At 33.7% G+C, this 576,716-nt stretch overlaps 22 protein-coding genes and 7 long non-coding RNA genes across 53 annotated transcripts; 13 read left to right on the top strand and 16 right to left on the bottom strand.

The window, feature by feature from the left end:
- Positions 1-12,441: 12,441 nt before the first annotated feature.
- LOC143919247 (uncharacterized) lies at positions 12,442-13,298 on the bottom strand. The gene is made up of 2 exons (XR_013261204.1): positions 13,115-13,298; positions 12,442-13,038 (listed from the first exon to the last, which is right to left on the bottom strand). It is a non-coding gene; the product is annotated as an uncharacterized LOC143919247 (long non-coding RNA).
- Positions 13,299-18,053: 4,755 nt separating this feature from the next.
- LOC143918976 (defensin-A-like) lies at positions 18,054-19,117 on the top strand. 4 transcript variants are annotated; one of them, XM_077441106.1, is made up of 4 exons: positions 18,054-18,123; positions 18,197-18,240; positions 18,311-18,823; positions 18,904-19,117. In XM_077441106.1, exons 3-4 carry the CDS (start codon positions 18,709-18,711, stop codon positions 19,038-19,040), a joined length of 252 nt encoding a protein of 83 aa, XP_077297232.1. In that variant the 5' UTR covers positions 18,054-18,123; positions 18,197-18,240; positions 18,311-18,708; the 3' UTR covers positions 19,041-19,117. The 4 variants fall into 4 exon arrangements, with proteins under 4 accessions (XP_077297232.1, XP_077297234.1, XP_077297233.1 ...); XM_077441108.1 differs by having other exon boundaries at positions 18,907-19,117; XM_077441107.1 differs by having other exon boundaries at positions 18,055-18,074.
- Positions 19,118-22,222: 3,105 nt separating this feature from the next.
- LOC143918663 (uncharacterized) lies at positions 22,223-23,231 on the bottom strand. 2 transcript variants are annotated; one of them, XR_013261145.1, is made up of 3 exons: positions 23,135-23,222; positions 22,743-22,914; positions 22,223-22,673 (listed from the first exon to the last, which is right to left on the bottom strand). It is a non-coding gene; the product is annotated as an uncharacterized LOC143918663 (long non-coding RNA). The 2 variants fall into 2 exon arrangements; XR_013261144.1 differs by having other exon boundaries at positions 22,743-23,231.
- Def (Defensin) lies at positions 22,897-28,265 on the top strand. 5 transcript variants are annotated; one of them, XM_077440613.1, is made up of 5 exons: positions 22,897-22,943; positions 26,607-26,931; positions 27,005-27,048; positions 27,119-27,631; positions 27,712-28,265. In XM_077440613.1, the coding sequence occupies exons 2-4, from the start codon at positions 26,878-26,880 to the stop codon at positions 27,243-27,245; spliced, it is 225 nt and encodes a 74-aa protein (XP_077296739.1). In that variant the 5' UTR covers positions 22,897-22,943; positions 26,607-26,877; the 3' UTR covers positions 27,246-27,631; positions 27,712-28,265. The 5 variants fall into 5 exon arrangements, with proteins under 5 accessions (XP_077296739.1, XP_077296735.1, XP_077296737.1 ...); XM_077440609.1 differs by lacking the exon at positions 22,897-22,943 and having other exon boundaries at positions 26,830-26,931; XM_077440611.1 differs by lacking the exon at positions 22,897-22,943 and having other exon boundaries at positions 26,830-26,931; positions 27,715-28,228.
- A 6,769-nt stretch (positions 28,266-35,034) lies between these two features.
- LOC143918991 (uncharacterized) lies at positions 35,035-35,642 on the top strand. The gene is made up of 2 exons (XR_013261174.1): positions 35,035-35,355; positions 35,428-35,642. It is a non-coding gene; the product is annotated as an uncharacterized LOC143918991 (long non-coding RNA).
- Positions 35,643-50,174: 14,532 nt separating this feature from the next.
- LOC143919239 (uncharacterized) lies at positions 50,175-53,497 on the top strand. Its single transcript, XM_077441451.1, has 6 exons — positions 50,175-50,823; positions 50,891-51,057; positions 51,347-51,516; positions 51,604-51,753; positions 53,270-53,353; positions 53,421-53,497. Exons 2-6 carry the CDS (start codon positions 50,894-50,896, stop codon positions 53,495-53,497), a joined length of 645 nt encoding a protein of 214 aa, XP_077297577.1. The 5' UTR covers positions 50,175-50,823; positions 50,891-50,893.
- Positions 53,498-54,738: 1,241 nt separating this feature from the next.
- LOC143919173 (uncharacterized) lies at positions 54,739-56,828 on the bottom strand. The gene is made up of 2 exons (XR_013261197.1): positions 56,309-56,828; positions 54,739-56,092 (listed from the first exon to the last, which is right to left on the bottom strand). It is a non-coding gene; the product is annotated as an uncharacterized LOC143919173 (long non-coding RNA).
- A 2,473-nt stretch (positions 56,829-59,301) lies between these two features.
- Positions 59,302-71,520, bottom strand: LOC143919171 (uncharacterized). 2 transcript variants are annotated; one of them, XR_013261194.1, is made up of 5 exons: positions 71,403-71,520; positions 66,992-67,211; positions 65,619-66,448; positions 65,385-65,528; positions 59,304-59,435 (listed from the first exon to the last, which is right to left on the bottom strand). It is a non-coding gene; the product is annotated as an uncharacterized LOC143919171 (long non-coding RNA). The 2 variants fall into 2 exon arrangements; XR_013261195.1 differs by lacking the exons at positions 65,385-65,528; positions 65,619-66,448; positions 66,992-67,211; positions 71,403-71,520 and adding an exon at positions 60,153-60,380 and having other exon boundaries at positions 59,302-59,435.
- Positions 71,521-73,452: 1,932 nt separating this feature from the next.
- Positions 73,453-74,619, top strand: LOC143919172 (uncharacterized). The gene is made up of 2 exons (XR_013261196.1): positions 73,453-73,651; positions 73,724-74,619. It is a non-coding gene; the product is annotated as an uncharacterized LOC143919172 (long non-coding RNA).
- LOC143919169 (GTP-binding protein Di-Ras2) lies at positions 73,502-311,938 on the top strand. Of its 7 annotated transcripts, none has more exons than XM_077441367.1 (8): positions 73,502-73,662; positions 140,486-140,546; positions 254,190-254,273; positions 308,371-308,683; positions 308,760-308,927; positions 311,202-311,311; positions 311,388-311,545; positions 311,748-311,938. In XM_077441367.1, the coding sequence occupies exons 4-8, from the start codon at positions 308,498-308,500 to the stop codon at positions 311,936-311,938; spliced, it is 813 nt and encodes a 270-aa protein (XP_077297493.1). In that variant the 5' UTR covers positions 73,502-73,662; positions 140,486-140,546; positions 254,190-254,273; positions 308,371-308,497. The 7 variants fall into 7 exon arrangements, with proteins under 7 accessions (XP_077297493.1, XP_077297495.1, XP_077297498.1 ...); XM_077441371.1 differs by lacking the exon at positions 73,502-73,662 and adding an exon at positions 99,362-99,778 and having other exon boundaries at positions 140,489-140,546; XM_077441370.1 differs by lacking the exon at positions 73,502-73,662 and adding an exon at positions 99,597-99,778.
- On the bottom strand, positions 83,142-90,997 carry LOC143919170 (uncharacterized). 3 transcript variants are annotated; one of them, XM_077441377.1, is made up of 2 exons: positions 90,561-90,997; positions 83,142-84,753 (listed from the first exon to the last, which is right to left on the bottom strand). In XM_077441377.1, exons 1-2 carry the CDS (start codon positions 90,622-90,624, stop codon positions 84,578-84,580), a joined length of 240 nt encoding a protein of 79 aa, XP_077297503.1. In that variant the 5' UTR covers positions 90,625-90,997; the 3' UTR covers positions 83,142-84,577. The 3 variants fall into 3 exon arrangements, with proteins under 3 accessions (XP_077297503.1, XP_077297501.1, XP_077297502.1); XM_077441375.1 differs by having other exon boundaries at positions 83,142-85,273; XM_077441376.1 differs by having other exon boundaries at positions 83,142-84,817; positions 90,561-90,996.
- LOC143919174 (uncharacterized) lies at positions 93,310-93,817 on the top strand. Its single transcript, XR_013261198.1, has 2 exons — positions 93,310-93,496; positions 93,574-93,817. It is a non-coding gene; the product is annotated as an uncharacterized LOC143919174 (long non-coding RNA).
- A 4,782-nt stretch (positions 311,939-316,720) lies between the features above and the next one.
- Positions 316,721-322,985, bottom strand: CSN3 (COP9 signalosome subunit 3). Of its 2 annotated transcripts, none has more exons than XM_077441849.1 (9): positions 322,695-322,974; positions 320,299-320,453; positions 320,116-320,212; positions 319,825-320,042; positions 317,785-317,982; positions 317,536-317,712; positions 317,330-317,461; positions 317,065-317,247; positions 316,721-316,995 (listed from the first exon to the last, which is right to left on the bottom strand). In XM_077441849.1, the coding sequence occupies exons 1-9, from the start codon at positions 322,747-322,749 to the stop codon at positions 316,915-316,917; spliced, it is 1,296 nt and encodes a 431-aa protein (XP_077297975.1). In that variant the 5' UTR covers positions 322,750-322,974; the 3' UTR covers positions 316,721-316,914. The 2 variants fall into 2 exon arrangements, with proteins under 2 accessions (XP_077297975.1, XP_077297976.1); XM_077441850.1 differs by having other exon boundaries at positions 316,802-316,995; positions 317,536-317,694; positions 322,695-322,985.
- Positions 322,986-325,380: 2,395 nt separating this feature from the next.
- On the top strand, positions 325,381-327,483 carry Atg6 (Beclin-1-like Atg6). The gene is made up of 2 exons (XM_077440595.1): positions 325,381-325,734; positions 325,807-327,483. The coding sequence occupies exon 2, from the start codon at positions 325,881-325,883 to the stop codon at positions 327,174-327,176; it is 1,296 nt and encodes a 431-aa protein (XP_077296721.1). The 5' UTR covers positions 325,381-325,734; positions 325,807-325,880; the 3' UTR covers positions 327,177-327,483.
- Positions 327,484-328,397: 914 nt separating this feature from the next.
- On the bottom strand, positions 328,398-330,416 carry LOC143919165 (uncharacterized). The gene is made up of 4 exons (XM_077441364.1): positions 330,363-330,416; positions 329,671-330,111; positions 329,379-329,605; positions 328,398-329,299 (listed from the first exon to the last, which is right to left on the bottom strand). Exons 1-4 carry the CDS (start codon positions 330,382-330,384, stop codon positions 328,823-328,825), a joined length of 1,167 nt encoding a protein of 388 aa, XP_077297490.1. The 5' UTR covers positions 330,385-330,416; the 3' UTR covers positions 328,398-328,822.
- Positions 330,417-333,718: 3,302 nt separating this feature from the next.
- LOC143919164 (TAR DNA-binding protein 43-like) lies at positions 333,719-338,991 on the bottom strand. Of its 2 annotated transcripts, none has more exons than XM_077441363.1 (2): positions 337,195-338,991; positions 333,719-333,927 (listed from the first exon to the last, which is right to left on the bottom strand). In XM_077441363.1, exons 1-2 carry the CDS (start codon positions 338,376-338,378, stop codon positions 333,897-333,899), a joined length of 1,215 nt encoding a protein of 404 aa, XP_077297489.1. In that variant the 5' UTR covers positions 338,379-338,991; the 3' UTR covers positions 333,719-333,896. The 2 variants fall into 2 exon arrangements, with proteins under 2 accessions (XP_077297489.1, XP_077297488.1); XM_077441362.1 differs by having other exon boundaries at positions 333,722-333,927; positions 337,189-338,814.
- Positions 338,992-341,159: 2,168 nt separating this feature from the next.
- On the top strand, positions 341,160-350,250 carry LOC143918691 (uncharacterized). Its single transcript, XM_077440670.1, has 3 exons — positions 341,160-341,384; positions 341,633-342,857; positions 346,225-350,250. The coding sequence occupies exons 1-3, from the start codon at positions 341,244-341,246 to the stop codon at positions 346,821-346,823; spliced, it is 1,965 nt and encodes a 654-aa protein (XP_077296796.1). The 5' UTR covers positions 341,160-341,243; the 3' UTR covers positions 346,824-350,250.
- LOC143918692 (U3 small nucleolar RNA-associated protein 6 homolog) lies at positions 350,244-356,406 on the bottom strand. The gene is made up of 8 exons (XM_077440671.1): positions 356,194-356,406; positions 355,811-356,123; positions 355,556-355,744; positions 353,114-353,317; positions 352,925-353,038; positions 352,640-352,849; positions 351,052-351,237; positions 350,244-350,696 (listed from the first exon to the last, which is right to left on the bottom strand). Exons 1-8 carry the CDS (start codon positions 356,283-356,285, stop codon positions 350,283-350,285), a joined length of 1,722 nt encoding a protein of 573 aa, XP_077296797.1. The 5' UTR covers positions 356,286-356,406; the 3' UTR covers positions 350,244-350,282.
- A 5,782-nt stretch (positions 356,407-362,188) lies between these two features.
- LOC143919241 (uncharacterized) lies at positions 362,189-366,475 on the bottom strand. Its single transcript, XM_077441454.1, has 11 exons — positions 366,265-366,475; positions 366,006-366,173; positions 365,587-365,753; positions 365,343-365,514; positions 364,629-364,804; positions 364,137-364,559; positions 362,989-363,096; positions 362,751-362,909; positions 362,533-362,680; positions 362,356-362,458; positions 362,189-362,277 (listed from the first exon to the last, which is right to left on the bottom strand). The coding sequence occupies exons 1-11, from the start codon at positions 366,418-366,420 to the stop codon at positions 362,189-362,191; spliced, it is 1,869 nt and encodes a 622-aa protein (XP_077297580.1). The 5' UTR covers positions 366,421-366,475.
- Positions 366,476-384,569: 18,094 nt separating this feature from the next.
- Positions 384,570-387,093, bottom strand: LOC143919242 (type II inositol 1,4,5-trisphosphate 5-phosphatase-like). Its single transcript, XM_077441455.1, has 2 exons — positions 386,962-387,093; positions 384,570-386,903 (listed from the first exon to the last, which is right to left on the bottom strand). The coding sequence occupies exons 1-2, from the start codon at positions 387,091-387,093 to the stop codon at positions 384,570-384,572; spliced, it is 2,466 nt and encodes an 821-aa protein (XP_077297581.1).
- A 3,321-nt stretch (positions 387,094-390,414) lies between these two features.
- LOC143919168 (2-oxoglutarate and iron-dependent oxygenase domain-containing protein 3-like) lies at positions 390,415-396,977 on the top strand. Its single transcript, XM_077441366.1, has 5 exons — positions 390,415-390,623; positions 391,106-391,177; positions 393,238-393,679; positions 396,019-396,171; positions 396,243-396,977. Exons 2-5 carry the CDS (start codon positions 391,110-391,112, stop codon positions 396,513-396,515), a joined length of 936 nt encoding a protein of 311 aa, XP_077297492.1. The 5' UTR covers positions 390,415-390,623; positions 391,106-391,109; the 3' UTR covers positions 396,516-396,977.
- Positions 396,978-399,474: 2,497 nt separating this feature from the next.
- Positions 399,475-428,079, bottom strand: FASN1 (Fatty acid synthase 1). The gene is made up of 29 exons (XM_077441353.1): positions 427,837-428,079; positions 415,115-415,398; positions 414,884-415,036; positions 414,464-414,811; positions 414,125-414,390; positions 413,690-413,920; positions 413,294-413,614; positions 412,910-413,216; positions 412,591-412,784; positions 412,292-412,520; positions 411,983-412,208; positions 411,652-411,910; positions 411,181-411,491; positions 409,858-411,109; positions 409,582-409,791; positions 408,922-409,098; positions 408,656-408,835; positions 407,814-408,011; positions 407,411-407,738; positions 407,221-407,341; positions 406,935-407,134; positions 406,198-406,368; positions 405,883-406,122; positions 405,638-405,802; positions 405,356-405,507; positions 404,036-404,266; positions 403,799-403,963; positions 400,647-400,886; positions 399,475-399,992 (listed from the first exon to the last, which is right to left on the bottom strand). The coding sequence occupies exons 2-29, from the start codon at positions 415,278-415,280 to the stop codon at positions 399,876-399,878; spliced, it is 7,158 nt and encodes a 2,385-aa protein (XP_077297479.1). The 5' UTR covers positions 415,281-415,398; positions 427,837-428,079; the 3' UTR covers positions 399,475-399,875.
- A 44,046-nt stretch (positions 428,080-472,125) lies between these two features.
- LOC143918992 (uncharacterized) lies at positions 472,126-474,367 on the bottom strand. The gene is made up of 3 exons (XM_077441140.1): positions 474,173-474,367; positions 472,529-472,698; positions 472,126-472,455 (listed from the first exon to the last, which is right to left on the bottom strand). Exons 1-3 carry the CDS (start codon positions 474,334-474,336, stop codon positions 472,250-472,252), a joined length of 540 nt encoding a protein of 179 aa, XP_077297266.1. The 5' UTR covers positions 474,337-474,367; the 3' UTR covers positions 472,126-472,249.
- A 2,667-nt stretch (positions 474,368-477,034) lies between these two features.
- On the top strand, positions 477,035-478,577 carry LOC143919175 (uncharacterized). Its single transcript, XM_077441379.1, has 4 exons — positions 477,035-477,302; positions 477,378-477,544; positions 478,004-478,173; positions 478,248-478,577. The coding sequence occupies exons 2-4, from the start codon at positions 477,381-477,383 to the stop codon at positions 478,451-478,453; spliced, it is 540 nt and encodes a 179-aa protein (XP_077297505.1). The 5' UTR covers positions 477,035-477,302; positions 477,378-477,380; the 3' UTR covers positions 478,454-478,577.
- Positions 478,578-484,967: 6,390 nt separating this feature from the next.
- Positions 484,968-489,605, bottom strand: LOC143918803 (NAD(P)H oxidoreductase RTN4IP1, mitochondrial-like). Its single transcript, XM_077440871.1, has 6 exons — positions 489,241-489,605; positions 488,957-489,165; positions 487,542-487,739; positions 487,354-487,466; positions 487,011-487,278; positions 484,968-485,320 (listed from the first exon to the last, which is right to left on the bottom strand). The coding sequence occupies exons 1-6, from the start codon at positions 489,509-489,511 to the stop codon at positions 485,204-485,206; spliced, it is 1,176 nt and encodes a 391-aa protein (XP_077296997.1). The 5' UTR covers positions 489,512-489,605; the 3' UTR covers positions 484,968-485,203.
- Positions 489,606-500,656: 11,051 nt separating this feature from the next.
- D2hgdh (D-2-hydroxyglutaric acid dehydrogenase) lies at positions 500,657-507,701 on the bottom strand. Of its 5 annotated transcripts, none has more exons than XM_077441381.1 (10): positions 507,588-507,701; positions 504,963-505,097; positions 503,690-503,807; positions 503,272-503,617; positions 503,007-503,200; positions 502,205-502,373; positions 501,994-502,123; positions 501,708-501,864; positions 501,466-501,631; positions 500,657-501,384 (listed from the first exon to the last, which is right to left on the bottom strand). In XM_077441381.1, exons 3-10 carry the CDS (start codon positions 503,792-503,794, stop codon positions 501,131-501,133), a joined length of 1,521 nt encoding a protein of 506 aa, XP_077297507.1. In that variant the 5' UTR covers positions 503,795-503,807; positions 504,963-505,097; positions 507,588-507,701; the 3' UTR covers positions 500,657-501,130. The 5 variants fall into 5 exon arrangements, with proteins under 5 accessions (XP_077297507.1, XP_077297506.1, XP_077297509.1 ...); XM_077441380.1 differs by having other exon boundaries at positions 504,963-505,036; positions 507,588-507,669; XM_077441383.1 differs by having other exon boundaries at positions 504,963-505,041; positions 507,588-507,620.
- A 1,527-nt stretch (positions 507,702-509,228) lies between these two features.
- Positions 509,229-511,178, top strand: TrpRS-m (Tryptophanyl-tRNA synthetase, mitochondrial). The gene is made up of 7 exons (XM_077440593.1): positions 509,229-509,645; positions 509,717-509,878; positions 509,954-510,108; positions 510,180-510,409; positions 510,482-510,633; positions 510,707-510,825; positions 510,894-511,178. Exons 1-7 carry the CDS (start codon positions 509,541-509,543, stop codon positions 511,117-511,119), a joined length of 1,149 nt encoding a protein of 382 aa, XP_077296719.1. The 5' UTR covers positions 509,229-509,540; the 3' UTR covers positions 511,120-511,178.
- A 5,410-nt stretch (positions 511,179-516,588) lies between these two features.
- Positions 516,589-519,026, top strand: LOC143919185 (nicotinamide riboside kinase 1). 2 transcript variants are annotated; one of them, XM_077441402.1, is made up of 5 exons: positions 516,589-516,928; positions 517,480-517,572; positions 517,656-517,801; positions 517,879-518,118; positions 518,195-519,026. In XM_077441402.1, the coding sequence occupies exons 1-4, from the start codon at positions 516,868-516,870 to the stop codon at positions 517,999-518,001; spliced, it is 423 nt and encodes a 140-aa protein (XP_077297528.1). In that variant the 5' UTR covers positions 516,589-516,867; the 3' UTR covers positions 518,002-518,118; positions 518,195-519,026. The 2 variants fall into 2 exon arrangements, with proteins under 2 accessions (XP_077297528.1, XP_077297527.1); XM_077441401.1 differs by lacking the exons at positions 516,589-516,928; positions 517,480-517,572; positions 517,656-517,801 and having other exon boundaries at positions 517,888-518,118; positions 518,195-518,983.
- A 41,760-nt stretch (positions 519,027-560,786) lies between these two features.
- Positions 560,787-566,886, bottom strand: LOC143919203 (uncharacterized). The gene is made up of 3 exons (XM_077441418.1): positions 566,862-566,886; positions 564,337-565,015; positions 560,787-561,297 (listed from the first exon to the last, which is right to left on the bottom strand). The coding sequence occupies exons 1-2, from the start codon at positions 566,884-566,886 to the stop codon at positions 564,435-564,437; spliced, it is 606 nt and encodes a 201-aa protein (XP_077297544.1). The 3' UTR covers positions 560,787-561,297; positions 564,337-564,434.
- Positions 566,887-576,716: the final 9,830 nt, after the last annotated feature.

Below are 576,716 nucleotides of genomic sequence, written 5' to 3' on the forward strand. Positions count from 1 at the left end.
TCTGTGGAAGATGACGTAATTAAATATGTAAGTTTGATAAAATGCTATGTTGAATAGTATTATATTATTTTAGATTTACTAATTATAGTTTTGTTAATTTTGTCAAGTCTGTTAGAGTATAGTTGTTAGTGGTGAAATTGTGAAATAATCCATTAGCAATTTGCTATTTAATTAATTAATTAATAAATAAATAAAGTGTGGGAATTTAAACAAATTTTGGAATACCAGTAGTATATGTTGTGCCTAGAAATATTTATTAAAATAAATACACGCGAACAAGGCGCACAGCCAATCAGCCAAATATATATATATATATATATATATATATATATATATATATATATATATATATATATATATATATATATATATATATATATATATATATATATATATATATATATATATATATATATATATATATATATATATATATATATATATATATATATATATATATATATATATATATATATATATATATATATATATATATATATATATATATATATATATATATATATATATATATATATATATATATATATATATATATATATATATATATATATATATATATATATATATATATATATATATATATATATATATATATATATATATATATATATATATATATATATATATATATATATATATATATATATATATATATATATATATATATATATATATATATATATATATATATATATATATATATATATATATATATATATATATATATATATATATATATATATATATATATATATATATATATATATATATATATATATATATATATATATATATATATATATATATATATATATATATATATATATATATATATATATATATATATATATATATATATATATATATATATATATATATATATATATATATATATATATATATATATATATATATATATATATATATATATATATATATATATATATATATATATATATATATATATATATATATATATATATATATATATATATATATATATATATATATATATATATATATATATATATATATATATATATATATATATATATATATATATATATATATATATATATATATATATGGGAGTCCGAGTCCGACTGTCACCGTGTCCGCGCGCGTTTCTCTCGCTCTCACTTTGCATTTCGAAATACTCGGACTCCCCACCCATCTATCACTACAAAATCTAACCGTCTACTCACTTATTTAACTAGTATAATTTAAGTGTAAAAATAAACAGATGATCGGCCGTTAACAGAGTTTTTTAATATCAGTGATTGCGTAAAATTTTGTGTTAATTTTGTGTCAGTTACAAAAGCGTATACGAACGAGATACATCTCCCTACCTGAATACAAAAAAAATAAGGGTCCCTGCTCGTCAGCCAAAATTCGGTCCCACAGAAGCAATAAATCTTCCACATAATTGCTTTCAGACAAAAATTTTTAACGAACTTTACTTAATAGAATAATAGCAAACAGAAACGGTGTTTCCCAACTGTCTAATAGTTCTTTTTCATATTTAATTTATATTAAAGTAATTCGTGTAATTTTATATTCTTTACTAAATTTATTATTAAAATATTAAATTGCAAACCGCACTCACACATATCTAAATCCGTTGTCTCCAAAGAGGCGTCTCACGATAAAGATCGGTAAAGAAAGTAGTATAACAATTGCTAATCTATTATTATCATAACTAACTACTTTCACTTACAAAGTAACCCTGTTAAATGGCATGTAATAACTCATAAGTGATCCAAGTGATACCTAGGATGACTATCTATCAAAGCTGACCACAGAGAAGAGTCTATGGCGGTAAGAACTCACTCCTTGAATGGAAATCTCTCTCAAGTACCGCCTTTTTCTCAACACATCTTGGATAAATGCGAGAAAAATAATATCCAAACCTCCAACAAGGTAAGAGTGACGATGGATGATAGCTTAGCTAATAGAAACCTGTATTTAGCCACGTACAATGTAAGAACGTTATCGAGTGAAGGAAGTGTGCTTGCATTAGAGAATGAATTAGAAATTATCAAATGGGATTTAGTAGGACTTAGCGAAGTAAGACGAAAACAGGAAAACCAAATAATCCTAAAAAGTGGTAACTGTCTCTACTGGAGAGGGCTACCAAATGGTAGAATAGGAGGAGTAGGGTTTCTTATCAATAAGAGAATAGAAAGAAATATTATAGAAATAAGCGACATATCGGAACGTATATGCTATGTAGTATTAAGAATCTCGAGCAGGTACACTTGTCAAATCTTCCAAGTGTACGCCCCCACATCTAGCCACCCAGACGAGGAAATAGAAGACTTCTACGAAAAAATACAGGACGCATACGATAATAGCCGTCACCACTTTAAAATAATCATGGGCGACTTTAACGCAAAAATAGGACAAAAGGCAAATACAGAAAGAGCAGTAGGCAATTTTGGTACCGGCCAAAGAAACGACAGAGGCGATCGCCTCATAGAATTCGCAGATCACAACAGGCTCTTTATCACTAATTCATTTTTCAGGAAAAACACCAACAATAAGTGGACTTGGGAGAGTCCTAAAGGAGACAGAAACGAGATCGATTTCATCCTAACAAATGCCCTGCACTCCGTTAAAGACGTTAGTGTTTTAAGTAAAGTAGATATAGGTAGCGATCACAGATTAGTCCGTGCCAAGATGGCCATTAATATAAATTGCGAACGTAGGAAATTAATAAAAGGATGCAGTAACTTTCCAGATTTCGCTCAACTAAGGTCTAGGAAAAAGGAATTCGAACTCGAACTTGGAAATCGATACGGGAAATTAAACCCAGAAGCAGACATCGAGGAATTGAACACTGTAATTAGATCGGTTCTAACCTCAACAGGTAAGAAATTAGGTGGATTCAGGAAACAGATTAAATTAAGCAAAATTTCAGCGGAAACAAAAAACCTAATTAAGCATAAAAGGAATTTAGATAGGGATAATAATAAGCAAGAATACAATCTAGTAAATAAGGAAATTAAAAAGAGAATAGTCAGGGATGTCAGGGATTTTAACAGCAAGCTAATAGAAAATTCCATTAAGAATAACCGTAGCCTGAAAAAGTGCAAACAGGATCTTTTCTTAGGCAAAAACCAAATGATCGCAATCAGATCAGAGAGCGGAGTAATAATTAGGAATAGAGATGAAATCATAGACATAGTTTACACGTTCTATGCAAAACTATACGAGAACGACAACGGCCAATTCCCCGCTCTGGAATCGACACACGGCCAAAGGGTTCCTGCAGTATTGCCTAGCGAAGTAGAGGCCGCGCTAAAAACTGCAAAGAACGGTAAAACCCCAGGGGAAGATAATATTCCCATTGACTTACTAAAATGTGGCGGCCCCCCCCTAATTAATATCTTAGCTAGGCTTTTCAGCAAATGCATCCAGAACCAAGCTATACCAGAAGGATGGAATAACGCAACTATCATTTTAATACACAAAAAAGGCGACAAAAGCGATATCAAGAACTACCGACCCATTAGTCTACTTTCAGCGGTCTACAAGCTCTTCACGAAGGTTATTACAGAAAGGCTGAAGAATATCCTCGACGAGAACCAACCTATAGAGCAGGCAGGGTTTAGGGCAAATTTCAGCACAATGGACCACCTCCAAGTAGTTGGCGAACTAATCGAGCGCGCCAACGAATATCAACGGCCATTGTGCCTAGGTTTCGTCGATTATGAGAAAGCCTTCGATACAGTTAGTCATAATGCAGTACTTAACGCTCTAAAAACACAGGGAGTGCCGGAACCCTATGTGGGACTGTTAGCTGCAATATATAAGAATGCCACAGCTTCGGTTAAAATTTTTTCAGGTACAGATAGATTTAGCATAGGAAAAGGAGTAAGACAAGGAGATACAATCTCGCCCAAGTTATTCAATGCGGTGCTTGAGGGAGTTTTCAGGAAATTGGATTGGGATACAGCCGGAGTAAGCATCAATGGTCGCTTTTTGAGTCACCTTCGGTTCGCAGACGATATAGTTTTAGTAGCTCGTGATTCAGCTGACCTACTTATCAGACTAACACAGCTGGACAGGGAAAGTAGAAAAGTAGGATTAAAAATTAACGTAGATAAGACTAAACTAATGTTCAATAGGTATTGCATGCCTGATAGCATCCCATTAGATGATAAACCAGTAGAAGTAGTAAATAATTAAAGTAAAAATGAAGAGATAAAGAGACGTATGAAATTAGGGTGGAGTGCATTTGGACGGATGAATGCTGTTTTTAAATCAAAAATGCCACTCTGCCTGAAGAAAAGGATCTTTGATCAATGCGTTTTGCCAGTGATGACGACTTGGATGGTTTTATATATATATATATATATATATATATATATATATATATATATATATATCATCATCATCATCATTTACAGCCATTCGCCATCCACTGCTGGATGAAGGCCTCTCCAACACGCTTCCACTCGTCTCTATTTTGCGCAACACTCATCCATCTCATTCCGCACATTTTCCTAATTTCGTTCACCCATCTTCCTTGCGGTCTTCCTTTTACTCTTTTGCCTTCTCTCGGGTACTATTCAAGCACTTCTTTTGTCTACCTTTCGTCCATCCTCCTAGCTACGTGGCCCACCCATTGCCATTTTAATCTCTTCACTCTATCCACTATGCCCACTACTCTTGTCATACTTCTCACCCACGTGTTCCACTTTCTGTCTTTCCTCGTTATGCCAAGCATACAGCGTTCCATACTTCTTTGAGTGCATTGGATTTTATTTAGCATCTTGGCGTTCAGTGTCCAAGTTTCACATCCATACGTCATCACTGGCAAAACGCATTGATCAAAGATCCTTTTTTTCAGGCAGAGTGGCATTTTTGATTTAAAAACAGCATTCATCCGTCCAAATGCACTCCATCCTAATTTCATATTCAGTCTCTTTATCTCTTCATCTTTACTACCAGACATGTCAATTATTTGACCTAAATATAAATAATCATTTACTACTTCTACTGGTTTATCATCTAAGGGGATGCTATCAGGCATGCAATAACTATTGAACATTAGTTTAGTCTTATCTACGTTAATTTTTAATCCTACTTTTCTACTTTCCCTGTCCAGCTGTGTTAGTCTGATAAGTAGGTCAGCTGAATCACGAGCTACTAAAACTATATCGTCTGCGAACCGAAGGTGAATCAAGAAGCGACCATTGATGCTTACTCCAGCTGTATCCCAATCCAAGTTCCTGAAAACTCCCTCAAGCACCGCATTGAATAACTTGGGCGAGATTGTATCTCCTTGTCTTACTCCTTTTCCTATGCTAAATCTATCTGTACCTGAAAAAATTTTAACCGAAGCTGTGGCATTATTATATATTGCAGCTAACAGTCCCACATAGGGTTCCGGCACTCCCTGTGTTTATAGAGCGTTAAGTACTGCACTATGACTAACTGTGTCGAAGGCTTTCTCATAATCGACGAAACCTAGGCACAATGGCCGTTGATATTCGTTGGCGCGCTCGATTAGTTCGCCAACTACTTGGAGGTGGTCCATTGTGCTGAAATTTGCCCTAAATCCTGCCTGTTCTATAGGTTGGTTCTCGTCGAGGATATTCTTCAGCCTTTCTGTAATAACCTTCTTGAAGAGCTTGTAGACCGCTGAAAGTAAACTAATGAGTCGGTAGTTCTTGATATCACTTTTGTCGCCTTTTTTGTGTATTAAAATGATAGTTGCGTTATTCCATCCTTCTGGTATAGCTTGGTTCTGGATGCATTTGCTGAAAAGCCTAGCTAAGATATTAATTAGGGGGGGGCCGCCACATTTTTGATAATAAAGATCTGACATATTTGGCCAAAAATCAATATATATCGTGTATTACCTTACAAGAAACTACACGCCAAATTAGAAATTTATATATACATATGAGAGTTAAAACTATAAATATTTATATATTAGAGATAACTAGAACCTATAAGAGAGCAAATTTTATAAAATATAGAGTGAATTATAGGCGTTTAAAAAATTAAAATCTGATATGGCCATTTCATGGCGAACAGGTTAGAAGACAGTATAACGCGGTTGACGTCGGCTTTGTAGACGTCAGACAACTCGACGAGCTTGAAATTTGAAACCCGTTGTATACGATATTTTATCTCCAACGTATTAGCAGACGATACATCAACGTATATTGATGACCAAAATGAGCAATATGGCAAAGTATGAAAACGATCGGATAAGAGATAAGAGATATAAAAAATGACTTCTTAAACGAAAACCATGTGAACTGTATTAAGAGGTATGTAAAAATTTGAAAGTTTGTCAAGTTTAAATTTTGGGTATTATAAAACATGTATAATTTAATAGAACTGTACTTAATCACAAATACTATGTAATTGGAAGAAGCCTACACACCTCTTTACACGATCACAATCACAATTTATCAAAAAAATAGCACGATCATTCGAAAATCAATACTATAAATGAAAATTCTATTTGATGATGACAAAAAAGCGGCGCTAAATCTTTCGTGCCATATATGGAAAGGATTGATAGCAGTTGTATTCAATTTTAATAAACATGATTATTGTAAAATTGAGATGATGTTTTCCAAATTTCTGATCATAGCATTCATGAAATCTTTTTGGTAATTGGTTAAGAGCTCCCGATACCACAGTTTGGTCCATTCGATTCAAGATAACCCAATAGGTTATCCAATACAAAAATTTGCGTATACATATATCGACGGACGTGTGCAAATATTACGCTGCTAAAATTTCGACTGCAAAAATGAAATTCATATACTTTTTCTTGATTTTCTTGATCGCTTTCTGTGGCGTCGACGCTTACAGAAAAAATCCGGAGACGACATCTGGTATATTTTTTTATTACACTATGAAATACAAACATACATACGTATATATCATATATTCACAATCTTTTTCATATATCATAATGATTCATAATTCTTCTACAACACGCTTTCTTTCTGGTTTGTAAAATTCTCATCCATCTCATACCTTTCCTTTTCGCCCTTTTACATTCTTTCGTATTCTATTCCAGTACTTTATTTGTCCAATTTTCGTTCATTGCCATTTTAATCTCATCACTCTCTCTACTATATCTACTACCCTTACATACGTCCCTTACATATGTATGTACATACTTCTCATCCACGTATTCCATTTTCAATATCTCCTCACTATGCCGAGCATACAGCGATCTACACTTTTTCCATATTTGATGCTTTTTATAATTACTAAATTGTGTTCACAATACATCTTATATCTATTTTAATAGCTACTGATCTACTGATCATTTTCTATTTTACAATTTTAATTTAATTTTGTTAGTAATCATGGTATTATATTATTCTAATGTTAATATGTACAGCGTAATAGGAAAAAGAGCTCAAAAACCTATTTACAATTCTTACAATGCTCATAATACATCTAATACATAATATTAATTAAAAACTCTCTAAATTCGACGATCTAAAGCAGATTGTGTTTAGGTAATCTGTGTTTATACCTGAAGGGTATAGAAATTTTCTTGTAATCACCATTTTTTATCCATATATGATTTTGATTTTGTATAGCATTTCCAAATTTTACATCCATACGTGACCACTGTAAACCAGCAGCGTGGAATAAAGGTTAGCATTATATACTTCCGAATGGAGTAGTCATAGTTCGATTCTAACTAGTAGCTGTTGGCCAGACCTTGATTTGTGACTCCAGGTCGATGTTTCCCCTCAGATTTTTCTGGTTTTCATTGAAACGGTTCCTGTCAATTGGCATTTCCTTTCCAATTTTTCTAGCAAATCTCAATTTATTCAGCGTCTTGAGGTTCGTCAATTTCTATAATAAAATGCTGTAAAAATTTCTCCATAGGTGTCACTGTATAAGATCTCTGTATGAATTCGCATTGTTTAAAAATGCTTGTATTAATTGTATTATTGTATTGTATCTGTATTAGTACATTCGTCGCTTTGGAGCAATCTGTCAATTGTACAAGTTCGATTAAAATAAATAGTAAAAACACATTGATCGAAGATCTCTTTCTTTAAGCAAAGTGGCGTTTTTGATTTAAAAATGGCGTTTATTTATATTCATTTATATTTATTTATTGTATAGATAAATGTATATATGTATATACCAGAAAGGCCTAACAGGCAAACTCCAATGCGCATAGAGTCATCTATGGACAAATTTGACAAACATTTCTGTAAATTTGTTGGAACTGTTTCAATGAATTGGCAAACTTTGATAAGAAACGATTGACCTGTATTCACATATCCAAGGTCTGGCCAGCAGCACCAGACCAGGGATTGAACCCGTGATCACTCCATTGAAAGCATTACACGCTAACCACTTTTCTATGCACCTGGTTGCTCTGATGTCACTGATTTGCCCAAATGCACTCCATAATAATTTCATTCGTCTCATAATATAATATATTTTAAAATACATATATACAATGATTCAATATTGATTTAAGATGATTTTTTATTACAGTTGGAGCCAAGAAAGTATGTCCACCGGATTGCGGGAGATATTGTTCTAACATGGGACATAGAGCAAACGGAATCTGTGTAAAAGATGAATGTAAATGTTTGTGAATGTTATTTGAATGCCATAATCAATACAATCAATATTTACTGTCCATACTTATACGTGATGTACAGAAGAATTTGAAACAAAATATGAATTTTTCATTTAAAATAAATTGACATACAAATTCATTGGTTTTATTCATTGATACTGATTATAAATACATATGTATATGTAGAATCTATTTAGATCGGTAGTTCTTAAACAAATTTTCAAGGAAAATAAACTGGACCCTACACATTCTCCTAATTTCGTCTAACTACATATCTTCCCTACGGTTTTCTTTTTACCCTTTTGCATTCTTTCAGGTACCGTTCTAGCACTTATTTTTTCCTCCTTTCGTCCATTCTTCTAGCCACATAGCCCGTCCATTGCCATTTCAATCTCTTCATTCTATCTACTATGTCCACTATCCTTGTCATACTTCTCACCCACGTGATCCACTTTCTGTCTATCCTCGCTATGCCGAGCATACAACGTTCCATACTTCATTGAGTGCACCGAGTTTTGTGAAGCTTCACGTAAATTTTCACATCCATACGTCATCACTGGCAAAAGACATTGATTGAAGATCTTTTTCTTCAGGCAAAGTGGTATTTTTGATTTGCAAACCGTATTTTTCGACCAAATGTACTCCAACCTAATTTCATACATCTATTTTTTCTGCTTTACTACCGGACATGTTTATTATTTGTCCTAAAAATAAACAATTTTTTACTACTTCTACTGGTTTGTCATCTAATGTGATGGTATCAGGCATGCAATAACTATTGAGCGTAAGTTTGGTCTTATCTACGTTAATTTTTAATCCTACTTTCCTACTTTCTCTATCTAAAATTTTGATCGGCTATTAATGGCAGTTGGTGAGAAACTTTTACAAATGGTCAGTAACTAACCACTTCATACTTTAACTTAAGTCAGCAGCATAGATTAGTGGTAAGCATATAATGCTTTCAAACCGAGCGGTCACGGGTTCAATTCCTGCAATAATTCAGAAATTCCGGTATAAACGAGTCTATCAATTGTACGGATTATACATACGTCTCATGTTCAATGCAATTTTTTTGAATGCTACCTGGAAACGCTTAAAAAGTAGTATTCTTGTTTATTTTATAAATACAAAATTTAAAACGCACATCGGCGTTCTTCAGGCCCATGGACTTGTCGGTAAAACGCTGATCGGCATTGAAAGGGTTAAAGAAAATATATAATAGTGACCGATTATTATATGAATTGACCAATTTAATACAGGCAAATAGAATTTCCTATGCTATAATATTAAAAATTCACGCTTATATGTGCTTTACGTTAATTAATAATTGTTACTACTATTAAAAGCACTAAAAAATATTCAAAATATCTTTATGTTATATATAAAATTGAATATCTGTTTGTTTGTCTGTCTGTCTCGTATAGGCTCCTAAACCACTCAACCGATTACGATGGAACTTTCTGGATTTGTTGTATGCATGTCCGGGAAGCTTACTGTGAAAAAAAACGGGATAAAACCTCTTAGTAATAATATTCGTAATTATGATTTTATCGACGCGAAAGTATGAAGCGCCAGTGTGTAGTCAAGGAAATGTGTTTGTTAGTAACCACGATACCAGTTGGTTTATGACGACACGGCTTTGAAGAGACGTTATTTGATCTCTTATATTTAAAGGGAACGGGAACGAGAATTGCATGCGTTATTGTGTCATTGTAACGCATGTCAGGTTCAGCTATTCCTAAATAAAATAATAAATAAAATATTGTTATGATTATAAAAAGTCATATTTATTAAAAATGAATTTCGTGATACACGTTTTTTCATAATGATGTAACATATCAAATGATAGGAGTATTTTATTCACAACATTTTAAAATTAATCCTCATCCTTGAAATAATTAAATACAAATAAACAGGGGATGCCAACTATGCAACTACGGTAAAATTCCATTTGAGGACCACTGATCTAGATGCAGTAGTAATTTTTAATATACAAATTAAAAATACTCGCAAACACACATGTTGCCCCTGCATACTCCCTTGTATCCATTACTGCGACAATGTATGTCACAATAACTTGGGACACATAAAGATCTCCTGCTGCGTTGCAATAGTTTGGCTGTTAACAATATTGTTACGTATACTAAAAAGAGCCGCCGAGTAATTGCGATCGGATTAGGCCGGGTAGCGTCCTGAGAGACCGTGTGACTGGTATAAGTGGTTTTAAGGATTAGCGACAGGCTAAGTGCAAGTAAGCTAAACAATGATTGCACTTCCCAGAATTGACCTGTACCGTGGGAGCGAATGTCGTGGGTAGACATATCCGTACGTGACCATAACAATGGGTAAACAAATTAGACGTCGAAGATGTCCTGAGAGATCTATCCCTTATAAGGCGATACTTAGGCGTTATCATGTCATTCTGGACTGAGCACTGCCAGTGCGTGTATATCCTTAATCATCAATAAATGCTGTGAATCGACTTTGGCCTTTTACTTGGATCCTCCACCCACCCTTTCGCAACAATATAATAAAAAATTAGATGTGAACGTAACTTAATATATGTATTTGAAAATAAAATTCGACAGTGACGTCACATACTCATAATCACATACCGGTTATGAGAGCGTTTTTTATACAAGTATGTATGAGCGCTTATGTAGGGAAACTCACACAAGACAAAAGTTCTACTTCCGGTTGTCGGATTTTGTTCAACTTTTTTTTATTACTTAAAATCACTATCTGTATTATACACAATAAATATCAAGAAGATTAAAATGTCAAAATAGAATAATGAAATATTGTTTAAAAAAAATACTACTTCCGGTTTTCTCGCTTGCTTTTCAATTCGCTTGTGAGAAGTAAGCTAGAGTATAATGCGATTGTGTGGAATCCGCATGAAGCAAATTACTCTCTGATGATTGAGAAAGTGCAAAAAGCATTTCTTCGTTTCCTATATAGGAAAGAATATGGGTATTACCCATATCTCTACCCTACTCCTTTCCTTTTGGGCATGCTTGGGTATAATTCCCTTGAACTTCGGAGAAACTTCTCATTAATTCGTTTCGTTCTCCTGCTCTTACGTGGTAATACGTCATGCCCGTTGTTGCTGGAGCAGTTGGGACTTTATGTCCCTAATCACTATGTGCGTGGTAGACATCATCATTTGCTGGCTGTTACCTCCTGCCCGCACAGTCCTTTTTCGAATGGCTCCTATTCCAAGAGCTATTCGACTTCTTAATGAAATCGTTGCTGCCGATACTGAATGTGATATTTTCCACCTTAGTGAGCGTAAATTGTCGGAAATTACTCTAACCCATTTATCTGGTAGTCTGCACTCACCATTGTTTTCATGATTGATTGTGATTTATGAGTGAAATTTTGATTAACTCTCTTCCATTTGGGCCTTACAGGGATGTTTTGTATTTGTAGTTGTTTCTTATATATTTATTGAAACTGGCTGTAGGTGCAAGGCATTCCTTATGCTATATTTTATTTGATATTTTTACTTTATCTGTTATTATTAAATGCTATTTTTTATGTTTATGTATGGATGTATTTATGTTTATGTTTAATTGTTTGTTTGTTTTTTTTTTTTTTTTGTGTTATATTTTTTGACCTTTGTGGCGCTTTAGGAATTCCTGTTATGCCACAATGGTCTGTTTAGAATAAATAAATAAATAAATAATATTAAGCTTAAACTGATAGATATGAAATTTCAGTTTAATGAACCAAAAGGTTTCCGAGAAAAACACAAAAATCTCCATTCTCTAGAGTGAAAGTACTACTTCCGGCTGAGGTAAAAATATTGAAAATATTAGGTTATACAATTTATAATTTTTATTACATGCAAAAAGTTTTAAGTCTGATTCAGTTAGTGGTTTGGGATATAATTGAATTCAAAAACTGAAAAAAAGAGGACACCTATGTATGTATAAGGGGAGGTACCATTTGCGGTCTCGTATGAAAGTGATTTGTGGAACTCGCATCGTGTCTCAGTGTTTATTGGTGCCCGCCTTGAATCTCCGTGCGCGCCTCATGTCTCCGTGTACGCTTCATGTCTTATTTTGATCGTAGGTGAAAAAAGTGAAACATAAAAGAGGTTTGTAATTATCTAATTCCGAATGAATAAAATATTTGCCAGTTTATATTACACATACATACACATGTACATACATATGTACTATCATTGAATCATGTTGGGGTTGAAATTAATTTATTTTTTCATAAATTAACACTTAACAAAGCTAAAACAGAGTATATATTGGCTTTTTATAAATTATCTTCAATTAATGTAATTAATTTTTAAAAATTTCTTCTACAAATACACTCGCTACCCCTGCAGTATCCTCTGCATTTAAAACGACACTCCATTGGAGAACATCCTAATGATTTCTTACTACGTTGCAATACTTCAGTTGCAACTGTTGAATAAAATAAATTATCAGATGCAATTCATTCACTTTCAAAAGTGTAATAGCTATATAATTATTATCATACCTTGAGCTTGGATCAACGTAGGATCTGAATCGTTCAGCTCCAAATCCGTTTGAGTTGGTGAAGCCCAACATGTGGCAACGATCAGGAAGAATGCAAACATGAACAGAAACTTCATATTGAAAGTTAAGAGAAGGATAATTATGTATGTTGTTTGACTTTAGCACTCTGAATGAGTTTCAATTGTACATTTGTAAGCTTCTGGGGTCTTTTATACTGAAAAGTAATCTCTCGAATGCGTGTTTAAAAGAGATGTAGGTGTTTCCCCGTTTGAAATGATTTGAAGATATCTTCTTGGAAACGGGGAATCACTCAATTTGTTTTGTATTTACATTCATTGATAATAATAGTGTATGTTAGTTGTCGGGAACTAGCGGATTCGGAGCCGCATCCACGCTCTTTGTATGATATTTAAATATTTTATTTACATTTTTGCATGCTATTTACATATTTTATTTACATTTTATTGGGTATATAAAACATTATACATTATATTGGAAATATAAAACAATCCTGAAACGTAATTTTGTTTCAGCTTCAAAATGTATGTATGTACATAAGTGTATGTATATTATAAAACAAACGTAGTTTTTTTCATTATCTAATATACATATAGTTTCGAAGAAGACTTTGTATGTATGTAACTATTGTTGGTTCGCAGAATCCGTGACGTTAAATTTAATAAAAAAACAAATAAATATTCAAATAAATTTAATAAAATGTTTACTATTAGATTAGCCATGTTTAAGTATATATTATATTACAAATACCGAGCGAAGTCGGGTAAAACCACTTATTAGTATTATATAAATATATATAAAAAATATTATATAAATATATATAAAATTATATTATATAAAACCACTTATTAGTATTATATATAAACTAGTATTATATAAATGAGTAAAATTTATCATCAATTCCGTTACTATAAAATGTTTTATTATTTTTTTCTGAAAGAGTCAGTATTATTACTCATTATATTCAGATATACATACATATTGCATTTTCAAAGTTTAAAAAATTTAATTTTATCAAGTTAATTTTGAAAAATTGAGAAAATATACTGCTATTTTGTGGAAAAATCCGACCGATTTGGAAAAGTCGACTGATTTTTTTAAAATATTAAGTTATTTTTTATTTTATTTACATATTTTTGTCACAGATAAATAAAAAAAATACTCAGTGTCACTGTGACCAGATATGTAAGCATAATACAAATACTATATATAATAATTAGCGAGACATCTACATACATATGTTATAGATAATAAATATTTGAAATCATATTCAAATAGTGGTGACTTTATAGGTAGGATGGTTTTTCAACTTCAACAATGATATCAGATAAATTGACAAATTGACAAATTCTGAAAGGAAACGATTAACTTGGAGTCATAAATATACAAGTCTGACCAGCAGCATTAAAGATTATACTCAGAATACTTAAATATCAGATTATACTCAGAAAATTTAAATCTAGGTCAGTTCACGAGATCAAACTCGGCGCCTCTCGATGCTTAATATCAATGCAACCAACGAGCCATGCTGCTTGCTAAATTAAGATTTATATCAAAGAATATTTCAAAATCTTACACAATATTGTTATTTGTCAATTTCAAAAATTTTCTCCAATTTGGATTTTTGTTCAAAAAATGTTCTCGACCACTTGTGTTGTAATAAAAACTATAATTTAATATTATTAAACGAGCAAATCTTGCACAATCGAACATATTTGTATATATTTGTCAATTTCACAATATAATCTATGTATTATATGTACATATGTACATTGTATATCCAAATTTGACTTGATTTTGATTTTAAAAAGCTGTTTATTTTTCATATAGATATAATACTAATATATTTTCACAATTTATCTTAATTCTATTTATATAGCTATTGATATTCTTTTAAGTATTTATAATTAAGGATTTTGTTAGAGAACTGAAGTGATAGACTGGACCTACATATGTAGAATGGAAGGCAATATGCCTTTTATTGATTTGCATAGGGTATGATTATCTACAGCCAAATCATTTAGTGAATCTAAATCAATATGTAATAATTGTGCATCGGATAGGCCAATAATGCTCTTGAATCATTTTTAGCAACCAGCATGTATTAAAAATAAGAGTTAGAAATGGCTTAATGAATTACATTAGTAAATAAGATTAAAGCTAATGGTCCAAGAATAGAACCTTGTCAAACACCAGAGAAGTTTTGACATTCAACAGGAGAGCAATTACCATATTAAAAAATATATATGAATCTGTCATGGAGTCAGTGAAAGGACGAATTTTGCAATTAGAAAAGCCAAAATTTTTAAATTAAATTATTTTTAGAATCAACATTATTTTTTTTCAATGTTGGTTTGTAATGCTCAATATATGTAAAATAAAACCAAAAACCTATTGACAGTATCCAAATTTGAGTTATTTATTTATATATGCTTTTGAATTAATAGTACTTCAACGAGAGTCGATAGAAGTACTATTATATTAATTTGGTTTTTTTATTATTAATTATTATTATTTTATCAAACGTTTATTCTCATATTGTATCGGATTAAAAACTCGAAATGCCTGAATTTCGATCATCCTTAATGAGCGCATTTGTAACGGTCAGGAAGTTTTTCCGCTTAGAGAGTTTTCCATCGGAAAATTATTGCTTCGTGTCGTGTGCGACGATTCGAAACATTTTAATTGCCCTGATTAGTGGTTGTTGTGTGGAAAATTTCGAATTTCCATATTCAAAAACAACGTAACAGTTCTCACTAAATGCACTATTATTAATCAGAGTAAATGAAAAACAACAAGTGATTCACCGTTTCCAAGAGAATATGTTCAAAACAATATTAAAAATTTGATTTTGATATAAAAGGCAAGATGAACTGGCATAAGAACATTCCAAATCTCAATTTCACTTCGAGAACATCAGATCAATTTTACAGTAAAACGACAAAACAACTAAATATGAAGCTTCTGTTCTTGTTTGCATTTTTCTTAATTGTTGCCATATCTTTGGCTTCGCCAGCTCAATCTGCTTTGGAGCTGAAGGATTCAAATTCCACGTTGATCCGAGTCTACGGTATGGTAGATAGTATACTATGACGATTATTTTATTGTTTTAGAATTGTATTAAATTGAGATTTTCTTATTATTGACAGACAATGAAGTATTGCAACGCAGCAAGAGATCATTGCAGTGTTCTTCAATCGAGTGTAAATTGATTTGCAGATTTAGAAAAGCTACTGGTGGATCCTGCATTGGTGGCATTTGTACTTGTAATTAGTTTATTACAATATAATAATACAATTATGTATATCTTGTATGTGCTCCGTTGAATAAAATGCTTTGATTTTTAGTATTTATTTGTGTTGTTTCGTTTTATTTGAATAAACCATATATTTTTTGCCTTTAATATATATACATCTTAACGAGCAGCGTGGACTAGTGATTGGTATATTTTGCCTTCGAGCAGAGTGCTCACAGTTCGATTCCCACTAGTAGCTGTTGGCCAGACGTTGGTTTGTAACTACAGGTCGATCGTTTCCTTTCAGAGTTTGGAAATTTTTCTGATTTTCATTGAAACGGTTCCTGTAAATTGGTATTTCCTTTCCAATCTCTCATGCAAATCTCAAGTTATTCAATATATTGAGGTTCGCCAATTTTTATAAAAAAATTCTGTAAAAATTTCTCCATAGATAAAGTTACTGTAGATGATTTTTGTATGAATTTTCATTGTATAAAAATGCTTGTATTAATTGCATTATTGTAACTCGTCGCTTTGGAGCGATCTGTAAAGGCAAGTATACATGTTCGATTGAAATAAAATAAAATTGATTTTGATTTTTGAACGCTTTTTATTATTACTAAATTATGTTCACAACACATCTTGTATCTATTTTAATAGCTACTGTTATACTGATCATTTTCTATTTTACAATTTCATTTAATTTGGTTAGTAACCATAGTATTATATTCATTGAAGTATAATGTATGCTACTTCAATGATTATATTATTTTAATGTTAATGTACAGCATAATAGGAAAAATATCCCAAAAACCTATTTACAATTCTTATAAATGCCGCTGCTTTAGGTATAAACACAGATTACCTAAACACAATCTGCTTTAGATCGTCGACTATAGAGAATCTTTAATTAATATTATGTATTAGATGTATTATGAACATTTATAAGGATTGTAAATAGATTTTTGAGCTCTTTTTCCTATTATGCTGTAGATTAACATTATAATAATATAATACTATGATTACTAACCAATTTAAATTAAATTGTAAAATAGAAAATTATCAGTAGATCAGTAGCTATTAAAATAGATATAAGATGTATTGTGAACATAATTTCGTAATAATAAAAAGCATTTAAAAATCAAAAAAATATTGGTATAAAAGATAAAAGACAAATGAAGCTGCAGATGCAACCAAAATTGCATAAGTAGTACATTATTATTTAAATATAGCATAAAGATATTCATCATTCAATAATTGAATAAAAATTTTATTTTACATAATATTAAGGCCCAAATGATATCAAATCATTTTTCATTGACCGTTACGGTACATATATGTATATATTATGTATGTTGAATTATTCAATTGGAAATGAATCAAAGGTTATTTTTATCGAAAGAGATATCAACCTTGAACCATTGCTTTTTTCAGTGTTGAAATTTCTCAATTAAAGCAAATAATATATTATAATTTTATTGATAAAATAGTTTCAACATACCACTTGGCAGACATCAAAATCTTCATAGTATTATTAAAACATCATACAATGTATTTAAAATCAATTAGTCAAAACATCAATAGATAAGACTACGGAAAAAATACAACCACAACCGGTCAATACAGGGTTGTATGTAGTAGATGCGATTGAAAACCTAGAAAATATCGCCTCATTACAGAAGTGCATAGTTCGTTCACCGACAATGAAGTACATATTTATCAACATCACATTTTTATCCATGGCTATGATAGCTGTGGTGAGCAATTTACGTATTCCAGGTACATTTTATCCAATTACTATCCATATAACGTGATCATTTCCCTTTACAGGTGGCTCTCAACACACTACATTACTACAAACACTGTTTCAAAAGGTATGCATATGTGTAGCGTATACGAAATCGATTTCAAATAAATTTAAATCAAATCATAAATATTTTTCAGCAAAGACCAATTGTACTCGAAACCGATACATACACCACTTCCTTTCGGCCCGATACGCATACGCATTCAAAACGGCTTAAGTGTTATCGATACAAATGATGCTGCAAATACAACCAAACCTGCATGAATAGTGTATTCATATTTAAATATAGCATAACAATATTCATCATTAAATAATTGAAATAAATTCAAAACAAATATAGTGATTCCCCGACTCCAAAATAGTGTTATATATCTCCAAAGCGATAAGCGAACGGGGAAATACCTCTTTTCATACAATCACTCAAATTCATTCTGATATAAAAGACCGGAAAGCTTACATTGGAATATTCCGAATTTGAAGCTCAATCCGAGTACATCAGATCAGTTATACAAAGAAAAACTCAAACAGTTTCAACATGAAGTTCCTATTCTTGTTCGCATTCTTTCTATTCGTTGCTACGTGTTGGGCTTCGCCAGCTCAATTCGATTTGGAGCTAAGCGATTCAGATCCCTCGTTGATTCAAGCTCAAGGTATGATAGGATAATATTTCGACTGTATAATATTATTCATTTAAACGAGTGTTGATTGTGTTTTTTATTTTTAATATTAGCAGAAACTGAAGTATTGCAGCGTAGCAAGAGAGCAACATGTCCCTGGTTTCCAGACGCCTGTGTAATACATTGCCGCAGTAAAGGATTCTCAACTGGATTTTGCAGAGGTGGCACGTGTACTTGTAAAAATCATTAGAACTTATAAACATATGGAAAATATTCACCTGTATCTAAAATAAGCTTCCAGTAATAAAACTCTTGAATGTATTGCATACATATTTTTTATTTGAATTTAATCGTTTCTATATTATTCAATAGTGTTGCATAAAAAACTGCTCAAACATGGCCAATCTAATAGTAAACATTTTATTAAATTTATTTGAATAGTTTTATTTTATATAAATATTCATTTGTTCGATTACGTCACGGATTTACGAACCAACATATTTTCTTAAATAATTACAAAGTCTCTTTCGAAATTATATGTATACTAGGTGTGTTACCCGGCTTCGCTCGGTAATATAATCCGTTTAAACATGACTAATCTAATAGTAAATATTTAATTAAATTTATTTGAATAGTTTTATTTTATATAAATTTATTTGAATACTCATTTTTTTTTTTTATTAAATTAACTGTCACGAACAAACAAACATATATAGTAAGTCTGTTATAAAAATTATATGTACACCCCCGGTGTCTGCGCCCCCTAGGGGGCGGAGCCCTAGGAATTTGCCCCCCCAGGGCTCCGCCCCCGACGTCTGCGCCCTCTAGGGCTTCGCCCTCGGTGTCTACGCCCCCGGGAACTTTAAGTCCTTTGAATCGGAAAAAAGTGAATTATTTGTTCAATAACGTCACGGATTTCCACGAACGAAACACGATTCCAAAACAAAATCTCTTTCCAAATTATATATTTTATTAGATTATGTATATGTATAATATGAAGTTTAATAGTTTTGTATAGAAAGACATGTAAATTTTAATTATGAATAATTATAAATATACACAGTTCATATGAATAATTTAAATTTTTATTTTCTAAATCCTTTTTAATTTAATTTGGTTAGTATTCATAGTATTATATTATTTTAATTTGAATGTACAGCATAATAGGAAAATGAGCTCAAAAATCTATTTAAAATTCGTGTACATAAATGCTCATAATACATTTTATACATAGTTACAACTAAAGTCTCTCTAAATTTGATGATCTATAACAGATTGTATTTATGTAAACATATACAAACCAGTATAATAGACTAGTGGTTAGCATATAATGCTTTGAACAAAATGGTCACGGGTTCAAATACCTCTGGTTACTGTTGGCCAGACCTTGGATTTGTGACTCCAGGTCGATCGTTTCCTACTAGAGCTTGCCAATTTATCTGATTTTCATTGAAACGGTTCCAAAAAATTGGCAACCTTACCCATTTTCTCACAAATCTCAAATTTTCAGCAATCTCACATTTCGCTGAATCGTATAAAATACTGCAAATTTACAAATTTGTTCATAAATATCTCGGTGGATGTTAATTGATATGTATATTAGCCAGCAGTATGGCTTAATGGTAGCGTGTATGTTTAGCACCAAGTGATCAGTGGGTTCGATCCGCCATACTGCTGGTTAGATTGTGGGGGTATTCGTGACTCCAAATCAATCTTTTCTCATCAGAGTTTGCCAATTTTATCTGATCATTGTTGAAACGGTTCCTCAAAATTGGCAAAAAATCATCTTTCCTGTTGTCACAAATCTTCTGTTTTGTAAAAATTATGTACAAAATCTAAATCCATAGATGTATATCCTTATCAATTATTTAATTTAAATAACTTCTTTATACAATCTTTAAAATCAACTTAAAATAAACGTCATATAAAGAAAATGGCGGCCAAACAAAATGGTAGCGTTGACACTTACCGTACCTTATCTTATATTATGTATGTATGTTACAGTCGAAGTGTATTTTCAATTTGTAATACATATATTTCAACTATCGTTTTAGGTCATTCATATTTGAATACAATTCGACTAGTAAATTATATCTCTACAAGCGTGCAAAAATGTGCATTAATGTGATGTGATGTCCTAACGAATGTGAAAATGTGATGTCCTAACGAATACTTTAAAATTCAACCATGCGTTAATATTAGCTAGGTATTACGAATAAGGTTAACGAGTACTGTATTACGATAGCTCTAAAAATGTGTTCAAAACAAAAAGTGTAACTTTCCAAATCAACTTATTAGTCGAATGAAGTTTTCACGAAAAGATATAACCTCTCCATATAGCCTGGTACCAACTTAGAGTTGAACTGTATTTCCAGTTGTAATATATTGTGCCTAGTTGTAACGTAATTCGTCATATGCATCAACTTACGTGGGTTAGACGTGATATATTCCAACTTGTAAAAATATATTACAATTAAAAATACACTTCAACTATAACGGTAGTTGGTAGCAGGTTAGATGGAATATATTAAATCAGGAAGTTACACTTCAACTGTGACATATAGTACATATAGCCAGCAGTTTGGCTTAGTGGTAGCGTATATATTTAGCACCACTGAGGTCAAAGGTTCGAGTCCTTGCCTCGATTTGGGGGTTTTGTGACTCCAAATCGATCGTTTCTTTATCAGAGTTTGCCAATTTTATCTGATCATTGCTGAAACGGTTCCTGAAAATTGGTATTATATCTATTCCTATTGTCACAAAAATCTGCCTGTGTATAATTTGTAATAATTATGCACAGTAGTCTAATCTAGTAATCATAGATGTCTTTATGATTATTATTTCTGATTAATTGTTATATGCTATATATTCTGATTGTATATGTATTACTGTATTTCTGATTTTCTGATTGTTTATGTATTCTGTATTTCGTTAACGTACACCCGTCGCATTGGAGAAATCAGAGTTTGCCAATTTTATCTGATCATTGCTGAAACGGTTCCTGAAAATTGGTATTAGATCTAATCCTGTTGTCAAAAAAACTGCCTGTGTATAATTTGTAATAATTATACACAGTAATCTGAAATCTATAGATATTTCTATAGACATCTCTATAATTTCGTATTTATTATGTATACATATAAAAATTGTATACAAAAAAAAATCTAAAAATAATCCATAGATGTATCTATGATTATTATTTCTGACTAATTGTTATATATATAAGCTATGTATTTTGATTTTATATGTATGTATTACTGTGTTTATGATTGTATATGTACTGTATTTCTGATTGTATATGTATGTATTACTGTATTTCTGATTGTTTATGTATTCTGTATTTCGTTAACGTACACCCGTCGCATTGGAGCAAATCTGTAATAGCGAGTGTATATTGTTTTGTAACAATAAAAATGAAAATAAAATAAAAAATATGTAAATAGGTTTTTGAGCTATTTTTCCTATTATGCTGTACATTAACATTAGAATAATATAATACTATGATTACTAACAGAATTAAATTAAAATTGAAAAATAGAAAATGATCAGTAGATCAGTAGCTATTAAAATATAAATTTATTAATGAAAAGTAAATAGATCAAGAAAAATGAAGCTTGAAAATGATTAATTTGTTTAAAAAAAAGTACAACCGTTTAAAATGAGTTTGGATTATTACAACATTTGAATTTTTTCGTATTTATATTGTTTTATTTCATTTGAACGATTCATATTATATTCGATACAAGATGTATATGTGACACATTTTCTTTCTTTATTGCACATAAACATTCGCCTTTGATACAGCCTATAAATTGCGCTTTACTCTCCCATTTTTCGACACAAGCTGCTTGGCAGTCAGATAGACACTTTTTCTTGCCATCAACTGTAATGAAAAATGATCATAAATCAATATTGAATGATTATTAATATTTTATTTCACATATAAACGTACCATAGAATCCTTCGACTCCCAAAAGAGCAATCAACAAGAACAAAATAAAGTATATGATTCTCATATTGGCAGTTCGACTATACGTATTGTTGAATTTATACTGCGAATATTTACACGCATACGTCTCTATATATGTAGTATAAAAAGCTTATCAGAAAACTATTTAGGTTATCTAAAATATGGTACAAATAGTGTGTGTTTGTAAGTTTTGTTTAATGAATTGTTTAAATCTTGTGCTAATTTTAATTGAATCGATGTCATTTAACATGGATTAAGTTGATCAAAAACGATTCAGATGTGCTAAAGATTTTGTGATCATTATTTACTGAATGATTCTAAATATATTTATTGATCTGTATATTAAGAATCGTAGTAGGTATGTATTTATTAACTTTTTTTGTTCTTCAGTAGTGAGTGAGTTTTATGAAAAATCGAGAAATTTTGGAAGAAGGAATTTCACGTTGTAGCTTTGGTTTCTGTTTTGTAACTGATCACGTAACACATGTATGTACATATGTACATTCTTTATATGTATGTCAGTGTTTCTTAAACTTAGTAATTGTAGGTTGTCTCACTGAATTCTGGTAAATTTGAATCAATCTCTAAACATAAGGGTTTTAAGTCCAGTTATTTTGATTTTTAAATTCTTTTTATTAATTCGAAATTATGTTCAAAATACATCTTATATATATATTTTAATAGCTATTGATCTACTGATCATTTTCTATTTTACAATTTTAATTTAATTTGGTTAGTATTCATAGTATTATATTATTCTAATGTTAATGTACAGCATAATAGGAAAAATAGCCCAAAAACCTATTTACAATTCTTATAAATGGTCATAATACATCTAATACATAATATTAATTAAAGCCTCTCTAAAGGCAATGACCTAAAGCAGATTGGGTTTAGGTAATCTGTGTTTATACCTGAAGGGTATAGACATATTTTTGTAATCATCGAGACTCTTCACAAGTTTTTTAGTATGGTTATTAGTGATTCTGTCATAGAATCTACTGGTTAGTTTGTTAGTAATGTCTGTAACAAACGGAATATTATATATGGCATGCAGTTTTTTCAAGTTAGTATATATGGGTGTATTATAAATTATATTTAGGGATTTATTTTGTATTACTTGGAGCTTGGAAAGGTTAGTATTCGAGGCGTTATTCAATACAGGTGAAGCATAGGTTAATAATTGTAATATGAGCGCGCGATATAATTTTATTTTATTTTGAGTTGATAAAAAAATAAGTCGATTAAATATTGGGTATATTTAGGATATACCTCGCATCACCTTGCATTTCGCTCCCTGAATGTGAGGTGCCCATCTCATTCTTTTATCAACCATAGATTTCACACACTTCAACGGATTCAATGGAATATCCGTGACAATAGAGCGAATATGCACGTCCATAGCTCATAATTGCACATTTATTAAAGTTAGGTTCTATACCTAAAGTACATAAAACTGAAATCTAAGACAGCGTTAATATCAGCTGAATGAGTTATTACAATATAAAAAACGAATTTGTGTTAGTTTAATCAATTTCAAACCGCATGTTTATGTACATATCTATAGCACATACAATAATGCTTATCTATTAAAGTCATAGGCCACGACTTTGAGCTGTAATATGTTTATATATAATATAATAATGATTGCAATAATCAATAATCATGAATAAGGAAAATTTTAGTTAAAGATACATATGTATGTAGGTATGTACATATGTCTTAACTATCAAAAATAAAAAAATATTTTTTTCCAAGGTTTAAATGGTTCAATTCAAATGAATATAACAAATATATGTATTAATAAACACTATTTTTGAATTTTTTTTTTTTTTAAATTGAATGAAGTAATAATGTGATTAATGTATCAAACAGAATATTTTACATAGTAGTGTTAAAATGTCAATATGCAACTTAGTAGAAATCAGTAATCTTATTGCTAAGGTGACTAAGCATAATACATTTATGGTTTTGATTAGAAAGCAAATCGGTGACCTCAGATAATCTTTTGATTTTGAATTTAACACTACAATTACCTCAATTTTAATAATAATTGGATTTTATAATGTTTTCCGATTATTGAACAGTACAAAATACATCACATTATTAAACATATCAAATGAGAAGAATATTTTGCTTGTAAAATTATAAAATAAACCCCACCTCGCAAATGGCTTTAATTTTAAATCAACTGGAAGAAATATTTTGTATATTATTTTGTATATAACGGTCAATGAAAAAGTTTCCACTTTCAAATTACGGTAAATGCAGGTATGTATACTTTTTTTGGGGGGCTGGGGATTTATACAAAGTCCTTTTATTTTATTAAAATGATCCTTTGCTTTTATTTAAGTCAGCTTAGCCGTGACTTTCGACTCATTCTCATCGTCCCCATAATGTTTACTAAAATTATGCCAAATTATCCTAAACTGACCGCGGCGCAAAAAACTCTAAATTTCGGCTTTGGCTTTCAAACACGTCAGCTCCCGATCGATAGCTAGTCAATTTCGATGCAACAAGTCATCAGTGCTCAAATATATCAAGATGAAATCAAATCCTACACCTCCAGAACGAAAAAAACATCCAGGAAGACTGAAAAAGACCACAATTGCTGAAAGTCAACTTTTGAAGTGTTCCTGTCTTCAGAACGCTTCAAAACTACAGTGGATATCAGATCGGAGTTTATAGCGGCTAGTGGTTTTGAAATAAATCTAGAAACAACGTGAAATTACCTTCGTGAATGGGGTTTTTTTGCAAGAAGACCAACAACAAATCCATTTCTCACCAAAAAAAAATGCGCTTGCAGCGTCTGGAATGGGCCAAAAAATATGAAAATTGGACCCTAAGTGATTGGCAGAATATGATCTTCTCGGATGAGAGTAAATTAAATTTATTCGGGTCCGATTAAATGCGGTGTGTGAGACGCAAAACTGGGGAACGTCTAAGTGACGAATACTTTTTTTCAACGGTGAAGTATCCTGCAGGATAGATGGTCTGGGGTCTTTCTTTTACTTTTGGGTGAGCCAGTTGGCTTTTATTGATGGAACGGTAAACGTAGAAGTTTACAAAAATATATTAACAATGAACCTGTTCTCATCTATTGAAATGCATTGCGCGTATGAAACACAGAGCATTTTCCAGGACGATTCTGCACCGTGTCATCGCGCTAAATCCGTCTGTTTATATATTTTTAAATACTTAATATCCTAGGAAATATTTTAAATGCAAAAATATTGTTCAGATTGAATGTTATGATATTAAGGCGAAAGACTTTATTAAAAAACATGGAATTTTGACGCTGGAGTGGCTGGGTAATAGTCTTGACTTAAGCCCGATTGAGAACTTATGGGGCATAATGGGGTTAAAAGTGAATAGCAATAAGCCTATTTGTAAATACCAGCTTATATAAACATTAGAAAAAGTGTGGTATGACGACATTACAGGCGATTGTTTAAAAACATTTGTGGAATCGATGCCTTCGAGAGTGAGAGAAGTGATATAAAATAAAGGAAGGGTTGCACAATATTAGATTAAGTGTTTGTAATGAGTATTATATATGGGGATATAATTTAAGTAAAAAAAAAATTAATAAATAAATATATTTTATTCCAAAAAACATTTTTTTTCTATAGACAACAAAATCTTTTAAAAAACCCAGTTTTACAAAAACTTGAATAAAATTTTATTTTACATAATATTAAGGCCCAAATGATATCAAATCATTTTTCATTGACCGTTACGGTACATATATGTATATATTATGTATGTTGAATTATTCTATTGGAAATGAATCAAAGGTTATTTTTATAGAAAGAGATATCAACCTTGAATCATTGCTTTTTTCAGTGTTGAAATTTCTCAATTAAAGCAAATAATATATTATAATTTTATTGATAAAATAGTTTCAAAATACCACTTGGCAGACATCAAAATCTTCATAGTATTATTAAAACATCATACAATGTATTTAAAATCAATTAGTCAAAACATCAATACATAAGACTACGGAAAAAATACAACCACAACCGGTCAATACAGGGTTGTATGTAGTAGATGCGATTGAAAACCTAGAAAATATCGCCTCATATTACAGAAGTGCATAGTTCGTTCACCGACAATGAAGTACATATTTATCAACATCACATTTTTATCCATGGCTATGATAGCTGTGGTGAGCAATTTACGTATTCCAGGTACATTTTATCCAATTACTATCCATATAACGTGATCATTTCCTTTTACAGGTGGCTCTCAACACACTACATTACTACAAACACTGTTTCAAAAGGTATGCATATGTGTAGCGTATACGAAATCGATTTCAAATAAATTTAAATCAAATCATAAATATTTTTCAGCAAAGACCAATTGTACTCGAAACCGATACATACACCACTTCCTTTCGGCCCGATACGCATACGCATTCAAAACGGCTTAAGTGTTATCGATACAAATGATGCTGCAAATACAACCAAAACTGCATGAATAGTGTATTCATATTTAAATATAGCATAACAATATTCATTATTAAATAATTGAAATAAATTCAAAACAAATATAGTGATTCCCCGACTCCAAAATAGTGTTATATATCTCCAAAGCGATAAGCGAACGGGGAAATACCTCTTTTCATACAATCACTCAAATTCATTCTGATATAAAAGACCCGAAAGCTTACATTGGAATATTCCGAATTTGAAGCTCAATCCGAGTACATCAGATCAGTTATACAAAGAAAAAATCAAACATTTTCAACATGAAGTTCCTATTCTTGTTCGCATTCTTCCTATTCGTTGCTACGTGTTGGGCTTCGCCAGCTCAATTAGATTTGGAGCTAAGCGATTCAGATCCCTCGTTGATTCAAGATCAAGGTATGATAGTATAATATTTCGACTGTATAATATTATTCATTTAAACGAGTGTTGATTGTGTTTTTTATTTTTAATATTAGCAGAAACTGAAGTATTGCAGCGTAGCAAGAGAGCAACATGTCCCTGGTTTCCAGACGCCTGTGTAATACATTGCCGCAGTAAAGGATTCTCAACTGGATTTTGCAGAGGTGGCACTTGTAATTGTAAAAATCATTAGAACCTATAAACATATGGAAAATATTCACCTGTATCTAAAATAAGCTTCCAGTAATAAAACTCTTGAATGTATTGCATACATATTTTTTTATTTGAATTTAATTGTTTCTATATTATTCAATAGTGTTGCATAAAAAACTGCTCAAACATAAAATAGTAAACATTTTATTAAATTTATTTGAATAGTTTTATTTTATTTATACAAAATATTTGTGTATACTAAGTAGTGGTTTTCAAGTGAAATGTTTCATAATCGGCATCCTATTTATGTTTAATTTAATGTTTATATTGTTATAATGTTAATCAAATTTACTGTAAGGCCGTTGCTGAGAATCATTGTTATGAACTGTTTTACATTAATTAAACGCATAAATTTTAAGCAAAAAAATTGTATAAAAGATGTATAAAATATATATACAATATATAAAAAATATATATAAAAATCAATGTTTGTCTGTCTGTCTCGAATAGGCTTCTAAACCACTGACCCGATTACGATGGAACTTTCAGGATTTGTTTTACGCATGTCTGGGAAGATTACTGTGAAAAAAAATGGGATAAAACCTCTTAATAATAATATTTGTAATGTAAAGTATGAAGCGCCAGTGTGTAGTTAAGGAAATGTTTACGTTGGTAACCGACTTGCGCGCACGCATGCCAACGTACAAATACATTACGTACCACTCATATCAACCTGACATTACGTACCACTCATAACAATCCTACATACATATGTATATAAATCAATGTTTGCCAGTCTGTCACGGATGCGTTCCTTTACTTTACTATAATTTAATCTGATTATTAAGTATTGATTTGAAACTGAAACATTCACTTATCGAAACGCATCTAGAAACGGGAACGGGAACGAGAACGGGAACGGGAATTGCATGCGTTATTGTGGCATTGCAACGCATACCGGGTTCAGCTAGTTGTATAAATAAAAATAAACCAATGTTTACATATTAAATGTTTATTTTATACAGTAAAGTGTTAACACGGGCAGTAAAGTGTTGAGTAAGAAACAAATTAATCAATATAACAATAACATTTATCATGGCAATGTCCTCCGATTGCTTTCATTACATTTTTGCAATACTCTGTACAGGTATCGGAGCTACAAGTTTGAGCTGTCAGAATTAGAAATTGTTTATATAACATTATAATTGGATATACATTGTATGCGTATTTTATTACTTAATACTGACCAACTGGGTTTTTATCTTCCAAAGGTAATGATGGCATGGCAAGACTCATCAAAATCATTGAGAATAGGATAAATAATGCAAGTAGGAGTTTCATGGTGTTGCTGCTTTGGATTCTTTGTTAGAACTGATTACATTACCCACTTATGTTTATATGTAAGTTGTGTATTGTTCATTTTGAGGTTATCGAAATTCAATTATAAAATGATTTATACCAATTAAATTACAGTGAAGTGAAATTATTACGTAATCGTGACATGTTTAAATATGCATGTCTTATATGCTTTCGAAAATAATATTAGCATACATATATGTATGTACATATGCTTTCTAACATAGTGGTCACGGGTTCGAGTCGCACTGGTTGCTGTTGGCCAGACCTTGGTTTGTGACTCCAGGTCGATCGTATATAACATTTGACTATTGATTCCAATACTCACTTTGAGCACAACAATACTAGATTTTGAGTTAAAGACCGCAAAAGCCAAAAAACTGTAAAAACCGTGCAGCTTTTTAAACGCTCATATCTCGCAAACGTTCACTAACCATCAAAAATAATTATCATATTCGAATTCAGTGGGTCAAACTTAGTAAAGATTGTTTAGTCTCCGCTCTTGTAATTTTTTTTGTTGTTCAGTGTTATTAGCATATTATAATCAATTATTTAACATTTAAATTAATTTTTTTTATGTTCACTATGCTGATATAATATTAATGTTTTTTTAAATTAATTAAATGCCCTACTGTAAGTAATTTCTATTAAAATAAAATAAAGTTACATACTATGTATATGTATATGTGTACGTATTAGAGGTTGCATTACCAGTTTACCGATTTACCGGTAAACCGGTAAATTGCCAAAAAAGCACCTTTGGTAATTACCGGTAAATTGAAAAATTACCGGTAAATTGAAAAATTACCGGTAATTACCGGAAATGATTTTTTGGTGATTTAAGGACAGCTACAAGCATATTATAACGAAAGTTTAATGCATGTGAAATGGAGAGTTTTGTTTTTCGACTCTGGCAACATACATACATAGATAGACGGTGTATTACGTGTCACACTGGTGTCAAATGTCGTCAAACTTAAAGAAGAGCTAATAATTCGAATAACGGAAAGAAGAACGATATATTCCTGATACAATAAATGATTTTGATGAATATGAAATATTTAATATAGCGAATAAAACTACAATAATGGAAAAAAATCATAGATATGTATAACTATATATGAATTTTTGAGGAATGAGAACTATGAAATTTCTGAACAAAAAGACAGAGGAAATGAAATAGAAATAGTCGAAATATTAAAACTGGAAGAAAAGCTTAAATTAGCAATAAATAAAACGACAAAAATAAAGTGAATAAACCGAAAAAAGATGTAAACAAATTATTCAGAGAGAAACGTCATATTTGGAACTCGAAAAAATTCCTGGCAAATATTTAAACATCTTATGACTAGAGGTAGGAAAGTCACAGTGCTATCCATTGTTCGGCAAACCTTTAACAATGCATTTACAACCTTTGAACAATACACGGCCCCCTCAGGCTCCGGTGACTACTTATGACTTCCCGACCAACAAGTGTTGAATCTGAACGAGCTTTTTTATCTGCGGGACAAATATGCACAAAATTCAGGTCAAGTCTAAAAGACGAAAGTATTGATATGATTTGTTTCCTGAGAGCATATTATAATTCTGAAAATTTATTGTACCAAATAAAATCAACATTTTTTAATAAACTCAACAAAACCAATAAATTGTCATATTATTTTATTATTAATTTGTTTTTTATTTACCGGTAATGGGGAAAATTATTTACCGTTTACCGGTTATTGCAATTTGACGGTAAATTGCAAGCTCTAGTACGTATGTAATCATTTACATATGTAAATACATACATACAGTTGTGTAGTATTATATAATTCAAATAAAAAATAAATAAATACAATTTTGATAACCTCAAAGCGATTACCATACATTTACACCCACGTCTGCTACATCATCAGTTTCAACAAAGTAACTGAAGCAGTAACAACATGAAGTTCCTATTCGGTCTATTGTTCTTGCTCACTTTGATATTCTTAAATCTTGCTGCACCATCATTACCCACGAAAGAGGAAATTGGTTAGTATTATACAATACAATACGAATACAAAGTTTTGCAGTTAAAAAATAAATGTTTTTTTATTTTTTTTATTAATTTAATCTGCTACACGAAGATCGAAATTGTACTCCGGCTAGCTGCATGAGATATTGCAAAAAAGATGGAGCTGATGGAGGACATTGTTTTAAAACATGTGCTTGTTATATTGCTTGATTTTGTTTATATGTGTATGTAATATACATATGTTTTTGAAAATTTTTGTCGAATATGTTAATTAAACTGCATAAAACAATTACTGTTGATTAAAATAAAATAAACATAAAATTGTTTTTTATTGAAGGAAACATTCAAGATCCAATTTTGATTTATATAGCCAGCAGTATGGCTCAGTATGTAACAATTAGGGTTTCTGACCCGGGTCGACCCGGGACAGACATTCCCGGGAATTCATGGAATTTTTGTTGTCCCGTATCCCGGAAATTCTTATCTCGAATCCCGGGAATTGGATTTAAAAAATTTTGAAAATATACAACATTTTCACGTCTGAAATAATAAATCAAATACACAAAGAATTGTAAAATATTCTCAAAAGGTTTGTTGTTTAGCACCAAGTACAGCGCATTCCCCGAATGTGGAAGTTTTATGAGCATAAAGGCCAAAATCGTTTCTAATAATTCTATTTTTGGAAAATCTCAATACCGAAGGACTTGACCTTACCGACGAATTATTCCGAGAATTGAAAATTAAAACCGAAGAAAGTATATTTTAGGATATAAGTAGACAAATATAGTAAATAAAAATAACCTCGACTTTAAAAAAGAAATTAAAATATACATACTGACAGGAGAAATAACCGATAATTAAAAAAAATCATCCCTTTTGTTAATAGATGTATCATGAATTATTTACTTTTTTTATATTTTGTAAATACATAATTATTTTTTTTAGTAATAAAATATATATTAAATTGAAAAAAAAAAGTTTTTTAAATCGTTTAAAGTGTCCCGAGACACTTTAAACGTTTTAAAGTGTCCCGGGATCCCGGGAATCCCGGGAACGATCGCAGGCTCCGTCCCGTGTCCCGGGAATTGAAATAGTCTGGTAAATCAGAAACCCTAGTAACAATATATAGCACCAAGTGATAATTGGGTTTGAGCCCGCTATACAGCTGGTCAGACTTGGGTGTTTGTGAGTCCAAGTCGATCGTCGAGTTTGCCAATTTTATCTCATCATTGAAACGGTTCCTTTTAGTTTTGAGAATTATTAAAAATAAATCCAAAAAATAATTCGTTTACACAAATATAACTAATGAAGTAGTGAATTTACCGAATTCATTGTGATCATATTTTTTTCATCAGCAAGGCAATGATTCTGAAGCGGGTTGTTTATTATAATCAGTGCTCATTTTCTTACTAATGTTCCTTTCATTTTTTCGCTAACAATGATATATGTAATTTAAATTTATTTTATAATTAAAATTGTTAATCTAATTCAAAATAATAAAATATCGCGAAACCGTGTAAGAAATTATCAATATTTTCATTCATACAAAAGCAATGATAAACTTCACATCTTTTTTATGATAATATTTTCTAGAAGTTTTGCATAATGCATACTTGACATTTACAATGATGGAATAAAAATACAACTAAAAAGAAATTTCAAAAATGGAAACTATGTGGTTTGAATCCAAAATATAAATTTACAAATACATAACATTTTAATGATAGAAATATTTAATTTAGTGTTATCAATTGCATTCACATTTGTCTCCATTGCAATATCCAGTGGCATTTATTTTCTTTCTTAGATGTTTGCAATGTGTACCACAAGATGACATTTAACACCACTGTCGAACACGAATTATACGCTTATTATGATCTGAAAATGATAAAACATTATAAATACTAAACAAATTTACAATATCACAGCAAAGATAAAACCAAATGGCTTTTACTTATTTGCGAATCCATCGGAGATGCGTTGCTGACATCAATAAATAATAATGACAACATCAGACAAAGAAAGATCAATTGATGCTTCATCTTGACGAAGCAAATTACCAATATCGTATGTCACTTGTAATATCATTTTGTTGTTTATATATATATATATACTTTATAATCATTCTGTTATCGATACTTGTAATGTGTGAATTCGTAGCAGATTGCTTGAGAATCATCCTTGACAGCAGACAATGATTAACAATTACAAGAGAGTATTTAAGGTAAATTTCAGTACGATGATTATCAATAATCATGACTAGGAGAAAACATTCAATATTTACAACTAGTGTTGTGTCCGTTGATTTTACCGGGTGGTTTCGGAAAGGAGTTGATTCACGTTATATATATATATATATATATATATATATATATATATATATATATATATATATATATATAAATATATATATATATATATATATATATATATATATATATATATATACATATATATATATACATATTTATTTATTTTACATACATATATACAAATATACCAGGAAGGATTAACAGGTAAACCCCAAATGCACCTTCATGGTCCACATAATTATTACATAGATACATGTAAATCTAAACAATATCTGACATCTATCGTCAGATATTACAAATATCGTATTAATACGATAAATAACGATGAATAACTTTCATGTAACAATACGAATTTTATGTTCGATAAACAACCACAGAGACATCTATGGTGAGCAATATGGCGAAACCTAAGATATAACAATAACTAAAGGTTCGCCACAGAAGATTGGGAAGGAAATGCCAATTTTACAGGAATCGTTTCAATGAAAATCAGAAAAATTGGCAAATTCTGATAAGAAACGATCGACCTTGACAAATCAAGGTCTGGCCAATAGCAAGACTTCGAATTTGCGGGAATCGAACTCGTAACATCAAGTACGACATAATTCAACATTCACCACTAGACCATATATATATATATATATATATATATATATATATATATATATATATATATATATATATATATATATATAAATATATATATATATATATACAAGCATACAGCGCTCCATACTTCTTTGAGTGCATTGGATTTTATGTAGCATCTTGGTGTTCAGTGTCCAAGTTTCACATCCATACGTCATCACTGGCAAAACGCATTGATCAAAGATCTTTTTCTTCAGGCAGAGTGGCATTTTTGATTTAAAAACAGCATTCATCCGTCCAAATGCACTTCATCCTAATTTCATACGTCTCTTTATCTCTTCATCTTTACTACCAGACATGTCAATTATTTGACCTAAATATAAATAATTACTTACTACTTCTACTGGTTTATCATATAATGGGATGCTATCAGGCATGCAATAACTATTGAACATTAGTTTGGTCTTATCTACGTTAATTTTTAATCCTACTTTTCTACTTTCCCTGTCCAGCTGTGTTAGTCTGTTAAGTAGGTCAGCTGAATCACGAGCTATTAAAACTATATTGTCTGCAAACCGAAGGTGACTCAAGAAGCGACCGTTGATGCTTACTCCGGCTTTTTCCCATTCCAAGTTCCTGAAAACTCCCTCAAGCACCGCATTGAATAACTTGGGCGAGATTGTATCTCCTTGTCTAACTCCTTTTCCTATGCTAAATCTATCTGTTCCTGAAAAAATTTTAACCGAAGCTGTGGCATTCTTATATATTGCAGCTAACAGCCCCACATAGGGTTCCGGTATTCCCTGTGTTTGTAGAGCCATTGTGGCTCACTGTATCGAAGGCTTTCTCATAATCGACGAACCCTATTTGGGGCATTCCAATTGAAAAAAAAAAGAGATAAGAAGTGTTTTCATATTATATCACAGCAAATTGGCAAAAGTTTTGAAACATTTGATCTCGAGATAATGACCGATTTGTTGTTAATATCGATCAATAACCACGTTTAAGCGTATCTTACAATATTTTTCTTAAACGATTTAATATAAATGTATTTAATACATATGTATGCTATTTTGAAAACAAAACTATTTTTTTAATATTGAAAACATTGCTTATCTTAAAATAGATACAGCGTTAAAAAGACCTATTTATATGAATCTACTACACTCAAATCAATAATTGTCAGTACGTGTTTGAATTTTGATCGATAAACATGAAATTCTTTGTGGGATTTTGGTTTTTGTTCGTGTTTGTGATGGTAGCTTTAGCCAAGAGATCTCCTACAGATTCAGGTGAACAATTTCAGTTTAAAATTGAAATAGTATCGCTGTATTTTGTATAATAACTACATAATTCCGTTTCAGACAAGAGTTTGAGCAGTTTGAGTTCGTTTAAATGTGTTGATGCTGCTTGCAAATCACATTGCATGAAGGTTTTTAAAAATAGACAAGGAATATGCAACGATCACGGATGTGAATGTCGATTTAATAACCCATAATTTTTTTATTAATAACGTAATAAAAAATTTTTAATCTCCGTTTTATATTAAGTTTTTTTTGTAATAAAAATTTCTTGCTTCTTTGTTTTTTTTTATTTATTTAATTTTTAAGTTCATATTACATATATATACTTTATTTAATCATATGAAAAAATGTATGAACATATGTATAATATAAAAATCACTGTTGTTTTTTTTTTCTTAAAAAATTAAGAGTACAATAGAACGTTACATATCAAATTACGAACCTGTCCAAACAAACTTACCATTGAATCATAGTACTGACCAATCAAAATATTGCAAATTAAAACTGGTTAAATTTTATTGTATAATTAACATGCCTTCGCCTATTTTATTTACTGACCACGTATGATATTTAATTACCATACATTATAACAACTGACTAATTTAAAACAGGGCTATAGAATTTCGAGTACTATTACAAATTCAATTACATTAATAACACTGTTCGACAAATGACGACTTTTTTTTATATATCTTATATATTTTATAGACGACATATGACTTTTCTTATATATCTATTCCCAGTGTACACGAATCTGGTAATAAAAAATGTTGATTGGCTCGAGATTTGGAGATATGTGTTTTTTAAATCGCGCGATTTTTCTATATCTTGGTGTTGTTCGGTCGCTGTCTCAAAATCTGTCAATTTATTGTTCAAAATTAATATTGGAATCTATAGTCGGGTATTTTATCTTTTATTTGTAGTACTTTTTAGCTTTCAAATCTCTCCAAGTAGTTGTCCAGTTTAAATCAAAAGTCAAAAGTACGTATTTTCACTTGGGATTTTTTTCACTGTTAATACTATTTTATATTGAGTTTTTTCTATTGAAATATGTTTATTGGAATAGTATTATAGCCACACTATTTTTTGTTTTCGTTTGAAAGAGTTAATTTGAAGTGTGCTGAATTTTTGTGTTTTTAATTCCAGATTTGTGTTCACTGGGCATAGGTCTATAAAAGTCATATCTCGTCTCTGAACCATTTTTCGTGTCGAACAGTGTAATTAATAATTAAAATTATCGTAAATATTAAAAAATCATACTATAAATACATGGCATAAGGAAACTTTGGAATGTGAATATTTACATATATACATACATATATAAAAATCAATATTTGTCTGTCTGTCTGTCTGTCTCGAATAGGCCCCTAAACCAAAGAACCGATTACGATGGAACTTTCAGGATTTGTATGCATGTCCGGAAAGATTACTGTGAAAAAAAAAGGGAAAAAACCTCTTAATAATAATATTCGTAATTACGATTTTATCGACGCGAAAGTATGAAGCGCCAGTGTGTAGTTAATGAAATGTTTACGTTTGTAACCGACTTGCGCGCACGCATGCCAACGTACAAACACATTACGTACCACTCATAACAATCCTACATATCTATATAAATCAATGTTTGTTTGTCTGTCACGTATGCGTTCCTATACTTTACTATAATTTAATTTGATTATTAAGTATTAATTTGAAACTGAAACATTCACTTATCGAAACAAATCGAGAAGCGGAAATGCGAACGGGATCTGCATGCGTTTTTGTGGCATTGTAACGCATGCCGGGTTCAGTTAGTAACAAATAAAATAATTAAATAAGTACTGTAATACACAGTGCACATTAAGTACTTTCGGCGCAAAAAAATTGTTTATAAATAAAAATACATTGTTTTTCAAACATTATATTATATTTTCAAACATTATATTTTTAGAGTAATCATATAACAAGAATATGATAAAAATTAATCAATAAAACAACAACATTTTTCACGACAGTGGCCTCCAAGAGCTTTTATCACGTTTATACAATATTTGGTACAGTCAGGTGGACTACAAGTTTGAACGTTGTGCTCTACAATTGAAAATTCTTATAATTTTGGTATCGCAAATACTTTCTTTGTTTATTTTATTACATGAAAATAATACTAACCAATCGTCAACGCGTAATTTACTTCGATATTTATAAATAACAGCGCCATTACTAAAAATAACGAAAGGAGGAACTTCATGTTGTTGTTGGGTCAGTTTCTTAATTGGAACTAATCATATATTATAATAATTATTTATTATTATTTATTTATTAATAGTTTTGGACCATTGTGGCATTACAGGAAGAACCTAATGCGCCACAATGGCCTACATTTAACAAATATATAAATACAAGTAAAATTAGTAAAAAACAGAAAAATTAAAAAGCAGAAAACATGGTAAAATAAAATAATAATAAAAAAGTAACAATAAGAAAATAATAATACAATTAAAATAGTACATAAAAATGTAAAAAGGAGAAAGAAAAAGTAAAATAAATAAAACAAAAATGAATAAAAAAAATAAAATCACAGCGAGGCCCAAATGGAAGAGAGTAGATTAAGATTCCACTCATACATCACATTCAAATTAAGAAAGTAATGATGAGCGCAGGTTACCAGATAAATATGTTAAAATAACATCCGATAATCTACGCTCCCCAAGGTGGAAAATATCACATTCAGGGATGGCAGCAACGATTTAATTGATAAGTTGAATAGTTCTTGGAATAGGAGCCATTCGAAAAAGAACTGTGCGAGCAGCAGGTACAACCATCAAATGATGATGTCTACCACGCACATAATTATTAGGGACATAAAGTCCCAACTGTTCCAGCAACAACGGGCATGACGTATTACCACGCAGTAGCTGGAGAACGAAACGAATTAACGAGAAGTTTCAACGGAAAGGAAACGTCAGCGACTGTCTTGATGTGGTTGTGAAAGGTGAATTGAGGATCAAAAGTGATACCCAAGTCGACCATAGATTCCACACGCAACAACAATACGGATCCAATAGAATATTCATGACAATAGAGCGAATTCGCACGTCCATAACTCATAATGGCACATTTACTAGTATTCAGTTCAAGCCCTAAACTGGAACTGAACTCTAAAAAAGCGTTTTAATATCTGCTTGAAGGAGAGAGGCTTGCCTCTCATCCTTAACAGCAAAGAATAGTTTAACGTCGTCTGCAAACAAGAGACATGAAGCATTGCGTAGTACTTTAGGGAGGTTATTAATGACTATTGTAAATAGTAAAGGGCCTAAGGTGGACCCCTGAGTTACACCAGATCGCGTGAAAAATGAAGGAGATTCATAAATACCATATCTAACAAATTGCTTCCTATCACTAAGATAAGAAGCAAAGAGTTTAAGAAGACGTGGAGAAAAGCCCACTTCAGCTAATCTGATCATAAGAGCGTCATTATTGACAAGATCAAATGCTTTACGAAAGTCAAAGTAAGCTACATAAACTTGTTGTCCACGGTCAACTTTAGACATGGTATAATATGAAAAGCAGGCAAGATTAGTGGTAGTGGAACAACATGGTGAAAAACCATGCTGCTCATCACATAACAATCTTTTGAACTGCAAAACAATCAAACGGTGAAGGATATTATCAAAAATTTTGGGAATAGCCGAGATGATAGCAATAGGTCTGTAATATTCAACCTCATTTTTGGAGCCACTTTTATGTATAGGAATGACTCTAGATAATTTCCATTTTTCAGGATAATTACCAGAACCAAGAATGAGGTTCAATTATACATATACATACATATGTAAACTTATTTATGAATTTAAGATGTGTATTTTTTGTTTTGACTGTTTGGGGTTATCAAAATTTTAATTTAATTTGAATTATATATGTTTATGAGTAGTGGTACGTTATTGTAATGTGCTTAAAAAAAGTATATTATAGTATGTCACGTCCTTGAAGAATTTGGCAGAGTCAAGACGTTGATGCAGATCTTATTCTGTTTTCATATTATATAATATCAGAGCAAATTGGTTTTGCAATGGTGAGAAAAATTCAATCTCGAGATTTTGACGGTTTGTCGTTAATATCGATCACTAATCGCGTTTAAAAGTATTTTTCTTAATCGATTTAAAGTACCTACTTATGTATGTATGGTATTTTAGAAACAAAATTATCTACTATTTTTATCGTTGAAAACACTGATTGTTTCGATATAGAGACATAGCGTTAAAATATCAAGAAATAAAACACGCAAATCAATTTTTAGTACGTGTTTGTATTTTCGTTAAGAAAACATGGACTTCTATGAGGGATTTTTGTTTTTGTTTTTGATTTTAATGGCAGCTTTAGTCAAAACATCTCCTACAGATTTAAGTGAACGTTTCAGAACAATTATTTTATTTATTTATTTTATTTAAATAGGCACACATACAGAATAAAATATAAAAAGAAAGTTGTATAATGAGACAAAAAATAATAATAAACATAAATAAAAATATAATATTCCATTTACAGTGAGCACCACATGGTGATATAAAAAAGTAAAATTACAAAAACATCAAGATTTAAAAAAAAAGAAAAGAAACAGATAAAGAAAAAGATACAGATAAAGTAAAAAAGAAAAAGAAAGACTATAAGGGTGAAGAAGCAAATCAACCACATATTATTTTCTTCACCTTTGTCCTAAAAATACTAAAAGAGTCTCTAAAGAGGTCAGGACAATCATCTAAGCTATCGTAAATACGGCATATACGAACGATTGCACTATTGAAAGAGGTGTTGCTTTGACAAATAGGTGGATAAAAAAGATTTGTGCATCTGGTGAATCGGGCATTAACGTTAAAATTAATCTCGCTTAAAACAGACGTGTCAAGAATACCATTAGCAATCTTATATAAAATTAACAAATCAGAAACCCTTCTACGCTGAGACAAACTTGCAATATGGAAAAAAGAAAGTCTGTCATTATAAGATGGTAACAGTTTTTTAAGACCAGTCTTATAGGATAAATGGCGCAGAAAACGCTTCTGGATTGTTTCTAAGTGCTCAATGTGAGTTTGGTAATAGGGAGACCATATGATTGAGGCATACTCCATATTACTACGAACTAAACTGTAATAGAGTAGAATCAGAGTATGGGGATTCTTAAAGGGCTTCGCAACTCGGCAAATAAATCCCAATAGTTTATAAGATTTAGTAACAATATGATTAATATGTTCATTAAATGATAGTTTGGAATCTATAAGTATACCTAAGTCTCTGGCACAATTTTTTGCTGTAAGATCTACGTTATTAATATTGTAAGTAAAGTCAATTAGGTTACGATTTCTGGAAAGTGTCATTGAGAAGCATTTAGAAATATTGAGATGCATAAGGTTTACATTACACCATTCAGATATTATATCAATGTCGGATTGTAATTTTAAGCAATCCGACTCACTATTGATAGGATGGAAAACCTTAAGATCATCGGCATAAAGTAAGCATTGACACTTCAGTAGGGGGATTAGGTCATTAATAAAAATAATAAACAGAAGTGGTCCAAGGTGAGAACCTTGAGGAACTCCTGAAAGGATTGTTTTAGGGGCAGATGAGAAACCCTTAATTGTAACCAATTGACTTCTCAAATTAAGATAAGAAGTTAACCATCTAAGTAAATTTCCATGAATTCCAAATTTAGATAATTTACGAATTAGCAAACCGTGATTAACCTTGTCAAAAGCCTTTTGAAAGTCTGTATATATAACATCTACTTGTGTACGAGTATTAAGATATTTATAAATTGTGGTAGTGAATTCAATAAGATTAGAAACGGTTGATTTTTTTTTAACAAATCCATGTTGTTCCTGTGCAATTTTAGGCACTACATGAGAATAAATATGATTATAAGTTAAACATTCAAAAATTTTAGCAAAACAGGATAAGATACTTATTGGTCTATAGTTATTACAAAGTGATTTATCGCCAGACTTGAAAATAGGTACAATATTGGCTAGTTTCCATTTAGAAGGGAATACACCAGCAGATAAAGAATTGTTAAAAATTATAAATAAGGGTTCCACAAGTTCCAAATAACTAGTTTTAATAAAGTATGGAGGTATGCCGTCAGGTCCAGCACCCTTATTTACATCTAAATTTAATAGGACATAAGTAATCTCCTTTTTTTCAACATATATTTTATCAAGGCAGTACGAGCAATTGTCAATGTGAGCGTCCACATATGAAAGGGAGCAATCATCATTGTTATGCACAGATGAAAAATATTCAGAAAACAATTCACACATATCTAAGCCAGATGAGGCACAAATGTTATTAAATCTTAAAGTTTCGGGCAAAGAATTACCCTTGAATTAACCAGATTGGATATCGGCCAGTGTCAGATACAATCTTATTTGTAGGTGTATTGTCACCAATAATACTGTATAATGTGTTGTAAAATACACTGACCGATTCATCAATGCTCAAATTATTAAAAAGATCAGACCAATCTATTAATGATAAATTAGTTCTGCAATTACCAAAATTACATTTTCTGTAATTCAGTACAATGTTATTACATAAGGGCTTAAAATATTTTATCTTCTTAACAACTAAGAGCACATCGAATGCTGGATGGTGTTTATCCAACTTACTAACTGGACATGCTATAGATAAGCTAGATGGTTCAAAGCTACATAAGAATAAGTCCAAAATACGACCATTAAAATTTTTTATATAATTATATTGACATAAATTACCATAAGCCATAAGATTAAATAACAAGGACGATTTCGAATCAATGGGATTGTTTATTAACATTTTAGTGCTACTAGAGTCTTTTGACCAAACAATGTTAGGTATATTAAAATCACCAACAATAATGAATTCATGGTTGGTATCAGTATTAAAAAAAATTCCATGACATTTTTCATAGAAAGCCTGTAGAAGATTATTATTTAAGTTAGGGGGTAGGTAAACTAAACAAATGTTAATAATAAAATTACAATTTAGATATATCCTAACCCAAAGATCTTCAACAGTGCTTTCCCAAGATAATAGCCTAAATGAGGTAAACTGTTTTTTTATAGCTAGGAGGACACCTCCACCTTCCTTTTTGGAGCTATTCAAAACATCTCTGTCTCTACGGTAAACTATATATCTATTATCAAACAATTCTTCGCTAAATATGGAGTTATCAAAGTTTGTTTCCGCAAGGCAGATTATATCGAAATTTATATCGAAATTATTGGCAAGTACTTGAAGGTGAATATTGGAAATTTTAGACTTACATCTGTTGACATTTTGAAAAAATAAAGAAAAACCTACGAATCTAGGAGTTATATATTACACGAGTAAATAAAAAATTTAGTAAATAAAAAAAAATTTAGTAATATTACTTAATATTAGCAAGACAATTTATATCTCGAATAAATATCGAGTTCGATTTGTCGTCTTTACGCATAAATATTTTGCCAAATTTAACCCATACATATTTATAATTATTTTTTTTGGCAGTAGTTCTTGCGGCACCGTGAAGTGATTTTGATTCTGGTGATAAATGTTCAGCTGCATATATTCTAACGGGCGTACCAGAGATGCCCAAGTGAGAAGAGTTGAGTAGAGCTGAGTTGTTTCACATTGATTTGTAGCACGCGCACTACGATTGTGGCGATGTACAGCAGACAGGATACGATCGCGGTGACGTGAACTCGGTACACTTACTATTATGTTCCGAGGGCGGTCACTGTTCTTGTTTGATTTAGCAGTTCTGTGGCAGGATAATATTAAGTTGTCATCCATCGGCTCCGAGATAGTCTTGCAAAGTTTTTTGAAAATATCTATTACATTCTCAGTGCGCTTTTCGGGTACAGCTTGCAATTCAATATTATTACTACGCAATCTGGTTTCAAAGCTATTTTGTCGAGCTTTGATATCATTGGTAGTGATTTTCTCAGTACATAGATCCCTGTAAATGTCTTTTACTTTATCCTCTACTGCACTTATTCTATTTTCAGCCTCAATAATCTTTGAGCTGTTAAATTCACATGTCGCTTTGAGGTTGCAAATATCAGTTTTAAGCGTTTTTATGTCTTCTGCAAGCGACGGCAGGCATGAAACGCTACGTTTGATATCAAGGATATCCTTAAGTAGTGTATTAAATGACGGCGAAGGTGACTCGGTTAAAGACTGAGAATTTTGTGGATTACGGCATCGTGGACACTTCCATGCAGCCCTTTTCATAGCTCCCAATCAAAATCATAGTGCCTCTTACAAATACCACATTGAACACCATTAGAAAATTTCGTTTCACAAGATGCGCAACACTGCATGATTGCCAAATTTAATTGAACTAAATGTTGACAATCTATGAAATTCACTCTGCGTACGAGAATGTACGGACTACCCACTTGAAACTTGAAATGATATTTTATGTGATTATTATGAGTATATTGAGTATATTTTATAAGTACGAATTAAAAAATAGCACTACAGGAACAAACTTTGTTGACAGATTTTTTTTAAGACCGTTTAGGTACTTTTAATTAGATATTATTTATGGAAGAGCTAATACCGGTGCGAATAGGTCATCGATCGGCAACGACCGACGGTAATCTAATCTTGTATCAATTTAAAATTAAAATATTAAAGATGATTCTATATAATAAGTTCTGTTTCAGAGAAAGAAGTGCTGATGCTGTTTGAAAATCACATTCAAATCAAGAATGTGAATGTCGATTTAATAACCCATATTTTCCAATTAATTAGCTAATATAAATCCCCGTTTTTAAAATTAGTTAAGTATGAAATATGTGATATTTTATCTATTTTAATGATATATTCATAAACTATGAGATGATTGCATGAGTTGGTACCCTTTTATCGCTATGTATGAAAATCAGACACGAACATTATTAATGAATGAAAAGTCATAAGATTTATGTTAGATTTGAAATTTTTGTGTGATTATTTTTATATATTATCGAAATAAACAGCCAAAATTGCTTTGTGTATTTTGTCTAAGCCATTTTAGAACGAATATTAGTCAAACTCTTCAACTATGCCATTTTAAATATAAGATATTGGATGTTTATTTGATTTTTATCATGTTGAATAATTATTTAGTAAATTATGAATAAATTTTGATTTCAAATGTAGATAAAATTTGTGAAATTGAAAAACGGAACTCAACTAACATTCTAACATCTTTTCGATCAAAATATGGAAACTACATATTTCTTATGACAAGTTTTTAAAATACTTGAACAAATTGCTGGCACTTTTTATTTTAAAATACACTTTCTTATCCATATTTCGTATTTTCAGAAGCTGAAGAACACGAAATAACAATTAATTAATTAATTAATTAGATAATTAATCCATTGAGACATCTATGGATTTAGATTTTGTACATAATTATTACAAATTATACACACAATAAATACAGAAGATTTGTGACAACTGGAAAGATGAATTTTTGCCAATTTTGAGGAACCATTTCAACAATGATCAGATAAAATTGGCAAACTCTGATAAGAAACGATCGATTTGGAGTTACAAATATCCCCAATTCTAACCAGCCTTATGGCGGATCGAACACACTGATCACTTGTTGCTGAACATACACGCTACCATTAAGCCATACTGCTGGTTGTATGTGTATGTGTGTCCTAACGCTAGCTGAACATAACGAATGAATCGATAAGAAGCCTAAACTTTGTATAAAGCGGTGTCGAACCGGTAAACGCGCTAACACAAATATCCTCTTATAGGTATATCTGAGTTTGGTGAGCTAACCAATTACGCCATCGTCTAATTTTGAAATTGTCATTTTTTTTTAAACACCAATTGAAAATTTTGGTTCTCGCCATATAAAAATACGTAAGTATAATAATTTTATTTAGGGAGGTTTTGAACTATTTGTTTTTGTTTTCAAATTAAACAATTAAATATATATTTTTAATTGAAATTTTTAAAATTAACTTATATTTTAACGATATTTGAAAAAAAAAATATTTCAGATCGCGGAGTCGAACCTAACCCTTCGCGACCAGCAGAGTATTCGCTGACCGATACACTATGGTCCTGATAGAAAAAATTCTCTAAATAAGTTAAAATATTCAATTATTTATAATATTCAAGGTTGCGAGGTTAATGATCGGGGTTTGTTTATAATTGTGGGTATTGGGTTTTGTAAATTTAAAACATACATTTTTGCTTACGTCACGCGATGAAAAATACGTACTTTTCATATTATCCAATTCCGATTCGGATTTCAACTTAGGATTTTATAATTTTATTATTATGTTTTATTGCATAATTTAATTGGCATAACCATTTCCGTTTCAGTTCCGATTCCGATTAATTATTACTATCCATATTGTAACTTCATTTTAAATCACGTATCAATCCGAAAGCACCCGTTGAAATTTCAATGGGCATAAAACTAGTAGTAAATAAAATGCTCTCGAAGCACAATTTTAAATATACCGATTTTTAATCGTTTTAAAAATACACACAGAAAAATAAGACATTTTTATCTTAAGGTGACCCCTAAATCAGCCATATGTACAGATGTATGTATATTAATTAATAATATACTTACGTATACATATGTATACGTAAACGTATTTTTTAAATATATTTTTGCATGTAATCACTTCTCAATGATAAAACGATTTTTTTATTATTAAATATTAAACGCTGCGATATAAAGACAAACAACGAACCGACCGTTAGAGTGGGTCGATACTTTGTCTCGTAAACATGAAGTTTTTCCTGGGTTTTTGGTTTTTGTTCATGACTTTGATGGCGGTCATTAGCGCATCTCCGTTTGATTCAGGTATTAAGTTTATACATATTATTTAAACAGACAAATACTGAAATAAAAAGCAACAAACATATTATTTAAAAATTATAAATTATATATATATATATATATATATATATATATATATATATATATATATATATATATATATATATATATATATATATATATATATATATATATATATATATATCATCATCATTTACAGCCATTCACCATCCACTGCTGGATAAAGGCCTCTCCAACACGCTTCCACTCGTCTCTGTTTTGCGCAACACTCATCCATCTCATTCCGCACATTTTCCTAATTTCGTTCACCCATCTTCCTTGCGGTCTTCCTTTTACTCTTTTGCCTTCTCTCGAGTACCATTCAACCACTTCTTTTGTCCACCTTTCGTCCATCCTCCTAGCTACGTGACCCGCCCATTGCCATTTCAATCTCTTCACTCTATCCACTATGTCCACTACCCTTGTCATATTTCTCACACACGTGTTCCGCTTCCTGTCTTTCCTCGTTATGCCAAGCATACAGCGTTCCATACTTCTTTGAGTGCATTGGATTTTATTTTGCATCTTGGCGTTCAGTGTCCAAGTTTCACATCCATACGTCATCACTGGCAAAACGCATTGATCAAAGATCCTTTTCTTCAGGCAGAGTGGCATTTTTGATTTAAAAACAGCATTCATCCGTCCAAATGCACTCCATCCTAATTTCATACGTCTCTTTATCTCTTCATTTTTACTACCAGACATGTCAATTATTTGACCTAAATATAAATAATTATTTACTACTTCTACTGGTTTATCATCTAAGGGGATGCTATCAGGCATGCAATAACTATTGAACATTAGTTTAGTCTTATCTACGTCAATTTTTAATCCTACTTTTCTACTTTCCCTGTCCAGCTGTGTTAGTCTGATAAGTAGGTCAGCTGAATCACGAGCTACTAAAACTATATCGTCTGCGAACCGAAGGTGACTCAAAAAGCGACCATTGATGCTTACTCCGGCTGTATCCCAATCCAATTTCCTTAAAACTCCCTCAAGCACCGCATTGAATAACTTGGGCGAGATTGTATCTCCTTGTCTAACTCCTTTTCCTATGCTAAATCTATCTGTACCTGAAAAAATTTTAACCGAAGCTGTGGCATTCTTATATATTGCAGCTAACAGTCCCACATAGGGTTCCGGCACTCCCTGTGTTTTTAGAGCGTTAAGTACTGCATTATGACTAACTGTATCGAAGGCTTTCTCATAATCGACGAAACCTAGGCACAATGGCCGTTGATATTCGTTGGCGCGCTCGATTAGTTCGCCAACTACTTGGAGGTGGTCCATTGTGCTGAAATTTGCCCTAAACCCTGCCTGCTCTATAGGTTGGTTCTCGTCGAGGATATTCTTCAGCCTTTCTGTAATAACCTTCGTGAAGAGCTTGTAGACCGCTGAAAGTAAACTAATGGGTCGGTAGTTCTTGATATCGCTTTTGTCGCCTTTTTTGTGTATTAAAATGATAGTTGCATTATTCCATCCTTCTGGTATAGCTTGGTTCTGGATGCATTTGCTGAAAAGCCTAGCTAAGATATTAATTAGGGGGGGGCCGCCACATTTTAGTAAGTCAATGGGAATATTATCTTCCCCTGGGGTTTTACCGTTCTTTGCAGTTTTTAGCGCGGCCTCTACTTCGCTAGGCAATACTGCAGGAACCCTTTGGCCGTGTGTCGATTCCGGAACGGGAAATTGACCGTTGTTGTTCTCGTAAAGTTTTGCATAGAACGTATTAACTCTGTCTATGATCTCTTCTCTATTCCCAATTATTACTCCGCTCTCTGATCTGATTGCGATCATTTGGTTTTTGCCTAAGAAAAGATCTTGTTTGCACTTTTTCAGGCTACGGTTATTCTTAATGGTATTTTCTATTAGCTTGCTGTTAAAATCCCCGACATCCCTGACTATTCTCTTCTTAATTTCCTTATTTACTAGATTGTATTCTTGCTTATTATTATCCCTATCTAACTTCCTTTTATGCTTATTATTAGATTTTTGGTTTCCTCTGAAATTTTGCTTAGCTTATATATATATATATATATATATATATATATATATATATATATATATATATATATATATATATATATATATATATATATATATATATATATATATATATATATATATATATATATATATATAAGCTAAGCAAAATTTCAGAGGAAACCAAAAATCTAATAATAAGCATAAAAGGATATATATATATATATAAATATATATAATGTTTTCGGTGATATTTTATCCTTGTTATGACATATGTTTGACAATGGTCCATGATAGTGATTCCCATACTTGAAGAAATGTACGAATTAACAATGACCGGAAGAAACATCCTCCTCAGCTGAGCACATGTATAGTCAGTGTATATTCGCCTTAATGTTAATTTCTTGCATAATTATTTTTTTATTTTTATGTATTTGTTTTCATTGTCGTTCCGAAATTGCAACTTGAAGGATGAAGTTTTATTACAAATCAACACTTTATTTTTAAATGTTAAATAAATAAACATAAACATTTTTTGAACAAATATTTTTTAATATATATATAAGTTTGATTATTTAACAATCTACATATAAGATTACATGTAAAATATAATTATTCATTAAAATATATATATATATATATATATATATATATATATATATATATATATATATATATATATACATATATATATATATATATATATATATATATATATATATATATATATATATATATATATATATATATATATATATATATATATATATATATATATTGTACATCATCATCATATATATATATATATATATATATATATATATATATATATATATATATATATATATATATATATATATATATATATATATATATATATATATATATATATATATATATATATATATATATATATATATATATATATATATATATATATATATATATATATATATGATGATGATGTACAATATATATATATATATATATATATATATATATATATATATATATATATATATATATATATATAAGCTAAGCAAAATTTCAGAGGAAACCAAAAATCTAATAATAAGCATAAAAGGATATATATATATATATAAATATATATAATGTTTTCGGTGATATTTTATCCTTGTTATGACATATGTTTGACAATGGTCCATGATAGTGATTCCCATACTTGAAGAAATGTACGAATTAACAATGACCGGAAGAAACATCCTCCTCAGCTGAGCACATGTATAGTCAGTGTATATTCGCCTTAATGTTAATTTCTTGCATAATTATTTTTTTATTTTTATGTATTTGTTTTCATTGTCGTTCCGAAATTGCAACTTGAAGGATGAAGTTTTATTACAAATCAACACTTTATTTTTAAATGTTAAATAAATAAACATAAACATTTTTTGAACAAATATTTTTTAATATATATATAAGTTTGATTATTTAACAATCTACATATAAGATTACATGTAAAATATAATTATTCATTAAAATATATATATATATATATATATATATATATATATATATATATATATATATACATATATATATATATATATATATATATATATATATATATATATATATATATATATATATATATATATATATATATATATATATATATATATATATATATATATATATATATATATTGTACATCATCATCATATATATATATATATATATATATATATATATATATATATATATATATATATATATATATATATATATATATATATATATATATATATATATATATATATATATATATATATATATATATATATATATATATATATATATATATATATATATATATATATATATATATATATATATATATATATATATATATATATATATATATATATATATATATATATATATATATATATATATATATATATATATATATATATATATATGATGATGATGATGTACAAACAGTGGTATACATGTACACGGTTTGGGAGTTGGCAGAAGTGTGACGCCAACTGACAGTTAGTAGTAGAGCCGCTGGCCGGACGGCCATTGGTAGGTGCGTGCGCCCACGTGTGTATACTTAATGTACAATAAACGTACATTGATGGACCAACATCGTCTTTGATTATCTTTTTTTCGTCCAAGGCACTATTACATGAAAGTTCATTAAATTTTCAAGACTTTTAAATTTTAGACAAAAATTATATGAATTTTTAGATAAAATAACGGTTTCCAGAAACTTTAGATTTTTAACTACGGATTTCCGGAAACCATGGAAAACATTAGGGTGACACCACTGGATAAGCATCTTAAAACTAAAGAGCTGTCACTGCCACAAGCACAGGTCATGTTTGGCTTATAATTCAACTAATTGAAATTAACAAAAGACAAAAAATATTTAGATTAATTTAAAAGGTCTTTAAATAGCAATGTAGAAATCTGCATGTTTACATTTGAGATGTGAGGGGGTCACAGTTCAACAAAGGTCAGGCCCGACGAATTTTCTATAAAAAGCATATACGATTGACAGATGTTATTGGATCTTGACCACTCACTGCAACGTGAAAATTTTTAAATCTTGTCCGGAGTATACATAACATACATCAAAAAAGGTATTGAAATCTTCTGGAAACATTTCATCTTCTGGAAACATCATTTTCATGTTTATATATGTTGCAGGAGATGCTGCGCGTTTCATTTTTGCTTTTGGCCATGTTGGCTTCAGTGTTCGCTGGAGATGGGGCTCTGAAAGCGATACCAGGACAACTTAATCTCCGTGTACCGCAGCAACTCAAAGTTGGAGATGAGATTGAACTGCAATTGCAATTGAGAGATGATGTCAAAAGGTGATTGTAATGGTCGAAATGAAACGGGATGACATATGTACTGTCACCGTCGGCCATTTTAAATTCAGACAAACGTCACATAGCACGGTTTATCCGTTTTCTTACAGAATAGATCTACCGCGTTTTAAAAGAATTGACTAATTAAGATTAAATTTTAGTAAATGGTTTATATACATACATGTTCTGGAATCATGTTGATACACGCGTATACTTTAATACCATTGTTCACTATGTACTTTTTAAGGTTGGCTTTCATGTAACAAATGCTAATACATATATTAAATTTCAGCTTTACGGTAAACTTGGTCTCTGAATTTGATAAAGATGGAGCTATGTACAACACAAATTACCACCACAGAGTTGATGTTCCTGAAAATAGAGTGATTCTTACTTGTAGAATTGATGGAGTGTGGCAATATGTCACTCAAACAATACTTGATACTTCGCCAGTCCATAAAGGTAATATTTCTATTTAACATCAGCTTGCTTTTTTACAAGCTTCTTATTTATGTTTACGTTATGATTTATATCTTCTTATATTTGCAGGAGAAAGATTCAAAATGTCGATGTACTTGGGCCAAGACGGCATATATACTGCAGTCAAAAATCAATTAAATTTTTATCCACATAGAATTCCAATGGCGAATATCAAATGGGTTACGATTACTGACTCCGAGTATTACAAAATCGGTACCGGTACCAGGATCCAATTCCTTGGTTTCAATTTTGCAGATTCCTCGAAAACCTATTAATTTCAAAATGTACACACGTGTGCCAATATTTTTTATACTATGTATAGGTATATACATAGTGTTTAAATATCGTAAAAAAAAATTTAAATTTAATAAATTCTTGCATCAGACGAAGTATTTTGTTTTTCTTTACCACAATGAAAAATACATAATTATCTCATGACTCTTTTGTTTTTGACACATTTGTAGTTTCACATAAAGAGATTATGCACGGAGTAAGAATATTTTCTTTTCATGGCTTAATAGTTGATGAAATAATGAATATTATTTGGCGGTCTCCGTGACGAGCCAGAATGTTAAATTACAGAAAACACAAATATCGGAAGGCAATGATCGAAAATCGAAGGATTTTAAGTTGAAAGATAAAAAAAGGGTACACGGTAAACGGTACATACTCACTTAATTTGCGCGAGCAGGATACAACGGAAACAAGAGGAACAGGCTTTTTCTCCCGTATTAATGTGCGCGCGCAGAATACGGGAGGAAAAGCCTGTTCCTCTTGTTCCTGTTGTACCCTGCTCGCGCAAATTAAGTGAGTGTGTACGTGAGTATGTACCGTTTACCATGCAACCTTTTTTTTGATCTTCCGATATTTGTGTTTTCTGTAATTTAACATTCTGGCTCGTCACGTAGACCCATTATTTGGGCCCATCTGTGGAATGGAAATAATGGGCTCGTTTGTCGAAAATTTTGACTTTTTCAGCATTTTGAAGTTTGGTGATTTATATAAATAATGTTCCGGAAATGTAAGTTTATCAAAAAAAAAATATATATACATATATACCCACAGATGTCTCTAAAATACTTAAAAATTGTATATCGATGTTTGTAATTGGTAAGGAAGGTCTATTGGGCTTTACCTGTTAGACTTTCTTGGTATACATATGTATGTATATGTATATATGTATGTAAAATAAAAATAAAATGGCGTCACTAATTTTTCTAGTACTATCCTATAGGCCTAGTTTTTATCTGCGCGCGCACATTAATGCGGGAGGAAAAACCTGTTCCTCTTGTTCCCGTTGTATCCTGCTCGCGCAAATTAAGTGAGTATGTACCGTTTACCATGTACCCTTTTTTTATCTTTCAACTTAAAATCTTTCGATTTTCGATCTTTGCCTTCCGATATTTGTGTTTTCTGTAATTTAGCATTCTGGCTCGTCACGGAGACCGCCAAATAATATCCATTATTTCATCAACTATTAAGCCATGAAAAGAAAATATTTTTACTCCGTGCATAATCTCTTTATGTGAAACTACAAATGTGTCAAAAACAAAAGAATCATGAGATAATTATGTATTTTTCATTGTGGTAAAGAAAAACAAAACACTTCGTCTGATGCAAGAATTTATTAATTTATTAAATTTAAAATTTTTTTTACGATATTTAAACACTATGTATATACCTATACATAGTATAAAAAATATTGGCACACGTGTGTACATTTTGAAATTAATAGGTTTTCGAGGAATCTGCAAAATTGAAACCATAAGATTGGATCCTGGTACCGGTACCGATTTGGTAATACTCGGAGTCAATAATCGTAACCCATTTGATTTTCACCATTGGAATTCTATGTGGATAAAAATTTAATTGATTTTTGACTGCAGTATATATGCCGTCTTGTCCCAAGTACATCGACATTTTGAATCTTTCTCCTGCAAACATAAGAAGATATAAATCATAACGTAAATATAAATAAGAGGCTTGTAAAAAATCAAGCTGATGTTAAATATAAATTTTACCTTTATGGACTGGCGAAGTATCAAGTATTGTTTGAGTGGCATATTGCCACACTCCATCAATGCTACAAGTAAGAATCACTCTATTTTCAGGAACATCAACTCTGTGGTGATAATTTGTATTGTGTATAACTCCATCTTTATCAAATTCAGAGACCAAGTTTACCGAAAAGCTGAAATTTAATATATGTATTAGCATTTGTTACATGAAAGCCAACCTTAAAAAGTACATAGTGAACAATGGTATTAAAGTATACGCATGTATCAACATGATTCCAGAACATGTATGTATGTAAACCATTTACTAAAATATAATCTTAATTAGTCAATTCTTTTATAACGCGGTAGATCTATTCTGTAAGAAAACGGATAAACCGTGCTATGTGACGTTTGTCTGAATTTAAAATGGCCGACGGTGACAGTACATATGTCATCCCGTTTCATTTCGACCATTACAATCACCTTTTGACATCATCTCTCAATTGCAATTGCAGTTCAATCTCATCTCCAACTTTGAGTTGCTGCGGTACACGGAGATTAAGTTGTCCTGGTATCGCTTTCGGAGCCTCATCTCCAGCGAAAACTGATGCCAACATGGCCATAAGCAAAAACGAAACGCACAGCATCTCCTGCAACATATATAAACATGAAAATGATGTTTCCAGAAGATGAAATGTTTCCAGAAGATTTCAATACCTTTTTTGATGTATGTTATGTATACTCCGGACAAGATTTAAAAATTTTCACGTTGCAGTGAGTGGTCAAGATCCAATAACATCTGTCAATCGTATATGCTTTTTATAGAAAATTCGTCGGGCCTGACCTTTGTTGAACTGTGACCCCCTCAAATCTCAAATGTGAACATGCAGATTTCTACATTGCTATTTAAAGACCTTTTAAATTAATCTAAATATTTTTTGTCTTTTGTTAATTTCAATTAGTTGAATTATAAGCCAAACATGACCTGTGCTTGTGGCAGTGACAGCTCTTTAGTTTTAAGATGCTTATCCAGTGGTGTCACCCTTATGTTTTCCATGGTTTCCGGAAACCCGTTGTTAAAAATCTAAAGTTTCTGGAAACCGTTATTTTATCTAAAAATTAATATAATTTTTGTCAAAAATTTAAAAGCCTTGAAAATTTAATGAACTTTCATGTAATAGTGCCTTGGCCGAAAAAAAGTATATACATATACATATATGTATGAATGCTGTTTTTAAATCAAAAATGCCACTCTGCCTGAAGAAAAGGATCTTTGATCAATGCGTTTTGCCAGTGATGACGTATGGATGTGAAACTTGGACACTGAAAGTCAAGATGCTAAATAAAATCCAATGCACTCAAAGAAGTATAGAACGCTGTATGCTTGGCATAACGAGGAAAGACAGAAAGCGGAACACGTGGGTGAGAAGTATGACAAGGGTAGTGGACATAGTGGATAGAGTGAAGAGATTGAAATGGCAATGGGCGGGTCACGTAGCTAGGAGGATGGACGAAAGGTGGACAAAAGAAGTGCTTGAATGGTACCCGAGAGAAGGCAAAATAGTAAAAGGAAGACCGCAAGGAAGACGGGTGAACGAAATTAGGAAAATGTGCGGAATGAGATGGATGAGTGTTGCGCAAAACAGAGACGAGTGGAAGCGTGTTGGAGAGGCCTTCATCCAGCAGTGGATGGAGAATGGCTGTAAATGATGATGATGATGATATATTACACCTTTATTTTGGAAACCCGTTGTTCCAAAATAAGGGTGACACCACTATGCTTATCGAAATTTCAAATGTGAAGATTCTTAAATCATAAATTACAGTACATATATACATATGTACTGATTTACACCGATATACTAACATTAAACACGACATCTATGTTCAAATATTGTAAGTTTTTTTTAGATCGTTTTGCACATATACGCTAGCACGTCTAATCTATGTTATGTCACCCTGGGCAAAAATTTCCAAATGTTTTCGGTGATATTTTATCGTTGTTATGACATATGTTTGACGATGGTCGATGATAGTGATTCCCATATTTGAAGAAATGTACGAATTAATAATGACTCGAAGAAACATCCTCCCCAGCTGAGCACGTGTATATTCTCCCTTATGCTAATTTCTTGCATAATTATTTTTTTTATTTTTATGTATTTGTTTTCATTTTACACTAATAAAATTATCTTAATTTATTTTTTTAGATGAAAATGGCACAGTTTTGGCAGACGTACGTCTAGGAAAAGTCGTTCCGAAATTGCAACTTGGAGGATGAAGTTTTATATCAAATCAACACTTTATTTTTAAATGTTAAATAAATAAACATAAACATTTTTTGAGCAAATATTTTTTAATACATATATAAGTTTGATTATTTAACAATCTATGTACATATACGATTACATGTACATATGTACATGTAATATACTAAAATATTTATGAAACGCATTCACATTTTCCAGAGCTGCAAGTTCCAGATGGATATACATGCACCTTGCAAAATTCATTACATTCTTTAGGATCACATTTTGTGGCCCTTGGAAGGCGGTTACTTTCTAAAATGATTAAATAAATATTACATTGATTTCATCTCGTGGAGAAATATTCATATTTTATTCTGCAAGATGACTGAAAGTGATGTCCAATGATTGCAACACACCAAGTATATTTATATAATACTTAAATTAATATGCGTATAAATTTTAAATAATATGTTTGTTGATTTTTATTTCAGTATTTGACTGTATAAATAATATGTATAAACTTAATACCTGAATCAAAAGGAGATGCGCTGATGACCGCCATCAAAGTCAGGAACAAAAACCAAAAACCCAGGAAAAACTTCATGTTTACGAGACAAGGTATCGATCCACTCTAACGATCGGTTCGTTGTGTGTCTTTAAATAGCAGCGTTTAATATTTAATAATAAAAAAAAAGTTTTATCATTGCCAATTGATTACATGTGAAAATATATAAAAAACACGTTTACGTATACATATACGAGAATATATTATTAATTAATATACATATATCTGTACATATGGCTGATTTGGGGGTCACCTTCAGATAAAAATGACTTATTTTTCTGATGAAAAATGACATATACACCCACATATGTCTCTATGATACTTTGTTAAAAATTGTATATCGATGTTTGTAATTGGTAAGGAAGGTGTATTGGGCTTTACCTGTTAGACTTTTTTGGTATACATACATATGTATGTAAAATAAAAATAAAATGGCGTGACTAATTTTTCTAGTACTATCCTATAGGCCTAGTTTTTATCTATGTATATACATATGTAGTAGACAGGGGTTTCCAATAAAAATATGATATATATGTATGTATATTGTAATAAAATAAATCACAATAAATTAAATCAATGACAATGTACATATTTTCAATGTGTTAAATATTGTAGATGAGATTTGTCCGTCATTTTCTTATACTTACAGATTTAAAAACAAAAACTATTTCCTTTTTCACACTATTTGGCTCGAAGAAAGCCCGCGTGGAAACCACTGACGTAGTTGTTTACTGTTTGGCTTTAGTAACCTTAGATACCCCCTCCCCAGCGCCCCTGAGTCAAAATAATTGGTATATGTATATATATATATATACATATTTATATATATGTATATATTTATATATATGTATATAAATGGAAACGTTTTAAAATATATCATCATCATAATTGGCAGCCATTCGCCATCCACTGCTGAATGAAGATCTCTCAAAAACACTTGCATTCGTCTGATTTGGATGAACTCTCATTCATGCTACTATTGTTTCCTCTAGAGGCAATAATAAGTCTCTTAGCATTTAGCGCCATCTATTGAAAAATTAATTAATTTTTCTATTGGTGTTTTATATTGTTTATATGTACATAGGTAGGTAGGAAGTTATTACCATTTTGTTTTCATATAAAACAATTAAATATCCATATTAATTTAAATATATTTAAAAGGCATTTGACAAAAAAATACAACCGCGTGCGGATCGAACACAGGACTGACACATTTTTTTTTTTTTTTAATTAATGGCTTAATGTGCCATAAGTTTTCTATTTAAATATGTATTCATTTGAATTATTGTATTAATAAAAGTAAGTAAAACTACCGAAAAAAAATACATATTCGACTGAGGTTCAGGAACGTATCTCCGTCGTAAGTCGAGGAATACCTGTATTACATACATTTTATATATATATATTTTTATATAAATATTGTCTAAATTTTATAAACAGATGAAGATTGTTTTTATAAAACTTTTTTATACTATTTTTTTTTAAATATCCTGCCCATATATATGTTTAACTTCTTTCTGCAACTTTGCGAATACCGAGTTATGTATTACAAAACATATATAGTTGACTAATGCCTTATCAGCACTATAAACATTTATGTTTTGAATAGAAAAATTATTACCCTCAGTAATATTTTTTATACAATTAAAAATAGTCTGTGAACTTTCATCAGGGTCTTCATAAAAGTCGGATATTTTCCGGCATACTCCATTTTCTGTGTTGAAGTATTGGACTGTGCATGGGAAAGTATTAAAGTTTCTCATATTAGAGGCATCAGAAGAAACTGAAGAATACATTGACTTCTTCAAATCATTTACCACACGTTGATGGCTACAAAATTTGTATGATATAACAACGTTCCGTATTAATTTGATAAATAAAATACAACGATTTTTAATTAGTGGAAAACTACAAACAGATAAATAAGTCATGTTTATCTAAATATGACCCCATATCAGCCATATGTATGGACAGATGTATATTAATTAATAATATACTCACGTATATGTATATGTAAATGTGTTCTATTTTATATATTTATACATGTAATCACTTCTCAATGATAAAACGATTTTTTTATTATTAAATATTAAACGCTGCAATATTAAGACACACAACGAACCGACCGTTAGAGTGGGTCGATACTTTGTCTCGTAAACATGAAGTTTTTCCTGGGTTTTTGGTTTTTGTTCATGACTTTGATGGCGGTCATCACCGCATCTCCCTTTGATTCAGGTATTAAGTTTATACATATTATTTATACAGTCAAATATTGACATAAAAAGCAACAAACATATTATTTAAAATTTATACGCATATTAATTTAAGTATTATATACATAAATAGACTTGGTGTGTTGCAATCATTGGACATCACTTTCAGTCATCTTGCAGAATAAAATATGAATATTTCTCCACGAGATGAAATCAATGTAATATTTCTTTGAACATTTCAGAAAATAACCGCCTTCCAAGGGCCACAAAATGTGATCCTCAAGTTTGTGATGCATTTTGCAAGTCTATGAACAAAGATGCATATGGGACTTGCAGTACTGGAGAATGTGGTTGCGTTTTATAAATATGTAATATTAATATATTAATAGAAATATATTATATTTAATTTAATTGTCTTTTGATAAAATTATTTTAATGAATACATCACTATTTTTTTTCTATGTAATCTTATACGTATGTATGTAGACACTTAAAAAATCAAACTGATAATCAAATATATATATATATATATATATATATATATATATATATATATATATATATATATATATATATATATATATATATATATATATTATATATATATATATATATATATATATATATATATATATATATATATATATATATATATATATATATATATATATATATATATATATATATATATATATATATATATATATGTATATATGTATATTAAAATATTAAAAAATATTTGTTTCAAAAATACTCTCTTTATTTATTTAACATTTAAAACTACAGTGTTGATTTGATATAATATTTCATCCTCCAAGTTGCAATTTCGGAACGACTTTTCCTATTCGTACTTCTGCCAAAACTGTGCCATTTTCATCTAAAAAAATAAATAAAGATAAGTTATTTAGTATAAAATAAAAACAAATACATAAAAATAAAAAAATTATGCAAGAAATTAACATAAAGGCGCAAACACACTGAATCGTACGCTGTACACGCACTCAGCTGGAAAGGACGTTTCTTCAGGTCATTGTTAATTCGTAAATTTCTTCAAAGATGGGAATCAATGTTATCGATCACTGTCAAACTATGTCAATAAAATATCACCAAAAATATTCGTGCAATTTTTGGCCAGGGTGATTTCGCATAGATTAGGCGTCCTAGCGTATATGTTCAAAACTATCTAAAAAAAACCGTGTGTGTCTACGCCTTAATGATGGGATTGTTATTTGAAATCGTACTTTAAAACGAAAAAAGAGCACTGAAATACAATAAATAGTATACTTTCAATTATCCGGGTATGGATTATTCGAATTAAAAATTGATTTTTTAATAATAGTTTTCAGTCGTTTGTATCATAAATATAATAAGGTATTTTTAAACAAAATAAGAAATTTTAAATTGAAATAAGGACTTTTCAATTATTCGTGCCACCCTTCTCCAATATTACCCGGTATAATAAAAAATATCTCTATTGTACGGTTTAATCAACAAACACATAAAATAAGACACAAACAAAATATACATACATATATTGTATAATGTATCAAACATACAAAAGAGTTGTTATCTGATACTACATGTATAAATGTACCTTTTTTCAAAACGTCAACGTTCGTATCCGTATATTCCACAATCTTTTCGCGAACATTGTCTGGAAATGCAGTCGTCAAACCCAAAAACACGAACAGGAAGAAAACCAAAAAACGGAACCACCTCATGCTTATCGATTGGAGACAACTGTAGAAATAATATCAAACCACGCAAGGAGCCAACTTTTATAATGTTTTGTTTATTTATCAATTATATTGAGAGGTCACATCTATTACGCTCATCACGACCTTACCACTGAAATGGTATTCTTAGAAATTCAAGTAATTACAATCGAAGGTCGAATTAAACACGATCTTATTAACCACAAAAAAAAAAAACAATAATTTTCTAATTGAACTAACTATCTGCAGTACATAATATACTCTCAATTGGACAGGGCGTCAAAATAACTAAATGAAACAGATATTAATCACTGGATTTCAAATAAATTGAAGTGGATTTCAAATAAATTGAAGAAATAAAAGAAATTTTAACATTTGGTATCTATTTATTTAATAATAATACAAATCGAAAATGCTCAATTCTTCTTTCTTGCAATGCAAGCCGCATTGCTGTTTCTAAGTTTGCGTTTGTCAGCTGGTTTATCTTACATATAAAACACTTAAGTTTATATGTATGTTTATATATTGTATGTTTATATATTGTATGTTTATATATTATATGTTTATATATTGTACGTTTATATATTGTAGGTTTATATATATATGTATATTGTTCTGACGTCATCAAACAAATAATTCGCTTTTTTCCGATTCAAAGGATTCGAAGTTCCCGGGGGCGTAGGTGCCGAGGGCGAAGCCATAGGGCTTCACCCCCTGGAGGGCACCGAGGGCGGAGCCCTAGGGCTTCGCCCCTTAGAAGGCACAGACGCCGAGGGCGTAGCCCTAGGGGGCGCAGACCCCGGGGGTGTACATATAATTTTTTATAAGAGACTTATATACTATATATATTTGTTTGTTCGTGACAGTCAATTTAATAAATTAAAAAAAGAGTATTCAAATAAATTTATATAAAATAAACTATTCGAATAAATTTAATAAAATGTTTACTTTTAGATTATTCATATTTATGCGGTTTATATTACAAATACCGAGCGAAGACGGGTAATAAAGCTAGTATATGTATATATGTACATGTATATTTTTTTTATGCCAAGAAGGCCTTTACGGGTAAACCTCAATGTGCCTTCCTGGCCAATTACAAACAATGCAGCATTTTCATTACACAAGTCGCTAAAATACGAGACACTGAAAAACTCGCAAACTAACGAGACATCTATGTATGAATTTTACAATTTTTTTTTTAAAAAAACAGTGGTGACATAGTAGGTATGAAGGTTTATTGCCAATTTTAATCGGGAACCGTTTTAACAATGAAATTAGAAGAATTGGCAAACTCTAATAGGAAATGATCGACCTGGAGTCACAAATATCTAGGTCTGACAAGCAGAACTACAGATACACTCAGAAAAGCTCATTTCGATCGATGTCAGGTCATGGGATCGAACCCGGCGCCTCTCGGTGTTAGGCAGAAGCTTAACGTTAATTATCCTCTTTCTCTGTTAATTGTTTCTTTCTGTCAATTGGTTTTTTCACTGTCAACCCTAAGAAAAACTTTGGTTAGATTTGAGGTTATGTAATAACCTCAAATAACAGATATAAACGTCATTCGACTTTTGGCCAAAACACCACGCTATTCGACTCAACAACACGCTATTCAACATTAATGTTAATAATCATTATATAACCTACGAGTGAAGTAAGAGATATAAAGAGAAGCTATAATGCAAATTAGTATAAAATTTAGAGTGAAAAAATAAGTTATTGGTATTTAAACAATTAAAATCTGAAATAGCGTGAGGGTGGCGAAAAGGGAAAAAACGATCGAAAGAGTGTGGAGAACGATAATGGAGTATTTTCAAACGTGTCTTTTACGAATTTTTTTCACCATCGTAATGGCGGATTTGATTTCCACATATATTGATGTCCAAACCGAGCAAAATGGCAAAGTTTGAAAACGATCGGAAACGAACCCAAATTTCGTCGGACGAAAAAATCGAAAACGATCTAAGAAAAGGCTAGTAAATAAAAATAGACAATATTAACAAAGCAATGTTTGTTTCATTGTCAACGTACATACAAATATTTCCGACCAATATTTTTAAGCGTAATATTATTAAAATGGTTATTAAGTTATTATTCTAATAAAGCATATTTTACGTTAGCCCTGTTAATTAGACTTAATATTGAAAATGATTTTAATCTATTTTGTAGTACTATGAAATTTTCTTTTGTCATCATAATAATAAAAGGGGAAGATACAAAAGAAACAGTTTTAAAAAAATTCAATTCTTCGAACCTTTTATGAAGTTCCAGATTCCGATACTTAAGACACTCTATTATTTTAAGTTTAAATTTTAATTTTGAAGTTGTGTCTGTCATCTTTCTATGAAATCTAAAAAATCCTTTAGGAATAAAATCAACCCTCTTATATATACATAATTACTTTGAAGCTTTTCACTCAAATCTTTTTGATTTGCGGCCAAAGCATTTATAACATAAAGACATTGAACACTTTTATCAAAACTTAGCCATCTAATTTGATTGTAACTAAGCAATATATTGTGTTTTTCACCGTTGATTTCACATTGTATTGTAGAATGAAACATGTTCGAGAATTTGCAGGTATTAATTGCATTTAATACTTTTCTCACAGTTAACTCCACATCTTCCATGCATTTAATTTTAGAGATTTACTAACTAGCACTGTTTGATGCACAATGCAATGTATACGAAATGATTCGTTTTCATAGGTAAGCAAAAGTCTGAAACGAAGTAGATGTGTAAATCCCAATAATTGTTATATTTCTCAGTATAGAATAAGCAAGTGGTTCCTGAGAAAGCATAATTTTTATGTCTGCTCAATAACTAAAATACATATCGCTCTCAAAAAACAGTTTTTGTGACGGCAATATTTGTCACCTGAATTAGTCTCGTTTTAAACGTTAAAGTGAACGCACTGCTTCCAAAGTTCTTAAGTGTAATTTTTGTTTTAAACTATGAAGTTTTCATCTACAAATATGTACTATTTTTTTGCATAACTTCAGTTTAATATTTATAACTATTTAGTAGTAGTATTTTTAATACAAAGTTGGAGAGTCATTTTTATCAATAATTTTAGATATTTTGTATTGTATTGGGCCAAAACTTTTTATATTTGCATATATTTGGGCTGGCATATTTTTTTCATATAATAATTATACAATAAAGTATACAACCCATATACAATTATTTTTAAAAAATCGCAAATTTGTAAATTATTCAATTTACTAAGCTGCTTTATCTCGGAATGAGCTGTTTAATGTTCGGCGTGAAGAAAAGACAACAAGTGCAAAATATTCAGCCGTGTTTGTGATAGATTGGGACTTTATAGGAAAATTGAGGTAAGGGCATTTATATTGAGCGGCAAATTAATAGTTTTATTAGCAAAGTTGCCCAAAGATGGACAAAGTCTCATAGCTTAACTTGTACAAGACACAGCACCTGAAATAATTCAATATTTTACAAATTTGCAATTATTTTTAAATAACACTGAGCAACAAAAAATCACGTTTTTGAGTTACCAGAGCGGAGACTAGCCAATCTTTACTAAGTTTGACCCATTGAATTCGAATATGATATTGGTTTTTGTTGGTGGGCGATCGCTTACGAGATATGAGCGTTTAAAATAACCCGTGATTTTTACAGTTTTTTGGCTTTTGCGGTCTTTAACTCAAAATTTAGGATTGTTACGCTCAAACTGAGTATTGTAATCAATAGTCAGATATTTTTTCTATTAATTGTTATATTTCATTGCTTTAAAATACTTCTAATTAATTGTCTAGCGAATTTTAAAAGTCAAAAATATATATTTTTTGACGGATTTTTATATAAAAATCAATATCATATTCGAATTCAGTGGGTCAAACTTAGTAAAGATTGGCTAGTCTCCGCTCTGGTATTTTTTTTTTGTTGCTCAGTGTAATTTTATATGGGTTGTATACTATAATGCTAATAAAGTATAAAAAATATGCTAGCCCAAACATATGCGTATATAAAAAGTTTTAGTTCAATACAATACAAAATATCTAAAATTATCGATAAAAATGATTCTCTAACTTTTTATTAAAAATACTACTACAAATAGTTATTAATATTAAACTAAAGTTATGCAAAAAAATAGTACATACCTGTAGATGAAAACTTCATAGTTTTAAAACAAAAAATAAACTTAAGAACTTTGAAAGCAGTGCGATCACTTTAACGTTTAAAACGAGACTAAATCAAGTGACAAATATTGCCGTCACAAACCTTTTTTTGTGAGCGATATGTATTTTATTTATTGAGCAGACATAAAAATTATGCTTTCTCAAGAACCACTCGTTTATTTTATACTGAGAAATGGAACAATTATTGGGATTTACACATCTACTTCGTTTTAGACTTTTGCACACATACATTATCAATTTCAACCAGTGAGCATTGCCGCAAACGACTTGACTTACCTCACTCTCATGTGAGCAAGTCAATTTATTATTTTTCTGCATACTATCGAGCACCTTTCAGTATATTGAACTGAGATTTTATATCTAAAAGTTTAAGCTTAATATTAAGTTATGCATAAAATTTTGTGAAGACCTGTCAACCGGAAGTGGCAGTTTCTTGTTTGATTTTTCTCCCACAATTTTTTTCGACCCTTTAAATATGTGTGCTCTTTACGAAAAAATTCAAGTATAATTCTTGAATCCATGTGATGAAAATAATAAAAAAAATCATTAAATATAATAAACCGGAAGTGTGATTTTTCCTTCTTAGAAAAGTCAAAGATATTGTGACTACACCACTTAAATAGATAAAATGCTTAAAGCAGAATGCAAGTCATGCCATCAAATTCTAACAAATATAGTTGACAATTTTCAATTGAATATTGAATGCGCATTTAAATAAACGTCAGTTGGAAGTTTTCAAACTTTCCAAAACAACCGATAGATGGCGCCACTCCAACTTACTGCAGACTAAAGCGTTTCGTTTCACACAATTCGAATTATCCGTGCTCTATCATCACCCCGGATAATCGGGACGTACTTTGATTACGAATAGAAACCATCACTAGTCGAACAGATTGTTTACATCAAATGTTTGTTTTTTTTTCATCCTCAATCGTTCGAACTTACTGGTTCAGAAATTGCAATTGCATCCGTCCTTGTCGCATTTTCCAATTCCATTTTTGTGCTTCTTTTTGCAGAGTGCATCGCAAAATGCATTGTTGCAATGCGGACGACGCTCTTCCACAGTACGATATCGTCGAATCAAATTATCTGTAAAGTCATATACAATTGAATCACTCCTACGACATTTCAATGATAAATATAACTACATACGTACATATCTATATATTTCACACTTACTAGACTGTTGTTGGTCTTCTGTCAGACCGTGTGCGAAGCTGCAAATCAACACTAATATCAAGATAATGTGCAAAGGAACGAGTTTCATGTTGAAATCGTGTATAAAATGTGAGATGAGAGATGTGCACGTATCGTTTGAACGATTGAAGTGTTAAATTCAATAGTAATATGTATAATATACACAAGGTTATCGTATTGTTGACCCTATGAGTGTTTTTTTATTATTATTTAAAATAAACAAATTAATCCAACTTTCCATGTAGGTCATCATTTATAATAGTTGTTCTTATAATTTAGATTGATTTGAAGATAAGTGTAGTAATCTGTATTTATTTGTTATTTTAATAATATACTTTGAATTATGGTACCCCGACTTAAGCGCGACAGACAAAAGCACCTCGACATTACTGCGGTGACAAAACCGCGAGTGATAAAACTCACATAATTTTAAAACAATCAATAATTTGAAATAATTTTGGTCTGTTATTATTATAATAAACGACCAGTAAATAAACTAGGCACGGTCAGTTCATTCAGATCAACAGATAAACGGCCAATAATTTTAATCTAATATATGATTTTGATTTTTAAATGCTTTTTATTATTACGAAATTATGTTCACAATACATCTTATATCTATTTTAATAGCTACTGTTCTACTGATCAATTTCTATTTTAAAATTTAATTTAATTTGGTTATTAATCATAGTATTATATTATTCTAATGTTAATCTACAGCATAATAGGAAAAATACCTCAATAACTTATGTATTAACAATCCTCATAAATGTTCATAATACATCTAATACATAATATTAATTAAAGACTCTCTAAAGTCGATGACCCAAAGCAGATTGTGTTTAGGTAATCTGTGTTTATACCTGAAGGGTATAGACATTTTGTTGTAATCACCGAGACTCTTCACAAGTGTGTTAGTTTAGCGATTAAATATTGGATATATTGAGGATATACCCCGCATCGCCTTGCATTTCGCTGCCTCAATGTGAGGTGCCCATCTCATTATTTTATCGAACGTTACTCCTAAATATTTTATTACTGACTGCCATTTCAGACTTTCTCCAGAGGGGATTTTCAGATCTGAACTTGGCTTATGCTTTCTAACACTAAAGAATATGGCGTCTGTTTTGGTTTGATGAATTTGAATTTTCTACTTAGTGAAGTGTTCAGTCATTGTTTTAATTGCAAATTCAAGATTTTAAAGAATAGTGTCTGGTTTTTTGCTACTTGTGAAGCAAGCGGTATCATCTGCATATAGGGCTAATCTAATATATAATTTCGAAAGAGACTTTGTATATATGTATGTATGTATGCATATATGCATATATGTAACCTTGGTTGGTTGGTTCGTAAACAACACATTACATTTATTATTTTTTTCGATTCATAGGCGCCGATTCGATTTTTTTTCGATTCAAAGGATTTGAAGGCCCTGGGGGTGAAATCTCAGTAGGCGAAGACCCAGGGGGCGAAGGCCCCGGGAGCGAAGTCCCCGGAGGCGAAGTCCCCGGAGGCGAAGTCCCAAGCGGTGCCGGGGGCGAAGGTCTTGGAGGGTGCTGGGGGGGCCACCGCATTCTGGTATACATATAATTTCGAAAGAGACTTAGTATATATGTTTGTTTGTTGGTGACAGTCAATTTAATAAAAAAACAAATGAATATTCAAATAAATTTAATAAAATGTTTACTATTAGATTAATCATGTTTAAGCGGTTAATATTACAAATACCGAGCGAAGCCGGGTAAAACCACTAGTTTATTATATATATATATATATATATATATATATATATATATATATATATATATATATATATATATATATATATATATATATATATATATATATATATATATATATATATATATATATATATATATATATATATATGTATGTATGTATGTACTATGCCTATACATATATCGATTGGATAGTACTTCGTTTAATTGGTCAGAATATTTTAGTAGTAGGTTTATATTTGACATGGAAAGTTATATTGAAATGATTTTTTGAAGCCCGAAACAAAAGTGGTTTTCTAATTTTCTCAATTTATAATTTTATATTTATTTATTTATTAATTCAACGCGACGAGTGTGCTATACGGATTAAGAATTATTTATTATTTATTCAAACAGGCATAAACCCATTTATTAAACACGACATCTATGGTCAAACGATTAATAGCCACAGGGACATCTATGGACACATTTTTGCAGCATTTTTTAATAAGAAAAAATCACGATGCTGAATTACTCGAGTTTTTACGAAAGAGATGTGACAGAATTTGTTGGAACTGTTTCAATAAAATCAGATAAATCGGCAAACTCTGATAGAAAATGATCGACCTTGGAGTCATATATCCGAGGTCTGGCCAGCAGCATATCGGATAGAACCCATGACTACACAATTGAAAGCTGCTGGTATCAAATTGCCCAAATGATTACTGAAGAAATCGTAAGTTACTGACTATTAAATTTAAAATTCGCCAAGCAACTTTAATTGAAAACTGATTTAGCTATCTTCGTTAGGTTATGTTTGGGTCCGTCCGAAGGACCTTGTTCAGGCTTGTATGAGGATTGTGTTCTGGATCCAGAATGATGAAATAAAATGCGTCCTTCTTTCTTTGTCTTACATTTATTTATAATTTAAAGGTACACTTTCCTTTGTTGCTCCATAAGAAGCGTACCGACGACTGCTGTGTGTATGAATGGGTCTCGAGTGACTGATTTCACGTGTCTATGCTTCCGAACTGCTCAGTGTTCTGAGTAGTTCGTCTGAGTGGAGTGTATCGGTTAACAACTTCCACGTGTCTCCCTAACCGTGCGTGAGCATTGCACCTTAAAGAGCATTACACAGAATGGAGGGGGAAATGGGTCGTAACAGCCATGAATGCGTCTGTCCAGGTTAAGTTATCAATTCATTCAGAAATATGGGCAATGAGATGAAGAGTTGAACGGAATTGAAATGGATTACATCTGAATACTATTTTAAGTAAAAAAATTACAATTTTCCTGAAAAATATTGCATTTTACAACTTAGATGTGTAATATAAAACAAAATCAAAAAATAGTGTGGCCAGAACGCTATCTTAATAAACATGTTTCAATAGAAAATACTCAATATAATATAGTATTAACAGTGGGAAAAAATCCCAAGTGAAAATACGTAATTTTGACTTTTGATTTGAACTGGACGACTACTTAGAGAGATTTGAAAGCTAAAAAGTACTACAAATGAAAGATAAAATACCCGACTGTAGATTCCAATATTTATTTTGAACAGAAAATTAACAGATTTTGAGAAATCGACCGAACAACACCAAGATATAGAAAAATCACGCGATTTAAAAAACACATATCTCCGAATCTCGAGCCAACCAACACTTTTTATTACCAGATTCGTGTTCACTGGGCATAGATCTATAAGAAAAGTTATATCCCGTCTCTGAAACATTTTAAAAGTCGTCATTTGTCGAACAGTGTAATTTATTGGAATAAAAAGTGAGTTTAATGTGTGATAGGAATTGGAGTAGGGTTAAATCTTGGAAAAGGCATGAATTATAAAAAAAATTATATACCAAAGAAACCACTTAAATGTCTCCAATATTTTCTGCAGCAGTTCCAGATTATGAATTGTCAACTAATGAGAAAAGATGGTGAAGCAAATATAAGAATAAGCAAATATAAGCAAATATAATATAAAAAATGGAAAAATGCTCGAGGAAAAAGGCTTATGCAGTTTTTTACTTAAAGCAAATGACTTCTGGGACGACCCAGGTGATGTTCAAAAGACTTGAGCATGATGTACTATCAAATAGTGAATCTCCAGTGTGCCAGAATCTCGGAAGTGACCTACATAATATAGACTTCAGAAGCTTGCTCAGAGGTTTACACCTAACATACATATGTATAATGTTTTAATTTCAGAAAATAGTGTACGCAAGTATTAGTGTTCGTATGTTTTTGCCGTTTTTCATTTAAGCATTGTGTGAGAAACGCTTTCTCGTGAAAGGCTTTCATTTGCAATAAAAGCGATGAAAGCTCGTTACGTCGAACGGCAAAAATCTTTTACAGTGCACTCGGATATATGACTAGCATTGCATACAAATGCATTCTAGACTGCGCCAACTGATATATGTATGTATGTATGTATGAATGCACTTGACGATACGTCTTGCAAGACTTGCTCCTTAGACGAAATCTTTCAACTTATTGTTTTATATAATATTTATATATGCATGTGTGTGTGCAAATGTAAAGCATATTTTATGTAAGGTTTTTATATATGTATCCTATCATATCCCATTTTATCAATCATTTATTATATATGTATTATATTCCACGGGTAAGCGGGGAAATGGGGACCTGGTCTGATATGTGCTCTTGATATTGAGCGCCTGAGTTGGAACGGAAGACGTCAGCGTCAGATGCGCCAACACATACGCGGAAGCATACACATACATGTACCCACTAAATAAAACAAATTTTATAAAATATAGAGGAAGAAAGAAAAAGTTATATGCATTTAAACAATTAAAATCTGACATAGCGAGAGAGTGGCAAAAAGGAAAAAAAACGATCGGTAGAGTGTGGATAAATACGGCAATGTGGATAAAGACGTCACCGAGAATGATAATCGAGTATTTTTAAACGTGTCTATTATGATTATTTTTCACCATCGTAATGGCGGATTTGATTTCCTCATAATGACCAAACCGAGCAAAATGGCAAAGTTTGAAAACGATTGGATGAGAACCCAAATTTCGTCAGACGAAAAAATCAAAAGCGAGCTAAGAAGAGGCTAGTAAAAATACACACACATTTATTCATCATTTGAACGTTGGGTTCTATTCCTACTGTGTGCTGCTTGCCAAACTTTGATTCGATCGTTTCCTATCAAGTTTGCCAATTTATCTGATTTTATTGAAACGGTGAAAGCAAATTGGAATCCCTGTCCTATGTCTCTTTCAAAAATGCGAGTTATTCGGCATCTTGATTTTCACCGACTTCTAAAAATGATGCAAATTTTGTGCAAATTTCTCTTTTGTTTGTTATTTTAGCATCAATTCGCATATTTTACGAATTTAGTATCTATTAGCATCTATGTATTCCGAATTTTAGCATCTATGTATTCCGAATTTTAGCATCAATTAAGCATTAATAGCAAAATGCCCAAAACACGTGTCTCTAACAATTACCTATTTTAGAGTTTTACAATTACCAATTAGTTACAGATTAATTACAATTACCAATTAGTTTGCAGATTTATCTGCAGTCTGCAGATAAATCATAGCAACGATAGAAATACAAGCCAAAATTATTGATCATTTCACAACTTATATGAATATAATATAATTTATATGTTATATAAATATAATTTTTAGCATGAAATAATATTATATAATACACATTTTCTTTGCGTTGTGAATTCAAGGTCAAGTGGAATAAAACGACATATGGAAATTTCGACAATAATATTATCAAAAAGATAAGATAGATCATTTATATTAAGTCATAGTAAAATATTATTCTTTATATATGTAAATTCTTAGAAAAATAAATAGAATTCAATGTACACACATGAACTATAATAATCCTTTAATTTCGTTGAAGCAAGCATATATGTAACATAGGGTGATGTTTTACTATTTTATTTTTAACACAAAGTATATCTTCAATGGTTTCCAGTTGCTTGGAAAATAAATTGATGAATATTTAATAGGAAAAATTATTTAATATATGTATATAATAAAAAATTTAAGTACACCTTTTAAGCCATTAAGTTCTCTGCTCGGACTGATCTGTCTTTGTATTGAACGATTTAGATTGTCTGTCTTGATTATGGACTGAGAGCATCTATTCGGAACTGAAATATTTTACAAACTTTTTATCACACTAGGTTTTATCAGTCATTTAAAGGTCATCCCGTTGCGTTTGTTTCATTCCACATGTCGATGATTAGAACTGACAAAAATTCGTTGTTGTAATACTCGGCTAAATACTACTTTAAAAGTGGGTTCCACACAAATTCTGTAATAAAACTTGCGAGGTATGTACAAAAAAATGCTATCCAAACCAGGCCCAGATATAAATTTTAGTATTGTGTCATCGATTTAATTTGACAGTCATCCGTGAATACATAGCCAGAAGCATAGCTCGGTCGTTAAGCTTCTGCTTAGCGTCGAGAGGCGCCGGGTTCGATCCCAGGGCCGGGCCTCGAGTGAAAATGATTTTTTCAGACCTGGATTTGTGACTTCAGGTTGATTGTTTCCTATCAGAGTTTGCCAATTTTCTCTGATTTCATTGTTGAAACGGTTCCCGGAAAAAATTGGCTAAAATCCTTCCTATGCAAAATGTCACATATAATTTGTGTGATTGATTAATGTGCAATAAATAAGTTTGTGTACAATTTGATAGATGTCTCATTGATTTGCGAGTTTTTCAGTGTCTCGTAATTCAGTGACTTATATAAAAAATGCTGCATTGTAATTGTAATTTGTAAACCCCAATTGGCCAGGAAGGCACATTGGGGTTTACATGTAAGGCCTTCCTGGTATATATGTAAAAAATAATTAAATATGTACGTACATACATTACCTCAAATCTGTTTATATTACAGTATCTGATTGCTTTGCATAGTTTTTCTAAATATATTTCAGTTTTTTTATTTTTGAAGTATAAAAATAAATCATTTTTCAAATTTACGTATGTATGTATAATTGTAATTAAACGTATGTAAATTTGATTTAATTATATTAGATAAATAATTTCAACTTCGGGGGATGTTTTCCGTTCTTAATTTTTTAATTGTAACATATAAAATAAGGCAAAAATTTGATTCAGACATACTTATACAACTGTTTTTTACTGGTCAAGTAAGACCCCAGTATTTTTAAATCAAAATACAGCTTTTCTCAATACAAATGGGTTCAATATTTATTTATTTATTCTAAACAGACCATTGTGGCATAACAGGAATTCCTAAAGCGCCACAATGGTCAAAAAATATAACACAAAAAAAAACAAAATAACAATTAAACATAAATTAATACATAACGAAAATAATATACTCATCAATTATACATAAAAAAATACATTTGAACATAAACATAAATACATCCATACATAAACATAAAAAATATATATCTTATTAATCATTTTATACATCAACATAAAAAGGTTTTAGTCCTATAATATGATTTTGACTATTTTTGTATTAAAAAATAGCGACAAGCATCAACACGCAAACGCACATAAGTAAGGCTAACAGGCGACTGCACGACTCAAAAGCCTCGCGCCAAAAGCTTACGAAAATATAGCTGTCTCTTTCTCTCACATTGATTCACCTTATGTCATGGAATCATCAAAAACATGACATCGCTATCGCCTTTAAATCATACTTTGGAACTTACAAATGTATAAATGTATTTTTGTACGATTTACCCCTTTTCTAAATCATACAAATCTATTAAAATAAATTTCTTTTGTAGGAATACAAGAAATACATATAGAGTGTATAGCTTTGAAAACCACATAGTTATTACGAAAAACGTAAAGATTGGGGCACTTCGGTGAAGGAGGGTTATATTGCTTGTGGTGTACCGCGATTGCGAAAAGGTTACGGAGCACTGATATAAAAACAATAGCTACTACATAGTTAGTTTCGAAATTTATAGTGCAATTTTTACTCACACTGTATACTTATGTATATAGATTGTACGTATGTACGTGATCTTTATGTACCGTTTCGTATCATATCTCTAAAATAAACATTACGAATTAATATCATTTATCTTAAAAAACACGCTCGTATGTATGCACTTGAACGAAATCGTATATATAATGGAGATAACAATTAATTTATTCACATCGCAAAATTTAACTATTCGGAAAGGTGAAGTTTATTATACGAAAGTTTCAAGATGAAGTTTCTGCTCTATTTGACGATGTTGACTTTGGTTTTGGTTGCGGTTTATGCAGCTGATGCAAATCCGGAAGGCCCCGATGGCCCTGAAGGTATTTATATCGTTATTAATTTATTATTATGTATTTTTATCACGTTTTAAAATGCTTTTTTAATATTTTAAGGCTTTGCACCGAGGTTTTTCTTTTGCCCAAACCTACCCAGATGGTGCAGAATTACTTGTATCTTGAGGGGATACGCAGATGGAACTTGCAAAGCGACCGTTTGTGATTGCACTTAAATGCATTTAATATTTAAAAAGTCAAAAGCTTGTGAAAAATCAAAACCATATACAAAAACTACGAACTGTAAACTTCCACGTCAAAACAGCTGACGTCTTTCAATTATTACATTGCAATTTCATAACATTATATCAAAAATTTATTTCCAATACACAAATTTAGATATTTTATGTCGTTACAATGTTAATAATAATAATTAAAAAAATACATTTTATTCATGAATCTATCATTTAAAACCATCAAATAAATATACATAACTACATACACTGAAATATAAATCGTTTTTATTTTAAATGAATATTTTTACTTTATCTACGTACGTAGTAACAATATGTAGATGAAGTTTCGTGATCATGCGAAAATTCAAACTCGAGATTTTAACAGATTCGAACTCAGAATCGATCATTGATCACGTTTTCATGATCTAGAAGAAATGTTTGTGTGTGTTTGTTTGTTAGTATGTGTGTGTCTGTGTATTTTGGGGATTTTTTCAACACCGATAATCCTATCAAACTGAAACTTTGTATCCATTACTGAAAAGCCTATCGATACGACGTTAATTTTTTCCAAATTTTTGAGTTGACCGGAAATAGTACTTTAATGTGACGGTGTCCTCTTTTTACAAAGTTTTTTATTTTTAAGTTTTTCGATTTAACTATCTCCTAAACTGGTCAACGAACCAGACTGAATTATACATAATTCTTAATTCTTAATCAAATGTAGGCCATTGTAGCGCATTAGGTTCTTCCTGTAAAGCCACAATGGTCCAAAACTACTATAAATAAATAAATAAATAAATAAATAAATAAATAAATAAATAAATAAATAAATAAATAAATAAATAAATAAATAAATAAATAAATAAATAAATAAATAAATAAATAAATAAATAAATAAATAAATAAATAAATAAATAAATAAATAAATAAATAAATAAATAAATAAATAAATAAATAAATAAATAAATAAATAAATAAATAAATAAATAAATAAATAAATAAATAAATAAATAAATAAATAAATAAATAAATAAATAAATAAATAAATAAATAAATAAATAAATAAATAAATAAATAAATAAATAAATAAATAAATAAATACATACATAAATAAATACATAAATAAATAAATAAATAAATACATAAACAAATAAATAAATACATAAATAAATAATTATACACAAATATTTTTTGAATATTTTTAACTCAACCGGAAGAAATACTTTTCCTCTTGCGAATTGAGGTTTTTTGTGTTTTTCTCAGAAAGTCTTCAGTGTTAACGCCTTCATTAACTAACGTTTTAACGCAAATTATTATTATAATTCGTTACTCAATGCATATAACTCGTAATAAATCTAATATATAATTTCGAAAGAGACTTTGCATATATGCAACATTGTTTGGTTGGTTGGTTGGTTGGTTGTTGGTTGGTTGGGAACAACACATTCGATTTTTTTTTTCGATTCAAAGTATTCGAAGTCCCTGGGGGCGCAGCCTTCGGGGGCAAAGCCTCCTAGGGGCGAAACCTTAGAGAGCGAAGCCTCCGGGAGCGAAGCCCTAGGGAACAAAGCATCCTATGGGGCGAAGCCCTACCCGATTTCTGTTCGGATTCTGGTATACATATAATTTAAAATGTCAAATCTTTCCATGTCAAATATGAACCTACTACTAAAATATCCTGACCAATTAAACGAAGTACTATCCAATCGATTTACATATGTATAGGCATAGTACGTACATACATATATATAATAAACTAGTGGTTTTACCCGGCTTCGCTCGGTATTTGTAATATAAACCGCTTAAACATGGCTCATCTTATAGTAAAATTTTTTTATTAAATTTATTTGAATACTTTTATTTTATCCAAATTTATTTGGATATTCATTTTTCACTTTATCTATGTACGTAGTAACAATAGATGAAGTTTTGTGATCATGCGAAAATTCGAACTCGAGATTTTGACTGATTCGAACTCAGAATCGATTACTGATCATGTTTTCATGATCTAGAAAAAAATTTTGTGTGTGCCTGTTTGTGTGTGTGTGTGTGTGTGTGTGTCTGTGTCTGTGTATTTTGGGGATTTTTTGAACACCGTTAGTCCTATCGAACTGAAACTTAGTATCGGTTACTGAAATTTTTATCAAAATGACGTAAATTTTTTTCAAATTTTTAAATTGACTAGAAATGGTACCTCCCTTTATATGTGTCCTCTTTTTTTTAAGTTTTGAATTCAATTACCTCCCAAACTGTTAACTGAATCGGACTGAAATTTTTTTACATGCACTAGAAATAATAATTTTTTATTTTTTTATTAAATTTAACGTCACGGATTTTAAGAATCAAAACATAATCCATACAAAGTCTCTTTCGAAATTATTTATTAGATATTGTAGTATTTACAATATAATAACATCATAAAATCAGTCTTGTCACAACAAAATATTTCACTTCAGTAATATATTTTTTTTAATATAGAAATATCATAAAATTTTATATTTTACAAACGCGCCTTGTCTCGTGCGTTTGCGAAAAATTTATATGAGATTTTTCCGTGTCTGAAAGTCACTCATATTGCCACCATAAAACCTCCGCCATAACCATCAACCACTTTTAAACCGAGACTGTTTTATGAAGGCCAAAGATCTCGCATCCATCAAAGATCTCGTATGTTGTAAATACGTACATATGTACATAACATATGTACATAAACCTAACAATTAATAAACTAAACATCCTTTTTTACGCACACAAACATCGTTACAACAGCTCACTCTTTCAGGTTTCCATATTTAACGAAGGCAAAGCTTTTAAGTCCAATCTATTATGTAAAAACCGAATCGGGATTTTTCCTTTCGGATGGAGGGACGCTACACGCTTTTTTCAGTGAAGCCTGTTTACATGATGTAATGTGAAATTAATATATACATAAATATACGATTTGATTTATCTAAATATGTTAATTTGGTTTTTGCGCACCCGTGTAGAAAATAAGTCTCCACGTTTTATTAAAAATGAAACTTGAAAGGAAAATTTCGTTTAATACACACACGCTTAAAGTACATGACAGGTTGAAAAGATTAAGATTTTCAGCGAAGACTTCATCTGAAAAGCTGACACTTTGTATATCATCTTGACTGATAATGTCAAAATAAACGCCTTCAGTACTTTCAAAATTCATATTTGCAGTCTATTTTTTTATTTTGATGTGCAGATGTTGTATTAAATTTATTAACATCTAACTACGTTATTAGTGATGTTGTGAATAGATCAACAGATAAGTCACTACGAATTTGTCTGTTGTAGTAACAACTCACATTTCTAGGTTTTTATTCGAATCAGACAAAACATAATTTAATGGCAAATAACAAAAGCAAAAAAAATGTTTTCCTTTGAAGTCTGCATTAGCAAAACTTTATTGTCCTTTTAAGGTTCCTTCATTAAGTTATAATGGTTATATCGTTATTTGTAATGGTGGGTAATCGAATTGAGACTTGTTTGCAGAGAAGTTTTTGGTAATGTATCTGTCGTAGCGACTTCTCAATGATAAGCAACTCATCTGTGAACAGATATGGTTTTTGCTAACAAAAAAATAATAGGTCAAGTGATCGTAGTTGTAGTCGTAGTAGTGTTCATAGTTGAAAAATGGACCGAAAACTACATTATCTAATATATAATTTCAAAAGAGACTTTGTATGTACCTATCTTTGTTTGGGTCGTAGATTCTGTGACGTTCAATTTAATAAAATTTTATATTTTTCAGACGATAAAAGCAATTGTCAAACGTCATGTTATGGACAGTAAGAGTTACAGTAATATTATTAAAGAACTTACATTGAATTATATTGTAAATATATATATATATATATATATATATATATATATATATATATATATATATATATATATATATATATATATATATATATATATCTAATCTATAATTTGGAAAGAGACTTTGTATGTATCCTTGGTCGTCGTCTTCTTCGTCGTCTTCTTCGTCGTCCGTAGATCGGTGACGTCATCGAACACGTGATTCGTTTTTTTTTTTTTCGATCCATGGGCGCCGATTTGTTTTTTTCGATTCAATGGATTCACCCCCGCGGGGGCGCAAGGCGAGTAGTTTCATGGGGCCCCGCCAGGGGCGCCACAAGGGGCGCAGCCCCGTGGGGCCCCGAAGGGGGCCCGGGGGGCCCAGCCTCATGGGGCGCAGCCCCATGGGGCTCAAAAGGGGGCGCCACGAGGGGCGCAGCCCCGTGGGGCCCCGGGGGGGCCCAGCCTCATGGGGCGCAGCCCTATGGGGCTCAAAAGGGGGCGCCACAAGGGGCGCAGCCCCGTGGGGCCCCGAAAGGGGCCCGGGGGGCCCAGCCTCATGGGGCGCAGCCCCATGGGGCTCAAAAGGGGGTGCCACAAGGGGCGCAGCCCCGTGGGGCCCCGAATGGGGGCCCGGGGGGCCCAGCCTCATGGGGCGCAGCCCCATGGGGCTCAAAAGGGGGCGCCACAAGGGGCGCAGCCCCGTGGGGCCCCGAAGGGGGCCCGGGGGGCCCAGCCTCATGGGGCGCAAGCCCTAATAGGCATTAACTAAGGGGGGCGAAGCCCTAGACGGCAATTAATCATGGGGGCGCGGAGGGGCGAAGCCCTAAAAGGCAACTGATCATGGGGGCGAAGCCTTAGACGGCATTTAATCATGGGGGCGCGGAGGGGCGAAGCCCTAAAAGGCATTAACTAAGGGGGGCGAAGCCCTAAACGGCAATTAATCTTGGGGGCGCGGGGGGCGAAGCCCTAAAAGGCATTAACTAGGGGGGGCGAAGCCCTAGACGGCATTTAATCATGGGGGTGCGGAGGGGCGAAGCCCTAAAAGGCATTAACTAAGGGGGGCGAAGCCCGAAACGGCAATTAATCTTGGGGGCGCGGGGGGCGAAGCCCTAAAAGGCATTAACTAAGGGGGGCGAAGCCCTAGACGGCTTTGAATCATGGGGGCGCGGAGGGGCGAAGCCCTAAAAGGCAACTGATCATGGGGGCGAAGCCCTAAACGGCAATTGCTCATGGGGCGTGGAGGGGCGAAGCCCTAGAAGGCAAAGGCTCAGGGGGGTGCCGAGGGCGAAGCCCTAGAAGGCAAAAAAAAAAATTAGATTTTTTTTTTGATTTTTTTAAATTTTTTTTTTGATTTTTTTTTTTTATTTTTTTTTTGATTTTTTTTTTTTTATTTTTAATTTTTTTTTAATTTTTTTTTTTAATTTTTTATTTTTTTTTTTTTTTTAATTAAATTAGCTTAGTCATGTTTAAGCGGTTTATATTATAAACACTGAGCGAAGCCGGGTAATACAGCTAGTATATATATATATATATATATATATATATATACATCACCGTCGGTCGTTGCCGATCGATGACCTATTCGCACCGGTATTAGCTCTTCCATAAATAATATCTAATTAAAAGTACCTAAACGGTCTTAAAAAAAATCTGTCAACAAAGTTTGTTCCTGTAGTGCTATTTTTTAATTCGTACTTATAAAATATACTCAATATACTCATAATAATCACATAAAATATCATTTCAAGTTTCAAGTGGGTAGTCCGTACATTCTCGTACGCAGAGTGAATTTCATAGATTGTCAACCTTTAGTTCAATTAAATTTGGCAATCATGCAGTGTTGCGCATCTTGTGAAACGAAATTTTCTAATGGTGTTCAATGTGGTATTTGTAAGAGGCACTATGATTTTGATTGTGCCAACATTACGGAAGGCGGCTACAATAGATTGGGAGCTATGAAAAGGGCTGCATGGAAGTGTCCACGATGCCGTAATCCACAAAGTTCTCAGTCTTTGACCGAGTCACCTTCGCCGTCATTTAATACACTACTTAAGGATATCCTTGATATCAAACGTAGAATTTCATGCCTGCCGTCGCTTGCAGAAGACATAAAAACGCTAAAAACTGATATTTGCAACCTCAAAGCGACATGTGAATTTAACAGCTCAAAGATTATTGAGGCTGAAAATAGAATAAGTGCAGTAGAGGATAAAGTAAAAGACATTTACAGGGATCTATGTACTGAGAAAATCACTACCAATGATATCAAAGCTCGACAAAATAGCTTTGAAACCAGATCGCGTAGTAATAATATTGAATTGCAAGCTGTACCCGAAAAGCGCACTGAGAATGTAATAGATATTTTCAAAAAACTTTGCAAGACTATCTCGGAGCCGATGGATGACAACTTAATATTATCCTGCCACAGAACTGCTAAATCAAACAAGAACAGTGACCGCCCTCGGAACATAATAGTAAGTCTACCAAGTTCACGTCACCGCGATCGTATCCTGTCTGCTGTACATCGCCACAATCGTAGTGCGCGTGCTACAAATCAACGTGACAACAACTCACCTCTACTCAACTCTTCTCACTTGGGCATCTCTGGTACGCCCGTTAGAATATATGCAGCTGAACATTTATCACCAGAATCAAAATCACTTCACGGTGCCGCAAGAGCTACTGCCAAAAAAAATAATTATAAATATGTATGGGTTAAATTTGGCAAAATATTTATGCGTAAAGACGACAAATCGAACTCGATATTTATTCGAGATATAAATTGTCTTGCTAATATTAAGTAATATTACTAATTTTTTTATTTACTCGTGTAATATATAACTCCTAGATTCGTAGGTTTTTCTTTATTTTTTCAAAATGTCAACAGATGTAAGTCTAAAATTTCCAATATTCACCTTCAAGTACTTGCCAATAATTTCGATATCATCTGCCTTGCGGAAACAAACTTTGATAACTCCATATTTAGCGAAGAATTGTTTGATAATAGATATATAGTTTACCGTAGAGACAGAGATGTTTTGAATAGCTCCAAAAAGGAAGGTGGAGGTGTCCTCCTAGCTATAAAAAAACAGTTTACCTCATTTAGGCTATTATCTTGGGAAAGCACTGTTGAAGATCTTTGGGTTAGGATATATCTAAATTGTAATTTTATTATTAACATTTGTTTAGTTTACCTACCCCCTAACTTAAATAATAATCTTCTACAGGCTTTCTATGAAAAATGTCATGGAATTTTTTCTAATACTGATACCAACCATGAATTCATTATTGTTGGTGATTTTAATATACCTAACATTGTTTGGTCAAAAGACTCTAGTAGCACTAAAATGTTAATAAACAATCCCATTGATTCGAAATCGTCCTTGTTATTTAATCTTATGGCTTATGGTAATTTATGTCAATATAATTATATAAAAAATTTTAATGGTCGTATTTTGGACTTATTCTTATGTAGCTTTGAACCATCTAGCTTATCTATAGCATGTCCAGTTAGTAAGTTGGATAAACACCATCCAGCATTCGATGTGCTCTTAGTTGTTAAGAAGATAAAATATTTTAAGCCCTTATGTAATAACATTGTACTGAATTACAGAAAATGTAATTTTGGTAATTGCAGAACTAATTTATCATTAATAGATTGGTCTGATCTTTTTAATAATTTGAGCATTGATGAATCGGTCAGTGTATTTTACAACACATTATACAGTATTATTGGTGACAATACACCTACAAAGAAGATTGTATCTGACACTGGCCGATATCCAATCTGGTTCAGTAAATCATTGGTGAAATGTCTGAAGGAGAAAGCCAAAGTACATAAAAGGTACAAAGTCTTTGGTAATCCCAGAGATTACGACACCTTTGCATTATTAAGAACTCGCTCCAAGAGACTGTTGTCCAAATGCCATACTGACTACTTGTCATATATTGAATCCCGCATTTCATTGAACCCTAAATGCTTTTGGTCTTACACCAAGTCTAAATGCAAGGGTAATTCTTTGCCCGAAACTTTAAGATTTAATAACATTTGTGCCTCATCTGGCTTAGATATGTGTGAATTGTTTTCTGAATATTTTTCATCTGTGCATAACAATGATGATTGCTCCTTTTCATATGTGGACGCTCACATTGACAATTGCTCGTACTGCCTTGATAAAATATATGTTGAAAAAAAGGAGATTACATATGTCCTATTAAATTTAGATGTAAATAAGGGTGCTGGACCTGACGGCATACCTCCATACTTTATTAAAACTTGTTATTTGGAACTTGTGGAACCCTTATTTATAATTTTTAACAATTCTTTATCTGCTGGTGTATTCCCTTCTAAATGGAAACTAGCCAATATTGTACCTATTTTCAAGTCTGGCGATAAATCACTTTGTAATAACTATAGACCAATAAGTATCTTATCCTGTTTTGCTAAAATTTTTGAATGTTTAACTTATAATCATATTTATTCTCATGTAGTGCCTAAAATTGCACAGGAACAACATGGATTTGTTAAAAAAAAATCAACCGTTTCTAATCTTATTGAATTCACTACCACAATTTATAAATATCTTAATACTCGTACACAAGTAGATGTTATATATACAGACTTTCAAAAGGCTTTTGACAAGGTTAATCACGGTTTGCTAATTCGTAAATTATCTAAATTTGGAATTCATGGAAATTTACTTAGATGGTTAACTTCTTATCTTAATTTGAGAAGTCAATTGGTTACAATTAAGGGTTTCTCATCTGCCCCTAAAACAATCCTTTCAGGAGTTCCTCAAGGTTCTCACCTTGGACCACTTCTGTTTATTATTTTTATTAATGACCTAATCCCCCTACTGAAGTGTCAATGCTTACTTTATGCCGATGATCTTAAGGTTTTCCATCCTATCAATAGTGAGTCGGATTGCTTAAAATTACAATCCGACATTGATATAATATCTGAATGGTGTAATGTAAACCTTATGCATCTCAATATTTCTAAATGCTTCTCAATGACACTTTCCAGAAATCGTAACCTAATTGACTTTACTTACAATATTAATAACGTAGATCTTACAGCAAAAAATTGTGCCAGAGACTTAGGTATACTTATAGATTCCAAACTATCATTTAATGAACATATTAATCATATTGTTACTAAATCTTATAAACTATTGGGATTTATTTGCCGAGTTGCGAAGCCCTTTAAGAATCCCCATACTCTGATTCTACTCTATTACAGTTTAGTTCGTAGTAATATGGAGTATGCCTCAATCATATGGTCTCCCTATTACCAAACTCACATTGAGCACTTAGAAACAATCCAGAAGCGTTTTTTGCGCCATTTATCCTATAAGACTGGTCTTAAAAAACTGTTACCATCTTATAATGACAGACTTTCTTTTTTCCATATTGCAAGTTTGTCTCAGCGTAGAAGGGTTTCTGATTTGTTAATTTTATATAAGATTGCTGGAAAAGACTTCGATAATGGTTTGATGTAGTTTATTGAAATGTAAAATCTGCACGTGGTGGTTCAGCGGAGCGTACGAGAACACAACTTCTCCGTACGCCGTCTTTTCGCTGACTTACCGACCGTAGCGTTCTTCCGCTTGGGTCGACACTACTGCCAACTCGTCAATAATGCCAATCGACAATCAGTTAATAAGACTGTTTGCCATACGTCATTATAAAAGTCGGAACATAGTCCCACATAGGAAAACTGTTGAACAATACAGTTATTCTACAGAGTTACAGCATTACTGACGAGTCGTTTACAATAACTCATAGCTCTTAAATTAATTAAATAGAGGGTGAATAATGAAACCTTTGCCTCATCCAGTGTGAGGATAAAATCAATTTATTGGTTCAGTAATATTTCAACTTATAGTTATACCTCTGGTGAATGTTGTTTCTATTTACATTAAAATTTTTGAAATCTCCTTTGAAGCTGTGAATAAGCATTACAAGATAAGGTTACTTTAAAAAAGAGAGAGTGGACTGTATATAGTTTAAAACTTAAGCATTCCTCATCTTGAGGTTAACTTAGACAATACAATGTTGACACTATTACAGTTGTCAATACAGATCAGCTATTACCGATCAACTAAACTTGATTAGTGAGTGTAATGCTCCTAAGTTAACTTGATTTCATCAACAAGTAACACAAACATTGCTAAATTAAAAGTAAATTGGAAAGTCATTCATTCATTCCTACAAGCAGGAAATGAAGGCGAACTATGATTATAGATGTCTCTACGTTAAACATCGAAATGTTCAGTATTATAATATTTACTTATTCTATGATTCACATAGATACTATAAACAGTAAGAGTTAACTTATGTTTTCATAACAAGAAACATAAGACCTGCGGATGACTCCCGGCAGGTTATAATTAAGTAGACATGAAATAATTTAAGATGCTCCATTAAGTTTGGCTTGGAGACTAACATTAACAAATCATGAATATAATTTTAACTGTCAAATTTGAACAATTTATTTTAAACTCGGATATCCTTCCGAGTGATGACATGAGACAAGTCTTATATTATAAAGACAAAATGATTAGATTAAATTCGGAGATATATACTGCCGAATGTTAAAATGAAAATAGCTTAAATTATACACACAACACAATTAAAGTGAATTACGGAGTACTACTATTAACATTGAATGATTTAAACTCATGATTACATCTAATAAGTAATATGCGTTGGGGGTAGTGTCTTCGGGTTAAACTAAGCTACCGAAGTTGACGGAATTGAAGCTGCTGTTTCTCCTCCATCTTGCTGATCTTCCTTCCTGTCAAGTGGTCCTTGTGGTAGAATCGGCAATGGCGCCACTAGATGACTGGACCGACGAAACTCTCCGCTGGCAGTAAAGACGTCGACGACTCGAACTCTGCCATCTGGTCCGGGATACAATTTAGTGACTCGACCCAAGACCCATCGGGTTGGCAGCATGTGTTCCTCCTTTAACAGGACCATTTGACCCACACTCAGATTGTTGCTCGAGTCCTTCTTCCATTTGTGTCGTAACTGCAAAGAATGTAAATATTCCGCCGACCAACGTTTCCAAAATGCTGCTGTGGTCAATTGTATCTGAAGCAGATTGGCATGGACATTAGTGTTATATTTAACCTCCATTGGAAGAGCGAGTAAGGATCTGCCAATTAAGAAATGTCCAGGTGTGAGGGGTAAAAGGTCTAGTGGATCCGATGACAAGGGACTAAGAGGACGGGAATTCATGCAAGCTTCTATTTGAGTCAATACCGTACAAAATGATTCGAAATTTAAGGTGGTGGCCTTTAACACCTTGTTTAAATGAATTTTCATGGATTTAACCGCTGCTTCCCACAGCCCTCCCATGTGAGGCGCCCTTGGCGGGTTAAACTTCCAACGAATCCCTTCGGAGGCTACATACCGTAGTAGCTTCTCCTCATGAGGACGTTCGTAAATTAATTTTACTAAATTAACGAGTTCACGACTTGCACCGACAAAATTAGTAGCATTGTCGGAATATATCGTATTGGGCCTGCCACGTCTGGCTACGAATCTTCTTAAACAATTTAAGAAATTTGAACTCCTTAAGTCTCCGACAAGTTCCAAGTGAACTGCCTTACTGGAAAAACACACAAAGACACAAACGTAACCCTTAATTATCTTAGAATTCTTATTGCAACCACTCTTCACAGGAAAAGGTCCTGCGAAGTCTATCCCCACATGACTGAAGGGAAAATTAGCAGTGGTACGTTCGAGCGGGAGTAATCCCATTAATCTATTGTGTGACAGTGGTTTATTTCTGAAACAAATGACACATGAACGCACCACTCCTTTGACAGTATTATGTCCGGCCAATGGCCAATAGGTCTGCCGCAATAACGACAGTAAGGCTTGAGTACCCAAGTGAATATATTTCAAGTGTGCATCTCGGACAATCATGTGTGTAAGTTTATGCTTATTTGACAAGATAATGGGTGACGTTGATAGAGTTGTTCCCAGAGGAAGTCTACTTCCAACACAAATTAAATTCTCATGGAATAGAGGGGACAATTTAGCTAATTTACTGCTACTGGGAATTGGATGTCCCTTGCTCAGCAAATGATATTCCAATGGAAATGATTCCATTTGCGATAACCTAATCAAATTATTTAAAGCATCTTTTAATTCTAAAGCGGACGGTTCGTTATTTTCTTTAACGTTTAATTGTTTATTCCTTAGTGGCCGACGAACATATGATAAAACTCGAAGGAGTCTTGGAAGATGAGAATATTTATCTATCCAATTATTTTCCCTCACAAGGGTAGCGTTAGTGACTACCCTTCTCTCTGGAAGATCTATTGTGATCTCAGGAGGTCTTCGAGGCCATCGTGATTCATCTAATTTCAACCAACTAGGGCCGTCCCACCATAACGAATTATGATTTAATTCTGATGGTTGAGTCCCTCGAGAAATTAAATCTGCTGGATTGTCTGCAGAGGAGACATGGTACCACTCAATGGGTTGAGATATTGATTGGATTTCGGCCACTCGATTGGCAACGAAGGTAGTCCATTTACATGACTCTCCCCTAATCCAATGCAATGCGACGGTTGAATCCGTCCAATAATATTTTTCATTAATATGAATTGTTAATTGGTCTATTGTTGACTTCATTAACTTTGATAATAACATAGCGGAGCACAGCTCTAAACGCGGAATAGTTACAAAACTGAGCGGAGCGACTCTCGAACGAGAACACACAAGATGACATTTGGAATTTCCCAATTGATCAGTACATTTTACATAAATACAAGCACCATAAGCTTTCTCGGATGCGTCACAAAATCCGTGTGCCTGTATATTAATGGCATTATTTAGTATTATCAATCTAGGAATTTTATAAAGTTTCATGACTGTATTGGATAATTGACAATCTTTCCATTTTTTGAAGATTGTCTGAGGAATGAATTCATCCCAACCGATGGTTTGTTGCCAGACAGATTGCATTAATATCTTATAATTAATTAACAATGGAGATAATAGTCCTAATGGGTCGAAGATCTGACTAATTACTGATAAAAAGTTTCTTTTTGTTATATTTTCAGTCTCGACTTCGGTTTGAACCTTAAATACAAAAACGTCTTCCCGCGGTTTCCAAAATAAACCTAAAGTTTTGTGTGATTCGTTAGAGAAGTTAAAATCTGAACAATCGTCAGCTTTAACATCCGTGATTATACAGGAGTTGTTCGATGTCCATTTGCTTAAGGGCATACCGGCTGATAATAATATGGTTTCCAATTGAACCTTTAATAATTTACCAGCTTCAATAGTATTAGTTCCCGTGAGCAAATCATCAACATAAAAATCACGTTCGATCACTTTACTAGCGATGGGATATTTGTTTCTATTCTCCTCTGCTAACTGATTTAGACATCTAGTAGCTAAAAATGGGGCTGAAGCAGTTCCGAATGTTACTGTATTAAGCTTGTAATGCTTGAATTTACTCTGGGGATCTGTTCGCCAAATGATTCGTTGTACATTTTTATTTTTCTCTGCTATTTGAATCTGTCGGTACATCTGCTTAATATCCGCAGTAATCACGTATTTATGGAGTCGAAAGTTGAGTAGTAAACTTAACAAATCTGATTGGACACTAGGTCCCACCATCAAAATATTATTTAGTGAGATATTAGACGTTGTCTTTGCGGACGCATCAAAAACTACACGATATTTAGTGGTAAGGCTAGACTCCTTAACCACGACGTGATGAGGTAAATAACAATGAACCTCATGTGCCTCCGGAGGTTCACACTCTGACATATGTCCTAAATTTATGTACTCTTCTAAAACTTTATTGTATTCCATTTTTAAATTATTATTGGCTAAAAAACGTCTTTCCAAAGTTTTGTGTCTTTTCTCCGCAATGTGCAATGAACTTCCTAATACTACCGGGGAATTTTTATATGGTAAAGCTACACAAAATCTACCGTTTTTATCTCGTGATGTGTGTGCTTGGAAATGTTCCTCACATCTTTTCTCCTCAAGAGATTGATGTTTTACCATAGGAACCTGGTCTATCATCCAAAAGTTTTGAATGTGACTGTCTAATTGACTTAAGCCTATGTGGCTCTTCCCTGGAGCATTATTTACTTCGGGATATGGACCAACTATTGTCCATCCGAATTCGGTATCCTTTAAGATACGCATACCTTTGCCTAACTGGATGGTTCCTGCTTTCATAGCATGAACGCAAATCTCGGCGCCGAGCAATAAATCGATTGGCGTCGGTTTATTCCAAAGGGGATCTGATAACTTGATTCCCGCTGGTATTGAAATTAACTGTTGATCCAGTTTCACAGTTGGAATTTCGCCAGTAATTTCTGGTAATACCAAACACAACACTTTGGTTGAGTAATTAGTGGTTGAAGACCTTATGGTCACCTTGGTGATGTGACGAATGCTACTTTCTTGATTAGCGATACCTACAATTTTTTGAGAGATTTTCTCTAATTTGAAGTTATTCTTCTTAGCGAAAGATGTGGTAACATAGTTGACTTGTGAGCCGGAATCTAATAATGTGCGACCCTTAACGACCGTTCCATTGGTACCGTGGGTAAAATTATCTCCCTTTGAGAGAAATGAGTAGAATGAGCATTAATTGACTTCCTTCCCGTATTATTTGAACTAAATGTATCGTCCTGATGCAACAAAGTATGATGGTTTTGTTTGCACCTTAAGCAATTATAGTTAGACTTGCAATTTGTTATCTTATGCGATGAATTTAAACATTTAAAACACATGTTATTAGATTTAACGAATTCATTTCTTTCCAAACTGGATTTTGCTTTGAATTTATCACATTTGCCTATGAAATGATTATTTCGACAGAATGCGCATGCGTTTACCTTACTTGATGGGTTTTTGTTCGCGACATGAGTTCTCATGATTCTTTGACGACTATGAGGGAATTCCTTCACCGTAGTTACAGATGCAGTAGATTGTAATACATTACATCTATTCTGCAAGAATGTCTCTAAACTTTCATATGGTGGCATTTCTCTGCTAACCAGCGATATTTCCCAGTCTCTTACTAGATTAAAAGGTAATTTCCTTAGAACTAAACATGTTACCCATGGATCTAAAATTTCTCTCGCGTAACCCAACGATTCAATGTTTTTAATACACACTGTTACCTGATTCAATAGATTTCTCAATTCGATATGTGATTCTCTTGTGATTAATTTTAAGTCACAAAGTGAATTAATCCTAGTTTTGAGATTAAGTCTTGGTAAATTATATTGCTTGTCTAAAATACTCCAAGCTATTTCGTAATTGTCTGAGCTAATATCTAAACCTGATACAGCTGCCAAAGCGGGACCGATTAAGGATTGATGCAAATATTGCAATTTCGTGACATTCGAATATTCCGTTTTGTTTCCTATTATATTCTTATAAGCTTGTTGAAACGATTGCCATTCAGATGGATCTCCCTGAAATGTGGGAATGGTTAACGTCGGTAACTTATCTCTAGCAAATTTAATTGTTGCTTGCTCTACCTTCAGTTTACCATCTTGAATGGATTGTCTCTCTAATGCTGCTTTAAGATTTTGAATTGTCATTGTGATTATGTAGAACTCTTCGTCTATTTGATCCGCCTGCTCTATATCTGTGAGGTTGTCTAAGTACTCATAATGGAGTTTTTGGAGATAGTCGTATGCTTTTTCAATAAATTGATACTGTCCTTCATTTATTTCGGAGATTCTGTCTATTTTCTCCTGTAGTCTTTTAAACGCGCCCGAATACCTTAATTCTATTGACGCCATTGTAACTTCTACTTTATTTTCTTTCGCTAATGTTTTTATCGATTGAGTCTGACTTCGAGTCTGATGTATTCTAGAGCTTGACCTGTCTCTAATAGGTTCTACGTCCCTAGTTGGATTTCGACCTTTATGCGACTGGGAAGTCGAAGCTTCTATTTCCTCGTTTTCAGCACTTGACATTTGTTTCAGAAAGTTGCACTATTTCGTCTCATAAATACAGTTATTCTCTACTATAGCTGTCAATTGAACTATTCGTAGAGATAAGGTAATAATATTCAATGATTAACCGTGAATCTTAATATTCTACTTTAACTATTATCACCAGAATCTATCCAACATATTTTGGAAGAAATAACAACCCTAAATTGGTGGGTGCTTGATTTAAACCACTTTGGGGCTACAAGTCTTGTGATTTATTTTAAATCACCACTGTTTCATCACACATTATGAAACAAAGAGATCTACCGATGTATGAATATACCGGTATGTACTTGATTTAATCCACTTTGGGGCTACAAGTCTTGTGATTTATTTTAAATCACCACTGTTTCATCACACATTATGAAACAAAGAGATCTACCGATGTATGAATATACCGGTACGTACTTGGTTTAAGCCACTTTGGGGCTACAAGTGTAATTCCACATTTATCGTGGAGGGGGGGGGGGGGGAGGATGTTTCTACACACATTAAGAAACAAATAGATCTACCGATGTATGAATATACCGGTACGTACTTGGTTTAAGCCACTTTGGGGCTACAAGTATAATTCCACATTTATTGTGGAGGGGGGGGGGGAGGGTGTTTCTACACACATTAAGAAACAAAGATCTACCGATGTATGAATATACCGGTATGTACTTGCTTTAAACCACTTTGGGGCTACAAGTGTAATTCCCCACGTGCTTTGCTAATTTTACACTACATCTGATTTTACACTTTTAATACGAAATTCGATGCGACCGATGAAACATTCCTTCGTAGCGCGATATTATTTTATACAATCGCGTTAATTAATTGTTATACTTTAAAACATATTTTAAAAACTGACCTACCCACATGATTGCCTTTTGAACAGATTGCCTGAGATTGAATACATTCACTTACTTGAATATCCTTTACGATGTTTATGTGATCGTTCCGATAATTTTGGATTACCTCTGTGTCCCATGCGTCTTTGTAGGTTATGTTTTTATTTATATATTTTCTGCGTCAATCACGCGGTCATGTACCTCTGTACATCAATCAATATATTGCTGAAATAGAAGCAAACATGTTATTAGTATTGGAAAGGTATGGATAGTAACAAAGGAACGATACCGATTTCTTAATTGACATCCATTTTTTCTCGACCACGTTTTTTCCTATTGGTTTTCCCGTTTGGTGTTGTGGCCTAGGTTACTGGTGTCCGGTTCGAAATGACCATCATGGAAAAGACTTCGATAATGGTTTGATGTAGTTTATTGAAATGTAAAATCTGCACGTGGTGGTTCAGCGGAGCGTACGAGAACACAACTTCTCCGTACGCCGTCTTTTCGCTGACTTACCGACCGTAGCGTTCTTCCGCTTGGGTCGACACTACTGCCAACTCGTCAATAATGCCAATCGACAATCAGTTAATAAGACTGTTTGCCATACGTCATTATAAAAGTCGGAACAATTGCTAATGGTATTCTTGACACGTCTGTTTTAAGCGAGATTAATTTTAACGTTAATGCCCGATTCACCAGATGCACAAATCTTTTTTATCCACCTATTTGTCAAAGCAACACCTCTTTCAATAGTGCAATCGTTCGTATATGCCGTATTTACGATAGCTTAGATGATTGTCCTGACCTCTTTAGAGACTCTTTTAGTATTTTTAGGACAAAGGTGAAGAAAATAATATGTGGTTGATTTGCTTCTTCACCCTTATAGTCTTTCTTTTTCTTTTTTACTTTATCTGTATCTTTTTCTTTATCTGTTTCTTTTCTTTTTTTTTAAATTTTGATGTTTTTGTAATTTTACTTTTTTATATCACCATGTGGTGCTCACTGTAAATGGAATATTATATTTTTATTTATGTTTATTATTATTTTTTGTCTCATTATACAACTTTCTTTTTATATTTTATTCTGTATGTGTGCCTATTTAAATAAAATAAAAAATAAAAAATAAAAAATATATATATATATATATATATATATATATATATATATATATATATATATATATATATATATATATACTATATAACTATATAAAAATGGACGTGATGTATGTACATACATATGTATATATGTATACATATATATGTGCTCCTGATATTTAACACCTAACTTGGAATTGGTGACGTTAGCGTCAGATGCGCTGCGCGGGAGCGTACACTCATACACCATCCACGAAGACACACATTCATTCAACATTTCGAACGAGTGAACGGGTTGGATCGGTGAGCGTGTAATGCGCGCACTCAACTTACTTACTGACTTACCTCTTCTTAGTTCAGAAACAATTTGGTTGTGTGACAAAGTTTGGGTTCTTATCCGATCGTTTTCAAACTTTGCCATTTTTCTCGGTTTGGTCATCAATATAAGTGGAAATGACGTCCGCCATTAGCTTTGTGAAAAATAATCGTAATAGACATGTTTAAAAATACTGCGCATTTATTCACGTTGACGTCTAGCGTCCACTGTTTTGATCGCTTTTTCCCTTTTCGCCCCCCTCTCGCTATGGCAGATTGAGCACTTTGCCATACTCATGATCAAAGTTTACGGAGAGAATTTGTGATTTCTTAATTAGATTATTTATATTGTTGCGTAGGGGTGGGTGGAGGATCCAAGTAAAAGGCCAAAGTCGTTTCACAGCATTTATTGATGATTAAGGAGATACACGCACTGGCAGTGCTCAGTCCAGAATTACATGATATCGCCTAAGTATCGCCTTATAAGGGATAGATATCTCAGGACATCTTCGACGTCTAATTTGTTTACCTATTGTTATGGTCACGTACGGATATTTCTTCCCACAACGTTCGGTCTCACGGTACAGGTCAATTCTGAGAAAGGATTAATAACGGTCATTGTTTAGCCTATATGCACTTAGAGTCTAGATATAATCCTGGAAGTGAGTGCAAGCACTTAGTTAATCCGTTAACAGATAATCCTTGAACGGTCACACAGTCTCTGGGATTCTATTCGCTTAATCCGCGGCGTACGTAACAATATATTGTCTTATCTATTAATACGTTCACGCTCGCGCCTATAAATTACTTTACATTATATTTATATATAACATATAACTTTATTTTAATTCGTGTATCAATTTCTTTCCGAAACCACTCGTTGATTTCAACGGGCACAATACTATCATTATATAATTTAATAAAACATTAAGAACTAATTTCACGTCCTTACAATGTTGCACGTTACAACACATTGCACGAATGCGACAGCAAGTCTCATAATTAACAATTAATTATGTTAATTATTGTTAATTATGTACAAAGCTAATGTATAAAACGACAATGAATATTTTTATTTACAATAGCAACTCTTTCGATTTTCATTTCTACAAGAAAACTCGTACTCAATTTGTAGTAAAGCTCGTACTTAAACATATTTGATGTATTTATTCTCTTTTTAGGTTCTTAAGTGTATTATATTTATACTGTATCGAATTCAATTTATTTTTATTTAGTATAACTTTTTATATGAGATATCTAAAAGGAAGATAAAATTCCTGCGAAATGACAGTATTACGAGGAAAAATAAACAATAAATACGATTCGAAAATCCCCAACGACAAATGTGACATTTTATTATGATATAATTTGACCTTCTTATTTTATATATAAGAAGCAGTTAAATTTAGCAATGGCATATAATTAACTGAGAGCTTCTTGAGTAGATCAGAATTTGACAAGTTTGACGATACTTTAAAGATGAAATTTCTATTCCTCTACACACTTTTCCTGGTGATGGTTTCGTGTTGGTCTTCTCCAGTTTATTTTCCGATTATTTATAGATTGCCCCATCCGTGGTTGAAAACAATTACTTATACAGGTAAATATAAATATGTAAACATTTGTAAATTTTATTTTAAATTATTATTTGTAACATTCTGTATTGTTAAATTTCAGATTCTCCTAGACATGTTGGTGAAGAATATCAAAAGCTGTCTCGATTATAGAAAATTTCAATATTATTTATCTGATAGAATTAAAAGAATTTTGTGATATTATCTTTAATTATTAAAATGTTTCGTTTTTAATTTTGTGTATTTATTTATTTTAATTTGTATTTAAAGAGTTAGTAGGCCATTTCGTAAAACTATCTGGTTTGATTTTTTTTTTCAATAAAAAAATTTTAAACAACGATGATTTCAATCATATTTTTTATTAAATTCAAACAACATGCATATATTCTTTTCATACAAAATATTAAATACTATATATTTTAAATGTTCATACAAAAAGTATTTGTATCTCGCTCATTTTATGTATGGTATGAAAGTGTATTTATTATATAAATACCAAATAGTAACGGCCTGCATGTATTTGAACAGTAATTTCGCTTGATTTGGTCGGTAAATATATGATCAGTAAGTTATATGTACTATCGGTCACTTGCTAGAATATTGTCTGTTAATCAAAAAAATCTTGTCAACAATAAGCGGATTACTAACCGTTCATTTTTATCTATTCGGTACACAAAATTTTATAAAAAACTGACCGCTTGTTGATAAAAAATGATCTTTTAAATTGTCGCATCTCTTATATAAACACCAAATAGTAACGGCCTGCATTTATTTGATCAGTACTTTCGTTTGATTTGGTCAGTAAATATGTACATGGATGATCAGTGAGTTATGTACACTATCGGTCATTTGCTTGAATATTATCTCTTTATCAAAAAAATACTTATAACAATAAGCGGATTACTGACCGATCTATTTGGTGCACTAAATTTTATAAAAATTACTGACCGCTTATTGATCGGAAATTAATATTTAAATTGTTGCGTTTTTAATACACCTACTGTACGTATCGACATTATATAACTTTTATTTTAATCAATGTTACGTCACTATTTTATAAATAAGTTTGAACGAAGGTCTATGACATAGACCTTTATCGCACAGACTGTATGCGATTCATAATTGTTATTTTAATCATTAAAAAATTGTAAACAGAACGACAAAAAGCAAAATTAAAACTAGGTAATTCCCCGGGTAATTGAAATTAATAATAAATTAAAAATTTTCCATAGAAACATGACCTTCTGTAAGTTCATTTGAATTTAGATAAATCATTGTGTATAGTTTGTATATATATATGGCAGTAGAATTGAATATTTAAATATTGCAAGTTGGAATTTCATTTGTTCATCACCAATTTCAAATTGAACGACAATTTCAAGATGAAATTTCTGTTTATCTTTACAATATTTTTACTAGTTGTCTCGTGTTGGGCCTCTCCAGTCAATTTCAATTCAAAATCGCACATTATTAGAAAGCAGAGGATTTACTATCCAGGTATTTATTTATTTACTAGCGCATTTATTTTGATTTGGTTTTATATTATATTTTTTAAGGGGATATTCTAGTCTAGAAGTATGAATTGTAGGTATTTTTTTAGGTGCAATAAAAAAAAACAAAAAATAATTTTAGTAGCCATTATTTTACCAAATATTTATTAATGTTTGAAGAATACATAAAAAAAATCAAAAGAAAAAATTCAAAATTCAAAAAGATACAGGCTGATGAAGTGAGGGTCTCAAAAAAATGGCGCGCCCTGGTTGACACGATTGCAACCCTCCTAGTAATCTGATATAAAAAAAAAAACAAATTAATTCTTAATCCAAACAAATTCTGTCATCGCCTGAACTACGGAAAAGTCAAAGCCGCTATTTTTCGCAAAATAGTTTTTTTGACTTTACTGAATTTTTTAAAAATAGTAAAAATTGAAATTTTTTTATAGTTTTGGTTTGTGCGATAGAGTAATGTATAGAAAAGGCTCACACCAAATTTCAAGTGAATTGGTTTGGTAGAATTTGAGAAATCATGTCAACCGTCTCGAAAAAAGTACTCGAGAAAAACGCGTTTAAAGTTTCGGGTAAAGTTACTCGCCGGTTAGATTCCACGTCACTAAAACAGCTTTATCTCCGAAAATAATTTGAATTTTGAAAAATCCTCTTAAGGACATATTTTTAAAGGCTTGAACTTTAAAAATATGAAGAAAAAAAAATCGATTTTTTCAAATTTCTATACTAGAATACCCCCTTAATGTTCTGTATTGAAAATTTTTCAGTTTCTCGTCAATTTCCTGGTGACGGTACCCGAGCCGGTCCACATTCTGGACTACTTTTGAAACACATTTTGGATTAATTTAATAAATAATTGGTCGAATTTTGATATTTTCTCTTCCATTTGCTGGTTCTTATATATGTATTAAAGCGCCAGACAGATTGAACCACAGATTAATTGGATGGCTGCTTTAAACGCAATTCTTGACTTCACGAATGAAAAATTGCACATCAGATGACGAGTAACCTTTCGATGTGCACAGATGCAATTATTAAAATGGTAATTATAAAAATTGAGTTGGATCTTTCTGGCGAGTTTTTAATAATTTAATAAGGAAAAATTCGGAACTAAAGTATCAGAAGCACAGAACGAATACAGGGTAGGTATGTCGGGACTTCGGGTAGATTTCGCTTAGTGTAAGTGCGAGCAGTGCGCACGCATAAAGTACACGTGTCGATAATCTGTCGTTCAGTCTGTCTGGCGCTTTTCGATCGTTTGCACCGCATCGGTATTCTTGCTGGCTGTATGTAAATGCAAGACATTCCATACTATGCATTGCGTTTATTTGATTTTTTTATTGTATGTACTATTATTAAAGCTATTGTTTTTAAAGATTATTTATTAATGTATTTTTGTCTGTATGATTTATTTGTCTCTTCTCTATTATATTTTCGACTGTTGTGACGCATTAAGGATTCCTGTAATGTCACTATGGTTCAAACTTAAATGAATAAATAAATAATACTTATAATATATTGTAATCGTATCATAAATAGAACCTGAAAAGGTGTTTTTATTTATTTAAAAAAAATTGTTTAAACATCATTTATAAAAATCTAATTATTATATTTAATCATAATATTTAGCCAGCAGAATAGCTCGGTCGTTAAGCTTCTGCTTAGTGTCAAGAAGGTGCCGGGTTCAATCCCTGAATGAAAATGAATTTTTCAGAGTATGCTGTTGGTCAGACCTGGATTTGTGACTCCAGGTTGATCGTTTCCTATCAGAGTTTGCCAATTTTCTCTGATTTCATTGTTGAAACGGTTCCCGGAAAAAAAAATTGGCTAAAAATCCTTCCTACCTTCTATTTCACCACTATTTGAAGTTTGATTGATGTACAATAAAATTTATGTACAATTCATAGATGTCTCGTTAATTTGCGAGTTTTTCAGTGTCTTGAAATTCAATGACTTTTAATAAAAATGCTGCATTTTTTATTTGTAATTGGCCAGGAAGGCGCATTGGGATTTACCTGTAAGGCCTTCCTGGTATATATGTAAATAAATAAATGAAGGGGTGGCTCGTCATTCGAGTCATTGCCTCACACAAATTTCTAACCAAGAAAGAAAAGTAATTTTGTAACTCATCAATAGTCAAAAGTGGGTTTAATTCTGCTCACAACGCGGTGAGTCTAACCGGTTTGTGATTCACTTCGGGGCAGTCACATATCTGCTGTGGTCCCGTGGTCGCCAGCTTCACTTAACCTGCTACTCTGGCACTTGAGAGTAGTATTGTGTGAAGAATGTAGACCAGTGTTCGCCAAGAGCTGTTTTTGGGCGTAGTTTATATTTTGGGTGTAGTTTATATTTTGGGTGTGAACCTTTTATTTTTAACTAATAAAGAACGAATACTAGTCAAGAAATTGATATTGTTTTCGCATCTTTTGAAATTAAATAACTGCAAAAAATACATATGGTAATTTAGAACCAGCTCTGCCCGTAACTAAGACTATTTTTGTATGAAATTAACGTTAACTAAATATTTCTCTAAGCGATACATTATTTAGCTGCCAGCAGGGATGTTAATTTTATTTACAAATAATACTCTCAAAGGAGCCAAATATTTAAAAATAAGAAATAATGTTTATTGCGGACGGACAGACTGATGGCATTAAATGTAAGAGCAAACCTTAATACAAAAGTAGGTATAAACTTCCACGACAGAGATAATAAAAAGTAAACGACGGATCACATCTAAAGTATTTTACTCGAAAATATTTACATTGTTATTGATTTTTTTTATTGTAATTCTTAAAAATTGTTTATTTATTTTATTGTGATTAATTTAATTAAAATACACATTAGATATTATATTGAAAACCCCTGTCAACTTCATCTATAGAAATAAAAAAAATAGGCTAATAGGATAATCCTGGAAAAATGAACTACACCTAAATATAGCTCGCGTGACGACCAGTGGTGTAGACAGTCACAATTCTTTTATATATTTTATACCCATAATGTCCTCTTTTTCAATTTTGACAATAATTTCACGCAGTCCGTGCTTTATTTTCTCACAAGATATGACGTGAGTGGAGAGGCTTTTGCAATACCTGGCCAAAATGCCAATGTAGAAAGAATATTTTCCATGATCAGCGGACAGTGTACTAAAGAAAGAAATAAGTTGAAAATTTTCACTGTCCGAGGTATTATATATATTATATACTAAGCGTAGTATATAATTACAAAAATATTTCATGGCAAGAATTTTATAAAGAAATAAGAAAATAAAATAAGAAGCTTTTGCACCAAATTAGCAGTGTAGATAAACATAGCAACACGGATGATGACATTGAAAGTGAAAATAAAGATGATTAAATTCAGCGCACTTTTCATGTTCCTAACTACATACATACACATGTATGTTCCGGTTATTATTTAAGTGGAATGAGCCATATAATATTTCGTTCTGAGATAATTAGACATTATGATTATGATTCTTAATGATATATATTAATTAATATAACCAGTAGCGTGGTCTAGTGGTGAATGTTGAATTATCTCGTACTTGATGTTACGAGTTCGATTCCCGCTAAGTCTCGCTATTGGCCAGACCTTAATTTGTCAAGGTCGATCGCTTCTTATCAGAATTTGCCAATTTTTCTGATTTTCATTGAAACGATTCCTGTAAAATTGGCGTTTACTTCCCAATTTTCTGTCGCGAACCTATAGTTATTGTTATATCTTAGGTTTCGCCATATTGCTCACCATATGTAGATTTCTCTGTGGTTGTTTATCGAATATAAAATTCGTTTTGTTACATGAAAGTTATTCATCGTTATTTATCGTATTAATACGATATTTGTAATATCTGACGATAGATGTCAGATATTGATTAGATTTACATGTATCTATGAAATAATTATGTGGACCAGGAAGGCGCATTTGGGGTTTACCTGTTAAGCCTTCCTGGTATATTTGTATATATGTATGTAAAAATAATAAAATAAAAAATAAAATATATATTAATGTATACCTGTACATATATTACAGTACATACAAGTTCAATTTCAAACAATTTCTCAAGAATCGAAATTTGAAATCCTTCTTATACAAATAATGAAACATCGAGATTAATTAAATTCGAAATAAGCTGCTCATATACAAATTGACATTCTTTTAAGCATTGTTAATGTAAGTTGAAGTTAAAAAACACGATTCTCTTATATTTTCTCAATAACCTAATAAGTGATGGTTGTTTGACTTTGAGTAGAAAAGTTTTCACATTATCAACTCTAAAGTGGGCAAATTTTTAAATTCGCAAACTGAAAACAAAGTCGCAGTCTATTCGACGCGCATGAGTAAAAGCGATTTTCCCCGAGCGTAGCGCTTTGGATTTTCCCAGTCTTTCCGCGACTGTCTTCCTAGCAGCACGCTTTTCCCTAAAACGAAACACTTTCCATCGACGCTCTCGAGATCTCGTCTCTACTTACACACTTAGCTCGAAACAACTTCATTTGAACTTCCATCGAGAAGTATCTCCCATTTATACATATATATGTAGTATATACTGGAAAATTGAAAAAAAAGTACTTTTCCAAAAGTGTATGTGTTTTTCGTGTGTGCTACAAAATAAACACGCTGAAAAGTTATTTAAATTTTAAACGTGACATTCGGGGCTAATTAACGACTATAGCGAGCTGTGCGATTACATTTTCCGGTGTTGAATTTTCACGCGTGGGAAAACTTTCCCGGAAAAACTCGTTGCAATTACAATTTCACCGTTTCAAACGTTCGACGTGGCCGTTTCTACGAGTTTAGGTGAGTTTGTATGTTTCCATTGTATGCTTGTATGTACATATATGTATGTGTATGTGAAATTTATTCGAATTGCATTTGTGTAATTCCGTTAAAGAACTCGCGTGCGAGGAAAAGAATGAGAAGACATTAAGTGAAGTGAATTCAGCGTTTATTTTCCAGCAAACAAATGGTAAGAGGAAAACGGCCATAAAGAGCCAGACTCAGTACTAAATTCACATTTTTATACCGATTCTGTGGCATATTACAAATTGAATAAAGAAAACTTTAAAAGGTCAGTGAAATTGTTCCAAAAGTTATTCACTTATTCAATGCCTCGTTTTTACATAATTCAGAATAAAATTATACCTTTATATATTTTACTTTCACATTTATTGACTTTTATTATAAATAATTTTATGTATAATATATTCTGTATGTACTTTTTGTATTAACTTTCAGTTCTAGGTAAAGAAATCGACGGCAAATTTGTCGAAAACACAAAGAAGGCAATTGCAAAAATTCATTCCCGTTTATTATTAATGATAATTACTTTAAAAATCGGACATGAACTTATGCAATATTCTAAAATTTAAATCAAACATGTCTGACAACTGTATTTTATTTTTCGAGACACTTGTAAATATTTCAAGCAATATGATAATAATTTGATTAATTGTGAAATACTTTTTAAAACTGTAAAATCTTGAATCTCCCATCAATTATAGCTAATAAATTATAGAACGTTTCAAAAATAAATCATAATAAAATCATTAAATAAACTTTTTTAAATATTAAAATATGAAAAATACAGCATTAAGTTGTCAAAATGAAATTATATTAATACAATTAAATTTGAGGATGTTTGCAGTAGGCAGAAAAATATGCTATTCTTATTGGTAAGTTCTTTAATGGTTTTCAAACCAATTGAAATCGCGTATATTATTGTTTGAATTTATTAATAATTCTTAATAGAGATCTGGAGCTTACTTATAACAATGACTACTGTAATAAAATACGGTTTATATAAAATGTGTTGCAATAATAAAATTACGTAAATGTTTATTATAAATATGAGCTTTTCAGTTATGGTTTTTTCAGTTATAGTATTGATACATTTTGGGTCTATCATATATTTAATGTAATGACTGATGTTTTCATTGTTTTAAGACTTTGTGGTTTGAATTTTTATAATCCTTATAATGAAAATATAATAAGCTTCTATTGAATGTTGGGCGTCGAAAACTCGATCGATTTCCTCTCGTTTTTAGACGTATTTGAGTTCAAAAATTTTCCGGTCAGATGTTTGAAGTGTGTCGACCTCAAACACGGCGTTTTATTAATTAACGAAATTCTCTCGAGCGAGTGTATTGAATATTGAACAATGCCCGGCGTTAATCAATCGCGATAATATCGTAAAAGTGGGTCAAAAAGCTCCGACGAAAAGAAAACCCGACCAAAGAAAGTCTCGAGGCTCGTCACTGATTTTTTTCCGTCGTTAGGAGAATCCCACCTAGGAGGGAGTTTCCAGGGGAATTTTCCGAGGGCCACGGACAGAAGCATTTCCCTATAATTACATTTTAATTCACTTACAACGGCCGGGTAAACGTTCTCGAAATACGAGACTACTTCGTCTGAACGAGTCGTAGAAAGGGAAAACTTCAATGGCGAGTTTTGCAGGTCTTTTCAGTTTCGAATTTCAAAAACGGAAAATCCTTTATTAAACTTTCACCCCTACCCCCCTCCCCCCCACAACCTGTAAACGGTGTAAAATTTCAAATATTCGTACAAACAGAAATTTCTCTATGCAGTGTTTTTTAACTGCCAAATTCGAATGTTGACATAGAGACTTAGCTTTAGACAAAGTAACAGACAAGTATTTATGAATAAAAAAGGCTTATATTAAGGCTTTGACTCACTATCTTCGAGAAGAATTATTGCCATTTACAAATACTTCTTTGGAGTATTAAAGAGAAGAATCGACAGCCCTTCGATTTTATTGGAATTAAAATTTTCGGCGCCTGAATGCGGTAGAGCTTTGCGTCACCATTTACTTTTCCAACCTAAACGTCTGCTTTCAATAACTCGTCTCTTGTAAAAGCTATCCGTTTCCTTAATGTGATTGATGAGCATTTGGACCTGTTCAATTATCATGTTGATGAGCTGGTTAGTTTCTTGAGATTCAACACGAGACTATTTGAATGAGATGAATGATTGGAATTTTTATTGTTTTTATTTTGTTGTTTTCTTTCTTTTGTTTTGTAAAACTGGTGTGACGCTTTGGGGCAACCTGTCAGGTCACACTGGTCATTTTATTGTTATTATTATTATAGAAAATAAATTAAATACATATACCGTCCCTGCTCACCGAAGTATGAACACGCGTTACTCGAGGCTATTTTGTGTACCTGCTCTCGTTGTGAATAACATTTTCGCTTCATTTTTTTTTGTAAACAATGCGTAGTATCCAATTGTATTTATCTGCAAAGTATTTGCTGCAGTATTGTTCATACAAATATTTTAAATCCCAATTGAGTGTAGAAGCACACTTTTTTTCCGGAATCCCGTCAGTATAGACGTTTGCTTCCTTCCGAAAAATAAAAGGTATGTAAAAAATATTTTTTATCCTGCATTTCTACAATATATTTCAAGGAAGTTTAAGTGTTTATACTTTTAAAATATGAATTTATTAATGGGATTTAGACCAAGAGAATTGACGGGCAAAGGAAAAAGTGGTAAATAATGATCGGACATGAAAGTTATTATTTTTATTGCTGTTTGACATTTTAGTGCTGTAAGTTCCACATACATACACAGTTGTATAGAAATACTCAAAATACTAAAAATTCTACTGAAAATTCTTTGCATAAATTTCCACTTATTGAGAACAGCTTAGGAGCCGCTGGAATATATGTGTATATAATACATAGATTGTGAATTCCATACAAAGCATGTCCGATTTTATAATACACTCATTTATAGTCCAATTGCATACTTTAGAATCGTGCTGCGAGGTGCTTCTATAGAAAGCAAATGAGTAAGAGAATAATTAAATGAATGAACGTTTCAATAGTTTTCTTTAAACGAAATGAACTATAATAAAAGTGCAAAACAAGAGTGAAAAAGCTTTAGAAACAGTCAAGCATCGTATATTGAAATAATAATATGAAATTGTATTACGTATGTATTGAAATAATATTGGTTTTTCTATGACATATTATAAGAATGTAACCAACGTGTTCGAATTTTTATAAGATTGTTTTACATAAAGTCTTTGGTGTATATTTTGACAGTATATGACATAAAAATTACGATTTACTCCTCTTTGTACGAAACAAAACCCTTTTCTATGAAACATTCTGGTTCGTTCAACGAACAAACATTTTATGCTTTCAGTAGATATTCAACTTATTATTTTAATAAAACTGTCAGTTTATATTCTATTCTGCAGGGTACATACACAAAACAATAATGATATATAATAGTAGTCTGTTTTATATATACATATATGTTTTTTTAATATAAATAAGCCTCTTTTTGACATTGTCGCAGTCTATTCATTTTCATTTTAATAAAAATAATAAGTATTAAAAATTAATAGACATATACCAATGCCACAGCGTAGTGTACTGGTAGAGCAATAGCATATGTTGGTCAGGATGAGATTTCCGAGGCTTTCGCTGACTATTTTAGCTCACAGTTTGTACAGGAGAATAATGCCGTTCCTAATCACGACTGTTTCCCTGACAACGACGTCCTTTCCTTCTCCTCGTCCTTGTCTATTAATCCTATTAACACTGCGGACTTTGAATTCGGTTGTCTCAAATTGAAACCCTTGCGCTCTTGTGGTCCTGACATGATCCCGGAGTTCATACTAAATGGTTGCTCTAGTGCCCTGATGCAGCCTGATTTTCAATTTGTCTCTTCAATCCTCTTCCTTTCCAGCGTTATGGAGGTGTACCCGGATTATCCCTATACATAAGGGGGTTGATAAATCTTATATAGGAAATTATAGGCCTATCTCCCTATTGTCTAGTCCTGACAAGGTCTTCGAGATCATACTCAGCAGCTACATTTCCAAATATTTTCAAAGTTTTATGATTGAGGAGCAACATGCATTTCGGCCTGGACGCTCTACTGTTACGATTCTGAACGTTCTTGTGAGCTTTTACAATATGATCTTAATGCTCTTCATGATTGGTCGTTAACCAACTGTTTGCCTCTTAATGTCTCCAAGTACAAGGTTATGTGTTACTCCAGATCCAGATCCACCCCTGATCGTACCTTTCCATATCTTGTTGGTAACTTTTTATTGAACTGGATCGATTCAACTGTTGATCTTGGGGTTGCATTCCAGAGTGACCTAAATTTCTCTGTTCATATCAACTCTGTGTGTTGCTCTGGCTCACGAATGCTTGGGTTTGTCTTTCGTAATTCTCGACACTACAATAATCCCGCTGTTTTGAGATTGCTGTACAATGCTCTAGCTAGGAGTATCTTGGAATACGCCTCTATGATCTGGAATCTTTACACTAAGTCTCTATCTGTGAAGCTTGAACTTGTCCAAAGACGATTTCTCAGACTGCTTTATAAGCAGCAATATGGAATTTACCCATACTTATTTTCTCCAAAATTCGTCATGGGTATGGTCAGCTACACTTCTCTTGACCACAGGAGGAGTGTTGCCCTCATCAAGTATTTTTTCAAATTCCATTTAAATATATTTAATTTAATATTTATATTTAATATGTAAAAGAAAAGGTAAAAAATACCAATCTACCTACATATAAACAATATAAAACACCAATAGAAAAAATAATTAATTAAATAAATTTTTATCTAAATGAAACATAAGTAATAATACGAAGAAGTAGATTATGTAAATTCACAGCAAATTAAGCAAATAAAATTAAAAGTTAATCGCCCAAATAAAACACTGAATTTCGAAACTCGACTCAATTCTACAATTTATTCTAATTCTAACCAGCAGCGTGGACTTGTGGTTAGCATATTATGCTCTCGAGCGGAGTGATCACGGTTCGATTCCCACTAGTAGCTGTTGGCCAGAGCTATGTTTGTGACTCCAGGTCGATCGTCTCCTATCAAAGTTTTCCAATTTTTATAATATTCATTGAAACGGTTCCTGTACATTGGCATCTCCTCTCTAATCTCTCTTCCAAATCTCAAGTTATTCAACGGTTTGAGGTAATTTATCCATAGATGTCACTGTGGATGATCTTTATATGAATTCGCATTGTGTAAAAATGCTTGTATTAATTGTATTATTGTATTGTATATGTACTAGTACACTAGCCGCTTCGGAACAGACAGTGTACTACTGGTTAGCATATTATGCTTTCGAGTGAAGTGGTCACGGTTCGATTCCGACTAGTAGCTGTTGGCCAGACCTTGATTTGTGACTCCAGATCGATCGTTTTCTATTAGAGTTTGCCAATTTTTCTGATTATCAATGAAACGGTTCCTGTTGGCATCTTCTTTCCAAATGTCAAATTATTCAGCATCTTAAATTCCGCCAATATCTATAATAAAATGCTACAAAAATCTCTACATAGATGTCTTCTCACATTCTTCACCGCATAATTATATGAGATCTCGCATACGTATATACATATGCTTCATATATTAACCAGCAGCTTGGACTAGTTGTTAGTATATTATGCTGTCGTACAGAGTGGTCACGGTTCGATTCCCACCAGTAGCTGTTGGCCAGACCTTGGTTAATGACTCCAGTTCCATCGTTTCCTTTGAGAGTTTGCCATTTTTTTCTGATTTTCATTGAAACGGTTCCTGTAAATTGGCATCTCCTCTCTTATCTCTCTTACAAATCTCAATTTATTCGTACAGAGTGGTCACGGTTCGATTCCCACCAGTAGCTGTTGGCCAGACCTTGGGTTAATGACTCCAGTTCAATCGTTTCCTTTGAGAGTTTTGCCATTTTTTTCTGATTTTCATTGAACCGGTTCCTGTAAATTGGCATCTCCTCTCTAATCTCTCTTACAAATCTCAATTTATTCAACGTTTTGAGGTTTGCCAATTTCTATATAATAAAACGTTGCAAAAATCTCGCCATAGATGTCACTGTGGATGACGTCTGTATGAATTCGCATTGTTTAAAAATGTTTGTATTATTGTATTGTATCTGTATTAGTACACTCGTCGCTTTGAAGCGATCTGTAAAGGCGAGGGTGGATGCGGTGCATCCGTTCTAAAACGGACGGCTGTTTTAAATGCAATTCTCGTCTTCTCGAATGATAGATTGCACATCAGATGACGGGTAACCTTTCGATGTGCACAGATGCAATTATTAAAATGGTAATTATTAAAATGGTAATTATTAAAATTGAGTTGGATCTTTCAGGCGAGTTTAATAAGGGAAGATTCGATAAGTTCCGAATCTTGCCTTATTCAACTCGCCAGAAAGATCCAAGTCAATTTTAATAATTGCATCTGTGCACATCGAAAGGTTACTCGTCATCTGATGTGCAATCTATCATTCGAGAAAACGAGAATTACGTTTAAAGCTGCCGTCCGTTTTAGAGCGGATGCACCGCATCCACCCTCGACTTTACAGATCGCTTCAAAGCGACGAGTGTACTAATACAGATACAATACAATAATACAAGCTTTTTTAAACAATGCGAATTCATACAGACATCATCCACAGTGCCATCTATGGCGAGATTTTTGCAACGTTTTATTATATAGAAATTGGCAAACCTCAAAACGTTGAATAAATTGAGATTTGTAAGAGAGATAAGAGAGGAGATGCCAATTTACAGGAACCATTTCAATGAAAATCAGAAAAAAATGGCAAACTCTCAAAGGAAACGATTGAGCTGGAGTCATTAACAAAGGTCTGGTCAACAGCTACTGGTGGGAATCGAACTGTGACCACTCTGTACGAATAAATTGAGATTTGTAAGAGAGATTACATGTTCGATGAAATGAAATAAAATAAATTCCAGAGCTAGCGTTTGAAGTACTACGATTTTAAAAAATAATAAAAATAAATAAGCAAAAAGCTTTATAATACGGAATTATTTAATTCAGCGTTGATCTTGCTTCGACCAACGCGATTTCGCTTTAGTAAAAAGTTAGTTCAAACGTTGCGTCGCTTCGGTTCAGTTAAATTTTATACACATAATGCAAATTGTGAAAAGCGCCACAGCCACGGAAACATTCGTTCGAGTTTTCCGTTTGAGGAAAAGCGACGTTTTCGTTAATAACGATCATACTTTGAATGCGTCGTAAAGGGAAAAATTAAACGAGGTCGTGCGGAATGAAAACCACCGTCTGTTTTAATTAAGGATGCACTTAGGAGTGTCAACCTAAATTTTCAACGTTCAACGAAATAGGTTCAACCTCAAAACCGTATATAATGTATATACCTATATAAAGGCTGATTCAATGGTTATTTCAATATGATAAATAAAACACATTTTTCAAGTAAACATCATATTTTTTAATAATATATTTGTAAAAGTTTGATTAATGGCATATAATGTATGTATATATTTTATTTTATTTATGTCTCTACAATATACCAGGAAGGCCTAAAAATGTATAGAGCAATTTTACAGAGGATCATAGAGACATATATAGATAAATTTCATAAATCAGCAAATTTGCGGAAAATAATACAATTTGTTTGACCGTTTCAAAAAATAAAAACACATATTGTTTGAAGATCTTTTTCTTCAAGCTAAGTGGCATTTTTGATTTAAAAATGGCGTTTATTTATGTTCATTTATATTTATTTATTTTATACATAAATGTACATATGTATATATATTATCCAGTAGCATAGCTCGGTCGTTAAGCTTTTGCTTAGCGTCTAGAGGTGCCGGGTTCGATCCCATGAGCTGACCTCGATTCAAAAAATTTATTCTGAGTATATCTGTAGTGCTGCTGGTTGGACCTGGATATTTGTAACTCCAGGTCAATCGTTTCCTATCAGAGTTTGCCAATTTTCTCTGATTTTATTGTTGAAACGGTTCCCGATAAAATTGGCTAAATATCCTTCCTACCTACTTTGTCACCACTATTTGAGATTGATTAATGTTCAATAAAATTTATGTACAATTCATAGATGTCTCGTTAATTTGCGAGTTTTTTTATATCTATGGAGAAATTTCTTCAGCATTTTATTATAGAAAATGGCTAACTCCAAGACACTGCATAACTTGAGATTAGCATAGGAGATTGGAAAGTATACGCCAATTTACAGGAACCATTTTAATGAAAATCAGAAAAATTGGCAAACTCTGAAAGGAAACGATCGATCGGGACTCACAAACCAAAGTCTGGCAAGCAGCTACTAGTGGGAATTGAACCGTGACCACTCTGCTCAACAGCATAATATTCTAACCGCTAGTCCACGCTGCTGGTTGATATATAGGTATATAATAATGAACTAAGAAAGTCACATAGAAGTAGGCGAATTTCCTTGACCGTTTCTCAAAATTATACAATCATTCAAAAAATTGTAAATAGGGCTTTGAGCTCTTTTTCCTATTATGCTGTACATTAATTAGCCAGCAGTTTGGCTTAGTGGTAGCGTATATATTTAGCACCACTGAGGTCAAAGGTTCAAGTCCTCGCCAAATCTGCTGATTAGATTTGGGGGTTTTGTGACTCCAAATCGATCGTTTCTCTATCAGAGTTTGCCAATTTTATCTGATCATTGCTGAAACGGTTCCTGAAAATTGGTATTAGATCTATTCCTGTTGTCACAAAAAATCTGCCTGTGTGTAATTTGTAATAATTATGCACAGTAATCTGAAATATATAGATATCTCTATAATTTCGTAATCCATAGATGTCTCTATGATTATTATTTCTGATTAATTGTTATATTCTGATTGTATATGTATTACTGTATTTCTGATTTCTGATTGTTTATTTATTTTTTTATTTATTTACATATATACCAGGAAGGCCTTACAGGTAAATCCCAATGCGCCTTCCTGGCCAATTACAAATACAAATGCAGCATTTTTTATTACAAGTCGTTGAATTGCGAGACGCTGAAAAACTCGCACATTAACGAGACATCTATGAATTGTATATAAATTTTATTGTACATCAATAGTGGTGATATAGTAGGTAGGAAGGATTTTCAGCCAATTTTTTTTCCGGGAACCGTTTCAACAATGAAATCAGAAAAAATTGGCAAACTCTGATAGGAAACGATCAACCTGGAGTCACAAATTCAGGTCTGACCAACAGCATACTCAGTAAAATTCATTTTCATTCAGGCATTAAACCCGGCACCTTCTTGACGCTAAGCAGAAACTTAACGTCCGAGCTATGCTGCTGGCTAATTATTATGTATTCTGTATTTCGTTAACGTACACCCGTCGCATTGGAGCGATCTGTAATGATGAGTATATATTGATTTGTAACAATAAAAAAAAAAAAATTAACACTAGAATAATATAATACTATGATTACTAACAAAATTAAAGTAAAATTGTAAAATAGAAAATGATCAGTCGATCAGTAGCTATTCAAATATATCTAATATATAAGATGTATTGTGAACATAATTTCGTAATAATAAAAGGCATTTAAAAATCAAAAATACAATCATTCAACATCGAACGTTATAAAGCGAATTTTTGACGATTTGTATGAGTCGTGGTTCCATATTTTCGGAATTACGATTGATTCATATTCAATTTAGGTGATAAAATGACCAATAAAGTTCCATGATCGCATCGAGGTGAATTCATGTCGTATAAATGATCTTGAGATACGTTAAATCAAGTTCTCAGACGCAATAACGATTTCCGATATCAGCTCTTGTGAAAATATATGTTTTATTTATGAAAAACTTTCAACTTAACCGTTGAATCACCCATGATAAGGTTCCCGTCGAGTTTATTTTATACGAGGCGAGTGCAAATTTGTTCAGACGACTCGGATGATGACGTTCTTTGTTAGAGAACGAGCGCTGAAAAGTTGCGTAATTTAATGAAATACATTTTTACAGGGTGTACACGTTTTTTTTTTTATTTAGGGTCCCCATCTAAAAAGTCCCCCTTTGATGTAAATTACGAAACTTACCAGGAGAGGAGGACTCCTTTGTCAAAAAACCTACCACGTTTCCGTGCAATTAAAATGGTATTAAACGCGTCCTGAATATTTTCACCTTTATTTACCTGTATTTTTGTTCGCACGCAGATAATGTTTTATGAATATTTGATTTTCTCGCTTTGTATGTATATCGGCTTTGTTTTGATGAAATTGTTGCGGACGATAAGGTGAAAAAAAAAATGTTTTGTTTCTTGCTTAAGCTCGACGTACAATCAATGAAATTACAAAAGCTCCATCGAACAAACGTCTTCTGTTTGACGCGTGGAAATAATTCAAATTATTTATTACTAGCTGTATTACCCGGCTTCGCTCGGTATTTGTAATATAAACCGCATAAACATGACTTATCTAATAATAAATATTTTATTAAATTTATTTGAATACTCGTTTTTTACCTACCTCTTATTAAGTTCACATGGTTTTCGTGTTAGTGGTCATTTTTTATATCTCTTATCTGTTATCCGATCGTTTTCATACTTTGCCATATTGCTCATTTTGGTCATCAATATACGTTAATGTATCGTCTGCCATTACGTTGGAGATGAAATAACGTATACAATGCGTATCAAATATCCACAATATCGCGTACCGTGACGTCTATGACGGTAAAGGCAAGCTACTATAATCTATCTTCAACCTTTTCGCAATGATATGGCCATATCAGATTTTTATTGTTTAAACGCCTATAATTCACTCTATATTTTATAAAATTTGCTCTATAGATTCTCGTTATCTCTAATATTTAAATATTTATAATTTTAACTCTCATATGTATATATAAATTTCAAATTTGGCGTCTAGCTTCATGTAATGTAATACACGATATATATTGATTTATGGCCAAATATGTCAGATCTGACATTTCACGGCTAAAAGTATATCTCTTCACGGAGTTTTATCTGCGAGATAATTTTTATTAAATTGACTGTCACGAACAACAAACATATATAGTAAGTCTCTTATAAAAAATTATATGTACACCCCGGCGTCTGCGCCCCCTAGGGGGCTGAGCCCTAGGGCTTCGCCCTCGGCGCCTACGCCTTCGGGAACTTCGAATCCTTTGAATCGGAAAAAAGCGTATTATTTGTTCGATGACGTCACGGATTTCTACAAACGAAGGATACATACATACATATATACAAAGTCTCTTGCTAAATTATATATTAGATATATTATACTAGCTGAACCCGGCAGGCGTTGCAATGTCACAATAACGCATGTAATACCCATTCCCGTTTCCGTTCTCGTTTCCGTTCCCATTTGTCGGAAAAACGCAGGCAGCGAACACATTTGAAATTATTCAATTATTTGTTTATTTTATCCTAATAACGCAGGTCGCGACGTGAAAACATTTGAAATTATTGCGTTACAATGACACTCATTCCCGTTTTTCCCGTTTCCATTCCCGTTTTTTGGCAATTTTTTTTTACAAAATCCATTGTGGGCATACACACAATAACTCCTGTAAGTTTTGTTGCAATCGGTTGAATGGTATAGGAACGCATACGTGACGAACAGACAAACATTGGTTTGTAACATCGAATATTAGTTTCACATAAAAGATTCAACCCATATGATAAATTTTAAGCAACATTACGGTATTTTTTCTTTTTATTTATTCTACGAATTTGGTTTTGCATATTACACTGAAATTTCATAACGTTGTTTGTATTTTTGCCTACTTGGCGTATTTTATTTGAATATTATTATTTTTTATTTGAAAATGTTAATAAGGATAAACAAATGATAGTCAAATATTAAATTTTGCGAAGGTTTGACATAATAATAATATATACTATAAATAAATAAATTTATAATATAATTCTGAGAATTGAGAATTGCGGAATTTCGTAAATTATGTTATCGTATACATATGTATAATATTTATATTGTATGAAGGCCACTCTTATATTTTGATACATTATAAATATTTTAAAAAATCATACCAATTTCAAAGGATAATTTTAATATTTAAACGAGTTAATTTTAATAAAACTATGTTCATATTTTCATTATAATAGCGTGATATTTGACCTCAGTGAGTGCAGAATTTAGAATTATACATATATTGATGAAAGCTGCATTATTGTCATTTGGTCCATTTGGTTACGATAAACGATTCAAATTTCAACCACATTCAAAGGCTTTAATCAACAAACGAAATTCGATTCGTACTGAATGCGACATAATGAACGAATGACTGATTAAACAGGTGAATATGTATTCATTAAATATATATTAAATGGAAATTTCTATGACATATATTATTATGCAACGAAAGTATGTATTTTCTCAGCATTTAGTTTTGTTTTTTTATTTTCGGAACAATTTTCAACTTCATTCTGGAAAAACATTTCAGACTGAATGTCAGGTTTCTTTTATGCTAGGAAAAATTTCAACCGGTGATACTGGAATAAGACGAAATGGGTCAATTTTCCGAGAAAATACTTTCTATGCAATTTTGTTGACAAAATTCACTCATTTTTTAATGAAATGTTTTTTTTTATATGTGGAAGCTTTTCAGAATTACACTTTATATGTTCAAAATCAAATTTTATGTGGTGTTTTTCGTTAAGATTTCAATTTAAAACAGTTTTAAATATGTACATACGTCTATAAAAAATTTGGATGTGACCAACCCGCGACTTTATCTATGTATTTGAGAAATATAAGAAGGTTGCATTAAAAAATTCGATGATGAAACATACAGACACATTACACATACCCGGGCTATAACAGGAATATTACAAATGTAAGGAATATTACACAAAATAAAAGTTCTACTTCCGGTTGTCGGATTTTATTCAAATTTTTTTTATTACTTAATATCACTATTAGTATTATACACAATAAATATCAAGAAGATTAAAATAATTAAATAGGTTAAAATAAAATAATGAAATATTGTTTTAAAAAAAAATACTGCTTTTGGTTTACGAATTCTGACCGAAACCTTATCAATTTAAGTTACTACCTAAAGAGTACAAATATAAATTTTCAGCTTGATACGTTCAGGGGTGTGGAAAAAATCGTTTGGTCACATTTTTTACTTTTCTAAGAGGGAAAAATCGCACTTCCGGTTCATTAAATTTGAGGATTTCTTTTTATTTTCATCACATTAATACAAGGATTGTACTTGAATTTTCTTATGAAGAGCACACATGTTAAAGAGGTCGAAAAAAATAGTGTAAGAATAATTATAATTCGAAAAGATCTTTTAGGACTAAAATATGGATAGCTGTTATTCAATTATTTAATCACTAGTGGTTTTACCCGGCTTCCCTTGGTATTTGTAATATAAACCGCTTAAACAAGACTCATCTAATAGTAAACATTTTATTAAATTTATATGAATAGTTTTATTTTATATAAATTTATTTGAATACTCATTTGTTTTTTTTTTTATTAAATTGACTGTCACGAACAAACAAACATATACTAAGTCTCTTTCGAAATTATATGTATACCAGAATCCGGCGCCTGCGCCTCCGGTGCCTGCGCTCTCGGCGCCTTCGCCCCGGGGACTTATATATATATATATATATATATATATATGTATATACTTATATATATATATATATATATATATATATATATATATATATATATATATATATATATATATATATATATATATATATTAAAATAAATCGAATGTGTTGTCTACGAACCAACCAACCAAGGTTACACATATATGCAAAGTCTCTTTCAAAGTTATACATTAGATAAACGAAATCATTAAAATTTCATCAAAATCTTCCGTCAGGTCGACGTGATGACAGATGGTTATTCGTCCACGCTACAATAGCTGTAATAAAATTGTTCAGCAATATAAGAAGAGTTTAGTAAAAATATCTCATATTAAGGATTTTTTTTATGAATGTATTTATAAATAAAATATATCAGCGATGATCGATTTTCAGAAATTTCATACATTTTTCGTACAAAAATTTGACGCAACACTTTTAACTAACTGTTAATCATCCAGCTGATTTATTATTATGATAGGAAAAGTGTATTTATTCTCTATACGAAAATGTAACTACATATTAGCACTATGTGATAGATATTATAGGATCTTTATAAACCCTCTCGAATAGACATCAAAATGTGTATGCATGTTATAGTCTTTTTACATACATACCTCCTTTACGTTTCACTTACGATTAAAATTCAGCAAAAAATTTGCCTCTTATCCGATTGCTTTCATACTTTGCCATATTGCTCATGTTGGTCGTCAATATAAGTAAATGGATCCTCCGCCATTACGATAGAGATAAAATATCGTTTAGGAAGCGTTTCAAGATCGAAAATTTTTAATCTCGGTGACGTCTCGTAGTCATTAATTTTATACATAGATGGCGGTAGTAAAATAAAATTATTGGTATTTTTATTCAAAATAATAATTTTATTACATACCTCCTTTACGTTTCACTTACGATTACAATTCAGGAAAAAATTTGCCTCTTATCCGATCATTTTCATACTTTGCCATATTGCTCATTTTGATCATCAATATAAGTAAATGGATTCTCCGCCATTACGATAGAGATAAAATATCGATTAAAACGCGTTTGAAGTTTGCAAATTAGAAATCTGGGTGACGTCTATGCAGTCTTTAGTTTTTATATACCTCTTTTACGTTTCACATGGCTTTCGTGTCAGTGGTCATTTTTATCTCTTATCCGATCGTTTTCATACTTTGCCATATTGCTCATTTTGGTCATCAATACACGTTAATGTATCGTCTGCCATTACGTTGGAGATAAAATATCGTATACAACGCGTTTTAAACACGCGGAAAGTAAATCTTCTTGACGTTTAATAAGCGTTCGTCCCGTATCTTCCAACCTGTTCGCCTTGATATGGCGATATAAGATTTTAATTGTTTAAACGCCTATAATTCACTCTATATTTTATGAAATTTGCTCTATTGGTTCTCGTTATCTCTAATATATAAATATTTATAGTTTTAGCTCTCATATGTATATATAAATTTCAAATTTGGCGTGTAGTTTCTTGTAGGGTAATACACGATATATATATTGATTTTTGGCCAAATATGTCAGATTTGACATTTCACGGCTAAAAGTACATATATCTCTTCACTGGGTTTTATCTGTGAGATAAGTATTCAATAATAAGTTATGTTGTATCTAATTCTTAATATGATTTACAATAAGCTTATTTTAAAGTGTTTTTATCTAACTAATTAATTATTTTAAAAACAAGTAAATATATAAAAATATTCCGCAGTATTTTAATTAAAATAAAACCAACAAAAAATAAATAAAATTAAATCGGATGAGCCGCGTTACATTTTTGTGTGTGGGTACACTTTTGTAATGGCACACGTAGACATAATGGCGCGTGCCGCGTCCCTTTTATCTCGGTTCAGTATTTGACTAAATGGCCCTTTTCCAGGTCGGAAAGCCGCCTCTGATACGTACCTGCAAATACCTGGAAGCACTTGGACGAGATTCCACAGAAGCCGGTCGACGACTCTTTCCCGGCTTTTCTTTTTTTCGCGTACTTTGTGAACGCGAATTTTCCGATTGCGCGCAGAGCGGGAAACCGCTCCTCCGATCTTTCGATGCCGTTTTCCTTTTATTTCGTTTTTTTTTTCATTACCCCGCATTAGCGATTTCGTTATTGTGTCGAATATCATATTGTGTATCATATCGTCGAAAAATGAATGCGAATTCAATCATCCATGCGTGTAATTTGAAAAAACTTTTTGTTTGTCGTACATACATATATCTGTGAGTCGTTCGAAAGCTTTTTCGTAATATCAATATATTATGTACGATACAGTGTATTGAAACGTCTTTTACCACTTGTCGAAGGTTTCGTTTAATCAATATTTTTTTCTTTTTGAGCCGAGATGAATTTTCCGGATGTGCTTAAACGTAAAAGTACTTAGGATATATATAAAATTAGATGCTTAGGATTTCTTGCTGAAACGAATATAATAGAGTTTTGAAAAAATTCATTCATTTTATCATCAACAATAGATTCATTTTCATCATAAACGAGACTTGATATATATTTTTTCATGAATTTGATGCATTACTACAGACTGTTTGTCATCAAACTAAACAATTTTATAAATAGCCACTCTATTTAATTAAGTTGATATTTGGTAATGTTAGATAGGGTTGTCAGATTTCATGTAAGTCAAGCCGGAACACCCCCTCCCCCCAAATAAATAATTTAATTATATTAATTACTTAAATAGGAACAAAAGCAACCTTAAACATATAAATTAAAAAAATACAAACAAAAAAAATACAATTTTTTTAATAATTAGGTTTCTAAAATCAATATATTTTTATACTTTTCATTAAATTTAGACTTTTGCAAGAGTATTTTGTTTGTAATTAGATAATCATACATTTGGCAACAATTTAAATCTTAGTTTTCAATGCATTTTAGAATACTTTCAACAGTATCCACAGAAAGTCTATTTCTTTCATCTATCATCGACTTTTTTTGTTCATAGTTTATGGTACATATATTTTTAATTCTGAGTATTTAGGAACATAAAATACTTATGTAGGAATTTAAAAAGAACTAAACTGGGACATTTGGGCGTCCCGAGACACCGGGACACCGGGACACGAGACAAAACTGGTGACAATCCCTATTAATCGGGTCGCCTGACAACCCTATATTAGATAGGATTAAGGCTTAAGATGATTATGAAAATTATGTTTATTCATATCTCAGCTAATATGTGTTTTAATGAATTGTAATAATACAATAAAAGTTGAGTCGCATTACATTTTCCACTGAGATTTTATAATATAAAGAATTCTAATTCAATATTGGAATTGAAATATTATGAGTTTCGTAATTTAAAAAAGATTATATGTATAGAGAGATTGCAGATACAAATATGCATGTAGATTAAATCTTGGATAAAGAAGATTTCGAATCTGAATGCAATACATAGTCCTTATGTCGTATTCCAGTTTCTGGTTTCGTATATAATTTTGATCTATTGAAATCCTAAATCAATATGCTTCGGTTCAAATTCTGATCTTGAAATATCACAGTTTGAATCTAAAGACACCGGAAACTATTAAAACCTTTTGGGATTTTCTTGTATCGTATATAATATTTCGACCAAAATTACCTTTTGTTTTAATATCCAATCTCAAAACTTTCCCATCATGTTTGAACTTCAAACAAAATTGTTATTTGTTACACGAAATGCGATTCGAAGGATACAGAACGCTATTAATATAATGAGCTCGTCTCTATAAGCCTAATATAATACGTATGTTCATATATATGTATATCATTTAAGACATTGACATGTATTATTTTAGTATAATATTATACAGAATCAGAATATATATTTAGTATTAAATAATTCAATAGAAATTTCGCATAACCTTTTATAATAAATCTCCCTTCCTTACATAAACAAAAGTTAGTATTGACTTAAACATATTTGAAAATAAAGCATTTGAGAGGTTACTTTTTAATAGGCATTTTCATTTCAATATTGAGTCAATTGAATATACTTTATTTGTCTAGCTTCAAAAGTTTGAAATTAAAGTAAATGAAAGACGTTAATAAAATAATTTATTACGTATTCAAAGACTCATTTATTGAACATACCTATAGTCATCTAATATAAAATAAATCTGAATATAAATATATATGTATGTATATCTTTAAGATAAGACTTCAATTTGAACCATTTTCTGAATTCAAAAGTATTCCTTACAATCAGAATAAAACTAGGCCTTCATAGAAAATTACGAGTCTTTTGAAGGAATGAAGTGCATTCGTAGTCGTCTCAAAGGTAGAAATCGAAAGTTTGTGTTTGACAAAAGAAAACACGCTGCTTTTCCATGGAAAGGTGAGCGATAAGCAAAGGTTTGGAGTTGGAGAAATCCTTTGCTACCCCAAAGGCACTGGAAAATCTCTACAAGCCTTTTGCACTTTTGCATCAAACCGTTTGTTGTTCATATTCGCGTTGCATTTATTGTTGAGCATTCTTTTTGCTCGATTTTCCCCTTTCATCGCCAGTCGTAGTCGCTGTGAAGAAACGTTAAAAGAAACACTTAAAAGAAAATCTAGCGATGATTGTCCTTTGTATTATATGAAAACGTCTGAACTTTTCGAAATTACCTACAGATTGTTGTTTTTTTTTTTTTTATGAAGACTGATCGATAGTCAGTTTATATACCTACATATAAATTGTGATTTTAATGCCTTTAATCAAAGTTGAATATAATTTGCAGACATTTTTAAATTCCAATTTTATTTGAATTACATACATATATATTTTATTTTATTTTATTTTTACATATATATATATATATATATATATATATATATATATATATATATATATATATATATATATATATATATATATATATATATTCCAGGAAGGCTTGACAGGAAGACTCCTGGACAATTAATTACAAACAATGCAGCATTTTATTATGACATAAATCACTGTATTTCTAGAAAGTCAAACGATATGTAAAAGGCTTCTTAAATGTGTTTATTACGATTATATTTCACCATCGACTTGAAATTTCGCACCCAATTGAAATTTCTATCAGTGGCCAAACCTCCCAGAATGGCAAAGTTTCAAAACGATCGGAATACTGTAAGAAGTTTGTTAGATAACCTGACGAAGTGAAACTTATAAAATCCTTTTAAAATATACAAAATAATCATATATAAAGCGTACAACGAGAAAAGAATAGTTTATCTTCAAAAACTTGTTTACTATTAAAATATTTTTTTTAGTTTATCAAAATTTAATAACAGAGAATTCGTGGTTTCATCTTGATTTATTTTTTCCAATTCTTCAAACTTTGGTACCAATAGTGTTTTTGATTTTTAAATGCTTTTTATTACTACTAAATTATGTTTACAATACATTTAACATCTTATATATATTTTAACAGCTACTGATCTACTGATCATTTTCTATTTTACAATTTAATTTAATTTTTTAGTAATTAAAGTAGTATATTATTTGAATGTTAATGTACAGCAATAATTTCTTATAAATGCTCACATTACATTTTATACATAATATTAACTAATGACTATCTAAAGTCGATATTCTAAGGCAGATTGTGTTTAGGTAATCTGTGTTTATACCTGAAGGGTATAAACATATTGTTTTAATCACCGAGACTCTTCACAAGTGTGTTAGTATGGTCATTAGTAATTATGTGATATAATCTACTGGTTAGTTTGTTATTAATGTCTGTGACTAACGGAATATTATTTATGGCATGCAGTTTTTTCAGGTAAGTATACATGGGTGTATTGTAAATTATTTTTAGGGATTTATTTTGTATCATTTAGAGCTTGAAATAATTAGTATTGGAGGCAAATGTGGATGTGAATATAATTTTTAAATAGTCCAAAGCAAAATTTCAATAAAGATAGAGTACATACGTATATTTGATTTTGTTTTTTAAAATATTTGAAATCATAATGCGAACGTCTTTAATTTTCGCGTGAAAAATCAAAACAAACTTTGATTTTGTATGGTGGAATTTGTTTTTTAAATAGGAGACGATAAATTTTGAGTGTTGTGCGTTTTTATTTTTTTATGTTATATTGTATTTTTTAAATCTTAATAATACTTAGATAGAATCAATTAGAGATTAGTCTAAATATATATATGAGGAATTTTGGGTCATTTTTTGATTTTTAAAAGCTTTTTATTATTACGAAATTATGTTCACAATATATCTTATATCTATTTTAATAGCTACTGATCCACTGATCATTTTCTATTTTACAATTTAAATTTAATTTGGTTAGTAATCATAGTTTTATATTATTTTAATGTTAATGTATAGCATTAATAGGAAGAAGAGCTCAAAAACCTATTTAAAATTCTTATAAATGCTCATAATACATCTAATACATAATATTAATTAAAGACTCTCTCAATTCGATGACCTGAAGCAGATTGTGTTTAGGTAATCTGTGTTTATACCTGAAGGGTAAAGACATTTTGTTGTAATCACTGAGACACTTCATAAGTGTGTTAGTATCGTTATTAGTGATTCTGTTATATAATCTACTAATTAGTTTGTTAGTACTGTCTGTAACAAACTGAATATTATATATGGCGTGCAGTTTTCAAGTTCAAGTTAGTATATTATATATGGGTGTATTATAAATTATTTGTAGGGATTTATTTTGTATTACTTGGAGCTTGGAAAAGTTAGTATTCGAGGCGTTATTCCATACAGGTGAAGCATAGGTTAATAATGGTATCTGCATTTGTATGTATAATATATAATTTTGACCAAATTTCTCTGTAGGAATAATGGGAAAAGGCTGTAACAACAGGCAGTATACAAAATCAGCTAGAGGAAAATAATCAATTCAACAACAAATACGACTTCAGATAAACAGATCAAAGGCCGTCGTAAACATTTCCCACGGTCGAAATAAATTAAACGTAATTATAATTTAGTGTATCGCGAAATGCGAAAGCTTCGATAGCCTGGAAAATCGCAACCGAGAGACCCGCTCCAGATTTATTTAACTTAACATCGACCCACCATCAATAATGGCCCTCGAGAGCCCTTGATAGACCCACAATCGGCCCGCGAAACCTTAGAAACCCATTCCACATCCCCTATAAATTTTTACTAGACGTGTAGGTACTAAAAATTTATTCGAGAAAATTTTACAGGAAAAAAAAATCCTTACAAATTTTCTACTAAGCTTTCCCAAGAGCGCCGAAGCATTGTTAATAACATTTTCACGTCTTAATATATGTACATATGTGTGTGTGTATTATTTGCGCGCGTGTATAGTTTGCGACGGGTGTTTGATTTTTCCGACGCGGATTTTCCTCGAGGAGTTTTTCCGATTGGCTGGGCCGGCCTATCGCCACGTCATGCATTTAAGAGGCTTAAAGACCTTATTTTCCTCGACATATTCTATTTACCCCTGAGGAATTCGCGACGTAAATTCTCGGATACGATTTTATTTCGCCAGCTGAAAAATTGCTTTACATGGTATCATTGTATTTGGCCTACAATTCATTGAAATATTACAGTTTAAGTTTAGTATAGAATAATTCAATTTTATCTGATATATTGAGCTTTGCATAGCGAAATGTTAAAGTAGTAATGCTAAGATCAAAGGATTACAGTTGTGAAATTTTGGGCAAAGACTCGAAAAACTGTGGTCGCATTGAAATGACAATATCAACCCTCAATGGCCACGTTTTCCGAGCTGTTAAGCAAACAATAGTTTTAAGCTTTTAAGCTGTTTTACTTGGATTAAATCCGAAGGATGCTCGAAGTGCGACACGTTCAAAATAGAATACAAACTCACTTTCATGGCTTAAAAATAGAAATAAAATTCACTTTATTATGACAAGGATACGTTCACGTGAGAAACATTACATTTCAAATACAATTTATTCTAAAATACAATTTTTATATAAGACGTGGGAAAAGGTCGACGACCTTTAGAAGAATTTTCCCAACTCTCAACCGTATTTATAATAGGAAAATGACTCTTTTTGAAACGTTAAAGGAAATTTATTTCATTTAATTACATTGCGTATGTTTTTATGTTAAATTATTAAAAGAAATTTCATATAAAAGTAATGAAATATTATTTATATAAAATTTTGCGTGGGGGTTGGTTCAGGAATATTCACCAGTAGCGTGGGCTAGTGGTTAGAATATTATGATTTCGAGCATAGTGGTCACGGGTTTGAGTCCCACTAGAGTCCTGCTGTTGGCCAGATCTTTGTTTGTGACTCCAGACTGATGAAAATAATTCGATCACAAATAATTCGGTAAATTCACTACTTCATTAGTTTTATTTGTGTAGAGGAATTTTTTTTAATTTATTCACAAAACTAAAAGAATTTTTTTTTATTAAGAAAAGGTGAAAATGATTTAAAGCTTTGATTTATTTTTTCTAGCAGAGTGGTCACGGGTTCGAGTCCCACTAGAGTCCAGCTGCTGGCCAGACCTTTGTTTGTGCCTCCAGGTCGATAGTATCTTATCAGAGTTTGCAAATTTTTATGATTTTCGTTGAAACGATTCCTGTAAAATTGGCATCTACTTTCTTGTATATTCTATATATATATATACATATGTACATAAGCTCCTCGCTTTGGAACGATCTGTAAAGGCGAGTGTTCATGTTCTATGAAATAAATATAAAAATAAAAATAAACATTTGTTTTACGACTCAGGATGTCCATATGGAATGGCTATTCACTCCAGAATGTCCAGTCCATCATGTTTTCGTGGCATTTCCATAAACGTTATTTCTCTCAAATAGTATTCCCTACAAAATTTGTATAACCTACAAACGTTATTCCCCACAAACTCCGAATTCTCCACTTTATTTAGGCCATTTTTATTTTAATATTGCAATATTTTTAAATTTATAATTTAATTCAAAACAACCCACTTAATTCTCTATTGAATTTTTCAACTTATATAAATCTTATTATTTTAGTTACATTTTGAGTACAATTTAATCATGATAATATAAAATTGTTATGAAATTAAATCTGTCTTAAAATATTACATATTAAAGTCAGTTTATATTATCCGGCACAATGCGTCATCAGCTTGGCGCAAAACAGCACGGAAAAGACTAGTTATGTTCATACTATACAGCACCTTTGCTTTCGACGAGTGCAAGGCAAAATCGGCTACCACATACACTACAAAGCGTGACGATACGGCGCAATATTGCTTGCGTCATATCGTTGAATCAATGTTGTCACAATATGACTATTTCAACAGTATTCAATAGCGCATGGCAACAATTTCCATAGTACGGGTGCACTCGCTGCTATGACGTCACGTCAAACGACGATATTTCTACACTGGCATTAAAAATCAGCTTTTCTTGATACGAATCAGTGACATGTTTGTACTGCTGTGTAATATGAATAGATCATGTCGGTTGCTGCTGTAACGGGCACGTCATAGACGCATTATGGAACATGTGAATGTGACCATTTATGAATGAATGAACGTGAAATTTGATTCTGCCCCCCTTTTTGGGTTTTTTTTTCAATTTCCTACTTTAATAATAATGAGCATTGAATATATACATATATATATATATATATATATATATATATATATATATATATATATATATATATATATATATATATATATATATATATACATATGCACAAAAAATTAATAGGTTGATCTTAATTCGATTACATTGTCATAGCTTTGTAAATTTGAAAGATTTCAAAATACAGTTGATATTTTATTATATTTCAATCTACAACATACAAGATTGAAAGCTTTCAAGCTAGAAAGAATAAAATATATTATGATGGAGCTTAAAGTACAAACGAGCTACATAATAAATATATTCAAAGATAATAATCCAACTTTTATGTCTAGGAAACGAGACTTTTTGAATATATTTTGGCCTAATAATCTTAGTTGTCAACGTCGTCATGGCAACAGGAATTCGTCTTCCAGAATGATGGAGAAGAGAGATGGAGAGAAAGTCATTGAATTGAAGAAGTAGTAAAAATGGTCACGAAATGTATATTTCATAAGGATTATATCGCATGTCTACGTCGTAAAGCTCACTTCTTTGTGTCGTTTCTCAATAAATTATGTGTATAGATATTGAGGCCTTTCAATTTCCAAATATAGTCTTTGCTTTGAAATCTTTTAAAAATCGCGTCAATAGCTTTGGAAAATTCACAATTAACACTCCTTTACACATACAAACACATTACATTTAATATCAAATATTACATGTCATATCAAATTACATTTAATACACATCACAATTCAGCGTATGTTATTTAATTGGAAATCGATTTTTTTTCGGCGCTGACGAAAATACAAATTATAAAAACGATATCCAATGAAATACAGATACGGAAAATTTGACCGAATAATATGCATGAAATATGTCCTTTTGAAAAATTTGAATTGGAAATTAGCCGAAATAATAAAACGAAACGGAACGAGAGCACTCGTTATTATTAAATGGCCATCGTTCACACACCTGCAAATTTAAAATAAAATACTAATTCATTTTCGATTTAAAATTGCAGTGTATGTATGTATTGATGCGTAGGGATGGGTGGAGGATCCAAATAAAAGGCCAAAGTCGCTTCACAGCATTTATTGGGTGATTAAGAAAATCCACGCACTGCCAGTGCTCTGTCGAGAATTCCTTAATATGGCCTAAGTACCTGCTTATAAAGGGCAGGTCGCTCACTGCATCTACCTCGACGCGTTTGTTTGTCTATTTTTATAGTCACGTAAGTGCAGTCCCACGCTTTCGCGCTGTCAGTTCTGAGAACTCTAGTGGGAAATAGCTGGGTGCCGTTACCGACGACTTAGTCCATTCGGGGGGTCTCCATTGTTAGCCGGCAAAACTTAAGCCTGGAGATAATCCTCGAAAACTAATTATAACGGCGGATCCTTTTAGCATATGCTACAGTATCATATTTTATTTTATTTTACATAGATATATACCAGGAAGGCCTAATAGGTAGACCTCAAAGTGCCTTCCTAGATAATTAATTTCAAACGTTGCAGCATTTTTGAATACCTCCTTTACGTTTCACTTACGATTACAATTCAGGAAAAAGTTTGCCTCTTATCCGATCGTTTTCATACTTTGCCATGTTTCTCATTTTGGTCATCAATATAAGTAAATGGGGCCTCCGCCATTACGATAGAGATAAAATATCGTATAAGAAGCATTTCAGGTCCGAATATTTTTAATCTCGGTGACAGTTGGCAGTCATTAATTTTATACATAGATGGCGGTAGTGAAAAAAATATATTGGTGTTTTTATTCAAAATAATAATTTTATATACAAGTTATACAAGAGGTATGTATGTTTTTAAAAAACTTTTTTTAAATGAATTTTTTTATTATGTAAATCGCTGTCTTTCGACAGGCTGAAGAACACGAAACTAACAATTAATTAATCCATAGAGACATCTATGGAATTAGACTTGTACATAATTTTTTACATATTGAACATAAATCAAATTCAGATATTTGTGACATAGTGGTTAGCATGATTTTTGCCAAGTTGATGGAGGAACCGTTTCAACAATGACATCAGGTAAATTGGCAAACTATGATAAGAAGCGATCGAATTCGAGTCACAAATTCTGACCAGCATTATAAAAGATTAGTACGGGATCGAACCCGGTAACCTCTCGGTGCTAAACATAAACGCAACCACCGCGTCAAACTGCTGGTATATATTATTAATATTTAAATTTAATTCTTAAAATTTATCATTTATTTAATATATCCTTTGGAAAATAACTAACACGTTTTTTTTATACACGGCTTCCCATACTAAACGTCTAAATTGAAGTCCCTTGTATGACTCGATTACTAGACTGGATGTAATGAAGAACCTCCTGCGGCTAAATGGTTTCATATACTAGGCTTTTATTAAAGCTTTGTTGCTACATATAATAATATAGCCACATATAATTAACATAAAAAATAAATAATTAAATATACGGCCGCATTTAATAACATCCAGCATACATTTGACATCGAATTTATGTATTAACATATATAAAGATATAATTAATAAACACTCGAAACTTTTAAAAGCACTGGTTAGTACAAGCACTTAAGTACACATATCGTAAAATATAATATACATATGTATTAAGAGTGGATTAAGAAGCTGCACATGTACAAATAAAACTAATGGGAAAACTTTCGAATGCTCAGCAATGAACAATATACTGAAATTCTCCAACACCATAATATGCGAAAAACATTATTTATTAATTTAAATATACATAAAAATTATTATTATAATTATGAATTTGCGCCGTGTATTTAATTGGAAATGTTTGAAGTTGTTTTGAGTACAAGATTTAACTCTTGTACCGAAATGAGTGTAGTTGAAAACAAAAATCATAACTTCGATATGCTTCATGTTATATTATAATGCGTAATATTTAGATATTTAACATGATGGCTTATGGAATGTTTTACCTGCGAAGTTTAATAACTTAAGGGTAATTATTGGGAAAAAAAATAAATAGTGCCGGGAATATGCGTTTGTTCGCTATGCAATTGCACAATTCGAAATAGAACCACCAAATTTGATATACCATTGGAAAGGAGGTGTATTGGAAAGCCTCTGAGCCAAGACTAAAAGTAAAAATACGATGACTCAAATTGATTTTTTAATATACTGAAGAGTGTTCAGAGGTTAGGAATCAAGTTGAGGTACAATAAATTAATCAGGTAGGTTTCACATCTTAAATAGATGAGTTCCCAATGAATTCTCTGACCAACCCGCCGGCTTTTATACATGTTTGTAAGCCGCGCGGGTTTGGTCGTTTAGTCAGGCTCGCTCATTGGTCGGTGAGCCGCGCTCTGCTATTGGTCGATGAGTCGGACCTTCTGATTAGACAATGAGTGCCGCGCGCTGATCGTTCTACCTTTACACTAAAATATTAATAGCTATTTGAAGGAAAAATCATATATTTTAATGTGCAACACATTTATATAGGAAGGAGGACATTTTTTTTTGTTTTGAATCCTGGGAAATATCGTCTCCCTATACTTATATGTATGAATATATTTATAAAAAATAAATCCCTATACATTTTCCAGCACTTTTTGAACTCTACCCACACATATGTAATAGCCAGTAGTATAGCTCGGTCGATAAGCTTCTGCTTAGCGTCGAGAGGCGCCGGGTTCGATCCCATGAGCTGACCCCGATTGAAAAGATTTTTTCTGAGAATATCAGTATTGCTGCTGATCAGACCTGGATTTGTGACTCCAGGTCGATCGTTTCCTATCAGAGTTTGGCAATTTTCTCTGATTTCATTGTTGAAACGGTTCCCGGTAAAATTGACTAAAATCCTTCCTACCTACTATGTCACCACTATTCGAGATTGATTAATGTACAATAAAATTTATGTACAATTCATAGATGTCTCGTTATTTTGCGAGCTTTTCAGTGTCTCGTAATTCAGTGACACGTATAATAAAAAAAAATGCTGCAATGTTTTTAATTGGCCAGGAAGGCACATTGAAGTTACCTGTAAGGCCTTCCTGGAATATATGTAAAATAAAATACACATTATTCAGCGTCGGTTCGCCAATTTCTATAATAAAACGCCCCAAAAATTTCACCATGTATGTCACTGTAGAAGATATTTTTTCAGGACCCGTTCAAAAGTTTCAGCAACTTTGCGACTCGACCTGAATAACATTTTCTTTCGAGTCTCTTAATTGGACCGATATATCAATTCGGTTTTTTTTTAATATGTGTTTATGCAGTAAAATAGAATAGAATTCTAAAATAATAACAAATAATCGTTAGTGAACGTAATAAGAGGTATGTAAAAACTTGTGTGGATTTTTTACAAACAATAATAAGCAATTATCACGTCACCTTGGCGAAAATTGCAATCTACCCAAGACCTTACATCACGGTAGATTTCGTGACACGAACCATCAGTAACAAAATTTAATACATACATTCGGTCTAAATAAAAAAAAAAGCTTACCCACCCCCTCCGAGAAAAGTTCCGACTTGATATATTCAGCTGAAGTACATCACACTCACTCTCACATATTGCACAACTTTTCACAAGCTGTCGGCGACTATCAGATATATAATATTTCCAGATTATCCCGGAGGCTTTTTCTGTGTCGGAAAGGGGTTGAAGCCCGTCTTAGCTGGTGTGGGTAGGTTTTTGAGGGTTAAGACCCCGTCCGTATCGGCAGGCACGTCTCCTTGGCGTAATCGAGTTTGAAACACGAGAACCGGCCTGGCCCTGATTATGTTAATGTCGTCAGGGGCGGTAATTGGCGAGGGGGTGGCTGACTGGATGGGTGGAAAATACCCTCCCCTTCGGGGAACAGATTAAGTCAGCCGCACAGTCTGGGATGGCTCCATACATTCTTATAAGTCGGCTCATATCAAAATTGATAGTGCAAGACAAATTTAATAGGCTTTTGATTTATGGGATATTTCAGGATGTACATACATAGAGTGCTTTCTAAGAGGTGGCGATTTTGTGTTTAATGATTTTATGTAGTCGCTTAGTGGTATATTGTGCTTTTAAAGTGAAAACTTCTTTACGCACGGTAGGGTAAATTGGGATTATGCCGATGATGAGTTAAGAAACGCTGCACGTGAACCTCTAATTTCCCCCTTCCCTTGAAAAATACTTCACAAACCTAATCTAGGTAATTTTCACTTTTATACTACATATACAATCAGAAGCGTGGACTAGTGGCTTGGCTTAGTGGTAGCCAGCAGTTTGGCTTAGTGGTAGCGTATATATTTAGCACCACTGAGGTCAAAGGTTCGAGTCCTCGCCACTGCTGGTTAGATTTGGGGGTTTTGTGACTCCAAATCGATCGTTTCTCTATCAGAATTTGCCAATTTTATCTGATCATTGCTGAAACGGTTCCTGAAAATTGGTATTAGATCTAATCCAGTTGTCACAAAATCTGCTTGTGTATAATTTGTAATAATTAAACACAGTAATCTGAAATCTATAGATATCTCTATAGACATCTCTATAATTTCGTATTTATTATTTGTGTATAAAAATTGTATAAAAAAAAATCTAAAAATAATCCATAGATGTCTCTATGATTATTATTTCTGATTAATTGTTATATGCTATATATTCTGATTGTATATTTATGTATTACTGTATTTCTGATTTCTGATTGTTTATGTATTCTGTATTTCGTTAACGTACACCCGTCGCATTGGAGCAAATCTGTAATGGCGAGTGTATATTGATTTGTAACAATAAAATAAATAAAATAAAACATATTATGCTTTCGAGTGGAGTGGTCATGATTCGATTCCTACTAGTAGCTGTTGGCCAGACCTCGGTTTGTGACTCCAGGTCGATCGTTTCCTATTAGAGTTTGCCACTTTTTTTGATTTTCATTGAAATGGTTCCTGTAAATTGGCATCTCCTTTCCAATCTCTCTTGCAAATCTCAAGTTATTCGGCGTCTTGAGGTTTGCCAATCTATCTATCTATTATCTATATATGTATGTATATATATATATATATATATATATATATATATATATATATATATATATATATATATATATATATATATATATATATATATATATATATATATATATATATATATATATATATATATATATATATATATATATATATATATATATATATATATATATATATATATATATATATATATATAATATATATATATATATATATATATATATATATATATATATATATATATATATATATATATATATATATATATATATATATATATATATATATATATATATATATATATATATATATATATATATATATATATATATATATAAATGAATGTCTGTGTGTGTGACTCGAATAGGTTTCTAAGCCAATGAACCGATTACGATGGAACTTTCAGGATCTGTTGTATGCATGTCCGAGAAGATGACTGTGAAAAAAAAACGGGAAAAAACGAGAACGGAAACGGTAAAAACGGAAATGAATGTCATTGCATGGAAATGGCGGACGTCATTTCCACTTATATTGATGACTAAACCGAGCAAAATGGCAAACGATTTGATTAGAGCCTAATTTTTTTTTACTAGTGATCGTAAGTGAAAGTAAAAAATCTTATTTACTTAACAAAAAGCTCATGAACAGTGTGTTCATTTTAAGCACAGCTTTATTGATTTAAGTCATTTAAAAAAATATATATCAAATTCTCAACCTTCTTCTGATTTCTATCCAATATTACATTACCTAAAAAATAGGCGTCTTAAAATTTGATATAATATAATAAATATGCCAAATCTGTCGTATTTATTCAAACTGTTAATAAATTAAATACTCAAAAATGAAGCCAGACTATTTTCAATCGCTTCTCAAATCTCAAATAGCCGATAATATTTTTACAAGTCGTATAAAAAAATGTTGAATCACCGGTGTTTCGGCGATATCAAATATCACGCTTTTTGAAAGGTTCCTTACCAATATTAAACACGTAACAGGATACTTTTCAATTATATTGTTTAATAAAATCACTCACAAAAATAAAATATAATCACATTACGAAGGTTTTTGTTGCCTTCGCGTCGATTCGTACGACAAAAGCTCGCGGAAAGCTTTTCGCGACTTCAGTCAACCCATTGTTGGTTCTAAGGGCCCAAAGGGTTAATTTTCCAGAATTTCAAAGCCTCAATGAAATCGGGTCACATACATTGTGTGTAGCTTCGCTAATCGCGAACGACCCGCAGTGCTTAAAGCTCGCAAATATTATGATAGAGCTTTCGCCAAAGGATATATGAGCGAGCACTTGGAAATCAATCCAAATTTCGCAACGTTGTATTGGGACTTTCGACACGTACATATAAAATATTATCATCAAAGGTGCTTTGAAGTCTTTTGAGAAAAATGCGAGTCTATTATTCAAATTTTTTTGTGTGTAGGTATTCGTAGAATGTCGATGGATGGAAATCTGTCCTTATGTACGTTTCGTTAGAATTCTTTTCAGATTTTTCCAACCTGGATTATGCATTGCTTGGTTACACTTGTAAATACATACATATATATATATATATATATATATATATATATATATATATATATATATATATATATATATATATATATATATATATATATATATATATATATATATATATATATATTTTTTTTTTTTTATATTAATTCTCACATTCTAAGAAATGTGAGAGCTGAAAATATAAACCATTTCAAGGACAGATTTTATCAAGCGATTGTACTTATATATAATAATAAAAGAGAGAAACGAAATACTATATCATTAATTATGGGTGGGTTATAATGTTTCAAAAAATCTGTAATATATAATTTAATGTTCTAGAAAATTGTAATTCATTTTAACCTTTGAAGGACCGAGCGTCGAGATCAAACGAGTGTCCCGAACCGGGTCGAGTAAGACCCCAGCATTTTTTAATCAAAATACAGCTTTTCTCAATACAAATGGGTTCAATATATATCTTTTTAATCATTTTATACATCAACATTAAAAAGTTTTAGTCCTATAGCATGTTTTTGACTATTTTTGTATTAAAAAATAGTGACAAGTATTGACATGCAAACGCACATAGGTAAGGCCAACAGGTGACTGCATGACTCAATAGCCACGCGCCAAAAGCGACGAAAACAATAGTTTTGATTCATCGATCAATAAGAATATGCAAGCGAACGGTCAAAAACATGACTTATCGCTATCGCCTTTAAATCATACTTTGGAATTTAGAAATGTATTTTTTACGATGTACCCCTTTTCTAAATCATACAAAATCTATTAAAATAAATTTATTGTAGTTCATTCTAGGAATACAAGAAATATAGGGTGTATAGCTTTGAAAACCATATAGTTATTACGAAAAACGTAAAAGTTGGGGCACTTGCATACCCCACTTCGGTGAGGGAGGGTTAAATATTTTTTATATGATGTGTAGAAAGTTATATTTGTAGTATTGATTTCCAAGTAATATATTTTATAAAATTATAAAACGAAGGAGAATTTGAATATTTGGTGATAAAATCTAATATTGTATGCAAAATATGAGTTAATAATATTAAATTTGATTTAAATAGCATTTTAATTGTATAATACATACATATTTGCGATATAATCTGAATGTATTTTTTTTTTATATAAAAACCACTTTAGCTTCCATTTATTTTCTTTGTTCATTAAGAGGGCTGGACAGCAGCGCCTTGTCCATACAAACTTACTAAACTTCTCCCTTCCTCAATTATGGCACTAGAGAAATTATTTTTTAATATGCTATGGATATCCACCATTGGGGTGCATCTATCGTTTTATTTTTTTGATTTATTATTTTTTGTAGGAGCTAGAAGCCGCCAAACATCTATAAAATCGCCTCTTTTTTACACCCACGAAAAGAGTCCAGCGTGCTTATTTAACGGTCGATTTTAAAAAAAATACGCTGATAGATGCACAGAAAATATCTTTCTCATACCGATGATGAAATTTTTTTTAAAATTGGTTCAGCTTTGGAGGAGAAAATAGTTGATTAGGAAAGCTGGATTTTGTAAATTTAAAAGAGGTAGAATCTGTTGGACGCGCATCTGTCCCTTTTACTCAATATATGTGCGGGGGTCGGGGGGGGTCCGAGGCTAGTACACGTACACTATACACACACACTCGCACTCACATACGACTCCACTGTTCACATGACAAGTTCATACATACGATATACAATTCTCTCGAATCGTAACTACACAATATGTACGTATTACATATTCGCGCGCAAGTACTATATTCGCGCACACCAAATTGCAACTTCTCACTTGTCGATTTCTTTTTATTTCTCCAGATTGGTGTGTCTATGTATGTACGTGACACTTTTATACGAACTTCTAAAATAAAACAATGTGTTATGTAAAGTAATTATTGAATTTATTCAAAATATTTTTTCATTTTGTTTGCGGAGAAAATGAAAATAAAATACTAAAATCTATTTTCTACATATATATTAGTGAAATATTCACATTTTTTAAAATACAGGAAAAGATTATAGTAATTAAACCCTTTCACGGGCAAATTATTTTAAATTGATATATACGATTTTTTTCTTCTTGAATATTGTTCACAGGTACAAACAGAAGGCAAATATATTTTTTATTAAAACAATTAGTAATAAAAGTGGGAAGTATATTTTCCAGGGATCTTTCCTTGGTGCAGTTTTGAAAAATGAAAATGCATTTACAGATAACAAATATACTGAACATAAAATAATAAATGAAAATAAAACACACATTATTAAATAAAATATAGATATATTTAAATAGACTTATCAGCTTCCATGACATTAGCGCTGTCACGCCAATTTTTAAAACACTTGTGCTCAGTTGCATCTATATTTAATTTTGTAGCTCTGGCACATATGCAGCAGTAAGGGCGGTTTCAGACTAGCGTTTTATTTCTGCGCGTATACGGTCATTTCGCCATACGCGCTTACACGCGCGCTACTTTTTGCGCTTCAAAAAACCGAACGCGCGTACACGGGCTTATTTCGGCGTTTTCGCTCGAACCGGTAGTGGTGATTTAGTATCAACATGGATAATACGAGCTTATAAGCGCGTCTACGCTCGTACGAGTTGCGCGTATGGAAAACGAAGCGCCTATACGTGCCTACATGCACTTCAAAAAACGAGATTATACGCGCGTATAAAACGCTAGTCTGAAAAAAGAGTTTCGTACTCCGAGATATAAAACTTTTTTAGTTCGGAGCCCTACTATGCACGCTGCACCAGACAAGGAGTTAAACCCACTTTTATATGATCTCTTTGCCCAAGAACCGTCTGCAATGACTGTCAGTAAGGGATATCCTTCCTCGTCTATGTCACCATTTAAAATGGCGAGCCTTTTTTCTTCTTCACCAACGACAATCATTTCATCAAAGGCACATTCTTCGATTGTTGGCGCTAAATGTTGTTCTATGCTTGTGTAAGTTCCACGACTCAAATTTCATTTAATTGTGAATAGCCATTACCTGTACAAATAATTCCTTCTACGAAAGCAGTATTTGCGGAAACTTGCAGTTTCGGATCTTCGGAGTATACAGTTTCCTTTGCTAAGCACATTCTACACCGAAAAACATATTCGCTGAGAAAACCTTTTCTTATTTCTTTCACAAAATTTAAGTCAGATAATGTACAATTAGTGTGTTCATGCTAAATTTTTGAAAGCGCTGAAAATAAATATTTAATATCTACTATTCTGCGCCCTTCTAATTGTTCATGAATATCTGTTTCGTTGGGATTGTCTGCTTCTGCTTCTATAACTAAATCATCAAGCCTCGTTGATGACGTTGAACTAGCTGTTTCTGATAAATTTTGATCGAATAAATCTCGCGGAACTGTATACAAAGATGTCGGTCCAGAACTTGTGGAGGCTACAGCTAAGTTTCCAACAGCAGCAGCATTGGCGACATCGATGTCACTGTAAATCGAGAATACTATAAAGTAAACAGGAATTCCTCGACTTACGACGGAGATACGTTCCTGACCGTCGGTCGTAAGTCGAATACATATGTATATGTATATGTATATGAATGTATGTATTTGTGTGTGTATGTATGTATGTGTATATGTATAAATATATATATATTTATAAATATATATATATATATATATATATCATCATCATCATCATTTACAGCCATTCGCCATCCACTGCTGGATGAAGGCCTCTCCAACACGCTTCCACTCGTCTATGTTTTGCGCAACACTCATCCATCTCATTCCGCACATTTTCCTAATTTCGTTCACCCATCTTCCTTGCGGTCTTCCTTTTACTCTTTTGCCTTCTCTCGGGTACCATTCAAGCACTTCTTTTGTCCACCTTTCGTCCATCCTCCTAGCTACGTGACCCGCCCATTGCCATTTAAATCTCTTCACTCTATCCACTATGTCCACTACCCTTGTCATATTTCTCACCCACGTGTTCCGCTTCCTGTCTTTCCTCGTTATGCCAAGCATACAGCGTTCCATACTTCTTTGAGTGCATTGGATTTTATTTTGCATCTTGGCGTTCAGTGTTCAAGTTTCACATCCATACGTCATCACTGGCAAAACGCATTGATCAAAGATCCTTTTCTTCAGGCAGAGTGGCATTTTTGATTTAAAAACAGCATTCATCCGTCCAAATGCACTCCACCCTAATTTCATACGTCTCTTTATCTCTTCATTTTTACTACCAGACATGTCAATTATTTGACCTAAATATAAATAATTATTTACTACTTCTACTGGTTTATCATCTAAGGGCATGCAATAACTATTGAACATTAGTTTAGTCTTATCTACGTTAATTTTTAATCCTACTTTTCTACTTTCCCTGTCCAGCTGTGTTAGTCTGATAAGTAGGTGAGCTGAATCACGAGCTACTAGAACTATATCGTCTGCGAACCGAAGGTGACTCAAAAAGCGACCATTGATGCTTACTCCGGCTGTATCCCAATCCAATTTCCTGAAAACTCCCTCAAGCACCGCATTGAATAACTTGGGCGAGATTGTATCTCCTTGTCTTACTCCTTTTCCTATGCTATGCTCACATCACTACATTTTGCATAATAAATAATAGTTACTAAGTCACAAGAAAGCATTATTACCTGGTGGTCGAATGTGTTGTAAGATGGATATTTCGTTTAAAATATCGTTTTTGTCTTTTAGTCGACTGGAACATACGTTATTTCTTCCCTTTTCTTCCATCCATTGTAAGTACTCAGTTCTTAGACTTTCGTACAAACAAACGCTGAACGATATGCATATGACACGACGGAAAGGAGAATTCAAAGAAGCGGGACGCGTAAATACATTCATAAGCGCGAGCGACCGAAACAGCATATTACGAAAGATGCATGTTCCCAAACGTTGCAAGTACAAATATTTCCCGCTCGCATCAATAATACATCAATAATATTCGATGTTTGGGAATTTGTGCTCGATGCAAAACGCGCGCGCACACACACACTCTCACTCACTTTCGTGGTAGTTCGGGCTGTAGCTCGAAGACAGAAACAAAAACAACATTTTTTATAAAGCGATATTCAAAAGTGACGCTGCTATCCAACCCTCTTAAATTCAATATACATACATATTTAAATGCAGAAAAAAATATTTTATATTTTAAAATATCTATAACAACCGGTTGACATATCATATTTATAGATGCACTTTTTTTTTAATTTTATATAATATTACTGATTTAATTCATGTAACTGGTGATTATACTTAAGCTTGACAATATGGTGACAGCAAGCTTTTAATTACAATAAGCAACAAACATCGAGTTTTAGTTTATTTTATTTTATTTCACATAGATATATACCAGGAAGGCCTAACGGGTAGATTCCTATGCGCCTTCCTAGACAATTGATTACAAACATTGCAGCATTTTTATTACAAAAATCGCTGTATTTCGAAAGACTTAAGAACACGATATTAACAATTAATTAATTAATGAATTAATCCATATAGACATCTGTGGATTTAGACTTGTGGATATTGAACGTAAATTAAAATCAAGTATTTGTGACATAGCGGGTAGGATGATTTTTGCCAAATTTATGGTGGTACCGTTTCAACAATGAAATCAGATAAATTGGCAAGCTCTGATAAGAAACGATCGACTTGGAGTCTATAATAGCGCTATTCTGTGTGTCTGTGTGCGATAACGCTTGCCGTACTATAATAGTCGTTTCGATTCGACACATTATGTAGGTTACAGTTAAAACAAAACCAACAAAACGTACGAATATAATAACGGATCAATAAAAACTACTATGTATACTGTTTGCTACCAATGTTTCCTCTATGGAAATAAGTCTCTAAGAATTAAGCGCCATCTATTGAAAATTTATTTAATTAATTTATTAATTAATTTTTCTATTTGGTGTTTTATATTGTTTATACGTTTGTAGATAGGTAGGTAGTTTTTACCATTTTTTTCTTGTATTAATAATATAAATATTAAATTAAATATATTTAGAAGGTATTTGAAAAAAACATTTCTTTTATTTATTTTTGATTAATAGCTTAATATTCCATAGCCCATGCGATTATATTAAATGGTAAAACTTAAACTAAAACTAAAGTAGAGATTGAGTAATTTCCACTTCCACTGGAAATTTTTTATTGCTCGGTGTTATACAATTCTACAAATTTTACACCATTTTTGAGCTTTTTAAAAAATCTAAATTTCCTATACAAATATACATATACAATGACACAAAATTTTGCTAAAGACATTACTAACAAACTAACCAGTAGATTCTATGACAGAATTACTAATAACTAATTGTTACACACTTGTGAAGAGTCTCGGTGATTACAACAAAATGTCTATACCCTTAAGGTATAAACACAGATTACCTAAACACAATCTGCTTTAGGTCATCGACTTTAAAGAGTCTTTAATTATTATTATGTATTAGATATATTATGAGCATTTAAAAGCATTGTAAATAGATTTTTGAGCTATTTTTCCTATTATGCTGTACATTCACATTAGAATAATATAATACTATGATTACTAACAAAATTAAATTAAAATTATAAAATGGAAAATGATCAGTAGATCAGTAGCTATTAAAATAGATATAAGATGTATTGTTAACATAATTTAGTAGTAATAAAAATAATTTAAAAATCAAAATCAAATATACGTACATATGTATGTATACTATCTTTATTGACTGTTTAAAAATTATATTCACATCCACTTTTGCCTCCAATACTAATTATTTCAAGCTCTAATTGATACAAAATAAATCCCTAAAAATAATTTACAACACACCCATGTATACTTATCTGAAAAAACTGCATGCCATAAATAATATTCCGTTAGTCACAGACATTACTTACAAACTAACCAGTAGATTATATGACATAATTACTAATGACCATACTAACACACCTGTGAAGAGTCTCGGTGATTACAACAACATGTTTATACCCTTCAGGTATAAACACAGATTACCTAAACACAATCTGCCTAAGAACGTCGACTTTAGATATTCATTAGTTAATATTATGTATAAAATGTAATGTGAGGATTTATAAGAATTATAAATAGGTAGCTTGAGCTTTTTTCCTATTATGCTGTAATTATTCCCCAAAGATTTATTTAGACTAATCTCTAATTGATTCTATTGAGATTTAAAAAATAAAATATAATATAAAAAAATAAAAACGCACAACACTCAAAAATTATCGTCTTTAATTTAAAAAAAAAATTTCGCCATACAAAATCAAAGTTTGTTTTGATTTTCACGCGAAAGTCTGAAACTTGGAGGACGACCTCGTAAAAATGACGAAAGTTCCACACCCGTGATTCGAGCTTTAGCCCGACGAAAAACCGCCACTTACAGGGTTAATTAAATTATATGAGATGCATAGTAAATGCTCGATTTGGGAAAACGGGCACGCTTTTCATTTGCAATAAAAACTGAAAAGTTTTACACCGAGCCGATCGTTCATATAGATAATGAGGCCTCGTTTTTGACAGACAGTCGCATCGTAAAATCCTCTATATATATATATATGTATATGTATGTACATACATATGTACAGGACGATTCGCACACTCATCACATACATACATATTGTCGGGGATGATATGGAAGATCGTTTGGAAAAAAAAAATGCGGCATGATCGTAAAAGGGCCGTTGTCAATGTACGGATTTTCCGAGAAAATTCTACTGCCAATTTTAGACGAACGTTTGAAAGTTGAATATTTTATGATATTTAAGCTTACCTATTCTACCCATCTGGGCTTGATTTGCTACAATGCTCTGCATGTTTGATTAATCGAAAGAGGAGTGTATAAATTAACTGGAATAACTCAATATCCAGCAGACCGATCTAAAACTGTTCTGCTTTGCGGCAGAGCCTTCATAGCTTTCGCAATTAGAAGTGAAAATTATCACATATACTCTGGAGATACGTATATAATATTACATAGGGAGAGCTTTGTGAAACTTGACCTGACTCAGAATTGAATCAGACTCGTACAAATTGCTGCTGCACAAACATAACCTAATCCTTTGGTTTATATTTTGGAAGCTAAAGTGCACATTTGAATGGATCAAGTACTATTTTCGTAATTGCACCAAATGCACTCTATTATACGAGCCCAATTTGACTGATATGTTTTCTATGTGAGTCTGTGTGTATTATGGGGATTTTTTGAACACTGTTAGTCCTATCGAACTGAAACTTAGTATCGGTTACTGAAATTTTTATTGATACAACGTAAATTTTTTTCAATTTTTAAGTTGACCGGAAATGGTACTTCCCCTAATAAGTGTCCTCTTTTTTTTACGTACCTTTTATACAGTTCACATGGTTTTCGTGTTAGTGGTAATTTTTTATATCTCTTATCTCTTATCCGATCGTTTTCATACTTTGCCATATTGCTCATTTTGGTCATCAATATACGTTAATGTATCGTCTACCATTAATTTGGAGATAAAATATCGTATACAATGCGAATCAAATATCCACAATATCGCGTACTGTGACGTCTATGACGGTGACGGCAAGCTACTTTAATCTATCTTCAACCTTTTCGCAATGATATGGCCATATCAGATTTTAATTGTTTAAACGCCTATAATTCACTCTATATTTTATAAAATTTGCTCTATAGGTTCTCGTCAACTCTAATATTTAAATATTTGTAGTTTTAACTCTCATATGTATATATAAATTTCAAATTTGGCGTCTAGTTTCATGTAATGTAATAAACGATATATATTGATTTTTGGTCAAATATGTCAGATCTGACCTTTCACTGCTAAAAGTATATCTCTTCACTGAGTTTCATCTGCGAGATAAGTATTCAATAAGAAGTTATGTTGTATCTTATTGTTAATATGATTTACAATAAGCTTACATACATTTCGTTTTTTACAATAAGCTTACATACATACATCACATACAATTATTTTTAGTTATCAGCTGATTTAATTAAGTTTTTGAATTCATTTATTTCCCAAACCACTAACTGAATCCGACTGAAAATTTTTTAATGTAATAAAAATTATAAATTTTATTATATTTTTTTATTATTTTTACCTGAACCGTAAGTAATACTTTTACTCTAGAGAATCGAGGTTTTTTATGTTTCTCTTAGAAACCTTTTAGTTTATTGAACTGAAATTTCATATATACAAGGTTAAGCTTAATACTAAGTTATATATAAAATTTGGTGAGCACCCGTCAACCGGAAATGGCAGTTTACTATTGTTCGATTTTTCTTCCACTATTTTTATCGATCCTTTCAACTTGTGTGCTCTTCACGACAAAATTCAATGTGATGAAAATAAAAAAATATCAAATTTAATAAACCGGAAGTGGGATTTTTTCCTCCTAGAAAAGTCAAAAATGCTGTGACCACACGATTTTTTTCCACAGCCCTGAACGTATCAAGCTGAAACATTATATTTATATTCTTTATGTACTAACTTAGAGTTTGTAAGGTTTTGGTAAGAATTTTTAAACCGGAAGTGGTAATTTTTTTTAATTATTTATATAATTAACAATATTTCATTAATTCATTTTGACTTTTTGAAATTGTTTTTGTCTTCTTTATATTTTATGTATAATATTTAAAGTAATAAAATATTTAACAACTTCCGATGACCGGAAGTCATCCTTTTGTCTGTGTACGATTACCTACATTTGCGCTCAATTTATAACGAAAATGCTCTCATAACTGGTATGTATGAACGTGTGTGTGTTTTGCTATCAAATTTCGTTTTTATCTTTCTTATATTCCTCAAATACATAGATAAAGTCGTGGGTTGGTTACAACCGAATATTTTTTATGCAGTACACATATGTTAATATTAATATATTTGTATCTTCTAAAACTGTATTTGTATAAAGTGTGATACATTCATACGTTAAGAATATCTGTTTTGAAATAAAGCATGTTTTAGTATTACAAATCTGGAGTCTAGACGTGTTGTGCTCATAAATGTTTTAATATATTATATATGTATGTAATATCTTTTTGTTTTTCCATTTTCAGCAGATTTCCACCGACGAAAACAACATCTCACATCCGAGCACAGCTTTCTGGTAAACTGAAGGTATTTATTTTATCATATATTTATTCCAAAACATAATTAATCGTTTACTAGGAAATCTTTGTTAACATTTCAAAGAGTGTGTAGTCAGTAAGTTATTACACCACTAAGAATCTCTTTCAAATGAGCATTTTCTTTACCAATAACAAGGACAAAGAGCTTATACTTGAATTAGACTTAAATTTAAAAAGTGTTCTTTGAAATAAATGGTATAAATCACCTTTATAATTGACTCAATTGAGGCTATTTTCCCATTTCAAAACATGCGATAAAACACAAAAACACATTATAAATTTTATTTTTACGAAATTTGCACGGAAACGAGTTCAATAACGGTGAATTATTCACAGAATGTGCACAAATATGAAACATCGCGCTTTTGAAGCACGTTTTTATCGTACTTTTGGCTCGCATTCATAGCATACATATGTATTATGTATGTAAAAGTATCAGTTCGCTTTGTTAACGTGTGGAATTCAACGCGTTTATTATTTATGAAATCGAGTTGGTATCATCACAAAGAGTACCTATTCGTAAACGGTGTTTTTTTTAAATAATTAATGTGCCCTCATAGGACGGTGAAGATAAGTGGCTTATTAATTAACACGATCCATTATTCAAAGCGTTCGGAAAACTCGCTGTTGAAAATTCGGTTTGGAAAATCAGTCGATATCGTGAGCAAGGCTTCCCGGGTGGAATTTGTATCTATTGTTATTTGTAATGCGAATGTTAGTATGTTATAAAGTCTCTTTATGTTTTTAATGTACATATGTAGATCTACACACACTAAAGTTCATTGTCATGTTGCAAAAGCTCGTTTTTTATAATATTGTATTGAATTTTTTTGGAATCGTTGTCGTTGGCATTAACAATAGTTTCGTTTGTTGTGGTCTTTGATAGGAATTCATACATTTTTTGTATAGTTTGACGCAATACTGCGGACTGGCCATAAGTCGCCATGCCAATTAATTATCATTTTTACAAAGCTTCGTTCTTTTTGTATTCATTTTATAAGTACGATTGCAAACGTGAGAGATAATTCTCTTGGCAACGTTTGTTTGCGTCATGGCTTCGGCTTCTGTATAGGTATATAAACCCTCATAAACATTTATTTCCTAAATAAAAAACAGTGCTATTTTTATTATTACAAGCTTAATGCTTGTAGGTATAATAAAATTAATATAATACAAGCATTTTTATATGTACAATGCGAATTCATATAAAGATCAATCACAATGACATCTATGGATAAACTATTACAGCATTTTATTATACAAATTGGCGAACCTCAAGACGCTTAATAAAAAGATTTGCAAAAGAGATCGGAAAGGAGACGCCAATTTACAGTAAACATTTCATTGAAAATCAGAAAAATTGGCAAACACTGAAAGTAAACGATCGATCTGGATTAGGGTTGCCAGATGATAATTTGATAAAGGAGGGCAGATGGGTCTAAAAAGGAGGATTTTCTGTAAAAAAAGGAGGACATTCAGAAATTAAACGAATTTTTTATATTATTTTACTTTATTTTAATCATATTTAGCTGAGCTGCCAATTTTGGAAAGACGTTCTTGGTTTTTTAACAAATAATTATAAAAATCTTCACATGTCATGTTTTTGAAGTTGCATTGAGTAAGAATTGAAGATTTAACTGACTGCACACTTAGTCTATTCCTCTCTTTGCTCCACTGAGTATTAATCAGTGAAAAAACTCTTTCCACATTTGCATTATGTGCGCTTATACAAAAATAAATCTCGCAGAACTTGAGCAGTTCTGAGAAACATTCAATGTTTTTAATACTTTTGAAGTAGATTGTCCACTGCTCGTGGAACTTCAAATCATAATATGCTTCATCTTCATCTGATTTTGATTTAAGAAATGAAATCAAGTTATAAAATTGATCGTGTAGCTTAACATCGTCAATCTCTACACCTCTGATGCTCAAGAACTCAATGCATGAAACTAAATCATCATAAATAAGTCCCGCCCGATGTTTAGCAAAAAGGAGGACTCACAGTAGGTAAGGGAGGACGGGAGGACAAAACATGAAAAAGGAGGACATGTCCTTCTTTTGGATACCATCTGGCAACCCTAATCTGGAGTCACAAACCAAATTCTGGCAAACAGCTACTAGTGGGAATCGAACCACGACTACTTTGCTCGACAGCATAATATATATATTTTTTTTTTTATTACATTTTATACCAGGAAGGCCTTATAGGTAAACCCCAATGTGCCTTCCTGGCCAATTACAAACAATACAAAATTTTGTTTATACAAGTCACTGAATTACGAGACACTGAAAACTTGCAAATTAACGAGACATCTATGAATTGTACATACATTTTATTGTACATTAATCATACTCAAAATAATGGTGTCATATTAGTTAGGAAGGAATTTAACAAATTTTTAATCGGGAACCGTTTCAACAATGAAATCAGAGAAAATTGGCAAATTCTGATAGGAAACGATCGACCTGGAGTCACAAATATCCAGGTCTGACCAGCAGCACTACAGATATACTCAGAAAATTTCGTTTCAATCGAGGTCAGCTCATGGGATCGAACCCGGCGCCAGTCGGTGTTAGGCAGAAGTTTAACGACCGAGCTATGCTGCTGGCTAATATTCTAACCACTAGTCTACGCTGCTGGTTGATATATATAATAATTAACTAAGAAAGTCATTGTACATATAGAAGTAAGCTAATTTCCATGACCGTTTCTCAAAATTACAATTAAATCAAATGAATTGGCAAACTCTGAAAGGAAACGATCGACCTGGAGTCACAAACCAAGGTCTGACTAACAGCTACTAGTGGGAATCAAACCGTGACCACTCTGCTCGACAGCATAATATTCTAACAACTAGTCCACGCTGCTGGTTGATACATATATTCTTCTTAGTATTTTTATTTCATTTTATTGATCGCTCCGAAGCAACTAGTGTACTAGTACAGATACAATAAATTAATACAATTAATACAAGCATTTTTTTACAATTCGAATTCAAATAAAGATCGGTTACCTGACAACTCGTTCACGGATTTTCCGTAAACCGAGGATGCGCTCCAGGTATTACGTATACGGCCATTTCTTTCTCACCCCGTCTGTTCACCAATATCTCGTTTACTATGGCATTACGTATGCAGCCATCTCTTTCACAGACCGTCTGTTCACCGATAATAGACGGTCTGTGAAAGAGATATTATATATATTATATCTATATACATATATAAATCAGCTGATAACTAAAAATAAAACTATCACTGTTTGATCTGTGTACATATAATATATTAAGCTTGTATTGGTTAGAAAGTTTGTTTTGGAGAAATAAACAATGAAATTTGAGGTTATGGGTAGCTGTTGAACTAATTGTATGTGATGTATGTATGTAAGCTTATTGTAAAAAACTAAATGTATGTAAGCTTTTTGTAAATCATGTTCACCGATAACAGACGGTCTGTGAAAGAAATGGCCGTATACGTAATGCCTGGAGCGCATCCTCGGTTTACGGAAAATCTGTGAACGAGTTGTCGTGTCACCATAAAGATCATGCACAGTGACATCTATGGATAAATTATTGCAGCATTTTACTATACAAATTGGCCACTCTGCTCGGAAGCATAATATGCTAGCCGTGCCGCAAATGGAAAATGGTGAACTCTCCTTTTTAGTAATACGACATTTGAGCAATTGATTTTCGAACATTTACTACATTCTAATTCAATTGGATTTCATCTCGAGGAAATCGTATCCAAAGCAAATACTACCACTAAGTGTGCAGGAACTTACTTGATGTTAAAGTTTAATTGAATCGATCCCATGCACCATTGCATCGTGTCAAAAAGCTACCCAAACCAACTACATTTTACACATTCAAACACTGAAACCCTATGAAAGCCTAGCAGAGATCGTAATCGCACGCTGTAAATGGGATAGCTGTAACGGTCCGCGACGTCTCAAGTCCCCATCCGGAAAAACCGGTGAAAAGCGGGTGGCAACAGTCGCCGTAATTACCACCCGCGTCCCCCAGACGGTGGGTGGTAGTGAGGGGGTGGTAGTAGTCGTCACCGTTGGTCGTTTAGACGTTATCAAGCCGGCTCACGTGTTGTTTCATGTCGGCCATTGTGGACAGGCAGGCGCCTATTCGCCTGTGCCTGTGAACATTGTGTACAAAGTCTTAACATTGAGCCTGGTACACACCATCCCATCGCAGATACGGAGAGACTCATCTCAAAGCCCGGATGCCAACTTTGACGAAGGCGCATTTCCGCAAGGTCTTTGTCAGCCCTCAAACAATTGTTGCTGTCGTCGATTATGGTGTGATTTGTTTATTTGCATTCTTGACGGATGAGAATTCAGTGCTGGGTGTAATTAAAAATGTAATATTATATATATATATATATATATATATATATATATATATATATATATATATATATATATATATATATATATATATATATATTATATCTATATACATATATAAATCAGCTGATAACTAAAAATAAAACTATCTGTTTGATCTGTGTACATATATTAAGCTTGTATTGGTTAGAAAGTTTGTTTTGGAGAAATAAACAATGAAATTTGAGGTTATGGGTAGCTGTTGAACTAATTGTATGTGATGTATGTATGTAAGCTTATTGTAAATCATATTAACAATTAGATACAACATAACTTCTTATTGAATACTTATCTCACAGATAAAACTCAGTGAAGAGATATACTTTTAGCAGTGAAATGTCAAATCTGACATATTTGATCAAAAATCAATATATATCGTGTATTACATTACATGAAGCTAGATGCCAAATTTGAAATTTATATATACATAGGAGAGTTAAAACTATATATATTTATATATTAGAGATAACGAGAACCTATAGAGCAAATTTTATAAAATATAGAGTGAATTATAGGCGTTTAAGCAATTAAAATCTGATATGGCCATATCACGGCGAAAAGGTTGAAGATAGATTATAGTAGCTTACCGTCACCGTACCCAAAATTGTGGATATTTGATACGCATTGTATACGATATTTTATCTCCAACGTATTGGCAGACGATACATTAACGTATATTGATGAGCAATATGGCAAAGTATGAAAACGATCGGATAAGAGATAAGAGATATAAAAAATTACCACTAGCACGAAAACCATGTGAACTGTATAAGAGGTATGTAATAAAAGTCAATGTTTGTGTGTCTGTCTGTCTCGAATAGGCTCCTAAACCATTGAACTGATTACGATGGAACTTTCAGGATTTGTTGTATGCATGTCCGGGAAGAATAGTGTGAAAAATAGTCGCCCAAAAACGGGAACGGAACGGGAAAAAGGGGAATGAGAGTCATTGCGACGCATTGTTCTGTTGTTAGGGTAAACATTGCAACATAAATGTGTTGTGTTTAAATAAACAAACAATTGAATTATTTCAAATTTGTTCGCTGTCTGCGTTTTTCCGACAAATGGGAAAAGGAACGAGAACGGGAACGGGAACGGGAACGGGAACGGGAACGGGAACGGGAACGGGAACGGGAACGGGAACGGGAACGGGAACGGGAACGGGAACGGGAACGGGAACGGGAACGGGAACGGGAACGGGAACGGGAACGGGAACGGGAACGGGAACGGGAACGGGAACGGGAACGGGAACGGGAACGGGAACGGGAACGGGAACGGGAACGGGAACGGGAACGGGAACGGGAACGGGAACGGGAACGGGAACGGGAACGGGAACGGGAACGGGAACGGGAACGGGAACGGGATCGTTTTATTCCCTGTTCGCCACCATCTTGCTATGTCAGATTTTAATTGTTTAAACGCCTATAACTTTTTCTTTTTTTCACACTATATTTTCATACTTAAAAGGGCTGGTTTTGGACATCGAAGAGGCTGGTTTTTAAAAAACTTATTTTTACTACTTTGTATTTTCATTTATTGTCTGTGTATTTATAGGTATGTATATATATATATGTATATATATATTTCTCATCTCTTTGTATTTTTCGACCATTGTGGTGCATTTAGGGACTCCTGTAATGCCAAAATGGTCCAAACTTAAACTTAAATAAATAAATATATAATTACATAAATTAACCAGAAGTATAGAAAATGGATAGCGTGTAATGCTTTCAATTGTGTGGTCTAGTAATAATGAAATATTACATAATCTAGACCATATACTTCTTATATTTATATGCTATACATTTCCAGCCCGTACACGTTGGTATTATATAATTCGAATTTATTGAGAATAGCATAATTCATTCGATAGAACGAATAGGTTTTTTCGCACAAACGAACCATTTTTACCAGACCCGCATTGTATCCTGTCGTCTTCGATCAAATCTCACGTCTTCAATACCCATCACACGTATACATATATACATACATATACTGAATATATGTACATATATAAAATATATATATATTATTCATTTGACCATTCGGAGCAATCCAAACTCAACGAGCGCAAACACCGATTTCGTCGTGTCAACACGGATCGATCATTTGCTCTCGTCAAACAAAGGGTTAAATTATTATTATTATTATAATAATGTTAGAATAAAGCAAGAAGATAGGGGAGGGGTGTATTTTTTTCTGTTTATAATCCTCCGTATATTACGACGCGATATTAAATTATTCGATGATACAGTGTGATAATTCCGGTGGTTTTGGCAGTCAATTCGAACGTTGACAATGGGATCAGTGGCGTCGCGTGAAAATTAATTAACGCAACCTGAACCCCCCCCCCCCAAACATTCCCCTTTCCTTTTCCACGTCCACCTGACCCTTTTCCCCGTTCTTTTGTCTATAGCTCGTAGAACCTTCGGTATAGACTGTGTCCTGTCGACCGTTTGTCTGAAGTCAATCGATCGAATCAAAGCTAGATGTGCAATTATCGTAGATGGTTTGTTTTGTTTTGTTCCGTGAAAATTTCCACTGATTTGGTTCGATAATTTTAATGATAGTTATATATTATGTTGCATGTTTAGTTGTAATAAAATAAAAATAATATATACATATATACAGGGTGTCCGGTAGGTGGATACAAAGCCTTGAAAAGTTGATAGCTTACATAATTTCCAACATTTTGAGCCACATATACTTCAGTCCAAAGTCTAATGGTTTTTTTTATTTCATTTTTAAAGATTTTTAGTAAAAACACCAAAATCTCACAGTTAATTGCTAATAATGCCCAAGTTAAAAGAGGTATGTTAGTAAGTTATTATTTTTTTGTATGTCTAATATTTATTCAATCAAATAAAAACAAATACAACCATCTGTGTCAACTGAAAAAAATAATAGTGGCACCGTAAGATTTCAAGAATTTATCAAGTAGGAAAAATCCGATATTTTTTTTGTATATAAAAAAATAACAAAAATTATTTTAAGAGGTAAAACCTTTATAAAAACATGGCTGTTTATTCTCCTTTCTATTGAGATATCACTCATGCAGATGTCTTGCCAATTATCAGAATTAAGGTGTAAAACCTAATCGAGGAAACGCGCCAAACAGAGGCCGTCATTCACAAGCGACTTTAATGTTATCGTCTAATATCAAAGAAAACAAAAATTTTGATAAAATTATTTATTGTTTATGTTCAAATACCGATTTCAAATGCATACTAAAGTCGTTCGTCTCACTTCCATGATGGTAATTTTGGATTTTATGTCTTTTTCATGGTTTTAAAAGATTGCTATATTTTTTTGATTATCTGATTATATTGTTTTTCTGATTATACTGTTGCGTAGGGGTTGGTGTAGGATCCAAATAAAAGGCCAAAGTCACTTCACAGCATTTATTGGGTGATTAAGGAGATCCACGCACTGCCAGTGCTCCGTCCAGAATGCCTTGGTATGGCCTTGGTATGGTATGGTCTTGGTATGGCCAGAATGCCTTGGAAAATTATGGAATGCTTATAAAGGGCAGGTCGCTCAGTGCATCTTCCTCAACACGTTTTTTTACCTATTGTTATAGTCACGTACCAGATATGCAGTCCCACGGTTTTGCGCTGTCAGTTCTGAGAACTCTAGTGGGAAATAGCTGGGTGCCGTTACCGACCACTAAGTCCATTCGGAGGGGTCTCCATTGTTAGCCGGCAAGACTTAAGCCTGGAGATAATCCTCGAAAACCAATTATAACGGCGGCTCCTTTTAGCATATGCTACAGTATCAAATTTTATTTTATTTTACATAGATATATATCAGGAAGGCTGTCGGTTCTGATAACTCTAGCGGGGATGCTACTCGGCCTAATCCGAGGGTCTCCATTGTTGCCCTCAAAATCACTTAATAAGCCGCCTGATATTGCCGATTGAACTTAAACCTGGAAATAATCCTCGAAAACCAATTAAAACTTTTAGCATATGCTATGTACAATACGATATGGTTGAAATCTTTCTTTAAAATGTTATCTGAATAATAGAAGACAGAATGTGAAAACCAATGAAAGAGTTTCTAAAAATTTGATTATTCCATATGGAGTACTACAGGGGTCTAAATTAGGACATGTGTTGTTTATTTTCTATATTAATGATTTGGTGAAAGTATTTGATGTATGTAAAGTTCATATGTTGGCGGATGATTCGTTAGTAATCCTCGAAAACCAATTATAACTGTGGCTCTTTTTAGCATATGCTACAATATCAAAGGGATCTGAAGAGTGGAATTGGTTCGAAATAATATCACAAATTTTTGACAGACAGGAATGTCACTGAACCAACAGAGCAAATCTAGTAAAAATCTATGAATATGCAGTAGAAATATTTTCTTGATGTATATATTACATACATATATGTACACATACATAATGTTATGGCTTGCATTCGTAGAGCAAATAATTAGCTGTAAAGTTGGCAAGTTCCGTGTCATACTTGGATGAACTTTTGCACAAAGGGGGTATCCTTTATGTTCGTATTGTTTGGGAGGGTTTTGTATAAATACTACATACATATGTATGTACTACATACGTTTATTTGGATGATAAAACACAGATTTAATTATGAGCTAATTTGTTGTCGCAATGTTACCAATTAGGAATTGTGCTTTGTATTCAAAAGCGCAAATTAAATACATACAAACTGGTTCGCTAGCTTTGATGGGTTTTCCTTTGCAAATTTATTGCGTTTGAATTTCAATTGTGTGTCCCATACATGTAATAGATAATCTGTCATCGCATGAATAGGTTTTTCATTCCATTCCAAACAAACAAGCTTTCGTATTTGTTTCCCAAATACATATTGTACGCATAAAAGAGAATGGAATTTTCCATCGAATTCGAATACGCTTACATGATTATACTTTCCATTATATCCAGTTCAATGTTATATTTATTCAAATGATGATTATATGCATTCATATGTACCTACATATATATTGAAAATTGTGTATTTATTTCAATAATAGCGGCTTCCAAATCGGAAAAGCTTAATTTTGGAAAAAAAATCGTCATATTATTTTTTCATTGATAATTAAAATTATCAATGAAATGTAGTCATATTATACATAATAATATTTAAATTAAACTAAATTAAACATCTTCATTCAGCTGTCACTTGTCCATGCTGTCCAGTTCTAAAAAACAACACCGGAGAGCTGCTGTCTATTTGCCGACTCCATGCTTTGAGCAGACAAATTCTTGCCGAATACACGCATTCGCCAAAAAATTTGCCACAACCGTGAACTGGGCAACATGCTTGCATTTTTCACGCATTCGGCAATTCTCTTGCCGAATGCGCGTAATAGACGATTTCACGGATTCGGTGTAACACATACATATGTATGTATATAAAAAAAAAAATTATCCCTGTATTATATTACTATACAAAGAAGACTTTATATCAAATTTACATTTAAAATTTAAAGTATATTTTGAACTCAAGTCAAATTATAGTCGGTAAAGTATCGAATTTCATATCTCGCATTATTTATTCATATACATATGTACATGTGTATTAACATACAATTTCAATGAACCACTTTAAGATTAAGATAAAAGAGAGCACACACATAGGATCAAGAGTTTTCTTTTGTGCACTTTGCCGTACGCGCACCAAAGTGATGTTCATAAAATCGCAATATGCTGAAATTTCGCTATCGCTCTCTACCAACACAGCCTTCTTTCTCCCCAATTCTTGTTTTCTTTTATACGTGGATCGTCGACTAGATAAGTTAGAGATACTCCCAGGTGTACCGGCAGCCGTATATTTTTCAGTTATAATAAATTTCGATCGATGTATAAAGTGTTCGCGCAACAGTGGCATTCCAATATAATACGTGTGTTTGTATGGACGTTGTGCGTTCGAACGGAAACAAGCGCATAGAATGCTATTTTCAGATAAACCATTGCCAATATTGATGAAAGACTCGGGACCGTTTTCATTCTGATAGTTGTGTGTTCGAATGTATTATACGTTTACCTATACACACACACACAATATCCCCTGCTGTACTACAAAACACCCCGTTGTCAGAAATGAGGGGTGGGTTTGTATGATAAGCAGAATAAAACGTGATGCAGGTTTGATGATTGTACTCCGATTTTTATTGAGGCTGGCTGGCGTTGTCCAGCAAAGCCAGGCGTTTCCCGGTGAAGGTTAGAAGAAAAAAATCGAATGTGACTTTATCTATGGTCGTAAATTTCGTAAATTGGGCGTAAATGTAGGGAAACCTACACAAGATAAAAGTTCTACTTCCGGTTGTCGGATTGTGTTCAAATTTTTTTTATTACTTAATATCACTATCAGTATTATACACAATAAAAATCAAGAAGATTAAAATAGTGGAAAAGGTAAAAATAAAATAATTAAATATTGTTTAAAAAAAATTACTACTTCTGATTTACGAATTCTTACCAAAGCATACAAATATTATTTTTCAGCTTGATACGTTCAAGGACATGAAAAAAGTCGGTCTCCGTGACGGGCCCGAATATATACTCACTTAATTTGCGCGAGCAGGATACAACAGGAACAAGAGGAACAGGCTTTTCCTCCCGTATTAATGTGCGCGCGCAGAATACGGGAGGAAAAACCTGTTCCTCTTGTTCCTGTTATATCTTGCTCGCGCAAATTAAGTGAGTATGTACTGTTTACCATTAGTATTACCGAGTATGATCTTTGCCTTCCGATATTTGCGTTTTCGGGAGTTTCACATTCGGGCCCCTGAGGTAGACCCGAAAAAATTCGGGTGGTCACAACATTTCTTTCCTACGAGGAAAAAATCCCACTTCCGGTTAATTAAATTTAATGATTTATTTTTTTATTTTCATCACATTGATACGAGGATTATACTTGATTTTTTCGTGAAGAGCACACATGTTTAAGGGGTCGAATATTAATGTGCGCGCGCAGAATATGGGAGGAAAAACCTGTTCCTCTTGTTCCTGTTATATCCTGCTCGCGCAAATCAAGTGAGTATGTACCGTTTACCATGCACCCTTTTTTTTGATCTTTCGACTTAAGATCTTTCGATTTTCGATCTTTGCCTTCCGATATTTGCGTTTTCGGGCGTTTCACATTCGGGCCCGTGAGGTAGACCTTAAAAAAGTCGGGTGGTCACAACATTTCTTTCCTACGAGGAAAAAATCCCACTTCCGGTTTATTAAATTTAATGATTTATTTTTTTATTTTCATCACATTGATACGAGGATTATACTTGATTTTTTTGTGAAGAGCACACATGTTTAAGGGGTCGAAAAAAATAGTGGAAGAAAAATCGAACTGTCACTTCCTGTTGACGGATGCTAACCAAATTTTATATATAACTTGGTATTAAACTTAAACTTCTAGATATGAAATTTCAAATCAATAAACCAAAAGGTTCCTGAAGAAAACATAAAAAACCTCGATTTTCTAACGTTAAAGTACTACTTCCGGTTCAGGTAAAAATATTTGGGTATAGAATTTATAATTTCTATTACATGTAAAAAAAACTTCAATCCAATTCATTTAACGGTTTGGGAGATAATTGAATTCAAAAACATAAACAAAGAAGACACCTATAAGGGAGGTACCATTTCCGGTCAACTTAAAAATCTGTAAAATATAATATCGTATCGAGCAGAATTTCAGTAACCGATACTAAGTTTCAGTTTGTTTAATAGAGTGCATTTGGGCTCGTATAATAGAGTGCATTTGGTTCAATTACGAAAATAGTACTTGGTCCATTCAAATGTGCACTTTAGCTTCCAAAATATGTACATATATTACTTATACTTATAAGTTTCAGTTCGATAGGAATAACGGTGTTTTAAAAATCTCCAAAATACACAAACACACACATTTTTTCTAGATCATGAAAGCGTGATCAGTGATCGATTCTGAGTTCGAATCAGTCATAATCTCGAGTTAGAATTTTCACATGATCACAAAACTTCATCTATTGTTACTACGTACATAGATAAAGGAAAAAGGTCTAAGGATTCCATTAATAACAAATTTGATGCGTGGAACTGCATACAATTTATATCGAATGCAATTTCAAACTTGCAAAACATATATTCAGTTTGAAAGGCACGTCCTTTCAAAAGACATCTTTCATATTTCGCCCTTTGATTATGCAGATGCCAATTTGAATTGCGAATTTCCGTACTCGGTGTATTCGTATGTATGTATATATATATATATATATATATATAATAAATAATACTTATATTACTGAGTTTTCTCGCGCGTGCCTATATTCCACTTTTCCGAACTTTTTCGCGTCGCTTATGATATAATAATCTTTGAACATGAGTTTTCCATTTGCATTCGTTTTCAAGTTGAACTTCTGGTTCCTCGTCTGTCCAGGCAGAGGTTAAACTAATTAATTTATCCGGTGAATCTAATCTGCTCTAAACCTAATGGACCGGCATAACGTAGGACAAAATTGAGTATGTTCGGAAAATTTTCCATAACGATAATTTGCCAAGGCGTATTATTATTAAATTATTTTGTAAAATACCTATACATTGTATATATGGGTTTGAATCGAATTAATTTCATTTGTTGTGGATGTGATCGAGTTGTTTGGATACGTTTTACATTTGAATGATTTTCCTTTTCGTTTTATTATCGTGTGCTATTTGGCTAATGTATTGTAATATGTTTTTTTAGGATATCGTTTATATTATATTATAATTTGTTTTCGGTGAACGACTTATGTATGTATCTTATTTATCAATGCGGTTTCGTTGTTTGTTGTCTTTCATCTCTGTATTATTATATTATATAATATACCTACTTAATGTGTTGCCAGGATCTACAACAACTGTTGTATTAATTTTCCAGCTGGGTGAATTTTCCTCATGATAATAATATTGTTTTCTTAGCAGGCAGGGAAAAGAACGTTGTTTTCAAATCTGCTCAGCATATGAAATGATAGTGAAATGTTTCATGTAAAATTATAATAATGTATATTATTATATAATACAATGTGAAAATATCAATAAATTTGGCATTATTTGGAAAGGTTTTTGAGTTTGAATTGAATTTCCGGGAAGGTATGCGGAAAGTATTTTTTGAAGGCTTAATTAATAATTTCATCAACATATTTTGTTTTATTGAAATTAAAATTTTATTTTTAATATGCTTCATATTGTTTTCCGTTATTTTATTTTATACATACATACATACATATATACATATGTATATACCAGAAAGGCCTAACAGGTAAACCTCATTTCGCCTTCCTCAATTACAAAAATATACGACAAATTCGATAATACTAATATTTCAAGAAATACCTATGTACATTTTTGTTAGCATATCAGCAAATTCGAAAAACTATAAACTCGAATTTTACGAGAGACAGGAAAGATTTCCGATTTCGTGGAGATGTTTCATTGAAATTAGATGAATTGGCGAACTCTATTTGGAAATGATTGACTTGGAGTCACATATTCAAGGTATGGTCAGCAAAAAAGGCCAGGGAACCAACTAGGGATCTTAATTGAATATTCGAATTATTCTTCTGATTTTTCAGTCATTCGTTATTCGAATACTTCAACAACTATTTAAAAAAAGTTATTTTTTTAAAACATTTCATAAACGAGTTATATTTCGCGATCTTACAATACATGTAAATTTATATCATATTCGTATACACAAATGTATGTATTTGACATCATACATATGTACATATGTATATTCGTCGATTGAATGCCACGTGCCGATTCTCAGAATTCTTCCCGAAAATAAAAAAAAAACAGAACGAATGAAAGACGTAATAAGACGGTAATAACATTACTTATTTACCTAAATAAATTGTTCCAAAATCAGACGATTTTTTTTAATATGCTCCAAAATCTGAAATTCTATCATTTGCAATTGAACTGATGGAAAAATACTAGTTTCAGAAATAACTAACTCTACTGACTCTACTGACATAGAATAAATGAAATTAACACTAAAAATTTAGGAACAATTATGGAACAAGAATTGATAAAAATCATTTCAAAAATAAAATAGCATAATAAATAAAAGAAGATTTCAAAAAATTCAACAAATTTGAAAACAAAAACAAAATGCATGGATATCCTATACCATGCCCTATTAAGAATAAAACCGACATTAATAGCGTGTGGATGTGTATTTTTACTTACCTCCTTTACGTTTCACATGGCTTTCGTGTCAGTGGTCATTTTTATCTCTTATCCGATCGTTTTCATACTTTGCTATATTGCTCATTTGGGTCATCAATACACGTTAATGTATCGTCTGCCATTACGTTGGAGATAAAATATCATATACAACGCGTTTTAAAAACAGGGAAAGTAAATATCCCTGACGTTTAACAAGCGTTGTTTAACAAGGCGTAAACTGTTCGCCATGACACGGCCTTATCAATTTTAATTGTTTAAACGCCTATAATTCACTCTATATTTTATGAAATTTGCTCTATTGGTTCTCGTTATCTCTAATATATAAATATTTATAGTTTTAACTCTCATATGAATGTATATATAAATTTCAAATTTGGCGTGTAGCTTCTTGTAGGGTAATACACGATATATATTGATTTATGGCCAAATGTGTCAAATCTGACATTTCACGGCTTAAAGTATATCTCTTCACGGATTTTTATTGAATGTAGGGTGGATGAAAACAAAAATTAGAAATAGAGTCGACAGTGAAATATTCAACGCATTATTATTTCTGAAACCAAATTAAGATTTTTCCATATTATATTTTGTAAATTTATTTTTAATTGCAATTTTCTCAATTTTACAAACTATCTTATATTTTATGTGTATGTGGTAACTCAACGTTTTTGACTTTATTAAGAGAAACAAATTCCACTTCCGGTATTATACTTAAATTTCCTTATGGAGAGCACAGATGTTTAAGGGGTCGAAAAAAACAGTGGAAGACGAAATCGAACACGAGTAAACTGCCACTTCCGGTTGACAGATGGTCACCAAATTTTATAAATAATTTGGTATTAAACATTTACTTCTAGATATGAAATTTCAGTTTAATAAACTTAAATATTTCTAAGAAAAACATCGATTAAGAACTACTTTCGGTTGAGGTAGTCCGGTTGAACTACTTCCGGTTGAGTTATACTTTAATAGTTTTCAAAATATTTAAAAACCATTAGTGTATAAAATTTATAATTCCTATTAGATGTAAAAAAAGTTAAGTCTGATCTTTTGAGCGGTTTTGTAGATAATTTTATCCAAAAACACAATTTTTCTAGACCATGAAAACGTGATGAGTGATTGATTCTGTGTTCGAATCTATCAAAATCTCGGGTTCAAATTTTTACATGATCACAAAACTTCATCTATTGTTAAAGTAATAATATATACAGCAACCCATACACTTACCGCGATTAGAGCCGATTACTTCTGGCAATTCAAAAAAATCAATAAATTCATTAAACTACAGTCGCTAGCGCGCGTTGACTGTAAATTGTTATATTTTTGTTGATTTACCATTTCGTTTTGCGGCCAGTCTCATGAATTCAGCTTACTCTCTTGTGTAAAGACGCTTTACTTGGAAACACAACTTTTACATTACCGTTATCACAAAGAGAAAGAGAGAGGTGCAAATCTCACGGCGTGTGTTTTAATTTAACATTGTGTTTCTAAAGAAATCCGGGTCCGGATTAGGGTTGGCAAAGCCCCGAGTAGGCAATCAGGATATCTGGTGTTCGGCTAAACACGTCGTAAAGCGAAACACAGACCCGCCCAGGCCGTAAAACAAGGCGTAAAAAAAACGACCGTTTTTGCAATGCGGGCCAGCGGGAAAACGCGGGGAAAATCGCGTGGCGACACAATCGATTTTGATCACTTCCGGTGCGCTGAAATATTTTCCCCGACCGCGAGTCGATAACTTGTCGACTCTCTATTGTGATTCTTTTTCTATGGGTGCTTGATTTCGAACGTTGCCGTTTCACTTTTGGACAAATATTTTTGCAGCGAGCCTCTCCCGTCTAGAAAATAGAAGGCCTTAGTCAAAATAGAAGCTTCAATATAAAAATTATCGGTTTCATGATCACTTTAATCATTACCAGTGGCGTGGACTATTAGTTAGAATATTATGCTTTCGAGAAGAGTGGTCACGGGTTCGAGTCCCACTAGAGTCCCGCTGCTGGCCAGACCTTGGTTATCGACTCCAGGTCAATATTTTTTATCAGATTTTCTTTGAGACGGTTCCTGTAAAAATTGGCATCTTCTTTCCTATCTCTCTTGCTCAAGTTATTCAGCGTCTTGAGGTTCACCAATTAGATTACAAAATGATGTTCATACAAACATTTTGTATGAATGTGTGTATGAATTTGCATTGTATAAAATGCTCAATCAATGCAATAAATAAAACATATTGATTGATTGTATCGTATATGTTTAAGTGCACTTGTCGCTTTGGAGCATTCAGTAGAGGCAAGTGTTCTATGAAATAAAATAAATAACCAACAGCATATATAAATGGCTAGCATGTAATGTTAGCTTTCAATTGTGAGGTCACGGGTTCTATCTTGTACGCTACTGGCCAGACCTTGAATATGTGACTCCAAGGTCGATCGTTTGCTATCAGAGTTTGTCAATTGACCTGATTTCATTGAAACGGTTCCGACAAATAGGCAACCCTGTGCGATACCTTTCACAAAAATTCGAGTTATTATAACGAAATATTATTATAACGAAACATCTGTGAACGAACTGTTGTGAGCTGTCGTAAATGAGCCGTCAGTGAACGAAGCGTCAGTGAGCGAGATGTCGCTGAATAAAGTATCAGTGAACGAGATATCGCTGAACGAAATGCTGTGAGCGAGTTGTCGGTGAACGACACATCCGTGAACGAGATGTCGCGTAATCACTCCCACCACCATTTTATCTAGACTTTTTTTAGAATTAAATTTACTGTGTGTTAGAATAAATGGCCACTTTGTCAGCTGATGAACAGTTTGTATTCAAGGAACAGTTTAGATTCTGGCCATCTACACTCTACAAAAGAGATACATCGTTGATTTTTATTTCTCTCGGAAAACTTTTATATATGCCTTTTTTCTAGATTTTTCCGAGGTCTTCGATTGAGTAAATCATGATTTACTTTTTTACGAACTGTCAAAAAGGGGAGCTCCAAAGCAAATTCTCAGTTTTTTAGCGTCTTGGCACCCCAAAAAATTCAATCATGTACGCTGAGGGAATGCTTACTCTGATCTCGCTTCCTTGAAATGCGGTTTTAGACAGGATGGGTCAATATATCCCGGTTTATTCAATATGTATGTATATAGATGAAGTTTCGTATTGCCTTCGGCAGGCTGGAGTCGAGTACCACATCGAAGGAAGATGCGGTAACCATATTAACTATGCGGACGATATGGTGCTCTTGGCACCATATAAATCGATGGTCTCGATTTTCCGATACGGTCAAGATACTAATTTTGTTCCTAACACAATTTTACATGGACAAAATTTTGAAACCGTGCGGGAAGTTAAGTAACTGGGACACTTTCTGACGGTGAACCTCTCCAATGACCGTGAAATTGAAAGGCAAAGAGGAGCTTTATGTGTAAGATCAAATATGTATGTTAGTAAAACCTTTTTAACACTCCAGTATAGAGGTTGAGGAGATAATTATTTCTGTCATTTTGTACTAGCCTCTATACTAGAGAACTATCGACAAGTAGGAGACAATGAAGAGGATAAAAGTACAGAAGGACAAATGCTACGGTGCTCTCTTTGGGCTACCTTAGTTGCAGCGCATCGAATTTATTTATTTATTTTTTAATCAATACCAGGAAGGCCTAACAGGTAACCCCGATGCGCCTTCCTGGTCAGAAACATTTGATACTAGTGTTGTGCCCGTTGATTTCAACGGGTGGTTTCGAAAAGGATTCGAAACACGAATAAAAATAAAGTTATATGTAGTTTAATGTATAATGTAAAGTAATTTATTGGCGCAGGCGCACGTAATATTAATCGCAATAAAAGTGGCACATTATATACTTAGCAATCCAACCTGTTTGAAATGATGAATGAATGTGTGTGTGTGTGAGCCCTGAGGGCTTCGCCCCCCGTGCCCTGACGCCTCTGGCACTCTGGGGCTTCGCCCCCAGGGCCCCCAGGGCCCAGAGACGCCCAACAAATGCGATGACGCTCGTCACCATCCCCACTCCCCCACTTCCCCACTACCATGCTTACCAGCGTCTCGATTACTCGGCTGTGATTGGTTCCCCATACTGGTTGATCGTCCGAAACATACAAAAATATTTAGTGACAGTCGGTTTTTATATTATAAGTATTATACGAAGTAAATACATATCAATTAACACCCACAGAGACATCTATGGTCAAATTTGTAAATTTGCAGCATTTTTAAACAATTCAGCGAAATTCAGTAAAAACTTATCAATTAACATTCTCAGATACATTAATGGTCAGATTTGTAAATTTGCAGCATTTTATACAATTCAGTGAAATTCAAGATTGCTAAAACCTTGAGATTTGCTAATGGTAATGGAAATGTTGATTGAAAATGGGTAAGTTTGCCAATTTGTTGGAGCCGTTTCAATGAAAATCAGATAAATTGGTGAACTCTGGATAGGGAACAATCGACTTGGAGTCATAAATCCAAGTTCTGGCCAGCCGATGTTTGTGGAAGGGCATGTATGTATGTATGGATGTATCTCACTTTGAGGTCATTCTCAGGATGAGCGCGGCCTCTCTACGTTGTCGTATTTAAGTATTGTCAAATTTCTTTCTGCCGTGACTACTCATTCCCGTTCATCACTGTACATATATGCGATGGATGGAACCGCTACACCGATCAACATAAACTATTGTCTATTGATTTATTAATTATTTAAGTTATTTATTTATTTATTATTATATTTAAAAATTATTATTGTCATTATTATATGGAAACGGAAAGTGGAAATTCGTCACATCTACTTGTCTAGTTCTATATTGTCACGTTCACGTTCACGTTCCAAATGTTTATTTTTTTTTAATTCATTGGAATAATGACTATTCAGTCAACATCCGAAGGAATAATACTTTTTCATTTCTATTTAATTTAAAGTTTTTCTTACGAAAGACATTATTTTAAGACTGAATCCTTTATTTTTTACAAGGTACACTTTTCACTATCTCTATTGTATTTGAAAAACACTTTTGATCTTGAAAGTCGAACTGAATATTGGAACGATGAACTTGAGAGGCGTGTATTTATTGACAAGAGCTTATGCTGATGCTGGTTAAATCAATGCTGGCTTGTCTTGGTCTGATGTTCTGACTAAAAATACTGACTCTCGTACTTCGGTGCGGTTTATTTTTATTATATTGAATTTTTACAAAGATATACATATACCAAGAAGGCCTAACAGGTAGATCCCAGTGCGTCTTCCTAGACAATTAATTACAAACGTTGCAGTATTTTTATTACATAAAACACTGACTGAAGAACACGAAATTAACAATTAATTAATCCATAGAGACATCTATGGATTAAGACTTATACATAAATTTTTACATATTGTACATACATCAAATTTATATATATTTGTGACATAGCGGGTAGTATGATTTTTGCCAATTTATTTAAACCGTTTTAATTAAAATCAGATAAATTGGCTAAATCTGATAAGAAACGATCGACTTGGAGTCACAAATATCCAATTCTGACCATCAGTATTAAATATTAGCACGGGATCGATCCTGGAAATTATCAGTGCTAAACATAAACGCAATCACCGAGCCATACTGCTGGCTCAGTAAATCTGATGGTTTCGATGTTTATCAACTATAACGGAACGTGATACGTAAAAATATGTATATGAAATTAACAGATATTATTTTATGCTACTCGTATGCGTACATATGTTATACTTTATATTTTTAATTATGACTGTTATATTAAAAATCACCTAGAAGGTAAAGTTATTCAAATTTCGAAGCAATTTTCAGGTGAACAAGTTTGATTAAAATCAGCGAGACACAAATTTCTACCGGAAGCACGCCGTATTTAGTACGAATCATGTATACATATGTATATATGTATATGTATGCAAGGGCTTTCAAAGTGAATTACGCATTTTTATATTACGAATTTCGTTTACGGCACAAAACGAGGGAGAGGACAAAAAAACGAAGGGGCTGAAAATTGTCGGTGCTAATCGCGCAAATTCCACTTTATTGTGATGCCTGCAAAAGCCTACCGAAAATTCCATCTGTGTGTACAAATACAGTGGACAATAAAAAGTGGTACTTAAGTATGTGTGCTTTGAAGAAATAAATCCCAAAATAATTCGTAATTAAAATCTAAATAAAAATTACAAGCGCTTTAATGTAAATTACTACGAATGTAGGGCTTCCGACATTCTATCGGCTGGATCTTCTGTCGTGGAACATTTGTCGTTAGATCTTATATCATTGGACCTTATGTCGTGGCACCCTAAAATTGAAACCGAAAAACGGTTATTTAACCATTTTTAAAAAAACAGAATTTTTGATCGATAAATAGGCTTTTTAAAGTTAACAATTATGAATTTCAAATTTCCATAGAAGACTAAAAAATATATTCAGACTTTTTTTAAGGAATAGGCGTATATTTCTTTGAGCAACAAGAAAAGGGACAGCACTTAGCGGCTGCTTTGAGATTTATAAACGGGTGATGACCAGGTCATAAAACAAAAAGTATTTTCTGTAACTCAAACAAGGCCACGGTAAAAGGATATTTTGCTAAGGACGTAAATACTTGAGTGGCGATTCAAATAAGAAGTAAAATTTTCTGACGATGAAAGGTACAACATATTCCAGGTCTCCAACATACAGCCTTTTATTTTCTAAACTTAACCCAAATAATTAAAAAAAAACTGTTTAACTAGAAATTCAAAATATGTTTCTTATTAATGCAATTCATAAAAAAATATATGAATTATATTGTTGCGTAGGGGTGGGTGGAGGATCCAATAAAAGGCCTTAGTCGTTTCACAGCATTTATTGATGATTAAGGAGATACACGCACTGGTAGTTCTCAGTCCAGAATGACATGATATCGCCTAATTATCGCCTTATAAGGGATAGATCTCTCAGGACATCTTCGACGTCTAATTTGTTTACCTATTGTTATGGTCACGTACGGATATGTCTTCCCACGACATTCGGTCCCACGGTACAGGTCAATTCTGAGAAAAGACCAATAACAGCCAACTCGGTAGCCATTGTTTAGCTTACTTGCACTTAGCCTGTCGCTAATCCTTGAAACCACTTATACCGGTCACACGCTCTCAGGACGCTACCCAGCCTAATCCAATCGCAATTACTCGGCGGCTCTTTTTAGTATACGTAACAATATAATTTCCGATTACATTATGAATTTTTTTTTTAAATTATACTGCAATATAAATGATTGAAACCCTTTATTATGTAGATTTATTAATGCTTATTACTCTAAAATATGTCTTCATAGCATATGTACATACACATCTCGTTTTCGAGTAAAAATTCTCTTTCCATTCTGTTGTTGTTGATCATCTGAAGAGAGATTGGATTATATTGCCGTAGGTGATGAACCACCGTTTCAGATAAACCCAAATAATGCTGTAAAAGTGTAAACAGATAAGGTCGTGTATACGAAGAATGATACGAGTGGATTGCGAAACCCCTATATTTCCATCAAAGGGATGAAAAATAAGTGTAAACAAATAAACACATATTATATTTGCACTGACTGAGCACAAATAAAGATATATTATACATATATGAATTTAACAATAAATTCGGTTCATATCATGACGATTTTGATGCAGAATTATGTACGTCTATAAACGAAGACACATATTGTAACAAATATAATATATTAAGATTATTTATATTCTTAAATTGAGACGAGCTAAAAATTTATAAAAAAACATGTACAATAGGGTATTTTTTTTTTCAAATTTCTCTAACTAAAATAATATTGTAGTATATATTTTTCTATGAATTAAAACACAAAGGCAATATACATAAGACAATAATAAATAATAATTCAATATTTAGTAGACCTTTCTTTTGCTTTTATGAAGGCCTCAACACGTGCCGGCATGGACAATGCGATTTTTTTAGCATTTCGTCCGAAATTTCTTCAAACCATACATTTTCAATAGTTTTTTTAACTCATAATTTGTCCCAGGGTGTTTTTTTTGTTCTCTGTACTTTATAATGACTCATCAATTTTGCGTTAGGGTGAAAATCGGGACTATTGTAGTGACGAATAGCTACTTTCTCTTTGTATGCCTTTAAGTGTAAAAAATAGCCATGCAAACTTAATTAAATGCTATTAAATTTGTTTGATGATATCAATCACTTATTTCAAATACAATAAATACCATTTTTGCCCGGTGACAATTCGTAAATACGGCCTGAAATTTGAAGTCGGTATATGAACATGGAAGGGATACACTGATTTAGGGTGACCGGTCATGGAATTATGGTATATTTACATATATGAAATAAAAATCATATAATGGGCTTGTGCGATTTTCGGCTATTAATCAAAATGACAAAATATTTTATGAGAAAAGAGAGAGATACCATTATTATATCGTACGTGTTTTGTTGAAGCACTCTTATAAATTAAAATACAAAACGTAATAACACTTGGCGAACGTGTTACTACATAATACGAATACGAACACTCGTATATCAAAAGCGGTTTATTATCACATTTTCATCCTGTACGTTTTATTGCGAATTAAATAATTTTTTTCCCGACATCTTCACAAACGTGTTGACTCGGCGAAAGCTCGTTCGCTAAGTGGACACGTTGAATTTTGAATGTATGTATGTAGATCGAAAGCTCCAACGTTGGCGGAAAAGTGTTGACCCAACGGGAAAAAGGCCAATCGAAGTTTTCCCTTCGATCCGTCCGAATGTGAGGAAAACGAAATGAAAGCTCGCAATCTGAGCGAGAAAAAAGTGTGCTAAATTGGAATCTAAATTAGGTGAAAGTTTCACTGGAAAAATATGTCAATAGATCATTGTTGGAAACGGTTCCTTGAAATTGGCAAAAAATTATCCTACCTGTTGTCACAAATCTTCTGTATTAATTTGTAAAAATTTATTTACATGTCTAAAAATCCATAAATGTCTCAATGGATTAATTATAATTAGTTATTGATTAAATTTTATAAACAGGAAGTGGGATTATTTCCTCTGAGAAAGGTCAAAAATGTTGTCGCCACTACTCTGTCCACAAACCCTGAACGTATCAAGCTGAAAATTTATATTTTTACATACCTCCTTCACGTTTCACATGGCTTTCGTGTCAGTGGTCATTTTTATTTCTTATCCGATCGTTTTCATACTTTGCCATATTGCTCATTTTGGTCATCAATACACGTTAATGTATCGTCTGCCATTACGTTGGAGATAAAATATCGTATACAACGCGTTTTTAAAACGGAGAAAGTAAATCTTCCTGACGTATAACAAGCGTTGTTTCACAAGGCGTAAACTGTTCGCCATGACACGGCATTATCAGATTTTAATTGTTTAAACGCCTATAATTCACTCTATATTTTATGAAATTTGCTCTATTGGTTCTCGTTATCTCTAATATATAAATATTTATAGTTTTAACTCTCATATGTATATATAAATTTCAAATTTGGCGTGTAGCTTCTTGTAGGGTATTACACGATATGTATATTGATTTTTGGCCAAATATGTCAGATTTGACATTTCATGGCTAAAAGTATATCTCTTCACTGGGTTTTATCTGCGAGATAAGTATTCAATAATAAGTTATGTTTACAATAAGCTTACATACATTTAGTTTTTTACAATAAGCTTACATACATACATCACATACAACTATTTTTAGTTATCAGCTGATTTTTTATGTACTGACTTAGAGGTGATAAGGTTTTGGTCAGAATTCGTAAACCAAAAGAAGTATTTTTTTTTAAAACAATATTTAATTATTTTATTTCGACCTTTTAAATTATTTTAATCTTCTTGATATTTATTGTGTATAATACTGATAGTAATTTTAATTAATAAAAAAAATTTGAACTAAATCCGACAACCGAAAGTAGAACTTTTGTCTTGCGCAAGTTTCCATACATTTGCGCTCAATTTATATCGAAAATTTTATGTATTTTGAATGTGTTTGTCGGGTCAATATCTATTTTTTTTATTTAATAACTTAATATGCCACAACCCTTACAATATTTAATCAAGCACAACACTAATGGGCTATACTCATACTCTTTTCTATATAGAAAACGAAGAAATGCTTTTTGCACTTTCTCGATCATTAGAGAGTAATTTGCCCCATGCGGATTCCACACAATCGCATTCTACTCTAGTTTGATTCTCACAAGCGAGTTGAAAAGCACGCGAAAAGACAAAGGGCTGGATAATAACCTATCATATCTCAAGACAAATCCAAGTTGACGAAAGAAAACGTAAGCGGCTGTCTTGATGTGGTTATGAAAGGTTAGTTGAGGATCAAAAATGATACCCAAATCGAACATAGATTCTTTGTTGAACAAGACGTGCCAATGGAATTGATATGTAACAGCAAATTATGTTCATTTTTGTACACCTTGAGTTCTTGAAACTTGATGTGGCAATATGATTAACCTTTGAAGGACGGAGCGTCGAGATCGAACGAGTGAACCGAATTTATATTTTTTAATCAAAATACAGCTTTTTTCAATACAAATGGGTTCAATATATATCATATTAATCATTTTATACATCGACATAAAACAATTTTAGTCCTATAGCATATTTTTGACTATTTTTGTATTAAAAAGTAACGACAAGTATCGACATGCAAACGCACATAGGTAAGGCCAACAGGCGACTGCATGACTCAATAGCCACGCGCCGAAAGCGACGAAAACAATAGTTTACGAAAATATGGCTGTCTCTTTCTCTCGCATTGATTCATCGATCAACAAGAATATGCAAGCGAACAGTCAAAAACATGACTTATCGCTACCATCTGTAAATCATACTTTGGAACGTAGAAATGTATAAATGTATTTTTTTACGATGTACCCCTTTTCTTAATCATATAAAATCTATTAAAATAAATTTCTTGTAGTTCATTCTAGGAATATTAGAAATATAGGGTGTATAGCTTTGAAAACCACATAGTTATTACGAAAACGTAAAAATTGGGGCACTTGCATACCTCACTTTGGTGAGGGAGGGTAAATGATCTCCAAATTAAAAAAAAAAAAAAAATGTTGACATAAAAAGCATGTAACAGTGCAGTGAACGCTTATCGTTATATAATAATTTTAATTTGGTACGTGATCTCTTGATATTTTTGAGATCTCTTGAGATTTGTGTCGATAAATCCGACTGAACACTTTCAATGTGGTCTGTATCTCTCGTCTATTTCTTTATGGTTACTTGCTGGATACTTCTATCTATCTATTTATCTATCTAGCTGTCGGTGAGTGGAGAAACGTCTGAGCTGGCCGTCATCAATCAATTTTATTTTTTTCAATTTCACGCTCCGTCGGGAAGGATATCGGATCAATTTGCTGACGTGAAATTCGATCAATTCCACTTCTTACTCTTTTTTTCGTCAATCAAACACAAAAGGAAGTCATCGCGGCTCCATTATTGAATACATTTCAGATTTGCATGTTCGGATTGACGGAAAAATGTCGACTTTAATGTTTCTTTGTTCTCGTGTTTGTCGATGTTTTACTCGCCCGAAGGCGTACTTTGGAAAATTGCGCTCATTTAAATTGCAATATCGCAAATGTTTTTTCAACTGAAAATTATTAATTCCATTGCTTTGTAGTTTTATGGCGAATAAAATTGGCATTGTTATCAAAATTGCAACCCGTTTCTTTTTGTAATATTCGACCATTTTGTTTGTTGCTTTATTTATTCAATGAACAATTGACAAAGCTTTCGATTCAAATTCACAATTCAAATTATATCATTTTTTTTAACTGTGAAATTTTGAATTTATACATAATTATGATAAAAAAAATATTTATAAAAACAAGTTTTTTATTAGTGTTAAATAATAAAAAAATAAGATAATAGTGTTGCGTAGGGGTGGGTGGAGGATCCAAGTAAAAGGCCAACAGACGTTTCACAGCATTTATTGATGATTAAGGAGATACACGCACTGGCAGTGCTCAGTCCAGAATGACATGATATCGCCTACGTACCGCCTTATAAGTGGTAGATCTCTCAGGACGTCTAATCTGTTTGCCTACTGTATAGTCACGTATTCGGATATGTATTCCCACGGTATGAGAAGTGCAATCATTGTTTAGCTTACTTGCACTTAGCCTGTCGCCAATCCTTAAAACCACTTACACCGGTCACACGGTCTCTCAGGACGCTACCCGGCCTAATCCGATCGCAATTACTCGGCGGCTCTTTTTAGTATACGTAACAATAGTACGAAAATGAAATTTGTTAAATAAGTTTGTTAACAGTATACAAATGTAAAACGTAAAATAGTCTTAGAAGAATTTCTATATATGACCAAATATAAAATCTTGGGGTGTACATATTATTTATTTATTTATTTAAAGTTTGAACCATTGTAGCATTACAGGAATTCATAATGCGCCACAATGGTCAAAAATATAACAGAAAATTATAATACGGTTGCGTAGGGGTGGGTTGAAGATCCAAATAAAAGGCCAAAGTCGCTTCACAGCATTTATTGGGTGATTAAGGAGAACCACGCACTGCCAGTGCTCCATCCAGAATGCCTTCATATGGCCTAAGTACCTGCTTATAAAGGGCAGGTCACTCACTGCATCTTCCTCGACGCGTTTTTTTACCTATTGATATAGTCACGTACTACATAGATATGCAGTCCCGATGATTTTTTGCCAATTTTAAGGAACCGTTTCACAATGACCAGATAAAACTCTGATAAGAAACGATCGACTTGGACTCACAAACATCCAAGTCTAACCAGCAGTATATTAAATATTAGCCCGCGATCGAACCCAATAACCTCTTGGTGCTAAACATAAACGCAACCACTGAGCTATACTGCTGTCTTATATAACCTATTAGTGAAGTAAATATACAGATAAATGAGAGATAATGAGAGCCTATAATGCAAATTTTATATAAAATATAACAAATTTTATATATATAGCCAGCAGATTGGCTTAATGGTAGCGTATATAATTAGCACCACTGAGACTGAAGGTTCGAATCGTCAAACTGCTGGTTAGGTTTGGGGGTTTTGTGACTCCAAATCGATCGTTTCTATATCAGAGTTTGCCAATTTTATCTGATCATTGCTGAAACGGTGCCTGAAAAATTGGTATTAGATAATTTCCTGTTGTCACAAAAATCTGTCTGTATAATTTGTAATAATTATGCACAGTAATCTGAAATCTATAGATATCTCAATAGACATCTCTCTAATTTCGTATTAATTATATTTATAAAAATTATACACAAAAATCTAAAAATAATCCATAGATGTTTCTATGATTATTATTTCTGATTAATTGTTATATACTATATATTCTGATTGTATGTATATATATTATTGGATTTCTGATTGTTTATGTATTCTGTATTTCGTTATCGTACACCCGTCGCATTGGAGCGATCTGTAATGACGAGTGTATATTGATTGTAACAATAAAAAATAAATAAATAAAAAAAAGATATAGTGTTGAACACGATAAAGTTATAGTCGTTTAAACAATTAAAATCTGACAAAACAAGTGGGTGGCGGAAAGTCAAACAAAAAAGGCTACTGGTTTTAACAATGTGTTAGCTGTCACCGTCTCCAAAATTTTTGGATTCTTAACCTTTGAAGGATGGAGCGTCGAAATCGAACGAATGACCCGAACCGGGTTCGAGTAAGATCCTAGTATTTTTAAATCAAAATACAGCTTTTTTCAATACAAATGGGTTCAATATATATCTTATTAATCATTTTATACATCAATATAACAAGTTTTAGCCCCATAGCATGTTTTTGACTATTTTTGTATTAAAAAATAAAGACAAGCATCAACATGCAAACGCACATAGGTAAGGCCAACAGGCGACTGCATGACTCAATAGCCACGCTCCAAAAGCGACGAAAAGAATCGCTTATGAAAATATAGCTGTCTCTTTCTCTGGCATTGATTCATCGATCAACAAGAATATGCAAGCGAACAGTCAAAAAATGACTTATCGCTACCGCCTTTTAATCATACTTTAGAACGTAGAAATGTATAAATGTATTTTACGATGTACCCCTTTTCTAAATCATACAAAATCTATTAAAATAAATTTATTGTAGTTCATTCTAGAAATATTAGAAATATAGGGTGTATAGCTTTGAAAACCACATAGCTATTACGAAAAACCTAAAAATTGGGGCACTTGCATACCCCACTTCGGTGAGGGAGGGTTAAACGTGTTTATTGTACGATTATATTTCACCATCGACTTGAAATATCTATCGGCGGCCAAACCTCACAAAACGGCAAAGTTTCAAAGCGATCGGAAGAGTGTAGAAAGTTCGTCAGACTAACTGACGAATTGAAACCAATAAAAATCTAATACTTTTTACATGCAAACACATAGTATTTGGCACAAGCACATAGAATTTGCATTCGTAAAGGGCATATGGGGTTGTTTGCGATTCGATAAGAGAATTCCGATTGAATATTTCATCGATCGACTTTCCACACCATTACATGTACATACATACGTACATGAGAGTGTCGAAAGTGGATAAAAAAAATACACCAATATAAAATAAGTCGCATTTTCCTTTCAAAATGTGATTTAGTGACTCCTTATTGCGTATTGTACAATATAATATCTGATTGTTGACAGCAAGGCGAAAAAAATGTCGGTCAACTGTCCGGAAAAGACATAAACTTGAGAGCAGGTTTTCCCACGAGTGTCGCTAGCCCTTTTTTCCTCCAAGCAGTTTTTCCAATTTGAAAATTTCCCCCACACCAAAATATCCCGGTATACATAAATATCATTGGTTTTATTTTTTTAATTAAATATTTTTCAATTTTGAGCGAGCACGACTGCAGATTATGTAATAGGAAATAATAATATAAATAATCCAACACAGTATTCGGTTCACGCTTTTCGCTTTGTAATTAACCTAGGCTGTTTATGCAAATATAAACCTTTGTATAATGCATTCAAGCTTTGAGCGTTTAAGCTCTAGTTGACATGATAAACGTTACTGTTGTATCTAAATTGTGTATAAATCACTTTAAATTTTATAACATACGTATAATACATTTAAAGTTTGTTAATGTTGAAAGCGAGCTTATTCCAGTTTCAAGTTGTGCATTCAATATACAATGAACTTGGAACAATTTGCGTGCATATTTAAGGTCGAAACTTGTCTTGGTGAATTGCTGGCTGGGTCGACTTATTTTATTGATTATTTCACATGTACAAATCTTGTCATAATTCTACGCTCTTATGATAGATGGTGTTTTATTTTATTTTTAATTTTTATGCATACCAGAAGGCCTAACAGGTAAATTGCGCCTTCCTGGCTAATTATAAACACCGATAAACAATTTATGGAGCAATTTTATAAAGCATCATAGAGAAATATATGGATAAATTTGACAACATTTTATAAATCAGCAAATTCGAGATGTTTAAAACTCAAATTTTGCTAGAAATTGGACAAGGTTGCCAATTCGTTGGAACCGTTTTTTAACCGTTTGAACCGCAAACTTTTATAGGAAATAATCGACCTAGAGTCACATATTCAAGGTCTGGCCAGCAACACCAGGCCAGGGATTGAACTAGTGACCACTCAATTTTTTATTTTTATTTTTATTTTACAAATATACCAGGAAGGCTTAACAGGTAAACCCCAAATGCGCCTTCCTGGTCCACATAATGATTACAGAGATACATGTAAATCTAAACAATATCTGACATCTATCGTCAGATATTACAAATATCGTATTAATACGATAAATAACGATGAATAGCTTTCATCGTTAACAATACGAATTTTATATTCGATAAACAACCACAGAGACATCTATGGTGAGCAATTTGGCGAAACCTAAGATATAACAATAGCTAAAGGTTCGCAACAGAAAATTGGGAAGGAAACGCCAATTTTACAGGAATCATTTCAATGAAAATCAGAAAAATTGGCAAATTCTGATAAGAAACGATCGACCTCGACAAATCAAGGTCTGGCCAACAGCGAGACTAAGGGGGGAATCGAACTCGTAACATCAAGTACGAAATAATTCAACATTCACCACTAGACCACGCTGCTGGTTAATTAAAAGCATTACACGCTAACCACTGTTCTATGCTGCTGGATAAGAAATATATTATTATAATTTTATTTATACTAGTTTTGGACCATTGTGGCTTTACAGGAAGAACCTAATGCGCCACAATGGTCTACATTTGACTATGAAAAACAGAAAAATAAAATATAAAATTAAAAGCAAAAATGCAACAGCAGAAAAACATGATAAAATTATAATACATCACCTCGATTTTATCACGTTGATACAATCTTTGTTGAATTAACAATTATTTTTTGTATTTTAAACGATTCAATGAACTGAGCAAAAAAATATATATATGTATGTACATATAATATATTGAGCCTAAACTAATACTTTCACTTTTGAAGTTTGAGATTTTTTAATTTTACCTTCAAATCCATGCATTAAACTAAAATTTCATAGCTTTTAATAAATTATATCAATACTAGTGTCGTACCCGTTTATTTCAACGGGTGGTTTCGGAAAGGAATTGATACACGAATTAAAATAAAGTTACGTGCTATATATAAATATAGTGTAAGGTAAAAAGTCAAGCGCTCACCGTTCGCTCGCGTCGAAATAATGAATAAATATGTGTGTGTGTGTGTGTCTTCGTGGATGTGTGTATGTATTCAGGCTCTCGCACAGCGCATCTGACGCTGACGTCACCAATTCCAACTCAATATCAAGAGCACATGTCAGACGCTCCACACCCCCCCCCTCACTTTCCCGCCACTTCCACGATTTTTATAAAAATTACTAAGGAAATTATAATAGTACATATTATAGGTATATTTCGTCGTTAGTTGTATTATGTAATATAATAAATATAATAAATTATACATGTATATTGTTGAAGCTAAGAGGAACGGTCAAATAATCTATGAAATATGTATATAGTCATAGCAACGCATAATATTTGAAATTTCCAATAAATTGAAGTGTCAGATTCTAATAATTGTTCGGATCCAAAATACAGCTTTTGAAAATTTGAGAAATGCTGTTGGGAAATATTATATTATACAAACAATTCACTGGTACTCGGTAATGGACGATTCAATTCTGTATCGACTCAATTTGATTTAAAAAACAATCCCCATATTCTGAACAAACTTCCCAATTTTCCATATTATATGAAATCGGTCCACGAATGTAATGAAAAATTTGAGAAAAAACGGCCCTACTTTAGATTGAGAAAAGGTCCATTCTTTTGAAAAATGAATACTGAGCTTTGGTTGGGTTTATCCTATATTTACGTGACTCAATTTTATTTCATATATGTGGCGAAAGATTTATCGCAACCGAAAGAGTTTAATTTTTAGTCGAAACGAATCCAAAATTGCATATGACAAAAATATATTTTTTTAATTAAAAAAAGTTTCTCAGAAACGGATATTTGTCTTTCGATATATTTTATTTTTAATTTTTATTTCAATCGAACATGTACTAATACAGATAAAATACAACAATACAAGCATTTTTATACAATATGAATTAATACAAACATCACCCAAAGTGACATCTATGGAGATTTTTTTGCAGTATTTTATTATAGAAAAATTGGCAATTATACAAAGTACATAAATACATATTAATTAATATCAAAAATTTACATAAATTATATGTACATACATATATGCAGTGGCAGCTCGTGCATAGGAACTGCGGTGCTGCAGCACCCCCAGAAAAATTACAAAAAAATCGCATTTACAATTTGTATTTAGATATATTTGACATACACATTAATAATGATTATGTCAAATATCTAATCATTCTTATTTAAATTATATTCACAAGTTGTAAATGTATACAAATGTGATTTTTTTGTATTTTTTCTGGGGGTGCTGCAGCGCCGCAGTTCCTATGCACGAGCCGCCACTGTGTATATGTTCAAATTTACAAAATTGCAATATTTTAAACAATTCAACGAAATTCAGTAAATACAAATCAATTAACATCCACAGAGACGTGTATAAAATTCAGCGAAATTCAAGATTTTGCTAGAAAATGAGCAGGGTTGCCTATTTGTTGGAACCGTTTCAATAAAAATCGGATAAATTGGCAAACTCTGATAGGAAACGATCGACCTGGAGTCACAAACCAAGATCTGGCCAACAGCTTCTAGTGGGAATCGAACCGTAGCTCGAAAGCATAATAAGCTCACCACTAGTCCACGCTGCTGGTATGTCAACAGACAGATCAAAAATAGTCAATAGCATGTTCGAAACACGAACAAATTTTCTGTAATAATAAATAAAACCAAAACCCCAATTCACAGACCGGTAAATAAATCTGCGAAACGAATCTTTTAATAATGCGTCGCCAGGAGGGCGTGTGGCACTTAAACAATTTCCTCCCCAAATGGAAAACGAATCGGATTAAAGTCTTCCCCGGGGAGGAAAATGAGAGAAACTAAGTAGGAGGGGGGGGGGGGAAACGCGAGGAAAGTCTCCAGAATTTTCTCGCGCGTATTTGGTTCGATAGGAGCATTTCACGGGCGAAATGTGGTAACCCCTTTGCGTGTCGAGTATTACGGTGTGTATTAACAATATTATTATCATAATGATAATAATTCCGGTGTGCGGTCGGGCCAGGCCCGTCACCCACTCGTAAATTCAATAATGAAGTGGCACGGGGGCGGCGGCCACTTGTGCAAATCCGCGATAAGCCCCTATCTTATGTTGCGCTGTACGTGAAATTTTACACGAACGCTAAATTTAAATTATGGCTGTGGTAAAATGTGCTGGGAATCCATCGTTAACCCTTTCCGGTCAAGGTTTAATATCGGTGCGACGGTGACTGCTATGCCGGTCGACGGGCTGACACTTTGCAGCGCATCGGATTTTGTTCGTTTTGATGTATGTACTTTTGAATGTCCAACTAATATTATAGACAGTGTATAGATAGTATACTGATAGTAAAATTTTACGAATTCATTGTAGAAGGCTTTATAGAGTTCCGCATTGGTTTAGTCCAATTTTTTAGTATAATACTGTTGCGTAGGGGTGGGTGGAAGATCCAAATAAAAAGCCAAAGTCGCTTCACAGCATTTATTGGGTGATTAAAGAGATCCACGCACAGCCTGTGCTCCGTCCAGAATGCCTTGATATGGCTAAGTACCTGCTTATAAAAGGCAGGTCGCTCACTGCTTCTTCCTCGACGTATTTGTTTACCTATTGTTACAGTCACGTACGAGATATGCAGTCCCACGGTCTTGCGCTGTCGGTTCTGAGAACTATAGCGGTGATGCTACTCGGCCTAATCCGAGGGTCTCCATTGTTGCCCTCGAAACCACTTAAGCCGCCTGATAATGCCGATTGCACTTAAACCTGGAGATAATCCTCGAAAACCAATTATATCGGTGGCTCCTTTCAGCATATGCTACAATATCAAAGGGATTTGAAGAGTGGAATTGGTTCGAATTAATATCATAAATTTTTGACGGACTGGAATGTCACTGAACCAACAGATTAAATCTAAATCCAACATAGTAAAAATTTATATGACTATGCAGTAGAAATATTTTCTTGTTGTATATATTGTAACGTACGCCGCGGATTAAGCGAATAGAAGCCCAGAGACTGTGACCAAGATTATCTGTAACGGATATCTGTTAACGGATTAACTAAATGCATACCGTGCGACTGGTATAAGTGGGTTTTAAGGATTAGCGACAAGCTAAGTGCATGAAACAATGATTGCACTTCTCATACCGTGGGAATACATATCCGAATACGTGACTATACAGTAGGTAAACAGATTAGACGTCCTGAGAGATCTACCCCTTATAAGGCGGTACGTAGGCGATATCATGGCATTCTGGACGGAGCAGTGACCGTGCGTGTATCTCCTGAATCATCAATAAATGCTGTGAAACGACTGTTGGCTTTTACTTGGATCCTCCACCCACCCCTACGCAACAATATTATATGTAATGTCTTGCATCCGTAGAGCAAATAATTAGCTGTAAAGTTGGCAAGTTCCGTGTCATACTTTGATGAACTTTTGCACAAAGGGGTATCCTTTATGTTCGTACTAGATATGCAGTCCCACGGTCTCGGCATGCAGTCCCACGCTTTCGCGCTGTCAGTTCTGAGAACTCTAGCGGGAAGTGACCGAATGCCGTTATCGACCACTAAGTCAATTCAGGGGTCTCCATTGTTAGCCGACTGCACTTAAGCCTGGAGATAATCCTCGAAAACCAATTAAAAGTTTTAGCATATGCTACAATGCGATATGGTTGAAATCTTTCTTTAAAATGTTATCTGAATAATAGAAAATCAATGAAAGAGTTTCTAAAAATTTTATTATTCCAAATGGAGTACCACAGGGTTCTAAATTAGGACCTTTGTTGTTATTTTTTTTATATATTAATGATTTGGTGAAAGTATTTGATATATGTAAAGTTCATAATTTGGCGGATGATACGTTAGTTTGTATTGTAGGTGATGATGTGCAAGTTATAGCTGATACTGTATGTAGGGAATTACAGATTGTAAGTGATTGGCTATGTGAGAATAAACTGAAAGTGAACTTAAGTAAGACTAAGATGATGTGGATGAATAATAAAAGCGTTCGGAGTTATGTGATTATGGATGGATGAGTAGTAGAAGTAGTCGATAATATTTAGTATTTAGACATTTATTTAGAATGTAAATTGGGTTTTAAAGTGCACGCTGATTATATTATTAAAAAAAGTTGTCGTACTTTGTAGGTTAAGAAGTTTATTGAGTATAAAAAGTAAAATATTAATATATAATTGTATTGTACGGCCTCATATTGTATATTACGCTACAGTGCTCAATCATCGATACACTGCAGAAAGTACAGAATGGGACAATGCGTGCAATTTTGAATGTGAGGAAGCGTAAGATTGTTAGAAGTATGTTAGATGAATTGAAATGATTGGATATTAGAAATAGTCTTAAATTAAGCACTTTAAAATTTGTATATAAGTTAGATAAGGGTCAAAAGGGAATATAGGCCACTTCAACATATCTATATCACATAATATTCATCGGTGTTACACAACGAATGAAATAAACTGTTCAGTATCGTAGTTTATGTGTATATTTATATGTATTATTCCGAGTGCTTCGGTTCGTTTGAGACGTCTCGGCGGTAACCCTTTCCTTGCGGGAATTTCGCGACTCTCACTTTTTCATTGTGATTTATGACGCATTATACAGTCGCGACTCTTTTACGAACGAAATTTCCGGTTATCTGAAAGTTTTACCATTTTATGGTAATAAAAAGTGCGATTCCGACGCGCCGCGTATTCAAAGACGCTTTAAATCGTGGAAATTTCAAAGCACATCAAACAAATACGGCCGTATTTATGTACATAATAAAATCATCCAAACAATCATTTTATGAATCCATCATGCCGCGTTTAATACGTTTCTGAACTTTAACGACATTTTATAATGTGTATATTCGAATGATTTTATTATATCTAAGTTTTTCTGTACTATTTGAAAATGACGTGTCATTTGACTGCCACAATATTATTGAACGATCAACTGATTGAATGAGTCCTATTTACCATTTGATGAACTTTATAATTCACATAAAGCTAACAGACTGACGGATTATATCCGTCTAACAATTCGTTGTACAACTTATTGAGACGGTTTGTTATTTGTAGATTTTTTCAACATTCTTTACCAACGGTGGGAAAATGCGGCTCTTCGTCGAGATAAATGCGGCTATCCGTTGAGATAAGTGCGGAAATTAAAGTTAGTTTTTTTGTCATGAAAATTGTGAAATTGCAAAATTGACACAGTGAAGCGTTTATAATTTACGTCGAAATTACAAAGTAAGTCTTCAAGAAATTTATATTTTTTAGAGGATTAAAGTGATTGTCAACGTTATGCTATGGACAGCAAAACTTACAGTATTATCGTTAAAGATTTTGCATTGAATAATATTGTAATAATGTTATATATAATAGTTAACCCTTTGAGTGCCGACGTCTTTTCTGTTGAAAGCCCGCCGAATAATTTAGAAATCCAATAGAAAGCAGGTATAAAAATTGTAGCTAATCTAAACAAACCCCAGATCAATAACCTAGATAACTGCCGCCGAGGATTTCGAGTTTTATAAAGGTGTGTTTAGACTCTAATATATCTTACAATAATAGAAAATAAACAAAATAAGTCTATTAATGTATGCACTCTTTTAGGTGTGTGTATGTTTTTGTGGTTTGTGTATGTGTGTGTGTGTGTGTGTGCGTGTTTATAAACATACATACATGTATGTTTACTTGAAGTGTGCGTGCATTCGCACGGCACATTTCAGGTATTGTTTCCTAACGCATGCGCGCTTTATGTGTTCATGCGTTGTTGTTTATTTTGTACTTGGTTATGTACAGTGTGGTTTTTTTTAATAGAACAGTGATGTGCGGTTGTTCTTGTGCAATATTCATGAACAACCGTCTCATTCTCCGACGAAAGGGTCTCTTAGACTGTATACGTTGGGGGGGGGTGGTGGCCTCATGTTGAGAAATTCCTTGATCTTTAAAGCGGGCTTAATATGTACATATGTAATCTTCAAAAACTAGTTCTATGTGCTTCATTGTTGTTAAAATGTAATGCTCACAATCTAAATCTAAAATACTCAGCAGTTAGGGACTTCCATCGGGAAATTCTGCTATCGTTATAAATTCAGAAATTACGGTATTAACCAGTCTTTATAAACATTGACATGGATTACACGACCCATGTTCAATGTATTTTTACTTTATCTATGTACGTAGTAACAATAGATGAAGTTTTGTGATCATGCGAATATTCGAACTCGAGATTTTGACTGATTCGAACTCAGAATCGATTACTGATCACGTTTTCATGATCTAGAAAAAATGTGTGTGTATGTGTGTGTGTCTGTGTGTTTTGGGGATTTTTTGAACACCGTTAGTCCTATCGAACCAAAACTTGGTATCGGGTACTAAAATTCTTATAGACGTGACGAAAATTTTTTTCAAATTTTTAAGTTGACCGGAAATGGTAACTCACCTTATAGGTGTCCTCTTTTTTTTAAGTTTTTGAATTCAATTATCTCCCAAACCGCTGATAATCGGATTAATTTTTTTTTTCAATGCTACCTGGAAAGACTTAGCGGGTAGTATTCTTGTTTATTTTTTTACATTCTCAAAAAAAAACGTCTATCGGCATATTTCATGCTTATGGACTAGTTGACAAAACGCCGATCGGCGTTGGTCAGCTACAAAGGATCTGGTGCTTGCAACCGTGCACTATACAAGCTACCATTGGCCATAATCTGCGCATGCGCATCGCCTCTCTAATGCGCAAAAACGGTCAAATAACCATAAATTACACTTTTGCACTAGTATATAAACGGAATCGATACCGATACACTTGACAGCTCACTTATATCGCACGGAGCGATCACAATAACCGTACATTTTAACCGTCGATGCGTATTTACGGCACGCGACACCACACCACCGTAAATACGCATCATTCGAGGGACATCCGACCCTTTCGAGCGATTACAATAAAGGTTTATACATTTCCATTTGCCGAACACACTCGAAAAATACCCCATTCTCGACTCAAATATGCACATTATGTACGCATACACATATGTATATATCACACACACGATACAGATCCGGCAGATGATGTTTAACCCTCCCTCCCCGAAGTGGGGTATGCAAGTGCCCCAATCTTTACGTTTTTCTTAATAACCATGTAGTTTTCAAAGCTATACACACTATATTTCTTGTATTCCTAGAATGAACTACAAGAAATCTATTTTAATAGATAGAAGTATCCATAAAGAAATATGTAGATGAGAGATACAGACCACATTGAAAGTGTTCAGTCGGATTTATCGACACGAATCTCAAGAGATCTCAAGAATATCAAGAGATCACGTACCAAATTAAAATTATTATATAACGATAAACGGTCACCGTACTTGTACATGCTTATGTCAACATTTATTTATTATTTTAATTTGGAGATCATTAACCCTCCCTCAGTGAAGTGGGGTATGCAAGTGCCCCAATTTTTACGTTTTTCTTAATAACTATGTGGTTTTCAAAGCTATACACACCATATTTCTAATATTCCTAGAATGAACTACAATAAATTTATTTTAATAGATTTTGTATGATTTAGAAAAGGGGTACATCGTAAAATACATTTATACATTTCTACGTTCCAAAGGATGATTTAAAGGCGGTAGCGATAAGTCATTTTTTGACTGTTCGCTTGCATATTCTTGTTGATCGATGAATCAATGCCAGAGAAAGAGACAGCTATATTTTCATAAGCGATTCTTTTCGTCGCTTTTGGAGCGTGGCTATTGAGTCATGCAGTCGCCTGTTGGCCTTACCTATGTGCGTTTGCATGTTGATGCTTGTCTTTATTTTTTAAAACAAAAATAGTCAAAAACATGCTATAGGGCTAAAACTTTTTTATATTGATGTATAAAATGATTAATAAGATATATATTGAACCCATTTGTATTGAAAAAAGCTGTATTTTGATTTAAAAATACTAGGATCTTACTCGAACCCGGTTCGAGTCATTCGTTCGATTTCGACACTCCATCCTTCAAAGGTTAAGAATCCAAAAATTTTGGAGACGGTGACAGCTAACACATTGCCAATACCAGTAACCTTGTTTGTTTGACTTTCCGCCACCCACCTGTTTTGTCAGATTTTAATTGTTTAAACGACTATAACTTTATCGTGTTCAACACCAAATTTTTTTTTTATTTTTTTTTTTTATTGTTACAATCAATATACACTCGTCATTAAAATCTTTATGAACATATTAACAGGTTTGTCCAAATAATCAGACGTTTACATAATCCATATATGACAGACCATATTTACCACTGCTATATAAAAAAAAAATTTCCTTCAAATAACTTAATTAACCTTCCCTCGCTGAAGTGGGGTATGCAAGTGCCCCAATTTTTACGTTTTTCTTAATTACTATGTGGTTTTCAAAGCTATACACACCATATTTCTTTTATTCCTAGAATGAACTACAAGAAATTTATTTTAATAGATTTTGTATGATTTAGAAAAGGGGTACATCGTAAAAAAATACATTTATACATTTCTACGTTCCAAAGTATGATTTACAGGCGGTAGTGATAAGTCCTGTGTTTGACTGTTCCCTTGCATATTCTTGTTGATCGATGAATCAATGCGAGAGAAAGAGACAACTATATTTTCGTGAGCTATTGATTTCGTCGCTTTTGGCGCGTGGCTTATGAGTCATGCAGTCGCCTGTTGGCCTTACCTATGTGCGTTTGCATGTTGATGCTTGTCTTTATTTTTTAATACATAAAATAGTCAAAAACATGCTATAGGACTAAAACTTTTTATGTTGATGTATAAAATGATTAATAAGATATATATTGAATCCATTTGTATTGAGAAAAGTTTTATTTTGATTTTAAAATACTGGGGTCTTACTCGACCCCGGTTCGGGACACTCGTTCGATCTCGAGGTTCTGTCCAAAGGTTAAAATGAGTATATAATATAATATAATATGATGCTTGAAAATATTTGTTGTAATGCGTCTATGGGTTTTGCGTAAAGCGCGCTCGTAGCCAAATATTGATATTGTGATGAGATTGGAGTTGATAACAAAAGCGACACTCAATATATACATATGTATGTTAGTATATTATAACTTGATTGATGTCTCTGGTTTCGATAAAACGTTTCAATATTGTATTTGTCACGTTTTCTTCTACAGGACGTTCGTTAATGATGTGGTTTGTAATGTGATAATGTAATTTAATTCGTATCGATTTTTATTGTATTCTGATTTCACGGTTAGTACGGCGGAAACAAGCAGTCTATTTTATTACATAACATTAGAACAATTATTTAATTTTATTCACATACATATGTATATATGAGACTTATTGACATACATACATATGTATGTATGTACATATATACATAGGTGATTATTGGTCACAAAGCGCTCGCCCAAAAGTCACTTAAATCTCTATAACGGAACATCTGGCAGCCGAAAAGCTCATCATACTAACGATAACTATCAAAATTGTCTTTTGGGCGATCGCAATGTGTAATAATCCAATTACCATCGCATTCATCCTCCAATTGACCCACGATGGCCAATCACATTTCGTTTCAGTTTTGCATTGCATTTTGGTCAAGAAATACAACTAAGTTCGTGCGTTTAGCGGTCGGTAGAATTTGACTTTTATTTTTCGTATTTTTAGTTCGTGTTTCGTGTTTTGAAATATTTACAGAAATAAAATTTTAATATAAAATACATACGTAAGTTGCTGATCTTATTAATTTATTTATGGAATACGTAAATATGTATTTCATATTATTGGAAATTAATATTTTTTAGACGATAAAAGTAATTGTCAACATCATGTTATGGACAGCTAAACTTACAGTAATATTATTAAAGACCTTGCATTGGATTATATTATAATAATATTATATAATGTAATCAAAATATTTAAAAAAATAGCATTTAAAAAATTAAAGACAACTATATTTTTTTAATTTGAAATTTTTATGTTTTTGAGAAATTTTCACTGTCAAAGGTTTATTAGGATATTTTGGACTTAAAATTCTCACGAAAACTATATCTGCATATATATTTTCAATTAAAACACTTAATCTTATATTTTAAAATCATTTCCTTATTTTCAAATACTGCCTCAATCCGTTTTATCAACTTTTTCAAGTAATCTTGAACTATTTCTTGATACCACATAGCACCACCATTAATTATTATTTTATTTTCATTTTTTTATCTTTAATTTATACCAGGAAGACCTAACAGGAAACGCAATGCGCCTTCCATGCTATAAACATTATACATTTGATACAAATATTATTAGTATTATACAAAGTACATAAATACATATTAATTAATATCAAAAATATACAAATATTATATGTATATGCAGTGGCGGCTCATGCATAGGAACTGCGGCGCTGCAGCACCCCCAGAAAAATTACAAAACAATCGCATTTACAACTTGTATTTAGATATATTTGACGGTTCGGTGATTACTAGTCAAATGAGAACCGGTCACAGGACAACCGGTCGCTGTAGATCGGTCACACGTGATCACCCGTCACACTAAAACTGGTCACACCCGAAAATTGGTCACACCCAAAAATTCGACCAATTTTTAATTTTTGGGTGTGACCAGTTTTTTCGTGACCAATTTTTGGGGGTGACCAGTTTTAGTGTGACGGGTGATCACGTGTGACCGATCTAGAGCGAACGGTTGTCCTTTGACTGGTTCACATATGACTAGTAGTCCGTTTACCATATTTGACATACTCATTAATAATGATTATGTCAAATATCTAATCATTCTTATTTAAATTATATTCACAAGTTGTAAAATTGCAATATTTCAAACAATTCAACGAAATTCAGTAAATACAAATCAATAAACATCCACAGAGACGTGTATACAATTCAGCGATATTCAAGATTGCTGAAAACTCGAGATTTTGCTAGAAAATGAGCAGGGTTGCCTATTTGTTGGAACCGTTTCAATAAAAGTCGGATAAATTGGCAAACTCTGATAGGAAACGATCGACCTGGAGTCACAAATCCAAGATCTGGCCAGCAGAAACCAGTGGGATTTGAACCCGTGATCACTCTGTTCAAAGCATTATATGCTAACCACTAGCCTGTTCTGCTGGTAAAATAAATGATGTTAACGAGTCAGAAGCTGTGTCAAAACTGGCTAATATAATAGATGGAGATCCTCTTCATAAAATAAAAGAGCATTGAAAGAGATCCCGAAGCGCAACAAAAACCGTATGTGTGATTCGGACGGAAAAATGGACATATTGTTTTGACCGCTACTGTATAAAATGAAGGCAACAATTCATCTCGACCGCACATTCATACTAAGATATATCCAATTTCAAAACTGACTCACGAATACAATACAATATATTATAGTACATTATTAAATAAACACACGCACATATAATACATACATACATCCATACTGACATACTGACATGATAAAGGGCAATGTAGTAAGTAATACGATCCCCGAAAAATTTGTATACAAAACGTACGCTTTTTATATTCGCGGGGTTAAAAAGCTGAACTGTGTTCAAATAACGAAACGTGCATGAAAAACCAACCCCTTTCCCCGGAAAACCCTTTCTAACCCCGTCGTCGTCGTCGTCAATATTATACGTAGAGTCTTTATATTTGCCCAGACCTCGAAAATTGTATAAACCATGACAAAATAAATCCACCCCCACACATATTACACGACTTACTATATACGTATATCTATATCCATATACATATGATAGAGACGTGACCGGAAAAACCGAATAGGTTTCATTTTGTTTGTTTACACCAAATTGGTTTAATCGTCGAACGTATTAATTGTTCGAATTGGTCGTTATTGGTCAATAAAACAGTGTCGTTTTAGTTAATTGCTTGTAAAAAAATCTACTGATTGATTGGTTATAAAAGAAACATGGCCCTATTTACTTTGATGTATTTGTATTTCATTTTATGTCATACCAGTATTGCGCGTGTTGATATTTCAACGACCGATTTTGGAAAGAAATTGATGCATAAATCATACCCGAGGCTATTGTCGCTGCTAATCCAGTTTTTATTTATTTATTTTTTACATATTCGCCACATTGTCATTACAGAGTACTCTATCGCGTCACTGTGACCAGACAAATAAGCATAATTCAAATATTATATATATATATATATATATATATATATATATATATATATATATATATATATAAGAAAATTAGCGAGACATATATGTTTATATATAGAATTTTATTTAATTCTAATATAAAGACAATTTAATATATTATCCCAATTAATTCAATTCAGATTCGTGTAAATACGAGTAAATAATAGTATGAGATTTAAGCTCGCAATTTTACCGATTTAAAATTCATCATACTTCCAATTAACCCTTTTAAACAAAAACAAAAAATAATGTGGCCAGAATACTATCCCAATAAACATGTTTCAATAAAAAATACTCAATATAAAATAGTATTAACAGTGGAAAAAAATCCCAAGTGAAAATACGTACTTTTGACTTTTGATTTGAACTGGACGACTACTTAGAGAGATTTGAAAGCTGAAAAGTACTACAAATGAAAGATAAAATACCCGATCATAGATTCCAATATTCATTTTGAACAGTAAATTGACAGATTTTGACACATCGACCGAATAACACCATGATATAGAAAAATCGCGCGATTTAAAAAACACATATATGTATCTCCGAATCTCGAGCCAATCAACATTTTTTTATTACCAGATTCGTGTTTACTGGGCATAGATCTATAAGAAAAGTCATATCTTGTCTCTGAACCAAAAAAAGAGTCATCATTTGTCGAACAGTGTTATGTAATGTTTTCGTATAATTTAAATGGACCTTTATAAGTATGTATGTACCTAGTAAATAATATATTAGAAATGTAATTAAAATCAATTTATGTAATGTATTATATTCTGTTCGATACGCATACTCATAAAAGTCATATTCCATTAGTATTTACACAAAACCAACAACAATTTCGAAGCAATTAAACGGCGAAAGTAAAGTTTTCGTTCGATACGCTCTGCGTTGGAAAATTTTGCACGAAAATTGTTCCGCAAAAAGCGAATTTATTAAGCGTTCATCTCAATTAATCGCAAAGAAGTTATTCAAGTAAATAAATTCATAATAATGAATTCTTTAAATTTTAATTTTGCATAATACATATTTTAATGAATTTTAAGAGAGACGGTGCGAATTTTTATTTATTTTTATTTTATTATAATATAAACGAGCATCTTTTTGTATTTTATTATCATATTGATGACTTACGTTGTTTCGCTGTTTGTACATAGATATAACACATGTATAAAACAAACATGGTAAATATTCGGCAATTTACTAATACGATTGATTTAAAACCGCCTGTTGATTTGGGTTAAACCCTCTTGATTGATTTAACTAATTGTACAATCTGACTTCTAAATTATCAATATAAAGTAGTACGTTTTCGTGCTTCATTATACATACATATGTATATCATTATATATATTACATGGTTTTATTAATTAATTTTAAAAAGCTTACATTCAGGCCGTTGAAAGTTCGGAAAGACTCTTTTAAAAACACAATCCTCTTACTCTATAAGTATTGAAATAATAACGTACAAACAAATATGCCCCGCGTTGCTCGGTCTATCGTCTCCAGACACTGAGACTTTCCAAAACATATCTACGGTTCAATATAATACCAAATTCGGCGTTTCCATATATGAATATTATAAACTGTCGAAGTGAACTGCGTGAAGGCAAAAACTTATGCTCGGCGTTTCCCGGGCATTAATTTATAACGGCTCTTTGATCAACGACTCGAACGTTTTTTCAATATAAATATTATCTTTACGTTTTTATAGAAAGGTTCTTATCTGCATTCAATAACATTTCTGTATATATTAACCTTATTTTTACTCTTTTCTCTCGTTTTTCATTGCTGAATCTTTCATGTTATTTATTGATCTTATTGATTTTAACATTGCTCAGTGCTTTTTGAGACCAGTGAAAGTCAAATAATAAAAGTAAGTTGAATTATCTCAGAAAATGCTGTAGTCTGTGATATAATTAGAGTACATAAGATAGTATAGCACATTTGGGAATAAGTTCAAAATTGTGTATTTGTCGTTAAAGACAAACGTTTCATATATATGTTAAAAATACATATGTAGGTATAATTAACAGATTATCTCATCACAAATGCGATTAATACATCTGATATAACATTTATACAATACCTTCTTAGCGTCGAAATGAAAAAGGGATAAGTAATTCGGAACGTGCGAACACCAATTATAGCGAACTCGACTAACCTGGGAAAAACTAATATCAACGCCGTTCTTCAACCCTTTTTCTCCCTTTTCCGATCGATTCTACCCACCCCGACCCTCCCCCAGACATGACTTTAGCGTTTCATTAACCCCTATCGATTTGACAACACAACTTGACATTCGTTGTTATCGGTCGCTCGTTCGCGGAACAACAAAATCAATATCTTTGGAAAATCGACGAGATTGCTCAATTAGGCGGACGCGCGCCGGCTTTCACGGAATTTTCCCGACCCGCAGCCGGAAAATTGGTGCGCCGAAAATAAACAGGAAATCGTCAGAGGGGAGTGTGTATCTTTCATGGTTTCCACTCGCCATAATGGAATCTGCGTGTATCTGAAACGGAGTGAGTAGCTTTTATCTCAATCGACCTAATTGTTTTTATACGTATAATTATTTCGTACGTCTGGCACTTCTCTTATGTACATATATCGCCACTGTTTAGATCGCACGTAGAGTTTTCCTCTCGATAAACTCGTAGGGATCGGAATGTTCGAAATAGGTTTTTGGGGGTGAAAACTTCGGTAGGCATCGCTTTGCCGATTTTCACACAACGTTACGTACATATTGCGTCCCTTAAGCACAAATGTGATAATTTGACTAAATTCTGTAATTAATTCAGTTTTGTTCTTGTTTTCTTATCCTATTAGTGCTAAGTTTTAACTATCGAATTAATTCCTTTACAAAACGCTAACTAAAATGTCAACAGGGAAAATATTTAAATAAAAATAAAAATACATGCAATAATTGTGTAAATTATCATTTAACAGCCTCCTTGATTTATTAAAAATGAAATTGGTCCGTGATTATTTGAAATTGGTTAGTAACTTATGTAATATAATATATTATATGTCAGTAAATTATTTTATTGAATTCGTCAAAGTATCCATTATATTTTACATATTTTTTACATACATATATATAAATAAACCAGGAAGGCTTAACAGGTAAACCCCAAATGCGCCTTCCTGGTCCACATAATTATTACAGAGATACATGTAAATCTAAACAATATCTGACATCTATCGTCAGATATTACAAATATCGTATTAATACGATAAATAACGATGAATAGCTTTCATCGTTAACAATACGAATTTTATATTCGATAAACAACCACAGAGACATCTATGGTGAGCAATTTGGCGAAACCTAAGATATAACAATAACTAAAGGTTCGCAACAGAAAATTGGGAAGGAAACGCCAATTTTACAGGAATCGTTTCTATGAAAATCAGAAAAATTGGCAAATTCTGATAAGAAACGATCGACCTTGACAAGTTAAGGTCTGGCCAATAGCGAGACTAAGCGGGAATCGAACTCGTAACATCAAGTACGAGATAATTCAACATTCACCACTAGACCACGCTACTGGTTGTATAAAATTGAAAATCATTACATTATGCATTATAGAACAACATATGCCAAATTCTAAGCAAACAAATGTACTGGTTGTTAAATTCAAATATTGACCTACATTTACAATGTCTAGTGACCTGAATGTAACAACTGATTATTTTATTGTAAACGATATATGTATGTAACTTATGGTCAAGTGATAAAACTAGTCCAGTTTATTTATACGATTATACTAACCGTTTGTTTAACTTAAAAATATAATAGAATGCTTTGAATAATGTGGTTACGGGTTCAAATCCCACTGGTTTCTGCTGGCCAGACCTTGGATCTGTGACTCCAGGTCGATTGTTTCCTATCCAAGTTTGCCAATTTATCTGATTTTCATTGAAACGGTTCCAACAAATCGGTAAACTTCCCCATTTTCTCGCATATCTCGAGTTTTCAGTAATCTTGAATTTACAAATTTGACCATATATGTATGTCTCTGTGGATGTTAATTGATATGTATTTACTTTGTATAATTATTTCTGGCCAGGAATGCGCATTAGGGTTACCAGTTAGGTATTTCTGGTATAAATTAAAAATAAATAAATAACTTACTGACGATTTATTTTTTAATAACTGACCAAAATCATTACAACAAAGATATTGAAGATATTAAAGATATTGATTAACAAAGATATTGATATAAGTAAAGTAAAGATATTGAAGTTAGTATATGTTTGTTGAAAACATTGCAATGTATTTTAAAATAAAATCATAGAGCTATTTATTATACAAATAATTTAAAAATCGAAAGTAAAAAGTGAAATTAATTGAAATAGAACGTAGAAATACTGATCCAATGTTTTATTTTATTTTACATAGATATATGCCAGGAAGGCTCGACAGGAAGACCCCAATGCGCCTTCCTGGACAATTAATTACAAACAATACAGAATTTTAATCACATTAATCATTGTATTTCAAAAAACTGAAGAACACGAAATAACAATTAATTAATTAAATAATTAATCCATTGAGACATCTATTGATTTTTAGATTTTTACATATTTTTTTTACAAATTGTACATACAATAAATACAGAAGATTTGCGACAACAGGAAATATGATTTTTTGCCAATTTTGAGAAACTGTTTCAACAATGATCAGATAAAATTGGAAAACTCTGATAAGAAACGATCTATTTTAAGTCACAAATACCCCAAATGTTAAATGAAGAATTCCGAGTTTGTAGGTTTCTTTAGAGGGTATTCCGAGTTTGTAAGTAATGCAATTTGTGGGTAATAATGTTTATGGGGAACGCCGGGGCTGTTCGGACTACTGCGTGTCCGAACACTCGGCTACCTGCCTATAGAAGGAGGTATAGGAGGACAGTTCCATGTGGACAGTTCCTGAGTCGTCAAATAAGTGCTATAATAAATTTGGATCCCTGAACCCACCCCTACGCAACAGTACTAATAACACAACATACAATACTAATCAATTTTAACATTTTTACTTCTAGTAATTTTTTAATCTATTTTTGGAACTATTTAATAGACCAATTTTTATTGCAAAATTCCTTCTACATACATAGATACAAATATAATAAACCTTGGATTTTAATTTCAATAAACTTATTATTTAAATTAAAAATAAACGGATTATACAATATGAAAGATAAACCAGCTATGCTATCGCCTAAATATGTTCGACAGCTTTATTTGTCCGAACAAAAAAGTTCACGTTGAATTTGGCATTTAACATTTAATAAAAGCCTCTACATTGTTTCAGCTCAAGTACAAAACGAGCAGGTACTCGGACGATGATAATAACAATAATAAGATCGGAAAATTCTTAAACCGTTCGAAAAGCTCTCGTAAGCCCCGACAAAACACACCCCCGGACTCGTGCCAAATTTGTAAATTTATTACTTAATAATAAAATATAATATCAAAGTTATAATTTCACCGTTTAATTATTGTGCGGAGTCGGCGCAGGAAGTTTAATTAATTGTGAAGAAGAGATGTGTTCAAAATTACAAAATGTTTCGTGAGAATTCTACATATCGTACAGCACATTCTTCTGCGCATAATTATATGAGATCTAGTATACGTACATATGTTTCATATATTATATTAACCAGCAGCGTGGACTAGTTGTTAGTATATTATGCTTTCGAGCGGAGTGCTCACGGTTCGATTCCCACTAGTGTGACTCCAGGGCTATCGTTTCCTTCCAGAGTTTGCCATTTTTTTACATACCTCCTTTACGTTTCACATGGCTTTCGTGTTAGTGGTCATTTTTATCTCTTATCCGATCGTTTTCATACTTTGCCATATTCCTCATTTTGGTCATCAATATACGTTAATGTATCGTCTGCCATTACGTTGGAGATAAAATATCGTATACAACGCGTTCGAAAAACGGGGCCCGTAAACCTTCCTGACGTTTAATAAGCGTTCGTCCCTTGTCTTCTAACCTTTTCGCCTTGATATGGCCATATAAGATTTTAATTGTTTAAATTAATTCATAATTCACTCTATATTTTATAAAATTTGCTCTATAGGTTCTCGTTATCTCTAATATATAAATATTTATAGTTTTAACTCTCATATGTATATATAAATTTCAAATTTGGCATCTAGCTTCATGTAATGTAATACACGATATATATTGATTTTTGGCCAAATATGTCAGATCTGACATTTCACTGTATATCTCCTCGGTCGGTTTTATCTGCGAGATAAGTATTCAATAAGAAGTTATGTTGTATCTAATTGTTAATATGATTTACAATAAGCTTACATACATTTAGTTTTTTACAATAAGCTTAATTTTACTGACCTCTTCTTACTTTCACTTACGATCACTAGTCAAGAAAAATTTCGGCTCTTATCCGATCGTTTTCATACTTTGCGATTTTGCTCGGTTTGGTCATCAATATATATATGGAAATCAAATCCGCCATTACGATGGTGAAAAATAATCGTAACAGACACGTTTGAAAATACTCCATTATCGTTCTCGGTGACGTCTATCAGTAAGTTGCCGTATTTATCTATACTCTTCTGATCGTTTTTTCTCTTTTCGCCACCCTCTCGCTATGTCAGATTTTAATTGTTTAAACGCCTATAACTTTTTCTTTTTTCACCCTTTATTTTATAAAATTTGCATTATAGGCTCTCTTTATCTCTCTTATATATTTTTACTTCACTAGTAGGTTATATGATTGTTAAAATGAATGTTAAATAGCGTGATGTCAAGTCGAATAGCCAAAAGTCGAATGAAGTTTAGCCAGCAGTTTGGCTTACTGGTAGCGTGTATGTTTAGCACCATGTGATCAGTGGGTTCGATCCGCCAAACTGCTGGTTAGATTTGGGGATATTTGTGTCTCCAAATCGTTTGTTTTTTATCAGAGTTTTCCAATTTCATCTGATTATTGTTGAAACGGTTCCTCAAAATTGGCAAAAAATCCTTTCCTGTTGGCACAAATCTTCTGTATTTATTGTGTGTATAATTTGTAAAAATTATGTACAAAATCTAAAATCCATAGATGTCTCAATGGATTAATTCTGCATTAATTAATTAAATTAATTGTTATTTCGTGATCTTCCGATTCTGGAAATACAGTGATTTATGTAATAATAAAAAAATTGCTGCATTGTTCGTAATTAATTGTCCAGGAAGGCGCATTGGGGTATTCCTGCTAAGTCTTCCTGGTATACATATTATATACATATCTATGTGAAAAAATAAAAATAAAAATCTGTCATTTCTATGCACGTGCCGACATATCTGCCGAAATGACAGATCCTAATGAGTTACTTAATTTAGGTTTACATACATATATTTAATTAGTTATACTAAATTACAGATCATCAAATACGATGGTATTTTTGGACAGTATGGTTTTTTTTAGTTATAATTATTACGATTATATTTCACTATCGACTTTTCAAAGCGAGTTATTTTATTTTATTTTATTTTATTGTTACAAATCAATATACACTCGCCATTACAGATTTGTTCCAATGCGACGGGTGTACATTAACGAAATACAGAATACATAAACAATCAGAAATCAGAAATACAGTAATACATACATATGCAATCAGAATATATAGCATATAACAATTAATCAGAAATAATAATCATAGAGACATCTATGGATTATTTTTAGATTTTTTTTGTACAATTTTTATACATATAATAAATACGAAATTATAGAGATATCTATAGATTTCAGATTACTGTGTATAGTTATTACAAATTATACACAGGCAGATTTTGTGACAAAAGGATTAGATCTAATACCAATTTTCAGGAAACGTTTCAGCAATGATCAGATAAAATTGGCAAACTCTGATAGAGAAACGATCGATTTGGAGTCACAAAATCCCCAAATCTAACCAGCAGATGGCGAGGACTCGAACCTTTGACCTCAGTGGTGCTAAATATATATGCTACCACTAAGCCAAACTGCTGGCTATCACATTTCACTATCACAGTTTCAAAGCGATCGGAAGTGTTTAGGAAGGAATATTGAATATACATATGTACATATGTATATCAGAATAGTATACGCACATATGTACATACATATATAAACATTTAATTTGACACAAACAAAGAAGAAAGGTTTAAATTGGACATTAAATTAAATCAAAACAATTTTCTATGTACGTACGTAGTACTCGAATATTTTTAATATGTGGACAAATCGAATTTCTCCCGAACAAAGTGGTCCGATTTTTTAATTAAAAGTCTTCGAATCACAAAAAGGCAAATGTCTTCAGAAGAAGGGAGCACTCAAAAGATTTTTAATACGAATTTTTCCGCTACAAACAACACAGTCTTAATCCACCGACCGTAAAAGTTTATACAGTCCGCTACCCCCTCCCCCACTTCATGGTATGGAGGGGGGGGGCTTAAGGTGCGCTAAAATCGCCAAAATTTATCTTTATTACGACGAATGTGCCGACCGTTACATAATTTTTCCACCCTTAAAACACACCCTCGTAGACTCGCTCAGTCCTATCAAAAATATACGACTCGGAATAATTTTTAAATTTTTAAATTGGGCACTATTTAGGACGAAAGGTAAAACCGTAAATTTAATTGTAATATTCGTTGATATTTCAAGGAATAATTTGAGGTGGATTGAAATTGGGAAAAAATATTATAAATCTAATGTTTAAGAGTTGTAAAGTCCTGCTCATGGTCTGGTGCAAATTTAAGTTTGTGAAAACCAGCAGATCGCGAAGCAAAATGTGTTTATAGCCTTTGAGTAATACATCTATCGGTAACTGGTTATATATGGCCCATAAATATATATATATATATATATATATATATATATATATATATATATATATTTTTTTTTTTTTTTTTTTTTTTAATAATTATAAATTTTTTCTCATCATTCAATTTGATTAATATATTTATTTATTTTTTACATACATACATATATAGCAGGAAGGCCTTATAGGTAAACCCCAATGCGGCTTCCTGGCCAATTACAATGCAGCATTTTTATTACAAGTCGTTGAGTTATGGACACTGAAAAACAATTTTTAAACGGGAACCGTTTCAACAATGAAATCAGAGAAAATTGGCAAACTGATAGGAAACGATCGACCTGGAGTCACAAATATCCAAGTCTGACCAGCAGCACTACAGATGTACTAAGAAAAATACTTTTCAATCGAGGTCAGCTCATGGGATCGAACCCAGCGCCTCTCGACGCTAAGCAGAAGCTTAACGACCGAGCTATGCTGCTGGCTATATATGTATTTAATTTAATAATTACATATGACATCACTGAAGTAAATAATTTAAATAAACAAAACTTTTCATATAACGAACTTTCAGTAAATGTTTTTTTTTTTCAAAAATGTAATTAAATTAATAGATTTAGGTACACCAAAATCAGAAGATTTGGTTGAATTAAAACTAAATATTTAAAAAAAATATATTTCAAAATTTGATTTTTGACTGTTTTAAATTTTGACAATCAAATTTACCGAAAAACGTTCAAATTTTCATTTTCATTTTTTTCTTTCTGTTCAAATTTTCAGTTTTATTTTTCTTTCCGTAAGCTTCTCAAATTGAAACTATTAATTTCAATCAAACGAAATCAATTCAAAATGATTTCTTTTAAGCTTGAGAAACCTGAGCAAAAATTTAATTGGAATTCTTTTAGGTGGGGGGGGTCGAGGGGGGGGGCGGGGATTGTGCACACTGAAATTTCGTTACACGATTTCCGTAATCATTTTTCTACGAATCGTTTCCAAAGAAGTTCACTCTTAAAAAAATTGTACTTCAGTGTCATAGTTTTTTACCGAAAAATACTAATACTAAAACTTTATTTATTTAAGTTTGGACCATTGTGGCATAACAAGAGTCCCTAATGCGCCACTATGGTCAAAAGAATACAGAGAGATGATAAAATTAAAAATATATACATACATATATACACAGACAAAAATACATTTATAAATAATCATAAAAAACAAAAGCATTATTAAAATAGCAGATAAAGTAAAAATATAAAGTAGAGAATGTCTTACACATATAGCTAGTATCAATATATAAGAACCAGCAGCTAATACAAAATATCCCTGCTAGGCCCAAATGGAAAAAAAAGATCAAAATTCCACTCATACATCACAATTATGAAAATAATGATGAGCGCAGGCTATCAGGCAAATAGGTTAACTTAATCTCCCATAACCTAGGCTCACTGAGGGAATATTCAACAATAATATTTAAATTGAGTAAATATCTTCCATAAAACATTTTAAAGCTATTTATACATTAGTATGTATGTACATATATTAAAAGAGAAAAGAGCGATAGTAAAAAATCTTCGGTCGGAAATTGAATGTCACATCGCACGACGGAAACGACGAACGTTAACGTATTATATTTAAAAAGATCGGTAGGGGCGGGAAAAGGGGGTGGTTTTGAGCTACTCAAACTTGTCATCACCTCTCAACCCTCACCGGTCCACTACGTCAAGTTTAATCTTCACTTATCCACCCCATCTCGGTGCAACTTTTCCGCTCGGTCGGACATTGTTTCGACGTAATCCCGACGAAAATTATTTCGAAACTCACCCCACCCACCCACTCCATGAAACTTTGACCCCACAACCCCTACTTAAGTCTCACCTGCATCGCTTGAGTTCAAATAAGGTCGTTTACATGATTTGCTCGCGAAACTGTGAAATTTCAGGCCCAATCTCGCGCTGGCACGATGATTGTTATTACTAGACGACATGCTATCCTTTCATTTTTGAAAATTTATATTCAGAACTTGCTTAGGAATGCTCAAATTTGTAACATTTGTCTTTATTATAGGCCAAATTTCTCAATTCTTGGCGTAAAACTGCATCTGCATTTATAAGGGTGCTAGTAAGTTTGAAAAAAATCCTAATCTAAAACTACTGTACGTATGTTTAAACACAGCAGATGAGTCATGTACAAATTTGAATATACTTCATCACTTCAACATCTTTTATTGATATAAAGCAATGGCAATATAAAATACGAGCGGTCCCAAATGTCAACCTCGTGGAACTCCTGAATTGGTCTTTAAATTTATTTATTATTATTTCTTAAGTATTCATATATCACGTGAATTCTATTTCAATAAAATATACAAAGCGAAGGATTTTCTCCATATTTTATAATCATTTTGAATTTTTTACCCCGTTTGCATCATCCTGTATCAGATTTGACCTCAGTAGTTAAATCGCACAGTTCAGGCACTAAAAGGGTTCCGGACGTCTCTGAAATATATTTTATGTGTAATGTTTCCTTTTATTGCAGAGAAGATTGATTGTCTTTTACAGTTTTAAACCGTTCATGTCTGAAATAGAGACAGTTATTTATTGAACATATTTTTCAAGAGAGTTTATCGTTGTTTTTATAAAGCTTTTTTTTTAATTCCGAATAACTCCAAAGACAATTACATCTCACTCTCTAATATCATATCTTTACTGAGATCACATCTTATAATTAAATCTTCAATACTCTTATATAAATATAATTCTGAGCAAATTTGATTAAAGCTTCGTTTAAAAATGAATGCGTAATCTCCGTTTGTTTACTTTTTTCCTCTTCCGTTCGTGATGGGTATCAATTTCCGGAAAATCGACTTTTCCGACAACTCCGTCGAAAATACAATAATAACAGCCCAAAGTTTTGCAGTAAAATTTGATCATCGTCGGTTTATTTATATGAAAGTTTAATGATCAAATTTAGATAACTCGACATATTTTTCCAATTGCACTTATTACGGAGCTTTTCCTTTTTTGTCGTTTTTTTTTTTGCTCCGTCGCAATTTTCCGTCGACCGATCAGATTTTATCTAACTCTTTTTGATCTTTTCGTAATGAATTCGGTCACGATTTTGGATTTACTTTCGTGCCTCAATATAAAGCCCTAATGCCCTTTTTTCAGCGAATTACCATTCGCTGGACATTATAGCTCATTTTGCCAACTCTGTCCGCATATTGTGTGAGTTTTATTGAAATTTATTGCAAGAACGATGTTTGAGTTATATCAAAATGTTTATTGAATTTCTTTATACGAGTATACTTAGATATTTATTCCTAACGGAACTAGCCCCCATTATTATTTTATATACACAACTTTATGAACCTTTTTAGTACACATTTCCGAGGTTTTAAATCTTTTCAAAATAGATTACTAGTTCAAAGCGAACTTGAAACTGTTTTTCTGTTATACAAATAGTCGAAGTTGTACCTAATGGATCTAAAAAAATAGTTTAATATGATGACATTTTTATACTGTACATACAAAAAATATTCATATCATTACGGGTTACATACATATGTATTCAATTCATTAAAAATGGCAACTTAACTTTTATCTAAAAATAGTGAATAGCCCGATGAAATATCATCGCATGGGTATAAAATTATTATATAGGTATATATTATTATAAAACTAAAAAAAAAAATTATTATATATGTATAAAACTAAAAAAAAAATCCGGAACCGGAACCGTTATTGTCGTAGACTCTCATAGATAGTTTTCAATTCTTTATTTGTAATAATTTTCAATTCTTAAAGTTAACGTTAACAAAATGTTAATTAAAGTTGACAAAACGTAATATTTTCCGATTATACACAAACGGTCATTGACCTCGTAACGTTGAATATTATTATTACACATAACAAATTACGTGCATATACATATGATGTGTATTTACAACACATATTCTGGGCGAGGATATGGCGTGCGGCGCGGGCTCGTGAGAACAATGCGTTTGGATCGGAGGGTCCGAGGTTCGATTCCGGGCGCCCGCGGTGAATGAAATCAAATTTTTTCTCGAATATCGTCAAAATATAAATAATTTAAATTTAAATTTAAATTTAATTAAAAATAAATCCATAAAAAAATGGAACTGAAAATTTGGCAGAAGTCAAAAATTCAAATATTATATAACGGCAAATATAATATAATATTTTTTATTCAATTACTTTTTTGTCAATTTTTGACCTTTTATTATGATAACTGGACAATTAAGACTAAAAGACTTTCGCAGGAAAATTTGTTAAAATTGAAAATAAAATTAAAATCAATTCTTATTATTAACTGTTTTCATATGTATTATACAACATATATAAATGTACAGTAAAATATTTGTATAAAATTTTAGCGCTGAAATGAATTTCAATAATAAATAAATTATTTTATACACTACTACCACAATATAGATATTGTTTTGGAAAAAAAATATACATCGTGAACATTTCATTAAAAATCGTTTCAGAAGAAAGAACAGTTTAGTAAAAAATAACGTTATTTAAAGGACGACCGAAAGTCTGGAAATTTTTAGACAACCAGTACTTTTCGGACAGAGATATAATTCTTACGAGGTATTTATCGTTTGAATTCGTTATGTTGTAAAAATGAGTAAAAACCACCGACCATTAATTTTATATTTTAGCGTCATATTTTTACTTTATTTTTTATAGTTTCCGCCGAAAATACACAGACAAAAAAACGAGCCTGTTTACGACCTTAATAATTTTTATTTTATTTTATATCTACCATCTTGTGAATTATTATTTTCGAACATACCCGCAAGTATTCAAAAATACGCCTCGTACATAACGCCTGAGGCACCTTTTAATAATATATACCTTCGATATTGTATAGAAATTGTATGGAAAAAAGCTTGAGGCTTATTTTTTTTTCATCAAGATACAGAACCACAATTTCTTAGAATCATTTCAATTCAAAATTATTATTATTTTAGGACCTGTAAGTTCGATCAAAGCGTAATTAGTCCGTTAAATATTCATGCAATGTTTATTTTTTTTTTCTTAAAAATAATTACTCTAAATTTTGTATATATGTTACAGTAAAAGCATCAAATCTCGAATCAGTATACACTGACTAGTAAGTGTGTACACTAGCTTTGATTTTTAGTTAAAGCTAACAACGCTAGATTCCGCTGATATTCTTACTAAACAAAGTATACACTGACGCGCAAATTCATGTACTTGCTGCTGTGCACTAATAAATCTGCTAACTTTAAATTTTAGTTTTGATTAGGTGACATTTTATTTTGTTCATTAATAATATGTTCTTCCATATAATGTGGCATTCTTTCAATTTTTAGTTTAATCCGTCATAAGCCGACTATATACTTGTTAAGAATGTCAACTTGTTAATCCTTTCGTAAACATTTACTGCATATGGATAGCTAGTGGATGAATTTACTCGTAAACGTGTTCATTCATTCTCCCGTGAATACTGTTAGTGGGTGATTTTGATGATGCATACACTTACTAGTCAGTGTATGCTGATTCGAGCTTTACACTCTTACTGTAACATATACATACATATATGTATATATATATATATATATATATATATATATATATATATATATATATATATATATATATATATATATATCCTAACCCATAAATAATACCAACCCTAACAATCTTATCTTAAATGAATAAAACCAACCCTGAAAATGTAACTGGTTATGATTTCACTGAAACGAAATATATTTTCACTTGAAATATAAATTCATATAATACATACAAAAACTATATTTATAATATTTATATTATTCAATAACAATTATTGCGTGAAATAGGCAAACGGCGTTTGAGCACATTGTTCAATATGGGTATACTGATATTGATTATAAGCCGTAAGCATATGTATATATGCTTGCAACAATCGATAATTTGCTAGATAAGCTGGAGAGTCAATTTTATTGGTAAACAATGGCTCAAAGAGTGCGCCACAATCTGGTCTTGTGAAAAAGTATAATTGTAAAACCCAGCAGACCGGGAAGTCAACTTGCACTGAATACAATTTTGTACAATCAAACAAAGTCATAAGTTTATGTAAATGTATATAAAAACGTATATATGTTTATTTGACAGGGCTATTCTTAGTTTCACTTCGCCTATTGGTCCGACACTATTTCCTACGTTCTTCCGATCGATTTGAAACTTTGCCATTTTGTGCGGTTTGGTCATTGAGATGGTTCGGAGATTGAGATGCTTGTTTGTAAGCGCCACCTTCATTTTGATAAATGCTGTTCTAGCCATCTCGATGCGGATTCTTAAATCTTCATCTAGGTCCATCTCTTCATTCAGTCAGGTACCCAGGTATTTGAATCTTTTAACTCTTTCTTACACCTCTTTCCAACTTTAGATCACCGGTGTCTGTTTGCATTCTATCTACTATCAAAAATGTTGTCTTCTTTAGATTTTATAATTAGATTTGTATATAATGGGTCTACGTGACGAGCCAGAATGTTAAATTACAGAAAACACAAATATCGGAAGGCAAAGATCGAAAATCGAAAGTTCTTGAGTCGAAAGATAAAAAAAAGGGTGCATGGTAAACGGTACATACTCACTTAATTTGCGCGAGCAGGATACACCAGGAACAAGAGGGACAGGCTTTTCCTCCCGTATTCTGCGCGCGCACATTAATATGGGAGGAAAAGCCTGTTCCTCTTGTTCCTGTTGTATCCTGCTCTCGCAAATTAAGTGAGTATGTACCGTTTACCATGCACCCTTTTTTGATCTTTCGACTTAAGATCTTTCGATTTTCGATCTTTGCCTTCCAATATTTGCGTTTTCTGTAATTTAACATTCTGGCTCGTCACGGAGACCGGTATATAATATATAATTTAGAAAGAGACGTTTAATATATTATGTATGTATGTATGTATGTATACTTCGTTCGTAGACATCCGTGACGTCATCGAACAAATAATTCGCTTTTTTCCGATTCAAAGTATTCAAAGTTCCCGGGGGCGCAGCCACCAGGGGCGGAGCCCTGGGGGCGAATCCCTAGGACTCTGCCCTCTAGGGGGCGCAGACGTCGGGGGCGAAGCCCTAGGGGGTGCAGACGCTGAGGGCGGAGCCCTAGGTGGCGCAGACGCCGGGGGAGTACATATAATTTTTATAAGAGACTTACTATATATGTACATGTTTGTTTGTTCGTGACAGTCAATTTAATAAAAAAAAAAGCAAATGAGTCTTCAAATAAATTTATATAAAATGTTTACTATTAATTTAGTCATATTTAAGCGGTTTATATTACAAATATCGAGCGAAGCCGGGTAATACAGCTAGTTAGCTATAATTAGTATCAATCATACTTAAGAGGGCTGTACACCCGAAACCTTAATTTTGTTACCGTTCCTTTCTTCGATATATATATTGAGTGAATGCGACAATATATATATATATATATATATATATATATATATATATATATATATATATATATATATATATATATATATATATATATATATATATATATATATATATATATATATATATATATATATCAATATATATATTGAGTGAATGCGACAGTTACGCTTCGACCAGATAAAACGTATTTTAAATTGAAAAAATCAAGGTTTCGTATTCTCCTATTTTCTCCTCCAAAACTGGACCAATTTTTAAAAAAAATCATCATGGGTATGAGAAAGATACTTTCTGTGCATCTATCGGCGTATTTTTTTTTAAATCGACCGTTAAATAAGCACGCTGGACTCGTTTCGTGGGTGTAAAAAAGAGGCGATTTTATAGATGTTTGGCGGCTCCTAGCTCCTATAAAAAATAATTAATCAAAAAAAGAAAACGATAGATGCACCCCAATGGTGGATATCCATAGCATATTAAAAAATAATATCTCTAGTGCCATAATTGGGGAAGGGAGAAGTATAGTACGTTTGTATGGACATGGCGCTGCTGTCCAGCCCTCTTAATACCACATTCAGCTTCACATTCTGATAATTTTTACATTTCGAAATAAATTTGCGAAATAAAAAACAAACCGTTGAAATATCATCGGGCAAAACCCTGGTATATATACCTATATATCTAACGTATGCGAGAGGGGAATCTAAAATAGGTACATAAAAATAAAATAAAAAAGAAAAGGTTTCGTGATTAAGGCGCGCGACGTAAAACGGCAAAGTGGCTTTAAATTACATTAATATATTCAAATGAAAGCAATAACTCGGGCACTTTTGTAATCTCGAGACTGCACTTAGCGCTTTTGATATTGTTTTAAAATTATTAAATAAATAAACGTGCGCGTATTTGTGTGTGTTTTACGTCAGTTCAACGTTTAGCCGAACGACCATTTAACCGAACTGTCCTTTACAGTAACGATGAAACTCAACGAAGGAAACCGCTGACCTGATTCGATTTCCACGTACCGACAACATCGCAATATGCACCACAATTCTATTATATTTGCACTTTATGCAAATATCTAACTGCATACATATATACTATACGTATGTGTAAAAATACATTGTCCGGAGCGTGCTGGGGAATTTTAAAAGACGTCTCTTACACGGTTAGTGGCGGTTGAAATAAAAAGGGCAGGAAAATTCAGATTGAACTTTGCTATTTATAATACATATATTGATAGGAATTTTCATTACTTTATCTGCTATTATTATAATGCTTAAATTTTTATGACTTTTTCCACCTCAGTGAGCGTATATATAAAATATAAAAAAAAAAAAATATATATATATATATATATATATATAGTTGGGACTTTACGTCCCTAATAATGATGTATGTATGTGCGTGGTAGACATCAACAATCGATGGTTGTACCTCCTGTCCGCACAGTTCTTTATTGGATGGCTCTTATTTCAAGAGCTATCTGACTTTTTAATGAAATCGTTGCTGCTGCGCCTGAATGTGATATTTTCCATCTCAGTGAGCGTAAGCTATCGGAGATTATTTCAACCTATGTACATATTTGTCTGGTAGCCTGCGCTCATAATAAAAATGCTGCATTGTTTGTTATTAATTGCCCATGAAGGCTTATTGGGTTCTTCCCGTCAAGCCATCCTGGTATATACATACATACATATGTAAAAATAAAAATAATTTTAATCTTATATTTGTCTGCCTGCGCTCATCATTAGTTTCATAATGGAATATGATATATGAGTGGAACTTTGATCTTTTCTTTTCCATTTGGGCCTCGCAGGGATGTTTTATATATGCGGCTGCTAACATAATATAATATTATACTGTAGAGAAAAGTGTAAATCCATATGTCATATAATACGTGCCTGTTTATCGTTAAAAAACGAGAGTGAAAAAATTAGCTGTTTTAAAGTTTTTAATCTGTGAGTTGCTAAGGGTGGTATAAAGCCGCGTTTAGATAGCTAGCTGTCATCGCTTTGATTTGACACAAGGTTCCGATGTAATTTTCAATTAATTCGTTCCAAGTAATCATTTGTACCGATGACAGCTTATTGTTTGATTTTTAGTCTTGAATCGTTGATATTTGACAGTCGACTTTCTGCGTTCCTCGTAAATTATAATATTTATTCAATATTGATATTTTGATATGTGATATTTTTATACAGTGATATTTTCCACACCAGGGAGCGTAAGTTATCGGAGATTATTTTAACCTATTTGTCTGGTAGCTTGCACTCATTATTATTTTCATAATTGAATGTGATGTATGAGTGGAATTTTGATCTTCTCTCTTCCATTTTGGACTCGCAGGGATGTTTTGTATTTGCGGCTGGTTCTTATACATATATTTGTGCTGGCTATAGATGCAAGACATTTCCTACTTGGTTTTTTATTATTTTATATTTTTATTTATTATTAACTATCTGTTATTATTATAATGCTATTTTTTCTTTCATGATTTTAATGATAAATGTATTTTTTGCCTGTGGAGCATTACGGACCATTGACCATTGGGACTCCTGTAATGCCAAAATGGTCCAAACTTAAACTTAAATAAATAAATATATATGCATACTATAACCAGCAGTATCAGTAGTTAGCGTGTAATGCTTTCAAGTGTGGTTACAGCTTTGAGTCCCACTAATTGCTGCTGTCCAAACCATGGATTGTGACCCCAGGTCGATCATTTCCAATCAGAGTTTGCCAATGTATCTGAAAGGGCTCTTATGTATCTGAAACTGAAATGGCTCCTACAAATTGGCAACCTTTACCCATTTCTCGCAATTTTCGAGTTTTAAGCATTTCGAATATCGCTGATTCGTATAAAAATGCTGAAAATTTGACCATAAATGTCTTGAAAATTACGAGTTTTCCAGCATATCAAATAAATAATTGAATAAATTTAGTACCTATAGATATTTTTGGATCTTATATTTACAAAATTTTGTTTGGACGAATATAATTTATAATATTAAGAGGGCTGGACAGCAGCACTTTGTCCATACAAACGTACTATACTTCTCCCTTCCTCAATTATAGCACTAGAGAAATTATTTTTTAATATTCTATGGATATTCACCATTGGGGTGCATCTATCGTTTTATTTTTTTGATTAATAATTTTTTATAGGAGCTAGGAGCCGCCAAACATCTATAAAATCGCCTCTTTTTTACACCCACGAAACGGGTCCAGCGTGCTTATTTAACGGTCGATTTAAAAAAAAAATACGCCGATAGATGCACAGAAAGTATCTTTCTCATACCGATGATGATTTTTTTTTAAAAATTGGTCCAGTTTTGGAGGTGAAAATAGTAGAATACGAAACCTCGATTTTGTCAATTTAAAATACTTTTTATCTGGTCGAAGCGCAACTGTCGCATTCACTCAATATATATTTTGATATATATTGTCGCATTCTCTCAATATATACATACACTCAATATATATATCGAAGAAAGGAACGGTAACAAAATTAAGGTTTCGGGTGTACAGCCCTCTTAATATAATTTTCTATCATCAAAATTAATTTTTATTTACAAGTTACAAGGAAAAAATAATCACCATTCTACAAAAAGCATTATCATTAGAAACAAGCCATATAAAAAATCTTTCACGAGATAATTAATTATTCCTTTGAAATATATATTTTTTTTAATTTAAAAAAAATCAATATTCGTATCCGGAAAATTAAAATATATATCTATATAAAAATCTTGCGACATAAAATTGTCATTGCGAGCTTTCAATGTAATTGGAACAGGTGGTCGAGACTTCTCGCAATCTGCAACTACATAGAAATGTACGTTCAAAGTGTAAAAAAAAAAGGAAACCGAAAGAAACCTATCCGGGAAATGGGAACGGGGAGAGGAGGCTATTATCCCGCAATCACACTCAGGGAAAAACCGTCAAGCGAATATTAAATATCGAAGAGAAGTCCTTCGCTCTTAATTGATTCATTTCAATTAAGTAACGGACCGCAAACTGCATCGATGCACATCCCAGCTTCGACGATGAAAATCCAATTATGCTAACGAGGAAAATCGCCGCGGAATTAAATGCATAAAAAATTGCTACTCAATTTTAAACTGACGTATATTTTAAACGATATCATACATACATATACAACATTTTATAGATCTTTTGTAAGGCCATCGTATGTCCTTGTATGAGATATTTAATACCTTTTTAACGTTCGGTGAAAATAGCAACGTAAGTATTGTCCTGTCGCGTAAATTTCTTGCAATTTAACGTCATTCCAATTTACATGAAATTTCCATTATATGCGCTCGGTCGGAAAAGCGGCTACCCGAGACATATTCAATTTTCCACTACAATGTATGGCGAGTCGCCCATAGTTACGGCCATAGTATCTCACCACATATTCAATTTTCTAACATTTTTGATACCGAAATTCACGATTCGTATTCTAATTTGGAAAAACATTGATGTATAAACGATTCAACGAAGTGATACGTATTTCCAAAATATTCAAAGGGTTGAAAATTTAAGTGCGTATGTAATTTATTTATGAATGTCTTGCACCTGCAGCCTGTTCCAATAAATAAGAACAAGCTACTGATACAAAACATCCCTGTGAGGCCCAAATGGAAGAGAGTAGATTAAGATTCCACTCATACATCACATTCAAATTAAGAAAGAAATGATGATCGCAGGTTACCAGATAAATATGTTAAAATAATATCAGATAATCTACGCTCACCAAGGTGGAAAATATCGCATTCAGGGACGGCAGAAACGATTTCATTGAGAAGTCGAATAGCTCTTGGTATAGGAGCCATTCGAAAAAGAACTGTGCGAGCAGGAGGTACAGCCATCAAATGATGATGTCTACCACGCATATAATTATTAGGTACATAAAGTCCCAACTGTTCCAGCAACAACGGGTATGACGTATTACCACGCAGTAGCTGGAGAACAAAACGAATTAACGAGAAGTTTCTCCGAAGTTCAAGGGAATTATACCCAAGCATGCCCAAAAGGAAAGGAGTAGGATAGATATATGAGTAGTACCCATACTCTTTCTTATATAGAAAATGAAGAAATGCTTTTTGCACTTTTTCGATAATAAGAGAGTAGTTTGCTTCATGCGGATTCCACACAATCGCATTATACTCTAGCTTACTTCTAACAAGTGAGTTGAAAAGCAAGCGAGAAGACATGGGGTTGGAGAATAATCTAGCATATCTCAAGACATATCCAAGTCGACGAAAGGAAACGTCAGCGACTGTCTTGATGTGGTTGTGAAAGGTGAATTCAAAAGGTGAGGATCAAAAGTGATACCCAAGTCGACCATAGATTCCACGTAGTAATGATATAAAGGCGGCCCAAGTAATATAATATATATATATATATATATATATATATATATATATATATATATATATATATATATATATATATATATATATATATATATATATATATATTATTATATTAGGGACGTAAAGTCCCAACTATATATATATATATATATATATATATATATATATATATATATATATATATATATATATATATATATATATATATATATATATATATATATATATATATATATATATATGTATATAGATAGTTTATATTGTCGTACATTTGTTATTGAAATATTGTTTAAATTGCCTTTTTATTTTATTTTGTAATATTTTTTATATTGTAGTACATTATGTTTTTTTTTATATATGTACATTTATTTTTTATATATTGTCTTAATTTTATAAACAAAATATAGAAGACGCTAGTTTTAACAAACTTTTTTTGGAAAGACAGATTTATTAAACTTTTTTTGGAGACCAAATAGTATAATTGTATTCTAATTGATTTCTTACTATAGTAGTACATACATATATTACATTTTTGTTGTATTTATATTTTTAAAGTGGGTACAGATTCTTATTAGGAAACCCAATGATTTGATGGCATTTTTTGTAATATTATTTATACGAGAATTGAATGTTAATTTTAATTGTTGTTGTCGGTAAGGTTTCACTACTTACATATATTATAATTATAATTTATTTTACAATTTAATTTACCGAACCTGACAATCTTTTTAATTTTAATCATTTTTATTTGAATCCCCTCAAACAAAAAAATTCTTTCCAAATACAACAACCAATTGCTGAATGGGTCTAATCTTCAATTTCGAAATAATCACAGATAAAACACAAATATATAAAATACATAGATACTATAAATTGAATATTCAAAGATGTACATTTACTACAGCTATTCATCCCATTCAATAAAAAAGCAATCAATTCAATTCGGTCGAACAAAAAATATAAAAATAAAACTCCTACAATATGTATTTCACTTCAAATATAATACAATCTTACTGTCTTCTTTTTTCAATGGTTATCTGTTATTAGGTATTAAACGACATATCCGATCGCATGAATTGGATTTCCCGGAACTATGTCAATTTGATATTTACCTCACACAAGATCAAAACAGAAATATAGAGCATCGCTTATTGAAATAGTTTCAATTAAGATCTAAAATACATACAAACTTGTGCGATTGATTTATAACATTTAACGTTTCAGTAATGAAAACTGAGCATATGAAATAAAAACATGAGTATTTGTATATTATACTATTTCAAACTTTTTGCGTTTTGTGTTCGGTAGTCTGTAAGGGCGAAATCACACAGAGGGGCACATGGCACGTGATTTTTTTTTAGATACTTTTAAACGTGCGAAAAATACGCAACATCCTTAGCGCATATTCATGGCACACATTCCCAAAAATCACCCCCTGGGGTGTTTTCGATGATATTTCGTCCTTGTATTGATATAAGCTGGACATTGATTGATAACCTGCCAGCAGCATAGCTCGGTCGATAAGCTTCTGCTTAGCTTCGAGAGGCACCGGGTTCGATCCCATGAGCTGACCGCGATTGAAAAGAGTATATCTGTAGTGCTACTGGATATTTGTGACTCCAGGTCGATCGATTACTATAAGAGTTTGCCAATTTTCTCTGATTTCATTTGTGAAACGGTTCCCGGTAAAATTGGCTAAATATCCTTCCTACCTAATATGTCACCACTATTTGAGATTGATTAATGTGCAATCGAATTTATGTACAATTCGTTAATTTACGAGTTTTTCAGTGTCTCGTAATTCAGTGACTTGTATAATAATAAAAAAAATGCTGCAATGTTTGTAATTGGCCAGGAAGGCGCATTGGGGTTACATGTAAGGCCTTCTTGGTATATATGTATGTGAAATAAAATAAATAAATAATGTCTAATCTCATATTTGAAGAAATGTAGGAGAAACTTGTCGAAATAATGAGATCGTACGAATTAACAATCAACTGGGAACGCTCTTTATTGACTCGTGCCGCGTGCCGTGCCGTTCATCTCTATGTGTTTTCGCCCTAAGTTCAGTTGTCACCATGTTCAACAGTCGTATCTTCAGTTACCGTGGTGCACAGATATTGTATGTCCATTTTGGAATTTGTATTGCATTTTAGACTTGTACAAAAGAAATATAAGACACTAGTGTTGTGCTCGTTGAAATTTTAACGGGTGGTTTCGGAAACAAATTGATACATGATTTAAAATAAAGTTACAATACGTATAGTAATAACACTGTTCGACAAATGACGACTTTTTTTTGGTTCAGAGACGAGATATAACTTTTCTTATATACATATCTGTACCCAGTGAACACGAATCTGGTAATAAAAAACGTTGATTGGCTCTAGATTCGGAGATATGTGTTTTTTTAAATCGTGCGATTTTTCTATATCTTGGTGTTGTTCGGTCGATATCTCAAAATCTGTCAATTTCCTCTTCAATATGAATATTGGAATCTATAGTCGAGTTTTTATCTTTCATTTGTAGTACTTTTCAGCTTTCAAATCCCTCTAAGTAGTCGTCCAGTTCAAATCAAAAGTCAAAAATACGAATTTTCATTTGGGATTTTTTCCCACTGTTAATACTATTTTATATTGAGTATTTCCCATTGAAACATGTTTATTGGAATAGTGTTCTGGCCATACTATTTTTTATTTTCGTTTAAAATGGTTAATTAGAAGTGTGCTGAATTTTAAATCGGTATAATTGCGAGCCAAAAGCTCGCAGTGGTATAAAATATTATTTGTTTGTTTATAAAATATTATTTGCTCGTAGAGTGGTATTAAATATTATTTGCTTGACGTAGAGCCACAACGAATTAAATTGCTCCGACACATTACATGTCACCAACCAAAATTTAAATCAATCTAAGCAAATACGCATTATTTTCACGAAACGTGAACAGAAACCCAGTTCAAATGCAAAATTTCCCAGTCTGTCGCAACGTAAGCCAGCGCTAATTGCACAAAAGAAAGCCAAACTACATATAGAACAATGAGAACGAAATTTTCCATACGTGAAGTGATGCGAAATTTATGTAATCCAATACGAGTCTATCTAAAATATGAGGTCAATGGGATTAAGGTACGGAACGATTCAAAAATAACAACCCAAATTCTGAGAATTGACAATAAAAAAATAAGCATCGTACATTTGTGAATAATACCTTATTTATAAACGTGTAATATTTACGTGGAAACTGAGCTATTTGTATACACCAATAAGACTTTAGTTCCTTGCACGATAAATAATAAGAAGGATTTTCCAATAATAGATAGCTTATTTATGTATGATAAACGTACATTGATATATTTTCGTCTTTGAAACCGACAACAATAACAGTGTGTATGTACTACATATGTGATATGTTGAAGCTTTCTAGATGTTTCGCGGATATAACCATTGATGTAACCGTACAATACATTATGAAAGCGTTGTAATTTATGGTGGATTTACTTCGGTGTACGAAATTGACGATAACCATCAAATTTATGACCTTTCCTGGATCGGACGCCTTATCTAAATATAAACTTGGCTTTATTGTCCTATTTTTAGATAATCAGTTATTGGATTTACGCAAACAAACGCAATACATTTTCAAAGATAAGGATTGAATGATTCGACTTAAATTTAAAGTCTGTAAATATGAATGAGACATTTTTATCTTTATGATGTTTTAATTAATCCGTTTCGTTGGCATTTTTTGCATTTTAATCACTTTTTTTAATGAAAGCTTGCATACAAATTGAAATTGTTTGAACTTTTCATTAAATAAAGCACGTCTTCGTTGAAATAAATTATATTAAATGATGTTGCTAATTTGTGAAATGGAGTAGGATGTCGATTTTATATATAAATTCAAATTTGTCATTTGAAATGTATATACATACATATGTATTTAGCGAATTTATATACATATTTTTGTCTTTGGGAAAAAATTTTTTGATCAATTTTTAAAGTCTGTAAATTTAATGTTAATAATGTTATTTTTAGTATTTACTTTTTCTAGAATAAGATATACATATTTTATTTTTATTTATTTTTTGAAAGAATAATAGTTCATGTTTTATTTTTAACTATGGGTTGAGGGATAGAACCATTTATGTGTTCAAGCTGGTGTACTAGTGGTTAGTATATTTTGCTTTCGAGTGAAGTGGTCACGGTTCGATTCCGACCAGTAGAGCTGTTAGCCAGACCTTGATTTGTGACTCCAGATCGATCGTTTTCTATTAGAGTTTGCCAATTTTTCTGATTATTATTGAAACGGTTCCTGTTAATTGGCATCTTCTTTCCAAATCTCAAGTTATTCAACATCTTAAATTTCGCCAATTTCTATAATAAAATGCTGCAAAAATCTCTCCATAGATGTCTTTTTCTCACATTCTTCACCGCATAATTATATGAGATCTAGCATACGTACATATGTTTCATATATTAACCAGCAGCGTGGACTATTTGTTAGTATATTATGCTTTTGAGTGCAGTGGTCACGGTTCGATTCCTACTAGTAGCTGTTGGCCAGACTTTGATTTGCGACTCCAGGTCGATCGTTTCCATTTAGAGTTTGCCAATTTTTCTTATTTTCATTGAAAAGGCTTTCCTGCTATAAATTAAAAAAATAAAATTATGGAACTACATACATATAATACAATACTGAATGTGAATATAGAGTCTCCGTCATAGAAATGTAATAATAATAGAAGGGCCCTCACGAATAAATAATTGCCGTCAATATTACGCGGTACGTCTCTATAAATACGCTACAACCCACGGAATACAATCGGATCAATTTACTTATAAAAATGTATCCCATGTTGTTTATTGTGTGTTTTTGAATGCATTGTGAAATTTTTACCGATGCTTGCCCATCTTGCGAGTAATATAAACAAACAGACAAGTTTTTATCGGACATACGTCGAGCACCAAGCATCAAATACGACTGATGCTAAAATTATTTAGGACTGTCTGTGGACAATCGTCACTTGACAACAAAATGACGCCTAAAGCCACTTCTATTAATATAAAATTTCTCGGGCCTCCGAAGTCTGTCACGCGTAGAGGAAATGGAAAAGGGAGATAATCTTTTACTTTAAGTCCACTAGCTCTCTCTACAATATAAACAGATCTCACCACCAGTCCTTCAATAAAAGCAAAATGCCGCCAAGAAAAGTTTGCTCTCCGAGGGACAGCGGTTTCTTCAGCAATGAAGAAGTGATATTATTATTGAAACAATCCATTTCAGTGCGCAGAGTTGAGCGTCCTCTGTCTCGTCCTGCACTCACTCAATATATAATATTTTAATTTTTAGATTCTTTCTATTATTACTAAATTATGTTCACAATAAATCTTATATATATTTTAATAGCTATTGATCTACTGATCATTTTCTATTTCACAATTTTAATTTAATTTTGTTAGTAATCATAGTATTGTTACGTACGCCGCGGAATAAGCGAATAGAATCCCAGAGACTATGTGACCGTTCAAGGGTTATCTGTTATTGGATTAACTAAGTGCTTGCACTTAGACCAACGGATATCTGTTATCGGATTAACTAAGTGCTTGCACTTGCTTCCAGGATTATATCTCGACTCTAAGTGCATTTAGGCTAAACAATGACCGTTATTAGGCTTTTCTCAGAATCGGTACGGGGAGACCCAATGTCGTGGAAATACATATCCGAATACGTGACTATACAACAGGTAAACAGATTAGACGTCCTGAGAGATCGACCCTTTATAAGGCGGTACGTAGGGGATATCATGTCATTCTGGACTTAGCACTGCCAATGCGTGTATCTCCCTAATCATCAATAAATGCTGTGATACGACTGTTGGCCTTTTACTTGGATCCTCCACCCACCCCTACGCAACAGTATTATATTATTCTAATGTTAATGTACAGCATAATAGAATAAAAGAGCTCAAAAACCTATTAATAACCTACATATATTATAGTTATAACAACAATAAACTAATAATAATAATTGGATTCAAATTAAGCTAATAAGTAATAAATTAAGTAAGTTATTAGAAAAAAATATAATATAATTAAAATTCACAATCCCAAGTATCAATTAACAACAATGTTAAACATCAAAAATCAAACAATATATGCACATGGAGACATCCATTCGAAGACACGCACTTTCGACACAACTTTAATATACTTTAAAATCCAATATTACCATTTGTACCAAGTTTGATTTTTGATTTTTAAATGATTTTTTATTATTACGAAATTATTTTCACACTACATCTTATATCTATTTTAATAGCTACTGATCTAGTGATAATTTTCTATTTTACAATTTTAATTTAATTTTGTTAGTAATCATTGTATTATATTATTCTAATGTTAATACGGTACAGCATAATAGAAAAAAGAGCTCAAAAACCTATTTAAAATTCTTATGCTCATAATACATCTAATACATAATATTATTTAAAGACTCTCTAAAGTCGATCATCTAAATCAGATTGTGTTAAGGTAATCTGTGTTTATACCTGAAGGGAATAGACATTTTGTTGTAATCACCGAGACTCTTCACAAGTGTGTTCGTATGGTTATTAGTGATTCTGTCATAGAATCTACCGGTTAGTTTGTTAGTAATGTTTGTAACAAACGGAATATTCTATTTTATAATTTGTACCAAGTTGAATTTTATTCCGAGTATGAATGTATGAATGTATGTATGTATTGACAGAGTCACCGTATTTCATTTATAGCCGTGCCGAACGGCTGGGGATGGTATCTTTTTTTTTTTTTGTATTGGATCCGGAGGTTCTAGTTCCGGAATTTTCCACTCCGAAGCAGTAGCATCGGCTCGAGACGCTGAAATATTTTCAGGTCTTTCGTCGTCGGCTGAAACTACGGCAGTATGTACCGGAGACTGCGTCTGGACGTGCCGCGCCTTTTGTCTGGAATTCCGACCGTCGTTTCCACATTACGTGGATGTGATCAGACCACGATGGGCTCGAATTCCACGACGGCAGCTGGTTGAGAATCGCTGATCTCGGTCGATGGACGAGAATAACGAACGAGTGGCCATAACTTTTGGCGTCTACTCGTTTCGGGAAGATTGCCCGCCTCGATTTGCATGAGGTGACTCTATATTATGTGCGATTTCGGCAAAAGCCCACCGCACCACACCTTCTTCCTCACCTACTTTTGGGTCGTTTGGATGCTTGAAACTTTAATATATATTATATACTAGCTGTATTACCCGGCTTCGCTCGGTATTTGTAATACAAACCGCTTAAATATGACTAATCTAATAGTAAAATTTTTATTAAATTTATTTGAATAGTTTTATTTTATATAAATTTATTTGAATACTCATTTGTTTTTATTTTATCTATGTACGTAGTAACAATAGATGAAGTTTTGTGATCATGCGAAAATTTGAACCCGAGATTTTGACGTTTTCATGATCTAGAAAAATTGTGTTTTTGGATAAAATTATCTACAAAACCGCTCAAAAGATCAGACTGAATTTTTTTTACATCTAATAGGAATTATAAATTTTATACACTAATGGTTTTTAAATATTTTGAAAACTATTAGTATATAACTCAACCGGAAGTAGTTCTTTTACTCTAGATATCTAATCGCGGTAAGTGTATGGGTTGCTGTATATATTATTACTTTAACAATAGATGAAGTTTTGTGATAATGTGAAAATTTTAACTCGAGATTTTGACTGATTCGAACTCAGAATCGATCACTGATCACGTTTTCATGATCTAGAAAAAATGTGTGTGTGTGTGTGTATTTTGGAGATATTTTTAACACCGTTGGTCCTATCGAACTGAAACTTAGTATCGGTTAATGAAATTCTTATCGACACGTCGTAATTTTTTTTCTAATTTTTATTTTTATTCAATTGACTGTCACGAGCAAGCAAACATATATGGTAAGTCTCGTTCAAAATTATATGTTTACCGGAATCCGTCGCCTGCGCCTCCGCGGCTGTGCCCCCCGTGGCTGCACACCCTGCGGCGGCGCCCCCTCTGGCGCCTTCGCCCCCGGGGACTTTGAATCGAAAAAAATCGAATCGAATCTATGAATCGAAAAAAAAACTACGAAGCATACATACATACATACATTTATATGTATATATATATATATATATATATATATATATATATATATATATATATATATATACAAAGTCTCTTTCCAAATTATATATTAGATACATATATATTAAAGTTTCAATATACCCAATAATTAATCGCCATACTTCTTTATCAACTCAAAATAAAATAAAATTATATCGCGCGCTCATATTACCATTATTAACCTATGCTTCACCTGCATGGAATAGCGCCTCGAATACTGACCTTTCTAAGCTCCAAATAATACAAAATAAATCCCTAAAAATTATTTATAACACACCCATATACATATACTAGCTTGAAAAACTGTATGCCATAAATAATATTTCGTTAGTTACAGACATTACTAACAAACTAACCGGTAGATTCTATGACAGAATCACTAATAACTATACACTAACACACTTGTGAAGAGTCTCGGTGATTACATCAAAATGTCTATACCTATTCAGGTATAAACACAGATTACCTAAACACAATCTGCTTAAGGTCATCGACTTTAGAGAGTCTTTAATTAATATTATGTATTAGATGTATTATGAGCATTTATAAGAGTTTTAAATAGGTTTTTGAGCTCTTTTTCCTATTATGCTGTACCGTATTAACATTAGAATAATATAATACAATGATTACTAACAAAATTAAATTAAAATTGTAAAATAGAAAATTATCACTAGATCAGTAGCTATTAAAATAGATATAAGATGTAGTGTGAAAATAATTTCGTAATAATAAAAAAGCGTTTAAAAATCAAAAATCAAGTTTGGTACAAATGGTAATATTGGATTTTAAAGTATATTAAAGTTATATTAGTGATGTAAATATCGCAATATATCTTCGCGTGTCTTCGAAAGGATGTCTCCATGTGCATATATTGTTTGATTTTTGATGTTTAACATTGTTGTTAAATGATACTTGGGATTGTGAATTTTAATTATATTATATTTTTTTCTAATAACTTACTTAATTTATTACTTATTAGCTTAATTTGAATCCAATTATTATTATTAGTTTATTGTCGTTATAACTATAATATAGGTTATTATTTTTATTATTATCAATATTATTATCTTACCACTAGATATCATTGGTACTATTTTATTGCTATGTTTTATTTTTAACATTTAAATTTTTCTTTTTCTCTCAGCTATGTATATACATACATATGTATATACTAAAAATTTTAAAATGGTTTATCTTCTTATAATTATTTTTTGTTTTTAATTTCAAAAACAATCAATAAAACTGTAAATTATCCTAACAAAATAAATAAATATCCGTATGTCTTATTGCTTGTTCATACATTCTTAGCCAGCAACGTGTACTATTGGTTGGCATTCATATATGCTTCCGAACATAATGTTCACGGGTTCGAGTTCCATTGGTTGCTGCTAGGCGGATCATAATGGGGCTCGTTAAAACGTTGTTTACTCGGTGGAGCGCCACAACGATATAGTCGTCCGTTAAGCGTCACATAGACAAGATGACAACTTAATCATTCGTACATACATTTTTCTTGACTAGAAAACTAAATTTAACATTACTAATTTTTGTTTTTTGTTCATACGTTTTCATATTGATAATATGTGTATTTGTAATAATTAGTGACCTGCAATATCACAAATCTCAACCTGAGAGAAAATCAGTTCTACAATATATTTTTATATAATAATTCATGTAATATGTTCAAAAATTCTCATAAAGGTACCTATTCTATAAACCAGCAGAATAAATTAGTGTTTCGCATATAATGCTTTCAAACGAAGTGGTCACGGGTTCGAGTCTGACCTTGCTTGCTACTGGGCAGACCTTGGTTTGTGATTCTTGGTCGATCGTTTCCTATCAGAGTTTGCCAATTCTGATTTTCATTGAAACGGTTCCAACAAATTGGCAACCTTTACCCATTTCTCGAAAATTTAGAGCTTTTCAGCATATTCACCACCCTCTCGCTATGTCAGATTTTAATTGTTTAAACGCCTATAACTTTTTCTTTGTCCACTGTTTATTTTATAAAATTTGCATTATAGACTCTCATTATCTCCGTTATATATATTTAACATCACTCGTAGGTAATATAATGATTGTTAAAATGAATCTTAAATAGCGTGGTGCTAAGTCAAATAGCGTGGCGTTTCGGCCAAAAGTCGAATGACGATTACACTGTTCGACAAATGACGACTTTTAAAATGTTTCAGAGACGGGATATGACTTTTCTTATAGATCTATGCCCAGTGAAGACGAATCTGGCAATAAAAAGTGTTGATTGGCTCGAGATTCGGAGATATATGTGTTTTTTAAATCGCGCGATTTTTCTATATCTTGGTGTTGTTCGGTCGATTTCTCAAAATCTGTTAATTTTCTGTTCAAATTGAATATTGGAATCTACAGTCGGGTATTTTATCTTTCATTTGTAGTACTTTTCAGCTTTAAAATCTCTCTAAGTAGTCGTCCAGTTTAAATCAAAAGTCAAAATTACGTATTTTCACTTGGAATTTTTTCCCACTGTTAATACTATATTATATTGAGTATTTTCTATTGAAACATGTTTATTGGGATAGTGTTCTGGCCACATTATTTTTTGATTTCGTTTAAAAGGGTTAATTGGATGTGTGGTGTATTTTAAACCGGTAAAACTGTGAGGAAAAATTTCGTATTAGTAGAGCACAAATTTGTGTTGTGTGCGCTGCATCACACATCTAATTAATCCTTTTAAACGAAAACAAAAAATAATGTGACCAGAACACTATCTCAATAAACATGTTTCAATAAAAAATACTCAATATAAAATAGTATTAACAGTGGAAAAAAATCCCAAGTGAAAATACGTACTTTTGACTTTTGATTTGAACTGGACGACTACTTAGAGAGATTTGAAAGTTGAAAAGTACTACAAATGAAAGATAAAATACCCGACTATAGATTTCAATATTCATTTTGAACAGTAAATTGACAGATTTTGAGACATCGACCGAATAACACCAAGATATAGAAAAATCGCGCGATTTAAAAAACACATATATCTCCGAATCTCGAGCCAATCAACACTTTTTATTACCAGATTCGTGTTCAATGGGCATAGATCTATAAGAAAAGACATATCTCGTCTCTGAAACATTTTTCGTGTCGAACAGTGTTATATCTGTCATTTTTATTGTACAATTACGTTTACATATATTTGAACTAAAATCAAATCGAACATTTATCCAATAACTAAAAAACATTTTAAATGTTTTCAAAACACGTCTCATATTCCTATAGTAAATTCGTATAATATGTGTATGTAAATATGAACCATATACGACGAAAACCGATAATACAATTCCACTTAAATAATACATCGCGATACAGATCTTGCGATAAAGCCTCCAAGATTTACATTTAGATTGATTTCCGAGACGCAATAATCGCTCTAAACAACTTTCAAATAATTCACAATATACATACATACATATGTACATACATATATACGTATGTATGTATGTTTATGCGAATGTGATATATTCCCAGATCCGAATGACAAATATCCCAATTTGTACCGATGCGAAAAGGACACTCTCGACCTCGTTATATGTATGTCCATTTTATACGTACATACATATGTCAAATTATTATTATATATTATATTTCAAATCGCAAATATGACTTTGACGCATCGCTTTGCTGAAAATCGCCAGTAGTTTTTCATGTTATATGTAAGTGAAACTTTTTACCTCACGCTAGTGTACAATATCACAATTCACAGTGAAACTCACTAGTAAATGGATTCAACTCAAATCCCATCTTAAGTCGGAAAAATTATAATTTTTGATGAAATGAAATATATTTTTTAATATTATAAGATCAATGCAATGTATTAATGTACATATATAGCAGCATAACTGAGTGGGCACGGGTTCATTCCCTGGCCCGGTGCTGCTGGCCAGACCTTGGATATGCGACACCAGGTCGTTCGTTGCCTATCAGAGTTTGCCAATTTATCTGATTTTCATTGAAACGATTCCAAAAAATTGACAAAATTCAAGTTTTTAGCATCTCGAATTTTGCTGATTTATAAAATTCTACAATCTTAATTGTCAAATTTATCCATAGATGTCTCTATGATGCTCTGTAAAATTGCTACATAAATTGTATATCGATGTACAATATAATTGGCTAGGAAGGCGTATTGAGGTGTACCTATCAGGCCTTGCTGGAATATTTTACTTTTATTTTTATTTCATAGAACATAAACACTCGCCTTTACAGATCGCTTATACACAATCAACCAAAGTGACGAGTTCACTTATACACATACAATACAATCAATCAATACAAACATCCAAAGTGACATCTATGGATACATTTTTGCAGCATTTTATAATCAAATTGGTGAACCTCAAGAGACTGAATAGCTTGAGATTAGCACTAGGAAAGTATATGCCAATTTTATAGGAACCATTTCAATGAAAATCAGAAAAATTGGCAAACTCTGATAAGAAACGATCGACCTGGAGTCACAAATCAAGTTCTGGCCGGCAGCGGGACTCTATATACATATGTACACATATATTTTTAAAATAAAAATAAATTAGGTATCAGAAAGGCTCGGAGCTTGAAATTAAAGGACTCCCATAAAAAAAATACCCGGGCAACGCCGAGCAAATGTCTTATGCAAGCTTCCGAGTTTGGTCTACTATTTTGAATTACTTGGAGCCCGGGATCGAAGGAAAGTGTTTTTGTTTTTATTATTTAAAAAAAAGTGTTTTTGTTTTTATTATTATTATTTTAGAATTAAATTCTATTTCACTACATTAACAAATATTATAAAAAAAAGCAAATTTTTCGGTCCAATTAAGAGACTCAAAAGAAAATGTTATTCAGGTCGAGTCGCAAAGTTGGTGAAACTTTTGAACGTGTCTGAAAACGTTGCTGAAACTTTGAATTTTTATCTTTCGGAAAATCGTACGAGAACGTTTATGCGAACAGACAAAATGGCACAATGGAATTTCAATGAAAAAACTTGCAAATAAAAACAATACGTCAATATTGATTTGCGAGTCTTCGACCCGCTATTTATCCGACATAATTGAACGTTTGTAAGCGATAAAATGAAATACGCTTTTAAATCGCATTTTAATTATTACAAAATTGGTTTTCCCGTAAACGTCGATGCATTTTCCTAAAAATAAATAAAAATGTGCACATACAAGTTTCGCTCGAGTGATGAGTGGTTTTTGCAAATTTTATACACATGTACTGCGGAGTTTGCGTGTGCTATTAATTATTAAATCTGATTAAATTTTACGGTGTACATATGTAAACGTGCCGTTGTTTTCTCTGATGTTATTTTGCTTTGTTTTCTCAACGTGAACTCATTGCGCTGAAAACTTCCATGTAAATTCTAGTTTGCATGTGCACTTTGTACATATGTTCGAAACGTTTCGTTTATTTACTGCAGTGCTGCTGCTGAAACAATTTTTACTTACATAGAATATCTTATGAGTTTTGAGATAAAATATGAAAAAAGATTATATACCGTCTGATCATAGGGATGCATATAAGCGGAGATGCAAAAATGAGTCAACCTTAAAATATTTACAAACCTTAGTAATAAGTTAGCTTTGACATTGCGTTAAATGATACAAAATATTATATGAAGCTATCTAAACTATCGTCAACACCAATGTTGTTTAGAAATCAAATAAATGGTCAGAATCCTAAACTAAGGTGAACGTAGTTCTACGTTTAAACACAACGGATAAAATATGCATCATATTATATATACTATACCATTTCAACAACTCTTATTGATATAAAATAATGAAAATAATGAATTAGAACAGTCCTAAGTTTCAACCTTGAGGGACGCCTGCATGAATCATTAATATATGACCAGCATTCATATGGCCAGCATCATAGCTCGGTGGTTGCGCTGATACTAAGCAGCGAGATTTCAATCCCGCAAGCTAACAGGAATTGAAAATAATTTATTCCGAGTATAATCTTTATCACTATGACGGCCGCTGACTCATATTTGTATCATGTTGGGCGCACAAGGCTTACTGGCCGCTAATACATATATGATTCACGACTGCGCGAACTGTTTCAGTCCGTTTTCATTTATGATGAAAATGTGATACAAAATTGTTTCATCGTACTGAAACAGTTCGCGCAATCATGAATCATATATGTATCAGCGGCTAGTAAGCGTTGTGCACCCAACATGATATAAACATGAGTCAGCGGCCGTCATAGTGTTATGACTCCAAGTCGATCGTTTCCTATTAGAGTTTACTAATTTATCTGATGTCATTATTGAAGCGGTTAATCCATCAAATTGGAAAAAACATAGATGTCTCACTATGTAGTATTTGTATTATGTTTATGAGTATGTCTGGCTATAGTGACGCGTCAAAGTATTCGTAATGTCTCTGTGGCTAAGATGTAACTAAATAAATATATCTTCTAACAGATTTTTTAATCATTTTAGATAATACATCTTACAATTTGAAAATTTGAATCAAAATCATAAATTTATATTACATACATATGTATATTACGTAGTTGTAAGCAGTTGCATTTCGATTCTAGAAAGCACTGTAAAAGGGTTCATACGATCTTAGTAATATTACTTCAATATACGACACACGTTCAATATATTGAAGTAATATTACTCCACTCACTTGAATCATCGGCAATAAAGATGCTGTAAATGTCAGACACGCTTTCCATTGATCGATCGAAGAATTTCATTACTGGATGTGAGATTTTCGTATGATTTTTTCACAAACGAAAGCGTGGTTAGGCTTGACTACGTGTCGAGGCGTTCTTAGCATTATAATTAATGTGCCTTCGAGTTTAAAAATAACTACACGAACAACTAACTACGCCACTGGATGATTAATGTAGCGAGAGATTCCATCACTACATATTTTTATTAAATTTTTAATATATGCATTTGCGTTCAAAACTCTATTGTAACGTTGAACAAAATTGAAATGTACGTATGAAATCGTTCTACATGGTAAAACGAAATCTAGGAAAACTAATTTTCCTTTCTAGCGTAGTAATAACATATAATAAAAACGTTATTAATTAATATACATAATAATATTTAATTAAAGTGACGTTAGCTTTTTTCACATAATATTAAATTCATGTGGTTTTTACTAACCTCTTATACGTTTCACATAGTTTTCGTGTAAGCGGTAATTTTTTATATCCCTTATCTCTTATCCGATCGTTTTCATACTTTGCCATATTGCTCATTTTGGTCATCAATATAAGTTAAGGTATCATCCACAATTACGATGGTGAAAAAATATCGTATTAGACACGTTTGAAAATACTGCATCGTATTACACAGTGACGTTTATCTGTCATATTCATTCATTACTTTTCGCCCTGCCATCTCGCTGTCAAATTTTAATTATTTAAACGCCTATAACTTTTTTCTTTTTTCACTCTATATTTTATAAATTTTTTTTTATAGGTTCTCGTTATCTCTTATATATAAATATTTATAGTTTTGTGGAGGTTTGCTAAGCCAACGGTCTTGGGTGTTACCACACCGGCCTTTATTCAGGGTGGCAACACTGTTCAGTGAGTCTGACAGAATGACGTTTATCCCATAACCTCAAATCAAAACAAACTTTCTAACCAATACAGGCTTAATATATGTACACAGATCAAACAGTGATAGTTTTATTTTAAATTATTAGTTATCAGCTATTTAAAAGTTCTACTCCGGTTATATAACTAGTAAACTAAAAATTTTAAAATAAAAACCCTGGTAAAAAAAACTTTTTTCAATACTAACCTTTTAGTTTTGTATATAATATTAATTATATAAAAAACATATTCTACGTGAAAGGATTTAACAAATATACTACATACACATGTGCATATTTAGCCAGCAGTTTGGCTTAGTGATAGCGTATATATTTAGCATCACTGAGGTCATAGGTTCGTGTCCTCGCCACTGCTGGTTAGATTTGGGGGTTTTGTGACTCCAAATCGATCGTTTCTCTATCAGAGTTTGCCAATTTTATCTGATCATTGCTGAAACGGTTCCTGAAAATTGGTATTAAATCTAATGGTGATTTATGTATTTCATGAATAATTTATGTATTTCATTAACGTACACCCGTCGCATTGGAGCAAATCTGTAATGGCGAGTGTGTATTGATTTGTGACAATAAAATATATTAGTGTCACGATAAAACCGCGTGGGACAAAATCGCTCGGACAAAACCACGCAGCGACAAAATAGCGCGGGGACAAAATCGCGCAACGCATATATAAACAAATATAAGCAGGAGACTAAATACAAAAACAAGTAATATAAATATTAAAAAAAGGTCAGATGTATACGAAAAATCCAATAGAACACAGTAATGATAAAATATGAATAGTTTATTTATTTTGAAAGTGTACTTTTTAATTTGTGCCGGTACTTAAAATAATTATATTTAGCTATTTGTTTTACCCGGTTTCGCTCAGTATTTGTAATATTAACAGCGTAAACATGGCGAATCTAATATTAAATATTCATTTGTTTTTTTTATTAAATTTATTTTAATCGGAAAAAATATAATATTCAACCAATTGAATTGGCGTCATAGAAATTTTGTTTTGTTTACGAAGTTCCCAACCAAAGACAAAAAACTTATAAAGTCTCTTATGAAATGATATATTAGATATGTCTATTCTTGTTATTCAAGTTTAAATAACGTGTGAATAAATTCAAATGTACACTATCAAAATTAATATTAATAATAACGATTCTTATTTTATCATTACTGTATTCTATTGGAGTTTTATTATACTTATACCAGTTTTTAATATTTATATTACTTGTTTTATATTTATTTTCTAGTTTATATTTGTTTATATATGCGTTGCGCGATTTTGTCGCTGTGCTATTTTGGTTTGCGTGATTTCGTCGCTGTGCTATTTTAGTTTGCGCGACTTTGTCCCGCGCGGTTTTGTGACGGCTCCACGTATGTATGTACGTATATTAGAACGCTTTCTACTTCGCAAGAAAATTTTTCGTTTTAGGTTTTTTATATATGTATAAAAAATTTTGAACTTAGATACACAGATAATATATATTGAACGTAAACTAAATTTAAAAATTCATTAACGGCTAAAAGGAGGGGATTTTGAAGTATCCATATTTATATCAAATGAAAGTGAAAAAAATAGCTTTACCACTGTTTTAATAAATTGTAAAGGGGCGGTGGAAAGTAGCTTATGGATAGCTAGCTGTCATCGCTCCAATCTGACATAAGATTCTGATGTAAATTTTAATGATTACACTTATTTGCGTCATGTCTGAATCGTTTGTTTACTTTAATGACAGCTGTACTCTTTGATGGTAAAATATCAAAACTATCGAAAGAGTAGACGTATGTAGTTTAAAATCGGATCACAATTTTTCGACAGGCAGGAATTTCTCTCATCTAATAGAATAAAATTAATAAAAAATTATAATTTTGGTTAAAATGAAAACAAATATCTCTAATAATATTAATTTAGTCCCATTCTAAAGAAGAGGTACGAATTTTGAAAGAAACAGTTTTATAAGCACTGAATATCTATATACATAGGTATATTCAAAGCAATTGTTTCTCCATTGTTCCGCTTTTTCTATATAAATGCGCTTATTTTTTTTTTGCGAAGCATTTTCCGAAAACGAAATTGGCTATCAATACGTCTGAAAATTGGGTATCAATATGAAAAATATCGAAATATTTATATGAAAATACAAATCGTCGACATATGTATGCATGTATGTATATTGAATTTGTATCGAGCCTTCATATATACGTATATTTAGATGTTTAAATGTTGCACCATTGGAAAAATAGATAATATCGTGTTGTCTAGTAACTGGTAGAGAACCGGAACATTAACCTAAACTTAAACGAACCGAACGGAACCGATCCGAACCGAAATGGAACAAAACTTGCGATATTCCGAACGTTATTATGGTAGTTCAAACACAGTATTGCAATCGAATTGAATTTGAATGCAGGAATATAAAAATAGAACAATGGAATAAATTGAAAAACTATTTCAATATAAGAACCCAAATTTTGTATTTTGTAGCTAATAAGAGGCTACTGATAATAAAAATACATTGATGCATATAAAATTTCGTTTTCTTCAGTTACAGTTTTGTTTTCTGTTAAATATTTCAATATCGAAACTATTTTTTTGAACTTATCAGATCATTAAAACGCATTTGGGTGACCCATAATCAAACTATGCCCCAATTTGAAAAAGAAAATAACGAGAATACACAACAAAACTGGGTCAATCTACATAAATACATACTTAAACTGCAGAGCCTACGAAGTTCAATGATCTAAAGGGCGAATATTTTTATATATAAAAGTCCAGTTATACTTTTTTTTTTGAAGAAAATAAATGACATATTAAGAATCATTTTGTAACATTGAAAAATGCGTTTATACGATTTTAAGATTTATTGTAAAATAGTAGCATACAAAATTTAGAAGCTAAGAGGGCTGGACAGCAGCGCCTTGTCCATTCAAACGTACTATACTTCTCCCTACCTCAATTATGGCACTAGAGAAATTATTTTTTAATATGCTATGGATATCCACCATTGGGGTGCATCTATTGTTTTCTTTTTTTGATTAATTATTTTTTATAGGAGCTAGGAGCCGCCAAACATCTATAAAATCGCCTCTTTTTTACACCCACGAAAAGAGTCGAGCGTGCTTATTTAACGGTCGATTTAAAAAAAAATACGTCGATAGATGCACAGAAAATATCTTTTTCATACCGATGATGATTTTTTTTTTAAAATTGGTCCAGTTTTGGAGGAGAAAATAGTAGAATACGAAACCTCGATTTTGAATAGTAGAATACGAAACACGTTTTATCTGGTCGAAGCGAAACTGTCGCATTCACTCAATATATATATTGATATATATTGTCGCATTCACTCAATATATTCATACACTTAATATATATATCGAAGAAAGGAACCGTAACAAAATTAAGGTTTCGGGTGTACAGCCCTCTTAAATGTATTTATTAGACATTATTGAAATTTAAAAGACATTTAACGCTTGAATTCGTTCGTTTAGACAAAAAAATTGAGATGGAAAATTAGCAAAATAAAATGATCACTGAAAATGGTATATTTTTGACTTTAAAAATTCACTAGAAAATCAATTATAATTGTTTTGAAAGGCCGCAATCAATAGGAAAAACATTTGACCATTGATTCCTATACTCACTTTTGGCATAAAATATGTACTAAATTTTTAGTTAATGACTAAAAGAACCAAAAAAGTTTTCAGTGTCTCGTAATTCAGCGACTTGTATAATAAATATGCTGCATTGTTCGTAATTGGCCAGGAAGGAGGTTTATCTGTAAGGCCTTCCTAGTATACATATACATATATATGTAAAAAATAAATAAAATAAATAAATATACAAACATACATATGTATATACAAAGTCTCTTTCGAAATTATATATTAGATTTAGAGCATAATGGAAAAAATTCAAAAGAGAAAATTACTTTTATTCCGGTCATTTACGCGAACTTCATACATTTTCCACACCACCTCAAACCGAGCAAATCACCAAACCATCTAATTATTATAATAATATACTTTCACAGAGCATTATCACCACTGTATTAAATGACACAAACATTACACCAATGCGAGGTATATAATACACTAGCTGCTTTACCCGGCTTCGCTCGGTATTTGTAATATAAACCGCTTAAACATGACTAATCTAATTCTAATTCTTCATCTTCTAATGCCGAATCCGTATTCGTACGTAGGCGACTACCATGGGCAGACATCGTTTATGGCCTGTGCGAATTCCTCCCTATCATGGGCAAGCCGAAATAACTTTCCCATCCATGACCTGATGTTCCGGAGCCAAGAGAGCTTATTTCTCCCAAGCCACCGTTTGCCTTCTATTTTCCCTTCTATGATTGTTTGTAGAAGGAGATATTTGGGGCCGCGAATAATGTGGCCAAAGTATTCCATCTTACGGCGCTTCACCGTGTCAAGAAGCTCTCTCTTTTTATGAAGAAGCTGAAGGACTGTTTCGTTTCTTACATGCTCCTTCCACCAGATCTTTAGCATCCTCCGGTAACACCACATTTCAAAGGACTCTATCCTGTTCATAGATGCCACTAACAGCGTCCACGTTTCGCATCCGTACAGCAAAACTGGCCAAACATACGAGTGCAGGACTCTTAAGCGCAATTTCATAGACAACCTTCGACAACACAAAACATTTTCATGCTACCGAAGGCATTTTATTGCTATTTCGATCCTTCTTCTTATCTCCATTTCGGAACTGACGTCCGTATTGATCATTGCTCCTAGGTATTTGTATTGTTCGACCTGTTCAATCATTTGTCTGCGCACACTCAGGTTTAATGGATCTTTTTTTTCTTTACATATGAATTTGATTTTGTCTTGTTAATATTAATAGACAGACCCCATTTTTTACATGAATGATCAATTGCGATCAATAATGATTGTAGGTCTTCGGCACTCTCAGTCAATATTGCCGTATCATCAGCGAAATTGATATTATTTATAATTTCGCCACCTATTTCTACTCCTATTCGACTATCGACTGCCTGGTTGAACACCATTTCCGAATACAGATTGAAGATCATGGGCGACATTACACATCCCTGCCGTACCCCTCGACTAATTTCTAATTTTTCAGTTTCCAAGTCTTCAACCTTCACGACAGCAGATTGGTTCCAATGTAGGTTCTTCAAAAGGGCGATATCCTTTGCATCTATCCCAGTTTGGTTTAGTGCATGGATTAATTTGCCATGTTCCACTCTATCAAATGCCTTTTCAAAGTCGATAATCTAATAGTAAACATTTTATTAAATTTATTTGAATACTCATTTGTTTTTTTTATTAAATTGACTGTCACGAACAAAAAAACATATGTTATATAGTAAGTCTCTTATAAAAAATTATATGTACACCCCCGACGTCTGCGCCCCCTAGAGGGCGAAACCTTAGGGCTTTGCGCCCAGGGCTCCGCCCCTGGTAGCTACTCCCCTTAGGGCTTCGCCTTTGGCACCTACACCCCCGAGAACTTCGAATCCTTTGAATCGGAAAAAAGCGAATTATTTGTTCGATGACATCACGGATTTCTACGAACGAAGGATACATACATACACACAAAGTCTCTTTCCAAATTATTGTAAAAAACTAAATGTATGTAAGCTTATTGTAAATCATACTAACAATTAGATACAACATAGCTTCTTATTGAATACTTATCTCGCAGATAAAACTCACTGAAGAGATATACAGTGAAATGTTAGCTCTGACATATTTAGCCAAAAATCAGTATATATCGTGTATTACATTACATGAAGCTAGACGCCAAATTTGAAATTTATATATACATATGAGAGTTAAAACTATAAATATTTAAATATTAGAGATAACGAGAACCTATAGAGCAAATTTTATAAAATATAGAGTGAATTATAGGCGTTTAAACAATTAAAATCTGATATGGCCAGTCACCGTCATAGACGTCACCGTACCCGTTATTGTGGATATTTGATACGCATTGTAAACGATATTTTATCTCCAACGTAATGGCAGACGATACATTAACGTATATTGATGACCAAAATGAGCAATATGGCAAAGTATGAAAACGATCGGATAAGACATAAGAGATATAAAAATTACCACTAACACGAAAACCATGTGAAATGCAAAGGAGGTATGTAATTGGATACATATGTACAATCTCGAGTATAAAGCGACACTTTTCCAAGTCGCCACTGGCCAATTTTCCCTCAGGTCGGCAGCGGGAAAGCTAAGATTTTCAAATCGCACGAGCCATAAATTGTAACTAAACATTTGTACACGCACAAATTTATGTATGTATATATCATAAGCGGTGTGTAGTTTTGTGCGATTTGACTTTCCAGCCATGAGTCACTGCAAACAAACGGCCTCCATAGAAATTGTGACGTGAAAACGTTTAATTAACCGAGTTGCGAGGTGACGTGGAATCAGGTCGCCTTTACGGCTCTTTCCGGTTCGTCTGGGGTATTCCCTATTTACATTTCGTCCTGCCTAACACGTCTAACCCTTTTCGAAATAAATGGTTGTGTGTCTACAAACACGCCCACCTTTAACCCTCTTCCTTCCCTTCCACTTTCTCTCGAAAGAAGTTGTCCCCCTTCAAGGAACACCGCACTGCGTAAACATCCTCGCTAAGCACCTTTCGACAAAAAAATAATAAAATTCCTATACAGACTGTTTTATTTTATCGTTTTTTTTTTTAATATTATATTAAAACTTTCGCTTGTAATTTTTGTCGCCGATAAGACGCCCGAGAGAGATGATTTTGGTTGAATTTTTAACTTTATACACTTAATTTTGTACTTAATATCTCAATTTTATACAGTTACGACTAGATTTTGAAAGTTGATTATTTTATATTCAAACTTTTTTCCTTAATTTTAACTATTACTAACCAGCAGCGTGGACTTGTGGTTAGCATGCCATGCTTTCTAGCAGAGTATTCCTCGGTTTATAGGAATTGTAATTTACTATAAAATTTCATAAACCGGTAAACGGTAAATGATTTTTCCTTCTAATGGTATACTCAGTGGTGTAGTCGGGCCAGGTCGCCGCCCTGGAACTTCTTTTTGAGCCAGGTCACCGCTCTGGCACTTTGATTGATATGAAAATTGTTTAATGAGTAAAATTAAACAATATTTTGGCTTATATTAGAAACACTTGAGAAGAGAAAAATAAGAGGCGACTTAATATTATTTTAAGTCTTTAAAATAATAAAAAAATCGTCTTACGTCCGAACTCATTGAATTCACGTTCAATGAAAACACTCATCTTAGAGGTCACACTCTCAGACTTCAAAAAGAATTATAGGCATTTATACAATTAAAATCTGATATGGCCATATCACGGCGAAAAGGTTGAAGATAGATTATAGTAGCTTGCTAGACGTCACCGTACGCAAAATTGTGGATATTTGATACGCATTGTATACGATATTTTATCTCCAACGTAATGGCAGACGATACATTAACGTATATTGATGACCAAAATGAGCAATATTGCAAAGTACGAAAACGATCGGATAAGAGATAAGAGATATAAAAAATGACCCCTTACACGAAAACTATGTGAACTGTATAAGAGGTAAGTAAAAATCGAATAAATTGATCAGAGATTCCTTCTTTTCAAACAGAGTGGTTAAAGTTTAAAATAATCTTCCCAACAATTTAATAAATTCTGAAAACCGTACGCTAAAAGTTGAAGATTTTTTTAATTCTTTTTCAATATCTTTTCTATATTTTTGTTTTCTTTTAGTTATTATGTTACTTATTAGTATGAAATTTTTAGAAAATATAAAAAAAAACATCATAATTTCAACAAGAATATTTGATAATTAGCTTTTGATTTTTTTTATAAATATTTGAACTACCAATATTATTTAAGATACATATTTTTAAGAGATGAAAAAGGATGGGGGGGGGGGTCATAAAAATTAAACACCGCCCTGGTTCTTTTTTATTTAGCACTACACCACTGGGTATACCGGTATTTACCGGTAAATTTAATTTTTTCATTGATTAGATAATTGTATGTGGCTACTTTTCCTAAAAACAGAAACTTACATTGAATCGTAAATAATTAAAAATTTATTCCATGTTAATATAGTGATATAAACGCATTAAAGTAATTTTTATAACAATAAATAAATTTTATTTATCCGTTTATTTATTTAAAATTTGGACCATTTGAATGTTTAGATCATCATTGAAACAACCCTCTGATCGCATTTATTACGATTTGGTTGTTCTGTGTTGCCATTGAATTTATCAAATTAAAATTGTCACATATAATACTGAAAACAAACGAATTCCAGACTAACTAATCCAAAATACGTCATTTGCATCGATTTTTATTATGAAAAATCGTAATATAATGAAAAAATCGACCTGGAGTCATATATATTAAATGTCTGACAAGCAACATTGAATCATAGTTCGAACCCATGACCCCTCAGTTGTAAGAACTGCATCCTAACCACTCAGCTATCTTTTTGGTTGAAAAATATTAGGCAATTTAATTTAATAGTATGCAATGCATGAAAAAATATACAAAGGATACATATTGATAATACTGACATTTTAAAGATGGTGAAAAAATTTAAAAATTACATTGGATAGTCGGAAAATTTTTATAAATGAAAAATCACAATTTTTTATTATCTTCTTTATAATTAAGAACTGGAGATAGTCGTTTTTATAGTTAGAGTTTTTGAGGAAATTTAATAAATAAATCTAAAATTCGCTAAAATTCACTAGGACTTTATAAAATATTTTTTATTGGGATAAAATTAAGTATAATAGAAAAAAATATATCCATAATTACATGTATGTATGTATGTATGATTGTATTCAAAAATAAAATTGGGCAACTTCTCATTAATTATTTATATCGTAAATTTAATTATGTATATCCAAAAAATATACCCAAAAGCCAATACAAATTAAGTCATATAAAATACAAAGTTTAATTAATAAATTATTATTACGCTTTAATTCGCTCCGATGGCTTAATTGCGTTTTGCAAACGATTATAATTTGACACGATGAATAAATTAAAATCTGAATTCATTCTTCAATTTATCTACACGCAGTACAATTTACATACACATTATCATCACACGGGTTCGCCATTTTATAGACACGGGAAAATTTACAAATGCAAATTTTCACGTCTATATAAATATAATAAAACGATGATAATGCGAATCGATGCATTCGTTCAAACTCGTTAATTTTCAGCAAACAATAAATATACACGGTAATATTTGCATGGAAATCACAATACATACATACATACAATGGTTCAACATGGCATTAGAATACAATACAAAATACATTACATCAACATGGAGAGAGGTATTATTATAATTCATGTTGATGTGTCGATTCGATTGCTTAGTTGGATTTAACGAGTTTTCTTAAAATAAGTTCTGCTTTTATTTTTCCGGCACGTGTTTTTTTGTTTTTTTTATATGCGCGCCCATTCGGATGTAAAAGAATTTCCCGTTCCGCTCGAAAAATCCATCTTTTCCGCGCGCGCGTTTCGATTTCACACTTTTCATTCAATTTTTCCCCCTTTGTCGATTCGTTCGCGGCCAATTTCCCACTTTTCTTTCGCTTTTCACGAGTCATATATCGCCCTTTTGATTTATCCGCAGTATTGACTCTCTCTCTCTGGATGGTTTTAGCCCAATGTGCCGTGAAAAGTATTGACATGCTCGTTCGTGTTATATATGAAATATATGTATTTCCCATTATTGCCTGGTACGCACATATACGTTGACTACATATTAAATTATATATAGTCAACGTATGTATGTGTATATATTCGGTTGAAATTCAATATTTATATAAAATACATACGTACATATATCATATTGGCAATTTTTACTTTATTTACATACAAAATATATGGCTTTCGTATGTATCTGAAAATCGGTTTCTAATACGAAAATTTCCAACATCAAATTTAATATGCTTATAAAATTAAACCTCTGATTTCCATAGATTCGTTTACATTAAAACCGAAGACTACCACATTAAAGAAAGGATTATATTCATGATATGAACCGTATACATATTCTATATTATTAAATGAGCTAATTAAATGTGTATTTATCTTCATTTCCACAATATGTGTACTGAAAAGTTTGGGTCCCGATTACAGAAAGTCTGTGTTCGAGCAAGATGCAAGATGTGTGCCTTACTGGCGAGTATGCGAGCAAAATTTAGAAGGCAAACAACACCCACTTCAACATAAAATGCCATGATATTAAGGGTATCAAATTTAAAGCCATACAATTACAATTGAAGTTAAGTCCTTTTATTTATTTATTTATTTTATTAATTGAAAAATCAACAGACAGGATGTACATATATATATGTATAAAAAAACAAATAGTAAATAAATAATATATGTAACATCCGAGTCCAATAATAGATTTTTACAAAAATGAAAAAAAAAAAAATATGAGGAAAACAAATTAAAAAGTAAAGAATAAAGGCATGACAAAATATGTAGAACATTGCATAATTAAACTATAGTATTAAAATATTTGGAAAAGGTTATAAAATAGAATATAAGAAGAAATTGAAATTTACAAATATAAAACAAATGAAAAAGGTAAATACAAAATAAACAAATGAAAAGGAAAAGAATGAAAGCTATAATATGATTAAATAGCACATTACATAACTAAACTAAAGTATAAAATATTGGAAATATTGGAAAAATAGAATAGGAGAAGAAATGAATCAATCGGTCAAGATTCTCTTGATGTTATACCTGAATTGATGTAGGGAAATACCAAATAGATCAACCTCATTCAGCTCTCCGTTAAACATACGATAAACGTGCTGCAGATAAAAATATTTTTGGGAATTAGTATTGAAAGGATCAAGTGAAAAGAGTGCAACGCGTCTAGAGTACCGAACTGGGATTCTGAAATTAACCTTATTCAGTAAATCAGAACAATCAAGGAAACCATTTATGAGCTTAAAGAAGAATATAGCATCAGTATGTCGTCGCCTGACAGAAAGATTGTTAAAATAAAGGATTTTTAAAATGTCGGAAATATGTAGAATGGGTATAGGTAGGAAAAAGGTAGCGTAAGGATTTAATAAATTTAAGTTGAACTCTCTCAATACAATTAATATGGGATAAATAAAAAGGTGACCAGATAATTGAGGCAAATTCAAGGTGAGACCTTACAAAGGAAAAATAAAGTAATTTTAGTACATAAGGATCATTAAAGGGTTTTGTTGAGCGGAGTAGGAATCCAAGAGATTTAAATGCTTTGTTGGTAATAAAAGAAATATGTTCAGAGAAATCTAGTTTATTATTGAGTATTACACCAAGATCCTTAATAGAAGATGACGTGTTAAGGATTGAATGATTTAATTGATATTGATTAGTAATAATTGACTTATTTCTAGTGAAATTTAACATAGAGCATTTTTCTAGATTAATAAAAAGATCATTATTTAAACAATATATAGAGAATCTATCTAGATCTTCTTGTATCTTATGACAATCGTCTATGGTATTTTCCTGATTACTCCAATTCTTGACCGTGCGCCCACCGGTAGGCACTTAAGCTAGGTTCAAAAACGCCACGCGCCCGCCCGTAAGCACATAGTTACTACACGTTAAATGATACTAAATTAATTTCGGGTTTTTAACAACGCCATCTATGAGGAGTTTCTTTCAACATCTAATTAAGTTGAAAAAAACTGTATTTTTCATGAGCTTTTAAAAAAATTTAATATTTTAAGGAATTTCATCCTTAAAAGTTTGGGTTACGATCACAGAAAGTCTACGTGCGAGCAAGATGCAAGATATGTACCTTACTGGCGAGTGTGCGAGCAAAATACAGAAGGCAAACAACGCCAACTTAAACACAAAATACCATAATATTTATTTATTTATATATATTTTAGCTATCAAGCTAATTTAAAAATACATCTTAATTATTATACTTAACTCTAAAATTAATAATTAACTTATATGTACTGTCCCTCAAAGAGGTGTCTCTTCGCACCTCGCAGGAATGCATCCATGTTCTTAGCAGACCTGATGCACTCAGGGAGGGCATTATACATGAGCACACCCCTGTGAAAAACACCCCCAGCCGTCTTATTCTTTCTTGCTCTACTTACAACTAGTTTGTCCTTATTTCTAGTATAAAAACTATGTTTATCTCTATTCCTAATTATATAATCATCAAAATACTTAGGTAATAACTTATGATCTGACTTATAAACAAACGACAATGTACTAATATTTAGACTAATTCTAATACTCATCCATCCTAATTCATCTAACATACTTCCAATACTCTTAAATCTACTCACATTCAAAATACCTATTACATAAAAAATACATAAAAATTTGAGGATACAAAATTTGTAACTATTTATTTAAAAGCATCCCATCCTTAATCGAATAAAGTTATTCGCCGGGCGCCCACCAGTGGGCACTTGGGCTAGGTTCAAAATCGCGACCCACCCGCCCGTAAGCATATATGTAGCCGCTACACCTTGAATGAAACTAAATTAATTTCGGGTTTTTTTACAACGACATCTATGAACATCTAATAAAGTTGAAAAAACGTTTTTGAAAAAACGAAAAAAAAATTTTTTTTCATGACCTTTGATATATGTATGTACATAGGTGTCTACAAAATCGAGTGGCAATGATCAGGATTAAACTAGCAAAAATAAAAACAAAAATTAGACCACCAGTGCACACACTTTTCGTTACCACTTCCGTAACGGCCTTTCATTAAAGTTTAACTTTAAAAATCGTAAAAAAAATATATACAAAATTTCAATATTTACAATACATTCGTATAAACTTTTCGCAATTTACGTGCGCTCTATTTAAAAAAGCCTCCCTATTGAAAGAAAATGTCTTTTTTATCATTATTTATGATCTCGGTACGTCATCCATTTCAATTTTATTATCATATCACAACCTTCGAAATAATATATCATACACACACATACATACGTATGTAAATACATTACGTACACTTTTTGAGTTTTTCACCATTCGAAGCTCGTCTCGTAAAGGGGGGGGGGGGGGGATTTTACAAATGCGAAAACTCGTTTAGATTCGCCTTCAGATTCGTTAGAATTATTGACGAGCGCCTAAGAGCAGAGTCTGCAATAAAGTTTGCCCGTTTCCACGACTTGAATCTTAATATCCTCGGATTGTAACAATTCATTTATCATTTCGACGCATTCTGAAAAATCAGCTTTATTTTTAGCGAGATTTTCCAAAACGGCTGTCGTTCAATTTATTATTAATCTGGGTCAGGTGTGGTATTAAAAATTCAACAAACCGCATTTCCGGTCCCGGTGGATTTTCCCATCAACACCGCGTCGCATACATATGTACATATGTACGTTGCAAAAGTTTCTTTTGGGCAAGTTTACATATGTATATGTACATATGTAATTCAAAATTGAGACCACGTCACGTGCCCACAGTTTGGCAAGCGTCTAACACACACGTTATCAAACGTCAAATAAGCACCCCCGCGAATTCGAAACGTATCAAACAGAGCAAACTTTCCACTTTGACATGTCCTTAGAATGTTCTAACCCGAGTTGAAATTCTCACACCGTTAGTAATGACTGCTAATTGCTAAACTTGTCAACGAGTTTGCTTCGATTTGATTCATCTCGATTCAATTAAAATTGATAATTAAATTTAAAAAAAATTGTACTCTTGCGTAGGGGAGGATCCAAATTTTATTTTATTTTATTTTATTGTTACAAATCAATATACACTCGCCATTACAGATTTGCTCCAATGCGACGGGTGTACGTTAACGAAATACAGAATACATAAACAATCAGAAATCAGAAATGAAGTAATGCATACATATACAATCAGAATATATAGCATATAAAAATTAATCATAGAGACTTCTATGGATTATTTTTAGATTTTTTTTTTGTATACAATTTTTATACATATAATAAATATGAAATTATAGAGATATCTATAGATTTCAGATTACTGTGTATAATTATTACAAATTATACACAGGAAGATTTTGTGACAACAGGATTAGATCTAATAACAATTTTCAGGAACCGTTTCAGCAATGATCAGATAAAATTGGCAAACTCTGATAGAGAAACGATCGATTTGGAGTCACAAAACCCCCAAATCTAACCAGCAGTGGCGAGGACTCGAACCTTTGACCTCAGTGGTGCTAAATATATACGCTACCACTAAGCCAAACTGCAAATAAAAGCCAAAGTCGCTTCACAGCATTTATTGGGTGATTAAGGAGATCCACGTACAGCCAGTGCTCCGTCCGGAATTCCTTGATATGGCCTGCTTATAAAGAGCAGGTTGCTCACTGCATCTTCCTCGATGCGTTTATTTACCTATTGTTATAGTCACGTACCATATACGCAGTCCCACGGTCTCGGTATGCAGTTCCACGCTTTCGCGCTGTCATTTCTGAGAACAATAGCGAGAAGTGACTGAATGCCATTACCAACCACTAAGTCTATTCGGGGGGTCTCCATTGTTGACCAACTGCACTTAAGGCTAGATATAATCTTCGAAAACCAATTAGCACATGCTATTGTTTACAATATTGATTTTATTTTAAGCTTAGACCGTTGCGGCATTACAGGAGTCCCTAATGTGCAACAATGGTTGAAAAAATACAGAGAGATGAGAAAAATAAAAAAATATATATAAGTACATATTTTATTTGAATTTTTCAAAATTAGTCAAAATGTTATCCTATGATGCTTTGTAAAATTACTCTATAAACTGTTTATCGATGTTTGTAATTACCATGAAGGTGTATTGGGGTTTACCTGTGAGGCCTTCCTGATATATACATATAATATATACAATATTTATGAAAATAAATAAACACACACTTTAACTAAAATCTAATAATTTTTAATTATTTAGACCAATGAATTTTATAGACCTAATTATTACTAAGCTACATATTCAATATAATACTAAGCAATTTTTTTCCATTTCTAATTCAAAACATTTATGTAAATCCGATAGCAAAAGAGAATATTTTAATAAATGAAGGTTTTTAATATATGTAATATTGTTTTTAAGTATTCAATACTATTCGTCATAATATCCCTTTGTACTTAGGATTTTTTAATTTTTAAGGTATAAAAAATTGAAATGTTTAGTGGGAAATATGGATTTTTCCGAAAAATTAATGAAAAGATCAAAAGTTTCAGACTTCCAAATTATAAATCCAACTCTTAAAAATGAGGTAAAATAATAAAAATAAAAAAATTACAACTTTTTTTAAGAACAAATCCACACTTTCCACAAAACGTTTTGTTTGTTGTTTTGTAGCTTTATTTATATATATATATATATATATATATATATATATATATATATATATATATATATATATATATATATATATATATATATATATATATATATATATATATATATATAACATCCCCCTATTATGTAATTTTATTCTAATTAAAATGACAATGTGTTATTTTTTTACTTGAATATAAAACATTCGCAATATGAGCTCACGAAATATTATATCATACATTTTATTTCATTCAAATTCATATATGGAACGAATTCCATTTCCGAAATATATTGTATACATATAAAAGCAACAAAGTTTCCCTACGGAGTTGCGGATCAACTTTTCCGTGCAATTTTTCTAAATTTTCCATTGAGAGTTTTCTTTGTATAGCATTATACATTCAATCAAATTTTTTCACGTCGTTATTTAGCGTTCGCATACAATAATAACATTATTAACCAACAAAAACAAACAAAATATAATTTCGAACCCAAAAATTAAAATAATTATTTGTTTATTTTCAATTTTACATGCTAAAATATTCATTTATTCTCCGCACAAAGATAACACCGCTTAACAACTCAATGCAAACACACACTGAGCCCATTTAATACGTGAAATATTAATCAATTAATGGACATTCGTTATTTACGACAATGTGTCAAAAATGGTACATTGCTAGATTTTGTCCAAACTAAATAATAACATAATACTTTATGCAAAACGGATATTTTATTCACAATGCAGAGGTTTTTGTACGTAAAAGTCGACGAATTTTTTCTCCACTTTCAGATTCGATGTTTCTTTAACATCCTCATGCATTATTCATGCTGTTCGAACTATGGAGTGTATATTTTAAATTAAAAATAAAATATGTTCGAAAAAAATTTCTCAATATATTATACTAATGTATGCATATGTATTTTCACGTTCCAATGAAAGATTAAATAATTTTTCTTTTTTTTTAAACTACTTGGTTACTAATCAAGATTTCTTTATTATTATTAAAACATTACATTTATCTTATTGGTACAATTTAATTATAGAACGGAGAATTTAAATATAATACGTAGAGCTGTTTCACTTTAACTTTGCTTCACTATTTAACTTTGTTCTGCTGCTGATGTGTTGACTGCTACTCTCGGAGTCTCGATGGTGATGATTACCACTCTCGGAGTCTCGGTGGTGATGACCAAATTAAATTTTACCACTAATGATTAATATACTCTTCTTTAAAACAATGAAGTGTTGAAGACACGTGTCGTACAATTTTGGTTATTCAGTGTTTTAGGTGTGCTATGAATCAATGCTGTTACATATTAAATTAGGTGTGCCAGAAATCAATGGTGTTTCTTATCCCTACTGGTTAGTCGACTTAATTGATAAGCGAGGTACATACCAGCATATATGTACCTACATATATACATATACATATATCGATTTACTTTCATTGCAAAAAAATTATCTTCATATTATTTTCTGTAAATAATATAGTCGTATAATTGCCATAAAAGAATATTACAAAAAATATACATATATCAAAGAAGTATGGAACATTGTATGCTTAGCTTCGCATAACGAGAAAAGACAGGAAACGGAATACGTGGGTGAGAAATATGACAAAAGTAGTGGATATAGTGGATAGAGTGAAGAGATTGAAATAACAATGGATGGGCCACGTGGCTAGAAGAATGGTCGAAAGGTGGACAAAAGAAGTGCTAGAATGGGACCCGAGAGAAAGCAAAAGGGAGATGCAAACTGAAATTTTGGTTTTGGTTTGCTGTGATTTATTACTTCGTATGGCTTACATCTTTGATTTTTATACATATGTATTTAATACAACTCAAAGAAGTATGGAAAACTGTATGCTCGGCATAACAAGAAGCGGAATACGTGGGTGATAAATATTACAAGGGTAGTGGACATAGTGGATAGACCAAAGAGATTGAAATTGTAATGGATCGGCCATGTGGCTATAAAAATGGATGAAAGGTGGTGAAAAGAAGTGCTAGAATGGTACCCAAGAGAATACAAAAGGATAAAAGGAAGATGGTTAGATGAAAATATGGATGAGAGTTGCGCAAAACAGAGACGAGTGGAAGCATGTTGGAGAGGTCTTCATCCAGCAGTGGATGGTGAATGGCTGTCGATGATGATGATGATGATATATACCTATACATATTTTTTATTTATTTAAGAATATTTTGTATATTTTATTTTTTTTACATATATACAAATATACCAGGAAGGCTTAACAGGTATACCCCAAATGCGCCTTCCTGGTCCACATAATTATTACATAGATACATGTAAATCTAAACAATATCTGCCATCTATGGTCAGATATTACAAACATATTAATACGATAAATAACGATGAATAACTTTCATGTTACAATACAAATTGTATATTCGATAAACAACCACAGAGACATCTATGGTGAGCAATATGGCGAAACCTAAGATATAAAAATAACTAAATAATACAGAAAATTGGGAAGGAAACGCCAATTTTACAGGAATCGTTTCAATGAAAATCAGAAAAATTGGCAAATTCTGATAAGAAACGGTCGACCTTGAGAAACCAAGGTCTGGCCAACAGCGAGACTTAGCGGGAATCGAACTCGTAACATCAAGTACGAAATAATTCAACATTCACCACTAGACCACGCTGCTGGTTATATGTATATATATATGAATGTAATATATGTACATATGTATATATTGATTGAACAAAATATGCGTATGTAAAACTTTCGATCGGATGTTACCATTCGAAGGACGATTAACTTGGAACGAAGTCGTAAATTTAACTACTGGTGATTTACATCTTGATTCGAGAAGAAGTGGGTTGCTTATCTTGACGCAGACTTGAAGTGAAATGTTAATACTAGTCCTTGGCAATGAATTGTGTGTCCTTAAGGATTGATTACAGCTCGTTAATGAGTAACGAATCGGAAAAACAGTATATTTCGCATACTTCGTCGTCGCTTTATGTCCTAAATAGGTGCTTGTGAACGTAATTTGATATAAATTTCAGCTTGACATTGTCCACGTGAAAATTTACACAAAAGCTGTTTAGTGTTATATCATTGTTTAGTAGTTGGAGTGCGTTATTTATAAATTAAAATAAAGTAAGGGACGTGTTGAGCTAATTTTATCGGTGTAATTATTTTGATTTATATTCGTTTTCGTATTACATTTTTGCGATTATATGTTCTTCAGGGAATTAGAGCTTTTTTTAATTTTCTAAATTCACCTTTCACAGACTTGCTAATTTTGTATTTTTTGAGTTTTCTATTTTGACTTGCTTTTTTATTGGTTTGGAAATCCAAATACGATTTTTGAGATTCCATACTACATGTTCATTGGCTCTTTTTTTTAGAATTTTGGCCATCCAAAATTAAAAAATTGTCAAAATTTTGCCCTTTTTGAATTTCAACCTTTTGGTCTAATCTATAATACAGCGAAGTTATCATCAATTTTGACCTAGTCAATACTGCAATCGGCAGGAATTTTAACTTTTTGACAACAGTAACTTTTACTCAAATGCTTTGCAATTTGGAATTTCGACTTTCTGATATTTTACTAATTGGAATTTTCATTAAAATGTTTTGCTGTTTGAAATTTCGACTTTCTGATATTTTACTTATTGGAATTTTGACTTAAATGTTTTGCTATTTGGAATTTCAACTTTCTGATATTTTACTAATTGAAATTTTGACTCAAATGTTTTGCTATTTAGAACTTTGACTTTCCGATATTCAACTTATTAGAATATTGACCCAAATATTTGGCTATTTGAAATTTTTGACTCGAATATTTTGCTATTTACAACTTTGACTTTCTGATATTTTACTAATTTTGGGTTTTGATTAAAATGTTTTGCTATTTGGAATTTCAACTTTCTGATATTTTATTAATTGGAATTTTGACTGGAATGTTTTGCTATTTAGAGCTTTGACTTACTGATATTTTACTAATTTGGGATTTCAATCTCTATAATAATTTGACCTTTTTGGATTACATTCCGTTGGAGTTGTCTTGATTGATGTATTGTGATTCTACATATAATCCAAATATTATAAATATACAACACATTTAAGCTAAGTCGAATTAAAAAAATTATAACTGTATTTTTACAAACTTTTTATTTAAATATTACCTTTATACTTTTATCGTTTCATTTCTGAATGTTAATCATACAATAAACTTTATCATTAACACACTATAAATGTATATTTAAACAAAATATACATATATCAAATTGAGAAGTTTTCAAATATATGTATGTACTTACATACATAGAATAAATCAAACGAACATTAATTACACGCGAATCTTTCGAAAGTGTGACATGCAATAAGACAGGGCTCAATTCGGAATGTAATTTATTTTATTACGCAAACGCACATTGTATTATACATACATACCTATACATACATACATATACACAAGTAGGCACAAAATGCCTGTGCAAATTTTACATGATTACGTCGCAAATCGATTGGCCCGAAACACAATCAAATCTAAATTAAAAGCATTGTTGCCCAAACACGGTGTAATAATTCAATTCGGTGAGTGCAACTGACATCAAACGACCGTTCGACCAAAGTTTATCAAATTGTATATGTATGTATGTATGTACATATATTACTACCTATTCTATATAGTGAAAATTTACGTTGACGTGTAACGTCAAAATTACCAGTCAACTCGATTTCTGATTTTCAAACCGATTGCACACGCTATAGTTTTAAGTTAATGAGAGGTTAGTGTGCATTTTTTTCAGTTTGAAAACATTTCCCCGTGACAAATTGATTGCTCATCAAGTTTCTGAGTATAATCAGATTGGATTTATAAATCAGAAGTTAATTGAGACCCATTTTACTATTTTTTGCAAACATTTTCTTTATAAAACTACGTTTATACGTAGACTTTAGAATGGTATTAAAGTCATAAATGTAACGAAACAGAGAGTAAAATTAGTTCCATATTTTTTCCATTCCAAACGAGTGAAGTACTAAGTTTTTTGTTCTATTTCTAGTACTTTTGATAACATAATAAGATTATCTGAAGCAAGTCATCTCAATTTGAGGGTGAAAAATTGGTCGTTATGGGTTTCCAAAGTTTAAAAGATGAAATTTTTTCGCATTCGAGAAAGAAGGCATTGATTTTAATAACATCTGATTTTTAAAATGTTTTGAATACTTTATCCTTATCGGAGATAAATTTGATGATTGCAAACTTTTACAAAGGATTTGGTACAAATAATCATCACTATTTTATGGACATTTATAAATAATAAACAACCATATAGAGCGGATTCTGAATTTTCATTGATTGATTTTTCTTAGATCGTTGACTTTAGAGGGTCTAATTAATATTATGTATTAGATGCATTATGAGCATTTATAAGAATTTTAAATAGGTTTTTGAGCTCTTTTTCCTATTATGTTTAACATTAGAATAATATAATACTATGATTACTAACAAAATTAAATCAAAATTGTAAAATAGAAAATGATCAGTAGATCAGTAGCTTTTAAAATATATACATATATAATATGTATTGTGAACATAATTTAGTAATAATTAAAAGCATTTAAAAATCAAAATCAATTTATTTTTCTGTGGTATCTAAATTTTTTTCAAATGAAAGAACATAATTCGGATGCTGTGTCAAATATGAAGACAGTTCTAATTATTTCCGACCTACATATACATATACATATTTTTTAAGAGAGTATACATCCATATCTATATATATATATATATATATATATATATATATATATATATATATATATATTTATTTTATTTATTTAGTTTACATACATATATACAAATATACCAGGAAGGCTTAACAGGTAAACCCCAAATGCGCCTTCCTGGTCCACATAATTATTACATAGATACATGTAAATCTAATCAATATCTGACATCTATCGTCAGATATTACAAATATCGTATTAATACGATAAATAACGATGAATAACTTTCATGTAACAATACGAATTTTATATTCGATAAACAACCACAGAGACATCTATGGTGAGCAATATGGCGAAACCTAAGATATAACAATAACCAAAGGTTCGCAACAGAAAATTGGGAAGGAAACGCCAATTTTACAGGAATCGTTTCAATGAAAATCAGAAAAATTGGTGAATTCTGATAAGAAACGATCGACCTTGACAAATTAAGGTCTGGCCAATAGCGAGACAGCGGGAATCGAACTCGTAACATCAAATACGAGATAATTCAACATTCACCAAAAGACCACGCTACTGATTAATTTGAGAGAAGATGGAACTTAAAATATAATACAAAAGTAATAAACCGATCTATAATTGCTACGTCTCATTTACATATGTAGTAGACAAGGTAGAAATAGTTAACCTGCCCAAGAGACCTATACGATGATGGTGGGAATCTATTATATTTATGCAAATGACTTGGTTCACTTTTGAATTGGACGAAAAAACGACGTTTGTATTATCGGAGGGTATTGTCGGGATGAATAAATTACAAATATCGCCTTTCAAAACTTTCAAATCGTGCAAAAGTTTAATTGCTTTCGAACCGAGAGAGCATTAATAAACATCCAAAGACATTCCCGCGAATCGCTCGAAAGCCCTCCAAATAAATACATGTCGTTGAATAAATTGATTTTACGCTTTTGAAAAATTGTTTGCGTCGTAATATGTATGTATATATTATATAATACAGTACAAGTTGTCGCTCGAACGTTGAAATATGAGACTTTGGTGGAAAGTTTAATTCGAAATTTGACCTCAAAGGCGATTAATGGTCGTACGGTTATTGCTATCGAAAGCTGCATGATTTGAGTACATATGTATAGCAAAATTGACTGCGAAACCTTTTCCAAACACAAACAAAGAGAAATTACCGCGGTCGGCTGGAAAAACATGAAAATTGAAAAGCGAAAAACAAAAGCTGAAAGCGCTCACATTATACATATGTACGATGCGGTTCTTGAGTTTTAATTTATTTTTCGATTATGTCTACCATTTTTTGGTTTACTATCGCGGTGATATTGAAATACAACACAGAACTTTTTTAACAAAGGTTTTATTCAGCATTCATTCTAAACTCAAGCAAAGAATTCGTCGCGATGTTTATTAAATTTATTTATTTTTTTAATTTGGAGATCATTTACCCTCCCTCACCGAAGTGGGGTATGCAAGTGCCCCAATTTTTACGTTTTTCGGGAATAACTATGTGGTTTTCAAAGCTATACACCCTATATTTCTTGTATTCCTAGAATGAACTACAAGAAATTTATTTTAATCGATTTTGTATGATTTAGAAAAGGGGTACATTGTAAAAAAATACATTTATACATTTCTACGTTCCAAAGTATGATTTAAAGGCGGTAGCGATATGTCATGTTTTTGACTGTTCGCTTGCATATTCTTGTTGATCGATGAATCAATGCCAGATAAAGAGACAGCTATATTTTCGTAAGCTATTGTTTTCGTCGCTTTCGGCGCGTGGCTATTGAGTCGTGCAATCGCCTGTTGGCCTTACCTATGTGTTATTTTTTAATACAAAAAATAGTCAAAAACATGCTATAGGACTAAAACATTTTTATGTTGATGTATAAAATGATTAATAAGATTTATATTGAACCCATTTGTGTTGAGAGAAGCTGTATTTTGATTAAAAAATACAGGGGTCTTACTCGACCCCGGTTTGGGACGCTCCGTCCTTCAAAGGTTAAACAGTAAAATTACTCTCCGTGCACAGATAAAGTCCTAAATTGTAACATGTTATTGGTTACTGCACCACGACAACGCACCGCACACACCGCGTTGATCTGTTAAAAACATTTCGAACATGTAAAAGAAGTGAAATCAAAATGATGGAAGCTTTTACAAATAATTTTACTGTTCCTCATCTTAATATATTTTTACATTATATACAAATACATATGTCAAATCTGGCGCCGTCACAAAACCACGGGAACAAAATCGCTTAGACGACGCCACGAAACGACAAAATCGCGCAAACCAAAATAGTGCGGTGACAAAATCACGCAACGTGAATATATATACAAATAAAAACACGAAAATAAGTATAAAAAAAAGTAATATAAATATTTAAAATATGTCTAATTTTTAGCAAAAATCCCATAAAACGCAGTAATAATAAAATAAGTATAGTTGAAATTTGAATAGCAAGAATATACATATTAAATATAATTATACATATGTCTTACATTTAAAATAACATCTAAGGATCAGCACAAATTCAAAAGTACACTTTCAAAATAAATAAACGATTTTTATTTTATCATTATCGTGTTCTATCAGATTTTTCCTATACATTAGACCTGGTTTTTATATTTATATTAATTTTTTTATGTATTTATTGTTTTGCTTATATTTGTTTATATATGTACATATGTATATGCGTTGCGCGATTTTGTCGCCACGCTATTTTGGCTTGCGCAATTTTGTCCCCGAGATTTTGTCCCGCGCGATTTTGTCGGGACACAGACAAGACATTTATAAATGTATTTATATTAAACAAACTGTTTAAGAATAATTATTATAAATAATATGATTTCTTGTCAAAAATTTACCTTTACTTCAAACGTTAGTTTGATAAATATTGACTTAATTAAAAATAAAAATTAACACATCAAATTAATTTAAAAAAAATTTAATTATTGAATGGAAATTACATACAAAATATATATTTTCAATCAGAATCTACATATATCAAATGTTTTAATAAAAGAAATACCATCGAAGAGTTCCGAAAAGCGATTTTGAAGGGAGAATAATTAATATTAATTAATAATATATATTTTTTTATATTTCAATTTAAAAAGTCATTATTTTATTCATTACATACAATTATGTAAAATTTAAAAAAAAAATTGAAGCAAACAAAATATTTTTGAAATACTAATATCATTTCTTGATACACATTTGTACATACATATATATAGAAAATATATAGAAAAAGGAGGTGTGTAAAAATGAAATAGTATAGAAAAATGAGTTTTTGCCTTCACATGAAACTTTTGAAACACTAACACGTGAAAATCCCCACAATTAACCGCCACGTACGCGTTTTGAAAATGTCAAAAACATTACAAAACTTGACTATTGAATTTTCTGCAAGCGAAATGCGAAAACCCACCACCAATTACAGAGTTTGCGAAAAGCTTTTAACCGACCTGTAAATAACACGTACAGAACGTGTCTCGCATACGTCGACCTTACAAGTACACGAGTATTGTCGATTTTATTTTTATTTTGCAGCTTTTATATTTTTTTCAACATTTTAAATTGTATGTGTGTGACATATGAAATTAATTTTGCCCGTCGCCCTTCGATGTGTGTGTGTGAGTCGTGTAAAATTTTAATTAGCGTGCACAGCTCACCTGTATTATAGAGTTTGTTTTTTTAAACATCAAACAAAAATTTTCACCCACCTTGACAATTAAAATCTTCGAGGTTTTTATTATGAAGGGCATTTTTTTTTGATAATAATAAAGCTAGCTGTCGATTTTTGAAGCCCCTGCTTTGAAAAAATAAATGATGATGCTGAAAGCTCGTCGAAAGCCTTTTTCATACTTATAACGATATTCTTTATAAATTTAAATTACACATTTTTTTATAGTTTTATTATTATTCAATATGTCTTTCTATCAGGAATTTTTTAATATTCCGAAAATTTTGGAGAAAATTTAAATTACTTATTTAATTATATTATTAAATTATATTATTAAATTATTTATTAAATTATATATATATATATATATATATATATATATATATATATATATATATATATATATATATATATATATACATATATATATATATATATATATATATATATATATATATATATATATATATATATATATATATATATATATATATATATATATATATATATATATATATATATATATATATATATATATATATATATATATATATATATATTTTCTTTCTTATTTTTACATTTTATACTAATTTATTCCTGAAAACAAATAATAAGCCTTTTTTAAACATTCTTTCGACACTTTCATAAAACGAACGATTCCACAAATTGGGTATAACAGTGCCGCGCACAACAAATGTCCGATCCTCTAAATATCAACAGGTTTCAAAACTTGTAGTATGTAATATTTCTTTGTGAAAAGAGGCTAAAAAAATTTTTTTACGAAAATTCATAAAATTAATTCCGCATTAGCAATACTAAGAATAGAAGTAAACTAGGAGCGGAAAGGATCAAAAATCATTTTTAAATTTTTATAGCAATTCGTTGTCATGTTATATTTACTTTTGTCCTGCGCGATTATGCCAGTGCGATATCGTCATGCGCTGATTGGTCCGTGTGGCATCGTCATGCGCGGCTTGGTCGGGATGCCCGTTATAATATGCAGATATTTATTTATTTATTTATTTATTCATTTATTTTTTCATTTATTTACTCATTTTTTTATTTATATATTTATTTATTAATTAATTTATTTATTTATTTATTTATTTATTCATTTATTTATTCATTTATTTACTCATTTACTCATTTATTTATTTATTTATTTAACTATTTATTTATTTATTTATTAATTTATTTATTTATTTAACTATTTATTTATTTATTTATTAATTTATTTATTTATTTATTTATTAATTAATTTATTAATTTATTAATTTATTTATTTATTTATTCATTTATTTATTTATTTACGTTTTTGACCAATGTGGCATTACAGGAAGAAACGCTACAATGGCCTACATAATAAAATATTAAAATATTATAAAAACACATATATGTACATACGTACATTCCGCGCAAACTAGTACATTATTAAAGACTAGTGGCCGAGTGCACGCATTCGTTCATTATTTAAGTGACGTATGACATGAATACGCTTTCTCTATAATAAGTCAGCTCACAATACTACGATAGATTTACATACATACATATAAATCTCAGTACAAGCGCCCCGTACGGAGGCTGTTTCGTTTGGTGTTTTTCCGCACTTTTCCGGCACCTTTACTATTATCCATTGGACGAGAGCGTAACATACGCAATACTCGAATATATTAGCAATTAAATTACCGATTCCGGTGAACGTGTATCACGTGACAGAGTAAACATCGCAACGATAATATTATGGCAAGTCAGAGTGTGGAAGCGAAGGGCCTCGGCCGTTTTGGTCGCATACATTATTATATGTATACATACATATGTACATATATACATACATATATACTTAAACATATGTATGTGCATATATACGGGAGACGCAAACCCTCGGGCACACGTTACGATAACTGCCGCGTTTTATTGGTCAAACACTCGTCGGATGTGACCCTCAAGTTTGCAGTGATTTTCCTCCTTGGGAAATTCGGAAAATTCCATAGAAACATTCGTAACATTTACCTGTTTGGTGTCACATATGGTGATACGTGGCGCAGTGCAACAACATTTAGACCAGCTTCAAACCTCAATTGCAATTGATTAATATTATTATTATACGTTCATACATATACATTGATACATACACATGTAATACATATGTTCGTATTAATGTCTGAGCGTTTATATCCCTATATATATATATATATATATATATATATATATATATATATATATATATATATATATATATATATATATATATATATATATATATATATATATATATATATATATATATATATATATATATGTGTGTACATCGTTTACATTACAAATAAAAACAAAAATATGATACGCGAAATATAAACAGTTAATTCCAATTATATTATATACATATAACCAGCAGCGTGGACTAGTGTTTAGCAAATTATGCTTTCGAGCAGAGTGGTCACAGTTCTATTTCTACGACTCCAGGTAGATCGTTTCAATTTTTTCTAGAGTTTGCCAATTTTCCTGATTTTCATTGAAATGGTTCCTGTAAATTGGCATTTCCAATTTCATTTGCAAAACTCAAATTATTCAGCGTCTTGAGGTTCACCAATTCCGTACATCCCAAAAAATTCTCCATAGATGTCACCGTGGATGATGTTTGGATGAATTCGCATTGTATAAATGCTTGTATTGATCATATTGTATCTGTATTAGTACACTCGTCGCTTTGGAGCGATCTGTAAAAGCGAGTGTACATGTTCGATTGAAATAAATATATAAAATCTTGGGATGTACAGAAGGGAATCAAAAGTAATATAACACATGATTTGACCAAAACACTTCAATAGTTGGGCTGTGAATTTCACGAATAAATTACTTAATTTAATTTATTGGTAATCACGTTATTTAATTTATTGGTAATTAATTAATTTCATTTATCGGTAATGACTTAATTTATTTTATTGTTAATTACTGAATTTAATTTAAAAAAAAAGCTTGTAATATTAAAGTTTTATATGAGAATAATTTAGAGTGGAAAAAGTGACTTTGACCGCCGTTTATTTCAGTTTATTTGAGGCGGGAGAACGCTGCGTTTGAATAGCTAGCTGTCATCGCTCCGATATAATGTAATTTTTAATGAGTTCGTTGATGATTAAACCTCTCTAGCTTCATGTCAGCAGCATTGCTTGGTCGTTCAGCTTCTGCATATTCATGGCGCACATTCCCAAAAATCACCCCCTGGAGTGTTTTCGATGATATTTCGTCCTTGTATTGATATAAGCTGGACAGTGATTGATAACCAGCCAGCAGCATAGCTCGGTTGTTAAGCTTCTGCCTAACACCGAGAGGTGCTGGGTTCGATCCCATGAGCTTACCTTGATTGAAAATAATTTTTCCGAGTGCATCTGTAGTGCTGCTGGTCAGACATGGATATTTGTGATTCCAGGTCGATCGTTTCCTATCAGAGTTTGCCAATTTTCTCTTATTTCATTGTTGAAACGGTTCCCGTTTCAAAAGTCGCTAAAGTTCTTCCTACCTACTATGTCACCACTATTTGAGTATAATTGATGTACAATAAAATTCATATAAAATTCATAGATGTCTCGCTAAATTGCAAGTTTAAGTCAGTGTCTCGTAATTCAGCGACTTGTATAATAAAAATGCTGTATTGTTTGTAATTTGCCAGGAAGGCGCATTGGGGTTTACCTGTAAGGCCTTCCTGGTATAAAATACAATAAAAATAATTAAAAATTAGCTAACTTCAACGTTAGCCAACCCACCCTCAGTATTTCGGTAAAATATCAAAGTGATCTAAAGAGTAGAAGTGGTTCAAAATCAGATCACAAATTTTTGACATGCAGGAATTTCATAGAACAAGGTGAAGCTATTAAAATTTTGATAAGTAAGATTCAATATGAAGACTCTTGTGGTAGTACATACATTTTCGATGTAAATGATTAATGTTTAATTTCCATTTTCACATGTTTGAACTATCAAACTATTTATTTTATGAAAAATAAACTTTCAATGCTAATTTATTGCATTTGTGTACAATTCGGTTCACTGTACGTTGCGCAAAATAGACGCGCGTTCAAATTCCGCATACTTCTTGAAAAGTTATGCAAAACTTTCACTCCCGTTGAGATTTTGATTTTGTACTAAGCCAAAGTTTTTATACAACGATTATGTTTGAAAGAATGTTAGCTTATAAAATGCAGGTTTTTGAAATCGCACACAATTTATTGTCGTAAATAAATCAATGCGAAACAAGCTTTATCAATACACTTTTCAAACGGATATTTCATAGACATGTAATTATTATATACGTGTGTGTTATTTGAGTTTGATAAACTCCATTACTATAATAGTAATACACTTTCTCTTTGAAATGTCAATCCAAGGACTTTCAAAAGTATTTAATGGATTTAGTTGGACACAGTTTGAGAACCGATAAAAGTGAATACATATTTAATTATATTTTATATTTCAATCGAACATGTCCAATCGCCTTAACAGATCGATCCAAAGCGACAAATGTACTAATAGAGATACAATACGGTCAATACAAGCATTTGTACCGTGAGAATTCATACAAACATCATCCACGGTGACATCTATGGAGAAATTTTTGCAGCATTTTTTTATAGAAATTAGCGAACCTCAAGACGTTGAATAACTTCTGAATAAATATTATACGTACATGAACACTCGCATTTACAGATCGCTCCAAAGGTACGAGTGCACTTATACAATACAATCAATACAAGTATTTCATACAATGTGAATTCGTACATACATAAATTCATAGTGACATCTATTTATAATCAAATTGGTGAACTTTAAGACGCTAAATAACTTGACAGATAGGAAAGAAAATGCCAATTTACAGGAACCGTTTCAATGAAAATCACAACAATTGGCAAACTCTTAGAATAAACGATCGACCTCGAGTCACAAACCAAAGTCGGGCCTGTAGCAGGACTCTAGTAGAACTCAAACCCGTGACCACTCTGCTTGAAAGCATAATATTCTTACCTAAGCGACGAGTGCATAGAGATACAATACAATCAATACAAGCATTTAATATAATGTGAATTCATACATACATACATACATCCACAGTGACATCTATGGACTTCCACAGTGACAACTTTAAGACGCTGAATAACTTGAGATTACCAAGAGAGTTTGGAAAGAAAATGCCAATTTACAGGAACCGTTTCAATGAAAATCACAACAATTGGCAAACTCTTAGAATAAACGATCGACCTCGAGTTACAAACCAAAGTCGGGCCTGAAGCAGGACTCTAGTAGAACTCAAACCCGTGACCACTCTGCTCGAAAGCATAATATGCTTACCTAAGCGACGAGTTCATAAAGATACAATACAATCAATACAAGCATTTTATATAATGCGAATTCATACATACATACATACATCCACAGTGACATCTATGGACTTCCACAGTGACGACTTTAAGACGCTGAATAACTTGAGATTAGCAAGAGAGTTTGGAAAGAAATTGCCAATTTACAGGAACCGTTTCAATGAAAATCACAACAATTGGCAAACTCTTAGAATAAACGATCGACCTCGAGTTACAAACCAAAGTCGGGCCTGAAGCAGGACTCTAGTAGAACTCAAACCCGTGACCACTCTGCTCGAAAGCATAATATGCTTACCTAAGCGACGAGTTCATAAAGATACAATACAATCAATACAAGCATTTTATATAATGCGAATTCATACATACATACATACATCCACAGTGACATCTATGGACTTCCACAGTGACGACTTTAAGACGCTGAATAACTTGAGATTAGCAAGAGAGTTTGGAAAGAAATTGCCAATTTACAGGAACCGTTTCAATGAAAATCACAACAATTGGCAAACTCTTAGAATAAACGATCGACCTCGAGTTACAAACCAAAGTCGGGCCTGAAGCAGGACTCTAGTAGAACTCAAACCCGTGACCACTCTGCTCGAAAGCATAATATGCTTACCTAAGCGACGAGTTCATAAAGATACAATACAATCAATACAAGCATTTTATATAATGCGAATTCATACATACATACATACATCCACAGTGACATCTATGGACTTCCACAGTGACGACTTTAAGACGCTGAATAACTTGAGATTAGCAAGAGAGTTTGGAAAGACATTGCCAATTTACAGGAACCGTTTCAATGAAAATCACAACAATTGGCAAACTCTTAGAATAAACGATCGACCTCGAGTTACAAACCAAAGTCGGGCCTGAAGCAGGACTCTAGTAGAACTCAAACCCGTGACCACTCTGCTCGAAAGCATAATATGCTTACCTAAGCGACGAGTTCATAAAGATACAATACAATCAATACAAGCATTTTATATAATGCGAATTCATACATACATACATACATCCACAGTGACATCTATGGACTTCCACAGTGACGACTTTAAGACGCTGAATAACTTGAGATTAGCAAGAGAGTTTGGAAAGAAATTGCCAATTTACAGGAACCGTTTCAATGAAAATCACAACAATTGGCAAACTCTTAGAATAAACGATCGACCTCGAGTTACAAACCAAAGTCGGGCCTGAAGCAGGACTCTAGTAGAACTCAAACCCGTGACCACTCTGCTCGAAAGCATAATATGCTTACCTAAGCGACGAGTTCATAAAGATACAATACAATCAATACAAGCATTTTATATAATGCGAATTCATACATACATACATACATCCACAGTGACATCTATGGACTTCCACAGTGACGACTTTAAGACGCTGAATAACTTGAGATTAGCAAGAGAGTTTGGAAAGAAATTGCCAATTTACAGGAACCGTTTCAATGAAAATCAGAAAAATTGGCAAACTCTGATAAAAAAAAACGATCGATCTGGAATCATAAACCGAGGTCTGGCCAGCAGTAGAACCCTAGTGGGACTGGAACCCGTGACCACTCTGCTCGAAAGCATGCTAACCACTAGTCTACCCTCTGGCTATACAAATATAGATACAATACAAACTATGCGAATCCATATAGACATCATTCACAGTGACATCTGTGGAGAAATTTTGCAGTATTTTACTATAGAAATTGGTGAATTTGAGATATAAAAGAGAGATTGGACAGGAGATTCCAAGTTACAGGAACCGTTTCAATGAAAATAAGAAAAATTGGAAAACTCTGAAAGGAAACAATCGACCTGGTGTCACAAACCAAGGTCTGGCCAGCAGCTACTAGTGGGAATCGAACCGTGACCAATCGACTCGAAAGCATTATATGCTAACCACTAGTACCCCAGCTTGAACAAGTTCTGGTTGAATCCCTCAACCCATAATTAAAAATAAAACAGGAACTATTCTTCTTTCAAAAAATAAATAAAAATAAAATATATCTATTCTAGAAAAAGTTAATACTAAAAATAACATTAACATTAAATGTACAGACTTAAAAAAATGATCAAAAAATTAGTCTACGCTGCTGGTAATATATTTCTAAATAGCACACTAAATAAAATTAAATATTTAACTTGAATTCATCAAATTACATACACTCTTCACATTTGACTACCAAATTTACTACCAAAATTGAACCAACTCAAAATGCGAATCTTTCCAAAATTTTTCAAACGCCCTCATAAATATATAACTCTTTCTAAGCGGTGGGTAATAAAAAAGTTTCACTGCCACGTTGTAAATGTCAATGGTTATTGCAAAAAATAGTAATAACTTGCACGCGTATTGGTATCGGGAAAATATTCAATATGATTTACATTTCAATGAAAAAAGACGAGCGTAATATAATAATATTCCATTATGCAAATTGAGCAGATGTTTTTATAACAATATTACCATGAAAATATTGCACCACACGATGTATGTACATATGTATAATGTAATTTATGCAACGGTATGCATTTTAGTATAATGTATTTTATTACGAATTTGCATCCATGCTGGATGAAGTTTGATTAAAATTTGAACCGACCGATTGTTTGTTTTTCAGAGCTGCGGAAAATCCTGATATGAAGAGTGGATTTGTGTAAATTTTGCGAGCGAAATTTTCAGCCATTGCATGCGAAAATTCGAGGTAACGCTTTAATTAATCTCGATTGAAATTCATACGAACGAATAGTATGAAAATTTCGACAACCATTCGCGGAATACTCGAATTATTATTAAAATTGCAAATTTGAAACCAAACTCTCGACGTGAGAGTGTGTATTTTTGATAATCATTCACGCAAATAAAATTCAATTAATAATTGTTTTTCGCAAGTATTTTCCGATGAAATAATACTGAGAAGTTTTCCCTCGATAGCGGCGTTTTCCTCTCGGTTGAATTTTAACAATGCAAACTCCCCCGGGTGTAATTATGTTCTAGACATTTTTCGCAACTTTTTTCCATATTGTGAAAAATTCAAAATCGCCCCGGTATTATTATGATATTAAAAAGATAATTGTGTCAGTAAATAATCTTTACATTATTATAATTACAATATATATTTACGTTTTTACGAAATGTTACCAAAAATAATTAGTATATTGTATGAAGTTTCGTTCGTCAAATTGGAGTTTTAAAATTTTAAAGTTTTTAATTCAATTTTGAAACTTTGGTTTTGATGGAGTTTCTCTCGGCTGTTTTGATGAAACTTTCCACTTCGTCATATTCTCTGTGACATATCTTTTTAACATGCTGAACAACGATTTCATTTTATCATCATTTATACGTTTTCATCTTGAAATGCCATTCCATTTCATGTATTTTACTTAAAAATCATTCAATCATAAATCATTTTTATATATAAAAATGAATGTCTGTCTGTGTGCCTCAAATAGGCTTCTAAATCACTCAACCGATTATCATGGAACTTTCAAGATTTGTTGTATGCATGTCCAGAAAGATTACTGTGAAAAAATATCGCCCAAAACCGGGAACAGAAACGGGAAAATCGGGAATGATCGGGTCATTGCAACGCAATAATTTCAAATGTGTTCGCTGCCTACGTTTTTCCGACAAACGGGAATGGGAACGGGAACGAGAACGGGAACGGGACCGGGAATTGCATGCCTTATTGTGGCATTGCAACGTATACCGGGTTCAGCTAGTTATATATAAAACAAACTGTACAAGAAACATCTGGCATGGCGAATTAATCATTTTTTAACGTATTCATATGTCCTGCTTAGACGATTAATTGAACCGTTAATTAATCGTCTATTAAGAGGGCTGGACAGCAGCGCCTTGTCCATACAAACGTACTATACTTCTCCCTTCCTCAATTATGGCACTAGACAAATTATTTTTTAATATGCTATGGATATCCACCATTGGGGTGCATCTATCGTTTTCTTTTTTTTGATTAATTATTTTTTATAGGAGCTAGGAGCCGCCAAACATCTATAAAATCGCCTCTTTTTTACACCCACGAAACGAGTCCAGCGTGCTTATTTAAGGGTCGATTTTAAAAAAAATACGCCGATAGATGCATAGAAAGTATCTTTCTCATACCGATGATGATTTTTTTTTTAAATTGGTCCAGTTTTGGAGAAGAAAATAGGAGAATACGAAACCTCGATTTTTTCAATTTAAAATACGTTTTATCTGGTCGAAGCACAACTGTCGCATTCACTCAATATATATATATTGATATATATTGTCGCATTCACTCAATATATACATACACTCAATATATACATCGAAGAAAGGAACGGTAACAAAATTAAGGTTTCGGGTGTACAGCCCTCTTAAGATGATTAATTGAACCGTTGAATATTCGCGCACAATTTTACGTAGACTGAAACTGAATAAAAATAAACAATTGAATTAAATGTATTAATTTCAAATACACGTTACATACACAGAGAAATGTTATAATAATAGAAAATTGTCAAGTGACGATTGTCCACAGGCATTGCTAAATAATTTTAGCATTAGTCGTATTCGATGCTTGGTGTTCAACGTATGTCCAATTAAAACTTCTCTGGGCAAGTGCATCGTTAAAAATTGCACAATGTATTCAAAAACACACAATAAACAACATGGGATACATTTTTATAAGTAATTTGACCATTTGAGTAATATATTATTCAATTAATATCGTAGTTTGACAGTATTTAAAAGTGTCATGGCGGTCGCCCGCATTCTACATAAAATTTCAGGGGTGGCACCAGAGTTTTCAACTTTCACAAAACTTCTCTGTTTGTTTACATTACTCGCAAGATGGGCAAGTGCATCGTTAAAAATTGCACGATGCATTCAAAAACACACAATAAACAACATGGGATACATTTTTATAAGTAATTTGACCATTTGAGTAATATATTATTCAATTAACATCGTAGTTTGACAGTATTTAAAAGTGTCATGGCGGTCGCCCGCATTCTACATAAAATTTCAGGGGTGGCACCAGAGTTTTCAACTTTCACAAAACTTCTCTGTTTGTTTACATTACTCGCAAGATGGGCAAGTGCATCGTTAAAAATTGCACAATGTATTCAAAAACACACAATAAACAACATGGGATACATTTTTATAAGTAATTTGACCATTTGAGTAATATATTATTCAATTAACATCGTAGTTTGACAGTATTTAAAAGTGTCATGGCGGTCGCCCGCATTCTACATAAAATTTCAGGGGTGGCACCAGAGTTTTCAACTTTCACAAAACTTCTCTGTTTGTTTACATTACTCGCAAGATGGGCAAGTGCATCGTTAAAAATTGCACAATGTATTCAAAAACACACAATAAACAACATGGGATACATTTTTATAAGTAAATTGATCATTTAAGTAACATATTATTTATTTATTTATTTATTTTATTAATTGAAAAATCAACGGACAGGATGTACATAGATATGTTTAAAAAAACAAATAGTAAATAAATAATATATGTAACATCCGAGTCCAATAATAGATTTTTACAAAAATGAAAAAGATAAATATAAGGAAAACAAATTAAAAAGTAAAGAATAAAGGCATGACAAAATATGTAGAACATTGCATAATTAAACTATAGTATTAAAATATTTGGAAAAGGCTATAAAATAGAATATAAGAAGAAATTGAAATTTACAAATATAAAACAAATGAAAAAGGTAAATACAAAATAAACAAATGAAAAGGAAAAGAATGAAAGCTATAATTATTCAATTAAGATCGTAGTTTGACAGTTTTTAAGTGTCATGGCGATCGCCCGCATTCTACATAACATTTCAGGGGTGGCACCAGACAAATGTAAAAATTATTTTTAAATAAATGTAAAAACATTTCTCTTGGTGGCGCCGAATACTCAATTATATTAATTACCAATTATTTAAGTGTAATTATTATAAACATCGTTCATTTTATATTATACATATTTTTGTTGAAACTACACATTACACGTTAATTTAAGAGATCCCAAGTACAGACAAATACAAAAAAGTGGATAAAAATAATCCGCCAACTGAGAAAAAAAACGGATTGACCATATACCCAAATTGTAAATAAATCTGTATCAAAATAAAACTTTAATTTCTGTAGTGAATATGTGATGACCCTGATTATATTCCGTGCGTTTTAGCGTAGTTATGTAGACGTACCGAGTAATATTGAAACAATCTATTTATTCGTAAAGGCGCTTCTATTATTATATCATTTCTCTGCGCACATGCGTGCATTTGAGATATTATTAACACTTTTATTTCGTTTGATTGCATTATATATGAACATATATTTGACAAAAGCATACATAGTTCGGCCAATACAAGTTCTACAGTAGGACTGTTTCTTACTTTACAACTACTATTTAATTAATTGAATTGAAACTTCTTTTGGTTTATCATTTTTGTGCCTAACAAATTGAACCAAGCCAGTGAATGGTTTTATATGTACATCAATAGAATCACTAAAGTCATTAATAAAGGTTGGAGCCACGTGGGAGCCGAAGTAACTATTGTTCCCGATGAAATATCATCGCATGGCTATTGGCATATTAAATTCGATCCGCATGTGGTTTTTGTTTTTTTTAATATAATTAATATGTTTTTTTAATATAAACTTTTTTTAATATAAATCGTCACATTTTGAAATGCTGAAAAACTCAAAAATTGCGAGAAATGGGTAAAGATTGCTAATTTGTTGGAACCGTTTCAAAGAAAATCAGATAAATTGGCAAAATCTAATAGGAAAAAAAAACAAAGTTCAAACACGGCCAGCAGCAACCAGTGGGACTCGAACCCATTACCACTATAAGCATTTTTATTATTATTATTTTATTATTTTGCTCCAAAGCGACGAGTGAACGTAAACAGATACAATACAATCAATATACATAAACATATACAATACAATATATACAAGCGTTTTATATAAAGCGAATTCATACAAACAATCCCAATTTTTTGTATACAACGATTATGTTTGAAAGAATGTTAGCTTATAAAATAAAAGGTAGATTTTTGAATTTGCACATAATTTATTGTCGTAAATAAACCAATGAAAAACAAGTCAGCGTGATTTTCACAGGTGCGTGTGATTTTGAAAAATTCGTAAACAGCCAATTTCAAATTAATATACGCTGTGACTTTATCAATACACTTTTCAAACGGATATTTCATAGACATGTAATTATTATATACGTGTGTGTTATTTGAGTTTGATAAACTCCATTACTATAATAGTAATACGCTTTTTCTTTGAAATGTCAGTCCAAGGACTTTCAAAAGTATTTAATGGATTTAGTTGGACAAAGTTTGAGAACCGATAAAAGTGAATACATATTTAATTATATTTTTTATTTCAATCGAACATGTACACTCGCCTTAACATATCGATCCAAAGCGACGAGTGTACTAATAGAGATACAATACGATCAATACAAGCATTTGTACTATGAGAATTCATACAAACATCATCCACGGTGACATCTATGGAGTAATTTTTGCAGCATTTTATTATAGAAATTGGCGAACCTCAAGACGCTCAATAACTTTAAATTTGCAAGAGACATTAGAAAGGAGATGCCAATTTACAGGAACCGTTTCAATGAAAATCAAAAAAAATTGGTAAACTCTGATAAAAAACGATCGATCTGGAATCATAAACTGAGATCTGGCCAGCAGCAGGATCCTAGTGGGACTGGAACCCGTGACCACTCTGCTCGAAAGCATAATATGCTAACCACTATAGTCCACGCTGCCGGCTATAGTAATAACGTCGTTTTTTTAACTATCGTTTTTCTTTTTAAGATTTTTCATTACAGATTTGCTCGTTTAATTACTTTATCTATGTAAGTAGTAACAATAGATGAAGTTTTGTGATTATGCGAAAATTGAAACTCGATATTTTGACGGATTCGAACTCAGAATCGATCACTGATCACGTTTTAATATTCTAGAAAAAATGTGTGTGTGTGTGTCTGCGTATTTTGGAGATTTTTTGAACACCGTTAATCCTATCGAACTGAAACTAAGTATCGGTTACTGAAATTCTTATCAATACGATGTAAATTTTTTTCAAATTTTTAAGTCGACCGGAAATGGTACCTCTCCTTATAGGTGTCCTCTTTTTACTTACCTCCTTTACGTTTCACATGGCTTTCGTGTTAGTGGTCATTTTTTATATCTCTTATCTCTTATCCGATCGTTTTCATACTTTGCCATATTGCTCATTTTGGTCATCAATATACGTTAATGTATCGTCCGCCATTACGTGGGAGACAAAAAATCGTATACAACGCGTTTTTAAAACGGAGAAAGTAAATCTTCTTGACGTTTAACAAGCGTTGTTTAACAAGGCGTAAACTGTTCGCCTTGATATGCCCATTATAGATTTAAATTGTTTAAACGCCTATAATTCACTATATATTTTATAAAATTTGCTCTATAGGTTCTCGTTATCTCTAATATTTAAATATTTATAGTTTTAACTCTCATATGTATATATAAATTTCAAATTTGGCGTCTAGCTTCATGTAATGTAATACACGATATATATTGTTTTATGGCCAAATATGTCAAATCTGACATTTCACGGCCAAAAATATATCTCTTGACGGAGTTTTATCTGCGAGATAAGTATTCAATAAGAAGTTATATTGTATCTAATTGTTAATATGATTTACAATAAGCTTACATACATTTAGTTTTTTACAATAAGCTTACATATGTACATACATCACATACAATTATTTTTAGTTATCAGCTGATTTAATTTATCTGATGATTGAAAAGTTCATTTCTGTAAATACATAAACTCATTTATGGACATTGATAAATACATTGATAAACTATTCTTAAAGCAAATCATTATTAGTTATCAGCTGATTTAATTTATCTGGTGATTGAAAAGTTCATTTCTGTAAATACATAAACTCATTTATTTTTAAGTTTTTGAATTCAATTATCTCCCAAACCGTCAACAGAAGCGGACTTTTTTTGCATGTAATAGAAATTATAAATTTTATAACTTAATATTTTTACCTCAAACGGAAGTAGTATTTTCACTCTAGAGAACTGAGGTTTTTTATGTTTTACTCAGAAACGTTTTGTTTTATTGAACTGAAATTTCGTATCTAGAAGTTTAAGCTTAACACCCAGTTAACATATTTTTTTTTTTTTTTTTTATTTTACATATATACCAGGAAGGCCTTACAGGTAAATCCCAATGCGCCTTCCTGGCCAATTACAAATACAAATACAGCATTTTTATTATAAGTCGTTGAATTGCGAGACACTGAAAAAACTCGCAAATTAACGAGACATCTATGAATTGTACATAAATTTTTATTGTACATCAATCAAATTTTTCAAATAGTGGTGACATAGTAGGTAGGAAGGATTTTTTTTTTTTTAGCCAATTTTTTTTTTTCCGGGAACCGTTTCAACAATGAAATCAGAGAAAATTGGCAAACTCTGATAGGAAACGATCAACCTGGAGTCACAAATCCAGGTCTGACCAACAGCATACTCTGAAAAATTCATTTTTCATTCAGGGATAGAACCCGGCACCTTCTTGACGGTAAGCAGAAGCTTAACGTCCGAGCTATGATTGAAACACTTGAAACTTTGAATATCTACATAGATTATATGCCATAAATTAACTGTAAGGATGTTCTAATTACCTCGGTACGCTTTTTCGCAGAAGCGTTCGCATAATAAGAAACGGCTTTTCCGAAGAATTTTCCCCCGCTCTATTGACACAGTTTATTTACTTTGAAACTCTCCATCTCTCTCTCTCTCTCTCTTCCATCACCCATGTAGTCCACAACGATCACTTCAACGTTTTCATATCCCCTGACAATTTAAACCACTCGCACTGATTTAACTTTCATCGAATTCGTTTCTTTTTAAACCTGCCGTGTTTGCTCTGTGCAATACACCCCGAGCGAATTTTATATGAAATCGTTTGGATGTTTATTTAAAGAGAAATAGTTTTTCCGCCGTGTTTTATGTCACATACTTTGGAGGTGTTTATCTATTTTCCGACGCGATTTCAACGAGTGTCAACCTGTCATTTCCAGGAAAAATCTTTTTCCCCCGCTTCCAGGAAAACATATGTCAAAAATCGCATGCACACTCGCCTATATATAGGTACATGGATATTCACGATCGTAATTTACTTCAAATATATGTATGTATGTATGAAAAACGTACGTGACTTGTGTTACAATTGGTGAAACTGTTACTCATAGACATATATCTATATCATAGTGAATCGGACACGGCTTGTAAAATGATCGGAAAAAATAAAATAAAGGGTTGGATAACCTAATAGAAAAAGTTCTGGGAACGCTGGGGAAATGTATGTATGTAGTACGTAATACGTGCTGGACTTTTTATATAATACATTTCGTTTTATTTCACTATTATTACGGTGCTTCCATTAAATATATATCATATTCTTTATGTTCGTATGTTACTTATTATAAAATCTTTATGAACATATTAACAGGTATGTCCAAATAATCAGACGTTTATATAATCCATATATGACAGACCATATTTACCACTGCTATATAAAAAAAATTTCCTTCAAATAACTTAATTAACCTTCCCTCGCTGAAGTGGGGTATGCAAGTGCCCCAATTTTTACGTTTTTCGAAATAACTATGTGGTTTTCAAAGCTATACAACCTATATTTCTTGTATTCCTAGAATGAACTACAAGTAATTTATTTTAATAGATTTTGTATGATTTAGAAAAGGGGTACAACGTAAAAAAATACATTTGTACATTTCTACGTTCCGAAGTATGATTTAAAGGCGGTAGCGATAAGTCATGTTTTTGACTGTTCGTTTGCATATTCTTGTTGATCGATGAATCGATTGCTTTCATCGCTTTTGGCGCGTGGCTATTGAGTCATGCAGTCGCCTGTTGGCCTTACCTATGTGCGTTTGCATGTTACTATGCATGTACATTTGGTCTTACAACTAGTTTTGGAAAAATATATTCATTAATAGACTTCTTTTGCTTATTTTATATTGTCGCAAGATATATTAAACTAATTTTGTTCCACAAAAAACTAATTTTGACTGGTATATATTCATTTTAAGCAAATTGAATACATGGCATTCAACTATCAGTAATATATTCAACCAATTTTGAACCTTAAAACAGTTGAAATAGGCGCATATAAGGCTCAAAATACCGTGCAAAGTTCAGAAATTCTATGGAAGACAACCGCGCTACAGACTTGTCGCGCAAAGCTTCCATAGAAGACTGCCGCGGGCGAACGGTTAATAGACTTCTTTTGCTTATTTTATATTGTCGCAAGATATATTAGAGAGTCTAAACACACCTTTACAAAACTCGAAATACTCGGCGGTAGTTATCTAGGGTTTGTTTGGATTAGCTACAATTTTTGTACCTGCTTTCTTTTGGATTTCTAAATAATTCTAGTTGGAAATGTTGGCGAAATTTTCAGCGTGGTGAACTTTCAACAGAAAAGACGTCAGCTCTCAAAGGGTTAAGTAATTTATTTTTTACACGGACGTACGTTTTTTTTAATTAGAAAATGAAACGAGATATTAAAAACTTGAATTTGCGAGAAACAGGATAGATTGCCAATTGGGTGGAACCGTTTCAACAATGAAATCAAAAAAATTGTCCAACTCTGATTGGAAACAATCGATCTGGAGTCGCATACAAATCCAAGATCTGGAATACAAATCCAGGATGCCTCATTTGAAACAGTCGCCATTCATACACGAGCATTATTGTAATTATTGTCATTTTAGTGTTGTGCCCGTTGATATTTTAACGGTTGGAAAGATGATTTGACGCATGAACCACACCCGAGGCTATTGCAGCTAGTGGCTTTAGCATACACAGTCCTTCGCATATACATATGTAAATTCATATACATATGTTTATATTACCAGCAGAATAGATTAGCATATAATGCTTTGAACAAAGTTTTCACGGGTTCAAATCCCACTGGTTTCTGCTGGCCAGACCTTGGATTTATGACTCCATATCGATCGTTTCCTATCAGAGTTTGACAATAAATTTTGTTTTTAGACTAAATAATAAAAAAACCTTTTTTAAATACTAACCTTTTAGTTTTGTATATAATATTAAGATATATAAAATTATAAAATAAAAAAAACTCAAGTAAAAAAAACCGTAGTAAAAAATAAATGTATTTAATAAAACTGTAGTAATAAAATAATGTATTAAAATATAAATGAAATAAAAAGGCAATTCAAACAACAAATGTACAAATATGTGGGATTTCATGATTAATATTTCAATCAAAGAGTTTTCAATGATTGGGGTTTCAATCAAAATTATGATCCCGGCTTAAACCAATGTAATTAAATATATTACTAAGAGGTTTGGGCCGCATGTGATGATATATGTACGTATGTGATGATTTCAAATTTTAAAACTACCGATATGAATGATGAATGTGACAGTATTTTTAAACGTGTCTAATACGATATTTTTTCACCATCGTAATTGCGGATGATACCTTAACTTATATTGATGACCAAAATGAGCAATATGGCAAAGTATGAAAACGATCGGATAAGAGATAAGGGATATAAAAAATGACCGCTTACACGAAAACCATGTGAAACATACATATAAAAGGTTAGTAAAAAGAAGAACTATTACAAAATAATTCCATAAATTTTTTCTATACTCTTTTATGTCATGATAATTTTCGTAGTATATATTATACTAGTGGTTTTACCCGGCTTCGCTCGGTATTTATATAATAATATAAACCACTTAAACATAACTAATCTAATAGTAAACATTTTAAAAAAATTATTTGAATAGTATAATTTTATATAAATTTATTTGAATACTCATTTGTTTTTTTATTAAATTGACTGACACGAACAAACAAAAATATATACTAAGTCTCTTTCGGAATTATGTGTATACCAGAATCCGGCGCCTGGGCCCCTGGCGCCTTCGCCCCCCGGTGCCTGCGCCCCCGGATCCTTCGCCCCCAGAGCCTTCGCCCTCGGAGCCTTCGCTCCCGGGAACTGCGAATCCTTTGAATCGAAAAATATTGAATCGGTGCCTATGAATCGAAAAAAAAAATCGAATGTGTTGTCTACGAACCAACGACGAAGGTTACATACATTCATACATATATGCAAAGTCTCTTTCGAAATTATATACATATTAGACTAGTGGTTTTACCCGGCTTCGCTCGGTATTTGTAATATAAACGATCGGATAAGAGATAAGGGATATAAAAAATTACCGCTTACACGAAAACCATGTGAAACGTACATATAAGAGGTTAGTAGAAGAAGAACTATTACAAAATAATTCCATACATTTTTTCTATACTCTTTTCTGTCATGGTCGTTTTCGTCGTATATATGTATGTATGTATGTATTATATTACATAATTTTTTGTTCCATTTTTAAATGAATACACTTTTTAATCTCAAAATCAACAATTAAATGATTTATATATTTCGAGTAAAACTCTGTGCAAATTCAACAAAATAAACGAGCAGACATTTTGCCTCAAAATTAAAACACACTTTATGAAAGGTCACGATAAAAAAAAGTTTAAAAAAACAAAATCTAGTACATAGTGTATTTTCAACAAACAAACTCGGGAAAATTTTCAAATAGTCCTTCGCGGACAGACATTTTAAAATGAAGCATGAATAATTCAAGCTTTGTTAGCTATATACAGCATCCGACTTCGCAAAAGTAATGCACAATTCATTGTTACTATGTACCAAAGAAAAGTCTGAGCTTTTACTTTGTCTTACGATCTGGTACACCAAATGTGATAAACTTATCCCTTATTCATTATATCCACAGCCCAACAAAAGTAATTTTACATCAATATTACATAAAATAAATATAAAACCGAAACGGCGTCTGTAATTCGTTTCTGATTGGCAGTCGTCAAAATCGTTTCTGATTGGCTGTCGTCAAAGCCGTTTCTGATTGGCTGGATTGGTCAAAGGCGTTGGTCAAAGGAGATTGGTCGGTCGTTAAATAATATTACTTTTCTGCGATTCAAATAAATTGAACACGTTGAATTAATTTCCATTTACCGAGCAAAGCCGGGTAGCCCCACTAGTCATTCATATAAATATACATATAGCCAGCAGTGTGGTTTAATGGTAGCGTGTATGTTTAGCACCAAGTGATCAGTGGGTTCGATCCACCATACTGCTGGTTAGATTTGGGGGTATTTGTGATTTCGAATCGATCGTTTCTTATCAGAGTTTTCCCATTTTATCTGATCATTGTTGAAACGGTTCCTCAAAATTTGCAATTAATCATCTTTCCTGTTGTCACAAATCTTCTGTATTTATTGTGTGTATAGTTTGTAAAAATTATGTACAAAATCTAAATCCATAGACGTCTCAATGGATTAATTCTGTAATTAATTAATTAATTAATTGCTATTTCGTGTTCTTCAGTTTCTGGAAAAACAGTGATTTATGTAATAATAAAATGCTGCATTGTTTGTAATTAATTGACCAGGAAGGCGCATTGAGGTCTTCCTGTCAAGCCTTCCTGGTATATATCTACATATGTATGTAAAAATAAATAATAAATATTATTAACCAAAGATTATTATTATATATATTACAACCAGCGGCTTGGACTAGTGGTTAGCATTTTATGCTTTTGGGCAGAGGTCACGGGTTCGATTCCCACTAGTCCAGTTTGTGACCTGATGTCGATCGTTTCTTATCAGATTTTTCTGATTTTCTTTGGAACAGTTCCTGTAAAATTGGCATCTCCTTTCATCTATCTTGCTTATCTCAAGCTATTGAGCGTCTTGAGGTTCACCAAATTAATTATAAAATGGTGCAAAAAAATTACATGTCGCTAAGGATGTTTATATGAATTCGCATTGTATAAAAAATGCTTAATAATATTGTTTTGATTGATTCATTGTATTTGTCTGTTTAAAATGCACTAGTCACTTCGAAGCCATCTGTTAGGGCAATTGTTTATGTTCTTTGAAATAAAATAAAATAAAAAAATTATTAAGAAAGTTTCACTTTTGCGGTATGTAGTGTAATATAATAAAGGATCGATTTTTGCTAAATCGACTCAATTTTTTTAATTGGTCTAGAACTTTATGAGCGCCTCGAGTATTTTCCCGAGTATTGTTTTCGTTGTACGGCAACGAAAACAAACAGTTCGAATTTTCCACGGTGAAAATCTCCGCCGGTGGAAACCAGCACATCTGCTTTTCCAACGCCGGATCCTCATTGCTAAAACAACACAATTGTATTCTTTTATTTGTTACAATGTACTCAAAGCGTTCTCGTTTCAGCCTCACGAAATTAAATACCACCGTATCGTGTGCTAATATGAACAGCGGATCAAACAAATCCTGCAAACCGTTACGAAAACGGCACACTTTGCGTGATATCATACTATTATACGATTTTTACTTTATCTATGTACGTAGTAACGATAGATGAAGTTTTATGATCATGTGAAAATTTGAATTCAAGATTTTGACTAATTAGTACTCAGAATCGATGACTGATCACGTTTTCATGATCTAGGAAAAATGTGTGTGTGTGTTTGTGTATTATAGGTGTCCTCTTTTTTTTAAGTTTTTGAATTCAATTATCTCCCAAACCACCAACAGAAGCAGACTGAATTTTTTTTACCTGTAATAGAAATTATATATTTTATAATCCAATATTTTTTGAATATTTTTACCTGAACCGGAAGTATAACTTTTACTATAGATAATCGAGGTTTTTATGTTTTTCTCAGAAACCTTTTGGTTTATTGAACTTAAATTTCATATCTATATGTTTAAGCTTAATACTAAGTTATGTATAAAATTTGGAAAACATCCGTCAACCGGAAGTGGAAGATTACTCCCGATTGATTTTTCTTCCACTACTTTTTTCAACCCCTTAAACATATGCGCTCTTCACTAAAAAATTCAAGTGTAATTCTTGTATCAATGTGATGAAAATAAAAATAATTTCTAAATTTAACAAACCGGAGGTGGGATTTTTTCCTCTTAGAAAAGCCAGAAATGTTGTGGCCACTATAATGTCCACACCCTTGAACGTATCAAGCTGAAAATTTATATTTGTATTCTTTATGTACTAACTTATAGCTGATAAGGTTTTGGTTAGATTTCGTAAACCGGAAGTAGTATTTTTTTTAAACAATATTTCATTATTTTTTAGTTCCTCAAAATTGGCAAAAAATCATCTTTCCTGTTGTCACAAATCTTCTGTATTTATTGTGTGTACAATTTGTAAAAATTATGTACAAAATCTTAATCCATGTCTCAGTGGACGAATCCTGTAATTAATTAATTAATTAATTGTTATTTCGTGTTCTTCAGCTTCTGGAAATACAGTGATTTATGTAATAATAAAATGCTGCATTATTTTAAATTAATTGTCCAGGAAGACAAATTGGGGTCTTCCTGACAAGCTTTCCTGGTATATATCTATGTAAAATAAAATATGTACTTTTATATATGTAATACATATGTATGTACGTAAAACTATAGAGTGATCCTTGATTTCCAATGTAGTATGTGTAAAACTGAAAATCCTAATCTCAAGTTTTTCTTTTGAATAAACAGAAAAACGAATCAAATTAGATATAATATTAAAGATACCTATTGCAGAACCCCGGAAAAATAGTCCCCAAATACAATAAAATCTCAGAATTTGTTTCAACTGTGTAAACACTAAGATTTATCGGACCGGTGAAAAGTTTACAATATATTGTCGTTGGTTCGTTATAAATCAACGTTTTAAGTTTTTGGCTTTATCAAGAGACCTAGGGTCATAAGTCTCAATATAGGATATTATTTCCACAGTCGTGTTAATGCGTCTATAATGTGCTATGTGATGTATTGCCTCAAAGCGTAACGCGTGAAGAATAGAGTGCGGCCGAATAATGGGCGAATATAAAATATTTATAATTAATTAATGTTTTTATATTTGAATTTTATAAATACAACATTTAATAATTCAAGTTTAAATATTTTATTACTTGGAAGTTTTTTAGCAAAATTATTATTTTTGCTGTACTAAAAGACACTTCAAAGTTGTTCTAATTCACACGTGCAGTACAATACTTTGATTAACTTTGAGTGACGGTATATACGAGTATCGCGTCTTATATTTATTATTTTGGCTTGAGTATTATATTCAAAAAATCAATACAGGATTATCAAATGTCATTACGCAAACAGTATGATGTTGAAAAATAAACAAATCCGTTTCAAGCAAATATGGGAAAATAACCCGGTTTCATAATCGCCCGTTTTTCCGCCGCACTCTACATAAGCACATAGAGCGTAAATTGTGAAAGTTGTGAACGAAAAAGTTAAACGCAAAATTCGGGCAATGAAGGAAAACTTTGATTCTTGCCTGTGTTCGAATGGCCAGGAACAAAATAAATGCTGTCGCGACCAACACGCAACTTTGTGCCTAATTGCGAAAATTGTGCGTTCGAAAAAAAATCAGATTAACAAGATAAAAGTGTACGAGGTAATAAGTTCCGGTTTATATACATATAGTACAATCGTAGAAAGTTCAAACACGCAATATTGCATTTAGATAATTTTCCTGTTTTTATTTCCAGATAAGTACATATATACACAGTAATTTAAAGCTTAATACTGATATATATAAATCGAAAATAGCTGGACTGAATTCGACGTAGTTTCCTCCGGAAAATTTATCATTTTCATATAAGTTTTAATGTGTACCCATGAATCGATTTTGAGAGGATTAAGAGGGCTGGATACCCGAAACTTAATTTTGTTGCCGTTCCTTTCTTCGATATATATATTGAGTGAATGTATATATTGAGGGGATGTGACAATATATATCAATATATACATATATTGAGTGAATACCACAGTTGCACCTCGACCAGATAATACCTATTTTGAATCGACAAAATCGAGGTTTCATATTCTCCAGTTTTCTCCACTGAAACTGGACCAATTTAAAAACAAATTTCATCATCGGTATGAGAAAGATATTTTCTATGTTTGTGTTTTCGTATTTTTTTAAAAATCAACCGTTAAATCATCACGCCGGACTCTTTTCGTGGGTGTAAAAACGAGGCGATTTTTTTAGATGTTTGGTGGCTCCTAGGTTCTATAAAAAATAACTAATCGAAAAAATAAAAAGATAGAAACATGCCTATGGTGGATATTCATAGCATATTAAAAAATAATTTCTCTTGTGCCATAATTGAGGAAGAGAGAAGTATAATACGTTTGTATGGTCAAGGCGCTGGTGTCCAGCACTCTTAAGACTGAATAGAAGTAATATGAAATGTTTTGTAAAATGTATATGAATATGCGTATTTGAATCGGCTTTAGACGATGATTTAGTGGTTTTCAAAAGCATTCATTACAAAGTGGATTAAAATTACGTACACACACTCATTATTATGTTTCGCAAACACAACACTGATTCATCGCGGCTGTACGTCATTTTAATTGCGTTGTAAAATGTGAAGTCGTGACGATTTTTCACGAGATTTTTGCCAGCCGGAAAATCTGTCAACACACACGTCAGCGAAAATGCGCCCACACAGGCTCTATAACATTATTTATTAACATGCTTTTTTATCGTTATTTATTACTTTCCGTAAATGCTGACCGAAGCCGTTAAATTTTAATACACTTTAAGTCACATGTGTTTATTTTTTAATATAATACACGTGATTCATAAAAGGACAAAATATATTGAACTTATTTGTACGGGTTTCTTTCGCGTGAAATATATTATGTACATGTTGACATTCTTTGGCATATTTTTCATTACAAGGTTTTTATTTTTTATTGTTGAAACACTTATGACACTCGTCCGTAATGAGAGAGTGCACGAGTATCAACTCAATTCCGAAAGGTTATATGTTCAACTGTGCACGTTTTGTGCTCATATCATGTTCTTAAATACACACAGGTATTTATATAACGTATAATTTCATTATATAAACCAGTTATTTCAGTGTATTAGACCTATAAATTTCCAATCAAATTCACAAAAATGTGATCCTAAACCTTGTAAGTATAGCGTTTGGGTTCAAAGTGATACATCAATCTAATATTTGCCTCAATTTTGAATTATTTTATTAAAACTAAAGTCACTTTTGTATAGTTTATGCGTATGAAAGGTATATTTATACATATGACCATATTCAGAATATACTTTTTAAATAGATAAAGCACACAGATTACCTAAACATAATCAATCTGCTTTAGAGAGTCTTTAATTAATATTATTTATTAGATGTATTATGAGCATTTATAAGGATTGTAAATAGGTTTTTGAGCTATTTTATCCTATTATGCTGTATATTAACATTAGAATAATATAATACTATGATTACTAACTAAATTAAATTAAATTGTAAAATAGAAAATTATCAGTAGATCAGTAGCTATTAAATAGATATAAGATGTACTGTGAAAATAATTTCGTAATAATACAAAGCATTTAAAAATCAAAAAAAAATAAAAATAAAGTGTGATACTGATAAAGTAAAAGCTCTTTTACCACAATTGATAAAATTATTAGTTTAAAATAAATGATCCATCAGCAAGATTAAGATCATTATAATCTCATATTATAAACAAGTATTTTTTTTCAAATTTGTCTGACTTTATTGCTAAGAAGACTTCATACAAATCAACTAACTTAATCTACTTATATGAACTTAATAAAATTGTTCGCAATCAAATGGTTATAATATATATTTACGTAAATGTATGTTTGGTTGAAAAATATGTCAGTATAACAAAAGTATTTTTATTGTTTTTCCAATTACATAAGGTATTTCTGAGAAGTGTTGTGTTATATTTATTATATAAAACGTGACATTGGTTGTTTTAAATCTGAGTCACGGTCGTGTTTGTCGAATGCCAGTGCCACATGCAATTAAGGGCGACGTTAATTGGTGTACTGGTGATGAAACTTTTGCGGAAAATGAGGAAAACTGCAACGAGTGCATTTCCACGTCCGTATTCACCAAAACTTGCGCAACGGATATTGCATTTCAAGAGTAGGTGGTGCACGACGTCGTCGAATAAAAAATATGATGGAGAAACATTAAAAAAAGACTGATGATGGGAAAAATATAAATGGAAAAACGTACACGTGCAATGGGAAAACTCCCGTGTTCATTTCAACGAAGTTTTCGCTTCATGCAATTTTCAGCGCATTCTAGTTTTCGGACACGAGATAAAAAATTGGTTTCCAATCGACTGACACGATTTAGACGTTAAAATGTAAATGAATATAGAATCGGTTATTTTGGGGTATTATAGATTTTTGACTTTTGCGGTCTTTAATTAAAAATCTAGTATTGCTGTACCAAAAGTAAGTATAAGAATCAACTGTCAGATGTATTTTCGATTGATTGTGATTTTTACAGGTTTTAAATATGTACTTATATAATTAATAGCGAATTTTAAAAGTTAAATAAAATTTATTCCGTAATATTTTAAACTAATTTCACTGTGTTTTTTTTTTACTGTGACAGATTTATAAGGGTTGGTTTTCAATATCAATATTTTATGTGAACTTACTAATTCAAGCGGTAAATAATTACAATATTTTTTATTTTATTTTATTTTATTGTTACAAATCAATATACACTCGCCATTACAGATTTGCTCCAATGCGACGGGTGTACGTTAACAAAATACATAATACATAAAAAATCAGAAATCAGAAATACAGTAATACATACATATACAATTAGAATATATAGCATATAACAATTAATCAGAAATAATAATCATAGAGACATCTATGGATTATTTTTAGATTTTTTTTTGTATACAATTTTTATACATATAATAAATACGAAATTTTAGAGATGTCTATAGAGATACATATCTATAGATTTCAGATTACTGTGTATAATTATTACAAATTATACACAGGCAGATTTTGTGACAACAGGATTAGATCTAATACCAATTTTCAGGAACCGTTTCAGCAATGATCAGATAAAATTGGCAAACTCTGATAGAGAAACGATCGATTTGGAGTCACAAAACCCCCAAATCTAACCAGCAGTGGCGAGGACTCGAACCTTTGACCTCAGTGGTGCTAAATATATACACTACCACTAAGCCAAACTGCTGGCTATGAAATGTTCATCGCTTAAAAGTGAACGTGAGCGAGTGAGATGGAGTGATGCGCTCTTGATTCTTTATCTCGCTCTGTCATTATCCCATGCGTTAGCATTTTTTAACTCAATTTAAAATCATTTACCATTCTAATTACTTCATTTTGATAAAACTAAAAATATTGACATAAATCCTTACACACGTGGTGAAATTAAAAATTAGCGAAATTATCTAATAATATTTTATTGACTTTTAAAATTCGATTGATAATTAATTATGAATATTTCAAAGACATAAAAAATGACAATTAATAGAAAAAACATCTGACTATTGATTTCAATAATCAATTTTGTTCCAGCAATACTAGATTTTTAATTAAAAACTGCAAAAGTCAAAGATCTGTAAAAATTGCCCATTTTTTTTTAAACCCTCATATTTCTCAAACAAGAGCAAGCCCACAAAAATTAATTGTAATTTTCGAATTTAGTAGGTCAAAATAAATAGCTGATTGATTAATCTCCATAATTTTGTTGTTCAGTGTTATCTTAAAATGTGAAAAATAGTCTATTATACATACAAACATACAAATCTTGTTTATCTTTTCAATACAATGGATTTTTATTTATTTCAATATTACGATGCGTTTTACGAAAGTTCTATAATTTTCTCTAGTATCGAAACAATAAACTTAAGAACAATATAAAACTCTCACTTAATAGCTTTCGACGTTAAAAGATAAAACGCGGTGGGAAATGAATGGCTTTCCGTTAAATTTGACGGCATTTTTAATAGCTATACTGCCTATCTATAGTGTAATATAAACAACCTTACCATTTTCAAATACGATAAGTATTTATATTTTTAATGCATAATTTGAACTTTCTTTTTTCATTTCCATATTTAAATAGTCAGATATTTATTATTTTATTTATAAATCAACAGCATTGACTAGTAGTTATCATATAAACCTCTGAACAATGTGATCACGGGTTCAAATCCCACTGGTTTCTGTCAGCCAGACCTTGGATTTGTGACTCCAGGTCGATCGTTTCCTATCAGAATTTGCCAATTTATCTGATTTTCATTGCAACGGTTCCAACAAATTGGCAACCTTACCTGTTTTCTAGCAAATTTCGAGTTTTCAGCAATCTCGAATTTCGCTGAATTGTATAAAATGCTGCAAATTTACAAATTTGACCATAGATGTCTTAAATGTTCAAAAGCAAATTTGGTTTACCTCTTTGGCCTTCCTGGTATGTTCATATATAATATTATATGTATGTACATGATCGCTCGCATTTATAGATCGCTCCAATGCACTTATAAAGATACAATACAATCAATACAAGCATTTCATACAATGCGAATTCATACATACATTCATTCACAGTGACATCTATGGAGAAATTTTGCGTCGTTTTACAATCAAATTGGTGAACTTTAAGACGCTAAATAACTTGAGAGATAGGAAAGGAGATGTAAATTTTACAGGAACCATTTCAATGAAAATCACAACAATTGGCAAACTCTTAGAATAAACGATCGACCTCGAGTCACAAACCAAAGTCGGGCCTGTAGCAGGACTCTAGTGGAACTCCAACCCGTGACCACTCTGCTCGAAAGCATAATATGCTTACCTAAGCGACGAGTGCATAAAGATACAATACAATCAATACAAGCATTTAATATAATGTGAAATCATACATACATACATCCACAGTGACATCTATGGAGAAATTTTGCGTCATTTTATAAAAAACATGGTGAACTTTAAGACGCTGAATAACTTGAAATTAGCAAGAGAGATAGGAAAGGAGATGTAAATTTCACGGAAACCATTTCAATGAAAAATAAAAGATCGACCTCGAGTCACAAACCAATTTCGGGCCAGCAACAGGACTCTAGTGGAACGCGAACCCCTGACCACTCTGCTCGAAAGCATAATAAGCTTACCACTAGTCCACGCCATTGGTTAATTCATACATATGTTTATTCATTTTTATTTGTTGAAATAATTAATAAGGGATGAATGAAAATTCATAAGCTGGGACAGTTTACATTATATAATAAAGATCTAAACGAAGGCAAAAAATAAAAATAAAAAATAGGTCAACAAAAAATGGGGCAGGAATGTTATTAAATGAAGCATAGGATCGAAATATAATCTCAAACGTTCAAAATAGGTATAAGCAGAATTCTTAATATTTAATCTACATACATATGTATGTATATGTAGATAAAAATCACCTCAAACATCAACATAGCACTCAACTCAAATATAAATTTCACGTTTATGTAAATGATTCTCCGTCGTTTCAAGACGTCATCGATCATCCTCAGGAATAAGGACATCTTTTGTTATTTTGTTTCCTTGACATACTTATTCTATGCGAACACGTGCTATCGTGTATTTAACACTTTGTACGATTATATTTCTCAACATTAAGTGGAATGAATATGCTCAAACTTTCATCGCATAACTTCTAACACTGCACACATTTCAAAGGACCTCAAAAGCACTCGAAGGATTCCTCTGCTATTTGTGTTGGCTCGTTTAGAATCCAAAAGTAGGACATGTCCTCTAATTCTAATTTAAAATAATGTCCTCCATCCATTATACATAATAACGGTGTAATAATGGAATTAATGAAAACTTTCGACGAATTAATTTTTTTAAATATTTAATATGTATCTTTGAAAAATGTTAATCAATTTTCAATAAGATTGATTTTGTATTTTTATGATGAAAGGGCTATCATTTTTACTGGCCTCTTCTTACTTCACTTTCGATTTCTTCGTCTGATTTTTTTCCTCACTCTTCCGATCGTTTTCAAACTTTGCCATTTTGCTCGGTTTGGTCATCAATATATGTATATATATATATATATATGAAAATCAAGTCCGCCATTACGATGGTGAAAAATAATCGTAATTTTTATAGTAATTTTGTAAACCAGCGATCCACAAGCACCAATTACCTAATCTCTACGTTACACTATTACTATTGTTACGTACGCCGCGGATTAAGCGAATAGAATCCCAGAGACTGTGTGACCGTTCAAGGATTATCTGTAACGGATATCTGTTAACGGATTAACTAAGTGCATACCGTGCGACTGGTATAAGTGGTTTCAAGGATTAGCGACAGGCAAAGTGGAGATTAGCTAAACAATGATTGCACTTCTCATACCGTGGGAATACATATCCGAATACGTGACTATACAGTAGGAAAACAGATTAGACGTTCTGAGAGATCTACCCCTTATAAGGCGGTACGTAGGCGATATCATGTCATTCTGGACTGAGCACTGCCAGTGCGTGTATCTCCTTAAATCATCAATAAATTCTGTGAAACGACTGTTGGCCTTTTACTTGGATCCTCCACCCACCCCTACGCAACACTATCAATATTTAATATATTAAATAATTGTTCACATAAAATAATATAAAAGCTGTTTTTTTAAAGGTACATAACTTTAAAATGAAATGAAACACAAAAAAATACTGCAATGGCCATAGTATTGGCTTTATTGAAAGAAAATGTTATGCCATTAAGTATTTAAATATAATATCGGACATATGAGCGCCGCGGGTAATTCAAATAGAGCACAATCTGGAGGTCCGATTTTCAACCACTTTTTCGAGCTGCTGGAGCTGTATATCAGCAATAACGTGGCGACGGCTTTCAAGTCGTCCATCGTCTCTGTTTATCGGCGTAAACTAGCGATTTCACATATCCCCACAGAAAGTAATACAAAAGTATTATATCACTCGATCTCGTATATAAAAAAAATCACATGCAACATTTGGGAAAAGATATGAAAATAATCAACTATTAGTACACAGGAAAGTCAGTGTTTGAGATTGAAGACCCCTGTTCGAAGGACCATGTTTGGAATTGTATCAGGATTTTGTTCGGGATCCAGAATGTTGTAATGAAATTCGTCTCTCTCTCTTTGTCTTACATTTATTATAATTTAAAATACATTTTCCTTTATCACTCCATAAGTTACGTGCCGATGACTGCCGTGTGTATGAGTGGGTCTCGAGTGACTGATTTCACGTGTCTATCCTTCCAAACTGCTCAGTGATGTGAACAGTTCGTCTAAGAGAAATATCTCGGAGAAGTATCACTCTACGTGTCTGTACGTGTCTGTCTGACTGTGCGTGAGCATTGTAACTTATAGAGCAGTACGATTAATGGAGGGGGAAATAGGTCGTAACAGCTATGAACGCAAGTCTGTCCAGTCAGAAATGGTTTTTTCGCGACCTTTTTTTGCAAACTCTTCGGTATGTAATCCCTTTTTCACGCTACCCACACCCAATATCTGCAAGTATATGAAACATGAATCTTTTGAAGTATTCACGGTCTGACGACGAGGCCATTATTCGACGAGTGCAGCGTCAGTCGATTAACCACGGCCCGGGCGAAATTAAATTTGCCGCCATTTTGTCGGGCTGTTGATCTTGTAATTAAAATTAAGTGACAGATTGAGCAATTATCGAAAATTGAGTCTCACCTCCGGAATTTCCATCGCGTCTTGGAAACAATCCGGAAAATCCGACGGTAAATATTTGACGTTGACAAAGTTGATCGCGTCTAAGCATTATGTATAACGAGTAATTTATCACGGTGTTAACGTCAATCAATCGATTCTCAGATTGAAATTGTGATTTGAACTTTGTCGTTTGTAATTACCGACGCCAATTAAGTCACAACGAGCGTTTTCAGTCACGTGATTTTAAATTATCTGTTTAAAAAGTCTGTTCAACCCCTTTCACTCGTCGTGAAAGACGAGTGAAAAGGGTTAAGCTGTTCAGGGTTCAAAAGCTATTCGAGCGAGTTCATACGTTAAGTTTAAAGCTGTCTAGTTTGATTGAATAAGTCAATAAACTATGGAATGTCGACGGCAATTTGAATTTGAGTTAGTTTGAGTTTCTGCTCAAAATGAGACCGTTCATATCCAAATTTAAATCATCAATTTTTTCTTTCGCGCATATAATTAAAAAATAGTTTTATATTTTTAATAGTTGTTTGAAAATTTTTGAACTACTATGAGTTTTGAAGCAAATACATACATACTTTCAAATAGCTATAATATCGCTTTTATAGTGCAAACATATAACCATCAGCGCGGAATAGTGGTTAGCATATTATGCTTTCGAGCGGAGTGGTTTCGATTCGATTCCCAATAGTAGCTGTTGGCCAGAATCTTTTCCTTTCAGAGTTTGCCAATTTTTCTGATTTTCATTGAAACGGTTCCGGTAAATTGGTATTTATTTTTCAATCTCTCTTAAAAATCTCATGCTATTTAGCGTCTTAATAAAATGCTGCAAAAATTTATCCATAGATGTCACTGTGGATGATGCTTGTATGAATCCGCATTGTATAAAAATGCTTGTATTGATTGTACATATTATTGTTTTGTTTTATTTTCAAATTATTTTGTTGATGCATGAAACTATGTAGTATTATAATTTTTATTGATGATACTGTTGCGTAGGGGTGGGTGGAGGATCCGAGTAAAAGGCCAAAGTCGTGTCACAGCATTTATTGGTGATTAAGGAGATCCACGCACCGCCAGTGCTCCGTCCAGAATGCCTTGATAAGGTCTAAGTACCTCCTTATAACGGACAGGAAAAACTCGCTCAGGGCATCTTCGACGTCCGGTTACTTCCCTATTATTTAGGCATGTACCCGGATATGTATTCCCACGATATTCGGTCCCACGCTATCGCTGTCAGTTCTAAGAACTCCACGGGAATGCAACCGAGTGCCGTTACCGCCGCTAAGTGCATTTGGGGGTCTCTCATTGTTAGCCGACTTGCACTTAAGCCTGGAGATAATCCTCGAAACCAATTATAACGGCGGCTCCTTTTAGCATACGCTACAATACTATTTTTTATTGTTATCATTATTATTACTGTTATCAACGTTATTATTACTTTTTCTCTTTTTTGTTGTTTTTATATACATACATATAATATATTATAATATCTATTTTTTTTATCTACACACATGAATATTTGAATTTTTTTAGAAACGGTATTCCTTTTAAATTTTAATTATATTTTAATGATGCCTGTTATTAAAATTGTTAATTTTCCAAAAAAAAAATATATTCTATTGAAACTTTGTGTTAAAAAATATATTTTGCTGAATGATAATATTATCATTACAAAAAAATGTTTTTGTAATATAATATATACTTAAAACAATAATAATTCACAAAATGTATGTACGTGTGTACAGACGTATAATTAAAAAACTTTTAAATGAAAAATACAACAAATTTTTAAAACATAATTAACTCAACATTTGATTTTTTCAGTAAACAAACGCCTACACATTATATTTTATTTTTAATTACTTACATAATTTTTCCTCAAAAATGATTGTTTTTAATTTATAACGAATCTCTATACACTAATTAAATTGGTTTTTTTAATTCACGATCAAAGTAAAACATTTTCTTTCATATTTATTATTTAAAATAATCATAGAATCTACATATGAATATTTGAAGTGGTTTTTGCTTAAGGTTTATATTTTATGCATAATTTAATACTGTAAATTTAAAAAAAATAAAATCAATACATTTTTTATATATATTTTTCAAAATTATTCAATGAATTTAATTTTAAGGCTATTTTATACTCTTATTTTAAAAATATTTAAGCCCAACAAAATAAATACACCTACATATCTATCTATAGGTATCGACATCATACTGATTGTTCGTACAAACGTCAAAACGACAATGCGCAGTTTTCTAAGCGGTTCTCAATTTTGATTAAGTCCACCTGGATACTATTAAATATATATTATGATGAGAAAAAAATCAATGCCGAAATTCCGACAACTTGACCCAATTTAGCAAAATATTAATAATATCGACCCGGCTCGAACGCATTGTTGCGACACCGATTTATGAATTCGCCGAGTCTGCAAGTGGCACTCGACGACCGACAATCAAATTTTGAAAAATTCCAACCCGTCATTTTGAAATTTCCCTTCGAACCCTCCCCTTTGACCGATCATCGCCCGCTTACCCAATACAAAATTGCAAAATTGCTCAACGTCACCGTCGCTTCGTCGCTTATTTATTATACGCGTATATTTATAGTAATATTTCAGCGAAAACAATGCGAAATATTTCACGCCACTGGCTCTATCGGGTGAGGCACTCAGTGGCTCTCAAATATTTGCGATACCTAAGTAACTGCGTTGATTTTCGCGGTTTTCCCCGAAGCAGAACGTCACGAAAGTTTCCCGACCGTACGTAAGTATCTTTTCGCCGCATCACATCGCTCGAGGACATTTCACTTCCTTAGAGCGCAAACGTGATAACTAGTGTCTCAGTATATCGTGTGCACTTAGTGTCTCAGTATATCTCTATAAGCGCCTTGTGACTCTGTATCTCTGTAGGCACCTTGTGATTCAATGTATTTCCATTCACTCAGTGTCTCTTTACGCGTGGATGTATCTTCGTGAGCACTTCGTGTCTTAATATATTTCTGTGCGTGCCTTATGACTCTGTATGAGTGCTTTATGTCTCAGTGTGCGCCATTTGTTTTAATGTATTTCCATTCACTTAGATGTACCTCGATGTCTCTTTCCATGCGTGAATGTATGTATTTATCTTCGTGAGCGCCTCCTGTCTCCGTATATCTCAGTGAGCGCCTTGTCTCGGTATATCTCTGTAAGCGCCTTATGACTCCGTATGTATCAATGAGTTCCTTGTGTCTCAGTGCGTGCCATTTGTGTTAATGTATTTCCATTCACTTAGATGTACCTCGATGTGTCTCTTTATGCATGGATTTATCTTCGTGAGCACTTTGAGTCTCGGTATATTTCTGTGAGCGCCTTAAGAGGGCTGGACAGCAGCGCCTTGTCCATACAAACGTACTATACTTCTCCCTTCCTCAATTATGGCACTAGAGAGATTATTTTTTAATATGCTATGGATATCCACCATTGGGGTGCATCTATCGTTTTATTTTTTTGATTAATTATTTTTTATAGGAGCTAGGAGTCGCCAAACATCTATAAAATCGCCTCTTTTTTACATCCACGAAACGATTCCAGCGTTCTTATTTAACGGTCAATTTTTAAAAAAATACGCCAATAAATGCACAGAACGTATCTTTCTCATACCGATGATGAATTTTTTTTTTAAATTGGTCCAGTTTTGGAGGAGAAAATAGGAGAATACGAAACCTCGATTTTGTCAATTTAAAATACGTTTTATCTGGTCGAAGCGCAACTGTCGCATTCACTCAATATATATATATATATATATCGAAGAAAGGATCGGTAACAAAATTAAGGTTTCGGGTGTACAGCCCTCTTAAGACTTCGTATGCCTCTGTGAGTGCCTTGTACATATCTGAGTGTGCGCCATGTTTCAATGTACATATTTCCATTCACTCAGTGTCTCTTTACGCGTGGATGTATCTTCGTGAGCATTTCCTGTCTAGGTATATTTCTGTAAGCGCCTTATGACTCCGTTTGTCTCTATGAGTGCCTTGTGTCTCAGTGCGCGTCATTTGTTTTAATTTATTTCCATTCACTCAGATGTACCTCGATGTGTCTCTTTATGCATGGATGTATCTTCGTGAGCACTTTGAGTCTCGGTATATTTCTGTGAGCGCCTTAAGAGGGCTGGACAGCAGCGCCTTGTCCATACAAACGTACTATACTTCTCCCATCCTCAATTATGGCACTAGAGAAATTATTTTTTAATATGCTATGGATATCCACCATTGGGGTGCATCTATCGTTTTATTTTTTTGATTAATTATTTTTTATATGAGCTAGGAGTCTTTCTGTGTTTTTCTTGTCTCCCTGTGAGTGAGTGTATCTTCGTAGCGCTTTTTTTCTCCGTATATCTCTGTGAGCACTTTTTGACTCCGTGTATCACAAGTGATGGAATGCTTGTGTCACTTTTCACATGAATGTTTTTTTATGAGCGCCTTGTGCCTCTGTGTATGTGCCTTGTGTCTTTGAGAGCCCTGTATCTCCGTATTTTGCAAGCTACGGAGTGATACGTCTCCGTGCGCGTTAAGTGCCTCAGTGTGTCTAAGTGCGCACAGGTGTGTCTCTTTATATCTCTGTGAGCGCCTTTTGTCTCATTGCGCACCATGCGTTTAGATGTATCTTCATTCACCCAGGTGTGTTTCTTTACGCTTGTATGTATCTCCGTATATCTCTGTGAGTACCTTGTGTCTCTGTGTTTTGCAAGTGATGGAACGCTTGTGTTTCCGTATGCGCCATGTGTCTCAGTGTGTCCCGATTTGAAGGTATCACAAAGGTGCCAGAGATTCTACATACATTATAAATGCGTCCAAATTAAGGCAAAAATCTGGCACATACGAACATAGCATACAAAACACGCACGTGAAAACATCACCTGCAGAACGTCTCGTGTTCGTCCGTACGAGCTTTGCATATCCATGCGCGTCTAATCTGTGCGCGGCTTAAGATTTAGAATGCATATGTTTTAAGATTTAATGCTTTAAAATCAAATTTGGTCTTGTGGAGTTATGACCTTAGTGCTCTAAGGACACGATTTGATATATGAACCCACACTCTTGAGCTTGTGACAAATGGTCGGTGGTAACTCTGAAACAACAATCGGTGTCTCTTTGTTGAGGCGAAGTTATGTACTATGGTTTACTTTTAACCAAAGAACTGAGACAAAATTTAATTTGCGGGGCATTTTAATTTTGGCTATAATATGAATTAATGAAAAAACGTCAAAATGGATCAACGCCGTTATTTCATTTGCGTATATTATTGCTTTTTATTAAAAAAAAACTGTTTTTTTTTTCTTTTTTATAAATTTGAGCGTTCATGCATGTGTTTTAAAATTTTATATATGTATGTATTTAAATGTACAGTGTTTTTTTTTCTCTTATAATGTGTACGTATGTATATACGTCTGGCCATAGTGACGTATTGGGAAACTGTAAAGCCACTATGGTATATATTTTTTTAAATAAAATAAAATATTGGATTTTAATAAGTGACAGGGAAAAAAATAACCAATATTTAATTGAGTCGTGAAAGGGTGGGAGAAAGTCGCGTATGGATAGTTAGCTGTCATCGCTTCGATCTGATAAAATATTCCGATGTGATTATTAATGAGTTGGATAATGGTTAAACTCCTCTATATTCATTTCGGAGATATTTGCTGTCTTCAATGTTAGTTAACCCCTGTATCTTGGTAATATATAAAAGCGATCTAAAGCGTTCGAAATAATATCACAAAGAACTAACAGAGTGAAGCTAGCAAAAATTTTATCAAATAAAAAAATAGTATAATATAAAGTTCATAAGATTTCTCAGTTCCAAATACATAGACGCTCTCAGTCTAAAATCAAGCCAAAAAGTCAAAATCAGAGAGTTGAAAACAAAGATCGACTGGTTCGAGCAGATAGACGTCAAAAAATAACCGTTATCGTGTTGGCCATAGCACGCATTTCGAATTATCAACAAGCATTTTATCATTCATTATATAGTCATTTGTGAAGTAGAAATATATATATGAGAGCCTACATATAATGCAAACTTTATAAGATATAGTGAGAAAATGTTAAAGTTATAGGCGTTTAAAAATCTGACAAAATGAGGGGGGGGGGGGGGGCGAAAAGTCAAACAAACAAGGCTACTAGCAATTGCCAATGGGTTTGCTGCCACCTTCTCCAAAATTTTTGAACTCTTAAACGTGTTTATAACAATTATATTTCACCAATGACTTAGCAGACTCAATTGAAATCTCTATCGGCGGCCAAGTCTCTCAAAATAGCAAAGTTTCAAAGCGATCGGAAGAATGTAGAAAATTTTTCCATACTAACTAACTGTGTAAGTGATATATGTATATAAAATTTTAAAATTTATCAGATATATATACAATTTGTAAAATTTGAAAGTAAATTCTTCTATCATTAGCGGTATTTACTAAGCATTGCTTGGTCTTCAAGATATTCAGTGTACATACATATATAATATGCCAAGTGTGCAAAACAAGATGCCTTCTATGTAAGAGTAACTTTTGACTCGTGTGGGTGTGTTATATATTAGTGAGTGCATAATCGTTAGACGTTTTCCTTCGTCGATACACTCGAGGAAAATTCCAAGTGATAAATTGCTTTTAACGATTTTCCAAAAGTTTTCACTTTTATTTGTATACAAAACGGTAACATTCCCGTTGCCAGAAAACTCTTTTCCTTGTTAACGCTAACTTTATAAAATTTCCAACGTGAAACTCGCTAGAATCGTATGTACTTGGATACCCTTTTTATAGAAAAAAATGTGTACATTTCACATATAAAATTGTTTGTAAGGTTTTTATTAGTTTCACCAAATAGGTTCGCAAGATATACCTTCCTAATCTCTTCCAATCGCTTTGAATCGGACTCCCGATAGAGATTTCAATTGTTTCCGCTTAGTAGATACACAATACTAGTGGCCTGATTTACGCATTCGTGCACTTGGTAAAAATAAGATAGGGGAGAGATAGGAGAAGGGAAGACACAGTTTCTTCCCAAATGTGCTAGAACAAATGAATATAAAGACATAAAGACGGACATAAGCAGGGTCGAGGAGAAGAGGGGGGGGGGTAAGGTACAAGTTATCGGGGGCCGGCAAATTTTAAGATGAAATGAAAGATGCAAGTAAAGCCTGCAAATTCTGGTCTGCCCAGCGGTGACGAATTCGTCGACAAAATTCGCCATAAAGTACTGATATGTTTTTTTTTTTTGTTAACTTAATTAAATTTTCCCCCCAAACCCGAATCTTCTATCAGAGCATATGGACGTACATATGTATGTATATATATACGTATGGTCTTTCAGATTTATGTATAGGTATAAACGGCCGCACGTTTGGCATCTAGACAGGCCTGATTACATATTGTCATATAGTAAATTGGGTCAAATGGTCCCATCAAATAACTCACATGAGTGCCTAAAATATTGTTAGTACAAGTTTGAATTTAGTAAAGTATAATATAGCATATAACGGCTCAATTCGCTTTCATCCCTTTGTGAATTTAGAAGCAACCCGTCAACAACATAATTTTGATCAAGGTCTCAACCCCATAACAACCTGTCGTCATGAGGCTTTTGCAACTTGTTATTGTTGTTTCACGCATTTTTCGGTATCTACTTAACGCCCACCACCATTTTTTTCTGTGTTTTGTTTTAAATAAAAATCCGCAAATGTGGGACGCGGCCCGTATTTGCGAAACGAAATGCAAAATATTTTCGCAATTTGTGTCGCAGCTTATTTTCTTTCCCTTTGAAGTACGTTTTCGCTTAAAATACGTACGTAAAGGGGGGGGAGAGGAAAACGCGCCAATCCGAACGAAAATTTCATTTTATTTTTTACATATTTTGTTATGCCACATATGCGGTAATATAATATTTATATTCAATTTTTACAAATGTGAGACAAAATTCTAAAACAGAAATAATTTGAAATGGTATCGACACGTGTTTGTATGTTTATATTAGATATGTATATATATATATATATATATATATATATATATATATATATATATATATATATATATACATATATATATATAAGAAGCGACCGTTGACTTTCACCCCTGCTGTGTCCCATTCCAAGCTCCTGAAAACCCCCTCAAGTACCGCATTGAATAACTTGGGCGAGATGGTATCTCCTTTTTCTATGCTAAATATATTATCAATACCTTAAAAAAGTTTATCTGAAACTGTGGCGTTCTAATATATTTCAGCTAACAGCCCCACATAGGGTTCCGGCACTCCCTGTGTTTGTAGAGCGTTAACTACTGCATTATGACTAACTGTGTCAAAGGCTTTTTCGAAACCTAGGCACAGTGGCCGTTGATATTCGTTGGCGCGCTCGATTAGTTCGCTGACTACTTGGCGATGGTCCATTTTGCTTGAATTTGCCCTAAACCCTGCCTGTTCTATAGTTTGGTTTTCCAACGGGGATATTCTTCAAACTTTCTGTTATAATCTTTGTGACAAGCTTATAAACCGCTGAAAGTAGACGGATGGGTCAGTAGTTCTTGATGTCACTTTTGTCTCCTTTTTTGTGGATTAAAATTATCGTTAAGATTATGTGTGTGTGTGTGTGTGTGGTAGTGTATACACAGTGACATCTATGAAGAAATTTCTGCAGAATTTTATAATCGAATTGGCGAACCACGAGACGCTGAATAGCTTGAAATTAGCAAGAGAAATAGGAAAGGAGATGCCAATATTTAACAAGGTCTGGCCAGCAGTGGGACTCTACCCCGTGACCACTCTGCTCTAAAGCATAATATGCCAACCACTAGTGCACGCCGATGGTTTGATGCATATGTGTGAATGGTCAGGTTGGAATGCTTGAGCGTTGAGCGTATGCTAAGGTTGGCTGCCCAACAGACAGTTTGCAGTGGAAATACCTGTGAAAAGATACTTTTGTAAATAATGACCTTGACAGATTCGAGTCTCATTGCCTCCCCGGCCACGTTTCTCATCCGGTTTTCATCCTTCTTCTTCTTGTTAATGCCTTGTCCGCATCCGGACGTTGGCGACCACCTCGTCGGTTATTTGAAGATATCCGCATCGGTCTTCAGCGGCTCGGAACAGCTCTTCTGCGCTCATACCGGTCCACATGTGCATGTTTCGAAGCCAAGATAACTTTTTCCTGCCAATCCATTTTTTTCCTTCTATTTTTCCCATGGTTATCAAACGGAGAAATTCGTATTTTGGACCCCGTATCATGTATCAGAGGTACTCCATCTTTCTCCGCTTGATGATAGAAACAAGTTCCCTGCCTCTCCCCATCATGCCGAGGACAGCTTCGTTTGATATCTTTTTGGTCCACGGAATCTTCAGCATACGCCAGTAGACCCACATCTCAAAAGCTTCCATGCGGCTGATCAACTTGGTCTTCAGAGTGCACGTCTCACATCCGTGTAGTAATACTGTCCAGATGTAGCTATTCGCGAATCTCAACCGCGTACGAAGATTTAGATGCTTGTTTGTAAGCGCCGCCTTCATTTTGATAGATGCTGTTGTAGCCATTTCGATGCGGATTCTCAGATCTTCATCTGGGTCCATCTTTTTATTCAGCCAGGTACCCGGGTATTTGAATCTTTTTACTCTTTCTATCACCTCTCCATCCAACGTTAGATCACCGGTCTCTGTTTGCATTCTATCTACTATCATAAATTTTCTTTAGATTTATGCGCAGACCTCTTCGATTGCTTTCTTGATGTACATGGTTCAAAAATCTTTGCAGGTCTGCTAAATTTTCAGCGACTAGTGCCGTTTTATCAGCATATTTTATATTGGTGATCGACTTATTTTCATCCTACATGTATATATGTGTATGTATGTATGTATATTTGAATATATTTCCAACCGATAGAGCATTCCGGATGAAAGTAATATAAAATGAAGTACATACACACAGAATACGGCGATAAATTTCCAAATGTCATATATCTTAGCCGACTTTTATCCCTGAACTACAAATTTAACGTTCCGGAACTTATCGCACACGCCCGATAAACCCGGTTACTCGACGGGCGCGCAACAGTTGAATCCCGCAGTATAATTTAATACGTATCCGGAATGATAATTCGCGTGTTGTATATCAATTATTTTCCGTTCAATGTCCGTTTGATTCGACAGGTGCGCTCGTTCCGGTCCGCTTACTTCCGGTCTGCTAGTCACACGGTCCGCTCATCCGGTCGCGATCGTTGAGCCGGACAATTTGCGCGCCAAACTTAAAATTAACACGTGTGCTTTGTGTGCACACGAGTCGCGGATTCCGGAACCGTCCAACCGGAATAACCCGCAAATCCGGAACTCGACGCTGCGCCGCATCAAAAGCAAATCTTCCTCACTGAATTATACACTCTTCTCGGTTGTTCTTTATATGATAACTAGTGTTGTGCCCGATGGAATATCATCGCATGGGCTATGGCATATGAAGCAATTAATTAAAAATAATTAAAAGAAATGTGTTGGTGCTGTGATCAATCAGTACGCGGTCCAATTTATTTCTCAAATACCTTTTAAATATATTTAATTTAATATTTATATTTAATTGTTTAATATTAAAAATTACCCACCTACCTACATATACCTACTACATAGCCAGCAGCATAGCTCGGTTGTTAAGCTTCTGCTTAGCGTTGAGAGGCGGCGAGTTCGATCCCTCGGCCTGAGCCTCGAATGAAATTAATTTTTCAGAGTATGCTGTTGGTTAGACCTAGATTTGTGACTTCAGGTTGATCGTTTCCTATCAGAGTTTGCCAATTTTCTCTGATTTCATTGTTAAAACGGTTCCCGGAAAAAAAATTGGCCAAAAAAAATCCCTCCTATACGATATGTCACCTATAATTTGTTATTAATTAATGTACAATAAATAAGTTTATGTTCAAATTAATAGATGTCTCATTGATTTACGAGTTTTACAGTGTCTCGTATTTCAGTGATTTATATAAAGAAAATACTGAATTGTAATTTGTAAATTTGTAATTGGCCAGGAAGGCGCATTGGGGTTTACCTGTAAGGCCTTCCTGGTATACATACATGTAAAAATAAAAATAAAAATAAAAAATATAAACAATATTAACTAATAAAATTAATCAATTAATTAATTAAATAAATTTTCAATACATGGCGCTAAATGCTCAGAGACTAATTTTCCTAGAGGAAACATTGGTAGCAGACAGTACATATATGTATATAGAAGATTTTTTCTTTCGTTATTATATTAGTACATTTTTTTGGCAGTGTTTTACATAGATAAATAAATGTACAATATAACAACTGCTACCGTGTTCTCTCCAAGCTACCTAAGGGCTGCAACGCGTCGCAAGTATTTGTGGAAGGGCATGTGCCTCACTTTGAGGCCATTCTCAAGATGAGAGCGGCCTCTCTACGTCTTCGTATATTTTTATCTTCTAATTGTCTTCTAGCTGCTGCATCTTTTCATTTGCATTCTTCACTGCATGTTCGATGGTTGGAACTACTCCACCGACCTTAAATAGACATTAAATTGATTAATTAATTAATTATTCTTATTTTTATTATTATTTATTATTATTGTTATTTATTATTATTATTATTATTTATATATTTATTTATGTATTTTTTTTTTACTATTTTTCAATAATATTGTTTTTATTATTTATATGGGCGTTGGGGATTATACTATTCTCCCTATCGTCTGAAATAAAAGTTATTATTATTATTATAGCTGTATGACGAATCGAAACGACTATTATAGTGCGGCGAGCGTTATCTTACATAGACACACACACAGAGTAGCGCTATTATATATATATATATATATATATATATATATATATATATATATATATATATATATATATATATATATATATATATATATATATATATCAAGGTTTCCCAAACTTTTTATCCAATGGAACACTTTACAAACCCAGAAATTTTAACGGAACACTTATTTTCAAATTTGGGTAAATATAAAATAAAAAGATATTATTAAAACATTTATCATCTGTTTCATACATATTTTTAAATATAGTAACAAAGCTCTTAATGACTAATGGTTTTAGTCCTTGAATCGCAAATATTCTTGATATTAGACACAATAAAGGTGAGTTCAATTATTATAGGTGGGGTAACGACGAGTTTGTTCCTGCACTTTGACCGTTGCAGCATAATAAGAAATTTCCACTTCGCATAAATAGGATGTAGAAAACGGAAGTAAGACAAAGATAGCTTGTTTTGCCACTTTGGGATAGCTTTTATGCCACTTCTGACAAATGAAATAATTTAATGGCTTTAAAATCCATATACTTTAAAACTACTGGCCTTTCATCTAAATCATTCATCTAAGGAAGGAAAACAATCAAAATTACACTGTTCGACAAATGACGACTTTTTTTGGTTCAGAGACGAGATATGACTTTTCTTATAAATCTATGCCCAGTGAATACGAATCTGGTAGTAAAAAATGTTGATTGGCTCGAGATTCGGAGGTATGTGTATTTTTTAAATCGCGCGATTTTTCTATATCTTGGTGTTGCGATTCGGTCTATGTCTCAAAATCTGTCAATTTCGTGTTTAAAATGAATATTGGAATATATATTCGGGTATTTTATATTTCATTTGTAGTACTTTTCAGCTTTCAAATCTCTCTAAGTAGTCGTCCAGTTCAAATCAAAAGTCAAAAGTACGTATTTTCACTTGGGATTTTTTTCCACTGTTAATACTATTTTATATTGAGTATTTTCTATTGAAACATGTTTATTGGGATAATTTTCTGGCCACACTATTTTTGTTTTTGTTTAAAAGGGTTAATTGGAAGTGTGCTGAATTTTAAATCGGTAAAATTGGGAGCCAAAAGCTCGTACTAGTATACACTATAAGAAAAGTCATATCTCGTCTCTGAACCATTTTTCGTGTCAAACAGTGTTATTAGATTCAAATGATGAAATCCAAAATTTAATTTTATCTCTTGTATTAAAAATTGTATTACTTTCACCTTATATTCCAATAATTCTTCCACAATGTTTATTTCCGTATCCAATTTCTATTCAAACTCTCCGCCTGTATGTAATTAGATTCTTGACTTCATAAACATCAGTGGAGATTGACCATCACACGTTTTTCAATTTGAGGTAGAAGTTGTTTAAATGTGTTACAGCCTATAAAAAAATAGCAAAATTTTTACGGAACACCTATGCAGGTTTCGTGGAACACCAATGTTCCGTGATACATAGTTTGGGAAACCCTGATATATGTATGTACATATGATATGGTAATACGGATTCCGATCGCCCGGAATCGCCCAGGTAACAATTTCATCTCCTGGTTCGTTTTCTTTGATGCGTCCGGAAAATGAGACGTCTTTGTTAGGAAGCACGTCGACGACATGTCGCGTTCTGAATTCAATCCTAGAACGGAAAAAGGTATCCGGAAATTAGTTCTGAAATGTATTCCGATTAAAATATGTATGTTTTGCTGTTAGCTTAGACTTACAAATATATATATACTAGTGTTGTACCCGATGAAATATCATCGCATGGGTGTTGGCATATTAAGTTATTAAATAAAAAAAATTTAAAAGAAACGTATTCTTAGAATTAAATTTAAATTAAAAAAAAAACTATTCTCCCATTCCTCGTGGCCTCCGTTTCTTAAATTCACTGGATGGTGCCATTGACATTTGTCACATCTCTCGTCATTTGCTGCACCACTTCCTCGGTTACGGAGGTCGCAACCAATTGGAACAGTTGAGTTAGTTTGATCAGTTAAGGATTTTTATGTCATATTTATTTATTTTTCTCTATTTCTTTTCTTCTATTTATGTATTTTTGCTTGTATTTTCATGTACTTTTTTCCATTCTTAATCTCTTTAGCACACTCGTCGCTTTGGAGCCATCTGTTAGACGAGTGTGCTTGATTAATTGATGTATAATAAAATAAAATAAAACGAAATGTAACTTGTGAAGCTAAGTAGGGGTGGCAAGCAGGCACACTGATAGCCAGCTATCATCACGTCGATCTAACAGCCGATTCCGTTGTAATTTTGATAGTTTCGTTTAAAATTATATTCTTCTAGCATTACATTGGAGACGTTTACTCACTTTAATTAAATAAATAAAATATCAATGCGCTCAGTATAGTGGAAGTGGTTCAAAATCAACTCAGAAATATTGCACCACTTACACACATTCAGTGAAACTAATAAAAAGCTAGTCAAAAATCTTATATTGGATTAAAAAGAAAAACAGAAATGTCAGCCAACATAAACTTTACATGATTTTCACAACTAATCCTTGGGATCGAACGGTATCAAGTGTGGGGTCGAAACTGGGTATTAGTGTAATATGCGTTGGCTTAATATTCAAATTTGCATATTCGCAGAGCATATTTGCTTTTCTGAATCCGACAAGGCTCGTGCGAGTACATAACCTAATTGTCGTCGATATAATATAATATTATACTGTAATTGCGCTTACTCGGGAAATTGTCCGAAATCGTGTGCAAATATTACGGATGCCGAAAGCCGGAATCGTTGATTAGTCGTGAATAAACACGGTTAATCACATCTTAAATATGATTCCAGAACGGAAAAATGGCTTCCGATTTGTTTGTGCGTGCTCTTTGCAAAGCAAGGCAATATTTACCTCGGTCAATATGTGTTCCCTGAGAGTGTTGTAAATATAAATTAATTTTTCCAGATTTTTATTACTACACATTTTTTACTTTATTTTTTTGTATAATATAATCGGTTTCGAATTATAAAACAAAAATTTTAAATATGAATCGTACTTAATTTCTAAACAAAGAATTCCATATTATTATTTCTATGAAAATACGCTTTTCTGTAATTTAAAATGAATAACATAACCCAACATCTTGTAAAATCGGTATTCGATCTCAACTATGTTTAATGTGCATTTAAAATACCGAAATAATGATAGTTTTATGTTCGAATCAAATCAATCGTGATGAAAATACACAATATATAAGCTTTTTTTCCCGATGAAATAATTCTGAAATAGCTCCGAAAAAATAGTTTGACGAAATAGCTCCGACCAAATAGCTCTTAGAAAATACATCCGACAAAATGGCTGTATCGAAATAGCTGCGACAAAAAAGTTTTAACAAAATAACTACAGCAAATGGCTCTGACAAAGTGGTTCTGACAAAATAGCTCCAACAAAATAGCTCCAACAAAATAGCTCCGACAAAATAGCCCCAACGAAATAGCTCCGACAAAATAGCCGAGACAAAAATGACTTTGTCAAAATAGCTCCAACACAACAGTTCCAATAAAATGGTTTTGATAAAATAGCTCCGACCAAATAGCTCCAACTACGTAACTCTGACTTCATAGCTCCGACGAAATAGCTCCAACAAAAAATAGCCCTGATCATTTTGTCGAAGCTATGTATTTATATAATAGGAATCCATTTTTCAAAAAATAGTACCTCTAATGCGTATGTATTATATGATTGTACTAGTGGTTTTACCCAGCTTCGCTCGGTATTTGTAATATAAACCGCTTAAACGTGACTAATCTAATAGTAAACATTTTATTGAATTTATTTGAATACTAATATGTTTTTTTTATTAAATTCACTGTCACGAACAAACAAACATATACTAAATTATATTTTTACCAGAATCCAGCGGAGCCTTCACCCCCGGGGACTTCGAATCCTTTGAATCGAAAAAAAATCGAATCGGCGCCTATTAATCTAAAAAAAAAAACCAAATGTGTCGACGAACCAACGAACGAAGGTTACAAACATACATATATACAAAGTCTCTTTCGAAATTATATATTAGATGACATTTATGAATTTACTACCGTCGAAATTTTCTCAAAATTGTTTTTTTTTCTTACGTTCTTTAATAATAAATTCCACGAACATACATATTATATTTGATTTGTCGGAAATTTTCACACACACTCATACCATACGCAGACTTTCTCGTGCGTATTTAAGATATATTAAAATCAAGCACGGTTTTCCAGCGAATTTTCCAGGCGAGTACGAATAATATTTCATCATTAAACAAGCCTTTACTTTTACAATAACTGTGTAGTTCTGTTCGCTCGGGGGCAATTTTCCAAGCGAACATTTTTCTCGCTCTTCCGGTGATGTTTACACATTTCCCCAGCATCCGTTAAAAGCTTTAAGTGCATAATGGAACTTCAGATCTTTCCAAAATTATGTTTTTCTCCCTCTCTTTTATTTTCGAATATTGCATCGGCACGAAAACCCTTTTTAAACAATGATATACGTTCAGTTTACCCCCTTGCCTCTCACCCACTCCTTTCGAGTACACTTTTCTATGGAAGAACATAATTCACATTTCATATACTATATATTTACACGCATATACTATACATATATACAATTCTACAGTTGAAAAGTACAAAAGTGAAATAAATATCAATTTGTTCTAATGTTAAAGTTTTCACTTAACGCAGTTATGGGCCAACTGCCTTAATTTAACAAGTTGAAATTGTTCATGGGGTATGTTTGCTAACAGTTAACGCTTAAAACTGACTATAGCTATTGTAAATTTTGCGAATAGTTTGACCTCTAAATTAGTTCGTATCATCTACGTGGTCATACGTTTCAGTGCTATCTTGCCAAATGTTAGACCAACAATTTCTAAAGTTCACTGGTAACTAAATAACACATCGTAAGGTTGTGCAAATCTTCATTGGCCAGCTTCAAGAATCCCGTTTCATTATTAAACACATGTAAATTTGTACTACAATGACGATTCGATAATTATGTATTTTAATATAATATAATACAAGTACATAAATATTCATACTCATAAATATTCATACATAATGGGTAGACTGGGCGGATTTTGTGTAAATACATATAATAAATACATATGTAAGTATGCCAGAATCGGTGTCCCGACAAAACCGCGCGGGACAAAATCACTTGGACGAAACCGCGCAGAAACAAAAACACACAAACCAAAGTAGCGCGGCGACAAAAAAGCCGCAACCCATATATAAACCAATATAAGCAAGAAAATAAATACAAAAACAAGTAATACAAATATTAAAAGCAGGTTTAATTATTTTTATTTTTACATAGATATGTATATACCAGGAAGGCTTGACTAGAAGACCCCAATGCGCTTTCCTGGACAGTTAATTACAAACAATGTAGCATTTTACTATCACTGTATATGGATTTAGATTTTGTACATAATTTTTACAAATTATACACACAATAAATATAGAAGATTTGTGACAGCAAAAAAGATGGTTTTTTGCCAATTTTGAGGAACCGTTTCAACAATAATCAGATAAAATTGGCAAACTCTGATTAGAAACGATTGATTTGGAGTCATAAATACCCCCAAATCTAACCAGCAGTATGGCGGATTGAACCCACTGATCACTGGTGCTAAACATACACGCTAACATACTGCTGGCTTAATATATGTACATATAAGAAAAATCCGATAAAACACAGTAATGATAAAATAAGAATCGTTTTGAAAGTGTACTTTTGAATTTGTCTTGATCCTTCGATATTATTACTTTATCTTTGTACGTAGTTTTTTTTATGACATTAATTATGTCTATTCTTGCTATTCAAGTTTCAATAAAGTGTGTTCTATCGGATTTTTCTTATATAATAGACATGTTTTTACATACCTCCTTTACGTTTCACATGGCTTTCGTGTCAGTGGTCATTTTTATCTCTTATCCGATCGTTTTCATACTTTGCCATATTGCTCATTGTGGTCATCAATACACGTTAATGTATCGTCTGCCATTACGTTGGAGATAAAATATCGTATACAACGCGTTTTTAAAACGGAGAAAGTAAATCTTCCTGACGTTTAACAAGCGTTGTTTAACAAGGCGTAAACTGTTCGCCATGACACGGCATTATCAGATTTTAATTGTTTAAACGCCTATAATTCAATGTATATTTTATGAAATTTGCTCTATTGGCTCTCGTTATCTCTAATATATAATTATTTATAGTTTTAACTCTCATATGTATATATAAATTTCAAATTTGGCGTGTAGCTTCTTGTAGGGATATATATTGATTTTTGGCCAAATATGTCATTAACATTTATACTACTTGTTTTTATTTATTTTCTTGTTTATATTTGTTTATAGGGTACATACGTATGTATATGTGGTGCGAGATTTTGTGGCTGCGCGGTTTTGTCCAAGCGATTTTGACCCCAAAAACAGTTCAAATTAGGATAATTGATTAAAAAACAAGTGATATTATATTATTGGTTTAATTTTTTCATAAAAATATTGCCACTCCTTTTGTTTATTTTGTTTGTTTTAGTTCTGGAAATACTCTAAATAGCTGTTGTCTGAACAGTACCGGGCATTTCAAAATATATAAATGTATGTATGTATTACATATAACACATATTTACATATACCTACATATATATGTATGTACCATATGTGTGCAAATAAAATGCGTTGTCGGAAGCTGAACTTTTAGAGGTCGCCACTAATTGGATTAAAAACCAAAAACCATAAAATCATACCGTATTCCAGTATATGAAATGACTATCGCAATAACATATACGAGAGTTTTTAACGAAAATAATAATTCGTCGAATTTATTTGTGTATAAATAAAATACCTAGTAATCTGTACGGTACGGAAAATCTGACAAAATATCCTTTTACATGTTGTCATGTCGTTTGTCGTCATTAGTGACTAATTCGTCGAAATTAGATGAACGTCATTAGGGGTTGTTGTCTCGTATTCAATTCATTATTAGGTATATAGTAGACTTCTGCTTGTTTTTTTGACGTATTTTATAAATCTGTACAACTCCACTCGTCAGTCAATTTATTAGATACTATTGTGTAGTATACAATCATAATAAATTTTTCATCGTAAACAAGCCGCTTAATTTAATAACAAATAACAGTAATAAGTAAATACCGAAAATTTCAATTGGTTATTTCCGCCTATACATATGTATGTATGAAATGAAACTGAATTGCATTAATTAAATGATGACGTATAATATATAATACAGATTGTAGCGTAGAAATTAGGTGATTGATGCTCGTCAACCACTGGTTTACGAGCACTTATAACCTGATCGCGTGATCGCGCCAAAAAGGCCTCGGCGAATCAGCGAGATTCGCTAATTCGCAACGACCAATAAGATCTCGCGACCCATTGACCAATGATCTATCTGTGCTGAGAGTATAAATATTGGACAGATTGGTTTCGTGCGCTCGTATGGAGCTGACTCGTTGACAGAACAACAATAAACTACTTCTACCACTACTCGCCTAGCTCTCCGATCACAGAAAACCATCTGCATACAATATTGTAGCATATGCTAAAAAAAAGCCACCGTTATAATTGGTTTTCGAGGATTATCTCCAGGCTAAGTGCAAGTAGGGTAAACAATGACCACCGAATTTGCTTAGTAACGGCACCCGGTCCCTTCTCAGAACTGACAGCAATAGCGTGGTACTAAGTGCCGTGGGAATGCATATCCGGGTACATGCCTAAACAATAGGGAAGTAACCGGACGTCGAAGATGCAGAGAGCCACCTGTACTTTATAAATGGGTACTTAGGCGATATCAAGGAACTCTGGACGGAGAATTGGCAGTGCGTGTATATCCTTAATCACCAATAAATGCTGTGACGCGACTTTGGCATTTAATTTGGACCCACCCCTACACAACAATATGTATATATAAAATTATTGAGGTACGCTTCAGCTTAAACCTCCCTCACCGAAATGGGGTATGCAAGTACCCCAATTTTTACATTTTTCGTAATAACTATGTGGTTTTCAAAGCTATACACCCTATATATTTTCTATTCCTAGAATGAACTACAAGAAATTTATTTTAATAGATTTTGTTTGATTTAGAAAAGGGGTACATCGTAAAAAAATACATTTATACATTTCTACGTTCCAAAGTATGATTTAAAGGCGGTAGCGATATGTCATGTTTTTGACTGTTCGCTTGCATATTATTGTTGATCGATGAATCAATGCCTTTGCTTAAAAAGTTACAAATACGTGTATTATTAACATAATATAACTAATATAACATAATATAACATAATAACTGTAGAGAAAAGTGGAAATTTTCAATCCATATGTCATATAATATGTGCCCGATTATCGTTAAAAAATGAGAGTGAAAATAGTAACTTTTAATACTGATTAAGTTTTTAGCCTGTGAGTTGTAAAGGGCGGTATAAAGCCGCGTTTAGATAGCTAGCTGTCATCGCTTTAATTTGACACAAGGTTCCGATGTTATTTTCAATTAATTCGTTCCAAGTAATCATTTATACCGATGACAGTTTATTCTTTGATTTTTATTCGTGAATCGTTGATATTTGACAGTCGACTTTCTGCGTTCCTCGTAAATTATAATATTTATTCAATATTGATATTTTTATACAGTGATATTTTCCACCTCAGTGAGATTATTTTAATCTATTTGTCTGGTAGCCTGCACTCATTATTATTTTCATAATTGAATGTGATGTATGAGTGGAATTTCGATCTTTTCTCTTTTCCATTCTGGCCTCGTAGCGATGCTTTGTATTTGTGGCTGGTTTTTATATGTACATATATTGGTTCTGGCTATAAATGCAAGACATTCCCTACTTTGTTTTTTTATTATTTTATATTTTTACTTTATCTGTTATTATTATTAATGCTATAGTTTTTTCATGATTTTCATGATAAATGTATTTTTTGCCTGTGGCGCATAAGGGACCATTGACCATTGTGGCGCTTTAGGGACTTCTGTAATGCCACAATGGTCCAAACTTAAACTGAAGTAAATAAATACAATATATAATAATTTGATCACCTTGTCGACACCGGTTCAGTGATAACTGGTCACAAAAGCATTAAAATCTCTATAACTAGTCCATCATACTAACGAGAACTGAGTACCAAATATTGCGTATTCGCGATTTTAATGGCAAAAATTGTCTTTGTGACCACTACAAAGTGGCTAATAATCCAATTACCCTCGACACCACAGCCAATTGAAAGTTTACTCGGAACACAGCTTGAGAATCGCTTTTGGAGTTAACCGCATTTATCTCACATACTACAATTCAATTTGATCAATGTAGGAAGTGGTGCTAATTTTCCGACCGGAAGTTCAATTATTATCACGAACAGCTTTTAGGTGCATCTTCTCAAACTCGATAACACGCTGTTAACTTTGTCCTGCAATATCGACTGGGAAAACTTCACAGTATTTATATATAATATATGTATATGTAGTGTATATGCATTTAGTTTTTACATGTATATAGAACTTGTGTGTATGAAGTTACCCGTAGCTCGTTATATAAGTTGGCAAAGGGTTTTCGTCTAAACAATCTGCAGCTTCGTTAACTCTATCGAGTTACACAAACCGAAATAACAATTCATTTCAGCAGACAAGCTCGTCTGACCTTTGGCTGAAAGCGTGAAAATCTGTTCCCACCTGGCTTTGATCAGAACCATCGTGAATACCTTTCATTGTATGTATGTATGTTCAAACAATAGTTGTAGAAGTGGATTTGCGTCTAAGTGCATCCGAAGCCGTGTTATAAACTAGTAATAATAATTCTATATAAACTAGTAGAAGTTGTGTTATATACTAATAATAACTCTGTTGAAACGTTACATTTTAAGATCTATTCATACCATCCGACACTATAAGACAACAGCAGGGCATAGCCGCTAACATAAACGACAGTTTCTATTCATACAGTTTCTATTCATAGCCAGCAGTATGTCTCGGTGATTACGTTTATGTTTAGCACCGAGAGGTTATCGGGTTCGATCCCGCACTAATCTTTAATACTGCTGGTCAGACTTGGATATTTGTGACTCCAGGTCGATCGTTTCCTATCAGAGTTTGCCAATTTATGTGATTTCATTGTTGAAACGCTAATCTTTAATACTGCTGGTCAGACTTGGATATTTGTGACTCCAAGTCGATCGTTTCCTATCAGAGTTTGCCAATTTATCTGATTTTAATGTTGAAACGGTTCCTCCATCAAATTGGCAAAAGCCATCCTGCCCGCTTTGTCACAAATATCTGAATTTGATTTATGTACATGTAAAAATTTATGTACAAGTCTTAATACATAGATGTCTCTCTGGAATAATTAATTTTTAATTTCGTGTTCTTCAGCTTCTCAAAATGCACAGATTTATGTAATAAAAAATGCTGCAATGTTTATAATTAATCGTCTGGGAAGGTGCATTGGGTTTACCTGTTAGGCCTTCCTGGTTTATGTAAAAAATAAAATAAAATAATATACAGTAGCGCACGTAAGACAAGTTTTGGCCGAGTGCAAAGGAAAATCGGTTTACATATACATTACAGAACGCCACAAATACGGTGTCGTTTTCTAAAATATTCATATGCGCATGCTCACTTTCATTAGTACGCGTGCACTCACTACTATGACGTCACGTCATGTATTAATATTTCCACTGTTTTAAAAGAAAACCGGTTTTGTTTAATACGTTACGGTGACATGTACTGCTGTTTAGTATTAATAGATTATATTAACTACTGCTGTTAAGTCTACGCCTCGTACAAATTACGGAACATATGAATGTATCCGTATAGAATGTACCAATTCTTTAAACGTGCATATTACAAATTTTAATTATTTATGTGACATCATGTTAGTGGCTTACTTATACAGTTATTGTGTGAATGTGTATTTTTAGATACCAAAAAAATATGTAAAAGAGGAAAAAATATATTTTTTATATATTTATTGTATGTACATATATATGTGCTCCTCATTCCAACCTCGTTAACATCCGAGACTGTAGGGCTTCTTCTTTTGTTACCGTCAATGCGGAAGTTTACAGTTGGGTATGAAAACATATTCGCACGTACGTTGTGCCACAAATTACAATTCAACTTTAGGTGATAAAAAATTTAGATTTTTCGGAAAATTTTATATATTTATCTAAAATATGTAAACATCAAACGAATAAATATAAAATGATTTTCAAATCCAAATTCTCCATTTTATCTGGCTTAATTGTTAAAACGTTTCTATGCAAAATCAGCCTGCGCTACCTGTTATAATGTAGATAGTAAATACATTTTTAATACTGCTTTAATGCAGATAGTATATCGATTTTTGGATTAAATGTAGGATTTAATTCGTGAAGGGACACGTAGTGCAAGTCAATGAGACTCGTTTAATGTCGTTTGGTCGCGGCGTAATGCAGCATTTTTTTTTTTACATACATATACGTCCGCAAGGACCATTGAATTGATTTTAACAATTAAGAGGGCTGGACAGCAGCGCCTTGTCCATACAAACGTACTATACTTCTCCCTTCCTCAATTATGGCACTAGAGAAATTATTTTTTAATATGCTATGGATATTCACCATTGGGGTGCATCTATCGTTTTATTTTTTTGATTAATTATTTTTTATATGAGCTAGGAGCTGCCAAACATCTATAAAATCGCCTCTTTTTTACACCCACGAAACGAGTCCAGCGTGCTTATTTAACGGTCGATTTTTAAAAAAATACGCCGATAGATGCACAGAAAGTATCTTTCTCATACCGATGATGAATTTTTTTTTAAATTGGTCCAGTTTTGGAGGAGAAAATAGGAGAATACGAAACCTCGATTTTGTCAATTTAAAATACGTTTTATCTGGTTGAAGCGCAACTGTCGCATTCACTCAATATATATATATTGATATATATTGTCGCATTCACTCAATATAAATATCGAAGAAAGGAACGGTAACAAAATTAAGGTTTCGGGTGTACAGCCCTCTTAATTAAGTACAGAAATAATCATAGAGACATCTATGGATTTTAGATTTTTTGTGCACAATTATTACAATTTATACACATAATGAATACAGATTATAAGATTATGGAGACATCTATATATTTAGATTATTATGCATAATTTTTACAAATAATACATAAGATTTTTTTGTGACAACAGGAAAGGATTTACATATATGCCAATTTGAGGAACCGTTTCAACAATGATCAGATAAAATTGGCAAACTCTGATAGAGAAACGATCGATTTGGAGTCACAAAACCCCCAAATCTAACCAGCAGTTTTGGCGGTTCGAACCAGTGATCGCATGGTGCTAAATATATACGCTACCATTAAACCCACCTGCTGCCTATCGTCATTATCGTCATTAGCGTGCCATCCAAAGTACAAGCCAATGAGACTCGTTTAACCACTTAACCGCCATAAGTGCACCGGTGCGCGCTCCTTCATATTTAAGTATATGACTTGAAATCAATTTTGGTTTCTTCACAATGACATCTATAAATATCCTGTTATACTAATGAATATAGTACATGATATATTCAAGAGGTAGTGTCAAGGGTTGGCACTAAACACATATAATAAAATAATCGAATCAGTTTCTACAAACGCCTGGCGATTAAGTGGCTAATGTCGTTCGGTCAGCAGTTTGGCTTAGTGGTAGCGTATATATTTAGCACCACTGAGGTCAAAGGTTCAAGTCCTCGCCACTTATATTGTTCTTAAGTTTATTGTTTCGATACTAGAGAAAATTATAGAACTTTCGTAAAACGCATCGTAATATTGAAATAAATAAAAATCCATTGTATTGAAAAGATAAACAAGATTTGTATGTCTGTATGTATAATAGACTATTTTTCACATTTTAAGATAACACTGAACAACAAAATTATGGAGATTAATCAATCAGCTATTTACCTACTAAATTTTGACCTACTAAATTCGAAAATTACAATTAATTTTTGTGGGCTTGCTCTTGTTTGAGAAATATGAGGGTTTAAAAAAAAATGGGCAATTTTTACAGATCTTTGACTTTTGCAGTTTTTAATTAAAAATCTAGTATTGCTGGGACAAAATTGATTATTGAAATCAATAGTCAGATGTTTTTGCTATTAATTGTCATTTTTTATGTCTTTGAAATATTCATAATTAATTATCAATCGAATTTTAAAAGTCAATAAAATATTATTAGATAATTTCGCTAATTTTTAATTTCACCACGTGTGTAAGGATTTATGTCAATATTTTTAGTTTTATCAAAATGAAGTAATTAGAATGGTAAATGATTTTAAATTGAGTTAAAAAATGCTAACGCATGGGATAATGACAGAGCGAGATGAAGAATCAAGAGCGCATCACTCCATCTCACTCGCTCACGTTCACTTTTAAGCGATGAAAATTTCATAGCCAGCAGTTTGGCTTAGTGGTAGCGTATATATTTAGCACCACTGAGGTCAAAGGTTCGAGTCCTCGCCACTACTGGTTAGATTTGGGGGTTTTGTGACTCCAAATCGATCGTTTCTCTATCAGAGTTTGCCAATTTTATCTGATCATTGCTGAAACGGTTCCTGAAAATTGGTATTAGATCTAATCCTGTTGTCACAAAAATCTGCCTGTGTATAATTTGTAATAATTATACACAGTAATCTGAAATCTATAGATATCTCTATAGACATCTCTATAATTTCGTATTTATTATATGTATAAAAATTGTATACAAAAAAAAAATCTAAAAATAATCCATAGATGTCTCTATGATTATTATTTCTGATTAATTGTTATATGCTATATATTCTGATTGTATATGTATGTATTACTGTATTTCTGATTTCTGATTGTTTATGTATTCTGTATTTCGTTAACGTACACCCGTCGCATTGGAGCAAATCTGTAATGGCGAGTGTATATTGATTTGTAACAATAAAATAAAATAAAATAAAATACCAACTTAAACATTAACTCGGCCCAAGCGTGCCAACTTAATCATTTACACACGCATTTTTCTGTGTTTGTCAACTAAATCCTGAATGTTTAGTATAGCATATTATACGACCGATATAACCTAACCTAACTTTCGTACATAACCAAACCCTTTGCTCAAGTTTATACGATTTGACTTTGAGCAAATGATGAACGTCATCGTCATTAGCGTGCCATCCGAAGCGCCAAAAACGATTTTTAATCACAAGAGCAAACCCAAAGTCCAAACGGAACGAAAGGCCTATTCTGATTGGACTAATTCGGTTAGATGATGAAGAGGGTTTTCGGGTTGTGATATTTTGACGAAAGTTTGACACCATCCAGAGTCAAATTCGCCGCAGACTCCAAACGCAATTTGCTCAAATCAGCTTTCGGGCAAACTAAAGTAGTATTTACCGAACTCTAAAGTTAAAAGGAGGGGGGGGTGGGTTTGTATTCAAAACATACAAATTGGCGTCCCCTTTGGAGAAATTAAAAATTAAAATCGAGGAAATTTCTGGTGAAATTCATCGGCACCGGCTGAATTTTATCTACTCGCTTCGAATAATCCTCGCTAAGCCTGCGAAAGTTCTCGTTCGTCGAAGTACAAAGGAGCGGAGGACTCCTAAAGGATTAACTTCCTGCTGTGCCAACTGACACCCTCAACCTCCCCCCTCGTGATAAAATACCCCCTACGATGTTTTCATAATGTGAAGCAGCTGTAAGTATCAGGTGAAGTTAGCTGTCTTCGTTTTGATTCGTTACACCCCGTTGAAACAGACAAAGGAGATATTGTTTGAATAAATTGAGTTTCTAGTATAATATGAAATTTGCATTATAAATTTTTAATATATACCGCTGTAACGTTGATTGTAGCAAAATTTTTCATTTATTTGCTTCAATTCCTAAGGAAGATGTAAAATTATTTTATTACTACGTAATAACCAGGTGCACGCATTCGTGTATATGATTAAAAATAAGAATAAAAAAAACCATGCAACACGTCTGTATGAATAACAGGGTTTGGTGCATCCGCTCTAAAATCGCCAGATTAACAGAACGGCAGCTTTAAACGTAATTCTCGTTTTCTCGAATGATATATTGCACATCAGATGACGAGTAACCTTTCGATGTGCACAAATGCAATTATTAAAATTGAGTTGGATCTTTCTGGCGAGTTTAATAAGGCAAGATTCGGAACTTATCGAATCTTGCCTTATTAAACTCGCCTGAAAGATCCAACTCAATTTTAATAATTACCATTTTAATAATTGCATCTGTGCACATCAAAAGGTTAGCCGTCATCTGATGTGCAATCTATCATTCGAGAAGATGAGAATTGCAGCCGTCCGTTAATCTGTCGTTCAATTTGTCTGGCGATTTTAGAGCGGATGCACCGCATCCGAATAACACTGTTCGACAAATGACGACTTTTTTTGGTTCAGAGACGAGATATGACTTTTCTTATAGATATGCCCAATGAACACGAATCTGGTAATAAAAAATGTTGATTGGCTCGAGATTCGGAGATATCCATGTGTTTTTAAATCGCGCGATTTTTCTATATCTTGGTGTTGTTCGGTCGATGTCTCAAAATCTGTCAATTTTTTGTTCAAAATAAATATTGGAATTTATAGTTGGGTATTTTATCTGTCATCTGTAGTACTTTTCAGCTTTCAAATTTCTCTAAGTAGTCGACCAGTTCAAATCAAAAGTCAAAAGTACGTATTTTCACTTGGGATTTTTTCCCACTGTTAATACTATTTTATATTGAGTATTTTCTATTGAAGCATGTTTTTTGGGGTAGTGTTCTGACTACATTATTTTTTGTTTTCGTTTAAAAGGGTTAATTGAAAGTGTGAACTTTAAATCGGTAAAATTTCGAGCAAAAAGCTCGTACTAGTATTTAGGACTGCGCATGCGCAATACCAGAGTAATGTCTGTTCAAGCAGTGTGACGAAATAAGTATATTATATAAATATGTATATGGATATTTATTTTATTTAGCCTATCCATTTACATATTTAAATATTTAGTCTTATATATAAAGAATGTCGTCTTTCACTGTGAGGGAATTAAGGCATCGAAAAATTCGGGGGTCGACCGGGTGTGCAGTAAAGAGATCGGTCAGAGTGCATCTCCCTAAATATCACGTAAAGATTAGAAGAAATGTAGCGGAAAGCCATGGACGTATTTAACGTTAATGATCGAAGTCAATTTTTTCTTTAAAAAAAATCGATTCGTTCGTCTCGTCTATTTTACGTAGAAATTTGCAAGGTTTTTAAAGATATTTGCATAGGCAGATCCAAGGGGGGTACAATGGATGCCATCCCCCCCTCTACATATTTTTTATGTATTATATTTTCAATTTGTATGCTCACCTGCCCTCCCCCCCCCCTCTTGACAATTTTCTGAATTCGCTAGTGAATATTTGACTTTACTTACCTATAGGTAGATAGTATTTTTATTACTAACCTCATATTAGCTCGATTTCGATTTTTTCTTCTGACAAAATTTGGGTTCTTATCTAATCGTTTTCAAACTTTGCCGTTTTGCTCGGTTTGGTCATCAATATATGCGTAAATCAAATCCGCCATTACGATGGTGAAAAATAATCGTAATAGACACGTTTGAAAATACTCCATTATCGTTCTCGGTGACGTTTATCAGTAAGTTACCGTATTTATCCACTCTCTTCCGATCGTTTTTTCCCATTTCACCACCCTCTCGCTATGTCAGATTTTAATTGTTTAAACGCCTATAATTTGTTTATTTTTTCACTCTACATATATTTTATAAAATTTGCATTATATGCTCTCTCTATCTCTATTATATATTTTTACTTCACTCATATGTAGGTTATTTACCTTGAGTTGTGTTTTAATTATATTTTTCTTGTTGTCATTTTTTTGGCCGGTAGAAACGTTCTGGTTCTATTTTAATTTTGAGGAAATTAAAGCAATCTCTCGACGATCTTGATTATAATACATATTTATATTAAATGTATACAATTTTAGTACATACATACATATGTATATACCTATACATATGTAAGTTTACATTTGGATGCAAACTAATTGCATTGCAATAATAATGGGAAGGTAATGTTATATAAATAAATAAATATACAGAATGTATAGAACAATCTTGATAATAAAGTTAAATAAAATTGGAAAATTCTGACAAGACAGTCATTTCAATTTTATAATCGTCCAAATCTCACAACTATGTATGTAAATATAGAAATATTCAAAATCATCAAGAAAATTGACTATTTTTATCGGTGAGGTATTTTAAATACTACAATAAAAATATTGTAGTATCAAAATGGTTGTTCGTTTCTTTTTCTGCTAAATTAGAATCGGTAATTAAATACAGAGATAAAAGAGGAACTAGTAAACAAGTCCACTCAGATTGAAAAGTCAATTATGTTGAGCTACAAGAAAATGAACAAAGTTGATCCCATAAAACAAAAAAAATGGGCCTGATTGGAGTTTGAAATTAAAAGAAAATAAATGAGTACTATTATACGGTCTTACTTTTCGTGGAAATATATTTAGACAGAAAAATACATGAAATGCTATGGCGATAGAAAACTTTTAATTGAAGATTGATCCTGAACTTCAACGTTCATAATATTTAATTCTGGTAATGGAAAATCCTTAAATTTTCTTCGATATCGAAGCAAAATTTTTTCAAATTTCCATTTATACGTTATTAAAATTAATTTCGAACGTACGACCTTAGCGAGTTTGATTTACGATATAAATTACTTGATATTGTATGAAATGAAAGGTCAAAATTTTAATAAATAGCAAAATGTCAAACTGGGCGTTTAATCAGCTCCGACACCTGAACGTCTCAACTTGAGCCGTTTAACGTTGCTTAAGAAAACGTTGCCGGAAAATTTCAGAAACCCAACGGACAGTATACATAATTTACATTTAATTTGAATAATCATACCCGTGGAAGTGGTGAAAACATGTTACATAGCTAGCGTTCGGTATTATTTTAAGGGAAACGTCTATGAGGCTTTGTTCGACCTCACCGAACAAATGGGACATCACCTTCGTTTATATATGTATATATGTATGTAAAATATATTATAGATACACTAGCATAAGTTGACGAATGACAAGAAATAATAAGTCCCCTTTGCCTACATATAAAGCATAGACTTAAACGGCTGAAAATTCTAGCTTTATATGCTACATATGCTAAAAAGATCCAAGGTTGTTTGAAAAATGTGTGTTTAAATCGGTAAACGGACTACTAGTCATATGTGAACCAGACACAGGACAACCGGTCGCTCTAGATCGGTCACACGTGATCACTCGTCACACTAAAACTGGTCACACCCTAAAACTGGTTGACCGATTTTAGGGTGTGACCAGTTTTAGTGTGACGGGTGATCACGTGTGACCGATCTAGAGCGACCGGTTGTCCTGTGACCAGTTCACATTTGACTAGTAATCACCGAACCGTGTAAATCAACCAGAATAATAGACTAGTAGTTAGCATACAATGCTTTGAACAGAGTGGTCACGGGTTCATATCCCACCGGTTTCTACTAGCCAGACCTTGGATTTGTGACTCCAGGTCGATCGTTTCCTATCAGAGCTTGTCAATTTTTCCCATTTTCGTGGGAAACGGTTCCTGTAATTAGGCATCTTCTTTCCAATCTCTCTTGCAAAACTCAAATTATTCAGCATCTTAATTTTCGCCAATTTAAATATTGTTGCGTAGGGGTGGGTGAAGGATCCAAGTAAAAGGCCAAAGTCGTTTCACAGCATTTATTGGTGATTAAGGAGATACACGCACTGGCAGTGCTCCGTCCAGAATGTTTTCATATGGTCTAAGTACCTTCTTATAAAGGACAGGTCGCTCAGGGCATCTTCGACGTCCGGTTACTTCCCCATTGTTAAGTCACGTACTCGGATACGCAGTCCCACGCTTTTCGCGTTGTCAGTTCTAAGAACTCCACGGGAATGCGACCGAGTGCCGTTACCGCCGCCAAGTGCATTCGGGGGTATCTCATTGTTAGCCGACTTGCACTTAAGCCTGGAGATAATGCTCGAAACCAATTATAACGGCGGCTCCTTTTAGCATACGCTACAATACTAATAATATTTGTATCAAATGTACAATGTTTCTGGCCAGGATGGCGCATTGGGGTTACCTGTTAGGCCTTCCTGATGTAGTAGATGTTTAGAAGTATAACTTAATTATTTACAACATATAAAGCATTATAGATTATTCACATCACTCTATTTTAATTTTTCAGATCTTTCGACATAGTCACAGTGAATTAATAGAATGAAAGGATCGACTGTGATGTACAAAAACGTACGTACTGAGTAAAGTTATACGTCAAACTGTACGGAGCAAAGTAATTGTCGGTATCGTTTTAAATGAATAACAACAACACAACCATGGGTGAGAATGAACGCATCCGTCTGGTGGTCTTGGGTGGTGCTGGAGTTGGCAAATCTTGCATCGTGAGAAGATTCTTGAACAACACATACTCGGACAAGTACCGCAGCACTGTCGAGGACTTGTACAGCAGAGAATATGACTTGGGACACATGACACTGAAGGTGAGTTTTATTAATGATTGTGCATACTTAATGTCGTCGATATATCAGAACTGACGCTCTAAATTATATCCAACAGGTTGATATATTAGACACGGCTGGTGACATGCAATTTCCAGCGATGAGAAGATTGAGCATTGCTACGGCTCATGCTTTTCTATTAGTATATGCTACGACTTCTAGTCCATCTTTTGCTGCCATTAAGCAGTGCTTTGAAGAAATAAGAGAACAACGTCCTGATTTTAAGGTAATTAATACAATTTACTTTACTGCCAATAAAAAAATAAAATCAGACTTCCAATATTTTTCTTAAATTCCTTCGGATAGATCTCTTTTTATTCCCATTTGAAACTCAATCTTACATAGATTGGGATCATATTTGTTTTCCAATTCCTTCCGGGTACTCTCTCAGCAAAGATTCTGAAAGCTCAATTGAGATCTCTCAATTCAAAGTATTGTTTTCTTATTGATCCCAATTCGATTAATCAAATCATTCGTTTCTTTTATTGTTCATTAGTTCGCAGTGTGCTCAAGTTCTCAACTCAAACTCTCTGATGTTGAAACGGGTCCAAAGGAAATTCCTCAGATTTTTATATCTGAAGACATTTGGATTTTATCCATATCTGCCTATGTCTTGGTATCGTTGGGGTTCAACTCCTTGGCAAAGAGAAGAGATTTATTTCTTGAGAAACATTTCGTAAAATTATTAAAAGGAGAGATTCACAATCCCGCCATCCTGGAGAAGCTTAATTTTTTTTAAAGTTTTGCGAAAGCATATTTTGTTGCCAATTAGGGCTAAAACAAACGTGCTCATGAACTCCCCCCTCTCGAGAGCTGTTCGACTCCTCAACTTACTGGCACATTGCTTGAATCTCTTCAATGCCAGTTATGTTAGTTGGTCGAGCACATCCTATAATACATAGCACGATATATGTAATTATCTTTATTATTTATTTGTTTTTCACTATACATATTACTTACTTGATTTTTATTTTTTTTTATTTTTTTTGTTATTGTTGTGTTATGTATACTTATATTTGTATTAAAACCACATTGACGCTTTAGAACTACCTGTCAAATCTCTGTTGTATTGATTTTTAAAATAAATTAAAAATATGAATAAAATATACAATACCATATGGATTTGAATCTTACATACATTGTACATTTGATAAAATAAATAAAATCTTTTTTTTATTAAAACAAACATTTATATTATACATATGCATGTATATGGATTTCAATCCAGCTGGCGACAAGTCCCCTCGGGCGTACCTCAAGGCTCACTTCTTGGTCCTTTACTTACTTTTTGTATTCTTTATAAATGATATTGGTGATTGCTTCAAGAATTCCGTTTACCTCGTATTTGCCGATGATATGAAAATTCTCAAAACTATTGAGTCGATTACGGATATCTCATTTTTACAAGAAGATCTAGACAGACTTTCTGACTATTGCCTATGTAATAAATTAGATCTTAATGTTTCCAAGTGTGCCATAATGACTTTCTCGCGTAAAAAAGGCGTTCTTAATTCTGTCTACTATCTAAACAATCTAATTATTCCACGTGTTGGTTCTTTTAAAGATTTAGGTGTTATACACGATACTAGAATGCTTTTTAATATGCATATTGATCAAATCACTGCGAAAGCATCTACATAAAGCACTAGGTTTTATTATCCGATGCTCTAAGGAATTTAGATCAATTAAAACCATCAAAATTTTATACTGTGCGCAAGTTAGAGTCCCATCTTGAGTATGCCAGCCAAATTTGGAATCCTCATTACGTTATTTATATTGATCGTATTGAAGCTATTCAAAAACGTTTCCTTAGGTATATATCATTAAAATTTAATATAAAAGAAATTAATTATGAATCCCGATGCCGTAGGCTTCATATCTTTCCCTTGTATTATCGACGCAATGTAGCTGATATAACATTACTTTCACGGATACTACGAGGTGACATCGACTGCTCTGCTATCCTAAGTAAGTTTTATTTATATGTACCAAATCGGTCCCTACGCAAATGGCCTTCTGGCAAATGGCTTCCATTGCCTCCACTAATTATCGTCGAAACTCTTATGTCGTCAGAGTGTACAATTTTTACAATGGCTTAGATGAGAATATTGACCTATTTCATGATAGTTCAATTACAATTAGGAACTTATTTGCAAGATTGTTATTTTTAACCCGTTCTTTCTTTCTTTTTATTTTATTTTTTTTTTACCTTAATCCTTTTTGCTTAGTTTTCTATTTTTACTCACCATAATCTATTATTACTTTCTACTATTATTTACAAATTTGTCATTATTTTCTTTTAGTATTGTTATTTTTTTTTCTTTTTTATTGACCTTCATAGCAAGTTCCATTTTTCATTTTTATGCTATTTGAAGAAACTTTTAATTGGCTTATGTTTAATTATTTATTTTATTATCTTTGTTTTAGCTGTAAGTTTCTCTCTGTTTATTAAATAAATAAAATAAATATATCAAATAATTGAAAAATTTTTTTTTCAAAGGAAATTCCTATCGTGGTTGCCGGAAATAAGCAAGATTTAGCATCCACTCATAGGGAAGTTCAAATAGAAGACGTTTCAGAGTGGATTTTCTGTGATCTTCCCAAACTGAGGTGAGTCAAATTATAAACCTACAAACAAAAAATTTATATCAATTGAAAACAATGATTGATTATGCATAAATTTCAGAGCTAAAGTTTTGGAATGTTCGGCAAAAAGTGACTTCAATGTGAGAGACATATTCCGCACGTTTTTGACATTGTCAAAAATCATGCCAAAACCCGGCGATGACACCACAGGTGGACTCAAAAGACGCTCCAGTGCTTACGTCAGTGCTACAAGCAAAGGTATTCATAGTAGTCGGTCAACTTATGTAGCCTCTTCCAAGAATCTCTATCTTCATCTTCGGTGCAATGGTTTTCTAGTCATCTCTGATGGCTATTTTTTCTTGGAAGAAGCTATACAACTCCTGGTCGTTTTTGATTAATCATCAAATTCTCATACTAGTGTAATACATAGATGGAAATTAAGACAATGATGTTTGTACAGGGAAAAACCGTGCTCCGAGTCCAGCAGAAGGCAGACCTAATCACTTGGCAGCCAGCAGTACTTCCGAGGGTCTAGGAGGTGAAGCCAAAGCCAAGCCTCGATCCAGATCTTTAATCCGCAGATCATCTCGCAAAACCAAACAACAGATGAGAGACGCCCAGTCTAACTCCGAAGATTGCAACGTTCAGTAAAAAAAAAAAAGAAAGCACACTTCTGTCTAGTCTAATTTCTCGATACTTATTCAATTTATGCATATTATCAATATAAACAATATTTGTGCACCTATCTTAGCTGATTATTTATATAATTTTACTTGTGTATTCATATTTGTCTATTCATAATCTATTTATATACGATGCGGTGCAAACGATCGACAAGCGCCAGACAGACTGAACCACAGATTAACTGTACGTGTACCTTATGCGTGCGCACTGCTCGCACTTACACTAAGCGAAATCTACCCGAAGTCCCGACATACCCACCCTGTATACGTTCTGTGCTCCTGATACTTTAGTTCCGAATTTTGCCTTATTAAACTCGCCAGAAAGATCCAACTCAATTTGAATAATTGCATCTGTGCACATGGAAAGGTTACTCGTCATCTGATGTGCAATCTATCATTCGTGAAGTCGAGAATTGCGTTTAAAGCAGCCATCCAGTTAATCTGTGGTTCAGTCTGTTGGGCGCTTGTCGATCGTTTGCACCAAACCCATTTATATACCGTATATGTAGTTACCGTTAGTTGATATTTTGAACTGTAACAATTACAATAGAAGCTTGAGGTTGAATTTTATCAGTTAACTTCTGATAAGAGGATATATGTAAAAGGATTCGAAAAATTATACAGAGGGACCACCAATGCTATTCTATGCTTAAAATTCAGAAAAAGAAAGTATACTGTTTCGAATGCCGATGGAGATAATTATGACATAGTCTTATCAATAATATATCATTTCGTCTTACTGCTAGAATTAACTTGAATCATTTTACTGTTAGTATTAATTAGTATTTCAATTTAGCATTTAAAATTTAAATTTACTCTATTTATAATTATTAAGCTTGTTGCAGAAACTATTAACACATATTGGTTGCAAATACTATAGGAATGTATTTGATTTAAACAAGTCTATTCATCATTGAAGTTTATATAACGTAATACAATTACTATCTTTAAATATAAGTTAGAAATATCACGCGGGCCAAATTATCAGATTGTTATCATTAATTTTAAAAGTTAACACTTTCAAAAAAAAACCCTAAACCAAACACAAAAAGTATTTATATTCATCATTTAAATGTATATAATCGTGTGTGTGAATGTATGTATGTTTATTTAGTCCTAAAAATCATTTTGTATATAATATTTTTGTAAAATTGTATCAAGCTACTTGTATCCAATTAAACTTTGTCTAAAATGAGATTCAGGCCTGATGCTGTCGCGATGATGTTGGATTGATTTTTAAAGTCTATTTTTCAATTCCTACTCACAATCACACTTTTTAGAATGTGAGGCAACGGAAATAGTCCAAACATGGTCTCATGGGCGATCCTATAGCTAGGAGTTTTGGCCCATTAATTAAAAATCATCAAAAGTATCTAAATATTAAATTGGATTGGAGTATGAAACTAAAATTTAAAAATATCTCATTTTGAGGTTATGTTGTTACAAGTTTTTTAATGTCCATATTAGCTTCTTTAAGAACAATTATAAGATAGCAGACTTGATAAAATAGTCCAAGACAGTAAAGCATTTCTTGTTCCATTTTGTATGTGGCCTATTTTATCGTAGATCATTCTGATGGTTCACGAAGAAATGAATAAAATTTCTTAAAATTAGCATTTTAATATTGAAACCTACAAAATCATATGAGTATGAGTCATCGCGACAGCCTCGTTCATACCCCAAATAATAACCATTTAAATTAATACCAGTGGCGGCTCATGAGAATTCACAGTGGAGGGGCTGCAGCAGAGAAATTTTATAATAATAGAAGTCCCTTTACGTATAAATAAATTGTGTCAATAATACGCGGTACGTCTCCATAACTACGCTACAACGCACGGAATATAATCAGGGTCATCACATATTCACTACAGAAATTAAAGTTTTATTTTGATATAGATTTATTTACAATTTGATTAATGGTGGTGTTGGGCGTTGGTAGCCAATCCGTTTCTTTTCTCATTATTTTTATCCACTTGTTTGTATTTATCTGTCCTTGGGAACTCTTAAATTAACGTGTAAAATATATAGTTTCAACAAAAATATGTATAATATAAAATGAACGATGTTTATATTAATTAAACTTAAATAATTGGCTATTAATATAATTGAGTATTCGGCGCCACCAAGAGAAATGTTTTTACATTTATTTAAAAATAATGTTTACATTTCTCTGGTGCCAGCCCTGAAATTTTATGTAGAATGCGGGCGATCGCCATGACACTTTTAAAAACTGTCAAACTGCGATGTTAATTGACGAATATGTTACTTAAATAATCAATTTACTTATAAAAATGTATCCCATATTGTTTATTGTGTATTTTTGAATGCATTGTGCAATTTATAACGATGCACTTGCCCATCTTGCGAGTAATATAAACAAACAGAGAAGTTCTTATCGGACATACGTCGATTACCTATAATCAAACACTTCTAATGCCAAAATTATTTGAAAAGGTCTGTGGACATTCCTCACTTGACAACAATATGACGCCTAAAGCCACTTCTATTATTATAACATTTCTCTGGGCTGCAGAGGTGAATCGGGCTATAGTAGCTCGAAATGTATGCGTACTATACTGGGAGGGCTGCAGCCCCACAGCCCATATGGACGAGCCGTCACTGATTAATACACACCTTTCAATCTTATCTATTGCTAAAATTCCGACGATTTTCACACTTCACAATTGAAATTATGATGTACCACGAATTATGTGATATTTAAATGAAAGAAATTATGACCATTATATAATTGTGGTGTTTTTGAATTGCTCATTATATTATACACCGTCATTCTTGCGCATTCCGCCGTACTTTAAAGCGAAAAAATAAACGTGCCACCATTTCAGCAAGTACCTTAGACCAGAGCATCGAAACCTTTGGATATTCACGACTCGTAGAGTTTGTCATACATATGTATGTACTTCATCGGCAGTCGCTAGTTATTCCGTATATGCATAGGGAAAAAACACTAACTAACATCGGTTTTCTCCCTCACACGCGATCTCACTCGCACGCATTAGGCCGAAGTGCTGTTCGGGGAACACATGTTACCGCGGTGCACAGGTTACGATGCTCTGCCTTAGACGAGTAACCATTTTACTATTCCGTAAAGTACCACGCACTGGGCAAGAGGAACCGAGTGTAATGAATGAAAATGTACATAGTCCATGTAAGGTTAAGACAATATTAAGCCCCTGTATACCTGTTAATAGTTTATAAATGTAAATACATATATGCATGCAAACACTTTCAAATGTACACGGAAAAGTTTTGCTACGGTGATTTTGACACACTTGAAGCGTTACATATATGATATATTGATTCGTTGAAATGCCTATGGAACATTAGGACTTGAAAATTTTAATTGAAAAATATCAAAAACTTGCATAGTTGACATATCAATATATTTTCGATGCGTTATAACAAACAGTGGAATTGTATCCAAGGCAACAAACGTATGCGTATAATGGGACGTTTAAAGGTCTATTATTACTATCCAGCAGTTTACGGCTGCAGCACAGCACAGCAGCTCATATAAACGACAGTTTCTATTCATACTATACAGCACCGCACGTTTCGGCACCTTCAGACAAGTTTTGGCCGAGTGCAAGGCAAAATCAGCTTACATATACATTGCAGAGCGCGACGATACGGCGCAATATTGCTTGCGTCGAATCAGCAACATGGCTCGTTGGTTGGGGTTTTTGCCTACCACCGAGAGGCGCCAGGTTAGATCCAATGAGTTGACCCCGATTGAAAAGAATTTATTCTGAGTACATCTGTAATGCTGCTGGCCAGACTTGGATATTTGTGACTCCAGGTCGATCGTTTCCTATCAGAGTTTGCCAATTTTTCTGATTTCATTTTTGAAACGGTTCCTCGATTAAATTGGCTAAAAACCTTCCCACCTCACTATGTCACCATACAATAAAATTTATGTACAAGTTAAAACTCAAAGATGTCTCGTTAATTTCGAATTTTAAGTGTCAACTTGTGTAATAAAAATGCTCCATTGCTGGTAATTGGCCATGAAGGCCATGTTAGGCCTTCCTGGTATATATGTACATATATAATAATACTGTCACAATATGACGTTTCCGAAGATATTCGGTAATTGGACTATTCGTCACATTGCAGTGGTCACAAAGACAATTTTTGCCATTAAAATCGCGAATACACAATATTTGCCACTCAAGTTCTCGTTAGTATGATGGACTTTTCGGCCGCCAGATGTTCCGTTGTAGAGATTGCAGTGACTTTGTGACCAGTAATCACCGAACCAAAATATTCATATGCGCATGCGCACTTTAGTTAGTACGCGTGCACACGCTACTATGACGTCAAAAGTCAAAGAAAACTAGCTTCGCTTGATACGTTACGGTGACATGCACTGTTGTATAGTATGAATAGATTTTGTCAGCTATTGCAGTTACGTCTACGACATGAATGCGTCTTTTCAAAGAATACATTTCGTACGTGCTGTGCTAGTATGAATAGATCTTAAGCCGGCATCGCCGATTTAAACGACCCTTACGAAGAGTCTGTCCCAGTATTAGAAGTAAAAAAAAAAAAGATGTAACGATTTTATATGTATATTATTATATAATAATGAATATACATATATACATATATATATTTATCGTGTATTGATAATTGTAATTCTAACTATTAATTCTTGTATGTCTCTATATAAAGAAAGACATAAAAGTGATAAATGTACCATAACCAAAATAATAAAAAAATTATTTGATGTTTACGAACGCTTTCTGATATATATATAATATATGTATGTATGATAAAATAACGCTGAGCGTCTATAAAAAAAATTCAAGAGTGGTAAAAATATTTTATTATACATTATTGAAAACCTGATATCACAATTATTCACTTAAGGATATAATTTAAAAATAATAAAAATTCGTGTTGGCCGCAGATCAAGATTTACATCGAGTATGTCGTTTTGGAAGTTTGAGTGGTGGCTAGCAATTCGTCGTCCTGACTTCCGACGCATTTCTTGATATACTGAAATCAGACACGTCCTCGTAATCGATTCCAGTGAATCACAAGACAATGTGTGCTCGTCAGACTTACCTGTGGATTGACCTGTATCTGTTGGTCCATATCTAAGATGTGCTGGTGTAAACGGGTGCAGTTGGCCATCTGTTTCTCGAGCAGACAGAGGGTTTCCGGAGACGCGTACATTTCAGGACTGTCGAGGAACACTACCATGCCGTCTTTTTGGTTTATTATAGCGTAAATTTCACCATCTTCAATCTGTAATGTATTAATGTACAATAATAATAAAAACAATACTACAACCCAGAGCTTGTTTCGATTCCCGACCCACTTTACACACCATGTTCAAAATGTAGCTTTCGGCTTGAGCTGGTCCGGCTAATTGGACGCGACTGGCGACGTCCGTCAGCGACAGAGTGAGGAACGTCTTCGTAAGGCATTGGATATTCTTTTTGTACATAGACGACACAACCTGGTGAAAGGAGGATTAGATTTAAAACCGTGTCTATGGAACAATGTTGATCCATAGATCAATATAAAAATAACCTGATTGACCAGTCCCATATTGTTATCGCGCTGGAACGTCTCTCTATGCTTCTGGATAACGTGTTGAATGGTATTAGTGGCATGCAAGTCGGCCAATTCGACGTATGCCGAAGATAGAGGCTTCAAGAAACGGCCGACCACGTGAGTGTGTGACGTATACTTTGGGATACGTTTGATCTGAAAGTTATTAGAAAATCATTCAAGCAAAAACCACGTACGAAAACTAGAGACAAGTCGATCCGAATGTACCTTTCCGTGTAAGATGAGCGATATGAGAATGTATTTCTTATACGCTTCGAGCATTATGTGAGAGACGGCGACGGCCGGCGTGGTGATGGCCACTTCGAAGAAGTACAAGGCGCGGTCGTAGTTCTTCATGGCCGTGTATATCATACCGCCGTAGTAGTAGCAGAGGAGGAAATGCTTCGAGTCGTTTTGGCCTCCTTGCTGTCAAAATCAATAACAAAACGCATTGATATTGTATACAATATTTTACAGTGAAATTATAATTTCACTATTGAGGTTAAATTTTCACCGACTCACGCAATGAGTACGGATATAACAATAGAATTACAAATTCACTTCTCAATGTCAGTGAATTTTTAATTTCGAATTACAATGTACTAACAATCTAATCTTAAATAAATAAAAGCAACCCTAACAACTTTGCCCGCGGCAATAAATATAGCGAACAAGCCCTGTACGTGGCGACACCTTTTTTGCGAATTTGGCAATCGAGTTTTCGACCTTAAATACAGATTTTAATATTTACTCAAGTAACCAGATATGTTAATTAACACAAAGTATTATTTTAAACAATAAAATACATAATATATCTCGTAGTTTTGGCTTAATTGTCAAATAATCATTCTTCATACAATTGAGACGTATCGTCGCCATTGTTCAACAGACGTGACGTCACATAAACGAGGTTTCAGTATGGTTCCACAAAACACTAATTTTGACTGGTATATATTCATTTTAAGCAAATTGAATAGATGGCATTCAACTCTCAGTAGTATATTCAACCAATTTTGAACCTTAAAACAGTTGAAATAGGCGCATATAAGGCTCAAAATCCCGTGCAAAGTTCAGAAATTCTATGGAAGATAACCGCACTACAGACTTGTCGCGCAAAGCTTCCATAGAAGACGGCCGCGGGCAAACGGTCAATCTCAAATAAGAAAAACCAACCCTAACTTAACCTTTAATAAATAAAGTCAACCCTAACTTAACCAAACCTAAATTTTAATAAATAAAACCAACCCTAACAACCAAATCTTAAAATAATAAAACCTTACGATTATACTCTAGGTTTAATGCAAAAATGAGCGGATCTCAGTGTTAATTGATACGTATTTACTGAATTGTTTAAAAATTCTACAAATTTACAAATATAACCAAACATAGATGTTTCTGTGGATGTTAATTGATATTGTAGCATATGCTAAAAGGGTTTTAATTGATTTTCGAGGATCATCTCCAGGCTTAAGTGCAGTCGGCTAACAATGGAGACCCCCCCCGAATTGACTTAACGGCATTCGGTCACTTCCCGCTAGAGTTCTCAGAACTGAAAGCGTAGGACTGCATACCGAGACCGTGGGACTGCGTACCTGGTACGCGACTATAACAATAGGTAAACAAACGTGTCGAGGGAGATGCAGTGAGCGACCTGCCCTTTATAAGCAGGTACTTAGGCCATATGAAGGCATTCTGGACGGAGCACTGGCAGTGCGTAGATCTCCTTAATCAACCAATAAATGCTGTGAAGCGACTTAGGCCATTTATTTGGATCCTCCACCCACCCCTACGCAACAATATTGTAGTGTGGATGTGTAGTGGTAGGTGTAGTTTATTGCAGTCGGCTAACAATAGAGACTCCGGATTGACGTAGTGGTCAGTAACGGCACTCCCGCTAGAGTTCTCAGAACTGACAGCGTAAAAGCGTGGGACTGTATATCTGGTACCTGACTAGAACAATAGGTAAAAAAACGTGTCGAGGAAGATGCAGTGAGCGACCTGCCATTTATAAGCAGGTACTTAGGCCATATGAAGGCATTCTGGACAGAGCACTGGCAGTGCGTAGATCTCCTTAATCAACCAATAAATGCTGTGAAGCGACTTAGACCTTTTATTTGGATCCTCCACCCACCCCTACGCAACAATATGTACATATAATATGTACTTTGTATAATACTAATAATACTTGTATCAATTGTAAAATGTTACTCGTAAGGCCTTTCTGGTATAATTAAACAAAAAAATAGACAGATAAAATATCATCGTCACCTCGGAACTTATACCCGTCACGTCAGTGTCTAAAAATTCCAACGCCGGTTTCATGCATTTGGATAGCAAACATAGTTGATACAAATCGGCGTGAACCGAAGTTAATTGCGAATCGAACAGTTGTATTTTTCTGATGGCTCTCTTCAACAACTCGATTCCTCTAATGGGCTGCTTCGTTTCCACTAAGCGGTTGGTAAATGTGTGACAAAGGTCGCAGACTGGAAAGAAATAATAAAATAACTTAAAATCGACACGAATATGAAGCTCTATACGAATATAAGACAGGCGTACACATTTCCGGTGCGACTCGCACTTGTTCTCCGCTACATCCTGTGATGAAATCTTGGATTTGATCGAGCAGTGTATTATGCTCCACGCTTCCGGCGGCCTGTAATGCATTAAAAAAGATATCAGTGAGTATTAATAGCATGCTTCGAATGTGAAACTTATATAACATTGATTATATATGTGTACGTGAGGTGCGGAATATCTAGCGGATAGAACTGCCAACACTCCCAAAGAATGCTGCTGGACGTCTAACGTTTCCAATACGGTATTCAGGTGGATGTTGTTTCGTTGCAGTAGTTCTTGAGATTTGTTTATCAGCTCTAGCACTTCGCTGAAACTCCCTGAAACACAAATCAAAACGAAATATTTCAATATATTTCAAGAACTTAATCTTTCAAACAGTAAGGAATAGAAGGAATGCTATCAAATTAGTCCATTTTTGAATTTGTATCGTATTTTATGTGGTATACATAAATTGCCTCGAAAGCAAAAGCCTGAATTATTCCAGCATCTACAAGTTCAAAAATGGACATACAATATATATGCACCGAGCCATCGATATGTATATAACCAGCAGAATAGACTTGTGGTTAGCATATAATGCTTTGAACGAAGTAGTCACGGGTTCAAAACCCACTGGTTTCTGCTGGCTAGACCTTGGTTTGTGACTCCAGCTCGATTGTTTCCTATCGGAGTTTGCCAATTTATCTGATTTTCATTGAAACAGTTCCAACAAATTACCTATTTTCTAGCAAATCTCGAGTTTTCAGCAAACTCGAACTTTGCTGAATTGTATAAAATGCTGTAAATTTACAAATTTGACCATAGATGTCTCTGTGAGTGTTAATTGATATTTACTTTGTATAATACTGATAATATTTGTATCGAATGTACAATCTTTCTGGCCAGGAAGGCGCATTGGGGTTAACTGTTAGGGCTTCCTGGTATAAATTAAAAATAAATAAATATAACCCTTTCTAAATATTTTTGTAGGTGACACAAATGACTCGCATCAATCTCGTCATCGACTTTGGTCGCAAAAACGTACAAAGCATCGATTTTATCATCAAAATGTGGCCAGACCTAGGGTTGGTGACTCCCGGTCAATGGATTCCTATCAGAGTTTGCCAATTTATCTGATTTTAATTGAAACGGTTCCAACAAATTGGCAACCTTACTTATTGTCTAGCAAATTTCGAGTTTTCAGCAAACTCGAATTTCGCTGAATTGTATAAAATACTGTAAATTTACAAATTTGACCATAGATGTCTCTGTGAGTGTTAATTGATATTTACTTTTACTGATAATATTTGTATCGAATGTACAATGTTTCTGGCCAGGAAGGCGCATTGGAGTCACCTGTGGGGCATTCCTGGTATAAATTAAAAATAAAATATAATAATTAAAAAGTAATTGAAGATGATATAAAATCAATCCATTGTATAAAGTTGTTTTCAACGAATTGTATATGAAAAAAAATTGGGCAAAGGTATAGCGCTGGGTCACCGACTGTTCTGATGTAAAATCAAAATGAAACAGGGCTCCACCTAATTTAATTATTAATGAAATATAAATATTTATAATAAAATATTATGAAAATAATTTAATAAAAATATTATAAATATTAAATTAAATGAAGCCATAGTTTGGATGATAAAAGTATTTTATTAAAAATAAATAAACTGTCTTAATCGTTTGCTGGCGGCCGTCTTCTATGGAAGCTTTGAGCGACAAGTCTGTAGCGCAGCTGTCTTCCACAAAATTTCTGAACTTTGCACGGGATTTTGAGCCTTATATGCGCCTATTTCAACTGTTTTAAGGTTCAAAATTGGTTGAACATATTACTAAGAGTTGAATGCCATCTATTCAATTTGCTTAAAATGAATATATACGAGTCAAAATTAGTTTTTTGTGGAACCATACTGAAACCTCGTTTATGTGACGTCACGTCTGTTGAACAATAGCGACGATACGTCTTAATTGTATGAAGAATGATTATTTGACAATTAAGCCAAAACTACGAGATATATTATGTATTTTATTGTTTAAAATAATACTTTATGTGTTAATTAACATATCTGCTTACTTGAGTAAATATTAAAATCTATATTTAAGGTCGAAAACTCAATTGCCAAATTCGCGAAAAAGGTGCCGCGTACAGGGCTTGTTCGCTATATTTATTAAAGGGTTAAATTTAATTCTAAAAATATATAGCTTTTTCTATTTTGTATAATAAATTGTGTTCCTTTTTATTTAGGGTTAACGGTTGGTCAGTGAAAATAAAAAAAAAATTCATTATTCATTCAAGCGCGAATCATTGCTTAGAATAAAAAGTAAAAAAAATCACATAAATGATGACGATATAGCACGCGTTTTTCTAGTCGATATTTTCGAGCTGCTAACGCTTCGAAGATGTTTTGAATGAAATTAGCCAATAGTGCAATGGAATAATAGTCGTAAAATATTCGAAGATTTTGGTAGAAATGTGAGGTTATGTGTGCGAGTGTGCGAGTGTGAGTGTCGAAGTAGTAGTCGAAAGATGAATGATGAGTGAGTGAGTGAGTGAGTGAGTGAGGAATAACCTGCAGCACAGAGAGCCCGCACGCCGCTGACGAACTGCTCGAGAGGAGACGCCATCGCTCGATTGGAGGAGACGACGAGTTGGATGACGAGTTTAGGTTTAGCTTTTGGCAACCAAACTCGGTCGGCTGCCTCGAATCACACTCAACTCCTCGCTCCAATCCAATTCTATCCGCAGACAAACCCTCCGGCACCCAAAGCAGCCGCGCTAGCGACTGTCACTCGTTTTGGTCATAGCACACTACTCCACGTCCCACTTCAAACGCCTCTTCGTCTCTCACCATTTTTATTACAAGGCTTTTCTTTCAAGATCAAAGCCACATTTATTAAAGAAACTTCCCAATTATAAGAGAATACATAAACACTTTTCATTTTTATAATATACCTTATCCTTTATTTAATTCACAAATTTTTTTACATCTTTTCAAAATAGTAGTTAAGAGGGCTGAATACCCGAAACCTTAATTTTGTTGCCGTTCCTTTCTTCAATATATATATATATATATATATATATATATATATATATATATATATATATATATATATATATATATATATATATATATATATATATATATATATATATATATATATATATATATATATATTGAGTGAATGCGACAATATATATGTAGGATATTAATATAAAAATGATTATAATTATGTATAATGATGTGGCTCATGCCGAACAGTTGGTATTATGCACTGTATGTATTAATGTTAAGGTTGGTACTACCGAACCGTGTCCGAGCGACAGTAGAGGCGTCGCGCCTTGACGTGCTGGTTGCGTACGCGCATCGATTACCTATTGTTCTAAATAAACGTATAAGATTGAATTGAGATCGCTTTTACTTGTCTCTCTCTCCTGCAATCCTCCCTACTACCCAGTGGACTTCCTATATATATATATATATTGAGTCGGTCTCCGTGACGAGACAGAATGTTAAATTACAGAAAACGCAAATATCGGAAGGCAAAGATCGAAAATCGAAAGATCTTAAGTTGAAAGATCAAAAAAAAAAAATGGTGCATGGTAAACGGTACATACTCACTTAATTGGCGCGAGCAGGATACAACAGGAACAAGAGGAACAGGCTTTTCCTCCCGTATTAATGTGCGCGCGCAGAATACGGGAGGAAAATTATGTTCCTCTTGTTCCTGTTGTATCCTGCTCGCGCAAATTAAGTGAGTATGTACCGTTAACCATACACCATTTTTTTTTTTTTGATCTTTCGACTTAAGATCTTTCGATTTTTGATCTTTGCCTTCCGATATTTGTGTTTTCTGTAATTTAACATTCTGTCTCGTCACGTACACCCATATTGAGTGAATGCGACAGTTGCGCTTCGACCAGATAATACCTATTTTAAATCGACAAAATCGAGGTTTCATATTCTCCAGTTTTCTCCTCTGAAACTGGACCAATTTAAAAAAATATTTCATCATCGGTATGAGAATATTTTCTATGTTTGTGTTTTTGTATTTTTTTAAAAATGAACCATTAAATTAGCACGCTGGACTCTTTTCGTGGGTGTAAAAACGAGGCGATTTTATAGATGTTTGATGGCTCCTAGCTCCTATAAAAAATAACTAATCAAAAAAATAAAACCACAGAAACATACCTATGGTAGATATCCATAGCATATTAAAAAATAATTTCTCTAGTACCATAATTGAGGAAAGGAGACGTGTAAAGGTCTGTTCATACCTATCCAGCACGACCCGTATCCTGCAAGTGTCATGCAAGTGCGGATAGTATTCTTTGGCACATTTTATATGGACGCGCATGAATGCGTAAATGCGCATGCATGAATGGAGTATGAATACGTCCATATAATGTACCAAAGAATACTATCCGCACTTGCATGACACCTGCAGGATACAGGTCGTGCTGGATAAGTATGAACAGACCTTAATACGTTTGTATGGACAAGGCGCTGGTGTCCAGCCCTCTTAAGATAATTATATATACAAGTCATAATAACACCCCTGACTAATGGTACAACTTTGGTTCAGTTTTCTCCATTTAAATTAAAGCAATACACTAATTAAATAATACATCGCTATTAATAATTAAAATATCAGAATCTATGCAAACGAAAATTCTATATGTAAATATACTATTCAAAAGCACCATTTCCCCTCTCAAAATCTTTCACGTAATCCTTACCCTTTATCACCATTGGAATCAAATTTCATTAAATCCTAAATGTTCTATTATAACCAAAGAATTGGAGCGGAGCTGGAGCACGGAACACGGAGCAGTGGAGCGATGAGATTTACCCGGAGCAGGAGCGGAGCAGAGCACGTAAAATTTTGTTGTGCTCCACGCTCTGAATATATTTTTATTTTCAACCTGGTAAACGGGTTACATACCAAATGTGAATCGCTACCACGATTTCCGCCGCTAAGAAAATCTCTCGCACGAAAATTCGTCGCACAAGATAATTTCCGTATAGAAAACTGACCAAATATTGCTCAGCAAATGCTTTTTTTCACGAGATTTGGGCAGTTCTAAGCAATATTTAGGCAGTTTCCTGTACGGCAATTTTCCTGTGCGACGAATTTTCGTGGGGCAGGAGACCGAATTTTCGTGAGATATGATTTTTACTGGCCTCTTATTGTTGAAACTTTTTTGCTCGGAGCATGGAACGGAGCTGGAGCAAAATATTGATGCCAGAGCGGAGCAGTTGCAAAAATAGTCCGCTCCAATTCACTGATTATTACAACTCCAAAAGAGTTGATTAGCTTCTAATCTTATCTCCATACCTACCCCAAATATAATCAAAAAAATACTAAAAATGACGTTTAACTTAATTCTTAAGCTCACATTAATTATAACTTTCAATAATACAAACACATTATAATTTATTTTCATTATAAAAATACAGAAATGACAAAGCACACTGTCAATGCGCACTAAACACATTCAACAGCTGCTCAAACGTCATAAATTTGACACTACGTTCTCAAACAGCAACATTCAACATCTTCAAATCCATTGTTCCTCTATCGCTTAAACACAGCCACATTCACATCAAAGTACGTATATTAACACAATCCAGACTAAAATAAATAGCATCCCGTTATATCAATACCAATAATAATTTCCAGCACGCATGGCGTAAACAAATACTGCATTTCATCATCCCATACAAACCCACCGTCCAAAAACCAACTCAATTACAATGACTGAGACCAAAGCTAGTGTAAACTTCTCGTGCCAACGCTGCCTCCAACCCTTGAGGCTAGACGAGTCCTTGGGCAGACTCGGAGAGCATGCTTTAGCTGAACTGAGCTTGCCCGTAGCCAGAAGGGCAGACGCCGATAGAGAACTTCGCTCTGCACCTCTGGACCATTATGTCCCCCCTTATCGCCTACCTGAAGGTCCCAACGCTCCAACGGCGAGTGCCCCATCCAGCGGATTCATGCTGGTCTCGGACGACGGAGACGCAGACTGCCTCAGCCGGCAGTTGTACCTCAAAGCTGCCCTATTCGATACCCTTTCGAACAATTCAGACGTAGACCATCCCCTGTGTGACGAGTGCACCGATTCCTTGCTACAACTCATGGACCATCAGCTCCGACTGGCCGAGGGCGAATGGAAAGACTACAGTGACTACCTAAAGAAGATCGAAAGTGAAAAGGACGATTTAGATTTAGAAGCTCTAGAGAAAGAGTTGCTCGATTGGAAGCAGGAAGAGCGTAGGTTGCTCGACGAATTGGAAGCTTTGCAGAAAGAGGAACAGGAATTGAAGGACGAGATTGCAATACAAGAGAGCGAAAAGGAGCGTTTGGCCAAAGAGCAGAATATATATTTAAGGGAATATACGAGGTATCGGAAGGATCTGATGAATTCCGAAGATCAAGCCAAGTATTTTGAGTCGCAACTGGCCTACACTCAATCTCAATTGGAGAAGTTGAAGAAGACTAACGTCTTCAAAGCGGCGTTTTACATTTCGCATTCGGGCCACTTTGGAATAATCAACAACTTCAGACTGGGCAGGCTTCCCGATGCTCCGGTGGATTGGTCGGAGATCAACGCCGCATGGGGACAGACCGTCCTGCTCCTCTCGTCTCTGGCCCGTAAGATCAACTTCAAATTCCAACGATACAAGCTGGTGCCGTACGGCAACCACTCCTACATAGAAAGCCTGGACGATCACAAAGAATTGCCGCTGTACGGCTCCGGTGGATTCCGACTGCTGTGGGATACGAAATTCGACGCAGCCATGGTGGCCTTCCTCGACTGCATGCAGCAGTTCAAAGAGCAGGTGGAAAAAGGCGATTCGGAATTCTGCCTGCCGTACAAAATGGACCGGGGGAAGATCGAAGATCCGGCGACGGGGAATTCGTACTCAGTGAAAATACAGTTCAATTCCGAAGAACAGTGGACTAAGGCGTTAAAGTATCTGCTGACCAATCTCAAATGGGGATTGGCGTGGGTTTCTTCTCAGTTCGCCGAGGATAAGTGTGATACATGAACCATGTACATATAAACCATAATGTGATTCCTATTGTATATATTCAAAATAATTATGAATTTTCTTTTGTATAATATTGTATTTATCTATATTTTTTTTTATGATCAAGTTTGCATATATTTTTAGAGAAAATTCTGAAAAAAATACAATGATTTTATAGTTAATGCATAGTCTGTAGGAAATTGTATGTAAATATATGTAATACGTATAAGAAATCAGTACTGTTGATAATTTTCGATGAATTTCCTTATTGTTATAAACATCTTTGTAAATAATTCGACAGAAAAATAAATACAAAGGAAATATCACAAGTGTTTTCAATTCAATTCAACATAATATCGCTATTCTGTGTGTGTTTGTGTGTGTGTGTATGTTTGCGATAACGCTCGCCATACTGTATAGGTTTTTCATTCCAAATTGACCCTTTTTCATTTAAAACTAGCTGAACCCGGCATGCGTTGCAATGCCACAATAACGCATGCAATTCCCATTCCCATTTGAAATTATTGCGTTGCAATGACACTCATTCCCGTTTCCGTACGCGTTATTTTCCGTTTTTTTTTCACAGTAATCTTCCCGGACATGCATACAACAAATCCTGAAAGTTCCATCGTAATCGGTTCGGTGGTTTAGGAGCCTATTCGAGACACACACACAGACATTCATTTTTATATACATTGATTTACCCTTTTTCATTTCAAATTGACATTGAAAAGGGGTAAATTTTGAATGAAAAACCTGTAATAGTTGTTGCGATTCGACATACGTACGTCACAACTAAAACACTGCCAACAAAACGTACGAACATGATAACAGATCAACAAAAATCTTCTATATATACTGTTTGCTACCAGTGTTTCCTCTAGGGCAATAAGTCTCTAAGCATTTTGCGCCATCCATTGAATATTTAGTTACTTAATTTTTCTTTTGATGTTTATACCATTTTTTTCATATTAAACAATTAAATTTAAATATATTAAATTGAAAAAAATTCGACCGCATGCGGATCGAACACAGGACCGACACATTTCTTAAAATTTAATAGCTTAATGTGCCATAACCCAAGTGATGATATTTCATCAGGCACAACACTAGTTACATATGTAGATAATAACGGATACACCCAGCATCTAAAGACCATTTAAATACAAAGTTATACCCACTGTCGAATAATTTTGGATTGGGTGACGCCGGGTATGTAATATTTTCATATATGCATTTTGAATATAAAATGAAGTATTTATTCCAAGAACAAAAACATAGTTTTATTACATTCATAAAATTAATTCTACAAGCAAGAAAATTTTGTATACATCGAATACATATAAATATAATATTGTCTCAAACTTGGTGTTTTAATATTATAAAAATTAGTTTTTATGCATTTTATTTCTTCTTATAGACTTCCTGTATATTATTTTCCACTTATGGAACCGAATATGTTTAATTTGGGACTATTATAGAAATTTTCATTTTTATTTTACATTTTGATTGAATCTTATTTGCAAAATTTTGCTTTATTTAACAAAAAATTCTTATGAAAGTTCAAAAGTAGATATGTATAAGTATACTTGGGAGTGGTATTTGAAAGGTTTTTACTATCTTATAATAATCTACATATGTATACTAAAATGTATTGAATAACTTCATTTTATATTTTTGATTTTAATACACTCCAAGGCCCAAAAAGAAAACAGTGGATACGAATCGACGCAATCTAAAACGACCTGATTCAATACATCCATTATTCGATTCTCAAATTCTGCCATACAATTTTTTTTATCCGACGTATCACTCGGCAAGTTCCAATTTTTACTGAAAGCATTGCTGCTTTTGATCTTGTCTGTATCCAATTCAGTTTCAACCGCTACTTCCTGATTCATCTCGCTCTTATTTCGAATGGAATAATACTCGACGAGCAAATCTTCGATCAAATGAAAAACAAAAAACGTTCTATCGACATACTCCGGATTGTCGAACTCTAAAATGACTTCATCGCACACTTTCAAACGATGCAACAAATCATCCAAGCTCTTCATCAACTTTGCCAGTGAATATTGTATAAATACTGGCGATTTGTTCAAAGCGTACAAAGATTTCAATTTACTTTTCCAAACGAGACCCTGAAATATATTAAAACTTAAAAATAACAAACAGCAATCATAATATAAAACATTACAAACAAAATAAATATATATAAACCATATAATCATCAGACGTGTTTATGATACAGTCAATTTTTTCTTCTATAATATCAGAAATTTTATTAAACGTCGGCAAATAAATATTCCGATCGAATAATATATCAATGATTTCGCTGACGATGTGAGATATGCATTTGTATAAATGATTTTGAGACGGATCATCCGACATGTTGCTCAGAAAGTCAACGAGGACTTCCAATGACTCGTCTATTTTATTCAAAGTTCCTGAAATACAACAATGAGAAATAAATTGAATTGTTTTTGTGTTATTTATTAATTCGTTCGTTTACTTTCTACGACGTAGCCTTCATTTGAGTAAGTTTGAGATGGTCCTCTTCCGGATTGGTATGCAGAATCTTGAGACATTTGAGACTCGGATATTTGTAGACCTTTAAAATTTGATATTGCGCTTTTAATTTCTTTTATAGAGCTTATAATTTTTAAATTGACTCTGGTCCTTTCTTTAGCCTCGCTGGTGATCAGTTGAGACGGTCTTTCTTCGGCATCTATAGTCATCTCCTTACAAAGATCCGCCAGTATGTTATTAGTGGACTCATTGTCTTGGATTTCTTCGGTGAATATTCCTTCGTCTGTATTGAAATTGTTGATGTTTTCTTGTTTGATTTTCGTTTGGATGCTTTTGCAGAAATCTATCGTCGACATATGTTTGGGTTTACATTTAATTATGCAAATGACTGTCGAAATAAGGCATTTTTGCAGCAGATTCGCAACTGAAAATATAATATGTCCACATGTTATTATTAAGCATTCATAGTTTGTATACAAATTGTCAAAATGAAAATATTGTTTTTCATTTGTTTTATATGAACATTTCAAAGGTCAATTTTCTACTTCGGAATAATTGAAAAATGGTCGAAAACTATTGTTGAAAGGCTTTTCAATCGTTAAATATAGACGAATAATTGGCAAAATAGCAGCTGAGTTTCCGTAGAAGAATAATAAATAAGAAATATTGACAAACCATGCTCCTTCACTTCCTCCATGATTTACGCATTGCCGCTTCAATTTTGGCCCTAGCACCACTTTTTATGCTCGCGCGTCTTTTTACAAACGTCATTTATTTTTCGATTCATATTAATTAAAATCTATAAACTAGCTTATCTAACGTGAGCTCGTTGATACGATATATTTTACCAAATATATAATTTGACTTTTCAATTTCTTAAGCAAATTTTATCTCGTATTTTTTTACTTTATCTATGTACGTAGTCATTGTGGAAAACGGGTAATTCCTTACATTTTGATCGCACAAACGATTATTATTGCCACGAAAATCGTGAATCGTGAATTTGGCACTCGAGCTTTCGTTAGTATTGTTACGTATACTAAAAAGAGCCGTCGGATTAGGCCGAGTAGCATCTCAGAGACTGTGACCGTTATAATTGGTTTCGAGACTATCTCCCCCCGAATGCACTTAGCGGGGGTAGCCGTCTCATTCCGGTAGAGTTCTCAGAACCGGTACCGTGAGACCGAATGTCGTGGGAATACATATCCGAATACGTGACATAACAATAGGCAAACAAATTAGACGTTGAAGATGTCCTGAGAGATCTATCCCTTATAAGGCGATACTTGGGCGATATCAAGACATTCTGGACTGAGCACTGCCAGTGCGTGTATCTCCTTAATCATCAATAAATGCTGTGAGACGACTTTGGCCTTTTACTTGGATCCTCCACCCACCCCTACGCAACAGTATGATAGTTCGCGTAATTAACTCTCGATGGATGGAATTTTCGGGCGCCAGATGATCCGCAATTGACATTTTAGTGACGTGTGTGAAGTGTGGCAGCTCTACAACATGGTTACGTTTCGTTCACCATCCTGCGAGTGGGACCAACTTGGTCATTTTGGTCTGTTGCTTTACTTCCTTCCCGCCCATCACATTAAATAGTCGTGCCTTAACAATTCCGTCGTTTCACTTCATAATGTAATCGCCGAACCAGTAACAGTAGATAAAGTTTTATGATCATGCAAAAATTTGATCTCGATATTTTGACTGATTCGAACTCAAAATCGATCACTGATCACGTTTTCATGATCTAGAAAAAATGTGTGTGTGTGTCTTTCTGTGTATTTTGATAATTTTTTGAACACCGTTCATTCTTTAGAACTCAAACTTAGTATCGGTTACTGAAATTCTTATCGTTTGCAAGTTGACCAAAAATGGTACTTTCCCTTATAGGTGTCCTCTGTTTTTAAGTTTTTGAATTAAATTATCTCCCAATCTGCTAACTGAATCAGACTGAATTTTTTTTTACATGTTATAGAAATTATAAATTTTATACCATAATATTTTTACCTCAACCGGAACTAGTATTCAAGCATAATCCTTGTATCTATGCAAAGAAAATAAAAAAGAAATCATTAAATTTAATAAACTGAAAGCGGAATTTTTTCCTCTTAGAAAAGTCAAAAGTGTTGTGACGATTTTTTCCACAACCCTGAACGTATCAAGCTGAAAATTTATATTTGAATTCTTTATTTTAATTTGAGATAGTGAAAGCATTATAGCTGCTGACCAATATATAGTCATTAGCCACTTGAACGCTGTAATATAAGTGCTGATCAGTAATATCATCAAAAGCACTGAAATTCTTCAATAATATTTGAAGGTTCATTAGTCAACAACTGCAACACTTTCATTTCTTGCAACCAACCGATGAATACATTGTTTTAATAATCAATATTTATTAGTCATGTGAATTATTTCAATGTTAAAAAATCAAACATTGAGCCTAACAACCGAGTATAATCTATGCTCTTTATGGATAAGTTTGTTCACAACTAACTGATGGCAATTTAAAATTTTCTGTATTGAACGAAACTTGCTAGATAAGCTAAAATTACAATTCTATTCTTAAACACACGTAGAGGAGATATAGCAGTAATTACCCTTTTGGAATTTGATTCTCTTATTCACGACTAATCGATAACGTGTACATGTACTTACATGTATTATAGACCTTACCTTTATAGAAATTTCAATTTACCTTCGGATAGAAGGTTGCTAAGAGATACATCTTTATTATTTTTACAATGGTCAGCATTTACACCCGCTTGAGAACAATCCTTGGAAACTTTTGGTATTCCACAAAAGACATTGAGCTAAAAAGCAGCCATAGAAAGTGTAGCAAGAGAAAAAGACCCGGTATCATTCCTTCTTATAATACTTACACAATGGGTTTGGTGCAAACGATCGACAAGCGCCAGACAGACTGAACCACAGATTAACTGGATGGCTGCTTTAAACGCAATTCTCGACTTCACGAATGATAGATTGCACATCAGATGACGAGTAACCTTTCGATGTGCACAGATGCAATTATTAAAATTGAGTTGGATCTTTCTGGCGAGTTTAATAAGGCGAAATTCGGAACTAAAGTATCAGAAGCATACGTAGGGTAGGTATGTCGGAACTTCGGGAAGATTTCGCTTAGTGTAAGTGCGAGCATTGCTCACGCATAAGGTACACGTATCGTTAACCCTTTGCCCGCGGCAATAAATAAAGCGAACAAGCCCTGTACGCGGCTCGCGAATTTGGCAATCGAGTTTTCGACCTTAAATACAGATTTTAATATTTACTCAAGTAACCAGATATGTTAATTAACACATAAAGTATTATTTTAAACAATAAAATACATAATATATCTCGTAGTTTTGGCTTAATTGTCAAATAATCATTCTTCATACAATTGAGACGTACCGTCCCCATTGTTCAACAGACGTGACGTCACATAAACGAGGTTTCAGTATGGTTCCACAAAAAACTAATTTTGACTGGTATATATTCATTTTAAGCAAATTGAATAGATAGCATTCAACTCTCAGTAATATATTCAACCAATTTTGAACCTTAAAACAGTTGAAATAGGCGCATAAAAGCCTCAAAATTCCGTGCAAAGTTCAGAAATTCTATTGAAGACAGCCGCGCTACAGACTTGTCGCCCAAAGCTTCCATAGAAGACGGCCGCGGGCAAACGATTAATCTGTGGTTCAGTCTGTCTGGCACTTGTCGATCGTTTGCACCGCATCCTTACACAATATCTAAATTTGTATTAACATTAACATTTGGATTACAGCTCCCGGCATTCTTATCCTGCAAAATTCGGTCATAATTGAGAAGAAGTCATACAAAACGCTGACGAAGGACATCGTCAAATACGACGATATTAACGATGTATTGATGACATCACAGCTGAAAACTCACCGTATTTAATCAGTCGACGGATCTAGATAAAATATTGAACAAACAGAAAGAAATGTTTATTTGGACATGTCACAGAGGGGGGAAACATCTAAAATAACACTCGCAAAATTGTTATAAAAATCACTATTTATTCTTTGAAGTATAGTTATATAAAAGTAAAGCAGGCATACTTTCAAGATTCCGTCGCAGTTTCATACAGTCGTCACAACACTGACCGTTAACAATTTTTAACATAGTCAAACGGGGCGTGCGGTTGGGGGGGAGAAGGGTTTGTTGTCGGTACCCTTAGAATATTGCAACAAATCCCCTATTCGTTCTAAAATAGAAAACAACACACGTCGATGTTATAATTAGTCAATAATAGTCATATCGATACAATTATACACATAATAATATATAAATAAAAAAGCACACGAGTGATTTTATTCAAATTTAATTACAATACAAGCAAGCTATACAACCATTAAACTCACATTTAAAAAAGAAGAAGAAGAGAAAAAAAAAAAAAGAAAAACAACTCTTTTTTTTTTAACATATAAACAAAACATTCTCAATAAAACAATAAACCGATAGTCAAACTTTATTTCATTATTATACATATATTTATTTTATGAATCGATTGATGCCTGTGCACAAATTAATGTATAAATAAATGTAAAAATATATACGTATATATATATATAAATGTTAACGGAATCGTGTGTGTTCGGTGAATGTGAGTAGTTTTACGTGCAAGAGATTTTTAGATAACGTTGATTACGAATCGAAAATATAATCAGTGGCGTAACTATTATACAGCATATGCAATGCACACCGGTTCCAATAGCTTCCATACGAAAGATATAAAAATATCTCACACATCGTTTCATAGAACTCGGCAATGGGGAAAAAATTCGCGACTCTTATTGATCAGCCGAGACGGTCCGACCAAAAAGAATCGCGTATTTTAGAGCAGCGTTTCTCAACCTGGGTCCATATGCCCCCCCTTGGAGGCTCAGACCCTCTCAAGGGAGGCACAAACTAAAATTCAACCTTTGAGGAGGCATACTGAGCTCTAGGGGAGGCACGGAATAAAATTATAAAAAATTTATATCTAAATAATATCGATAGAAGAGCTTAAATGTTTTATTTGTCATCAAACTGAATATACGTTCGCATTTCGGAAAATATACTATGTATGCAATTGTTGTGCATAGTTCTAGGGCGGGGTTGAAGCTGAATACAAAAAAAAGACCAAATGGATGATATTCAGCAAGTCGGCGCACAATACGGTCAGCTCTCATTTACAGATCAATAACAGCGTGGTGGAGAGAGTGGATGGTTTTAGATATTTTGGGTGCCATCTGGGTGAAACGTGTGAAAGTGGAAAGGAAATTCGCGTTAGAGTGGAGCAAACAAGAGCTACTCCGACTGAGACTTCTACGATGCTACGTTTTCAGCATCCTTCTGTATGGGACAGAAGCATGGAGCCTGACGGATGCCACATGCAAGAAACTAGAGGCATTTGAGATGTGGACATACTACAGAAGGATGCCGAGAATCTCATGGATGGCGCGTCGTACCAATGCCGAGGTGCTAGCCCTGATGGGAAAACATGTCCAAGTGCTCAAAAGTGTGAAAAGACGTAAATTGGAGTACTTTGGCCATGTGATGCGGAACGAAAAATACGACCTCCTGCGCCTAATAATCCAGGGGAAAATCGTAGGCCAACGCAGTCGGAAAACATCTTCGACAACAAGAATCTTCGGCAGTGGTACGGCCTCAGCACCCGAGCAGCAATGGACAAAATAAGAATGGGACATCTAGTTGCCGACGTTCTAGGAGGACATGGCACATGAAGAAGAAGAAGAATGGTTGGCAAATATCGATGATTTATCGCATATCTGACAAAATATGTGCCAAATATTTTTCAAACAAGGTCGGTAAGGCGTTTACATGAATCTGAAGCAGTGGCGGCTCGTCCATATGGGCTGTGGGGCTGCAGCTCCTCCCAGTATGGAACATATACGTGCTATTTTTGTTTGCATTCGGTCACCGGTATGATCAAAACAAACTACTACAGTCCGATTCATCTTGGCAGCCCCGCTATTGTGAATTTACTATGTAGATGTTGGCAAATATCGATGATTTATCGCATATCTGACAAAATATGTGCCAAATATATTTTAAATAAGGTCGGTTAGGCGTTAACATGAATCTGGAGCAGTGGCGGCTCGTCCATATGGACTGTGGGGCTGCAGCCCCCCCCCCAGTATAGAACATATGCATGCTATTTGTTTGCATTCGGTCACCGGTATGGTCAACAAACTACTACAGTCCGATTCATCTTTGCAGCCCCGCTATTGTGAATTCCCACGAGCCGCCACTGATCTGGAGTAGTCGAGTGATGAAATTTCCTCTCAAAAGCTCGCAACCGTCTTGATTTTGTAAAAAGAGGCGATCTCCATATGTCAATAACAACATTTGAGCCAGATATAAATAAACTTGCCAGTTTACATCAGGTACGAGGATCACACTAAATAAAATTATTTTTCAATTTTGTAATTATAATATTTTTAATATGTACTTTTATTTTCGAGAAAAAATGGTAGGAGGCACAGAAAAATATTAAACGTAAAAGGGGGGGGGCACGGTCCTAAAAAGGTTGAAAAACGCTGTTTTAAAGGATCGTCGACCAATAGGAATCGAAATCCAGAATAAGCCCGCTGCCAAATTGAATAAAATACTATATAAAATAAAATCGAGTATAAAAAGAAATGATTTCATTATAAATAAGTTACAATTTGTCAATAATGATGCTTGCAAGTCCGAAATTCTAGCTACGCCGCTGTTAAAATGCATCAAAAACTGGTTGTCTATCTATTCATTTCATATACGAAGGCACTATGGAGCTTTAAACTATTGGTTACAATCGACAGCATGTCTCGGAACTGTTTGAGTAAACGTCAGACGTATCCATCTCTGGTTCATTATTATTTTTATTTATAAATATATTCCACGCTGTAAGTGAGCAATTATTATATATATTTTTTAAATTATATTTTGAATCCGGTGCAAAAAGGCGATTTAACTAAACAATTTGAAGAAAAAAAAAAAAAAAAAAAAGCTATATACATTCACTGGCAATGAAAGAGTGTGAATCTTCATAGTGCTTCGGTGAAGTGAAATCAAGACTGAAACATCAAACATACCAAATTATAAAAATCTTATAATTAGAATAACAGTAAGAACACAACTAACATTAAAACACGGTCAATTCGATCAACTTATATGAAAATCTCTTCAATACAAAAAGAAAAACATTCAAATTCAACGACTGTACACATTCCTAATAAAGTAATATCAATTTTAAATTAAAAAAAAAAATGTACTATTAGATTTCGTCGGTGTAAATTTTAATACACGGCATATACTTTATGCATCCGGATGATGATTTATCTTTGTTTTTCTTATGTACATTATTTACATGCTCGATATACACATATATTCGGTACAACATACATATACATATATAAATATACGTATGTATATATATGTTTTATATACATACACACATATATATATAAAAACTTGTTACTCGTACTTGACGTAGTTTTTGACGGTAACGTCCGGCTGATGCGGCCATTGATTGCCTTGGCTGTCGTTGCCGTTATTATTCGGCGGCACCCAATTCAAGAATCCGGCCCGCTGGTGCGAGACGGGCCCGGCCTGCGTCGGCGGACCCTGATACCCCTCGACGGGCACGTTGTTGACGATGCCCCAGCCGGGCTGGTTCAACGCGGCCGCTATCAACGCCTGATTCACGGGAATCGAGTTGATGTTGAGCGGCAGGTTCACGTTGACCGACTGGCCGTTGCCGTTGTTGGCCGCACCCTGACCCTGCGAGCGGACCAGCTCCACGCTGCGCCCGGTCCACTGGGACTGCGGACTGTTCTGATACGTGCGAGAGTGCCTCCCGCCCTCCTGGTTCTTGTTCGACCTGATCTGGTGGTATTTGTATTGGTCTTGTTTGGGCGAGGCGTTCGATATGTTGACGGACACGCCTTTGATGATGTGGTCCTCGCCGCACAGGCTCTGCGCCACCTCCGGGTCCAGGAAGGTGACGAAGCTGAAGGCGCGGAACGGCTTCGGGATGAACACGTCCGTGACCTGGCCGAACTTGCTAAAGTACTCGCGGAGGTCGTCCGCCGTTATGTTTTCGGTGCAGCGGCCGACGAACACCTTGCTCGGCACCTTGGGCACGAGGCCCTCCTTCGAGTTGGGTATTCGCACGTCGCACCATCGGCCGTCTATCAAGTGCCGTTGAGCCAACACTTTGATCTGGGCGTCGTAGTCGTAGAACTTGACGAAGCCGAACCCTTTGGAAGAGCCCGTCTTAGGGTCCCTCTTGATTTGGACCAGCAAGAGGTCTCCGAACGAGCGGAAGTAGTCCCTCAAGGCGTCCTCGTCCGTCTTCCACGGTAGGCCGAGCACTATTAGGTCGGAGCAGCGGAGCTTGTGGGGTCGAGGGTCGGGGTCGCGTTGTCGCGGGAACACGCATATGTACTTGTGCAGGCCCCAGCCGCCGTCCGGAGGGAACAGACGGTCTCCGGCGAGGCGCAGACCCCGCAGCGGTCCTCCGGAGCAGCGGAACTTGAGTCCGCAGCAGCCGAAGAATTGGGCCGCGACGGTGGACAGCAGCAGCGAGCCGTCCGGTTCGAGGGGCACTTCGACGGGCTCGTCGGGCTCCTCCTCGCACACCTGCAGGTAGTGGACGGGTGAGGACATGTCAGCCGGCTGCAGTGGCCGTGGCCGTGGCTGAGGACACTGCGGTCACTGTGCTCGCTGCGGACGGGCCCCCAGGCCGGCACGAGCCGCCGAAGCCGCCCATCGCAGCGCTTCGCCCCCGGACACACCCCACCGGATCACTCGCCACTCGCCACTCGCCACCAATCGCCACTCGGCACGTCACCGAAGAGTCTCGACGCGCGCCGCAACGAGCGTTATGTAATTGGGCGCGCGCACCCGCTCGCAGTCGGTCGTGTCGGAACTGTGTGTGTGATGAGCGATGACACCGCGACACTCACTGGTGTGGTCGCTCACTGTGTGACAGGCGCTGCCCTACTCTCACTCCTCCTCCTACTACTATGTACAACTCCTACCCACCACCCACCACCCACCACCCGCCACCCACTGTCCACCTCCTCCTCTCCTATCTCACACGGATGCTCCCCCCCTGCTAAGGACGAATTGCGCACTATTGCGAATGCGCGTTCGCGATTTCCTCGATTTTCATTTTCGCGCAATTTCCCCTTTTCCCCTTTTGTGTCTAGTTTTGAAAAGTTTTGCCTCCGTCTGTGTTTTTGAGACTGAGCGCGCAATCTACGCATCGCCCACAGGTAAACATTTCTCTGATCGCCGACCGGAGAAATGTTATTATAGTGTGGCGGCTCGCTATACGACATGGTCGAGTTTGGTTACCTTCCTGCGAGTGGGGACCAACTCGGCTGGGTTCGGAGAGCCGCTACTCACTCTGCCTTCAGCTGTCATAAATAAAACACGTGCATTCAGCATGCCAGTCGTCTCATTCGTATATAACATAGTTTTCGCGCAACTTTCGTTTTTCCCCTTCTGTGTCTAGTTTTGAAAAATTTCGCCTCCGTCTGTGTTTGAGACTGAGCGTGCAATCTACGCATCGCCCACAGATAAGCATTTCTCTGATCTCCGACCGGAGAAATGTTATTATAGTAATAAAAGTGGTTTTAAGGTCTGACTGCACTATGCGTCAAACGAACGATCCGACACGTCACATTTTCGCGATTTCCTTTATTTTCATTTTCGTGCAATTTTCCCTTTTCCCATTCTGTGTCTAGTTTTGTAATGTTTCACCTCCGTCTGTGTTTGAAACTGGGCGTGCAATCTACGCATCGCCCACAGATAAGCATTTCTCTGATCGCCGACCGGAGAAATGTTATTATAGTAATAAAAGTGGCTTTAAGGTCTGACTGCACTATGCGTCAAACGAACGATCCGACACATCACAGTGTGACCAGTTTTCTCGTGACCAGTTTTAGTGTGACGGGAGATCATGTGTGATCGATCTAGAGCGACCGGTTGTCCTGTGACCGGTTCACATTTGACTAGTAATCACCGAACCAAATGTTATTATAGTAATATGGGGGATGAACGAATGAGACGACTGGCATGTTGAATGCACGTGTTTTATTTATGACAGCTGAAGGCAGAGTGAGTAGCGGCTCTCCGAACACAGCCGAGTTGGTCCCCACTCGCAGGAAGGCAACCAAACTCGACCATGTCGTATAAGCGAGCCGCCACAGTAATAAAAGTGGCTTTAAGGCTGACCACACTATGCGTCAAACGAACGATCCGACACTTCACATTTTCGCGATTTCCTTTATTTTCATTTTCGCGCAATTTTCCTTTTTCCCCTTCTGTGTCTAGTTTTGAAAAGTTTCGCCTCCGTCTGTGTTTTTGAGACTGAGCGCGCAATCTACGCATCGCCCACAGGTAAACATTTCTCTGATCGCCGACCGGAGAAATGTTATTATAGTGTGGCGGCTCGCTATACGACATGGTCGAGTTTGGTTACCTTCCTGCGAGTGGGGACCAACTCGGCTGGGTTCGGAGAGCCGCTACTCACTCTGCCTTCAGCTGTCATAAATAAAACACGTGCATTAACATGCCAGTCGTCTCATTCGTTCATCCCCCATAATAGTAATAAAAGTGGCTTTAAGGTCTGACTGACACTATGTGTCAAACAAACGATCCGACACTTCATATTTTCGCGATTTCCTTAATTTTCATTTTCGCGCAATTTTCCCTTTTCCCCTTTCTTTCCCCTTTTCCTTTTTCACTAGACCTTCTGTGTCTAGTTTTAAAAATTACGCCTCCGTCTGTGTTTGAAACGGTTCGGTGATTACTAGTCAAATGTGAACCGATCACAGGACAACCGGTCGCTCTAGATCGGTCACACGTGATCACCCGTCATACAAAAACTGGTCACACCCTAAAACTGGTCACGAGAAAACTGGTCACACCCTAAAATCGATCAACCAGTTTTCTCGTGACCGATTTTAGGGTGTGACCAGTTTTCTCGTAACCAGTTTTAGGGTGTGACCAGTTTTAGTGTGACGGGTGATCACGTGTGACTGATCTAGAGCGACCGGTTCACATTTGACTAGTAATCACCGAACCGGTTCACATATGACTAGTAGTCCGTTTACCCTTCATTTTGATTCGTGTATCAATTTCTTTCCGAAACCACCCGTTGAAATCAACGGGCATAACACTAGTCCATTATAAAATAAGTATTTTCTGCGAATCTTTCACAGAAACTGAAGGTTCGGTGATCATTGGTCACAAAAGTCATTAAAATCTCTATAAGGGAACATCTGGCAGCCGAAAAGTTCATCATACTAACGAAAATTCGAATGCCAAATATTCCGCATTCGTGGTTGTCGCAGCAAAAATTGTCTTTATGACCACCGCAATGTGACTAATAATCCAATTACCGAAACTGAAAGTGCTTCCAAGTGACAAGAATAATTTGATACCACTGGCAATACTGAGTTTGAAATGACAGCTGACATGGGAAGAGGATAAAAAAAAGACTAAAAAGCAGTGTGATTCGACATGCAGAATGAAGAAAAAGTGTGCAGAGCTTGCTTGGGGACGCGCCATTCTCATGTCTCCCAGTTAGAGAGTCTGTTCGAACCCACCTTGCCTGGGAAACTCTCACTTCCTCAAATGCTGGAGAAAGTAGCGATAGTCCAGGTCTAATTACACCCTTCATATACAAATTACTCTATATATTACTTTTTTTTTTTAGATTTAAACTTTTTTTTTTGTATTAGTAAGTATCATCACACTGAAATACAAGAAAAAATATTTTATTTTATTTCATCTCATTTATTTAAATCAATTTTATTTGTTATTTAACATTCACATTTAGCAATAAATTCAATTATACAAATACTAAATTATTGAATACATTGAATTGAATTTCTATATATGTATTATAGGTGGTGGAGAATGATGGGCTTCCTTCGCTGATATGCGTCCAATGCAAAAAAAGCATCTACAACGCATTCTCATTCAAACAACTGTGCGAAACATCCGATGCAAAACTACGGAGCCACTCCTCGAATTCCTTCAAAGCCGAACCTAACAATAAAATCATAAAGGACTTTGACGAGCTCAAAGAAACGGACGATTTAATTTGTGACTCCATCGAGACTCAATTAGACGTACAACCGCTCAGTGCAATACCGTTCAACGTCAAGGACGAATTCGGCCAAGATGCGAATATTCCCGATATTGTTAGTAAAAACATAGATGAAGCTCCTACGTTGAGTAGTTATTTAAATTTTAAACAGTTAGATAATAAGTTCGACATAAAAAAGCAGGAATTCAACGGCAAGAGTGAGCCAAAATCTGTACTCGACGATGAAATTTTATTTTTATCCATAGGAAAGTCGGTCAGACACGAGTCGAAAGAAAAATCATTGAGCATCGTTGTCAAATCTCTTCAAGACATCGTAGGTCCGACGCATTCCTGCACCGAATGCGACAAACGCTTCTTCGCCAACAAAGGTCTGAAGCGGCACATCAAACTATGCCACACTAAGGTAGCAAAACCTTCAACGGAAACCGATCCGAACATCACCTGCAAAATCTGCAATCAAACCTTCGCATGCAAACAAACCCTAACCAGGCACAAGAAAACTCACCAGGAGAATCTCAAGAACAAACTATGCACCTTCTGCGGCAAGGGTTTCCTCAGAGCTGACGATCTCAAACGCCACATCAGGATACATACCGGCGAGCGACCGTACGCTTGCCAGCTGTGTCCCAAGAAGTATAAACAGTCGTCGGAGCTCAAGGATCACATGAAGTCGCACTCGGACGCCTCGTATGTGTGCACCGAGTGCGGGAAGAGTCTGGCCTCGCGCAACGGCCTCTACGTGCACATGAAGGTGCACCGCGGCGAGAAGAATTGGCAGTGCAAGTTCTGCGTCAAGAAGTTCGTCACCAACGGTGAGCTGAACTCGCACGTGAGCCACATCCACTCCAAAGAAAAGCCGTACTTGTGTCTGTACACCGGATGCACGAGAGCCTTCACCACGAACTTGTCGCTACAAACTCACATGCGAGCCCACTCCGGAGATCGACTCTTCAAATGCACCGACTGCGGCAAATGCCTCTCTACTTCGTCTTCACTGCACGAGCATAAGAGAATCCACACAGGTGTATATCACTTTTTGTTTATATAAATGTAAATAATACTTCATTTCATTTATCAGGGCATTGTAGATGGAGATTTCTTCACTGGATAGTGTTTTTCAATAACGTGTCAACCCACATGAACATGAATCTATCTCTCAATACTGAGCATCACGGTCTCATGGAATGTTCAGGACCTGACGAGTGACTCGCCCCCCACTCCTCCCGGTCCTGGACCGAGCTGATGATAGCGCACAAAGAAGATCAAGCTGACTTTCTGATCTGATCTGATCCATCGTGTGAGGGATCTTTCTGATTCACTGATCCTTTTACTATCAGCTTTTCTAGACTCAGTCCCGGTTTTAGGGGGGGACTGGGTCGGGCGGCGCCCAAGGGCGCCGAGTATGTTGGGGCGCCACTCCATGCACCAAAGGCGCTTTAAAATTTAAAATTAGGGCGCCAAAGACTAAAAATTTTTAGATTAGAGTGCCAAAGGCGAAACTTCAATTGATTATTTGAAATTTAATCTTATCTCCGATCTACAATGTCATAAAATAATTTGTCACAATTTTCTAGGGGCGCTTAGAGAAAATTGCCCGAGGGCGCCATAGGGTGTAAGGCCGGCACTGTCTAGACTCCCATTTTTCCTCCTGATAAGATGTCTGAAATACGAAAAATCTCCTTTAGCACGCTGTGGAGTCTGTCTGATATTTTAACACATTCAGCCCGGCGCATGATTTCATACATTTGCCCATGTGGCGGCACTGTCACGCATATCGGCACCCAATTACGCGTGACGGCATTAAATCACTTTATATAATGAGTTGTCCCTAAATCTTTAGAATTTTAGTGTTGGGGTGCTCAATGAAGTGGAACCGTAAAATTATAGTCTGCCATAGCTCTATCCGCGTGGCCACCGGTGGTACACGCCGGGTTGAACGTGTTAAGAGACCATTTTTAGCACCACATTTCAGGGTGCTTCTCTCCTCCGTTTTCATCGTCCAAGTCTCCGTTCCATAAATTGCGATCGAGAACAGGTCTTCGTTATATTCATAATGGATCGGCTTTAGGCAGAAAGATGTGTTGACCAGTGTCTCGGTCTATGGAAGCACGTTTGTGTTTGAAAGAAGTTTATTTATTGTTCAGTATACAAATATGTACTATTTTATGGGTGACCGTCACCGCACCGAATGTTAAAAAATCGAAAATGTTCGTTTACCATGCATACATATGAAAAACGTTTAGTATATATATCAGTGGCGTGCGGTTAAAGTCTCTCTCCCCCCGTCGTACATCCTCACTTAATTTGCGCGAGCAGGATACAACAGGAACAAGAGGAACAGGCTTTTTCTCCCGTATCCTGCGCGCGCACATTTAACAAGGCTTTATGACAAAAAGAGATATAATTTCACCGCATGCCACTCATATATATTATATATACATAGTACTGTTTACCATGTACCCTTTTTTTTTATCTTTCGATCTTTGCCTTCCGATATTTGCTTTTTCGACCTTTTCACTTTCGGTCCCGTGAGGTAGACCCATTGATATATAATACACTAGATAGGCCCTGACGTGTAATTTTGGTCGGAGATCTTGTCCTCACTAACTGAGGGGTGCGGGGGGTTTAACTAGCGGGGAAGTTGGGGGGAAAAAAAGGTTTTTTTCCCTACGACGCAGCGGTACCTACCTACCTACTGAGAGAAACTGTGCATGCGCCATGTATTTTGCATGCGCCAAAAGGGAGACCAGTATAAAGCGTGAGGGCGGATCTATGTGTATTATATATCTATGGGTAGACCCCTATTTTATATATGACGAAGGAGCTGGTTGTTCGACTTCGGAGGAGTTGGCTGGCCTAATAACAGTGGCTCGCTGTGTCGTCTGGGACTGTTGCGTTGGTTTATGTACTTTTGTTGTTGTGTGCTCATGCTATTGTCTGGAGGTGGCGCGATGCAGATGTAAGATGGGGTCAGTGTCTAGGCATTGGCGTGCTGTGAAAATCTTCCTGTTCTTGTCGCATAGCCTTACGTATGTGTGTGCAAGCAGGATACAAGAGGACTCGATATGACGTCACCTAGTCCAATTGTATCCTGCTCGCGCACACATAAGTAAGGCTGTGCGATAAAAACGGGGGCCGCTGTGTCTAGGGGTCGTTTTTTGTGCAGCTGCGTGATGTTGTTAATCTATGTTCGTGCGTTTCGGATCCCTTGACGCGTGTCTAGAGGTTGTTGTTTGGAAGTCATTTCTGTACAGCTGAGCGATTTGTGTTTTCCTTCAGATGCAGGGTCATGTCTCTAGCAGTCACTCGATCTAGGTTCTTCCATATCTTTGTCAAACTAGTCAATGCCAATTTTACCATTCCAAATTTTTCTTCAGATCTCTGCTTGAGAGCTCCCATCTTTTGAGACTAATAGCCCTGATAAACAAAATCTTTCACCTCTTCGTAATCTCTTAAGGAGAAGTTTTTTGGTTAAGGAGTATAGGGCGGGTAAAAAGATCCGTTGCGGGTGCGATGTTTAGATCACGTTGGGCTCACCAGTTATAGAGCGGGTTAAAGGTTTCGACCGTTTCCCAGCCTATGGAAACTCAGTTGATTTTTACAATGGTTATTGTATGTACGAAGAGGTTGAGCTTCGGAGAAATGAGCTGGTTGAACTCCAGAGGTTCACAGAGGTGTTGGGAGCTGGTGCGTCGCTTTATATACGTTCTGGCTTGAAGCGTGCCGTGTGCAGATGCTTTGTCTTCGTTTCCAGGACACGTGTTGACCTGTTTTCGGGGCGCGTGTTTTATAGCTATGGGGTCAGCGCCAGGACGTCGTTCATTTGAGAATGCGGTCGTGTGCATTCGTTGGGTTTCGTTCGTTTTACGATCGAGCGATGAACTCTTTCTTCTGGAATGGTCGAAGGGGACGTTGTCCTTGAGTAGCGATTAGTTCTACTTGTTTGTACAGGATCGATGATGAGATCACTGGTTTTGATTCGTAATAGCACAAGTTGTGCTATATTCCTACAAAGTCTCGAATCGGTCCACGAAAAGAAGCTTCGTCTTGTTTTCGTCCTAAATAATTGCTCTCCACTTCTACTATATACAGGAGCATACCAATTTCGTCTTCATTGCTGACTATCAGCATCCTATAGTCTGCTAACCTTAAGTTGGAGATCCTTCTGCTAGCCACTTTTATAACAGGGATGATATATAAGTATTGCACGAATACGGGGATGATGTAAAGGTAGAATTTTTTGTTTTTAGTATTTTTCTAAACAAAGTTTGACTTTACTGAATATGAATATCATAACTAATAAACATTTTTTTGTCAATATTGGCATATGTTAATTGCATAGCAGCATTCAAATGTGAATAAAAACAATCTTTTATTTGTGTATTTCAGGGGAAAAACCGAAAAAGTGCAACATTTGCGAAAGGCGGCTCGGAAACTCCCAAGCGTTGAAGAAGCACATGAGGCTACACACCGGAGAGAGACCATACCAGTGCAAGACTTGCTTGGAAAAATTTATATGTGCGTCAACTCTCAACGCGCATATCAAAAAGAAACACATGGACAAGCAGTTCAAATGCACATTGTGCCAGAAGATGTTCGCTCTCGCCACCAAGTTGAAACTGCATATGCGCGTACACGAGAATAATAAATACAAATGTGACTCGTGCGTCATGTCGTTCGGCGTCAAATCCAAACTACTCCATCACATTCAAAAAGAGCACAGCTCTTCAGATCTAGGGTACGACCTCATGGAGGAAAATTCTCAAGGTCAAGTTTCTAAGCCTCATCGAATCGTGCGAGCTTCTCCCCAAATGCCTCAAGTTCCTCTAATGTTTCACAATACTCAAGCTCCTCCGATGTTTCAAGCCCCGCATATCTCTAATGTTATCGCTCCTACGGCAGAAATCAACATGCCCAATACTTTGAATCAAGAAAGTCCATATTTGAAAGTCCAATGCGCGAAAGTTCAATATGTTTATATGAGCTAAAGAGCCAAAGTCATTTGATATGTTTTTATAAAACAATTTTCACTGTATGACGTCACATCACACTAGAAGTTTTGTGTCCAAAATGCTTTGTGTATAAAATGCTATGGGCCTGTCGTATTTGTCAACGCAACTTTATCTTCATAAATTCTAATGAACTAAGGTGAGTAGTAGTATTCTAAATCTCCAGGTAAATATACCAGGCGTCACCCAAATACATATATATATATATATGTATATCACATTGCTAAGAGCCGGGCCAAACTGGGTGACCTGTGAATGACTTTGTCGTCGAATTAGTCGCTCAAGCGTAGTTGCTCGTGGTCTCTCAACTCGGGTAACTAAAAGCGAGCCAGAATCTGCTCACTGATGCCTATAAGAGTTCTCAATATGTTTTATCATTATGTGAATTCAATGCTATACATTTTGAATCATTATGTGAATTCAATGCTATACGTGTTGGTCACTCAAGCAATAAAATCACTGTGACCAGACCGAACGCTGATCTTACTGGTCAGCTGACTTTATTGCTTGAGCAACCAGTGAGTCGCCCGGTATGGCATGCTCCATACAACTGCATACATTTGATCTTTGTATATCTATAAACAGATTCGTGAGTCTTTCTATCTAGATTAATGGACGAGAGCCAATTCAAAAGTTGAACATTCCTGATTTTCAGTTATTAACCGTTTGCCGACGACCGTCTTCTATGGAAGCTTTGCTCGACGAGTCTGTAGTGCGGTTGTCTTCCATAGAATTTCTGAACTTTGCGCGGGATTTTGAGCCTTATATGCGCCTATTTCAACTGTTTTAAGGTTCAAAATTGGTTGAATATATTACTGAGAGTTGAATGCCATCTATTCAATTTGCTTAAAATGAATATATACCAGTCACAATTAGTTTTTTGTGGAACCATACTGAAACCTCGTTTATGTGACGTCACGTCTGTTGAACAATGGCGACGATACGTCTCAATTGTATGAAGAATGATTATTTGACAATTAAGCCAAAACTACGAGATGTATTATGTATTTTATTGTTTAAAATAATACTTTATGTGTTAATTAACATATCTGGGTACTTGAGTAAATATTAAAATCTGTATTTAAGGTCGAAAACTCGATTGCCAAATTCGCGAAAAAGGTGCCGCGTACAGGGCTTGTTCATTTTTATTGCCACAGGCAAAGGGTTAAACATGGGAGATCAAGTATAGTGATTTGATCAGTCACGCAATTAGAGCTAGACAACGATTTGGGGAAGAGAAATGCTGCATTTCTTTTAAATTAATCGAAGTCCTTGACTCGTAAGAGCAAAAAAAAGATTAAATTTATGTGACGAAAGTCAACTGCATCTTATTATAAAAAATTGAACTTTAAGACTGCAAGATTAAAGCCGCTAAATTACTTTTGTTATCCGAAATCGGATTCCATAAAAATAAAAAAAATTCTAGGTTAATTGCTTGAAGAAAAAAAACAAATGAAACACTATTTATTATTCAATATCTTTCTCTATTATCATTTTATTTATTTGTATATATGTATGGATGTACGATTTGCATGTGTTATTTTATAATTAGAGAAGTAATGCATAATGGGTTGGGTGCAATATTGCTGGATTACCAATTTGTTCTCCAACGGAGAGGTTCTTCAGAATACAATTTTTTTCATGTATATGTGACTAGCTTTAGTGACGCTCTGGAGTATATCTGTAATGTCACTGTAGCTTAACTGTAATATATTTATTAATATAAAAATGAATGTCTGTGTGTGTGTCTCGAATAGGCTCCTAAGCCACTGAAGCGATTACGATGGAACTTTCAGGATTTGTTGTATGCATGTCCGGGAAGATTACTGTGAAAAAAAAACGGGAATGAGTGTCATTCGCTATAATTTCAAATGTTTTCGCGTCGCGATCAGGGTGTTCGCTGCCTGAGTTGTTCCGAAAAATGGGAACGGGAATAGGAATTGCATGCGTTATTGTGGCATTGCAACGCATGCGGGGTTTAGCTAGTAAATAAATAAATATGTATATAAGCTTGAACTTCAGAGAAGTTTTCTTCGGCTTCTTTATACAAGGAGCAGTTTGGGATTTATCCATATTTGTTTCCATTTAGATTTGTCTTGGGTACAGTTGGCTACACTTCTCTTCAACACAAGAGAAGTGTGGCCTTAATTAAGTTTTTATTTATTATTTTCATAGGTCTTATCTCGTGGCAGCCTATTCTGGCTGAGATTAGCCTTTATGCTCCGGAGAGTTTGATCTGGACCCGCTATCTATCGTCTTATATTCCATATTCCTCAGGCGAGAACCGCCGCATACTTAAATTCACTCATTCCTAACGACCTGCGTTTTTTGAATGCACCAGGTGATGCTTCAAACATTTTCTCGGTCTCTTTTCCAACACTTCCTCAGTTACGGGATTGGCAACTGAGTATTAACCATAGATATAGAATATACATAGATATGCCTTTACATACAAATTTCGTTGGAGATCTTGTCGCCATTAACTGAGGGGTGCGGGGGGTTTAACTAGCGGGGAAGTGGTGAAAAAAAGGTTCGACGCAGCGGTCGGCAGTGGTCAGCAACCAGTTTATGTACATATGTACATGCACTGAAGTTTTATTTTATTGGAAACTCCGCGTGACAGTAAACCAAACTCATAAAGCCATATTAAGAAAAAAATATTTAGCTATACACACTATATTAAACTACAAATGTATGTTACTATAATAAAACCATCATTAACTATTACAATATTTAAACATTAGTAACTTCCAAAAGGATCAATTTTAAAGTTGACACTTAATGTCGATTTCTGAATTTCCTTCAGTGCCAACAAGATATACGTGTGCATTTAGAGACATCTATGGCAGAGGTTGTCGACCGCTGTTCAATCACTGCATACAACACTACATACATCGCGCCGATATTTCATTATATGTTAAAATACTACTATAATTGAAGACATTATATATTAATTCTTACTTATGATATGTGATGCCATCCGCCTTTTTATGTTTTCTTGAGTAATTGTAACACAATTTCACTGAACACGTTGGCATTTTCGAAAAATGTCAATCGACCTTCCTACTTAGAAGCTAACTAGGTACTGAGAGAGAGTGTGCATGATCTGTACTTTTTTTTGTGTGTGCATGGTCCAACAGGGTGATCAGCTTAGAGCGTATCTATGGTATTCTATATCTATGGTATTAACTCTATTTTTTACAAGCTTTTTATTAGCTTCACTCTATTAATTATATTTTATTGTACGTACTTCATAGTTTATTTTTCTCTTTGTATTCTCAATCTGTATACCATACTCGCCGCGTTGGAGCAATCTGTTAGACGAGTGCATGATTGATATCAATGATGGATTTAAAAAAAACCCAATTTTATATACATACATAGATAATAAAACGATTTTATACTCAAAATACATTTTTTATTAACAATAACATACAATCAATTCCTATTGATAACTTCGCTATACTTAGACATGAACGTGCTCACTACAGAGTCGTTCAAATTCGAGCAAGCTCTAGAATATAGTGCACCGCAAGCCTCGGGATGACCTGCCTGGATCTCGAACTCCACACACCGCAGCCAAACGTCCACATCCTTGGAGCCGAACTGCTGGATGGCCAAATTGTAACAGAGTCGGAGATGTTTCGCGTTCGGAACTTTTTCACACTTCTCAATCTCGATCATGGCGTTGTGGAGTTCAATGACGAACGGTGTGGTTATCGCCATCGACTTGTACTCCGACCGAGCGAAATCTATTCCGCTGTTCTCATGATAAGATTTCAACAATAGCGGTTTCACCGTCGAAGCCATCTTCGGTGGAAGCATCATGCTCTCTTGGTATAGCTTTTTTAACTGAAAAATGTCACTCGTTAGTCAAATACTTCAATTTCGTTGAATAAAATGATTTAAATCTTATATATGATCGAGTTTTATAGTCTTAAGACCGATTAATGTAGGTGTAGGCTTGCAAACACTCAATTAAGTTACATAGTTTTGCATGCTTACAAACATGATGCATTATTGCAGTCACCCAATGACCAGTTAATGGTAATTCAACCCTTTATACGAGTTTCCCCAAGATCCATTTTATTTTAATTTTTAAGCCCAGGAATGGGAGAAATCAAAATCGACAGTCTAAATTTTAAGATATTGAAAAATATGCATACAAGATTAGCCTATTTAATGGTATATATATATAATGTCTTACTGTTGTAATGTCTTTGGTACTCGTGATGACGTATTCCCATAAACTAGCTACTTTTTCTGTGGGTACTGCTAGTTTTGCCTTTTTGAATAGGATCATCATATCGTTTGAATTGTTGGTGCATCTTTTCAAACGCTCTAACCATATAAATTCGGAAGATGGTATATTTTGACACGCCTCTTCTAAAATCTAAGAAAATTCGGTATGTATGTAAGTATATTACGCAAAGTTAAATCAGACTTGTTTAACCCTTTGAGTGCTGACGTCTTTTCTGTTGAAAGCCCACCATGCTGAAAATTTCGCCAACATTTTCAACAACAATCCGCGTACAGGGCTTGTTCGCTATATTTATTGCCGCGGGCAAAGGGTTAATGAATGTATTTGTCCAAAACTAGTTCCATCTTCGTTGTTGTTAAAATGTAATGCTCACAATCTAAATGCCAAGCGACAATCTAAAATACTCGGCAGTTAAGGATTTCCATCGGGAAATTTTGCTATGGTTATAAATCCAGAAATTACAGTGTAACCCAGTCTTTATAAACATTGACACGGATTACACGACCCATGTTCAATGCATTTTTTTTCAATGCTACCTGCAAAGGCTTAGCGGATAGTATTCTTGTTTACTTTGTACATGCTCAAAATACAACGCCTATCGGCATATTTCAGGCCCATGGACTTGTTAACAGCTAGGATATAATGACAAACTTGACATGTTACTTATGTATATGTTGTTAACCGAAGAAGTACCGAGAGTGACAATGCTCTGTATGATATATGCAGTACCGTCTTAACCCTTTGCCCGCGACAATAAATATAGCGAACAAGCCCTGTACGCGGCACCTTTTTCGCGAATTTGGCAATCGAGTTTTCGACCTTAAATACAGATTTAATATTTACTCGAGTACCCAGATATGTTAATTAACACAAAGTATTATTTTAAACAATAAAATACATAATATATCTCGTGGTTTTGAATTAATTGTCAAATAATCATTCTTCATACAATTGAGACGTATCGTCGCCATTGTTCAACAGACGTGACGTCACATAAACGAGGTTTCAGTATCGTTCCACAAAAAACTAATTTTGACTGGTATATATTCATTTTAAGCATATTGAATAGATGGCATTCAACTCTCAGTAATATATTCAACCAATTTTGAACCTTAAAACAGTTGAAATAGGCGCATATAAGGATCAAAATCCCATGCAAAGTTCAGAAATTCTATCGAAGAAAGCTGCGCAACACACTTGTCGCGCAAAACTTCCATAGAAGACAGCCGCGGGCAAACGGTTAATATGATAAGCAGTCCAGCACTGAATATATAATACTAACATGTATGATGAGTATAGTATGGTGTGAAAAACTCTATCGAAAAAGTTTTGGAGTTGTCCGTTTTTTTACTACACACATATTGTGATTGAAAATGAGCATTGAATTTGTATATAATTAAAAAAAACACCACATTTATCAAATTAAATAATGATAAATGCCCACAACGGTGCTCTTTTCCACTGTTATTCGATAGTACATATACTTCAAAGGGTCAGCATTCAAAGGTTAAAACGACACGAATTTTCTAATTACATTTAAGATTTTATCTCTTCCAGTTACGCTATCCGAGCACAATATATCCAACCACAACTTATAATACTGCTCGTTGAGAAGCTTCAAAGTGTGACCTGTTGTGAAAGCACGGTTCATTGTGTTAAGTTTGGTCGCCATGCCGAATTCAGTGTTTGCGATCAATTTGATTGCGCTGTTTATATAGTTGAGTACTGATTTCCTCGTCGGAACCTGTATATATAAATATAAAATAATCATTGAAACACAAAGTTGAATACAAGCATATGTAGATTGAAATGATCGTACCTTTGATATGGCTGTTTCATGAACGTTCACGAAACTCTCCAAGTTTGACGGGTAATGAGACGTGAACGCATTACTGTTTAAAGACAACCAATCGAATCCACCGACGTCTTTATTCTGTTAATGAATTTACATACCATATGAAATATTGATTTGAGTTTATATGAAATTTTCACTTTATATCACACCGACCTTGAGTTCACAATCTGCGATGAAGTTCCAAGCGTCGCTGTCATCGCAATACTTCTCCCAAAGTATAGTAAACAGTTTTGTGCGGACGTCCGTCGCGAATGAGAAATCGTTGACGATTGTACACATTTTGATGATAAAATCAACGCTTTGTACGTTTTTGAGAGCAAAGTCGACGACGAGGTTGATGCGAGTCATTTGAGTCACCTATAAAAATATTTAGAAACGGTGATATTTATTTATTTAGTTTTAATTTATACCGGGAAGGCCTAGCAGGTAACCCCAATGCGCCTTCCTGGCCAGAAACATTGTACATCTGATACAAGTATTATTATTATACAAAGTAAATACATGTAGGGTTGGAATTGAACGAAAGGCTGATGTATGGGCTATGGCTGAGAAAGAGTATATTACGACTGATTGTGAGAAGGGGATGAAAAGGTGTAACGGTTAGTCGCAGTTGGACCCGTGCTCCGCGCGGTTGGTCGCTAAACCACCGCACGTATCGTCTTAATAAACAACATGACTGAAAACGCACGTGTTTGATCTTCACCTCAACCGCCACATCCCAACCGTGGTCCTGAACGGCGTCATCTGTCAGGATTCTATACCACATACATATTAATTAACACCCACAGAGACATCTATGGTCAAATTTGTAAATTTGCAGCATTTTATACAATTCAACGAAATTCGAGATTGCTGAAAACTCGAAAGTTGCTAGAAATGAGTAGAGGTTGCCAATTTTTTGGGACCATTTCAATAAAATCAGATACATTGGCAAACTCCGATAGGAAATGATTGACCTGGAGGCACAAACTAAGGTCTGGCCAGCAGCAACCAGTGAGGCTCGAACCCGTGAGCACTATGTTCGACAGCATATATGCTAACCACTACTTAGCGCTGCTGGTTGATGATTGTATGAAAGCTGCTGAATTGTATAAATACAATTCAGCGAAATTTGAGATTGATGAAAACTCGAGTTTTGCGAGAAAATGGGTAAGGTTGCCAATTTGTTGGAACCGTTTCAATGAAAAACAGATAAACCAGCAGCGTAGTCTAGTGGTGAAGGTTGTATTCTTTCGTGCGGGGTGTCACGGGTTCGATTCCCACTAGAATCTCGTTGTTGGCCAGACCTTGTTTTCTCGAGGTCGATCGTTTCTTATCAGAATTTGCCAATTTTTCTGATTTTCATTGAAACGGTTCCTGTAAAATTGCCTTTCCCTCTCCAATTTTCTATTGCAAACCTTGAGTTATTGTTATATTATCTACATAGATGTCTCTGTTGATGTTTATTGAATATAAAAATTCGTATTGTTACATGAAAAATGTTATTGTATACGATGTTTGTAATGTCTGACCATATATGTCAGGTTGTATTGTTTCGATTTATGTAATAATTATGTATTTAATATATATTGCTGTTGGTTCCCTCATCACTGAGGATCGTGACTATGATGTCCGGTCAACCAGCTGCCTCCATTCAGTTCTAAATTCGGCCAGGCGAAGACTTGCTACCGTGGAAGCGCCCGTCGCTGCAGATACTTGGTCAGTCCAGCGTGCGGGGGATCTGCCTCTGGCTCTTCTGCCTTCGACGCTACCAACCACAACCGACCGCTCCAGGCTCTCCTCACCTCTTCGTGCAATGTGGCCACAGAACTGCAATATACGTTTCAGGCATATTGTTGACAGTCTATCCTTGATTTTTAATCCTTCAAGAATAGACACATTCGTGCGTTTGTCGGTCCAAGGCACGCGCAGTAGCCGTCTCCAGGACCAAATCTCGAAGGCATCGATTCTCCGTCTATCCGCCGCCTTCATGGTCCACGTCTCGACACCATAAAGGCAGACAGAAAAAACGAGACTCTTCACGAGACGGATTTTGACAGCAGTTGTAATGGCCCTATTCTTCCAAATCTTCGTTAGTTGTGACATTGCCGATTTTGCTAATGTAATCCGGCGCCGTATTTCAAATTCGTTGCTGCCGTTGTTAGATGGGTGACCCCAGATAGACAAAATTATCGACCACCTCTAATATACATATGTATATATAATTTCTTGAGTCATAATCTGTTTAGAACACTCGCCGTTTTGGAGCAATCTGTTAGGCGAGTGTGCATGGTTAATTGAAAAGAAATAACAAAATAATAAGGCAAACTCGATTGACCTGGAGTCACAAATCCAGTGGGATTTGAACCCGTGACCCCTTTGTTCAAAGCATTATACGCAAACCAATAGTCTATTCTGCTGGTTATACTTTTCCAAAGTCAAAGAACTACTTATTTCGACGTAGATACAATAAAACTTGTAATTAAATTAAAGATCCTCTTAAAAACTCAACCGAGTTTCTATAGGCCGAGACACGAGTCTGCTCTATAGTACTTACAAAACCATCTACTTATCATCTTTACATATATTTTATATTAAAAATATGGCTGGAATTACCAGGTCATCTTCGGTCATGGCTTCGGCCATGAGCAGTTCAATCCGCAGCAGATCAATGTGTAAATCTTGTGAATCTACATGACGTTGGATACCTTTCATAATGTAAGTCCTGCCCGAGTCGAGACTATTCATTTCTTCGTACTCCCATCTACCGGCTAGTTGCCATACTTTAGCTTTATCGCCATGTATCTAAAATAAAATTTCTATAACAAACGTGTTTTATATATATTTATATAACAATTGAATCGTATTTACTTGTGTGAGTTTCTCGAGGTATCCCGTAATGACGTAGGTATTCTGTACACTCTTACAAAACTCCATGAAATTCAGCCATATTTCCAGGTCGTTTGGGAATCTGGTGATCAATTCTTTAAACAGTTTGATGACCCTTTTAGATATTGTGTATTCAATGTCGTTCTTTTTATCGCTGATTTTGTTCTGTTCTCGGCGCAGTTTGATGTTTTGTAAAAGTACACATTCGTAGCCTACGTATTTTAAAAAGTCCTCTTTGCATCTGACGCGTCTGTGTATTTTGTATTCGAAGTCTTTTCGCCTTTTAGATATCATTCTGGAAATATATGTTTATGTCATGTCTTGGTTATAAAATAACTGACAAATTACCGGTTAGAATCTTGTACTTTATTTCTTCATCTGTGTATAATCCTATTCTCTTCATCTGCTCCAGCTCGTTCAGCATATCCTCAATCCGTTGGTTCACAAATTCAGCCATGATGAAAGGTTGTAAATTCAATAACAAGTCAAAGTACCTTCAAACAACGTTGTCAGTTTGACTGAACGTCAAACGACACGTGCGTGCAACATTGCCAGTATAAAAATTAATTTGTATTGCCAGCATAAAATAATCGTTGTAAATTTATTAAGGCTTGTATTTTACGGTAATTGTATTATTATGCACATTGAAATCGCCCAAAAGACAATGTTTGCCATTAAAATCGCGAATATGGAATATTTGACACCCAACTTTTTGTTAGTATGATGGACTTTTCGGCTGCTAGATGTTCTGTTATAGAGATTTTAGTGACTTTTGGGCGAGCGCTTTGTAGGCAATAATCACCGAACCGTATTTTACTGGTATTTAAATTTAATTTTGTCGGTATTTAAATATGAAAGGTCAGTATTTATATTAAATGGCTAGTATTTATATTAAACGGCCGGGTCTACCTCACGGCACCGAAAGTCAAAAGATTGAAAAAGCAAATATCGGAAAGCAAAGATCGAAAATCGAAAGAACTTAAGTCGAAAGATAAAAAAAGGGTGCATGGTAAACGGTACTATGTATATACTATATAATATATATTAGTGGCATGTGGTGAAATTATCTCTCTTTTTGTCATGCAGCCTTGTTTAATGTGCGCGCGCAGGATACGGGAGGAAAAGCCTGTTCCTCTTGTTCGTGTTGTATCCTGCTCGCGCAAATTAAGTGAGGATGTACGACGGGGGGAGAGAGACTTTTACCGCACGCCACTGATATATATACTAACCGTTTTTCATATGTATGCATAGTGTCCGAGCCAACAAACCCACATGGCCGTGTTTTGGGCTCTTACGGGCGCGCACTCATGTTTACGAGGCGCGCTCATCTGTCAAACGAGACGCCCGCCATCCGCCGGCCGAGACGGTACTGGCGTAGCTGGTCTACCTTGCCTGACCGGTGACCAGCTGCAGCCAGCGTACTCATCCACAGCCCCCGCCATAGAGGGGCACAGGCGCCGGCAAACTCCCCGGCTCGCCATTCTATTCTTATTAAACGAGGATAACCCGAGCTGACTTGTCTAATTTCCCACCCCGCCCTGTTCCAGCATGTGCTCCAGAGCGAGCTGAACACATAGAGACGACGACACACACACACAGCCACTGGTCACCCAGCATACACATACAGCTCCTGAAGCTATCGTTCATGGTCCTTCGAGTCGGGATGATCTCAGCGCTGGATTCTGTCGTCGGAGCACCAGGTTGGTCGTCAGCCATTTTGCCTCTCCCGTTATCCTTTTGTTCGGGCTCCCGCCATTTTGTGATCCCGCTTCCCTTTGTTTAAAATCCCGCCATTTTCGTTTGGCCTTCGGCATCACGGCGTGCCCCCCCCCCCTCTTCTCGTTTCACCCCTCACAGTTTCTCGAAGTCATGACGACTCAATTGCGACGTCGTCGTGGCGCCCTTCGGGGAAGGCTGACGAAGCTCGCGAATCTGGTCGACCAATTACCGCCGAGCGTGACCCGACTCGAATATAAGCTCGAGGAGGCGCGCCAGCTGCGTCTCGATTTCTTGGACACGCAGTCCGAGTTAGAAGCGTTAGACCCCACAGAGGCGGAGGAGTCCGCGCGGACATGGGACGAGTTTGAGGACGCCTATTTGGCATATATAGATGCAGTGCTGGACAAACTAGATGCCGCAAAGCGCATCACCTTGTCGGGAGGAACCTCCCCCCCAAGCGACCTTCTCCCGGTCGATCAAACCGTCCGTCGCACTGTTGACCAACTCGCTACTCCCCCAGTGGACCAACCCATTCGTCTCCCGGCACTAGAACTGCCAACATTCGATGGGAAGCTCGAAGATTGGCCCCAGTTCTCCCAACGCTTCCAAGCCGCAATAGACGGCAGTAAAGTGGATTCAGTCCGCTTCCAATATCTTACTGCCAGTCTTACCGGTGAGGCCCGCAACATTCTCCGCGGCCTCGACTGTGCGGAAGGGGCCTTCACCACCGCTTGGTCCATTCTCGAGGACCGGTACAACAACAAGAGGTTGTTGGTCCAGAGACACGTCCAGGCATTGCTCAACGCTGAGCCTGTGGGCCATGACGTCGGTCAAGGGTTGCGTCGGCTGGTGGATGACATCACCATGCATACCCGCACCCTCGGGTCCATGGGCGTCCCCGTCGACACATGGGACGACATCCTCGTGTCTTCCTTGTCGTCCAAGCTGGACCGGTACACTGCCCGGCAATGGGACAAGCAATCGGTCAAGTATGAGGACTGGACATTCGACAAATTTCTCACGTTCCTCCGGTTTCAGTGCCAAGTGCAGATGAACGGCGAGGCCATCGAGAGGATGCACCAGCCGCGTCCGTGCATACAGGCGGTTGCCGGGACTCCCGCTCATCACGAGAGAGTCAAGGCAGTTTCCTGCCCTAAGTGTCGGGGTGAACATGTGCTCCACTCATGCTCCTCGTTCCGGGACCTGGCCCCACCAGAGCGAATCAGCCTGGTCCGAAGGGCAAACCTCTGCAGGAACTGCCTGCGTCCTGGCCACCAGACAACAGCGTGCAAGAGCCAAACTCGTTGCTCCCACTGTCGCAACCTACACCACACACTTTTGCACGCCGAGTTTACTCGGACTCCCAAACACTTCAACGCTGCTCCTGTCCCAAGGGCTGCAAGCGTCGCTAACGAAGCGCCACACGCGCCTAGCCTTCATTCCCTGCATTCAACCGTCAGGGCAGCATCAACCCCTCGCACCATTCTGTTATCTACAGTGGTGTTGTCTGCCCGTGGAGGCGATGGGCGTTGGCATAAGTGTCGAGCACTGCTCGACAGTGGGTCAGAGATGAACATCATCTCCAATGACCTGCGTCAGCGGTTGAACGTCCAACCGCATGCATTGAATGCAAGCATGGTCGGGGTAGGCTGTAAGGAAACGCCAATCTCCCAGGGCGTAGTCTTGCACGTTGCTCCTCGGGGGTCGAGGAGCCATGCCAAAATAAAGGAGATGGAGTTTTTAGTGATCCCTAAGATCACGAACAATGTTCCATCCAGAGACCTGTCGGAATTACGGCTGGGGTTGCCCCAGCGTATTTACCTGGCTGACCCCACATTTGATTCGCCGGGGGCAGTCGACATGGTCCTCGGATGCTTGGCATTCCATCAGTCCTTTAAAGACGGTAGGAGGAATATTTCCATTCCTCCCTCACTCGCCAGCGAACGGGGCTCTACCATTCACCTGTTGAACACTTCGTTCGGCTGGGTTGTTAGTGGGGAACTGGGCTCAGTCCCAACAACCAACCGCTCCGGGAACTGCCATCAAAAAGCTTCTCGTGATCCGTCGGCGGACCGAAGAGTTCCGTTGCCAAGGCCTAGGGAACCCGCTTCTAAAAGAAGCCACGGTAAACCCGCACCCGTTGTTCCTCATTTCATCCGACCTTCCCAACCCAGCTCCAAAAACTCCTGGTCAATTCCTAGCTGGCGAACCACTGGTTGCTCAACAGCGGGAGGATCTGCTCAATCAGCCCGCAGCACGGGCGCTACCGCACCAGCATCTGCAGCAGCAGGCAGAGATGGTCGCTGGAGGAGTGCGGCACACTCCTTCAACAGCAACACCAGGAAGGCAGCCCAACGAGTAGCTCGACTACCGACCGAGCGGCATGCAGAACATGGGGCGAGTCACGTTGGTGCTTCCTGGGCACGACGGCGTCGCACGAATTATCACCCTGTGCACTCAGAGGGGCATCACCGACAGGGCAGCTGGCGAGACGCTCGTTGGCCCCCTGACCAGCCGACTAGGCCTGGGTGCACTCACTGTTCTCCCGCCCCCATATAATTTTGTCTTTTGTGTTTTTTTTGTTCTGTGTGAAACTTATGACAAAAAATGCCCTTGCTGATGTAGTAGTGGTTTGCTTGTGGTGCGCTAATTGACGCTTGATCCTTTAAGTTAATTTTGTGTTTGTGCCAGTGTAGTTGGTTTGGTTGTGGTGCGCTAATTGACGCTGTATCCATTAAGTTTGTTTTGTTTTCTTTTGGTTGCTAATGACACTTTACCCTTGTAGTAGTTGGTTTGGTTTTTTGTCGGTGTGCTATAATGCTTTTTTTTTTGCACTTTTAACCATGGGGGCTGGCTTTAGTTCCTAAGAATGTTGATGTTTGTTACCACTGCTCTGTTTGTTTGTTGTCTGCTTTGTTATTATGTTAACTTTTTGAAATATTTGTGAATATTCCAACCCCGGGGAGTATGTCCGAGCCAACAAACCCACATGGCCGTGTTTTGGGCTCTTACGGGCGCGCACTCATGTTTACGAGGCGCGCTCATCTGTCAAACGAGACGCCCGCCATCCGCCGGCCGAGACGGTACTGGCGTAGCTGGTCTAGCGTACCTTGCCTGACCAGTAACCAGCTGCAGCCAGCGTACTCATCCACAGCCCCCGCCATAGAGGGGCACAGGTGCCGGCAAACTCCCCGGCTCGCCATTCTATTCGTTATTAAACGAGGATAACCCGAGCTGACTTTTCTAATTCCCCACCCCGCCCTGTTCCAGCACGTGCTCCTGAGCGAGCTGAACACACATAGAGACGACGACACACACACACACAGCCACTGGTCACCCAGCATACACACACACATACAGCTCCTGAAGCTATCGTTCACATAGTAAACGAATATTTTCGTTTTTTTAACATTCGGTGCGGTGACGGTCATCCTCAGTGTAAATGTTAAATGGTAATTTTGATTTTGACGAATGGCCAGTATTACTTTTTCGTTTGTATCAATAGAGCCGCGCATAGAAGTTCGGCCGCTCTTTAATTTTATCGGCATTTTTACTAACATCTTCTTACTTTCACTTACGATCACTATTATTATAAATCATATTAATAAAGAAAATTAAAAAAACACGAATTGCATGCGAGTACTGCAGAAATCTTACCTTGTAATAAATATTATGTGATAAATATAGTCTTGAAATTTTTAATCAGAATAAAAATTAACCAGAAAAACAGACAACACTGAAACGTTTAGTTCTGAACAGGACCAGATGACAAGAGAGACTTAACGTTTTTAAGTTCATTCATGAAAATATAGTGTTTTTACCCCCAATCCCACATATAGGACATTGTTCTTTCGATGACCAACCAATACTCAACATTCTTGAAGAAATACATCTGGCAGTCGCAAAGATAATAAAACATAAAAGACTTAGCTCTATGAGGACCGAAGCTATATCTGCTATCCCGCTTTTTCCCCGAATTATAGTACAAGTTGTAACTTGCAGCAGCAATCCACAAGTATACAACAATGCAACCTAAATGCATTTTAAAAAAGTCTTGTTTCATATTTTTTAAGGAATATAATTTTACGACTATTATTTCTTTAGGCCGCCTGTGTGCGTAGAACACATTTGTACATAGGCGCTGCGCTGGGTATCAACACAAGGTCTTGATAGATAATTCCATCCAACAGGCATTTCTATTTATTCTGGCGAATGTACGTCAGATTTTTATTGTTTTTATACTGTCCATTTGTTATTTATACTGACTGACATTTAATAATATAATATTGACCATTTTGTTAATATAATACTGGCGAAAAGCTGACTTATATACTTACCGAAATTGATTAAAATAGTGACCATTTAATTTGTTGCCATTAAAATGAAACTTAGCACAAATATCTATGAAACTTGAAAGAAAAAATATTTTTGGTTGAGATAATTTATTATTCCAAATATTTCATTGTAATTCACATTTATTTATACCATTTGAATTTGGCACTACTTATTAAATTTAAAGGTCCAACAAATGTATTTATATTTATTCAATATAGTTATAATAAATTAACTACATATTGTACAAAAAGTAAATTTACATATTCTTATAATAATATACATATTATGTTTATTAACGACATTTAATTATTTTAAATATTTTGATGCCCAATCTGTTCGACCTATGAAACTTGGGTTTTTCATACTAGTTTGATCATCGTCCCCAATAATGTATCCTATAAATGACGTTTATTTAATAATTTATATTGCATACATATTTAACACGTTAAATATGTATGTAATTTGAATATTACCTGGATTTTTATGAATCGGTCCGAAAATTGAAGTGTCCAATTTTTGACCAGCGTAATATCTCGATGAACTTAAATATTGTTCTAAAGCACTCTTTTCTCTTTCCTAAAAATCAATTTCGTTAAAATGTATTCAAAAGAATAGAAATAATTTTATTATCAATATGCATATGCTAATACATTTTTGGCCGGCCAAGCACTCCAATCGTTCATTGCGTTCGAATTTTTACGAGGAAGTACGGAAATGCCATTATTGCTATTTTTATAATTATTTGATATTAATTCAGGTATATTCTTTTGCCTTTTATTAGGAGTATCGCCGAAATTTCTGTAAATACATTTAATGTGTTAATAAACAGATCCAAGTTTTCGAGACAGATCGTGTTCATTATTTCTACCTCAAATTGGGATTTTGTCCAGCAACATATCGGGAATTATTTAAATAACGATTTCTAGGACTTGGCTGAGATGGCTTCAAAATATCGTCAATATTGAAGAGATGGTCATCTTTCCATGTGCTATTTTTACTTTTTACCTCATGATTAGTGATTTTACCTCTGAAAAGTTGTAAACATCAATCAAATTAATTATTAAAAAAAAAAAAAAAATACTCCCAATTTAAGAAAAATACATTACCCAAGAATATGAGCAAATTCATCGTCAGAATTTCTATCTTTATCTTCATTACTGTTCGATAACATTGGCAACGAAGGAACAGACATCTTATTTTCGACATCGTGATATCTGAAAATGATCAAATTATATGTAAATTGAAAATAAAAATATTTTAAAATTCCTGTACGATTAAAAAAATAAACTTAAGGCCTGACCGCACTATGCGTCAAACGAACGATCCGACACTTCACAACAGTGTGCGACAATATTAGGTAAACCGCACTTGAACTACAACGATGCGACACTATGTAGTAAATTATGTCAATCATTCGTTCGGTACCTCGCAGCAAGATGGACGAAACGGACGCTATTATAGTATCTTTGATATGCGAGGAAGAAGAACAATCGAGAAAAACCAAAAGATTATGGCTAAATGCTATTTCAAAGTCACGATATGAAGAAGGAGAATAATTGTCGCAAGGCAACCCCCACTCAACGACACTTGCGTCACGTTGCAAACGACACTTGCGTCAAAGTTGGTCGAACAGTCAACTTTGACGCAAGGTGTCGTTGATTGGGGGTTGCCTTACGACAAGTATGACTCATACAATTTCATACAAACAATATTTGGTCGCGTACTGTTGTGAAGTGTCGGATAGTTCGGTTGTCGTATAGTGCGGTCGGACCTTTAGACTCAATTACTTTCACAAGAAAACAGAATAAAAAATGAGAAGGACAATGATTTTTGGAAGAAGGTAAAAACCCCACTTCATGTCGATTCGGTAATTATTCTGCAAAAAGCGATTTCGCGCAAGTCACTAAAAACTCGATCATGGAACGTCTGGTAGACAAAAACTCCATCAATCGAAAGCTTCCCACGCGAAATATTGTACTAACGAGAACTCAAGTGTCAGATGTTCCGTGATCGGAATTTTGCGGAATAATACACAGAGGGGTTCCACGACATAAGATCCACGAAAGAAGATCCGGCCGATAGAATATCTGCCCGATAAAAGATCGACGAGGTGCGACACAAAATGCATTGGAGCGTACGCAGTGGAGCGACTACATCGATGCAAAACAAGAATCGAGCGCCTTGAGGCTTTGCTTCAACATGTATAGGTAGGCCTCAATACCTAAAAATTATTGAAAATCACAATAAACATTACCTATTTCTTTGAACTGGAGTAGGATTATACGATGGAACGATTGAAGATGGCACCACTTGAACGGTTTGTACTTTGGTTGTCGGAATCACATATGGTAAACCCATTTCAGGTCTTTGCATAGACGTTTGGTGCACTACCACATTCAAAGTGCTACTGTTGGTTACGTAATTGTTGTACGACTTTCCTACATTATTTACATTTTTGGTGAACACTGCACTAGTTTGTTCATTGTTATTGGCACTCATTTTACCGCTTGACATGTTCGTTATGTTAACGAGTTTATTATTGATGATTATCTTATTGTTCATGATGGAATTGTTCATGTTTTCACTGTTGTGCGACGACACTTGAATAGTTCTCTGCATTGGATAAATGTTAGCATTGGAAGTGTTGATTTTTGTACCCACTTGAAAATACGGACATCTGAAAAGAATGAAAATAAATTTAATACAATACGAATATTTATACACATTATCAAATCAATGAATTTACCTCAATGCTTGTTGTGCCGTCGGTCGATTCTGTGGATTCCACATCAGCATATCTTCAATCATTTTTAAACCATCACGGCTGGCACCTTGTATTATACTATCGAGCGGAACTTTTGAAAATACGGGAAACTTGAAATTCATCGAATTGGCCAATTGGAACCCTTCAGGCCAATCGTCCTTAAAATAAATAAACAAAATCAGTCAAAATCTCTTATGTTCACAAATATTCATCTACTGATACTGCGTATAAAGTAAAAAAATCAATTGAGACGTGCGTATTATCATTTAATACAACGAATTCACCGATAAAACACAACGCAACAAAAAAATTACAACACTGATGATTACATATTATCCTTAATACTATTTTTCATTACCCAAAGAAACATAAATAAAATCAGTTCATAAATTTAGCCGTTAATAATACTTTTGTGAGACGCTTATGCGTAGCAAAAGGGGACACCAGTTTATGACTAAAATTAAATTTTGCTTTAATCTTTTGAATATGACTAGATATTCTTATGATGTTTTATTAGAATATCAACTAAGTGCTGTTACAATTCTAGAGATAGTTTAAAAATGGTTGAAAATAATTAAAATTCGACAATTTAAATGCTTGAAAATAGGCTAATATAAATTTGGTAATAATAATTAAGGATTTGGTCAATCCATAATTATTTATCTAGATTTTTATCACACTTTGTATTGTACATACTTTATCAGGTGTTCCCAGCACGGAGCATATTTTGAATATTTCATCAATTTCACTATTTCCAGGAAACAGTGGTCTAAATGTGTAAAGTTCAGCCATTATGCATCCAACAGCCCACATATCTATAGGACTGTTGTAGGTTGTAGAATGTAACAGGACTTCTGGAGCACGATACCTAAAAGAAACACATCATATGAATAAAATATTTTGTATTTTATAACCATCACTTGATTTGAATAATCGTCACCATCTCGTTGAAACGTAGTCTGTATATGGAGGCCTCGATCTGATCTCTCGAGCCAACCCAAAATCAGCAATTTTCACCAAATCAGGTCCCATGCATAGTAAATTCTCAGGTTTCATATCTCGATGGAAAAATCCATGCCTATGCATGAACGCCAAACCTTGCAGAACCTTATTTGATAATAAAAAATATATATTATAAAAATAAATTAAACAAGGTCATAGCTTATAACAGTTAAGTCAGCTTATAAAACATGTGGCAAATCGATTCAAGCTTTCCATGTTTACTGATAACACGTGCAAATGTGTAATTATGTACTTCAACATGCGTGTCATTGATTAGCTGGTAGTTTGAGTCCCATTTGCCATATGCCATTCATTGTCATTTGATATTATTTTATTTATAATCACTACCACACATACTTGATAAACCATATTTCTAATCACAGGCTCTGGAAAGTGTCTCTCTCGGTCTTTAATCAGTTGGTATAAATTTTCTTTCATGTATTCGAACACAAAATATAACACGTCATTTTCTCTGATCACTTCTTTCAATTTGACGACGTTTGCGTGACTCAATTTCTTCAGTGACTGTGAATGACATTTTCAATTAAAAATTTACGATGCTATAACTTGATATACATATGTAGTTAAATTTTTATTGCATTATTTAACTATGTACCTTTACTTCCCTTAAGTTCATAGCTTCTTCCCAAGAGTAATATTTTCTTTTCATTCGTTTAATCGCTACCTTTTCACCGGTGTCCCTTCGTTGTCCCAAAACAACACTACCGTAAGTTCCATCTCCAAGCTGGCTCAAAGTTATATACCGATTCATCTTGAGATTATTCTCAAAAGCGTCTATTTTTCAAGTTTGAACATATTTTGACACCCTGGAAAGAAACAAATCAGATATAAAAGATTTTATTTCATTTTATTTTATTATTATACAACATCAATTAATCAAGCACACTCGTCTAACAGATTGCTCCAAAGTGACGAGTGCGCTAAAAAGATTAAGAAAGGACAAAAGGAAAAAAGTACATGAAATTTACATTTACAATTAAAAATACTTAAATAAAGAAAAGATAAATAAATAAAACATGACAGAAAAAAAATTCATAACTAAACAAACTAACTCAACCTTTCTAAATGGTCGCGACTTCCGTAACTTAGGAAGTGGTACAGAGAATGAAGAGAGATGTGACATATGTCAATGGCTGATAATAGATAAGATAATAAGATAATAGATGCTGGTCGGATTTATAACTTTGGGACGATATATCTTTGCTTCTTTCATTTTACAAATCATCTGAACCAGGATAAATGTAGTCTTTCATTAGATATTTCATATCAAAACAATGTTAAGCGCAAAAACGCTGAATTCATAAGATACATGTTGTATATTGCACATGGCATAAGATACATGTTGTATAAAAACTTCAATTTTTACAAGGTTTTTATTAACAGTACCATCTCCTGACCATTAAAAGTCCAAACACACAGAGTGGTACGAGGTATGTATTTTTTTATATAATTTTGCACATGCAAAAAAAAACTAGCACGCCTAATCTATACCATCCTGATCCTTGGCAAGACTCACCCCCCCCCCCCCTGTAAGGTTTTCGATGTTTTGTCTTTGTATTGATGAAAAAGATCGATAACGGTGATTCCTATATTTGAAGACATGTAGGAAAAACTTGTCGTAATGATAAGATCGTACGAATTAACAAGGTCGCCCATCACAGCTGAAAACCATAAGCACGTCCCATGCCAAACTTTTCAGTATGTTCTTACCATAAGTGAAGAATTACTCATCTGTATTTGGAGTATGAAGCTAAAACGAAATCCATTCTTGGGTATTATTAGTATTACTGCTGTCTTGTGTAATAATAGTATAAAAGATCGATTTGGTAAGCTTATTTGATTTGAAACACTAAAGACACACATCAATAGATATTGTAAATAATTTACCGGTCAATGTCATGAAATTATACCGAAACTATTGACCCTGCACATTAATATCGATTTCTCATTTACAATAATATACCCACAATATCAGAATTAGCGTGGGTCTCCATTATTCCATTATACCTTATCGCACACAATCGTTTAAAATTCAATTCCACGACACAACAGATTTATTGTCAAGCATGATGTATCTGCAGTATAAAAAATACTATGATTTCTCGGCAAAGAAACCAATGATACTAAACGCGAGTTTTATCAGCAGCCAACTATATAGGTAATACCGACAGTTTGGAGGAGGAGTTCATACATGCTTATGAATATTTCACGAGTCGCATAAACTATTCATACAATTTTGTATTTAAAATTCATTCTCACGAAATGGTAATTACGAATGGACTATTGGTATATGCATACATGGGTGTTTTACAAAACACGACATAGAGGGGTGGTCATACATTTTTAAGTGGGAACGCTCGTGGCAAGTGAAGAATTATTGATCTGAGGTCGTGGAATTGTGCAGATATTGAATGTGCGTGATTCAATTTGATGTACGGAAAGACAGCTCAATAGACTATTTGTAAACGATTGTAATAAAAGGTTTCTTTTGCCATTTAAAGAAATTGGTTTATAATCATTTTTACAGTCTCCAAATAGTAAAATCTCTTGGGTACTTTGGGGTAGAATTTTTTAAGTATATTTTGAGAGAAATGGGGAGGGATGAAGATTTGTCAAGTGGGAAGTTGATTCTTGAAGTTTTGTATTCGTAAAGGCAAAATTTCTAAAAGAATTTGATATTATTAATTGATTTATTTCATAGAACATGAACACTAGCCTTTATAGATTGCCCCAAAGCGACGAGTGCATTTAAACAGATACAATACAATCAATGTATGCATTTGTATACAATGCGAATTCATATAAACATCCACAGTGACATCTATGGAGAAATTTTTGCTGCGTTTTGTAATCAAATTGGCGAACCTCAAGACGCTGAATAACTTAAGATTAGCAAGAGTGATGGGAAAGGAGAAGTCAATTTTACAGAAGCCCTTTCAATGAAAATCAGAAAAATCGGCAAACTCTGATATGAAACGATCAACCTGGAGTTACAAACCAAAGTATGGTCAGCAGTGGGACTCCAGTAGGACTCGAACCCGTGACTACACACTCTGCTCGAAAGCATAATATTCTAACCATTAGTCCACGCCGCTAGTTAATTGTAATAAATTCTTCCCTAATCATCGTTCCATGGATGGCTAAAATTAATCTTTCAATTCTGAAAGGACCTGATTTGAAAATTCATTTGATAACCACTTGAGGATTCATAAATTTATTTGAGAATAATTGAGGATTCATAAATTTTGGATATATCAAGAATTGCTTGTAATATTTCGAGAAATAGAAGAAAAGATTATTCAGCAACTTGCAGAAAGTGGAAAATTTTGTGGAATGGAAATATTTTATTCATCGTGGCGATCAACAGTGAGGAAACGATTGAGAAAAGATTTCAATAATTCTAATTCAAGGATATAAAATCAGATAGTATGACTCCTGAGCTAGTAGTGCTAGAGTTAACTGACTTTTGTCATAGTCAGTGACGTGCCGTAGAAATCTCCCTGCTTTTATCGCACAGCCTTACTTGCGTGTGTGCGAGCGGGATACAAGGATACTCGGTATGACGTCACCTAATACTCTTGTATCCTGCTCGTACACACGTAAGTAAGGCTATGCGATAAAAACAGGGATATTTTGACGGGACGCCACTGGTCATAGCAAGGATCTGAATAAAGACGCTATTATATATGTACATAATACATAATAGACAGAAGAAAAATAAGTATAGTAAAACATTTCAATGGTTGAGATAAATAGCTGATGAAAATTCTATAAATATAATATCGCATGCAGATCTAGTCAGTAAAAGAATATTGGAAACACCGAAGAAATCAAATAATGTTTTAACTTATATCTAGATAAGCTGAAAGCTTATACTATGTATACATATGTAGGTATTATTTTTTGAATACTTCATTCCCAATTTAAAATTCAAATTATGGGGTTTGATCGTTGGTGGAAGCATTCAATGTAAAACAATCAAAATAGGAATAGTAGCGTGAGCGAAAAAATACCTCATTGCACTTTCATGTTCATCATATTCGTACTTGGCCTTTACGATCAAAGGTTGTTATACTATTAATGTGACATCGAAGGTTTGTTATTTAATCAAATACCATTGAAATGCTTTCTATTGAGGTGAAATACGTCCTTGTTCCACATGTAATTAATTCATAGTCATTATTCGATAGTTTTTTCTATCCATACTCTATTGGATTATTAAGCCTTAATTTTGGAGGGAGATTCTACGAATCGCAATCAAATAGGGCGAAATTACACAGAGAGGCACGGTTTTTTAGATACTTTTAAACACGCGAAAAAAATGCAGTATCTCTAGTTCATATTCATGGCACACAGTCCCAAAAATCACCCCCTGGAGTGTTTTCAGTGATACTTTGTCCTTGTATTGATATAAGCTTGACAGTGATTGGTAACGACTAATCCCATATTTGAAGAAATGTAGGAGAAACTTGTCAAAATAATAAGATCGTACGAATTAACAATGAAACCAAGACCGGTTGCCGTGCCGTTCATCTCTATGTGTTTTCACCCATATGCAGCTCACAGTATTGTGAATAATTAAAAAATATATAAATGAGATCTGTTCATATTTTTAAATTTATGATGAGATAAGTCTAAGATTTGATTAGGTTTTGAAAAAATAAAACAGAACTAAGACCATCTTGTTTATAACGATCAAAAAAACAGTTTACTAATATCTAAATTTTCAGCACACACTACTATGGTGGAAAAATATGTAAATATTGATTGTAAATATATTGATTAAAACAATTGTTGGTCAGCGTATATTGAACTAATACCAATTGTCGGAAAAATATGTAATATTCTACATACTATCAGTCAGTATACAATAAACAAAAACACCATCGAATGCATAAAAAAGCACTCAGCAATGTTACAGGATTATTTCTTGGCTTAAAATCCAAGTGGCCAATAACTGCATCGTTGCTTCGAAATAATAATCACTTCAGTTGAATTAAAATTATACACAGGGCTTTTTTTTTTGGGAAAAAGGTGCGGAACTTACTTCTTGTCAAGTTTTTCTATTGGAAAAGATTATATTCAAATTATATTATACAGAATATTCGTATGAAACATAAAAAAATGCTGAGACAAAACGGTGCCCGGAACGCCGTTCCACCGCGTTACATGGGAAAAAGCACTGATTATACTGAACAATAAACGGTCATAATATTTGGTAAATTCAAGTAATTTACTTACTGTGTTAAATCACAACATCGGAATTATTACGTTACGAATGATGCTTCCTCCCTTCGACTAAAAATTAGCATATGTTACATGAAACGATAACGATGTGATGGTCTCGTTTCCATGGAGATTATGGTGAGTAATATACCACGCCTATTAACTACGTTTTGTCAACATAAATAATTCAAGGTTAAATTTATATAAAATGACGATTAACAATAATGCAAATTTACAATAGCTTTGTGAGACTCAAAATTTTGGATCGCGCACTGTGACAATTTTGTATTTAAGATTGCTCTTTTGTTAAAACTAAACAGCACGCAATATTCGCACCGTTTTGAATTTACTAAAATCAATACTGATGATGTTTTTTTATTAGAAAATAGTGTTAAAATGCAATAATTTCAACTCACTTGAGATGTTTTTAAACCACGAATGCAACCGTCACTGTCGACGAGCATGGTGTGAATGAATCGATAGCAGCCATTTGTAAACAATTCATAACTTCTCATACCACAATTTTTTTGTATGCGTTTCAAATCAGAATATTCGAATGCAATCACAAATGAAAAAAAAAATTTAGACGCGCTCCGTGAGTGAGCTTTAAAAATTTAGTTCGCCAAGTGAGCTTTTTTTGGGTGTAGATCAGTTTTCTAGTCTTAATCTACTAGCCAATTTTTATTTTTCTACAGATGCAGTTGACCCTGGTTTTCAATATAAAATATAATATTTATTTTAATAAAATAAATCAATAACAATGTTAATATTATCGTGTAAAATATTTTAGATATGATCCGTTGTTTAATTTTTCTCTTTGTCGGGGGAGGTTTATACTTACTTTTTTGTATTTAGGCTTGCACTTAAATTTATAGATATCGGTCTATCCGTCCGTAATAAACAAAATTTTCATTTTTTACATATTCGGTTCCTTTGAGTGTATTATTTTTAAATAAAATGAACATTTCTTCTGGCAGCTGAACCATGTCTTGCTCAGAGAAAAAGTATTTAGTTTACAGTAATTGTAAACAAAAATAGTCTCAATGAATGGTTATAGCAGGTACTAAAATTCCGTAAGTATTCATTGCAGTTATTTCTTTTCAAAAGATGCGAGAGCAATTACAGTTTCTTGAACTACGGCCGAATATAGCTCACTTGGCGAACACTGCGTTACAGTATGAAATAGCGTATCGTATCGTTTTCGGTTGCGTTCCATCATTCGTTTTCTCAGAAGTCACAAGTCGTAAAATCAAGTTCTCGAACTAATAAGGTCATATTTATGTATATGAATCATGTACACGCAGAATCTATAAATAACATATACATATTTAGATATTTTCAATGTATCAACTGAAAATCATTTTGAATTTTTACGTTAATACTCGAAATTTTAAATACCCGGACCCGGTGGGTCTTGAAGGCCGGGTCCGGGTCTTGCATGGAGATGATCGTGCGTCTTGCGGTTCATGATGTTTTTATTTATTTTATTTTATTTTACATAGATATATACCAGGTAGGCCTAACAGGTAAACCCCAATTCGACTTCCTAGACAATTAATTGCAAACATTGCAGCATTTTTATTACATTAATCGTTGTATTTCAAGAGGCTGAAGAATACAAAATTAACAATTAATTAATTAATGAATTCATCCATAGAGACATCTATGGATTTAGACTTGTACATAAATTTTTACATATTGTACATAAATCAAATTCAGATATTAGTGACCGGTGGCCGTCACTGCAATGAAAGTGACTTGATTGAAAGTCGAAAAACCAAGATTTTTCGCGATTTTTATGACAATATTTTATTTTATTTTATTTTATTTAAAAAAAAATCAATATCACAGAGACTTGACAGGTTGTCCCAAAGCGTCAATGTGATTTTAATACAAATAATAAAAATCATAAAAATTACAAAAAAAACATCATAAAAAAAATAATAAAAATCATAAATAAAAAAAACATAAGAAAATAATAAAAATCATAAATAAAAAAAAAACATCATAAAAAAATAATAAAAATCAAGTAAAAAATATGTACACAAAATAAAAACAAAGAAATAAGATTGAAAAATTTATATCGTGCTATTTAGGATGTGTTCCACCAACTCAACATAGCTGGCATCGAATAGGTCCAAGTAATGTGCCAGTAAGTTAAGGAGTCGAACAGCTCTCGAGAGGGGGGAGTTCATGAGCACGTTTGATTTAGCCCTAATTGGCAAAAATATATCATGTTTTCTTAACCCTTTGGCTGCTACGAGGTTTTTCAATGTCCAAGCGAAAAATGCTAACATTTGTAATTACTTTATAAAAAAATAAATATAATATATTTTTTTACATACTTGCTTCGCCGAACGCGCGTAATTTTTTTAATACTTTATATACATTTTTAAGAAGCAGTTGTGGACTCGCGCTCTCTCTTTCTGTCTTGCTTTTACATGCGTGCGTGCGAAAGAGATACCTACATATATACACTAAATAAGTTTTGACGATTGTTTCCGACGCATTATTTTTTTCAATAATCTATTTTTAGACCGATGTATTTGTCGTTGTTAAAACATGCGATACATTTGAAACAGGTAGCGGTCTTTCTCTCTTTCTTTCTTGGTTTTAATTGTGTATGTGTGAGCGAGACACACAAGGATGCGAAGTTTCTAATAATCAAATAATTTTTCAACATGTATCATAAACATTTTGTATGCATTTCAGTTGCATTTGATTGATTGCACGAATTCGTGACGTCTCGTGACCTATATAATTGAAAGCGGATTTCTATTGTTTTTTGCCATTTATTTTAACTCTGCAAAATGATATCGGACAGTGAAAGTGACGAAAGCGAAATAATAGCTCCTCGCCGAGGAACTCGACAAATCAGCAGCTCTACTGATTCTGAAAATGAATTTATCGACAATAATCAATTCCCAAGTAATAACTCCTTATATGACTTTGACAACGAACCCGAAATTTACTTTGATGATGAACCCGAAATTGAAGAGCTTTTAAAAAATTGATAAATATTTATAAAGCTTGATTGAAAAATAAATATAAATACGTATATAAAAAAAATGTTTCGTGCCACTGATGCGCTGGCAAAGAAAGTAATGAAATACGACAATTAATGACGTCAACAACGATCGTCGTAGCAATCTTCGCCGATTTCAAAACAACGATTTATCGTTGTTGTAGCAGTCAAAGGGTTAAAACTCTACGATTTTCCGGGGCCCAGAATTTTAGTTTCTCCAGGATAGTGGGATTGTGAATCTCTCCTCTAAGTAATTTTACGAAATGTTTCCCAAGAAATAAATCTCTTCTCTTTGCCAGGGAGTTGAAACCCAAAGATCCTAAGACAAAGGCACTAGGGAACAGATATGGATAAAATCCAAATGTCTTCAGATATAAAAATCTAAGGAATTTCCTTTGGACTCGTTCCAACATTAGAGAGTAACGAAGTTGATAGGGAGACCATATAATGGAGCCAAACTCGAGCACACTGCGAACTAATGTACAATATAAGAGACGAATGGCAGTGAGCCCTAGTTCGGACGAATTACGGATTACGAATCCAAGGATTTTTGTTGCCCTATCACAGATATTCTCAATGTGAATGTTGAAACTCCAACTATTTTCGAAGACTATTCCCAGATCAGATATAAATAATTCTCTCTGAAGAAGAGAATCATGAAATTTATACGGATATTTAATAGGAGAACGAGAACGAGAGTAAGAAATGACCCGACACTTTAGGATATTGAAGGGTTAACATTAGCCCATTTATAAATAGAAAGTTTATTAACATTAGCCCATTCATAAATAGAATTCAAATCCTCTTGCAAATAAAGAGCGTCAGGTAAATCAATTATTCTCTTATAGATTTTTAAGTCATCCGCATATAATAAAAATTTAGAATGGTGAATAGAAGATTGAATATCGTTGATAAATATTAGGAATAATAAAGGGCCAAGATTTGATCCTTGGGGAATCCCAGTAGTGGCAACATACTCATAAGAAAAGCAACTCCCAAACTTAACGAATTGACGTCGATCCTGTAAATAAGAAATAAAAAGACTAACAAGATTATAAGTAAATCCAATAAAACTTAATTTACTAACCAAAATTTTATGATCAACTTTATCAAACGCCTTCTCAAAATCAGTATATATTACATCCATTTGATTATTACAATCCAAAGTGCTGGTTATGTCATTAGAGAAACATAACAAATTGGTAATAGCTGATCTGGCCGGACGAAAGCCATGCTGCTGATCAATGAGCGTACTTTGAAAGTGATTAAAAATGTATCTGTGTAATATTACCTCAAACATTTTGGCTGGCGCTGACAAGATAGTTATTGGTCTGTAGTTCCTTACACAAGATTTATCGTCCTTCTTATGAATAGGAGTTACTTTAGAGCATTTCCATAAATTGGGGAATGAAGAGTTCCTTAGAATTAAATTAAAAATGAATTTTAAAGGTTCTAAGAGACTAACCTCACATCCTTTTAGGATGTAATTAGGGATGGAGTCAGGACCGGAAGAATAAATATTTTTTAACTTTAGAAAGCCATATTTCAGATCGGAAGAGTCAAGATGATTAATCGCTAAAGTGGGGAAAGTAAATTCCGAGTCATTGGTAGGTTCCATGGAATCAGTAGGATTATTGAAAACTGATTTAAAAAAGTCGGCAAATCCATTAGCAATGTTTTGATCACCCTCTAACAATCCAGAATCATTGTACATAATGGTCGACTTTACACGATTTACACGTTTAGAATTGATGAAGTTCCAGAATTTCTTAGGGTTTTTAACTATGGAACTTTCACAATCAGCTACATAAACATTATATGCATTATTAATTAATTTCTTAATTTCCGTACGTAAAATACGGAAATTATTTAAGATAAGAGGATTGCTCGATTTCTTCCAGAGTTTATGTGTTTGATATTTACTTTTTAAGAGATTAATAATTTCTTTAGTAAACCAAGGCGGATAAATCCTTTTACTCGTCACTAATCCTTTCAACCGAAAACAATCATTAAAAATAGAATATATAATGTCATAGAAATTAGAGAGGGCCAAATTAACATCTTTGCACTCATAAACTCGCTCCCATTGACAATTACAAAGAATATCATTTAAATATTTGAAATCAACATTTGTAAATAACCATCCATTTAGGACAGAGGTATTAAGACAGTTATTTATTAAACGAAGTGAGGAATAAGTTATAGTTAATTTTAAATGAATATCAAGAGCAGGATGATAGCTGTCTTCAGGAACCAAGGAATCAACTGAATTTGAAATAATAATATTCTGACAATCTAAATTTGTTAATAGAAAATCCAACATGGAATTATTAAAATAGTTTCGAATAGTATTAATTTGTTTTAAGTTGAATAAAGATATAAAAAAATTAAGGTCATCAGGAAAACAATTAGAAGAATTCAGATTAAAATCTCCAGATATAAAAATGCGACCATTACTTAAATGTGAATAATTAGATATAATTAAATCAAAAAATCGCTTATAAATATTTGGTGGAGATCTTGGTGGAAAATAAATAGTACATATGTATATAAAAAAAGGAATGTTAACAAATCTTAGTTTTAGCCATACACATTCATGAATGTCCTCAAGATAACTAAGTCTTTCAACCGAAATAATATTTGTATTTTTAACTGCTAGAAGAACACCACCACCTCTGGCAGATCTATCATGGCGATATATATTGAAACTGCTGTCAAGTACTTCGGCATCATGTACAGATGAGTTTAGCCATGTTTCAGTAATAGCAAGGACGTCAATAGATCTAGAAGCGGCGTTGTTGTAGAATTCCTTGAGTTTTGTATTTAAACCCCGCACATTTTGATAATAAAGTTTAATGTTATGGGTCACGGGTTTGGGCAATCGGTTTCGAAGAGATTTTTTTGAGAAATAACCATTCTCTTATGCCAGTACCCATAGGCCAAAATTCAGGATTGATAATTATATTAAAAGTTTCAGTATCTACACTAATTTTAAATGACGAGCACATGTCAGTTTTAGCAACCTGAGAAACGTTGATTCTTTTATTTTTAATTTTATTTAATATGAACTGTTTCACAGTATCACAAGTGCAGTTATTTGCCAAATTAAAAACGTGTACATTCTTCAATTTCGGAATAGTGGCCACCTGTAAAGTTTTATCAGGTGCTCCAGATCCACGAGTATATGGCAGTCTCCCGGAAGAAGTCCCAGCGACCTGACTGAACGAATTTGAAGGATCTACAGTAGAAGCAGAAGCAGGAGCACAAGAGACAGGAACATAATCAGATGTTGAAGCAGAAGCTGATGTAATGGTCCGTACGCACCAAACCAACGACGATTTTGGGCCAACTTTTAAAACCAGTAGCGTACAAAATATCGAAATAAAAATTAAATAAAAAAATTTAAATTAAATATCAAAATTAAGCTAACGAGCGAGATTGAGCTAAAATTAGATCATCGTTGATGTTTTGAATTACAACAATGTTTTGAATTACGACAAAACGCATTACAACCAGAGAAATATTATAATTACGAGCGAAAAAAACCTTGTTATTGTTTCTTATAAGTCGTCACGATACACTACTGTGTTTCCCCCTTCGGAAATATTTAACCAACGAAGATTTTGGGCCAACTTTTAAAACCAGTAGCGTACAAAACATCGAAATAAAAATGAAATAAAAAAATTGAAATTAAATATCAAAATTAAGCTAACGAGCGAGATTGAGCTAAAATTAGATCATCGTTGATGTTTTGAATTACAACAATGTTTTGAATTACGACGATATTTTTTTTATTTTTGATTTATTTATTTAACATATTAGCCACAGTGACATTACAGAGATCTCCAACGCGTCGCTGTGGCCGGTCATTCAGTAATAATAACATGATAACAGTAATAATAACTTATAATAATAACAATATTAACACAACATCATTAAAATTATAAAATCATAAAAAAAAAAAAAACATAGATAAAGTAATAACAATCATTAATATTTATAATAGGCAAAATCAACCACTGGCATTCCTCAACAACCACTCAACCAGATTAGTATATTTTATATTGAAGAGGTCAATTTCACCAGAAATCCTGTTAAGCAGATATATCGCTCTAGATATAGGAGCCGTTGACAACATATTTGTGCGAGCCACAGGAGGAACAAACAAATCACGATTTCTCAAGTCCCTGAATTTACAAGGTGCATTAAACCTAAATTCCTTTAGAACCTGACGATTGTGTATTATCCCATTCAACAGCTTAAAAAAGTGTCTTCCCAGTAACATATTCCGACGAGACTCCAATGAGTTGAAACCTAACGCCCCTAATAGGAATGCACTAGGATATAGCCAAGGATAATAACCACACTGTTTCAAATAAAGATATCTGAGAAACCGTTTTTGGATTCTCTCAATCTTCAATGAATGAGTTATATGGGTAGGATTCCATATAATAGAAGAAAATTCTAGAATACTACGTACTAAAGATTCATAAAGAATTTTAAGCACCAACGTACTCTGGAAAGATTTGCTAACTCTTAGTAAGAATCCCAGCATTTTTGTTGCACGCAAACAAATATTGTCTATGTGTCGTTTAAATTGAAAATTATTCGAGAACAAGACCCCCAAATCACAATATTCATCTACAAACTTTAATTCAACACCACTTAGGCGATATGGATAAATCAAGCGATTTGAAGATCTTGTCACATTGAGAACACAGCATTTTTGAATGCTAAAAAATAATTTATTATCGACAGACCAACTTGACAGCGCATCTAAGTCCAATTGGAGAAGGGCTGCGTCACTATGAGACTTAACTGTCATAAAAAGCTTAAGGTCATCGGCGAATAAAAGATAGTCTGAATACTTAATTATTTTTGAGATGTCATTAATGTAAATTAAAAAGAATCATGCACAGAGTCGTCAAGCCAGGTTTCCGTTAGTACCAGGATGTCAGCACATTGAATAGCCGAGTTAGAACCTAATTCATCCAGTTTAGATTTAAGGCCTCGTACATTTTGATAGAAAATGCTTATATTATGCATTACAACCAGAGAAATATTATAATTACGAGCGAAAAAAACCTTGTTATTGTTTCTTATAAGTCGTCACGATACACCAATGTGTTTCGCCGTCGATGAAATATTTAACAAAAAAAATGTCGGTGATTTGTCAAAGGGTTTTTTTTTCTTTCGTCGAAATAAAATTAATAATCACACATTATCCGATAAATTTTACCTCTGAGATGGATTTAATTATTTGATTTATTTCGACGAGAGAAACAATTGAAGACATTATCCGATAAAATTTACCTCTGAAATGATTTAATTAATTGATTTATTTCGACGAGAGAAACAATTGAAGACAAAAAAATTTCCTTTGATAAAACCGACAACGTCTCGGGTTGAGAAGACATCGCTCGGTCACCCATACTAACACATAATATATGCTCAGTAGCTGCGCATTACGGGGAAGTAAAAATAATAATTCTTTGATTTTTTTTCGATCTTAGGCGTATCTACGTAAGTCAAAACATCTTCGACAAACAAAAGTCGAGGATTATCTGTATGTGATTGTTGATGATCTAATTTTAGGTCAATCTCGAAAATTTATTTAAATTGGGCATGTTCTGTTTTAACTTTCAATATTTTATTTTAATTTTAATATATTGATTATGATTTTATTTTGATATTTGAATTTAATTTTAATATAATAATAATATTTTTAATTTTGATATTTAATTTCAATTTTTAAATTTAATTTTTATTTCGATATTTTGTACGCTACTGGTTTAATCCTGCTGGTTAAATCGTTGGACCAAATTCGTCGTTGGTTTGATCCGTACGCAGCATAAGTGTAGCTGAAGATGAAGATGGCAGAGGTGAAGCAGTAGAAGATAGCGCTGCGACCTGACTAAGATTTCGCAGGTTTTATAGGAGAAGGAGGAGAAGCAGAAACAGAAACAGTAGAAGCAGAAACAGTAGCACACCCAGGAGTAGATGCTGAAGCTAAAGCAGACGCGAGTGAAGTTGAAGCTGAATAAGGCGGAGGTGAAACGGTAGAGGATGCCGCTATAACGTCATACGGGCATCTGACAGGTGTTTGTTTATGTACTGTAGTATTGTTACATTCAGTTGACAGTGTGGAGAGTTCTCGTAATGTTACCTCGCCCGATTGCAGAGTTGTAGGTTCAACAAAAACAGCTGGAGCCAGAGCTGCTGGAAAGGGACGACACATCATCCTCTTTATTTCACCGACATCAGAGTGGATAGTCTGGAGGGACTCCACAGCGATTTTTAGCGAGGCCAGGTTATTAAAAGCGACGCGTGCGATGGATACTATATTTTTAATTTCGTCGCTGATGTATCGCACCCTGTCCTTGGTAAGGACATTGGCACCAGATCCTTTTTTTGAAAGGTCCGCGAGTATTCTCTGGCTTATAGTAACAATATCCTCCATGGTAGAATGCGAACGATTTAACACGTCCAGACACAACGATAGCACACGATACAATATGTGTAATAGTCCTTTACCATGCATACATATGAAGAGCGGGTAGTATCACCATACATATATAGTATCGTTTTAAACGATATACGTTGTATATTATAAAAAAAAACAATAAATATCATTAAATCAAGTAATGTTTTTCGACAAATATGTGAGGAAAACGAGGAGGATTTTGAGCGCTTTTTATTACAAACAGAAGTTCGTTGGTTATCGAAGGGTATTTGTCTTAATCGTGTTGTTATAATTTGGAACAGAATTGTATCCTTTATGAGTGATAATCAATTTGGGGAAGGTACAAAATTTGGCACAAAATGCGATATATTTGAAATATTTAATTTCTCAAACAACAGGCGCTTCAAGAACCTGGAAACAATTATTGGAAGTTTTACCATTTATGTAATTCAAGACAACGGCACCATTCGCATACTCAATCTTCTTGTTGTTCATCTAGGTATGTCTTAAATGAAACATCTGGCTTACAAAGTGGGCACTAAGCATGTTATTGTTGCCGTTTATTTGCATAAAATTATGTTGATCCATATTATATCTTACTTATCTAATTTTTATTAATTTGAAATGAAAAAAAAAGTTCAATTTTGAATGCAAAACCTATATAATTTGTGTTATTTACATTATTATAAAGCTCCAAGTAATACAAAATAAATCCCTAAAAATAATTTATAATACACCCATATATACTAAGTTGAAAAAACTGCATGCCATATATAATATTCCGTTTGTTACAGACATTACTAACAAACTAACCAGTAGATTCTATGACAGAATCACTAATAACCACACACTTGTGAAGTGAGTCTCGATGATTACAATAAAATGTCTATACCCTTCAGGTATAACACACAGATTACCTAAACACAACCTGCTTTAGGTCATCGAATTTAGACAGTCTTTAATTAATATTATGTATTAGATGTATTATGAGCATTTATAAGAATTGTAAATAGGTTTTTGAGCTCTTTTTTCTATTACGCTGTACATATTAACATTATAATAATATAATACTATGATTACTAACCAAATTAAATTAAATTGTAAAATAGAAAATGATCAGTAGATCAGTAGCTATTACAATAGATATAAGATGTATTGTGAACATAATTTCGTAATAATAAAAAGCATTTAAAAATCAAAAATCAAATGCTTTCAGACTGTTGAGAAAGATGACCATCAACGGGTTCATATGAGTGCAGTGAAGTAGGTGTGGATGTGTATGAGTACGAAAAAGTCTTATTGCATTATGATAATTACATGAGAAATGAAACGCAAGCAATTTTAAATCAATCATATTTATTTTTTTAAATAGATAAAAAGAAAATTCATATTTTATACACACGGGGAGATTCAGATTCAGTGCATGGATGTACATACATAGTTTTGCCTTGCAACAGTCATAATTTGACGAGGCAAAGCTAAATCCAGATTATATGATAACTAATAAATACATATTTAATATACAATTTGATCTATGTAATAAATATACGAATGGTTCTTTACTTATATAAATATTTTTATTGCAGAACTCATTGTACTCCTATATGGATGTATGCATGCAGATTGTCATGGGAACCACATCGTAGACTATACTCCTAATGTCCTAATATAATATTAGAAAATAAATATCGAAACGTTTCTATGAGAAACAAAATAATGTACCAAATAAAAATTTCGAGCATAAATCATAACTAGAGACACGTACATATTTTGGGCATCTATTTTTATGAAGAGTTTAATTTTAAATAATAAAAAATTTCGATGAATTTTAATAAAATTTATATACATACATATGTATATACAATTTAAAAGACAACTCAACAATTAAAAAATAATAGAAAAATTCAAAAATGTTTTGGAATTAAAATTACAACGAAAAAAATTCGGGTGTGACCAACCCATGACTTTATCTATGTATTTGAGGAATATAAGAAGGTTACAAAACAAAATTCGATATTGAACTGATGACTATGATAGCGATACAAATTGAGCGCAAATGTATGGAAACTTGCACAAAACAAAAGTTCTACTTCCGGTTGTCTGATTGTGTTCAAATTTTTTTTATTACTAAAAATCACTATCAGTATCATACTCATTAAATATCAAGAAAATAAAAATAATTTTAAAGGTCAAAATAAAATATTGAAATATTGTTTTAAAAAAAATACTACTTCCGGTTTACGAATTCTGACCAAAACCCTACCAGCTCTAAGTTAGTACATAAAGGATAGAAATATAAATTTTCAGCTTAATACGTTCAGGGGTGCGGACAGAGTAGTGGGCACAACATTTTTGACCTTTCTACGAGGAAAAAAATCCCACTTCCGGTTCATTAAATTAAGTAATTTTTTTTTTATTTTTACTTAAAACCACTATTTTTATTATACATAATAAATATCAAGAAGCTTAAAACAATTTAAAAGGTCAAAATAAAATAATGAAATATTGTTTTAAAAAAAAATACTACTTCCGGTTTACGCATTCTGACCAAAACCCTACCAGCTCTAAGTTTGTACATAAAGGATAGAAATATAAATTTTCAGCTTAATACGTTCAGGGGTGTGGACAGAGTAGTGGGCACAACATTTTCGACCTTTCTAAGAGAAAAAAATCCCACTTCCGGTTTATAAAATATAATATTTTTTTTTTATTTTCATCAAATTGATACAAGAATTATACTTGAATTTTTTTGTGACGAACACACATGTTTAAGGGGTCGAAAAAAATAGTGGAAGAAAAATCGAACAAGAGTAAACTGCTACTTCCGGTTGACGGATGCTAACTAAATTTTATAATTAACTTGGTATTAAACTTAAACTTCTAGATATGAAATTTCAGTTCAATAAACCAAAAGGTTTCTGAAAAAAACATAAAAAACTTCGATTCTCTAGAGTAAAAGTACTACTTCCGGTTCAGATAGAAATATTTAAAAAATATGAGGTTATAAAAATTATTATTTGTATCATATTTAAAAAAAATTCAGTCCGATTCAGTTAATGGTTTGGGAGATAATTGAATTCAAAAACTTAAAAAAAGAGGACACCTATAAGGCGAGGTACCATTTCCGGTCAACTTAAAAATTTGAAAAAAATTTACGTCGTGTCGATAAGAATTTCAGTAACCGGTACTAAATTTCAGTTCGATAGGACTAACGGTGTTAAAATTATCCCCAAAATACACACCCACACAGACACACACACACACACATTTTTTCTAGATCATGAAAACGTGATCAGTGATCGATTCCGAGTTCGAACCAGTCAAAATCTCGAGTTCGAATTTTCGCATGACCACAAAACTTCATCTATTGTTACTACGTACATAGATAAAGTAAAAACATGAATATAAAAATACAAAGACAAATAATATGAACATAAAAATATAATACCAATTAAAATTTATTAAAACTCAACATGGAGCATATTTCTATAGATTATTTTTTGAGATTCGTGCGACGATCGGTAACAATTATATTGTATTTACTAAAATACCTTTCAGCATCCACACTATTGACGGGACACCAAATAGATTTTAGAGCTGCACAATCAAACTCTTCATATTTCATTTTTGTTGCCATAAATAATAGCAATATATCCGGCGTGGATTCACTTTTTGTATTCTCTATTAATTGTCTAAAATAGTGCTGACGTCCTTCCAAACAGCTTCTGTTTATTTAAGTCAGGTTTCTAAAAAAAACAAAACTGTTTATTTAACATTAATATTAGATTTTGTACCTGCAACAGATGGATTGAATAGTTTACTCAATAGTCTTGAGTGCGAGTCTAGTTTTAAGACGCTTTTTTGAGCAGCCTTTTGGATACACAGCTCCAACCGTCTTCTTTTGTTCAGTTCAGTAGTAGACAAAAGCAGTTGCTTGGTTTCAACAGGAAAAACACCGTCTATGGTAAACTGCAAGCTCTGTTTTATCCCCTCAATTTCTTCACATAATAAATGGGCGAAGGGATAGGGAGATCCTTCTAAATTGTCTATTAATTTTATAAATTTTATACAATATTTTACGAATTTAGCATCTATTAGCAAAATGTCCAAAATACGTGTCTCAAAATATGTAAATAAAAAATAAAAGGTAACGAATAACATTACATTTTTTTCAGTGCAGATGAAACTAATCACCGAATACCATATGGGTTTGATTGTTCACTAAGAAGTGATGCACAAACATGGCTTTTTTCCTATCATATAGTGGTTTAGATTTATGTTGGGGCGGGTCTCTCAGAAATAGCGCTCCGAAGAGGCTGGCCAGAGTTTTGGAGTCGGTGCCGTTTTCGCCGCTGTGATTCAACACCTCTTGCAAAAAGCTGCACAGGTACAGGTAGACGGCTTTCTTCGGCGCGGGCAGCTGCGCAATGATCTGCTTGCACAGCAGATAGTTGGACGAGGCGTTGAGGCACGCATAGTGGTGATTGTACGGAATGATCGGCTCCGAAGTGCTCTCTAGTAGCATCATCAGCGCTTCGGTTACGGAATGTATGGAGCCGGGCAGCTCGTCGAGCGATCCGCTGTCGAGCCAGTCGCGAACGCCCAGCAGCTCGCAATGCCGGCCCGGCAGCTTGAACAGGTTCGGCTCGTTCAGACCATTCACATAAATGTGATTGACTAGGAAGTACACCTCCTTCGGTATGAGGTACGGATTTTGTTGGTTCGGCACTTCTGATTCGATCAACCTTTTGTAATGGACTTCTCGTACGGGCGCCTTCAAGTGGATCAAGGTTTCTATAGACGTGCCGAAGCAGCTCTTTTTGTACGTGCCATTCACCGTGATGAATATGTCCTTGCCGCCGTCCAGATGCAGCACGAGGATGTCGTACAGTTTGTCCTCGCCCGAGTTGAACTTGAACGCAGACTTTTTGTAGATGAAGACTTCGAGTCTCACGTCGCACTTCTCGCCGGGGTTCAAGCATTTGGTGTACGGCTCTATATTCAACCAGTCCTTGCAGTACGTAGACTCTTCAAGCTTTTTGATGAATTCAAACTGGACCGGCACCTGGCCAGTGTTGGCGATGCATACCTCCTGCGCTTGCGGCTCTAGATACTTGACGTTGTCGAAGATTATCTCGGTCGGCTCGACGGTGACGTGCGGCAGGAATTCATTCTCCAGTTTATCTAACTTCTTGATTACGTCTTCGTGAACTTTGCGGTATTTCTTCAAATCGATGACTTTCACCTGTGAGATGAAGAGCGCGCTCACCGGTTTGTGGTCGCTGATGTTCAATTGGGGATGGCTTTGGTAAGACAGCTGCTTGATATCTTCTCCTTTCCAAAATATTCGATCGCACCAAGCGGGCGCTCTGACTTTTTCGCTGGAATCCCAATTGTCCGTACCTGGATCGTATTTATACGTCGGTTGGAAGGTTATAGCGCCTTCGGTGAACCCGTTCAACACGTTGCTGGCCTCACACTGAATCCTCAGCTGATCGGCACCCAAAACTGCCTCTATATTATTCTTCAGTAGCAGTTCTTTAACGGTGACGTGATTCATATTGGTGATTCTGTAATTCAAATCGCCGAGCCAGAATATTTGATTGTGGTCCTTTATCGTTTTGTTGGGATATATTCTTGAGAAGTGGGTCCTGTTGCATATGTCGTGATAGTCTTGATTGCGCCTATCGTACTCTTCGACGTGTGCCGCCAGATGCGAGTTAACAAAGCAGAACGAAGTGTTGTGGAGTTCAAATCTAATGGAAACTCCACCTTTGTTGCCCATCTTGCCCATGATTCCCGTTCCGACGGTGTCGTACGCAACGTTCTTAATATGCTCCATGTGTTGCCTTTGAGCGTATATTATCAGCATCATGCCGACGAGTCGGACCAGTTCGACTTTGTGATATTTGGTTCTGGTGTCTAATCCAGCGTTGACGGCGTCCAGCCATTCGTTCTCCCTGATGGTGAAGTCGAACAGAAGCGCCTCCTTTGACAGATCCAACTCTTGAAAGCCGACAGCGTAGATGTCCGGCGGGGATGAATCCACGGTGAGCCAAGTCTTCAGAGAAGCTGTCGGCGGTTGCCCGTTGATATTCCAAGTGCCGACGAATATCTTGAACGACTGTGTGTACGTGTAGTCGTACTCTTTCATCTTCATTTGGTATTTGATCATGCTGTCTCTGACAGCTGAAGGTGTGATGCCTCGGGCGATTTGCTGACGAGAGACTACTATGTCGGGGCTTCCCATCTCGGTTGACGATACGTTGCTCTTCTTGGAGCCGGTGTATTTGTGCAGCCAGGTGAACTGGCGCGCCTCTGGGAATTTTTCCGCTATTTCGATGGCTCTGAAGAGCTCGTCGATGAACTCGGCTGTGGGTTTGCCATGTTTCAGTTCGAATTGGATTTTAAGTTTCTTGGAGGAGACGGTGACGTAGAGGAGGAATTCGGTGTCGGAGCTGGCGTCGTCTATTTCGCATTTGAAGCTCGAGTCGACGGGGACCACCCTCTCGATGGAGGTCTGAGAATGATGCCGTCAAGGACGACATGCAGAGGGCGTAGTCATCGTCGGAGGTGACCAGCGCTAAGACGTGTTCTCGAGGAAGCCATTCAGCTCCAACGAGGGCTGCGTCACCCAATATGGCAGCCACTCGTTTTCCGATGGCGAATTTTGCCGCAACTGCAGCAGCCACACTCTCACTCACGTTCATCGTGAACCGGCGAGCATCTGACAGTTAACAACTGACGTTTCTCGCTCAGTGCTGCCAGCACTAATATTTACACACAAATTTGTAAACGGACAATTTCGCACATGGCAATCTCGTACACGACAAACCCTGCCACGAAGATTGCGAATACGCAATATGTTTTTTTTTTTTTTTTTAAGTTATTTGCAATCGACCCATCGGTCATAAGCAGATTTTATAACAATTTAATTTATCAGAAGATTTGGCAATTCATTAATTGCCAACTTTTTATCCATTACTCGAGCACTCTGCGGCGCTTTAGTCTAGTGTCTTTTGCACTAGACTTTATAAGAGCTTTTGCCAGCTCGTTTGAGTGGGTTTCGAGTCTACGCTTGTAGTTTTTTGTATAACTTTCTATTTCCGTTTTAATTGTTGGTATAGATAAGTGGCGGCTCGTCCTAATGGGCTGCCGGGCTGCAGCCCCTCCTATAAAATTCTAAGATATATGTTTAATAATACATTTAATATTTTATTTATTAATGATATTTTTTTTATTAGTTGGATGGACGAACTATTGGGGCCTTCGACAGAGTAAATATTACTTACAATATCACCCATATCCAAAAGGGTGATATTGTAAGTAATGTTGACCATTTCGAAGACCCCACTAACTTGTATGGTGACAGATGAATTAAAATATTGCTGTACTGGTTGTAAAGTGTTACAGCGCCGCGCTGAACGCTGCGCAGCCCGGAGTTTCGGAACGAGAAAGAGAAAGAGCTATTTGCAACTGCAGATAGCTCTTTCTCTTTCACTCACTCTGCCGTTTTGTACTGGACAGTCGGCAGCCTTCGCCTGTTAAACGACATTCATCTGTCAGTTTGTTTAAGATTTCGCGCGCTTGATCTTACATTTGATTAGTTGAATCACACGATCACAGCTTTATTCGTTTTCGTTACTCTTAATTGGTTGTGTACGAGCCCTCATCAAATCTTCGGTGAGTCGTTTTCATTTTGATAACAGCAAACTTTTTTCAAATCTGTTAAGCTTTTTCTCGTAATTTTTATTTAAATATATTAAGATTTTTTTTCTTTTAAAAATGGAAGAACAAAAGAATTCAGTAAAATATTTACAAAATTTGCACTTTTCGCAACTAGAACTTACCGAAAAAGTCGCTATAAAAGCATTAGGCTGCCTCACGCCCAATTTAATTATTTCACAGCCTGCAACTAGTAGATCTTTTAGTTACTCGCGAAAATTTAATCCAGACATTTATAAAAAATACAATTGGTTAGCGAGATATACAGAAAAAAACGCGTTATTTTGTTATCCGTGTCTTTTGTTTGGAGGCGAGTCGCCATGCGAAGCATCTTGGACGAAAACAGGAGTTATTGTGTGGCGGCTCGCTTATACGACATGGTCGAGTTTGGTTGCCTTCCTCCGAGTGGGGACCAAGCCGGCTGGGTTCGGAGAGCCACTACTCACTCTGTCTTCAGCTGTCATATAATAAACACGTGCATCAACATGCCAGTCGTCTCATTCGTTCATCCTCCATACTGGTGACCCCCGACATCGAGCCACGCAGCCTCGATCAATTTCAACATGCCGCTCATCCCTGCCTCGCCGAGCCAGGCTACCCGCTACCAGCTACCCGCCGCGCCCCCATCGCCATCAACACAGCACGCCGCGGCCCGCGGGTGACAATAAACGAGCAGACACGGCTACCTACCTACCTACCTACCTGGAGTCCAGCCACAACGTCGATGACAGGTGCTTAAAAAATGGGGGAGCGAATGAGACGACGATCTTGACAGCTGGATGTGGAGTCATGTGCGATCCACTACACATAGAACGGTCATCCAGCACCACAAGATTCATCACACACCACCTCAGCACCATCATCATCATCATCATCAAGGCCCCGTCCGTCCCCACGAGAATCTTACTGGAGTACCAGCGTATTTTTCGAAATCTTCATCGCGTTTGGACGCACCCCTTTAATGGGTGGTGAATTTTGCTAGTTTTTTTTCAATAATAATTAAATCCACATGTAAGTGGTCGTACGCCAAAAATTGTACTTATTTTGTCCTGTTATGACATGATAGAATAATTATGGTGACATTTAATAGACATCTTTTCAGTGCAGCCCCGCCACTAAAAATTATCACGAGCCGCCACTGATCGTTTACCATGGATACATTCTTTTCGATCTTTCGGCTTTCGACTTTCGATGCAGTGACCCAAACCTATTAGTGACATTTTTTTTTGAGGAATTTGATGGATGAACCGTTTCAACAATGAAATCAAATAAATTGTCAAACTTTGGTAGGAAATGATCGAGTTGGAGTCACAAATATTCAAGTCTGACTAGCAGCATTCATATGTATTCAGGATCGAACCCGGTAGCCTCTCGGTGCTAAACATAAAAGCAACCACCGCACCATACTGCTGGCTTATATGCGTAGCATCCGTCTACAGCCAGAGAAATGTAATAATAATAGAAGGGCCCTTACGAATAAATAATTGTTGTAAATATTACGCGGCACGTCTCTATAAATACGCTACAACGCACAGAATACAATCGGATCAATTTACTTATAAAAATGTATCCCACGTTATTTATTGTGTGTTTTTGAATGCATTGTGCATTTTTTACCTCTTACATCTTGCGGGTAATATAAACAAACAGACAAGTTTTTATCGGACATACGTCGAGCAACAAGCATCGAATACGACTGATGCTAAAATTATTTAGGATTGTCTGTGGACAATCGTCACTTGACAACAATAAGACGCCTAAAGCCACTTCTTTAGTACGCGGGACAGATGTGTTGACCGTGTCCCGGTCTAAGAAAACACCGTTTGTGTTTGTAATAAGATCGTTTATTTTTGTTCAATTGTTACAATGTTTATTGTATGAACGAAGAAGTTGAGCTTCGGAGAAGTGAGCTGGTTGAACTCCAGAGGTTCACTCTGGTGTCTGGAGCTGCTGCGTCGGTTTATATACATTCTGGCTTGAAGCGTGTCGTGTGCAGATGCTTTGTCTTCGTCTTCAAGACACGTGTTTTCGGGACACGTGTGTTGACCTGTTTTCGAGGCACGGGACACGTGTTACAGTTTCCTGATGACATCACTGTTGGGCTTGGTTCGTTTTACGATCGAGCGATGAACTCTGAATGAACTTCTGGAATGGTCAAAGGGGACGTTGCCCTCGAGTTATGCATGTTTGTACAGGAGCGGTGATGATTGGTGTGAAATGTATGAGATCACTGTTTTTGATTCGTAATAGCATAAGCTGTGCTATATTCCTACACTTCTATTAATATAACATTTCTTTGTCTCCAGCACTGCATTTCGAATGCAGACTGCGTTGATGTATCAGTCAAGAGATTTTGAATAATACAGAAGAGAGTGAAGAGGAATTAGTGGTGATGGTGACGCCGACGGTGATATTTGGTAACGGGTTTTGCACCGGCAGAGTTGCAGATTGCGTGTAATGTGTTGCAGTGGCAGCGGCGGTGGCAGTGTACCCCTTCGCTCGGTCGGGGCTTGACGTGAGTACTCTCGGTAGTCGATTTGTCGCATTTGTTTGTCTCCAATCGATAAGCCGCTCGCCAAAACTCACACTGTCCCATCTCCATATGATGCCAGAGCAAACGCTCCTCCACTAGCGCACTCTTTCTCTTTCTCCCCTATAATAAAGAATGGCGAAATCCTTTCGCGCCTTTCATTTCAAATTTACCCGCTTCATTGTCATTATTTCCACATTCGAATTCTCATTGATTCATGCCGTCGTTTTGAGCTCTTTCGATTCACCCCAAACGCGTCTGTCAATATTCAAATTTAATTATTCATTTTTTTTTCATTATTATTTTCTTTTGTTTCGATTGTTTACATAATTATTGGCGCGCAATTTGAGGTTATGTATATAAGCCGGTTTTTAATGTTTGTTCTAATAAGTCCGCGTTTGAACGATTAATCGCTAAAAATTAACATTTTATTACAATATTATTTAATTATTTTTGTTTATTTACAGTAAAATGTCAAATCGAAATAAAAAAGGATCGACTGCGGCAGCAGCTCCGACTACTACAAAATCGTCTCCCAAGTAAGCTTTAAATTTTTTTAAATTTATTACGTATATATATATTTTAATACGATTAAATATTCCATGTATTAAATATGAAATCAAACTTTTAAAATGTTTCATATATATGTATGTAATTTGTGCAATGAAATTACACACAATTATTACTTCACATTATTCAAATTTATTGAAATATCATTTGATTAAATTGTTGAAAAACACTTTTAAATATATTACATTATATTTTGTATGTTAGCATATTTTAGTTTTACAAAATTTTAAATGATTTTTTTACATTAACAAAAATACTAATGTTATCTTCAAATGTAGAATATCTCATTGAAAAACCATGAAAGAGACTTTTAACTATAAATCAATAGACTTAATTAATTACCATTTAAAATTTGAAACAGTAATATGTATGTATATTTTCATTCTTATTATGATTTTTTTTACAATAAAATATAATTTATTTTATTCATTGTTTTATCACCAAGTAGTGTATAATTAATATTAAAAGAACAAGGAATTAACAGATTCTAGAGGCTTTTAACTATAAATCAATAGACTTAATTAATTACCATTTATAATTTAAAACAGTAATATGTATGTATGTATATATTCATTCTTATTATGATTTTTTTTATAATACAATATAATTTTTTTTATTAATTATTTTATCACCAAGTAGTGTATAATTAATATTAAAAGAACAATGAATTAACAGATTATACATACATAGTAAAGTAAATGGACATATTATAATAAAACTTAAAATAAATAAATAATTTAAATTAATTTAATTTTCTGCTTTTACATTGAATTATAAATAAAGAAAAAAATATATAAGAATGAAATTTAATGTCAAAAAATATTAAATAAGTCAATTCCATCGAATAATAGTATTAAATGAATTTTTAAAACTATTTTTAATCTATATAAATTACTTATTATTAAATAACAACGAATTACTTTACTCCAAAGAGTTAAAAGTAAATATTTAAAGCAAAAAAAATCATTTAATTAATGTATATTTTATAAAAATCAAAATGAATTTTTAAAAATTCTGTTTAATTTATACTACATTAATTATTATATTGAATAAAAACAATTTTAAAAGTAACAAAAGCTTAATATTATATAATATGTAAAGCAAAAATAAAAATAAATTGTGTAATTAATTTACATTGTTATAAAATTAAAATTAATTTTTAAAAATATTGAGTAATTTAATAATAATATGAAATGATTATTTCAAATAATATTTAATTTATTATTAAATAACAACAAATTATTTCATATTGTATAATTGCATAACAACAAGCAAAACATTAATATCTAATATAAATTAATAAAAAATAATAAATAAACGTTTAAAAATTTTGAGCAATTTCATTCCATCAAACAACTATATAAAATGAATTTCTAAAATTTTATTTAATTTATATGTACATACATATATATGTATAAGTACATGTGTTTCTATAATTTAATCAAATTTCATTGTTGAATTTAATTCTCAATAATTCAATTACAATTATATTTTTGATTTTTAAATAATTTTTATTATTACTAAAAATGTTTATAATACATATTATATCTATTTTAATAGCCACTGATCCACTGATCATTTTCTATTTTACAATTTTAATTTAATTTGGTTAGTAATCATAGTATTATATTATTATAATGTTAATATACAGCATAATAGGAAAAATAGCTCAAAAGCCTATTTACAATGCAATTATAATATAAATATATAATAAAAATTAAATTTATTCAATATGCAAAATTTTCATCATCATTAAAAAAATATCAAATTACTATAAATAATATTATGTATTTGTAAATACTTTTGTATAACTCGTTGTTAAAAATGATGTCATAAAGCATACAACACGTGGAATTGGAAGTTGCCGTGTTTGCCACATGTGGTTCAGCAATATTTGAACGATATTACCGATTGCAGTCAAATACAGAATTATCATCTTTCGCAGTTGTGCAAGCACATAAAAATATTTGACCGTCTGAAAGTTATATGTGTTCACATTCAATGTCACACAATTTTCTTCAAATTGCAGAAAAAATGCGCCGCCTACTTCGTCGCCGCACTACCAGAAAATATTGAGCAGATGCGTGACGATTCTAGCCGTCCTCACCGTCGTGTACTACACGTCTAAAAACGGCAAGGAGATAACGTTCGCCAAGCAGAATGAAATATTGAGGATCAGGTCGCAGAACCTGGACTGCTCCGAGAGTTACAAGAAGGATCTGAAGTCGTTTTCCGGGTGTATGCCGGAAAAGTGCGGCCGGTTCGTCTCCGACGGGCTGGTGACGACGGGCGAGGCTGATAGTCTGCTGAACATTGCTCAGAAGGGCATAGCACTCGGCGGGTCAGACGGGGGCGCGTCTATATTGGATTTGCATTCCGGAGCCCTGTCCAGGGGACGGTCCTTCGTCAACGTCTACTCGCTGGAAAACACTAAAGACATATTCAACAAGGCTGATTTGACCACTTATAAGGTTAATTTTCATTAGAAAACCACCTGGCGTTGCTCAGGCGTATAAAGCTGGATTAAACCTACAAAAAAATCTTTCCAAAACTCATCCACAGTATTATAGGTTAAGGTATTGTTGCGTAGGGGTGGGTGGAGGATCCAAGTAAAAGGCCAAAGTCGTGTCACAGCATTTATTGGTGATTAAGGAGATACACGCACTGGCAGTGCTCCGTCCAGAATGTCTTGATATCGCCCAAGTACCCAAGTACCAAGTAGCATCTTCGACGTCCGGTTACTTCCCTATTTATGCATGTACCCGGATATGTATTCCCACGACACTCAGTCCCACGGTATCGGTCACTTCTGAGAAGGGACCAATTCGGTGGCCATTGTTTAGCCTACTTGCACTTAGTCTAGAGATAATCCTTGAAACCAATTATAACGGTCACACAGTCTCTGTGATGCTACTCGGCCTAATCCGATTGCACTTACTCGGCGGTGTACGTAACAGTATCATAAGACTATGATGACCATATTCGATATTGTATATCAGAAAAATAAAAATACATTAAAAATGGACGTTACTGAATGATAATTTTGACCTGGGTGACGCCTGGTATAGTCAGTATGTATGTTTGAAAGATATTTTATGTATTGGGCTCGGAATAGGATTCGATTTTCAAATCTTCAGTTCGTTCTATGTATGTACATATCTATGAAGCGATACTCAATTCATGGAGAAATTTAAACCCTAACCTAATCTAAGTATGGCAAATATATTAACACTTGCCGGTCAATCGAAATTGCCCTTTGCAGGAAAATCACGGAAATTAAAATTGTTTTACTCTTCTCGATCATCCGTCACCTGATGGACAACTCTTCACGGTCCTGGGTCAAGCTGATGATGGAGGATCCAGCTGATATGATCAGTCCATCGTGTGCAAGATCTTCCTCTCGCGCACGTCCTCCATTAATCCAGTTACTATCAGCTTCTCTAGACTCTCCCGACTTCTTCCTCGTTTACTCAATACTGAACGTCGTGTGGTCATTGATGTCTGGAATTTGATGGACGATCCGCATCCACTCCTCCCGGTTCTGTGTGCCAAGTTGACGATCCCGTCAGTTCTTTGACTTTCTCCGGCCATCTCTTGGGAGACCGTCCTCTCGCTCGCCTACCATCCAGCGTTCTGGTGACTCTCCATATTCTTCCTAGACTTATGGCTAAAGTAGGAAAGAAGCCATTTCTTACATGTTGTGGAGAGTATCTCTGAGACTACCAGCTCTTTGATGTGGTAGTCTCAGAGAGACACCACATTTCGAATGCATCTTGAATGTCCCTTTTTCTCTTTTCAGGGTTTATGTCTCAACTCCATACTCTTATGACCAAAATACGAAAGAATTCTCCTTCGACATGCTATGAATAATTTCTGATATTTTAAGCTCGTGGAGGATGGAGACGTTCGTCTGCTTCGCAATCCATGGAATACCTTCAGCACCACGTTTCAAAGGCATCCATGGTGTTTCTTTTCGACGTCCAAGTCTCCACTCCACATAATCTAGTCGAGAGCACTAAAGATTTCACCAAACAGGCCTTCACCGTTTTTATAATATGACTGCTTGGTGGTTGCATTGATACTAAGCACCGAGGGGTCGCTGGGTTCGATCCCGTGAGCTGACCGCGATTTACTCCGAGTCGATCGTTTTCTATCAGAGTTTGCCAATTTATCTGTTTTCATTGTTGAAGCGGTTCCTCCATCAAATTGGCAAAAACCACCCACGATGTCACCACTATTTGAATATGATTTCAAAAATTTATTATTTATAACATAGATGTCTCGCTAATTTTTTTTATATACATATAGTATTTGTATTATGCTTATACATATGTCTGATCACAGTGATGCGTTAGACTATTCTGTAATGTATGTAAATAAATAAAATAATGTACCAGCTCTTCCATATCTTCGTCAGACTAGTGATTGCCGATTTTGCCATGCCAATTCTTCTTCAGATTTCAGCTTCCATCTTTTAAAATCAATCCGTTGACCTCTTTGTAACCTGTTAAGGATTCGGTTCACAAAAAGAAGCTTTGTCTTATATTTGGTCCTAAATGAATGCTCTCCACTTCTTTTTCATCTTCACGGCTGGCTATCAGCGAGGTATCGGCGTACCTTAGAATTCCTTAGAACCTTAGAACCATGGAAATCCTTCAGCTAGCCACCGTTGTGTACAAATATGTTCAAATAAATCATCTCTGTACCAAAAAAAAGCTCAGTCTTTTCGATATTTGATAGCAATTCTAATATGAGCCGAGCTAAATACTTTTGTAATACAGTATTTTATAGCATATTTATGTATATTTAGGTCATTAAAACTAAGATCCAGCATGCGATCGGTCATAACTTCGGAGTGGACGCCGACAAGCTATTCCTGACGCATCCGACATTCTTCTCTCAGATTCATCCGCGGGAAGCCGTAACGGCTCACGACGAGTACTGGCATCCTCACGTAGATAAGGTTAACTAAAATTCACAAATTGAATACATATCGGTGTGCCGAACGTTCATATTGTCAATGTTGAATTGCAGGAGACGTACAAATCATTCCATTTCACGTCGCTGCTGTACCTGAACGACTACGGGAAAGACTTCCAAGGCGGACGTTTCGTCTTCGTCGACAAGGATAATGTCAACAGTACGGTGGAGCCACGCAAAGCCCGCGTCAGCATGTTCACTAGCGGCGCGGAGAACCTTCACTTCGTGGAGAAGGTCAGCGCCGGGGTGCGGTACGCGTTGACGGTGTCCTTCACGTGCGATCAGACGTATGCGATCGCCGATCCCACCGTCAAGACTGTGGACTAGAGTCGGAGTAGTAGTGCATTTTAAGAAAGCTTAGCATTATAGCTTACCGTTCTTAGTGATAACTACGATGTGATAATAATAATTGTGAGTCTACGAAATTTTCATTCCGACGATGAATTTTTTCACGCTGTATTCCAAATATAGAAATACATATGTATATTTTTTTATTATTTATTAGATTTGTGTATTTGTTTTGTTGAATTTTATCAATTTTTTTTTTTTAATTAAAACCAGAAGTTACCATGAACTTGAATACATATTAACATAGATAAGCGCGATACCTCTTATAAATAAATTACTAGTGTATGTTTGTTGACTGTTGTAATTTCAGACCGATATCAATGTTATGAAAAAATGCACCCGCAAATATCTGAATTTAAATAATATGGCAATAAAAACTGTGTGTGAAACGTAATGTATGTTTATTTTCAATACGTTAATCACTTCGGCTGAATGATATGTATGTACATTTTTTTTTTTTTGCTTATATTATTATATTTTGTCGACGGCCTGCAGCCCCTTGGAAACGACTAAGAAGCATTTATTGTTTATTTTTAAAGAATGGTATTGTTCAATGGTAGTTACAGTAATTAATATCATCGTCATCATCATCTACAGGCACTCACCATCCACTGCTGGATGAAGGCCTCTCCAACACGCTTCCACTCGTCTCTGTTTTGCGCAACTCTCATCCATCTCACCCCACACATTTTCCTAATTTCATCTAACCATCTTCCTTTTATCCTTTTGCATTCTCTTGGGTACCATTCTAGCACTTCTTTTGTCCACCTTTCGTCCATTCTTCTAGCCACATGACCCGCCCCTTTGCCATTTCAATCTCTTTAGTCTATCCAATATGTCCACTACTTTTGTCATACTTCTCATCCACCTATTCCGCTTCCTGTTATACCGAGCATACTTCTTTGAGTGGTATTAAATATGGTTCGGTGATTACTGGTCACAAATTACTCGTCACAAAGTCACTAAAATCTCTATAACGGAACATCTGGCAGCCGAAAAGTCCATCATACTAACGATAACTATCATAGTAACGAGAACTTGAGTGCCAAATATTGTGTATTCGCGATTTTCATGGCAAAAATTGTCTTTGTGACCACCCCAATGTGACGAATAGTCCAATTACCATTAAATATATATGTATAAAAAGCAGAGATGTAAACCATGCGAAGTAATAAATCACAGCAAACCAAAACCAAAATTTCAGTTTGCATCTCTGATGAAAATAAACTGGATTTTACCCGACCCGACAAATACAGAAGCTAACAAATCCTAAATTCATGTTAAGTTCTAATCCAACAACCTTGATGTTCTCGTTTTTTAAGGTATGTTCATACTATCCAGCACTGCAAGGCAACAGCACGGCATGTAAAAGACTACTTCTATTCATACTGTACAGCAGTGCACGTTCAGACAAGTTTTGTCCCAGTGCTAGGCAAAATCGGCTTACATATACGTTACAAAGTCGTATCATTGAGTTAATATTGTCAAAATATGGCGTTTCCCTTTCGTAAGTACATGTGCACTCGCTACTATTGCGTCACGTCGTTCCACAGTGGCCAAAGAAAACCGGGTTTGCTTGATACGTCACGGTGACATGTACTGCTGTATAGTATGAATAGATTTTGTCAGCTATTGCTGTCAAGTCTACGCCACGCACGAATGTGTCCATATAGAATGTACCAAAGAATACTTTTCGTGCTGCAGTTTAGGGCGAAAACACACTAAATGGTATGGGACGTCGCGTCCCTGTAATGTAAACAGTGGGTGTTCCGTGAGCGTAAACAGTACATAGGTGTTCCCCAAACCGAATTCGGGTGTAGTTGCACGTGCAGAATGTATACGTTTGGAATGTCGCACGTGTATGCATATCCATATGCAACCGACAAGTTTCTCCTACATTCCCTTCAAATATGGGATCAAGCAAGGAAAAAATATCACCGAACACTCCAGGGGGTGATTTTGGGACTGTGTGCCATGTATATGGTGTTTTGGTTTATTCGCATGTTTAAATATCTAAAAAATAAAACACGTACCAATCAGTGTATTTTTGCCCTTACGTCTGTGCTGTACCAGCATGAACAGACATTCAATCGTTTTTATTAAAATCACATACTATTGTAAGGTGGAAACATGAGAGAATATTCACTGTCTAAGTACATTCGTGGGTAAACAATAAAGACCCCGGATTAGGCTAACGGGACTCGGTAAGTGCCCGAAAAAAGCATACGCTGGAGTTCTCACAGACCTGGGTGAGTGGGTGCGTAAACAATTGACTAGCCAAGGTCGACCTTTTAGTGCCCAGACTATATACACATTAATGGATCGGGGAAGCAGTGGTGGGTAACTTGTCCTCTACATATAAGGAGGTACACACGGTAGATCAGATTATTCTGGAGTGAGCTGTGGATCCATGAGGACCTCTTGAATCGTTGAATAAATGCTGTGAAACGACTTTGGACTTTCATTTCAAATAATCATTCTTCATACAATTGAGACATATCGTCGCCATTGTTCAACAGACGTGACGCCACATAAACGAGGTTTAAGTATGGTTCCACAAAAAACTAATTTTGACTGGTATATATTCATTTTAAGCAAATTGAATAGATGGCATTCAACTCTCAGTAATATATTCAATCAATTTTGAACCTTAAAACAGTTGAAATAGGCGCATATAAGGCTCAAAATCCCGTGCAAAGTTCAGAAATTCTATGGGAGACAGCCGCGCTACATACTTGTTGCTCAAAGCTTCCAAAGAAGACGGACGCGGGCAAACGGTTATGGTTATACAAGGAATCCTTTTGTTTGTAAATTTTATCTTTAAAAGTCTGAAAGCTTTTGATGAAAATCATGATTCTACCATTTTCAGATGTGAGAAAACATCTTAGCTAGTCTCGTTGGGAAGATTTGAGGTGAAAGTGAAATAAAAAGCGACGCATCAGTGTCAAGATTATAGTGTATTTATTTTAATATTAATTTTTGTTTATATTTACAGTCAATGTACATGAAAATAAAATAAGAAAATAATTTACACATAAATAATGTTTCAGTGATACAATAAAACTATATCACAACAGGTTCATAGTACTCATTCTAAACCGCACCGCCAGAACCTCACCGGTGCTCACTAAAATACAAAGCATCGGAGCCGACACTGAGTATCTTTGGAATGTATTTTAAATGCTAAATTGTAAGATTTCACTACTACATTTTACCTTTGAAAACGTTAAATAATAATAAACAAAAAAGAAATAATATCAATATTACACCCGTCGGTACAAACCGTATGATATATTCTAAAATATAACATAAAATATCTCTATTGATTGGTACACGGGATTATACTCGGCTAGCGGCATTCTCTATGGTTGCGGCTATCGATACGGCTGAATCTCCTTGAACGATGCTTCTGTGGTTTCCCTCCACCGGGTGAATGTTCACCTTTTGGTCACACATCTGAAAAAATCATACGGAAAATGTTCATCATATAATATATAGGTTATGTAACATATATAAAGTAATTCGATATCAGATTCAAATTAATAAATAAAAACGTACACAAACGTGCAGTTAATAAACGAAAAACAAAGTAGGGCAGAAACAATGGAATGATTAATAATTTGAATATGAACACTAATTAAATAAAAATAAACAGCTGAATTTACATATATAGGATAGCATTATGACAGTCATTTCTTTTTTTTAAATCATCTTATGGATTACAAAATGTTGTCAAACATCCATCAGTTTTACCTCGGCTCAATCTGGAATGGTTTGTTTCCAACTAGATGGATTCACACTGCGAAATTCCATGCAAGTCACACTTAAAAATGCTAATTGATCAGCATTTGATCTGTTTCTGTAGGGCTATTAGGAAAAAATGTATGCTTATATACATCAAAGTGTCCAAAAGTTAAAGGATAACATCCAATCGGAACGATGCTAGGAAAAATATGGACATTTGAAAACGTGCCGAGCTCGTCCGAGAATGACTGTGGCATAACGCTATGCTATATAGTTTGCTAAGTGTTCATTATCAAGATACTGATCGTCCAAGTGTTCCCGACCTGTATATTAAAAATGGATAATGGATAGGCGAAGACAACTCACAGGTGTTAGCCCATAATCAGTGTCCAGTGACACGAAATTATCGTTTGCACGGAAAAGTGTTACGTGTCCTCGGAATGTGGACGAGGGTTGATATTTGTCAGCTGCTACCAATTTATAATAGAAAGACTTGGCGGCGTCTGCGAGCTGTGACGCTAAGTACGGCGTGCAAGCCTTTAGTAATTCCGTCGTATAAAGGAGTCTGTCGTCCCACGATTTCATATTCTGCATTTCATTGGAAATCTGCACAAGACGTACATACATACATTCACAAAAATCAAAAATCATATCAAAAATTTCGAGATCGAACTAGTACAGATCTTCACATTCGAACAGACGCAGTGCTGCAGAAGGGATCCAACCCACGTCGGAACTCCCCTGCAGGAGTGCATCGGATGAGATTGCAATCTATATATATATACGTGGCGGGTTACGCGTGCATCAAGTTAGTTCCCTTTCCATCATGCGACTGTACATCACATATGTAAATGCAATACAATGAAAAGATCTGTACTATATTGTAATACATGTAAATAAAATATTCTATAAATATAAAAGTGTTAGTTACACAGATGTAGAATAACCTAGATACGCCATTACATACAAATTTCGTTGGAGATCTTGTCGCCACTAACTGAGGGGTGCGGGGGGTTTAACTAGCGGGGAAGTGGTGAAAAAAAAGGAAGGAACGCAAAAAAAGCAGTAGTCAGCAACCAGTTTATGTACATATGTACATGCACTAAAGTTTTATTTTATTTATAACTTTATTTTATTAAACATTAGTAACTTCCAAAAGGATCAATTTTAAAGTTGACACTCTAATATTTAGTTCATTGTTTGTAGTTTTAAACTTAATGTCGATTTCTGAATTTCCTTCAGTGCCAACAAGATATACGCGTGCATTTAGTGACACCTGTGGCAGAGGTTGTCATCAGTACATAGAACACTACATACATCGCGCCGATATTTCATCAATGTTAAAATACTACTATAATTGAAGACATTATGTATTAATTCCTTCTTATGATATGTGATGCCATCCGCCTTTTTATATTTTCTTGAGTAATTGTAACACAATTTCACTGAACACGTTGGCATTTTCGAAAAATGTCAATCGACCTTCCTACTTAGAAGCTAACTAGGTACTGAGAGAGTGTGCATGATCTGTACTTTTTTTTTGTGTGTGCATGGTCCAACAAGGTGAGCGTCAGGGCGTATCTATGGTATTCTATATCTATGGTTAGTTATGATTATACCATGTTAGTATGGAAACATAAAAAAGTCATATAATTGCTTGACCCTTTGAGTGCTGACGGTTTTTCTGTTGAAAATTTCGCCAACATTTCTAACTAGAATTATTGAGAAATCCAATAGAAAGCAGGTATAAAAATTGTAGCTGATCCGAACAAACCCTAGATAACTACCGCCGAGGATTTCGAGTTTTGTTAAGGTGTGTTTAGACTCTCTAATATATCTTGCAACAACATAAAACAAACAAAAGAAGTCTATTAATGAATGTATTTTTCCAAATCTAGTTCCATCTTCTTCATTGTTGTTAAAATGTAAACATTACAATCTAAATGCCGAGGCACAATCTAAATTACTCAGCAGTTAGGGATTTCCATCAAGTAATTCTGCTATGGTTATAAATTCAGAAATTCCGGTGTAAACCAGCCTTTATAAACATTGACACGGATTACACGAACCATGTTCAATGCATTTTTTTTCAATGCTACCTGGAAAGGCTTAGCGGGTAGTATTCTTGTTTACTTTGTACAAGAATACTACTGCCTATCGGCGTTTCTCAGACCCATGGATTTGTTGGCAAAACGCCGACCGGAGTTGGTCAGCATTCAAAGGGTTAACAGCTAGGATATAATGCCAAACTTGACATGTTACATATGTATATGTTGTTAACTGAAGAAGTACCGAGAGTGACAATTCTCCGTATGATATATGCAGTGCCGTCTTAATATGATAAACAGTCCGGCACTGGATATATAATACAAACAAGTGTGATGAGTATAGTATAGTATGAAAAACTGTATCGGAAAAATTTTTGGAGCTGACCGTTTTTTTACTACACACATATTGTGATTGAAAATGAGCATTGTATTTATATATAATTAAAAAAACACCACATTTATCAATTTCAATAATGATAACTGCCCACAATAGTGCTCTCTTCCACTGTTATTCGATAGTATATATACTTATAGCATTAAAATTCTATTGTAAACAAATCAATTACTATATACATATGTAGCTTTCACTGAAAATGCTACAGATTTCTTTAAAGGCGTGGAATTTTCCTATACATTTTTAAAAAATGACAACACATTTACAAAAATGTCGAGTATTTTAAATCTAAAACAGACTACGTAGATTGATGGACACTATTAAGTCAGTAAAGATAAAATATGAGGCATGTGTATTATATTTAAATCAACTGTTAGCATGTAATGCTTTCAATTATGTGGTCACGAGTTCAGTTGGCCAGACTTTGGGTATGTGACTCCAAGATCGATCATTTCCTATCAGAGTTTGCCAATTTATCTAATATGATTGAAACGGTTCCAATAAATTGGCAACCCTGTTATATCTCTTTCGCAAAAAATTCGATTTATTCAGCATCTCGATTTTTGCTGATTAGAAAATGCTGCAAAAATTTGTCCATAGATGTTTCTGTTGCTGTTAATCGTTTGAATAATTAGTAAAAATAGCTCTTTAATCTGTATAGCACTCGTCGCATTGAAGCAATCTGTTAGACGAGTTTGAATAATTAAAAAAGTTTTACATGTGTAAATAAAAAGCAGGTGGACTAAATCTGTACTTGTAGTGTTTTCGGTGATGTTTTATCCTCGATTGATTCCCATATTAGAAGAAATGTAAGATAAATTAGTCTAAATAATAAAATTGTACGAATTAACAAATGGCATGAAGTCACGCCTTTCACAGTTGGAGCACACCTGCGCGTCCCGTGCCGCACTTTTGTGTGTGTTCTTGCCATAATACTCTATGTTGTTTTGTGTATATGTAATGAGGTTTTACATTATGTATGTACATATACGATAAACAGTACAAATGGTATGCTACAATATAACACCACAATTTGAACACCGCGAGGACTTTGATCTGGCATCTTCGATACTAACCTTGACGTGGTCGATATCTTTGTACAACATGGCAAAGTAACATAAGGCATCAGCTTCGTTAGACGTATCGGTGGCGTTCTCTCGCTTGGCTTTGTGACTTCCTGTATGTGCGGTGACGTACGAGGGAGATCCGTCTATCAATACCAATTCTACCTTATCTCCTCTCTGGAATTACAACACGACGTTACAATCGTTTCAACGCTTCACATTTTAATCTAACTGCCGAGTCGTACACACCTTTTCCAGTTGCAGGGACATTTCGAAAGCGATACAAGCGCCGAAAGAGTAGCCGGTGATGATGTATGGTCCGTTGGGATGTACTGTCTTTATCTGTCTGATGTAAAAGTCGGCCAAATCGTTCATGGAGGTCAGCGGGGCATCTTTCGTACATTGCAAACCGTACACGGGTCTAGTCATTTCCTTGGCTATTTCTCTCAACAGGTCGACCACTCCTTCAATCGGATGGACCTTTAGAAAAAAATCGTTTATAAATACAAAATAAAATATATAATGCGTATATATGTAATATAGTATATTAGGGGGACCGAAAAGTAATCAAAAAAATATTCCCAAATTCCCTGTCTGTGCAATTTTCCTATGCGATGAAGATGATTCTGAAGTATAGACCATGGACAGCCAATCTTCAACGACAATTCCTCGATGGTTTAACGAGGATCTAATTCCACCATTGACGTCAGGATATCATCAGCTAATTTTTGAACTCTTAATTTCGTGCGATCTCCTTGATGTGCAATTTTCCTATGCGACGAAGATGATTCTGATCTATAGACCACGGAGAGCCAATCTTAAACGACAATTCCTCGATGGTTTGACAAGGAACTAATTTCACCATTGACGTCAGGATACTCCTTGATGTCGCTATTCCCATTTTTAAATTGTTTATAAATATTACCGATGAGACTTGTTTAGTTTTAGAACATCCCCGTAAGTATCAGTGATTTTTTTCACTGCTTCGTTTGCCTTCATTACTTGATCTAACATTAACAGCGTAAAATGAAGCAAGTGCCCTTCCTCTATTATTGTTCTCGACATCCTACCACAGGTAGAAATATATTTTTTTAAACAGAAACAATAACTTCAACATAATAACAAAACTTAAGTGTTCACTGGATCGTGTCTCGACACAAACTGACTGCGAAAGAGCTCGTCGAAATTTTATGATTACTTTTCGGTTTCCCTAATATATAAAAAAAGGACGCGATGTATGTATGTGTGTTTGTGGGTATGTGGCGGACGCGTCAACCAACAACCAACTCCTGATATTGAGTGCCGAGCGATGGGTGATGTCAGCGTCAGATGCGCCTAAGCATGCGCGGAAGCGTATACAAATACACACATATATGTACACTCATTCATCATTTCGAACGGGTGAACGGGTTGGATCGATGAGCGTGTAATGCGCACACTCGACTTTTTCTATTAATACGTGCACATTATATTTATATATAACATATAACTTTCTTTTAATTCGTGTATCAATTCCTTTACTATTTAATATATAAAATCCAACACTATTTAATATATAAAATGCTCTACCAAGAATATGGGCAGTTTATCGCTGTACTTGGGCGCTTTAGACGGTAGCTTGACTAGAACTTGTTTCGGCATTAGGTCGGTTGAATATTGGGGCAAACTTTCCTCGATGCTGTTGCTTTCACTCTTGGTTAGTTCACCTGTATCTCCATCACCTAAAATATAGTTTGGTTTTATGAGATCAATGACATTAACAACTGAAAAGAGACTACCCTTAGATAGAAGCATATGTTGAATTGAACAGTATGCCTTCCGAGAGCCATACAATATTAGATTTGAACTCACTTAATTCGTGCAGTTTGGAAAAAGTCAAATTCCTAATTTCTTGTACGCCTAAGACTAAATCGTAATTTCTTTCTAACATTTGTTTAATTTCGGCACCCATCAAGGAATCCATACCCAAGTCGGCCAAATTCGTCGTCAGGGGAACTTTCTTAGCGTCTTTAATACCTGGAAAAATGTATAAATAACCACTATTACTAATACTAAACAATGCATACACAATTGAACTTATGTTCTTATATACAGACCTAATATATTTGCTACGATTTGGGTTACGTCTTGATTAGCGTTGGCATTTTTGCCTCGGTTCTTGTCGGCCAGTACCATAGAAGCCAACACCGGATGAGGTAAGTGGAGCATAGTAGACATGGCTGCGAGACAAGATGTCATACGTTGGGGCAGAGTACCGCCGACGATTGTGTCATTATCTCCCATCGTCTCCAAGACGAGACCCACGTCACCAATAGCACCCCATTGAATGGCCAAAGCTGAAATGTTCATAAAGCACACATAAAATGAAATGTTCTCCAATATTCAATTTTATTGATTAAAAATGTAATTACCGGGCAATCCTGCAGCTTGCCGAGCCTCACAGATCCTTTCCATTGCAGAATTAGCTAAACCATAGTTGGCCTGTCCAGCATTACCTCTACCACATGAAACACTAGAGAAAGCAACGAAGTAATCCAACTCTGGACACAACGAGCGAGATGCAGTATCCAGATTTTTAGTACCTGAAAGCATTCATACAATTGTAGAAATCTTCAAGAATATCCTACTACTTGTGGCCGAGATGAAAACATGCTGATTATTAATCCTGAAACTATTAGAGTTGCTTTCGTTGCTCTAAAACTGAGTAATGTGCCCCAGTTAGATATTAGTTAGAAATAAGGCTAGATATGTAGTGCAAAAAAATTACTAAATCTTCTAAAACTCATCTAAAACCACTTTTCTGATGTGAAGAGTTAATCTTTTCAATAACATTAAGAGTCCTGTGGATATATGGAGAAGTAAAAAAGAGAATCGGTGACAAATATCTTGATTTTCAGGCAAATAGTTGGAACTTTTGCAATAAATACTTAGACCAGTGGTGAATTCACAGTGGTGGGGCTGTAAATATGAATCATCGGGTTGTAGCTTGTTGGCCATACCGGTAACCAAATGCAAACAAAAATAGTACGCATGTTTACTATACTGGGAAGGCTACAGCCCGCAGCTCATATGAACGAGCCACCACTGTATGGTTAAGTCATCAATGGGATCAAAATTTAAAGGTCAAACGCAAAATAAGAATCTTTACCTTCAACTTTAGGTCTGCAGACAGTTTTGAAATCGGCTTCAGTTTGATTTTCCATGAAGGCGTCTCGAAGTACGGCAGCCAAATTGAATATACCTCCGACGGGTCCCAATTTAGCAGCATCTTTCAAAAGCTTTTCAGCGCCTTGTAGCGTAGTCACATCTCCTGTCGATATCAAAACACTAACACCAGCTTCTCGCCATCTGAAAAAATTTAAATTTGATTTAATTAAAAATTTAAATTTAATAAACATTAAACAAAACAAGCATTTGTTATACTAATATATTACCTTCGGACGCAGAGGGATTGATATCCGGTTTTCAAGCCGCTACGTGAAGTGAGTACCAATTTAGTTGCACCTCTAGTGACTAACCATTGCGCCAGCTCCAATCCAAAGCCTCCCAAACCACCTGAGAACAAAAACTAATAAATACCAACATTCTAATTTAAAAACAAATCCATGAGATGCATTCAATTACCTGATAGTACATAGCTCTTATCGGAGTGCATGTACGCTCTCGGGATTGCGTTGACAGTTTTGAGGGTGGGTTTAAATTTCTTAGTTGTCTCCTCTTTTTGGATTTGTAACACAACCTTACCAATGTGTTTTCCCGTGGCCATGTATCTGAAAGCCTGCTCGATCTGCTGTTCAGAGTAGACTGTGCACGGAAGCGGTTTAACGGCTCCATTTTCTATACCTTCCGATACGAGCTTGACTACAGCTCGTTTTTCAGGGCAGTCGACGTCGAAGAGTGCATCGAGTAAGATTCCATGGAATGTGGTGTTCTTCAAAAAGACTGCCATACCCTATATATATAATACATAATGTTTAAAAAAAATACACGTATTGATGAAAAGTTCAATATTCAAAAATAGACATACAAGTGGAGTGTTATTAGAAAGATCGTATTTTCCGATTTCTAAGAATCGACCGCCGATTGCCAAGCATCGTATGGAAGCTTGCAGTTTATCTTCAGATAAAGAGTTCAGTACAATGTCGACTCCCCTGCCGTAAGTTTGGTTGAGAACCAATTGTTCGAAGCTCGTATCACGGGAGTTTCCAATATTGTCGTCGGTTAACTGTAACACAAAATGAATTATTTAGTAACAATGTAGTAATAAAAATAAAATATTTGTAGGAATCTAGCAAAACTTGTGCTATTACGAATAAAAAACAAGTGATCTCATCATCGATCCTGTACAAACATGCATAACTCAAGGGCAACGACCCCTTCGACCATTCCAGAAGAAAGAGTTCATCGCTCGATCGTAAAACGAACGAAACCCAACAGTGATGTCATCGGGCGACCGCGACACATGTCCTGAAAAGTCGTTTACGCGTGGCACACGACCCCATTCTCAAACGAACGACGTCCTAGCGCTGACCCCATAGCTATAAACCACACGTGTACCAAAGACGCGTGCCTCGAAAACAGGTCAACACATATCCTGGAAACGAAGACAAAGCATCTGCATACGGCACGCTTCAAGCCAGAACGTATATAAAGCGACGCACCAGCTCCCAACACCAGAGTGAACCTCTGGAGTTCAACCAGATCACTTCTCCGAAGCTCAACCTCTTCGTACATACAATAACCATTGTAACAATTGAACAAAAATAAACGATCCTCTTACAAACTACACAACATGTGTTTCGTTAGGCCGGGATACGGTCAACATACCTTCCCCGCCTTACATATTTATATTTAAAAACTTAAACAAACTTGTGGGAAGGTCTTCTTCAAAAATTCTCTCTTCTCTTTGGTGCCGACAGTAGTGAAAACGGTCACACCCATATGAAGAGCGATGGAAATAGCGGCCAAGCCCACACCACCTGTTCCAGCGTGCACAAGTAGAGATTCACCCTTCTTCATATTTCCCCGTACGAGTAAGGCATAGTAGGCCTATTATAATATAAAAAGAAACATAACGATAAATAAAATTCATTAGTAATGTAAGTGATAGTGTGTATGGTCAAAGTTTCATTTACCGTAGAATAAACAACGGGAATAGTAGAAGCTTGCTCGAGAGTCCACTTATCAGGGACTTTCCACATGAATCCCTTATCGGCTAATAGAGTTGTAGCCAGACCTCTAGCGGCGACCATTCCCATGACTCTGTCCCCATCATCAGTACGCCCGGCAAATTCTAAGCCAAGTATACAATCCTAAAAAGTAACCAAACATTATGCATCACAACAAAATTCAAGATTTAAATGTATTCCTTATACATATTCACATCTTTTGACTGATTAGAATTTAGAATAGTAATTATTCCTATTGGAATCAATTAATTATGACTAAATATTGTTATGAATGTCGAAAGGTTACTTATACGGGTTGATTCTTTCATTCTGTTTGAATCAGTAACGACAGAGAGTTACTAAGTTACAGAAAGAGATTCATCAAAAGCAAAAAACAAAATTACTTTCTAATACAACGGTTCTCAACCTATGCAAGAATGAATGATTTATAATCATAAATAGAAATATTTTTTCTATAATTAATAAACATTATCTGATATAATTGTCATGAAATAAAATATATATTTTTATATGGTGGTACGATTTAGCGTAATGTATTACCAAGTGTTACGCGAGTCAAAAAAGGATGGGAACCGGTGTTCTAATAGATTTAAAAAATGTTCATACCTGTCCAGCTAAATCACCAGGTAACGCATCAGGAGGCAATTTGCCAGTGGCCAACATAATATCACGGAAGTTCAACGGTGCATAGTAAACGTTGCAAAGCTGTTCGTTGGGTTTGAGTTTCTCTTCTTTGAGATACGCTAGCGGACCCTCGATCCAGCGGAGACTGGCCAAATCTCCACGAGCCAAGGCATTGATGTACGCATGCTCCACCTACACATAATAGCATTGTAAAACCGTAATATTGTGTAAATGTATGATAATTTGTATGAAACCTACCTGAAGTGTAGCCGAATCGGGACTTTGATTCAATCTGAGATGTCTGTACGAGCCCCATTGCTTATCCTTGAATACGTTCATCACCAAGTCCCTCTTCAGTTGCGTCTTATAAAAGTCGGAAGTGAGGCTGAACTTTTCGGCTTTGTCTTGAATGAAGAACATTCGAATATTGTTACCACCGGCTTCCTGTCTCAAACAGTTAACCATTCCAACGACTCCTGCATTGGGTTCTCCTTCGCACACCAAGTATATTGTGTTGTGATGAGTTTCGCAGAACTTCAGCGCCCTCTTGACTTCCTCCACCCACGAGAAATTATTTTCGGTTATGTTGATTATGTACGGAGCTTGTGGAATTTCTATAGACTTACGCAAGAGCATATATACGTTATTGGGTGACATTTGCTGAGAGACGACTTCGAGGTTGAATCTTTCCAAAAGATCTCTGTTTGCTTTGCTGTCGAGACAGCCTTGGATTTCCTCGGAAAGGATCAGACCACCTGATACCAAAGCGTCGCAAAGATTCTTCAACACTTCGCTGCCTTGTCTCGTGATGACGTCTGCGCTGATGATCAAATGGCAGTTTTGATCCGGAGCCACCTTTGAAACGTCTTTAGTAACTATTTTAATCGACAGGGGATCCAAAGCCGTGCTGTGCGCTGGAGTTTTGTTCATCGTGACGACTGTCACATCAGTTCGTAGCATCGGCTCCGATTCCAATATATCCAAAGCAAGTGGACTCAGCAACCCTTCAACGGGTTGATCATTAGCAACTTCAATAACTTTCATCTTGATCATGCTAGTGTTTTCAATAGCGAGTTGCAAACTGGCCGTAAGAGCATCGAGTTTAGACATTTCTTTATTATTGTGACTTTCGTACGGTACGAACATGAATTTTTCCAATTTAGGAGCAGCTTGTGTTTGTTGCCGTCTCGGTGCCAAGCTGGTCTTGACTCCGCGTAATTCAACACCACCTGATTTTACAATATTTATGCTTTTATATTGATATACAGGCAATGAAGTTTCAGACTCGAGCTGTTGAAGCATCTCCAAATGCTTCTTAGGATCGATAATAGCCTTCTGTAGCCTCGTCGGGAGATACAGTTCCCTAGTTGGTGAGCTGATTATACCGAATTGCAACATGGTATCTACGAATGATATCCAATTGTTTTCCCAGTTGAGTGCTCCGGTTGTGCCGTAATTATCAGCCGTTTTAATACCCCGGAAAATTCCGGAATAATCGTATCCTCTCAACCTGCAATAATAACATCAATATTACATATAATTTTCATTATATATACATTTCAAAATTGTCGTTCATAATACCTCAAATCTTTATAAACGTCAGGTGTTTCCAAAGGCAGGATATCTTTGTCCGATTTAGGTGTTGGAGGCATAGGTAGGTCCAATTGTTCTTTGGATATATCTTCAGGAACATATATACGTCCGGATACAGCCAACGTGCCACCTTCGCATATTTCAAAATCGCCGGTACCGTTGAGAATGTTGACTAAGAATTTAACAGTGCCGTCTTTCGGCATTATAGTAGCTCGGTGGAATTGCAAATTCTCCATCACAACCGGAAGTTCATCAAAATTCTTCTTGCGAAGTTTAGCCAGTGCTTTCCAAGCGAGAGTCTACATGAAAAAAAAACAACCAAATAAATACAACAATTTATTTTAGCATCCTTCAACTTCATTTATTTTAGGCCAAGATCTTTCTGTATCGAAGTCTTCCAATTACAAGACAAATTCTTCTCGGTAAAGGCTGTATTTAATATAATAAAAATCATCTTACCATATATCCAGTAGCAGGGAACAGAATACGGCCATCAATTGTATGCCCTGCAATGAACTCATCCTCCATCTTGCTCAAATTGAATTCGAACACAATCTCACCAGATTTAGAACCCAAATCTCCAAAGTAAGCGACATTCCATTCTAGAGAATGATCCCATTCAACCAATGGCGATATCATTGGAGTTCCACGACTGACTGGGAAAGATACAGATGGGTACATTCTTTCAATGCTCGGTTCAGCACCAGCTGCATACAGTCTAAATACAGAAACAACCAATAAGTATTTTATAGTTCAATTTTACTTTCAATGCATGTGGAATACAACTCACTTTCCAAAACTGGAGAGCATGAATTCAATATTGTTTTCATGATCGCGCTTCATAAGACCAATGTTAGTGCAACCTTTAGGCAATGATCTTTTTAGAATTGCTTGCAACAAGCAGTGAGGAGCAATTTCGATGACGATGGCATTGTTCGGCACGTGTTTTAAAGCTTCGTGGAACAGAACGGGAGACAGCAGATTATTGACGTGATATTCCGATGAACTCATTTGAGCTGAAATTAATTTTTAATATAACAACCATTTTTCAAAGTTAAAATCAACAATTTTGCTTTTTAACAATTGAGCTTTAAATTACCTAAAGGCAGAGTCCATTTTGATTCGGGGATGGATGAGCTGACCCATTTTGAACTTCTTGACTTGGGATTTGTAATGACCATATCGAGACTCTTCTTCAACATGGGAGCGGCATCGGAGATATATTTCGAATGGAAAGCTACACCGGAGCTTTTGACTTCTTTGGCAAATATTTCCTTGCTTTGTAGCGTTTTTACAAATTGTGAGATGTCTTCAGGTGGGCCAGAAATCTGAAAAAATACTATTATTACATACATTCTTAACTTGAAAATATAATAATTAATATTTAAAGCAACTCACTGTAACACTGTCGGCACTGTTATGACAAGCAGGCGATATATTAGGTGGACATGTCTTTAGACAATCTTCCCATGACATGCCAACAGCTGCCATAGCTCCTTTGGGTACTTTACTGTCTAAAATACTACGTCCTCTCCAGTATGCAGCAAGCACGGCTTGCTCGGCAGTGAACGTCTTATCAGCGTAGGCACAACCTAACAATAAAAATTGTAATTTATAATATATAAATTGTATTAAAGCATAATTTATAATGTATAAATATAAGTAGGTTAAACTGTCTAAACAATATAACGATGTTATGTAGATAAAGTTTAAATACCCAATTCTCCAACAGAATGTCCCACAATGCCGTCAGGTTCAATTCCAATGGAGAAAAGCACTTCGACTAATGCGACTTGTACGGCAGCAATGGACAAGAATGAATTGATGACGTTTTCGAATGATTTTTCAGTGCCGTTGGTTACAATTTCGACCAAATCGATATTGAATTGTTTCAATGCGCTTGCGCATCGTTCAATAGTTTGTTTAAACACTGGTATTTTCATCATATCTTTAGCCATGCCGGGCCATTGGGATCCCATTCCAGAGAACACAAACCAAATTGGCCTTTTTTCACCAGTGTATTGCTGTAAAATAAGTTATAGAAGTTGATAATAACACAACGAATTGAATATGTTTATAAATATATCAAGCAAAAACTAACCGAAACTTCTCTCAAGCTGGGGTTTCCGAGCACTGTGAATCCTCTGAAATTGTGGCCTACGATATGATGTTTATGAATTTTGGAGAGCAAGGCGTAAAATTCTGGATCATGTGGATTTTTGTCGACGTGACTCAAAAGACTATCGGCAGCATTTTCATTCCTTCCAGAAACTGTTATCAAACGTGGGATATTTTCAGGTGGGAACGTAGTCTGTTTTCCCCTCGGATTCGATTTAAGTACAACGTGCGCATTGGCACCGCCGAATCCGAAAGAATTCAAAGCCACAATTCCACCGTTCCATTCAGTGTTTTTATCAATGACCTGAACAGATAAAACATAGTAAAATTAACTTGAATTCAAATTCTATTCAGTAAAGTATTAAATTTTATATGGCACCTTCAGACGACCGTCGAGAAGAGCCGGTATATCAGCATTGGGCTCTGTAAAGTGAAGATTTCCCGGTAACACGCCGGATTCCATTCCAATCAAGAGCTTGGCGATCGAGCAAAGACCTGAAGCAGGCTCGGAATGACCCATGTTAGATTTAACCGAACCGATCAACAAAGGTGTAGTACGATCTTTGCAAAAGTAATCAACGATTGAATTTACTTCTTGTGGGTCTCCAACCTGTAATAAAGTTATATTATAAAATTCACAGTTTGTCGAATCATATCTTCTAAAAAAAAAAACTGAAAGTTTTGTTGTTTTTAGTTAGGATATCATATAAATTTCATGATTCTGAATTGAAAACTAGACTTGCATAGCGGAAAAGTAAACATTTAAATGTTAAGTAGGTGAATGTGAAATTATTAAGTAAATTGCTATTATTACTTTTGTTCCAGTTCCATGGGCTTCAACGTATGCGATATCTAAAGGATTGATTCCACTATTTTCATATACTTCTTGGATCAGTTTATTCTGCATTTCGCCGGAGGGGAACGTGATTCCTTGGACTTTGGCTCCATCTGTATTAGTTCTAGTCTTTAATACTGTAGCATAGACACGTCGAGCGTCTCTAGCTTTTTGCAAAAATATCACAGCAGCTGCTTCAGCTCTAACGTATCCGCTTCCAGTCTTATCGAACGCTTTGCACTTGCCTAAAACAATCAATACAATAATAAAAACCAATCTAAAATCAATAAAAAGTATGTATATAGTTATCGACAATACCTTCAGTAGACAACATGCTCAATTTGTTGAAGTTGACAGAACTGGCCGGTTTCAAGCACAAGTTTACACCGGCGACTATCGCAGAGTCGCATTCGCCAGCTCGCATGGCACTCACGGCCTGATGCAGAGCAAACATTGAGCTCGAGCACGCTGTATCGATGGCATAACTCGGACCTTTGAAGTCAAAAGCGAATGAGATTCGATTGGGAAACATAGCACGGCAACATCCTACGAGAGCATAGCCGTTCAATGCTTCCGGATCGTACGCCCAAAACTCTTCAGTTTCACTAGAGGAAGCCCCGACGAACACTCCAGTTTTGGATCCCCTGATTTTATTCGGATTGTAGCCTGAAATTTAATAACAATAATGTTTAAGGAGTCAATATTAGTTATAATTTAGTTGGTGAAAGTTAAGCATACCTGCGTCGACTATAGCTTCATATGTAAGCTCCATCAATAGCCTCAATTGGGGATCCATCACGTGAGCTTGTTTAGCGTGGACATTGAAGAATGTCGCATCGAAGTGCTCAATGTCTTTCAATTTTCCAGTCCTCGATGGTAAACCGTGCAAACCTGATAAAACAAAATTGTATCAGATCAATTCTACTATTGGATTGGACATATGTACCTTTTGAATTATTGAATTGTTACCGGTAGGCCATCTTCTTTCATCGTCCGTCACCATGTCGACGCCGTCAAAAAGGTTTCTTTTGAATTCTTCCATATTATTGCTTTCGGGGAACTTCCCCGATATTCCTGTAATGACGACATCTTCGTCGTTCTGATGGAATCCATTTTGTTGAGTGTGGGCCGGCATTTCGGTATCGCTCTGCTTCGATTCTTCAGACTTGGATTTAAATTTTGACTTTCTGTTGCTTTTCGTCGACCGTTTACGTGGAATTTTGCTGAACTACGGTGCCAAGAATCGAAGTTTTCTGTAAAGTGCAACACCAATGAGTAAAAGAAGATTGAACATGATATTCGAACTCAAAACTTAAGCACTGAAATTAATAAATGCTGAGAAATACTAAACAACAGTGTGAAAATGGATAGATAGTGGAGCATGTGTATTTGATTTTGATTTTTAAATGCTTTTTATTATTACTAAATTATGTTCACAATACATATTATATCTATTTTAATAGCTACTAATCTACTGATCATTTTCTATTTTACAATTTGAAATTAATTTTGTTAGTAATCATAGTATTATATTATTATAATGTTAATATGTACAGCGTAATAGGAAAAAGAGCTCAAAAACCTATTTACAATTCTTATAAATGCTCATAATACATTTAATACATAATATTAATTAAAGACTATCTAAAGTCGATGACCTAAAGCAGGAGCATGTGTATGAGAAGTACCAAGGTAGTGAACGAAATATGAAAGAGTAGATGCACAGTAATTAAATGAGTGCACAAAATATATGGAAGAAAGTGTTGGAATTGCATGTAAAATAAAATGACATATAAGAGAAAACTAGGAACTATGTACAAATCTTTTATTTTATAAGAATCAAGTTGGGAGAATAATACGGGTAAACTAATTAGTCGCAGATAAACAGAAAGACCCAAGCTACAGTAGCTGAGTTGTACGAAGAATGGTGCTATTAGCTGAAGCATACATATGTATAATACTGATATAGAGGAGAATAAGACTCGTCTAAAATAATAGTGGAACTAATATAATGTTTCAAGATGAAAGATCTTATCCCTAAAAATAATTTATAATACACCCATATATACTAACTTGAAAAAACTACATGCCATATATAATATTCCGTTTATTACAGACATTACTAACAAACTAACCAGTAGATTCTATGACAGAATCACTAATAACCATACACTAACACACTTGTGAAGAGTCTCGGTGATTACAACAAAATGTCTATACCCTTCAGGTATAACACACAGATTACCTAAACACAAACTGCTTTAGGTAATCGACTTTAGAGAGACTTTAATTAATATTATGTATTAGATGTATTATGAGCATTTATAAGAATTGTAAATAAGTTTTTGAGCTATTTTTCCTATTATGCTGTACATTAACATTAGAATAATATAATACTATGATTACTAACCAAATTAAATTAAATTGTAAAATAGAAAATTATCAGTAGATCAGTAGCTATTAAAATAGATATAAGATGTATTGTGAACATAATTTCATAATAATAAAAAGCATTTAAAAATCAAAATCAAGATGAAAGATCTACAGAATGATCAAATTGTGCAAGAGAGTGTAGAAGAAAGCAATTAAGACAGAGTATAATTTGATCAAGATATAAACGATGGTAAAAGACTGATGATAGTCTTTTCGAAGTTCAAGAGTCAAAACTCAAACTCATATAAACTTAAAATAAAATAATAAAGATTAAATGCGTGGATGAAAGATGACGCAACAACAATCAATAGACAATGCTAGTTAATTTGATGAAGATGATAATTTTATGAAGTGAGATCTTCATCTTAAGAAGAGGATCGAAAAATAGCACGAACTATATTTTTGGAGTAAATTATCATAAAATATTCAACAAATCACTTGTCACGTACGAAAAGTAGCACTTCAGGACCGTAATATGTAATTAAATAATTGTACAAAGTGGATACTGACTGCATCATCATCGTCATCGTGCATTTCAAACAGAATTCAAGTGGAATATCGTTCGTCGTAATACGATTTGGCTTTGTGATCAGAAAATATAAACCTTTTTCTTATGCACTGTTATCAGATCAGTCGTAAAGTGAAAACCAGATTAATCTTAGCAATGCTCATAAAAACTCACTAGCATATTATGAACATGAACCGTATAATAAATATCACAATTATTACTCTTTTTTTAATAAAAAAAATCTACCCACATAGGAACAACAACAAAGCGCTAAAATATTATATAGTAATTAATTATTCAACGTTTTACCAATTTAAAGTAGCAACCGTTATCAAAATTTCAGCCGACGATAGTGGTTAAGATTCACACCTCAGCATCATAACGTGTTATTGCAAGTGGGGTTATCGGGATGTTGTGCTCTCGAATGTTCGATTATATCTTTATAATACTTAACTCATTATCTCAAAATGCTAATCTACATAATACACGTGTATAATATATAATGCTAGCACAAATCCCAAAAAGAAATGTGGCATATTTTTCAGTTTCGTTGAAATTGCCGAGCTGTTTTGATAGTCAATTTTTTTTCTAGGATTGTGTGCTAAAAATATTTTTTGTAAATATGTACCATCTTATTTTCCTTATGTTGATCAAATAGTAAATAAGAGAACAAGTTTGAATACGAACTTTATACTGCATTGAACTTTACACAATAAAAATCACCGTTAAATCGATTTCCTTAGTTACTGAAGCGAATAAATGCTTTTTTTTTTTGATCAGAGGAAAAAAATGTTTTTATTGAGCAAATGTAAGCATTTTTTTGCATAATTTTGAAACATTTGTAAATTTGGTTAAGTATTTTTTTTTTCAAAAAATCTATTATATGTGTGTACATGTGCATATTTTTTTACAAAAAATATAAAAAATTCAATGATGATTTCATTTAAAAAAAACTATACAAATATATACATAACAAAAGTATTAATATTTAATACTATGTAATTTTATCCCTCTCTACATAACAACATTCGCAATATTTTTTTAGCAAAAAGAATACGTTTTAAAAAATTTACGGAATTACGGAAATTTTATCCCAAATTTAAGTATTTTTCACAACTTTTTATTACAAGGCTTTTATATTTTTCACTTCGCTATTGGTTCAGGCAATATTCCTACATTCTTCCGATTGGTTTGAAACTTTGCCATTTTGCGAGATTTGGTCATCGATAGAAATTTAAACCGCTTCCGATAGTTTGATAGTAAAAAATAATCGTAATAAACACATTTGAGAATGCAAAAATTTTGGAAACGATGGCGTTTAGTGGCCAGTAGCCTTATATGTTTGACTTTCCGCCACCCACTCTTTTTGTCAGATTTTAATTGTTTAAACGCCAATAATTTTATCTTTTTCACACTAAATCTTACAAATTGTTTTTAGTTACACACTACATATATCTTAAAAAATTAAATAAAAAAAGTTAATTGAATAGTTTTTGCCAATAATTCCATCACAACTGTCTCTTTATTGAGGCTATAAGTGAAGTTATTACCACTAAGATTATACGTATGTATGTCCTAAATGAGAATTATCTTCCACTTTATAAATAAAAAAGCATTATGAGGAATAGGCTATTAAAAATCGGTCTCCCTCACGGACCCGAATGTAAAACGCCCGAAAACGCAAATATCGGAAGGCAAAGATCGAAAATCGAAGATCGTAAGTCGAAAGATAAAAAAAAGGTTGCATGGTAAACGGTACTACATATGTATATATAATATATATGAGTGGCATGCGGTGAAATTATCTCTCTTTTTGTCATACAGCCTTGTTTAATGTGCGCGCGCAGAATACGGGAGGAAAAGCCTGTTCCTCTTGTTCCTGTTGTATCCTGCTCGCGCAAATTAAGTGAGTATGTACGACGGGGGGAGAGACCCTTTTTTTATCTTTCGACTTAAGATCTTTCGATTTTCGATCTTTGCCTTCTGATATTTGCGTTTTCGGGCGTTTCACTTTCGGTCCCGTGAGGTAGACCCTAAAAAAATATATATTGAATAGTTGAGTAGGTTCGATAATCGCTGATTTATTATCTTTAAGAGGAATTGGATTTATTGGGCGGGGGAATTTATATACATATGTATGAGGAAAAAATTGGAAAAAAATATAATATGTGAGAGCCATGTAGCATCATAGTGTATGTGTACATATAATAAATAAAAAATACTGTGTAATAGTCAAAAAAAACAGTAACACCTAAAAAACTAGTGCAAAAAAAATTAAAAAAAGCAAAAATTGAAACGACATTAAGACGCAAAAACAAGATATGTACATACCGCTGACGCGAAAACCTTCGATCCTTGTGACAGCTAAAAGTAGAATTAAACAATTACAATCGAACGTCAACGGGGAAAAAATCTCTTTGTATTTATATGCACACAATAAATACACTTCTTGCAATATAAAATATGTTATTTCAACAAAAGTCGTTTCAAAACGTTCAAGGTGCCTTCAGTGCAAATACGACATTTTCCCCCCTGATGATGATGATGAGGTCATAAATGTATTTATCTGGCGGAAAGGTAAATACGAGAAAATGATAGCCTACAATCGATTATTAAAATATCAAAGAGTTAACTAATCAATTGCAATGAAATATGTACATAAGTACATACTAGATTATTGATGAAATCTAGTTTGATAGTAAACGTAAACGTGTTTGTATTGTAATTTGCATGTTTGCTCAATGATTACGCACTATGTAGCTGGACGCTTTTATTGAATCAAGATCATCGAGGAATACATAACAATAATCTCGAAGCGTCTTGGATTTTGATCTTTATGGAGTGTGCAAAACTTGCATGGCTTCCATCGCTTCAACGAATTGCGTTTTATTTGTATTTATATTATATATCGATAAAGTTCATAGAACGTTAACGCCTTTCTAAATAGACGGGCATGCTCGTGTGTGTGGACGTTTATGATTATATCGTGACGTCACGGGGTACAGTAAGGGCGAAAACACACTGAGAAGCACGCGGCACGTGTTTTTTTTAGATACTTTTAGCATGCAAAAAAACCTAGCCTAGCCATCCCTGAGGCATGCAGTCCCAAAAATGGGTCCACCTTGCGGCACCAACTCTGAGTTGATGAAGACTCGAAAAATGATAAAATGACAGAGTGTGTACAAGTTCTAAGATTAGGAGTGTGGGTAGACGTGTGTACGAATAAATCTCACGCATAAACGCGTACTTGTCCCGTATTACCTTCCAGCCTGGGATGTTTTCCTAGTACGAGTTCATTTTTCGAGTCTTATCAAGTTTATGCCGTAAGGGCCACCGCCCAAAGATCACCCCCTGGAGTGTTTTCGGAGATATTTTGTCCTTGTATTGATATAAGCTTGTATTGATATAATCTATCGTTTTATTTTTTTTGATTAGTTATTCTTTATAGGAGCTAGGAGCCGCCAAACATCCATAAAATCGACTCTTTTTTACACCCACGAAAAGGGTCCAGCGTGCTTATTTAACGGTCGATTTAAAAAAAAAATACGCGCATAGTTGCATAGAAATTATCTTTCTCATACCGATGTTGAATTTTTTTTAAAAATTGGTCCAGTTTCTGAGGAGAAAACTGGAGAATACGAAACCTCGATTTTGTCGATTTAAAATACGTATTATCTGGTCGAAGCGAAACTGTCGCATTCACTCAATATATATGTTGATATATATTGTCGCATTCACTCAATATATGTACATATATATCGAAGAAAGGAACGGCAACAAAATTGAGGTTTCGGGTATACAGCCCTCTTAATGTCCACTTTTATACTGATGTCTTTCCAAAGAAGCGGGCATGCTCGTATGTGCTAATGTTTATGACTAAATCGTGACGTCACGGGATACTGAAATCGGTAATTGGTACTTCCCGGTGTCACAATTTGACCGCAAGTACAAATAGAGATTGTCGATGAATTATTATGTCAAAGAATGTTGTCAAAAAACTATATCGAAAATGACGTTGAACTTTCACGCGTGCGTGTTCATACTTCAATATCCATTCTATTCCGGTCAATTTTTATCGAGCTTCTTCACCTTTGACATTATTTCGATCGATTTACGAGTCTTTCATCGCCACACCCTTACTCCCTGAGCATACTTAATTATTTACTGTCTATAAAGTAGGGGGTGGAAAGATAAAGGGTTTGCTAGCGGGCTGATTGAGTTTTAAAATAGCTTTCGTCAATGTAACTTTGAAATATTGAGGAATGACTTAAACACCCAACCATTGCAGAAAACAATGAAAATCAAAATTAGCGTCGAAAATTTTCTGCCTAAAAGACAGATGGATGTGTTTTTAAACCTTAATTTTTATTTAGACAAATAAACATGTATATTTTTACTTATAAAAAAAAAGATTATGCTCTCGTTACAATGTTTAACGGCGTACAATGACCCAATAAAATCTAATAGATAGTAGACAGACTAATCAAATCCAATGTAGACGACTATGATCACAAAAAAATCCTTTTATGTGACAGTATATGTTTCTTCATAGTAAATCAGTTTCAGTTTAAGTATGCTTTTATTATATTTGAGATGAATTGATATAGTTTATGGTATCTCCATAAGTATATGCAAGTACTTTGTTGTTTGTGTATGTAGGTATAGGCCATATTTCAATTGTATCGTGTTTATGAACATCACTACATTGTTTTAATGCAATAAATTTACCTGTACCATTTTCCATGCTAGATTTAGTAAAAATAAGAATGCTTTTTAAAATATATATAAAAAAATCTTGTATGGTTATTTTATATAGAATTATAATAAATCGAATTATAAAAGATGTCAAAAAACAAATCAAAATTATACTTCAACCGGATAAAATTCAAATTCGTCACAGACAAGGAACTAACTGTTGACACAAATCAAGTTCAAAAACACCGAAGTTATTGACCATGACATTTGGCAACAGAATAATGTTGATTAATTTCGCATAGATTTACAAAGTATCATAAATGGAATTTCTCAATTTTAAGTAAATTCAAGATCCATATAAAATCCAGTAATAGCCAAATTACACGGAGCTGGCTGTGTAAAAAATGTATAAAATTGAACTTTATAGAAAATGTTGTGGTCTATGCATAGATAGTGGTAAGTGGTACGTGTTTGTTTTAGATACTTTTAAACATGCGAAAAAACGCAGCACCTCCAGCCCATATACATATGTACATGGTACACAGTCCCAAAAATCACCCCTGGAGTGTTTTCTGTGATATTTTATCCTTGCTTGACAGTGATCGATAACGGTGAATCCCATGTTTGAAGAAATATAGGAGAAACTTGTCATATACGTGCGACCTCCCAAACATATGCATTCTGCACGTGCAACTACACCCGAATTCGGTTTGGGGAACACTCACTGTTTACGGTCACAGCGGGAAGCCAAGGACGTGCTATCCCATACCACTCAGTGTTTTTTCGCCCTAATTATGTTATGTTAATTTAATTCTATATCTATGGGTCTATGTTTAAAATAAGATTAGTATAAGATAGTATACCAAAAATGACGGTTGTAAAACAACTTGAAAATTTGCTTAGTGAACAAACGAATGTCCGTATTTCTTTATATTATACTAGTGGTTTGCCCAGCTTCGCTCGGTATTTGTAATATAAACCGCTTAAACATGGCTAATCTAATAGTAAACATTAATTAATTTTTTTATTAAATTTATTTGAATCGAAAAATCTAACGACAGCCAATCAGAAACGAATGTTTTTTTTACATACAAACATATATAAGGGAATCGGAACTGAAATTGGAACTGAAACAGGATTCCAGATCCGGAACTGAAACAGGAATCGAAATCCATATCGATATCGTCGTCATACAAAATTTGATTTTTTCGATAACGTCACGGATTCTACGAACCAAATTTACATACATACATACATACAAATTCTCTTTCGAAATTATATATTAGATTATAAACGTTCTGTTTTTTTATTGTGGTTAAATTGTATGTTTTAATATTTTACAAAAAGAAACTATTCAAGATAAGTCTATTATACAAAATTACGTCCACTTAAAAAAATTAACTATGCAATAAAGCAGTATTGCCATTTAAAATATAATAAAAATGTCAATTTCAATCGGATATGCAATTGCTCCAAGTGCGAGGACAAGATCAAGTTCATCATTTAATAGTGCAAATAATTGCATTTGCGCTTTTTTTTGTTCGGTAATTAACACCGGCACTCAACGGTTACATCAATTATATTGCGCACATGATCGATAAAGGTCTATTCATACCTGTCCAGCACGAACCCGCAACTATACCTTTTGTACATTCTATATGAACGCATATGGCGTATGAATGTGTCCATATATAATGTACCAAAGAATACTGTTCGTACTTGCAGGCTTGGTGCAGTTGCCGGTTCGTGCTGGACAGATATAAATATACCTTAATACAGGCATTCAGCGGCGTTCAAACGGTGGCTCGCCAACACACGCGTTTATTATACTTTTGGCGAACGATCATGATCATCCCACATACATACATACGTATACACATGTATACATTACGAGTGGACATGACACACGTGCATGTCTATTATATTTGAATATGAACATGCCATTTTCAGGGCTATCGCTCGCGAATGTGCACGGTGCGTTCGTTTTTATTTCGTACAAAATTCAAATTAATCAATTCGACCAATCAGAGGCCGGATTGCGAGATGCAGCGAATCAGCTTCGTTCTGCACATTGTTTTGGTCGTAACACGTGCAAAGTTAATGACGACGCAAAAAAAAAATCTCGAGTTCGAATTTTCGCATGATCACAAAACTTCATCTATTATTACTACGTACATAAATAAAGTAAATATACACAAACGTGCATTGAGTTTTGTCTTGTAATATCAAAGTGTAGAGTTATTGATTAGTTGATTTTAAAGTTAATAAAAAAACAAAAACTGGGCTACGAGTGGAATTTCGCCTGTAGTATATTATATTAAAAAACGTAATGGAGGTATGTAAAAACTGGTTTGATTGGGGTGCTGCAGTACCGTAGTCCCTACGAACGATCAATAGGGTTGCCATACGTCCCGTATATACGGGACTTTCACCGTATTTCACTACTTAGTCCCGTTTAATCCCTAAACTCTGTGCAAGTCAGCCGGCTGTGGAATATATTGAGAAATGGTCACAATCATTTAAAAAATTCAATGCGTTCGACTGAATAACTCAAACCAAGTTCCCGAATGGGAAGAAATATAACGTATCATTGCAAATAAGAAACGGTAAACGGATTACTTAATACGGAATATTTGGCACTCGAGTTCTCCTTAGTACAATATTTCGCGTGATTAGCTTTCGATTGATGGAGTTTTTGGGCGGCAGATGTTCCATGATCGAGATTTTAGTGACGTGCGCGAGAACGCTTTTTGCGCAATAACATAATACCAACCAAAACTGCGAAGCAACTATGAAATCGAGTATGGCTGAAGTTTTTTGAAGATAACAAGTATATTGATCAAGAATCATGTATAATAAAGCTATGCGAATACGTATTATTCCCTAACAAATGGTCAGACGAAAGAAACATGTTGTCATGGAGACAATCGAAGCAATTTTGATTTGTCATTTTAATTTTAAAATGACATAATTAAGAAAGTAAAATCAACTTTTAAATATAACTGGGCTAAAAAGGATTAGCTTTTTTAATCAGAGTAAAATAAATCGTTACCTAACCACTATTTTCATTTTTTATTTATTTAGCACTTAAACGTCCTGTATCAATGCTTCATGGCAATATGGCAACCCTAACGATCACCCTGTCAGAGACATTTATACCGTTTTTTTTAAACTAAGGGTCACTTAGATTGAAATACATTAAATCCAATTAGATAATAGCCTCACCGAGGGCATAAAGTATACTTAATAATGCCACAAGGTTCGTTTTTTTTTTTTAATTTTAAATCCAGGTGGCCAACAACCTTAATACAAGTAACGATCGTAGTGTTTCCCCCTATCAATAGCTAGATTTTGTACATAACAATACCATGGCCAATATTTGTAACACTTCCCCTGGTGAATCTATGGTACTCGTGAAGCATAGGTTCTAAGGGCGAAATCACACGTAAAGGAACGCGGCACATGGTTTTTTAGATACTTTTAAACATGCGAAAAAAATGTGGCATGCCTTGCACATATTTAAGGCACGCCTAACAAACACACCGTCCAAAAATCAACCCCTGAAGTGATTTCGGCAAAATTTTATCCTTGCTTTGACAGTGATCGATAACGGTGTATCCCATATTTGAAGAAATGTAGGAAGTACACGACGTGTCGTTATTCTCTGTGTGATTTCGCCCTAATACATAACAATACCATGGCCAATATCTGTAACACTTCCCCTAGTGCAACATTGGTGAATCTATGGTACTCGTGTACCATAGGTTCTAGGGGCGAAATCACACAGGCAGGAACGCGGCACATGGTTTTTTAGATACTTTTAAACATGCGAAAAAAATGTGGCATGCCTTGCACATATTCAAAGCACGCCTAACCCCCCGTCCCAAAATCACCCCCTGGAGTGATTTCGGTAAAATTTTGTCCTTGTATTTGTCTTTGCTTGACAGTGATCGATAACGGTGTATCCCATATTTGAAGAAATGTAGAAGAACCCCCACAGCGGGGAGCCAAGCACATGACATGCCATTCTTCCCTGTGTGATTTCGCCATAATACGAATTTACATATGTATAGAAGGGAAAGGAACGAAATTTCAATATTGATCCTTGGATTTTAGATTCAAATTTGAAACCGCTGTCCTGATACAATGCTTTGATTATTTAATGAACCAATTTGAATTCAGGTTCTAAAGCTATGATATGGTTTTTCAACCAGTGGTATACATATGTATCATAGCTGGAACGAGGGTGAGCAAAACGAACGTAGACAGGGGGCCTCACCCCAGTTTTTACACGGCAAATTGTAAATTTGCAACGTTCGAAACGCGTTTTATTTTTATTCTCAACAGTACAATATTTTTAGCTTATTGTAATTGATTTGAAACTATCGACTTTAACTCTAGGAAACAAAATTGCATCGATAAAATCGTAGTTTGTGTAAATATTGGTGAGACGCGACATGACACGACTGACTTGAATCGACCTAAGCTATGTATGCATATATGTATAAGTCCAAAGTGACGTTGCAGAGACGATGTATCAAGACCTTGATACATCTTGATACATAGGTCTTGATACATCGTCTCTGACTGTCAATTTGGTGATCTTTAGATTGTCAATTTGGTGATATTTTGTCGATATCACTGAAGTATTGATTCCAAGATGCCACTTTATAAAACGACACAAACTGAAATTTATTGGAAATAATCAAACTTTACTAGTTCGAAGGATCAATATTGTGTCAATGGAGTCTTAGATTATGTGCATAGGGTGTGACGCGACACAACACGGCAAACTTCAATAGAATAAAGTGACGTTACCAAAGGTCTAAAGTGACGTTTTAAAAAGAGGTAACTACGACCAAAATGACGTTATATATGTAGATGACTAGTTTTGTGCCCGATGAAATATCATCGCATGGGTTATGGCATATTAAGTTATTAAATAAAAAAATATTAAAAGAAATGTGTTGGTTCAATCCACACGCGGTCAAATTTTTTTCAAATGCCTTTGAAATATATTTAATTGTTTAGTATGAAAAAAAAGGTAAAAACTACTGGTGTTTTGTAAACAATACAAAACACCAATAGAAAAATTAATTAATTAAATAAATGTTCAATGGATGGCAGTAAATTATCTGCCAAGAGGAAACATTGGTAGCAAATAGTATATATAGAATTTTTTATTTTGTTATTGTATTCATGTATATGTTTTGGCAGTGGTTTAGTTGTGACGTACATGTTTATCGAATCGAAACGACTATTATAGTACGGCAAACGTTATCTCAGACAGACAGACACAACAGCCATATTATACATAAATATGATAATTATGTGATATTTCATCGTTTACGAATCAATGATAGTTCATCGTTTACGTGTCATAAACGTTGGCTTTGAAGTATCGATTGTAAAATGTAATTAAAACGACAATAAATAGCAAATACTAATTAGTTGGATATAATAAAGTTTCACTGGGTCGAAGGAACCATGACACGATTTAGTAGCGATTGTTTTTCAGAATCACAACATGTAAAACTCGAAACGTGTTAATGAAATATAAGGTTTCATTATCGATTTTAAGGAATCAATCAGCGGCAACTGCCCGACGTTCTCAACACTGAAGGGCACCCTTGTCGCGTCGCGTCGTATCTTGTCAGCGTGCACGTAGATTTTCAAACGAAGGCTTCAACTTAATGAAATACCACCACGTGCTTTCGCAAAACCCTTAAGACATAATATAAACCCCAACAGACATTGGGTAGTTAAAAATAGACGAGATCAATAATATTCGTAGCACAGTTTTTTTTTACATCATGATAAAATTTCATAATTAAAAATCTACACTGAACACTGAAATGTCGAAACATCCCGCCGAGTAGTAAAATAACGTGGAATAAACACACCGGTCGAAACTTTATCCATAATGCGTCACTGTCCCGAATCGTGGAAATTTCAAAGGGTTTCACATCGTAGGGTAGATACGGATAAAAGTATACGGAATAATCGAATTAGTGAGTGTCGTTTTTTTTTTTTTTTGCTTAAAGTCCACACTTACTGGGGGGTGAAAAACGGGATCGAAGAAACCCGGCTAACGGTGAAAAGGGTTGGCTGCACTGTTGATTGGCGATTGGTGATTGATTGATGATCGGTGATTGGTCGAGGCGGATGCAGTGCGAACCCGAAAGACGTATTTCGCGCGCGGCCGCTGGTCGACCACTGTCGGAAAATCGGCTCTGGAGTGTGGAAAGAGCAAAGCGTGGAGTGTAGAGCGTGGAGTGTGGAGTGAGTAGAGTGGAATGAGTTGTGCGCGCGCTCGCTGGCCGTTGCCATGGTGCGATGTCAGGCCACGTGAGTTCGACCAATCGCAGCGCATCTCACCGCAAGGTGACCATTCGATCTCGTCTCCCCGCGGGACGGATGAGGTATTGCGCATTTTACCCCTTCCGCTTGTCTTGCACTTTAATTTCGTCTTGCCAGTGGATAGCAGGTTGCCGCAAATCATCACTATCCACATAATTCTTCCTTGTTTCAAGCAACACTCATCCATGCAGTCTACAATTTTTTTCTGATTTCATCCACCCATCTCCTCTGCGGCCTTCTATGCACCCTTTAACCCTTTGAATGCTGACCAACGCCGATCACTATACGTGTGTAGGAAAAAAACGGTCAACTCCAAAACTTTTTCGATACAGTTTTTCATACTATACTATACTCATCATACATTTTTGTATTATATATTCAGTGTCGGACTGCTTACACTGTTCGACACTAAAAATGTTTCAGAGACTTTTAATGCTTCAGAGAAATTCTATTGATAACTGGCTTACCTCGATAAAATAAACGAATTTTTGTTATTAATCCACAAGAATAGTCGAAATATGATTTTTCTAACTGGAATTTTATTTAATTCTCTTATAAAGATAATTTAATATATTATCCCTATTAATTCAATTCAGATTCGTGTAAATACGAGTAAACACTAGTGCGAGCTTTTTGCTAGAAATTTTACCGATTTAAAATTCAGCACACTTCCAGTTAACCCTTTTAAACGAAATCAAAAAATAGTGTGGCCAGAACACTATTTTAATAAACATGTTTCAATAGAAAATACTCAATATAATGTAGTAGTAACAGTGGGAAAAAATATCAAGTGAAAATACGTAATTTTGACTTTTGATTTGAACTGGACGACTACTTAGAGAGATTTGAAAGCTGAAAAGTACTACAAATGAAAGATAAAATACCCGACTGTAGATTACAATATTCATTTTGAACAGAAAATTAACAGATTTTGAGAAATCGACCGAACAACACCAAGATATAGAAAAATCGCGCGATTTAAAAAACACATATGTATATCTCCGAATCTCGAGCCAATCAACACTTTTTATTACCAGATTCGTGTTCACTGGGCATAGATCTATAAGAAAAGTCATATCTCGTCTCTGAAACATTTTAAAAGTCGTCATTTGTCGAACAGTGCTATCAAATTAAGACGGTACTGCACATCTCTCTTCATTCTTTGCACCACTTCCTAAGTTACGGAAGTCGCGACCATTTAGAAAGGTTGAGTTTATTAAATTATGAGTTTATTAAGATTTTTTTTCTATGTCATGTTTTATTTATTTATCTTTTCTTTATTTAAGTATTTTTAATTGTAAAATTTCATGTACTTTTTTTCTTTTGTCCTTTCTTAATATTTTTAGCATACTCGTCGCTTTGGAGCAATCTGTTAGACGAGTGTGCTTGATTAATTGATGTTGTATAATAAAATAAAATATCATACAGAGCATTGTCACTCTCAGTACGTCTCATTACAGTGCTATCCATTGTTGCATTGTTGTAAATCCTTTGTGAAAAAGGTTTGGCAAACCATTAACAATGCATTTACAACATTTGAACAATACGCGGCACCTTCTGGGTCCGGTGACTACTCATTACCCGTCAAACTTGGAGAATTTCGTGAACGTTCATGAAACGGCCATATCAAAGGTACGATCATTTAAATCTATGCTTGTATTCAATTTTGTGTTTCAATTTTCAACGAATATTTTATATTTATACACAGGTTCCGACAAGGAAATCAGTACTCAACTATATAAACAGCGCAATCAAATTGATCACGAATACTGAACTCGACATGGCGATCAAACTTAACACTTTAGGGTAGTGATCTAGGAGGGTTTTTTTGGATTCGCTAAAAATTTTATACCTGTTTTGTATTGGATTCTAATTGGAAATGTGAGCAAAATTTTCAGCGTGGCAGGCTTTCAACAGAAAATGCGTCAAAACTCAAAGAATTAACTGTTAAAGTGTGCAAGGAATGTCTCAATACAACCTATTGACATAGAACATAGCCATAGCCAGCAGTATGGCTCGGTTTTTGCGTTTATGTTTAGAACCGAGAGATTACTGGATTCGATCGCGTGCTAATCTTTAATACTGCTGGTTAGATTTGATTATTTGTGACACCAGGTCGATCGTTTCTTAATAGAGATTGCCAATTTATCTGATTTTCATTGTTGAAACGGTTCCTCAAAATAACCAAAAACCATCCTACTTGCTGGCACAAATATCTGAATTTGATTCATGTACAATATGTTAAAATGTATGTACAAGTCTAATGTTTCAATGGATTGCTTAATTAATTAATTGTCAATTTCGTGTTCTTCAGCCTCTCGAAATACTATAATAATAAATTTTTATGTAATAAAAATGCTGCAATGTTTGTAATTAATTGTCTAGGAAGGCGCATTGGGGTCTACCTGTCAGGCCTTCCTGGCCCATATATGTAAAAAGTAAAAATAAAATAAAATGAAACATTGAGGCATAAACGGGGCTCAAACCCATATATGTATATGTAAATCATAATGCCGAAAGTTTAAACGATAATGAAGAATGTTAATAATATTTTAATTTGAAGATTATCTCTTGTTTCATGACATTGAGTAGTTTTTTTGTTACATAAAAAGTTAATAATATAATATATTCCGATTGAACAGTGACCTTTAATGCATGTTTTTATTCAACTTTAATTTGAATATGGTATTTACCTTTTTTACTACGGTGAAAATTAGAGGGAAATGGTTGATCTTTTTATCGTTGATATAACCAGTGGCGGCTCGTCCATACGCACTGCGGTACTGCAGCACCCCCAAGGAAATTGAGAAAAATTTAACATTATTATATACATAAATGTATGTATGTATATTATATGAAAATATCAATATTATTAATATTATTAAGCCTGCCCGCACACCGATACATCCAATAATGATCATACATCGCTATACTAATATCAGACAGTGAGGCATCGTTTATGATTTTGTGCAGTACGGTTTTCGATGGAATATGCCGAGTGTGCGAAGGAGGGGCGCGGGGGCAGCTAGAAGCTTGGTCCGTACTGCACTCCCAACAGTGCTATACACATTTCTTGTTGCGTTCGTGTGCGCGCCGCGCCACTTTTCGTCATTTCTTCTGCACCTTTTGTCTTTCCTTCTACACCTCTTACACTTTCTACGTTTCTACACGTCACCTTAAGTATTTAAGATGGTATCAAAAATAAGAGAAGCTGAGCCAATGTTTTCAAGAACTTAAATATTCTTCCGAAAATACTGATAAAACAATAACAGATTCTACCAATTTACTGAATACAATTTTTTTATTTTAGTCAGAACTTTTTCACAAGTTAATGCTGCATGTAGAAATTATTTATAACCGAATGCAATCTATCATAGTAATATCGATGCATTTTCAATTAAAGAAAACTTAAAAAGTTTTACTAATGTCATTATACAAATATGAGATTCCAAAAATATGTGATGCATATATTATATGCATATAATAATAATAATAATAATAATAATAATAGCTTTTATTCCAGACGATGAGGAGAATAGTGCAATCCCCAACGCCCATATAAATAATATATAGATAATAAAAAAAAAAAAAAAAGTATTGAAAAATAGTAAACAAAAAATAAATAAATAAATACATAAGTAAATATATAAATATTACTGATAATAAATAATATTAATAATAAATAATAATAATAATAAATAATAATAATAATAATAATTATAATAAATAAATAATAATAAATAAGTCTAATAATAATAAATAATAATAATTTTATGTCTATTCAAGGCGGTCGGTGTAGCAGTTCCATCCATCGAACATACAATGAAGAATGCAAATGAGAAGATGCAGCAGCAAGAAGACAATTAGGCGATAAAAATATACGAAGACGTAGAGAGGCCGCTCTCATCCTGAGAATGGCTTCAAAATGAGGCACATGCCCTTCTACAAACATTTGCGACGCGCTACAGCTCCTAGGTAACCCGAAAAGAGCACGGTAACAGTTGTTGTATTGTACCTTTATCTTCCTCATCGTCTCCCGCTTGTATCTGGTCCATAATTCACCAGTATAGAGGCTAGTACAAAAGGACATAAATAATTGTCTCTTAACCTCTACACTGGAGTGGAAAAATCGTCTAGCCAGCATATTTGCCCTTACACAAATGGCTCTTCTTTGTCTTTCGATGTCACGGTCATCAGATAGATCCTCCGTCAGCAAGTGTCCCAGATACTTGACTTCCCTAACAGTTTCAAGATTACGCCCATCTAAAATAATGTTGGGGACGAAATGAGGACCTCGACCGTATCGGAAAATCAGTACCATGGATTTACTCGTATTATACCGCATATTATGTTCTGCAGCATAACTCGAGCAAACTTCCAGGAGGCGATTCAGAGCTGACGGAGAAGGCGCCAAGATCACCATGTCATCCGCATAGCTGATGTGGTTACTGCATATTCCTCCTATGTGGCAACCAACTCCAGTCTGTCGAAGGCGATGTGAAAGTTCATCCATGTAAAGGTTGAATAAGCCAGGAGACATTGACCCACCCTGTCTAACCCCGCACTTCAAAGAAGCGGGATCAGAGTATGAATTCCCCCAGCGTACATGGCTGAACTGATTCCGGTGCCAGGATGCTAAAAACCTCACGATTTGACTTGGAGCTCCCCTTTTTAACAGTTTGGACCAAAGTAGATCATGATCCACTCGATCGAAGGCCTTGGATAAGTCTAGAAAACAGGCGTATACGGAAGTTTTTCGCGATGTATAAAAATCCACTACCTGTTTTAAAGTGTAGATGGCCATGTCCGTCGACGAGTGCTTCTTGAATCCAAACTGCTCATCAGCTGACAAAAGGTAGCCACTTAATCTGCAACTCAATATCTTCTCTAGAATTTTAGATAAAATGGTGGCTAGAGCAATAGGACGATAGCTGTCAATGACTGAAGCATCAAGCTTTGATGACTTGATATATGTACTATATGTACATATATGTACTATCGCACATATTATATATATTAAGGATATAAAAGAAATATATACTTTTTCTATTCAATTACAAGCTGTGAAATTATTTAATAAAGAAAATTTTGAAAAGTACTGAAAGAAAATGCCAATGGAAGATCTACTACTAACCGTTGAATCATATCCAATGTTAGATAAAGAAAAACTTCAAACTGAATTAGAAGTGTTTTACTCGAGGAACGAAATGCATAGTATTAATGATTTATTATTATTTTTAAAACTTATTTTTGCAATCAATTCATGCAAAGTTCGTGTGCAAATAACAAAACTTATTCAAATTCTGCTTACAACTTCAACTACCTCTGAGCCAGAATGGTGTTTTTCATCAATAAATAGAATAAAGACATACATATATAAGAAACATAATGGTTCAGGAAAGATTGACGGCTTCGTCTATGCTGTCAATTGAAAAAAAATGATGATGAACAGTGAAAACTTTAACGAAAGGTGATAGACCTTTTTTTAAGGAAAAAAGACAGAAGAATCAATTTTATAATGAAATAAAATACATATAATGTTTAATTTTCATAATTTTGATGTTAATAGTAAAAGATAATCCAAATAAACATTTTTTTTATTTTTAATCAACCGCAGCATCCCCAGATATCTTATCCACAAGCCGCCACTGGATATAACCAACAATATCTTTATTAAATTTTCATAAAAAACCTTATATGTACATCGATTGCAATACCCTGTCTTTTTATCATTTTTAATCTTTCAATACTGGAGTGCTGACGTCTTTTCATTTCCATTTCCAACTAGAATTATTTAGAAATCCAATAGAAAGCAGGTATAAAAATTGTAGCAAATCCAAACAAACCCTAGATAACTACCGCCTTGGATTTCGAGTTTTGTAAAGGTGTGATTAGACTCTAATATGTATATCTTGCAACAAAATAAAATAAACAAAAGAAGTCTATTAATGAATGTATTTTTCCAAAACTGGTTCGATCTTCTTCATTGTTGTTAAAATGTAATGGTCACAAATCTAAATGCCAAGCCACAGTCTAAAATACTTAGCAGTCAGGGATTTCCATCGGGTAATTCTGCTATGGTTATAAATTCAGAAATTCCGTTGTAAACCAGTCTTTATAAACATTGACACGAATTACACGAACCATAGTCAATGCATTTTTTTTTCAATGCTACCTGGGAAGGCTTAGCGGGTAGTATTCTTGTTTATTTTTTACAAACTCGAAAAAACAACACCCATCGGCGTGTGTAAATTAAAAAAAAATGTTATTGTTTAAGTTTATGAGGATCTCATAAGAATCCTAGATGATTTTAACATTAAATTGCGACATGTCACAAATTAAAATAGAAACTCCCAATTAGATTTTGGCCATAAATAGCGAGTTCTCACCAGTGGTGTCACCCTAATAATTTCCATGGGTTTCCGGAAACCCGTTGTAAAAAATCAAAAGTTTCCGGAAACCCGTTGTTAGAAATCTAATAAGTTATAAATCTAATAGTAATAACTAATAACAATAAGAAGAGGCTTGTAAAAATACATATAATTTTTGGCAAAAAATATACAAATCTTGAAAATTCAATGAACTCGTAAATTTCGATTAACGATTTTCAAGATTATTTCGACGATAGCGATTTATCAATAAATCGAATTCCGAAAAGTATCCAAAAAGGTAAGAAAATAGTTAACTTTTGCTGTGAGCTCTGCAGAAGCTAAAAGAGTATTTAGTTTAATGAATAATATTTCTAATGATCAAAGAAATTGTTTAACTGTAGATAACATATCCCACTTAATGACTATTAAACTTCTTGGAAAGTTACTTTCTGAATTGGATCCAAAGCCATTTGTTGAATCGTCGTTACGTCAGGGGCATCACACTGCTGATGAGTGATGAAACTCCATAAAATAAAAAACCCACTGTCTGTGTATTAAAATTAGCGACGTAAAAATATTAAATTACACTATTAAATTCAAATTTAACAGCTAGTGGATTCATACAATAAATAAGCATTTGAAACATTGTAAAATTCAAGTAATATATAAAAAAATGGTGTTACTTTAGTACGCGGTCTACCTTAGCGTGCGATCTACCTTTGAATCGCAGTCGACTAGTTTTTTTTTTATTTGTATCGTAGCAACGAAATGTTTATTACAATTTTTTATAAATTATAAAAAATATAAATTCATAATGACAATCGTAAATTTTCAATAAAATTAATCATCGAAAAACAAATTTGCAATAATCACTCTAGCTTGTATAGCATTAATAGTAAATAAGTCAAACATAGAAATTGTTAAAATTAGTGTGTTGACGGTAGAGCTTGCACGCCAGATGAATGAGCTTCTTCCATAATTAGAAATAGTATTAGGTATGTAAAGGAGCTCATTATATCTAGTCATTCTATATTAAAGTAAAAACGTGAAGGTAGATCGCATACTAAAGTAGATATGTGAAGGTAGACCGCATACTAAAGTAGCTAAGAAAAAGTTTCACCCAAGTCACTATTACGTAAAGACTTGTAGGAATTTCGTCATCGTCATCGTCATCGAAACATTCGAGAATATTCCACAACAACAAACCACATTCCTGGCAGAACTCACCACACAACACGTGCACTTCTTGGAATCAATCGCCAGTTCCTTCGAGAATGTTCCACCCCTCACACTCGAGCGGAACGAAACCCAGACGACGCACACCTGCAGCCATTATATTAAACTCAAGCGGAACGCCCCTACCAGTCGAGCGGAACCAAAACGGTCGAAACACGCCGCCGCCATTAAACTACATCGAGCGGAACGGCGCCAATCGTTCCAGAAAAGTCCACCCCATCGACAAAAGCTCATTCCTCGCTTACGCATCAACAACCACCACCATCGGTCAGGTGATTCCAGAAACACTATAAAAGGAGGTACAACCCAAACAACGCCAGTCGACCCACAGCAGCAAGCGTCGACACACAGCAGCAGACCAGTCGACATCCAGCTCCTGACCTGCCACCACTACACTACGCGGACTTGGAAGATCAACCAGCCGAACGAGCCAGCAACACACTGCCGTATCCAGAGACCTTCCGAACATAGCCGAACGACGAGCCAGCAACACACTGCCGTATCCAGAGACCTTCCGAACATAGCTGAATGCCGAGCCAGCGACACTCTACCATATCCAGAGACCGCTGAACGACATACTTTTGCCCACAAATATAATACCTTTGTACAACCATAGGCAAACAATAAAACTTTATAAAACAAGCACAACAGTGTTTCGTTAGGCTGGGATACGGTCAACACATCGCTACCCCGCCTACAGACTGAAATTTATATTTATTTTAATTCAAATTAAAATTTTCACATAATAGAAAAAAAAAAACATATATATAAATTGAAAAAAAATTGGAAACCCGCTGTCCAAAATTGTGGTGACACCACTGGTTATCCCCAATCCTCTTGTGGGAAATAATCATACCTATATAACCGAATTCTAATGAACGATGATTGTACACTGCATTTATGTACATATTCGATTTCGCTCCATGGCGTGTCACTTATCGCCGATTTCGCTACCTTGACACTGCATTACGAGCGTTGTGACGTATCGTTTACCTGTCGCGATTGTGTACATATATGCAAACATCGGACATTTATAGTTCTTCGTCGAGTGCGATATGCAACGAGGTTTAATTGGTCAGCGTTTAAGTGATAACACTGATAAATGATCGACGGTGCTGAAAATAAGAGGAGAACGCATGGTCACCGCGCGTGCAATATAATTGCACTAGGTTCGGCAGATTGTACATATAGCGGGTCTGACGCGGTGAGTCACTCACCCTGTCGGGGCGATTTCGGCTCGAACAGGGTTGCCAGCAAAGGTTGTCAGTTTGCCTTTTAAAACCCACCGATCAACGAGCATGCCTGTGTGTATGGCGCGATATATCGCGCGACCTATCTCAAGGCTTTGCCAATGGCCCCGCGTGCCGCAAACTTGAACTTGACTACGGTCGATTTCGTGCACGTGATTCGCACGACACAACAAACCTTATGTCACACGTCTCTGCGTTCGCATCTCATCTCGAATAATCATTTGTCAAACTGGAAAGTGTTTTTTTCTACGAACTTTTTTTATTTTGCAGATTTTAATTGATTATTCCGGTGGTTCTTAAGAGGGCTGTACACCCGTTAATTTTGTTGCCGTTCCTTTCTTCGATATATATATTGAGCGAATGCGGCAATATATATCAATATATATATTGAGTGAATGCGAAAGTTGCGCTTCGACCAGATAATACGTATTTTAAATCGATAAAATCGAAGTTTCGTATTCTCCTATTATCTCCTCTAAAACTGGACCAATTTTTAAAAAAATTTCATCATCGGTATGAGAAAGATATTTTCTGTGCAACTATGCTCGTATTTCTTTTTAAATCGACCGTTAAATAAGCACGCTGGACTCTTTTCGTGGGTGTAAAAAAGAGGCGATTTTATAGATGTTTGGCGACTCCTAGCTCCTATAAAAAATAGCTTATCAAAAAAATAAAAGCACAGATGCATGCCAATGGTGGATATCCATTTCTCTAGTGCCATAATTGAGGAAGGGAGAAGTGTAATACGTTTGTATGGACAAGGCGCTGGTGTCCAGCCCTCTTAAGAGGGCTGTACACCCGAAACCTTAATTTTGTTACCGTTCCTTTCTTCGATATATATATTGAGTGTATGCATATATTGAGTGAATGCGACAATATATATCAATATATATATTGAGTGAATGCGAAAGTTGCGCTTCGACCAGATAATACGTATTTTAAATCGATAAAATCGAGGTTTCGTATTCTCCTATTATCTCCTCTAAAACTGGACCAATTTTTAAAAAAATTTCATCATCGGTATGAGAAAGATATTTTCTGTGCAACTATGCTCGTATTTCTTTTTAAATCGACCGTTAAATAAGCACGCTGGACTCTTTTCGTGGGTGTAAAAAAGAGGCGATTTTATAAATGTTTGGCGGCTCCTAGCTCCTATAAAAAATTACTTATTGTGGCGGCTCGCTTATACGACATGGTCGAGTTTGGTTGCCTTCCTGCGAGTGGGGACCAACCCGGCTGGGTTCGGAGAGCCACTACTCACTCTGTCTTCAGCTGTCATATAATAAACACGTGCATTAACATGCCAGTCGTCTCATTCGTTCATCCTCCATATTATCAAAAAAATAAAAGCACAGATGCATGCCAATGGTGGATATCCATTTCTCTAGTGCCATAATTGAGGAAGGGAGAAGTGTAATACGTTTGTATGGACAAGGCGCTGGTGTCCAGCCCTCTTAAGAGGGCTGTACACCCGAAACCTTAATTTTGTTACCGTTCCTTTCTTCGATATATATATTGAGTGTATGCATATATTGAGTGAATGCGACAATATATATCAATATATATATTGAGTGAATGCGAAAGTTGCGCTTCGACCAGATAATACGTATTTTAAATCGACAAAATCAAGGTTTCGTATTCTCCTATTATCTCCTCTAAAACTGGACCAATTTTTAAAAAAATTTCATCATCGGTATGAGAAAAATATTTTCTGTGTAACTATGCTCGTATTTCTTTTTAAATCGACCGTTAAATAAGCACGCTGGACTCTTTTCGTGGGTGTAAAAAAGAGGCGATTTTATAAATGTTTGGCGGCTCCTAGCTCCTATAAAAAATAACTTATCAAAAAAATAAAAGCACAGATGCATGCCAATGGTGGATATCCATATCCATAATTTCTCTAGTGCCATAATTGAGGAAGGGAGAAGTGTAATACTGTTACGTACGCAGCGGATTAAGCGAATAGAATCCCAGAGACTGTGTGACCGTTCAAGGATTATCTGTAACGGATATCTGTTAACGGATTAACTAAATGCATACCGTGCGACTGGTATAAGTGGTTTTAAGGATTAGCGACAAGCTAAGTGCATGAAAGCTAAACAATCATTGCACTTCTCATACCGTGGGAATACATATCCGAATACGTGACTATACAGTAGGTAAACAGATTAGACGTCCTGAGAGATCTACCCCTTATAAGGCGGTACGTAGGCGATATCAGGTCATTCTGGACTGAGCAGTGGCAATACGTGTATCTCCTTAATCATCAATAAATGCTGTGATACGACTGTTGGCCTTTTACTTGGATCCTCCACCCACCCCTACGGAACAATACGTTTGTATGGACAAGGCGCTGGTGTCCAGCCCTCTTAAGCGGTGTGTTTGTTGCTTTGAATGAATGTTTTCGATTTTAGTTTTATGATAGCCAAGTAACCTACGAACCCTCTGTACTAGAGTTTCCAATCCGAATATTCGAATACAGTACACTCTCAATTATCCGGGCCAATGCTTGGGAGGGAGGGCACGGATAATCTAAAAACACGGATAATCCGAATAATTTTGACTTGGTTTCGAGTATAACAACAAAATTTTTTGTTTCATAATTTTAATACTCATTATTTATTAAGAAAAACGCTTGTAGTTAAGCAGATGTGTGGCCGTTAGTACCCATAGTTAGCACTACTGTTGCCAAAATATAAAACAAATCTAGCCAACCAACCATACGAAAAAAAAAAAGGCTGTTTCCATACACATTTGACCGCTAATTGGTATTCTTTCTGCTCATTTTTGATTTATGTAACTATGTATATGAGTATAGTTGCAACCAAATATTCGTATCTTGACATTTCCATACTTTTTCAAGAGAATTCAGGTAGTGAGTATGGATCTAACAATATAATTACAAAGTCACTTCTCATTGTTAGAGAAGCGAATGATAACTGTCAAACGCAAATCAGAGGCTTAAACTGTTACCTGTCAAACGCAAATCAGAAGCTTAAACTTAACCTATTAAATTTTCAGGGATTTATCATTTAAAATTGCTCAAATTTAATTTAGTTTTATTAACAAAAGAAGATTTTAAAAATAAATTTCTGTTGTTTTACTTTTTTTGAATTGATGTTTGCATATTTTATTTAATAGTGACCCAGATATTGAACAAGACTCAAGTGATTGTATTTTAAAGCATTCTATAAATCATTGTTTGTGGAGTCGGTTCAAAATTTACTATATTTTATAATTCGACTCCGGCTCCAACTTGAAAGATTTGAGTAAGATCAATTTTTTCTTGTCGACGCTAAAATTATTATTAATAAAAATAATATCGATTTTCAAAATATGAAAACTAGTGGCTTTACCCGGCTTCGCTCGGTATTTGTAATAAAAACCACTTAAACATGACTAATCTAATAGTAAACATTTTATTAAATTTATTTATATAATTTTTTTTGAATATTCATTTGTTTTTTTATAAGCCTATTCTATGTTTCACTTCGCAAAAAATTGATTATTAAATTTAACACATACATACAAAGTCTCTTTCAAAATTATATATTAGATTAAAGAAATTAAAAGAAAATCATTAAAAATTGACATGTTCCTCGAAAGTATGAGAGGAAACAATCAGTTTTGGCTAGAACACGTCAAAATATGTGCAATTCGATGATTTTATTTGTAATGTAAATTAAATTCATAATTTTTATAAAGAGATTATTAAATTTCACTTTATTTGTGTACATATTTACATACTTCGGTAGAATTGGACATTCTAGTTGACGCACACCGTAAAACTATTAATTAAAAATAATAATAAAAAGACTCCGACTCCGTTTGAAATGCTTCGACTCCACGACTCCAATTCCATAGCCCTGCTAATCAGGGTTCGTGAATATGCATGTTATTTCCGCAAAAAAAAATATAAGTTCACCTATTGAATGCGTCATAATTATAAATTTACTGTAACGTCAATTTTGTCAAAACTTTGCATTTTGTCTAATTTTGGTCTAAAAATTCCAATGTAATGGGTCTTAACTTTGGTAAAATTAACCAGCGCACTGTTGCCTAGCCTTCGAACAAAATCGAATAAGCATTCATCTATTATTTCAATTTTGCATGATCTCTGCCTCCATTACATAAAAAGTAATGCTCTTTGCCTCCATTGCATAAAATATTTTACGTAGAAAGGAATTGTATATAAAAACGCATTAAAGTCTATTCATACTATCCAGCGGTTCACGGCTCCAGCACAGAACAGCAGCTCACGTAAACGACATAATATTCTATTCATATGTACTAGAATTGAAAATCGATTTGATTTTAAAAGAGACGTTTTTAATAGAATTGGAAAATAAATTAAAATTGATTTTAAATAGTATAATTACAATAATTGTTCATCATTCAAATTGAATGATGCGAAATCCTGAGACTGAAATACAATGCAAAAACTAAGCTGAATTTTTTTTTATGTCTGTTCTGGCTAAAGTTCGGAATAATTTCGAAGCCCAAGTCCTTAAAACCGGAATAGATACTAACAAAATGAGATTCTCCTTTCTAGAGTTGTTGTGGTGATCCTTTTTTTGACGACTTTGGGATCTAGGTAAAAAATTGCGGTGAGATAAATATATTAATTTCATATTGTGGTTATCAGGTTTCTATTCATACATATACGAGGGATATAACCGGAAGTGAGCTTTTTTTTCACTGGAGCGAAAAAAGTAGGAGTAATTTTAGATTTTTAGATCGATTTTGACCTACATTTAAAAGTAAATGGAACGGCGATTTGAAGTTGAAAAACGAAACAATGAAGTTATAAAGTATTTATCTAGAAAAGAATATTAGCAAAAAGTAGAAAAATTAATAATTCATGACACAATCATTAAGGCAATTGATTGCCTGACGAGCATTTCAAAATTGAATTTATATAGTATGTATGTATATACGTATATAATATATATGTATAACATAATAATTTGAAGTTGTGGTGAGATCGTGATTTGCATATTCTTATTATGAAATGTTTATAAAATAAAACGAAACATCAGCGGAAAAATAATCACAATATTACAGTAAATGATGATGATTTTTTTGTGACTTTTGTTGTAACAGATTGAAATGACAATTAAGAACAGATATAAATAAAGCAATGCGAGTGAACTGTGTACACATGTGTACAAAATCTGAATGGAACATAGAAATCGATTACATACAGAAGTGGAACAAAAGGTGGCGTGATACTGATGATGTTTACGTTGCAACAATTACTATTATACTAGCGATTCTCAAACATTGGAAACGTTTTGTGTTTGGCAATAAAATGACTAGTGAACTCTTTCAGGTGTCAAATCTACCAACTGCAAACGCTACTAACTATTAAAATATTTATTATTATTATATCATATGGTACAGTTGAAGTGTATCTTCCAGTTGTAATATATTTTGACTAGTTGGAATATGTTTATTTTTATTTATTTTATTTTATTTTTATTTTTACATAGATATATACCAGGAAGGCTTGACAGGAAGACCCCAATGCGCCTTCCTGGACAATTAATGACAAACAATGCAGCATTTTACTATTACATAAATCACTGTATTTCCAGAAGTTGAAGAACACGAAATAACAATTAATTAATTAATTAATTACAGAATTAATCCACTGAGACATCTATGAATTTAGATCTTGTATATAATTTTTACAAATTATAAACACAATAAATACAGAAGATTTGTAACAGCAGGAAAGATGATTTCTTGCCAATTTTGAGGAACCGTTTCAACAATGATTAGATAAAATTGGCAAACTCTGATAAGAAACGATCGATTTGGAGTCAGAAATACTCCCAAATCTAACCAGCAGTATGGCGAATCGAATCCACTGATCACTTGGTGCTAAACATACACGCTACCATTAAGCCATACTGATGACCAATGTTCTAAATGTTCTATTTAAACTGGTACCAACTTCCGTTATAGTTGAAGTTTATTATAAGTTGTAATTTATTCTGACTAGTTGGACTATATTCCGTCTAATCCACGTAAGTTGATTCATATGGCGAATTATATAACAACTGGTCAAAATAATTACAAACAATACGTATCTCAAATTGAGACACTGCAAAAAAGCTTAGCGTTTAAATCTGTCTCCAAATTTTGATATAACCACGAAGACACACAGCCTTACGCCTACACAAGACAAACAGGAAAATATGTACATACAAATTGCGCACAGACCAACAAACGTTCCATGTGAAACAGGGACAAAATAAACCTCCATTAAACACACAATGCGCTCAGTGACGAATTTGATATAACGCCTTTTGTGTCTGTGTTCTTCGGTAAGCGCCTTGCATGTCCGTATTCGTTCGTGTGCGCTTTGCGTGTCCATGTTTGTCGGTGCGCGTCTAATCTGTACGCGGATTACTATTTCAATATCGGAAAAAACTTTTTATCTACCGCCCTTCAATTTCCAATAGCTAAATACTGCTTAAATTTATAGTGAAATAAATTTTAAAATGAGGATTCAAAATGAGCTCTTGATATTATTTAAGGTTTTTATCTATACAGGTATACACCAATTTAATTTTTTTATTAACACGACATCTATTGTCAACATTGTACATAAGTATTATTCAAGGTCAATTACAAACATCGATCATCAAACATTACAATCATCATAGTGATATCTATGGACAAATTTTTGGCAGCATTTTAAATTATGAGTTGGTGTAAACTCAAATTTTGTAAAAAACGGGACAGGAATGCCAATTTGTTGGAACCAAATGAAATCAGATAAATTGGCAAACTCTGAATGGAAACGATAGACCTTAAAGTCACATATCAAAGATCTGGCCAGCAACAAAGCCAGGGATAGAGCCCATGACCACACAACCGAAAGAATTATATGCTAACCACTGATCTATGTAGTGGAATAGACTAGTAGTAAGCATATAATGCTTTGAACAAAGTGGTCACGGATTCAAATCCCACTGGTTTCTGCTTGCCAGACCTTGGATATGTATCTCCAGGTCGATCAAGGTTTGCCATTTTATCTGATTTTCATTGAAACGGTTCCAACAAATTGGCAACCTTACCCATTTTCTCGCAAATATCGAGTTTTCAGAAATCTCGAATTTCGCTGAATTGTATAAAATGCTGCAAATTTACACATTTGACCATAAATGTCCTTGTGGATGTTAATTGATATGTATTTATTGAACTTCACTGAATTGTTTAAAAAAAATGTTGTAAATTTACAAATTTGGCGATAGATTTCTCTGTGAATGTTAATTGATATGTTTTTACTTTTTATAATATTAATAATACTTGTATCAAATGTACAATCTTTCTGGCTAGGAAGGCGCATTGGGGTTACCTGTTAGGCCTTCCTGGCAGAGTTTGACCAGAAACGAATGACCTTCTAGGAGGGGGGGGGGGGGGTGTATTTTATTAAAAAAATGAGTGTATATGAATTTTAACTTGGCATTTATTTTTATCAATACAATTTATCTATATATGTATATATATTAAAATTGAATGTCTGTTTGTTTCGTATAGGCTCCTAAACCACTCAACCGATTACGATGGAACTTTCAGGATTTGTTGTATGCATATCCGGGAAGCTTGCTGTGAAAAAAAAACGGGAAAAAACCTCTTAATAATAATATTCGCAATTATGATTTTAACGACGCGGAAGTATGAAGCACCATTGTGCAGTCAAGGGAATGTGTTCGTTGGTAACCACGTCACCAGTTGGTTTATGACGACATGGCGTTGAAGAGACGTTAGTAGATTTAGTTAGCTTCAACTATTACTTGAAACGCGAACGGGAACGGGAATTGCATGCCTTATTCTGGCATTGCAACACATGACGGGTTCAGCCAGTAGTAAAATAATTTTTAAGGATTAACGAGTTTTAAAAATATCTTTCAAATCGACTTGTTTATACCTAACAGTGTTCTAAAGAATTTAAATATCCATTTTTGTTGGTTTAGTATTTTAATTAAAATTCATAATAATACATTCAACGACGTGGATAGTCCCGTTCGAATTTAGGGGGGTGGCTGACCACTCCAGCCCCCTCGCCCCCAAAATGACGCCCCTGCTTCCTGGTATAAATAAAATAAAAATGTTGCTGGTTAAGTTAACGTTCTCCAACTTGTGCAGTGTAAAGATAGTCGTTGAAAGAATTTTAAAGAATCAACTGCCCTAAGAGATTCTCAAGTCTTGATTTAATGATGATCAACCATCAAGGTCTGCGACCAGGAACATCATCGTCTACGCACAAATCGTATCCTTCGCACGCATTTTGCGCATGTCCTGCAAACCACAATGCTACAATTTCGACCGGGCTGGTGTGATGGAAACACAATGAGGCAAACGAGAGTGATTCGTAATTGTAACGTACTAGAAAGCACAATGGACCGGATTACTCCAATCTGACGTCTCGAGTGGTATAATTCTCCGTCGACAATGGACATCCACAATTGGCACGTTTTCCTTTGCTACGAAATTCGACGCCACATTCGACAGGGTCATCGACTCCCCCAGCCACTGGTTCGACATAACTGCATAACGGACAAAAAATAATGTCGGTAACTATACCAATTAGTATTAATGCAATGCGGTTGCATTTCTGAAGACTCCATGGCGGAAATACATATCTAATATATAATTTGTATGTAACCTTCGTTCGTTGGATCGTAAATCCGTGACGTCATCGAACAAATATGTAATTCGATTTTTTTCGATTCAAAGGATTCGAAGTCCCCGGGGCCAAAGGCGCCGAGGGCGAAGCCCTAGGGGGTGCAGCCACGTGGGCGCAGGCGCCGGATTGTGGTATACATATAATTTCATATACATAATTTCATATAGAGTTTTAAGAAAACATGATATATTTTTACCAATTAGGGCTAAATCAAACGTGCTCATGAACTCCCCCCTCTCGAGAGCTGTTCGACTCCTTAACTTACTGGCACAATACTTGGACCTATTCGATGCCAGTTATGTTGAGTTGGTGGAACACATCCTAAATAGCACGATATAAATTTTTCAATCTTATTTCTTTGTTTTTATTTTGTGTACATATTTTTTACTTGATTTTTATTATTTTTTTATGATGTTTTTTTTTTATTTATGATTTTTATTATTTTCTTATGTTTTTTTTTTATTTATGATTTTTATTATTTTTTTTATGATGTTTTTTTTGTAATTTTTATGATTTTTATTATTTGTATTAAAATCACATTGACGCTTTGGGGCAACCTGTCAAGTCTCTGTGGTATTGATTTTTTAAAATAAAATAAAATAAAATAAAATATAATTTTTTATAAGAGACTTACTATATATGTTTGTTTGTTCGTGACAGTCAATTTAATAAAAAATAAACAAATGAGTATTCAAATACATTTATATAAAATAAAACTATTCAAATGAACTTAATAAAATGTTAACTATTAGATTAGTCATGTTTAAGCGGTTTATATTACAAAAAATACCGAGCGAAGCCGTGTAATACAGTTAGTTATATATAATATATAAAATAAAACAAGGAAACTTTTGAAGTGAACGAGGCAAATTATCTGCCGAATGCATGAATTCAGCATGAATTATTTTACTTTTTTCATTCATTAGGTAAATTCATGAATTGAGCAACGAGCTTGCATTTTTCATAAGTTGGTAAATTTTTTTGCCTATTTCACATAATGGGCAATTTCTTAAATTCGGCGTAACAAATATGTACATAAAAGGAAATTTTATTGTTCGTATTTGTTTTTTTTTTTTGGAAGATATTGATTTATTTAAAGGATGTGGCTATTTGCACATATAGGATCGAGGAATTATTGGCTATTTGTACATACAGTATCGGCGAATTATTGGCTATTTGTACATACAGTATCGACGAATTTCTGACTATTTGTACATACTGTATCGACGAATTATTGGCTATTTGTACATACAGTATCGACGAATTATTGGCTATTTGTACATACAGAATCTACGAATTATTGGATATTTGTAAATACAGTACATAGTGCATAAGAAGATTATAAAATTAGGATTTAAGATTAATTAATTATGAGATTAGAAAAAAGTCGATTAAGAAACTTTTCCTTCAGCCATTGCACATAACCTAAAAGCGCAATATTTGACAGCGAAAGTGACGTTTGGTATAAACTTTTTAAAAGTCAACAAAACTGTTCAAAAACCGTATTCAAGACTAAGATTCGATTCAATCTCACTTATTTGATGCTTCTTTGCAATGCTGCCATAGTATTACAATGAAATTTTGGACTAATTATTGACTATTTGTAGGTACAGTACATATGAAACTTTTTCTTGACTCGATATTTTGGGAGTTCATATGCTTAGGTGTAAATTTAGAAATCAAATATTACAATGAGAAATCAAGTTTATTTGTTTCATAAAAGACAGTTTACAAAAATAAATAAATAACAATAAAAAAGTTGTAAAAAATAATGCCAGTTGTTAATTGTTGAAATTGCCAATGGACGAACACACAACAAATATTTCATCTGAACAAAAAATCTTGGCAAAGTACAAATGTATTAGTAAAAAATCGTTTTCGAGCTATGAAGAGGTTAGTAAAAAATGGCAATATTACCTTTTTATTTTAATTTTCGATTAAATGTTGTTTGCTTGGTTTTTTATTTTTGGGACGACCCTTGCTTATGATTTTTTTCTTGAATTTTAAATTTATATTGGGTTTATTGATGGTCTCATATAAAACGCATTTGTTTTCTTTAATTTCTTCTGTATTAAGTTCTTGTGTATTTTCCATTACCGTGTCTCGATAGATTTCTATCTGTGATTGATTTTGTACGCTGGTTTAGCTATGTTGAGTTTGGTTGAAGAGTGATAAGCCATTTCGGACATCATTTTTAGCTCTTCCATATAATTTAAGAATGACGGCCATATTAAATTTTTCATTATCCTTTAAAGGTTTCTGATTTTCACTATCACTACTGAGAATTCGAATCAATTCGTAATTCGACTTCAATATCTTGATTTTTGTTTCTTTGATGAAATCATTCCTCTAATTTCACTGTAATACTATGAAAGCAGTGCAAAGAAGCATCAAATAAGTGAGATTGAATCGAATCTACCACACGTGCTAATAGTTTTATCATTATAGAGTTTTTCACTATAGAGACCAAAAGACAATACAGTACTTCTCAGTACAGTCGTACGATCTCAAAAGACAATACAATACCGCTCAGATCTAACGTCTCTATTGTAATTTATTAGGGTTTTCAACATCTCTATATACATTAAATAATATACATATATGTATGTATTAGACCTTTCAATATGTTCAATGTGATACAATGAGTAATAACGATACAATTACACGACCTGTTTAGAAATCATTCCACCAAAACCGTTTACTGTCTATTGTTAAATACACAAGGACACTATTATTTATATTATCCACATAATTTGAATTTTTTTTTAATTTTCTCTAACTATTTGTAGTTCGTGTCTTCTCCCTCGATCTCCGGCAAATTCCAAATTGTTATATTGTTGTGATTTCAAATTAATGTTTATTGTACTCGATAGATTTGACAAACTTTGCGCATCTTTATTTTAAACGCGAACGTTATATTTTTATTTTTTACTTAACTTTTATTTTTTAATGAACGATTATGTTAAGTGAACAATTATTTTTTTCACTTAACTTTTAGTTATATCAATTGTTATTTGAAATTTCATAGGATAAATAATTTCAAGGTCGTTACAAAATCTGTTTCTCAAATAGTTATCTGAGTAAGCGCCGCGAAGATATTTGAAGCTTGAATAATACCTAAATCAAATTTTAGTTCAATTACCCCATATATTGAGTAATTGTTAATTGAGAAATTATCTCATAGATTGAGCATTCATACAATAAAGGCGAATCGTATGATGTTGAATCCATTTAATTATATAAATCTCATTGGTACAACGTTCGTCTACATAGTTCGATATTTGCATGAATCGGTGTGCGTTGGCAATTTTTGTCAATATGGAGTCGCAGTCTCTTGTCGTTGTGTGTGGCACACTCCAATACAACACTTTGAAGGATCGTGTCAGTCGCTCAGCTCATAAAATCCATGCGACCAGACACATAATCGGTTGCAACCGATATCAACCGCCGTCGGACTTCATTAAGGTCGGCCGCAGCCTGCAACTTTGTCGGCCGACTAGTTGCGCGACACGAAAAAATGTATGGAAATGTGTGCGACAAACAAGTTGACGGGTGTGGCATGTCCCATCTACCTGCATGCATTGGTCTGGTCGCCCTCCACCAAGTCGCTCGCAAGTTGCACGGTGCGGACCGGCCCGAGAGACCGATATATTGTAGAGTGTGGCCCGATTCAATGTGATCCATACAATATGGATGACGAAAAGACAATACAATTTGTCATCACCATCGAGACTCCGAGAGTGGTAGTCATTAATATCGATCCCATACAATTTGTATGGGATCGGTCATTTTGCAACTTCCAAGCAACAATCCCCGTCAACCAAGTCGTTCGCAAGTTGAGTGGTCTGGCCCTGCTCTTATCGTCCTCTCGAACACATAAATCTATATATGTACATATGTATGTATACTACCTTAATCTACAACTGGCTGGACGCAGTCTCCACACAGATGTACATACAGGTGGGGTAAAAAAAGCACCCCCGTTTCGGATTGACGTTGCAAGGGGTGTGGTGGGGGTGGAGAAGTGGCGAGGGTGATTTATATATAATTAGATATTTTTTCAAAATATCTTATTATATTTTATTGCAGAAGGGTAAAATGAAGACCGCAGGGAAGATTGGTAGACGAAATTAGAAAAATGTGTGGGGTGTGATGGATGAGAGTTGCGCAAAACAGAGACGAGTGGAAGCGTGTTGGAGAGGCTTTGATCCAGCAGTGGATGGTGAATGGCTATAGATGATGATGATGATGATATACATATATACGTATAATGATATTTAATAATAATAAATAATAATAATATTGAATGAATAACAATAATAATAATTATAAAACAATCAATTTAATGTATATTTGAGATGCGACAGCAAGAAGACAACTAGACGACAAAAATACTCGACGGCGTAGGGAGGGCGCTCTCATCCTGAGAATGGCCCCACTACGAACAATAATTATAATGAGAAAAGGAAAAATATTTTAATTTTGTTTTTAAATCTTACATGGAACTTCAGCACCAATTATTTCGCTTTGTTTGTACCTACATACATAGGTATCACTGTAAATGGTTATATTAGAAGTTCTTTCGTACCTCCAGTAAGACTCAAGAGCATGCGACTATTTAACTTTCATCTTTTCAATATGTTACCAACTGGACTCCGGTCATTCGTAGCAAACTATTTACCGAACGATTTATTGCTCGATAAATTGCCTACTACGATGTGCTGTCATAAAAAATATAAATCAGTAGTATTATAAAATAATGTTACTACTTAAGAGGGCTGGACAGCAGCGCCTTGTCCATACAAACGTACTATACTTCTCCCTTCCTCAATTATGGCACTAGAGAAATTATTTTTTAATATGCTATGGATATCCACCATTGAGGTGCATCTATCGTTTTATTTTTTTGATTAATTATTTTTTATAGGAGCTAGGAGCCGCCAAACATCTATAAAATCGCCTCTTTTTTACACCCACGAAACGGGTCCAGCGTGCTTATTTAACGGTCGATTTAAAAAAAAATACGCCGATAGATGCACAGAAAGTATCTTTCTCATACCGATGATGAAATTTTTTTAAAATTGGTCAAGTTTTGGAGGAGAAAATAGTAGAATACGAATCCTCGATTTTGTCAATTTAAAATACGTTTTATCTGGTCGAAGCGCAACTGTCGCATTCACTTAATATATATATTGATATATATATATATATATTGTTGCATTCACTCAATATATACATACACTCAATATATATATCGAAGAAAGGAACGGTAACAAAATTAAGGTTTCGGGTGTACAGCCCTCTTAAGTTTGTATCTTAAGTTGAAAGTTCTACACATTGTTATTTACCTCGCTGATCAATGTAGTTCCCACAATGATCGAATTTACTTTCTCACATTCATACGTGAGTAACAAGTCCATTAATATTCCTGTAAAGGGATAGTCAGATAAGAAAGGAGTGTCGGACTTTGCCCAACCCAAAAGATAAAAAATCATTTATATAGATCACGATTTGATCAAAGTCAGCTATCACCATCGACTCCGAGAGTGGTAGTCATCACCATCGACTCCAAGAGTGACATTCATCACTAGTGAGCGGACCCAAAGCGCGCCGTTCATTGTTCAATTGTTGTAAATGCTTTGTTAAAGTTTCACCGAACTTTTTTTTTGCACCCTAGCTTTATAAATAGAGCCAAACCGCCCCGATTCCTGGAAAAAGCACGCTCTCTATCCGCGCTCTAGTCATCACCATCGAGACTCCGAGAGTGGTTGTCATTAATATCTACCCCACAAGTGACGGTCAGCAAAGCAGCAGAACAAAGTGAAGCAAAGCTATGTAATTAGTTGAAACAAAGTTCTACGTATCTCATTTTAAATTTATCATCGTTCCATAATTCAATCTGCAGTTTTCGAATATATCTAACAATAACATAAATTTAACGCTTTTATGATAAAAAATAAATCTTGGTTTTTTTAACCAAGTAATTTAAAAAATATATAAACTGCGTTTTGGAACGTGACAACATGTACATACGTCAATGAGAATTAAAATGTAAATATACATATGTATGTACATATGTATGAATAATATATGAATCCAATTTTGGTTTTATTACTTAAAACTTGCAAAACAATTTTTTATAACGATGATGAGAAATGAGTAAAAAATTGTTATTTGAATAAAAATAGAGTAAAAAAGACTATATGTGGGGACATATTTTCGCTCTATTCAAACTGCACATTTGTTAGTACCTCGGAGGGTAATGAAAAGGTTAACCCTTTGAGTGCTGACGTCTTTTCTGTTCACGCTGAAAATTTCGCCAACATTTCCAACTAGAATTATTTAGAAATCCAAAAGAAAGCAGGTATAAAAATTGTAGCTAATCCAAACAAACTCTCTGGGACTTCTGTGTATTACTTCAAAAACAATTTTCATACCTGCTTTCTATTGGATTTCTAAATAATTCTAGTTGGAAATGGAAATGAAAAGACGTCAGTATTGAAAGATTAAAAATGATAAAAAGGCAGGCTATTAGAATTAATGTGCATATAAGGTTTTTTATGAAAATATTGTTGGTTATACCATCGATAAAAACCATGTGAAATGCATAAGAGGTATGTAAAAAGATCAATCATTTTCCTCTATTTTTCACCGTAGTAAAAAAGGTAAATACTATGTATATTCAAATTAAAATTGAATAAAAACATGAATTAAAGGTCACCTTTAAATCGGAATATATTATATTATCAACTTTTTATGTAAACAAAAAAACTACTCAATGTCTTGAAACAAGAGATAATCTTCAAATCAAAGTATTATTAACATTATCGTTTAAACTTTCAGCATTATGATTTTTATATATGGGTTTTAGCACCGTTTAAGTCACAAAGTTTCATTTTATTTTATTTTTATTTTTTACATACATACTAGATGTAAAAAGACCTGACAGGTAGACCCCAATGCGCCTTCCTAGACAATTAATTACAAACATTGCAGCATTTTTATTACATACATATTTATTATTATAGTATTTCGAGAGGCTGAAGAACACGCAATTTATAACGAATTAATTAATCAATCCATTGAAACATTAGACTTGTATATAAATACATTTTTACATATTGTACATAAATCAAATTCAGATATTTGGGCAAGCAGGTAGGATGGTTTTTGGCAATTTTGAGGAACCGTTTCAACAATGAAAATTAGATAAACAATCTAACCAGCAGTATTAAAGATTAGCACGGATCGAATCCAGTAATCTCTCGGTTCTAAACATAAACGCAAAAACCGAGCCATACTGCTGGCTATGGCTATGTTCTATGTCAATAGATTGTATTGAGGTATTCCTTGCACACTTTAACTGTTTAGTCTTTGAGTGTTTTTTCTGCTAGAATCCGTGCTATGCTGATATTTTATAAAATAGCTCTGTCTCACAAATGTTTTGACAGTGTGGAGGTCTAGACAGTTCTTGGAAGGCGCGTCTACCTGAATCTTGCATAAAGCACGCTATACAGTACCTATGTATATTAATTCATTATTTTCGCTAGTATTGTTGCGTAGGGGTGGGGGGTAGGATCCAAGTAAAGGCCAACAATCGTTTCACAGCATTTATTGATGATTAAGGAGATACACGCAGTGTCACTGCTAAGTCCAGAATGAATTATATCGCCTACGTACCGCCTTATAAAGAGTAGATCTCTCAGGACGCCTAATCTGTTTACCTGTTGTATAGTCACGTATTCGGATATGTATTTCCAAGACATTGGGTCTTCCCGTACCGATTCTGAGAAATAACTAATAACGGTCATTGTTTAGCCTAAATGCACTTAGAGTCCAGATATAATCTTTGGAAGTAAGTGCATGCATTTAGTTAATCCGATAACAGATATCCGTTGGTCTAAGTGCAATTCGCTCAATCCGCGGCGTACGTAACAGTATCATCTTCTTCATTATTATTAAAATGCAAACCCCTCAGAATCAAAAAAAATCTATCACGAGACATAAATTTGGAGAATGTGGTGAGATTGAATAAATAATGTTTTTTTCAATAATCACTTTGACGATTCAATCGTAATTGTCCCCATGTAAATTTGCCCACATTTCCAATAAGAATTATTTAGAAAATTTTTAGTGAATCCAAAAAAACCCTCCTAGATTACTCCCCTAGAAAACTTCCGCCGAGGATTTCGAGTTTTGTAAAGGTGTGTTTAGACTCTCTAATATATCTTGCAACAATATAAAATAAACAAAAGAAGTCTATTAATGAATGTATTTTTCCAAAACTAGTTCCATCTTCTTCATTATTGTTAAAATGTAACGCTCACAGTCTAAATGCCGAGCCACAATCTAAAATACTCAGCAGTTAGGGATTTCCATCGGGTAATTCTGCTATGGTTATAAATTCAGAAATTCCGGTGTAAACCAGTCTTTATAAACATTGACACGGATTGCACGACCCATGTTCAATGCATTTTTTTTAATGCTACCTGGAAAGGCTTAGCTGGTAGTATTATTGTTTACTTTGTACACGCTCAAAAAACAACGCCTATCGGCGTATTTCAAGCTCATGGACTTGTTGGCAAAACGCCGATCGGTGTTGGTCAGCATTCAAAGGATTAACAGCTAGGATATAATGACAAACTTGACATGTTACATATGTATATGTTGGGATGCGGTGCATCCGCTCTAAAATCGCCAGACAAATTGAACGACAGATTAACGGACGGCTGCTTTAAATGCAATTCTCGTCTTCTTGAATGATAGATTGCACATCAGATGACGGGTAACCTTTCGATGTGCACAGATGCAATTATTAAAATGATCAATAAGGCAAGATTCGATAATTTCCGAATCTTGCCTAATTAAACTCGCCAGAAAGATCCAATTTTAATAAGTACGATTTTAATAATTGCATCTGTGCACATCGAAAGGTTACTCGTCATCTGATGTGCAGTCTATCATTCGCGAAATCGAGAATTGCGTTTAAAGCTGCCGTTCTGTTAATTTGTCGTTCGTTTGTCTGGCGATTTTAGAGCGGATGCACCAAACCCATATGTTGTTAACTGAAGAAGTACCGAGAGTGACAATGTTACAAATGAAAAAATTCAGGTGTAAACCAGTTTTATAAACGTTGACAAATGAATGACACGGATTACACGACCCATGTTCAATGCATTTTTTTCAATGCTACCTGGAAAGGCTTAGCGGTTAGTATTCTTGTTTAATTTGTACATGCTCAAAATACAACGCCTATCGGCGTATTTCAGGCTCATGGACTTGTTGGAAAAACGCCGATTGGCGTTGGTCGGCATACAAAGGGTTTTTAGAGCATTTGCATATTGTTTCTCTACCCGGCCGTTTTGGTTGGTACATATGCATATTTTGAGAGTCAAATTTTATTATAATGGAAAATGTTTTTCATCGTTTGCTATTTTTTTACAAACCTCTTCTTACTTTTTTACTTTATCTATGTACATAGTAATTTTAAATATAATATTAAATTTTTACACGTTTTTGCTTACATAACACTTTTTTACAGCACAAATCACAATTATTGTTTATCACTATAGCACAAAATGAAAATCCTTGAAAGAAAAACATCGCGATTTGCCTGCGCGACCTAGAGTTGCTTAACTGGAAAATATCCACGGTTACGTGTCTCATTTTATTGCAATATATTCAAGTTAATGTAACAATAAATTGTCCTTCGTGCAAAAAAAATGAAATGTGTATGTATGTATGTTTGTATGTATACGAATCATGCGATTGGTTTAAACCTTTTGGAATATAAACGTATCCAAGTTACCTAATAAAGGCTACACGGTCGTCAAGTATGAAAACTGTTACTTTATTTATTATTTTTTTACATAGGAATATTTTAACATACCAGGAAGGCCTAACAGGTAAACCCCAATGCGCCTTCCTGGCCAATTACAAACAATGCAGCATTTTTATTACACAAGTCGCTGAATTACGAGACTGAAAACTCACTGAAGACACTGAAAATATAAATTTTATTGTACATTAATCATACTCAAATAGTGGTGATATAGTAGGTAGGAGGGTTCTTAGCCAATTGAATCGGGAACCATTTCAACAATGAAATCAGAAAAATTGGCAAACTCTGATAGGAAACTATCGACCTGGAGTCACAGATATCCAAGTCTGAACAGCAGCACTACATATATAATATAATCAGATAAATTCTTTTCAATCGAGGTCAGCTCATGGGATCAAACCCGGCGCCTCTCGGTGCTAGGCAGTAGCTTAACGACCGAACTATGCTGCTGGTTAATTTAATTATTTATGACTTTTTACCAGTAGCGGCTCGCGAGAATTCATAGTGGGGGGGCTGCAGAGATTAATCAGACCGTAGTGGTTCGTTAACCAAATCGGTGATCGAATGAAAACAAAAATAGGATAAATATGTACTAAACTGGGAGGTCTGCAGCCCGCAGTCTACGTGGACGACAAAAATAGCATGCATTTGTACTGTACTGGGAGAACCAATGTTACATATATGCATACATATATACAAAGTCTCTTTCGAAGTTATATATTAGATTATTTATTGCATAATTTAATTGGCATAACCGATTCCCGATTTATGTTTCAGTTCCGATTCCGAATAAATATTACTATTCATATTGTACATTTATTTTAAATCATGTATCGATCCGAAAGCACCCGTTGAAATTTCCACGGGCATAACACTAGTCTAATATACAATTTGGATTTTGTATGTATGTATGTATCCTTCGTTCGTAGAAATCCGTGACGTCATCGAACAAATAATTTGGTTTTTTCCGATTCAAAGGATTCGAAGTTCCCGGGGGCGTAAGTGCCAAGGGCGAATCCCTAGGGGACGCAGACGCCGGGGGCGGAGCCTTGGGGGACGAAGCCCAGAGGCTCCGTCCCCTAGGGGGCGCAGACGTTGGGGGCGGAGCCCTAGGGGGCACAGACGCCGAGGGTGGAGCCCTAGGGGGCGCAGACGCCGGGGGCGTACATATAAGGAGAGAGGCAAGCCTCTCTCCTTCAAGCAGATATTAACGCTGTTTTAGAGTTCAGTTCCAGTTTAGGGCTTGAACTGAATACTAGTAAATGTGCCATTATGAGTTATGGACGTGCGAATTCGCTCTATTGTCATGGATATTCCATTGGATCCGTATTTTTGAAGCGTGTGAAATCTATGGTCGACTTGGGTATCACTTTTGATCCTCAATTCACCTTCCACAACCACATCAAGACAGTCGCTGACGTTTCCTTTCGTCGACTTGGATTTGTCTTGAGATATGCTAGGTTATTCTCCAACCCCATGTCTTCTCGCTTGCTTTTCAACTCGCTTGTTAGAAGTAAGCTAGAGTATAATGCGATTGTGTGGAATCCGCATGAAGCAAACTACTCTCTTATTATTGAAAAAGTGCAAAAAGCATTTCTTCGTTTTCTATATAAGAAAGAGTTTGGGTATTACCCATATCTCTATCCTACTCCTTTCCTTTTGGGCACGCTTGGGTATAATTCCCTTGAATTTCGGAGAAACTTCTCGTTAATTCGTTTCGTTCTCCAGCTACTGCGTGGTAATACGTCATGCCCGTTGTTGCTGGAACAGTTGGGACTTTATGTACCTAGTAATTATGTGCGTGGTAGATATCATAATTTAATGGTTGTACCTCCTGCTCGCACAGTTCTTTTTCGAATAGCTCCTATACCTAGAGCTATTCGACTTCTCAATGAAATCGTTGCTGCCGTCCCTGAATGCGATATTTTCCACCTCGCTGAGCGTAGATTATCGGATATTATTTTAACATATTTATCTGGTAACCTGCACTCATCATTACTTTCTTAATTTGAATGTGATGTAAGAGTGGAATCTTAATCTACTCTCTTCCAATTGGGCCTCGCTGTGATTTTTTATTCATATTTTGTTTTATTTATTTTACTTGTTCTTTCTCCTTTGTACATTTTTATGTACTATTTTAATTACATTATTATTTTCCTTTTGTTACTTTTTTATTATTATTTTATTTTACCATGTTTTCTGCTTTTTAATTTTTCTGTTTTTTACTAATTTTACTTGTATTTATATCTTTGTTAAATGTAGGCCATTGTGGCGCATTGGGGTCTTCCTGTAATGCCACAATGGTCCAAAAATATTAATAAATAATAAATAATATTTTTTTATAAGAGACTTAATATATGTATATGTTTGTTTGTTCGTGATAGTAAATTTAAAAAAAAAACAAATGAGTAGTCAAATAAATTTATATAAAATAAAACTATTCAAATAAATTTTATAAAATGTTTACTATTAGTCATATTTAAGCAGTTTATATTACAAATACCGAGTGAAGCTGGGTAATACAGCTAGTATCTTATAATTGAGTTTTTTATTACCCTCTCAATACAAAACTGAACAGAATTAACTGCTTCACCGGATATTTTTTATTTACAAATATTTCCTATTTAGAAGATAGAACTCTGAAGATTTACTTGTTGATGACGTAATATATATCATTTTTATTATAGAACTTCAAATTTCAACACCTGCTTATGACACACTGTTTTGACTTTAATAACGTCATTGCAATGCGATCGACTCGACTCTGTTAAGTAACATTGAAACTTGCTTCCTCGTATCCTCGAGCTAATTGTCGTAATTATAAAGTTAAAAACTGTCAACTTGACACCGACACGAGATCTCGAACACAAAATATGAAGAAAAACGTGCAAACATTTGACCTCACCTTGCAATTAGCATGGTAATGACACTTTGACTGAAATATTGCATAGTGTGTCGACGTGTGTAAACAAACATTTGCGATAACCGCAACGCGTGTCATAGGTCACAAATCGCCATTTTCCTGGTCTCTTTTGCCCGACGATGGCATTTGACACGTGGCAAAGGTTATGACACATTACGTGCGACGATTCGTTATCTAATTTGTGACGATAGTGGATGTTAAGGTGAAGGAAATGATAAAATTCTCGATATTGATATGGAAACGTTCCTCTGATATTGCATTCTGTCAATGTGACTTACGGATAAAGTGCGTAAATTGTTTTGCGAAATATTATATGTTGCGAAAGTCAATCATGCCTTTTACGATTGTATTTTGCATAGTAATAAAAAGCAGTATTATAACTAAATATTGATTTTTTTTATTTTTTTTTGGATAATAACAAGCGTGAAATGAGCCATTAGTTCGAAAATGATCAATTATTTATTAATATTTATTTATTTATTATTATTATCAAGAACAGGGTTTCCAAATCGGGGGTAGGTAATGGCCTGATGGTGCGTACGCACCAAGCCAACGAACGGCCCACAGGCCAACTTTAAAAACCAGTAACGTACAAAATATCGAAATAAAAATTAAATTTAAAAATTGAAATTAAATATCAAAATTAAAACTATTATTATTATATTAAAATTAAATTCAAGTATCAAAATAAAATTATAATCATTATATTAAAATTAAAATTAAATATTGAAAGTTAAAACAGAACATGCACAATTTAAATAAATTTTCGAGATTGACCTAAAATTAGATCATCAACAATCACATACAGGTAATCCTCGACTTTTGTTTGTCGAAGATGTTTTGACTTACGAAGATACGCACTAAGATCGAAAAAAAATCAAAGAATTATTATTTTTACTTCCCCGTAATGCGCAGTTACTGAGAATATATCATGTATTAGTATGGGTGATCCAACGATTTTTGCTAACCCGGGGTGTTGTCGGTCACATCAAACGGATTTTTTTATTCTTCAATTGTTTCTCTCGTCGAAATAAATCAAGTAATTAAATCATCTCAGAGGTAAAATTTATCGGAAAATGTGTGATTATTAATTTTATTTCGACGAAAGAAAAAAAACCCTTTGACAAATCACCGACATCCGACACCGCGTTTTTTTATGAATTGTTTTTTTTTTATCGATCATCCAAGTGGAAATACAGTAACATCTCGTGACGACTTTAACAATATTTTTTTTCGCTCGTACGCAGAGAAATTATAATATTTCTCTGGTTTTAAATACGGTATCGTCGTAATTCAAAACATTGTTGTAATTCAAAACATCAACGATGATCTAATTTTAGCTCAATCTCGCTCTTTAGCTTGATTTTGATATTTAATTTCAATTTTAAAATTTAATTTTTATTTCGATATTTTGTACGCTACTGCTGGTTAAAAAGTTGGCCCAAAATCGTCGTTGGTTTAGTCCGTAAGCACCATGAGACACAGCTATTTAGGGCATCTATTTTTGTCAATTTTAGCATTTTCATTTTACATTTTAGCGTTTTAGGGCATTAAAAATGTTCAATTTTAGCATCTATGTATTTTTATGAAGAGTTTTATTTTAAATAATAAAAATTTCGATGAATTTTAATAAAATTTATATATATGTATATACAATTTAACACAACAATTTAAAAAATAATAGAAAAATAAAAAAAAGGTTTAGAATTAAAATTTCAATGAAAAAAGCATGAATATAAAAATACAAAAACAAAAAATATGAATATAAAAATATAATACCAATTAAAATTTATTAAAACTCAACATGGAGCATATTGCTACAGATTCTTTTTTGAGATTTGTGCGACGATCGGTAACGTTTATATTGTATTTACTAAAATACCTTTCAGCATCTACACTTTTGTCTACTATTTACAGTAGTAGACAAAACAATTGTTTGGTTTCGACAGGAAAAACACCGTCTATGCTAAACTGCAAGCTCTGTTTTATCTCCTCAATTTCTTGACATAATAAATGGGCAAAGGGATAGGAAGACCCTTCTGAATTGTTTATTAATTTTATAAATTGTATACAAATTTCATTTTTGTTTGTTATTTTAGCATCTATTCGCACATTTTACGAATTTAATATCTATTCCAAATTTTAGCATCAATTAAGCATTAATAGCAAAATGCCCAAATTCGCGTCTCTAAAAACATTATGATCACTGATCATAATTTTTGACTAGTGTTGTATCCGATGAAATATCATCGCATGGGTGTTGGAATATTAGGTTATTCAATAATAAAAAAAAAATTAAAATAGAAGTGTCCTGTATTCGATCCGCATACAGCAAATTTTTTTTAAATATATTTAATTTAATATTTATATTTACTTGTTTAATATGAAAAAAAAATGAAATGTCAACTTGAAGTAGTAATTTTTTTAAAAACAACATTTCATTATTTTATTTTGACCTTTTAATATATTTCTATCCTCTTGATATTTTATGTTTGTTATATTTATAGTGATTTTAAGTAATAAAAATTTTTTGAACAATATCCGACAGCCGGAATTAGAACTTTTGTCTTGTGTAAGTTTCCCTACATTTGCGCTCAATTTATATCGAAAATAATCTCATAGCCGGTATGTATGAACGTGAATGTACATATGTATGTATATATCATTATTGAATTTTGTTTTGTAACCTACTTATATTCCTCAAAAACATAGATAAAGTCGTAGGTTGGTCATATCCGAATTTTTTTTAATGAGTGGAGGTAGGATCGGAAGCGTGCTTTTTCTTTGTAAAGCGTCTATTTACAAAGCTAGAGTGCGAAGAAAAAAGGTTTCTGCATAAAATTGAACAAAGCACAATGAACGGCACGCTTCCGGTCCTACCTCTAGTAATGAGCATAGGCCGGTGCGACCCTTGTTCACCATTGTTCATTTTTATGTTGAACCTTTTTTTTGTTTTCTAGCTTTTCCCCGTTTCCTGGAAAATAGCCCCAAAACGCCCCTTTTTTTTTGGAAAAAGCACGCTCCACCTCCGAAGACTAGTAATGAGTAAAGCCCGGACCCAGAGCGCACATTTTTTTATTGTGCAAAGTATACAGTGGTAAAAATGCATTATAAAAAATCTCATAGAATTTGGGTCTCGTTTAAAAACAGCATACATTTTTTTCCATTGGTATTTTAAATAGAAAATTTAAAATTTGCAGTTTTTTTTTTAATATTATAACTAGGACAAAAAATGGGAGTTTTGGGTATTGAGTATTTTCCAGGAAAGAGGGCAAACTACAAAGCTAGAGAGCAAAAAAAGGTTCACTATAAAAATGAACAATGCTGCGTAGGGTCGCGCCGAAGTTTAATTATACCTGATGACCGAATGGTGATTAGTAGAGGTAGGATAACCAAGGTGCCGTTTATTGTTCAAATGTTGTAAATGCATTGTTAAAGGTTTGCCGAACCTTTTTTACAAAGGATTTACAACAATTGAACAATGAGCGGCGGGCTTTGGGTCCGTACTCTAGTAATGAGTAGCCGCCCGCCTTTTAGTTATACCTTTTTTCAAAAAAAGGTTTCCTACGATTACCCTAATCACTAGAGGTAGGAAAGCCAAGGTGCCGCTCATTGTTCAATTGTTGTAAATCCTTTGTAAAAAAGGTTCGGCAAACCTTTAACAATGCATTTACAACATTAAACAATAAACGGCACCTTGGTTATCCTACCTCTACTAATCACCATCCGGTCATCAGGTATAATTAAACTTCGGCGCGACCCTACGCAGCATTGTTCATTTTTATAGTGAACCTTTTTTTTGCTCTCTAGCTTTGCAGTTTGCCCTCTTTCCTGGAAAATACTCAATACCCAAAACTCCCATTTTTTTGTCCTAGTTATAATATAAAAAAAAACTGCAAATTTTAAATTTTCCATTTAAAATACCAATGGAAAAAAATGTATGCTGTTTTTAAACGAGACCCAAATTCTATGAGATTTTTTATAATGCATTTTTACCACTGTATACTTTGCACAGTAAAAAAATGTTAATTGCAAAAAAAGTATTATTAGCGGAAGACCCCCTTGAAAGTGATCTTGAACTTTATTTTGATTAATAATTGTGAAGTCGTCAAAGCGATAAGCGTGCATAATTCCAACTCTTTACGTATTGTTTGATAAACGTGTCCGTTATTTACAGTATTATCAAACGACAAATTGCCACAATTAATTTAACAATAAAATATATTATACGTCACATAAAAAATGTGTAAATTAATCCATTTATATTGCACAATTGTTTTTTTTTTTGTTGATTTGTTGAGATTGAAGCAAGTGCACTGAAAATTAATCGAGTAAGCTTTTTTAATTTTATGCGTTGATAAATTGTATGAAATATTAAATATGTATAATACAAAATTTAAAGATTGTAAATTGTATATATATATACATTTAATATTATTTGTTATCTCGTGGGTCAAACCTCGTCAGCTCAAACGTGTTCAAGAAACAATCAATCAGCATATTCTGAATGACATCAATGCATCGGTTTGACGCACAAATCAATTGTAAACATCGATAGCAGCAAAACGTTATAATGTTTTGATATCATTTTTTAAGCTAACTAGTGGTTTTACCCGGCTTCGCTCGGTATTTGTAATTTAAACCGCTTAAACATGACTAATCGTATAGTAAACATTTTATTCAATTTATTTTATATACATTTATTTGAATATTCATTTGTTTTTTTTTTTATTAAATTGACTGTCACGAACAAAAAAATATATACTAAGTCTCTTTCAAAATTATATGTATACCAGAATCCGGCGCCCCCCGGGACCGGAGCCGAATTTATCTGTCGTCATGGAAACTTTGACTTGTTTTCGTTTCCCACCCAACTATAGTCACAAAGTCTCTTTCGAAATTATATATTAGATATGTGATTCTTATGCACGCTTAATATTTTTTTCAATAATGAAATATTTTTTGAGATAAAATGACGGCTTTCGATTGGCAGATTCTACCTTAGGACTTCTCAAATTTTTTAAATCGCCAGCTAAATAGCGTAATAGTTTAGTTTCACGACCAATGAAGAGATATGTAAATATATAAACAACAATTAAATAATTTTCATTGATGAAAATATTCAATATTATGAATGTAAACCTTGGTTTTGAATAATTATCAAATCTTGTTGTTATTTCAGACAGGTTGCAACTTATGCCATCTTCAGATTATAAATGTAATTTATTTATTTATTTTTACATATGCACATATGTATATGCTAACCACTAGCCTCATACTGTATATTGTGCTACAGTACTCAATCTATTCAGTGGATTGTGTATTAGTAAACTATAGAAAGTGCAAAATAGAGCAATGCGTGCATTGATGTATAATACACTAGATCCGCCCTCACGCTTTATACTGGTCTCCCTTTTGGCGCATGCAAAATACATGGCGCATGCAAAATACATGGCGCATGCACAGTTTCTCTCAGTAGGTAAGTAGGTACCGCTGCGTCGTAGGGATAAAACCTTTTTTTCCCCATATTATGCTTTTGAGCAGAGTGGTCACGGTTCGATTCCGACTAGTAGCGGTTGGCCAGACGTTTGTTTGTGCTCCAGGTCGATGGTTTCCTTTCAGAGTTTGCTAATTTTTCTGATTTTCATTGAAACGGTTCCTGTAATTGGCATCTTCATTCCAATCTCTCTTGCAAATCCCAATTTATTTAGCGTCTTGAGGCTCGCCAATTTGATGTCAATTTTGATGTCACTGTGGATGATGTTTGTATGAATTCGCATTGTATTAATTGTATTATTGTATTGTATCTGTATTAGTACACTCGTCGCTTTGGAGCGATCTGTAAAGGCGAGTGTACACACATGTTCGATTGCAATAAAATAAATAAATATATACCAGGAAGGCCTAACCCAAGTAAACCCAATGCGCTTTCCTGGCCAATTATAAGTATCGATAAACAATTATATTTATACAGTATCATAGAGACATCTTTGGACCAATTCGATAATACTAATATTTCTGGAAAAACAAAACTGATATTGTTCTCCTTTTGAAAAGCAATAACTGCAATGAATATATATGGTATTCAATGAGACTGTTTTTGTATGAATTTTTTTCCTCTAAGCGAGACATTGTGATGTTCATTTTATTTAAAAATAATACTCTCAAAGGAGCCGAATTTTCTATTTTCGTAATTTCGTAATTCGTAATTTTCTATTTTCTGCAAATTTTGGCGATTAGTTCTTCCGGCAATTTTTGTGTTCGGTTTTTTTTATGAACAATATGGGTAAAGATAAACAAAATATTTAAAGCAAGAATCTACTCATTTATTTAATTGAAATTTCATTTTTCATTCATTAATTCATCGAATACATACATACATACATATAAACATATCATTACACATTTTGAATAATTATGTTTTAATACTTGGTAAATTATTGTACATATATATGCAAATTAAAAAGCAATCGATTTAATGGCTTCATTATACATTAAGGCAGCGGTTTCCAAACTGGGAGGCGCGGACTATTGCCAGGGGAGGCGCCAAAACTTTTTAATAAAAAAATAATTTTCATACCATAATATCTACAAATAAATAAAACTTCATATCGTAGCTTAACAGTAAAAATTCAATGCATGAATGTTTATTTTTATTTTTCTTTCATTTTTATATATACATTTAATTCCTATAAAAAATTATCCGGAGAAGAAGATTTAAAAATTGCGCCTTTGCATACGCTCTGTTTTAGCTAAAGATGCCCATTTAATTGCATATGTTCGATATGTCGCGGATAATAATATATTAGAAGACATATTACATATTTTGCAAACACATTCTTGGGAAGACCACATCCATTGAAATTTTTGATATAATAGACAGCTTTGTTGAAGAAAACGACATAAAGTGAAATAATTGCGTTGCGAACGACATAAAATAATAATTGGACTGTGTACCGACGGAGCTCCCTCAATGTCCGGACACAAAGCAGGTCTTAAAGCATTGATAAAAAAGAAAGCACCACATGCTATCTGGACACACTGTATGATTCTCAGAGCAGCTCTATTGTCAAAAAATATGAGCGAGTTATAAGAATTATAAACATCATTAAGAATAGTCCTTTGAGAGCAAGGCTGTTTGCAAAGCTGTCTGCTGATATGGAAGCTAATTATACCTCACTTTTGTATGACGAACGATAATTTTATTGTTGAACTTGCCTATTTGGTTGAAATTTTTGGAAAATTGAGCGGTTTAAATAAATCAATGCAGGGATCACAAATACACCCAATTGTTCAAAAAGACAAAGTAAAAGCTTTCATTAAAAAATTAAAGTTGGGTTGGATAGGTTTTCACTTTCCAAAGATTTCTGGGCCACAGCTAATATTGAAGTCAGTAAAAATATTTTTACCACTTGGATGTTTTAGTGCTGCATTTTTCCAATTATTTCAAAGACCTTGATTTCTCAAAGTTTTTGTGGATACAGAATCCATTTAACTACAATGAAGAAGATGAATTCGAGCTGACAACCATCGAAAAATAAAAATTGATAGAATTATCATGCGATAGCTCACTAAAACAAAAGTTTCAAAATGAAACCATAATTAAATTTTGAATGAATCCTAGTGGAGAGTATGAAATTCAAGTGCTTCTACCGTTCGTAACGTCTTATTTATGCGAAACGGGCTTTTCGGCACTAGCTGCAATGAAAGCCAAATATCGAGCCAGGTTAATAGTCGAAAAGGAGTTACGAGTGGCACTCTCCATATTGCCCCCAAGATTTGATAAACTTTGTGCCAATAAACAACAAAATCCTTCGCATTCAATTTTGATGTGTTAGATGTAGTTTAATTAGTAATTTAATATAAAAATAAATATATGTACGTGTTCGTATAAATTTATGTTATAGCAAAACCTTTTTATTATTCTGTCTATTGTAGAATTCAGTATTTTATTTTTAAATAAAGGTTTATTATTTAAAAAGTGTCTATATTATTATGTCTATTAAAAAATAAAAGGTAGGGAGGCGCGGAAAAAAAATTTTTTTTTAGGGAGGCGTAGTAGCATAAGGTTTGGAAACCGCTGCATTAAGGGGTAAAGGTCATCCAGTAGATTCGATCATCCAGTCATCCAGTAGATCCTTTCGTCTTATGATCAATAAATAGACCAAGACTGTTTATTAGCGTCCCAAAAAACAACCTTGTGTGCACTCATGAGCAAGGTAAAACCGAGTAATTCAATCAAATTTATATAGCTTCTGAGTACAGAACCTATGTAATAGTTGATCTTAGAATTTTAATATATATAATAATACATATATGCTTTATATTACGGATTCCCAACCTATGGGTCGCGACCTCAAATAGATTGGTGAAGGGTTTTATGTAGAGTCATCAACTAAATCAATAAACCAAAAATAAGTGTCTAAATAATATCTTATATATAAAAGAAGTTGAAAAAAAAACATGAAACTATTCAAGAGTAAATGTACCAACTCCGATTGAGAAGAATTTATATAAATAAAAAATACTGTTTTCTGATGAAAAAAAAAAACAAAGAATAATTATATATGGAAGATGCTACCTCCGATTGTTTTAAAATTGAAAAAAAAAGTTTCAGTTTCAATTTTGAAAAAAAAGAACTAAAGGCACAAACAGATTCAGCTGGGTGCTTCGATGGCATTCGAATTATCTCTGTGAAGTCACCATAATGTGTAAATGCAACTATTAAATTAATGTATTTATACATATGATATTAAATAAATATTAAACTAATGATGCAAATATTAACATCATAAACTACACTGTCACGTGATGATAAAGAAAACTAAAAAAGCAACGCTTAACCTCGGCCGTTGTTTGTTTATGCCTTAATTCATCTCGTTTCACTTCAATCATTACAAATTCGCAGTTCAACATCATCTCCAACTTGGAATTGCTTTGATATGTTGAGATTTAGTTGTGCTGGAATCTCAAATAGTTGGACAGCTCCACCGAGCACTGATTCCAACATAGCCATCAGCAAAAATGAAACACGCAGCATCTCCTGCATCAAAAATAACATTAATATTAATACAGAAGTTTCCAAAAGATTTCAATACCTTTTTGTATGTATACTCCGGAATAGGTTTGAAAGTGTTTCACTTTACCGTGAATGATCAGGACACTGATGGCAAATTTAAATCATCTTTTCTCAGTGGCGTAGCGTGAATTCTTGGTGCCCCCCCGCAAAATATTTTAAGGCGCCCCACCCCCTCCCCCTCCCCACATATTTGCAAAATAACTTGCCAAATTAATAATTTATACCTTTTTACGTATCGGTATATGTACCTATATATCAAAGTGCATTAATAGTTTAATCTGGACGACCAACAAGCAGTGCACATCTGTTCAAAGTAACTGATGGTGAATTTTCCTTAAAAACTTCTCACCTGTAAATGGTGACAGCGAAACATTTATAAATTTTATTGATTTTAATCATATAATTTTGTTTTATTGTTTACACATTGAAAACATATATACAAGAATAAGAGAATTCTCAGCTAATAGGTTGAAGTGGCACTGACGTTCAAAAGATGGAAAAAGACGGTAGTCTTCTAGCCCTATTGGCATAGATCAATTACACAATGAGGATAAATTCAAAATATGTTAATGTATGTACATACACATATATGTAGTACAAATAGGTTGAAAAATAAGAGAAGTTTTTAAAAAAATTACGGAACAAATTAAAAAATCCGTGAAAAAGGTGCGCTTCGTGGCGCCCCCCCGGGTCTCGGCGCCCCCCGCATTGCGGGGTCTGCGGGAGCGGTAGCTACGCCACTGTCTTTTCTTTAAATAAGAGTACATATTTTTGACCCTATTCTCACCTTATATCGTACTTAGTACCAATATTTATGCTTAGTGAACAATATTTGCTACTACCAACTATGACAGTGTTACTCAAACGTTGGTCTGAGGACCGGCGATAGTCCACGAGCAGGGTTGCCAGATTTCCAAAAACACTACTAATCATTGTTCTTCTTGTTAATGCCTTGTCTGAATCCGGACGTTGGCGACCACCTCGTCGATTATTTGAAGATATCCGCATCGGTGTTTAGCGGCTCGGAACATATCTTCGGCGGTCATATCGGTCCACATGCGCATTTTCGAAGCCAAGATAACTTTTTCCTGCCAATCCATCCAATCCTTGTCTGAACCCAAACTGCTCTCTGCTAATCGCTTCTTCACACCGTGAGTAAATTCTGCCCTGTATTATCCTTAGTAGGATCTTCAATGTGTGACTCATTAGGCTAATTATTCTGAAGTCGCTACACGTCCTCGCGTTACTCTTTTTTGGCAACGGGATAAATATGGATTGTAACCAATCGCTAGGTAGTTCGCCTGATAAATATATTTTATTGAAGAGTTTTGTGAGATCTTCTATGTTATCGTCGTCCAATAACCTGAGGAATTCGGCAGGAATCAGATCCGGTCCAGTAGCTTTCCGACTCTTTGCTAGTTTTATAGCATGTTCCACTTCGGATTTCAATATATATGGTCCCGTTTAATATATATGGTCCCGATAATTGTATTACTAATCATAGTAATACAATTATCACATTTTATAGGTAGAATCTGTAAACTGAATATTTATGGAGAAGGGAGACTTTAGCATAAATATCTTAAAATATGTAAAATGAAATAATTCTTGAAAATTAAAACGGTTATATGGATACTGATTAGCTAATTAGTTAACAAAGAAATATTCATGTCAGAAAAATCCAAAATATGCTGAAATTCGCTTGTGCTCGATCACTACATTCTAAGGCTTCCAATCTGGTACCGTGAATCCCGGTGCTGAAACTAGTCTGAATACCGGGATTACGGTTCTGGCAGAAATATCTTTAAAAATATTATTTTTACAAAAATAATATGGAAAAAAAAAACATAATACAACAATGGTGGGATGAGCAATGACAGTCATAGTCCATTTGTTTGCCACCCGTTTCGACGCCAGCTTGCCGTTTCTCAGAAACCTTTTGGTTTATTGAACTGAAATTTAATATCTACAAGTGTAAGCCTAATACCAAGTTATGTATACAATTTGCTAAGCATCCGTCAACTGGAAGTGGCATTTAACTCTTGTTCGATTTTTCTTCCACTATTTTTTCGACCCCTTTAACATGTGTGCTCTTCACGTAAAAATTCAAGTATAATTCTTGTATCAATGAGATGAAAAAAAAAATCACTAAATATAATAAACAGAAAGCGGGACTTTTTCCTCTTAAAAAAGTCAAAAATGTTGTGATAACGATTCTTTCCACGCCCTGAACATATAATATTTAGCTGAAAATTTATATTTATATTATTTTTGTACTAACATAGAGTTGATAAGGTTTTGGTCGGAATTCGTAAGCCGGGAGTAGAAATTTTGTCTTGTGTAAGTTTTCCTACATTTGTGTTCAATTTGTATTGAAAATACTAATAGCCGGTATGTGTATGTACATGCATATGTTCGATATACTTTTTCTAATTAATTAAAAGCTATGAAATTATTTAATAAAGAAAATTTTGAAAAGTATTGAAAGAAAATGCCAATGGAAGATCTATGTACTACTAACCGTTGAATCATATCCAATGCTGGATACAGAAAAACTTCAAACTGAATTAGAAGTAATTTACTCGAGGAAAGAAATGCATAGTATTAATGATTTATTAATATTTTTAAAACTTATTTTTGCAATCAATTTATGCAAAGTTCGTATGGAAATAACAAAACTTCAAATTCTGCTTACAACTTCAACTACCTCTGAGCCAGAACTGTGTTTTTCATCAATAAATAGAATAAAGACATACATATGTATATAAGAAACACAATGGTTCAGGAAAGATTGACGGCTTTGTCTATGCAGTCAATTGAAAAAAAAAATGATTATGACCAGTAAAAAATTTAACGAAAAGGTGATAGACCTTTTTTCAAGGAAAAAAGACAGAAGAATCAATTTTATAATGAAATAAAATACATATAATGTTTAATTTTGATAATTTTGATGTTAATAGTAAAATATAATCCAAATAAACATTTTATTTTTATTTTTAATCAACCGCAGCACCCCCAGATATCTTATCCACGAGCCGCCACTGGTTACAAATACAATTGAAAGTTACAAGGTAATTGTAGTGGTCAAAGTGAAACGGGATGACACACTGTAACCATATGGCCATTTTTTCTTCGGACAATCCTTATATAACACGGTGGATCCACGGTAGAATCGCGCTATAAGAGGATTGACTGTCATTACTAGAGTACGGATAGCCAAGGTGTCGGTAATTGTTCAATTGTTGTAAATGCTTTGTAAAAAAGGTTCGGAAAACCTTTTTTACAAAGCATTTACAATATTTGAACAATAAACGGCACCTTGGTTATCCGGGCTTTAGTCATTACAATTACATTTTTGATTATATACATATAAGGGTTTATACAAATTACATGGGTAGATACAAAGTTTAACTCACGTGTCATAAATGAAGGGCTCGGGGCAAGATAGTGTCAACCATCATTTTGGTCCAAATTTTTCTGAATAAGCCATCTATGTAAATTAATCATTTTACATAGGATGGCATATTCACGAAAATTTGGACGAAAATGATGGTTGACACTATCTTGCCCCGAGCCCTTCAAATGTTAAAATATATTTAATTTCAGCTTCTCGGTAAACCTGATATCTGAATTGGATAAAGATGGAGTACCATACAACACAAATTACCACCACAGATTTGATGTTCCTGAAAACAGAGTGCTTCTTACTTCTCGCATTAACGGAAATTGGCAATATGACACTCAGACATTGGTCTCGGGCGTGCCAGTCCACAGAGGTGAAATTCAATTTTGATTTCGTTTTGCATTTTATGTTTACACACTGATTTTTCAACCGTTATTTTTCCAGGAGAACGATTCAAAATGACGATGTATTTGGGCCAAGACGGCATATATTCCACTTTCAAAAATCAATTGACCTTTTATCCCCATAGAATTCGCATGAAGAATATTAAATGGGTCAGAATTATTGACAACCACTTCAACCAAACCGGAAGCGATGACAGCGTCCGATCGATCGGTTTTAATTATGCAGAATGATTATAATCAAAGAAATATTGATATAAAAATGTGTGCCAATAGTTTTATGTTGTATATATAATATACTATATGATTCGGATAATGTTTATGAATTTCCAATTAAATAAATGACTATATTCTTGCATCAGATATTTCGTTTTTTTTGTTTTTGACCACAAACGATTTAAAAACACTTTTTTCATGATACATTTATTTGCAATAGCATAGCTGATTTTGAAACCACCTTTTGATCGCTTTGATATTTTACCAATATATGGGAGTTAACTCTTATATCATGAGCAAATGTCTCCGGCATGAAGCTATAAGAATTTAATCTTCTGTCAGATCGACATGATAACAACTGGATATAAGATACTCCTCCTCCCCCCTTCTATAACTTAATAAGTTACTTAATTGGACTGCTACTTTTTTCACATTCTCATTGTCTCTTATTCTTCTCATTTGGCTGACATACCACACTGTCTCACCCTCCCCATTATGAACTTATTGCTTAATGTTATCTCAGTACCAAAAACAAAAGTATCAAGAAGAAAAAAAACACTTCATCCGATGCAAGAATTTAATAATTTATTAAATTTGAAGTTTTTTTACAATATTTTACTACTATCCGAATCGAATTCATATTAACATAATATAGAAAATATTGTCACACATGTGTACATTTACATGTTAATTTGTTATCGGGAAATCTGCAAAATTGAAACCATAAGATTGGATCCTGGTACCGGTACCGACTTGGTTGTAGTCAGAGTCAATAATCGTAACCCATTTGATGTTCGCAATTGGAATTCTATGTGGATAAAAAGTTAATTGATTTTTGACTGCAGTATATATGCCATCTTGGCCCAAATACATCAACATTTTGAACCTTTCTCCTGAAAACATAAGAAGAGAAAAATTACAACATAAACACGATAAAAAGCAAGCGGATGCTAATATAAATTTTACCTTTTTGGATTGGTGAAGTAGGAACTGAAATTTGAGTCTTATCTTGCCAATCTCCATCAACGCGAGAAGTAAGAAGCACTCTATTTTCAGGCACATCAAATCTATGGTGGTAATTTGTGTTGTACATACCTCCATCTTTATCAAAATCAGAGACCAAGTTTACCGAAAAGCTGAAATTTAAGCATTAGCATTAAGTATTAGCATTTGTTACATGAAAGCTAACCTTAAAAAGTACATAGAGAAGAAGACATTGATGTATAATACACTAGATCCGCCCTTACGTGTTATACTGGTCTCCATTTTGGCGCATGCAAAATACATGGCGCATGTACAGTTTCTCTTAGTAGGTAGGTAGGTACCGCTGCGTCGTAGGGAAAAAAACCCAACTTCCCCGCTAGTTAAACCCCCGCACCCCTCATTTAGTGAAGACAAGATCTCCGACCAAAATCACACGTCAGGGCCCATCTATGTGTATTATACATCAATGGAAGAAGAGTATTAAAGTATGTATGAACGTGATTCCAGAACATGTATGAATGTAAACATATTTAATAAAATATAATCGTAATTAGTCTAAAGCCCGGACCCAGAGGATGCCGCGTATTGTTCAATTTTTGTAAATGCATTGTTAAAGGTTCGCCGAACGTTTTTTTTTTTGGACTCTAGCTTTGTAAATAGAGCTAAACCACCCCGATTTCTGGAAAAAGCACGATGTCTATTCGCAGTCTAGTAATTACAGTCAATCCGCTTAAAAGTCGTGCAATGTATTCTGCCGTTGATGATTGGTAAAAAACAAATTTGACAAAAAACCGACGTCGGTATTTTGTAAAGGGTTTTTTTTCTTTCGTCGAAATAAAATTAATAATCACACATTATCCGATAAATTTTACCTCTGAGCTGATTTATTTATTAATATTATTTCCCTTTGTGATGACCGACAAGAGGATGAATTTTGATCGAATGGGAGCGAATTAATGAATATTCATATACAATCTCAAATCAACTCATACAACCGTACATATATAGACTAATGTGTGAAGCCGTATAATTGTTTTCTCAGAGGACAGTGGATATCGTGACGACTTTTAAGAAATAATAACAAGATTTTTTTTCGCTCGTAAGCAGAGAAGTTATAATACTTCTCTGGTTGTAAATGCGTATCGTCGTAATTCAAAACATTGTTGTAATTCAAAACATCATCGATGATATAATTTAGCTCAATCTCGCTCTTTAGCTTAATTTTGATATTTAATTTCAATTTTTTAATTTAATTTTTATTTCGATATTTTGTACGCTAATGGTTTAAAAAGTTAGCCTGGGGGCCGTTCGTTGGTTAGGTGCGTACGCAGCATTATAACGCGGTAGATCTATTCCGTAAGAAAACGGATATACCCTGCTATGTGAGGTTTGGCTGAATTTAAAATGGCGGACGGTGATAGTATGTCATCCCGTTTGGGCCGGGCCGCACCGTGCGACTTGCGAGAGACTCGGTTGAGATCGACCAGACCAATGCAAGATGGGACATGCTACACCCGTCAACTTGTTTGTCGCACACATTTCCATACATTTTTTTCGTGTCGCACAACTAGTCGGCCGACAAAGTTGCACGGTGCGGCCCGGCCCTTTCACTTCGACCTCAATCACCTTTTGACGTCGTCTCTCAATTGCAATTGCAGTTCAATCTCATCTCCAACGTTGAGTTGCTGCGGTACATAGAGATTAACTTGTCCTGTCAGTGCATTCGGAACCACAGCTCCAGCGAACGCTGATGCCAGCATGGCCATAACCAAAAACGAAACGCGCAGCATCTTCTGCAACAAATATAAACATAAAAATGAAATATCAAAATGATTTTCAAAAAAATAAGTCCCCATAAGATTTTAATACCTCTCTCGATGTATGTATACTCCGGGCTAGATTTGAAAGTGTTTCGCGTTGCAGTGAATGATCAAGATCTGATAGCATATGTCAATCGTATTTGCTTTATATACATTTAGTTACATATTATACTAAGAAAAGTTGTCGATCTGCACCTTTATTGACCTGTGGCCTACTTTTGTGGTTAAAATAAATAGTTGATGCATAAATGATAACCGAGCAAATTGTGAATTCTGCTATCGCTAGTCGTTGTTTTTCAAATTTAATGGTAATAATCATTCGTAAATGAATATTATATGAATTAGGCTTTTATCTTTTGTTCATTTGGTTGAATTTGGAATTAGGCTTTTATCTTAGTTGACCTACATATGTATGTATTACAAAGTCTTCAAGTTAGGGATGCTTATAGAAATCGCAAATTTAATGATCGAAAAGCTAACTTTAATCAAGTATTTTTAACTTTTCTTGACGTGTGAGCAATGGCGTAACTAGAAAACTTTTCTAGTTCCCCATTTTTCTCACAGATATGAACTTATAAATTTTAAATCTCCTTAAAATTTCTGAGCTTTTTCAATTCTGGATTGATCGATTCAATTTCTTCTATAGATCATAAGAAACAATAAAACACTGGGAGTCGATGACTTGCAGCGTTGCTTTGAGAATATTGGAATAAATAAACAAAATAGTAATTTATAACGAGTGCTTAAGAGGGCTGTACACCAGCGCCTTGTCCATACAATCGTATTACACTTATCTCTTCTTCAATGATGGCACTAGAGAAATTATTTTTTAAATTGCTATGGATATCCACCATTGGCATGTTTTTGTGGTTTTATTTTTTTGATTAGTTATTTTTTATATGAGTTAGGAGCCACCAAACATCTATAAAATCGCCTCTTTTTTACATCCACGAAAAGGGTCCAGCATGCTTATTATATAAGGGCCGGGCCGCACCGTGCAACTTTGTCGGCCGACTAGTTGCGCGACACGAAAAAATGTATGGAAATGTGTGCGACAAACAAGTTGACGGGTGTAACATGTCCCATCTACCTGCATGCATTGGTCTGTTCGCTCTCAACCAAGTCGCTCGCAAGTCGCACGGTGTGGCCCGGCCCTAACGGTTGATTTTTAAAAAATACGACCGCACAAACACAGAAAATAATTTTCTCATACCGATGATAATTTTTTTTAAATCGGTGCAGTTTCGGAGGAGAAAACTGGAGAATACGAAACCTCTATTTTGTCGATTTAAAATAGATATCATCTGATCGAGGAGCAACTGTCGCATTCACTCAATATATATGTATATATCGAAGAAAGGAACGGCAACAAAATTAACGATTCGGGTATCCAGCCCTCTTAAGAGCTGTGACAATTTGTGAAAAATATTTATACATACTTAAGACTGTATCTGTGTACATTTTGAGCCACACATACCCCAGTCCAAAGTCTTACGGTTTTTTACTTACCTCTTATTATTTAATAATAATATATTGCATCTTATGTCGTTGAATCTGTATTTGGTATATCTATAATATTTATTTACTCTCAAAAGCTTATACCCGTCTTGATATTGTCAATAAAGGTGATGTTTGTTTATTGCTGACAACATTGCAACTATGTAGATATTAATAAACTTGCATCAGGCACAAATATCGCACTAAATAAATTAAACATTCAATTTATTACATTATTTAAAAAAAGGAATATATTATATATAATTTTGAAAGAGTCTTTGTATTTACAATGTATGTATGTATTTTTTATTTTATTTGTAAATGGTTTTTATTATTACTAAATTAAGTTCAGAATACATCTTATACCTATTTTAATAGCTACCGATCTACTGATCATTTTTTATTGAACAATTTTAATTTAATTATGTTAGTAATCAAAGTATTATATGATTATAATGTTAATGTACAGCATAATAGGAAAAAATGTAAGTAAGTTTTGGTTTGTAGAATCCATGACGTTAAATTTAATAAAAAAAAAAACAAATGAATATTGAAATAAAACTATTCAAATAAATTTAATAAACTGTTTACTATTAGATTAGCCATGTTAAGCTCGTTTATATGACAAATACCGAGCGAAGCCGGGTAAAACCACTAGTATTATATAAGTAAATTTCGATGCGGTGCAAACGATCGAAAAGCGCCAGACAGACTGAACCACAGATTAACGACACGTGTACCTTATGCGTGCGCACTGCTCGCACTTACACTTAGCGAAATCTACCCGAAGTCCCGACATACACTTACCCTGAATACGTTCTGTGCTTCTGATACTTTAGTTCCGAAATTTTCCTTATTAAATTATTAAAAACTCGCCAGAAAGATCCAACTCAATTTTAATAATTACCATTTTAATAATTGCATCTGTGCACACCGAAAGGTTACTCGTCATCTGATGTGCAATTTTTCATTTGTGAAGTCGAGAATTGCGTTTAAAGCAGCCATTTTTTTTGCACCAAATTTTTTTTGCACCAGTTTGCACCAAATCCGTACATTTATCGACCATGTAAAACAGGACCTTAATTGTGAAAAAATGGCAATTTTAGAGTGAGATTGCAAAAACATCTGTATATTTTATATATCGATTAGTGATTACAAAAATATTTATTAGTGATTAGTTTACACTTGCTGATTTGTAAACAAAGAAACGACAAAACAACAGCGCATGTCAACAGAATACAAAGTATGCTGAAGCTCGATCATCACTTTTGCAGCAACTGAATAATCTCAAAAGGGGATCATAGATCAATAGAGGTCCCAGACTCGACACATTTTCTAAGTATATAAAGCAAATACGATTGACATATGCTATCAGATCTTGATCACTCACTGCAAGGCGAAACACTTTCAAATCTAGCCCGGAGTATACATCCAGAGAGGTATTAAAACTTATGGAGACTTAATTTTTTGAAAATCATTTTCATATTTCATTTTCATGCTTATATTTGTTGCAGAAGATGCTGCGCGTTTCATTTTTGCTTATGGCCATGCTGGCATCAGCGTTCGCTGGACCTGTGGGTTCGAATGCACTGACAGGACAAGTTAATCTCTATGTACCGCAGCAACTTAACGTTGGAGATCAGATTGAACTGCAATTGCAATTGAGAGACGACGTCAAAAGGTGATTGTAATGGTCGAAGTGAAAGGGGCGGGCCGCACCGTGCAACTTTGTCGGCCGACTAGTTGCGCGACACGAAAAAATGTATGGAAATGTGTGCGACAAACAAGTTGAGGGGTGTAGTATGTCCCATCTTGCATTGGTCTGGTCGATCTCAACCAAGTCGCTCGCAAGTCACACGGTGTGGCCCGGCCCAAACGGGATGACATACTATCACCGTCCACCATTTTAAATTCAGCCAAACCTCACACAGCACGGTATATCCGTTTTCTTACGGAATAGATCTACCGCGTTATAAGAGGATTGACTGTAATTACGATTATATTTTAGTAGATATGTTTACATTCATACATGTTTTGGAATCACGTTCATACATACGTATACTTTAATACTCTTCTTCTCTATGTACTTTTTAAGGTTAGCTTTCATGTAACAAATGCTAATACATATATTAAATTTCAGCTTTTCGGTAAACTTGGTCTCTGATTTTGATAAAGATGGAGGTATGTACAACACAAATTACCACCATAGATTTGATGTGCCTGAAAATAGAGTGCTTCTTACTTCTCGCGTTGATGGAGATTGGCAAGATAAGAATCAAATTTCAGTTCCTACTTCGCCAGTCCAAAAAGGTAAAATTTATATTTAGCATCATTTTGCTTTTTATCGTGTTTATGTTGTAATTTTTCTCTTCTTATGTTTTCAGGAGAAAGGTTCAAAATGTTGATGTATTTGGGCCAAGATGGCATATATACTGCAGTCAAAAATCAATTAACTTTTTATCCACATAGAATTCCAATTGCGAACATCAAATGGGTTACGATTATTGACTCTGACTACAACCAAGTCGGTACCGGTACCAGGATCCAATCTTATGGTTTCAATTTTGCAGATTTCCCGATAACAAATTAACATGTAAATGTACACATGTGTGACAATATTTTCTATATTATGTTTATATGAATTCGATTCGGATAGTAGTAAAATATTGTAAAAAAACTTCAAATTTAATATATTATTAAATTCTTGCATCGGATGAAGTGTTTTTTTCTTCTTGATACTTTTGTTTTTGGTACTGAGATAACATTAAGCAATAAGTTCATAATGGGGAGGTTGAGAGAGTGTGGTAATTCAGCCAAATGAGAAGAATAAGAGACAATAAGAATGTGAAAAAAATAGCAGTTAAATAAAGTAACTTGTTAAGTTAAGGAAGGGGGGGGGGGAAAGGAGTATCTGATAGCCAGTTGTTATCATGTCGATCTGACAGAAGATTCCAACGTAATTTTTAATGATTATAATGATTTCAACAGGACAAGATGTTTTTGATTATATTTCTTCATATTTAGAATAATTTAAAACTTCATGGAAGTTGTGTAGGACTTTGTACGGATGGTGCTCGGTCAATGGTAGGGTCTTTTTAAGGATGTGTTACTCTTGCAAGGACAAGAAACCCTAATATTATGTATATCTACGCACGGTTTTTTACATAAAGAATCTCTAGTTTCGAAAAACTTGCCAGCAAAGTCGTAAATATGGTAAATTTCATCAAATCAAGACCTTTAAAAACACGCGTTTTTAAAAAAACTGCATTTCTATGGAAGCTAGATAACTACATACATACATATGTACATATGTACATACAACGAATGTTTGCTTTTTCACACCAAGTCAAGTGGTTATCTAGGGGTAAAGTTTTATGCCGATTCATAGAACTTTAGTTAATCTTTTTCCAAAATGAAGGTATGGATGATTTTGTAAAATGTCTTCAGAATGATAATTAAATTGCAATTACCGCTTGAGTTAATACGTTTAGATAAAAAAAAAATTTTTAGATAGAAAACCAATCCTTATAAACGTGATGAAATAAAAAAATTGCCAAATAAATGAAAAATAGCACGGGAAAAAAAAAATATTTTTGACTTTTAAAATTCGCTAGACAATTAATTAGAAGTATTTTAAAGCAATGAAATATAACAATTAATAGAAAAAATATCTGACTATTGATTACAATACTCAGTTTGAGCGTAACAATCCTAAATTTTGAGTTAAAGACCGCAAAAGCCAAAAAACTGTAAAAATCGCGGATTTTTTTAAACGCTCATATCTCGTAAACGATCGCCCACCAACAAAAATCAATATCATATTCGAATTCAGTGGGTCAAACTTAGTAAAGATTGGCTAGTCTCCGCTCTGGTATTTTTTTTTGTTGCTCAGTGTAATTGGTGTATTAAAATGGCATATTTAGCAGGTATTTTAATTACTTAAATAACGTTAACACAAGCATTCAAGGAAAAAACGAAAATGTTTTGACATCCACTGACAAATTGACAGGATATCGGAAAAAACTCTTTTTAAAAATCGAATAATAGAGACAAATAAAGTTGATATGTTTCCTTCACTTAACGAAAACATTGCCGAGGGAATTATTTCCGCTGTGAACATTTAACTTTATTGGAAGAAAAGATTGCACATTATTTTCCTTCCTTAAATATAGAAAATTACTGGATACGAAATCCATTTCCTACGATTGATACATTGAGTTGTGGATTTTCGTACTCAGAAGAAGAAGAATTGGTCTCCTTGTAGTCGGATCATACTCTAAAAATTAAATTTTCCAAAATGACTATGAATTTGGGAATTTTGGATTTCTGTCCAAGAGGAATATCCAGTTCCCTACACGAGGGTACTGAAAATTTTGTTGCAGTTTTCTACATCATATTTGTGTGAACTCGCTTTCTCAATAATGACTAAAAAACGAGAAAGAATTTAGACGAAGAATTGAGGGTAGCTGTATCAAATAATCGACCCAATATTTCTGAAATCTGCAAAATGTTCATGTATTAATTGATTTTTATTGCATCAAATAAATTCCATTTTGTCAAGAATAATTTTACTTACATTGTTTTCCGTATATTTATATATCTTTTCTTTATTAACTGTAATATAATTTGTAATAAAAATTATGTCTACATATTTTGTTTGACCGTTTAATTCTGGTGCACCGCCATTTTTTCTCATGATCAAAAGTGCACCGCGACTTAGAAAAGGTTAAGAACCACTGGTATAGTGTATAACTAGAGACACGTATTTTGGGCATCTATTTTTGTCAATTTTAGCATTTACAAAGCTAGAGTCCAAAAAAATAACGTTCGGCGAACCTTTAATAATGTATTTACAACAATTGAACAATACGCGGCACCCTCTGGGTCGGGGCTTTAGTAATCAGTGTCATTCATTTATCAACGTTTATAAAGACTGGTTTACACCGGAATTTATGAATAAATAACTATAGCAGAATTTATCGATGGAAATCCCTAACTGCTGAGTATTTTATATTGTGGCTTGCCATTAAGATTGTGAGCGTTACATTTTAGCAACAATGAAGAAGATGGAACTAGTTTTGATGAAATACATACATTAATAGACTTCTTTTGTTTATTTTATATTGTTGCAAGATACATTATAGAGTCTAAACACACCTTTACAATACTCGAAATCCTCGGCGGTAGTTATCTAGGGTTTGTTTGGATTAGCTTCAATTTTTATACCTGCTTTCTATTGGATTCCTAAATAATTCTAGTTGGAAATGTTGGCGAAATTTTTAGCGTGTATACTAAGGCTTCCAATCTCGGGATCCCGGGATCCCGGTGTTTTCTGGCACCGTGAATCCCGGTGCTGAAACTAGTCTGAATACCGGGATTACGGTGCTGGCAGAAAATTCTTTAAAAATATTATTTTTACAAAAATAATATGTAAAAAACATAAAGCAATATCATATAATGAACAATGGTGGGATGAGCAATGACAGTCATAGTCCATTTGTTTGCCACCCGTTTCGACGCCGGCTTGCCGTTTCCACGAAATGGTATGAACGGCCTGTATTTTGTCGCAGATATTGTGGTCAACTGCAATGATATTTGAAGTATATTTTAGCTGATTCGAACTCAGAATCGACCACTGATCACGTTTTCGTGATCTAAAAAAAATGTCTGTGTGTCTGTGTTTCTGTGTGAGTGTCTGTATGTTTATTGTGTGTCAGTGTAATTTGGGGATTTTTTGAACACTGTTCGTCCTATCGAACTGAAACTTAGTATTGGTTACTGAAACTTTTACCTTAATTTTTTTTCAAATTGTTAAGTTGACCGGAAATGGTACCTCCCCTTATAGATGTTCTCTTTTTTTTAAGTTTTTGATTTAAATTATCTCCCAAACCACACATCAAATCGGACTGAAGTAGAACTTTAGTCTGTGTAAGTTTTCCTACATTTGTGTTCAATTGATATTGAAAATGCTCATAGCCGGTATGTGTGAACGTGTATGTACATACATATGTTCGATCATCGAATTTTGTTTTTTATACTTCTTATATTCCTCAAATACAAAGATAAAGTCGTAGGTTGGTCACATCCGAATTTTTTACATAAAGTAAATGTAATTGGAGTTTTTTTTATATTGGGTGGATTATTTCAACTATTTGTAAAAAACAAATCAACGAATCAAAGCGATGTTTTTTACTTTATTTTATTACATTTTCGGATGTATTTTATTTAACCTTAGAAATTTATGGATGCGAACCGAAAATTTAAAGAATGTAGCCAAACTCTCAAAATTAGTACGCCAATATGCGAGTATTTTTTGCGTGAAACATCGGGAGAGTTTGCAAAATGCAATTGAACGTTTTTGAAATATGAAAACATGCAATTGAACTTTTTTTCTTATACATTTGAAATCCCGGTGCTAGCACCTGGATATTACATTACCGTCATAGGTACTAACAAATGTGCAGTTTGAATAGAGCGAAAATATGTCCCCACATATATATAGTCATTTTTACTTTATTTTTATTCAAATAGCAATTTATTAATAAATATTTTTTATGAAAAGATGTCCCTACATATAGTCTTTTTTACTTTATTTTTATTCAAATAACAATTTGTTACTCATTTTTCATCATCGTTATAAAAAATTGTTTTGTATGTTTTAAGTAATAAAGCCAAAATTGAATTCATATACATATGTATATTTACATTTTAATTCTCATTGACGTATGTATGTACATGTTACGTTCCAAAACACAGTTTATATTTTTTTCTATTACGGCAATGCTTACGGCTTTTAACAAAAAAGACGTGAGCATTCAAAGGGTTAAGGAAGTTTTTCATGAATCGTCACTAATAAAATAAAATAAATCAATCCAGTCATCATCAGTCATTGTGTACAATTATATGATGTTAAAATAATTTGAAAATCTTCAGTTCCTTTTGTTTTTAATTTCATTTGTTTTTGTTATATTTTGTTTGGATGAAATAAAAATTGATACATTTGAAATTCTAGCTAAATCCATTCATTCATTCAAATTTACAATGGAATGTCAACCAGTTTGAAAACATTATATGCATACATTCATTACTAATCACTGTTCTTTTTCCTTATTTCTTTATTTTTTCTTTCAATTTTCGAGAAATGACTTGACATGCAGAAGTGTACATTGGTGAAATAACACACTCGTCAGAACAAACATACGAGAGTCCAATGTATAGAATCCAATGTATTTAAATACAAACATAATTTGCGTTCATAGAACATCACCAAAACAATGTCAAAATGAAATGAGAATAAATTACTATTAGAACTTTTTTAAAACATTCTCCACATTTAGGTGTTTATATAATATATTAAGGCAATCATTATTTTCTCGGTAATTTGCAAGTAAGCGTGTCAATTAAGGTTAAAGATAGCTCAATAATAATGAACTGTGACCCCCCCGGGGTATAAGTAGGTTTATCGGTGATTGTGGCATATGGAAATAAAGTAAAATACACATCAATGCAGATATCGAATGAACCCCATCGATTAATACTTATATAAACCACGACTAACGGACGTGCAAAGTGAATGTTTATATCATGACATTCTTGCTACGTTTCAAATTATTAATAGTTTAATACGATGTATGTCAAATTAATCTAATTAGTAAAAAATAAATAAAACCACACACTATAAACAACATGACTAGTTTATTCATATGAAATATGTTGTTATGGATAACTTTCAATAATACCGAGCATATCAATACATAAAAAACATATAAAAATCTTAATTATTTTATGTACAACATTATAACATTTATAAACTGCCATATTTATTATAATACAATGTCACAAGCTTTTATATTTGTATAAAATTTATTATTTCTTTCAATCAAAAACTGTAATCCCCTTGACTTTTTTGAAATGAAAGGAGATCCATCGGCAACAATCTGCAAACTAAGCTGGAAACGATAAGGGCATAAGATTTTAACTAAAGATTTATATGATTAAATAGTGCCCAAATCATAACTTTGATATTCATTTTTGAAACTTTTAACCCTTTGAGTGCTGACGTCTTTTCTATTGAAAGACCGCCACGCTGAAAATTTCCAACTAGAATTATTTAGGAATCCAATAGAAAGCAGGTATAAAAATTGTAGCTAATCCAAACAAACCCTAGATAACTACTGCCGAGGATTTCGAGTTTTGTAAAGGAGTGTTTAGACTCTCTAATATATCTTGCAACAATATAAAATAAGCAAAAGAAGTCTATTAATAAATGTATTTTTCCAAAACTAGTTCCATCTTCTTCATTGTTGTTAAAATTTAATGCTAACAATCTAAATGCTAAGCCACAATCTAAAATACTCAGCAGTTAGAGATTTCCATCAGGTAATTCTGCTATGGTTATAAATTCAGATATTCCGGTGTAAACCAGTCTTTATAAACATTGACACGGATTAAACGACTCATGTTCAATGCATTTTTTTTTCAATGCTACCTGGAAAGGCTTAGCGGGTAGTATTCTTGTTTACATGCTCAAAATACAACGCCTATCGGCGTTTTTCACGCCCGTGGACTTGTTGGCAAAACGCCGATCGGCGTTGGTCAGCATTCAAAGGGTTAAAAACTGAAAAAATTATAAAAATTTCCTTTTCAATTAATCAATGTAAGATAAAAAAATATTTTTAAGTAAAAATATTTTTTCTATAATGATTAATATATAAATATATATAAGGAAAAGACACACAGTGTGATAAGCGGCACGTGTTTTGTTTTAGATAGTTTTGCACATGCAAAAAAAACGCTAGCCTTACTCCGGTACGTCAAATCTGTACCACCGCCTCCCTTCACAAACCTCACCACCTAGAGTGTCATCAGTGATAGTTTATCCTTGTATTAACAGTGATCGATAACATTGATTTCCATATTTGAAGAAATATAGTATTACCTTGTCGAAATAATTAGATCGTACGAATTAATAATGACACGAAGATGCGCCTCTCATCACTGGAGTCCACGTACGCGTCCTGTGCCGCACTTTTGAGTATATTTTTACCATTACAGTTTACCTATAAAATCGTGCGACAAGTAAAAATCAATATAAACAAGAAATTGCCAGTTTTAGAGTTGAGATAAAGTAATTTTTTTTGTAATCATTCTAATTTACAAAAATAAAACAATTAGATTATACAACTTTTACGATGACACAAATACTTATTGCGATATAAAAGCAAAAACATATTTTTGTCAGTTCGGATCATTATATGTAATGTACACTTTAGTACAGTTTATTTTATATCTAATAATAACCAACACCTACATGTATACAAAACTTATAAACAAAACACATTTAAATCGATTCTCCAAGATTGATGACGACTTTTCCTCTCAGATGACCATCTTGAACTCGCTTATACGCAGACGGCGTATCTTTAAACTCAAAGACATTTTCAACAATGGGAACCATCTAGAATCAAATTCAAATCGTTAAGCAAATCCAAAACGAATATTAAAAATCTCCTTAAGGGCGAAAACACACTGAGTGGTACGTGTTTCTTTAGATACTTTTTAACATGCGGAAAAAACGCAGCACCTTAGCCCATATACAAAGTACACACCTAAAAATCACCCCCTAGAGTGTTTTTGGTGATAATTTATCCTTGTATTTATCCTTTGCCTGACAGTGATCGATACCTAGTGGTTAGCATATAATGCTTTGAACAGAGTGGTCACGGCTTCAAATCCCACTGGTTTCTGCTGGCCGGACCTTGGATTTGTGTCTCCAGGTCGACCGTTTCCTATCAGAGTTTACCAATTTATGTGATTTTCATTGAAACGGTTCCAAAAATCGGCAACCTTACCCATTTTCTCGCAATACTCGAGTTTTCAGCAATCTCGAATTTCACTGATTCGTATAAAAATGCTGCAAATTTAAAAATATGACCATAGATGTCACTGTGGGTGTTAATAGATATTTATTTACTTTGTATAATACTTGTATCAAATGTATAGGTACAATTTTTCAAACCACACAATCGAAAGTATTATGTGCTAACCACGGATCTACTTAGCAGAATAAACTAGTGGTTGGCATATAATGCTTTGAACAAAATGGTCACGGGTTCAAATCCCACTGGTTTCTGTTGGCCAGACCTTCAATTTGTGACTATAGATCGATCGTTTCCTGTCAAAGTCTGCTAATTTATCTGTTATTTATCAGACAACAGTTCTAAAAAATTGGTAACCTTGCCTATTTTCTTGCAAAATCTCAAATTTTCAGCATTTTCGAATTTCGCTGAATTGTATAAAATGCTGCAAATTCACAAATTTGGCCATAAATGTCTCTGTGGATATTAATTGATATGTATCTATGATGTACTTTTTATAATACTAATAATATAATACTTATAATATAGCCAGCAGCATAGCTCGGTCGTTAAGCTTCTGCTTAGCGTCGAGAGGCGCCGGGTTCGATCCCATGAGCTGACCTCGATTGAAAAGAATTTTTCTGAGTATATCTGTAGTGCTGCTGATATTTGTGCCTCCAGGTCGATCGTTCCCTATCAGAGTTTGCCAATTTTCTCTGATTTCATTGTTGAAACGGTACCCGAATAAAAATTGGCTAAAACCCTTCCTATCTACTATGTCACCACTATTTGATTATGATTAATGTACAATAAATTTGCTGCTGGTCAGTACAATAAATTTGCATGCTGGTCCTATCAGAGTTTGCCAATTTTTTCTGAATTTCACTGATTCGTATAAAAATGCTGCAAATTTAAAAATATGACCATAGATGTCTCTGTGGGTGTTAATTGATATTTATTTACTTTGTATAATACTTGTATCAAATGTATAGGTACAATGTTTCTGGCTAGGAAGGCGCATTGATGTTACCTGTTTCCTGGTATATATTAAAAATAAATACTCAAAATACTAAATAAATAACGATGAATCCCATATTTGAAGAAATGTAGGAGAAACTCGTCGGTTGCATATGGATATGCATACACGTGCTACCTCCCAAATATATGCATTCTGCACGTGCAACTACACCCGAATTCTGTTTACGGTCACAGCGAGAAGCTGAAGCAAAAAAAGAAGGACGTGACGTCCCATACCACTCAGTGTGTTTTCGCCCTAAAAAACCAACATACCGATTTTGAGCTCACTAAATCGTACACATGCTTAATGCCTTCAGAGGACGGAGTGAAGTACGCCCAAGTGATTAAACCTCCATTTTTCATTGACATAATATTAGGACAGATCAGATCGGACACGGTCGTAACGAATCCTCTGACGAGTCCCAAATTGTCCATATTCTTCAACACTGGAGTCGTGAATGTGACGTAGTTTCTGAACTGAAGCTTATTCTTCATGGCATAGTCCGAACCGAGGCCGGCACAATCCACTATAACATCAAATCTGAAACATTTCACAGTTTGATGAGATTCAATTCAGATTTCGAGAAGTATTTTTAAGCAGACGCATTTCGAGCACCTTCCCAAGTCTGCTAGTTTTTGATGGAATTCAGGTGAGCTGTAATCCAACACGCATTCAGGCCCAAAAGATTCGACCAAAGGTATGGCATCGGTTGAGCAGGTGCATCCAACCTATATCATATACGAAATATGTAATATAGTAGATAAATAAGTGTAAAAATGCTAGACTTTCATTATATTGTGTACTTTGGCTCCTCCTGCGATTAACATTTGAACGGCTGCATTTCCCACTCCTCCGGAAGCTCCTAAAACGAGCGCTTTTAAACCGGTCATTCCATGTAATTTTAAGTTTGCACTGAACATAAGACCAGACCATGCAGTGAGAGCCGTATATAACATAGAAGCGGCTTCTTGTGTATTGATGTTATTTGGTATTTCACTTATCTGAAACAAGTTCATATAAAATTGAAGTGTATGTCGTTCCAGGTTTTGTCTATCATACATACATCAATGTAATTCTTAAGTTGCTAAGGCATTTTTAAAAGCGTACGAATATAGTACAGCTTCTACACAAGGGCAAAGACACAATTCGATTCGCTCCATATTAATGATATCGAGCCCCAGAAGCATGATCTCATCACTCGACTGTACATCGAGAAATTGAGTACAACTTCACAAAGAACAACCTTGTAGGAATCTTCCAGAACATGATCTCACTAGTCAAGCTACACATTACACAACCAACCAGGATATAAACTATCGCACCAGCCCCAGACGTCAGCGAGCCTCTGGAGTTCAGCCAGCCCACTCCTCCGAAGTCGAGCAACTACCTCCTTCGCCGTACATACAATGATAGTTGCTGTCTCAAGGTTTGTCTTTTCTAGAGTATCTATCCTAGACTCTAGTTTATGTATCTTCTGTGTAAAATCATTTATTAAGGAATGGGCCATCTCCAAAGAGTTCTTCAAATCAGAAACATCAGATTTCAGGGATTTGATGTCATCTGACATTGATCTGAGAGGGGCTAAGTCCATCTAAATATCGAATATAAATTAAGAAAACCGAGTTTCCATAGGCCGGGAACGGTGTCATCATAAACTAACTGCCTATAAAAGTCACAAAATAATGTAACAAGCTGCAGATATCTGTTTATGTATATATAGCCAGCAGCATAGCTCGGTCGTTAAGCTTCTGCTTAGCGTCGAGAAGGCGCTGGGTTTGATCCCAGGGCCGGGTCTCGAATGAAAAAATGAATTTTTCTGGATTTGTGACTTCAGATTGATCGTTTCCTATCAGAGTTTGCCAATTTTCTCTGATTTCATTGTTGAAACGGTTCCCGGAAAAAATTGGCTAAAATCCCTCCTATACGATATGTCACCTATAATGTGTTATTAATTAATGTGCAATAAATAAGTTTGTGTACAAATTGATAATGTCTCATTGATTTGCGAGTTTTTCAGTGTCTCGTAATTCAGTGATTTATATAAAAAATGCTGCATTGTAATTGTAATTTATAATTGGCCAGGAAGGCGCATTGGGGTTTACCTGTAAGGCCTTCCTGGTATATATGTAAAAAATAAATAAATATAATATAATTAGTATATATACTCGGGTGATGTTAAGCTGTTCTAAAAGTAGCGTTTAAATGTATTATTATATACCATATTTGCATCTACTACGACATATTCGGCGTGGCTTCCTTGTTGATGCACTGGAACTACACCCCAAACTCGACTCCCGACAGGAAGTTTATTATATTCTCCCAATCCTTTCGAGACGATTTTACCACAGAAGTCCCGTCCCAAAGTGAGCGGAAATTCAACATTATCAATGTGACGCATCAAGTTCAAAGCGGTTGCACCATATCCACCTAAAGCAAATCACAATGTTAATTATATCGTTGATGTTTTAAAATGTAATCAATGCGGTTGTGATGTACTCTCACCGATCATTGCAACGTCTATTGGATTTACTGAAGCTGCCTCGACCTTTATGAGGACTTGGTTGGGGTGTGCGATGTGAGGGATTCTGGTTTGTGGCGAAAGTTGGAGTTCGCTGAGGTCTCCGTATGAGTGGATTTGCCACGCTGACATTTTGTCTCGAGCATTCGCCAAGGGCAGAGCGGCTGCTGATGATGATTGTCGAGGGGTGGAGCAGCCCACTTGTCGGGCCGCCGCCCTCAGGGTCGTCGCCCATCTCGAAGCCCCCATAACCATTGTTAATCTGTTCGAATAGTATGCACTTACAAGTCAACAGCTGATCTATTACCGGTATGCCGGATATCTGTCAAAATGACATTTACAAAATGCTGCCATATTAAAAATAATGGAATACTTTTTATATGGTATTGTTTTACTTTTCAGTGTTCACTTTTCAAGGTCTGTTCATACCTAGTCAGCACGTACCGACTTCAGCAGGTATCCGGCCGTACGAAAAGTATTATTTGGTACATTTTGTATGGGTATATTCATACCAACCGTCACGTTTACGCCAAGGCGGGCTTACAGCAGTACCCGACATTTCCTGTTCATACATTACAGCAACATCCGTCAACGTATCGTATCCGTTTTTTTGGCCATCGTGGAAATATACACGCGAATTACGTGCCATGAGTCTGCCGCTTTGCTGTTTTGGACCAATTATCGATAGTGACAGTTGACAGCTGTTAAATCTTTCGATATGGTTTTGGCAAAAATATTTTAAAAAAATTTAATTTTTTTACGGAAATATTTAAAAAAAATTTGTCCATCATCCACAAGCTCCTTATACAGTGTCCAAAACTCTCCTTCGGTTTTTCTATTTTTTAACATGGGATGCACATCAAAACGCCTCCGTGCTTTTTTATTGCCTTCTTGAGCTTCTTCTTTCAACAACAACGCGATTATACATAATTTTTCGTTCGATAAACGCCGAAACATTTTTGCTGACTTGTATTCTGACGCGTAGCTACGAATGTACGTGTATGCATTCATATTGTAAATACTCTACAATACGACGTAAGCAATATTGCGCCGTTTCGTCATGGCCTGTAATGTATAAGTAAGCCGATTTTGCCTTGCACTCGGCCAAAGTGCTGTGAACGTGACGTGACCGCGACGTGTAGGTAGATATGAATAGAAATGTAATAAAATGACATATTTGAAACGGAGTCGTGCAGTGCTGAAGCCGTGCAGTGCTGTTAAGTATGAACAGACCTTCAATGGGGATTTTTTTAAAGTCAACTATTCTTTTAGAAAATGAATCACTACAAAGCGAGGTGAATTAAATTGAATTTTAATGGTTTGATGATTATTAGGCACAAAGCGATCTCGCAAATGCAATTAAATCTCGATCACAGAACATCCGGCACCCGAAAATTCCATCCATCTAGAGGCCCCCACCCGAACTATCATACTAACGAGAACTCGAGTGTCAGATATTCCGTAATTGCGATTTCAGAGGCAACGATTGTCGTGTGCGCAATCGCAATGTGCGAAATAGTCCGTTCACCTTAAAATTCATGTGGCTAACGCAGTGCTACTCAAACTATGGTCCGCGGCTCAGTACTGGTTCGTGTACCGGGGGCAGCCGGTCCGTGCACAAAGAAGTAAATAAAAAAATTAAAACAATAGCTTATTATAACGTATATATTAATTAATTTGGAAGGATTGTAAATAGGTTTTTGAGCTATTTTTCCTATTATGCTGTAGATTAACATTACAATAATATAATACTATGATTACTAACCAAATTAAATTAAATTGTAAAATAGAAAATGATCAGTAGATCAGTAGCTATTAAAATAGATATAAGATGTATTGTGAACATAATTTCGTAATAATAAAAGGCATTTAAAAAATCAAAAATAATAATAATAATTTGGAAGATAAACTAATTGATCTGACTACAAATGAAGAATTAAAAAAGTGTTTCTAAACCACAACTTCACTTGTGTCCTTTTGGATCAAATTGAAAGCAGAATTCTTCGCAGATATTAAAAATATGCACTGAAACTCTTTTACCTTTACGAGACTGGTTTCTCAACAATTAGTTTAATAAAGACAAAATATCGTAATAGTGTAAATTTTCATGATCAATTACGTGTGGAATTAATTGTCTTCGATAAAACCATGACTGGATAAGTTATCTAATAACAATCAAGCTCATTTCTCATTAGTTTTTTTTTTCATTTTCATTTTTCATCTTTGTCTGAGTACATATGTATATGATATATAGATATTGTATTTCTTCGAATTCAACAAAATAAATTTTACTACTTTTATTTGTTATATGAACAAATTTTCACTCATATTCATATATAACTTTTTTATTTAAAAATATGATGCTGGTCCGTGAGAATTACTGAAAAATATATGCTGCTCCGCTAACTGAAAAAGTTTGAGTAGCACTGGGCTAACGTCTGTTTTGTCTTTAATTTTGGATTTGCAACCGGGCACCAACTACCCTTAGAGCAGCCCTGAGTTAGCAACTCTATATATGTACATAGATTTTATTGGGTATTTGTCTTAAATTACTAAATAAAATAAAACTTTAGTTTCAATAATTTGTTTATTTATTTTATACCAATACAAATATTTTTCTTAGTAAAAAAACACAAATAATTAAATAGATCTGTATCGAGTTAATAATTAAACATTTACAGTTGTTACGAAAACTGTGGTTAGATCTAAAATACCCTTAGTAACTTTCAACTATAAATCTTAGCCCCACTTTTTTCGGAATTGAACTGATAATAAATTAATATAATAAATTTATTTATCATTCAAAAGTTTTCAATCTGCTTAAATTATAATAAAATACATCAGATATTGTTTCAAATAAATGATAATTTCATATGTATGTGTGTAGTTATTTCAATACCTACATATGTAGTTTAATAAGTTAAATAAAAATTAAAACACTTAAAACTGCCGCAATTTAAATACAAAAAACACGCAATACCTTCAAATTAAACATAAATTAATATTACGTAAATAATGTTAGTATTAAAATTAAGACTGAGATCAGTACAGTTGTAACTACACTTTGTAAAATAAAGTATCGCATAACTAAATTCGTCAATAAAACGCATACATAATAAATTAATCATTTCACTCCACTATTAAATAAGATTTCCATTTCGAAATCGAAGCAGTGCAAGATTAATTTTTAATTTCATGCGAGTAAATAAATATACATATACCAATGAAGCAATTATCGAGAATGGGAGACGGAATGATATTTTGATGTTCAATCACACTCTAAATTCTCACATTCTCTCATATGATGGCAACAGTAGACAAAGTAGATGTCCTCATCTGGCGAGAGATTCCTTTTCTTGTGTTTGTTATGTCTTCGCTTGGCAACCAAAGTAGAATTTGGCGGAAGCATATTTTTTGGTATACGTGGCAAACTGTGATGATGCAGCCGGAATCGATGATGAGACGGATATCTTAGCATATTTCCTGCAAAGGTAATCAACTTTATGAACATGGGTATACAAGTGCATTTATATATGTACTCTAGAAAGGTTATCACGCTGTTAAAAAACTTCAAATAACACATTACAAAAGAAAATGGGTTTGGTGTAAACGATCGACAAGCGCCCGACAGACTGAAGCACAGATTAACTGGATGGCTGCTTTAAACGCAATTCTCGACTTCACGAATGATAGATTGCACATCAGATGACGAGTAACCTTTCGATGTGCACAGATGCAATTATTAAAATTGAGTTGGATCTTTCTGGCGAGTTTAATAAGGCAAAATTCGGAACTAAAGTATCAGAAGCACATAGCGTATACAGGGTAGGTATGTCGGGACTTCGGGTAGATTTCGCTTAGTGTAAGTGCGAGCAGTGCGCACGCATAAGGTACACGTGTCGTTAATCTGTGGTTCAGTCTGTCTGGCGCTTGTCGATCGTTTGCACTGCATCGAAAGAAAATATATCGATTTGCTATAATAGTTGATTTATTTCATTACCATTTGTACTATTCGTTGATATACTCGTAGAATGGATATGTCTTTTCTCTCGGTTATATTCACAAGTATCCTTGACGAGCTGTCGAAAATATTCCAGGTTGCAATTCTTGTAGTCTGGATGTTGTGAGAATATTGAAGCTGCCAAAGCGGAGAACATCATAATGCTCTGTAAAGTAAAAATATTCCGTTTAATACATAAATGAATAAAATAATAAATGGCAAAATCGCAGTGAATCGATTTTAAAATGTATAATCTTTTAACACAACACTTAACGCACAAGTAAATATTTCATTGTAGAATGCGGTTGCAACTAATGAGCTGATGATTGTGAATGGCACCGAATCAAGTTCTTTTTTATATTTGTGCAAAAATTGCAATTTGATGACGATTAAAAAAAAATCATAAAAACGTGAAGCAATAAAATTTTGCATTGTGCAATTCATGTACAGGAAACCCTCTTTTAACACAATTATTTTTGCAAAGAAAATAACAATAGGTTTATGTATTTTATAACGATAATATATATACGTATTTCCTTTACTTTTAAATAAGAATAAATTGAATGTAGACATTTTCAAACTACTTGGGATATTTTAAAATAAGCTCAAATTCATACAATGATTTCTTGTAGATACACATCATAATTATTTCATAGTAGTGTTGTACCCGATGAAATATCATTGCATATTAAGTTATTAAATAAAGAAAAGATTAAAAGAAATGTGTCGGCTTCTGTTCGACCTGCACGAGATCAAATTTTTTTCAAATACCTTGTAAATATATTTAATTTAATATCTATATCTAATTGTTTAATATTAAAAAAAGGTTGTGGCTATTTGCAGGTACTATATCTGCGACAGGCGCAAAGCCTTCTGCGCATGTATAATTTCTTACATTTCATGTATGCTAGACTTGATTGGATTAATAATATTAACTAATTTGGATTATATTTTTTACTCTACGTCACTTTACGAGTTCGAACTAAATTTTAAGAAGTTTAAAAGAAAATTTTAGCAGTAAACACGCTGACAGTGACAGTTCACGCGCATGCGCAGAAAGCTTTGCGCCTGTCGCAGATATAGTACCTGCAAATAGCCAATAATTTGCCGCTATAGTACCTGCAAATAGCCACAACCTTAAAGAAAAGGTAAAAACTACCTACATACATATAAACAATACAAAACACCAATAGAAAAATTAAATAATTAAATAAATTTTAAATAAATGGCGGAAAATTTCTTGGTAAACTTAGCCTATTATTAGCCTAGGGGAAAAATTGGTAGTAAACTGTATATATAGAAGTTTTTTTTTATTTTGTTATTATATTGTACGCTTTGTTGGTATTGTTTTATCTGTGACGTATGTATGTATGTATGTCGAATCGAAACGACTATTATAGTACGGTGAGCGTTATCTCAGACAGACAGACAGACAGACACACAGAATAGCGATATTAAATATATGATGATATACTTTACATCGTTCCAGGATAATAACATATTGGTAAGGCTAAATAAGTATTCATCTGTATCAGAGATGTTGATGATCTTACATATTATATTATATATCCAAATTACTTCCCCAGTTATTTTATAAGGTAATATTACAATATAGCATGGTTTAAAAAACATTATGAAACAGTCCCATAATTGTAAAAGAATTGATAAATATTTTTTAAAAGAATTACATAAAATAAATAAACATTAGATTTTGTGTATTCCTTGTAATGTTGGTATGAAATATAGTTAGGATCATTAAAATCTAAGGTACACAAACTTAGGCTTAAAACCTTTTCAAGATTACTGATGTGTATTGTATAATAAATTGAACTTAAAATGCAGTATACACAATAAATCTTTTCCTTGGATAATATGGAAATACATATATTATACATATGATTTTTCAATTTTATATATGTATTTGTATACGTGCATACATTACTTTTGGTTTGTGAAACGCTGAGTATAACAGTTGGTTTTTAAAGCCAATAAGCAAATACATGCAGCTTCTTGTTATTATAATAATTATGCATTGAATATTATGTATAGAAATCTTCTAAAATTATTGTACATAATAAGTCACATTAAAATTTTTGTTAAATATCTTTTAAAATAAGATTTCATATAATAAATTACAGACAAACAATCAATGCATTTTTAATTACAAATAATAATGTAGTAAATCAGAGATTTTTCAGAGAATGACTGGATTCATGGATTCAACGGAAGATTATGTATCTACGGTAACAGTTTTCAAATTTGATTTACCTCGCAGAGTAAAACGACTCGATAATTATGAAACACCAGCTTCATTATAATTTGTTTGCGGTACACCCAGTTTTTTTTTGGCGATTTCACAATGTTATGGGCTTAAACTTTGAAATGGTGGCGCAATCGGCCACCGATGCACGATTTGCACTGCACGGTTTACTTACACTGCTAGTGAATCCACTTCCGAAAATGACTTATATGATTTATTAGAAATGGGGCCATTTCAATTGAAGCAATAAAAATTTGACCTACATATACTCTCTGGCGAGTGGTGTTCCGATTCGTCATATGGACGCTCCGATCTCCCACCGATGAAGTAGAGGTGTATGGACGAACCGATTCAATGTCGCTGAGCGAGGTCTTGTCGTATACCAGGGTTCAAAGTCACCGTAAATGGAGATTATGATTGCTCTTGTCTCGATAGTTGAAGCTGTTCAATTTCAGAATTTCTATAAGCAATGAATTTTCTGCAGAAATTGTACAAAATATTTCATTTACATTAATTACTTCTAGCACAATTTCTATATTACAAAAGTAATACGTATTGCTTTTCGAAAAAATGAATGTGATATGTGAAACATATCCATAAAATGTAAATACAATAGAAGTAGAATGCATAGAATCGCTCTCAGCTTCCAAAAATGATGCTAAAAAAACTCAGAGTTTGTTCATTGTTTGCTAAACCTCGTCTCTCTCTTCGATGGCTCGCTTTTAGACGATACTTTTGTTAACAATGACCATTCTATGCATTCTACTTCTATGATTAATACGTATCATTGAAGAAGGGTGATAGTGAAGATGAAAATAAGGAGAGATTAATATTGGAAAGTTTGCATTAGCTATATATGTATAACTATTACAATCAGAAAAACCTAGTAGGTTTCTTCTGAAAGGTATTGGATTTCTTTTTTGCTTAAAATTGATAATAAAGAAACGATTTTACTAACAATACTAATGCGTCATATTTTTAATAGGATTGTAAATAGGTTTTTGAGCTCTTTTTCCTATTACGCTGTACATATTAACATTATGATAATATAATACTATGATTACTAACAAAAATAATTTAAAATTGTAAAATAGAAAATGATCAGTAGATCAGTAGCTATTAAAATAGATATAAGATGTATTGTGAACATAATTTAGTAATAATAAAAAGCCTTTAAAAATCAAAATCTTTTCTTCTAACCCATTATTGGTCGCAGCGTTTTGATCAAAATTTTCTGAACAACTTACCTTTTATTACTACCAGAATTCCTATTCTCACTTTAATATTATCTTTCCTCAGATTTACATCTGATTTATCCAGTCTCTTCTAATATTCTTAATAATTATATTTGATTTGTATTACTTATATGACAATAACAATATTTTAAATCTATATAGGAAGAGTGGGAAGCTTTTGAATTTAAAAAGTTTTCTATTTAAAAAAAGATTAACGGAAAATTAAAGACAGTTGAACATAAATTGTATCCAAGACAACTATGCATAATAGAAAGGTAAGAAGACACATTTTAATTTGGTACAATTATTTTGAGAAACATGTCTGAAAGTTTTGACATTTTACTTGTTACCAGGAAGGCCTAACAAGTAAGCCCCAATGCGCCTTCCTGGCCAATTACAAGCATCGATATACAATTTTAGAATATTTTAAGAAAGCATCAAAGAGACATCTATGGATAAATTTTGATTTGGACCATTTTTCTTATATAAATCATCAAATTTCGAGATGCTTAGTAACTTGAAATTTGCAAGTCATTTATGGACAAATATGCAGCATTTTTATACGAATCAGTGAAATTCGAAATGCTGAAAACTCGAAAATTGAGAGAAATGGATGAAGTTGCCAATTTGTCTGAAAATCAGATAAATTGGCAAAGTCTGATAGGAAACGATCGACCTAGAGTCACAAATCAAGGTCTAGCCAGCAGCAACTAGTGAGACTCGAACCTGTGACCACTATGTTCGAAAGCATATATGCTAACCACTAGTTATCGATTACTGTCAAGCAAAGGATAAATGCAAAGATAAATCATCACCATAAACACTCTAGGGGGTGATTTTTAGGACTGTGTACTTTGTATATGGGCTAAGGTGCTGCGTTTTTTTCGCATGTTTAAAAGTATTTAAAGAAACACGTACCAAATACCACTCAGTGTGTTTTCGCCCTTAAGGAGATTTTAAATATTCGTTTTGGATTTGCTTAGGAAACGATCGACCTAGAGCCACAAATCAAGGTCTGGCCAGCAGCAACTGGTGAGACTCGAACCTGTGACCACTATGTTCAAAAGCATATATGCTTACACAGACCAGCAGCTTGATTTGGGAAAGTTTTGCATGCCATAAAGGCATCGACAAAGGATGACTACGGGAGCTTTCAGTCAATATTATATGAATATATATTTTAATAGTCAACTTTGACAATGATGATGCTGATATATACTCATAGACAGTTAAAAATAAATTGAAAAAACTGCACATATACATATATAGACGGTTGAGCATCTGATCTAATTTCGAGCTTAAGCCCAATGACAAAATAGCGGAAGAAGAAAACTCCATAATAACACTGCAAGAGAAAGACCCTGACACACATCATTAAATGATTTATTGCAATACGTACAAAATGAAACGGGAAGTTGTGATTGACAATTACCAAATTATGAACCACAACACTTCGTTTATCACGGTCGTATTATATACTAATTTATAAACCGTATGAAACTATCTCTTAATATTTGATGTGTATATTGTGAAGAATACAATCGCAGCATATGAATTTTGGTATTATATTAAGAGGGCTGGACACCAGTGCCTTGTTCATACAAACGTATTACACTTCTCCCTTCCTCAATTATGGCACTAGAGAAATTATTTTTTAATATGCTAGGGATATCCACCATTAGGATGCATCTATCGTTTTATTTTTTTGATTAGTTATTTTTTATAGGAGCTAGGAGCCGCCAAACATCTATAAAATTGCCTCTTTTTTACACCCACGAAAAGACTCCAGCGTACTTATTTAACGGTCGATTTTAAAAAAAATACGCACATAGTTGCACAGAAAATATCTTTCTCATACCGATGATGAAATTTTTTTAAAAATTGGTCCAGTTTTGGAGGAGAAAATAGGAGAATACGAAACCTCGATGTTGTAGATTTAAAATACGTATTATCTGGTCGAAGCGAAACTGTCGCATTCACTCAATATATATATTGATATATATTGTCGCATTCACTCAATATAAATATCGAAGAAAGGAACGGTAACAAAATTAAGGTTTCGGGTGTACAGCCCTCTTAAGCAATCTTCATGGCAACGCTTAAATGATTATATTTGAGGTTGGATTAGTTTATCTGCTTCATTAAGACCAAAGTTTATGGTCTAGTGAGGTAAATAACCAGAATTAAAGTTGCGTGTAGAAATAAACCTTATTCAATATTTCTGAATGAAACTTTCATTAATAGTTGCATATTGTATGCTTACAAATGTTGTTTTCAATCAATACGATTTATGTTCCGAGCAAGAATGTTAATAGGAAAAATTCTTGTGCTGATATATCGTCTGCAACTTTTGATTTTATTTGCACGAGTCTTCTTAATCGACAACAGACGTGAACGTGTTATTATGAAAACATTCTAATTTGTATTGGATTTGTGTGAAGTGCTTTTTAATCTGAATATTTTCGATTGTCACGATACAGCTAAAATAAATAAACACAAAACGAAGTTCAATGTAATGAATCATACTGTTTTTACAAAGGCTTTCTTCTTAGGTTTACTTCGCAAACGATTCAGTATCTTTTCCTACAGTCTTCAGATCGTTTTGGAACTTTGACATTTTGTGCGCTTTGGTCAACGATGGATACTTTTTACAAGACTCTTCTATGTTTTTATGGGGTTTGGTGCAAACGATCGACAAGCGCCAGACAGACTGAACCACAGATTAACTGGATGGCTGCTTTAAACGCAATTCTCGACTTTACGAATGATAGATTGCACATCAGATGACGAGTACCCTTTCGATGTGCACAGATGCAATTATTAAAATTGAGTTGGATCTTTCTGGCGAGTTTAATAAGGCAAAATTCGGAACTAAAGTATCAGGAGCACAGAACGTATACAGGGTAGGTATGTCGGGACTTCGGGTAGATTTCGCTTAGTGTAAGTGCGAGCAGTGCGCACGCATAAGGTACACGTACAGTTAATCTGTGGTTCAGTCTGTCTGGCGCTTGTCGATCGTTTGCACCGCATCGATATAAAATATGAATATGTATTTGTTTTACCGCTATGAAAATCTGCAGTTTATAATTTATTCATAGTCACCAAATTACAATACTATTACATATGTATATGGTACCCTAAATTAGATTAAAGACTTCAAAGTAAAGTTGAACAGGCTAAGAATACAGGTTTTTCATTCTAAATTGACCCTCTTTCATTTAAAATTGACTCTTTTTAATTTCAAATTAAACCTTTTTCATTTCAAATTAAGCCCTTTTTAATGTCAATTTAATTTAATATATTATATATAAATGCTAGGATGCCCATTGATTCATTATCCGTCAAGCAATTATTTATCGATTAATAATTATAGAACATAACTAAAAAGTCTTATGTGTAAGACTATGAAAGATATTTATAAGATTTTGGGTTGTTTTGAATCTATAGCCAGCAGCATAGCTCGGTCGTTAAGCTTCTGCTTAGCGTCGAGAGGCGCCGGGTTCGATCCCATGAGCTCACCTCGATTGAAAATAATTTTTCTGAGTATATCTGTAGTGCTGCTGGTCAGACCTGGATATTTGTGACTCCAGGTCGATCGTTTCCTACCAGAGTTTGCCAATTTTCTCTGATTTCGTTGTTGAGACGGTTCCCGGTAAAATTGGCTAAATATCCTTCCTACCTACTATGTCACACTATTTGAGATTGATTAATATGCAATAAAATTTATGTACAATTCATAGATGTCTCGTTAATTTGCGAGTTTTTCAGTGTCTCGTAATTCAGCGACTTGTATAATAAAAAAAAAATGCTGCAATGTTTGTAATTGGCCAGGAAGGCGCATTGGGGTTACCTGTAAGGCCTTCCTGGTACATATATATGTAAAAAAAAAAAATACACAGAATATAAAACATACATATAACCAATTTTGATCTTTATTCTGAGCTCAGGAAAACTATTATACTTGTAAAAGCTATTAATATTTATATAGAAACTGTTGTAGGTATTAAATGACAATTCAAACAGTTAAATGTATGAAAGATAATTTTTTTCTTAAAGAAACATTTAAATTTAGCAAAAACGTCACTTGTCATGATATTTTTTAAATGTATAATGTAAGATTTATACTATATATGTATGTATTTAACTAAAATATATAACGTATTATGTGTAAAAATTATATATCGATAAAAAGACATATGACTTATATAAGAAATTTATTATTAAAAAAAATTTGTCACAAGTATAAGAGCCAGCTCTTATATAAAATAAAATTTTCAGTCTTTCACAAGAACTTTGATATATTATGTAGATTGTAAATCCAAACACAAATGGATTATCATTTTAAGAAAGATGATACAACTCAAAAATCAGAATTTTATTTAGGATGGCAGAACTTTGTAAGGATTCAAAATGCCTTTTGGATCCATTAAATTCTTCAAACTCTTCATCAAACCAAGACAAGCATTACTCTTTGAGTAGTGTATGTAATTTGGCTTTCTAAAACCAATACCGTGCTCGGCACTCACAGATCCTTTGAGATTAGATGTATACTCGTATATATACGGCTCAATTTTTTTAATAATTTCCTGTGAAAACTCCTTAATCGCAATATTTACGTGAATATTTCCGTCACCTGAAAATATAATAAAAGTAAATTTTAATACATTCCTTTTAAATAAGGTATAGAATATAAAAAAAAAAAACAATTAAATACCAATGTGACCGTATCCACATATGCGAACGGCATCGCTTCCTAGTTTTTCCCTCATGATGGGAACTATTGAATAGTAATCTTTCAATGGTAATGATATATCGTACTTTAAAACGTAGCCGTCATATAATATAGCTTGAGGAATGCCTTCTCTTAAAGCCCAAATTGGCTAAAATATATTAAACGGTTATTAATTTGTGATTTATATGTAAAAAAAATATTAAACTTCATTGATCAGCACACACTTTAATCCGACTGGGCTCAGTTTGATATGTTCCGTTCAGAACCAAGTTAGAGGACATGGTTTTTTCTAAAAATTCTGTTAGCTTTTCAGAGTCATGACTTTCATTGCTTCCACTGGTTTCGATCAAAACATAAAATGGATAGTCTCCTATAGGATTTCTGAAATTTCAGATGAGATTTTCTTTCAAAAATAAAATTGTCATAAGAATATAAATAATATTTTTTCCTAATAAGTTTTGTAGTAAAAGTTGTAATATTATAAATTGATTTAAATACATGTATACATACTGTAGTTTCAAATGTTCAATCGTTGTTTCTAAAGATGCAGCATCGGCCATTTCAAACGCAGACATTATTTCACCGAGGGATGATTTGGCAAGTTGATATAACTTCAGGACGTTATCAAAATTTTCCACTCCTTAAAATGTCAAACATTATTATACTACATGTACATAAATCAGCTTTGAATAGATATTTTCAAAGTAGAACAATTGGTTACCTAAGAATGCTACATTTATAGAAGACGATAAAGTCGGACAGTTGATGGATACTTTTGTAACAATTCCTAAAGTGCCTTCTGATCCTATAAATAAGTGTTTCAGATGGTATCCAGTATTGTCCTTCTTTAGAGTTCCCAAACAATCAATGACTTCACCATCAGCTTTCACCTGGAAATATTTTAATGTTTATTACATAACAATGTGTACTACTACAATGGAGCCCTATAACTTGGATCCTAAAGCGAATATGTACGTTTGGAGTAATGAGAAATGATCAATTTAGATACCCTTTCAGGTATAAACACAGATTACCTAAACACAATCTGCTTTAGGTCATCGACTTTAGAGAGTCTTTAATTAATATTATGTATTAGATGTATTATGAGCATTTATAAGAATTGTAAATAGGTTTTTGAGCTATTTTTGTATTATGCTGTACATTAACATTAGAATAATATAATACTATGATTACTAACCAAATTAAATTAAATTGTAAAATAGAAAATGATCAGTAGATCAGTAGCTATTAAAATAGATATAAGATACATAATTTAGCAATAATAAAAAGCATTTACAAATAAAAAACAAATAAATTTGGATATAGCATTAGAAAAGAGCTAAAATATTAATAGTAGGATTATTAGACGCCCAAAAGTAGTCCTTGATTGATATCAAATAGGAAGTGTTAGGAGATAAGGAGATAATTCACCAGTGAATCACATAAACGGTAAGATAATACTTAAAAATATTAAGTTAGTAAGTATTCTATGAATATACTATTGAACAATAAATTCAACTAACAGCTTCAACACCCAATACAGATCCGTGAAGGTTTCCATATCGGAGTAATCTCAGTCCACCGGCATTTGTACTGATGTTACCGCCAATATGACATGAACCTTTTGCACCCAAATCTAGAGGCATCATCAGGTTATGTTCCCTTAAATGGTTATCGAGATTTTCTAATATGCAACCAGCTTCACACACTAGCACACCTGTAAAAAATGCTAGACATCAAGATGACACTTAAATGGATGTACATTTCTACAAAGCTCACAAATCACACCTGAAATTTCATCCAAGCTAATGATATTGTTCATGCCTTCTGTGCTCAAGACTATTTCGTCAAAAACAGGCACAGACCCACCAACAAGTCCAGTATTACCACCTTGTGGACAGACAGCAAGATTGTTATCATTGCAAAACTTCAGTATGGCCGACACATGCTCCGTGCACTTTGGTTTCAGCACCACACGCGATTCTCCTCTACAATTTTTAATCCAGTCTATGTTATAAGATAGCAATTCAGATTCATCAGTCAATACTCGTTCTTTGCCTAGTAAATTTTGAAAGAAAGACACATGCGCATCTTCTATGAGATTGAAACTCTTTCGCTTCACGTTGTATTTGTTCTGAAACATAACATACACAAATACATGTACATTGTACGGTGTTAGAATTCTTATTGCATGCCCTTTTCATACTTTCGAAAACTCTGGAAGTGAAGATAGTGGTCTGATTGAGTGCTTTATGAAATTTTTGAACGGAATCAAACGTATTTCGAATGTTTTGATAGCTTGTAAAGCCATTTTGTGGTTTTTCCTGCAACGAAAGACAACATTCATAATAAATTGTATACTTATGTAACGCTCATATTATATATGGTTGTGGCTATTTGCAGGTACTACATCTGCGACAGGCGCAAAGCCTGAACTTACAATCCGATTATAATTTCTTACATTTATGTAATGTATGCTAGACTTGATTGAATTAATAATATTAACTAATTTGGATTATATTTTTTTACTCTACGTCACTTTAAGGTCTGTTCATACCTATCCAGCACGACCCGTATCCTGCAGGTGTCATGCAAGTGCGGATAGTATTCTTTGGTACAATCTATATGGACGTATTCATACTCCATTCGCGCATGCGCATTTACGCATTCATGCGCGTCCATATAGAATGTACCAAAGAATACTATCCGCACTTGCATGACACCTGCAGGATACGGGTCGTGCTGGATAGGTATGAACGGTTCGGTGATTACTGGTCACAAATTACTCGTCACAAAGTCACTAAAATCTCTATAACGGAACATCTGGCAGCCGAAAAGTCCATCATACTAACGATAACTATCATAGTAACGAGAGCTTGACTGCCAAATATTGTGTATTCGCGATTTTCATAGCAAAAATTGTCTTTGTGATCACCCCAATGTGACGAATAGTCCAATTACCGTATGAACAGACCTTTACGAGTTCGAACTAAATTTTAAGAGGTTTAAAACAACATGTTAGCAGTAAACACGCTGACAGAGACAGTTCACGCGCATGCGCAGAAAGCTTTGTGCCTGTCGCAGATATAGTACCTGCAAATAGCCAATAATTCACAGATATAGTACCTGCAAATAGCTATAATTTGCAGATATAGTACCTGCAAATAGCCACAACCATTATATATTTGCCAGAATGTGTAAAATAAAATAATATAATAAAATAATAATAGGGAGGCAACAAATTAAATGGTCAGCAACAACGAAAATTTAGTTATAATAGTGTACTATGTATGTATATATGTAGATAAAAATGAACGGTCAGTAATCGCTTATTGTTTTAAGTATTTTTTGACCCACAGAAAATATTCCAGCAGTCAGTGACTGATAATATTATATAACTTATAGATGATGTATTTACTGACCAAATCAAACGAAGCTACTGACCTTATAAATACAGGCTATAGATCAATTGCACTTACCGGTATTGGTTTTCAATATATATGTACGTATAATATGAGTATTGCTGCTGCACTGTAATAATATTAATTGCACACTACACTTGAAAGATAGTACACATTAGAAATTGAAATAAATTCAAATCACGATATTCACAGCTGCACAAAATCTTTTTTTTATTAAATTTTATACGATTTACGATTCTCAATCAATCACTGTCGTTTTTATTAACGATCAAATGTATCCACGAATGACGATAATTTAGATGCCAACACAAATATGAAGCTAATATTTAAAGTATAGCCTATTTAATGATGAACTGTATAAAATGCCAATGGACCAAAACATGATGTGCTTTATAGAACGTGATTTTTCTACTACTAACCAAAAACATAATGTTTATTTATACGACTTTATGTATGGACAGGTGTATTCAACGTCAACATACGACTATTATGAAAAATTATTTATTTATTGAATAAAAATATATGGAATAAATTATTAGTGACATAATTAATTTAATTTAATTTCAACAATTGTTCTAATGATAGGTTTTCTTATAGCGCGTGAGGCATTTTCCATAATATTGATTTTTCTACATTAGCTATACTACATATGATACGGTTTAATTATATCGTTTTATTATATTATTACTAATTCAAAGATCTTCAACTCAAAGATATAACAACTAGTGTTGTACCCGATGAAATACCATGGCATGGATGTTGGCTTATTAAGTTATTAAATAATAAAAAATTAAAAGAAATGTGTCAGTCATTTTTTTCAAATACCTTTTATATTTTTATTTTATTTTATTACAATCAATGTACACTCGTCATTACAGATCGCTCCAATGCGACGAGTGTATGAGAACGGTCAGACAACGTATACAACACGTTGAATGGTCAGACAACGTATACATACAGTAGGTTCAATAAACATCGAATACAATAATGAATCAAGTACATAAATAATAACCATAGAGACATCTATGGATTATTTTTTGATTTTGTGCACAATTATTATTACAATTTGTATACACATAATAAACACGAAATTATAGAGACATCTATAGATTTCAGATTTCTGTGCATAATTTTTAGAAATTATACACAAAGATTTTGTGACAACAGGAAATGATCTATTACCAATTTTCAGAAATCGTTTCAACAATGATCAGATAAAATTGGCAAACTCTGATAGAGAAACGATCTATTTGGAGTCACAAAACCCCAAATCTAACCAGCAGTTTGGTGAATCGAACCAGCGATCGCAGTGGTGCTAAATATATACGCTACCATTAAGCCATACTGCTGGATGAATATATATTTAATTTTATATTTATATTTAATTGTTTAATATGAAAAAAATGGTGAAAACTACATACCTACCAACATATAAGTGAAAAGTTGTTGCATCTACATAAATATATAAAAATGAATATCTGTGTGTGTCTCGAATAGGCTGCTAAACCACTGAACCTATTACGATGAAACTTTCAGGATTTGTTGTGTGCATGTCCGGGAAGATTACTGTGAAAAAAAACGGGAACGGAAACGGGAAAAACGGGAATGAGTGTCATTGCAACGCAATAATTTCAAATGTGTTCGCTACCTGCGTTTTTCCGACAAATGGGAACGGGAACTGGAACGGGAACGGGAACGAGAACAGGAACGGGAATTGCATGTGTTATGTGCAACGGGAATTGCATGTGAATCGCAATTGTTATTATGGCATGCGTTCAGCTAGTATGCATATATATTTAATACTTTTCCGGATTAATGGAGCAACACCTTTGTTAAAATGAGGTACGATAGATTAAGCGGCAGATGAAAACTCCTTCTTATCTAAAATTTGAGATTGATTTCAACGTAATTTTTTAATTTTTAAATCAACTTTATTGTAACGAAGAAAAATATTCAATTTATTTACTACCACTGACGAATTTAATTTTCAATGTCATTGTTGGTGATTTTTAAATTCACCTTCATTGTTATCTATGTACATACATACATACATACATACATACATATGAACGTAGATTACCTTCATAAAACTCGATAAAAATATGTCTTATACTTCAATGTCATGAATAATGAAATAATATGTATATTCGAAACGCACTAAATAGATTTGTTTTGTATGTACAATTTCATACTTGAGTTTGCTTCATTTTTGAACGAGTAGCTAAACTGTTGACGATCTCTAGACAACCGGTTCGCAGAAATAGAACTCAAGGTTGATACCACGAACAAACACTTTAATATACATATGTACATATGATGATGCGTGATTAGATTGGAAAGCCAAATTTATTATCAATTAATTACACATTTTTACATGAATGCATATCTGAAAATCTTCAAGTTGAGTGGTTTTATCAAATAATAGTAAACAGCACATATATCGAAACGATTAGCGACCAGAAAATCGCAAAATAAGCAATTGCTGATTTAAGTGTCAAAAATTTTATTGCGACATTTGGAAATTTCAATGTTTAGAAATACTTTTCGAAAGCACACCTAAGCAAAATAGATGGATTGAGAAATTAAACGAGATGAGCACATTGTGGATTGAAGTTGAAAAGACATTGCGTTTTAATTGTTCTATTTTTATGCGTTTTAGTAAAATAGTCTGTTTATATTTACGTTTCCTACGCTTGCAATGAATTGCGCATGTTCATACATATTTACATATATAGCTATACCTATGTATGTATCTACATATTTGTATACTGATCAATGAATTGTTTTTTTTTTACTGAGGCCATTGTGATATAAAGTTGTAGCCCAGCCAGAAAATATGTGTATGCTAAAACAGATCTAAAAATATCAGCGGATTATCAAGTCATTACATTGAGTGTGATTATACTTAAATATATTGGGTTTGGTGCAAACGATCGACAAGCGCCAGACAGACTGAACCACAGATTAACTGGATGGCTGCTTTAAACGCAATTCTCGACTTCACGAATGATAGATTGCACATCAGATGACGAGTAACCTTTCGGTGTGCACAGATGCAATTATTAAAATTGAGTTGGATCTTTCTGGCGAGTTTAATAAGTCAAAATTCGGAACTTAAGTTTCCGAAGCACAGAACGTATACAGGGTAGGTATGCCGGGACTTCGGGTAGATTTCGCTTAGTGTAAGTGCGAGCAGTGTGCACGCATAAGGTACACGTGTCGTTAATCTGTGGTTCAGTCTGTCTGGCGCTTGTCGATTGTTTGCACCGCATCGAAATATATTATATGTACTCGTTATTTTCAGCTGATGATTCGAGGCCGATTAACAGATTGTAAGGTTGTAATAATCAGTTGTATTCGCCAGTTTGAATTTCGCGTAATTTACACGACAACGCTTCATGAAATGAGTTCAAACCTTTAAAATTTGCACACAAGAACAGGACAGATTGAAAAAAGACTTTCACCCTTAGAAACAAATGTTCCATCGCTACAATCAGGACTGCTGAGAGAAATCCCAGGCCTTGGGGAAAATAATTTCGAGCCCTATGACAAACTAAAATAATTCTTATACATTTTTTTTATATTCGAAAAATCTATCAGAACTATTAGAAAACGGTGACCGTCACCGCACCGAATGTTTAAAAGTCAAAAATGTTCGTTTACCATGCATACATATGAAAAACGGTTAGTATATATATCAGTGGCGTGCGGTAAAAGTCTCTCTCACTTAATTTGCGCGAGCAGGATACAACAGGAACAGGCTTTTCCTCCCGTATTCTGCACGCGCACATTAAACAAGGCTGTATGACAAAAAAAGAGATAATTTCACCGCATGCCACTCATATATATTATATATACATAGTACCGTTTACTATGCACCCTTTTTTTGATCTTTCGACTTAAGATCTATCGATTTTCGATCTTTGCCTTCCGATATTTGCGTTTTCGGGCTTCTCACTTTCGGTCCCGTGAAGTAGAGCCATTAGAAAATTACCTATATATTGGTTATTATATTTTAAATAATTGAATAAGAAAATATGATATAGCAGGTACGATTTCCAACACAGGACCCCTCGAGTCCTGGAACTTTACCCCAGCAACGACCCTGGCTACAATACAAGCCTAACTAAGGCCTCAAAATATACATCTGTGCATAATATTATTAACTTTACGATAGTAATATTTTGAATTGGTAGAAATTTTGGTAATTGAGTATTTCTTTTTCAGAATATCTGATGGGTTTTTGTATGATTCAGTTTAGGTTTAAGTTTCTGTGACGATGACAGTTCTGGATCAGCAAGTTTATTAAACGATAAGTAGCTCATTGGTAAACGGAATATTTCGCAAAAAGCAATCGAGTTCTCGTTAGTATAATATTACGCGTGTTTCGATTGATGGAATTTTTGGGTGCCAGATGTTCTGTGATCGAGATTTTAGTGACTTGCGCGAGATCGCTTTTTGCGGCATAATCACCGAACTGTATAAAATAAAATTTAGAATGATAAAATTTGTTTTTCAAGACTTTATTTCAAGATTTTTGTTATTTAAAGTTGGCAACAAGTTTCATTTTATGGCCAAATCACAAATGTCAGATTAGACGTTTCTTTAGGTTAGTTTATTTGGTGCGCTGAAAAAATGTCAAAGTTAAATGTTCTATTAAAATACAACAGATGCTCGAATATAATCAAACAACCAGCACTTTTCAGACGCTTAAATTCTTCAAAACCCGGAAAAAATGAGGTTCATTCATTTTTAACCTGTTTTATAATAGTAAATTTCTAATGTTTTTATAATGTGAAATATATTTTAAGGAAATAAATACGCCAAGAAGAATATTCTCCGGAATTCAACCTACCGGTGCTTTGCACATTGGAAACTATTTCGGGGCCGTCAAGTCCTGGATAGATTTACAGAACAAAGGAGACGACGTTATGGTTTCTATTGTGGATCTTCACTCTATTACATTACCGCAGGTTTATATTATAAAATTAAACAATTTAAAAAGTATTTTGCATTCATCAAAACATTATTTTTTGTACTTGATTTAGAATCCTGAAACCCTTCAAAATAATATATTGGAAATAACAGCGACATTGCTAGCATGTGGTATCGATCACAATAAATCAATTCTGTTTTTGCAATCGAGCGTCCCGCAGCACTCAGAATTGGCATGGATTTTAGGATGTATTTCCACAATGGCTAGGTAATGTTTTTACCTTTTTATTATATTTATTTCTAAGAGCTTGCTTAATGTACATTTTTGTATTGAAAAAGGTTGGCTCATTTGCCTCAGTTCAAAGAAAAGTCCGAATCGATGAAGGAGGTACCTCTCGGACTATACATATATCCCGTTCTTCAAGGTGCCGATATACTCCTATATAAATCTACACACGTTCCCGTCGGCATAGATCAAATCCAACACTTGCAAGTAGCACAGCAACTTGCGAAAACATTCAATTACAGATTTGGCAAAACGTTTCCCAGTCCGATACCTATGATTGGGGGTAATTTCACTGCGATTCAAATTGACGATTCGATTTACCACTATTGAGTTGATATACGGTAATTATTTGCAGACGATTGTCATCAAAAGTTGCGCAGTTTGAGAGATCCCACTAAAAAGATGTCCAAATCAGACCCAGATCCCAAATCAAGAATCGAACTCACGGATGGGCCTGATTTGGTTGCGCTAAAACTGAAAAAATCCGTTACAGATTTTACTCCAACGGTATTTGAATGTTTTAAAACACTGAAGTAACTAGCGAATTGTGTAATTTTTAATGTGTTTCAATTCTAAACAGATTACGTACGATCCTGTTAATAGACCTGGCGTTTCCAACCTCGTAACCATTATGTCTTTGATGACGAACCAGATTCCTGAAGAAGTGTGCGAAGAAGCTGAAGGATTCGACACAGTCATGTGGGTGTTTTAATTTTTCAATTCTATGTATTGTTTCGATATGAAAAATTATTATAATTCATTTTTAGGTTTAAAAATTCTTTGGCTAAGGCTATCGGAGAGGTTTTAGCGCCGATTCAAACTAAAATTGAAGACTATATGAAACATCCCGAGTATTTGGTTACTGTTTTGCAAGAAGGCTCATTGAAAGCTAGGGAAAGAGCGAGTGTTACTATGGAGGAAGTAAATATGAAAGTAGGTTTAGGTGTTCCGAATATGATAAAGAAAGAATATCACAAATCTCTAGTACAATAGTTAAGTTGAGTTAGTTTAATGTAGCATAATTTAATTACGCAATAAATCGATTTATTCAGAAATGTCGTTTATATTTCTTCAAAAATTGTATCCCACGCTTTAAGAGTGTTATCTAAACGAGGTTCAATTTCGAGATTGTAATATGAAGCTGTATCAGAACTGTTTGATTACGAAGAGCTTGCCAAACTTTTTGTCTTACCTTTAACTATAATTACTTTTTTCACCGTCCACTCAGCAAAAATTTATCTGCATTTCAATTAATAATAAAATTGTCAATACAGCTGATTTGACAAACTGAAAGCGGAATTTTACCTATTAGAAGAATTGAAAATATTGCTACCACAACATTTTTGAAACTTTGAAGGAATCGAGGTACATATGTATGTAGATACTGTAATGTGGGAACATGAGACAGAGTATCCACTGTCTAAGTACATCCGTGGGTGAACAATAGAGACCCCAGATTAGGCTAACGGGACTAAGTATGTGCGCGAACAAAGGATACGCTGGAGTTCTCACAGTGCGTGCGTAAACGATAGACTCGCGAGGGTAGATCTTTAAGTGCCTAGACAATAGACACACGGTGGATCAGATCATTCTGGAGTGGGCGGTGGTTCCGTGCGGACCTCTGGAATCGTTGAATAAATGCTGTGAAGCGTCTTTGGCCTTGCATTTGGATCCTGAACCCACCCCTACGCAACAGTACTATGAGATAGTATGCTAAATTTGATGGTCCTTAGTTGAAAACTGTAGCTTTGCATAGCGGATAAACTTAAATTTAAATTTTTATAAACAAACAAACATTTTTTTTTATAATTCAAGTAGGAAATAAGCCGCATGTATGAAAAAAAAGTATTTCTTGTATTTGCAGAGCGTTTGATTTGAAAAGTTCACCGAAATGGTAAGTAATTCAGAAAGTGAGTTAAGATATTTCGAATATTACTCTGAAAGAGTATTAGAAGTTTGTCAAAATATATATTTAGAAAGTAAGGGCTGCTTTTTTTTAAAATAAGGTAACGGAACGCACTCCTTGTTCTTGTTTTTGAATCCATATTGTATCATATTCATAAGAACTCCATATTTTATCATTTTGGCCAATTATATAATATAAATTAATTAATTTTACGTATCATATATAGTATAATATTGCTAATCTGTCTGTGTATCTGCGATAACGCTCGCCGTACAATATTGGTCGTTTCGATTTGACATACATATATACGTCACATCTAAAACACTGCCAGCAAAATGTACGAATATAATAACGAAAGAAAAAAACTTCTATATATACTGTTTGCTACCAATGTTTCCTCTAGGCATTTAGCGTCATCTATTTAATTAATTAATTTTTCTATTGGTGTTTTATATTGTTTATATGTAGGTAGGTGGGTAGTTTTTACCATTTTTTATTTCATATTAACAATTTAATATATTAAAAAGGTATTTAAAAAAAATTTGACCGCGAGCGGATCGAACACAGGACCAACACATTTTTTTTAAATTTTTATTTTATTTTATAACTTAATACGCCAACATCCATGCGATGATATTTCATCGGGTACTACACTATCGTAGTATAATTTAATCAAATTTGTAGATATCGTTTTCGTTTCTTCAAAAGTCAATTCCCTAGCTTATATAATTGAACACTGTAATTAGTTCGGCTCTAACCTCAACAGGTAAGAAATTAGGTGGATTCAGGAAACAGATTAAATTAAGCAAAATTTCAGCGGAAACAAAAAACCTAATTAAGCATAAAAGGAATTTAGATAGGGATAATAATAAGCAAGAATACAATCTAGTAAATAAGGAAATTAAAAAGAGAATAGTCAGGGATGTCAGGGATTTTAACAGCAAGCTAATAGAAAATACCATTAAGAATAACCGTAGCCTAAAAAAGTGCAAACAGGATCTTTTCTTAGGCAAAAACCAAATGATCGCAATCAGATCAGAGAGCGGAGTAATAATTAGGAATAGAGAAGAAATCATAGACAGAGTTCACACGTTCTATGCAAAACTATACGAGAACGACAACGGCCAATTCCCCGCTCTGGAATCGACACACGGCCAAAGGGTTCCTGCAGTATTGCCTAGCGAAGTAGAGGCCGCGCTAAAAACTGCAAAGAACGGTAAAACCCCAGGGGAAGATAATATTCCCATTGACTTACTAAAATGTGGCGGCCCCCCCCTAATTAATATCTTAGCTAGGCTTTTCAGCAAATGCATCCAGAACCAAGCTATACCAGAAGGATGGAATAACGCAACTATCATTTTAATACACAAAAAAGGCGACAAAAGCGATATCAAGAACTACCGACCCATTAGTCTACTTTCAGCGGTCTACAAGCTCTTCACGAAGGTTATTACAGAAAGGCTGAAGAATATCCTCGACGAGAACCAACCTATAGAGCAGGCAGGGTTTAGGGCAAATTTCAGCACAATGGACCACCTCCAAGTAGTTGGCGAACTAATCGAGCGCGCCAACGAATATCAACGGCCATTGTGCCTAGGTTTCGTCGATTATGAGAAAGCCTTCGATACAGTTAGTCATAATGCAGTACTTAACGCTCTAAAAACACAGGGAGTGCCGGAACCCTATGTGGGACTGTTAGCTGCAATATATAAGAATGCCACAGCTTCGGTTAAAATTTTTTCAGGTACAGATAGATTTAGCATAGGAAAAGGAGTAAGACAAGGAGATACAATCTCGCCCAAGTTATTCAATGCGGTGCTTGAGGGAGTTTTCAGGAAATTGGATTGGGATACAGCCGGAGTAAGCATCGATGGTCGCTTTTTGAGTCACCTTCGGTTCGCAGACGATATAGTTTTAGTAGCTCGTGATTCAGCTGACCTACTTATCAGACTAACACAGCTGGACAGGGAAAGTAGAAAAGTAGGATTAAAAATTAACGTAGATAAGACTAAACTAATGTTCAATAGCTATTGCATGCCTGATAGCATCCCCTTAGATGATAAACCAGTAGAAGTAGTAAATAATTATTTATATTTAGGCCAAATAATTGACATGTCTGGTAGTAAAAATGAAGAGATAAAGAGACGTATGAAATTAGGGTGGAGTGCATTTGGACGGATGAATGCTGTTTTTAAATCAAAAATGCCACTCTGCCTGAAGAAAAGGATCTTTGATCAATGCGTTTTGCCAGTGATGACGTATGGATGTGAAACTTGGACACTGAACGCCAAGATGCAAAATAAAATCCAATGCACTCAAAGAAGTATGGAACGCTGTATGCTTGGCATAACGAGGAAAGACAGGAAGCGGAACACGTGGGTGAGAAATATGACAAGGGTAGTGGACATAGTGGATAGAGTGAAGAGATTGAAATGGCAATGGGCGGGTAACGTAGCTAGGAGGATGGACGAAAGGTGGACAAAAGAAGTGCTTGAATGGTACCCGAGAGAAGGCAAAAGAGTAAAAGGAAGACCGCAAGGAAGATGGGTGAACGAAATTAGGAAAATGTGCGGAATGAGATGGATGAGTGTTGCGCAAAACAGAGACGAGTGGAAGCGTGTTGGAGAGGCCTTCATCCAGCAGTGGATGGCGAATGGCTGTAAATGATGATGATGATGATGATATGTATTACGGCATTGATGGGCCATTTTATCTTGATATTTAGGGTTCGGTTATTAGCTCTTAAATGATAACAACTTCAATAACAACGTGAGTAAATCGAGTTGTCAACACTACAAAGGTCACTGCAGTAGAGGTGAAATCAAAATCGATATGCTATATAGAGCTTAAAATAGAAAAGTGTTGATGGTTCAGATTTATTTTGCTGCTGTCGACTTCGGTACTGAATATTAGCATTCTTCTTTTAACTCTCGTATTTCGATTAATCAGACTAGTACAGATAACGTGAGTGAAATTCTTTTCGACGATGATGACATTGAATGGAATCAAATTGCTCAATTTCATGACTCAATTGATCATTCTGCCGGCGTCTTTGCACTGAATCGTACGTATTGAATATTTTGCTTTTGTTGTACTTTATTAATTGTGAATATTTATTTTTTTCATTACATTTATTTAATTTTATACATATGTATATGGACAAGAATATTTGACCCACTTACACATATCAAATTTTAAAATTATAAATAGTAAAAATGACAATATATTATATTATACAAAAAAATAATTGATTTTCCCCCAAAATGTTTAATTATAATGTCTTCAAATTACCAGTTAAAGTTTTGAGCTTTCCAAGAAAGAAGCTTTGTTGGAAAGCATCTACATACATATATTCTATTTACTTGGTTACTTTATCAATTCAGCTAAAAATCAAGGGTAAAAAATAAATAAAATTTTCAAAAATGGGAATAAACAAATTTAGGTCAAAGAAAAATTGATCCATAAATTACATTGTATACTTCGTTTTAACCGTTGTCCTAGGTAAATGGAATGCATCATAAAAGAATACGGCATTTCAGCTTTTTCGACCCAAAAATTCGACCAATTTTTAATTTTTTGGGTGTGACCAGTTTTCTCGTGACCAGTTTTAGGGTGTGACCAGTTTTCTCGTGATCAGTTTTAGTGTGACGGGTGATCACGTGTGACTGATCTAGAGCGACCGGTTGTCCTGTGACCGGTTCACATTTGACTAGTAATCACCTTAAAAACATACATAAGAAATAAACGTAGCATTCATAGATCCATCGTATCTCATAAATTATTAAATTCATAATATTTTCTAAATTCACACTATTCCTTCATTTAGGGGGGCAAGTGCCCCCCTATGCCCCCCCCAAATTACGTAATGCATAATATTTTCAATTAATGTTACTCGAAAATCGGGATTTTTGGGGAGGGGGCCCCTATCCTATATTTCTATTTACATGGATGTGTCTGGATTAGGAATAGATTTTATATTCGGAAACTGTTCAAAATTGTGTATTTAAATCTTACTATATCGTCGAAGTATAATCAATATCTTATTTTGAAAGTATGAAGTAAATTTAAATCGCTGGTTGATGATGAATCGTCCTATCAAAATTGTTTTAAGCAATTCAGTTTATATTATTCACGGAAATTTGTTTATTCCCATTTTTATTTCAGTAGGTAGTTTTTACATAGGTATTGGTATATACATAATATTGACGTTGGAAATGGGACCGGCAAAAGGGCCCACGCAAATGTTGAAACTTACATTTCGATCCTAATAAAAAAAGTTAACCGATCCTTGGGCTGTTAAAGCAGGTATTAGTTGTTTGTGTATATCGTAAGAAATTTGTTTTGTTGAAATGCCCAAACTTTAGGTCCCAAAGTGCAATATCCTATAAATTTTTACACACGTGAAATAATTAAAAAGTTATTTAATTTTACTGAGGGCCCATATTTTCTAACAAATAGTGGGGCCCACATGCCATCGGGCATGTTCGCTTGTATGGCCAGTCCGCCACTGCCCGTCACACTAAAACTGGTCACACCCTAAAATCAGTCAAGAGAAAACTGATTGACCGATTTTAGGGTGTGACCAGTTTTCTCGTGACCAGTTTTAGTGTGACCGATCTAGAGCGACCGGTTGTCCTGTGACCGGTTCACATTCGACTAGTAATCACCGAACCCCAAAAAATATGACAAGGAACAAAATGCATGGCCGTATTTATTAGTTTTATGTATTGTAATGACAGTATGGCCAAATATACGTCAAAGTGTCAAATGCACGATATCTAACCTCTCTTTGTGGGTTAGTGGAGTGGAGTGGATTGGAGTGGAGCGAAGAGGTGATGTCGTCTAGTCTGCTGCGAAGGTCGCTTCAGCTCGCTGATGCTGAGCCACGTCATTCTGGTGCATATATTTCGTCTCCCTATTCGATCAAACCCTTCACTCTTATTACACAATAACATGGACACATTTACATACATGCTATTAATTTAATTAATTTTAAATGCTTTTTATTATTACTAAATTATGTTCACAATACATCTTATATCTATTTTAATAGCTACTGATCTACTGATCATTTTCTATTTTACAATTTAATTTAATTTGGTTAGTAACCATAGTATTATATTATTCTAATGTTAATCTACAGCATAATAGGAAAAAGAGCTCAAAAACCTATTTACAATCCTTATAAATGCTCATAATACATCTAATACATAATATTAATTAAAGACTCACTAAAGTCGATGACCTAAAGCAGATTGTGTTTAGGTAATCTGTGTTTATACCTGAAGGGTATAGAAATTTTGTTGTAATCACCGAGACTCTTCACAAGTGTGTTAGTATACGGTTATTAGTGATTCTGTCATAGAATCTACTGGTTAGTTTGTTAGTAATGTCTGTAACAAACGCTATTACAACATTAATTATGTATTGATTCGTTCTGATTCAAGGTCGCAAAAAGGACAAGAAGAGCAAAGGCGTTTTCGATATAATACCGGATCATCACCGCACTGTCAAGTCTGTCGGCGCTGGTGGTAAAATCGGTTGGTATTTAAAATAGTGATGTTTATTATAATGTCATTGCTTCAATTTGTCATTTGAAATTATGTGGTTTGGTTTGTGGCAGAAAAGCGGAAGATCTACAACGTGAGCGAGAGTAGTTCGAGGACACGCCAGTCGAAGAAGGCATCGTCTGAATCAATCGTTGAAGAAAATTTGAAAAAGTTGGGCATATTGGGAAGCCACAGTATCGATTCGAATATTGCAAATAAGGTTCGTTGTGAAATACTGGTCGATTGATTATTACTGATTGATTATCCTTTGGAATACTTCACGTGTTGATGTTTCAGCTTGTAAAGAGGGCTCAAAGAGGCAGAGCGGTGATAGAAATAGAAGAGGAGAAACCGGAAGAAGGCACGGCATTTACAGAGGAAGACTTTCAAAAATTTGAAAGAGAATATTTCTGTTCATAACTTTAATGGGTCTCTCAGATTCTACTATCGGTAAAAATGTCCTCATCTTAACGTTCGCTGCATTTTCATACATCGTCATCTGGCTCACCGTTTTACCGTTCACCGATTTCAAAGAAGGCAACGTATATTCTATATATATTTTTCATATACTTTTATATTCACCGTATCTTAACGGTTGACTTTATCATTACAGATCACTGGTTCTACAGAGGATTCTTAGATCAAAGCTACGCATTTGCATTCTTCGCATCGTTCGGATTTACATTCATAGGAACGTTGATGATATTCACTCTGTATCACCTTTATCCTGTATTAGGAAATAAAAAAACTGTTTAAATTTATTATATAGTCTATTATATGTCAAACATGTGGATCGTAGTAGGTTTATCAGGCGTGACTTGTGGAGGAAAGTCGACGATATCCAAAAAGCTCAAAGATACATTGAAACGGTGCGAAGTATTGAATCAAGACGACTATTTCCATCCGGATGATAGTCCAATCTTAGACAAAGTGGAAAATTTGGAGCATAATAACTACGACAATCTCGCTTGTCTCGATATGGAAAAAATGTACGACGATGTTATGAAGATTATTAATAAGTCGGATCCATCTGATGAGCCTTCTGTTTTGGTATTGGACGGGTTTTTGATTTTGAATTACAAACCGATCGCCGATCTTTGCCGTTTGAAGTATCAGGTGTTTTTGGATAGGGAAGAATGCTTGCGCCGTAGACATTTGAGGACTTATTTGCCACCTGACATTCCAGGGTATTTCGAATTGTGCGTCTGGCCCGAGTATTGTAAATACAATGATGAGGTGAAGATGATGGACGACGTCACCTTTCTTGACGGGAAGGCCAACGATTCGTTTGACAAGATTTTAAATGATATAAAACAACTTTTTTAATTTTTTTATATTGCACTTATTGTAATTGTCCCAAATGAATTCAATAAATTTCATTCCAGTGAATGTATTTTAATACATCCTCATTTTATTCATATCATTAAATATTTTTCTTTGTATTTAATATATATGTATATGTATTCTATTCTATCGATGCGGTGCAAACGATCGACAAGCGCCAGACAGACTGAACCACAGATTAAATGTACGTGTACCTTATGCGTGCGCACTGCTCGCACTTATACTAAGCGAAATCTACCCGAAGTCCCGACATACATACCTACCCTGTATACGTTCTGTGCTTCTGATACTTTAGTTCCGAATTTTGCCTTATTAAACTCGCCAGAAAGATCCAACTCAATTTTAATAATTGCATCTGTGCACATCGAAAGGGTACTCGTCATCTGATGTGCAATCTATCATTCGTGAAGTCGAGAATTGCGTTTAAAGCAGCCACCCAGTTAATCTGTGGTTCAGTTGGTCTGGCGCTTGACGATCGTTTGCACCAAACCCCATAAAAACAGAAGAGTCTTGTAAAAAGTATCCATCGTTGACCAAAGCGCACAAAATGTCAAAGTTTCAAAACAATCTGAAGACTGTAGGAAAAGATACTGAACTCGCCAGAAAGATCCAACTCAATTTTAATAATTGCATCTGCAGATGACGAGTAACATTGAAAGGTTACTCGTCATCTGATGTGCAATCTGGTTACTTGACAACTCGTTGACAGATTTTCCGTAAACCGAGGATGCGCTCCAGGCATTACGTATACGGCCATCTCTTTCTCACCCCATCTGTTCACCAAGATCTCGTTTACTCTTGTATCCTGCTCGTGCACATTAAGTAAGGCTGTACGACAAAAAGAGAGAATTTCAGCGCACGCCACTGCGTTTACTATGCCATTACGTATGCAGCCATCTCTTTCACAGGCCGTCTGTTATCGGTGAACAGACAGTAATGGCATTGTAAACGAGATCTTGGTGAACAGACGGGGTGAGAAAGAGATGGCCGTATACGTAATGCCTGGAGCGCATCCTCGGTTTACGGAAAATCTGTGAACGAGTCGTCGTGTCACCGTGCAATCTATCACTCGTGAAGTCGAGAATTGCGTTTAAAGCAGCCATCCAGTTAATCTGTGGTTCAGTCTGTCTGGCGCTTGTCGATCGTTTGCACCAAACCCCTATTCTATATAGAAGACAGAGAGCTGTGAAAAGGTAAGATGAATAGAAGAAAAACTAGAAATGCAAACGAGTTTTCAACTGAACCAAATTATAAGTGTTGAAATTTGATATAAACCTAAAGCAAAACAAGACTTAAAAAATTGACAACATAACCTAAAAAAAGTCACAAAATTTCATATATTGTTATTACGACTTAGATAAAGTAAAAATGGCAAAAACATTACTCAGTTTATTAGTTTATTTGTTTTTAAAAAATCTGCTAAACATAATATGTATTTAAAAAAATATCAAAGATAATTAAATAAAGGTTGTGAGAAATAACTGGTATAGATTTTCATTAAAAATTGACCCTTTTTTTCATTTCAAATTTAATTTAATTTAATCAATAAAAATTTAACAATCAGATAAAGTTACCTGACTTAAATTTATATATATATATATATATATATATATATATATATATATATATATATATATATATATATATATATATATATATATATATATATATATATATATATATATACTAAATTAAATTCATTTGCGTTTTGAAAGCAAAATTACTTTTTATTACAATTTCAGTGACCGGAAATCAGGCTTTGATTAATTTTAGTCTGCATCTCTGTAAAGTACATACAATTAGATAGTTTCAAATATATTGGTTTTTGTATTTGCAGCCGAACTTGAATTGCTATATAATAGTTTTGACAAAAATCGCTAGTGGCGCTTTAAAATAATGCAATATGATTATGGCTGCAAAATATATTCAATTAAATATTAATAATAATTTTACGAGTATTACTGTCTAATGAAAAACTCGTTAAATAAATTTATGCTAATCGTAATATACACATTTGTATAAATGAAATATCATCGCATGGGTGTTGGCATATTAAGTTAGGTAATTGGACTATTCGTCACATTGGGGTGGTCACAAAGACAATTTTTGTCATGAAAATCGCGAATACACAATATTTGGCACTCAAGTTCTCGTTACTATGATAGTTATCGTTAGTATGATGGACTTTTCGGCTGCCAGATGTTCCGTTATAGAGATTTTAGTGGCTTTGTGACTAGTAATTTGTGACCAGTAATCACCGAACCATTAAGTTATTATTATATATTATATATATTATGATCTGCACGCGGTCGAATTGTTTTCAAATACCTGTTAAATATATTTATATTTAATTGTTTAATATGAAAAAAAAAAATGGTAAAAACTACCTACCTATCTAAATTTAAACAATATAAAGAAATGTTATAATAATAGAAGGGCCCTTACGAATAAATAAATTGTGTCAATATTACGCGGTACGTCTCTACAATAACTACGCTACAACGCACGGAATACAATCAGATCAATTCACTTATAAAAATGTATCCCTTGTTGTTTATTGTGTGTTATTGAATGCATTGTGCAAGTTTTAACGATGCACTTGCCCATCTTGCGAGTAATATAAACAAACAGAGAAGTTTTTATCGGACATACATCAAAAACCAAGCATCAAATACGACTGACGCTAAAATTATTTAGAAATGTCTGTGGACAATCGTCACTTGACAACAATATTACGTCTTAAGTCACTTATATTATTATAACATTTCTCTGTAAATACCAATAGAAAAATTTATCAATTAAATAAATTTTCAATAAATGGCGCTAAATGCTCGGAGAGATTTACCTAGAAAAAACATTGGTAACAAACAGTATATATACATAGAAGTTTTTTTCTTTCGTTATTATATTCGTACATTTTGTTGACAGTGTTTTAGTTGTGACGTACATATGTATTTCGAATCGAAACGACTATTATAGTATGGCGAGCGTTATCGCAGATACACACACACAGACGCTCATTATATATATGATATTTTATTTTTACATAGATATATACCAGGAAGGTTTGACAGGAAGTCAAAGGAAGTCTTCTGGAAATACAGTTATTTATGTAATAATAAAATGCTGCATTGTTTGTAATTAATTGTCCAGGATGGCGCATTGGGGTCTTCCTGTCAAGCCTTCCTGGTATATATCTACGTAAAAATAAAATATGTATGTATGTACATATGTATAAGTGTAATATATCATTAAAAATATTAGTTTTATTAATAATATCTCAAAATTTCATTTGATACAAGATTCACAGAAACTTAATCGAGAGATTTTTCTGTCGTAGCTGTCATAGCTAGTAGACTGTCATAGCTAGTAGACTGTCATAGCTAGTAGACTGTCATAGCTAGTAGACTGTCATAGCTAGGCTAAAGATGTAGCGAGAGATCCTACGAAAGACTGTGCAAATTTCTCCGTAAATGTTCACATTCAGATATTTATAACCAGAGACCGGCGAACACGATGCTTGAAGGCTAAAAAAGGAGGTATGTAAAAAATGGTTCACTATTGCAAATTACTATTGTCAACCATTTTGTTTTGCTCTCCTCCTTTTTCGGACAATGAGGAGGTCTATTGTTATTTTAAGGCAGCATCCTCGATGCGTAAGTCTGTTCATAACTTATGATCAGAGGTAGGCGTTTGATGGATGCTTTTTGCACAAAAAATGCTTCACTATTGTCAATTTCTTAGAAAAGTCATGCTTTTTGTTGTTGTCTTGCTTTGTATGTAAATTTAATGGTCTATTGTTATTTAACGAACACCCAATCAACGCCTACTTCTGCTAATGTATAGGGATCAGATGGTGATAAGGGCAATGACAATTTATTATACACGTTCCAACAGTGCTGAATGCAATAAATGAAAAAAAACGCTATAGTTAAAACGCTACGGCCATAATGCCTCAAGTATTATATATAAAGCCACTAGTGTTGTACCTGCATAAACATGGTAAAACAATCTAATAGTAAACATTTATTTGTTTTTTTTTTTAATTTATTTGAATCGAAAAAAATAGTATTTAACGATATCTCTGTCATAGAAACTTTGATTTGTTTTCGATGTTCCTAACAAACCTTACATACATAGTTACATATATAGTAACATACAAAGTCTCTTTCGAAATTATATATTTATTTGAATTGGCACACACAGAATAAAATATAAAAAAGAAAGCAGTATACATAGTAAGACAAAAAAATAATAAATACAAATAAAAATATAATATTTCATGTACAGTGAGCACCACATGGTAAAACACATTAGATTTAATATTTATATTTAATTGTGTAATATGAAAAACAAACTACCTACCTACCTACATATAAACAATATAAAACACCAATATAAAGTATAATTAATTAAATAAATAAATTTTCAATAGATGGCGCTAAATGCTCAGAGACTTGCCAAGCGGAAAAATTGGTCACAAACATTATATATATATATATATATATATATATATATATATATATATATATATATATATATATATATATATATATATATATATATATATATATAGAAGTTTTGTTATTTCGTCATTATATTTGTACATTTTATTGCGAGCGTTATCCCAGACACACACACACACACACACACACACACACACACACACACACACACACACACAGAAATAAAAATATAGTATTCCATGTACAGCGAGCATCACATGGTGAAACACATTAGATTTAATTGTTTAATATGAAAAAAATGGTAAAAACTACATACCTAATACACATAACCAATATAAAACACCAATAGAAAAAATAGTCAATTAATTAATTAAATAAATTTTCAAATTATGGCGCTAAATGCTCAGAGACTTGCCTAGCGCAAACATTGGTAACAAACAGTATATATAGAAGTTTGTTTCTTTCGTCATTTTATTCGTACATTTTATTGCGAGCGTTATCGCAGATACACATACACACACGCAATAGCGATTTTTTTATTATTTTTTATTTATAGTTAGTTTTGGACCATTTTGGCATTACATGAAGAACCTAATGCGCCACAATGGCCTACAATTATATTAAACAATTAAATACATATACATATGTACATATTTGTATATAAGCATAGAAGTAGAAGAATATCTTATATACATAGAAGTTCTACTTCTATGTATATAAGATAATAACATTGATGTATAATACACATAGATGGGCCCTGACGTGTGATTTTGGTCGGAGAACTTGTCTTCACTAACCGAGGGGTGCGGGGGGTTTAACTAGCGGGGAAGTTGGGAAAAAAAATGGACGCAGCGGTACCTACCTACCTACCGAGAGAAACTGTGCATGCGCCAAAAGGGAGACCAGTATAAGACGTGAGGGCGGATCTAGTGTATTATACATCAATGGATAATAATCTTTATCCGCTGTCTATTTATGAGATGAGCAGTTGTGAAATATTATCGAATGGTGAAAAGCTCCACAGTGTTTCAAGTTTTTATGAATGAAATCTGATATTGAAAAATGTAATATATATTTTTCACTTCAAACATACTGAATACAAACAAAACCTGTGTGTAGAAAAGTAGCAGCATCCGATCCCAGAGGCGATTGATGTTTCCGTGAAAGCCTTCAGTGTGGCTGTCGGATGACAGCTGGAGTCAGTCCACGTGCGGCCGTCGGCTCAATCGCACGTGCCGCTCATCTATTCATCATCATCATCATCATCATCGACGTCGTCGTCGTTGACGATAATAACAAACGAGAGAGTTGCATCGCGCAAAGTACAAACGCATATCAATTTGTCGACAAATCGAGACCGGATAATACATACGTCCCGTTTTCCACGGTGGAAATTCCGAGTTTTCCCCGCGAAAATGTCAGTGTTTCGCCCGTGTGAATCGTGTCGTGTTTGTAATACAGAGTGATTATACAAATTTGAAGTATGTGTGTTTTCTTGTTCAGTGCTCGCTGATGTTTGGATGAACAATTGGATATTGTTTTTTTTTTTTTTTTGGAAAGTGAATCAAAGCAATGGTAAGTTTTTATTGTTATGTGTTGTATGGCTTTGTTTTTAATGCTTTTCACGAATGGAAAATGTTTTTGTGGCGGTGAAGTTTCGATGTTGGTTCACTATCATATAATTGTAACATGTATTAATTGCCCGGCGTTGCTCGGCTGGGTGAATGGAGAAAAGTAAAAAATTCCACTTTTATTAAGAGTATTGAGAGATACATATGTATGTGTAGGTATATATGTATGTAGTGTGCTAAATTTGACAGGTTAAAATTTAAAATAAATTTGCATAATGGGCAAACAAACAAAATTTCATCATTATTTACATTAATACATATATATGTATGTAGATAGAAATAAAGAAAAAAATGTGGCATATTCTTCATTTTACTGAAAAAAAACTTTTTTTGGTATCAAAAAGCTCTTCAAAGGACTTCAATACAAATGCAAAAACCTTTTAAGTTTGATGTGGAGTTATATATATTTTTTAAATATTTATTTTCATTTTTAAAAGAAGGGAGTTTAGCTTTCAAACTGTTACCATGACGTTTATAATTATTGAAATATAAAAAAAAAAACATTTTTCAACATATTGGAGGCCTTCATTCACTACTAGACTAAGGCCTCTTTAAAAACTATGTCCAGTACGTAAAATAATGCTGTTTTTTAAAATAAATAAGGATTTTTGGGTTCTAATTAAGTTATTGAGAATCCGTGAATATGCCGATTACGTGTAATCGGCAAAATATTGCCTAATTCATGAAATACGCAAACCCGTTAGGGCGCAAACACACTGAGAGGTAAGTGATACGTGTTTTTTTAGATGATTTTAGACATAAATAAAAACGCATCACCCATACACATGGTATACAGGCCCCAAAACCACCCCCTGGAGTGTTTTCGGTGATATGTTATCATTGTATTTATCCTTGCTTGATAGTGATCGATAACGGTGAGACCTATATTTGACGAAATAAAGGAGAAAAATATGCACTGAATTCGGTTTGTGGAACACCCACTGTCAGAGCGTGGGGCCAAGAACGTGACGTTCCGTACCACTCGGTGTGTTTTCGTCCTTACCGATTTGAAGTATTAGGCAAATTCATCCACACTATTATATGTACATTAATTAAATATACGCATAATAATTTAAAAATAAACTTTTTGTAATATTCAATGAAATATTTCTACATTTAATTTAAGTTTTTCAAATAATTGATTTCGAATCTCAAAAATAGTTTAAATATAAAAGAATTCACCATTGAAAATGTATCTAATTAGAAATGTCCTAGGATTGTGACAGACTCGAGCTAAATTACTAAATTAACTTAATTTCATCTCATAACTGTAAAGCATTGAGAATCCGGTTTGTTAGTTTCTAAGGTGTTAAATAACAATTAATTAGAAATAAATAAAGAAATGATCATAAAACATGGTCACTTATTTGTATACTGACAAAAAATAAGTCACAAAATGAAAGACAAAACTACAATCCTTACCATTCATTGATTCAAATACTAATTTCGATTGTGGCATTGCAAGCCGTATGTTATTACAGGTATTTCGACAATTTCTTTATTGATATTCGGATTCATCTTATCGGCATGATCATCAGCATCATCAATACGCCTAAATTTCATACGACCTACATACTATTTTACACGAAGAGTCATCGATTTCCGTGCTCGTAAATTAAACAAACACCTAACAACAATAAAATGCATTTGCATAAGCACGTTTCGACACTCGGACATTTCGTACATTGTATATTCACACGTACAACTTGTATACATTTGTATATACGTATACAACATATGTACATACACTGTGTGTCTTTTTACAATGTATGTATGTATGTATGTATACACATGTCATTAACAGACAAAATTGATTCCATCACCGAAGCCAAGTTCGAACCTTTTGTTGCGTTCGAAGCGACACAATAATGTGTTTCATCTCGTGCCGAAATCCAATTTGGTAACTTTGATTCATTCTGAAAAAATCAACACGTGTTCTATTTATTTCCTTTTTTTCTCAAATGATACAGTGAAATATTGATAAGGTTCGTGTGTACATACATACATACATTTGTCCTTATATTGCGTCCTTAGAGGATAAAGGCGATAGCCCCATAGTTTTTCCACATAAACTAATTCATTTGGAACTTTTCAAATTAACATTCCATTTCTTTTTGGCAATACAGTATACCATCTATAAGTTTGATTCCAAATCAAATATTGATTCATATTCAAAACCACCAGTTGAAAAATGTCAACGGGCAAAATAATAGTAGAGAATAAACGTTATAGAACTTACAATTGACAGATTTATGAGGCATGGTATATGAGTAACTTTCTTAGTAGTAGATGTATAAAAAAACCTTATACTAGTCTTGTAAACAGTGTTAAAATCGAGAGGTGGACTGTGGTGGTGACAGCGAAAAGAGGAGAGAATTTTTAGATATAATATAATATGTATGAGATGGATGTATATTATGTAAGTATGTTTGTATGTGCGAGTGCGTCGACAAGTATTGAGATTTAAAAAATAAATTAAGAAACTAATTAATTTAAAATTTCGGTTCCGATTGCAATTCCGATTCCCGATTCCTATTTCAGCTATTATACATATTATAACTTTATTTTATTCCTTACTAGCTGAACCGGCATGCGTTGTAATGCCACAATAACGCGTGCAATTCCCGTTCCCGTTCTTGGGCCATCCGCTGAGTGTTTGTGGTATAGTCCTGAATTGTCAGTTCATTCGATTGCGAGGTAGGCGTGGCGCGATTATTGTCACACTCGCGGCGTGATGGATAGCTTTATTTTAGCGTCAGTAAAATCGTAATTATGAATATTATTATTAAAAGGTTTTTTCCCGGTTTTTTTCCACAGTAATCTTCCCGAATATGCATACAACAAATCCTGAAAGTTCCATCGTAATCGGTTCAGTGGTTTAGGAGCCTATTCGAAACACACACAGACATTCACTTTTATATATTCGTTTTTTATTTATTTATACCAGGAAGACCTAACAGGTAACCCAAATGCGCCTTCCTGGTCAGAAAACTTGTACATTTGATACAAATATTATTAGAATTATACAATCAATTATACATATCAATTAATATCCACTGAGACATCTATGGTCAGATTTTTAAATTTGCAGCATTTTATACAATTCAGCGAAATTTGAGATTGCTGAAAACGCGGGATTTTGCTCGAAAATGGGTAAGTTTGCCAATTTGTTGGAACCGTTTCAATGAAAATCAAATATATTGTCAAATTATGATAGGAAACGATCGACTTGGAGTCACAAATCCAAATCTGTTCAAAGCATTATATGCTAATCTCTAGTCAATTTAAATATAAACGGTCAGTGTGGATATTAAAAGGCCAGTATTTATATTAAACGGCCAGTATCTAACGTTCAGTATACAAGTAGTCGGTATAGATAATAATGGTCAATATTTATAACAAATTATCAGTATTTAAACATACATGGTCAGTATTTAATCATAAATGGTCAGTATTGAAACATAAATGGTCAGTATTGAAACACAAATGGTCAGTATTGAAACAGATGGTCATTATTTAAACATAAATGGTCAGTATTTAAATATAAATGGTCAGTATTAATGTTAAATGGAGAGTTTTATTTTGACGTTTAGCCAGTATTACTTTTTGATTGTTTCAACACAAGATTTGCACGATCTTAATAGACAATTCCATCCAATGGGCGTTGCTATTTGTTCTGGCGAATGATGTCAGATTTTTTATTTATTTATTTATTTTATTTATTGTTTTTTGGACCATTGTGGCATTACAGGAAGAACCTAATACGCCAAAATGGCAATGTTAATACTGTCCATTTTTTATTTATACTGACATTTAATAATATAATATTGAAAATATTGTAATAAAATACTGGCTGAAAGCTGATTTATATACTTACCAGAATGTATTAAATAATGAAAAAGTTATTGATGAATCCTGTAAGGGGTTCCTAATGTGATGAATTTAGAAATATATGTTTATACCTACATATATATGTATAGCATGTTTTCATGTTTTAAAAGTTGCCGTACGCCACTGATATACTTACATATGTACTTAGTATACTTATGTACATATGTACTTGAACTTGAGGAATCAGTGACGACATCTTGAACACAAAAGGTACGATCACATTATGTGATCACATTATTCATGTGTCTCGAACGAGTGTTGCTTTTTGTATGGTCGTTGCGAGTCGACCTCATATTTCTCGACGATTAAACGATAAATTTAATCATGTTTTGTACACAAAACGTATGCATGTATGTATTTATTTTTGCGTGAAAAAATATTGAGTGTTGCCAACGCGATGGTATAATGGCTTAATTTATATTCTTTTAATTCATATTCCGTACACAGAGTGTGGTAGTTGAATGTTTTTACTGTTGAGAATTCAATTAAATGTTGCCAGGACCAAATTATACAGTCCGGAATTAAATAATACATTGATATGATAGTTTTGCAATTTTTTTTATTCAATTTGGAATATGTAGTTGTATATTTTGTAAGCAGAATGACACATGTTTGAAGAATTTTAGTCGAAAAAAAGAATGATTGGACTTAATGGTTTTGAATGGTCGTTCAAAAACGGGTCCACATCCCATAAATTACGTCAAATTAGCACCTAAACGTTCATTCTTATGATTTGTTATACTATTTATTCTAATGAGTGCGAATTTCGTTTGAATTTCGCCCTGAATACATTTGATTTAAATTAGAATAGATATTTTTTTCTGACAAGAATTAGCTTACTGGCTGGAAAATTTATATTTTCTCATAAGAAAATCTTCCAGATACATAGGTTTGTATTTAATTTAAATTTTCTATCAACAAACTATCAATTTGATTTTTGACTACATTATCAAAAACAATTTTAAATTATAAAATAACTTATTTCTGGTGACTTTTTGGATACAATGTGATTATTTATTTAGTATTTTGTCTTTGCAATCTAAATATGTACCTAAAGCCTTACATTTATTTATATTTTATTTGTGGAGCTCTAAATCTACCGGGTAAAATACTAGGATGGCCAAGAAGTCGTTGGAGGAAGGTGCGAGCTGAATCTGTGAACTTTTAGTGACAGCTAGCTGAAGTTCTCTTGAGGAAACCTTCCAAATACGTTTGAACTCTAAATTAACCTTACAAAGGGGAAGAAGATGAAGAATAATAAAAATAAAATAATATAAGGAAAAATGAGTGTAAGAGGAAGTTCATAGAGGAAAAGGAAGAGAAAGAGGAATAGTAAGATGAAAAGTAAAAGAAGAGGAAGAAGAGGAGAAAAGAGAAGAAAAAGAGGAGCAGGAAGAGAAATGAAAAGAAGAAGAGTAATAGTAATAGCAAGAAAAAAGAGGAAGAAGAGAAAGTATACGAAAAAGAGGAGCAGGAAAATAAATAATAATAATAAGTAGAGAGAACAGGAAAAAAAATAAGCAGAGTAATTAGAGGAAAGAGAAGAAGAAGAAAACAATATAATAAAATGAGTGTACGAGGAAATTCATAGAGGAAAAGGAAGAGGAAGAAGAATAGTATATAAGAGGAAGAGGTAAGAGGAAAAGGAATAGTAAGAGGAAGAGAGAAAGTATAGGAAAAAGAGTATAAGAAAAAGAGGAGCAGAAAGAGCAAGAAGAAGAATAAGAGGGAGGAGAAGAAAAAAAGGAGCAGGAAAAGGAAGAAAAAGAAGATGAAGTAGAGAAAGTAGAGTAAATAGAGAAAATAAAGAAAAAATAATTGAAAAAGTTCTGCTAACTGAGGATCGCTGCCCTTAACCACTTACTCGCCAAGCGCGCACCGGTGGTGCCGGGTCTTTCGTGTTTCAGACTATGATTCGAAACTAGTTTTGGTTTCTTCACAGTGACATCTAAAACTATCCTGTGATACTAATGAAATTGAAAAACGTCAATATTTTTCCTTAGTTTGTTATACTTATATGCAAGAGGCAGTGTCAAGGGTTGACACTAAACATAAACATAAAATAATCGAATTGATGTCGTCTAAAAACGCGTGGTTAAAAGACTATCGAAAATGATCAGCAATCCGTTTTCAGATCTTGATTTCAACTCCTTATCGATTTTTCTCTCTTAATAAGCCACGATCATTACGTCTGATGACCGCTATATTACAGTACATTCGTATGAGGCAGCGACATTTTTGTCCTCAAATACATTGTATTATATGTACATATGTAGAGCTGGCATACTTTTGCATCGCATTTAATCGCCCAAGAGTGAGTTTCTTTTCAGGTGCAATTTGTCTGCGAGATAAATGCATCTATCCACCCAAGACTTGGATGTAGAGCGCATTGGCATTAGTTCCGGTTTAACGAGTATGATCGATGTCCTGAGCGTTAAAGGACACGCGTTCGACCATAAAACACGATTGTCGGAGACACGTACGAGACTCCTGGAATTGTACAGTTACTCTGTGGCAACACACCTGATTCCAGGACGGGTATTTTTTGCACTAAGAATATGAAGGATTTACGAGTCACTCTCAACTGACAGGTGATGGTTGCGTTCAAGTGCCTCTAGTTATACGATGCGTGCTACTGTCCTCTGAGGGTATGTGCCTCGAGCAACGTTTGACAGATTTTCTTAAGTAGTTTTAGCTGAATTACCTAGTATCTCTTCGTTTTTGCTTTCTTCTAGGATCTATGTAGATCTTCTTGGTAAAAATCACTTGATTTGTCCATATGCTGTTTTTGGTTACTTGGCCGCTGCTATGGTATGCATCATGTTCATGATCAGAATACCTCATTAGTACTATATTATACAGAATCGCAATTAAAACGAGTAAAATACATAAATAAGGTTGCAGATCACCTCCAGGATACAATTTTTATTTAATTAACTCCATGTACATATCTGAAACTATGCATCTGTGTAACTATTAACTCCATGTATCTGTGTGTCCCTGCGTGTAGTTTTAAAACAGTTATACATTGCATACGTTTGAATTCAGATCGAGTGATATTGTGAAAGTTACAACTTTTTAAGTAAATTTACGACCCGTTAATAATCGAACGAATAATCGATTTTATACAAATCAATAAAGTTAAAGCGAGATTAAGATCTAGAGCAAGACGTTAGCCTGAAATAATTGATATGCAAGGGGTACCACAACGAGAATGATAATTAAAAGTAAATACAGTTGTCATTTTTAGCCGTTTGAAACGTTTACACGTTTCCATTCGAAACCGGTCGTTCTTTGAAATCTTAAAACGAAGCCAACTCCGGAATACTTCCTGTATTTGAAAATCATTATATCTCGCAGTTACACGGATACATCTAATGGGGAAAAGATGTATCTATGCAATGGTTCCGTTCGTTCAGAAGCCACTACTAGTCTTGATTTATGCATGCATTTGCTAGTTCGATGCAAATTTTATGCGCACATTCGTGTAATTGATTCGAATTTATGTCGGGCGACGCCTGGTAGCACTTTCCGAAAGTTTTATTGCTCTTGGGTACGGGAAAATATACGGCTATTCACTCTATGTGTTGGTTTATTATCTTTAGCTTATACCAGGAAAGCCTAAAAGGTAACCCCAATGCGCCTTCCTGGACGGAAACATTGAAAATTTGATACAAATTATTTTTATTTATTTATTTCATTTTTTACATACATATATACCAGGAAGGTCTTACAGGTAACCCCAATGCGCCTTCCTGGCCAATTACAAACATTGCAGCATTTTTTTTTATTATACAAGTCGCTGAATTACGAGACACTGAAAAACTCGCAAATTAACGAGACATCTTTGAATTGTACATTAATCATACTCAAATAGTGGTGACATAGTAGGTAGGAAGGATTTTAGCCAATTTTTAATCGGGGACCATTTCAACAATGGAATCAGAGAAATTGGCAAACACTGATAGGAAACGATCGACCTGGAGGCACAAATATACAGGTCTGACCAACAGAACTACAGATATCCATATGTAACCGACGAGTTTCTCCTACATTTCTTCAAATATGGGATTCATCGTTATTTATTTAGTATTTTGAGTATTTATTTTTAATATATACCAGGAAACAGGTAACATCAATGCGCCTTCCTAGCCAGAAACATTGTATCTATACATTTGATACAAGTATTATACAAAGTAAATAAATATCAATTAACACCCACAGAGACATCTATGGTCATATTTTTAAATTTGCAGCATTTTTATACGAATCAGTGAAATTCGAAATGCTGAAAACTCGAGTATTGCGAGAAAATGGGTAAGGTTGCCAATTTGTTGGAACCGTTTCAATGAAAATCAGATAAATTTGGTAAACTCTGATAGGAAACGATCGACCTGGAGTCACAAATCCATGGTCTGGCCAGCAGAAACCAGTGGGATTTTAGCCCGTGACCACTCTGTTCAAAGCATTATACATATGCCTACCACTAGTTATCGATCACTGTCAAGCAAAGGATAAATACAAAGATAAATTATCACCAAAAACACTCTAGGGGTGATTTTTAGGGCTGTGTACTCTGTATATGGGCTAAGGTGCTGCGTTTTTTTCGCATGTTTAAAAGTATGTAAAGAAACACGTACCACGTACCACTCAGTGTGTTTTCGCCCTTAAGGAGATTTTAAATATTCGTTTTGGATTTGATTAACGATTTCAATTTGATTCTAGATGGTTCCCATTGATGAAAATATCTTTGAGTTTAAAGATACGCCATCTGCGTATAAGCGAGTTCAAAATGGTCATCAGATAGGAAACGATCGAACTGCAGTCACAAATCGAAGGTCTGGCCAATAGAAACTAATGGGATTTGAACCCGTGACCATTCTGTTCAAATCATTATATGCTAACCATTAGTCTATTCTGCTAGATTGATAATATGGGGGTAGGAGGAGTGAGACAACTGTGTTGGTAATGCATAACTGTTTATTTTGGCGGCCGGGAAGGAAGTGAATGCCAAACGGCGAAGCACTGGCCAACCAATGGTTTAGAGTCAATACCTCGGTGTTGCCACAATACGTTTGAATATACTGAAGTCAATCAAATTTTGACAAGGTTACCATTTATATTGTGTATGGCATGCGTAGAGAGCTTGTTAAATCGCAAAAAGTCAGTGATTTTAGATTCGTTGAGTCGACGGACACGAACTAGTTTGACGGCAACGTATGACAAATATGGTCATACGTTGATTGAAGATTGAACTTACAATGTACATATGCGGGTGTTTTGTTGCACATATTGCAATATTGTGAATGCAATCTTCATTCATGCGCTTTTTACGTCGCGGAATTAAAATGCCGGAAAACGAATCGCGAATGGCGGAAGCTTTGAGTCGCGAATAACGGAAAGTTTAACTAGGAGTTTGTTACGTGTCGTACAGAAGCGTAATTAATAACCTGAGGTGACGTTTGACTTGTGTTTTATTAGTTTAGAGGTGTGGTTTAAAAGTGGCTTAGCTATTTTCATATTGTATGTAAGTTTTGATTTATATACTCGTATGTACATATAGTATGGAAGTTTATTATAAAATTTAATCGAATGAAATTATTAATATACTAATTTGACAGTTTGTATAGTTATAGCAGGTTTGATCGATTGTAGATTAGTTATCAAATTTAACCATTTCATAAATAAAGAAAAATTATTTAGCAAAAATGAAAAAATGAATTTTGGTGCGACACTAGGAAATATCTGGTTTTTTTCGAAAAACCTCTTCTTACTTCAGAAACTATTTGGTCGTGTGAAAAAGTTTGGGTTCTTATCCGATCGTTTTAAAAACTTTGCCATTTTGCTCGGTTTAGTCATCAATATAATTGGAAATGACGTTCGCCATTATGATGGTGAAAAATAATCGTAATAGACACGTTTGAAAATACTCCGTCATATTTCTTCTTGACGTTTATCGTCCAGTTTGTTCGTTTTAGTCTCTTCTTGTTTTATATTCCTTTTCGCCGCCATCTCGCTATGTCAAATTTTAATTGTTTAAACGCCTATAACTTTTTCTTTTTTCGCTCTATATTTTATAATTTAAAATATACGTTCAACCATGAGTAAGTCATATTTGGAATATTTGGAACACAATTTAATCAAAAATTATTTATTTTATTCAATTTTAGAGACATTTTTAAGAAAAATGCATATTTTAAATAAAAAAATTTCCTACAGCGCATTTTTTGAAATTTTTTTCTAAAAAAAAAATTTGCCATTACTTTTTATTTAAAATGAATATATATTTACAGTTATATATTTCGAAAGAACCTTAAGAGCACTTATAAAAAAATCTATTTCATTTTAAATTAAAAAAATTTTGACCTCAGATAAGTAAAATTTAGAATTGGAAGTCAACTTACGTTATCCGATTTTAATCAACAATTAGCTATAAAATTGTATATTTTCTTCAATTTCAAAGATTTAAAATAAAATGTATCTATTAAATATATGTATGTACGTATATATTTATATAAAAAAATAGGCCTGCATTGAATTTTTTTTATTTCATTTAAAAAAATTCTGCAGCTTTCATTTAACTTTAAATTGTTTATATATATATATATATATATATATATATAGTGAAAGCAAATTTTAAATTCGAAATTTTAATTCAATTAAATATGGGTTTTTTCTACCGATCATAATGAAACACGAAAAGCTGCGCCTCAGAAAAAATCCTTTTCTTTTCTATCTTTTTTACTTTTTCACTTACGTTTTTATCAAGTTCACATAAGAATACTTTGGCAACTATGATAATTAGAGGTAGGACCGGAAGCGTGCTTTTTCCAGGAATCAGGGCGTTTTGGGTCTATTTGCAAAGCTAGAGTGCAAAAAAAAGGTTCATCATAAAAATGAACAAAGCACGGCGGACAATTAACAATGAACGGCACGCTTCCGGTCCTACCTCTAATGATAATATTAAATCTCCCGTTTTGAAATTTTCATATTCAATCTATTATTATCTATGAAATAATTATCCATTCCCTCTTTCTTCACACAATACATATTCGCATTTTTATTTGTTTAAATATATGTATAAAAAGTCATTTTGTGCATATCGGTTTTGGGGCGTTGCACATCGAGTGCATTTCTGGTATGGGGCGTGCATACGAAACCGCTCCGAGCCATATCTCACGTCGGCGAGAACAATGAGGCCAACAAAACTCCACAGACTCCAACCCTGGGTTATCACGACCCCTCCCTATTGATCACTTCGATACTGATGCCTAAGGATTGGCGCATACTTTGACACCAAAATAATCCAACGACCAAAAAGTAGACTACCAAAACCATAGTGTGCATACATACATACATATACTGTACGAAAATAGACTTTTATAATTAGTGGTTATATGTAGTTAATCCTTGCCTAGTTAATAAAGTTTCAATTTTCATATTAAAATATTTAAAAAATAACAAGAAGCAACTCAGAAGTTTCACTTTTACCGTGCGTTTTTCTCGGAAGCTTCACACACATATTTTAAGAAATTATTTTTATATGTACGTAACGTAATGAATGAATCTTCTTTGTACAATGAAAAATAGTCATATAACACCAAAACGAAGAATCTGTCACTGGTGTCTGTCAAAATTTGGGAATGTATGTATTTTAAATTTTGATACGGATATTTTTTGCATAGTTTAAATCAAATTTATAAGGCAAGTTTTAATTGTATAATTAAATAAAAACGTAAGTGTGCAATTAAACTGTATTCCTGATTAATAATTGTGAAAATATTACGTCAAAGATAACTTTTTTTAAATTTTTGAAAATATAATATTTAAAACTTTTTACACCAAAAAAGTCGGAACCGGAATCGCAACCCGAACTGAAATAAGAATCGGGAATCGGAACTGAATTGGGAATAGGGAATCGGAACTTAAAAAGGAATTGGGAATCGGAACTGAGATAGGAAACGGAAATCAGAAATGAAATAAGAATCGGGAATCAAAATCGAAATTTTAACGTAATGCTAAAATTTGTTGTTTTTTTTTTTAAATCTCTATATTTGTCGATTAAACATGGCCAATCTAATAGTAAAACATTTTATTTAATTTATTTGGATATTCATTCGTTTTTTTATAAAATTGAACGTCATGAATTTTACCAACCAAACAAACATACAAAGTCTCTTTCGAAATTATATATTAGAAGATATTATATTTACATATATATTATACTAGTGGTCCGGACGTACGAAAATTGGTACAATAGACGTGTTAATAGCTGTATATAAAACACGCCTGAATGCATACACGCTTCGCGCCACATTATCAATAGTCTTATCTGTGAAACGCGCTTGTACTTCAACTATTAGAAAAGTATTAATATTGTATCCATGCAGGATGGACATATGGCTTAGCCTTTTATTTATACATAATATATGATAATAATCAAATTTGATAATAATCACTGCATTCAAATTTGAATCCAAGCGGAGCTGAACACTTTCGCTAACTGAACGATAACGTATTCGCGCGTATATATGTAATTACGGCGTGATTTTTTTCATGATGAGTCTCGAATAAAGACGTTTCCTACTTCAATTATCCAAAGTTGATTTTCGTTCCATTTAATTTGATTTCGGGATCGAATTAAAAAGCACAGTTACGGCTGTTTTTTCCTCTTTCTACTATTGAGCACATTCATTCATTCGATTTTTTTTTCATCGCACTTATATCTAGGCATTTGAGATTGAATTTGAAATTCCAAGAATCCAACGAGGCACTCAAATGTTTGAATTGGTTTTGGACAACGAAGACCACACCATAATATTTGGACAATGCACTTAAAAAGACGCGAATTAAACTCGACTCTTAAACTGACTCCCAGTAATAACGTTTCATTATTATAATCATGTACTCGTATGAAAGTGCGTCTGTCGGATATTTATTATATGTACATCAACGCATTGAGTAATATTTTGACTACGTATTTTTTTTTAAATTTACATAGTATATATGTATGTATATGTACATAATGTAATCCAAGTATAATGTGTAGTATTGCATACAAATATAAAAGTATACTATATATGTATGTATGTAGTGTGTTGTCGATTGATTTTGTAATGAAATTGGAAATATTCATGTGATACCCAATGGCCTACATTTGAAAAAGAGTAATAAAATAAAACAAAAATAATACATAAAAAATGAACAAAGGTGAAAAAATCAAATAAAAGAATAAATAAAATCCTCAAATCCCATTCATAGTTTCAAATTGAACAAAATAAAAACAGTATTTTAATTCGTGTATCAATTCGTTTCCGAAGCCACCCGTTGAAATCCACGGGCACAACACTAGTACTTGAATAATAATAAAATGACACTCAATTGGAGTACAATATGAACAATTATTTTATATATGAATTACTGCAATATTTGAAATGCTACTATGATTAATAGTCTTTTTGACACAACACAGTTGCGCTCAAGGATGCTTGATATTTATTTATTTACAAATATACCAGGAAGGCTTAACAGGTAAACCCCAAATGCGCCTTCCTGGTCCACATAGTTATTACATCATCATTTACAGCCATTCGCCATCCACTGCTGGATGAAGGCCTCTCCAACACGCTTCCACTCGTCTCTGTTTTGCGCAACATTCATCCATCTCACTCCGCACATTTTCCTAATTTCGTTCACCCATCTTCCTTGCGGTCTTCCTTTTACCCTTTTGCATTCTCTCGGGTACCATTCAAGCACTTCTTTTGTCCACCTTTCATCCATCCTCCTAGCTACGTGACCCGCCCATTGCCATTTCAATCTCTTCACTCTATCCACTATGTCCACTACTCTTGTCATACTTCTCACCCACGTGTTCCACATTCTGTCTTAACATAGATACATGTAAATCTAAACAATATCTGACATCTATGGTCAGATATTACAAGCATCGTATTAATACGATAAATAACAATGAATAACTTTCATGTAATAATATGATTTTTTTTTATATTCGATAAACAACCACAGAGACATCTATGGTGAGCAATATGGCGAAACCTAAGATATAACAATAACTAAAGGTTCGCAACAGAAAATTGGAAAGGAAACGCCAATTTTTACAGGAATCGTTTCAATGAAAATCAGAATAATTGGCAAATTCTGATAAGAAATGATCGACCTTGACAAACCAAGATCTGGCCAACAGCGAGACTTAGCGGGAATCGAACTCGTAACATCAAGTACGAAATAATTCAACATTCACCACTAGACCACGCTGTTGGTTGGTGGTGAATGTTTAAAATTTATTTTTATGAAATTACATTCATTAAAATAAATTTTAGCATTTTAATTAGTGATGCGTCAAAATGCATTACATAAAATTTATATTCAACTTTTTCCATAAGGTCAAGTTGACCTCTCTACGCACGATCGGCATTTCGTACCTACTCTCGAGAGTTTTCAACAAAAACCCAAGATTGCATCTTTACATACTTATATATATTTATATACATGCATACACACTCAAAAGCATGTATTGCACAACGTGGTGTTTACCCTGGCATTAAATTACTCAAATTGCATGCAACTTGCAAATCGTGAGATGTTCCGCTGTCGATCCGTCTATCGTATCGGGACTCGAACCAGCATTCGACGAGGGTTGGCAAAATTCTCGTTAGACTATTAAAATTGACTGCGATAAGTTTTAAACGGTATGGAATGTTTCATGAGCGCATATTAAGCTCTCGATTGGTGGACGTGCAAGCCGTCAAAGTCTACGTTTGAAAACTTCATGCTCGATCAAGTGGAAAATTCAGGTTAATGTTTATTATTTGTTTTACGATGACAGAGCTTTATTTGAGAAGTGTGTTTGACAATGAAGAATGTGTAATATTGTCGTGTTTGCAGTTTCCGTTCGACCGCAATACCATTTATTACAGTCGATTTCACGGCAGAACGCACATCGGCAAGTCTGATAGTTATCTTAACTGTGCCGTATGACTTTTACTGCGGTAATTTTTGAGCATTCGCCTTTTGAATATTGTTATTATTTTTAAACTGGTTTTTGAAAGTTCAAACTTGCTTGTTTACATGACTTTATGTCGGTGGGCTTTCAAGTGCGGTCACAATGACCGCATGCGGCCGCCTGCCAAGTTTGCTGCGGCCACAAACGCACGAAAAGTAAAAGAGTGTGAATCAACTATATGTACTTCTGGGTGTAATCTTAAAATCAGCTGGGAAAATATGTTTATTTTTATTACAAGCTTTTTATTAGAATTATACTAAAATATTATTAGTATAAATAACACTGTTCGACAAATGACGACTTTTTTTTTGGTTCATAGACGAGATATGACTTTTCTTATAAATCTATGCCCAGTGAACACGAATCTAGTAATAAAAAATGTTGATTGGCTCGAGATTCGGATATATGTGTTTTTTAAATCGCGCGATTTTTCTATATCTTGGTGTGGTTCGGTCGATGTCTCAAAATCTGTCAATTTCCTGTTCGAAATGAATATTAGAATCTATAGTCGGGTATTTTATCTATCAATTGAAGTACTTTTCAGCTTTAAAATCTCTCTAAGTAGTCGTCCAGTTTAAATCAAAAGTCAAAAGTACGTATTTTCACTTAGGATTTTTTTCCACTGTTAATACTATTTTATATTGAGTATTTTCTATTGAAACATGTTTATTGAGATAATGTTCTGGACACACTATTTGTTGTGTGCTTAATTTTAAATCGGTAAAATTGCGAGCTAAAAGCGCGTACTAGTATTTACACGAATCTGAATTAAATTAATAGGGATAATATATTAAATTGTCTTTATATGAGAATTAAATAAAATTCCACTTAGAAAAATCATATTTTGACTATTCATTTATTTTATCGAGGTAAACCAGTTATCAATAGAATATTTGTTATTAATCCACAAGATCCATTCATCCACGAAACTGAAACGAAATGAAATTGGCCATCGCGGGTTGAGTAGGGTCTCATGCTGGATCGGTTCGACTATTCGTTCGACATTTAAATATGAAAATATTATAAATACAAACAAGAAAAATAATGTGTAAAATAGATAATAACCACTGTATCAGTAGCTATTAGAATAGATCCAAGATTATTTTGTAAATATAATTAATGCATAGTAAAAAAGCATTCAAATAATCGTGTGAAAAAAATCATGCGCATATAATAACTTTATATTTACTGTATTTGAAAAAAATAGCAGCACATCTTGAACTTTGCCTACAAAAAAAAATGAACTAAATTTATTAACTGATCTACATATGAAATTTCTAGAAATCAATAAATCTACTTAATAAGCGACATTTTAACGACAGCGTTAAATTTACAATAACGAACGTCGCACACGTCGTCTAGAATTTATACATTTAATATCAACCATTTAAGACATTTTGTCCCATACAAGTCTATGCGATAAAATATAATGGCACATTACACACATACCATTTTATGAATTATCCATTTTCTCGATAATGTTCGGGATGCTGAAATATTTCTGTTATTTTTTTTTGTTTTCTTCGCGACGACCACACGCGTGCACTGTTTGAGAAGCGCTGCGGTTTATCTTGTATACGGTGTCAATCTTGTTATTCGATAAGGGGTACTCTATTATCGTTGTCGACAGTGCTTTCGATTGTTTTGAAAAAAAATCTGTTAATGTTATATGCCGTCTAATGAACGGTTCGACGCGACATGTGAAACACGGCCGTGAGTGTGTTAAAAAGTCGTCGAAGCCTTATAAGGTTATAAAGGATTCTCTTGATCGGTCGCAATCAATTGATGTACCGAACTTAAAAGGGTTTTTATACTAAGAAGTAATAAGAAAAAAAATGTGTATGTATAAAACAGTCGGTAGACGAGTTGATGTTTATTACTCATATAGGTTATTTATTCAATTATACATATCTGTCTTAGTCACAGTGTGTTGGTAGAGTTCGGTTTTCGGACATGTCCCCATGGACACGGTTCCCGGAAATATGCACTAAATTGCACTGAATAGTAGCGCAGTTTCGAGATGTCATAATGTTCAAAGGCGCTCAAAAAGAACTTATGCAATGGAATTGCACAAAAAAAGGACAGCATCTTCGGATACCATACAAATACCCCTTGACACTTTTTTGTGGAATTCTATTGCGTTAGTTCTCTTTGAGCATCTTTGAAAGTTTGGATGTCTAGAGAGTGCAACTTTCTCCAGTGCATTTTTCCGGTCACCCGTGGACACATACCCCCGGCCAAAAACCCCGTGAAAATTGCCCCCGCCATGGATAAAAATTGTTTAAAAATAGCAATAAATAATTAATAATCTAATATATAATTTCGAAAGAGATTTTGTATATATGTAACCTTCGTTCGTTGGTCCGACACATTTTTTTTCGATTCGTGGGCGCCGATTCGATTTTTTTTTATTCAAAGGATTCGAAGTCCCCGGGGGCGAAGGCTCTGGGGGCGAAGGGTCTAGGAGGCGCCGATGGTGGAAGCGCCTTCGCGCTGGGGGCAAAGATGGTGGGGGGGCCGCCGGATTTTGGTATACATATAATTTCGAAAGATATGTAGTATATATGTTTGTTTGTTCGTGACAGTCAATTTAATAAAAAGTAAGAAGAGGTTAGTAAAAAAAACAATTGATTATTCAAATACATTTATATAAAATAAAACTATTCAAATAAATTTAATAAAATGTTTACTATTAGATTAGTCATGTTTAAGTGGATTATATTACAAATACCGAGCGAAGCCGGGTAAAACCACTAGTTAATAATAAATTAAGTAATATATAAGAATAAATTAAGTGTGGTAGAGCATATTTAATTTGAATTTACAGACAATATTTAATTTCAATTTATTGTTATAAATAGAATAAATATAAATTTAAAAGACTTTTAGTCACCAGTTAGCGTTTGCGTTCTGTGGTATTGAAATTGAAGTATATATTATTGTTATATTATTATTATTATAATTTAAATATTTTTAGACTATCCATGATGGAATTTGTCGAGAAAAGGAAAAGAAAAAGAGATTAAAATACAATTGATTTTGGAGTATATTTTAAATTATTATTATTGATTACTGATTTTTTATTATTGATTATTTATAAAGCATCTTATACGTGTTTTATTAATATCTGTATTTATCTGGCTGAAATAAATTAGCATTGATACTGAATTTTTTCTTAAGATACTGTCAATTTTTATAAAATATTTGTATCCTTGATGCGGGGGGGGGGGGGGTTAATATCCAGGGGTTTTTTGACCGGGGGTATGTGTCCTGTTTCTCATTAAAGTATTTCATCTTTCTTTGACTTTTCAAAATAAACAATTGAGAGCTTTCACAGTGGAAAATTGATCACAATATACAGATGTTAAACTTGCTTATGCAAAATCTGTATAAAACATTGGGTGAATTGAATTTATGAGACAGTCATTTTGCAGGTTTTTTGTCACGATTTGCGCGATTTATTGAGGTTGAAGATCCATCCGAGGGATGAATCTATGACTTTTGGTTTATTTTTTCGGTTATCAGTCTATGCATAGTCGAAAACTGGTTTACAGGTTCGTTCGCGCGTCCGATGATCGTCGACCCGTTCATTCATCAGCTAACCGCAAGAGTATAACTTCAGATGATGCCGCAACCGCAAGAATTGATTCGAAAGACTCGGATTTGTCTGTCCGTCGGTCACTATTACACCCCTAGGTGGTATGTATCGATTACCACTGAGAATATTTTCACACGTTCGATTCATCGGCTTAAATTGGCCACCGATAGAGAGATTTATCTGCAGATGAACTGTCTTTAGAGATCAGTTCGTCTGCCAAAGGACGAGGCTGTTTTATTCGCAATATTATATAATTAAACTTAAGAATGTTAGACGTATGTTAGATGAATTGAAATGGTTGGATATTAGAAATAGTCTTAAATTAAACACATTAAAATTTGTATATAAGCTATGTAGATAAGAATCTATTAGCACTGTATATGCGAGATTTTTTTTAATTAAAAAAATATAACAACCCGACACTCTTTAATATTACACAAAATAAATAAATAGAATTGTTCATATAAATATTCATATAAACGGGCTAGTGCTTAGCATATTATGCTTTCGAGTGCAGTGGTCACAGTTCGATTCCCACTAGTAGCTTTTGGCTAGATCTTGGTTTGTGACACCAGGTCGATCTTTTCTTATCAGAGTTTGGTAATTTTTCTGATTTTCATTGAAACCATTACTGCAAATTGGGACCTCCTTTTCAATCTCTCTTGCAAATCTCAAGCTATTCAGCGTCTTGAGGTTAGCCAATTTCTATAGTAAAAATGCTGTGAAAATTGCTCCATAGATGTCACAGTGGATGATGTTTGCATGAATTCGCATTGTATTGATTATATTGTATAAATGCTTTCACAATGGTACTTTGCAATGTTTGACCATCGATGTCGTATATAATGTAAAAATATATTTTATAAATAATAAAATCAGTTTTCGGCTAGTATTTTATTATAAAATTATAAGTATTATATTGTTAAATGCTGAAAATAATAAATAACAGATGGACAGTATAAAAATTTGATGCGCGTAATTGACAGAATTGTCTATCAATTTTTACGAATCTTGTGTTGATACTAATAAAAACGTAATAATGGCCATTTTTCAAAATAAAACTTAGCATTTAACGTTAATACTGACTATTTATGTATAAATATTGACCATTTTTTACTTACCTCTTCTTAACTTGCCTTACGATTACAATTTAGTAAAAAATTTGGCTCTTATCCGATCGTTTTCATGCCATTTTTGTATAAATACTGAAAATTTATGTATTGATTTTGATTTTTAAATGCTTTTTATTATTACTAAATTATGTTCACAATACATCTTATATCTATTTCTATAGCTACTGATCTACTGATCATTTTTTATTTTACAATTTAAATTTAATTTTGTTAGTAATCATAGTATTATATTATTCTAATGTTAATGTACAGCATAATATGAAAAAGAACTCAAAAACCTATTGCACAATTTACATATGTATAAATATTAACCATTTAATATAAATTTACATTTATTTTTTTTATTTTTATGCATTTCTACATATGTACATCTGTTGTCTGTTGATTTTTCATTAAATAAATAAATACTGACCTTTCATTACTTATACCGACCACTTGTATACTAAACAATAGATACTAGTTGTATAATATAAATACTGACCTTTCATATTTAAATACTGATAAAACTAGACTAAAATACTTGCCAGCAATTTTTTTATTTATTTTTTTACATAGATATATACCAGAAAGACTTGACAATTAAATACAAACAATGTAGCATTTTATTATTACACAAATCACTGTACTTCCAGAAGCTGAAGAACACGAAATGACAATTAATTACAGAATTAATCCATTGAGACATCTATGGATTTAGATTTTGTACAAATTATACACACAATAAATACAGAAGATTTTTGACAGCAGGAAAGATGATTTTTTGCCAATTTTGAGGAACCGTTTCAACAATGATCAGATAAAATTGACAAACTCTGATAAGCAACGATCGATTTGGAGTCAAAAATTCCCCCAAATCTAAACAGCAGTATGGCGGATCGAACCCACTGATCACTTGGTACTAAACATACACGCTGCCATTAAGCCATACTGCTGGCTAATATACAAGTTCATAAAATATGTATATCTTGGTCACCCGCTATCCATCAAGGTGCGGCAAGTGTTAATGATCTTTTTTTACAAAATTGCATTGCAAAAATATATTTTATACCACAACCGATTCTCGAAAGTCTTACGATAGATTTTTCAGCCGACAAAAGCCAGTGTTCAGCTTTGTATGATGTTTTTTCTTTATAGGTCTTTATATACCTATATATAGTATTAACGTACAAGTTGATTATTAACTTGTTTGTTTCTATTTTGAATTTTATATTATTTTCAACGGCTCCCGAACGAGAATGTGTTTGTATACTCGAAGTTCAATTAAGCGAGTAAAACATATGATTTTTTTTATATTATTATTATCGTTTGGTCTCTAGCATGTATGAGCCATTGTGTCGTTGGACAGTTTAATGAGGTGTTTTGATTAAATTGGATACCTTCTCGATCAACACTCTCCCGACTGGTGGACGAGGCTTTGGGGTTATTCAAGGAGGTAGTTGCTTTTGAAAAAATCGCATAGTCATCGTTTCGACCATCGAATGATTAGATAGACTATGTTTGATATTTTTAGAAATAATAAGGTCAAACGTGCCTGGGAAAAGGGTGAATTTTCCGGTGCGAATTTTATGTAATTTAATATTGCACAATACTATTTAAAATATTGCACAGTACTATTTAGGGAAGCTTTGTATTTGCGGCTGGTTCTTATATAATATATTGGTGCTGGCTATAGGTGCAAGACACTCCCTACTTTGTATTTTATTATTTGGTAATTTTACTTGATCTGCTGTTATTATAATGCTAATATTTTTTATGATTATGTATAAATGTATTTTTGTCTATGTATATACATATGCATATATTTTTAGTTTTTTTAATCTCTGTGTATTTTTTCGACCATTGTGGCGCATTAAGGACTCCAGTAAGGGGCGGGCCGCACAGTGCGACTTGTGAGCGACTTGGTTGAGGGCGACCAGACCAATGCACTCAGGTAGATGGGACATGCCACACCCGTCAACTTATTTGTCGCACACATTTTCATACATTTTTTCGTGTCGCGCAACTAGTCGGCCGACAAAGTTGTACTGTGCGGGCCCGGCCCTAATGCTACAATGGTCCAAACTAAAACTTAAATATATAAATAAAACAGCGGAGATATTTGTTGGAAAATCGGTCTAAACATATTTGTCTGTCGTTGTGGTTTCTCGGTGGCTTACTAAATAACAAACAATCGTATGTTATGTTTTAGATGATTGATGATATTGTTACGTACGCCGCGGATTAAGTGAATAGAATCCCAGAGACTATGTAAGTGCTTGCACTTAGACCAACGGATATCTGTTATTGGATTAGCTAAGTGCTTGCACTTACCTTCCAGGATTATATCTGGACTCTAAGTGCATTTAGGCTAAACAATGACCGTTATTAGTCTTTTCTCAGAATCAGTACGGGGAGACCCAATGTCGTGGAAATACATATCCGAATACGTGACTATACAACAGGTAAACAGATTAGACGACCTGAGAGATCTACCCTTTATAAGGCGGTACGTAGGCGATATCATGTCATTCTGGACTGAGCACTGCCAGTGCGTGTATCTCCTTAATCATCAATAAACGCTGTCAAACGACTGTTGGCCTTTTACTTGGATCCTCCACCCACCCCTACGCAACAATATGTAACGACAAAATAGTCTCGTTGTTTTTGTTGATATGATTTCAAGTCATATATTTTAAAGATACTTTTTCCAATAATAAATTTATAAACAATTGATTACTTATATATAGTATACAATGATTTTGAAAATTTGATATGACTTTATTTACCGATTTTGGCTATGCAATGGTTCTTTAAACGTATACCTATGTACATATGTTTGATTTTGATTTTTAAATGCTTTTTATTATTACGAAATTATGTTCACAATACATCTTATATCTATTTTAAGGACTACTGATCTACTGATCATTTTCTATTTTACAATTTAATTTAATTTGGTTAGTAATCATAGTATTATATTATTCAAATGTTAATGTACAGCATAATAGGAAAAAGAGCTCAAAAACCTATTAACAATTCTTACCTACATATGTAACTGTAATATATGATATCAAATTATATAATACTTGAATAAAAATTCATAATATACGTGACGAAATTTTGGCAATAAACAAACGCTTTTACGACTATTGCCGAATTGCAGAATAATGACGCGTCTGTTTGCGGCGTCCGCTCTTGACCGAATCAAATATTAAATAACGATTTCCTATCAGACCTGAAGTTGGAAAAAAATCGTCTATTGAATTTCAATTTTATTGATGTGTAATAAATTTTTTCTCGATCACAAATGATTTTTATTGTCTATGGAAGCCGAGAAAAGCTAATTTTCCGCTCGGGTATGCGTATTGATTCAAATTTTAATGTTATTATATTTTGATTGCAATATTACATACGTAGGTATATTATACTTTCATAATATTGGCATTGGATCTATGTATGTACATGTGTACATGTGTATATGTGTATACATAATAAAATAGCCGAGCGATGATTTTAATCGATTAGTTGGAGTTAGCGGTCTTCGTTTACACGCATACATAACTATGTACATGCATATAATCCATACAGTGCGACTCTTTTATACTTACTATTTATTTATTTAAATTACAATTTTGCCAAGAGTAGTTCCAAATCGTCACTATGGATAAACAAAAAAAATAATTAAGTATACCTATACAATAAGATGAAAATAAAATAAGCATAAATATAAAACTAATAAACAAATTAAACAATCAACCAGATCAGTATATTTTAGATTAAAAAAATCCAAACTAATAGAAATCCGGTTGAGGAGCTTGATGCCCCTGGCAACAGGCGACGAAACCATCATGTTGGTACTTGGTAATATACTACACTAGTTGTTTTACCCGGCTTCACTCAGTATTTGTAATATAAACAGCTTAAACATGGCGAATCTAATAGTAAATATTCATTCGTCGTCCCAACCAAAAATACTAACAAACAAACTAAGTCTCTTTCGAAATTATATAAACAATCATGGACGCACATTTACGTCTCAAAAATCAAAATCAAGTGATTTTAGTAAATGTATACAATTTTGGAGCTTTTTGCACATTTGGGTCGTCGTCGCAAGTGACAACCCATATGTAATATTTAATATTGGGCCGAATAGTAGATATGAACATACATATGTAAATATAATCCGTACATCAATAAGCTACATATAAACACAAAAACTTGAACGTTTCTTTAGACATGTGTCACATCTTTTGGGTTTTATGAATGCTAATGAAAGATGGTAGGATTTGTGCGTTTTCTTTTTACCCGATAAACAGCCTACTTTTCCGTAAATGAAAAATAAAACGGAATAAATCGCGCTAACGAAGCAACAGTCGACTTTGCAAAGTAATATATGTAATATAATATGTGAATAACTATCGGAGCGTGAAATAGTTAAAAAGACGAACGCTGAAGCTCGCACTAAGTAAACCTGTAAATAATCCGATGATAGTAGACACGTCAGCGCTTCTCAAACTGCATCTTCGATCTGTATACTTACATTTATATCGGGGATTCTTAACCTTTTAAAGTATTAACATTCTAAGCGAGGGAGTGAGTCTTAACCTGATGTGAAACGTAACGCTTTAATCTTGTGAGTCACAGTGGCGACACCTGTTGCTTATTTTGTAGAGCTCAACAACTTGCCTCTGACATTTCGCTGCGCATTACGCATTACATTTGGTGTCGCTCATGTCCTTCTAGATTTGCAACTTGAAACTTAATAAGTGACCTTCCACAAACTCGTTTATTAAAAGCAGCGTGGTCTAGTGGTGAGTGTTGTATTCTTTCGTGCAAGGTGTCACGGGTTCGATTCGCACTAGAGTCTCGTTGTTGGCCAGACCTTGGTCGATCTTTTCTTATCAGAATTTGCCAATTTTTCTGATTTTAGCTAACCCCCGTTTGTCGGTAAAATATCAATGCGATCTAAAGAGTGGAAGTGGTTCGAAATCAGATTTTTGACGGGCAGGAATTTCATGGAACTAATTTATGTACATATATGCTAACCAGCAGCGCGGACTAGAGGTTAGCATATTATGCTTTTGAATGGAGTGATCACGGTTCGATTCCCACTAGTATCTGTTGGCCAGACCTTAGTGTGTGACTTCAGGACAATCGTTTCTTATCAAAGTTTGCCAATTTTTATGATTTTCATTGAAACGGTTCCTTTAAAATTGGCATCTTCTTTCCTATCTCTCTTGCTAATCTCAAGTATTCAGCGTCTTGAGGTTCGCCAATTTATATAATAAAATGCTTCAAAAATTTCTCCATAGACGTCAGAGTGGATGCTTTTTGTATGAATTCGCATTGTATAAAATGCTTGTATTGATTGTATCATTGTATTGTGTCGGTATGAATACAATTGCCGCTTTGGAGCGATCTGTAAAGGCGAGTATAGTTCGATTGAAATAAAATAATAAAATAAAAAAAATATATACCAGGAAGGCCTAACAGGTAAACCCCAATGCGCCTTCCTAGCGAAATACAAACATCGATAAACAATTATATTTATATATATTTATAACTAGTTATATTTATATTTTTTACCTGGCTTCGCTCAGTATTTGTAATATAAACAGCTTAAATATTAATTTATTTTTTTATTAAATTTATTTGAATCGAAAAAAATATAATATTCAACCAATTGTATTATCGTCATAGAAATTTTGTTTTGTTTACGAAGTTCCCAACCAAAGATACTTACATACATACATATGTATATATAAAGTCTCTTTTTAAATTATATATTAGATAGTATCACAGATACATATATGGACAAATTCAATAATAAACATTTAAAAAAATATATAAAATTTTTGTTAGCATATGCATGTATATATCGGCAAATTGGACATGCTAAAAATTTTGCGAGAGACACGAAAAGTTGTCAAAATGGTGGAGCAGTTTCAAGGAAATCAGAAAAATGGACAAACCCTGATAGGAAACGATCGACCTGGAGTCACAAATCCAAAATTTAGCCAGTAACATCGGGTCAGGAACTGAACTCATAACCACTGAGTTGAAAGCATTACACGCTGACCACAAAAACTTTTATCGTTTAATTGAAGTTGGTTTTTCTATGCATAGAGATCCTTCAAACCTTTCTATGGATCCCCAAAAAAGTCCGTGGGCCGTCGGTTATGAACCCCTGGTTTAGATTATACATATGTGTATGGATTTGTATTATGCTATTGAATATTTTTGAGTGGGTGTTGCCAGTTTTATATCGGATGAAAAGCGGCGCGAATCACAACACTCCGATATGCAAATGACACGCGCGGATTCAATAGAACGTATTATTATTGTCTTTTTTTATTTTTTATTGTGTGTTCGATTCGCATTTATCAAAATTTATTTTTATAAATATTTATGACAGTGTGAGTTATGGGTCTAATGATAAAATTGAATTTTGTGTGTACAAAAGTATGTTAATTGGTATTATGTAATGGTTTCTTGCACTATACTTGTTGTCGATTTCAATAATTTGGTTATGCACATCGTAGCTTTTTTTAAGCATGGTATTTAGAAGCTTAGCTTTTCCGTTTTTTTCTTATTAAATATTTGGAAATTAATTTTCCGTCATTAAATTTGTCGCCGACATAAGCGCGCAGATATAAGCGCGCCGATATAAGCGCGCCGACATAAGCGCGCCGACATAAGCGTGCCGACATAAGCGCGCCGATACAATCGCGCCGATATAAGCGCTTCGACATAAGTGCGTCGACATAAGCGCGCCGACATAAGCGCGCTGATATAAGTGCGCCGACATAGCACCCCGACATAAGCGCGCCGAAATAAGCGCACCGACATAAGCGCGCCGACATAAGCGCGTAATATTTATAATAGAACTGTGGCTTATAGCAATTCTCCCATTCCTCGTGGCCTTCGTTTCTTATATTCACTGGATGGTGTCATTGACATTTGTCACATCTCTCGTCATTTTCTGCACCACTTCCTCGGTAACGGAGGTCGCGACCGATTGGAACAGTTGAGTTAGTTCGATCAGTAAATAATTTTTAGGTCATGTTTATTTATTTTTCTCTATTTCTTTTCTTCTATTTATGTATTTTTACTTGTATTTTCATGTACTTTTTTCCATTATAAATCTGTTTAGCGCACACGTCGCTTTGGAGCAATCTGTTAGACGAGTGTGCTTGATTAATTGATGTACAATAAAATAAAATTTAATGAAGTAAATGAGGATTTATTCCCATGTATTTTTTACAAGATTTTTATAAGTTTCACTTTGTTCAAAAATAAGTGGCCCCTTCCTAAACTCTTCCTATCGCTTTGAAACTTTGCCATTTTTCGAGGGTTGGTCCCCGATAGAGATTTCAATTGTTTCATTTTGACAGAAATTAAAGTTTTATTTTGATATGTATAGATTTATTTACAATCCGTTTATTTTCTCGGTTTGCGGTTATCGCCCCCAAGAGAAATGTTTTTACATTTATTTCAATATAATTTTTACATTTCTCTGGTGCTACCCCTAAAATTGTATGTAGAATGCGGGCGATCGCCATGACACTTTAGAAACTGTCAAACTACGATGTTAATTGAACAATGTGTTACTAATTTACTTATAAAAATGTATCCCATGTTGTTTATTGTGTGTTTTTGAATGCATTGTGCAATTAATTTTTAACGATGCACTTGCCCATCTTGCGAGTAATATAAACAAACAGAGAAGTTTTTATCGGACATATATTTACATATATGTACGTCGAGCACCAAGCATCAAATACGACTGACGCCAAAATAATTTTTACATTTCTCTGGTGCCACCCCTGAAATTTTATGTAGAATGCGGGCGATCGCCATGACACTTTTAAAAACTGTCAAACTACGATGTTAATTGAACAATGTGTTACTAATTTACTTATAAAAATGTATCCCATGTTTATTGTGTGTTTTTGAATGCATTGTGCAATTTTTAACGATGCACTTGCCCATCTTGCGAGTAATATAAACAAACAGAGAAGTTTTTATCGGACATATATTTACATATATGTACGTCGAGCACCAAGCATCAAATACGACTGACGCCAAAATAATTGTTACATTTCTCTGGTGCCACCCCTAAAATTTTATGTAGAATGCGGGCGATCGCCATGACACTTTTAAAAACTGTCAAACTACGATGTTAATTGAACAATGTGTTACTAATTTACTTATAAAAATGTATCCCATGTTTATTGTGTGTTTTTGAATGCATTGTGCAATTTTTAACGATGCACTTGCCCATCTTGCGAGTAATATAAACAAACAGAGAAGTTTTTATCGGACATATATTTACATATATGTACGTCGAGCACCAAGCATCAAATACGACTGACGCCAAAATAATTGTTACATTTCTCTGGTGCCACCCCTAAAATTTTATGTAGAATGCGGGCGATCGCCATGACACTTTTAAAAACTGTCAAACTACGATGTTAATTGAACAATGTGTTACTAATTTACTTATAAAAATGTATCCCATGTTTATTGTGTGTTTTTGAATGCATTGTGCAATTTTTAACGATGCACTTGCCCATCTTGCGAGTAATATAAACAAACAGAGAAGTTTTTATCGGACATATATTTACATATATGTACGTCGAGCACCAAGCATCAAATACGACTGACGCCAAAATAATTGTTACATTTCTCTGGTGCCACCCCTAAAATTTTATGTAGAATGCGGCCGATCACCATGACACTTTTGAAAACTATCAATCTACGATGTTAATTGACTAATATTCGCGATTTTCATGGAAAAAATTGTCTTTTGCGCGATTGCAATGTGCGTAATAATCCAATTACCCTCTCACATATGTATGTACCTTTCATGATACAGGTTCAGCACCACCTACAAACACGTGCACAATCTTCACGTATGCACTTTGACAAGCTCTGAATATCACGATTGACACATTCAGTCCATTACACCTGATCTCGCGAGTATTCTCACGTTTTCCTAAAATCATACTCGTGGATATCAACGACTCCAATTTTCAGTCACGAACTGGAGCCGAAAATGTTCCAATCCGTTTACCGTTAAGTGTCGACCTTCGGGGTCAAGGTTTTCGCTTCACGAAAACATTCCTTATATTTAGATGACCCTCGGGTTCACGAAAACGTTACACGGGTATGGGTAGTTGTGTACAGGTGTGTACAGGTGTCTCGTTTGTCGAGAGTTCATCGCGCGTATATTGTGTACGTGAGTGCTATTATGTATGGGTGTTTAATATTAAGCACACGATATTCGTGACCCTTTCTCAACGTGTGGGCCGCGCGAGGGGTCCGCCTAATGAAAGAGGTCGTTCGTATCCGAGCCTCACCTGTAATTTCGTGAAATAAATTAAAACGAAATCGAAAATGCTCACTTTCGAATGATGGAAATTCGATGGTTCAAGGGTTCAGAAGGTGAGACAAAAGGGATCGTCGAGTGTGCGAGGTCGTGCGATTTCCCACGTTTTGTTTGTTTCGTGGAAAAATTTTATGAGTGTTTGTTTTTGGTCTCGGGAGGTTAGGATAGGTTAGGTTTGTTAATTCGTTTTATTTTTATGTTACAAATTACTATTTAACCATTTTTTAGCGAATTTTAAAATCGAGCTTTCGACCATAAATATACTTATACTACTGTTATCCCATGAGCTGACTTCGATTGAAAAGATTGCTATTCAATATGGATATTTTCAACCTGCAATGATATGCAAATTTGGTCGAAGCATTATTGAATTGATTTTTTTAGTTTCTTAAATTTATTTATTTACATATTTACCACAGTAACATTACAGAATACAGAATACAAATACTATATTTAAGAATATAGACATATAAGCATAATACAAATAATATATACTAGTGGATTTACCCGGCTTTGCTCGGTATTTGTAATGCAATTTGTAATATAAACCGCTTAAACATGCTTAATCTAATAGTAAACATTCATTTTTTTTTTTTATTAAATTTATTTGAATCGAAAAAAAAAATATTCTACGATCGTCATAGAAACTTTGATTTGTTTTCGATGCCCCCAACAAACCTTACATAGTTACAAAGTATTTTTCGAAGTTATATATTAGATAAGAAGAGAGACATATAAGCATTATACAAATACTACATATACGAATTAGCGAGACATATACATATGTAGGTGGGTGGAGGATCCATGTAAAAGGCCAACAGTCGTATCACAGCATTTATTGATGATTATGGAGATACACGTATTGCCAGTACTCAGTCCAGAATGACATGATATCGCCTACGTACCGCCTTATAAAGGGTAGATCTCTCAGGACGCCTAATCTGTTTACCTGTTGTATAGTCACGTATTCGGATATGTGTTTCCACGACATTGGGTCTCCCCGTACCGGTTCTGAGAAATAACTAATAACGGTCATAGTTTAGCCTAAATGCACTTAGAGTCCAGATATAATCCTGGAAGTAAGTGCAAGCACTTACATAGTTAATCCGATAACAGATAACCCTTGAACGGTCACATAGTCTCTGGGATTCTATTCGCTTAATCCGTGGTGTACGTAACAATATCATATTCAAATAGTGGTGACATGGTGAGTAGGATGGTTTTGCCAATTTGATGGATACATTGGAAAAACTCTGATAGGAAACGATCGATCTGGAGTCACAAATATCCAAGTCTTACCAGCGGCATTTAGATTAAACCCAGAATAAATTCTTTTCAATTGAGGTCAGCTCACGGAAACAATGCAGCATTTTACGAGACACTGAAAAACTCGCAAATTAACGAGACATCTATGAATTGATGTACATACATTTTATTGTACATTAATCATACTCAAATAGTGGTGACATAGTAGGTAGGAAGGATTTTAGCCAATTTTTAATCGGGTACCGTTTCAACAATGAAATCAGAGAAAATTGGCAAACTCTGATAGGGAACGATCGACCTGGAGGCACAAATATCCAGATCTGACCAGCTCATGGGATCGAACCCGGTGCCTCTCGACGCTAAGCAGAAGCTTAACGACCGTGCTATGCTGCTGGCTATATTAAAAGTACATATTATATTATTAGTATTATACAAAGTACATAGATACATATCAATTAATATCCACAGAGACATTTATGGCCAAATTTTTAAATTTGCAGCATTTTATATACATAATTCAGCAAAATTCAGAGAAATTGGCAAACTCTCATGGGAAACGATCGATCTGGAGTCACAAATATATCACTACAGATATACTCAGAAAAATTATTTTCAATCGAGGTCAGCTCATGGGATCGAACCCGGTGCCTCTCGACGCTAAGCAGAAGCTTAACGACCGTGCTATGCTGCTGGCTATATTATAAGTACATATTATATTATTAGTATTATACAAAGTACATAGATACATATCAATTAATATCCACAGAGACATTTATGGCCAAATTTTTAAATTTGCAGCATTTTATATACATAATTCAGCAAAATTCAGAGAAATTGGCAAACTCTCATGGGAAACGATCGATCTGGAGTCACAAATATATCACTACAGATATACTCAGAAAAATTATTTTCAATCGAGGTCAGCTCATGGGATCGAACCCGGTGTTTCTCGGTGTTAGGCAGAGGCTTAACAACCGAGCTATGCTGCTGGCTTATTTGTAAAAAAAACCGAAAACCGGCTTTTTCTTTCGGGCGGCTTTTTGGAACCCCTATGTATGTATGTACATATACAATGTACATATATTGTGAAAACATTGAAAAATTGATTGGTGCGGTATTATATAATATTTTTTATTTTCTTTTCAGGAAAAAATCAACTGATCCACACCAAAACAAATCAACCATTTCAACAACAGGTAAATTTTAATTACATTAAAAATATTGAAACATACTAAAGACGTCATATCTTGTATTGGATAATGTGCCGGTTTCACTTTTTTATTACTGAACTATTTTTTTTCGCCACTCCACTTCCACGTAATGTTGGCCAAATTTAATGATAATGTTTTTACGATTGTGAAATTAATTTTTATTGTTCGCCTCGTGATGGATAAGATACCGAAACGTCGTGACGGCGTTTCATGTAAAATATGAGAGGAAGATTGTCGGCGGTATAGCCTCCTTAATTACCGGCCAAACCCCCCTCGACCATGGGAACTTCGTGCCGTACTCTCCTTTATGATTTGTTTTTGTGCCCAGACTCCCAAACGGCACACCTCGATAATAAACAAGAAAAAAAAACTAAATAAATCGTATCGACCCGACCCGAAATATCCTATTAATTTTTTGTTTTCGCAAACTTCAATTCGGGGTTAATTCTTCGAATGCAGTTTGCATGGTGTATGGTGTGTTTCTATTATAAGGCTCTTTTATATTTCACTTCGCAAACGATTCAACTGAAATTCCTAAATTCTTCTGGTCGTTTTGAAACTTTGCCATTTTGCGCGGTTCGGTCAACAATAGATATCTAAATCAATTCCGCCAATACGGTAGTGAAAAATAATCGCGCTGTCGTAAAATTTACGACAAATGCGCTTTATCGCATCTCCTACTTTTGCCACTTAGTGATAAGCATCGAGCTTCGAGCTATTCGAAGGTCAGTGTTTCCCGAAACTGCAGGCGAATCGGTTGTGCTTAGAAATTTTTGTGAGTCATCGATATTTGAGTTGAGTCCTTTACATGCAAGAAGCATTCTGCAGTTGAGGTGTTTTGTAATAATTGTAAGGATGAAAATAATAATTCTGACTAATAGGTAATATTGATTCTGATTAATAATTCTGACTAATGATCGATAAAATATTTTGTTTTGAAATGTTAGCATATTTAGAGTAATGGTTTGGTTTTTTGTTTAGAAAGTAAAATATATATTTTTTAAAGTATTGTCATTTATCATTTTTCATAACCTTACAACATTTCCTTAACATTTACATAAAGAAATCACCATTTAAATAAATAAAACACCATTTACATGGAGGAAACTTGATGACGTAAAATTTACGACAAGCGCCCGCTCAAAGGAAATAGCTCCGCGCGCCCGCTGGAAGGTTAAAAATGCAAATATTTTGGTCATCTTGACGTTTAGTGGTCAGTAGCCTTATATGTTTGACGTTCCGCCACCCTCTCGTTTTGTCAGATTTATCTTTTTCAGAGTATATCTGTAGTGCTGCTGGTCAGACCTGGATTTGTGACTCCAGGTCGATCGTTTCCTATCAGAGTTTGCCAATTTTCTCTGATTCCATTGTTGAAACGGTTCCCGGTAAAATTGGCTAAATATCCTTCCTACCTACGATGTCACCACTATTTGAGATTGATTAATGTACAATAAAATTTATGTACAATTCATAGATGTCTCGTTAATTTGCTAGTTTTTCAGTTTTTCGTAATTCAGCGACTTATATATATAATAAGTAATAAAATATATAATAAAAAAAATGCTGCAATGTTTGTAATGGCCAGGAAGGCGCATTGGGGCTACCTGTAAGGCTTTCCTGGTATATTGCTTGGTGACATGACAATTCGTTCACAGATTTTCCGTAAACCGAGGATGCGCTCCAGGCATTACGTATACGGCCATCTCTTTCTCACCCCGTCTGTTCACCAAGATCTCGTTTACTATGCCACTACGTGTGCAGCCATCTTTTTCACAGACCGTCTGTTATCAGTGAACAGACGGTCTGTGAAAAAGATGGCTGCATACGTAATGGCATAGTAAACGAGATCTTGGTGAACAGACGGGGTGAGAAAGAGATGGCCGTATACGTAATGCCTAGAGCGCATCCTCGGTTTACGGAAAATCTGTGAACGAGTTGTCAGGTAACCAGAGTCACATATCTAAGGTCTGGCCAGGAACAGCGGGCAGAGATTGAACGCGTGACCACTTGTTTTGAAAGCATTACAAGCTAATACATAGTCACTTATCTATGCTACTGGTTATACATAATAGTAATAAATAAATTAAAAAATAATATTAATTTAAAATGCTATTAAAATACAACAAATTATTATATAGGTTTTGTATTTTGTTTCCCCCTAATAAAAATCATATTGGATGTATTATTTTTTAATCACCAGGAGATGGTAGCCCTAGTTAACTTTTCGGGTGCATTATTATACTGCAGTTTGCGATGTTAGAGTGTATTTTATCCCCGACGATAATAAAATTCTGAAGATTAATGGCCAAATTGAGTCCCTAAGATAACAGTCGGTCGTAACGTCGGAAGAATTATGCCAAACTTGTTATAATGTATGTGTTTAAAGTAATAAAAGTGTAAAATTTGAGGGGCTATTCAAATTTCATATGACTTATTTACGATTGAGAGACACTAATGTGTCGAATGCCTGGTCATTTTAGGGTTCATAGTTGTCGGTTGTAGCGAACGGATGTTTGTTGGCTTTTCAATTTAAAATTGTATTAGCTAAACGCATATGTACTTACATATGTACATATGCTTAAATCGTAATTGCATGTTAAAATTCATGATGAAAAATTGAGAATTTAGTTATAATACATATAAAATGTGTTATAATAGATATGAAAATTATACTGATTTTTTTTCGTTTCAAAATAAAATTCAGATAACTGAATCGTACTATTTCGATTTCATTTTTGAAAGCTTTTTATTGTTCAGAAGAAACATGTACATATTTATATGGATGTATAATATTTATTATATATGTATGTATAATATGTTCATTATAGGTTTACGTAATAATTTTAATAGTTGTTGGTCTCTTGTCTATTTTAATGTGCTAATATAATAATAGTAATACTAAGAATAGATTAAGAGAAAATGGCTATAAAACCGACATATGTGTGTATGTATGTATATACCTATATAATATATCAAATATCTTATTAAATATTCATGATACTTTTTACATACATACATATATATAAAATGTAGTCAACGAGTCATCGCAGTCCTGAAAAAAATTACATTGACTTGAGATTTTTTTTTCAAAATAAACTGTAATGTATTTATCACATTATTTCATTTAATTATAATTTTATTGATTGATTGAAATGATTTATACGTAGCTAGGGTGACCATATTTCCCAGGACTCAAACGGGACGCTCCGCAACGCAAATATCGGAAGGCAAAGATCGAAAATCGAAAGATCTTAAGTCGAAAGATCAAAAAAAAATGGTGCATGGTAAACGGTACATACTCACGTACATACTCACTTAATTTGGGCGAGCAGGATACAACAGGAACAAGAGGAACAGGCTTTTCCTCCCGTATTAAAGTGTGCGCGCAGAATACGGGAGGAAAAGCATGTTCCTCTTGTTCCTGTTGTATCCTGCTCGCCCAAATTAAGTGAGTATGTACCGTTTACCATGCACCATTTTTTTTTGATCTTTCGACTTAAGATCTTTCGATTTTCGATCTTTGCCTTCCGATATTTGTGTTTTCTGTAATTTAACATCCTGCCTCGTCACGTAGACCCATAATTATTATAATATGATTATATTATATTTGTATTATTTATAAGGACGATGGATACTATGTACAATATTCTCCCTATCGTCTGAAATAAAAAAGTTATTATTATATATCCAGCAGCATAGCTCGGACGTTAAGCTTCTGCTTACCGTCAAGAAGGTGCCGGGTTCTATCCCTGAATGAAAATGAATTTTTCAGAGTATGCTGTTGGTCAGACCTGGATTTGTGACTCCAGGTTGATCGTTTCCTATCAGAGTTTGCCAATTTTCTCTGATTTCATTGTTGAAACGGTTCCCGGAAAAAAAATTGGCTAAAAATCCTTCCTACCTACTATGTCACCACTATTTGATATTTGATTGATGTACAATAAAAATTTATGTACAATTCATAGATGTCTCGTTAATTTGCGAGTTTTTTCAGTGTCTCGCAATTCAACGACTTATAATAAAAATGCTGCATTTGTATTTGTAATTGGCCAGGAAGGCGCATTGGGATTTACCTGTAAGGCCTTCCTGGTATATATGTAAAAAATAAAAAATAAATAAATAAAATAAATAAAAATATAAAAAAAATGGTTCGGTGATTATTCCGCAAAAAGAGATTTCGCGCACTTCACTTAAATTTTCATCACGGAACATCTGGCACCCAAAACCTCCATCAAACGAAAGCTATTTTATTTTATTTTATTTTATTTTATTAATTGAAAAATCAACAGACAGGATGTACAGAGATAGGTATAAAAAACACAAAAAGTAAATAAATAATATATGTAACACCCGAGTCCAATAATAGATTTTTACAAAAATGAAAAAGATAAATATAAGGAAAACAAATTAAAAAGTAAAGAATAAAGGCATGACAAAATATGTAGTACATTGCATAATTAAACTATAGTATTAAAATATTTGGAAAAGGTTATAAGATAGAATATAAGAAGAAATTGAAATTTACAAATATAAAAAACAAATGAAAAAGGTAAATACAAAATAAACAAATGAAATGGAAAGGAATGAAAGCTATAATATGATTAAATAGCACATTACATAACTAAACTAAAGTATAAAAATAATGGAAATATTGGAAAAATAGAATAGAAGAAAAAATGAATCAATCGGTCAAGATTCTCTTGATGTTAGACCTGAATTGATGTAGGGAAATACCAAACAGATCAACCTCATTCAGCTCTCCGTTAAACATACGATAAACGCGCTGCAGATAAAAATATTTTTGGGAATTAGTATTGAAAGGATCAAGTGAAAAGAGTGTAACGCGTCTAGGGTATCGAACTGGGATTCTGAAATTAACCTTATTCAGTAAATCAGAACAATCAAGGAAACCATTTATGAGCTTAAAGAAGAATATAGCATCAGAATGTCGTCGCCTGACAGAAAGATTGTTAAAAGAAAGGATTTTTAAAATGTCGGAAACAGTAGAATGGGTATAGGTAGGAAAAAGGTAGCGTAAGGATTTAATAAATTTAAGTTGAACTTTCTCAATACAATTAATATGGGATAAATAAAAAGGTGACCAGATAATTGAGGCAAATTCAAGGTGAGACCTTACAAAGGAAAAATAAAGTAATTTTAGTACATAAGGATCATTAAAGGGTTTTGTTGAGCGGAGTAGGAATCCAAGAGATTTAAATGCTTTGTTGGTAATAAAAGAAATATGTTCAGAGAAATCTAGTTTATTATTGAGTATTACACCAAGATCCTTAATAGAAGATGACGTGTTAAGGATTGAATGATTTAATTGATATTGATTAGTAATAATTGACTTATTTCTAGTGAAATTTAAAATAGAGCATTTTTCTAGATTAATAAAAAGATCATTATTTAAACAATATATAGAGAATCTATCTAGATCTTCTTGTATCTTATGACAATCGTCTATGGTGTATATAGGTTTGTAAATTTTTAAATCATCAGCGTAAAGAAGTATAAAGGAATGTTTGAAGATGTATGAGATATCATTAATATAGAGTAAAAAGAATAAGGGACCTAAATGCGACCCTTGTGGGACACCGGAAGGAATATGTCTAAGTGATGATCTAAAACCATTGAGAATTATGATTTGGTGACGATTTAGTATATACGAAGAGATCCAACGAAATAAATTTCCTCGGATTCCAAGGGACCAAAGTTTATTGAGTAAAAGGTTGTGATTGATTTTATCAAAAGCTTTAGAGAAATCCGTATAAACGACGTCTATTTGGATTCGTTTGTCCATATAAGATGTGAGAGTACTAGTGAAATTAAGCAGGTTAGTCTCTACCGATCTCCCCTTAAAAAAACCATGTTGTTCAGGTATAATGTAGTTTTTGAAATTGGAGAAAAGGAAATTATAGATAATTTTTTCAAAGATTTTACTAATGACAGATAGTTTAGATATAGGACGGTAATTCTCAATAAGATTCTTATCACCTTTTTTAAAAATAGGGGTGATGTAAGATAATTTCCAATAGTCAGGAAATTTACCGTTCGACATAGAAAGATTGAAAAGGATTGTTATGGGAAGAGATAATGGGACAGCACATTTAACAAGGAAAAAAGAAGGCAAACCATCACAACCCGCACCAAGATTAACATTGAGAGAGTTGATGTGACTGAGTACAGTAGATAAGTCAAAATGAAAAGTAGATAAGTTACAAGAAGAAGTATCTGTATTAGAGATAGAAAGGTTAATGGTAGAATCACGATTGAAAGTGGAGTCAAAATAGTCAGCAAAAATGGTACAGATTTCAGAACCATGTGAAGCCGACTTATTTCCATAATACATTACGGAAGGATATGAAGAGGAGGTATTTTTTTTTTGAATTTATATATGACCAAAATGATTTGGGATTAGTTTTAATATTATTTTGAATAAGAGAAATATAATTTCTAAAGCAGATTAAAGAATATTTTTTAATTCGAGCTCTTAATAGTGAAAAACTTTGATAATCTAAGGGATTTGAATAAATTTTAAATTTTTTATGGAATTTGTTTTTTTCTTTTATTATTTTAATAAGAGACGATGTAAACCAAGGGGGATATTTGGTACGCTTAGATTTAAGAGTAAAAGGGACGTGGCATTCAATAATATTTTGTAAGGTATCGTAAAATTTTTTACAAGCTAAATCAATATTTAAATTGGACAAAAGTGAATTCCAATTGATATCGCTTAAAATTGGAATAATTGTAGCATAGTCAGCTTTTCTAAAGAGGAAAGTTTTATTATAATTATAATTCAAGGGTGAAGATTTGTTGTAAATTATTGAGATGCAAAAGGATAAATGATGAGAATCTTCATGGATTAGCGTAGAGTCAGCACGAGAAATATATAAGGGGAAACTACTAATAGCTAGGTCAAGAATACGATTATTAGTATTTGACAAATAATTGTATTGATAAAGTTTATTATAAGATAAGAATTGAGTAAAGGAAAGGGAAGAAAAATTAATACAATTGGAAGGAAATAGATGCAGATTTGAGTCGTATTTTGTCCAATCAATAGTGGGAAGATTGTAATCACCGAGTAAAATGAATCGATCCTCTGGATAATTGGTTATTAGATCAGATACTTTATTTAAATGGGTAACTAATAGAGTTTGGTGAGAATTACCAGGAGGAATATAGACAGTACAGATATTTAGTTTAAAAAATTTAGTGGTAATAGTAATCCAAAGGTCTTCTGTGGAAGTTAACCAATTATTTTGAATGACAGAGGGTAGATTATTTTTCACAGCTATGATTACACCACCACCAAATATTTGGTTATGAAGAGAATAATCTCTGTCACGTCGAAACACCTGATATCTGGCATCAAAAAACTCACTATTATTGAATGAGTCATTTAGCCAAGTTTCTGATAGACAGATAATATCATAATTATTAACTAATACATTTTGAAGAAAAGAGTCAGATTTAGTTCGGAGACCTCTGACATTTTGATAATAAATGACAAGACGATTAGAAGACATTGTAAAAAAGGAAGTAGATAGAGCACGTAGTGATATAAATATAAATATCCATATGCATAAATGAAAATAGATATATGCATATAAACATACACATAACTGCATACACAGATAAAGATATGGAATTATTAAGCAAACCATCCTTGGTGATACCAGTTGAAATGCAAAGGTATACATGGACACAAATATAAAAATGAACTCGTACCTTTTTTAGTTTATGAGTAAAATATATGTAAATAGCATAGTTATATAGTAATAATAAAAATAATAAATTATATAGCCATACGTACATAATTGTTTGCACATACATTATAATATGTGATGCAGACCAGTAGACAATAAATGCATAGATAATTATTAGGTTATTAAAATTTAATATTGCACTTAGTCATTTGATTTTGCAAAGATCTGATTCTTTTGAGATTTGTATGATATTGGAGCTCGCACTTTTTCTAATCATGATCTTGCAATCTTTAACCCACAAGTAGGCGTAGTTATATTCAGTTTTCAATTGGCGTGCTCGCTTCAATAATAATTTATTCGTTGGTGTAAGGTGATCCGTTACGTATAGGGTGGTGGGCGGGCCTGGAATATTGATGTCGTTGGTGGTGATGCCGCGGCGGGCGCGCACGGCCGCCATCAGCAGCTCCTTACGACGGCGCTGAGTGAACCGTACGACCACTGATGACGTGCGCACACTCACATCGCTGTTGCCCTCTCGCTGTTGCTGTTGCTGTGAACCTGCAACGCCCTGGGACGGGTACGGCCGCACACGGTGTATGGTGTCAATATCTGTGTCGCACAATTTGTGACCCACGACAGCACATAAGTCATATAATATAGACACTAGATTTTCACCCTTTTTCATAGGTATGCCGGATATTTCTACATTGTTTTTTCTAGAGAATTGATCTTGCAGATTGTTTTCTTGTTTCAGTTCAACAATAGTATTTTGCGCCTCAATTAAACCTTTATTTACATCAGAAAAGCAGGAAATTTTCTTTTCAGCAGTGGTTAGTCTCCCATCAAATTCATCAGACTTAGCCTCTATTGTGAATAATTTATTGTTTATGTCTGTGATTACAGATTTTATGTTTTCAAACTCATTTTTCATGGTATTAAAGTCTGCTCGAAAGCATTTAATTTCATTAAGTATATCAAATAAAGATGGCTGAGGACTGATGACTGAATCTTGAGAACTGAGCATTAGTGATGAGGACTGAGACGGCGGAAGGGGGTTAGGATGGATACGGCAAGAAACGCATCGCCATTTTTCCTTATTCTTTGACGTCATTTTTTTGTATTTTGTTTCCGAAATCCCCACACAATCATGGTGGAAAGGTTCTTCACAAAGCTCGCACAGCACATAATTAGTCAACAACACAACACTTTTGCATTTATAGCAAATCATTGTTAAGTATTATTAGTTATTAGCGTCACAATTTATAATTTAAATAAGAGAATATTCTCAAAATTTCGCACAAAAATATGTATGAAATAAATAGTTTTTTGTTTAACAATGTTGCATTATGCTGTAATATTGTAAATATGCTCTGGGTTCGAGAGTTAATATATAATTTCAGAAATCAGTTTGATCACGTTCGTTGCCAAACGAATATTATTTGAAGAAACAAAAGAACTTTTTTTTTTTTTTTTTTTTCTTCTTCTTTTTTTTTTTTTTTCAAGTGAAAATTATCTTTAAAATATAACCTTAGAAATCAGTTTAACCACTGTATTTAATCACAATTGCAAAAATTTTAATCAAAAATTAAAGCAACACCAATAACTCTACACAATATGCAAAGCACGACACCATTAACCGACAATATTTACGAAAAAAGCATCCAAATAGCGGACGAGCAAAACAACGAACCAGCTAGTTATTATGCTACCTAGCAACAAAGCTATCCACGTGAAATATTGTACTAACGGGAACTTGAGTGCCAGATATTTCGTATTTGCGATTTTTGTGGCAACGATCAGGCGCGCGATCGCAATTTGCGCAATAATCCGTTTACCAAACAAAATGTGTTGCACGTCATAAAAATTTATAATTTTCTCCTCAAATAACCACTAATATTGTCAAGGAATTTTGTTTTTCAGAATGTACAATTCTGGTGTACATTCAAGGAAAATAGAAACAACATTTAATATAATTTAATATAATATTTGATGCTTATGAGCCGCCGGCAGATTTTTTTCCAAAACGTGTAATATTAACAAATAAAATAACTACAAAATTTTTCAAAAAGAAGTTCTCGGTTTCTTGCAAAAGTTTTGTGCAATAAAATTTTCATTTCTTCTTTTGTTTAGTAATAAGTTTAATCAGATCGTAAATTTCTTTTAAAGAAGAAAATATAATATTGTATATTACAGTTGTTTAAAATAATTATTACATATGTACATAAATAATAGTACAAAGCGATTTTTTTTTCAGAAACATGGAAAAAAATAATTAAATGTTACTTCGAAATTAATATATTATATGTAAATGTATATTTTTTGGAATTGTAAGTATATAGATTGGAAAACAAGAATAAAACCGAACAAATCAAACAATTTTACGGGACGAACGCAAAGCACGTAAAAAATTACAAAAATGTATAGCGTTTAAATAAAAAAAACTTTTTGACATAATGAAAAATCCAGAATTCTTTTTGAGAAATCAAAAAGGAAATAATAGTAATTCTTATAATTAAACAAAGGGAAAAAATTAGTAACGTCTGCAAAATTCAGAGCGACAGATCACCATAGGGGGTCGATCGGGCCGAGCCAGTCACAGGGCACGTGTGCAAATATGGAATTAATTACTCACCAGTATCCATCACTGTCATCTCCATGTCAACAAGTTCGTAAAATAGCACGTAAAGAGAAACGCAGCGGGAAGTCATGGACATATTTGACGTAACGATTGACGTCAGATATTTTTTTTATATCAAAAAAATACATAACGTCGACCGCTGTCTTTTTGCGCCCGAAGCCGTAAAATACCTCCATTTATTTTGACATTTACAATCATTTTTGCCAATATATGTATTTATACTTCATATCATTACATGCATGTATTTTTTACATTACATTTCTTCCATACTTTTTAATTTATGCTGGCATATAAAATTCTATATCATTGTATATGTAGGTATTTGACATGGTATTCCATTCATGCATACTATGTATTATTATTCTTCGAAGAACGACTTTCAATTTTTCTTATGACCTACTAGAAAGTTTCAAACAGTGTCTGAGAGATTCTTTGGGTCTTGAAGGGGTCGTGAGTGAATTCTTGGGTACCATTGTGCAACTTTTTGATCAATTGATAAATTCTCACCACTTTCCTCTGTTTTACAACAACGTAAATAAGACTTTCACGGCTCTGAAAAATAAATCAAAACACTCTAAATATCCGTGTAATGCTCGCCAAGACAACTCTATAACGGGCACAGGTCTCACTTTGATCCGTTTTTTTTTTTACTTTCGAGATTATAACGTTTGCGGATTTATAAGACTACTTTTTTCACACAGATAGTGTAGATATGTCTACGTTGGTTAATTTTATTGCGAGCACGTTGCCGCTTAACAATTATTTTAACATAATTCAGGGCAACTAGCAATTACGCTAGTCACTTAAAACGGCTTCATCTCGCTATTTACAAAACTCCCTCTATAATTCAGAAAAATCGAGAGAGCGATTGCGCGATTTATTCACGTGTCGTAGATCTTGCGAGATAAACGATCGAGCATTCGCATTATTAGTTATAGAGTCGCACACGTGTGCAAACTTCAAAAATTATTATTTTATGCATTTGTAATATCACTGTTCGACACGAAGACTAGTTCAGAGACGAGATATGACTTTTCTTATAGATATATGTATGTATTAGCTATATGCAGTGGCGGACTGGGACTGAAATTAGTGCATGCCAGGAGTCAAAGGGGGCCCACCCAGGTTAAAAAAATTTGTCCCCCCCCCCCATACAACAACATTTTCTGCTTTCCACCACGCTAAAAATCAAGGGTAAAAAAATATAAAATTTTCAAAAATGGGAATAAACAAATTTAAGTACAAGAAAAATGGCAAAAGCAAAATAGATCCATAAATTACATTGTATATTTCTTTTTAACCCTTGTCCTAGGTAAATAGAATGCATCATAAAAGAATGCGGCATAAAAGCGGGCTTTTACTTTCGGTAGAAAACAATCAGGGACGTCATTTCAGCTTTTTCTTCGGGGGGGGGGGCAGGCAAAGATTGGTCAAATTGAATTTTTTTTCAAAAAATCTTTTCTATATCGGAATAAAAATGGAAAATATTCTTTGCATACACCTTATTGAGTAATAAAATATGAAAAAAGTAAGCTTATTTTTGATAAACTAATTATAAAAAAATATTATATAAAAAGGGAAAAAAGCGCCGCAGGCGAAATTTTTTTTCCAAAAATCTTCACATGGTCAGCAAAAATCGACCATCAAACTGAGTCACTAAAAAACTATCAATTAATTTAATTTCTACCGACTGTATTTTCACTTTATCTATGTATATACATACATACATATGTACGTAATAACAATAGATAAAGTTTTGTGATCATGCGAAAATCGGGATTTTGGGAAGGGGGCCCCTATCCTATATTTCCATATACATGGATGTGTCTAGATTACGAATAGATTTTATCTTCGGAAACTGTTTAAAATTGTGTATTTAAATCTTACTATATCGTCGAAGTATAATCAAATGTTATTTTGAAAGTATGAAGTAAATTTAAATCGCCGGTTGATGATGAATCGTCCTATCAAAATTGTTTTAAGCAATTCAGTTTATATTATTCACGGAAATTTGTTTATTCTCATTTTTATTTCAGTAGGTAGTTGTTACATAGGTATTGGTATATACATGATATTGAGGTTAGAAATGGGCCCAGCAAAAGGGCCCACGCAAATGTTGAAACTTACATTTCGAGCCTAATAAAAAAAGTTAACCGATCCTTGGGCTGTTAAAGCATGTATTAGTTGTTTGTGTATATAGTAAGAAATTTGTTTTGTTGAAATACCCAAACTTTAGGTCCCAAAGTGCAATATCCTATAAATTTTTACACACGTGAAATAGTTAAAAAGTAATTTAATTTTACTGAGGGCCCATATTTTCTAACACATAGTGGGGCCCACATGCCATCGGGCATGTTCGCTTGTATGGCCAGTCCGCCACTGGCTATATGTATGTATTTTTGGCCACCACTGAGGTCAAAGGTTCGTGTCCTCGCCACTGCTGGTTAGATTTGGGGGTTTTGTGACTCCAAATCGATCGTTTCTCTATCAGAGTTTGCCAATTTTATCTGATCATTGCTGAAACCGTTCCTGAAAATTGGTATTAGATCTAATCCTGTTGTCACAAAAATCTGCCTGTGTATAATTTGTAATAATTATACACAGTAATCTGAAATCTATAGATATCTCTATAGACATCTCTATAATTTCGTATTTATTATATGTATAAAAATTGTATACAAAAAAAATCTAAAAATAGTCCATATATGTCTCTATGATTATTATTTCTGATTATTTGTTATATGCTATATATTCTGATTGTATATGTATGTATTACTGTATTTCTGATTTCTGATTGTTTATGTATTCTGTATTTCGTTAACGTACACCCGTCGCATTGGAGCAAATCTGTAATGGCGAGTGTATATTGATTTGTAACAATAAAATAAAAATATCTCGTCTCTGAATCAAAAAAAGTCTTCATTTGTCGAACAGTGTATTTATTGCCGTATGTTATAATTAAAAATATATATTTGAATTAAATCTATCGGCAAGCTGTCCCCACGATGAAATGTCATTATTTGCGAATGAGTTTAATCCACCGCCAGCTTCATCAACCAATAAAAGTTTACCTATTGTTTCATTGAACTATGGTTTCTGCTGGCCAGATCTTGGATTTCTTATCAGATATTTGGCCATTTTTCTGATTTCCATTGAAACGGATCCTGTAAAATTGTCATCTCCTTTCCTATCTCTCTTGCAAATCTCAAGTTTCTCAAAATCTCAAAAAAATATGTAATGATAATTATGTATTTATAAATACATAATTTAGTGTTTCTTGATCTGTATTAGTGCATTCGTCGCTTTGAAGTGATCTGTAAAGACGGTAATTGGATTACACTAGCAACAAAAAATCACGTTTTCAAGTTACCAGAGCGGAGACTAACCAATATTTACTAAGTTTGACCCACTGAATTCGAATATGATAATGATTTTTGTTGGTTAGTGATCGTTTACGAGATATGAGCGTTTAAAAAACTGCGCGATTTTTACAGTTTTTTGGCTTTTGCGGTCTTTAACTCAAAATCTAGTATTGTTGTGCTCAAAGTGAGTATTGGAATCAATAGTCAGATGTTTTTTCTATTGATTGCGATTTTTTATTTTCTTAAAATACTTTTTTATTCTCTTAAAGGATTTTTTCTCCGTGTTATGTTGCATTTATTTGGCCAGTTTTTTATTTCACCACATTCATAAGGATTGGTTTTCTATCGAATTCAGTGGGTCAAACTTAGTAAAGATTGGCTAGTCTCCGCTCTGGTATTTTTTTTTTGTTGCTCAGTGTTATTATTAGTCACATTGCGATCGCCCAAAAGACAATATTTGGCACTCGAGTTCTCGTTAGTATGATGGACTTTTCGGTTCGTATCTGATTTTCATAGAAACGGTTCCAACAAATTGGCAATCTTACCCATATTCTCGCAAATCTCGAATTGTATAAAATGCTGCAAATTTACAAATTAGGACATACATGGATATCTCTGTGGATGTTAATTGATATGTATTTACTTTGTGTCATACTTGTATCAAATGTACAATTTTTCTGGTCACGTATCAATAGTAAAATGTTGAGTGCGCGCATTACACGCTCGTTGATCTAACCCGTTCACCCGTTCGAAATGATGAGTGTATGTGTGTGTATGTGACGCTAACGCCACCCGTTCCAAGTCAGGCGCGCTCAATATCAGGAGCACATGCCAGACGCTACACCCCCCCCACTTCCTCGCTACCCCGTGTATCCTTGACACGATCGGTCGTCACGCCACATCCCTATGAATAACGTTCACTCCTGGCGTTATAAAATTTGTTTTTTTGAAATCTCCATACTTGTCCACGCGTGCGCCACATACATATGTACATATGTAAATACCCACATACATATATAACTACATATATGTAAATCGCGTCCGTTTTTACATATATTATTATATTATTTTATGTTCTGCAGCATAGCCCGAGCAAACTTCCAGATGTTGACGATTCTAACATATTTTATTTTTACATATGTAAATGTATACCAGGAAGGTTTGCCAGGAAGACCCCAATGCACCTTCCTGGACAATTAATTATAAATAATGCAGCATTTCATTATTACACAAATCACTGTATTTCCAGAAGCTGAAGAACACGAAATAACAATTAGTTAATTAATTAATAACATAATTAATCCATTGAGACATCTATGGATTTAGATTTTGTACAAACTATACACACAATAAATACAGAAGATTTGTGACAACAGGAAAGATGTTTTTTTCCAATTTTGAGGAAACGTTTCAACAATGATCAGATAAAATTGACAAACTCTGACAAGAAACGATCGATTTAGAGTCACAAATACCCTCAAATCTAACCAGCAGTATGGCGGATCGAACCCACTGATCACTGGGTGCTAAACATACATGCTACCATTAAGCCAAACTGCTGGCTAATATACAAGTTCAAAAAATATGTATGTCTTGGTCACCCGCTATCCATCAAGGTGCGGCAAGTGTTAATGATCTTTTCTTACAAAATTGCAATGCAAAAATATATTTTATACCACAACCGATTCTCGAAAGTCCTACGATGATTTTTCAGCCGACAAAAGTCAGTGTTCAGCTTTGTATGATGTTTTTTCTTTATAGGTCTTTATATACCTATATATAGTATTAACGTACAAGTTGATTATTAACTTGTTTGTTTCTATTTTGAATTTTATATTATTTTCAACGGCTCCCGAACGAGAATGTGTTTGTATACTCGAAGTTCAATTAAGCGAGTAAAACATATGATTTTTTTTATATTATTATTATCGTTTGGTCTCTAGCATGTATGCGCCATTGTGTCAATATATTATAACACAACCGATTCTCGAAAGTCCTACGATAGATTTTTCAGCCGACAAAAGTCAGTGTTCAGCTTTGTATGATGGTTTTTCTTCAGGCCTATATATGCCTATATATAGTATCAACGTACAAGTTGATTATTTACTTGTTATCGCAACAATTTTTTGCCAATTTTGAGGAATCGTTTCAACAATGATCAGATAAAATTGACAAACTCTGATAAGAAACGATCGATCGAATCTAACCAGCAGTATGGCGGATCAAACCCACTGATCACTTGGTGCTTAACATACACGCTACCATTAAGCCATACTGCTGGCTTATGTAATATGTACATGTTCTTCAATTCTATCTTCTCAACAACATAAGCATAGGTTGTAAACAAAATGTAAAAACGTTCAATTGAAACCTCTCCCAAACCCAAAAATATCCTGAATTTATGAAAATTGACACAGGAATATTGCAGGAACACAACGGAGCATAGGTAATCAACCTTTTAATTGAATGCAATATGTTAATGAAGTAGACGAGAGCCTCTCGCCATGCTCCGCATCGAGATTTATTGCGGCAGACGTATCTTGTCGACACACTTCACTCGCAAACATGCAACGCTGCAGATGCACCGAGATGCATCTCTCTCTCGCCAAGGCGTGACTTTTCAATGAATCACGTCAAAAACCGTAAATCACAGTCTACGCATATAGACTGAAATTAGCAATTATTAATGTAGAAGGGAAAGTTTTTTTTTCATTACACACTATGTATGTATGTATCAGTGGCGGCTCGTCCTAATGGGCTGCCGGGCTGCAGCCCCTCCTATAAAATTCTAAAATATATTAATAATACATTTAATATTTTATTTATTAATGATATTTTTTTTATTAGTTGGATGGACGAACTATTGGGGCCTTCGACAGAGTAAATATTACTTACAATATCACCCATATCCAAAAGGGTGATATTGTAAGTAATGTTGACCGTTTCGAAGACCCTACTAACTTGTATGGTGACAGATGAATTAAAATGTTGTTGTACTGGCTGTAAAGTTTTACAGCGCCGCCCTGAACGCCACGCAGCCCGGAGTTGCGGAACGAGAAAGAGAAAGAGCTATTTGCAACTGCAGATAGCTCTTTCTCTTTCACTCACTCTGGCGTTTTGGGCTGGATAGTCGGCAGCCTTCGCCTGTTAAACGACATTCATCTGTCAGTTTGTTTAAGATTTCGCGCGCTTGATCTTACATTTGATTAGTTGAATCGCACGATCACAGCTTTATTCGTTTTCGTTACTCTTAATTGGTTGTGTACGAGCCCTCATCAAATCTTCGGTGAGTCGTTTTCATTTTGATAACAGCAAAATTTTTTCAAATCTGTTTAACTTTTTCTCGTAATTTTTATTTAAATATATTAAGTTTTTTTTTCTTTTAAAAATGAAAGAAAAAAAGAATTCAGTAAAATATTTACAAAATTTGCACTTTTCGCGACTAGAACTTACCGAAAAAGTCGCTATAAAAGCATTAGGCTGCCTCACGCCCAATTTAATTATTTCACAGCCTGCAACTAGTAGATCTTTTAGTTACTCGCGAAAATTTAATCCAGACATTTATAAAACAGGAGTTATTGACTTAAAACATTTAAACGATAAAATTAAATAACACGAAGGAAGTGTCGAACACTTAAAAAATGTGTGTAATCTCAAGATTTTGTGATCGGCTAACATAAAAACCCATTTAAGCGAAGCTTGTCGGCGGGAAATAGATAAGCATAACGAAAACGTCAAAAAAAATCGGGATGTTTTATTTAAAATTATTGATTAAATTTTGCGGTAAATTTGAAATGCCAATGAGGGGACACGATGAAACAGATAATTCAAAAAATCCAGGAGTTTTTCGGGGGCTTCTAGAATATTCACAAAATTTCGACGATTCTTTAAAAAAACATTTTCAAACTTCTTCGGTTTTTAAAGGGACATCAAAAACTATTCAAAATGAACTTTTAGATTTTATTTTGAACGTGTGTAGGGAACAAATAAGTGCTGAAATAAAAAAAAAGCAACTTATCTAGCTGTTATGGCAGATGAAACAACCGATGTATCGATGCATTGTCAACAGGTTAATGTTTTTCGTTACGAATTAGGGGGTAAAGTTTTTGGGGTTTTTTTTAATCCGGAAAATAAGAGCGCATGCATTACTGAACAATTAAAACTAGTTTTAAACGATGACAATGAAAAACTTATTGCTCAAACTTACGACGGTGCCGCTGTAATGAGCGGAGAGAGGGGAGGTGTACAGAAAATTTTGAAACAAACTTATAAAAATGCACACTTCGTTCACTGTTATGCTCATCAACTTAATTTAGTTGTTGAGAAAGCCGGGTCGCGAAACCAGCAAGCGCGAATTTTTTTTAGCAATCTTACTGGAGTAGCAGCGTATTTTTCGAAATCTTCATCGCGTTTGGACGCACCCCTTTAATGGGTGGTGAATTTTGCTAGTTTTTTTTTCAATAGTACTTAAATCCACATGTAAGTGGTCGTACGCTAAAAATTGAGCTTATTTTGTCCTGTTATGACATGATAGAACAATTATGGTGACATTTTTTAGACATCTTTTCAGTGCAGCCCCGCCACTAAAAATTATCACGAGCCGCCACTGGTATGTATCGACTTTTCGTTACACCTTCGGTCACGTCTAGGCCGGATAATCGAGTTTATACTGCACTACATAGTTTCCTTGTCGGCACCTGCTCTATGGTACAGAGAAGGATGTTGCGTTTTTCATTTAAGTTTAACATCCATGATATCCGGCTTTTGGTAGCCTTAACTTTACAATCGCGATCTTCAATACGGACGTTATCATCTTGTTTATTACGTGGTGATTTAAATATACATGAAATCCCGTTCAAAGGTTTACTAATCAAAGTGATGATTTCTGTTTTATATTTTATTTCAATCGAACATGTACACTGGCCTTTACAGATTGCTCCAAAGCGACGAGTGTACTAATACAGATACAATACAATAATACAATTAATACTAGTATTTTATACAATGCGATTTTATACAAACATCATCCACAGTGATATCTATGGAGAAGTATTTGCAGAATTATATTATAGAAATTGGCGAACCTCAAGACGCTAAATAACTTGAGATTTGCATTATACATATATATGACATCGATGGTTAAACATTCCAAAGTAGCATTGAAAGTATTTATACAATATGATCAATACAAGCATTTATACAATGCGAATTCATATAAACATCATCCACTGTGACATCTATGGAGAAATTTTCGCAGTATTTTTACTATAGAAATTGGATAACCTCAAGACGCTGAATAACTTGAGATTTTCAAGAGATATTGGAAAGGATATGCCAATTTACTGGAACCGTTTCAATGAAAATCAGAAAAATTGGCAAACTCAGAATGGAAATGCTCACAAACCAAGGTCTGGCTAACAGCTACTAGTGGGAATCGAACTGTGACTACTTCGCTTGAAAGCATAATTTGCTAACCACTAGTCCACGCTGCTGGTTAGTATATACCATATATTTGGTTTTGAAGTTACACTTGTCTATATATGCATGTATCTACATCTAAGGACCTCAGTCGTCCTTTCTTTTAAAATCATGATTATTATATATAAAAAAAAAACGTCTGAAAAGTGCTGGCTGTTTTATTATATGGGAGCATCTGTTGTAATTTATTAGAACATTTAACTTTGACATTTTTTCAGAGTACCAAATAAAATAACCTAAAGAAACGTCTAATCTGAAATTTGTGATTTGGCCATAAAATGAAACTTATTACGATTTTTAATTAACACAGAACTTGAAATAAAGTCTTGAAAAACAAATTTTATTATTCTAAATTTTATTTTATACGGTTCGGTGATTATTCCGCAAAAAGCGATCTCGCGCACGTCACTAAAATCTCGTTCACGGAACATCTGGCACCCAAAAACTCGCATCATATTCCGTATTCGCGATTTTTATGGCAACGATTGTCGTGCGCGCGATCACAATTTGCGCAATAATCCGTTTACCCTCAACCCATCTCATTTTATTCATCTCTGCTTCGCGCAACTCTCATTCATCTCACCCCACGCATTTTTATAATTTCATCCACCCATTTTCCTTGTAACCTTTCTTTCGCCCGTTTACATTCTCTCGGGTACCATTCTAGCACTTATTTTGTCGAACTTTCGTCTTTTCTTTTATGTAGCTATGTGACCAGCCCAATGCCATTTCAATCTCTTCACTATATCAACTGGTATCACGACTTAAGCGCGCGGTAAATAGCCGCACCGACATAAGAGCGCGGCATCAAAACTGCGCGAGACATAATGGTTGACGGACGATTGACCGAATGCACACTTGGCCGAACGGACACTTGGCCCAATGGACACTTGGCCAATGGGTATTTGGTCGAATGAAATTTTCATTGTTTAAATTTATCAAAAATATAAAATTTTAATTTGATAAACGTCACACTCTTACATATATCGGCGCGGTTTTGACTGGACAC

Source organism: Arctopsyche grandis, chromosome 11, assembly GCF_051622035.1.
Source record: "Arctopsyche grandis isolate Sample6627 chromosome 11, ASM5162203v2, whole genome shotgun sequence".
Lineage (NCBI taxonomy): Eukaryota > Metazoa > Arthropoda > Insecta > Trichoptera > Hydropsychidae > Arctopsyche > Arctopsyche grandis.

Bases quoted from the DNA above. Each gene is read 5' to 3' on its own strand.
- LOC143918976 (XM_077441106.1), top strand. From the start codon at position 18,709: ATGAAGTTCCTATTCTTGTTCGCATTCTTTCTATTCGTTGCTACGTGT. The intron at 18,824-18,903 runs GTATGATAGGAT...TTTTAATATTAG, and splicing joins CTCGTTGATTCAAGCTCAAG to CAGAAACTGAAGTATTGCAG.
- Def (XM_077440609.1), top strand. From the start codon at position 27,517: ATGAAGTTCCTATTCTTGTTCGCATTCTTCCTATTCGTTGCTACGTGT. The intron at 27,632-27,711 runs GTATGATAGTAT...TTTTAATATTAG, and splicing joins CTCGTTGATTCAAGATCAAG to CAGAAACTGAAGTATTGCAG.
- LOC143919239 (XM_077441451.1), top strand. From the start codon at position 50,894: ATGCTGCGCGTTTCATTTTTGCTTTTGGCCATGTTGGCTTCAGTGTTC. The intron at 51,517-51,603 runs GTAATATTTCTA...TTATATTTGCAG, and splicing joins TACTTCGCCAGTCCATAAAG to GAGAAAGATTCAAAATGTCG. The intron at 51,754-53,269 runs GTACCAGGATCC...TGAAATTAATAG, and splicing joins GTATTACAAAATCGGTACCG to GTTTTCGAGGAATCTGCAAA.
- LOC143919170 (XM_077441375.1), bottom strand. From the start codon at position 85,020: ATGGGAGGGCTGTGGGAAGCAGCGGTTAAATCCATGAAAATTCATTTA.
- LOC143919169 (XM_077441367.1), top strand. From the start codon at position 308,498: ATGAATAACAACAACACAACCATGGGTGAGAATGAACGCATCCGTCTG. The intron at 308,684-308,759 runs GTGAGTTTTATT...TATATCCAACAG, and splicing joins TGGGACACATGACACTGAAG to GTTGATATATTAGACACGGC. The intron at 311,546-311,747 runs GTATTCATAGTA...ATGTTTGTACAG, and splicing joins CGTCAGTGCTACAAGCAAAG to GGAAAAACCGTGCTCCGAGT.
- CSN3 (XM_077441849.1), bottom strand. From the start codon at position 322,749: ATGGCGTCTCCTCTCGAGCAGTTCGTCAGCGGCGTGCGGGCTCTCTGT. The intron at 320,213-320,298 runs GTACACATATAT...AATGCATTACAG, and splicing joins CTAGATATTCCGCACCTCAC to GCCGCCGGAAGCGTGGAGCA. The intron at 317,248-317,329 runs GTGTGTAAAGTG...AATACATTACAG, and splicing joins AAAGCTACATTTTGAACATG to ATTGAAGATGGTGAAATTTA.
- Atg6 (XM_077440595.1), top strand. From the start codon at position 325,881: ATGACTGAGACCAAAGCTAGTGTAAACTTCTCGTGCCAACGCTGCCTC.
- LOC143919165 (XM_077441364.1), bottom strand. From the start codon at position 330,384: ATGGAGGAAGTGAAGGAGCATG. The intron at 329,606-329,670 runs GTAAACGAACGA...GTTGTATTTCAG, and splicing joins TGAAGGCTACGTCGTAGAAA to GAACTTTGAATAAAATAGAC. The intron at 329,300-329,378 runs GTTTATATATAT...AATATATTTCAG, and splicing joins ACACGTCTGATGATTATATG to GGTCTCGTTTGGAAAAGTAA.
- LOC143919164 (XM_077441362.1), bottom strand. From the start codon at position 338,378: ATGTCCTCACCCGTCCACTACCTGCAGGTGTGCGAGGAGGAGCCCGAC. The intron at 333,928-337,188 runs GTAACAAGTTTT...TTTCTATTTTAG, and splicing joins AAAAACTACGTCAAGTACGA to AACGAATAGGGGATTTGTTG.
- LOC143918691 (XM_077440670.1), top strand. From the start codon at position 341,244: ATGCAGAATGAAGAAAAAGTGTGCAGAGCTTGCTTGGGGACGCGCCAT. The intron at 341,385-341,632 runs GTCTAATTACAC...TATGTATTATAG, and splicing joins AGAAAGTAGCGATAGTCCAG to GTGGTGGAGAATGATGGGCT. The intron at 342,858-346,224 runs GTGTATATCACT...TGTGTATTTCAG, and splicing joins GCATAAGAGAATCCACACAG to GGGAAAAACCGAAAAAGTGC.
- LOC143918692 (XM_077440671.1), bottom strand. From the start codon at position 356,285: ATGGCTGAATTTGTGAACCAACGGATTGAGGATATGCTGAACGAGCTG. The intron at 355,745-355,810 runs GTAAATACGATT...ATTTTATTTTAG, and splicing joins ACCTCGAGAAACTCACACAA to ATACATGGCGATAAAGCTAA. The intron at 352,850-352,924 runs GTACGATCATTT...TTATATATACAG, and splicing joins ATGAAACAGCCATATCAAAG to GTTCCGACGAGGAAATCAGT.
- LOC143919241 (XM_077441454.1), bottom strand. From the start codon at position 366,420: ATGAATCGGTATATAACTTTGAGCCAGCTTGGAGATGGAACTTACGGT. The intron at 364,805-365,342 runs GTATGTACAATA...ATTTATTTTAAG, and splicing joins TGCTGGGAACACCTGATAAA to GACGATTGGCCTGAAGGGTT. The intron at 362,910-362,988 runs GTAATGTATTTT...ACAACTTTTCAG, and splicing joins GAATTTGCTCATATTCTTGG to AGGTAAAATCACTAATCATG.
- LOC143919242 (XM_077441455.1), bottom strand. From the start codon at position 387,093: ATGAACGTGAGTGAGAGTGTGGCTGCTGCAGTTGCGGCAAAATTCGCC. The intron at 386,904-386,961 runs GTCACCTCCGAC...CATCATTCTCAG, and splicing joins GAGAACACGTCTTAGCGCTG to ACCTCCATCGAGAGGGTGGT.
- LOC143919168 (XM_077441366.1), top strand. From the start codon at position 391,110: ATGTCAAATCGAAATAAAAAAGGATCGACTGCGGCAGCAGCTCCGACT. The intron at 393,680-396,018 runs GTTAATTTTCAT...ATGTATATTTAG, and splicing joins CTGATTTGACCACTTATAAG to GTCATTAAAACTAAGATCCA. The intron at 396,172-396,242 runs GTTAACTAAAAT...GTTGAATTGCAG, and splicing joins GGCATCCTCACGTAGATAAG to GAGACGTACAAATCATTCCA.
- FASN1 (XM_077441353.1), bottom strand. From the start codon at position 415,280: ATGCCGGCCCACACTCAACAAAATGGATTCCATCAGAACGACGAAGAT. The intron at 411,110-411,180 runs GTATTATGAACG...TTATTATTGCAG, and splicing joins GACGTTTATAAAGATTTGAG to GTTGAGAGGATACGATTATT. The intron at 400,887-403,798 runs GTTAGTATCGAA...CGTCTTGTGCAG, and splicing joins AAGATATCGACCACGTCAAG to ATTTCCAATGAAATGCAGAA.
- LOC143918992 (XM_077441140.1), bottom strand. From the start codon at position 474,336: ATGCTGCGCGTTTCGTTTTTGGTTATGGCCATGCTGGCATCAGCGTTC. The intron at 472,699-474,172 runs GTGATTGAGGTC...CTTAAATTTCAG, and splicing joins TTGAGAGACGACGTCAAAAG to CTTTTCGGTAAACTTGGTCT. The intron at 472,456-472,528 runs GTAAAATTTATA...TTATGTTTTCAG, and splicing joins TACTTCACCAATCCAAAAAG to GAGAAAGGTTCAAAATGTTG.
- LOC143919175 (XM_077441379.1), top strand. From the start codon at position 477,381: ATGCTGCGCGTTTCATTTTTGCTTATGGCCATGCTGGCATCAGCGTTC. The intron at 477,545-478,003 runs GTGATTGTAATG...ATTAAATTTCAG, and splicing joins TTGAGAGACGACGTCAAAAG to CTTTTCGGTAAACTTGGTCT. The intron at 478,174-478,247 runs GTAAAATTTATA...TTATGTTTTCAG, and splicing joins TACTTCGCCAGTCCAAAAAG to GAGAAAGGTTCAAAATGTTG.
- LOC143918803 (XM_077440871.1), bottom strand. From the start codon at position 489,511: ATGGTTATGGGGGCTTCGAGATGGGCGACGACCCTGAGGGCGGCGGCC. The intron at 487,740-488,956 runs GTATATAATAAT...AACTTGTTTCAG, and splicing joins TCGTAGTAGATGCAAATATG to ATAAGTGAAATACCAAATAA. The intron at 485,321-487,010 runs GTATGTTGGTTT...ATTTGATTCTAG, and splicing joins ATTTAGTGAGCTCAAAATCG to ATGGTTCCCATTGTTGAAAA.
- D2hgdh (XM_077441380.1), bottom strand. From the start codon at position 507,626: ATGTATGAACATGCGCAATTCATTGCAAGCGTAGGAAAC. The intron at 501,632-501,707 runs GTGTGTGCTGAT...AATATATTTTAG, and splicing joins CTGAGCCCAGTCGGATTAAA to CCAATTTGGGCTTTAAGAGA. The intron at 501,385-501,465 runs GTATTTAATTGT...TTATATTTTCAG, and splicing joins ATGTGGATACGGTCACATTG to GTGACGGAAATATTCACGTA.
- TrpRS-m (XM_077440593.1), top strand. From the start codon at position 509,541: ATGTCAAAGTTAAATGTTCTATTAAAATACAACAGATGCTCGAATATA. The intron at 510,109-510,179 runs GTAATGTTTTTA...GTATTGAAAAAG, and splicing joins TGTATTTCCACAATGGCTAG to GTTGGCTCATTTGCCTCAGT. The intron at 510,410-510,481 runs GTAATTTCACTG...AATTATTTGCAG, and splicing joins TCCGATACCTATGATTGGGG to ACGATTGTCATCAAAAGTTG.
- LOC143919185 (XM_077441401.1), top strand. From the start codon at position 518,359: ATGTCAAACATGTGGATCGTAGTAGGTTTATCAGGCGTGACTTGTGGA.
- LOC143919203 (XM_077441418.1), bottom strand. From the start codon at position 566,886: ATGGAGATGACAGTGATGGATACTG. The intron at 565,016-566,861 runs GTGAGTAATTAA...ATGTAAATAAAG, and splicing joins GATGACAGTGATGGATACTG to GTTTAATTGAGGCGCAAAAT.